Source organism: Miniopterus natalensis, chromosome 16 (genome assembly GCF_054644295.1).
Source record: "Miniopterus natalensis isolate mMinNat1 chromosome 16, mMinNat1.hap1, whole genome shotgun sequence".
NCBI lineage: Eukaryota > Metazoa > Chordata > Mammalia > Chiroptera > Miniopteridae > Miniopterus > Miniopterus natalensis.
In genome coordinates this window covers 26,064,992-26,641,707 of record NC_142096.1, presented here as the reverse complement: position 1 = coordinate 26,641,707, position 576,716 = coordinate 26,064,992, and the positions used below count along the sequence as shown (strand labels likewise).

General features: G+C 39.1%; 5 protein-coding genes and 1 pseudogene across 12 annotated transcripts; 4 read left to right on the top strand and 2 right to left on the bottom strand.

Annotated features, from left to right (window-relative positions):
• Positions 1-94,005: 94,005 nt before the first annotated feature.
• Positions 94,006-118,377, bottom strand: XKR9 (XK related 9). Of its 2 annotated transcripts, none has more exons than XM_016216118.2 (5): positions 118,356-118,377; positions 115,596-115,667; positions 110,446-110,971; positions 97,830-98,050; positions 94,006-94,651 (listed from the first exon to the last, which is right to left on the bottom strand). In XM_016216118.2, the coding sequence occupies exons 3-5, from the start codon at positions 110,715-110,717 to the stop codon at positions 94,023-94,025; spliced, it is 1,122 nt and encodes a 373-aa protein (XP_016071604.1). In that variant the 5' UTR covers positions 110,718-110,971; positions 115,596-115,667; positions 118,356-118,377; the 3' UTR covers positions 94,006-94,022. The 2 variants fall into 2 exon arrangements, with proteins under 2 accessions (XP_016071604.1, XP_016071602.1); XM_016216116.2 differs by lacking the exon at positions 118,356-118,377 and adding an exon at positions 116,123-116,299.
• A 411-nt stretch (positions 118,378-118,788) lies between these two features.
• Positions 118,789-140,584, top strand: LACTB2 (lactamase beta 2). Its single transcript, XM_087825175.1, has 7 exons — positions 118,789-118,954; positions 123,177-123,340; positions 128,110-128,236; positions 134,747-134,925; positions 137,068-137,216; positions 139,536-139,617; positions 140,265-140,584. Exons 1-7 carry the CDS (start codon positions 118,833-118,835, stop codon positions 140,306-140,308), a joined length of 867 nt encoding a protein of 288 aa, XP_087681301.1. The 5' UTR covers positions 118,789-118,832; the 3' UTR covers positions 140,309-140,584.
• Positions 140,585-151,335: 10,751 nt separating this feature from the next.
• Positions 151,336-177,376, top strand: TRAM1 (translocation associated membrane protein 1). The gene is made up of 11 exons (XM_087825439.1): positions 151,336-151,493; positions 158,737-158,800; positions 159,973-160,094; positions 160,209-160,325; positions 161,657-161,715; positions 163,561-163,645; positions 168,903-168,973; positions 169,080-169,184; positions 169,974-170,117; positions 170,422-170,579; positions 175,794-177,376. The coding sequence occupies exons 1-11, from the start codon at positions 151,371-151,373 to the stop codon at positions 175,865-175,867; spliced, it is 1,122 nt and encodes a 373-aa protein (XP_087681565.1). The 5' UTR covers positions 151,336-151,370; the 3' UTR covers positions 175,868-177,376.
• Positions 177,377-285,365: 107,989 nt separating this feature from the next.
• Positions 285,366-533,681, top strand: NCOA2 (nuclear receptor coactivator 2). Of its 7 annotated transcripts, none has more exons than XM_087825436.1 (24): positions 285,366-285,497; positions 383,478-383,534; positions 450,271-450,394; positions 451,660-451,764; positions 454,588-454,760; positions 482,435-482,538; positions 486,333-486,510; positions 489,089-489,277; positions 491,862-491,963; positions 492,240-492,383; positions 495,652-495,799; positions 497,460-498,729; positions 505,104-505,314; positions 507,441-507,647; positions 510,472-510,684; positions 512,926-513,055; positions 516,574-516,739; positions 519,533-519,811; positions 520,591-520,668; positions 521,489-521,723; positions 523,369-523,543; positions 524,116-524,314; positions 526,282-526,371; positions 529,869-533,681. In XM_087825436.1, exons 4-24 carry the CDS (start codon positions 451,679-451,681, stop codon positions 529,878-529,880), a joined length of 4,389 nt encoding a protein of 1,462 aa, XP_087681562.1. In that variant the 5' UTR covers positions 285,366-285,497; positions 383,478-383,534; positions 450,271-450,394; positions 451,660-451,678; the 3' UTR covers positions 529,881-533,681. The 7 variants fall into 7 exon arrangements, with proteins under 7 accessions (XP_087681562.1, XP_087681558.1, XP_087681559.1 ...); XM_087825437.1 differs by lacking the exon at positions 285,366-285,497 and adding an exon at positions 286,652-287,006; XM_087825432.1 differs by lacking the exon at positions 450,271-450,394 and having other exon boundaries at positions 285,367-285,497.
• LOC107539472 (beta-1,3-N-acetylglucosaminyltransferase manic fringe pseudogene) lies at positions 392,825-394,737 on the bottom strand (annotated as a pseudogene).
• An 11,459-nt stretch (positions 533,682-545,140) lies between the features above and the next one.
• PRDM14 (PR/SET domain 14) lies at positions 545,141-553,848 on the top strand. The gene is given in 7 exon segments (XM_087825605.1): positions 545,141-545,825; positions 546,262-546,315; positions 546,400-546,557; positions 547,471-547,741; positions 551,374-551,576; positions 551,919-552,020; positions 553,624-553,848. Coding segments are annotated over 7 exon segments (1,698 nt in total).
• Positions 553,849-576,716: the final 22,868 nt, after the last annotated feature.

The window sequence follows — 576,716 nt, the reverse complement described above, 5'->3', positions numbered from 1 at the left end:
ATGATATTCACCACTTCACATTTGAGGCTTTAAACTAGAGGAGGCGATGGTGGCTCTTGGATGCAGCCACAATGGATGACAAATAAGCAAAAGCTGATAGCCTGACATGAGGGCAATCATGTGACACAGAATTATATCGACTCAAAGAATATTAAGTCCTAATAATGATGCCAAGAGAGTAGAAATACCCCTTAGAAAATATTCTCTTAAAAATAATTAAAATGTAAAAGTTTGGATGCCACAGTTACATAGAAAATTCACATATTTAAAATAATTCATATATTTAAAATAATGCCAGATAGCATAGTCATTTTTATACATAGCCATTAAAAAAACATGGAAAGGGAGAAAGGAGAATTTGGGACAATGGCCTCCATAAAATAGAAGAACTTACAGGAGACAATGGGGATGTGATCCTCTTGATTCACAGCCTCACTTCAAGGTCAAATCCCAAAACCCCAAAGGGAGAAAAGGCACCGCTAACTCTTTCCTTTTGATTCAGTCCCCAGCTCATGGGTCAGAATTCAGCTCACATCGTTCCAGTCTGACTTTTCTAGAGAGAGAAAATCATTTTGATGTACATTTAGCAAACTTTTCTCTTTAATCAGTGTGGCTGGTTTTATTACACAGTGTGAATTTTGCTAACCTGTCACTCCTGCTTCTATCACACTATTAAACAATTAAAACATTTTTAAGTGAAAATAAATTACTAGCTTTACTCACTATGAGCTGATTTTATGCTTTTTCACTTAGTTAATTCTTGTTTCAGAAGCTTGGCTTTATGAGTTTATCTTACACATTTTCACCACTTAACTCTTCTTATTGAAAGTTAAACTCTGGACTTGCGGAAAGGAGTATGATCGTAGACTGGTGCTCGGTGCCAAAAGTAAGCAGCATTATGCAATTGTACTCTTAAGCCCTGGCTTTGCATATTTTTCATCTTGAACCCTAGCTATTAAAATATGTGTAATGTGGTAACACCTCACCCTCTGGCATACGATGAAGTTCAAAGCCCAATTAATACAGAAAGAGGAGAGAAGGAGTGAGGGAAACGGAGAGAAGAGGCACCCTTCTTTTCTAATGCTTCTGGAGCTATCAACGTGTGCGACTTTACCAAAAAGATCATGCACATTGAATCACATACGCAGGAAGCTTGTCCCTTAGACTGCAGACTATAGCCTGAGTAATATTAAACCAGACTCTTGTTAAGAATTGGCCATTTCACAATGGTCATAGTGCAAATACTCAAGTCCCCATTTCCCCTCCTCAAATAAACTGTTTCCTGACATTCAGAGCTCTGGCAGGTTGACTTTGAATTTCAGCTCATCCTAGCAGCACCTCTTCCACATGCCTTTGCTTATCTTCAGCTCAACCTTTCATATCAAACTTCCAAATCAAGCCAACTTCATCGATAAGGCCCACGGAGTTAGAGAAGACAAGGGTTGGCTCTATGCTTCCTGGCTCGAGGTTCCACCGCACTGTATCCACACAGAACCCCACCCAGCCTTCCCAGCAACTGCCAGAGGGAGAGAGAAAGAGCGCCCCTTTCCAAGTGGACAGAGCAATGTCATGGGAAGGCTCCCATGCCTCTCTGCCTCTACACTGTAGCCAGGGGATGCGGAGCTTTGTTGAGCAAGTCTAGGTTGTGTGTGCAGATCTAGAGACATCAAAAATTCAGGGAGAAAAAAAATGAACTGTTACCAACAAAGAAAATCTAGGTGCTATTTGCAGAAGGGGAAAGAGATGCTAGGCCAGCAAACACAGTTTTTGTCTACTATATCTGCTAAGCAATTTTTTTAACTCAAGATATAATGAAAATTATATATGATTTATTATAGCTCTTGGAACTACATATTTGTAAATGGTCATATAAATAAATAAGAAAAAGATAAATAACCTAATAGAAAATATAGATGCATTATTTCATTTAATCCTATAAACAAACATTATAAGATGAGTGTTCTTATTATCTCCACTTTACAAACGAGAAACTTACTTAGAGGAGCTAAGAGACTTACCAAAGAGTCCTCCTCTAGTGATAGAACCGAGATTTAAACCCAGCCATTCTGGTTCTAGATCTAGTGTATTACCAAGATATAATTTACACTAACTGTAAATACTACCATAGAAACTGTCTTTCCACGAGCTAGATTGTACAAGAATATGCATTATCCTATATGTTAATGAGCCTTTACACTCAATTTTAACAAACCTTTTAATTTCCCTGCCCTAAACTGAATTTCTAGAATTGAGGTGGTAAGAAATTCTACCACCCCAGAATGGAGAAAATCCAGTGAGAAGATGAATTACATAACATCTTTTTTTTAAAAAATTGTGACACGCTCCTCAAATATAAGGTATTGTTAGTATATAATCAGCCTCCCAAAGGGTTGTGGGCCAACAGAGTTAGTAATTCTGTGCTTCTGATCTGGGGGAACAAGCCTGGTTTTAGCAGCCTTCACCTGGGGATCACATTGAGCTCAGCTGCTTATTGAGTCTTGAGCCCAGACTATGAGGTAATAGTCTTATCCTCATTTTGAAGCACATAAAACTCAAGGAGGTTAACTAATTTCCCTAAGGTCACCCAGAAGTCACTGGTGACATTGGCATTGAAACAGGAGTTTCTTAATTCCCAGTCACAGCAGTGCTCCCAAGACAAAACTCTTGTTGAATAAATTACACATTGACACAAGGGCACTTTACAATTCCATGGAGGAGAGTCCCCAGAAGCAAAATATTTCATTTTAAATTGAAAAATCTCAGACTTACACATGACTGATGTCTTTTCCAGCCTGCAAATTATGTATCTCAAAGAATCTCTCAGGAAAGTCTCCTAAACATCCTACATAATCCAACTTGGCTCTAACAGCTTACCTGAAAGACTCGTAAAGAACACACAGGACTGCTATCTGGCCTGCAAATGCTTATGGATTTGTGTACGACAAGGTTTCTCGCTGAAAGCATCAATTTGGTATGTTAATGTAAATGACCGATACATTTGTGTAGAGCTGTAGGAGGTGCCCCATGACTCTCACCGAATGGAAATGAACCTGCGGGTGAAACCTGGAGAAGTCTGCTCTAGGTTAGCAGTTCTCCCTCAGGGTCCCTAACCTCAGGTCCCTGAATAATGTGACAATTTTACAAACCATTCAAATAATTGTTTTGATGGAAAATAAGGCAGAGTTTAGCACAAGTCCACCTTAGAAAAGGGCATCAAGTAAAGATACCGCTGGCTAGAAACTAGACTTGAGCAGGGTAACCTTTTGCAGACAGGCAGGCGGAGCAGGGTGGAGTAAAGTTATTCACGCCTATGTGGCTACTCTGTGGGAAGGGCATAGGCACGAGACTCCATCCCCTCCCCACCCCTAACCCCAGATTTCCTGAAAAAAACGAGAATCGCGAGGCCCCTCTCCCTCTGGTGTAAACAGCATGCCACCCTAGCTGGGAATGACATGTGAGGACTCTGGGTTGTCCAAATGTAATCCCAACGTGGCCAGGCCGCCTGCCCTGCTTCTACCCAGGACCATTTTTGCAAAAGGAAAATACCAACCTCACTCTAAAAGCATAGAAAGGTCTGGGGATTTCTCCCAAGGTTGTGGAGAAACAGAGGAGGTGATTACCTCAAACTTAGCTCTTTAAACATCAATTTCTTCACCCAAATTTCCACTTTCCACAACAGTTGCTACAACTCTTTCCCTGGAGAAAGGTCTCCAGCCAAGCTCTCCTTCACCCCCTTGGGCTCTCTCCCACCATTTGCATTCCCACCCCTTTCCTCACAAGCCTGTCCCACATCTCTGTGATCCTGTGAATCGGCCAGGAAAGGGGGCTGCCAGAGCCAGAGGGCACAGGGGGGAGAGGGGGCCAAGATCCAAATCAATGATCGGTATAGACCCTCATGAACTGGAAGCTGGTGCAAGGCTCACCCCGATAACACATCAGGATGGAAATCTACCCTCAGAGCTAGCATTTATGCCTCTTGCCCCCTGGTTTCCTGGAATGAAAATAATAATAGTTTAATGGAACCAAATTGTAATAGTATAAACTAAATTAGTTGATACAAGTAAAGTGCTTAGCCCAGAGCCTAGCATTTAGTGAGTGCTCAATAAACTCTGGCTATTATCAACCCTGTATTGAAGTTGAATGCAGTTAAAGAAGGAAAAATGTTGCCCTAGCTGATTTTTCTCAGTGGTTAGAGAGTCGGCCCTTGGACTGAAGGGTAGCCCACTACTCTTTAGCCTTGGGTTCAATTCTGGTCAAGGGCACATACCTTGGTTGCAGGCTCAATACCCATGCTTGCGAGAGGCAACCAATCAATATGTCTCTCTCATCAATGTTTCTCTCTCTCTCCCCCTCCCTTAAACTCTCTCTAAAAAAAATCAATGGAAAAAGTATCCTCGGGTGAGAATTAACAAAACAAAAAAGAAAGGAAAAATGCTGAAAAGCATAAGTTTGCTGCAGTGCTTCTCACACTGTAGCTAAGAACTAATTTTATTTTTCATTTGCTATCTATCCTGGTTCTGCCGTACGTGTCTAAAATGCACTCATGCTGCATGCAACTCACTGTGTGAATTTAACAAATGAACAAGTTAAACCCCACTTACTGAGACGAGTTCCCCAATCATGAGTTGATCGCACTTGGATGTCAGAGCGATGTCTTATTGTTAAAAATGTTTCTAACAGTTTTTTCTCAATTTCTGTCACAGACCAGTAACAAAAGAGTTCTCAGTCCACAATTTGAGTAGCAGTGGGCAGTGACTGACTAGAGCTGTTGAGCAGAGTCCACCAAGCGGGATGACTCTGAGTTCCAGCAATCTTTGAAAATGGACTTAGCTTCAGAGACAACTAATATACCTCTACCCATTTCTTCAGGGAACCAGAGATGTACTTACTAGCAGAATTCCATGAGCCTCTCTCTAACCCAGGCCTTCAGGCAAACAATCCGTGAGGTGTCAAAGTCCCCTGGGCCCGTGCTTCCTTGGCTGCTTGCTCCCTCTGTCTCCCCACCCTTTTCCCCCAACCCTACCTGGCACAGTGATGCAATAAAGAAAACCCACTCTCACAAGAAAGCCATTTGATAAATTAATTAATGCTATCATGTTAGGGACTTGATAGAGGAAGGGAATAAGAAAGGAATTTGAATTACAAAGAAAGGGATAAGAAAAGAATTTAAATTACAAAATAGTAGCAAAGGGAGAATAATGCTCAATATAAGGAAACATTAGACAGACAGTTGCAAGTATTGGTAAAAATGCGGAGAAACTAGACCGTCCACGCACTGCTAGTGGGAATGTAAAATGGTGTAGTTCATTAGAAACCAGGCCGGCGTTTCCTCAAACTGTTAGGCTCAGAGTTCCCGTATGACCTAGAAATTCTATTTTTAAGTATCCGCCCAAAGAAGTGAAAACATATGTCCACACACAAAAAAGACCTGTACATGAATGTTTACAGCAGTATTATTCATAATAGCCAAAGAGTGGAAACAACCCAAATACCCATTCGCTGACGAGTGGGAAAATAAAATATGGTATAACCATACAATGGAATATTACTCAGCAATAAAAAAAATGAGGTGCTGATAAATGCTACAAAATGGATAAAACTTGAAAACATGCTAAGTGAAAAAAGACAGTCACAAAAACCCACATATTTCATGATCCTATTTATATGAAATGTTCAGAATGAACAAGTCTATAGAGGCTGAAGGTAGATTAGTGGTACCTAGGGCTGCACATGGAGTGGGATGGAGAGGAAATAGGAGGGACTACTAATGGATATGGGCTTTTATTTTGGAAGATCAAAAATAATATAAAATTATATAGTAATGATAGTTGGATAACCCTGTGAATATAGTAAAAACATTGAACTGTACACTTTAAATGGATGAATTACATGTTTGTTAATTATATTTCAAGAACGCTTTCAAATAAGTAAAGATGTTAGCATTTAGAAGACAAAGAAAATAATGAGATTTCATAATTCCCGTGGGGGACAGGTTTGGGAGGATGGTGGGGATACTTGGAGAAGCACCACACGGGGTGGGGATAATCCTCATGCAAACAAAACTTTAAAACTTTATAGACAAAAGACTGGAGTAACTTCCCTTACAATGCAAAGAGTTTGCCTATGTTTTGTGAAAGTAAAGATTTCCTTTTTTCTCAAACCAACTCTTCTTGATTTAAAATGTTTTCCTTATATTTCATTTTATAATTGAAATGCATGATCCCAAAACATAGAAGAAAGTGCTCCATACACAGGACCCTGACCTAGCCACACGTATTGTCCTGTGCTGACATGAAAATCTAGCTCTTGAAAGAGTTGAAGACACATTGTTATGAGCAGACAGGGACCATATTCTCTTCCCTTCCGGAGGTTGCTGATGAGTTGCTAATGAGGCCACAGAAGCTAGGCACTGGGGGGGTGCTAAGGGGATAAAACCCCCATGGTGTTCCAGAGACCCCTGCGTTGGAGCCAGGGCAGGGCTGCCCATTTGCTCCTTTCAGAGAGAGCTGTACTGACAGTTGGGTTTATAATTCCAGGTCACTTAACCTGCCAAGGAAGAGACATGGAGAGAGCGTTCATCTGGGTTTCATTTGGGAATGACCCTTAAGTATCTGCCCTGGCAGAGAGCTTCTGCTGGAGGTTCTGTGTTTGCCCACTTGTTCATGGCACTCCTCTCTCTTCCAAAACTCACTTCTCTCATCTTCTATAAATACAGTGTCCTCAAACAAATGACAAATTTCAGGTACACATAACTGCTTTGCTATTTACAGAGCATTTGCAATGTAAATACAATGAGCTCAAGAGTATTCTTGTGTAAAGTGCTAACAAATATTTGTTCTGCTGAAGCGAGGCCCAGCCTTCCCAGCCTGGGACGCTGTGCAGCGCCAAGAACAGCCTGGTGAGGCCCCGGCCTCCAGCTCTCTGCTCCCCTCACACTTTGGCAGCCACAGCAGCTGACCTCCTAACTCAGTGAAATTAAGAAAACACTTAGTCACAAATGGATATTTAAACAGCTTCATTTTTTTGGCTTCTCTCAGAGTCTGTGTTTCTAAAACAGAACTTAGTTGAGAAATAAAACTGTGCTTTCCTTCATTGCTTGCCTGGTTGTGGCGCCCCATTCCTGTGGCTGTTTAGGGTAGCGGTGACCACTGCACGCTGAGCCCTCCAGACCCTCTCCTGAACCCATGGTGCTGAAGGCATCCTGGGGGAAAGGTGTCACTAAAAGCCACAGTGAAGTCTCATGAGGAAAGAAAACGACAGAGGTAATTTCCTGCATGACTTCAGTCTGGGTGCGCAGAACGGGAGGAAAAGGGGTAGGAAAGGGAAGAGTTTCTTTCTCCACAGGGAAATACCCAAGTATCACAACCCAACAGAGCCCCCATTGTCTAAAGACAGAGACAAAGCTCACCGTCTGTCCTCTGAGGCTGTGCCACCCAGTCCCCATCTCGCTCCATCTAGCTCACTGCTTCCTCACTTGCTTTCTAGGCGCCAGCCACACTCCCCACCACACTCCCAGGACCAGGCCTTGCCGCCTCCCCTTGCTGCCTGCAGCCCACTCGCCCTCTCCTCTGCCTCGATGCCCCTGTCATCTTGCCCATCTCAGCTCCAGCCAGGGCCCCAGGAGCCGCGGCCCAGGTTCCCGTCTCCTGCAAACCCCCAGCACAGGCGCAGGCCTACCCTGCACCCTCCCATCTACACTCCCACTGCTACAGCGCAGCTGTGTGAGGATGTGGCCGTCCCTCACCCCGGACGAAACTCTAACCCGTGAGCATGAGAGCTGGAAATATTTTGCTCAGCATCCTGTCTTTGACTGTGTTTGGGCATCACAGGCATTTAATAAGCATTGAATGAATGAATGAATGAATGAATGAATGAATGAATGAATGAATGAGGCTAGGACTCGACTTTGGTCTGTCCCCTCCAAAATGTGTTTTCTTAACTGAAAATCTGCTAGAAAGAGAAAAGCCCAGTCATATAAAGAGCTCGGGGAAGAGCGCTCGAGATGAAGGGATTCCCAAGTGCAAAGACTCCTGTGTCCGAGGAAGACCAAGGCAGCTGGTGGGGAAATGGAGTGAGGCAGCTTTGACTGGAGGCCACGGCGCCCCTGGCTCTGCCACTTACTAGCTGACCTTCACCTCTCAAAGCCTCATCTGAAAATAAGGCTAACACCCACTTAAAACATTGTTATAAAAATTAAATTAAATAATCCATGAAAGTACTTATCGTGGCACATAGTAAAAGTAACTAAAAAATGTCTTGCGAGACCTGCAGAATACCCCAATCTTGATCTCAGAGATATTCTCTCTCTCTTGTCTCATCACCTCCCAACCTCCTCTCATATATTTGAAAATACACTGGCCGTGACCCTGTCATTGCCCTGTCCCCATTCCACTACATCCCCCCCACACACACACACATATACACTGTGTGGCAATGTAATGCCTATAAATTCCAGGTTCCTGTGTTGTTTAGCTGGTCACTGCTTTAAAATAAATCTTAAAGACAGAAAGAAACATACTAAATCCTCATTTCATTTTTGCAGAGGTGTTTTTAACTTTTATCTTTAAATATCTAGGATTTCAAAGTGTCTCTGTACATGCAGTTAAGAAAAAAAGCAAACAGAAAACATCAATAAGATAAACGGAGTTTATTTGGCAATGGTGCAGAAATATGCTGCCTGAGGCTACTACTTGCATGAAAATACATTAAAAAGAGATCCCAGAAAAGCCTTCAATTACCAGGTAAAAGGGTATAAAAGTCTTAAATATTTACAAATTTGGGGGGGGGAATTTTAATTTAAATATGATGGAGACATCCAAGCCTATATGTGTTTCAGGGCATTCTAGAAACACACTCAATTCTAAGGACACATTGTTAGTATTTCATATCGGTTTTCTTAATTTAAATAGTGGCAACAAAAACTTCAGTTTAAAGCTCAGGGATTTTCCTATTTGCTGCTCTAAGAGCCCATAAACATATGTATCTTTGGAAAACTATCATGTGTTTTCAACTTCCTAAAGAATTCTTGTAAAATATAACTGAACCACATTACCCTTTGTCCTGAGCTTTTATTCCACTAATGGACAAATTGGGAGGCGGCTGAGAACAAATGTGCTATTAATTACCCAGATGGATTTTTAATAGAACCTTGGGTTATTCTTCAGCCACGAAACATTGTCCAGAAATTTCTTAATAATGCTGGTGTGCAAGGCATTGCTTCCAGGAGAAGAAAGATCTCATTGACTGGCAGGCTCAGTTATGTCAGGTTAGTTTAGGAGACGGTAGACAAAGAGTGGGTATTGTATAGACCGCAGAGAATGACATGCCATATCTGAGCTGCCCGGTCTCCCCAGCAATGACAGATTTTCTAATTCACTGCAGATTCTCACAAAACTGGGTGGTCAGCTTTGGAGAGAACCAACAGTGGGTCTATTGATTCTGGGTGGGAGCAACATAATTCTGAATTAACCTGAATTGATTCAACACAACAGAGAGTCTTGGGATAGGATTAAAATTAGGATTAATACATTAAACGTTAGGTCAGAATGTTAAGTCCCAGTGCTGAAAGACCTACACGAAGTGAGTCAAAGCTAATGCAGGCAGGTATTTTAGCCAGAATATAATTTGTACTTTGACTCTAGAAATATGTCACTCAAAATTCACTGGCACAAATGAAGCCTTTAATGATACTATGTGTTGTGTTATGGTTTTTGCTGCTTAGATCATAAACAGTCATCTGCCCCTCTTTTCTAAGTTCATCATATATATATAGAAAGAGAGAGAGAGAGAAAGACTGAGAGAGAGAGAAGCTTTCATCTGACATAGTAATGGCTGAGAGACAGCCTGGCTCATTATTTGTTCCTGCTTTTGTAAAATTATCTTGCCAGGGGCAAAATCTGCTGCTTGAGCTTTCCAACTAGACAGCAATTAACTTTCACTACGCTCTTTAGCAGACACATGCCCCTATTAAATCATAAAGGATGCAAAATACCATTTTGAATATGTTTTCCCAACTACTAGATGAATGTGTTTATATTTAGAAAAATAAGAATAAGGCTAAATTACCTTACAGCTTCCTGGGGTAATTATTTTAACATAAAGAATTTAAAGCCTCTTGTCTTTCAAACCATAAAAAAATATCCAAATATCTATGTCTACATTTGTTGCAAAATAGTCCTGGTACAACCAAGAGAAATAGTTCACAAATGAGCTGAGGCAAAAATAAAATATTTGGACGCCATAAAAAGCAGAATGTGACATTTTGTTGGAGATTGTATTTTCCTAAATATTTAATGCCACTTGAATGTTCTCCTCTTACTGCACACTTTGTCGTGCCTAAAAGAATGAAAAGAAAGAAGATTGAAATGGCCTTAACAATTATCTAACACATTAAAGAGTAATTTTTTAAATTTTTTTTAAAAATGAGATGCTTGTACTTAAATCTGGAAATGCACTTCTCAGCCTCCCTCTTTCTTTGGACCTTCCCCTATTCTCCTTGTCACATGATCACCCTACAGTGTAATCGATAGGGAATTTTTAATAAATTTGAGAAGACTGTTGTCAGTATCTTTCCGTGTACTGTAGCAGTCACCTTGTCGTTTAAAAATATCACTCAGTAACAATCATAACGGTAGGGACATTTTGCCTTCGTGGAGGCAGGATATTTTTTCACGTCTTCAGATGGACCTAGTCATAAGTAACTTCTGATTTATAGCTTCAGTTTGCGATTTAACCTGCCAGGGGCTCTTTGCCAAGTCTTAGTAACTGAACTATAGTTTCCATTTCCATTTTCCATTTTGATCCAAGTTTGTTTTCCCAATGCTGCCTGGTGCCTGGATTTCTAGTACCTGCACACTGACCCCTGGTGGCGGAAACTAGACCCCGCAAAGCCTCTTGAGCTTCAAATTACACCCCTCTTTCAGCTGAAAAGTTCCCTTCCTGAACCACTCCATATAGAGACCTCATCCCTCCTGTATCCCATTCTCAGACTCCTGCTAGGTAATTCAGTTAACTAATTTAAAATAAGTTGTGAATGTGTATTTCCATCCCTTCCCCAGTGTTGCAATGTTTTACATCAAAGGAGCTCCTCATACCCAACTGGACAGAGGAAAACCTTCTGAGCAGGGGACTTTCACAGTCAAGTCATAGCACAGAGGTCTTCTATTCAAGGTACTTCTGACTAACCTGAACCAGTGACACTTCCTAGAGTCATCTAATAAAAACAGAGGCTTTACAATCAGGCCTCAGCTTAGTCCTGCTTTCTCGGTTTACTAGCTGTGTGGTCTTGGACAAATACTTAACCTTCCTAAGTTCTCAGTTTACCTATTTGTAAAATGATGATAGTGGCATTTTACTCTGAAGGATTGTTGTAGAAAAGACATATGCAAAGTGCCTCATATTGAGTGACTTACATTGAGAAATATAAGTTCTCAAATAAATGTTTGACATTGTTTCCAATGGAAAGATGGGGCACTTATATTTATGATGATCATATTTTTGGTTTCAAAAACTATGTATTCGGGACATGAAAAGTGTACACAACACAGGGGGACAAAAGAAGAAAAATATTTGAGGTCAAGATTGACCCCCTCCCAAAATCTAGGTCTCATAGGCAACATATCTGTAGTATCTGCTACATGCTTGGAAAAATGCTACTTAGAGTTAGAGGTTTTTTTAGGCAGGCTAGATTCAAGCACTATATATAAAAGAGCATGTCTATTTTTCAGTTGTAGTAAGTCCGTGGGTTGCTGGGTGAACTTCCAAAAGAATGCTAGTTAATACCAAATCAGATTTCCAAAGAAGCCCAGAGAATAGGCCGCTCTGACAAATGGACAAGTGTTCAGAGATGTTTGTTTATACAGACATCTTCTAACTCTGTAAATAAGATCATCAGAATGCACACTCCTTTGCAGCAGCCATAAAAGCTTGAATGGAGTTAGGTAGTGTCTAGACGCCTTTGATCAAAAAACAGGGATTAGCGGTTGCTGAATTTACTAACACAATTTTCTTTTCTTTTCTCCAATTATTTCTATTTTCAGCCTTCACTTTTAGGATATAGTTACAGCATCTTGCACTGCTTAGTCAGCAGACAAGTACCATTTGGGAGATGCCATGAGCCCCTTTTTCAAAATTAAATTTTGAAGCCAGAAGTGTCAAGTTTCATTTCTCATTTAATGTAATTCTATGAGATTTTACTCAGCATTCTAAGACCGAGTCATTACCCACTGATCATCATATGTTTTCAGTCTCAAAGCATACACTGACTCATGCCCAAGGTCTTGCTACTAACGACTTTCCCTTGCACTATCTACTGCACACCTTTATCAATTAAGTAAATACTCATAGCAAAACATGGAAAGATGCATGCCAGGATTCATAATGAACATATAGTCTAGAAAGACTCAATATATGCAAATAGCAATGATAAGCTATTATATATAAATTATACCAAAAAATCACAACATTTTTTTAATCATTAAGTGTTCTTTAAGAATACAATCGGTACCAAATGCCATGCCGGCAGGTATTTTCTGTTACTGCATTGTTTATCTTACCTAATGTTCAAGTCCCTACAGGTTAGGATTTAATAATAGGCCATCCATTGTAGGTGGCCCTGCATTTACTATTTCCTGCAGTATCAGAGAATCTCTCTCATTACAAGACAGGCTCAGCTATAAGACCGCCTGAAAACAGGGGCCCAGGGGGCAGTGTTATAGAGAGATTGCTGTGTGTGTGTTTGTATGCCAGGAGGGTGGGATATACAGGGACCACCTAACCCCTTTCTTCTAAAACTCGTGCTAAGTGAACACTCTAATTGTGTCTTCTCTCCTCAAACTCTTCCTCACTTGCCCCAGCTATCTGGTCATCCTTTCACCGAGGGGTGGCTCTTAGGCAGACACTCAACGGCTGCCAAAAGAAAGGAAATTCCTCATTCAGCTCTAGCTGCTATAGGATGTAAACTGAGACTCATGGGGAACAGGACCATACAAAAGATGAGGAATGGTATTCATAGAGATGATCCTCAGCTGTGGTGAATTTTCCCTGCCTGGAGTAAGAATTGAAAACTCAGATAAGACCCCCAGGCTTTCATTTATTCTTCTTTTTAGGTAGTTTTTCCTCTCATAACTTTACATTTTTAACATTCTATGAAAGGCAATGTTTGTGCTCTCTCTCTCTCTGACTCACAGACTTTCCTTGTGTTTGGCAAAATTCTTTGTTCTCTAGAACAACCTATTTGTTTTTCTCTTAGGCTAGGCGATTATATTTTACACTGTGAAATGTGATATCATTTGCTTATAAACATGGATTTATTCTCTTTCTAACACTTCTGTAACAGCTCCTTCCTCAGATGGAAATCTGGTTTGGGTGCACTCTCTAAAATTAAATACAATTATGGGGGGTGGGCGATAATTCTCTCATTCCCTGAGGACTACAAGTTTGCCTGATGTATTCTTGGAAGATGAACCTGAACATTCTGCACAAGACAAAGACTCATAGAAACATGTTAGTTTTGTGAATTACTTGAAGTTTAGACAATTATGAAATATTTTTATTTATAATTTACAGAAAATACGCAGATGTACAAGCCTGAGTTCTTAAAACTCCTGATGTGTGCTCCTTGATAAAATATTTAACCAGAATAAAACTTTACTAAAAAATTTTCCTATTAAGGGAAAAAATAAAAATCTGAAGATAGTATTCAATATAGTAACAAAATTATCAAGCTTTTAAATTATACTTTAATTTAAAAATGCCATTTCCATAGTTCCTGATCTCTGAACATTTTAGTAAGTGTTTATCTGGAAATATGGTGGCCAAATCTCTAAGCTCGCAGACTAGGATTTTAACAGTGGAGCTTCACTTAGAATTCCTTCCCCCAGTGTCTGTTAATCATATGGGAAAGGGAAGAAGAAAAGCAGATTTTGATAAAGACCTATTATTTTTATTGCCATTTAAAAGAAAAAAGTCTTTGGCAGTTAGCAAGAGTGTTTAAAATATATTTGAGTTTGGTATTACTTTGCATTTAACCAAGTATTTACCTTTTTAAAAACTGGCTTCAAAAAAACAACTTGTACCCATTTTCCCCTAATTTCTGAATCAAAACGTATTTCAAGGAAAATGAAATCCATATGCTCCTAGTTTATTCCTCTCAGTTCTTCAATACTTTGTTATGGAAGATCACCTGGCAGCTGAAAAGCCTCAATCCATTTCCAGATTTTGTCATTTAATTATTAAATTATATTTGACCAACGATTTTTAAATCATGAGTTCGGAAAAACAAGTATTTATTACAATCCCGAACCCTTCAGTTCTTAAAGAAACACTTTAATGAATGAGCAAATGTATCACAAGGAAGGGACAATGCAAAACCACCCAGATAATACTTAAATGGGTTTTTTTTAATTGGCATATACTTGACATACAATATCCTATTAGTTTCAGGTGTATATCACAGTGATTTGAGACTTATATACATTATGAAATGACCCCCACAATAAGCCGTTACCATCTGTCACCATACAAAGTTATTACAATATTATTGACTCTTTTTTCTATGCTATACTTTACATCCCCATGACTTAGACATTTTATAATTGGAAATTTGGACCTTGTCATCCCCTTCACCTATTTCACCCTCCCCCTCCAACACCTCCCTCCCCTGGTAACCACCAGTTTGTTTCTTTTCTCTATGAATCGGTTTCTGTTTTGTTTCATTTGTTCACTTGTTTTGTTTTTTAGATTCCACATATAAGTGAGATGTTCATCTGACTTATTTCATTTAGCGTAATACCCTCTAGGTCCATCCATGTTGTTGCAAATGGCAAGATTTCATTCCTTTTATGGCTGAGTAATATTCCATTTTGATGGACACTTAGGTTGCTTCCATATCTGCAATGAACATAAGGATATATGTATATATATATGTATATATATATATATATACACACACACACACACACACACATATATATATATATCTTTAGTGTTTTTCTTTTCTTTTGATAAATACCCAGAAGTGGAATTACTAGATAGTATAATAATTCCACTTTTAATTTTTTGAGGAATCTCCATACTGTTTTCCATAGTGGCTGCACCAATTTACATTCCTACCAACAGTGTGCAAGGGTTCCCTTTTCTCCACACCCTTGCCAAAACTTTTTATTTCTTGTCTTTTTTTTCTTGTCCTATTGATAATAGTCATTCTGACAGGTGTGAAGTGATATCTCACTGTGGTTTTAATTTACGTTTTCCTGATGATTAGTGATGTTGAGCATCTTTTCATGTGCTTGCTGGCCATTTGTATGTCCTCTATGGGAAAATTTCTATTCAAGTCCTCTGCCTATTTTTTAATCAGGTTGTTCATTTTCTTTATATTAAGTTGTGTAAGTTCTTTATATATTTTGGATATTAACCCCTTATCAGATGTATGATTTGCAAATATCTCCTCCCATTCAGTAAGTTGCCTTTTCCTTTTGTTAATGGTTTCCTTCACTGTGAAAAAGCTTGATGTAATCCTATTTTGTTTGTTTGTTTGTTTTCTTTTGCTTTTGTTGCCCTTACTGGAAGAGACTGGTCCAAAAAAGTATTGATAAAACCTAAGACAAGGAGCTTCCTGCCTATGTTTTCTTCTAAAAGTTTTACAGGTTCAAGTTTTACACTGAAGTCTTTAATCCATCTTAGATCTATTTTTTATATGGTGTAAGATAGTGGTTCAATGTTATTCTTTTTCATATACCTGTACAGTTTTCCCAACACCACTGATTGAAGAGGCTATCTTTTCCCTACTGTATATTCTTGCCTCCTTTGTCATAGATTAATTGACCATATACGGGTAGGTTTATTTCTGGGCTGTCTATTCTATTCCATTGAGCCATGTGTATTTTTTCATACCAGTACCACACTGTTTTGATTACTATAGCATTGTAGCATAGTTTGAAATCAGGGAATGTGATACCTCCAGCTTTGTTCTTCTTTCTCAAGATTGCTTTGCTATTCAGGGTCTTGTGGTTCCATATAAATTTTAGGATTCTCTGTTCTAGTTCTGTGAAAAATGCCATTGGTGTTTTGATGGGGATTGCATTGAATCTGGAGATCACTCTTGGTAGTATGGATATTTTAACAATAAAAATTCTTCCAATCCATTAGCATGGTATACCTTTTCATTTATTTATGTTATCTTCCATTTCTTTAAATAAGTTTTTAACTCTATCAGAAAGTAATAATTTAAAATTTTATCCCAGTGCCAGAGAGAGCCTTTTTAAAATATATATATCTTTATTGATTTCAGAGAGAGGAAGGGGGAGGGAGAAAGAGAGATAGAAACATCAATGATGAGAGAACCATTGATCAGCTGCCTCCTGCACACCCCTCACTGGGGACTGAGTCTGCAACCCAGGCATGTGCCCTGACGGGGAATCGAAATGGATCTCCTGGATCCTATGTCAGTGCTCAACCACTGAGCCATGCCGGCCAGGTGAGAGAGCCTTTTCTTCTTTCAAGTATTAATTTAGTCAACATAAACACAAACTTTATAAATTTTCTAGACTATATTATAAATTCCCATATGTTGTATATAAACCATTTTTGAAATGTAAATCTCTCCAAGAGTGAAATAATGCACATGTTACTAAAAGTATGGAAAAGGTTAGCAAAATGAAACTTCCCATTTAAAATGGGAATATAACAAAAGAAGTAGGTAAGACTTACGTGCTGACCACAGAATATGATACGAGAACTCCAAAAACAGTCACTGTCTACTGACAATTTATTATGTGCTCTCTGCACCGTATATATTATTTCAATTAAATCTCATGAAAATAATAAGGTCAGTAATACTTTTATCCCCATTTTGCAGATCTGAAAACTAAAGTTTAGAAAGATTGAATAACTGATGTCTAGTTGCACAGTTGGTAAGGTGAGCCCTGCTTTAAATCTCAGAACTATATGTGTGCAAAGCTGGCATCCTTAAGTGCTCCTAAATAAACTGCAGTGGAGAAGGTCTTTTATTTTGTTTTATTTTATTTATTTATTTTTATTTTTTTTATCCTCACCTGAGGATTTCTTTTCCATTGCTTTTCAGAGAGAGTGGAAGGGAGAGAGAGAAAGAGAGACAGAGAGAGAGAAAAACATCAATGTGAGAGAGACATTGATTGGTTTCCTCCCACACATGCCCTGACCAGGGCCAGGGATTGAACCTGCAACCCAGGCATGTACCCTTGGCCAGAATTGAACCAAGAGCCAACGTTCTAACCACTGAGAAAAATCGGCTAGGGTGGGAAGGCCTTTAAAATCATGGACTGCAACAAGCAGTCACTTCCTCTTTATAGGATTCTCCCAACCACTCTGCTTCTTGAACTATTGCTCAGCCCTTTGCCTGTAAGCTGTTTTTAGGTTACCAAGGAGGGTAAGTAAGAGATTAATGTTGAATTCTCTGTAAAACATATGCTGTAAATATACCTCTAGAATGAATCCAGACATTATTCAGGCAGATAATAGAAATGTTCCTAAAGAAAGCACAAAAGTCAAATATAGTTATCAACTATGATCACTTTTTAACTAGCTGCAGGTGATGTGTTTCTAGGATACAAAGGAAGCATCTAGTGTCTCTATTACCCTAGGACTAGACTGACCCCACTGTTAACAGCAAACACTTGCTTAAGACACTTTCTGAATTTACACAGAGACTAGGCAAAGTCACAAATAAAACTATAACTCTTTGCCCCGGTTGGGTGGCTCAGTTGGTTGGAGCATCATCCTGTGCACCAAAAATGCTGTGGGTTCAATTCCCAGTCAGGGTACCTACTGAGGTTGCAGGTTCGATCCCCAGTCAGGGCGCATACAGAAGGCAACCGATCAATGTTTCTCTCTCACATCGATGTTTCTCTCTCTCTCTTTCTCTCTCCCTCTCTCTCCAAAATCAATAAACATATCCTTGGGTGACAATTAAATACATATGTGTGTGTGTGTGTGTGTGTGTCTGTGTGTGTGTGTTTTTTGTGTTTACTGTTCTATAAGCGTATTACCCAAGAAAAACCCTTGGGAGAAAACCCTTTTCAACGACAAAAATCATTTGAGAGCACCAGGTGTATGGTTCCTTATCTAGGTGGATGTTGAGACTTTGGGAGAGAACATCATTCCTTTCTCAGTAAATCCATACATACGTTGTTATTTCCAGTCCACAACTTGCATAATTTTATTTCTCCAGATTGCCCTTTCAAGAAAAACAAAGTGAATACCTAATAGTCATGACCTGAAAGTGGCCAAATTATGTAACAAAAGTGTCTACTGGTTTAGCAGTTAGACAACTTATCAAAGGCGATTCATACCCCTTGTGCCCAGAGAGATAGAGAACACTAACTTTCAGCAGGGTCAGCCTTCCTAATTACTCTTGCAACTTATACTATAAGAAGAATTTATAAGTTTTAAGAGCATTATCAAAGCCACTTTCACATCTAGTTTTAAGGTCTGAGACACTCAATTAATTTCCAAAGAAATTCAATTCCTTCACCTGCGGTTCCTTAGCAGTAAACCCCACTCATCAGATTGAATTAGCCAGTGTCCAACCCAGACTTCAGTTCTTTGTTTTCTAAGGAAATTCATTCCCCTCTTCGGACGTCCTGTCTGTCTGCTGGCTCACTCTGCTGTGTGTTCTCTGTTCAGTTTTGTTAAACAATAAGCCTGCTCAGAACCAAACTCCACAGCCAAACTCAGCAGCCTAACTGAGGCCATTTCTTACCAGGAGATAACCTTTCTCTACACACATGTCCTACATATCTTTAAACACAGCTCATGTCCCTCTTTTCTTGTGGAAGTTTTCTCTGATAATCCTCCCTGGGAGCGTTTGCTTTTTCCTGTGACTCTCGTCCTCTATAGCACTCATGCAACATAATCATGCATTTCTAAACACAGTTAATAATCTTTCATGTCTAAAAATTATAATTCCACTTAAATTACTAGTTCTTCCAATGAAGGAACTAATATACAACAAAACCAACCTAAATCTTCCCCAAATGGCCCCTGCTTCAGCTCTCAACACAGTGCCTTCCACATGGTAATTGCTCAATAAGTCAGAATCTGAGTTCTCTACATTCTATGAACAGCTCTTGGTGCTAGAGCTACTACACTTAGGTTGATGTTCTTTAAAATGCAACCTGACTTAGTGCTCAAAAAATAAAAAAATAAAATAAAATAATAAAATGCAACCTGAAGAACCCAGATAAACAGTGAAATTTCAGAGTCCAACTGCTAGGAGTCAACCCAGGGGCTTTGGGAGGACTCTGGGGAGCTGTATTAAAATTGGTTACTCTTTTCTCCCCCATAGACTGTCTCATGATCAGATTATTGTACATTGTTTTTCTTTAACACAAGCAAAGTTATCTTTACAAAATAGATTTATACATACCACCTTTAGTATCTTTTTTCCCTAAACAAAGTATTCAAGATCTACTGGCATTGGGCTTTTTCTAAGTATAGTTAACACCAGATCCTGAGCTTATCTTTACATTGGACTTGGGAAACATTTTGAAATTAGAAAATAATAAAGCTGGTGGTTGCTGAACAAGTTGGACATATAATTTCCACATGATTCAACAATTCCACTCTTAAGAATATACCCAAAAGAATTGAAAACATGTACACAAATAAATACTTGTACACAAATGTTCATAATAGCACTATTCACAGTAACCAGAAGGTCAAACATCCAAATGTCCAACAATGAATGAGTGAATGAACAAAATGTGTTATATACCTACAATGGAATATTACTCAGCCATGAAAAATAATGAAGTACTGATAAATGCTACAATGTGGATAAACGTTGAACATATTATGCTAATTGAAAGAGGCCAGACACAAAAGGTCACATATTGTGATTCTATTTATATGAAATATCCAGAACAGGTAAATTCTTAGAGACAGAAAGCAGATTGATAGTTTCCAGAGGCTGGTGGGAGGGGGCGTGGGGAGTGACTGCTTAATGGGTATGGAGCTTTATTTTTAGGTAATAAAAATATTACCTGGCTGCACAACATTGTGAATGTACTAGATGCCACTAAATTGTATACTTTAAAATTGTTAATTTTATATTGTGTGAATTTCACTTCAAAAAAATAACAATAAGCTTGCCTGGCACCTAAAGCTCCTATAGCCCAAGATGCTACAGAAGAAGACAGGAGGGGAGCCTAATTCAGGCAGGGAAAACTTTTCGGAGAGCATGACATCTAAGCCAAGACCTGAAAGACAAATAGAATTGAAACAAAATAAGGAAGGTAGAAGTGGGAATGGGAAAAGAAAGGGGGAGAAAAAAATATTCTGGGAGCATGTTGTATATATGATAATTTAATACTGTAACACTGACATAAATTATTTTCCCTCCCCCATAAGATCAGATTAACAAATATGTATTAATCATCTACTATTTGCTAGGTCTTGAGAGAAAATAGGCAAAAACAAACAAAAAACAAAAAAACATAGCCTTTCGAGAGAAAAGAAATAAAACTAGCATTTATTGAGTACCTTCTATCTGATGTATATTTTACATATAATAACTCAATTAGTTCTCTCAACAGACCAAAGAGATGAGTATAATTAATCCTATGAAGTTCAGTAACTCACCCAATATTGCGCAGCTTGCAAATGAAGCAACAAGGATTCAAATAAATCTAAGTGCGTCTCACTCCAGAGCCCACATTCTTGCCACTACAGCAGGCTGCCAATCACAAAGGATATAATTATAGCTGCTGGAAGTTGAAAACCTTGTTAAGACATCAGTGGAGAGATGCCACAAAGTAGAGATTATGTTCCCTGCTTGTGGCAAAGAACATAGAAAGAACTGGGACCAGATCTGGAGAGAAACAGATGTCCCAGAGTCCAGATCCCAGAGCCACAAGTAGAAATCAGGAAGAGACAACTGGACATCACCTGCTTCTGAAACTCCTTCCTGAGCCCCACTGTGCTGAGCTGAGGGCGCTTCCTCTCTGCGCCCTGTGCTCGCCCTGTCAGAGCACTCCACACATCCAGTGTTCGCTTCTGTATTTTTCTCATCTCTCAGTTCCATTACCTACTAGCTTTGGATAAATTACATAAAGGTGTGTGACTTTCTGTGCCTTGGTTTACACATCTGGAAAAGTAGAACAATAGTAATAATAATTTTGGAAAAATGAATTAATATATGCAAAGGGCTTAGGTCTCTACAATATAGCAAGTACTAATAAATGTCATTTTTGTTGTTGATGTTGCTGTATTACTATTTCCTTTACCAGAAATCCTCAGCTTCATAAAAGCGAGGACCATCCCTCTATCTATTTCTATCTCTATCTCTAGCTGTATCTCCAGCCTCTAGAACAACACCTGGAGCATAGTTGGTAAATATAAAGTTTGGAGTCAAGGTGATGGTGAACCCAGTACTCTATTGATGAGTGGGATTTTTCAGGACTGAGGCCATGACATCCCCTGAAATACTGCTCTTTTGTTGTAAACCCCTTGACAACTATAAAATAGAGATTGTTGGTCCTCAAATATTTATTGAACACCTAATATTTGGCAGGCCCAGCACCAAATTGTCTAAATTGCCAGGACTGAATTTAGTCCAAATGATTGTTTCAGCATTCAGTTTCGACAGGGAAATAAATAAGAATGCACACATTTGCACAACCTCAAGAGAAATACCTGCGCAGTGTCAAAGTTTTGGCTATCGTTACAAAGAAAACATTGCTACTCATGTACAAAACAAACTACGATCCATTAACTCAGCACAGAAGTCCTTTTCGGCTCCAAAAAAGCTGGCACCCAAACAAGTTTTGTAGTCACACTGCCAAAAAATACCTGGCCGATACATTTTAACATCCTTTCTTATTTTCTTTCGGACATATTTCAGTAATTGCCTGTCTGCAGGTACAAGATGCTTGCAGGAAGTGATTAATCTTTCATGAGACTATTCTCCTGTTCCTTAACGCAGTACAATAAAAGCTTGCAGGGACAGGCACCCTCGTGTCAGTGCACGCTTCAAGGAAAGGAAGTTTTAATGGGAGATAAATCTGATCACATGATAGCAGCCGACGATGAAATCTCTTTTTTAAAAGAAAGCAACCCAACAGGACAAAACCACTCCCGGAAAAAAAAAAAAAAAAAGGCCCACCTCTAAACCTAAAACCTCTTTTTCTTTTTCTGGTAGGAGGCCAGATGGGATCCTCAGACATCATGCAACACTGCAGCTGGAAGCTGAATGGTTCATCTATACCCCTGCCCCCGCATGTAGACACTGGAGATGAGAAAGCCTCTTGTTTGCTGTCTGAGGCAGGTGTGGTTGGACTAAATGGGGAGAAGATGTCCAGCTGGAAGGGCCCATCAACCAGCTGCCCAGGGCAGTCTGCTTAGATAAATACCACCTGTTACTGAACAGCCAGAGAAAAATTAGTCATATCCCAGGAACCTGCTGATTCTCTATTGTGCCGAGGCTTTTGTGTCTTTCGACATCCCAAATCCCACGTGTGTCTTGGAGCGATGGTCTGGTTCACAGTGCTTCATTTGATTCTGGGCAATGACAGAGGCTTTTGGAGCATTAGGTTAAAGTATTTTCTTTAAATACTTTAGACTGAACAATAAACAACACATGGGAGAAGAGGGCAATGACTCCAAAAGGCCCCTTTTAACTGGGCAATCTCAGTGCCCTCTGGGGCCTGGCCACCTTGAAGGATGGGACATGGCCGCCTCTTCTATACCCTGTTGCTACTCTCACTGCTTCCCAGCTAGATCAGTCCACTAAATATAACTAAATACACACACACACACACACACACACACACACACACACACACTCCTTGGCCCATGCTCTTCCCATACCTGGAATATCTTCTCCCAAGCTTTCCAAATCCCAGTCTTTAAGACCAAAATCAAATCCTGCTTCTCCTGAAATCTTCTTTAAAAATTTTAGCCCAAAATAATTTTCTCTGAACCGCTACAGCACTGAATGTCCACATTGTACATTTTGTCACTTTAACCTGTTGCTTTCTACTCTTGTCCCAAGTAAATCTCATCTCTCCAACAGGACTCCTTGAGGGTAAAAAAAAACAACATCCCTCTGAGGCCCAACCCATCATCCAACACAAACTTGGGCACATAGCAACTCAGTAGTTGTGTTTGCAACATTGTGAAATAATGCTGATCTCAAAAGTTATTTTAGTATGACAGAAAGACAAAATGTGAGATCTAAAGTAGAGATCCTACTGGAAAAGGCCTTCCACGATTTTTGTGTCAAGATAACTAGAAGTCAATGTGCCGGAAGCCTTGGACATGTAGCAAGGCTTGGGATGGAATCCTGGGTTTTCTAGTTCTTAACTTTATGTTGTTAATAATTTTAACAGACTCAGTTTCTTCATCTGTAAAATTTAACTCACAGTGTCTAAGTCAGGGAACTGTTGGGAAGCTCCAATGAGGCAACTTATGACAGTAGTGTTCATTCAGATGCATTACCAAAATCATGCATTCTTCAGTAAATTGCAACAATTTCCTCAATATCAAACTGATTAGAACAAAAATGACTTATTATTCTACACTGATTGTTTAGGCTTCACAAACTTGTGCGACTATCAGAATCATTTGGGAAACTTGTTAAACTACAGATAGCTGGATCCCAATTTGTGGATTCTAGTTCAAGAGGTCTGGGTAGGCCCAAGTGAATTTAACAATTAGCCAGGCTTATTATCTACTGGATAAAATCATTTTTGTCCACATTGGTTTTGCCCAATATCTAACAAATAGGTACTGGGATCATGGGCTTTTAGAAATATACCTTAAACTAAAAAACACATTGATAGTTATCAAGATTTGGTACTATTCAACTTAAAAGTAGATTTCATCATCTAAATCTTTCTTATAATTAAAATCTATATAGTCATATATACACATGTATACAGAAGTTAATGTTGTGTGTGTGTGTGTGTGTGTGTGTGTGTGTGTGTGTGTGTGAGTGAATTTCCTGGAGGTATGTGCCTTAATTACCCAGTATTCCGGAACCTCTCATATATCAATTTATCTCTGTAATCTGATCATTTGCTGCAGTCAAGGTATGTCCCATTTCCATTCCTCCACAAAGTTCACTCGTTTTCGTAAAAGAATTACTCCAACCAAGAAATAAGACAGAATATTTCAGAAAAGTGACATACAAAATAAAAAAGACAAAATCCTAGTCTGTGAAACATGCCTTTTAAAGAAGGAATTTGGGGGCACATTTCTACCCTAAAACCTGCCTACATCAAGCAACCTAGAACTCAGATATAGACACTCCTAAGAATTCCCTCAATCCAGGGCACTTTGTCCCTCGGCAAAGCAGGGGTCAAGGCAATCAACAGTAGTTTAGACTAAACAGGAAGAAAACCAGCTCAATTAATGTGCCAGACACAAGAATGGTCATCCCATTGAAAAACAACAAGACTTTGAAAAGAATTTTGTTGCTGATAGTTGGCTAATACATGCAGATAAATAACTGCATTTTTCATTCCTTTCAAATATACCTAGTAAATTGATAAGATTTAGAAGAATTGCACATAAATTCATGAAAATGAACTCTAGCTCTCTCTCTTTTTTTTTAATTATCCCCGACACAGCTTCTGGTACAGAGGAAACTGAGCATCCCTTTGCCTGGGCCCCCCAGCATAAGGAAAGCCACTAACTCTTTCACAGGAGCAGATTGTTTCAACTTAATTGAATGAAGTAAACTTGGGGAAATACCTGACATTGCCAACTTGACCTCTGCTAAGCCTTTTGAACTTCAATCACTGTCCTCCAACACAAAGCCTTCTATTAGGCTTTCAGCTATTTCCCCTGATTACACAGGTAGCTTATCTTAAGGATTCCATGGTTTCAGTTATCATTTCTGACCTGATTGTGAGACAAGTATTATTTCCGTGCTGGGTTTTATGACTAAGCCTGCAGAGGTATTTGCTGGTTTGATTGAGTAAAGAGCATCTCATTTCAGTTTCTTATCCACCAAGATCCAATAACTAATTTTAAAGAAGAAAAAAAATAGTTTTATTTTATGAGAACCCAAGTGAAAAGCCTCAAATGAATTAGCACTAGGCAGAAACTGTCCAAAATCATAATCTTTGGTGTTTTATATAAATGTCAAAATTTTAAATACATCTTGTAATATGGGGCAATAGATGAAGATTGTTCTCAATAGCAAAGTGCAGATGGGAAAAAAACACAAAAACAAAACAGCTTGAGTTTCTCAAACAAGCAGAATTACTCAGTCTTCATCTAGTTCCCTGACAGAAAGAGCAGAAACTGAGGCTAATGTTGGAAACATTTTGAATTAATTATCATCCTGGCAAATAAAAGTGCTTGGAAATTCAGGTTGAAGATGTGAATAGTAGTTATTTTAAGTGTTATTTACTCCTAACCAAGCATCTATTTTTTTTAATTCTTGACTATAGAGTACATGCACCTTTTAGAAATATGCCAGAAAAAATTAAATATATGAAAACATTTAGAATCATTGAACTCTTTACTGCAAAATAAAACAAAATATAATTTGACTTCAGCAGATTGTCAGTGATTGAAAAGATTGCTAACAGCCAGTGCCAGCAAATGTGGAAAATATACAAATAAATACAAATACAAATATACAAAGACAAATATGTGGGGAAAATAAACAAATTTCGTGGAAAGTAATTTGGTTGGTAATATCTATTGAAATTCAAAATGTGCATACCTTGCAAGGCTATACATCAAAAAATTGTAATAGCAAAAACAGGAGAAAAAATTAAATAGGAAATAATTAAAATTTAAAAATTAAATAGGGAAATGGTTCAATAGCAATAGCACATAGTCATTAAAAAGTCTTGAATGAAGTGATCTAGGAAAATGACTATACTATATTTTTGATAAATAAAACTGATTCTAGATAAATATATTTAATTATATTCTAATTTAGATATCAAATGTATATATATGCATATATAGTATAAACCTAGGAAAGAGGAATTATACACATCAAATAGCCAGCCAATCGTTTTTCATCCTGGGGGAAGAAAACATGGGTAGAAATAGTCTTTAGCTTCTTATTCTATATAATCCAAACATAAATGGACAGATGACAGGTGAATTCTATCTATTTTTATCTTTCTGTGTATTTCAAACATATTTAAACTATGAAAGCATTTAGAAACGAGAAACCTATATTTAAATAAGTATTAAAAGAAGCAAATATTTGTTCTCATCATCTGCAGAATAAAACACTTATGAAATAAGTGACCTTGATTTAGAGACAAACTACATTTGTTAAAACAAGTTATATCAACTTGGACACTTATCCTTTGACCTCTCTTATAACTGGTATCCAGCCAGTCTAAATATAATGAACAGATATTTTATTTCCTTTTGTATATTTGAAATGCAAATTTGTTGAAGGAATACACACACTGCAATAATTGCAAGAGTTGCCTCAAGAAATGTGATTATGCCCTGGCCAGAGCTCAGTTGGTTAGAGGTTGTGGGTTCAAGTTCCTGTCAGGGCATATACAAGAAGCAACCAATGAATGCATAGATAAGTGGAACAACAAATCCATTTTTTTCCTCTATCTGTCTCTCTCTCCCTCTTCCTCTCTCTCTAAAATCAATCAATAAAATTTTTTTTTTTAATGTTATTATGTTGTTTGGTCCACTGAATGGAAATGATCTCCTTTTAAGTGAACTGTGGAGAACTAAGGGATGGGCTATTACAATATTCCCACTAAGTATTTTGACTATGAGTTGTTTCATTTGGCTTTACAAAAATAAAACATCATATTTATTGATCCATATCCTACTGAAATAAAATAGATTACCACACAATAGGTTTTTGTTCATATTATCTAAAACTATATACCTTATTCCTGAAACTGCCCAAATTCTTATCAAACCAAAAATGTCAACATTAGCCAATCAAACTAGTTTCCACAGCCTCCTAAGTGTCATAGATGGATGTTAGTATTGGCAAGAAAAGTGCATGAAATCTATTTTTGTGCCACAGTGCCTGGAATTTCCTGGCATTTCATTTCATCATAACATCAGTTTAACAGTATAGCTCAACAATGCTTAAGCAGGCAAGAGTCTTAGCAGTTAATATTTATTATCACATCCACACAATTAAGGCAATATATATAAGTCTAATGTAGTTTTTACATTACATAAATATTTTCAAATTAATATGTTTATCAAATTTTCCTTCTCCTTTCCCCCTTCACTTTTTTGAATACTACTACTTGGCCTTGAGAAATTTAACTTTTCTGAGCCTTGGTTTCTCTCTCATCTGCAAGAGTAATACTATCACCATAAAAGTTTTACTGTGAAAATTAGGTGAGTACATTGCTTAGTACACAGCTCATCTTATTATAATTGACACTAATGGTAGCAATACTGAAACTGAGAGCAGTACTTTATTCTGCTGTGGATGTAGGGCAGTAAATCCCAATCTCCAGAGAGTAAAAAAAAACAAATCTGAACTTGCAAAATGAATATTTCTGGCCATGCTCACCGAAGATTCTGGTTCATTCAGTATAGGATTAAGCACAGGAAGGTTTTATTTCTCACAAGCACCCCCATGTGATTCTGATGAGAAGCGGTGATACAGGAGGAAGAAGAGAAGACCTTATAGGAAGAACAAGGCCTAGAATACATGCCCTGCTCCCTAAAGGTCTTCCAACTTTAACAACATATTACTCCATGTCCTGACCGCCCCAGAGGCTGTTAGGTTTGCTCATTTCTGTTAGTGCGGGTTCCTTTTAACACTAATGGTGTAAGATGGGAAAGCGTAGGATGACTGCTGTAGGCCTACCTGCTTGTTTTCTTCCCATGTATTGATCCCCCAAATCTAAAATCATTCACAGCTCCACCAGACCTTGGGACGCCCATCAGGCCCTATGTCTTCCACATCAGACAATGGACACAAAAACCTTACTCACCCACTTCCCCCACTCAGCACCTCAATTCAGGAGTCCTGCTGAACAATAGCCTAATGAATATCTTGCCCCAGGCAGAAGGTGGACCCATGAAGCCTATTCCTTTTTTTTTTTTTTTTTTTTTTTTTTTGTGGTGGGGGCACCCTTAAAGACAAAGAGTATAAAAATAATAAAAATAACTTACTTTTCAAAAAAAACATATATATGGTCATAAGAATTCAAAACTAGGGTCCCTCTCAGAGCCTTAGTTGTTACAAACTGTTTTCAGTAGTTCTCCTAATTCATGTTTAACCCCTAACCCCCAATGTGACTATATTTAGAAATAGGGCTTTTTAGGAGGTAATTAAGGTTTAATGAGGTCATAAGCGTGGGACCCTGATTTGATATGACCGATGTCCTTATAAGAAGAAAGAGACATCGCAGATGAATACGCACAGAGAAAAGGCCACATGAGGATACAGAGAGAAGATGGTCATCTACAAGCCAAAGAGAGAGGCCTTGGGAAAAAACAGCCTTGCCAGCTGCAACTTGATCTTGGATTTCCAAGCTCTGGAACTGTGAGAAAATAAATACCTGTTGTTTTGCCACCCAGCCTGTGGTATTCTGTTATGGCAGCCCTGATAGACTCTACAGAGGCAGTCCATGCAGTTGAGAGGCACTGAAGCCAGTGTCATTAGCTTCCCCCTCGCCTACCAGGCAAGCTGAATTCCACATCCCCATCACTGCAGCTCCAACTCTGACCCCAGACCAGTGGTTCTCCAAGTCTGCGGAACATTCCCATCCTTAAAGTCCAGCTCGAGCCCTGGCTGGTTTGACTCAGTGGTTGGAGCATCAGCCTGCAGACTGATGGGTCCCGGGTTCAATTCCAGCCTCAGTTGCAGGCTCAATCCCCTTCCCCCGTCAGAGTGTGTGCAAGGGGCAACCAGTCGATGTGTCTCTTTCACATTGATGTTTCTCTCTCCTTCTCTCTCTATCCTTTAAAAAAAAAAAAAAGTCCAACTCAAGTATTATACTCTACGAATTCCTTTCTAATCTCCCTCTATGAAATAGATTTTCCCCTATCCCGCAGGTCTCTGCACCTCTTAGTTCTGTGTTATATAGATAATAGTCATTATTAATATTATACTATCATATTCATGTGATCATACATATTCATTAATATTTATATTAATTCATAATGACAATTTTCATATTTTAGTCACTTAAATTCCTTATGGGAAGAGACCATGTCTACTTCCATGCTTAACACAATAATTTGCACATAGGAAGCCATCAACAAATGTTTACTGAATTGCCTGATATTTATAAAAAGCCTTGAGGTCTTCAGTGAACAGAACCAAGGTAGTTAATTATCTATCTACTTTGCTGCCTACAGAGCATATATATAAAATCAAAGACTTTTATAGCTATAAATGTCTTAGAGACCATTTATTACCAGCTTCTTATTTTACCTACTTAGCAAGCATCACCCAGTGAGCTAATAAGAGATCCAGGACTAAAACAGAGGTCTCATGAATCATAGGCCTCATCCCTCCAAGCAACCTGGCCAGTCATCCAGACTTGATCAAAAATTATGGATGGCCCTGGTTGTTGTGGCTCAGTGGGTTGAGCATCATCTCATGCACCAAAAGCTTGGCGGTTTGATTCCCAGTCGGGCACATGCCCAGGTTTCAAGTTCGATCCCCAGTTGGGGTGCGTATAGGAGGCAACCAACTGATGTTTCTCTCTCACATCGATATTTCTCTCTCATTTTCTCCCCTCTCTCTCTGAAATCAATAAAAACATTTTTTTAAATAACAAAATTAACATGACAGTATATGAGAGCTATCTTAATAAAAAAATTATGAACACATCCAACTATTTTAGAATCATCTAAAGGATACTGTGCCAACCACAGAGCAACCTTCTGATCATGATTTGGCTTCCACTAAAGGCCTTCCTATAGGTATGGAATACACAGATCTCATCAACATGAGCGTTGTGATTAAGATTATAGTTCTCATTGCAGTAAAATAAATTGGCATTCAAAACTTTTTAACATAAACTTGAAGCAGATTGCAAACTTCTTGGAAATAGTTCAACTGCTGTGGATATTTATTTAACCTTGAAAAAAAGAACTTCTCTCACTACTAACTCAAATATAACAAAGTCTACTACTCAGGATAATTAGCATACATCCAGCCAAACTTGGAACTAACTGGCTCAGGTCGAAGTGAATACCTGATTAGCCTCTGTGTTTAAACCCTTCACTTCTTCACATAATAGGTGAAAAAGGTTCCAATGGTGATGCCACTTGGAATGCGAACTACAACATCCTAAACCATGTCCAACCATCAGCTCCTCCCATGCTGGTCTCTGACTCTAAGCAGTGACGACAGTTATTAGACAGATGCTGCTAAAAATGAAGTGCTGACGAGAGAGAGGATTTATATCCCATTACCAATCCCCTGAGCTGCGCCATGAACCTTTAACTAGACATTTTATCATATTGGTTGCCGCTCTCCGAATTTTCTCTAATTTGTCTCTTTTTCAACATGTGGTATTCCAAACTAAAAGCAGTTGAAATATATTCAGACAAGACTAGTGCCAAGTTGCTGGAAATAATTTTTTTTTTTTTTTGGTTTAGAACATAATGCTTCCATTAACACAGACTGATGTCACTTTGAAGGGATTTAAGAGATCTTTCTTTTTTAGCAAGTCATGCTGTTTTGTTGACCTTAATAGCTCTCAAAATTTGCCAAGGTAAGGAGTGGCAGGCTAGGGCCCAAATACCAAAGCAGTAGATGTTTGAGAGATGAATGAAGTTGTCTTTTGGTGGCTATGGAGCCCTCCTATTATTCTTCTCCCTCCCAACTCTTGTCAGGTGGCTCTTCATTCTCCTTCCTCACAATTCAACTAGCACACCTCACTTATATATATGACCTAATCTTAACTAGAGTGTTAAAAGGTAAAGTCTTGGTAGATACAGGCTCAAATTCTCCTTTTCTACTTCTCCTAAACCCTCACCCACTAACATTTTTTAAGTAATTGTTGAGAACAGAAAAGAATTCAAAACCCAAAGCAAAACCTCTATCTACTGTGAGATCAGATTTTACATGAGTGTTGAGTTCTAAAATTAGCGTGACATACAAAAATCAACCTTGGTCAAAATTACCATTGGAAATCTTAAGAAGTTGACTGTGATAGGCAGCATTGCCTCCTGGGATTCCCATCTGTGCTATTTCAATCAAAAACTCGTCTAAGTACCACTGTAAAGGGATTTTGCTGATGCAAACTCCCTAGTCAGTTGGCCTTACAATACAGAGATTATCTGGGTGGGCCTGGCTGTAAAATCAGTCTATGAAATTAGTGTCTGCAACCACCTTCTCACCCATTTCGGAAATTCCTATCTTTTTTTTTCCACTTAGTTTACTTGATACCTTTCTGTTCTAATTATTCCTTCATTCCTGTGCCCTATCCCAGTTTCCTTCCCACATCTTCTGTAGCAAGTATTTCATTATCACAACGGCCTCCTTTGCGTTTCTTCTGCGCACTGCTTTTCCCTTTCTCATCTCTTAACTTGCCCCCTCTTCTGGTAGTCGTCCCCGTTTGTCCCCTTTTCCTAAACAGCACTTAGTATGCATTAGGTGCTCATTATGTATGAAGCTAGGCTTCTATTCCGGTAAAGTTCCTCTATTCTCCCATCTCTCTTTGTTTTAATATTTAAAATTGAATCACATTGAGAGCAAGGATTAATTTCATAAAGGCATGGTACTTGTACACCAAGAGCTTCCACTGTTTATTTCCAGAGTTGTGGTTCCAGTCTATCAACTTGGGAGTAGAATATTCTGATGGGCACTTGTATGAACAAGAAAAGACTCATTCCTTCTATCTTGACCACTGACTTGCCTACTTCATCCTTTCATTCATTTATCCATCCATCCACTCTTTACTCAACATGTACTTTTGAGGGTATATTTTTTATAACACTTTATTAAATTTATTGGCGTGACAATGGTTACTACGAATATATAGGTTTCAGGTGTGGGTTTCTATGTTACAAGATCTGTGTATTGCTCTGTGTGCCCACCACCCAAAGTCATATCTTCTCCCATCACCATATATTAAGACCCCCTTCAGCCCCCATCCTCCCACCCCCTTCCCTCTGGCAACCACCACACTGCTGTTTGGGTCCATGAGTTTCAGTTTTATATCCCACATATGAGTGAAATCATATGGTTCTTAGCTTTTTCTGACTGACTTATTTCACTCAACATAATATTCTCAAGGGCCTTCCATGTTCTTACAAATGGCAGTGTTTCATCCTTTCTTATGGCTGAGTAGTATTCCATAGTGTACATGTTCCACATTTTCTTCACCCAGTTGAGGGTATATTCTATGTGCTATTTTGCCAGGCACTGAGGATATAAGATTAACAAGACATGGTGCCTACTCTTGAGGGGCATTTATTCTAGTCACAGGAGATAAGCACATAAACAAACAATTGCATACATCCTCATGAGTGCTACAAAAAGCATGGAAAGAATCCTGCTGGAGGACCCAAGAACCTTACGAAGTTGAGTAATCTTCATAATCTTCACAGGGAATGCAACAGAAAGTACTAGAGACACAGATGGGTTTTAAATGTGGCAGTGTAATACAGCTTATAGATTCAGCAAGCAGAGAGCATTATTTTAATGACTACCCCTGAAAGCTGATTTGGGCAGAAGACCTGAGGCTAAATTTTTATGTTCCTGGCTTGGGGAACCCATAACCAAGCTCACTTCCTTTACTTCTGCAATAGTGAGTGGCTTGTTTTAGGGCCAGCAAGGAAGGGAGTGGTCTCACACAGTGAGCCAACATTTTATTTAGTACTATTTGGTCAGGTGCATAGGGAATTTGAGAAATGTTACTCCTTACATGGAGATTATTTGTTCTTCTGTTCCTCTTTTTGTCCTGGATCTTCAAGTGAACTTTTGTGAATTCAGTGAGTCCCCACAGAAGACATCCTTGAGGTGGCCTCAGTGCAGAGAAACCTTTTCACAGACTGAAAAACAGGATAGTGTGTAGGTATGTGTGTAGGAGTTTGCCAAGTGGAGAAAAGAAAGAAGCAGAATACGAGCAGAGGCGCACCATGAACAAAGGCACAGAAAAGTGATAGTTTCAGCATGTTTGAGAGTGTTCGGTTCTCTTGGGAAGCCTGGTGCTATGGGGGGAGATGAGGCCAGATGACAGGTAAGAGCCAGAACACGAAGGAGTTTGTAAACAAGCTCAGAAATTCAATGTTTTACCCTATGAATAATAGGAGAGCCAGAGAAAATTAAAGCAAGAGTCTCACATGGCCAAATTGGAATTTTAAAAAGTAAAGATGGTGGTATTTTATAAGATGAACTGAGCTCAGAACAGCCAGGTGGCTGAAAACAGGACTAGAGGCTATGACAGTGGTCTTGGGAAAATGGAATTGAGGAGAGATGAAAGTCTGAACTAAGGTCATTAGAAATAAAGACAAGAAAAGAGACCAATTTCTAGAACTATTTCTGAGGGGGAATTAGTGGAGTACTGGAGCCACCTTATACCAGCTTGCAAGGGTCAACTGTTACATATTCAGAAATTGTGTGAGCTGTTTGTTAAATCATTGGTATTTTGGAATCAGAAATGGAAACTGGCCTCAGAAATAGCAAACACTATAAAATCAGGGCTTTTTGTTTTTCAAGAGCCAGTTTACCACTATACAGAATTGACAGGATTTGCTGACAAATTATAAGGAGCAAGCAGGGGTTATCAGGTGTGGTGGGGCCTGAAGCTTTTACAACTTAGGGATCCTCCTTAAGAAAAACAAATCTGAATTCAAAATTAGGCATAAATAATGGACAGTAGGACTCTTCCTGGAAGCCAGCAATAACTTAAAACGGAAGTGACTGCAAACCACAGAAAATATTCCACTAAACCCAAACTAAATGTGTCCCCAACTGAGCTTCCCCTTAGCCAGGCACTAAAAATGCCCACAGCCATCCAACACCACATCACATGGTGGGAAGTATGTCAGAGGAGAAGTCAAAGTGGAAAGAAACATCAGTCTTAACCCACCGTGGTTAAAATGTCTTAGTTTTGCACATTTTACAAAAATATGTAACCATGTGAACCCCTTCCTAGGGCAACTCTCAGAACCTGGCCCATGCAGTTGCAAGAATTCAAAGTCTGAGCTTTGTCAGATTCAGGGTGAATTTGCCTCTGAGAGTGAGGGAGGTATCCAGGCTACCGTGAAAGTTCAGGAGACTGGGGGTGGGAGGGTGGCTCATTGGTTTACTTATTTATACTCCGACCTAGTCCCACAACAGATGCAGGATGGCTGGGTGAATGGGGACACTGCTATCCAAAGAGTAGGCAAGGGCCCCGGGTATCCTGGGAAATCAGAGCTCCCCCCTTACTCCTGGAGGAAGCAAGCACTGCTCATATATCAACGTTAACTGTTATCAAGAACCAACCTCAGCTGATAACCCAACAGGCCAGGGTCATTTTCGAACGCAGACTGACTCCTTCCTTGTGGGCCCCTGTAGAGAGCCGCCTGCTCCTCAGCAGCGATGCTCCTTGGAGGACATCGCAGCGAGGAAAGGTGAAATGCGTCCAGAGCAAGCCAGAATAATCCATTCCAGACGCATGTGTAACGCAGGGGAAACAGGTGCAAACAATTGAAGCAGCTGTCAGCAAGCTGCAGGGATCGCTTTTGATATCTTAATAGTTCGTTGATCCGTGAGCCACGCTGGCAGCATCACTGTCATAGCCGACTGCACATCTGTAAACCTTTTCGAGTCTCTTCTGATGTCCGTGTGAGTCCGTGAAAAGCCTGACATCACGAGAGACTTAAATTGAGCATGATTGCTGCTGTTTCCGTTTTCCTGCCGCAGAACCAGAGAGTTGACAAATGCCGATAATTGCTCATTTTCACTACTGTTTGTCATGGGCCACACGAGGCAGGAGCAGAGGGACCCTGCTGTCCCTGAGAGCATCCTGTCACTGTTGGTGTGAGGGGCTGCATACCCTGTCTCCGTCAGGTAAAGGAGCTTTTTGCCCAGTAGCCAGGTTAGGAAATTTTTTGATGTGTTTCTTTAGGCCGATTCATCTCATCAACAATGATAATAACCCATAACCAGCAGGGAAAAGATTTTAAATTGATAATGTTTACATTGATAAAATGTCTTCACTCTCCTCCCTATCCAAGGAAAATGTCACTGCTATAAACAGCTCAATAGGTCATTATCCCCAATAAGGGGGTTGAAAACCAGTGACGTTATCTGTAGTGACCCAATATCTAAGAGATTTCTATAAAAATGTTTATATAAAAATCTTTCCATGTAAGTATGATTATTAACTGAATACATTAGAAAAGAAGCTACTTTATTTTATTGGATTCTTTGATTTATGTTTAGATTTACAGTTACATTTATTATGGTAACATTTTTAGAATTTTAACTTGGAGGATGCAACATATTTTAATGAAAACTCAGATCTAAATAAAAATTTAGGCTATTTCCACTCAATTTGTGACCTCGGGCAAGCATTCGCTTCTGCAACTATAAAATAGGAATAATAATACCTGGAACTGTTGTGAAGACAGTGAGAACATATTTAAAGGACATAGTCAATGCCTAACACATAGTAGAGGGTCAATAAATGTTAGCTAAGGGAAAGTATGTAGAAAATTCTTATTTTGCTTACTCTAGTGAAGTTAAATATTTTTTCTTGCTTGCTTCATTTCAAAATAATGGAAACAATTACTCAAAAATGTAGACTGGTTACTAGGAAAACATCATAATCATGTCCTAACAATTTGAGATAGACGAGTGCAGAAATTTCCCTTAAGTGTCTACCTCGTATGCATTCTTTGCCCTGAACTGTTTTCATTTGAAAACTGGGGAACTCACTTAATTCCACATCATTATTTTTGGTGTTTTATCAAAAAAGAAGATGTCATATTTCATATCCACTCCAAGAAAAATCTCTAGCTGTTCAAATTTAACAACCTTCATTTTTGTGCTAATGCCAAAAGATAGAAAACTTCTGGTAAGTAGTGTTGATTTTCAGGTTATTTTTCATGCCTGAACAAAAAAAAATCTTAGTAAAAGTTAATATAGGAACATAAGTTATTGTAAATATACTTTTTATGGTAGAATTTATATTTTAATTCTTCAATCAGTCTCATAATTCCACAATATTTTTAGACAAAATTTTGTTTATCATTAATATAATATCCACTTTCACAATAAAATTCTACTACTACTCTTAGGTACTCTGATGAATATAATTTAATTGGTGAAAAATACATGTATTCCTAAAAAGAGGTGATATGAAATAATTATTATTAAAATATCATTTTTAAACCTTACTAAGATATAGATCATTTTTATATTCATTCTCTTTAAAATACCTATATCAGCTGTATAATTGTTGCCCTATTGGCATTACACATACTGTTGCTGATACCAGCAGAGATTTTAGAAGTGACTACATCAAGACCTTCCATGAAAGAAATTATGCCCATGATGTAGGTAATCAAAAGAGTTTATAAATCTCCAAGATCTCTCAAATAAATCTCAACATCTGTGCAGCATTTGAACAATTCTAACAGCCCTAGGTAAAACTATAAAGAAAGAAAAGTTTGTTTTAAATGATCTCAACACTTCCCATTTTCTAACATTCCTCTTCCCAATCCCGGGTCCCCCTACTATGTGCTAGGTGCAGTTGTGGTCACTGCATGCTGTGGACACACTGCGTACTGATAGGTTCCCTGCCCGCCCGGAGCAGGCAGCCTAGTGGGAAGCCGGCTGGTAATCACATCATCACCGGAACAAATCGCTGCAGTGCGGGTAGGGAAAGAAAAGAAAAGTTCCCCGAGGAAGAGGAAGGACAAGTGAGGAGTTAACGAGGGCACGTGCAAGCCGCTCTTCCCGGGTGCTAAAGCACTGCTCTAAAACGCTCTAGAGCATATCAGTGATCCCCACTGGAGACTCCGCCAGACCTGCCATTCAATATTGTTTCTTCTTCCTTTCTTTTCCCACCTTCCCTTAATCTAACCATTTGTTGCTACAATGTTTTGCCCTTAGCAGGCAAAAAGAACTGATATTAACAGAGCAAATGCATAAAACATTCACCCTAACATATAAATGACCAAAAATAGGGTGGAAAACTATCATTTATTGAGCTTCTATGCCATGCCTGGAGCTCTGCTGAATGCTTTCACATGTTAGCTCACTTAATCTTCCAAAGAAGCTTCCATAAAATATATTTTTTTTTTCTTTTTCACCAGATAAAGAAACTAAGGCTCAGAGGAGTTAAGTAACCTACCCAAAGTAAGACATCTTGTAAACACGAGGGACAAAATTCAGTGTCTGACTCTAGCCCAAGTCCTTGTTACAGTACCAACCTTGCTTCCACAGTAAAGATCCCTTGATCTGTTTAGAACCAGCCCTTAAATGCCTCTAGTTTTATTATAACCAAATGACCAAATCTGAGACCTATATCATTCCCTTTACAGGAGCTCTGTAAGACTCCTTGGCTCTGCCTGAGGACAACTGAGTTGCTCCCAGTGGTATTAACTATCTTATACTCCAGTCCAGGAACTAGATTTTGTCTATTCCTTTATCTCTGACTTGGTTCCCGGATCCAGTTCCTTTGCATCTGAGGGCTTTATTTCCACCAAGTCCTTCCAGTGAGAGGAGCCCGTCTATGTACAGTCTCTCACCTATGTTCTCACCCTCTTTGGGTCTCCCTGGAACAGTCTATCTGCTACCTTCCCTCACCTTGGTTTCCTTCCACACTGGTCTCCCCCAGTCTCTGAGCACCCTATCTTCTGTTTTTCAACCCTAATCATTCCAACCTGCATAGCTGCTTGGTAAGGACAAATCATCCAAAGAACAAAATACCCAAAGATAAAATCTCAAGCAGTTTAGCAGACATGTAGAACATTTGAAGCAGAACTTTTCCACTGTCCCTCAAAACTTACCAGACAAATGACTACTGGTTCTACCTATATTTATGGTAAGATCTCCACATAACTCCCTGTATTGCAACTAATAACTAATATTTATGGAGCACTTACTATGTACCTGACTTTGTTCTCCGTAGGTTGCATGGATTATCTCATACAATCCCCACCATAACCCTTGAGGTAAATACTGACTAGTCTTAGTCCCATGACAGGTGGAGAGGGGGGAAAGAAGCTTACAGAGATACGTAACTTGTTCAGCATCACACCATTTAGGAATCTGCAAAACTGATATTTGAATCCAAGCAATCTGGCTTAACTACATGCTTAACTACATGCTTAACTGCTGTACTTCTAAAGATGATCACAATCTGTGTTTACAAGATGGCAGCATTTGGAGAAAGTTGAATAGATTCAACCATAGCATTTATTAATTCTTTGAATAAACAGTTATACAACCAAGAACTATACTATTCTAGGAACTGGATACAGAAGTGAACAAGATAGATAAGGGACCTGACCTCCTATAGCCTATATTCTATTGGGGTGAGACAGATCATAAGCAAATAACAAATAGGTCATTTCCAATAATAAAAAGTGATAGAAAGAAAATGTGATGAAAAGAGAAAATCTACCTTTGGTAGAGTAATCAGAGTCTTTCAGAGATGGTGTTATTTGAACTGAAAGGTGAGACTGACCCAGGCAAAGATTTGATGAGGTCTCCTAGTTAAAGGAACTGTGAGGGAAAAGGCCCTGAGGCACAAACAGGTAAGGTCAAGAAAGAGGCAGACAAGAAGCAAAGGGAAGAATAAAAGAAGATCATAGGGAAGGTGGGGTGTGGGGAGGGGTGGGGAGAAATTAACAGAAGAATCTATGTGCATATATGCATGACCCATGGACACAGACAATAGTGTGGTGAGTGTGGGTGAGGGGTGGAGGTCACCCATCTATCTGGTAAGTGAAAAAGTATCTTGTTTTGATTTACATTTCTTTTTGTAATGGTTGAGGCTGAGTATTGTTTTATAACTTATTGACCATTGTGTTTACTTTTCTGATAACTGCTTGGGGTTTGTGGTTAGTAAAAAAATTAATTCTTCCCCATCTCCCCTACTCCACCCAGATTTTAAACACATTTACCCAGATATCCTACTTTAAAATTTTTTTATTGCCTGGCCAGGCATGGCTCAACGGTTGAGCATCACCTAGGATCCAGGCAATAGGGGTTCGATTCCCGGTCAGGATACATGCCTGGGTCGCAGGCTAGGCAGCCAATCAATGACTCTCTCATCACTGATGTTTCTATCTCTCTCTCTCTCTGAAATCAATAAAGATATTAAAAAAAATAAATTTAAAAAAGTAAAATTTTTTTATTGAATTTATTGGGATGACATTGGTTAATAACATTATAGGTTTCAAGTGTACAGTTCTATAAAACATCATCTGTCTATTGCATTGTGTTCACCATCCAAAGTCAAGTCTCCTTCCATCACCATTTATTCCCCCCCTTTACCCTCTTTACCTCCCCAATCCCCCTTCCCTCTGGTAATCACCATACCATTGTCTGTGTCTATGAGGGGTGTGTGTGAGGCTTTTGGTTTTTTTGGTTTTTTGCTTAATCCCTTAACCTTTTTCACCCAGCCCCTCAACTCCCCTCCCCTCTGACAGGTGTCAGTCTGTTTCCTGTATCTATGAGTCTGTTTCTATTTTGTTTATTTATTTTGTTCACTGGATTCCATATATAAGTGAAACCATATGACATTTGTCTTTCTTTGACTGGCTTATGTAACTTAACGTAACGCTCTCCAGGTCCATCCATGCTGTCTCAAAAGATAAGACTTCCTTCTTTTTACTGCCAAGTAGTATTCCATGGTGTAAATGTCCCACAGCTTTTTTATCCACTCATCTACTGATGGACACTTGGGCTGCTTCCAAATCTTGGCTATTGTAAATAAAGCTGCTATGAACATAAGGGTACATATGTTCTTTCGAATTACTGTTTTGGGGTTTTTCTGATATACCCCCAAAAGTGGAATTGCTGGGTCATAAGGCAGTTTCATTTTTAATTTTTTGAGGAACCTGCGTACTGTTTTCCACAGTGGCTGCCCCAGTCTGCATTCCCACCAGCAGTGCACCAGGGTCCTCTTTCTCCACACCCTCGCCAGCACATGTCGTTTGTTGATGGCGGTCATTCTGACAGGTGTGAGGTGATACCTCATTGTGGTTTTAATTTGCATCTCTCTGATGATTAGTGACTTTGAGCATCTTTTCATCTGTCTCTCGGCCATCTGTATGTCCTCTTTGGAGAAGTGTCTTTTTAGGTCCTTTGCCCATTTTTAAGTTGGATTGTTTTTCTTCCTTTTGTTAAGTTGTATGAGTTCGTTTTATATTTTGAATATTAACCCCGTATCAGATGTGTCATTGGCAAATATGTTCTACCGTTTACATTAGCATCAAATAGGTAAGAACAAGTCTCATGAAAGATGTACAAAATTTCTCACAGAAAACTGAAAAACATTACTGAAGGAAATCCTCAGTAAATGGAGAATATAGCTTTTCCTGGGTTAGAAGACTCAGTATTATTTTAAAATGTTAATTCTCCACAAATTGATCTATATAATCAATATAATGCCAATTCAAAACCCAACACGATGTTTTGGGGAAATTGTTTTCTTCCATCACCATTATCTGAAATTGAAATATCAGTGTCTATAAAAATAATTTTCTTGGAACACAGTCACACTCATTTGTCTACATATTGTCTGTGACTGCTTTCCTGCTACAATGGTAGAGTGGAGTCATAGCAGCAAAGACCATATGGCCACAAAGACTAAAATACTTACTATCTAGTCCTTTTCAGGAAAAGTTGCCAACTCCTGCTCTAGAGCAGTGGCTCTCATTCTTGGCTGCACATTGACATTATCCACATTTCCCAAGTCTGATCTCTGGGGGTGGAACCCGGGCGTCAGTATTTTTCAAAGCTCCCTGGTGAGCTTTAACCTGTGTAGCCAATGATGAGAACCACCAATTTGGAGGGTTGTATTGAAAGAACTTAGTGATTGATTAGATGTGACTGGTGAAGGAAAGAAAGAGTGTATGAATTTAAAAACATACTTTTGAAGACTGTAGTTGTTATTATGTGCTCCTTAAAAGTAAATAATAAAATTTTTCTATATTCCCACTACCTAGCATTGTATCTGATGCAGTAGAGGTGCTTAGTAAAAATTTTCCTGTATGAGTGTATGAATTAATTACTCCTCATTGAAATAGTCTCCATCCAAGACACTGGGGACATAGTTTTTATTCATTTCAATATCACAAAAACTTTTGAAAAGCGGGCCTTATATATTTACAGAAAATATAGGTTTAACTTGAATAAGACCTCCAGAGATTAACATAGTAATGTTCCAAAGAATTAACAGAAAATCATGCATGACAAGACAATCAGAATAAAAAGTCAATTTTCAGTTACTCGATTTTCTGAAACAATAATGTCCTTTTAACTCTGGCACAAATTATTTTAATAACTATTTTTAATATTTAAACTAATTCAAATAGTCAAATCAGATTAGGTTATATCAGAAAATTATTGTTTTTGGCCAAAAGCTTTTGCAAAACTTACAAAGCAAAGAATAAATATGATGTGATATTTTAAATAAGTGATAAAGATTAAAACAGAATAAAGTTAGAGGTCATGTTTGAGTATAAGAAAAAAGTAACAACCCTTCAAAAATTATTATTGTGGTGTCTAAAGTAGGTCTAGATATCAATCATAGGCAGTTAACCATTTCTACACTATATAAGGATGGTTAATAATTAAACTATATCCCCTTCCCAACTCTGCTATGCTCATCAATATTTTTTTCCTTTCTTTAGTGTGCATATACTTTTTTGAAGACAGGAAGAGAAAAAGAAGGTGAGAGGGACTAAGGAATTATAAATACATGGGTACATCAAGCTATAGAAAGTCCTTAATCATGGCAATGAGTATGATTCCAGCCCAGACTGTCATGAAAGTTGTCTGACTTTTGAAAAAGCAACGTAAAATAGAAAGTGTATTCTATCTCTGTTAACTGTTTTTAACTGTATAAACTTTTATACAAAACAGCATAATAACAATGTTTTGAGCAAAGACCTAAGATTACTGACTCCCTGAGAAAATATTTATTAGTCCACAGAGATTGGGCGGAAACAGCCCATGGAATTTCAAACAGAATCCTTCTAGGTCTCTAGCATGCAGAGCATGCTTACAAAACAATGATTTTCATGAGAAATGGTGACTAAAATACATTAGCATTTTCCACATTTCCATTTTTAAATGTCATATATGGTTCTGGAGAAGGTAAAGCTGTAACGCAGATAACATTTCCTTGGTTGCTGAGGTCGGAGATGAGAAAAGGGTTCACTACAGAGAGAGCACAAGGAAAATCTGATGGGTGACAGAGCCATATCCTAATGGTGATGGTAGTTACAAAAACTATGCATTTTTCAAACTCATATGACTGCACCAAAAAGAGTGAATTTTACTGTATATAAATTTTTAAATAAAAATGTTAAGTATCATATATATAAATCTAATGATCTGGAAAGCATTTTATACATTCATTAGAGGAGGGGACACATCATTTATATAGATATCAATGTGAAAAAGCATTTCCATGAATGGAACACATTTATTATCCCCATGTCTTTTAAGCCAATGTTTCAGAAAGAATAGAAAGCCCATTCTCTACTTCCTTCCTCAATTTACCATCCAAGCTCAATGGTAGATAATTAATGTAGATAAGTGTTTACATTTTTGCCAATGGCTTGTGTGGCCAATATCCATTATAGCCATCAAGTAGATGCTGAAATCTCCTCAGGTCAGCAAATGGAATAGAGCAGCTTGGCCTTGAAAATACACCCATTAGTGCCCCTTATTCTAGCCCTAAAAACCAAAAGGGCTACGTGCATGGACAGAAACTAATGTGTTGAATTTTTTCCCCGCACTTTGCTTTGTCAGCCTGCATAGGCTACCCTATAAAGTTTAATAAAATGCTAAACTCAAGTCAAGGAATCAAATATCAAGTTATTTCTATTCCAAAATTAGACTTAGATGTGTAAGACATGTATGAAAATCTATTTAAGGATACATGAGCCCGCTAAGTTAAAATGTTGGTTTCCTTTTAATTCATCATTTTTTGTGGTAAAGAATATAGACTGAATCATAAAGAAATAAGTGGAGGATCTGAACAGACACTTATCCAAAGAAGACATACAGATGGCCAATAGATATATGTAAAGATGCTCATTGTCACCAAAGAAATGCAAACTAAAACAACAATGAGATATCACCTCACACCCATCACAGATATGTCAACAAGCAACAGGTGCTGGCGAGGGTGTGGAGAAAAGGAAACCCTCGTGTTCAGTTGGTGGGAGTGCAGGCTGGTGCAGTGACTATGGAAAACAGTGGAGTTACCTCAAAAAATTACAAATGGAACTGCCTTATGGCCCTGTAATCCCACTTCTGGGAATATATCAGAGGAAACCCAAAACACTAATTCAAAAGAATATGTGCACCCCTATGTTCATAGCAGTGTTATTTACAACAGCCAAGATGTGGAAGCAGCCCAAGTGCCCATCAGTAGATAAGTGGATAAAAAAGCTGTGGGACATTTACACCATAGAATGCTACTTCCACAAAAAAAGGAAATTTTACCTTTTGCAACAGCATGGATGGACCTGGAGATTATTATACTAAGTGAAATAAGCCAGTCAGAGAAAGACAAATACCATTACGATCTCACTTATATGTGGAATCTAATGAACAAAATAAAATGAGAAACAAAATACAAACAGAGGCATAGATACATAGAACAGTTTGACAGCTGTCCGAGGGGAGAGGGGAGGCGAGGACTGGATGAAAGAAGGTGAAGGGATTAGCCAAAGAACATATATGCATAACCCATGGACACAAACAATAGTATGGTGATGGCCAGAGGGAAGGCATGGTGGGGACTGGGTGAAGGGGAGGGAAATGGGGTCACCTGTAATAGTGTCAACAATAAAAATAAAGACAAAAATTATAAATAAATAAAAATGGTGAAAATGGTTCCTATTATTATGTACACAATAATAAAAGTTATATTTATCACACATCAATACTGCATTATTGACTGAAATATTTAATAGCCCACATCTCAAAATGTCTCCAGTATTACCAAAAGAAAAAAATACAAGTTGATAAAAAAAATCAAACAAAAGGGAAATAAAACCAGAAAAGAAAAATAATATACTATAGTAATGAGCATCGGCAGTCACTTCCTAAAATCCACTCCACTGAAAAACAAAATGGAAACCATTGCAATGGATTTGAGAAGAAACCTGCTCACAAAGTTGTCCCTGTAATCCAATGCAAGGCTCATAGTTTCAGGCTCACGAAATCAGGGTTTCCAGTGGAAGGTATTACTCCTGTGGGTTTTCTTAAATCAGAGTTCTCATTCATGAATGTTCCAACCACTCTTGTGGAATTTGTGTCAGTTGTGGATTTATTTCTATTAGGGAAGTTATGTAGTGAGGTTGTCCAGATTTCTTCAAAGCAGAGATTTTTATTGATATAAGCTAGGTACTATTTTTCATGCTGGAGATATTAAACCAAGAGCCAAATCTACGTGAAAGTAAAGAAAGAAAAAGGATGCTTGCCCACCCACACACTTGTTAAGAATAAATCTTCTGATAAAGAAAAGTAAACTTTCTGAGGTTCTTATTTTCTTCATCCAAGACTTAATAGACTTCTCAGTGATTCTTAAAAGTTTAGGTTGCTGTCCGGCCAGACGTGGCTCAGCGGTTGAGCATCGACCTAGGATCCAGGAGGTCAGGGCACATGGCCGGGTTGTGGGCTCGATCCCCAGTCGGGGGCACAGGAGACAGCCGATCAGTGACTCTCATCATTGATATTTCTCTCTCTCTCTCTCCCTCTCCCTTCTTCTCTCTGAAATCAATAAGGATATATTTTTTTTAAAGTTTAGGTAGCATGAATGTTTCTAATGCTTTATTTTAGAGTATGGAATTCATACCACTCTAAGGGTATTACCTTTATGCTGTGTTGTAATTATTTCTGTGTTAAATATTTTGGATGTTTGTCTACTATGTTCTACTTAAGTCCTCCTGAGTTTTTCTTCCCCTACATTTATGGTTTACTGATGTACTAGGAATCTAGCTCAGTTTCTACTACTCCCAGTAAGAGTTTTTAAATTAAATAATGGGGTTTTTATCTTGACTATCTTATACTAAGACAAGGGCTAGTTTAACTAAAGAGTTTTAGTCTTTAGAATGCAGAAACCCATACAGAAATAAATTATGGAAGGGTAGTCAGCAATATAATTAATCTTCCCTGAACAACTCCATATATATTCTTCAATGGAGCATACTGATCTTGCATCCTCATGGAAAATTATTTTTTAAGTATATTTTTATTGATTTCAGAGAGAGGAAGGGAGAGGGAGAGGGAGATAGAAACATCAATGATGAGAGAGTCATTGATCGGCTGCCTCCTGCATGCCCCCTGCTGGGGATTGAGCCCAAAACCCAGGCATGTGCCCTGACCAGGAATTGAACCTCAAACTCCTGGCTCATAGGTCAATGCTCAACTGCTGAGCCACACCTGCCAGGCAGAAAGTTATATTTTTAAGTTTCATACTAATCGTTACAATTCCCTTATGAGTCTGTGGGCAGATGTTAACTGTTTTTGAACACTTAGAAATCCATTAGATTAAGTACAAACATCCAACAGGATGTAAAGTTAAATTGCCAAATTTAAAATGATTTCTAATATAATTCATACAACTTCATGGTGTTTTTTCTCTGAGGAGACATACAGCATTAAAAATTCTTTATGAAAAGGATACAAAATACATATTCTGCTCTATGGAAGTTGATTTTATATCAATACCAAGGGATTTTGGTGACATAAGAATGCATGTCTTCCCACCAAGGCCAGCTATCACAGAGCAATTTTTTCTGCTTTAAATGGAAATATTCTCAACTTAAGGATTTCACAGTCCTGAAAATCCCTGGTTATAAACCATGGTCTCATATACAAACTAATGAGCAAACCCAAATATGTAAGAAAGGGAAAAATCTGTGCACTGGGGTGAGAGGGAGGCAGCCAAATGGGAAATCCTCTGCTGTGATATAAGGCAGAGGACAGAGAATCTTCTTAGATACTAAATATGACCAAAAGTAACACAGTGGACATCGACATTCATGTCCTCTCTTTCTAGTAACAGAAGCCTTATTTTCATTACTCTCAGTTCATTAACCCAGCTTGAAGGAAGGGCATGTGACTCAGGACAGACCAACCAGAGTCCATAAAACTCAATTCTTATATTTTGGTTCGAACTACTGGGAAAAAAGCATATTCTTCCACTTGAATTGTTGGCAAAATAGGACATAAACCTAGAACTACTGACAGTCATTTTATCACCATGAGGGAAGAGCCTGCTCAAAAAATAAAGCCAATACAGATAAAAGCAGAGCCGAAAGAGAGAGCTCCTACCTACTGACATCATTTGAGTTCCTGGATCAGATTTAGGCTTTTCAGATATGGAGTCAGTACATCTTTTCCCCCCCTTAAGCCATTTATTAACTAAAAGAAAGTCCCCCCTAAGAAGAGATATCCTAAAGGATTAGTCTAAGATACACTCATGGTCTACACTTTTAAGTATTTGAGAAAAATCAGTACCACAGTCACATAGCTCATGTGTCAATCTCAAAAGATCCTTCTGTTTGCAAGAGGGAGAGTCACTGGCAAGCACCATGTTTTTGTGTTAGGATGTTATTGTTTAATTTCTTAATTTGGGTATATTTTTATTTATTACAGATACATTAGAGTATTCAAGGCTTTCCCCATTCATAGGAATCTCTGGTAGAGAGTGTGTTTCTTCATAAATAAAGAGAAATGTACACTTGAACAGAAAGATCAAGATAACCCATTATAAATCTTCATAGATTATTTACTGAAGTATAGGTCATAAATATTAATAAGAAAGAAATTAAATAAAAAATCATGAGACTAGTTATCTTTTTATGCTCATCACCCAGCTTAGTGTCTGGAACTTTATATATTTGTTGAATAAATAAGTGTATGAATGAATGAATGGGAAAAAAAGAAAAGGGAAGGAAGGAAGGAAGGAAGGAAGGAAGGAAGGAAGGAAGGAAGGAAGGAAGGAAGGAAGGAAGGAAGGAAGGAAGGAAGGAAGGAAGGAAGGAAGGGGGAAATGAAAAAAAATTATTAGGAAATCATTAACATCTCACTCTTGGATTTTTCCCATATAACATTACTGCTCTTTTGATTCAGTTTCTCTACAAGTAAAGTGTAAGGTATAGGTTGCAACTGGAATGATTGTATGTTGTTAGTACAAATCTGAGGAATACACTAACACTTCTACAGATAGCCCACTCCTATGGTTGAAGAAAACACCATGCTTTCAGGGGATTTTACAAATAACACACTTGTCATTGCCAGTAGAGAAACAAGCAGTTTCCCCCTTATTTTCATTTTCTTTTCTTTTGTTAGCAAAGCTTTTAGCAAAGAAAAGGGATTGATAAAATCACATGGCCTAGGTTCCACTTGGGACATTTTAGTAAATATGAGGTTCTAATTTATTTTGATCTTTTCACAGGCTTGGAAAATACGCAGTATCCACAGAGTTGCCATAGAAAGTAAACTTACTGATTATCCTACAGTCACTCATTATGAATCTCCACAATAAACTGGTGATGTAAACACTACTGTCAACTTTCAAAAACGAATAAACTGAGAATCAAGATGGATGATTGACCCTCACGCAGCAAATTACCAGGCCTGGAGCACAAAGCACCTGGCTTCCATATTTATGACACCACAAATCATGGCTCCATTCCAAACCACAAAAACAAGAAGCAATGCGGAATCCCACCAACAGAACAGGCTTTTAGGGAATTCTCTTCCCCCCGGCAATGTCTGGGCTGATGTCAGTCTGACTCTTCCATGGACTACACTATATGTGATCAGAATCTCTCATGCCGTCACTTTTAAACTCAGTCACCAATACCAGTGCTATGAAACTGTAGGCAGATTAGGAACCTACTGGGAAGGTTCTGTTTCCTCTATAGTGCCTGACACATTTGCAGCATTTGATCAATGCAAAATATCAATAAAAAGTATCTTTTGGAAAGAAGATATGGTCTTACCTTTTTCTGTAGGACCTCCTTATCTTGGAAAATATACTAGTTAATTCTCATGTTAACCTTGCAAAAAAGGTTGGCAGATTTGCCTTATTGAAAGAATGAAGAAACCAAAGTCACTAAGCCTGAATCACAGAACTTAGAACTTAAAAAAAAAACCCTAAAAATTAGAAATCTGGGGTTTCTTTTTTATATCATGGATCATTTTCATTTCTACCATGTACCTACCAAGCACTGCGCTAGAAATTGGGGATAAAACAAGAGAGACATAAAAATTGGGGACCAGGAGGTTACATGACTTGTCTACTACCCAGCTACTTTGAGGCAGACACGGTCCATCTCTTAGGCCAGTGCCACTGTTTCCAGACCACATTAGCCTAAGGTACCAGAGTAAGGTCAGGAAAGGTGGATTTCTCCTATCAGAGACCTACTCCATCCCATCTAACATGCTGTGTCTTCACCAGTACCTCTAATCTGATATGCAAAATTGGTTACTCTTAAAATACAGATCATTTTATTAACCTGAAATAGGTAGGAAAAGACATCAAATATTTTTTGGGAGACAGCAAGGTATAGTGGAAAGAATGAAGACTCAAGATCAAGATGGACCATTTATTTGTCAACCTAGGGAAACTCATTTAACCTCCATGATACTTGGTTTCTGTTTTTTTTTTTAAGTGAACAGCAGAAAGTGATAATATACCTACATTACAAGGGTGTTGTGAGGTTAAAAATAATGCATGAGAAGAGCTTCATACTTAGGATAAGTCCAATAAAGTATAACTACTATTCTTATTGTTTCTTTAAATATCACATTCCAGTTTTAGAAGGGAATTGTTCTACTTTTGATAAGCAAATTTTTTCCATTATTCCATTGGTCTGAGACAAGGAAATCCTGCAACCATTCTTTAAATTAATGATTCTAATAGACTGTGCTCTCAAGCTCAGTGGAAATCCTTCCAGCTAGCTAACCGGCTCACCCTCTCATCGCCTGGCCACAGCTCCACACATTAATATATGTAACTCTCTGGTCAAAATGCCACTACACCCACATTCACTTCCTTTCCCATATTCTGGCTTTTCCCATTAACTTCTCGGGTTTTATTTCCAAGAAGATACAGCAGGAAGTGACTAAGAATTTTGTAGGCAAGGCACAGAGTGGAAAGAGTATAGCCTGCCGAAGCCGATCAGGTTGCAATCTTAGCTCCTCCACGGTGGAATTCCAACCCAGATGGGTGAACTTAGACAAGTGCCTTGGTCCCCTGAGTCTCAGTTTTCCTTCTCTGTAAAATAGAGATGATAATATATACCTCATAATATTGTGAGGGTTAATGAGACCATATACATGCAAAGCATCTAGCATAAAGAAACTCTCAAGAAATAGAAATTATTATTATTTTGTAGAGTGTTTTACCGGTTCCTTCTAAGGCGAAATTGGCAGATCTTTTACTTTGACTATGCCAAGCTATATTATAGAATAGAATAGGACCTTATCTTTTTTTAGCAGACAACCTTAATATTTTCCTGCATGTAAAAAAAAGCACCCTAACTAGCATCACTGACTTCACAGGACTTTGACTTCAGCTAACATCATCTTATGCATGATAATCCAGGTGCCCACATTCAGACTCTCATTTTTAGGAACAAACTAATGTGCATTGTGTAAAGGTTCATAGACACCTTATTTTCTGAACAGGCCAGTTTTCAGTATGAAGAAGTCAGTTACTTTTTCTTCTATTATCTGTTTCAACTAAGACCATGAACTACTCCAACCATGACATATGATATTGGCTTTATCAGCCATCCCTGCTGTGCTCCACCAGTTCAAAATGATTCAAATTGGATGAAGATTTTTCAGAAAAACTAGTGAATCACCTGGGCTCACCTTCTCACACCTTTACAGGTGCTAATTTATTTTATTTTTCTATTTTTTTAGTTTTGAGACAGTGAAATTCATAGCCTTACACTGGAACTATAAGCTCTAACTTTATGATACTAAGAAGTTGTTATTATTAACATAAAAAAAAAGATTTTTTAAAAGCAGGTTTTATTAGAGTGTCGGACAGGATTTCAGGGTTGATGACAACTTCAGAAGGCATTTGACATCCCTCTTTCAAAAACAAAGAAGCCCAGAAAGACTTTTGATCAATACAAATGAAAGATTCTTTCTGTTGCCAACCCAAAAGACAAAGTCTTCCTTGGGGAAAATTCGTCACCCCTTTAAGCAAACTCTTTCTACCCCTCCTCCCTGCACAAGGTAATCAATTTTAAAACCTGAACAAATATGAGACAAGAGTCATTTTGATATATACCAACTGTCTTGTGAAAAAGGAAACAGAAAATGTCAGGCTGTCCCACTTTTTAATGAGAACTATTCACAGGAGATACTACGTTTTCTTGCCCGGATGAAGACCACTTCAACCCAAAAGGGTTGAAGGAAGTCTGGTTGGATAGTTTTCGATGAATTTCTGTTGAAAGTTTTTTGATAAAACATGGTGTCAGGGTAAAAACTTTAAGATGTGGAAAGGTTATTCTGGAGATCATCCACCCTGGGTAATGTGGTATCTAGAGACCTGATAAGGTTAATCCAAATTATCCGGGAGATTACCCCTGAGACAGCAAACGGTTCCATAAACATCACCACTGCTCTTCCAAGCAGAGAAATGATATGCTTCACTTTTGTTAACATTTTCAAGGAGACTAAACCTGAAAATGTCAGTGAAATGAAGACCTGGGTTTATAGGCAAAGCTGTCACTGGACCTCTGAATTATGAGGCTAGACTTTCAGTAGCCGCCAAGTTATAAGTCAAGTGCTTCTAGGTCAACTCTCCCCCCTCACAAAACCCATGATGAAATTTCAAAGCCTTTTATGTAAAGTTTTCTTAACTTAGGTTAGTTTTAAAAAGGCAGGCAGGGCAAAATGTGAAATTTCATTATCTTTGTCCATTGTTTTCTGCCTTTTTTGCTGCAATGCTTGTAGGATCATATGTGGATAATCAATTATTCTGGGCACACAGCGGGAGAGCAGGGTGAAAAGGCTAAGAGGGTAAAACATTTAGGGCATTTGGCACACAGTATTCAAGAACTAAAGAATTTTTTTTCCCTTTTACATCGTAATACTTTTACCTTTTAAGCTATTTAAAACTAAGTTGAAATAGTTCAAATTTTTCAGAATTATCATACATAAGATTATATGGGCTATATGGGAAAAAAAGTACAGATTTACAGGTCATTAACTAAAATCCTTTATCACCTGGCACATAGTAGATGCTCAATAAATGTTTGTTGGCAAATTCTGTTCAATTTCTGTGTTAAAAATAAAGCCAAAGTATAAGTAGTAACATGCAAATTGTGTTATTTCCATACCCAAGTGACTATACATACAAATAGCAGTTTGGAGATATGTGAACATGAAAAAACATTATTATGTAAAAAATAAATAAAAATAATCACTATATTGGTATAATTTAGTGATTTTTGTTTACCTTTCTGTCAAATTAGCTATTTCTAGCGCCAATATGGGGACACTATTCTATAAAAGCCAAAATTACAATTGTCCTCTATACTCATCCTAAACAAACAAAGACCAAGCAATCCATTTGTTTCCTTCCAGTTCCACTGCCATCACCCTGTGCGTGCTTCTTGCACCTTCTGTCAGGACCACTGCAACAGTTTCCTAACTGATCTCTCCAAACTCTCACTGGCCCCTCTAAAATCTGATCAATTCACTTTGAGTGGTTTTTTTCAGTATGCATGTCTGACTACATCATTTTCCCTTGCTGGTGGCATTTCAATAGTTCCTTATTCAGAGCCTATTGCATTCATGAAAGGCCACAAATTTCAAGTCTGGCCCCACCTCCAAATGAGGCCACATATTCAGTCACAGACACAGTGCTAGGATTGAGAGATGACACTCTCAATGGGTTGGTAATGTGTTCCATACCACCTACATGCTTTAAACTGATTTTGCTTTGTGAATTTTGTAATTATCTTGTGAATATCATACTTGTATACTGAATTATATTTTTATATATCGAGTGTTAAAGTCACAGCCCTAATTATTAGCCATTTTTTAGCATTTCTTCTTCTTTTTTTTTAAATTTCAATATACCAGAAGCCATGGCCTAGCCTTCGCTTAACACCTGAGAGGTCATTTTCCAGTGAACTCAGGATAACACAAGTGCTCAAATGGCCCACAAGACCCTGATTGCTCTGGCTCCTACCTAACCCTGCAGCCTCATTATTTCATCAAATTCCTCCTCATTTCTGAACTCTGGCAATTCTGACCTTCTTTCTGCTCTTCAGACAATCCAAGCTCCCTCCTACCGTAGACCTTTGTGTGCACTATTCTCTGATCTAAAATATTCTCCGTACTTCACCCCCTGACACGTCTGCAGTGCTATCTCCCTCTCACCCTTCAGATCTCAAGCGCCAGGAAGCCTTCCTTGGCCCCTCTCAAATAGACTTCCCCTAATATACATTCTCTCAACACCATGTTCTTACCCCAGTTATAATTATTCTTTTTTTTTCTTTTTTACAGAATTGTTAGATTAATATATCTCCTCACTAGATGAAGTTATCAGAGAAGAAATATCTTTTCATCTTCACCCAGCACAGTTGGCTGGCATGTATTAGAAGCTTAATAGATATTAGTTTAATGAATGAATGTTCTTTAAACCATACCATGCTGCCTCTAAGAAAAATCTGAACAGATATTCATTATGATCTATGTTTTAAAGAGCAATCATACCCAAAGCCTAATCTGTACTGGCCCAAATTACCTAAGACAAACTAACAAAACACTGTTCAAAAAACAGGTATTATACCAAAGTACTGTGGTATGCATTTTTTTTAATTCTGTTTTGCTAGTTTCTCTGAGTTTAAAATAAAACACTCTAACCTCAAGGGCACTAATCAGCTAGGGAAAAAAGTACCAGTGATTTAAGAGGGTACATGAGATTTTATGCCACAAACAAAATGAACGGAGCTAAAACACTTGGTTGACTTAGTTCCCCATGGCTCCTTAAGCATCTGAGTCACACGGAGGAAAGGTGGGGCACCCATCACTGCTTCCCAGCCATGTAGCCATCCTCCAGGGAATCATATTGGTAACATGCTTTGGTTCCACTTCTGTCCCACTTGGTCATGTGGGTGGTGGCTAAAGAGGAAAAAAAGGTCTCTCCCACACCACAATCAATCTTATATTGGAATGAATATGTAAAAAAGAAAAATTATATAAGTAATGTAATTGCAGCATCATATACACTACAAATATTCAACTTCCTACCTATAAAGGTAAAGAATATCTATATAAGAGGAAATAAAAGTAATCAGTTGTGGTCACAGAAAAACCTCCATGCTCATGGAAAGGCCATTACCAATCAATAGTTGAATAGTTAACAGGTATACAGTGCTTACTAAGTGATAGGCACCACTCTGAGTACTTTAACATATTTTAACATACAGAATTCTCACAACGGCTTATTAAATAAGTATCTTGTCATTATCCCCACTTTGCTGATGAGGAAACTGATGCACCGAGAGGGTAAGTAACTTGTCCAAGGTCCCACAACTAGTAAGTGGAAGAAATTGGATTCAAAGCCAGGCAGTCCAGCTCCAGAACCCATACTCTTAAAAACATTATACAATGTTTTCAGTCTCAATAGTTGTCAGTCTTAGATTCCATAATCCTAAATTCATCATATCACTTTAAAACATCCAAAATTTTAGTTTTTTCACAGACACTCTGACTAACATGTATGAAGATGCATACATGCACTTTTCTCAGCATTCGAGCAAATACTTAAGAAGTGGGAGAAAGGCGTCCAAGGAAAGGGAAGAAAATTAAAGTAGAGAAGGCTAGAATCAACCCCTCCAATTTGGTATCATCATAACCATAACCATAAAAATAACTAACATTTTTTGAGCACCATCCTAACTTCTTTATCAAATTGTCTCATTTAAACCACACAGTAGCCCATGAGGTAACAGCACTTAGTTCCATTTTATAGTTTAAGAAACCTGGGGCTCAGGTTAGTTGAGCAGCTGTCACAAGGTCACACAGCCAAGTCCAGAGCCCACAACAAACTGTTTGGGTTTGAAAGTTCTAGATGATTCCGCAAAGTCCTCATAACTTGTAAGTCACTTATGAATAACAGGATAAAAAGGGTGAAAACAGAGCAGAGTTATAGAGGCAAGGGGATAGCTTAAGTAACTAACTGCCAACATGTCTGCGCAGAAGGAGAAAAATTTAATCACCAATTCAAATAGAAAAGGAAATATTGTAAATAAAGTTTAGAGCAGGTTTGTTAGGGTAACATTTAAAGAAGTTAAATATGTAACAATAAAAACTTCCACAAATGACAGATATTTATGAAAAAGGGATATGTAATAAAATAATGATAGTAAAGTAATAATAGCAACAATTAAGGTACTATTTACTAAGGATCAGACATTATTATAAGGACTTTATCAATTCATTTAATTCTTAAAATCATTCTGAAAAATAAGCACTATTCTATTTTACAGATGAGGCAACTAAGGAACATAGAGTTTAAATAATGTAAAGAAAGCCATACAATAAGCAATTCAGGCAATTTATTCATACTATACTTACCTTTAAGATATTCATAGTGGAAGTCTGCTATTATCTGTTGTATTAGGTGTACATGTACTTGTATATGTGACTTTGTATGCCAAATGCAAATTATATGCATTTTCATTATGCTTTTTAAAATAATACTTCAAGTTTGTATGCTTCAATTTTGAAGAAGGGATTGTGCAAATTTTCTGTTAAAGTAGATTTTAATATGAAACTTAAAAGAAACTAGTGAACCATAAACAGCAAACCATATGCATGCATCCTAACTTTAATGATAGTTCAAATCCCTGTTATTTATTTTAATCCATAATTTTTCAGGTCTTCATTCTTCTTCCTTCCTTCCTTTCTTCTCTTATTCTTCAGCCCAAAAGACATCAGGCAGACCTCATAATGGTGGTTTGCAGGAAGATGACTTTGGAACTGGGCAGAAAAGGCAGCCTGAGCACCTCAGTAATGGTGCCCCTTAAAACAGTGTTGAAACCAGGTGGCAGGGGCAGCCTGGCTACAGCTGGTAATAACAGCCCAGATAAAGATGGTGTTGAAGTGGGAAAGCAGGGGAGCCATGACAAGTTCAGAAGCTGACTACATAGAAAGGATTTTTAAAATATGTAAATGTATTGATGACAATGGCAGCCAGGTTTCTCAATAATTGAGAAGAATTTTATGGTATTGAATTGGAATAGGAGTTATCAGTAATGGTATGAGACTAGAAATCAATCAGAAGGAAAAAACTGAAGAACACTCAAAGATATGGAGGGTAAATAACATGCTACCAAACAATGAATGGGTTAACAATAAGATCAAGAAAGAAATCAAAAGATACTTTGAAATAGATGAAAATGAAAATACAACCCAAAATCTACAGGCCACACTGAAAGCAGTCACAAGAGGTAAGTTCATAGCATTATAGGCCTATCTCAAAAAATAAGAAAACCTAAAAAACAATTTAAATTTACACTTAAAGGAACTAGAAAGAGAACAATAAACAAAGCCCAAAGTGAGTAGAAGAAAGGAAATATTATAGATCAGAGGAGAAATAAACAAAATAGAGTCTAAAAAACACAATAAAAACAATAAAAAAGATCAATGAAACCAAGAGCTAGTTCTTTGAAAAAACACACAAGATTGACAAACCTTAAACAAGACTTATCAAGAAAAAAAGAGAGGACTCAAATTATAAAATCAGAAATGAAAAAGGAAAAATAACAACTGACACCAAAGAAATACAAAGGATTGTAAGAAAATATTACAAACAACTATATGCCAACAAAATGGGACAGTCTAGATGAAATGGACACATTCATAGAAACATAAAATCTTCCCAAAACTGAATCAGAAAGAATCAGAAAATATGTATAGGCCCATTACAACTAATGAAATTGAAGCAGTAATACAAAAGAAAAACTCCCAACAAACAGAAGTCCTGGACTGGATGGCTTCACAAGTGAATTTTGCCAAACATTCAAAGAAGAACTAACAACTATCCTTCTCAAAGTATTCTAAAAATTTCAAGAGGAAGGAAGACTCCCAAGCTCATTTTACAAGGCTAGCATTATCCTAACTCCAAAACCAGATAAAGACACTACAAAGAAATAAAATTATAGGCCAATATCCCAGATGAACATAGATGCTAAAAACCCTCAACAAAATATTAGCAAACCAGATCCAGCAATACATTGAAAAGATAATATATCATGATCAAGTGAGATTTATTTCTGGGATGCAAGGTTGGTGCACTATCCACAAATCAGTAAGTGTGATAGACCACATAAACAAAATAAAGTATAAAAATCACATGATCATATCAATAGATGTGGAAAAAGCATTTGATAAATTCCAACAATCATTTTTTATAAAAACTCTCAGCAAAGTGGGAATAGAGGGAACATATTTCAATGTAATGGAGGCCATATATGACAAACACACAGCCAATGTTTCCCTCACATAGATGTTTCTCTCTCTCTTAAAAAAAAAAAAATCAATTAAAAAATGAACCCTAGAAGAAAACATAAGCAGTAAAATCTCAGACATTTCTCCTCGCAATATTTTTTCTGATATATCTCCTGGGGCAAGGAAAGCAAAAGAAAATAAACAAAAGACAACCCACCGAATAGGAGAACATTTTCACCAATGATACATCTGATAAGGGGTTAATATCCAAAATTTATAAAAAGCTTTCAAAACTCAACATACAAAAAAACAAACAATCCAATTTAAAAAATGGGCAAAGAACCTGAATAGGCACTTATCCAAAGAAGACATAAAGATGGCCAGTAGACATGAAAGGATACTTAACATCACTGATCATCAGAGAAATGCCAACTAAAACCACAGTAAGATATCACCTCACACCTGCCAGAGTGGCTCACTAAATCAACAAACAACAAGTGCTGGTGAGGGTGCAGAGAAAAGGGCACCCTTGTGCACTGTTGGTGGGAATGTGGATTGGTGCAGCCACCATGGAAAACAGTATGGTGTTTCCTTTAAAAATTAAAAATAGAACTGCCTTATGACCCAGCGATTCCATTTCTGGAAATATATCCAGAAACCCCAAACACTAATTCAAAAAAATCTATGCACCCATATGCTCATTGCAGCATTATTTACAATAGCCAAGATTTGAAAGCAGCCCAAGTATCCATCAGTAAATGAGTGGATAAAAAAGCTGAGGTACATTTACACAATGGAATACTACTCTGCCATAAAAAAGAAGGAAGTCTTACCTTTTGTGACAGCATGGATGGACGTGAAGAGTATTATGCTAAATGAATTAAGCCAGTCAGAGAAAGACAACTACCATGATTTTGCTTACATGTGGAATCTAATGAACAAAATAAACAAATAGAAACAGACAAATAGAGACAGAGAACAGACTGACAGCTGTCAGAGGGAAGAGCGGTTGGGAGACTGGATGCAAAAGATGAAGGTATTAAGTTCCCCTAAAAAACCTCATAGACAATAGTACAGTGATTGGCAAAGGGAAAGGGGGTGGGGAGAAGCAGAAGAGGGTAAAGGGGGAATAAATGGTGACAGAAGGAGATTTGACTTCGGATGGTGAACACACAATACAATATACAGATGATGTTTTATAGAATTGTACACTTGAAGCCTATATAATTTTATTAACCAATGTCACCCCAATAAATTCAATAAAAATTTTTAAAAGGGTATATAAAAAAGAAATAATTCAAGCCTGATACCTCAATGAATGCTGAAGCTAGTGGATAAAAATGTGGTGAAGAACAGGCATTTAGTTCCAAAGTATTTCCACACAAAACACTCACTTAATTACAAAGAAAAAAAGCAATTTTACAGTGGAGACTCCTGGAAGACATTATGTTAATCAAGTGATCAAGATTACACCACCAGCAACGGGCCAAATCAATATCATCTGCCATCCAATTGAAATGCAATGGTAACACATCATCACTTCTGTAATATTTTTGCCCAAAACTGCATAACCTGATCATGAGGAAACATTTGAAAAACTGAAATTGATGGACATTCTCCAAAGTGACTGACCTGTGACCTTAAAATATATCAAGGATATGAAACTCAAAGGAAGACGGAGGAAGTGTTCCAGATTGAAAAACCCTGGCAATACGTGGCCACTGGCTGCAGGGTGTGATCCCGGACGCTCCTGCTACAAAGGATATCAGTGCAGTAATTGGGGAAACTTGAATGAGGTCACTAGGTGAAGAGTATGCAGGAGCTTTTTGCGTTATTCTAGAAATTTCTCTGTAAGTTTGAAATCGTTGCCAAATTCAAATAAATTATTTCTAAAAATATCAAATTGATGATTAAGTAATTTTGAATATGACACAGCATAAAACCAAATTTTGATTTGTACATTAAAGAGAAAGTTCATGGAAATCTGATGAACCATTTCTTTATTCAATTAAGTGCCTAAGTAGGCAGAAATATTTATTTTTAATTATATCCTTATTTAAAGCTGAGAAATCACCCAGGCCTTCCTTTACACAATTAAAAACTGAGGCCCAGAAAATAAACAAATGTAAAGTGCTATGATTTCATCAAACTTACAGAATATTATTCATAGATAAAATGTTTTTCTTTAAAAATTTTGAGGTTATTATCTTATGTCTTAAAATTATTAAAGCAAATACCTGCTTTCACAGTACAATTAATGCCTCAAGTAATTTTTGTAAAGGGTAGTCAAAATGATACACATTTTTGAGTTACTAACCTGCCCAAAACTCCGTGAATTTATGCTCAAATTCTTTTTACTCACATAAAAGGAATTTCACTGTTAATCTTACATTAGAAATGACTATTCTTTTAACATTTTGTTCCTCAAATTTCCCAGGGACTAAAAGAGTATATAGATCAACTTAAAAACAGATTTAAGGTACATCCCTGGCTGGGTAACTAAGTTGGTTATAGTGTCCTCCCAATACACCAACACTGGGGTTCGATCCCCAGTCAGGGCACGTACAAGAAACAACCAATGAAGCACAAATGTGTGGCGATGTTTCTCTCTCACTCTCTCCCTCTCTTTTCCTCCCTCCTTTCCTCTCTCTCTCTAAAATTAGTAAATAAATTATTATTATTTTTAAATTGAGGTACAAATGAGTTCCACAGATACTGTAGCAGACACTGTGAATTTCTCCTTAATCTTCACTCCAGCCCGAATAATACTCTTAATCAAGAATTCTTATCCCTATTCCCTTGCCAGTAGTTGGTTCAAGAATGCACAGGCCTCTTGGGGCGCTGGGGGTACAGAAATTAGTCTTTTCTCCTGGATGACACTGATCAAAAGAAGGAGCCTAAGGATGGAGCCAAAGCTATGAGTGACAAACTGGCCATACAGAAGAATCTCAGTGTCCAACAACACTGTTTATCCACTGAATTCACCAACCCTCAAGATTGCTTTATCTCAGTATTTACTATTACAGAAAGTAACAAATATTATTTAAACCAGTTTGAGGTGGGTTTTCTGTTGCAGACAAAAGTATCTTGACACACGTACTTCAATGAAAAAAGTATAAGTTCAGAGAAACTTTCCTGTAAGAGAATATATTAAAATATGCATAAAATAAAATAGCCACAGGCCTCAAATTACTTAAGAGTTTCCATGTCTCAACCAGTTTCTGGAAGGTTACAGTACTTTACAGGTGGCTTTTGTAAGCAGAGTCCAGAGTTACCATAGAAGCTACCACCAGGGCCTAGTCCGCAGAGACAAACGAGGCCATGGACAACTAGATCGAGCCAACCAACCAACCAAATTTAAAACTAGAGCATTTTGTCCTGGGGAAAGCTCTATGTTTCTTATTTAAATAAAGCATCAGCAACAAGGTGCTTGTTAAAAACGTCTGGTCCTTGTACCATATCCAAGGGCCAGGTGAAAGCACCCACCCTAGTAGCCATGCTTGACCTTTAGGATGGTTACACAAAATGCTGAGTTGGAGAATCGTCAGATGGAATGGGGAGATGAGATAATAGCTGAGAGATATTGTTAAATGGGGTCCTACCCAGCCAAAGCTATCAGGTTTCCCTGAACCGGCGTGTGACTTCACCGAGGTATCCGTTTACTTAGGTACTTGCCATTTGTCTAGAGGGAGATTCCACGTAGGGGGACTGCCACCTGCTGGTGATTCTCTTCTTAGAGACAGATACCCTTGAAATGTGGGGACTGTGCCTTACTCCAGAGCACACACATTTAGCAAGTGGTAGTTTCTTTTTCATTGTTAAAATTAGAGTGTTTTCTCTGTTGATTAGACAGATATAAAAGTCTCTGGAAGCTGGGCAAGGTATCTTGAAGAACAAATAAGAGAGAAAGAATGATGACAAAGCCATTTGCAAGAAGAGCAGGTTTTGTCCAAGTGGTACGCTAAAATCCTGCTGATAAAATTGTCCTCATATTTAAGCAAATATTAACAAATTTTTATGAAAGAGATAGTGATGCCTTTGCTTGGGGAAAAAAGGCAGAAATGTGCTCTATTGCTTCATCTGAGCACATATTTAAAGACCAAGTTTTAAATCTCCCGAGTTCTAATCTCTTGGGGAATATATTTTCCACGTGGTGCATAAAAAGAAAAAAGAAAGAAACCCTAGCTTCGAAGCACAAAGCTGCAATTCAGCCTTCAAAACAGAGGTTAAAATTCCCTTTCTTAGTGAAATTCCTCGGAAGCATACTGTAGATACAGTTGTGCAGGCAAACTTCAGTAATTCAGGACACAGAATCTGGGTTTGAGATTATGACATTTCCCTCACAATCTGCTCGAGTACATCTTCAAGTCATATGAGTGTAATGAACATGTAATTAGGTCGTATTATTTCACCCACATTTCACTCTTCAGAGCAACAATCTTCTCTTTAGGAACCCTGCGGGCCCTCTACGTCAGGAAACAGCCCCTCCAAATAGACCAGCTTGTGCTCTTTTCTTTAATGTACAATAACAGGCGATACAAAAAATAATAAGCAGCCTTAGAAAGGAAGGAAATCCTGTCACATGCTACAACAGGGGAAAACTTGAGGACATTATGCTAAGTGAAATATGCAGGCACAAAAAAACCCCAAACACTGTGTGATTCCACTTATATGCAGAGTTTAAAGTAGTCAAATTTGTAGAAACAAAGTAAAAAGGTAGTTGCCAAGAGCTGGGGAGAGGAGGGATTAATGTTTAATGGGTACAGATTTTGAGATTTGCCAAATGAAGAAGTTCTGGAGATCTGTTTCACAATAACACGAATATACTAAACACTACCAAGCTGTGCACTTAAAATGGTTAAGATGGTAAATTTCATGTTAGATGTTTTATTTTGTCACAATCAAAAAGAATAAGCAAAAATATTAGAGGCTGAAAACATGATCTATAAGCGAAGGCTAGAGGATTTGCTAGCATGGTGTTTAGTCTAGCAACAAGGAGTATACAAGGTTGTCTAATCCCATGGATTTGAAACGTCTCATAAAGAGCAAACACTTGACCTGTTTTCTCTGCCTTTGCAGCGGACATGAGGAAATGAACTAAAGCCACAGAGCGGAAGCAGAATGTAATAGAAAGAACAGCCAAACTGAGCGCCAGAGCTCCACTCTGCTTCTGCCTCTGCGGCCTTGATCAGAGACAGAACCTCGTATCTTTGAGGTAACAGGGACTTCAGGGGAAGATGTGGCTGCTTTTGACCCCCAGTTCTGTTTTGTTTTTGTTCACTGAACGTATAAATGTGGGCCAATTACTTAATGTCCCTGGTCTGTTTTCTCATTTGTAATGTAGGGATAATGGTACCTGTCTGACAGGGTTGTTATAAAGCCATGAAATGGAGCTGACAATGACAGGAAGGCACTTATTAGAATGGCCTCACAGTTTCAGCAAGTGCTCATTCCCTTAGTCTTCTGCAGTCTGTTTCCTTGCCTGCAGGCAATAATACCTGCTTAACAAAATCACATCATAAAATACCTGACACATGCTCTTTCTTTGCTTGCTCTGAGCCTCAAGTTTGCCATCTATAAAATGGGTACAATAATACATAGGGAAACTTCTAGTGTAAGGGTATGGTCAATAGCTGAGAGGAGTTTAGGTTACACAGGTGTCTTCATTTGTCAAAATTTAGTAAATGTTCATGTAAGATTTCTGCATTCTTGTGTGAAATTTTTACCTAAAAAAAATGAAAAAATAGTATTGAACTCTGCATATAGATTATACATGCTGAAGTGGTTAAAGGGGAGCATACTTGATGTCTACAATCCACTTTGAAATGCACCAAAAGAAGACAGATAGATGGGTAGATATGTCATAGGGCAAATAGAGCAAAATGTTAGTGATAGAATCCATGTAGTAGATATATGGGTATTTGTAGTAAAATTCTTTCAACTTTTCTGTATGTTTAAAAATCGCCATAAAAAAGTTTTCTTTAAATGAATAAATAGAATAGAACAAAGCAAAATAATCCAAAATATTAGAGTTGAAAAGAATCTTTGAGGTCATCTATTCTAAAGTTCCATCTAATGTAGGAATCTTCTCTACAACCTCCCAAAAACAAGTGGATTGTGCCAGCCTCAGTTTACGTAAGTGGTGAAAGCTCACACCCCAAGGTAGACTACTGCATCTTTGAACATAGCTACAAATAGTTAACTTACATTTAGACTATACTTAAACAGGGAATATAGAAGGGATAGGATGGTTTTATAAAAGAACTATAGTCCAAGGAACTGGAAACTGGGGTTTGGTGTGATTATCTTTTGTCTTCCCAGATTCTGAGCCTGTTGGATGACTACTTGTTTTCCCATGGTCAACTTAATTAACCTACCTGACATACAGATTTTTATAGTCATTAATTTATTCATTCAATAAATAATTATTGAGTCCACGGTATATTTTTTAAAAACTTAATACCTAAATGCCTGGAGGCAAAGCGGTAAACAGGGTGATCCTGAGAGCTCTGCTCACTCTAAGGTCTATGATCCTAGATGCAGAATGAAAGAATTAGCCAGTTGGTCTGTTCCATATATATAATCAATTTCTTAAAAAGGAAGCTCTTTTTTTTTTTTTAGTGGAGAGGGCTTTATTTTAATTATATATAATTGCCTTATTTCTTTTCCATTTGAAAATAAAGACTAGCTTACACATTTAAAATGTTTATATAAATGTCATTTTTGAGAAAGAACATTTTCCAAGTATTGCTTCTCATATAAAAGATTATCTTTGAGCTGCTACTCCCAATCAGAAGCAGCAAGCCTCTTCCTTATTAGATTACAGCTCCTCCTCGTGGTTGACAGATGTTATAAGACCCTTAAATTCCAAACACAAAGAGTTACAAAAAATTGATGTGATTGTATTAAAATTAACTCTAACGTGAAAAACACCAGCATGATTTTGTCTTTACTCCATTTTCCTAGATTCCCACTCATCCTTCTAATCAACTAATTCAGCTCAGTCATCAGACTTGTGAAAGAATCCAGAGTACAATTTTCAGTCTCAGGATTTTTCTTGAACCTGTGGGGGTTTAAAGTAGCATGGTTTAGCTACTCAAATGTAGTTCTAAACAAAAAATTCACTATTTTCAATTTGATCCATGGTAGACCCAAACTATAGCATGATAAGTTATAGACTCTGCTTCACTGTGTAACAGGTCCTACCCTACTTCAACATGATTCTTATTAATGGCTAAAACGAATATATAAAAGGATCACTTATCAAATTTGTGAATAACAATAAGATGAAAGGATAAAGTACCAGGTCACCAAATTATAACCCAAAAATATTTTGAAAAGCTGAAAAATTAGATGAAGTTCACAAGATGGGTTTTTAAGTGAAAAATCTATCTCAAAAATTTAAACGTAAAATATAATTGAAACAAAATATAAGTCCTTGCATTAAAATTTTCAGAAAATGAACTTTGACGGGATGAGAAAATCATAGATTAGAAGCAGCAGATGTGAAAATTAATTAACAGTGTGAGCTGATTATTCAAAAGATAATATTAATTTGGACTCCATTAAAATAAATGGAAACCACCTAAATGTCTATCAGCAGAGAAAGGATAAATATTGGTATAGTTATTACAATAAAACACAATATAGCAATGAAAATGAATGAACTAAAGCTTATCAACATAGTCAAATCTCACAAAACTACAGAAGAATATATATATGAACATTTCTTTAAAAGTTCAAAATTTTTAAATGCAAAATGATATTACATATTGCTTAGAAATACACAGTATATAATTTTTTTAAAAGAGAAACAGAAATAAACTTTCAGGAGTTAGTGTATTCAGGAGAGCTACACAGAGTTTTGACTATGAATTTGGTAATATGCTATATCTTTAATCTGGTGGTGAGTCTCTGGGTACTACAGAATATTGCATTATTCTTTATATCTCTTTGTATGTCTTAAGTAGTACATGATTTTTTATATTTTAGATTGAATTTAGAAAAAGAAGGTAATTGAAAGTCCTGTTTTACACTAATGAGACCATATGTTGACTTCTATATTCTTTTGGGGAACACCAAGCATTCGAAGATATAGAAAAAGAAAGTACAGTGAGAGGGAAAGGCCCTGTGAAGAGATTCAAGTCTATGTCATAGTAAAAATAGTTTTTGTTTTTTGGTTTGTTTAAAAAAAAAAAAAAAAGTTCATTGCATTTTTTAAAACATAGGTGCCAAGATCTAGTCCCAGGTATTCTGATATAAGTGGTCTGAGGCAGACCCTGGACATCAGTATTTTTTAAAACTCCCCCAGTGTTTCTAATGCACAGAGTTGAGATCACTGGTCTAGATGCTGGGGGCTATGCCTTCCACAAACACTTCACGTTTCTTACAATTTTTTTACTAGCAACTCTTAAACCTTAGAGAGTAACATCTCCATAATTTTACTTTTCATTTATGATACTTAAAATGTTTGGGGAAAATAGTGCATTCTGTATAATATTAAATTCAAAAGTTAATGTAGTCTGACATAAATCTCAAAACTAGTAATTAGACTGTAAGTTCCATGGGGCAAGGACTATGTCTATCTCAGGCATTACTACGGCCCTTTGTTACTTGTCATTCACTTGAATTGCACAAAAATTATAGAGGACAATTGCTGTAAATTATAATTCTGAGAGCTACAACTGACTCAAATTGGTTAAATTCTAAATGTTCTCTCCACCCTTTCCAGATGGAGGTAAACTCATTCTGGAGGTGGAAGACAGGGAATCCTCCATTGATTAGCTAACCCTCTACCCTAATTCTACAAAAGCTTCAGCAAAGTTGTACATAGGTACTTGAAGGAAGACATGACTAACCACTGAGAAATTTCTGATGCATTAATGCAAAAAGATTAATAGTATGGTCCTGGGGTTAGAATGGATTTTATTCACTCACTTATTCATTGGATAAATATCCTTTGAGCAAACTCTAAGTGCCAGGCCCTGAGTCAAGCACTGGGAATACAGCAGTGAAAAGACAGACATTGGCTTCCCCTCCCGGTGCTTACATTCTGGTGGAGGGATGGACAGTAAACAAGTAAATAATTACAGAGCATGGTAAGTGCTGTTAAGGGTTTGTGTAGCAGTCCCACTACTTACCAGTTCTGTGACCTCGGCAGGTTATTAAGCTCTCTAAACCTCATTTATAAAACAGCTAAAGTGTTCCTTACCCTTACAGTTGTTTTGAGGACCAAATGAGTTAACTGTCTAGCACACCTTAACAACAGGGGTTAGCTAGTAATACTAGCACAAGTACTTCAGTGATTACACAACATTCCAAGTTTATGTATATATACTTTACATTAAAAACTCTGCTACTTCTACACTTTTCAGCTCATTCGCTCAGCAAAATTCCTTTTTAATAACAATTCTGTAAGTAATGACTTTCTCCCTCAATCGTCTTTTCTCTATGTTGTAGGAATTCGGCTCCCTTCATCTTACTCTACGAATCTTTGCTTCCATTCCAAGAGCTATTTGTATCTATCTTTGCCAAGTACCCTTTCTGTTTCTTTTTTTTTTTACTTTTCTCCAAAAGAGAAAAAAAAAAGTCAATGTCAAGGTCCCACGAACACCCCAGACCCAGTTGTTTTTGGAAATCCGAAGACCAAGAGGGTTTGAGAACTGTAGGTCAGAATGCCCTCACCTAGTCTGGAACAATAATGCGAATGTGATACTTTATAAGGATAAGGTCACAGGAGAGCAGGGCAACGTATTCATTTATAGAAAGGAAATTGCACTCAGGGTACCTGCTTTCTAGATCAGTGAATAGATGGCTATCAAGCTAAAGTAAACCTCTTAAAAGTTAATTTTTATGTGTAAGTCAAGCTGTGCAGAATGGCCCTGAGACGGAATTAGGTTTATGGGATGGGAATCAAGAAATGCATTTACAGCTGCTCAGACACATAAGAAAAACTGCTTCTAGGATCATAACAGGTGAAAGAATTTCAGTCATCCCCGCCAGGGAGGCAGCAGGATGCAGCAGGAAAAGACCTGGGTTTTGATCATGGCACCAATATTCACCATCCACGAGGCCTTGAGCAAGTTAGGTAACTGTCTAATTTTGTTCATTACCAGTAACAAGGAAAAGATAATAGTAATCTCTACCTCAGATACTATTTTGAGAATTAAAGGAGATAATGATTATGTAAAGGAACCTGAGTTAAAGCATTTATGAGGACCAGACATAGGTTTTATCTTTGGAAAGAAGGGGAAAGAAGTGTGACTGATTTGAGAAAAATCAGCACAAATTGCTATAGGAGTAAAAATGCAGAGCCTTACCAAAAGATGATTTTTTTTAAAAAAGAGAAAGTATATAACTGGAAATAAGATAAATTCATGAATAGTCTTTATTAATGGGGCAGCATATAGTTCCCGCTAAATGGAAAATAAAAAAGGAATTAAGTGATACTTTCATTAAGGTCAAGAGTCAAAAGTAAATATTTTTAATATAAGTATTAGCTCAACAAATGTTTCCTTTCATCTTCTCTAGAAGGACATCTGGAGCAGAAAGAACCTGAAATTTTAAAACCCAAAGAAGTTAGGTTCTTAAAATTTTACCTGGTACAAGTGTAGTTTTTCAAAAACATGAAGACAAGTGAGCAAAGCATAGATTTAGAATTGGAGGATCTGGGTTCAAGTCCAAATTCTGCCATTAGTTGTATAACCTTAGAAAACCCACATCCTTTCTGAGATTTGTATATGTAATAATATAATAATACCCATCTTATTCTATTTCATAAGATAGTTGTGAGGAGTGACGTAAAATTACAGAATGCATGTTAGAAGTGTTTTATAAACAGTAATGTGCTATATTAACAGATGCTGGGTACCTAAGTGGTTCATATAAATTCATATTTAGTAGAAAACTTTTGCTATAATATTTATGATACATTTTAATGTAATAAGAGTAAGTGACTTCTTAAACTCACACAAATAAAAGACTCCAAAGCCTTGAAACTGATGAGTAAACAATTCTCTTTAGTGCACTAATCAGGACCTAGTCTGAACTAGCTCTAGGTTTCATAAATCTTAAGAACGGTGGCTTTTCAGTGGAAAAAAATCACAAGGAAAAGATCAACATATTTTACTATATAAGCACTTAAAATTCCTGTGCATATTAAATATAAAATTAAAAGGAAGAAATATTTGCATATTATCCCCTTAATAAACAAAGGCTTAAAAAAAATAGATGAGCAAAACAATTAGACCTCAAAGAAAAATAGTTTAAGGACCTTGTACAAAAAATAAAAATAAACTCATGAAAAACACGTACTTAAGGTGGATGTTACACTCACCTTGTTCCAGTACCAAACTGGAATTACAACTAAAATATAGAACAATCAACCTGAATAACCAACTGCAGACTATCTGAAGAGAAGTCATATAACCAAAGATTTACAGAAGAAGCCACATTGAGACTAGTAGGAAAGGTGGAGGCTAGAAAAGGGCTGGCTCCACTCCCATGGGCAGTGGCTGAGATTCTGGAGGGATATCTCAGCTGCAAAGGTTCCCCCTGAGAAGCATGGGGTATCAACCCCAAGCCGGACTCCCCAAAGCAGAGCACCAGAGCCAGGAAGAGGCACCTACATAACATCTGGCTATGAAAATCCATGGGGATTCCGTCTGCCAGAGAGAGACAGGAGTCTGCTAAAGACACAGGCACCCTCTTAAAGAGCCAGTGCACAAAATCTCATTCACAGGCACTCATCCTGGACTCCAGAGGAAGAATGGCAGAGCAGGCTAGAGTCACATGAGGAGAAATTGGGGTCTGTGGCTCTGGGGAGAGAGCTGAAGGGGACACTCTCCAGGATCCCTGTGCTGAATCACTCTCATGTCACAGACATCATCTTTCTTGGGTAGAGTACTCAGCTCCAAAAGACACCAGCCTGGGGGAATGCAATAGTCCCACCCTCTGGACTCCTAGTCACCCTACCCTGTGGAACTCACACTCAGGATGTAAAAGACTTGTACTTGGAAAATTATAAGACACTGAAGAAAGAAATTGAAGAAGACACAAATAAGTAGAAGCATATACCGTGTTCATGGATAGGAAGAATTAACATCATTAATATGTCCATACTACCCAAAACAATCTATAGATTCAATGCAATTTCTATCAAGATACCAATGGCACATTTCACAGAACTAGAACAAATATTCCGAAAATTTATATGGAACCAAAAAAGACCCTGAATAGCCACAGCAATCTTGAGAAAGAACAAGGTTGGAGGCATCATGCTACAGGATATCAAACTACAGTGATAACTCGGTTTTCAAATGTAATCCATTCTGGAAGACTGTTCGAGTTCTGAAATGTTCGAAACCCGAGGAATCAACAGCTGACAGCTAGGCCTCGGGATCTTGCCCTCAGCGGGAGCCATGTGGCATGTTCGATTTCCGAGGCGAGTTCAAAAACCGAAGCATTTACGTCCAGGTTTATGGCATTCGTAAACCAAAATGCTCATCAATGGAGAAGTTCGAAAACAGAGGTACCACTGTATAGTACAAGGCCATAGTAATCAAAACAGCATGGTACTGACATTAAAACAGACATACAGACCAATAGAACAGATAGAGTACTCAGAAATAAGCCCACACATTTATGGTCAATCAATATTTGACAAAGGAGGCAATAACATACAATGGACTAAAGACAGTCCATTCAATAAATGGTGCTGGAAAAATTGGACAGATATGTGCAAAAAAGTGAAACTAGATCTCCATACTCAAGAATAAATTCAAAACAGATTTAACACTTAACTGTTAGACTCAACACAATAAAAATCCTAGAGCAAAACATAGGCAGTAAAATCTCTTACATTTCTCATAGCAATATTTTTTCTGATATATCTCCTTGGGCAAGGGAAACAAAAATAAATAAATAAACAAGTGGGACTACATCAAACTAAAGAGATTTTGGTACTGCAAAGGAAACCATCAACAAAATGAAAAGACAAACCACTGAATGGGAGAATATATTTGCCAATGATACATCTGATAAAGGGTTAATATCCAAAATTTATAAAGAAGTTTCAAAACTCAATACACACAAAAATCACAATCCAATTTAAAAATGGGCAAAAGACCTCACTAGACACTACTCCGAAGAGGACAGAGAAAAGCAAACTAAAACCACAATGAGATATCACCTCACACCTGTCAGACTGACTACCATCAATAAATCAACAAACAAGTTCTGGCGAGGGTGTAGAGAAAAGGGAACTCTTGTGCACTGCTGGTGGGAATGCAGACTGGTGCAGTGACTATGGAAAGCAGTTTGGAGTTTCCTCAAAAAATTAACAATGGAACTGCCTTATGCCCCAGTGATTTCACTTCTGGAAATTTATCCAAAGAATCCTGAAAAACTAATTTGAAAGAATAGATGTGCCCTATATTCACTGCAGCATTATTTACAATAGCCAAGATTTGGAAGCAGCCCAAGTGTCCATCAGTAGATGAGTGAATAAAAAAGCTGTGGGACATTTACACCATGGAATACCTCTTGGCCGTAAAAAGGAATAAAATTTTACCCTTTGCAACAGAATGGATGGGCATGGAGACCATTATGCTCAGTGAAATAAGCCATTCAGAGAAAGACAAGCACCACATGATCTCACTCATATATGGAATTTGATGCACAAACTGAACTACCAGGCAAAATAGAGACAGACTCATGGAGAGCTGGCAGGCAGCTCAGGGTGGAGGTATGAGGTGGAGGTTGGAGGAACTGAGCAAAAATGAAAAGAGAAAAAGAGAGGGCTCATAGACATGGACAACAGTGTGGTGATTGTGGGGGTGGAGGGCATGGTGGAGGTAGAAGAGGGCACAGAGGGGATAGATGGTGATGGAAAAAATTAAACTAAAAAAGAAAGCTGTGGTACAGTTACACAATGGAATATTACTCGGCCATAATAAAGACGGAACTCTTACCCTTTGCGACGGCATGGATGGACCTGGAGAGTATTATGCTAGTGAAATAAGCCAGCAGAGAAAGACAAGTGCCACACGACTTCACTTATACGCGGAATCTAATGAACAAAATAAACTAACAAACAAAACTCATAGACGCAGGGAACAGACTGACAGCTGTCAGAGGGGAGGGGCGTTGAGGCGCTGGGTGAAAACAGTGAAAGGAGTGAGCAAAACTGCAACAACTCCTAGACACAGGCAGCAGCGTGGTGATTCCAGAGGGAAGGGGGGGGGAGGGGGGGAAGGGGGGTAAATGGTGACGGAAGGAGACTTGACTTTGGGCTGTGAACACACAAGACAATATACAAATGATGCATTATACAGCTGTACGCCTGAAACCTATGTAGTTTCATTAACCAGTGTTACCCCAATAAAGTCAATAAAAATAAATAAAACAAAAGAATCAAAAGAATCAACCTACTTAATCAAGGTAACAAAAATTAAAGTCATAATATGATGTCATTTTTGAGCATTAGCAAAGATTCAAATTATAAATAATAGTGTGTTGATACTGGTAAAATGGGAACTTTCACAGGTGTTTTGGGAATAAATTAGTAGAATCTTTTGGAAATACAGTTCAGTAATACATGTCAAGTGGCTTAAAAATAGTCTAATCCCCGGTCCAGCAACTCTATTCCTAACTTGGGTGTAGGTCCTAAGGGTTCTCCAAAGTTCATGGGAATTAAAGTATGTAATAACAAACAACGGTGGCTGTAGCCAGCACTTACTCAGTGCTCATTGTTTTAAGTGCCTTTCTTTTATTTTCCTATTTCATCTATGCAGAAATCCTATAATTTTCTTTACTCCAAATAAGTAATAAAGACAGAGGAAGATCAAGTAATTTATAAAAGGTCACACATTTGTAAGTAGAGGATCCAGGATTTAATTCACACTTGGATAATAAATTCCACTTTTTATTTAAAAGATAAACCAAGATACAAGCATTTTGACAATAAATGCCAAAGAAATACCCTACGTGCCACTTATTTTCTTGGTGAAGTTATTATGGCTTACAAAAGGAGAATTTCCCTTTTTTGGAAGAAAACAGATTGAATTTCTTTGGCAATAGTATAATTCTTTTAAAAGGTGATAACTGAAAATTATTGGAGGAGTAACAAGTAGAGATGGAAAAATTAATACATGTATATATCTTAGAATAGAAACTTGGAATTTATTCTCAGAACTCTTAATGACCCAAGGATAATATAATTAGGGATAATTTAAATGTTGTGTTCATTTATATACTCTATTCTCCCAAGCATTATCTTCCCCCTACCAGTCCTTCTTATATATTAAACCAAATGGTTAGGTATTCAACCCAGAGCCCCCTCCCAAAACTTGGAAGCCCTTGTCTCACTCTCCATATAGGACTCCCACTACTAGCTTCCTCCTTATATGGTCATAAGCTACAGAAGGGAGGCCAATGTTATTACATGTTATTACTGTGAACTAAGGGATGTATGAATTATTGATTTCCCAGTTCAATCATGTCTCTAAATCCAAGTTTACCTGGAATTTACTTTTATAATCATTGAAAACTTTTTATTAACCTTCATTTCCTTTGAAGATGGAAGACTCCTCCACAAAACAAACAGTGTGCTGTTCAAATCTTTAAAAAGTTACCAAACTGGTTAATTCTTTCAGAAATTGCCATTGGAACTAAGAAAAATGCCAAGCAGCCAAGTTGGAACAAAACCCTAAGTTTGTTCAGCCAATTGCTCTCATCTCATATAGTATAAAGTGTTTTACATGATATCTGCACTCATGTTTTATGGCATTGTTAATAATGAAATTCTTGTGCAAAAAGCATTATAAATAAAGTAATTTTATTTATAAAATAAGATGTTCACTGGATTTATTAAAAATATATTAAAGCAGAATCACAGAATTTGACATTTTAACAGATACCTACTCTGATTAAAAATGGAAAGTTCAGCTTAAATTCCAGATTAACTACGAATTAAGCAATTTTTATTTTATTTTTTTGCTTAAAACCTTCTCTTTCTTGGCGTATTTTCATACATATTAACAATTTGAAAATGACTTTTTTTCAATAAATACATTAATAAGCAGCGCTGACATTTCTCTGGACTTTGCTAAAACTGCTAGAGATTTTTGGCATTTTGCAAAATGTCTAATTGCAGTGTATGTGGGTGCCAAGGAATGAACTTCTTAGTTTTAAAAGAAGTATCTGGGACTGCTAAAGTGACATGTAAAAATATGTTACAGCCTAGCTAGGAGGCCTGAGAAAGATCTCCAAGGTCTCACAATATAGCCAAGAGGCTTTTTTTCAACATCACGAGCTTTCCAAAATTCCTCTTTACTCTTCTAATTAAATGAGGCACCATATGTAAAATGCCTACACACAATAGTCTCTCATATATTAGCTCTCTTCTCTCTACATATGTCTGGAGGCAGGCAGAAGGGCAGAGTGGAAGTCAAAAAGAGAGTTGAATAATCATAGGTCTTAATTTTTGGGAACTACATTCACATCCAGACATGATTGACATTTGTTTGTGTCATACTATTTTTCTTGCCTGCCTATCAGTTTTCCCAGAACAAATTTTATAACTATTTATAAAAATAAACAACACAAATCACACACATATATATATATGTGTGTATATATATATATATAGTTTTTAATCATAGAATAAATATTCCATCAAAGAGACTTTTATGTTCCACAGCGGCAGTTCTCGAATGACTTTCATGGTATCATGTTAAAAACCAGAACACAGTCCATTTTTACAGTAGCTTTATTCAATCACAGTTACTAATCAGATTAGCACCGCTTTTATGTCCAACAAATTTTAAAAGTTGGGGGATCATTAGAGAAGCTACATATTATGTGCCTGTAGCCTGCATCGTGTTTTACTTATTACCCCTTTAAAAAAAAATGGCCTTCAAAAAATAGTTTCAAGGAATTTTTCTTTTTAAACTACACTTAGAATAGGATACAAATGTATTACCTCAAATTTATTCATTTTAATGTTATAACATGAGCATTTTATTTCAAAGGAAGTTAATCCTTTATTTATATCAACAGCTAAGCTCCACTTCTACGTACACAATATTTGAGACTAGTACAGCAGTGTTACCTAAAGAGTTTCTCAAAGTAGCTGTAACAGGAAAAGATCTTCTATATGTTGGCAACAGAAAGTCTGTAAAGTCAACTAGTCAGAGCTATTACAATTCTTAAAGGAAGTAACATAAATTAATATAAAAGACTTTATGTGGGTAGAAGAAGGCAAGTTTCCATGCCTCAAAATTTCTCGTAAGACCCACTTAAGCCATTTTGTCTCACTTAAATTAGGCTAAACTGATGAGTTCTATTTTTAAAAGGCAAAATTTACATTATCTAATTATGTCATTGGGTGAAGGACATTCAACAATGAAAAAAAAAATAGTAGACAAACCAAAAGAAGTCAGTATTTGATTTTGCTAGTAATAGAAGACAGGCAAAGAGACTTCTTACAAAGCTTCTGACACATTGCAAAACTGGCTAGTTCAAATTTCACCTCATTTCTGCAGCCCACACTTTGGAAGATATACTGAGACCCACTCAAAACTTGGGAAGTCAGAGTAAAAATTCAACATTTGAGAATTTACTATACAAATGCTTTGGTCCAACACACAGCTAATGCAGTTTTCTCTTAAAAAATACAAAGAGCCAAAATATGCTATGAGTAAGAGCACCTTACCAACATACATTTATCTACTATTCTGAGTTCTCTGATTCTAATTTTTCCTGATAAATTATTTATTCTACTACATACCCTAATTATATAATTGTGTCCAAAAGAACCATTTGGACCTCCTGAAGGAAATACAATTCATTCTTAAATCTCTTTGCAGCAAATTCTACTTTCCAGCGTGGTCATTGCAGGGGTGGAGGAAAGAGGAAGGAAGTTGGATACTTAATAGAGCGTGTCCATAGGTTCCACAAATGAATGATCAATTTTCAAAGGATTCTTAAGTTTCCAGGTGTCTAATAGATTTCCCCATGGTTTATCTATTAAAATTCTAGATGACAACAATGACATCCACAGACATGGCTGTGCAGTTTGGGAGACATAGAAGTGACTGGATCCTCATCAAAAGCAGCTCTTTCAGGGTGGTCCCAGAAACGAAATACAGGAACTTGGGGCGATTTAAGCAAATCTTCAGGAAAATATCTTTTTTACTGAAACAAGAAGTTATTTTTTCAAGATAAGATATCTTAGGATTCTGTGAGAGAACTAAAACATTCTGCTATATCCAGGAAAACTTTGAGGGAAGGCATGAAAAGAGGAAATAAATCTCCCAGGCAATGGAACTCAGGAAATAATTCAGGCTAACAAATTTTCAAGATATCCGTGAAGTAAGTGAAAATCAACCAAGTCCAACTGAGTACTCCAATGGGAAAAAGGATTGGCCTGAGGATCTGATCAGTATGAGAGTGGGGCAGGGTGGGGGTGAGAAGAGCTACAGATTACAATTTATCATTCATCAAATAACTTAAACAGAGAAAAGGACTTCTAGAAAAACTTCAAAGATCATACATCCATGTTCCAAGAGTACACACAAAGAAGAAACCAGAGAATCATGATGAATGTGGAACTCGGCTCTGCTCAAAATAAAATACTCTTCCCACTGAAACTATACTGAACATTCTAACAACCTTACTTTGAGAATTGAGAAAGCATCAAAATCTTGCAGGACCTCCGTGATATTATTATTATTAACATCTTTATTTATACTCGTTAGTACCTGTTGCCCTAAGAGTCACTGTATATGAGCTACATCTCTCAGGAAGTGCTTCCACTTAAATCAAACCCTCCGAAATCTAAGACCATACGCCACAATTCAAGAAGACTATAAAATAGCTTTCTTCATGTAATCATTGATATTTACCAGACATGCTGTTTGCCCTTCCTAATGTTCTAAGGTATACATGTCTGCCCATGGCTCCAGTATAGAATTTCAGAGAGAGAATATACAACTTTTTATTCAATTACAGTTGACATTCAATATTATTTTATATTAGCTTCAGGTGTAGAGCACAGTGGTTAGGCATTTATATAATTTATGAAGTGATCCCCCAAATAAGCCTAGTTCCCACCCGGTACCATATATAGTTATTACAGTATTACTGACTACCTTCCCTATGCTGTACTTTACATCCTTGTGATTATTTTGTAACTACCAATTTATAGACTTGGTGCTTAATGTCTTTTAGGTCCTTGATATGTAATTGGCAAGAGGCTATAATCTCCTTAATAGGTTTTCAAATCTACATGGTCTTCGTTTGGTCTTTTACATAGACTGACATATTTTAGCAGGTCTACCTGAACTCCTGATGCAGTAAAAGGCATTTTGCTCAAGGTGGTTGTTATGAGCTAAATTGTGTGTCCCCAAAATTCATATGTTGAAATCCTAACCCCCAGTACCTCAGACTGTATTTGGAGATAGGGTTTTGAAAGAGGTAGTTAAGGTTAAAAAGAGGTCATATGAGTGGGCCCTAATACAATATGACTGCTATTTTTATAAGGAGAGATTAGGACACAGACAACACACACAGACCAAAGGGTGACCATGTGAGGACACAGCAAGAAGGTGGCCATCTGCAAGGCAAGGAGACCAGGCCTCAGAAGAAACCAAAGACGCTCACACCTTGACCATGGACTTCTAGCCTCCAGAACTGTGAGAAAATAAATTTCTGTTGTTTAAACCACCCAGTCTATGGTATTTTGTTATAGCAGCCCTAACAAACTAATACAGTGGTAATAGAAAAAATTGAAAGTAAGATTATTAGGGTAGGAAATAGAGAGCTAAATAAGAAAGATCAGCCCTGAATGGAAAAAAGCAGAGCTATCAGACCTAATGAAAAGAAAAGCAAACATAGGCCATAACTTATACTATAGAAAAATTCTAGATTGAAAACAATAATCTTGTGCTTATAATTGTACTAAAAACAATATACAGGTGTTGTGTGTACTTACTATGGGCCAGACACCATGTTAACTTTTAAAACAGGTGTAATAGAGGGTAAAGTAAATCAAATAATCAAAAACTCCCTTTTTAAAAGACACAATAGCTGAAAATGGGCTTGTTTTTTCCTAAATAAAAATAGTCTGTTTTGTATTTTCTTATTCACAATCACAGAATCGCAGCATATACAGCTCATTTTTTCTAGTACTCTCTGCACAGTATTTTACTATGTCAACCCAGCCCTAAAAATACTGTGATCTATTTTTTCATTAAAAATTCTCAAAAGACTACAGATTATTTTGATGATATATTCCAGTGATTCACAATTCCAGAGCAAGAAATTCTTGCTACTGAAATTAGATTTCATATTCTTTAGGAATGAAGACTTTATTTCTACTTTAGGCAAAACAGTGAAGTAGACAAAGTTTTACCCTCAGCCCTCCTAGTGCCCTTCCTTCAGCATCACCCCAACTCCTTTGTGTAAACCCGTCCACTGATGGAGGACTCAGGAGCTCTTATTCCCCTTTCTTCCCCACGCCTTGCCCCAACCCCATCCCCATTCAAAACTTCTCTCAGGGGGACAATCTCATAAACCCACTTGATAGAGATAGGAAAATATTTTAAATACTAAATAAAAATACCTTAACCTCTTTCCAACAGCATTTTTCTCTTACCAGAAATTTTAGTCTCCTATGTACCTTTTTAGCAAGTATAAGAATGTGAGCTCCTGAATGCATCAATTATAAGTCATTCCTATTAGAGATGAGTAGAAAAAGAAGAACTGGGGTTTGGGAAAAGAAAAGATAGAGCGGATGGCAGAGCAGCAATAGAAATTTTTGAACTGGCTCCTCTCCAGAAATAAAGGAAGCTGAGGAAAGGTAACCTTGGGCCTTGAAATTACACTTCTACTTCTGTAAGGAGCGAGGAAGTCAAGTTACACATAAGAACTGGTAGGATGTTTTTATGCAAACTGCAGTGACCAGAGCCAAGGATATAGAATCTTGGGTTGAGGACATAATTTAGGAAATATCTGTTTAGTTATGTCAAATATGTAAAATAACAGCTACCCAAAGCTTGATAAATTTCAGGCGCCTAGTTATGCTGTATTTCTGGGACCACAGTGAAACCTGGAGACTGTAGTCAACAATTCTAGATCATAAAGCCCTAAAGTCATTCAGACAAGGCATATCAGACAAAAGAAATAGTGATTTTGTGTATGTTTTATCTCCCGTAAGGCCAACATGTTTTTTTTACCTCTTATTAAAACTGTAGACAGAGGTCCTAAAAATTTTCTAAGAAGCAAGCAGTTATTAATGGAAATTAATTGTAAAGTATCCATTATTATTAATATAGTGGTTGAAATGTTATTGACTGTTCTCTTTATTTCATGTACTGTGTTCATTACTTTATTTACTTGATTTTATTATAGATTATTTATGAGAACTTTTATAGGATCCTAAAAACTTCAATCTCTCTAACTCTATTTTTCTAATAATATATATTTTAACTATGAATTTTCCTACCAAAGATTTTTTCAGAAACTTGGCCCTCTCAGTGTGCGTGCGCGTGCGTGTGTGTGTTCATGAGCACATGTGTGCACATCCCTGCTTCCCACCCCATTTTCAGAGTAGGTGGAGTCTTAAATCTGGAGGTGGGAAAGAGGGGTGGAAGAAAACAAGTCATGTTTGCTGCTAAAGCACCTTAACTGCTCAGAACCAACTTTTGCTGAGTACTGAAAGTGTTCATTTCACCATCTTGGGCAGTCATTATGTTAAAGTGATTAGCCTACTGCCAGAAGTTTAAGGTATTCCCCTTTTGTTTAAAATTATGTTATTTATTATTGTGAAATTAATTATTATAAAATACAATCAGTAGATTATATTTCTATGCTTTGAGGCAAAAACAAGTAGTATAATAGTTTGGGGGGAAGTTGTCAGATTGAAATATAAAGAAGAGTCCTTCATCTTCTACTTGTATTGCTCATGTCCACAAATATTCCTGTTATCCCCAAATGATCTGAAATAATTTTGACAAGAATTTCTTCTATGAAAATTATGATAAATGAACAAAACCTGTAATAAAAACACTAAAAACTGCCCTGATGGAATTTATAGAAGAAAAATAGGATTGCTTTTAATAAAAATATTATTGCTTAGAAAAAAACATTTAAAAATGTTATACAATACATGAATTAAACTGACTTTTAGTCAGGTCAATATACATGTTGAGGTGGTTCTGATTTTCTTTACAGTGAAATAATGGGTTAAGTTTTTAAATTAAGGACTCTATAAACCCCTTTAATAAATACATACTAACAATATTCATCCAGACATTCAAATAAGGTATATCAGACAGAAGAAATAGTGACTTTGGGTAAGTTTTATCTCCCATAAGGCCTTGGAATGTCCCCAGTGACATTTCCCTACAGCAACTTAGTGAAAACAAAAGTCCCAGACCATCCAACTATATACTCTCTGTCAGAAGCTTGTACTTCCAAAGGGAGCTTGTTAAGAAGAAACATGACAAAGAAAAGGGTTTTATATGAGCCAGCCTCTCTTTGAAGGCTGGCAGACTGGAAGGTCACTTAAAAGACTCTAGGGTTTCTTCTCCACTTTCCTCCAAATCTCATCACACAGCCTGTTCTGTCCACACACAAAAACTGTGGCCCTATAGAAATGATTAACTAATGGTTGGAGAATGTCAACATTTTCCCTAAAGAAAGGAGAGGAAAACCTTGGCAAGAACAATAGTACTTTACATTTGCAAAGAGCTTCACAGGGTACAAAGCACCTTCACATCCATTATTTTATTTGCTTCTTATAACAGCCCTATAAACTAGGTAGAGCAGCTGTTATTTCTATTTTACATAAGGAAATTGAGGCTCAGAAATGTTGTGACTTTCCTAAAGTCCTCAAATTGTTAAGCTACAGAGTCATAATTCGAACCTTTCTTTAAATTCCAGAAACAACACTCTTTTCATCACCATTCAGGAAAGACTGTATACCAGCACCAGTGGACAGCTTCCTGTAAACAGAGTCTGGTCTCTCAAAAAAGAGAATGACAACCCTATATATGTAAATATCATACTGAAGACTTCTAAGGGGTATGATTCTTTTTCTCAGTTTTCCTAAGATATCACTAAATATTTTCTTTCAAGGAAGCAAGAGAAACAGTGTTAGCTCAACTTTCCATCTCAAGGTGGAAAACTCTGAGACATCTATAGGTATCTTATCAATAACTCAGACACAGAGAGAAAGCTGGAGGTGTAAGAGACAAACTGGGAGATCTGTTTCCACGCAGTGCTGAACAAACAGCTCAAGGGGGTAAGAGAACAGATCCAAGCTGTCGTTCCCTGGGCAGCCAGCTCTCTTTCTTCACAGCTTCCTGGTATACGTCTTTGCCTGCAAGCAGTGTTATGAAATAGTGTGATTTTAATCAGCTTTGACTGTACCTTGCTCTAAAGGTTTATTCAGTGCAGTCCTTAGAGGCACATTACCATTCGGCCCTATTCCAGGGAAGAAGTCTGTTCTTCATCAGCTTGAGAAAGACAGGAGTGCTTTTGTCTCAGCAATCCAGAGCAAAAGAAGGACCTAGGACACAGATGGCCAGCCACAGACTTGGCCTTGCCAAACTGCAAACACGCTGTAAATAGGCCAGCGTGTAACCCAATTCTCTAGTAATGACTTAGCAAAAGTATGTCAAACTGACACAGTCTCTAAGACCACTCAGTCCCCAGTGACATTTCCCTATAGCAATTTAGTGAAAACAAAAGTCCCAGACCATCAAATATATTCTGCACATCCCAGCACAAATGTTGTTTAATGCTATCAATTCGTATGGCCATTTGCACCCAGATTTCATAGATTTCTCCAGAATCTCTGAGGACCTTCAGATATATTCATTCACTCATTCAACAAATAGTGCCAGACACTAGTTATATGGTAGGAAACACTCATAGTTTAAGTGTTGGTTATATTACAACAAATAAACCTCATGGTCTGTACATTCATGAACGTTATAATCTAGGTTAGAGATAGTCAATAAACAGGTAAATCAGTAAATAAACAGAATGTAATTATGAAGTAAGGAAGGTGATACAAAAGAAAAATAAATAAATAAGGCACTGTAATAGGAAATAAGAGTGCCTGGATGGGGAATGGTTTTAAGAAAGGGTGACTAGGGCAAGGTGTTTTGAGGACTTAAACTGAATATTGAAGGATAAAAAAGAGCTAATTACATGAAAAAAATCACATTAAAAAGCACTCCAAGCAGATGACCTGAACAAAAATGCTAAAGCACAAAAGAGCATTGTACATGAATACATGAGAGGAGACCATGGTGGATGGAGTATAATATGCAAATATAATAATATTGAGACTAGAAAGGTAAGTATCATAGGGTAGAACATGTAAGACCTTGTAGTTCATGACACAACATTTTTATTTTATTTATACAGTAGGAAATCAGTCAAGTGTTCAAAGCTGAGGATTAACATAAACCTACTTATATTTTTAAAAGACCATCCATTCTCACTGGTATGTGGAAATGGATTGGAAGAAAAGACAAGAAGGAAAACACCAGTCTGTTGCAGTTTATGCAAAAAAAAAAGAAAAGAAAAAATGATGGTGGGTTGACTGAGATAATTTCAGCAGAGATAGAAAAATGTAAACAGATTCAAGATATATTTTAGAAATAAAGTTTGAAAGTCTTATTGATGGACTGAAGGAAGAGGGTGAAAGTTGAGGGAGGGGAAAGAACCACAGATGACTCCTAGGTTTCTGGCTTGAATGAAGTGCTATTTACTTAGAAGGAAAAGACTAAAGGAAGAACAGCAAGAATGGCAAAATGGGGTTGCGAATTAAAATTTCTGTTTGGGGCATATTAAGTTGGCAATACCTGTGAAACATTCAAGAGAAGATACCAAGTAGGCAGCTATATGTGTAAGAGAAGAGTCTATGCTAAAGATATAAATCTGAGAATCACCAACATATAGAGTATTTAAGTCATGTAACTAGATGATATCACCTAGGAGGGAAATATCTAGACAACAGAATGGGACTAAGACCGAGACCTGAGAAACCCAAACATTTAGAAGTCAAGAATAAAAGAGCTGTTAAGGGATAGCCTTGCCAAACATTAAGTCCCATCTAAAATGTCTATAGAGAGCCTGTCCAGTGTGGCTCAGCAGTTAAGCATCAACCTAGGATCCAGGAGATCGTGGTTTGATTCCTGGCACACGCCTGGGTTGCAGACTCAATCCCCAGCAGGGGATGTGCAGAAGGCAGCCAATCAATGACTCTCTATTATCATTGATGTTTCTATCCCTCTCTTCCTCTCCCTTCCTCTCTGTCTGAAATCAATAAAAAGATATATATTTTTAAATGTCCATGGAGACAACTGGTCCATGCCAACCTATCTACCTTACTCCATGTGCCATTACCAGCTAGGTTACAGAGGCAAGAAGGGTTACTATTGGTAATACAGCCACAACACAATTATTAAAAAATGAGAATTTTTTTACATAGGTATTCTGTAAAACAAAAGTGCAAATAAACATGGGCTCTTTGAACCCAGGGATGTTTTCTAAGCATGGATGTTTAGGATAGGACTAAATTTCAAGAACTGAAGATTAAACCAATTAATACTTCTTAAGAATATTCTAATAAATGAGAATGGTACATTATACAAAAAAGGACTCAGTAAATATTGACCATTATTATTCTCTTAGAAATTCTTCATATTTTTAAGACCAATTGGTTTCTAGAGTAGATATCTACCAATCCCCCACCCTTCTGTCACAAGTACCTCTCTACTATCCAAATATTTGGCTAGGGATTTGAGCATACAGAAGAGATGCTTGCATAGAGCCAGACATGTATCCACCTTTAAGAGAAGTCAAGACTTCTGAATCTACTAATATCAAAATATAATGATAACTGAGTTTAATTTTTAAATACAGGTCCACAATATGAATATGAATATATTAATATGAATAATAGAATGCTTTGGGAGGATAATATTTCACTTAACTGGAGCTCAAAATTAGTGTGCCTTAACATCAAAATTGATTACAGAATGACATCAACAAAACTGGCAGAGAAAGGACCTCTAAAAGTTTCCCCTCCATAAAAGCTACCCAAAAGATGTCAAAAATTGTCAAAATAGACTTTTTCAGAACTCTATAAGTTAACAAAATGTTTGTAGCAATCAGGAAGTATTTAATCAAGAAAAAAACACTAAATCTCAGTAAGAAATTGATCTTTGTTTTAACACGCACTAGTCCTATACCCCAGCCCAACAGTAATTAAAAAAAAAAAAAAAAAAAAATCACAGCTCACATTCCCAGCACCAGTAGGAGCAGAACAGACCTCATTCTCAAAGAATTATTATTTGACTTGTCTGGTAGTTTCCTAGAAGACCCCACTCAAAATGCTTGCATTTATTTGACCTCATCTGAACGTGTCCAGTGCTAAATACCTCTACCTAGGGAGCATTTGTCAAAGATCGCAGATGCCTGAGGCAATGGGTAATGGTTGCGATAAACAGTAGACTAACCAAAAAGTTTAAAAGGAAAGCCTAGGGAATTATGTCCATATAAGCTTTGGGAAAAAAACCTGACATTTTCCTGGAAAGGTAAAAAGCCATTTGCATACTCATAGCAGTTAGTATGCTAAGAAAAGATCAGAAAAGTCCCTAATCTCACTTCCGACTGAGTTTAAGGATCTGTATAAGCAGGAAGTGAAGGATAAGACAGAATTGTAAATTTCTTGACTGAGTGTTCAAGGCATGCCTTAAAAAGCAGCCATAGTCCCCTGGAAAAGAATAGAGAGTTAATGATGCACATATTTAAGGAAATCTCTGTTTAATCATTAGCTGACCACTAAGCTAACCAATAGAAACTTCAGTAGCCACACATTTAAAAAACACACATAAATACTTTACAAAATTAGTTCAGAAAAGCCACTAAACAAACAAGCAAGCAAAAACTACTACTACAACAAGCAGCAGCAAATTTACACTCTGGAAATGGAGCAGAATCTAATTTCCAGAGAGTCACACTATGTTATTTAAAATGTCCAGTTTTCCACAAAAAATTACAAGACATGCAAATAACCAAAAGAATTTTATAAACATAGAAGAAAGTTAATAAAAATAAACTGTCCCTGAGGAAGCCAGACATTAAACATACCAGACAAAGACTTTAAATCAGCTATTCTGAATATGTTCAAAAAGCTAAGGAAGCCATGTCTAAAGAAATAAAAGTATAAAAATGATGTTTCAATAGAGGATACCAATAAAGAAATATAAATTAAAAAAAGGAAATCAAATAGAAAATCTGGAGTCAAAAAGTACAGTAACTGAAATTTTAAAAATTCATTAGAGGGGCTCAATAACAAATTTGAGTAGGCAGAAGAAAAAATCAGCAAATTTGAAGATAGATCAATTGATATTATCCAGTCTGAGGAACAGAAAAAAAAAGAATGAAGGAAAATGAACAGAGCCTCAAATATGTGAGATACCATTAACTGCACTAATATATACAAAATAAGTGTCCCAGAAGAAGAGGGGAAAAAAGTAGAAAGAATATTTGAAGAAATAATGGCCAAAAACTTTCCAAATTTGGTTTTTTGGTTTTTTTTCTGAATTCATTTATTTAGAGATAGAACACAGTCATTCAAATTATGGACCACAATATCAATACACAGAATAAACTTGGGTAATTAAGTTGAATTGTTACATTTTATTTACATTAATAAACATCTTAGAAGTGAATGTAGTTTTTAAGATTAAGACACTAATGATACATGCAAATAACTAAGAGTTTCTAAGTTAGCTGTAATATTGTTTGATTTTTAATTATTATAATAACCTATATATTTTAATTAGATGGCATCAAATTTGTTGAGAAACATTAGTAGACACACCCAAGAATATCAACAATTTTGAAATAGAATATACAGGGTGGGGCAAAAGTAGATTTACAGCTGTGAGTATGCAAAACACAGAGTTTATTCTTTTATTATTTATTAATTGTTGTATTATTTTCCATAGGAATCACTGTTAACCTACTTTTGCCCAACCCTGTAAATCAAAAAGATCCACACTTATGCAAATCATAATAAAACTGTTGCAAGCAAAAGACAAAGCCAGTCTTGAAAGCAGTAAGAGAGAAGAAACTCATCACACACAATGTACCTTTAGAAAGATTAACAGCTGATTTTAACAGCTGATTTCTCATCAGAAGCCTTGGAAGCCAAAGGCATTGGAATGACATTCAAATTGTGTGTAGGTAGGTAGGGGGATGTCACTGTACTGGGAACATGGCCACTGTTCTTTAAATACTTACTGATATGAACAAGCTGAATTTAAGCTGGTTATATATTAACATTTTCAAAAACTATGATGACTTACAATGATTCCAATACTTAGCAGAAGAAATGACACTTTTAATAAATCTTAAAGGGGGTAGTGAGGTTCCTCAAAAAGTTAAACAGAATTACCATTTGATCCAGCAATTCCACTCCAAAAGAACTGAAAGCAGGGACTCAGATAGTTGTACGTGACTGTTCATAGCAGTATTATTCCCAATAGCCAAAGGATGGAAACAACCCAAGTGTCCATTGACAGATGAATGGATAATCAAAATGTGGTCCATACACTGAGATATTATTCAGCCATAAAAGAAAATGAAATTTTGATACATGCTACAACATGGGTGAACCATGAAAATATTATAAGTGAAATAAGCCAGACACACAAAAACAAATATTATATGATTTAACTATATGAGGTACCTAGAGTACTCAAATTCACACACACACAAAAGTAGAATAGAGGTTACCAGGGGCTGGGGGAGGGAGGAATGGAGAGTTAATGTTTAACAGGTACAGTTTCTGTTTGAGATCATGAGAAAGTTCTAGAAATGGATAGTGATGATGGTTGTACAACATTGTGAATGTGCTGAATGCCACTGAATTTTATACTTAAAACTGGTTAAACTGATAAATTGTACATTATAAATATTATACCACAATAAAAATAAGTGGATAGTGACTATTAAGTATTAAAATAATGCTTTAATAAGGTGCTTTATAATAACATACTCTACAAAGTGAAGGCTCCAAGGTATACATGCTACTAAACTAAATATCTCATTGATGTGAACCTCCAACAGAAAAAAGACTAATCTGTTGACAAACAAACAGGTAAAACTGAAATATTTAAAATAAGGATCAAAGATCATTTCCGTATCAGAAGCCTTACCATTTTACAAACTAGTTGCAGTGTACATTTTGTTCTTACTTGGAAGTAAAGGGATGAAAATATGTTGTCATAACAGAATTTGAAATAGCTCTAGAATGACAGCTATTATATTTTTTAAAGTCACTAGAGCCATTCTGTAACAAATACCTTAACAAGTTATATTAAATTATACATTATTTGAATATAAAATATGAAAGAATATGGTGAAAACAAGCAAGTTACAACGCGAAGTCCTACAGAGAGTTAAAACAAGCTGCAGCCTTTGAGTGGTCACTCTCTAGAACCGTGACCACTCAAATCATAAATTTGATTCATTTATAGAGTGTTTTTGATGATAGGCAATTCTTCGTTGAAAGTTAAGTGCTCTTTTATATGAATAAATAAAAAAGGCTTTGGTTTGAACTGATACATTATTTTGACAAATGTTTATTGGAAACCCAATTATGGGTTCATAAATCAGGGTTCTTTGTTGTCCATCAGGTGAGCTCTCCAATGCCACCAGATGTCACGATGCATACCGATAGGGTAATTAAAACAACTCCATGGAATGCTGTTTCTGTCCTAAACAATGACAGCAGACAAAACAGAGAAAGAAATGGCTTATTATCTTTAACTCACTGAAAATGCTTTTGTAAGAGGTCCCGACCATTCCTTCAAGAAAAAGAAACTTTTTTATTTACATTGAATTAAAATGACAAGGTCAAGAATGATGCATGATATGTCAGACAGATGATTTTCAAACATTCCTCACAATAAAAAGGGGGAAAAACTCACTTCATATATCCCATGACTGAGCTATGTCCTTAGAAGAATTATTCCTTTTTCTTTTTTCCTTCCTTTCCTTCCCTTCCTTGTCCTCCACTCTGCTTTTCTTTTCTCTTTTTAATATATCTTTATTGATTTCAGAGAGAGGAAGGGAGAGGGAGAGAGAGATAGAAACATCAATGATGAGAGTCGTTGATCTGTTGCCTCCTGCACACCCCCTGCTGGGGATCGAGCCCCCAACCAGGGCATGTGTCCTGACCAGGAGTCTATCTGCAGTCTCCTGGATCATAGGTCGATGTTCAACCACTGAGCCATGCCAGCCGGGCTCCACTCTGCCTTTTAAATAACTGTTATTTCCTGAAGAAGCAAGTCCTATTAATAATGGCTAGTTTACCTGAACCAATGCACATTCAGCTGCATATTGCATGGGCTGAGTTGTATAAAAATTCCATCATAAAAGCTTGCATTCTTCATTACCAAAAAGAAAACATTTGGTGAAAAATTTCTTAAAATTAGAAACACTTTTTACTCTCAAGATTTTTGAAGTCCCTATATACCCAAACATGCTGACCATGAAAAGTGAAGGAAATAAGGTATTATTAAATGAAAGCATTCATTTGCATATTATAGCCAAAAGTGGGAAATTTTCTTGACATTTGGTTGTCTAAACCACAGTGGAAGATGTAAAAAAATCCGACCTGAGTGATTAGCATGATATATAAAATAAAATGTAAGAATTCAGTCTCATCAATATTGCCAGATTTGTTACAATTATTTCTGTTTTCGTTCTTTCCTTTTTATAAGCCCTTAACTGACTGACTCACTTTCACTCCTATGTAGGCAAAGTATCTCTTCCTTTATGGAGAGAATGATATGTATGCTTTAAGGATATTCTGTGGGAAATAGAAAATTTATGCTTTCTTGTACAATATAGCTAAAAGAGGCTTCTGCCCTTTTTGTTTATACATCACTATTTAGCAATGGAAACTGAAGGACCTCTGCCTGTCACAGACTGCTAGAAAGACCTCTGCATAATTCATCCCAAACAACTGCAAGTAACACAGGCCAGTATATCAGAGATTTGCCTCCAGACCAGCCAGGCAGCTCCACATGAAGTGCCAGTAGGGCAAAGCCACACATGCAGAGCTCTGCTATTACTCTGTAACTACAGTGCCCATGCTGGCTTGGCTATTGTTGATAATATAAACAAGAGGGTGAGTGACAACTTAAAATGCTAGCTGTCGATCTATCTACTTTAATAAACCCAAGAAATATGTCATCAAGACTGACTTAAAAAGGACAATGTCTAAATACAGCTGTTATTTGTGAAAGAAAAAAAATGTTAGCATTGTATCATAGAAAAGTGTTTAGAAAGAACTGAACTGGGAACTAGTTCTCCTAGAGCATCTTTGATTTGGAATTATCTGGGCAGCCTCATATAAAGAAGAGTTCTTTCTAAATGGGTACCCGAAGGGCCCTGCATTCCCATAATGAATCAAGAGACTCTTTATTGGGCTGAGTTGTATGAATCTGCATGTCAGCTTAGTAGACAGTTGTCAAGGACAGCTGCTATGAATAGTGGCATGACAGCAGGAAGAGCTCCACTGACTCACTCTCTGGTGAAACTGGTGAGAATTGTTAAAAAGCAATAGCAAAGCAAAGCAATCTTGGAAATAGCCCTAAGTGTAAACAGCAAGTGAAGAAACATCAAAGAAACCTAAGAAGTGTTCTATAACATGAAAGCTTGTGGTATTTGAATCAAGACCACTTTTCCCACCCCACAACCAGCACTTTTTATTCTGAAAAAAAGGAAATGAGTACTAAGACATACTACAACATAAATGAACTTTGAAAACATTATCTGAAGTAAAAGAAGCCAGTCACAAAAGATGACATCCTATATAACTCCATTCACATGAAAGTCCAAATACGGAAATCTACAGAGACAGAAAGTATATTAGTGGTTGCTTAAAGCTGGGAGTGGTGGAAGAGAAGATGGGGGGGGGGTGTTTGTTAGTGTTCTCCAGAGAACCAGAACCATGAAGATGTGTATATAAATAAATAAATAAGACTTAAGGAACTGATACGCAATTACAGAGGCTGGTAAGAAAAAACCTGCAGTGTGGGCCAGGATCCTGAAGAACCGTAATAAGCTGATGTTATAGATCAAGTCCAAGGGCCAGAGTTCCCTCTTATTCAGGAAAGATAAGTATTTTGCTCTATTCAGGTCCTTAACTGATTGGGTGAAGCTCACCCATGTTATGGAGGACAATCTGCTTTACTCAAAGTTCACCTATCTAAATGTTAATTTCATCCAAAAACACCTTTATAGGGAGATCCAAGATGGTGGCAGACTGAGTGGAAGCTACACTGACACTCTTCCAGGACCAATCTGGTTTACAACTAAAACATAGAAAAACTATCCTAAAAACCAGTTGAAGACCAGCTGGAGAGCACCCTCATAACCAAGGAGGAAAAGTGGAGACCGCATAGAGACTGGAAGAAAGTACAGACGCGAGAGGGCTGGCCGGGCTCCCACAGGCCGCAGCTGAAGGTTCGGAGGGATGCCTCAGATGTGGGGGGTTCCCACTGAGGACTCTGGGGCCTAAACCCCAGACTGGGCTTCCCAGCCAAGAGCACCAGAACTGAGAAAGGTGCCCACATAACATCTGGCTGTGAAAAGCAGCCGGCTTGCTGTTGCCAGGGAGAGGCAACTGGAACTGCAGGCACCCCCTTAAAGAGCCAATGCACAAAGTTTCCTGTGCAGTCACTCACCTTGGGCTCCGGTGGAGGGGGAACAGAGTAGACTGGAGCTGTGTGAGGAGACTCTGGGTTATGGGTTCTGGAGACTGAGGTCAGGGGACGTCCATCTGCATTCCTGTGCCCAGTCATTCCCCCAGACTGTGGAGGACATCCTTCTCGGGCGTAAAATTTTTGGCTTTTGCCTGAGGGGGAAAACAATTGCCCCACCCTGCTGGAAAACCTCTGGCCCTGCCCAGGGGAGTTTCTACAGCCTGAGGCTCATTAAGACAATCAGATTAATCAGCCTGCAGGCAGAGGCAGACCTCAGAATGCTTTGAGTCTTTGCCTGATCTGCTTCGGGACCCAGGCCTTGGAAAAGCAGACTTTGGTGTGCATCTTGGTCCTGTCCAAACACACCCAACCCCAACAGAGGGGACCTCAAGCTGTGGGTTGTTGATAGCTCCAAACAGGAGACTTAGGACCAGTCACAACTGCATCTGACATTGGCCTGTACCAGAGACCCTCCAAAAAGACTGAGAGTCCTAGCAGATCTACTGAATACTTAGAAAAACCCAAAAAAGGTAGCTAAAATAAGGAGACCAAAAAACAAGCCCCAAATGAAAGAACAAGAGAAGTCTCCAGAAAGAGCTAAATGAAATGGAGATAAGCAATCTCTCAGCTACAGAGTTCAGAATACTGATTGTAAGGATCCTCAACAGCATGAAAAAAGCTATGGAAACTATGAAGAAAATTACGAATGATATAGCAGAAATAAAGAATACATTGGAAGGAATAAACAGCAGATTAGAGGAAGCTAAGGATCGGATCAGTGAATTAGAAGACAGGATAGAAAAAAATCACTCTATCAGAGACCCAAAAAGAAAACACAATTAAAAAATAGAAAGACAGTCTAAGGGAGCTGTGGGACAACATAAAATGTAACAATATTTGCATTATAGGAATGCCAGAGGAGGTCAAAAGTAAGCAAGGGTTAGAGAAGCTGTTTGATGAAATAATGGCAAAAAAATTTCCTAACCTGGTCAAGGAAAAAGCCACATAAGTTCAGGAAGCAGAGAGAGTCCCAAAGCAAGCAAGAAGAATCCAAAGAGGCCCATGCCCAGACACATCATAATGAAAATGCCAAGAATTCATGACAAAGAGAGGACCTTAAAGGAATCTGGAGAAAAGCAATTTGTTACCTATAAAGGAGCCCCCATAAGGCTGTCAGATGACTTATCATCAGAAACTCTACAGACCAGAAGGGAATGGCATGAAGTATTCAAGGTAATGCAAACCAAGGATCTGAAACGAAGACTACTCAATCCAGCAAGCTTATCATTCAAGATAGATGGTGAAATAAAGAGCTTCCCAGGCCAAAAAAAAGAAGGCTAAAGGAGTTTATCACTACCAAACCAGCATTGAAGGAAATGTTAAAGGGACTGCTGTAATTAGAGGTAGGAATCTAGAGAATAAGAAACATACACATAAAGAAATAAAATGGCAGTAGATAAATATCTTTCAATAATAACCTTAAAAGTAAATGGATTAAATGACCCAATAAAAAGATATAGGGTGGCTGAGTGGATAAGAAAACATGACCCAAATATATGCTCTCTACAAGAGACCTACCTAAGAACAAAAGACTCACACAAGGTGAGAGTGAAGGGATGGAAAAATTTTTTCCATGCAAATGGAAATGAAAAAATAGCTGGGGTAGCAATACTCATATCAGACAAAATAGACTTCAAAGTGAAGACCATAATGAAAGACAAGAAAGGTCATTACATAATACTAAAAGGATCAATCCAACAAATGGATATAACCCTGATAAACATATATGCACCCAATATAGGAGCACCTAAATTTATAAAAAAAACTTCTAGAGGACTTTAAAGGAGAGATCGACAGCAATACAGTCATACTAGGGGACTTCGACACCCCACTGACTTCACTGGATAGCTCTTCCAGACAAAAAAATCAACAAGAAAACAGTGAACCCAAAGGATACACTAGATCAGAGGATTTAATTGACATTTACAGAACATTACACCCCAAAGCTGCAGAATATACATTCTTTTCAAAGTACATGGGACATTCTCAAAGAAAGACCACATGGCAGGACACAAAACAAGCCCCTACAAGTTCAAGAAGACTGAAATCATATCAAGCATCTTCTCGGACCACAATGGCATGAAATTAGAAATCAACCACTATAAAAAAACTAAAAAACATTCAAACACATGAAGGCTAAAAAGTGTGTTTTTAAACAATGACTGGGTTACCAAAAAGATCAAGAACTAGGACAAATATTCCAAAATGTATATGAAACCACAAAAGACCCTGAATAGCATGAGCAATTTTGAGAAAGAAGAACAAAGTTGGAGGAATCACACTACCTGATATCAAACTATACTGCAAGGTCATAGTAATCAAAACAGTATAGTACTGGCATTAAAAACAGACACATCACTCAATGGAACAGAATAGACAGCCCAGAAATAAACCCACACCTTTATAGTCAATATTTGAGGGCAGAAACAAGATGGTGGCGCAGGTAACAGCTGCACCTGCCGCCCCCCCAACCACATCAAAATTACAACTAAAATACAGAACCACCAGCACTCAGAGCCTCCTGAGATCTGGCTGCACAGAAGCCCCACACCCAGGGAGCTGAAGCAGCACCGAGACATGATTTCACTCATATGTGGAATTTAATGAACAAGCTGGACTGATAAAATAGAGACAGACTCATAGATAGCAGGCAGACAGCTCTGGGGCAGGGATGTTTTGGGAGGTGGAGGGATTGAGCAAAAAAGAAGAAAAGAGAAAGAGCTCATGGACACGGACAACAGTGTGGTGATTGCAGGGGTCAAGGGGCTGATGGAGGTGGAAGAGGGTATCGGGGGGATTAAATGGTGACGAAAAATAATAAAATAAAATAATAGGAAAAGAAAAAACATTTTCTACAATATGGTGAAAAGAAATTGCTTGTTCCAGCTAAGAACTAGTACTACTCACAAAGGTGCTTACGTCTATATACTAGGTATCAAAAGGAAATTTTTAAAGAGCAGTAACTGCAGCAGTAAAGGTACCTTTCAAATTCAGTACCAGGTTAGGCAAAAAGAAAATATAACAACATCCCTGAAAAGTATATATTTTGATTTTTCTCTAGTCCTACCATCAAAGCAATATATCTAGGAGAAAGGAATTACAAATTCCCTGCACTCCATGGATCTTTATGTTCTGTGGACTGAGGTTTAATACATAGTAAGTTTAATATTTTTTTAAAGTAGTTAGGTGTTACTTTCACAAAATAAGAGGTGCATGTCTTAAAACAATAAATACAACTTAAATATAAAATTTTCTCTATAACAAACTGAACCTACTATCAAAATGTAGTCTCTTCCCACTTAGAAAAATCAAACTTTTAATTTATTGTGATCACAAAATGGGCATCAGCCGGAGTTAGAGTTCATTATAAATCTCTAGCCCCCACAATCATAAGGACAAGCTTTGATTTACATTACAATTGAGAATGAGACTGAAGATATTGTACAGGAAATTAACATTTGGTTTTGGTGTTCTAGTGACTTGAAGCAATATTGTAGTTGATTAGCATAAACCAGCGAACCTATTAAGTAGCACATACAATTTGTCTGTGGTTCCATTGCCCTCTAGTGGCTATTTTGAAACTAATTGTTAAAAGTAGTATTAACCTTCAAAAGTCAGCGGTGGTTCTCAAAGCAGGGCGGGCAGACCAGAGGCATCGACAACATCCAGGAACTTCTTAGACATACAAATTTCAGGCCCCACCTAAGATCTACTGAAAAGAAACTATAGATGGTAATCTAATAGATCTAGATGATCTATTGCACACTAATGTTTGAGAACCACTAGTATAAGGAAAGCCTTCTATTCATATTTCAAGTAGGTATGAAAGTATATGGGTGTATGTGAGTGTTAATTTTATGTGCTAACCTGACTAGGGATGCCCAGAGAGCTGGTAAAACATTATTTCTGGGTGTGTCTGTGAAGGGGTTTTTTCTTCAAACAGATTAGCATTTGAATTGGTGAACTGAGTAAAGCTAATGCCCTCCCCAGTGTGGGTGGTATTATCCAATCTGTTGAGGGCCTACGTAGAACAAAAAAAGCACAAGAACAAAATTGCTCTGCCTGCCTAAGCTAAGACATCCATCTTCGCCTGCCATCAGACATGGGTGCTCCAGGTTTTCAGACTCAGATCAGGACATACACTATTAGCCCCATGGTTCCCAGGCCTTCAGACTTGGACTGAATTACACTATGGGTTTTCATGGTTCTCCAGCTTGCAGACAGAAGATTGTGGAACTTCTCAGCCTCCATAACCACCTGAGTCAATTCCTATAATATTATGAGAACCAGACCATTACTTCTAATTCAGGCTCCAAATGGCTACTTTGCCAGACAACAGGCAAATATATCTAAGTTCTAAATTTCTTCAAAATCAAATGAGAAACTAATTTAAACAATAAAAATATTAATATACTCACTCTCACATTCATAAGTAATGTACCAAAACTGATCTCAAATTAAAGAAAGCAAAACTAAGAAATAACACACACATAGACACACAACAGTTTCTTTACTAACCAATGAAACAAAAAACAGCAGAATACATCTCATAAAGAAATAGTTTATTCCATTAGGAAATACTTCATTCTACATTCTGTTTGTACTGGTTTTCCATCAACTTCATCAGGTTGTGTTTCTTCACTTTTGTTTGGGTGCAAAGTTCCATAATAAACAATAAGAAAAATAATTCCAAAGAGAAGAGCAAGAGCTATAATAATACTGATAGGTATAAAATAGTCTGAATTAAAAATAGAAAGTGGGCAAACCCACAACACAATCAATATCCCCAATGTGGCCAGTACCCTTACAATATAATAACAAGACATTGGACATTTGGTATTCTGTCCCTTAATATTAAAAAATGTAAAAATAAGAATGAATCCAACAACAATCCTGTATAAGATCTCCATACTTATGGAAGCACAAAACTGAGTTTGGTTTTTAAATGCCCACAATATACCTAAAAACCAAAGAAATAACAACAGATATAAAGCAATATTAACATTTATGAATAAAAGAAGTACAACACTCAGCATCCAAGATAATAATGTAAAAAACTTGTAAAAGAGATATGTGAGTTTGGGACAGGGCCCATTAAGGACATTTTTATCAGGCAAGGATTTTCTTAAAGCTACTTGATAATCAACAGTCGACCAAGAAATAGCACAGCAAGAGATAATGAGGGCTGCATCTACAAAACAAAAAAATTTAAAAAGGTATATTGTTATAGGAATAATAATAGCAATATTAAATTACCATAAGCCATACCTGCTTTATCTGTATTTACACACATACACAAGCACATCAGTCACTGTATATACTCATCTAATTCTTTGAGATAAATATTAATATTCCCATATTACATATGAAAAACTAATGATTGAAGAATATATATTACCTGACCCAAGTCATACAGCTAGCAAAGTTGCAGACAGTTGAGATTTGAATCTAAAGCTGCCTCATTCCAAAGTTGGTGTATTAGACTGCTTGGTGTATTAACCACTGCATTAGACTGCTTTACAAATTTTTGAATAAATTGTACAAATTTTGGACACATTTTATTGAGCAACTGGTATAGTGAAAACTATATAGGGTACTCTGAAAATTCTCTAAAACACTACAGTTATAATCCTATCTATTCCAGTCTTTAGCTTTGACCCTAGGCATGTATCTAACTCACTGAAAGACAGCATCATGAGAGGGAAGGGGGGGGGAAAGGGGGAAGGGAGGGGAGGGGAGGGGAGGAAGGAAGGAAAATGTAACATACCTATGAGTTGAGTATCAACAAGCTCAATATCCCATATCTTTAAGATGGATTAAATTAATATGTTCTAAAAAACTTACAAATTTCTATAGATTTGACATCTTTACCCTATTTTCCCCCCAACAAATAACAGAAGAGTAACTTCATTACTACTTTAGAAAAGCATGTCATTAGCCCCACTGTTAAAACTGGGACTTTCATAAAACTGTATCTAGACTACACTCACATTTACCAATGTGACTGTACCTTGAGATAGGGGCCATTAGGAGGTAATTAATCCAGCTTTATGGATTAGAATGTTCTACCAGACATCCTTCCCTGGTGAAGACCCTGAGTTTTGTTTTCAGTCCTCCACACCCTGGGAAGCCATGAAAACTGAATCTGCTGCCCAACTGGAGTGGCTCAGTTGGCTGAGCGATGTCTTCTGTACCTAAAGGTTGCCAATTTGATTCCTGGTTAAGGAACATAGCTGGGTTGTGAGTTTGATCCCCAGAAGGCCACCGATTGATGTTTCTCTTTTTCTCTCTCCCTTCCTCTCTTTAAGCATGTCCTTGGGTGAGAATTTAAACAAACAAACAAAAAACCTCAGCTGAATCTGCTATTTATAAGGTTCAGTAAAAACCCTCAGAGTATAAATGCCTTCAGAGTCCTACTTAACCCTGCTGGGTTCCTACTTTCATGAATATTTTGGACTGTTGTATCAGATTGTGTTATGCAGGATTTTGAAAATATCCAATAGTTTTAGGTATTTTCAGAGAGAGAGTAGATCCAAATAATTTAGTCTTTAGTTGTAGAGCTGATTTAAATAACCTGTTTTTATCTGCTTTCCACTGTCTAAACACTTGTTGATATTTCTAATCTGCTATTCTACTCTGCATTCTTTGTCCTTGTGGGTTTATATTATTTTTACTCCTTTACTATCCTTATTAGTGTGATTTCAGGAAGGAGCAAAGATAAAAGAATATGCTCAGTCTTCTGTAGTACTTCTACAAGTAATCTGATTTTTTTTTAATATTCTTTGAGTTATTCTTCTTAATTGTCAAAACCACACATGGTTACTGTAGAAGAGTTGGAAATTCAGAAAAGTATAAAGAAGATTAAATAAATTAATTCATAATCCCACTACCCATAAGCAGCCATAGTTAACATTTTTCATATTTTCTTCCGATGTTATCCTATATAATAATTTCTTTGCATCCTTAAAAGTATGCTGATAGAAAATTTTATAAACTGCTTTTTCTCTAAATTTTATTTTAGAATTACTTTCCTGTGTCATTAAAAGTTATCACTATTTCCAGTGGCTACATAATTTTTTATAGTAACAGTGTACAATAACTTATTTACCAATTCTTCTATTGTTAGACAATCAGATTCTGATTTTTTTAAATTTATTTATTTATTTTTTTTGCTAATTTTAGCTAATACCTCAACTTCTTACTTCAAGGAGAAACTAAAGAATGAGGATAGAGCCATAATATAAAGATAACGGCCACTGTGTCCCATTGCAGATTCGGATGCCAGGTACTACTTGGAATCATCAGCAGATCTACCATGTGATAGGCTATAAACTCTAAATGGTGAACTGCTAGTTTCAATAACTATTTGACACAGAACATCTAAGTCCCAACCCACAAATTATTTGCATCACAAGGAAAAAGAGATCTCATACACAGTAGGTTCATTTCAGTGTCTTACTAACAACCAAGGTAAAAATAATAGTATTAGAAGGGGGCTACAATCTTGAGGTTTATGAGAAACTGGGAACAGAAAGACTATTTAGGGGAATGAACTGATCTCACAGGTGAGTCTAGCATAGAGGCAACTCCAGGAAAGATGACAATCTGGTCTCTGAGATGAATCCAAGTCTGCATGCAACCTTAGTCATTAGTTTTTTTTAACATCTCAAATTAAACACCTATTAAAAGTTTTTTTATGGAAATATGAAACTGTCCTTTAAAATTGAATATTTTGCCCTAACAAGGAAATATGCTATACTAGAGCAACATATTGGCCAACTTTCATGAGTTCTGAAGCATTTGCACTTTCATCTAATGATTCCAATTCTGGAAATTTACCTTATGGATATACTTCACACATGCGTAAGATTATTCATAGCAGCATTTTTTTTGCAACAGTAAAATATTAGAAACAACCTAACTTAACATAAATGGACTTGTTAAATAAATTATGGTACATCCATAATTTGTAATACTGTACAAAAAATAAAAATGAATGAGGGAGCTCTTTCTGTACTGATATGAATAGATCTCCAAGACATACTGTTAAATACAAAGACAGTTTTTATTTTATGTTACTATTTCTATAAAAGAGGGGGTGAAGAAGAGAGAGGGAGAGAAGGAGAGACAGAGAAACACACAAAGAAAGAATTAATATAGGCTTTTTAAAAACTTTTCTGAAAGAATCATTGAGAAACCAGCAATAGTTTCCTTTCTGGGCAGACAAGTGGAATGGGAAGAAGGGTGAGGGAGACAATACATTTTTATATACTTTTAAATATTTAAACCATCTACTTCTTTTTTTAAAGTTAACAATTCTATAAAGAAAAACAATTTAAAATATTCTAAAACCTGCCCAAAAGACTTACACTGACTGATATTTGCTTGACCCTGTTCCAGACAGAGATAGAGCTGAAGAACAAGTTGTGGGCAGCCTTCCAGGTAGGTCTCAAACAGCCTGAGCATGCTCAGATCAGTCACTCTATCTATAACTTCTTTACGTGGATCACTTTGTTCTTCTATGAAGTTATCAGTTTTCCTGCTATATTTGAAAGCCACATGATAACCCTTTTTCAAGGCAAACCAATACCTGTAAAATAAACATGAATACTTATCTTGTGTAATGTATATTTTATAATATATATGCTAATATACACAATAAATTTGAAAAAAGCAGCATATTTAAGTACATATTTTTCCCACAAACTTTCTCTACTACAAATTTCTTCTCATGGTGGCTTTATTGAGATTCAGAGTCCATAACTTTTTATTTCATGTTTGATATGCCATTTTGTGCTAGCACTGTTAAACATACATGATCTCATTTTATCCTCACAATAATTAGGTGAGATAAGTAAGTCTTATTCCCATTTTACAGATGGGGAAACTAAGGCTGAGAACAGTAAGGTGATTCACTGACAGTTACACAGACAGTAAGGGGCATACCTAGAGTCCAAACTGATCTTATGATTCCTAGTCTTAACCACTACTTTCTGAAAGACAAACTGCAATTTTCAATTCATGCAATTTATCTTTTTTTAAAACTTGATTTGAGAGAGAGAGGGAGAGAGATAGAGAGTCAGGGCGGGAGGAAGGGAGAGAGGGGGAGAGAGACAGAGAGAGACACTGATGTGAGAAACAACGATTGGTTGCCTCCGCACACACTCCGACCAGGGACTGAACCCACAACCTGGGTGTGTGCCCTGACCAGGAATATAACCTGCCACCTTTTGGTTTATGGGACAATGCTTCAACCAATTGAGCCACACTGGCCAGAGCCATGCAATTTATCTTAAATACAAGATGCAAATATGTCCTTATGATTAAGTCAAGGTTGAAGATGAGATTGGATCTTCTTTCAAGTTAATCTAGCAAATAATTACTCAATATCGGCATGGTGTTAGTCTCTTTGACCATTATCATCCTAGAAAATAGAGAAAATCTCAGACTCAAAACATCCTTGCTGCCCGGCCAGGCATGACTCAGAGATTGAGCATCAACCTAGGATCCAAGCGATCATGGTTTGATTCCTGGTCAGGGCACAAGCCCGGGCTGCGGGCTCGATCCCCAGTGGGGGCGTGCAGGAGGCAGCCGATCAATGACAACTTTCTCACCATCCATGTTTCTACCTCCCTCTCTCCCTCTCGCTCCCTCTCTCTGAAATCAATAAAGGTATTTTAAAAAAAAAAGATTTCTTCAATTCTAAAAAACAAACCAAGAAACAAAAAAAAAATCCTTGCTGGGGCTCTTCAAAGAATTTTAAAGTGAACATAAGTTATCATTCAAGTAAAATTAATTTTAAAAAATTGAAACACTTACTTAGAAGAAATCTGAGTCTAGCAATAAAATAGCCAGGATTCTAGTCCAAAGTTTATCAAAACTCTTTATCTACACCTCAGTTTCCTCATATATAAAATAAGAGCAGTAGATATACCATATCCTGTTTCAATCTGCCCTTCTGTCAGTGTTTCCCATTTCAGTAAATGGTACTAACATTTACTGAAGCAAAACCATGTTGCACAGACCCAAAACGTGGGAATAATTTCCAACTTCCTTCTTTTTCTCATAACCTGTAAAAAATTTTCAGCAGGTTCTCTTAGTTCTAACTTCAAATATACCCAAATCTAAACACTGACCTCCACTGCTATCAAGCTAGTTTCGGCAGCCAACATCTCTGGCCTGGATTACTTCAATAGCCTCAAAATTGGTCTCTCTGATTCTACTCTTGATTCCTATACATTCTTCTCTCTACACAGCATCTAGACTGAATCTGTTAAATATAACTCAGATGTCACTCCTCTGCTAAAAATGTTCCACTGATTTCCGTCACTTAGAATAAATCCAAAGTCCTTACCATATCTTATAAGGCCTTCCATGATCTTCCTCCTGCACACACTATTACCACTACTTTCCCATCTAATTTCTCCCACATTTCCAGGGTACCCTTCTTGCTGTTTTTCCCAACATAAAGGCTTTTGTCTTTGCTGCTTCTCCCTCTCAACCCGATATTTTGTTGCATAATGGTGCTTTAAGATACATGAAGCAAAACTTGTCAAAAAGTGATGGGAGAGAAGATAAATCCAAAATCTTAGTTGAAGATTTTAACACTCATCTCTAAGTAATTGAAAGAAAAAGTAGGCCCCTCTCCCCTCAAAAGTCAGTAAGAATATACAAGATTTTAATACTACTACCAGCCAAACTGCCCTAATTTACATTTGTAGAACAGTATACTCACCAAGGGAAGATTACAAATTATTTTCAAATACACATGGAACATTCCCCAAGTTAGACTATATATATACTGGCCATAAAACAAGTCTTGAATTTAAGATTAATCATATGAAGTGTTCTCTAAAACAAAATTAAATAAGAAATCAACAACAAGATATCCAGGAAAACCTCCAAATATTTAGAGATTGAGGAAAAGGGCCCAAATCCTGGAGTTTCATAAATATTCCGCCCTAGGAAATTTTAACATTACTAGATGACCTCTCTCTAAGGAGTTTTAAATTAAAAAATAGGTAGGAAAGAGGTTCAACTATTTAATTCCCATTTAAGAAACTATAAAGAAGGGCCTAGGAATCTATGGGAGAAAGGAGACTAATTTCCCATTGTACTTTTTTTTACCATGTATTTAAAAGAGGAAAAAACAACTTCCATATTTTAAAGATGTAATTCAAATGCCTATCACACATTGATCAAAGGAGAATCTCCTTGGGCAAAGAGAGAGGTTTTATCAGAAATCATATATAAAATGGAAATGCAAAAGTGTCATCTAACTTATATTCTGGAAAATGAAACATTCTATTCCACAGACCCCTGAGCAATAACAGCATACTTAATAGCAACAGGCACTCATACTTGATAAATAATTCATGCTGATATTCTTTGTCTTCCATCTATCAACACAAACTCAATTTATCTATTTTCTAGGGAAATGAATCCATAATTCAAAAAATCTCAAAGTTTTCCACACTTAGCCTGGACAAACCCATGGACAATTTAGCCCATTTTTATGAACTATTTTAATTTTGCTTACTTCTATTTGTCTCAGTATTATGCCACTTCCTGCACTAAAAAAATACACAGAAAAAGACAAAAAAAAGGAAAGCATCTTTGTTTATCTACCTGACATTTTTGCTAATAGCCAACCTAATTCAATTTTTCCTTTTCTTTTTTTGTTTAAATAGACAAAAAATTCACATAACTTAAAAATCAAAAAATACAAAGTTATTCAGTGAAAAAACTAATCCCACTTCTATAACCCACATACCCAATTTTCACCCTCCCCCGTGACCACAAGAATTCACCATTGCTAGTTTCATGTGTAACCTTCTGGAGTTTTTTTATGCATATGCAACAAACATAAATATATATGCCTTTTCACCATCTCTTTTTTTCACACAGACTGTAGCATATTATACCTGCTGTCTACACCTTGTCTTTTCACTTAAGAATACATTTTGGAGCTCTTTCCTTTTCAGTGCATAAAGTACTTTACCATTCTTTGTAATAGCTATGTAGTATTGCCACTGCATAGACATACCATGAACTCTATCAACAGACATTTAAATTGTTTCCAATATTTTGCTATTACAAGCAATGCTACAATTGAAAATTTGTGTGCATATGTCATTTTATATGTATACAAGTATGACAGATTCCCAGAAGAGAACCTCTGGCCTAAAGGTATATGATTCTGAAATATGGTCTAACTGCCCTCCACAGGGATTGTACCAATCCACACTCCCATCAACTAAGTATGACAGTACCTGTTTTCCCAGGCCTCACCAAGAGTATATTATCACCTGGCTTTTTGCCAATCTGGTAGGTGAATAATAATATCTCAATGAAGTTTCAATTGGCATTTTTTTTAATTATGAAGTTTAGCATCCTTCAGAGAACTTAAGAGCCATTCATATATTCATGTCTATAAACTACCCCTATTCTTTTCCCACTTTTCTACTGGATGCATAACCTTTTTTGACTAAAGAAGCTCTTTAAATACGAGAAGACTAGCCCATTATAAGTTGCAGATGTTTTTCCCTGTTAATGTTGTTTTTCTTTTAGCTTGGCTTTTGTTTTTGTTTATTTGTTGGGGATTTTTTGTTTTTGTTTATTGACATGCATTTTTAATAGTCAAATCTATAATTTTTATAGTTTATGAAATCTGATTTATGGTTACAAAGGCTTTTCCAATTCTACTTGATTTGTTTGCAATGTATCTGTTGTCTAATATCCTACCTGAAATTATAGTCCATAACATGCAATCTTAAATTATCTCAACTCTAAAGAAACCTTCACTATGGTTTTTTTAATCTTTACTGTTCTTATGCTTCATATACTGGCTCTTGTTTCCTCTTACTTCCATTCTTGTCAGTTTCTACAATCTCTGTGTGGTCTGCCTGTTTGTATAGCATACAGAAAAAATTCTCTTTTCCTGTCCTTGTGGTTTGGACTGGGGGAAGAGTACGACTCTGGAAACAAAACCCTTCCAGTTTATCCTTTCAGATTTTTTTCTGGCTAAAAGGAATTAGATCCCATATTTTATCAGATCAAAGACTGGGAGAATGAAAACTTAGACTACATTTTAAAATTCTCTCAGTACACACCTCTATGTTTCTATCAATATACTTCTGAAAATTTCACCTTCATCACAGAACAGGCTAAACTCCTTTCAAGATTATGTACTAGGGTATGGGCTAAGCGTGACCTTCCTGTGAAGGTTCAATTATAATTTACATAATTTTTTTTCAAATGGCTACCCAGTTGTCCCCACACACCTAACTATTAAGTAAAGCATCAATAAAAATGTGGAATCTGTAGAACACTATCAACTACACTTACTAAATATCACTTCTAAAATACTACAACCAACCAACAACTGTAACAGAACACATATGTTTCAAGTATACATGAAATCATAACGGTGGACCATATCTTAGGCAATAAAACAAGCCTAAATAAATGTCAAAATTAAAATCTTAAGAGTATGTTATCTGACTACAATGGGATTAATTAAAATTCAATATTAAAATATCTGCCAAAGACCAAAATACCTGAAAAAAAAATAAATACAGCCTAACATTTGGGTAAAAGAGAAATTACAAGGAAAGCTAAAAATATATTTTTAACTAATGAATAATAAAAACACAACATATCAAATTTTGGGGGATACAGTTAATGAACAGGTTTTGGGGAAAATTTATAGTTTAAATACTTTCATTAGAAAAGAAAAGAGTTAATAGTAATAATACAAATTCTATAGAAATAACGTAGAGCCCTGGCTGGTTTTGCTCAGTGGTTAGAGTGTTGGCCCACACCCAGAAGGATCTCGGATTTTATTCCCAATCAAGGGCATGTACCTTTTGCAGGTTTAATCCCTGGCCCTGGTCAGGGCCCATGCGGGAGGCAGCCAATCGATGTGTCTCTCACATTGATGTTCCTCTCTCCCTTCCCGGCCTTCCTCCCTCCCTTCCACTCTCTCTGAAAATCAATGGAAAAAATGTCCTCAGGTGAGGATTAACAACAACAACAAAAATGACCTAGAAAGAGAGAAGCAAAGTAAGGCCTAGTTACATAGAAGGAAGGAAATAATATAGATAAAAGCATAAATCAATGCAATAAGAAAGAGACAAGCAATAGAAATTAAAAAGCCAAAATTGGTTCTTTGAAAAGATATAAAGAAACAGATAAATCTCCAACAAGATGCTGAAAAGTGAGGAGAGGGAGAAAAAGAGGGAGAGAACAAAAAAATGACAATATCAGGAATGGAAAAGGTGACATCACTAAAGATCAAAACTATAATAATGGAATATTAGGAACAACTTCATACTAATAAATAGAACTTTGATGAAATGGACAAAATCCCTGAAAAACACAACTTACTAATACTGACACAAGATCATTAGAAAAATTTGAATAAACCTCTATCTTTCAAAAAAATCTAATTTGTTTTAAAAATCTACACATAACATTAACTATCCAATACATTTTATCAAATATTTATTTATTTATTTATTTATTTATTTTATTTATTTATTTTTTTAAATAGATCTTTATTGATCTCAGAGAGAGGAAAGGAGACGGAGAGAGAGAGAAATGCCAATGATGAGAAAGTCATTGATCGAGCCCGCAACCCGGGCATGTGCCCTGACTGGGAATAGAACCCTGATCGCCTGAATCCCAGGTCGATGCTCAACCGCTGAGCCACGCCCAGCCAGGCATTTTATCAAACATTTAAGGAAGAAAAAACACCAATCTTGTACAAACACCTTCAGAAAATAAAGAAGGCATACTTTCCAACTTCTGTTATCAGGCTAGCATAAAACTAATCTAAAACCTGCAAAACATATTTAAAAAAGAAAATTATAAAACAACATCCCTCATAAGTATGAACACAAAAATGCTTAAAGAAATATTTTAAAATGGAGTTCAGCAGTAAAATAATAATCAATTAAGTTCTACCCCAGGAATGCAGTTGATTTAACAACATTAAGTCAATCAATGAAAGACTGAATTAATGAAAAACCATATGATCATCTCAATAAGTGCAGAAATAATATTTGATAAAATACTGTAGTATTCCTCCCACACTTCACTATCATATTACTAAAGGCCTATTTACCATAGTTGCTTTCACCCAGTACAGTAAGTCCTCACTTTCATTAATAGGTTCTTAGAACCTGCAGTGAAATAACATATATCAAAACCAATTTTACCATAAGCTAATTGATATAAACTAGAGTTGTTAGTTCCTATGGTATCTCATCAACATTATAACAAAATGATATGAAACATAATGACATTATTCAAGGACCTGCTATACATCATGCCTTATTTTTAACAAAAAATTACCAGGCATACTTCAAAACAGAGCAGTCATCACAACCAGACTCAGATATGGCAAGGATGTTGGAGATAGCAGACCATGAATTTAAAAGAACTGTGATAGCCCAGCTGGGCGTGGCTCAGCAGTTGAGCATCGACCTAGGATCCAGGAGATCATGGTTCAGTTCCCTCTTGGGGCACATGCCCAGGTTGCAGGCTCAATCCCCAGTGGAGGGGGGTGCAAGAGGCAGCAGATCAATGACTCTCTCATCATTGATGTTTCTATCTCTCTCCCTTCCTCTCTCTGGAATTAATAAAGATATATTTAAAAAAAAAAAAAGAACTATGATAAATATGCTAAGGATGAGAGTGGGGAAAATAGACAACATGCAGAAACAAATGATTCATGTAAGCAGAGAGATGAAAATTCTAAGAAAGAATCAAAAAGAAATGCCAGGAATCAAAAACACTCTAACAGATGAAAAACATCACTGATGGACTTATTAGACTGGACACAGTTGAGGAAAGAATCTCTGAGCTACAAGATATATCAACAGAAATCTTCATAACTGAAAAGTAAAGAGAACAAAGACCAAAAAAATAAAAAGAACGTAACAGACTACCCAAGGACTGTGTGACAACTACAAAAAGTGTAACATATATGTAATGGGAAAGAATACCAGAAGGGAAAGAAAAAGAGAAAGCAACAGAAGACATATTTGAAATGATAACAATTGAGAATTTCCCTAAATTAATGTCAGACACCAAACCAGATATCCAGGAAGCTCACAGAATGCCAAAAATTAAATGCAAAAAAACAAGCAAATGACTTTACTTAGGCAAATCATATTCAAACTGAAGAAAATCAAAGCTGGATAAAAAATCTTGAAAAAAAGCCAGAGGGGGAAAAGATCTTACCTACAGAGAAGAAAAGGTAAGAATCACATCCAACTTCTCTGAAACCATGCAAGGAAGAAGAAAGTGGAGTGAACTACTTAAAGTACTGAAAGAAATATAGAATTCTACATCCTACAAAATTATGCTTCAAAATCAAAGGAGAAGGTCATCAGCAAGATGGTGGAATAGAAAGTTCCAATGCATGTCTCCCCCCAACCAACAAAAATAATGAATAAACAACCACAGGGAAATGGGCACCGCAGGAGGACTCAGCCCCTCCCAGGAACACATGGAATAGACACACACACTTAGACCAATTTCTTCCAAAAGATAACTGAGGGCCAATAGACCGCGTCTGCATAACAAATGAGAGAGAGACCCCACATAGAGAGTGTTGGGGAACTGTGAGAGCTCTCCAGGATCTGAGAAAACTCTCTGGGATCCAAGGAACCAATGAAAGCCATTGTTTACATTCTCCCTACACCTAGATAATGTGTGCACGAACTCTATCCAGGTGCTCTGTCCAATGTGCAAGACAGACACAACACATTCCCAGCCACCCTCTCCTGAACTCATTCTAACGAAACCAAGAGAGCAGCACAACATATGTGCACCAGGCTCCCCAACCCACACCCTGCTCCAGCCTCAGACAACCAAATTAACAGGGAGCTGTCACACACATGTGCACACTGGGCCATCCCATACCCAACATAGGAGCACCTAAACATATAAAGCAAAAATTAACAGGCATAAAGGGAGAAATTGACAATGTTACAATAATAGTTGGGGACTTTAATACCCAACTTACATCAATGGATATACTATCAAAACAAAACAAACAATCAATAAGGAAACAAAGGCCTTAAATGTCACATTAGACCAAACTGATATTTATAGGATATTTCACCCAAAAACTGTAGAATACACATTCTTTTCAACTGCACATAGAACATTATCTAAGACTGATCACATATTAGGCCACAAAACAAATCTCAATAAATTCAAGAAGACTGAAATCATATCAAGCATTTTTTCCAACTACAACATTATGAAACTGGAAGTCAACTACAAGAAGAAAGCTGGAAAAAAACAGAAACACGTGGAGACAAATAATATGCTACTAAACAACCAATGGATCAAACAGGAAATCAAAAAATACCTGGAGATAAATGAAAATAAAAACACGGCTTTCCAAAGCCTATGGGATGCAGCAAAAGCAGTTCTAGGAGGGAAGTTCATGGCTATGCATGCCTACCTTAAGAAACAGGAAAAATCCCAAATAAAACAACATATCTTTACATTTATAAGAACTATAAAAAGAAGAACAAACAAAACCCAAAACAGGTAGAAAGAAGGAAATAAAGATCTCACCAAGAAAAAAAGAGGGTCCAAATAAAATAAAATAAAAGTTACAACCAACAACATAAAAATATAAAGGATCATTAAAGAATACTACAATTATATGCCAACAAACTGAACAACCTAGAAGAAATGCATAAATTTCTAAAAAGATAGGACCTTTCAAGACTGAATGAGGAAGCACCTCAAGACATGAATTTAAGTGTAAACTACATCTTACAGAAACCTAGACATCTCCTAAGAATAAAATCAAAGCCTCTAGGGAAGACTTAGTAAAGGCCTCACAATTAATTTTTTAAAGGCAATGAACAGAACATAATTATTGATACTAGGCATGCAGGAAAATAAGGCAATATGAGTACCCAAAAATAGAAGCAGAGCGAGTAGTAACAAATCTGTAAAAGCTTCAGATGTTGAAAATGTAAATGAAACAAATATGCTTACTATGTTTAAAGATATAAATGGCAAGTCTGAAATATCTGTAGTGAACAGGAAACTTACAAAAAGTGACAGACTTGAAAAGAACCAAATAAAGCTTCTAAATATAAAAATTATAATAATCAAAATTTTAAACTCAGTGGTTAGATATAATATCTTGCCCATAGCAAAAGAAAGTACTAGTAAAATAAAAGTTATGAAAAATTACACAGAATGTACCACAGAAAGTGAAAAAAATTAAAATTTAAAATAACTAAGATGTAAGAGTCTATTAGATACAATGAGAACATATAACTTACATTTGCTTGCGGTCCCAGAAGGCAAAGAGAGAAATATGGTAAAGAAAATGTTAGAAAGTAATGACTAAGAATTGTGCAGAACTGGTGGAAGTTTAAAAGAATCATGAGGACTAGTAAATTCCAATCAAGAGAAATAAATCTACACCTAAATATATCATAATTAAATTGTAGAAAACCAAAGATAAAGAGAAAAATCCTAAGAGCAACCAGTGGGTAAAAATACTGACACCTAACACTTCAAGAGAAACAATGAAAAGCAAAAGATAAGAAAATGTAATATGAAGAGAGAAAATAACTAATCATCTCTAATTCCATAGCCACTGAAATATCTTTCAAGAAAGATAATGAAATAATGACATTTCTAGACAACCAAAAACTGAGATGGTGTCACCAACATATTCACAATATATGCAATTCTGGACCACAGAGAGGCAGAAGAAAAGTGATCCTGAGCAGAAACTCTGAGATTTAAGAAGGAATAAAAAAAAAATAGAATAGTAAATATATAGATAATATAAACAAAATTTAATAAAATTTAACTATGTAAGACAGAAATAATAACAATAATATGACCTAGTGAGATTAAACACAAGAATTAAAATGCCAGCAACATTAACGTATATGTTGGGAATATGGACACGGAATTCAAGCGTTTTGAGGTCTTTGTATTATTTATGAGAACAATAAAGGTTCTGTTCAACTTCAGACTTGGGATAATTTAAGGCTGCACATTATGGGATAACTCAAGATTGCACTTTATGGACTACATTTCTATGTAGGATGTAATATATTGGAGCAGACCAATGCTCCTGCCAAAACAACTAAAGAAACTGGAAACTGAGCTGATGTTTCTGCACATACTTGTTGCCTGGAAGTACTTCCTGATTCTGTTACTCAGGACAAGATGTTGAAAATCTGGATTTTGCCCAGGCTGAGGGCTGTTGTTAGAAAACACAAACAGTAGCAGAGGTTTCAAGGATCTTGCAGGACAGAAGACAGGGACCTCAAAAGCACAGTGAGTTTTCCCCCAGGACGTTTACCAAATTCTGGAACTATAATAAAAGCTAAGCAGCATGTCCTGAAAAAGCAAAGCAGGATTTCTGCCGGTCTTGTGGTGCGAAGGAGATACGGACTAGTAGTATTCAGGACCTGTGGGAGGGAGCATGACCACACCCGACTCTCAGTGCCCTGGAGGCTGCACCCTAGGAGCAAACCAAGTGTAAACTGACCCTTACTCTACATGCACAGGGGAGAAAAGAAAATTGTCTTATCTGGAGCCTCTATAATTTTTTATATATAATGTCTAACATTCAATAAAAAATTACTAGGTATGTCAAAAGAAAATGAAAATCAAGGTAATTTTGCTTTTTTTCATAATTCAATTTATAACTTATAACACAATGTCTTGCAGTACCTTCAAGTCATTATTTGAAACACCAATGAAAACAGTTCTGTAGATAGGAAAATTTTACATTTATAGAATGGCAAATAACAAAGAATTTACCATATTTTTAAACTCTCGGCAAGAGTAAATTTCATCCTTCTCTAGATATCATAACTACATAATTCTCTATATTGCTCACGCAGAATACCCATTAAATCTTATTTATTACACATAAATACTTATCAGCACTAGCTTTTACTCCATCCCTTTAAACATTTTCATCTTATTGAGAACATACAGTTTCAAAACTAACTTCCAATGTCAACACCTGAAGTAATTTCCAGTTTCCCTAAAACCTGTAATTTTTTCTCATTGCATATTTTGTTTCTCTTACATGTTATAACCTTAATAACTCTAGCGTTAAAAAGACAATATGAAAATACTTTGAAAAATATAAATCTCCACACAAATTTAATGACACTTTATTATTGCCATTGATTAACATATAAAAAGCCTGAAAATTTTTTAGTACTTTCAACTAATTGCGATAAACATGTTGCTTTTAAACAGGACAGAATCAGAAGTTAATCTTCATGTAAGCTATTAAAATAGTCCAAATTCCAAAACTAACTGTAACAAAACAGTATGTTATACTCTTAATATGTTTTTAACTTTTCTCTTTACTATTAAGATATATATATTGCTTTTAACAGAATTAAATCCCTTAAGGTAATAATGAAAAGGTTATATGAAATTAGATATACAGAGAATCATGGAATTCTCGAGGCCTATTTATATACTAGTTTCTTTAACTAATAAAATAAAGTATTGAACATGATTCTTAAGGTTGTTTAAGCTAACCATATGGCTAATACATTATTGCAGTAAATTTTTCATTTAGTTAAATCAGTGGTACAAGTAACTTAAAAATTAACTGCTCTAACAGAGGTGAAAGTGATAGGCTATATTTGCACTATTGGGCTTTGAGTATAAAACAGAAGATCACAGACATAGAAATGAGTCTTTTTCCTTCCATAAAAAGGAAGTACATAACAGAAAAAGTAACTTAACTAGGTAAGCTAAAACATTCTATTAATAAACCTGGAAAATTCTGACAGTACAGCAATGACTCATACAAACACCAATAATAAGAAGCAAGTAACCTTTGTGCTACATGCAAATAGGGGACCTTTGTACATTTGACAACCTAGATACAGAAAAGTAGTTTCTGTTTGAATAAAAGAAAAATAGTGTTAATGATGAAAAGTGTATGCTCACCTTGTAAAAATTCCTCCCTGCAAGCAGTGAAGTAGAAGAAAACAATGCTGACTTTCTTGGCCTGCTTTCTTTAAATCGGCCTTGAACCAAGAATAACTAAAGCACTGGACCACAAGTGTTCCAAAGAGCATAAAGCTTACTGTTAAAACACCAAAAACATATTGTCCTTCATGGAAAAACCTAACAGATACCCATATGTCCACAATTAAATCAGTTATATAGATTATAATGCCAAGAACAGACATCATAAAATTCGACTTAGTATATTTCATTATGTATCGCTATAGCTCTTGGTTGTCTACTTCTCTTATGCAAAAAAAGAAAAAAAAAACAGCTTTAGTATAGCACTGAATTTTATTTTCTACTCTCTATATCTATTTAGAAGCATAAATATTATGAAATTGGAACACTAAAATCAAAGTGAATAATTTTAACTTTCTTTTCTAAATCTCTAATCTAGGTTCAATGTTACAAGGCTTTATTCAATCTTCTGTTTCACAATGATCTTCATTACAGATGACAATACCTAAAATAAAACATATTTACATATATATAAGATTCTTAAACTCTTGAGTATAATATTAAAAACTCTAGGTCATGACTTTATCAAAGCGCTACTTAAATAATAATAATAATAATAATAATAATAATAAATATATTACCACTAAATATAGCTCTTATAATAGCTTTGGGAAAGTAAAGTCTCAGCAATATACTAACAAAATGACAACTTCCTCTCAAGCTAATTTACCTTTTAAAAAGCTTAACCTAGCTCTCTCTGTTCTTCTCAAAAGAAGATGACCATCTGCAAACCAGGAAGTGGGCCCTTACCAGACACTGGAAGTTGACACCTTGATCTTGGACTTCCTGCCTCCAAACCTGTTTCTTCTCAGATATGTTTCTCCTGGAAAAGGCTTCTCTATCCCAACTCTCATCTGCCTGCCAACCAGAAAGCCTGAAGCTCTCCACTAGAGATGGATTCCTCCAGGTTAAACATTCTCCTCTTTAAAATACAGATATCTTCTAAGATGAATCACACATATAACCATAAATTAGTAGCATTTATAATTCTTAAAATTTTTTAAATTGATAACTATCAAGGTCCTGAAGGAATGAAATAGACAGAGCTGTGGTTGCCAAACACCTTTGATTATATATCCTTATTAGTAAAAAATTTTGAGCTATGTGTGTGTACATATGTATGTGTGTGAATATATATGTGTATACATATACATGTAATTACTATCAATCCACACATTTTAATACAGGATTTTTATATACATTTTAAAGATAAAATAAAAGCTTAACCTACTTACAAAGATATTTATCATGGGACCATTTATATTGGCAAAAATTTAGAAACTATCTAAATGTGTCAGCATAAAGAATTGGTAAAGTCAATAACGGTAGATTCATAAAATGGAATATTACAATGCTATAAAAATATATTTAACAAAAGTACAATAGCTATGAAAACTTTTAATATGCTTTTGATCCAGCAATTCCATCTAGAAATCAAGCCTACAGAAATATTCACAAATGTGCACAAAGATATATATGCTCTTTGCAGAACTTCTTATACAACAGCAAAAAATTGAAAACTACCTAGATGACAATTGAGAAGCTTAGTTCTACAACTTATGGTACCTGCACACTAAAGAATACACCATGCAACGTTTAATAAGAATGAAGTAGTTTTGTATAACCTGATTTCAAAAGATCTCCAAGACATATGAAGTAAAAAAAAACAAGTGCCAGAAGGATAAATATATCATTTATGGTTTTTAATTATATAGGGAGAGGGGAAAAGGGTTGTGAGTAGAAAGCAAATGCAACTTCAATACTTCAATTAAACATACTTTTATATTGTTTGAGTTTTTTACAACAGATTTGTACTTATGTATTATATAATTTCTTAAAATGAAAACAATAGTAAATGATACTTATAAAGAATTTCAATGACTGAAGAAAATGTTTATGCTACTAATGATAGATAACATTTACTTAGCACAATGTGCCAGGAATTGAACTAAATGTTACATATAAACTGTCCCCATTTAATTCTTACATCAAACTTGGGAGGTAGATACTATTATGATTCCTATTTTATGAAGCGGGCTGGATCCAATCTGCAGATGAAATCTGTCTGACTCAACGGTGTTTTTTAAATTTCCCTGATTAATTGCCAACATTTCATATAAAAATCCAGGTTTTTCACCTTGGCCAGTGTGGCTCAGTTGGTTGAAAGTCATCCCATGCACCAGAAGGTCGCAGGTTCAATTCCCTGTCAGGACACATGCCCAAGTTGAGGGCTTGGTCCCCAATAGGAGGCATGCAGGAGGCAGCGAATCAGTATTTCTCACATGGATGTTTCTCTCTCTCTTCCTCTCCCTTCCTGTCTCTCTAAATGAATAAATAAATCATTAAAAACATATTTTAAAATCCAGATTTTTCACTGCTATCAAAAAAAAACCCAGCATAAAAATCTCCTACACTAGACTACCATTCCTCCATTATAGTGGGTGCCCCCCAAATGGAGAATGCTCTCTCAAGTTCACCACAATAGCCAGCTACCCCACTTCAGTCATTTCAACAGCTAGGTCTTAATGCTAATGCAGTTACCTACTAGCTATGTGTCGTTAAACATGTTCTTTTATCCTTTACGCCTTATTTTATTCATCTGAACTACAGAGATTATAATGGTGTATGCCTCATACCTCACAGTTAAGAAGGGTAATACATATCACATATATAAACTTCTAGAAAAATACTTGGCACAGGGTACTCAATAAATGTTAGTTATCATCACTACTTTACCTGCCCACCTGATCCCTGTAAGCATCTCAGTTTGCAATCTTTGACTTCACCTTCAATAATGTTAAATGAAAAAATACTATGGTATGATGTTAAAGCTTTGAAAATGCAAAGAAAATATTACTAGAGAAATTTTTTAAAATGTTAACAATGGTTTTATTTATTGAATTAATGGTGTTATAGATTAATTAATATTTTTTTCTTCATTCTTTTCTATATGTATGGACAGAATTGTTTCTCTGAAAAATCATGTTAGAATCCCCAATATGATTGCATTTAGAGAAAGGCCTTTAAGGAGGCAATTAAGGCTAAAAGAGGTCATTAAGATGGGGCCTTAAGCCAATAAGACTGGTATCCTTATAAGAGGGAGAGACACCAGAGATCTACCTCCCTCCCCACCCCAACACAAACACAGAGGAAAGGCACGTGAGGACACAAGAAAGCAGCTATCTGAAAGGAAGAAGAGCAGCCTCACCAGAAACCAATCCTACTGGCACGCTGATGTTGGATTTCCAGTCTCCAGAACTGTGAGAAAATAAATTTCTGTTGTTTAAGCCATCCAGTCTGTGGTATTCTGTTATGACAGCCTAAGTAGACTAACACCCTATATGTTCTATAAAGAATATTTATTACTTTAAAAACCAGGAGGGAAAAGTGGTATTAAAAACATCTACAATCTAATACTTAGTGTTCTTGCCATTTTACCACTTATAGATATTTTGTTAAGAAGTCTTCAGAATAATATTAAAAGGTATTTCACTCTTCTTAGGGGAGAAAAACACACAAAAGTTCGTAATTCTTTTCCTGTCAAGACTGTTGTAGCCAACAGGATGAAAAAAATAATTTCAAGATGTAAGTTTTTCCAACCTAGCAGGCCATGAATTTCCCTGCAGCAGGTTTCTTATCTTAAAATAAAAAATATCATGTCTAGAATAAGCATGAATTTTAGTAGGATGAGATTTAATCAGAAAATTCTGTTTAACTGAATTAATTAAATATTTACTTTGAACCCACAATGTGCTGTTTTAGGCTCTTGGGATATATCAAGGGACAAAAGAAATGAAAATCCCTGCCTTTGTAGAACTTACACTTTAGCAGAGAAAGATAGTCCATTAACAATAAAATAAATTAATGTGTAAATATTATATTCAAAGGTGATAAGTGCTATGGAAAAAAACATAGAGCATTTTAAGAGCAGGAGTTGGAGTAGAGGCAGGCATGTCATGGGTTGCAATTTTAATTAGAATGGTCAGGGCAGGCTTCAATGAGAAGGTGACATTTGAGTAATGAAATCTGTCATGTGGATATCATATGGAAAAGCTTTCCAGGTGGAAGGAATAGCTAGTTTAAAAGTGTAATGCGCTACATTTTGAGTATGTCCTCCAAAAACAAAAGTTCCACAAAATATTGGCAGAGATTCCTTAGCATGATTATATTGGTTGTGTTTAATGTGTATATAAGTCCTGTCTTAACATCATTTGTAAAAATGCAATTTCTTAAGCTTTACTATGTAGGGGAAAAGAAATATTGCACATATAGTGGAAGAGTAGATAGTAATAATAGTAGCTACCACTTCTGAGTGTTTACTACATGTGAAGTGTTTTATGTATATTATTTCATTTAATCCTTACAAATCCTTATGAGAAGGATATTATTGGACCCATTTTACATATCAGAAAACTGAATTTAGAGATATTGGGTGTTTAGGTGAGTTATCTCTAAAGAGCAAACCATTTTTTAATTGTAGATTATTTCCTTAAAGTTACAGACCATAATACCTAAGCACTCCATGCATACATTTCTTAATCACTCTCCCCGCAAAGAGAGCTTCCTTTACCTGGCATGGGTATGGAAAACATTAGCCATTTCAAGTCAAGTTTTATAAGATGGGAAAAATAATTTCTAAGAAACTTATTAACTGCATTATTGGTAGAATATCAGACTCAATAAACTAATCTGATATGAAAACTTATATATTCCGAATTTAATGAGGCAGGGACATAATGCCAACTGGAAAGAAACCTACACAGCAAAGTAACAAATATAGCAGCTCTCACAAAGAGGAACCACAGCTCTTTTATATAGTCACATAGTTGTATAACTTGTATGAAGGACAGTTCATCTCTATCCCTACAGTTTATCACTATTCCAATACCACCTTACGAGAAATAATGCCACCTACAACCCAGCTGTGTGGCTTCCTGGCTGCTGGCCAAAATATATAACCTTTGCCCACTGTACAGGATCTCTTTCCAATAAAGGAGATATTTAAAGAGTAAAAACTAGCAAACTTTCATTTGTCGACCAAATTTACCAGACATAAAATATAGACTTACTTGTCAAATATAAAAAGTCTTCAAGTCAAAGTCTCTTCCAGAAAAATCTTCATTTCTTTTATTTCTTCTTCACTGAAAACAAGTATCATTAAAGGGTTTGTAAACCTTTAAGACCAAAGGCTAAAATGAAACTGAAATCACCTGTTAGTCATATGTGGGATTTTCTAATCTAGTGATGACAAAGTGATTCATTGTGACTATGGTACAACCTTTTATAACTGTCACAATGGGGAATGGCTCCTATTATAGGTTGACTAGGTTACAAGCTTTTATTTATTTGCCTCACAGCATATCCAAGTGAACAAGTCATGTTTGAAAGAGAGAAAGAGAGATTCTTGGATTTGAAATACTCTGATAAAGAATTTACAAAGTATCATTAACTTAGCCCTACCTACTTTTTCAAACTATATACCTTCTCAGACCCTACACTCAGAGGCCATAAGATTGTTGGTTTCTGTTCCCAAAAACACCCACTAAATTTCTTCTATTTCCAACCCTGTCTATAATGCCCTTCTACCTCCACCTACCTGATGAAGTTCTATCAATCCTTTAAGAATCAGCTCAGCCCGGCCAGCGTGGCTCAGCAGTTGAGCATCAACCTATGATCCAGGAGATTGAGGTTTGATTGCCAGTCAGGGCACATGCCCGGGTTGCAGGCTTGATCCCCGGTGGGGACCGTGCAGAAGGCAGCCGATCAATGACTCATCATTGATGTTTCTATCTCCCTCTCTCCCCCTCCTTTCCTCTCTCTGAAATCAATAAAGACATATTTAAGAAAGAAAAAAAAAGAATCAGCTCGAAACCTGTAAGCTTTCCCAGATCTTCCCAATTTGATTCCCCCCTTCCTCCTTACAATCCCATCACTTTAGCTTCTCCTCTAGGATTTACCCAAATATGCATTAAAATGAGACCATGTATATCTCCTTTCTGGTTATGAGCATCTAGAAAGAGCCTACTATCTTTCATTTTTAACACCCCCTCCCCCACAATATGTCTACAAGAATACTTTGCATGTTATAGGCAGATGATAAATGACTGCAAATGTTACTGGACAGAATGTTAAAACCTTTGGTCTTATTTCTTGGAGAGGAAGTTAACCTTCAAGTCACATTGCTAAACATATCAACAAGACTCAGTTTTGTATCTGTAGCGTCGATCTCGCTTCTGAGCTGAACTCACATATCAAACTATCTACAGGTATCATTACAAAGATATCCCCAATCTCCTCAATTTCGACTTATCTAAACCAAGGTCACTATCTACCCTCTGTTCCTGCTCTTCTTCTGTTTTTAATCCCTACCCGAGGATATATTTTCATTGATTGTTTAGAGAAAGAGAGACTGAGAAATATTGATTGGTTCCCACCTCTACATGCCCAACAGGGGATTGAACCCACAACCTAGGTATGTGCCCTAACCAGAGATTGAACACACAACCTTTTGGTGTAGGGAACGACGTTCCAACAAACTAAGCCACCCAGCCAGGGCACTTAACCTTTAAATTATTTGTTGGGCTCAGCTGGCATGGCTCAGTGGTTGAGTCTCAACCCATGAACCAGATCACCGTTTAATTCCCAGTCAGGGCACATGCCCCATTTCCAGCTCCATCCCCAGTAGGGGGTTCGCAGGGAGCAGCCAATCAATGACTCTTATCATTGGTCTTTCTATCTCTCTCTCTGTCTCCCTTCCTCTCTGAAATCAATAAAAACATATTTTTTAAAAAAATTATTTGTTGGGTCCATGTCTTCATTTGCCAAATGAAGAGCCTGGTAGTGAATTAAATGAAATCAAGACGATAGGCACAAAGGAAATTCCAATTAAAAAAAAAAAAAAGCTAAGGGGTAAGAGCCTGGGTTGCCCATGGGTCTCAGGGAGAGGCTGTGGTGCAGAAAGTACTGTCCCGCCCTCCTCTCAAAGGTTCTGCCGGCTTTCCCACAGAGACTTCTTAGGATGAGGGAAGACTGGTGTAGCTTCCTGCCTGAACAGCCATTAATTCATGCTCACAAATACATAAATATTGGTAAGTTGATATTCCTGACATAGGGAATGTTAATGGTTATTCCAAGCATTTTTTTTTAAAGGCATATTTCCTGCCTTCCCTTTGCAAAGGGGATAATTTACATGATTATTTCAGTGAATGTTTCTGAAACTTTCCCATTAAATGGACATCTTTGGGACACAAGGCAAAGAAATGTGTCACACACACTACGGGTGTGTCTTTCAAGAATTCTGGAATATTAAACTGCTGATTTGTAAAGTAAACATTTTATAAATTAATAGGAAAGTCTTTTTCTTCAGAAATACCTGAAAAAACCAGAATGTTTAAAACGCGGTGGTAGATCTTGGAACTGCTCGCATCTAACTGTCCACTTCTCAGTTTTGGGAAAGGGTGGGCTGGGATAGCGGGTGTGTGCTGAATCTCCGCGGGCAGGTGAAGTGCAATTGGCAAACTCGATGAAACTGATCAGAGGATCTGTGCGTTTAATTTTCGGTAAATTGTAACTCGGGTCTTTTAAATAGGGAGCGGTAGTTAACACCGGGTGGTTAGTCTGCTAAGCCCAGCTCGCTAGTCTCAGGCCGACCCCGCACTCCGGGCGGCTGGGAGCACGGGGAGGAGCGGCCCTGTGAGGGTTAAATGAGATGATGTTTCTAAAGGGCACCTAGCCGATGGAAAGCGCTTGGTACACGCTACTTACAACTGTTTATTATGAAAGATAAACAGGTTACCCTCACACACACACACACCCCAGCACCCACGAACCTGACGAGCGCTGCTTCCCGGACGGATAACTCGGTAACTACCCCTACACTGCCTGCTGCCCTTTGCTCCATCACAAGTCTTCCCAGGTTAAAAAGTCTCTCGGCCACGAGGATGAACTCGCCTGCCCGAACTCAACTCCGGTGAAGGCACCCGGCCCTGCGAGCAGAGGCAGCTCCCCAGCGCCGCTTCGCCCTCGCCTCCACCTTCACGCCGCCTCCACCCTCGCGCCGGCGAACTCGCTCCGGCTGCCGCTCTCCGAGCCGGAGCAGCGTCACGTGGCCTCTGGCCCCGCCCCCAGCTCCGAGGCTGATCCCGCCCCACTCTGCTCACGCGGGGACACGTGACTCTGGCCCCGCCCCCACGTAGAAACTCAGCCCTCTCCGCCCGGGGTCAGGTGACGCCTGGCTCCCGCTTCCTTGCGGATCTAGCGCTTCCGCCGCACCGTGAGCTACGCGCGGACGGGTGGCTTAGGCGGAGATGGCGACCACTCTGCAGCGCATCGAGCGCCTGTCCAGTCGGGTGGTACGCGTCCTGGGCTGTAACCCGGGTCCCATGACCCTGCAGGGCACCAACACCTACCTGGTAGGGACCGGCCCCAGGTAAACGCCTCCTGCCTCCACCCCGACCCCGACCCCGACCCCGACCCCGACCCCGACCCCGCCACCTAAACGCTGGCCGGCGGGACGCGCGGAGCTGGGGCCGCGATCGCTGCTCGCCGCTGGCAGGATTGCGGCCCCGGCCGGGCCGGCCCCGCCAGAACCATCCTCAGATGCCCGGACCCAGGACCTCCCCTAAAGCACGACCACCCAGGGTGGTAACCTCTCTGGGGGAGAAGTACTTTTTTAAAAAAACTTCCTGTTTTTGAAACCCGGTTTACTTTGCTTGATGTCGAATGCCAGGGTGAGCGTGTTTAAGTGGTTGAGAAATTAGTGTCGCCCTGAGTTTTTAAAAATCCAGAAAAACGTTGACTCGGCTCACCTTTCACTCGTCTGTTGCCCCGAGTGTAACTTCCCCTTCACAAAAGCAATCGTGCTGAGGCCTTTTTCTTAACTCGGCAGCAGAGGGCGGCAGGGTTATCTTGCTTCCATGTTGCTGGAGCCTGAAACCCAAAAGAGCCACACTCGCCCCTGCCCCAGCCCTTGGGAAAGAAGAGCTTACTACTTTTGTTTATGTTTGCTAATATTGTGTGGCCTTTTTCGGTTATTTTGCGGATGGAATAACCTATCTCTGTTTCTTAGATTTTCTTTTCTCTTGTTTAGCGGCATTCTGTTTTATGCAGAAATGAAGAGGTGGTTTATTGCACAATAAGTGCACTGGGCAGTTTTTGTGTACTTAGTATAACGTAGATAATAAGAATAAAGATAAGATAGTTCTCTTAGGCATAGAATTTAGTTGTGCAATCAAGACGTGTTACAATTAATAAAATACACTTGAATATTAAATACAGTTTAATAAGTATAGTTTATTGAGATTTTATATGAAGTACCTACTGTATTTGCCTTTTTCCAGCAAATCAGAATTTTAGAAGCAGCAGGATGAAGGAACTAAAGTATTGCAAGTCAGGCAGGCAAAAGGTGAAGTCCAAAGCAAACAAGGCAGGGTCACTTAGGTACAGTGCCTTTGGGCTGCCTCCAGGATCTGAGAGGACAGAGAATTAGGTAGAAAAAAAATACCAAACATCTAGAGTAAAGTCTCCCTTGGCTCGGACTCGCTCACCCCAGGAAATCCGTAGGCATTTTTGTCTCTCTTCGGTGTGTCATCTTAAACTAGTTCTAAAGACAAGACCTAAAATGAAAACTGCATGTAGTCAAAATTACCGTAGAAAGTCTTATGTTCGAGATCATATACTGTTTCTCAATAAGTTCAACATAGCCTGCTTTTCTTCCAGGGGTGAAACAGATGGCTGGTTCTGTTTGAAAACAAATGAAGTTGGCTTGTGTTTAGGGGTCATGTTGTATGAAAAATACATACTGTATCTTTAAAAGACCAGAATCGCACTCAATGTAGCAAGGTGTTTGTGCTAAAAGAGACATAAAGAACCTGAAACTGACTGAGGGAAGATCAGATTCATTGTCTCCCGTCTTTTTTTTTTTTTAATATGTTTTTGTTGATTTTAGAGAGAGAGGAAGGGAGAGGGATAGAAACATTGATGAGAGGGAAACATCGATAGGCTGCCTCCTGCAGGCCCTCTACTGGGGACTGAGCCTGAAACCCGGGCATGTGCCCTGACAGGGAATCAAACCAGTGACCTCTTGGTTCATGGGTTGACACTTAACCACTGAGCAACACCAGCCAGGCCGTAGTCTCCCATCTTATACTGCTTACACCACTACTCACATATACTCATGGAGTGGAATGGCCGGTGGAATCACTCATATATGAGAGAGAGAGATGATGATGATGAGTCTATATAATTGAGCTAGAATAATGTACAGATGATGCTACTCTATAAAGTAGAAGTCAGGTGGTTAGAAATTATTATTAATTGTGTCCAAGTAAGAGGTTCTGATATTGATAGTCACCTGTTCCACTGCACAAAACAGTTCTAAGATCACAGGTGGCTTCTATATCACTAAACCCAATGGCATTTTTCTATTCCCATCTTATTTGAATTTCAGTATCTTTTACTCCACTCCTTCTTGATCTAACACTGCTTTCTCCTGGCTTCCTCTTACCCTTATAGCTGCTCTTTCACAGTCTCTTCTATAGACTTGTCCTCTTTATCAGACCTTTGAAGTGTTTGAGTTCCTCAAGATGCAATCCTAGTCTGTCTTCTATTCCTGTGCTGTGTTCTCTGCCTTGGTGATCTTGGTACTGCTTCCTTGGTTTCACCTATTATCTGTTCATTAATAACTCCCAAATTTAGAGCTCTAGTTCAGACAAAATCCAAACTTGATTTTCAGAGCAGGGTAGTCAATTGCTTTCTTAAATATCTACTGGGGTGACTCACAGCCACTCGAAGCTCAGTGTTTCCTAAACTGAACTTGCAGGCCTTCCCGCTAAACTTCACCCTCTTCCAGCCACTTGTCCTCACCGTCCTCACATTTGGTCAAGGCCAGTTCTTAAGTACACTCCTTCACATTTTTCTTTGCTTCTTGCACACACATCCAAGCCATTGAGATCTCCCCATTTTCACTGCTATCACCCAGTCCAAGCCAATATAACTCTTGCTTAGGCTTCTAAAATAGCCTCTAACTGGCTCCTCTCCATCTACTTTTGTCTCTCTCCAGTCCATTCTCCTTCATGTAGCCAGAGTAGTTTGTGTGTGTTTGTTTGTTTGGGTTTTTTTAATGAAAGTTAGAAGGCCTTGCATATTCTGCCTCTACCCATTTCATCAACCTGCTCTCAGACCTCTCTCCCATCCCAGCCAGGTGAGTTATATCCATTCTGCCTCAGAACATTCATGCATGCTTCCCTCGCTGTCTCCCGTGTGTCCCTCCTCTCTACCCAACTAACCCCGCTCATCCTTTAGAGCTCAGTTAAAATGGCATTTCCTCAAGGAAGCCTCCCTTGACCCCTAGACTATGTTGGGTTAATGTAATACATTGCCTTAGCACTGCATACTTTTCATGGCCCTTTATAATAAAATGATTTGTGTGTGTGTAAGAAGTTGAATGGCTTTTCCTACCTCTACTCCCCACTAAAATGTAAGTTCAATCAAGGCTTAGTCATTACTATATCCCCACCACTTAGCACAGAGCCTTATACATAATACAGGTGTTACAGGAGATATTTGCGGAATGAATGAGTGTTGTCTACATCCTCTCTTCGTTTTTTCTGCTATGATTCCAAGACTGCTGGATAACTGCAATTTTAGCTGGTCTTCCATCCTCATTCTGATCAGGCCATGGATGGCAAGTGAACTTCCCTAAAGCACTACTAGACCTATTGTGATGCCTAGGTACTCAGTAAACATTTGAATAGACAATAATAGCCAGACTTTCCAAAGAGTATGTCCAGGTTCCTTCTCCGCCTAAGAACCTCTAAAAAACTGCAATTTTAAACTTTACTATCAAAATTGTGAATACTTTGAGAGCAAATATACTATAGGGTGTCCCAAAAGAATGTGTACACACACTTTGAATAGTTATAAAGGCACTGTTTAGTAAAATATATTTCATTTTCAAAATTGAGCTATCAACTGTTAAAGTATGTGTACATTTTGGGGGGACATCCTGTATTTCCTATTAATAGGAAAAGGCAGTCTAGTGGAGTAAAGACTCTGGACTCTGATTACCTAGATCCCAATCCTGGCTTATGACTTTGGAAAAGACAGTTCATTCTCTAAGCTTCAGATTCCTTCTCTGTACAATGAGGGTTGTATCATACCTATGTCATAAGGATGTTATGAGGGTTCAGTGACACTTAAGTGAAAAATCACATCAAAAGCACTTAACAAATTCTAGTATACAATAATATTAGCTATTATTTTTATCACTTCTGCTTCCCTCATAACATCCAGACAATTCTGGGTTCATAGTAGGTGTTTAGAAAATTCCTAATGATTTTGTAAGAATTGACAGATCATTTACTGGCTATCTTAAAATTGATATAAAATACCTAAAAGAGGAAGTTGATTCCACTAACTTCCATCAGTTGAAGAATTTTTTCTGTATTCACATAGCATATTGTTACTGTGGGCCTACTATATGCCAGGCACTGTACTCTAGTGAATAAATGGACACAGACCTGTGCAGATTCTCCTGCACTCTTGTCCCCTTTATTAGAAATTTATGCAGTTTCTTAAATGTAAATTATCTGTGAGAAATATGCTAATATAAACTGTCCCAGTTGTGTGATTATCTTCTACTTAACTTTCAGGAGAATCCTCATTGACACTGGAGAACCAGCAATTCCAGAATATATCATCTGTTTAAAGCAGGCTCTGAACGAATTCAACAGTGCAATCCAGGAAATCATAGTGACTCATTGGCATCGTGATCATACTGGAGGCATAGAAGATATTTGTAAAAACATCAATAATGGTAAACAGAATATGTTCATTAAGCTCAGTGAGGAAACCTATGTTTTCAGAATAATTTATTTCCATTACAGAGCTAAGTAAGCTAGTAAACAATTTACTGTATACTTTATATTTAAATAGTACTCTTAGAAATTAATGTAACTTGAATACTGTGACTTTTTAACAAAGGAAAAATGTAGAAGTCCTATTTTCTATTTCAAATCTCTTCTTCCTCTTATTTATCCCCTTTGCCCAGTGATGAAGGTCAGTTTTAATTTAGTCCGTGTGACAGTTACTACTTCAGATTTCATACTAACTAACCACTGTTGAACATTTACTGTGTGCCGGGCACTGCGCTGTATACTTTACATGGATACTTGAGCTAGTTGCTGTTACTGTCCACATTGTAAATGTGATCTCAGGTCTTCCATAACTTTAAAGCGGTTACTCTGATATACCATAATACTGATGAAAGATCATTGTATTGATAATTCTTTGTCCCTGAAATTTATCTAGTACTAACACTTTGCCATCTTTCTCCTTATTCCCTCATCCCACTATCACAAACATTGATTCATTCATTTATTCATTCATTCATTTGTTCCTTTAACAAATATTCAAGTTGCTGCTATATCCAAGCACTGTTCTTGGCACAATCAATGGATGTAGCAGTGAGCAAAACTAAGACTCCGCACTCATGGGGCTTTCATTCTAGTAGGGAAAGTAAATGGTAAATAAATAATAGATCAGGTGGTGATGGGTGTTATGAAGAAAAGTAAAGCTAAGTGAAGAAAAAGGGGAGAGAGAGTAAAGTGGAAGAGAGCAGTGGCTATTATATCTAGGGTGGACAGGGAGAGGGAGTAAACTATGTAGGCATCAGAGGAGGGCATACCAGGCAAAGGACTTTGCAGGAGCAGATACTAGAATGGGGCTGTGTTTGACATGTTCAAGGCAGGTAAAGGACAAGGTGGTCAAGAATATTCATTCACAACTAATATTTTTAAGTATTTTTAAGTATCTTCTTTGTAGGCCTTAAGACTACAATTGGGTTGGAGAGATATTCTCAGCTACAGCAGCCAATATCAGCGGGCTGCTCATTATAAAAAACTATCCACCCTAACTTTCTTACCCTCTTACATCCTGTCTTCCAATGCAAGGGGACTGTGTGCCACAGGAAATCATTCTCTCCCACTCTGACTTTTCCTCACCTTTCTTTCACTTGTCTGTCTACCCATTCAAGTTTGTGAATTTAAAAACTATGCTGAGGGTCCTTAATTAGCTTTGGTCAACTCTTTTAGTATGAGAGTCAATTTGAAACATTAAAATGTTTATGGCCTGCTCTTTTCCCTTCATAAATCAATTTTATTCAGCTTGAATTTACATGCATAAAATGTACCTGTTTTAAGTGTGTATTTGTAAACACCTATGTGACCAATCCAATCAAGGTAAGGAACACTTACCCAGAAAGAGGTCCTTTGTGCCCCTCTGCAGTGTTTCCCCTCCACCTCCATACCCACATACCTGTTTTATTTCATTATAGATTAGTTTTACCTGTTGAAGTGTCACATAATGGAAGCATACAGAATCACTCTCTGGCTTCTTTTACACAGCATCACATCTTTGAGATTTACCCATGTTTCATGTATCAGTAGTTTGTTCCTTTTTACTGCCAAGTAGTAATCCATGGTAGGAATACACCATGATTTGTTTATCCATTCATCTGTTAATAGACATTTGACTTTCTGTAAATTAAAAATTAAAGTAGGTTTGGGTTCCATACAAAATAATGAATATTTACATAATAGATGACCTATGAGATTAATTTAAAGAAAATCAAGGAGGAATTTAATACTGCTTTATAACCACTAAACTTTTTTTTTAATCTTTATTGATTTCAGGGAGAGGAAGGCAGAGGGAGAGAGAGAGATAGAAACATCAATGATGACAGAGTTATTGATCGGCTGCTTCCTGCACGCCCCTGACTGGGGATGGAGCCCGCAACCCGGGCATGTGCCCTGACCGGGAATCGAACTGTGATCTCCTGGACCATAGGTTGATGCTCAGCCAGCTGAGCCATGCTGGCCGGGCTAACCACTAAACTTTTAATACTTTGAGACGTGGCTTGTTATCTTTCATTCTGAACTTCATTGAAGCTAGACCAGCTGCACGCAGACCTTGAGTTGCTCAGCACTGAAATTGTACAGAGGTACCTGTCAGAGTCTTCCCCCAAAAGTCCCACGTATTTCTTCGTTCCCTAAATTCTTAATCACTACCATTCTTGTTCCATATTTTATTATTATTTCCTTTGTTTCATGTTGTTTTATTATTCTTTTAAATCTAGTGTGACAGAAATTTTTTCAACTACTTTACAGTGCTAACAATCTGTGTTTTTACTGGCCACACCAAAATTATGAATCCCATTTATAAGATGTCTATGGGAAGGTAGAGCAACTCTGAAGCAACCTGCTTACAAATTTTAAAATAAAGTCAGTGTTTCATTTCGGAACTCCTGGTGGCTTACAGGGAGCCAAAAGTTTACTAGACATGAAAACTATATAGACCCAGGTTGCTTGAGTGTTTTGTTTTGGTTTGGTTTTGAGTAAATCTTGTAAAATATATTTTGTTATCTGGTAATTACTATTTTGCAGCTGAAGTTGGGTCGTTGGCATGTATTTCACATTCAAGTCCTGGGAGTCAAATATTTGCTTTTATGCTATTCAGTTAGAATGTGTTTCTGTTAGAAAGCATAACACATAAAAAATATCACATGTTTGTATCTGCTTAAATAATTAGCTTTAGCAATGATGTTAGAATCCATTATTCAGAACTTAGCAAATGACTGAGGGTTTCTTCCTGTTAAAATAATTACATAAGTGGCTGCCAGGGGCTGGGAGGAGAGAATAGAAAGTTACTACCATTGGGTATGGGGTTTCGGTGAGGGGTTTTGAAAATGTCCAAAAATTAGATAGTGGTGATGGTTGTACAATTCTTTGAATATACTAAAAAAACACACACTGAATTTTACACTTTAAAGGGGTAAATTTTATTGTATGTGAATTACATCTCAATAAGCTTTGATTTAAAATAATTATTATATGATTGCTTTCAGCATGCCCTTCTCCATCCTGTCTATATATATAGATTGTTATTGAGAATAGGATGTGTGCTTTCATATTTACATATAATTTTTAAAACTGACACAAAGTTATTTTATAGTATGACATTTGTCTTGTAATTTTGAGGTAATTGTGAAATTTTTGGAAAGATTGTCTGCCAAACACCTCATAACTAGAAATGTACTTCTATTTCTTTACTGAAAGACAAAATTACACAGATTAAAAATAAAAACAAACCAGAAAACCCTCACCATGTCACTCTATAATGAAGACAGTTTCCAGAATAGCATGTTATTTCTTATTGCAGCCTCAAAGATACAAAATAATGGAATTTGGGGCTGGAGACAGAAAATCCAGTTGGTGTTATTTTATTTTTATTACATTGCAGTATTTCTATCTTCTTTATCCGCCGTACTTAGCCAGATTTCTATGCCTTGTCAGTTTTCCTCTGAATGTTTTTTTCTCACTCCATATTTCCATTGCTAGCACCCTAACCCTGATATTCATTGCCTTCCAGCTGGGTTATTACTATCATCCCCTCCCGGTCTTTTGCTCTCTCCCCCTCCAGGCTCCCCACCTGCAGCTGCCGTGTTGATCGCCCTGTTAACCCTGTTTCATTGTCTTAGTAAAGAGCATACGTGGGCCACATACGGCAGAGCGTAAATTCCTCTATTCTGTGAAGGCCAATTGAAGGCGCTCCAGGATCTGAGCTCACCTTACTAATGCCACTTTATCTCCACCCTTCCCAGCCAGTATTTTGTGTTAGACAAATTGGTAGCTTTCTTCTGTTGCCCGTATGCCGGCTTCATTCTCATTTCTATGGCTTCACTAATGCTGTTCCCCTTACATCTCTGAGCCTTTTTCCCATCCCGTTCATCCTACATGCCTCGAGTTCTCTCACATTTATGAATCCTTTCCTAATTGTTTCTACTTTCTCTAAACTCATTTTGCTTTTGTTAGTTGAATTGCCCCTTTAGTATTCATTAGATGGTACTGAGTATAGTTCTTTAATTATTTCCTGTCTGTAAGTTTTATTTTCCCAACTATGACCATTTTTAAGCACTTTGATGTCATGGTGCTTATATTCACTATACTGGTTAAATAATTGGCAATCAGTTATTGGTTGGTTAATTAGTTGTTTTTCTTTGCATTCATGACAGGTACTATGGGTTAAATTTATTATAATGTTTTAATATCTTAGCCCTGGGTTTGGGGCTTCCGTTCAGCATTCCCAGAAAGAACTTTACATTATCACCCTTTTATCATTAACTCCTGCCATGATGTCATGACTTCTTTTACCATATGTTAGGCACCTAGACAGAAAAGTTTCTTCATTCTGCATTACTCCCTCTTCAACACCCATCTTGATATCAAAGCCAGCTGAGATTATGAAGAACTTTCAAATTATTATATAAAGTAGGAGTGACTACAAAAACACAAAGGCTTTTATTTAGACTTAGCAGGACATTAGAGAGTAAAAAGCTCTTTTGTTGAGGTGGAAGAAGTAGTTACCATCCCAGAGATATGCAGCTGTAATTCCTCCCATTTTCTGTTGTCTCTTAACGTTAATATTTTTTTGCAGCTACTCACAAGTGTTCTATGAAAAACTGGTCTCTTTAAAGGCTGAATTATCCTTTAAAGCATGACTTAAATATTTTACATGTTTTGTCACTAGACACTCCATACTGCATTAAAAAACTCCCACGGAATCCTCATAGAGAAGAAACGATAGGAGATGGAGAGCAACAGTATGTTTATCTGGAAGATGGAGATGTGATTAAGACTGAGGGAGCCTCTCTCAGGTACGTAAATGACCTGTGGCCAGGCCAAGCTGTGGGGGTGCAGGCAGTCTGTGTATATGTTTTATAAAAGGGGGAAGGAAGATTTCCACGTCTGCTTGTATGAGTGAAGACTATCTGAGGAAGAAGAGTACAAGAGATCTGATACCTGGATACTCTGGGAAGAGAAAATGGGTTGCTTGAGAAACAGGGAAAAAGAAAGTCTTCTCCCTCTATCTTTTTATAGTTGTTTGAATTATATGATTACCATTTTTTAGTGAATAAAATATTAAAAAATAGATTAGCATCTCCTGCTAGGAAATTCAGGGCTTTCTCATGTTTTCACTTTCAAAAGATGACCCATACCTAAAGTAAATACATTTTAGGCCAGACCCATAATCCCCCATGACCTATTTGAGGGACTCAAAAAGGTGTTTCCAACTCAGTAATTTTAAAACGACTAATTATGATTCTCCTCTCTCCCCCACCGTCTGTCCTGGCTTACTGATTTCAGAACTTCAACTTCTCTCAGTATTTAAGATTCTATTATTTCTTCTGTGATAGAAGCTGACTCCTCTTCACCTTGATCACTTTCCCTCCCCCTGCCCACCACATCTAGAAAGAGAAAGAGAGACAGAGAAGGGAGAGGGGGAGAGAGAGAGAGAGAGAGAGAGAGAACTGTCCATGTGAGAGCAAAACATCACTTGGCTGCCTCCTGCACACCCTCTACTGCAGATCAAGCCTGAATCCCAGGCATGTGCCCTGAGCAGGAGTCAATCAGCAGCCTTTCAGTGCATAGGACGAAACCCAATTGAGCCACATTGGCTAGGGCTAATCACGTTAGTTTTTACCTCAAAAATATTTGTCACTGCTGTCCCTTTTTCTTCATGTGCACTCCCACTACTTCTTGGTAATATCCCTGTCTCCAAGCTCTCCCCTTTCCAGTCTACCTTTAGTATGCTCTGTCACCTGAAACCTTGAGTAACTCAATGCATACAAGATGATGTTTATTCTCCTTGCCACAGCCTGGCTCCAAACCACTTTTCTGGCCTTTGCTCCTACCGCTCCCCTCACAGACACAATTAACCATACCCAAGTACTCCTGAGCACATTCTGTCCTCGTACCCTCCCCTTTACTAGGCTTCGCCCCTTTCCCCCGTCCTGTCCCCCTGATAAATTATTACCCATTTATTCTTCAAACCTCAGTTTACATGTTACTTCAAGAACCCCTTCTGGGCAGAATTAACTGCTTCCTCCAACGTTTATATAATTTTTATTATTTTATTATAGCGCTTATTAAATTATAATTTTTTGGTGTGTAAGTAGGTATCTCCTTAAAAGGTAATCGATTCCCTAGGTTCACAATATTAATTAATGTCAGTTGCTATAGCAGACAACCCCAGAAATGTATAATAGCTCAAACATGAAATAAGTTTACTTCTCAGTCACATAAAGGCCAAAAATGGTTCCTGATTAGTGAGCGGCCCTCCTGCTTGTAATGTTTCAGGATCCCTGTGGATTCGTCCATCCTCAATACTTGACTTTCAGGCTTGCCATGTTCATCAGTCCAGCGGGTGGAGAAAGAGCATGGATTTGTGGGAGGTTTTCCTTGACCAGGCCTTCTGTTGCATTGCTGACAGTTCAGCCACATGCCACTGGTGACTCTGGGGAGACTGGGAAATATAGTTTAACTTCTTGCCCAGGAAAAAGAGGAAATAGGTTTGATGATAAGAGAGCCATTCTCTGCACAGGCAGATACCAGATTCATCTTCATATCCTCAGTCCCTGGCACATAGGAGGCATGTAACAAATGTAATCCTACATGTAATAAATGTCTGCAAAGAGTAGATGAAATGATGAATGAGAGGAGATGAGGTAATGGGTATCCATGCCCCCTTTCAAACCAGTGTCCTCTTTTTTCCTCTAAACCATTGATAAAATTTAATTTATAAACCCACTAATTGCTGGGCAATTTTCTTAAAATGCTCCTTGTTCAAATTATGATATGTTGTATAATTTGCTGATGATACCACAGAAAATCAAACATTACATTACTACTTCTTCAAAAAGTATTCTTGATAATACTGAATGTCCCGCATCACACACCAGCCCTAGGCCAAGTTAAAGAAGGGGATAGAGACAGGAGGAGGTGTTCCATCTAGTCTTCTGTCTCAGAGGTTTGGGACCCTCAGTACTGGTTTATCATTTATCACAGAAGCATGGATATTAGATCTATACCTAATGTTCAGATTAGACTGTTCAACCTTAGAAGTTAACTGCATATTACCCATCTGCCATGAACAGACCACGTTTTAAGTTTTTAAAGTATACAAACAGAAAAGTGTACATATTATCAATGTGCAAGGCAGTGAATTGTTACAAACTGAACAAACCATATGAGCATTTTGCAGATCTAGAAACATCAGTACCCTAGAGCTGCCCACAAACTGGCTTCCTGTCACTACGCTGCCACCTCAGTTGGATACTGTCTTGTTTCATGGAGTGAATTGATGCCAAGGATCTCAATATTCTGTGAATACCATTTAATTTTTTTTCCACTGCATTCTGATTAAGTATGGGAATCTATTTTAAGACTTGAGGGGAAAACTAACACAAAGAACCAAAAAGAGCACTTTTTTTTAAATGACTTAGTAAATAATCTTTTCTCAAAATATAAATTCCAAGTATGCTAAAATCTGAATAAAACATTTAGTTTACTGTTGATGTGGTTTTCAATGTCCATTTTTATAGTTAGTAAAATCCAGTTGTTTTAAACATTAACACAAAGACTTATTCTTACGCAAAAGTTCCGTAAACAGAAGGTTAAAATTTACTTAATTCCCAAATATTTGATGTTCAGTTGATCTTGTCTATCTGCCAGTTTTTAAAAAAAAAAAACAATAGAGATAGAGATAATACCCACCAAGAACCCATTAGTAAAAAATAGAAAGTTAGCAAGGTTTTCAGTAAAGATTCTGGATGTAACCCTCAGGAATTTCTAGTGAACTGAGTTTAAGTTCTCAAAGTTAATCTGACAGCTTTTGTTGACTGTTCTGAATTTCTAAGAGAGACATTCTTATAAAGTCTGCTGTGTTGCAAAAGTGGCAGAACTAGATAAATGCTCTACCTGATGAATGGGAGGCACAGCTGCAGTTCCTCTGATCTTTAGCAAAGCACCTCTGATGTTATTTCCTTTTCTCCTCCCTCCTGCATGCAAGCAAGTTGACAGATAAGACAGTTACAGACTCTGAAAGAATGGCCCTGCAAATGAGTTTCTGTAGATTAAAAAAAAGATTGATTTTCCATTTGTAGACACATTCTATGTGTGACTACTGTTCGTAAGATTTTCCATAAGATAAGATAGACATCCACACCACGAATTTTTATAGTTGTTGGAAATATATCTCCTGCAATTATTTTCATATAACATGAGATACTTTCATTTACTGGTTGCAGCAGGTTTAATCAGACAAAAGAGATGATTTCTAACATCTCTTTAATATCTCACCATTACTAAATATAGTAATCATTTGCAATCTGTAAAGTATATACTTGGAAACCATAAAAGCATAATAATTCCTAAAATCAGTTCTTAATGCCTCTCAAAAATAATTGCTCCCATTACAGGAGTACCTCATGTTCTCATACCGTATATCTCTTACATTTTTAGCAGATTCTTTACGAAGGCTTTACAGTTGCAATATTTAACATTAAGCATTTGGTTGGGTTTTTTGACAAATGAGAAACTCTTCTAAGTTAGTCATTTCAGTTTTCTTAAATACTGTTCTTTAAAAGTTGAAATTTGTCAAATGTCTTTGCAGTATCTAGAAGATGATCTTTCTTGTCTTCTCCATAGCTTTATTATGATTGGCAGGGATCTCATAAAATTGAAATACCTTGACATTTTTTGAATAAATTGTATTTGATCGTGATGTTATTATTTTTAAATATGCTTTTGGATCTCTAGGGTGTCCAAACAGTATATACCCACACCTTGAATAATTGTAAAGGCAATGGTTATTAAATACATTTTATTTTTAAAATTGAGCTATCAGCTATTAAAGTGTGTATACATTTTTGGGACACCCTGTATTTGTTAATATTTTAGTTAAGATTTTTATGACTATATTCATTAGTGAGATCAGGCAGTAGTTTTCTTTTTGTGCATCATTTGTCAGGTTTGGGATTCATAAGTTTTCCTTCTTTTTCTGTGTTCTGGAATAAGCTAAGTAGCAGTGCAGTAACTGACTTTAAATGTTTGGTAGGGTTATCCAGTGAAAATACTGAGCCTTTAGTTGCTGATGACATTTATACGCCTTTTTAGTGGAGTTTCATTGTTGCTTTTAGTAATATGGCCCAGTGAGTTTAGCTTAACACAAATAATTTTAACATATTTCTGTGAACGTCCTGTTTCCCGGCAATTTTTATCCAGTGGCTTTAGCATCTAATGATACTTGCCTTAATCAATTATCATATTGAAGGTGGCACAATTGTGACTTCTCTTATTCTATTTCTTCTACTTTCCTTCTGTGTTTGGATTTTTTTTATTTGCTTACATTCTTCTTGAAGAGATTTCCCCCTTTCCTCTTTTTTGAGTATTACTACAGACTTATTTTTTTTATTCAGTGCTCCCTTTTCCTTTTGATAGTCCCCCAATCTTTCAGTACCTCCTCGCTGTGTCACACAGGCTGTCTCAATACCACAGTTTACTTTCCCTGCCCTGGAGCCAGCATGTATGTAGGCAGCCCTGGTTTCTTTGAGTGGGAAATGGTGTTTAGAAACAGAGTGTGAGGTGTGCTTACTACTACTGCAGTGTCATTGCTCCTGGGCTTTTTTATAGACAGCTAGATAAAAAATTGTGAATTCGTGATTCCTCACTTCAAATAATAACCCAAAATTTAGTTCCCTGATTCCATATATAGTTTTTCCTTATCCCACAGTGAAAAACTCAGTTCTCAACATCAATTTATTTACTTGTTAATACAATACACACAAACACAAAATACATACAATAAACACAAAATAGTTTCAGAATCACAGTAATTAATAACTCTGCCAACGTTAAACTTATTAAGTAAAGTTCAGGATATCTTTGCAATTCTTTTGGTGGTAAGGTCTATTCCATTAAAAATGTATAGCCTTGGTATTGTATTTAAAACTTATTTGAATCAATCCATTTTTTTACTGTAGCTATGTTACCTCTAGTGTACAGTTTCTCTAGAATACAGTTTCTGTATTCAATGTTAAGGTTTTTTCCTTTCTATTTAATTCTTTGTTTAGAATATATAAAATATTTACACAGATTAAAAGTTAAACTTGCTATCCTGGCCAGTATGGCTCATGGGTTAGGCATCATCCTGTGCATCCACCAGAGGGTGGCTGGTTCGATTCCCTGTCAGAGCACATTCCTGTGTTTCTGGCCCAATTTCAGGTGGGAGGCATGCAGGAGGCAGCCAATTGATGTTTTGCTCTTACACCAGTGTTTTTCTCTTTTTCTCCCTCTCCCTTCCTCTCTATAAAAATCTATATATTTTTGTAAGTTAAAACTACTGAAAAAGTTGTTCTAATTAGAGAAGTCTTGCTTGCACCTCCATTCCCTACACCGAATTGCCTATCCCCTATGGGCAGCTATATTTATTAGTTTTTTATTTATCCTTCCTGATTTTCTTTTTTGCAAAAATAGGGAAATACATGCATTTATGTTTTTATTTCCCCTTCTTTCATATACAAAAGATCATCCTATAAACACTCTTTGGTGCTTTGCTTTTTATCACTTTGTATATCCTACAAATTAATCCACATCAGTTCAGAAGGATCTTCTTCATTCTTTTTGATGACTATATAGTGTTTCATTGTGTGGATATACCATAATTTATCCAGAGTGCCCTATGAGTTGGCATTGGATTGTACCTAATGTTTTGTTATTAAAAATAATGTAATGAATAACTTATACACTTTTTTTTGTATTTGTGAAGGTGCATTTTGGGAGGTAAATTTCTGGCAGTGAGATTGATGGATCAGAGGGTGCTATTTTGCTAGAAAATGCCAAATTCCCCTCTATATAAGCTATACCATTTTGCTTACCCACCAGCAACATATGAAAGTGCTTTTTTCTCATAATCTTGCCATAAAACGTATTGTGAAATGTGCTTTCTGACATACAAAGAAAATACATGTTCTTAAAAAATAAAGGTACTATCTCTAAGTAGTGGAAAGATTGGTTTTTTTCATCTATTTTAAGTGCTTTCCTTTTCTGTTTTCCAAATTTGTTGTAATCAGTATTTATTACTTACAAAATAAGAAAAAAAGTGGGAAAACTATTAAGTTTGCACTTCAGAGTGAGAAATTTGATTTTGTTAAAGGGGAAATACTTTGGGTGATCATTTTCAGTGGGCAACAAGAGAAAAAAGGAGCGTTTTAACTCACTGACATTATTTGTGTCTGTCCAGAGGTAAGGATAGAGAGTAATTTGCTTCTCAAAATTTCTTCTAAGCTTAAGAGTTCATAATTGTTTCTATTTCTTCTTTCGACCAGAGTTATATACACCCCTGGCCACACTGATGATCATATGGCCCTACTTTTAGAAGAGGAAAATGCTCTCTTTTCTGGAGATTGCATCTTAGGGGAAGGAACAGCTGTATTTGAAGACCTCTATGATTATATGAACTCCCTAAAAAAGTTACTGAAAATCAAAGCTGGTATTATATATCCAGGTGAGTAATTTTTTTAATCTGGTAAACCATTTGTGTCAAATGATGAGAAAGGTTTATTTTGAGAGGGGGGGCATGTTTCTTTGTGTTTTCGGCCTTGAAGACAGACATGTAAACTGCTGCTTTAAATTATACCCCTAAGTCCTGTCTAGCCATGCAATTTAACAAATGGCCAAAAGTGATATTAATAACTTCTTATATACACATGAGGGTTATTTTTAACATCTAAACAGCTATTAATAGGACTATTAAATGAGGGAAATAACTTACATTGGAACAAGACAATTTTTTTATTCTATAAGCTATCTTCAATTTTGTTAACTTGATTTCTGTTGTGGATCACATTTTAGCCACGTAACCATGGGTAATATTTCACCTCTGAGCTTTAGTTGTTTTAACTTACACTATTGAAATATCAGTAGCTTCCATATGAACTATAAAATTGTATATTTATTTTGATTCTCAAAAAAAAGAAACCTGTTCTTAGTATCCCAGCTATCACTGCACTGCTCTGCAATGTGAATCTCCCCTCCATCCTGAAAGCTAAGAAACATACAGAACCCAACAATAGGGCCCAGAAGGGAAAAGAGACTAGGTTACTTAATTTTTTAAACCCTTCTAACTCGTTCCTAACCAAAGAGCCATGGAAAGATCTGCAAATACAGTGTCTTCCATACCCTCATATTCTCTCATGAATTTCTACTGCTGAGGAGGCAAAAAACACACTGTGGGCATTTGGATTAATATTATGTCATAAAAGGCATGGAAGCTGACAGCTGTTTTTAAAGCGAAGAGAATAGACGTTTGATGCACTCACATTCAAGCAAAGCTACTGAGAGGCTACCTAGGAAAGGCCCTTAGAGAGTTAGCTTTAGTGAATCCAGTGACCTGGCTTATTAACACAGCAGGAGCTTATGTGTAAATCATGTTCTGTAGCCATAGCTACCATACATTAAAGCCGCTACACATCAGGCACCTGCAGAGACCTTTCCAGCTAGCCGCTGTCCTCACAAAAACCCAATGAAGCAGGTAGTGGCGTCCCCGTTGCACAGCTGAAGAAACGGTTCGGCAGCTTTCCTGGCCAGACAGCTAGCAAATGACGGTCGGTATTCCAACCAAAGCCCGTGCTCGTTACATGATAATAGGTTAGCCTGCTTCTGCATATTCTGTCCTCAAATATTTTAAACATCCCTCTGGCAGACTTGTGTAATATATTAATTTGCACTCTGTTAAAAGAGCATGTAAATTTCAATATCTTTATCTGGGTTGCCAGCATTTCTGAATTACAAGCCTATCCATAAGATTCTTAAAGCTCTACTGTGGTTCCTGTGAATTTTTAATAGCGCTTGGTCACTTATGTGAAGCTGCTTTTACATTCCCCTTTTCAGTCTTTTATAGGTAAGTGTAGCACAGTGCTAAGAGCCTAGACTGGTTAAAAGCTCCCGGGTCAGAATCCCAGCTCCACTCCTTAGCTGTGTTACTGGGCAGGTTATTTACCCTCCGAATGCCTCAGTTTCTGCTACAAAAAAGGGATAAGAAAAATACTTAGCTTTCGGTACCCTTCTAAGAATAACGTATAGCATTTAGGGTAGTGCCTGGCAAACAGTAAGTACTCTATAAATACTACCTAGCATTACTGTTGTGGTTCCTGTTATTATTGATATATTTTTATTTTATACTTTTAAAGTTTGATATAACTGCCCGGCCGGGTGTGGCTCAGTGGTTGAGCATCGACCTGGGATCCAGGCTATCGGGGTTTGATTCCCGGTCAGGGCACATGCCCAGTTGTGGGCTTGATCAATGACTCTCTCATCATTGATGTTTCTATCTCTCTCTCTCCCTCTCCGTTCCTCTCTCTGAAATCAATAAAGATATATTTAAAAATAAATAAATAAGTAAAGTTTGATATAACTGTCTAATGTTTTTTGACATTGTACATAATTTTTAAGTCTCATATCTGTATAATTTCCAAGTAATTCTTATTTGTTGTGTATTTAGTATATTTCAATACATTGTATGGATTATTTTTAATGAATAATCATTAAATCATTTAATGAATAATCATTCATTAGAATGAATTAACTCCAATTATACTTAATATTTTTTTATCTGGTTGAAATAATTTTTATAATTATTCCAATTCAGGACATGGCCCCGTAATCCATAATGCTGAAGCTAAAATTCAACAATACATTTCTCACAGAAATATTCGAGAAGAGCAGATTCTTCAAGTATTTCGTGATAACTTTGAAAAATCGTTTACAGTAATGGAGCTTGTAAAAATTATTTACAAGGTAATTTTTGTTTACCTTATTTGTACATAGCCACTATTTTATTAGGACAATCTATTTAATAAACTAGATATGAAAAACGTGTCACCTCCTTGAACAGAATAAATAAGTAATACCACTTGAATAGATTCAAGACCAGCAGCCTCAACTTTCTAGAACACAGAAGTTAAACAAAACCTTGCCTGCAGAACAGAAATAACCATTCTGAGCCATCATTAAACCAAATACTTCATGCTATAGGAGAGACCATTCCCAACAGCCTGATGATGAAGTTTTGTAAGGACTTGCCTGTTCTAGCCATCTTGATTATCTGGTGTCATAGCCTTTAGCAAGTGAGAAGAGGCGATCTGCTGGAGACAGATACTGGGATGACTGCAGTGAGGAGCAGCAGTGATCCCTGACAGTGGGGGAAGCACATGTAAAGAACATGAGTAGAGAAGCTTAGTGTATAGAGAGACCCCCTTACCAAGGTGGCCTCTGAGCACATCATTATATGACAGCACTGTGTGGCAGCTGATTAGTATAATTCAGTGTTTCAGTGCATGTTTATTAGACACCTGCTGTGTAGGCAGTATAGCTTAGAGGTTAAGAATGCAGGCTTTGGTATTAGGTTACCTAGGTTTAAAAACTCCCACCACCACATCCTGTTCAGCCAGAAGACACATGAGAGGACACCTAAAGATGAGCTTGAAAAGGTACCTGGAGCCAATTAAAATCAGTAAGGGGCCTTAATATCGTATAGGCCCAAGTTATCAAAAAATAGTTAGATCATACTCAGTATGTTTTGTTTTAAAAGAGACGGATGATAAAAGAAAAAAAGAGAAAGAAAAGGGAGGGATGAAGGTTTAAAATGACTAAAGATAAAAAAGTGCCATTGGCAAAAAGGTAGTGTAAATATTTAAATTCTGTGAAAGAGTTCATTTCCTCATAATACTAGAACAGAGTCATTCAAGACTATTCATTGATACAGTGGAGCTTTTTTCTATCCTAAGTACAGACAGACTGCTTTGAGGACCCTCACAGATAACTCCTCATCAGGCACCTGCCTGTGCCTAAAAAATACTGGTTTAGCATTCAGAATTGTATTCAGTTGTATATTCACTGTTTACGTGAGAGGTACCTGTTGCATATAGAGTGGCATTAAATATTGCAGAGGGATTTATTCATTCAACGAACATTTACTGACTGCCTTTCATGTGCCACACACTGAACTAGTACAGAGATACAAAGATGACAACTGCCCTCAAAGGACTCAGTTCATGTGGGTACAACACACACCTGTATCGGTGGAAAGGGAAAGTGCACTCATTAAAAAAAACATACCTGTAATACTATTATAATAGCTTCCCTTTTTAGCGCATTTTTATGTGCTAGACTCTGTCCTTAAATACTTTACCTTTACAAATGTAATTTGAGGTACTTAATTTAAATACCTCAGGTTTTCACTGCATAAAGACACAATCATTCCAATTTAATAGATTAAAAAACTGACTCAGAAAGTATAAGCTAAGTAACTTTTTTAAGGGCACACAACTAGCAGATGTCATTCTTAAACATCAGATGACAGACACTCAGATCTTGTTTCTGTCACACCAGGCTTCCTCCAAGGCCCATGCACAGCATGTCAGGGCAGAAAGGAAGAGGGATAAGTTCTCCCTGGTGAAGATGCAGGATAATGAGGCTGGTCTGGAAAAGCTTCAGAAATTTAAGTCATTTAATTGGATCTAAACAGAAGGAAAGATGTGTTCAAACACTGGGAGTAATAAAAGAGCATTGCGTGTGTTTGAAATCCCAAGGAGGAGTACCCAGGATGAAAACTAAATGATTAAAGAGGTAGAATAATCAAGGAAATGTGAAAAGTTATTATCATGTAACCTAATAAATAAACCATAGGGCCAATGTCTGTAGCATCATTAAAGCTATCTAGAATAATTTTTACATTTATTTATTCACCCATTCATAAAATATTTAGTTCCTACTCTGTGCCATTACTCTAAGCACTGGGTATCCAGTAGTGAACAACATACCGTTACTACCTTTATGGAGTTTGCAGTCTCTTTTATCTGTAGGAATGTAGGTAAGAATGTGGTGCCTAAAGCCAGGCGTGTACAAGCCAAAATCATTGTGGCTGTTACTATATAAAAATGAATTCAATGGGGGCATCTGGAATGTAACTATAAAAAAAGTAAGGCTAAACATTTTTTTAATGAATTTAAGTTAAAATTTTCTTTTGTTCTATTTTTTTAAGTTTCAAAAGGATTAACTCTATCCTGTTTTTAAAAAGAAATGTTTTCTTTCACTCTCATTTTGTTTTGTTTTTAGAATACTCCTGAGCATTTACATAAAATGGCTGGACATAATCTCTTGCTTCATTTGAAAAAATTAGAAAAAGATGGAATGATATGTAAGTATACTTCTAAATTTATTTCTTTTATTGCCAGCATACATTTTTTTTTTTACAAATGAACTAGCTTCCTTTAGGAAAAATAACACCCCTCAGAGTCCTCCCTTGAATATCACTGTAAGTTGGAGAGACAGGCACTAGAAAGGGTCAGCAGTGAAAGGCCAGTGGACCACAAGTGGGAACCAAACGCTCCCCCAGGAATTAGAATCTCGCTTAGAGGTTCCAGTCGTCACCCACCAGAATGACAGTCAAAGGCATGCAGTGGAAAATAGCTTCTCTTCTCCCAGACCACAAGTCCACAAGAATTTTAGGTATAGAAGATTTGGGAACAGCTAAAGGTTTTAGCAGTACTAAAGGTAGTAAACTCAAAGATATTAAAGCAGTAACTCTACAATTGTTTACTAGTGTCAGGTTAATTTGTCAAATTAAGAATCTTTATAGAAGTTTAATCCTTAAAATCAACAGGTTCAAAGCTTGAATTTTGTATAGAAGCTTCAATATTTTTAAATGTACCCAAAAAAACCCCAACTTTATATTGAGCAACAAAATTATTTTAGGAATGAATGCTGTTTTTAGCCAGAAAATAACTTAAAACCCAGTGAATTTGTTTATCTGTTAAAATTTTACTCTCTAATTTTCTTCCACAGTTAGCAACACAGATCCTGATAAGAAGTGGAAAGCTCATCTTTAGTTTTAGATTAGTGAAAGTTTTGTTTTGTTTTTAGAGAATGGTATGTTTAACTATTAATTATTTACAGAGAATATAAAGTGTATACCATTAAAAATAACCCGATATACTTTAAGATAGTGTCATATTTATTTTCAAATATATAAATTACATTTTACATGTATAATATAGAATATTTATCTAATGTAGGACTTACAACATTTTACCAAATGTTTATCCACTTTCAATTGATAAGATGATTACTTTAAAAATAATAAAGTGTATGTAATTTAAACTGGATATTATTCTTGGAAATTGTTTATCTATTACCAGTGGCCAATAATACTGTTTCTCTTCAGTAACAGCACAGATTTCTATGTAATCCTTTTCTGCAACCCTGTCTATATCTACAGATAATAGCTTTGTTTTCATGTTTCTATTGATTATATCATGATTGTGTATTACTTCTGTAGCTCTTTATCAAGTTTATTTTCTTAGAATGGTATTCTACAAATGATTCATGCACAGCAACTTTTGGAAATTAAAAATAATAGATTCCTAGTTAGAGTCATTAAATAATAAATAATTATTTCTGTAATTCATGATTACAACCAACTTACTTTCCAAGTTTAGGTTTTAGTATATAAATAGTCATCGGCATTTTTATGTAAGTAATGTTCTTAAATAGTGGTTAGGTTCTCTGGGTAGCCCACCAAATGCTTATAAATAAGGTTTCCAAAATACAATACTAAGATGAGCTCAGAATCCTGAAAATGTACTTTCTTTACTCTTCCCTAAAGATAAGACTTTAATTTTTTAACTTTCTTTGACGTCCTCTCTTCTTTCTGCCCTTTCCCCCAAGACCATAGCATTTTCATACTATTCTAAACATTTATTCTCATGCCCTGGAGAATAAGGGCATGAAACCATCCTATATTACAAAGTAACTGTGAACTCAGTAATAAAAAAACAAGCAACCCAATTCAAAACTGGACAAAGGACTTCAATAGAAACCTCTCTAAAGAAGATACACAGATGGCCAATAAACACATGAAAAATTGCTCAGCGTCACTAGTGGTTAAAGAAATGCACAGTAAGGTATCACTCTATGGCCATTATTAAAAATAAAACCAAAAAAAAAAAACCCACACAAAATAACAAGTGTTAGGGAGGATATGGAGAAACTGGAACTCCTGTGCATTTCTAGTGGGAATGTAAAATGGTGTTGCTTCTACGAAAATAATATAGCGGTTCTTCAAAAACTTAAATGTAGAACTGCCATGATCCAGCAATTCCATTTCTGGGTATATACCCAAAAGAACTAAAACCAGGGACTTGAGCAGATATTTGCACACTCAGGTTTCTGGCATAATTATTAACAGGACCCAAAAGGTGGAAGCAGCCTAAGTATCCATTGATGGATGAATGAATAAATAAAATGTTGTATATACATACATTGGAATAGTATTGAGCCTTGGAAGGAAGGAAATTCTGACACATGCTACAACGTGGATGAAACTTGAAGACATTATTCTAAGTAATAAAAGCCAGTAACAAAAGGATAAATACTATATGATTCCACAATTCTGAGGTATCCAGAGTAGTCAAATTCATAGAGACAGAGAGTAGAATGGCCGGTGCCAGGGCTGGGGGAAGGGGAATTACTGTTAGTAGGTAAGGAATCACAGTTTGGGAGAATGAAAACAATTCTAGAGATGAGATGTCATGATCTCACACACACAACAAGGTGGATGTGCTTAATGCCACCAAATGGTACATTTAAAATGGCTAAAATGGAAAATTAAAAAATAACTATAAATATCCTCCCCAACACTAGCACCCCCTCCCAAAAAATCAATATTCCTATTCCCTAAGAATAACACCTATCAGCAAAATCTAGGCAAGAAATCTTGATTCTATGACTATATGAATGTTCAGTTCTTCCAGCTTCAGTTTGGAAAATCCTAGGGGAAGGACTCAATTATTTATATTATCTCGTTACCATTCCTTAGGCCAGTCCCTGGGGTCAAGAAAACATGAGGTGCTGTATTTGGCCCAGCTTTGGTCACATGCCTACCCCTGTGCCAGAGTGGGTGAGGTCTGCTCTCAGATGAAAGTAGAGTATTTCCGGAAGATTCCTCCACTAATAATTCCTCACCGAATAGCTCTCCTTTCTTCCCAATGTGTATAAAACAGAATTCTCTGCAGCAGCTCACAGAATGACTGGGCCAACTCTGTGCAGCCTGAACCTTTTCTGAGTGTTTCCACAAGACTTTTAAGTTATCTGGGAGTGTTTTTATATCTCCAGGTCGTCACTTCAAGAAAAAGTCAGTAAAGTTGGCCAGTAGCAGGGAAGCTAGACTCCTGGAGAAGATGAGGAAAGATTCAAGTGAGGTTGTTTCTTCTGCCAGGACTATATACATCAGTGTCCCCTCCTTGCAAGAGTTTCCATGCTTACCAGAGCAGTGGATCAGCATGAATCTTGGCAACAATTTCCAGGCATTGTTGCAGCAGAAAAACTCATCATTATCAGCCTTTGCTCCCTATTTTCTCTTTAGGGAATTGCTGGGCAAGGTACTCCAGATAAACAAGAAAAGGGAAAGCACATTATTAAAATAGTAAATCCAACAGAAAAATGTCAAAAGAAGGTTCTGAGTCAAAGGTGTACCCAAAGCCTGCTCCACTAGGGGCAGGAGGAAGTGGGGGCTTCAGCGAGAGATCTCCAGGGTGGGAAGTGGAACTGAGATTACCTGCCATGTTTGAGCCTTGTGAGGGATACAAACTTGCGGGTGGTCATACAACAGCTCTAGCTGAGCAATCAAAACATTAATCAGTTAATAGAAAGTCATACTGGTGGGGGCGAAAAGAGGCGCCTTAGCTGGCTTTGCTCAGTGGTTAGAGCATCGGCCTGTGGACTGAAAGGTCGCGGGTTCGATTTCCGCCAAGGGCACGCACCTCAACTGCAGGCTCATCCCTGGCCCTGGTTGGGAAGCATGTGGGAGGCAGCCAGTGGATGTGTCTCTCTCACATCGATGTTTCTCTTTCTCCCCCTTCTGATCTCTCTGAAAAGCAATGGCAAAAATATCCTTCGGTGAGGATTAAAAAAAAAAAAAGGCAATTGATTCCAAAAAACAAAAGCTATGCAATGAAGGAAATAATTATGAAATGCCATCTTCCTCTGTATTTTTACAGACAGTAATGTAAATACTGACTAAAAATTGTGTTATAATGAAGAAAGGAAGTAGGAAATTGACAATATGAAATCACCTATGATCATACCAACTCAATAAAGTCTAAAATTGACAATCTGGAAATAAAAGTGTAAGCAACTTACTGGTTAATATCAGGAAAAAATGTTAAAAAGAGAACTACGATGGGGAGATATTTTCTCCTGTTGGTAGTATTTAATTTTTAAATCTGGTACATTTATTAGTTTGATACAAACCAAACATTTTAATGTCAAAATCCTCATATCATTATGCAAAGAGTGAGTTTCAACTCTTTAGTCCAATGGAGCAAGCATTTTTGTACTAGAATTTTCTCCTGAAAAGTTATTAGGAATTAGGAACAATTAGAAGTACATGCTTATTTAATGTTCTCCTAGAACTAAAGATAAGAATCTTTAAGTTCATATTTTTTAATGGATATAATTCTCAGGCATAAACTTTTCCCTAAGAGGAAATTCTGCACCTACTATCTAGACTGAAGGACCTGGAGAATTAAGGTGAACTGGAAACTTTTTATGACATTTAAAGTTTCACTGTAGTATGAAACCCATCTAAAGAGAACTAGACCCAGCGTTACCGGATCCAGCAAATAACTATGGTAGATCCCAACTTTGTTTTCCAGTCACAGTATGGTAGAGTATTTAAGGTCTATCACAGTTTATTTCTCTTGTTGAGATCTAAACTGAATTTAGGATTCAGTAACTAACCAATGTAAAGAGAAGAGGGAGGACTTGGCCTCATCAGAGCCTTCAGCCAACACCACTTTTCCTCTGTGGTTGGTCAAGTTACCCATACAAATTCTGCAGGAAAGCTAACACTTTGACAGATTGCCTCACTTATTTTTACTAATGTTTTTAAGAAGTTTGAGGTGGTTAACACCCATGAAGAGTTGAAGAAGTACAGCTGGAACGAAATTTTTTCCTGATATACTTAGAATGAAGAATGAAAGTGTGTGTTGCTATAAATCAGAGGTTCCCAAACATAAGGTAGGTTGCAGCAATTCAGGGTACAAGTATATGACCCTATTTTGTGCATGGTTATATTAATACCATGATATTTTGGTACTTAAGTGTTTTGAGTAAAATGAATCCCTACCAAAAGACTACTAGTCAATTAGTTTTCCCATGTTTTTTCCCACGATTCTATAAGATTTTAATCTGTTGAGTATCAGTTTTTTTCCGTTTAAGGTGGGATGAACATCTGTTCTCTTGGCATATGACGCAACCTATGCTCAGATATTTTCCCAGGGGTTGAGGAAAATTTCCACTAGAAGCAGCTCTCTGGTTTTATACCACAGAGGTTTTCCCAGCCTACTTTGTGGAAGTAGATTAATCATGCTTCCTTCCCCGCTTCAATTTTTTAAAAATGCTTATCACAAATGGCGTGTCTCAAGATTTTATATCTAAACCTGAAACTTTAAGAAATACTGTAGCCATCCATTCTCAGCAACAATGTGGTCTCAGACCACTTTTATCACTCTCAGCTGGGGCTCTTACTACAAACGCACATTTCTGGGCCTTACCCAGATTTACTGAATCAGAATTTCTGAGGAGGACCAAGGAATGTAACGTTTCCATTGGTTCTTTTCCTACAACAATTATAATTTAGTATTGGGTTGTGAAGTCAGAATGAGGTACACACATATAAAACCTCTACCTGTTTGTTTTTAACGCTATTGAGGACAGTTCGGTTTTATTATTCAGTGTTCTCCAGTGTCCATGGAATGAAATCTCAGATTTCAGAGCTAGAAGAAAACTTTGTCTTTCCTTGAACTGGTGGTAATTTTTCCTTTGTTAGACTAGTGCTCATCAAATTTAACTAATTCTCAGAATCACCTGAGGAACTTTTAAAACATACACAACTTCCCAGACCCCATGCAAGAGCCATTATCAGGATGTCCACATTCGAGAGTGATGGTTCACCATGTTTCAGAAACCCAACATGGGACAATATCTAGTTAATATTCACTTTTTGCTCTGGCTTCCTGGAAGCTAGTCTTACAACACTTTTTTCCTGGAATTCTGTTGTTTAATATAATTATTCCCCTTTTCTTTGCCATTTTATTGTCTCATTTAGTATGTTTTTAATGAATTTCAACTTCAGAGGGAATAACAATAATAGTATCCTCTGGACCATCACATTTTTTGCAATAGCATTTAAACCTAAAATAAATCAGTTTTTAGGATTACAGAGTGAAAGAATATTGTGAGCGTAAAAGTTTCATCATTCAGATTTTATGGAGGCTTCATAGGAAATTGTTGTTTGAAAAGCAGGCCGAAAATCATTACTATTGAATGCCATATACACACTTAAGCTCCTGGTCCCCTTTAGTCCCTTTGCTATGGGCACCCCCAAGATTGAATACATTGTCCTTCTTTCTTGTTACTCACCACTTCAAAGATATGATCCATGTTCGTGGTGGTAACCATCACCACCAAGCTGAATAGTTCCACATATGTGCTTGAACTTGAACCACTCAACAAAACCCCAGGCCTCAGTCTTTTGCTATCTGAGGAACTCTTCATTTGACTGTCTCCCAAAGCCCAGACATCAATGTGAAGAGACTCAATACATTTCAAACCAAACTCTTCTGCTTATTCCACAATTTTATATTCCTAATTACCACCCTTTACCCAACTCACCATTTGGGTAAATAGTATCACCATTCTCCCATGTCCCAAGCTGCATGGGTCCTTGGTCTCTCCTATTTCTTTTAATCCCCACTCCACTTAGCAGAGCAATATTTGCACTATAGTCTGAGAATGTAGATTCAATTTGAAGGCCAAAGAAAATGCTGGTGGGTGTGAGTGATGCTCAGAAGGAGTGATAAATTGCCTAGGAAATTCAAGTGGCTTGCTTCAGAGGGACAAAGGCTATCATTTGTCTTAGACTGTATCAGGGACTTACCCCTTTCTCTCTTCTTCCCTGGCCTAGTGCTCATTTCCCAAATTAAAACAAAGTAGTAATAATTTATTTCAGTGTACATGGCCTATTCCTGTTTCCATTCGTCCTGGTGGTGGTAGTAACAATTTAGTAAAAATATTCCTCATCTGTAGAAAAGAAATCATCATAAATAATTGAATGAGTTGTTATGAGTATAAATGTTCATAGTGTTTAATACAACCCTTTGCACCCAGTAAATACTAGGTGCTATTATTTTGTCATTGTCATTAACAGAATATTTTCACACACTCCCCTATGATTATGATTATTTTACTTTGACTTATACCATTTAAGCTCCACAAAATACCATATCTATTCTTTAGTAAAATCTTAACATAACTATATAATATAAAATCACATTCTTCACCTTGGGAGTTAAAATTTAATAGTTATAAAATCCTAAACAAGTTATTTTACAGAGCCTCTGTTTCCTTATTTGAAATAGGGATAACATTATGTTCCAGTTAATATAAGTTTAAAATTACTAATATATGTATATATCAACAATGCTTGGAGGACTGCAAAGAATTGTCTACATTTTAGCTGTTTTCATTGTGCTGTAAGCTTGGGGCTGATGTAATCAAGAAAACAGCTCCAAAGAATCCTTGGCCACCAACCCAAGACCTTGGTTCTACTGGGCACTGAGCCATACATCACTTTTTGATGGCTACAAGATATCAGCTCAGTTCAACCAGTCACAAATTCCCTAAGGCATAAGACCTTCTAATTATAGAAGCAGTTTACGAAAGCATTCTGCACAGAATGATGCAAAAGAGAATGATTCATTCTCCTCAGGTAAAAGTGGTGCACTGGCTTCCTGGCAGCTGTAAGTACCCAACTGCCTTTTGAAGCATCCCCAGATATGCTCCTGTGTCCAGCAGGTGCCACCCTCCCCAGGAACCGCTGACCTACCACCGTTTTGGACCCTCTTGAAAGCCCAACAAATTCAAACTAAGACACCCCCCCTCCTCCATCTGTGTCTGCTGAGATTATTTAAGATATCCACCCTACCATACATCCCCATAGTCCTTGGCCATTGCCTCAAATACAAGTCACTCCACCCATCTATTTTCGTGTTCATTCATGTTCATGCTACTGTTGATTTTTTTCTCCCCTGATCCAACCACCTTTTGCTATTCCCTCTACCTCCAGAACCTTTCCACCAGGTTGTTCATGTACTTATTTGTCCAAAGCCCCTTCCTCCACAACTCTGGTAATAGACTCACCCTACCCATAGGAAAAATCATGTGACTAAGGCGGACCACAAAAGTTGACCCAGAAATGATCAAACGACCAAGCCAGCCTAGTCTAAGCCTTGGTATTGATCTGATAGAACCTCAAGCAACCATATTCTCTGGCATGTAAATAACATCCATTTACAATAGGGGGAAATGAAGCCAAACTGAAACAAACACACAAACGAGAGGAAGAAATAGAGTCCTCCTCTTTCTGTAAGTGGCCTGAGGTGACCTCTGAAAATGGTTCACTATTTACTTGACCCAGAAATCCCCACAAACATGCAAATCAAGAGGTTCAAATCTTCATATTCATTTTAAGAACACCTGTGGAACTGTCCAGGCCATCAAGGGTATGCATATCCAAAAAGCCACCAAGTATCTGAAGGATGTCACTTTACAGAAGCAATGTGTGCCGTTCTGTCGTTACAATGGTGGAGTTGGTAGGTGTGCCCAGGCCAAACAGTGGGGCTGGACTCAAGGTCAGTGGCCCAAAAAGAGCACTGAATTTTTGCTGCACATGTTTTAAAATTCAGGGAGTAATGCTGAACTTAAGGGTTTGGATTTAGATTCTCTGGTCATTGAGCACATCCGGGTGAACAAAGCTCCCAAGATATGGTGCAGAACTTGTACAGAGCTCATGGGCAGATTAACCCAGACATGAGCTCTCCCTGCTGCATTGAGATGATCTTACTGAAAAAAAGCAGATTGTTCCTAAACCAAAAGAGTGGTTACCAGAGCCCAAGAGAGCTGTGGGGACAGAGCCTCCTGACTCCCACCCTGAGTGTGCAGGGTGGGAGCATATAGTCCCTGACTGAGCACATGAGTGGTACAAGGACCCACCATTTCTGCCCAGCTCCTCACTGGGCCCACCGAAACTCTCTCTGACTGTACCTCAGTCTGAAGCTCTTCCTGCCCAGTCGTCCGTCCTTCTCACAGATGTCAGACCTGTACTATATAGTCTGAAGGCTTTCCCTACTGACTCCTCTCCCCTTTATATTTCACAAATGTTATTGCTAATATATCTCTTGTGATTCTAAGTCGGTCTTGGCATCTGTTTCCTACAAAACCCAATTACATAACCACACATCCTGTGTTTTGCCAAATACAAATGCTCATCTCAGGTCCTGTGGCTGACCAAAGTATGGTAGGTTTATGTGACTGAAAGACCAGTAGGGTATTTCCAAGGTATGAAAGAATGCATTTCAGTTTAAAAACTCAACTTTAATGGAACAATTAATTTCTAAGTGACCTAGAACACTTCCATTGCACCCTTCACCAAGCAAGTCTTGAAACCACCCATCAGTTTTAAGAACAAAGACTATGTCTTTTGGAGATAATAAAAATGATCTAAAGTTACATTGTAGTGATGGGTGCACAGCTTTGTAATATACTAAAAACCAAATTGTACACCTGAAAAAGGTGAGCTGTGTGATATATCTCAAAGCTGTTAAAACACAATTGAATCATAAGAGTCACAGTAGTTGATGAAGGTTTCAAAGAATTCACATGTGAATGAGACTTAAAGGCAGCCAACTGATGATTCTCATCATTGATGTTTCTCATTCTCATCATTGGATGAGACAGGAGGAGCGTCCTGGGGAGAGGAGAAAACATTCCAGACAGAAACGGCAGACACAAAGCCAGGGAGAGCCTGGGAAGAGAGCGTGCTGTAGGGCGTACAGTGTGTGAAGTCAGTAATGCTGGTACTAGGAGATTGGGGTCTATCCAGGCAGGGTTTCAGCCTGTCTGGATAGGCAGGGGGCAAATAATAATGGCTAGATATCTGGGAAACCACCAAAAACTTTTGAGCCTGTTCGAAGCATCATTCTAATGTACAAATTGGAAGGCAATTTGGAGGTGAGTGAAACTAGTAATCATTTGACCAGAAAGGAAGAAAATAATAGCTAATATTTATAGAGCCTTAACCCCCTACTAATCACTTTCCTTGAATCATCTCACTTAATGGCTAAAGTAGGTACTACAGTAATCTTTTTTTAAAAAATATGTTGTTACTGATTTCAGAGAGAGGGAGAGGTAAAAACATCAATGATGAGAATCATCAATTGGCTGCCTCCTGCATGCTCCCTATTGGGGATCAAGCCGGCAACCCCAGCATGTGCCCTGACAGGTAATCGAACCGGTGACCTCCAGGTTCTTGGGTCGACGCTCAACCACTGAGCAACACCAGCCAGGCTACAGTAATCTTTTTATAGATGATATCCACCTGGCTTGCTCCCTCACCTCCTTCAGGTCTTCAGACAAATGCAGCTTCCGAACATGGTCCCTATTGTCCTTGCTTTATTTTTCTCTGGGACTCATCTCAGTTTAATATGTTTGACTTTTTAAATCTTGTTTAAAGATGCTCTCCCCATGTCTAGAATGAAAGCTAATAAAAATAGGTTAATTTGTATTTTTCATTCAGTTTTGTATCCCCAGTGCCTAGCTACCCAATAAATATATTTTTTTAATAAGTCAATACATAAATGAATAGGGAAATAGAGTCTCATAGAGTTTAAGTAACTTGCCCATGATCATACAGGTAATAAGTGGCAGAATTCTGATTCAAAACCCTGCGTTCTTAAAGCAAAGTGATTCACCAGAGCTGTAATATCGCAGGCAAGAGGTAAGACCCCTCCTGGGGCTGTGGCAGTGGGAGGAGGGAGGGGGGAGAGAACCGCCCGGGTCAGTCCAGGATGACGGGTTTCTACATTTGGCAGATGGGTAAATGGAGGTACAACTCATCAGGATCAAGAATACAAAGGAATCTTGGTTTGGGCAGAAGGAACACGTCTAATCCACAAACCTTTTTTACCTTCTCCCTAAATTACTAAGAAGTGTTAATAAATATAAAGCAAGTAAACCCAAACTGATCCAGTCGTCTTCAGTCGGCGGCCCCGGGAATGATGGGGATGAGTAGGTAGGTGGGACCGAATACGAGTTGTTCTTTTTCAAAAAAAACTAGCTCAAGCCTACCAAGAGTAGGAAAAAGTCCCCAGGAGCGTGTAAAAGAACTCTGAGGTTCATTTGTAAGGCGGATGCTAAAACAGAAGACTACACCGTACCCTTGAATAGTTAGGCCCTAGTCCTAGGTTCAGATGATCTCGACGGTGGCGGTGGCTTTCAAGAAGTGACCATCAGTACGGAAGCAGACAATGACAGCCAGCCCCGGGTGGCCAGGAGGGCGGGAAAGCATGCTCGCGGCCCCTGCACGCCGCAGCAGGTGACCACCAGCCGCCGGGCGGGGACTCAGCCGCTAACTGCGCGGGAAGCTCGAGCCTCAACCCTGTGCGTGGCGCCGAGCAGGGGGCGCGTCGCTCAGGCTCCTTCCCTCGCGGGCTCGGGGCCCACGGCCTCCGGTCGCCAGGAGGCGCTGTGGGCTCGCAGGGGCGGCAGCGGCACGAGCGAGCGCCGTCTCCCTGCTGCGCATGCTCGTCCCCGCCGTGGGCTCGCTTTTTTTTTTTTTTGCTTTTTTTTTTTTTTTTTTCCGGGCGGCCCCGGCAGCTGCGTACTGGCTGTGGGATGGGAAGTGCAGCCCCAGCGAGCGGCAGCGGCGGGGCTGTGAGGAGCAGCCAGGGGGAGGCGGCGGCGGCGGCGGCGGCGGCGGCGGCGGCGGGTCGGTGAGCAGCCGGGAAGAGCGAGCCGGGCGGAGCACCTGCAGGCGCGGGCGGCGGCTTCACCATGGCGATTCGCAGGAAGAGCACCAAGAGCCCCCCGATCCTGAGCCACGAATTCATCCTGCAGAATCACGCGGACATCGTCTCCTGTGTGGCGATGGTCTTCCTGCTGGGGCTCATGTTCGAGGTGAGCCCGCCCCGCGCCCCAACCGCCCGGGTGCCCCCTTCCCGGGCCACCGTCGGCCGGGGACCGCGGGGACTGCGGCGAGGGGGAGGTGCCCGCCCCCCGAGGTGCGGGCCTGGGGACGCGGGGCCCGGGCGGGCCTGGCCGGGGGCCGCCGCGTCGCCCCCTCTGCGGACGCGCTGCCCTCCCCTCCCGCCGCCGCCCCCTCCCGCCGGCCGCGCAGTTCCTGGTTCCCGCGAAGGGTTACGTGGCAGCCGGCGAGGGGCAGACGGCGGCGGGGGCGGCCCCGCTCCGCCGAGCTGGCTCCGGAGGGTGGGCGGGCGGGCTGGGGGATGGCCGCCTGGCCGCCGGCGCGTCTGCGGGCGAGGGCCGGGGCGCCGCGGAGGCCCGGCCGGGGGGCCGGGGAGCACGCGTGCCGGGGTGGGGGCGGGGGCCCGGCAGCCCGGACTTTGGGGTGAACGAGAAACAAACGGAGCCCGGCATATGCTGCCCGCGGGAAGGGCGGCGGCCGCGGGGCGGCGAGGGGCCGCGCGTGGGCACACGGAGCCACGCCGATTGTTGGACTCTTGTCTCCCAAACTGGTGGTATCGCCAGCCAGTTCCCAAACTTTTTGCCCTGACGCTTGCTTTTTCCTTAAAGAAACAAGATCTGATACATAAGTCGAGGTTCTGAACAGCAGTGGCAAGGAGTCGAGCGATTTTGTTATTGTTTCTTGAAGTCGGAAAGGCTGGAAATGTCAGGAGTGTGTAAATTCTCTTCCCACGTACCTAGTATCTTGACGACTTAACAGCTGTTCAATGTGGGTGATAAACTGCGAGGTGAACGCGTAACATCCTACTGTTCTCTTTCCCTCGCTCCCCAATACACACGCCCATTCCTTGTCTTCTTTCCCTTTTTTATTTTTCTCGATAGCCCCTACGCCCTGTCCAATGTACTTATTTTACTTATTTACTGTCTTTCTGCCTCTCCTGGAATGTAAGGGCAGACTTTTTTTGTATTTTCAGTGCCTAGAATAGTGCCTAGGTGTAGGAACTGCTTTAAATATTTGTTGAATGAGGGACATTACGAATTCTTGGGGAAAAAACAAAAAGCTAGTGGAATGAGACTGCCAGTGGCCAAAGGATGAGTAAATTTTTTAAATGTAGTCCATGTAGGCTTTTTAATGTTATTATTAGGTAACTTAATATTTTCATTTACTTTTGCTATTCTGAGTCTAAATACAGATTTTTAAGTTTCTGATAGTGTCATTTATTTCCACTCAGTCCATTGTGAAGAAGGGAGCAGGTGTAGCTGAAGGAAAGGTAAAGGGAACTAACATAGGTCAATCACTTCACTTTAGGCTGGGCCTATGCTACTTGACCTACCCTCGACCCAAGGCTAAACTTCAGGGTTTTGCTCTCTTTAAGGAAATTACATCACCTGTGCCATTCTCACAGTTAGTGATGCAAGGATCGGGTAATATGGCGTAAAAGCACCATATGAGTACTATATAAATGTATGATATTATTAAAAATGCAGTGCTCAACATTTGTACTCATTTTCTGAGTTTTTTATTTATTTATACTTCCTGCTTTGTTATTAGAAGTAATACTTTTGTGCCCTGGCATATAGCTCAGTTTTGTGCCTTGGCATATGCCAAGGTTGCAGGTTCCATCCCTGGTCAGGACACATACAAGAATCAACCAATGAATGTGCAGATAAGTGGAACAGCAAGTCCATGTTTCCCTTTCTCTCTTGCTATCTCTCTCTCAAATCAATAAATATTTTTTTAAAAGTAATACTTTTGTATAAATTTGTCTTAACCCATCTCCATATGGTAAGAACTCCTGACTTTAAAAATGTAATTTAGGAGCACTATTACCTACAAGATATGTTTACAGTGCATTGAATGAAATGGGATATAAATAAAAAATACACTTAGAAATGGATAACTTTGCTTTTATATAAAATATTTCACATTGTCTTATCACAACTCTAGGGAAGTTCACCATCTCTATCTTGTCTCACATGTTAATGATTTTTTTTAACAGTGAGTGGGTATTCGCCTTTATGTAAATATGTAAAATTTGTAAAGCTCAATAGACAAAGCAATCTAAAAAGTTTTTAGGGTCAGTTCAAAAGAACATTAAAGTAGCATATAGGAGAGGGAAGTCTAGGCAAGTTGTACATTTTTCTTACCATATTTAAAGTTAGGATTTAAAAGCATGTTGTCTACATATGGGGAGAAATTGACCATGTTAGTTTTGCTATTTGATCTTTAAAATAGTTGCTGATAGCCCTGGCCAGGTAGCTCAGTTGGTTAGAATGTCATCCCCATCTGCAACATTGCCAGTTCAATCCCCAGTCAGGGCACAATAATCAACCAATGAATACATAAATAAGTGGAACAACAAATTGATGTTTCTTTCTCTCCCTCCCTCTCTCCCTTCCTATCTCTAAAATCAATAAATTAAAACTAAGTAACTTAAAAATAATTGCTGATAAATCTCAAAGTTAACATAATTGTAGAATGACAGTTAATTGTGCTAGAATTATAGAAAAGATGTTTTTACAGTAGAGTTGTTAAGCCCTTTGTGTAAATATATTGAGGAAGTATCAGGATTTATGGTGAAATTGACAAAGCAATAACAGATACTTTATTACTAGCCAAAATGAGGATTCAATATAGAAATACTATAGATGCTGGAGCTTAAGTTAGAGCTTTACAGTTTGCTAATTGGATGACATAAGGCATGCCATCTAACTTCTCAGAACTTGTTTCCTTCTCTGTAAAATGGGGCTCATTGGCTAATTCTGAGAGTAAAATTAATATGTATAATGTCTGCCTAGTTCATTGGCATACAGGAGACTTGCCATGAGTGGTAGCTTTTAGTATTCCTTAGATACTTATCAAAGTGGGAAAATACAAAACAGTATTTTTATGTGAGAGAAGGGTCCAACCATTAGTAGCTAAAGAGATTATACAAGGTAGGGTCAAAGTAGGTTTACAGTTTTTCATATGGAAAATAATACAATAATTAATAAATAATACAAGAATAAACTGTTTCACGTACTCAACTACAAACCTACTTTTGCCCCACCCAGCGTATACTGAAAAGATTGATGGAAGTTGTAGTTTGTTTTGGCAGAATGTGTTTAATTTCCAGGAAACTGTGATATCAAAAATTGCTTATAAATTTTGAAATCATGTTTTTAGTATAGTCGGCCTCCAACCACATAATGCAAATTATGGTCTATAATTAATGGCTTCATATTTGAGTTACGGAAGTTTGAACAGTCGAAAAATGGAAGAATACTTGGGAAGCTTTCTGAAAGTGAGGCTGGAGAAGAAGAGTTGTGGGGTTCCAAGAGGAGTATTTTCTGGAAGGGTGTTACTTTCCAGGTATTCAGGAGTCTAGGTTGTGTGGGTGGTGCAGGTTTGGGATACATTTATACAACCACCTTGGAATAGTTTTGGAGGTTTATTTTTAAGCATAACTTGTCTTAATGCCAACATTTTCTTTCCTTTTTTTAAGAACTTAATTTTACATAAAGTAGAATTTGATGTTCAGAATTGTCCTTTTATCTTTCAGGCACCCAGTCAGTGTAGTAGTCACATCAGCCTTTAACAAGTACAAAATAGTTAGCATCTCTGTATAACAAAAAGAAATAAACACCAACTCCCACTGGTGGCTACTTAATTAAAGAAATATTATTATATTCCTGATGTTGCATACAACATAGAATTAAACAGTTCATTAGAGTTTGTGGTAACCTGTTTAAGAGATATCTAAGTCATTTTTTCCTTGTAAATGGAGAGCCGTGCTGTAAATGCCCAGAATGTCATAAATGCAGTAATTTTTACTTTTTAGTGCATTATGTATTTCTGTAGTATATTTCATTCCAAACTGATTTACTATTAATTAATTGTAAAATTAGTTTAACTAAAGCATTGCTGGCTGCGGTTGTGTGACTTGGGGGGGCCTAGAAATGTCTAGGAATGTGATAACTGGTTTAATTTTTCTGTAAACTTTTTGGGGGCATGTAGTTTGTATTTTTTCTCTTCTTATAATCTACTAATGTCACATGATAAACTAACTGGAGGCTAGACTTTAATTTTATTTGGAAGCCCAGCATAAAAGGATAATCTAATTTTTTTGCTTTTGGTATTTGATATTAAAATTTTTTTTGAAGAATTTCACTTGTCATTTGTGAGAAACTCTTAAAAAGTTATCTTAGTTATGTAGCAGTGACTTCATGTGCTAAACTAGAAATGGATGTGTGTGTGTTTATGTTTATATATATATGAAGTCAAAGCAAAGATATTTTTTAAATGAAGTTTAGTAATCAACTTTATTAAAAATAAGTGCATGGAAGCAGTGTTATGTCAGAAATTCATGCGGTCATCCTGCTCTAATGCATCCATGTATATGATTCAAATTGTAACAAAAAGCCTTACTGGCCTTTTCTATTCAGGTGACCTTTATATGTCTATCACAGTTATCAACTCACTTGAGTGTCATACCCTGGGCTTTATCACACAGACCTGCCTTATCTCCAGGTCCTGAATTCCAGTGTAGCAGAGGCTCAGCCACAACTAACCTGTTCACCTCCCTCATTCTCCTCATATGCCTGCTCTCCAGCTAGTCCAAGCTTTTATGATCCTGTGGCCCCCTTTCATTTTCTCCAGTATATTAGCCTCCTCATTGCTTTGCTTTCCTTGCAGACTTTAACTACTTATCCACACTCTCCCCAGGCTCTCAGCTTCCTTTCCCCTTTGGTCTTTCTCCCCATTCACCCTGCGAATGCCCAACCATCTTTCCAGCCCACCATCTTTCCTGTTTCTCCCCATTCGTGGAGTGCTAAAAGTTGCCAGAGATAGGCATACACACTCACGCATGTTGCCCGCACACAAGCTTGGTCTCTCCCATAAAAACAACATAAATTTTGACCTGCATCTGTTGCTAGGTACCACTTTGTCCCTCTTCTGTTCTTCAGTCCACTGTGATTTGGCTTTCACTCTCATTATTTTGTTGGAATTACTCAAGCCGTGACCATTGATGACTTCTTAAATTGTCCGGTCCATTACACTCTTTTCCTGCCACGTGTCTTTTGAAACTTTGACTTTATTAACCACACCTATTTGAAATGTTTCCCCCTTGGCTTTTGGGATATCAAGCTCTCTTCATTTTCTTTCTGCCTCTTTGATCACTTTTTATTTTGCCATCAGATTTTTCTCTGCCCACTCCACAGTCTGATGTCCTACTTGCCTGCGAATGCTGTACCCTCTTCATAGATGCTTATATACTTCCACACCTTGAGTCACTACCTGTAAAAAGAGACACCCAAATCTTTAAGCTAGGGTCTCCCTGCAGAGTTCCAGGCTTAGGCTTTTGCTTCCTACAGAAATCTTAAGTTTATCTAGAACTCCGGTTCTTCTCCTTTCCCCCAAACCTGCTGTTCCTTCTGTATTCCACATTTTTATTAATGGCATTATTTTTCACTCAGTTGTTCAGGCTATACGCATCAATACATAATTGTTGACTCTTGCTTACCAAACCTTATTCTGCCTCAAAAGTCCGCTCTATCCCACTACCACTGCCTTAGTTCGGGCCTTATTATCTTTCATGTGCTCTTGCAGAAGTTTTATATTTGACTTGCATACTTACTCCAGCTTATATTTTATCTAGTATTTATTCCATAATATTGATCCATCACCTAATATGTGCCAGGCTCCATGCTGGCCTCTAGCATATGGTGATGAGCAGAATCAGGCATGTTCCCAGCTCATATGGGGCTTACTTTCTAAAGAGTGAGACAGAAATTGTTAGTATCGTCACACCAAGAGTATGTGTTTTGAAAGGAAGACAGTTCTCAGATAATCAAACAAAGGAAATGACCTGCTCTAAGAGAGACAGAGCAGGCTTCCTTGAAAAGGTGCGGTGGAACTCGGGCCTGAAGTGTGAATATTTCCCAGCAGTTTCAGGTAAAGCTGCATATGCACAGACCCTGTGGGAGGAGGAATGCAACGGGCAAGGGAACCTGAGAAAATGGTCTGAGATGACGCTGGAGGCCCGGGGAAGGGGTCAGACCATGAATTGTATGGGCCACATTGGAGATTTGTTCTCTATCCTAGAAAGAACAGGAATCCAGGGAAGGATTTTGGGGCAGAGAGTGGGCATGGGGAGAGGTGTTAACACAGTCAGAAGATGATTCTGGTTGCCATGTGGAGCTGGGTCCGAGGAGACTTGAGAGACCACTTAGTAAGCCACAGCCAGCCACCTTTCCAAAAAGCACCTATGAACTTCCCTCCTCAAAATTCTCCAGTTCTGCTAAAATAAAATCTAAACTTCTTAGCTTAAGAAACAAGGTCCTTTCTAGCATTTGATAGCTTGTCCAAGCCTTTTCTACCACTTCTGATGTGTGCCCATGCCAGGCCTGTGTTTACTGCTACTCACTTTTGCACTTTCTGTCTCTGCTACCTGCACTGCCCTCTTCAGCCCCCTCATTGACTTCTTTTCCAGCGGGACAGCTCCCTCATCCTCACCACATCCTCTGAGAAGCCTTTCCAGAACATGCCTCATTCCCCACCCAGGGAAAAAACCAAAACCAAAAAAGGTTGTTTATCCTGAATACCCATTGGCACTGATTCTATAGTATTATAATAATTTTGTCTTCCTGGCCCAACTAAGCTCCTAGTCATCAAGGATTATATCATTCGTCTTTGTTCTGTTTTCTTGTCTAGCACAGTGCTTGTACCTATGAATATTCAGTAAGCATTCCATTTCTCTGTTTTGACCACTTTACTTTACCTGTAGTCAGGTCATTTAAATATTTATTGACCACTTAGCTATGCCAGGTGTGTGGGAGATTAACACACACACACCACAGACCCTACCTTTGATCCATTTTTGTCATGGCTACTGTGCTTGTTTCTTTTATTAATTTACATTAAAATTTTTTCTTGATAGGAACTGTGTATTCCCTGGACAGGTCTAGAGTAGAGAAACTATCTGTCAAATCACCATTTAGTGGAACTACAGAGAGTGTTTCTTTTGAAACCTTAAAGTTAGGAGTGAATTATACAGAATGCTCTTAGTTGAACTCCCACCCTCAATTCCTTGGTGATCAAGAATTCCATTTGTGCCACCAGGATGCCACAGGAACTAGAGTGCCCTTGGTTCTTAGATTTGGGGCAGAAGTTACAATATTTTCCCCCAACATTTCAGGAGGTCACAGATTGACTTGATTTTTTTTTTCTTTCTAGATAACAGCAAAAGTTGCTATCATTTTCGTTACTCTTCAGTACAATGTTACCCTCCCTGCAACAGGTAGGTGCTTTTCTTTTAGAATTTTCTATTTAAGTGGAAAAGTTCACTTGGACAACCTGGGAAATTTCCATGTACACTAGGTTCTTCATTAATTGCACAAATCTCATTCATGATTAGACTGAACATTATTTTGATATTTTTGTAATGTAAGATCTGATGTTTTTGGTTGACTTCACCCTATGTATTACATGGAAATCAGTTTTTATGTGTTTAGTGTTTGTTGTACATTTTTGTAAATGGGCTTGAAATTCTGTCAGAACTTTTTTCTTTTGCCTTCTCTTCCCTCTGGCATAGATATTTTACATTTGTTTGAAGTATCATTGTTCAGCCAAGGTTTCTGAAGGCACAATGCTAGCATGGGTGAGGAATGGGGTACTCAGTTCATAAAATATTAACATATCCAAGCAGTAAACTTGCCCTGGACCTCTCTATTTAAAATGTAAGATCAAGTATATAACATTGAGTTGGGTTTTTGTTCCATTATATAGTTTTGTAAATATTTGATTTAGTGACTTAGTTACCAGATAACTGAAAACCACAAAGTTATTTTGAAATTGAATATACCAGAGAAGAATGAAGCACTTTACCAATTCCCAAGTATTTGGTTAAGCTTTGTTCTGAACAGTTACAGCAATTTCAGAGGTTAAAAACAATTTTAAGTAGCAGTTGCTACTTTATCTCCACTGTGCATAGATCAAAACTAAATCAAATACAGGTTAAATCACTTTTTCCTTTAGAATCATAATGTGATGTCTAGTTGGAAAGTAGAGGTAAAAAGTAGAAAGTTTCAAAAGTTCTTTAAAAATACAGGCAGATGGGCTAAGTGTAACCTAATCTATACACCTGAGATAATGTCAATTTTACAGTCTTCCCAAGGAGCTAAGTGTGGCCACCCCTCCTTTTTTTTGGTTTTTGGTGGCTGTGACTAACATAACATGTGTCAAGTCTTTGTAAGTAATTTCCGAAGCTTTCGATTTCTAGATAGTCTCCTCAATTTTCATTGTTACCATGACTCAAGATGTCCAGAAGCAATTACCATGATGTTTCTGTAGTACTTATTTATTAGGTTAGTCATCTTTTGTTTGTTTCCATAATTATGTTGTACCTAGTGCTGTTTTTATAATCTCATGTATATTTTTGTGTATGTGTGTCCTGTCCTTTTTGGCCTTCAGAAGAACAAGCTACTGAATCAGCGTCTTTTTATTACTATGGTATCAAAGATTTGGCTACAGTTTTCTTCTACATGCTAGTGGCGATAATTATTCATGCCATAATTCAGGAGTATGTGTTGGATGTAAGTATACAATCTTAGAAATCTATACTTTGTAAAATACTAGCTCTCCATACTATGATTGTCATATATTAAATACATTTTATAATCTTAATTATTGATTGTTTTTATTTTTAGAAAATTAACAGGCGAATGCACTTCTCCAAAACGAAACACAGCAAGTTTAATGAATCTGGTCAGCTTAGTGCATTCTACCTATTTTCTTGTATTTGGGGCACATTCATTCTAGTATCTGTAAGTATATACTATGCTTAAATTTTCATCTCTTAAAGTATTTACAGTATATAACCAGAACAAAAAATGATGTCCTGTTTTTTAATTTTAGAAAATCCCTCTTCTGTTGTTATCTAAGATTAAGAATTCTGCTAATGAACTAATAGAAAGCAAGTTTGATCGATAAGTCTCTTTCAGTTAGTTTTTATACAGGAAAAATTTTAACCTATGTTCAGTGTTTCTGAAAGCCTTACTTATTTTTAGTCAATCAAATGTTATTTTTATATCTTGCAGTCATTTGCAGGTATCTCTGTTTTAGCACAAAGGGTAAGATGTCAGTGATATCTCTGCTAGGTTACATGAATTGTAATGATTCTAGTTATTTCCCCCTTTGAAAACAGTTCAGATATTTTCCAAGCAACTTAAAACGTTGGTTGACTTTGCAGTTAAGGCTCTCTAAACCTGTGAGAGTATCATTCTAACTAATGAGGGGGAAGGCAGTATCAACCTTAGTGTTAGTGTTAGTATTAGTATTAATCTTAGTGCTCCAGAGTTAACATGTTTTTGAGTCTGTCAGGACACGTAATTTTTTTTAATCACCATGTTAGAGATGAATAAATAGGCAAAGTGAATTTTCCAGGGTATGACACTTAATGTTGGAGACAGGCTAAAACTGAGCCTTTCAATCCAGTGCTCATTCCACTTTACACTGCTGCTGTAACAATACTTTATAGATATATGTACATTTTAGCTTAAAATCTATCTTATAAAGTTTTTTTAAAAACGTTACATTTCATTGGGAAAATATTTTTATTAAATATAGTCACTTTAGGTTTTGTGTTTTTTTTCCTTATGCAATAATTCTTACTGACTAGATATGGTTATCTAAGAAAAAGATTTGGTGAGTATGTGGACATAATCTGTAAAACTTGGTAATACCTTGATCTTCCATCTTGTGGCTGGTGCTGCCTCTTTCCTGAAACCCTCTCTGATTACTCAAGATAAAATCCATCTCTCCTGCAGCTGTTGTACCTCTGTTATGGACCATTTCTGTTTTTTGTTTGGTTGATGTTTGTTTGCATATATGTATTTTCTACTCGACTGTACTGAAAGAATTTAGAAGGCCAATAATTGTGTCTTATTTGACTTCATATGTCCATTGGTTTTTACTTCTCTAAAGTAAACAATTCAGCTAAGTTGACAATAACTAAGCAATTAATAAAATCTTTGACTTCAGGAGCTCTTTGGAACTTGCTGTGGGAAGTTGTAAATGTGCAAAAAATGAAAATATTGTCTTATTTTCCAAGAATTTTGCATTACTGTCAGGCTGATATTTATATCTTCTTTCTTAGGAAAACTACATCTCAGACCCAACAATTTTGTGGAGGTCTTATCCCCCTAACCTGATGACGTAAGTAATTTCTAGCAGGCTTTCTTAGTTAAGGACCATGGTCATGTCACCTAAAGCAGAATTTGTTCTTATTCTCGCTAGGACCTTAGGCAAATTCATACGATAGTATTTCTTTGGCAGGTCTGCTGCCATAAGAAGAAAATTCCTGTGCTTTTTTCATGAATATAATCTTTTCAGTGTGTTTGTTAACTTGAGAATACTGACTGTAACAATAATCTCTACTTTAGTACTCCGTGTCCCTGTCTTCTCCCTCATCCTTTCTCCGTCTCCCTGCTCCATCTTCCCCATAGGTTTACTCCTTTTCTTTGCCTTACTCTCTTCACTCCTTCCATATTTTATTCTCTTATACTATAAGCTTCAGGGTAGGGATTGTTTCTTTTTTATCTTTCTAGCCCCCAAAGTTTCTATAAGGTGCTTTCAGAAGCTTAGTGGCGGCAAAGGCATTCAACTAAATTATTCATTCTTCAAGCCTAGCTCTAATACAGTTATTCCAGATTTTTCTCGTATTTAGCCTGTGTTATCTTTTGTTTTCCTGAATTTGTCGTTGTGGTGTATAATATCTTATGTAGCATCCATACATTGTTTTGACTGTTCTATAATTGTGTCATTTGTGTAAGTCATACCTCTTTTTATTCTATATCCTTTGTTGTGCCTGGCTGTGGTGCTTGTCACCTAGCCATTCAGTAAATGCACTGTGCTCTGAGCTTTGGAAAAAAGATATGAAGGGAATGACATGACCATGACATGACCACCTTCATATCTTCAAGTCCAGCAATAATGTCCACTCTGCTGAATCATTGTAACTTTTTAAAGTTCTATCAATGCAATGAGCTTTTATAGAATGGGTTATAAACATCACATTTGTGTGGGACTGTATTTCTCTCCCACCCCCGGAAATTATTATTTCAGGTTGGCTTTGTGGTTTCTATTTTAGACTTCTGAAGGAGTGGGAGAAGGGAGAATAAAGAGAAAGCATGTCCGGCTGGCATGGCTCAATGGTTGAGTGTCAACCTATGAACCAGGAGGTCATGGTTCGATTCCTGGTCAGGGCACATGCCCAGGTTGCAGGCTCGATCATCTGTAAGGGACGAACAGGAGGCAGCTGATCAATGACACTCATCATTTATGTTTCTGTCTCTCCCTTCTCTCTGAGATCAATAAAAAACTTATTTAAAGTAATAGTAATCAAAAGAGAAAGCAGAAGGACTGGAGGGGTACAGTGTAAAGAGGAGACTATTGACTGATCAGGATTTATCTCCCAGGGAACGCTTCTCTGCCAGTTCCTCTCTTTTTTCCTGGTTTGCCTCCATTTATCTGGGGCCTGTTCCAACCAGGCAGTTACCATATTTCACTAACAGGAAATTGAGGATGTTTGAAATTGGGATTATCCCCATTTCAGGTGATTTTTAATCTGTGTGCCTTTGCTTTTGTGTCAGTCTTGTGCCTTTCCCGCTTCCCTTTTGATGAAACTACCTCCCTCAGTCATGTTTCTTATGTGTTCGGTAGCTGACGTGACACATTAATCAGTATGAATTAACTAATAGACAGGGGCTCTGGTTCCTCCCAGCTAGCTTGCATGTTAACAGGGTTCTTCAGATGATGTCTTTGTTTCTGCTGTTTAATACAGAGGAATTGACTCATGGTAGAAATATCCCTGGGAGACAGGGGAAGTGGCTGAGGGAGAGTTGTTGAAAGGTACACAGAGTATTTATTGTAAGGGCACCTGAAATGATAGCACAAACATAACTACTTAGTAAATCCTCAGTTCCAGTGTTTGTTTTTAACTTTAGTCTTTAAAAATATCAGGCTTTAAAATGTATTTTTTTACTTTCTTGTGTTACGCAGATTTCAGGTGAAGTTTTTCTACATATTACAGCTGGCTTACTGGTTTCATGCTTTTCCTGAGCTCTACTTCCAGAAAACCAAAAAAGTAAGCTGAGATTTTGTGATTTTAAAATTATCTTGTCTTTTTTTTTTTTTTTTAGTGTCTCGAACCTCCCTCTCACCTCAACTCTTACCCCATTCTTCTCTCAGCTCCCCTCTTTCCACAAAAACTAGGTATCCTTAAGTATTTATTGAAAAAAAAAACCCTTGCCCAGCCAGGCGTGGCTCAGCGGTTGAGCATCGACCTAGGATCCAGGCAGTCAGGGTTCGATTCCTGGTCAGGGCACATGCCCGGGTTGTGGGCTCCATCAATGACTCTCTCATCATTGATGTTTCTATCTATTTCTCTCCCTCTCTTTTCCTCTCTCTGAAATCAATAAAGAGATACATAAAAAAAAAAAAAAAAAAAAGGAAAAAAAACCCTTAGTCACTATTTTAACTTAGAGGGGGATCTTTTACATTTGACATGCTAATTGCTTGTTTTAAAATTATGTTAATAGTAATTTAAAATAAATTAAATTTTGGAGTGTAATATTAATTTCATATAATTGATATAAAGATTAATCAGATTTACTACAATTAATGGTCTGTATGTAATTCCCAAAGAAAAATTCAGTATTGAAAAAGTAAACCATAGTTAAATGTTCACCAGTGAAGCTTTTCCTGAACTGGGTGGAGCATTCTCTTTTTAGCATGTGGGAGAGGTGTTTGTTTTATCTGGACAAATAAACTCCTGTGGCACTGCAGTATTCTTTTTTTTAGCTTTACCCTCAGTGCTTGTGAAGTCAGAGTTCCATGATATTACAGAGCAATTGATTTCCTTTATTGAACTCTTTCTCCTCTAAAATGTACACTAGCTCTCCCTGTTGCTTTAAACTAAAATAGAGCTGCTGACCTGTACTTTAAGGGTCTCACCTGGGCTTCCTCCCCTGGTCCCTTTCTCTTCTCTCTCCTATGCTTCATTCTCATTCATCTCTTAATTTTATAACCCCAACACATCAGTTCTCTTTCCTGGAATACCTTTCCGCATGATAAATTAATGAAGCACTTTTATTTCCTTTTTGGGGGGACAGGTTATTTTAAAATTCCCATATATGAAATTATACATGGGTGAGGGTATGGACAAAAGCACGTTTGCTCATGAGTTAACGACTGTTGAAGCTGGGTTATGGGTACATGAGTATTCATTTAACTCCCTGTTTGTTGTATAAATATTTACATTTTTCCACATTTAAAACATTTTTAGTTGCTTATTTTAAGAAGGTTTCCCAAATAGAAGTGTAACAACCCTTTTAGTGACCAGTTTCTCTCTGTCTTGTCAAACGCCACACTTATTTCTATATATGCTGCAAATAGTTAATTCATGAGTGTCTTGCTTTACTACTGTTCTATGTTTGTATTGTGTCCTATGTATCTGTCATCATTGATGTGTCTACTACAGTGAAAAAACAGCACCACATTAGAGTCCATGTAGTATGGCTTATAAGTCTTTTTTATGTTGATTTCTTTAATAAAGTACTGTAGAATGTTTTTCTAGTTGAGTTGATTGTAAGGATTAGGATGATAATTCATAAAACCTTTGATCTAGAACTGTCTTAAGATAAAATTCTTAGACTTAAAATTTCGAGTAGCCCTTCCATATTCAGTAAGCCCCCAGTGTGAACCATAAACATCCTAGAGTTGTACTGTCCAAACAATAGCCACTAGTCACATTTAAATTAATTACAATTGAATAAAAACAAAAGTCACTTTCTTAGTCACACTAGGCCTATCTCAGGTTCTCATTAGCCACATGTGGCTACACTACCATTTTGGATAGCAGAGAGCATTTCCATCAATGGAGAGCATTTTCATCAATGCAGAAAGTTCTTTTGGACAGTGCTGCTGAAAATAACATAGGCTCTTGATGTCCTTAGTACCATGGCTTGAATTTTGAAAGTTTTCTTCATATGTTTTTATACCTCTGGGTTTCACTATTAATCCATACTCTATATTGTGTCAATTGACCATGTAAGTCAAGAGGGATCTTTCAAAGTAATTGTTCATTTTAGTTCTCAAAGCACTTTCCTTATCAGTTCCTGCCAGATGGCATTTCTCCAGAAATGCAATCTAATTTTTATGGAATAATTTGCATAACTTAGAACTTAACTGAAACTATTTTTAACACCTACACATTACAGTCAAAAGTAACTGTTTCAAGTAATTAACAATTTGAAAGTAACAGCTGCATATGTGTTAAACAGTTTCTTAAAATTTGCTCTGAAAATTATTTTTGGAAGAACTCTTAGCTGGAAGAAACTAGCATAGTGATTCTTTTGAACTGATCCTACAGAGAAATGAAGAAAGAAAGGAATATTGCTGGTAGCAGTTCAAGAGGTGTGTTAGTCACAAATAACTCAGTTTTTCTTAAGGAAACTTTTAATTACATATAATATGTATGCTTCAGTATAAACAACAATCCTCCATTTTGCCCATGATAAGATTCAAAATGTAATCTCTTAGCCAAATTGAATATATGAAGTTTCAGGGAAGCATGGCTGAAGAGCCAAATGTTTTATTTCTGATATTTAGTTTATTTAATTTACTTATACATACATATAATTGTATATCATATAAAGTATATTAAACTAGAAATAATGCTTTTTCCCCCACTCCTACTTCATGACAGTTATATTCACACTTTTCTTGTGCAACCTTGTTAATACGTCATTCATCATTAGAGCTACTTTTTGAATCATCTAATTCAGTGTTTCAAAGTACATCATCTTCTGTCTTACTGATTCCTCCACTAGACACCCGTAAGCATTTAGAAATGACATTGAGGTTTTTAAGGCTATGTATCTTACCCAAACATTTACTTGTTATTAAAAATAAACAAATCAGTATAGATTACTATAATGCGAGAGCTTTGAAAAGATTTAAATATGAGATGACTCCATCCCTGGTTTAAGGGGAAAGCTTTGCCTTATATTGGCATATATGTGATGCTCAGTTTAAAGTCAAGTTTGTTTTATAGTATGGTATAGTTAAGAAAAGCATTTTTTTAGAAAAATAGAAATTCATTATAGTATATAATAAAAAATTGTTGGAGTAACAACCAAAAATGTCACTTGAAATTATTTATAATTTTAGAATTTGGTTTGATTTAGTATTCTATATTTATTAGATTTTCAGAAAAATGAGAAAATCAGAATTTTAAGTCATCATTCCATGATTTCATCCTTACGTAAGCTACATGAACATTAGAATTAAGAATATACAAACAAAGCTTATATATGGCAAAGCTTTTCTAATAACTCATTTTCGTTATATATTTTTCCATTCAAGTATATAAAAGTTTGTTAATCTTTTTTTTTTTTTTAGTCTTCACCCAAGGGTATGTTTATTGATTGTAAAGAGAGGAAAGGGGAGAGAGAAACATCAGTTGCCTCCCTTACGATCCCCGACCCGGGGTTGAACCTGCAACCTTTTTGGTATATGGGGTGACACTAACTAACTGAGTCACCTGGCTGGGGCATAATGTTTGTTAATCTTTAAGCAAACAAATAAGTAACACCTCATTTCTGGCTCCTGATAGGAGAAGTTAATTTATATAACAAAATCATATATAGCGTATCATGTATCAAGCATGTGTATAGCATATCAGATCACATTTATAACACTACAGTTGAGCTGTTCTGAAATAATCATGAGAGAAGAAAGAGGTTCCCTCTCTCCCTTAGTAAGGATAAATATTTTATCTGAAGTTTGAAAATTATTTGGAGAGGATTTTAAGACAACTTATTCTCAGAGATACTTCTCTGCAATTGGAAGAACCACTGTAAACTTAGTACTGTCTATGGGACCATTCGACTGTCCTATGTCCCACCTTTCTAACACTTGATCTTTGTACCATTCTTACTAGAGGGGAGTTTTCAGTTTCAAAACTAGAGTTGTACAATCTCTACTCTTAGAAGACTCAACGAAGTAACTCTCTACTAAAATGACTAACATAGCCATATATATACACAGGTTTCCCCCGCTATCCAAAAGTAGATTGCTCCTGTGAAACTGTTCATAAGAAGAAATGCCATAAAGCAAAGAAACAATTAATTACCTTGCTTACAGATGCACAAAATAACTCAAAGCACAGATGCTCACAGACACAGTTCAGAGTCATGGCGGCTCGATGCGGAGATGCCGGGTGTAGTTCCTGGGGAAGGAGCTTGGTGGAACCACCTGCTGTTCTCTAAGGGCTCTCTGCCAAACATGCTGAACACTTTTTTTTACTTGTTGGCTATTTTTCATATAATCCTCTTTGGATTTCTTTTGGTTATAAAAGCAGATAATAATGTAGGGCTTTCATAAAAGCGAAGTGGGATAAAGTGAACTTTGGAAATGCCGGGGGATACCTGTATATGGAAAACTGCCAAAACCAGAGACACTAGAAATGCCAGGGTACAGGCATTTCATAAATTAGCGTTTATTGGACCCATCGCTATTTTGTGAATATTTTTTACTGCAACCCAAAATGAAAACTAGATTTTACATCAGGATTCTGTGTATGTGTGTTTGTGTGTGTGTGTACAATATGGAATAAAATTTTCATGAAACAATACAATGTGCTTGCTGTACACTCTAGCATTTTCTATTCTATTTCATATTTTAAAAGAGGTTAGTGTGACCCCCTAAATTGATTTTATGATCCACTAGCATGTCTTCACTTACGTCACACTGTTTCTAAGATAATCAGGTTGCTAGGGACTATAGAAGAATAAAAGAGAGGCAAAACTCAAATGTGCATACTTGGCTCACAGGGTTATTAAGAGGAGGAAGAATACACAATTAGGTGATAGCCTAAGTGAGAAGATAAAATTTTAACTGAAACCAACAATGAAAGGGATTAAAAGTATGAGCTAAAAATGTAAATACTGTTTTAGGTAAAACAAAAGCATCTCTACTGCTAAATATAGCAATTTTAGTATTAGAAGGACATTATCATGGGTATTAATAGTGTGTCATTTAATAAATGTTTATTATAAAAAGAAACGTAGATCTTAGCATTGAAAGGGATTTTGAGTTCATCTGACTCAGGCAAACCCAAGTATTAGTCACACGTTATGGATGAGGTAGCTGAAGCCAGACAAAGTTAAATGACTTGCTGGAGCCATGCCGCTAACTGGGATGAGTGGTTGGAGAGGGTGCAGGGGCAGAATCACCTTCAGGGCTTCTGTAATAGTGCGTTTTTCACCCTGCCACGGTGCTCCTAAGGAACAGAAGTATTGCAGCATGCCTTCATCTACATTGCGCTTTTCTACTTACAGGAGGATATTCCTCGGCAGCTTGTCTACATAGGTCTTTACCTCTTTCACATTGCTGGAGCTTATCTTTTGAAGTAAGTTGGGATTGTTCTTGGGTGTGGATGTGGACTGGGCAGATAGTATGCTAATCTGTTTTAATTGATAAGTAACTTTTACATTTTAAATTTATTCTTTTAACAGCTTGAATCATCTAGGACTTGTTCTTCTGGTGCCGCATTATTTTGTTGAATTTCTTTTCCACATTTCCCGCCTGTTTTATTTCACTGATGAAAAGTACCAGAAAGGGTAAGTTGGTTAGCCTTTCTCGTCTTCCTGTAATTGAGGCCAGGGCCTGCGTTGCCAAGGCCCATGCTGTGGGCATTTTATTACTTTATAAGTTGTTAGTAGCAGCTTTAAATAAAATGAAACTAATAGCAATTCAGGTTGGTGTTTTATTCTCTAAAATGGAGTCTGTCTTAAGCTAGAGAGATATAATGTGGGAACTTGTAATTCTGAAGGCTTTTTGGGTTTACTTTTCTAACTTCTCCAATCTTGCATAATACATGTTTTTCTTTTGGACAAGGGATAAGAGGGAAGTGAACTTTTCAGAAGAAAATGAAATAATAGATTATATAACCTTAAAAATATTAAAATATTTTGATGGGAAAATTGAACTGAAAACAGAATTGAAGCGGCATGACTTATAAAAGTGTAAAATCTTTAAAAAAAAGTAGAACTAGGACTCTTAAATAAGAGAATTGGTGTCCTACTTACAGCACAGCTTTTGTTGTGTTTTGTCTAGCAGTTTTCAAAATGATTATATATACCCGTTGTTGTGAGGGTCATTAATAGTAGTTATGTAAAAAAAAAAGTATCAGCTAAACAAAAAATAAAACATTTCTTTACTGGACTGCCTAGAGCCTTAAATATGCTAATATGTTATCTCTCAGAGTGTGATATATAATGTAGCATCTTCCAAACATTTTACTTGCAGAATTCTTTTTGCAGAAAAATAAATGCTGTTTTAGTGTGCTTTACTTAATAGAATCTGATTCCTACTAGAATATTTTCTTACTGTTGCAATTTTTCTTGCAGATTTTCTCTGTGGGCAGTTCTGTTTGTTTTGGGAAGACTTCTGACTTTAATTCTTTCGGTTCTCACTGTTGGCTTTGGTCTTGCAAGAGCAGAGAACCAGAAGCTGGATTTCAGTACTGGAAACTTCAATGTGTTGGGTATAAGGTATGGTCCATTTGAAATCTTCCTCACTTTGTACAGCTGTGTAGTGTGTATTATATCAGTTTATGATATGAGTTACCTAAAAAATATGGAGGTTGGGGAAAATACTCATTTGGTTTGATTTTATACCTGTTTTGTATGTCTAAATTTAAATACCAAAGCATTTATTTAACTTCTGGGATTATTATTAATGGGATAATAATTTGGGAATTTAGCACTAAATACTATCAAAACAAGATAGACCACTTTATTCAGTAGCATTGTTTTGATGCCCTCTAATCTTTTGTTTTTTTCTTCATATTCTCAGAATTGCAGTTCTGGCATCGATTTGCATCACCCAAGCATTCATGATGTGGAAGTTCATTAATTTTCAGCTTCGCAGGTGGAGGGAACATTCTGCTTTTCAGGCACCAACTGTGAAGAAGAAACCAGCAGTGACAAAAGGCAGATCTAGAAAAGGAACAGGTTTGTATTCAGTAAACAATGAAAAACCTAGAGTAGAAAACATAAAAAAAAATGTTTTGGGTCTTATTTATAACCTTACTAAGATTTAAAATCCTATAAAGAAATTTTTATTCTACTTTTAAGCAAAATTAGAGGCAAAATAATCTTGCCCTACTCTAGAATTTGGTGATTCCGTAGGGTCACTTATTTCCCTCAGAAGCTGTCTACTCACTTTCTCACAGGCTTTCCCTGCTTGATTACTTTGAACCACTGTGGACCAAAGTATATGGGCAGTTTCAGTGAATAACTGGCCTAGAAAGTAATAGTTTTTGCTTCCAGGCATCTTACTCATATTTAAAAAGCAAAACCTCTTTACAACTCTCTCCTCCGCCCTTGAGTCCCAAGTGGAATAGTTTTGTGTGTGTTTAATAGCATCTGGCTGCTTGGTCCTTCTCTAGACATTTCGTGTAAATGAAGTCATGCAATAGCTGATCTTCTGCTGCTGGTTTCTTTCAGTTAGCATGTTTTTAAGGTTCATTCGTGTTTTAGCATGTACTGATACTTCATTCCCTTTTATGGCCAAATAATATTCCATTGTTTGGATATACCATGTTTTGATTATCTGTGTATTAGTTGCTGATTATTTGGGTTATTCCCCTTTTTGGCTATTAGGAATAATTCAGTAAACATTCTTGTACATGTTGTTGTCTGATGACCTGTTTTTCACTCTTTTGGGTATATACCTAGGAGTGGAATTGCTGAGTCATGTAGTAAATGGGTATTTAACATTTATGGGAAACTGCTACACTGTTTTCCAAAGTGACTGAACCACTCATTGTTTTGCATATGCACCATTTGTTGAAAAGACTGATCTCTTGAATTGTCTTGATGCTCATTTTGAAAATCAGTTGATTTTAAAAGTAATTATTTCTGGAATCTCAAATCTATTCTCTTAATCTGTATGTCTATCTTATATCAGTACCACACTGTATTAATTACTGTAGCTTTACAGTAAGTTTTGAAATTAGGAAATGTGAGTTTTATCTAGTTTTGTTCTTTTTTATGTTATTCTGTGTCCTTTGCATTTCCATGTGAATTTTAGGATCACCTTGTCAGTTTCTGCAAAAAAGCTAACTACCTTGAATCTGTAGACTCCCTTGGGGAGTCTGAACTGAATGTCTTTCCGTTTCTGATTTCTTTCAGTTAAATTTTGTATTTTCAATGTTTTAAGTCTTACGCTTCTTCCATTAAATTTGTTCTAAGTATTTTATTTTTTTGATGCTCTTGTAAATAGAACTATCTTTTTAATATCAGTCTTGGATTTTTCATTGCCAGTATAGAAATTGTAGAAATACAATTGATTTCTGCATATTAATCTTGTATCCTGCAACATTGCTGAACTTAACTAGGTTTATAAAAAATCATTATTATTTTAATAGTATTTGTGTGGATACCTTTGCATTTTCAGTACGCAGGATCGTGTCCTCTACAAATAGAGAATGTTTTACTTCTTGTCCAGTCTGGATGACTTTTATTTATTTTTTTTTAATCCTTACCCAAAGATATTTTTTCCATTGTTTTTCAGAGAGTGGAAGGGGGAGAGAGCGAAAGAGAGAGAGAAACATCGATGTGAGACAGACACATTGATTGGTTGCCTCCCTCCACACCCCAGCTGGGGTCAGTATTAAGCCTGCAACCTAAGTACATGCCCTTGGTCAGAATCAAACCTGGGGCCCTTCAGTCCACAGGCTGATACTCTAACCACTGAGCAAAACTGACTAGGGTTGGATGCCTTTTATTTCATTTTTTCACAAAATACGCTGGCTAGAACCTCCAGAAAAATGTTGACTAGAAGTGGCAAGAGCAGACAGATGTCCTTCCATGTTCTTGATCTTACGGGGAAGGCATCCAGTCTTTTACCATTAGGTACGATGTTACCTGTGGGTTTTTCCTAAATGGTCTTTCTCAGGTTGAGAAAGTTTCCTCTATTCACTTGTATTTTTTATTATAAAAAGCTTTTAGATTTTGTCACTTGCATTTTCTGCATCTACTAAAATCATCAAATGGTTTTTGTCTTTTATTCTATTGATATCATAGATTACATTAATTGATTTTTGAATGTTAAGTCAATAGTGCATTCCTGGGATAAATCTTGCTTGGTCATGGCACATAATCCTCTTCAGATGTTGCTTGTTTTGGATTGCTAGGTTTTTGGGGGGCGGGGATGTTGAGCATTTTTACATCTGCATTCATGAAGGATATTGATGTGTATTTTTTAATGTATTAATTCTCAAATCTAATTTAATCTTGCATTCCTGGCATAAACCAAAGGTGATGATAATAACACATCCCTTTTGCCTGCATTAATTTCTTTCAGAATTTTGTGAGGATTTTTGTATCTGTGTTCATGTAAAAGATTGGCCTGTAATTGTCTTTTTCTTTTTTTTTTTTGTAATAATCTTGTCAGGTTTTGGTATCAGGGTCACTCTAGCATTATAGAAAATCTTGGGCAGTTTGTTCCATGTGTAACATCAGCATTATTTTTTATTTAAGTGTTTGGAAGGATTCACCAAATCTAACCTAGAGTGTTCTTTATTTTTTAACTTTTTTATTAAATTTATTGGGGTGACATTGGTTAATAAAATTATATAGGTTTCAGGTGTACAATTCTATAATACATCTGTATATTGTATTGTGTGTTCACCACCCCAAGTCAAGCTTCCTTCCATCATCTAGAGTGTTCTTTATTGGAAGATTTTTAACTATAGATTCACATTCTTTTTGTTTTGTTTTGTTTAAAATATTACAGATGTCCCTTTTTCTCCCCAGTGACCCATTCCACCCCGTCCCACCCCCCTCCCCAGTCCTCTACCCACCATTGTCTGTGTCCAATTGTGATTTCTTTCTTTGACCCATGCCTTATTTATAAGTGCATTGTTAAGTTTACAAATATATAGGCATTTTCTAGTTTTCTTTCTGTTACTGATTTCTAGTTTAATTCCACTTTGGTTAAAAAACATACCCTGAATTACTTCAGTTCTTTGGAATTTGTTGAGACTTTCCTTATGGCTCATCATGTATACAGTTTTGCACTTCAATAGGAGGTGTAGCCTGTCTGGGCGTGGCTCAGCGGTTGAGCATCAACCTAGGATCCAGGAGGCCACAGCTCGATTCCCGGTCAGGGCACATGCCCTGACCGGGTTTCTGGCTCAATCCCCAGCAGGGGGCGTGCAGGAAGCAGCTGATCAATGACTCATCATCGGTGTTTCTTTCTCTCCCTCTCCCTTCCTCTCTCTCAAATCAGTAAAAACATATTTAAAAAAAAAAAAGGCATGATCTGCATTTGTTGGGTATTATGTTCTGTAGGCAGGTCAAATTTGTTAATTGTGTTGTTCAGTCTTTTCTATCTTTACTGATTTGGTTAAAGGAGTTTTGCTTGTTCAGTCAATTACTGCAAGAGGAATTGACCATTTCTCATAACTTGTAAGGTTTTGCTTTAATTATTTTGATGACGTGTTAAAGGTTTTCATAAAAATGTAGGGTCATTATAAATTCCTGTAAAATTTGTCCTTTTTTTATTATCAAGTGTCCATCTTCATCTCTAGTTTTTCTGAATTTACTTGAGTTACAGCAACTTTCTTGTGGTGAAATATTACATGGTGTAGCTTTTCATATATGTTTCTACTTTAAACCTTTCTTTGTCCTTAAATATAATTGTGCCTCTTTTAAGCAGCACATAATTGGATTTTTTTCACTCAGTCTGATAATTATTGTCTTTGTTTTGGCAGTTATGCTGTGATGTACCTGGGTAGGATTTTCTTTGTATTTATCCTGCTCTGTGTTATGTAGAGTTTACTGAATCTTGGTTTGGTTTCTTTTATGGTGTTAGGAAAATTCTTGCCCATTACTTCTTCAGGTATCACTTCTGCCCCATTCTCTTTCTCCTGTCCTGTCCTTCTGGAACACCAGTATATGTGTTAAATAAACCCTTTTACCTTGTCCCTTGTATCTTTTCAGACTTTCTGTATTTTCTACCTCTTTCTCTTTTAATCTGAGTATTAATCTAGTTTTCTAATCTCTTCTGTTGTGCCTAATCTATTAAACTCATTTATTAAATTTATATTTTAATTACTGTATAATAAGTTCTGGGATTAAAGACTTCAATTCTCTAGTGAAATCTCCATCTTTTTATTTATTTTTTATTAATCATTGTTCTTATCTGACAACTACGAGTCTGAATCACCTGATGATCTATTTCTGATACTGTTTTTCTCTTAGTTTTTAGTCATTTGATCTTGTTTTCTGGCATGCCTGGTAATTTTTAATTTAATATTGGACGTTTTGGGTAAAATATGTGGAGGATCGGGATGAATTTGTTTAACTTCTGAGTTGAGTATGGGTAGATCATTCTATCTCCTTGAGGGTAGAGCATTCTATCTCTTTCAAACTGATCTGTTTCTAGTTTGCCCTCATTTTCAGGACAAAAATTATATATAAGGGCTGTCTTCCCTGATGGGCCCCAAATTCAGGTTTTTGTCTCCCTATCATTGTGAGACTCCTCAAATCTCTGTGTAGCTTGCTTTGTCCTTAGGAGTTGCTTTCTGCTTCATTTCTTGCCTGCACATTTAATAGTCGGCAAATATCTTGAGGGAGAAATACACATAGCTGCCTTGATTTCTTTCCAGTACCTTTAAAGAGCCATTTGTGTATTCAACTTCTATGGGTATTTTTGGAATCAGTTATTCTATCATAGCTTGAAAAAGAAGGCCATGATATACTCTTACACATAAGAGTTATTATCCTAAATGCAACTTTTAGTATGTTATAAGGAAACATTCCCAAGAACTTTGTCTACTGTCAAATGTAAAAGGTTCTTTATTTCTACCAAAAGTACTATTCTGAAGACTAAAAATTCCTGTAATTGTTTTTTGGAGTTTTTTATCTGTAACCACTTTTTTCTGCTTTCAATAGTAGTTACTTTTTTATTTTTTTATTGAGATCTAATGACATTATAGTTACTTTGCTTTTGATTTGCCACTTTCAATTAAATGTTTAAATCAGGTTTTATGATTGGCTAAAAGCTAGTAAAGATTAAGGACTGGTGAATAAGTTTCACCTGTGGGCATCAAAGTATATATTGGATTTTAAGTTTTCTTCTCTGAAGGTACCTTTATGTATAAAGATATTTGTGTTTCTTCATAAAAGAGAGTAACACTGATTCTTTTCTCTTTTCAGAAAATGGTGTAAATGGAACAGTAACTTCAAATGGAGCAGACTCTCCCCGTAATAGAAAAGAGAAATCTTCATAATGAATTATAATCTAATTGATTAATGTCCCCAAAGAAATCTGCTTTGTACTATATCTTTCAGCACTAGAGATTTTTTTTCTGTTCTTGAAAATGCAGTTTGTGCTCTTTGATTCTCACTGTTGTACTGTTTCATGCGTTTTTTAAAGGGCAGTTGAGCGGAGGATAATTACTATTGAATGAGAACTATTTTAGCTTAGACTAAGCTCCTTGCCTTTAAAATAGTTTAGGGACCACCACCATATTTTACTTTGTTTTCTATCTTTCAACATTTTTCTAATGATTTGGAGAGAGAACTATTTACAAAAATTCTACATATCAATGATACAATTTCTTGCTCTCACTGTTTTTTTATATTAGCAAGATGGCCTCTTCCAGCCAGGTCATATTTTTTAAGTTATCTTTCAGGGTAAAATGGAAATAATATAAAGTTGGATGTCAAACTTTAATATGTTTTCAGTGTTCTCTAATTTTTAGGAGTTTTTAGGATTTTTTGTAGGGGGGAAAAATTTGTAAATTCGCCAAAATAATAGTGTGCTTTATTTTATAGGTAATGGTTGTTAGTGTTACATCCCTTTTTCTTCTTTTTTTAAGGAAAAAAACACATACTCTTGGTTACAATGTGGAGATTTATTATCATATTTGTTGAATCAAAATATCTTCTATTAACATAAAAGTACCTGTGAAGTAAAATCTTTCTTGTGCATTTTCAACACTTGTAAACGGGAAATCAGAAAATTAAATATTTACTATAAAGAAGAAAATCTGATATAGCCCTTTTTGATATGTTTATTAATAATGATTCTTAATGGGGCCTGTCATAAGTACAATATGCACAGCATCTTAGAAGAACATTGTTTAACCTGCAAACCCTTTTTAAAAATAATGCCTACTTGATTTATATCTATAAAAAGAATGTCAGGTAATTATATTTGGAAAACATTTAATGCACTAACCTTAAAGAAACTGAAAATTCAGGTGGATAAATAGTCTTAAAAGGAGATAGTGCTTTATGTTACAACTATAGCTTTGGTCCCATCTTTAATTGAGAAGCATTTATCTGTATAAAACATATTTTTGGATAAAAAAATATATATATATATTTGTATCTCTACAGAAAGTCTCTAAAAAACATTTGAGTAAAATATGTGGTTCTCTTTTCTATAATTATCCTTTAAAATCTGTGTAGCTGTGTTGGGTTTTTGTTGTCTTTAGTACATGTATTGCTCCTTTTGATGTTCGCATCTTGTTCCCACTTCTCACTTTTGTCACCAGCTCATCTTTGTGCTACTTTCAGTGTAAAGGTGCAGCCTGTTGGGCCTGCAGGTAAGGAGTTCCCATGCTGCTAGGAAGTTGTGCTTTCTGTTTCCAGCTGTTCACCTACTTCTGGGAAAAGCAGTAGCTCTCTGTAGCATCATGGAGTTTGGAACCAAATTTTTGCCATTAAAAACTGGCATTATATTGAACCATTCATTGAGAAATCAATCAAAATAAAACTTTTTACTTTTACAAGCGGTATCCTGGACATTTTCTTCATTTTTAGCAAGCTTTTATGCTATTTTAGAATGTAAACTTTTAAAAATGTACCATATTTACAGAGTACACTCGTAATAATCACTTAGAAAAGCCTTTCCCAGAAAGTGTTTTCTATAAAACATGATCAGGGGCTACTTTGGGGGAAAATGGTTCGTAACCAAATTCAGGGACTATTACTGGTTTAAACAAACTTCAAGGTGTTTCTTTACTACAGGACTATTGATTCCTTTATATACAAATGTGTTTTCTGATGCACCAAGAATGTTGGCAGTAGAGATATAATATGCAGTTTTCCAACCCATTTAATTGTGGAAACTTCTTTCTGTGGAATTACTTACAGCATTTGTGTTCTGCAGCATATGCTGTGGGTTTAGGGGAAGGGGAAAAAAGCCCTTGATAGTGTAGTTAAAACTTTATAAGACACTAAAATACACAAGTGTAACAGTAAATCAGAAGCCCTAGACTTCCTTCTCCCAAATGCTCTGAGCAAAGTCTGTCTTCACTGGCCTCCAGATTCAGCAGAGTTTGCCAGTGTCATCTGGCCTCAGGTCAAACATTAAAACGTGGCAGGACACATCAGTGTAGGCCCATGAACCTGGACAGCTCTTAGACTCATTGAGTGACCTTGAACTACTTGCTTTGCCACTCTAGGGTTTAGACTTCCCTCTACAAAATGCCTTTTTGCCTGCATTTTAGAATATGGTTGTGAGTTTAAGAAATTAACTGTGTTCACTAAAATTAAGTGAACCACAGTCCTTAAGTTCAGGACTAATCCTGCAGCAAAGCTTGTGTAGATGAGGAAAGGGGAGAGAAATGTTTTGCGCAGATGTTAGCAATAGCCAACAACACCCTATATCTCCAAGGTGTTGCCAAATGTTCTCACAGAAAACTAGTGCTGCTGCCCAGCCTGGTACCTCAGCTGTTTAGAGTGTTGTCCTGACATACCAAATGCGGGTTCGATCCTCAGTCAGGGAACATCCAAGAATCAACCAATGATTGCATAAATAAGTGGAACAACAAATCGATGTTTCTCTCCCCCCCATCCCTCCAAAATCAGTTTAAAAAAATGGTACTGCTACTTGTCTACATATGGACAATAATAGGAGCTTTTTAAGAAATTATAACAGTATTGATCACCTGTTTGCATTTTTAAGACTGGCTTTAAAAGTAATCCTGGGGGAAATTCTAGGTAATACTTACTTGTTTTTTGGCCCAAAATCCACTCTAGGTGTGATAGGTGATTCAGTTAAGGATCATCTACTGTTAAACCAACACGACAGGTTTGGGAATTTCAAAGTGGACATTGGCAAGTATTAGGAGGGAGAATTAAAGACTTGTAACCCAGAGCCTGTAGGGGGTTGGACTGAGTCTCTAGGTGCTTTAGAAACACTGAGTATACATACAGTCCAATCCACTAGGATGAAATGAGAGGTCAAACTCATAATAATGGGGCTTTGTTAATCTGGTTACTGAGTACTTTTTAAAAGCTACTAGCCATTTACAGAAGGCAACACCCTCCCCTCCCCCCCCCATAGTTCAGCTGTGCTGAGTGAAGACAGCAGGGCCCAATAATGAAAGGACACAGCAGTCCTGTGTTTACCTAAGCCTGAGGTACTTTACAAAAAGCTGCACTAGGAATCTATGTTACACATTGACCAGCGTTAGCCAATACCTGTGGGAAAAGGCTAGCCCATATGGCTAGCTTAACTATTTTTGGTGAAAAGATTATGAATGTGTTTGCTTAAGGCTGAAATCAAGCATTTGGGGTGTCCCAAAAACAAGCAAATCAGAAAAAATTCAGAGGCTTAAGTCTAATTCATGACTTAGCAACTTAACCTTAAACTGACCAAAAGAAAAAAACTCTTCTATTTGGAGGATCTAAACTTCAACGAATTCAAGTGATAATAACCTTGTTGATTTCAATTAATATTAATAGGTACATAGGCTAGAAGACCAAAATTCAAATTCTGGCTCCTTTAATTAGCTCTGTGTAATCTAATGTCTGTGCCTCGGTTTCCTGAGAAAAGTATTAGCACCTACCCCACAAGATAGTTCTGAGAACTGAGAGAGTGCGCCTGGGTTGTGCCTAACTCCATGCCTGATACTTATTAAATGTTAGTCATTAGCTCATAAGGTTGTGACAGAGAGCACAGGGAATGGCTAATGGTAAGTATGACGTCGTGTTGGTTGTTGCTAGTTTTCTCTATAAGGCTCCATGTGGAAGGTTCCTGAGTACTCGTGCTCTCCAGTGCAAGCACATTGTTCTATGGCTACTACCCTGGATGGAGCAGGTGGACCAATAAAGGAGCAGGAGGTGCTCAAGCCAACATTACTGCCATGTAGTCATTGGAAGGTTTACCCAGCACAGAAATGCAGAAGTCAAACATCCAAGTCTGAACTGAATCATTTACACTTGAAAACAGCAAATGGTATGTTTAGTTTCTGAAGAGCAATAGTTTAAAAATCAGATACCTATGACTTATGAAACTATAGTTTCATTTAGATGGTGTGTACAACTTCCAGAGAATTTTTGGCTGCGTAGAGTTGCCTTACCTTCTAATGGGAAGAATCAAACTCCAACAAGCAAGTGGGAAGATTTACCTGGGGCAGGAAAGTGGCATGTTACAAAATAATGTTTGTCAAGAAATGTTAACTGATTTCATAAGATGTTCTCAAAATTACAATTCTGCAAGTGGACTGGAAGGCCTGGATGTGACAATGTGTGTGGAACATACATCTGAGTGTGGATAGTGCAAGCAACAGACTGAAATCTGAAGGCTAAGATTGTTACTCACTTGTATACTTGCTGTTGACTTCGGATGAACCCCTTTTTTCCCTCTATCAAATAAGAGAACCTGTAATAAAGTTCCTTATGAGGACAATTAGAGATTAATTTTTCAAAAATGCAATTTTACCAAACTAGGTTACTAGTGTTCTCCTGACCAATTAGAGTGGGCCTTTTCTATTTCTTGCTGATTTCATTCACAACAAACAAAACTGTAAGACACATATTATTTGTAACTTAGGTCAGAAGGGGAAAATGTCTGGGCTGTATATACTAAGTGTATGAAAAATGAAAACTCCAGTGTGGTTGTTACAATGTGAATTCAACTCTGTAGGATCAAGGCCTAGCAAACTGCCAGGAATATGGTAGAAGTCTGGTGATTTACCTAATCCTAACACATAGGAAGCTTTGAAAAATTCAAAAGAAACATGCAAGGTTCAACTTTGTCTTCAAAGAGAACTTCCTTAACCACACAGTTATCATTCTCAGGGAGTAGAAAGCCCCAGTTCATTTCTCTGTTCACATTAGTGGATGGTGGGTCAACTCTGTCGCGAAGCAGAAACAGTGGTACTGAGAAATAAGATGGGAAATAACCACTTAGCAAAAAACAAATCTCTGGAGAGAAACACTCTGCAGTGATTTCCACTGAAATCATAAAGCACATCTCTAAATGCTGGTCATTATACAGAAAGCTCAGCCTCGTTTCATGTATTCTTCTATTATATAGCATCTTAATTGTGCATAGCCTGTGGTTTGGGGGGTTTTTGTTTTTAACGAACGCTAAAACAGCAAAGCCATCTTGTGGAATGTAGCTTCAGGTTTAAGTAATCACCGCTCTCCTTGTTTGGCTGTACTTTGATGAGCGCCAGCATTCTAATTGCAGTCCAGCATCTCTTGTGTGGTAGGCAGTGCCAATCACCCCCATTATGTGTCGCTGAGGGGTAAGTGCCGGTTAGGGGCTGCAGCAATCACCACCCTAATTTTACAGAAGCGCAGGCTCCGTCCACGTCAGCGCTCTGGGCTCCAGGAGTAAGCAGCTGTGCTCGCTGTACTCATTAACCAGCCACCCTTGACATTTGTTCCTTTTTTTTTTTTTTAACAATGTCACAAATCTCTACGAAAGGAAACACTTTGGCTTGTGATTTTTTACTTTTATTTTTTGCATTGATTATTTCAGTTGTTTCTTTATGCAGGATCTGAACTTCCATCCAGAATAGTACTCCCACAAGCCTGGCCAGGTAGCCCAGTTGGTTAGAGCCTTATCTCATATATCAAGGTTGCGGGTTTGATCCCCAGTCAGGGCACATACAAAAATCAACCCATGAACGCATAAATAAGTGGAGCAACAACCTGATGTTTCTCTCTTCCTCTCTCTTGAATCAATAAAATAAAGTAGTACTCCCATATGTCACACACTGAGGTCCAAAATTCCAAAGAGCTGTACTTTGCTGCGCTTTGATGTGACAATGCCAACCCGAGGGACCAAGTTGAACGTAGGTCCAGAACTTCATTCACTGACCTGAAGTTTGGCTTTAAAAGTATTAGAAATTCTTGATGTTTTCTAAAACGCCTAAAAAACTGAAGCTATCAGTTATGTAGGATAATTTATACTTAGTGATTCTCATTTCAGAGAAACTTAGTATTAGTGGGTTCCTACCCTGCTCTTGAGATGATTGTTCACATTAATTACATTAGCTATGTCTTCATCTTTCCCTGCATGCAGTCGGGATCCAAGGTCTAGCATCTTGCATCTGAAATGGAAGAAGTGGAGAAAGGACATTTGCTTCTTTACATCCTGATTCAGCAAAGGACCAAACTCTCCTTACAGCCCATTGTTATTCTTCACAAGTTTTTTTTTTCTTCTTTTCTGTAAGACAGTAACACCATACATTAGCATCTCTGAAATAAGAATGTGCCTTTCAGTCCATGGCATGTCATAATTGGCAGCATTTTTCTTAGTGTACACAAAATCAGAGTTTAAAAAAAGCTGGGAAATTCTTCGATTGTATAAAATCCAGTAAAAATCGCTAGCATTTATTAAAGGGTTTCTCAGACCCAATTACTCTTTTTTTTTTATTTTTTAAATATACCTTTATTGATTTCAGAGAGGACAGGAGAGGGAGAGAGAGACAGAAACATCAATGATGAGAGAGTCATTGATTGGCTGCCTCCTGCATGCCCCTGACTGGGGATCGAGCCCACAACCCGGGCATGTGCCCTGACAGGGAATCGAACCCCGATCCCCCGGATCCTCCGTCAACACTCAACCGCTGAGCCACGCCCAGCCAGGCCCAATTACTCTTTTAAGTGCTTTTCCCTCTCAGTTTTATTCTCCACAAGAACTCCAGGACTGGGTAGGGATCATACGCAGCCTGTTTTACAGACACAATCTCAGAGGGATGAAGTGACTTAGGAAGTGGCAAAGTGAAGCTTTGAACACAGGTCTGTTGGTGGAGCCCCGTGCTCACGTTTCACCGCACACCTCTCCGCCCAAGCCTGCCTTAGAAAAAGATCAGTTGACTTGATCTTCAGTGTTCTTTTTTCAGAGTTTTGCGAAGATAAGCTTATCTCCAATTAGAGAATACTAATCATGCACAGTAAAATAGCTCACAAAACATTTTAATTTATTCAATAAACACTAATAGACTTTTTCTGGATACTATGGGGATACAAAATTTAGAACACAGTCCCTGTCTCCAAGGGCCCAGTCTAGTGGGAGAGGCAGACATCGCAGACAGTAACTAACAATGGAGATAGTTAGAGCAGGGAGAGTACCAGGTACCGCAGGAACAAGGCTGAACTTGAGCTGGACTCTGGGAGCTGAGAGGCTTCCCCAAGGACATGACCTCGACACTGAGTGTTGAATCATGAGAATTTGCTTCGGGGCTTCATGCACAGCTCTGAATGGTGACTGCAGGAGTGACTCGGTCAGTCAATCAGTGAAAGAAAGAATCAGCCACAGCTTCCAAGAGACCGAGCCCATAATTCAGGGACACCAATATGTAAGAAGCAGTCAATGAAAGACAAAACTTTGAGGGAGCCTTAGAGGGGATGGGAAGAGGTAAAGAGAAACCAGAGGTCATGGAAACCAAGCAAAAGGCCTCCAAGGAGTGTCAGCAGTGCCAGAAGTTGCAAAGAAGAAAAAAATAAAGGCAAAGAGTTCATCAGATTTATCTGTTAGGAAGGCTTGGGGCACTCAGTAAGAGGAGCAATGGGTGTCACCAAGGGGCTCCCTCTGCTTCATTTTGGCTTAGGGACCTAAGGCCTGGAAGGACCTGGTGGGATCCGGTGTGGTCTTGACTGCCACGTGGAAGCAGGTACTGGACCCCTCCTAGCGCCAGGAAGAGAGAGTGAGTGCAGCTCTGTGGGCACTGACCACCACCACACCCAGCCTGGAGAAGTGCGGGTGAGGTTGGCGGGTGCTGGGACACCGCGCCCTGCCCTCCCCTGGCTGAGAGCCTTCCAGTGGGCTGGCCTTGCGCAGAAGACAGCAGCCCGGGGGCCCGCCAGTTGGAGCTGCTGAGCCTGGGCAAACATTTACCCCTTTCATCATGCCCCTGGCTGAAGCCCTAACTGCTAATATTAGTTCTTGTGACCGCAGGTGACGTTTTATGACCGATGACTGACTTTACAAGCTATAGGATCTGCCTAAGAGCATGTCCACGAGCAGGAAGAAAAGGAGCCCCCAGAGTGCGTTGAAGGGACAACGAAACGAAAAGTTAAATTGCTTTATGATTGCACCCGATCAAACCCAACTCATCGAGTGAAAAGGTTACAAGCAAAACTCAACGGAGGGAATAAAAGCGGTTACAAGCAGCGTGGCTGTGGCCGGGCTGTCACTAATGCCCTGGTTCCAGGCATCCAGACAGAGTGCACAGGGAGGGGAGGCACAGGCGGGGCCCCACCCTCTCCGGAGTTAAAGTGTGAAGACAAGGAACACGTACAAAAATCTGACAATCATAAGTGCTGTCGAGGGAGAAAGTGCTAAGAGGATGGAGGGAGAGGAGCCAGTCCTCCGTGAGAAATTTTCCTGTAAGCCCAGAAGCTCAGGATGGGTGCACTAAGACGAAAAGGTGAGGGAGGGTTGTCAGAACAGCCCCCCAGGACAAAGGTGACGTGGCAAAGGGCCGGCAGGCAGGGCAGGGTCTCCGGGGCTTGTGTGCCAGGCCTGGGGATCCAGGTCCAGCTCGCTGCCCTTGGCGCCCGAGTATCTCTCCTTCTCGCCCGGCAGTTCCCATGGAGGAGTGTGGCTGACGGTGCCACCTGCGCCAGGTGCGTGGAAGGCGTGTCCTTGCTTTTTCCCCTCCTGTTTTCCCAGCAAGTCTTTCTGCTGTGAAGATGCTGGTGAAAGTCAAATTTCCTGGGACACTCAGCAATATTTTGGGAAAGTGCCTGTAATTAGTATGATTTTATTATGTCATTCCCCTTCCCTGCATCAGTTGGGCACTGTTGAATGAGACCTGCAGGTAAGTAAGAGCTAAGACAACCCACTGAGGAGCTGTGTGTGAGCGGGCACAAGAGCTTGCATCTCAGCTGAGAGGCAGAGAGAGACAGCAACCGGCTTTTCGGGAGAAACACTGTTGATTTCCAATGTTCAAGCTCTGATTTAAGTCAGAACAAAAAAGCTACACGGCAGGAACTCTTTTCTTTAAAGGAGATAATTCCTCATAATTAAGCAGCAGAACATCATCTTCACGAACTCTGAGGGATGCCAGATGTTGGGAAACATTCTTTCTTAATCTGGACAAAGCAAACCTAACATTCTTCTGATGAGCATGTTTCATGAATCCTCCACTGTGCTCCGTTCTATCACATGTGCATTTTTATGTTAAACTGCAATTACTTAAACTCGCCCCTATCCTTCTAAATTAATTTCCCGAAGATGGAGTGCAGTCGTCCCCTTAGGCTATGCGTTAATTGAGGCTTTTTTTGCACCATACTTTATAATGTCTAGGATAAAGCATTTCTACTCCCCACATCTTCGCTCTGCACAGTCATCTTGCCCTGTTTCCCACCACCTAAGACGGTCATAGTAACAGGGGAAGTGTACAAGGTGACCGTGTGTTTTGTGTTGTTACAGAGTTAGGTTGAAATTGCCAGGCACACATTGAGTCTAGTCATTTTGTTTACACATTGGAGAAAAAATTCAGTTTATTCAACATTTCATGTAACTGCACCCAAGTTTTGCCAGGCTGGAAACTTGGGCCTTTTTTGTGTAGTGACTTTTTAATTCTAGTTTTCATAACCTGGAGATCGGACTGTTGCTTTCACGTGATGTATGTGGTGTCTTGTGACCGGAGTTTGCTTTATTTTTTAGTATCTGTACTCCTTGCATTTTTCAAGAGCAATTTTGTAAACAGATGATGTACTTCTCCATTGAAAACACAATAAAAAAACAACGGCACAAGCCCACATATGCACACACACAAAAAGAGTTCCAGGGAATCAACTGAAGAGGGCCTTCTCTATGGCTCTCTAACAATTAGTTGAGAGGCCCCTACTTGGGAAAGAATCCACAGCTCCATCATTTATGGAGTCAGTGCTGCTTAAACTGGGATCCAGGGGCCAGTCTCTGTTCCATTCTGCAAATTGTTTGTAATCCAGCCTGCAATGAGATAAGTACAGACACAGAGTAAGCATGTAGAGCTTTTATGGCAATTTGACATAATAGTTTCATGTCTTTTGAATTAAAAATAATAATAATAATTGAGCTTGTGTTTTGTTTGTCATTGGAGGATTTTTTAATTGATTTCTTCTAATAGTTTGTCTTATCGCAAATATTGCTACACGATGGATTTAAGACAAAATTGGTCCTTTCCCACAGGTGCTGTGAGCCCCTACGGGGACCTCAAAGGCACGCCACTCAAAAGCACAGGCAGTGAAACCCAACAGTCCCCAAAAGACCTAAAAACACTGGCGACAAGTCAGAAGGGAGCTTGGAGCCACTCTGTTGATTTTCAGATTCAAAACAGGTTCTTGGCCAGATTCTTGGCAGCTCTCCAGATTCCTGCCAGCAGGAAACACGCATAAGGAGGCTTCTGGAAAGCAGAGTCCACTCCCCTGGAAAGTCAGGTTTATCTAGAGTGGCTGCTTCATTTCACAGGAAATCCACAAGAGCATGGAGGCAGAAACTGAGTGGCCAACGCTGCTTCCCAGCCAGTGTCACTTCTGCTGCTTCTAGCTTTAAGCAGATGGAAGCGTCCTGGGCTGATACAGTCACAAAGCCCATGGCAAGTCTCCAAGTGGCAGCGATGGCACTGTCAGTTAGATAAAATCAGGCATTCTGGGTAGGTAACCAGCCTTTCAAAGTCACCACATTTACCTATCGTGACTCTCGTAGTGACTGAGAAGATGAGGTCTGCTGTTGGACTGATTTTGGCCAGGGAGAGGCCACAGCATCCCCACTTGGGCTGCTTTTGGGGACCCTCTCACTAAGCCGGCGCTTCAGCACTCATGGGCAATTGAAACCCATATGTCCTAAGTGGACATCTCCAGGGCCCCATTATTTGTATTCTTAGCTGTACTCATGTGTCTTTAGATGGTGTCTTCCATTAGACTAAATGAGTCGGGTTTTTGCAGGCATGAGAAAATATCTTCCCATATATTTTGCAATCTTCCCACATGTCTATTACATTCTGTACCCAGTGGGTTCTGAGTAAATGTTGACTAATCCATTAATAAAACGTTGTAAATCAAACAGCAGGTACCTTTTTTTCCCCACTTTCGAAGTGCTTTTTATTTTCCTTGCTGCTGTACTGTTTTACTCAAAGCTCCATGAATTTGATGCAAAACATTGGAAATTAAAGAACATAGAAAAAATAATACAAAACTTAGGTAATTCGATTCCCATTGGCAAATACATGTCACTATCTAATTCGTTTATGCAAAAATCTGTCTACTCACCATTTGAGGAAGCCTCGACTGATGAGATTTCTTGAAGGGGAATTAAAAAGCTAAAACCCAAAGCATTTGTTTTACATTCCCTTTTCTCATCTCTTGAATTTCTTGAAAACTATGCACAAAGTCTCAAATGGGAGCTGGATGTGCTCATCTTGGGGTAGTGAAACTCGGCCTCAATGTCCAGGGAACAAGGGTCCAGCTATGAGGGAGCCTGGAGGGGGTGAATGGGGCAAGGCCTAGGAAGAGAGAGCCAACGGGGGTACAGCCCAGTCTGTGGGGGGCCAACCTCAGGCCACCAGGGTAGACACCAGCTCCGTTTTGTGAACTGGCAGTCCCTAGGCGTCCTTCCCACGGTATTCCTTTCTCTCCTCTCCTACATTCAGAGAATGACCACTGAGGTTATGAGGTAGGGGAGGTGAAAAGGGGAGGTCAAGGCCCCGAGAGGCCTGGGGATTAAAGCAACTATCAATGTGTATGTTAAAGTCACCAAGAATTAAGACAGGAGTGGTGCTGGGGAGACTCACAGTGAGCTAGAAATGACAGTCACCGAGATGTGCAGGGAGTAACCCGGGGGTCAGGTATTGCAGAGCGGGGACGATGCAGTTTGATGACATGAGATGAAAGCTGGGTGAATTTGGGAGGAGGCTGGGGATGGGCAGGAAGTACTGGAGAGGCGGAAGGAGGGCACCCCAGGCCCAGGGGTCCCAGGGATGGGGGTTGGGGAGAGGACCGCAGGGGCAGCCTGACGCCAGGGGAGATCCAGGCTGTGGTGAGAGCAGGAGCCGAGTTGATCACTGAGGGATGGGGTGGCGGGGGCGGGGCTTCGCTAGGGCCTGAGGGGGATGGGACGGTTTCAGGGCTTGGAGGGGATGGGAGATTAGGACAGGATAGGGAAGAGGCTGGGAGGCAGGAGAGGGGGGTGACGGGGTGCCTGGGGGCTCTGTGGGATGACTGCACAGGGATGAAGGCCTAACGAGATTAGTACTCGTCCACTCAAAAGAGATCTTGGTGGGGAGCCTGCCAGCGGTTTCTATGAGCAGTTCAATCAACTCCTGTTTAGTTTGTTGGTTTTCAAATGGCAGTTGTCTTCACGTGCTTTTGAATTTGGTGTGTAGCCTTTGTTTTGTTTTGTTGTGGGGGTGAGCTGGTTAACATGCACAACTATACATAGTCATAAGGTTTTTCTTGTGGTGAGAACTTATAAAATTTACTGCTTAGCGACTTTCAACTATATAGTACAGTGTTATTAACTATGATCACCATGCTGTACATCACATCCTGAGGACTTATTTATTTTATAACTTAAAGGTTGTACCTTTTGACCTCCTTCACCCATTTCACCTCCCCCCCAACCCTCCCTGGCAACACTAATCTGTTCTCTGTATCTAAGAGCTTATTTTTGCTTTGTTTTTTAAGTTTCCACATATAAATGAGATCATACTTGTCTTTTTCTGCCTGACATTTCACTTAGTATAATGCTATTGCGAATAATGTCAGGTTGTTGTAAATAGCAAGATTTCCTTCTTTTTTAAATGGCTAAATAATATTCCTATATATATATTACATAACATATGTGTGTGTGTGTGTGTGTGTGTGTATATATATATATATAGTCACACTATCTTTATTCATTCACCCATTAAATGACACATTGCTTCCATGCCTTGGCTATTGTAAATAATGCTGCAATGAACATTTCCTTACAAATCAATATTTAAGTGACCAACACCCAAAAGAAAAATCAACAATAAACAGTTCACAGAAAAAATACAAATATGTATTTTAAATATATAAAGAATCTTAAAATGTCCCTATCAAAGAAAGGCAAATTAAAGCTATACTAAGTACTATTTTTAAAAAAAATATTTCTTTATTGATTTCAGAGAAAGGAAAGGAGAGGGAGAGAGAGTTATCGATCGGCCGCCTCCTGCACGCCCCAGACTGGGGATCGAGCCCGCAACCCGGGCATGTGCCCTGATCAGGAATCGAACCCCGATCGCCTGGATCCTAGGTCCATGCTCAACCACTGAGCCACCCCCGGCCGAGCTAAGTACTATTTTCATCTGTCTATCAGCTACTCTTTGCATAGTGCTGATCTATCACAAAAGCAGATGGGTCAAAGAAATGACATGTTTTTAGTGTGTTTCCTGTCCCTATGCATTTAAACATGCTTTTCCTTCTGCTGTGTGTCATGTAGGTTAACATCTAATTCCAATTCATTCTTCAAAACTCAGCCCATCTCACCTTCTCCAGGAAGCCTTCCTTGTTTACCATGACAGCTACCCTAGTCTGATTAATCTGTCTCTCTTCTGGGTTCTGTGTAATATTTTTTTTAAATTTTATCATATTCTTGTCTGCTTGATTTCAGTCCTTGATTGACTTGTTCCCTTTCCTAACTACTGTGTGAGGGCACCAAGCCTAATTTGATTTTGTGTTCCCAAGGCCTAGCTCACTGGGAGCACTCAAAGATCCTTTGTTGGCTGTATGAATGAAGAACTTGTTACTTCACTATACATGGTTTAGCGATGCCAGGTTATGTGCTGAGCATAGTCCACTGGGAGGCAGTATTGTGCAGTGGAAAGCTCTCAGTTTGCAAGACAGAAAGCCAGGGCTTCCGCATCAGCTCTGCCACCTTCTACCTTCCTGTCCCTGGGCCACGCAGTCTCCTTCAGACACCAGCAAAATAGGAAGAAGAGAAGAACTTTCCTACAGGATTTTCATGAGGATTAAGATCAATTTAGGTAGATTTAGGTAAACTATCCAGCATATTGTAGGTGTGTTTATCATAAGGTAGCTCTTGATTATAGACTTATGTAAGAAAAGCACAGTTACAGGTAAAGGCAGAGTTCAAAGACTTAAGTGTTCTTCAGTCAGGTTGCAAATGATCCTCACTCTAAAGCTCAGCCCACTTCTCACTTCCCTCGGGTGGTTGAGGGCAGATGTCTTGGGTTCAGAGGTCCTCAGGGCTCCTTGAGACTGGCCAAGGCAAATCATGGGCTTCAGGAACTATTACTGCCAGGCCCTGTTCAGCTGCATGTGCATTAAATAGATTTTTGTGCACTGGCCTGGGAAACAAGCCACCATCTATAATTCTGTTTCTATGGGGAAAAGCTTTCTGTGTTCCAAACAACCAACTTAATAATGAACGCCTGGAATACAACCCATTTGTCGACAGGGACCAGCTGACCGGGTTTACATGGCTCAGCCAGCCAGCCAAGCGACTGCACAGTGTTGATCTAATTATAATGAATTCTCTACGGTGACTAATCTAGCTGTGGTCTCCACAATTGAAGAGGAATTTTGAAATATTGGAGAGGGTTCTACAAAGAACCACAAAGATGATTAAAGGAAGGAAGGAAAACGTAGTCTGGTCTCTATAGTTTTAAGAAGAATGTAGAAACTACCCATGTGATAATCGCTCTCCAATGAAAAAAGGACTTGACTCTGTACTGTGTCAAGTGCATTTATCATTTGCTAATTGACGATGAATTCCTAAAGAAGGAATCCAAGGTTTGTTGCACCCCTGGTCAGGGTATCAGGCACTTTGCAGGCCTTTAACATACAATATTTACTTTTGTTCTCAGAGCCACCATGCCAGATGGACATCAGTGCTTCTGTTTTACAGATGAAGAATCTGAGATTCAGAGAAATTAATTTGTCAAAAATCTTATAGCCAGTAATACAGAACATAGATTCAAACCCAGACCTGATTAATTTCAAAGCCTTTCCAACAAATTTTCTACAATGCAGCAGAGAGATCTTTCTGAAATACAAACCTGATATGTCCTATCCCTGCATAAACAGGTCCATGGCCCCACTGTGCTCCTGGGGTGCAACTCAAGCCTCTTAACATGACTGATGGGACCCAAGTGTTCTTCTTCCTGCATCCCAATCTTGTCCCTACCATCACTTGCTCCCCTCAGTCCCTGTGCTGTATTTGGACGTTTCTCTAATCCTCCGTATGCTTCCAGCCTCCATGCCTTCACACACGCACCCCTTCTACTTTCTGGCCTCTCCTCTTGTGTTGGCTGACTTTCTTCTACCCATCCTGTGGATCTCAGCTTGCACATGGCTCCCCTGACTCTCCAAGTACAGCTCACCAGCTCTCTCTCTGGTCTCACTGCCTATCACATGTCCCATATAATAGCATTTATCACACTGAATCCTAACTGCATGTTTTAGCTACCTCCCCAAAGCCCCCCCCCCACTCCTCACTCAATAATTACATGCTAATTAAGTGTTGAATGATCACAAGCTATTTTTTACAAACAACAGTTAAAATATTGACATTTACAAAACATTTACCTTGTTTTTAAAAGAGGATTTGTGGTTATCCTGATTTGAGGTTAGCCCTTCTTTGCTGTTCCCTTGTTTTCTGATATGTTTTCTTGAGAGGAAGGAAAGGCACATAGCAGCCAGAAGGATGCTGGGAGTCCTGCAAAATGTTAGCATGCCCATGGAATGTGTCCACAGTGGCCATCATCCATCATCTAGGTCAGGGCCGAAAGGAGACTGAGACCCTTCCATCCCTTAGCTTCAGGAAGGGCCCAGTGCATCCATTACATTGAAAAGAACACTGATCTGTGTAGAGTCCTCCAGAGAGAAACCTCCAGCCTTATCCAGTGTCAAACAACCCTTGGGATAAGGAAATTCTTCCTTTTGTTTAACTTTAATAAAGCCCATTCTTTTGGTGCTCTTGGCAACAGAGAAAAAGCAGCCATCATCCTCCATGCAGTGCCTCTTCTGAAGTTCATGTCCAAAACTGATGCTTCTTAAATCACCCTGAAGCTTTTCCCTTCTGGGATAAACCCTCCCAGGTCCATCAGCCCTTCTTGGCTGGTCACTGAATGACTGTTTGGCTTTTGCCCTGAACTCTCCACATTCTCTCAGTCCCATTGAACTACAGAGACGAGAGCTGGCCCCAGCTCTCTGTTTCAGCTCTGATCAGTACAGATCAGTGTAGCAATTACCTCATGATCCAGACATGCTTTTCATTTGCCACAGTTCTCTACTTGCTTTTTTTCTTTCTTTTTTTTTTTTTTTAATCAACAGAACTGCAGAGTTGTGGCAATTCCTCCCGGTCAACTGGTTATCCACTAAAGCTATACTTTCAATTTTCCAGCCAACTGCCTTTGAGTGGTTGGCACCTTGCCTTTGAATATGTTCACTTTTCAACTCCAAGTGCATGACCCTGACTTTTCCTTTGCTGAACTCCATCCAGCCCATGTCTTATTATTCCAGTTGACCAGAATTGCCTTCTCTGACTCCTCGAGCCTGTAGAGATCTTTCCCTTTAGTGACACCTCAGGCTTTGTGAGGAGATGCCTGCTTTTGGTGCATATTTCCTATTGATCAGTCCATTAGTCAGATGAAGCTAAATTATGCTGCTGAAAACAAGTCACCCCCAATCTCAGTGGCTTAAAACAATAGTTTTGGGTTCTCTGCTCTCCCAAAAACAACCTGAAGTGACCTCTGAAAATGGTTTGCTATTTACTTGACCCAGAAATCCCCGCAAACATGCAAATCAAGAGGTTTAAATATTCATGTTCACTTTAAGAACACTGGTGAAACTGCCCAGGCCATCAAGGGTATGCATATCCAAGAAGCCACCAACAACCTGAAGGATATCGTTTTACAGAAGCAAAATGTGCCATTCTGTCATTACAATGGTGGAGTTGGTAGGTGTGTCCTGGCCAAACAGTGGGGATGGACATAGGGTCAGTGGCCCAAAAAGAGTACTGAATTTTTGCTATGTAGATTCTCTGGTCATTGAGCACATCCAGGTGAACAAAGCTCCCAAGATTCAGTGCAGAATTCATAGAGCTCATGGGCAGATTAACCCAGACATGAGCTCTCCCTGCCACACTGAGGTGATCTTACTGAAAAAGAGCAGGTTTTTCCTAAACCAGAAGGGGAGGTTGCACAGAAGAAAAAGATATCCCAAAGGAAACAGAAGAAACAAAATCTTATGGCTCGGCAGTAAACTCAGAATCAAATAAATGCTGATAAAAGTAGAAACTGAATGTTGGTTGTCTTTATTAGTAAATATGTTTCAAGTGTCTCTACAAGAGGCATCAAACAAACTTTCTTCTGATTAGAATTAAAAACATAGTTTTGGGTTTTCTTTTCTTATTTGTGCTACACTTTCGACACTGGTCAGCAGAGAGGCTCTGACCACAACAGTCACTCCAAGGTGTGGATTAAAAGAAGTCCCACCATCTTGTGACACCACCATCTCAATGCACAAACCATCTTCAGGGTTTGTGGGGTCAGGGCCACAAAGCATGGAGAATGGAGAAGTTTCGCATGTTAATTCCTTCTAGAAGGGACACACTTCGATCATGCTAACATTTCTTTGGTTAAAGCAAGTCACATAATTGTGACTAATTCCAAGGGGGTTTGTACTCTGAGGGAGAGAAGACTTGGAAAGGAATTTTGGTATTTATTAGTAAGGTCTCCCACAAATCAGTTTTCCTAAAGATTCCTGTTTTCCTAAACACAGTGATCTTTTATTGTACATCATCCATAAATTCTTGTAAAGCTTGTAGATCTGGGGCCTATTTTTCCCTACTGAACATACCCCACAAAAATAGAAGCATTTTTCTATTCCATAGTCCAGATTATATAAGATATATAGGTCAAAGACCAGATTCTACAAAAAAGCTGTTAGTAGAATAATAAGACTGACCTACTGATAATGTTTTTTTTCTACTGGTGAGAGTGCTATATAAGACGGAATTGTTAGAAAGCCGGTGGCGTGAAGTTGTGAAAGACATCTCTCCTTCAGTCTACCAGATCCACTGCTCAGCCAGCTATGCTATTATAACTGATCACATGTTACAAACAGAAGAAGGAAGTGCAGACCACCCCCAGTGGTTTTAAAATCTCAATAAGACAGAGGCATCTGGTGATGCTGAGTGCAGCAGAGGAGAAAAGACAGTGGATTGGGAATCTGAGCCTCGCTCAGCTTTCAGGAAACTCTGTGACCTTGGGAAAGTCATTCTACCCCACCCCCACCCGGGACCTCAGGCTCCTGCTTTGCTTGGAAAAGGGTGGTTCCCAGCTCTAGCTGCTTATCTGAATCCTCTGAGGAGCTTTTAAAAACAGATTTTTAGGCCTCACCCAGACCTTCTAAACTATCTAGGGCAGGACCTAAAATCTACGCATAGTTGAGGAGATAATCTCTAATGATATTCTTAAATGTGAACAACCCCACAACTCTGTCCTTGACCTTCACTTCCCAGACCTCTTCCACTTCAGTTGCCATCCATATCTCCAGTCCAAACCTAAGAAGCACAAAACTGAACTCCTCATTTCACTCAGCCCTAAAATGCTCTTTGTACATATGCAGATTTCCTACGAGAAAGTTACAACAATCCATCCAATCAACAAAGCCAGGAAAACCTGGTTTCACTTTAGATTCCTCCCTCTCCCCACCCAGTTAATCTTTCAGTCCTAAATGTCTTCCCTGTTTATGCCCAGAGTTTCTGTCCTGGTTCAGACCTTCATTATTGTTGCCTGGACTCTTGGATTTTACCTCTTTCTAGATTTCCTTGACTTGAATGTTACTGATTCCTTCCCCTACCCCATTCATATCCTTTAGTTCCAGAGTGATCATTCCAACATAAAATATCCACTAAAAATCTTCAATGATTTTTTTCATTGCCATTAGTTTAAAATTTAAATTGCCTTGCAAGGCATTCAAGGTCTGTCAAGATGTTATCCCACCATTTCAGAGCCATTGGCAGTGGCTTCCCTGCTCACACTATCCCTGCAACAATACTCAGCTCTGGTGGTCTACCAGCTTCTACCGGTCTTTGCACACAATGTTGTCCTATAGAAACATTATCCCTACACCTGTCTTCCGAATTATGATCTGCCCACTGCCAGCTTTGGGAAGCCCTCACAGTCTCCTCCCCAACAGAGTGACCACCTCCTTCTACACTTCCACTGTACTCTGCTCACACTTCCATTTAAAGAATTTATTCAATTGGGTTATAATGGCTTCTCTGCATGTCAATCCCCACCCCCCTAGAATGGAAGCTACCCAGGGCCTGGAGCAATGTCTGACACAAAGCACAAATATGTGAAGAATATATGAATGAATGAATGAATGAATGAATGAATGAATGACCCTGTCAGCACTAATCATCCTAGAAGTCTATGAATGCTTCAGAACAAAATATGAAGTGTAATAATAAATTCTATGATTAAATTTACACCTGAGCAATGACTTACAGCAAGGTGGGAATGAACAGAGGTATGAGCAGGAGAGGAAGAGGCAGGGAGTGAGCAGCTATATAGAGCAAGAGCAGGGCGGATTTTTTGGGTATCTTTGACAACCCAGTATGGAGTCACTGTCAACCACGACAATTATGTCAAGTGCTATGCCAAGACTGAGGTAATGGGGTGTAATGGGAATGCCTTTGGGAAAGGCCCAGAATGCCCCAAACCACAATTCTGGACACTCGGATAAAGACTCCATCTGGACACCGATATGAGTGTGACCTCTGCCCCTGGTGGGCTATAGGAACTCAGAGCTCCGGCCACCCAGGGCTGGAGCCTGGCTGTACCATGGGTCACACTTGGAGCCCTGCTGAACCACTCCCGGGACCAACACCCGCCTCTCCACCTGCAGACGCCAGTGACTTGGCGCCACAGGCTCGCTCCCGTCACGTAAGCTCCGCGGTGTGTAACCTGCGTGTGATTCTGTTGGCTTATCGGGGAGGTGTTCCCCAATTAACACGGTGTTGTGGAAATGCACAAACATGTGTGAGTGACTCCTTTCAGGGTTGCTCCCTTGCTGAGGACAGCAGCTAAGATGGGGCAAGAAGACCGACAAAATCACGGTGTGCAACGCGAAAAACCAGCATCCTGGCCCCCGCTCTGCCCAGCGCATCCTTAATGCTGAAGCTCTTTTATGAGATTAAATTAGAAGCGAAGCGGCTAGAAAATTAAGATCAACTTGATTGAAAGTCACTGAATAGCATGATTTCACAGAACTGTTTGAGTCCTTAAAGCAAATTTATTTTCACTTGCAGCTGCTTTTTTCTGACTCTCTCCTCAAGTAGTGACATGTGCTAAGTCTGAAAGCTATCCTTAGAAAAACTAAAAGTTGCAGAACTTCCAAAGTGAAGCAACCTTCCCGTTGGCTGTTCCCTGGAGGAAAGCTTTGCTGACAGGCTCCTTAACAATTCTGCAATGACCAGGACTCAACTGTATGACTTCTGTGGCCAAGGCCATCGTCACTGTGAAAAATGTCTCTCTTTTAATACATTTCTTACTTAAACAAACCCTAGAGGACTGTTTGGTGCCAGATTCTTAGAACTGGCGGTACAATGAATTTTTTTTCTTGAATGTTTATGCTGCTCAGCCTGTAGAATTTAACTTAACAAAGAACGTTTAGTGCAAGGTAGCAATGTGGATGAATAGTTTTTTTGTATGCTTACTAAAAATGGGGGCTCCAAAGAAAAATCAAAAACCCATTAGGAATAATTCTGCTTTACCCAATGGTGGTCAGAAACCATGCAGGGGAAAGGGAGGAAATTATAAAAGACCTTATTCTGAAAAGGCAACAGAGTCAAATGTCAGTCAAAGTTAAAGAAAAACCAACCTAGCCAACAGCTCGGCTATAGGAATGAACCACCACAGCCAGCTCCCTGCTTCTTGCTTGGTGTGTCTCAGTTTCTCTCTGTCTCTCTTTTTCTGTCTCTGTCTCTGTCTCTGTCACACACACACACATACACACACACACTCTCTCTCTCTCTCTTCACAAATGGAATTTCCTTCATTAAAACTGTATCAGGGCAAAGACCCTCTCTGGTTTGACACTTAAGTTTTCCAACAGTTACTCTATGACGTTCTTAGGCAGCAGAGAGCACCAAGCAGTGTTAGGAGTATCCTCTGCCATGTAATAGCTACACGCCTCACTTTAAAAGGCAGCAGGTAAGTTTTTAACATGTGCCATGTGATGATTTTAGGCAATCTCTTTTTTTGGATACCAAAAGACATTAATCAGCAACCCCCTCCCTTTGCTCTATACTCACCACAGTGTGTATCCACAGCAACAAATGAAAACAAAATCCAAACAACATCATGGAAATTCTTTCACAAATCAACTTTATTCTGCTGCTTCTGTTAGGGGAAGGGAAATGGACTGGATGGGGTCAACGGGAGGAAAAATCCCCTTTGACCTCAACCTGTTTCCTTCCCCTTCCTCAGAGACTTTGGCTGGGAGCGGGGTCCTATTCCAAGTGTGGCGCTAGTCACAGCTCCATCCCATGACAGGTAGAGCAGAATACGTTGGTTCGCAGTGGTTGAGGCTCCTGCTATTATTCCCTTACTTTACTATGAACTTGTAATTTCTTTCAAGATTGCGTATTATGCTAAAATATAGTCCTCTTTGGAAAAGGGTCACTTTGAGAACTTCAAGTAGGCCAACAGCAGAGTGGTACCTGAGTTGTCTAAAGTATGTCCTGCTGAGGAGATGCCAACATGGTACCAGCCATCCATGGTCATCTCCCATCCACTGTCACTCCCATCTTCTCCTCTCTCTCACAGTCTCACACCCACCATATTAATCTGCTCAGGGTGCTGTAACAAAATACCATAGAGTGGATGGCTTATAAACAATAGAAATGCATTTCTCTCAGTTCTGGAGGCTGGGGAGTTTTAAATCAGGGTACCAGCAAAGTAGGTTTTATTCTGAAGCCTCTCCTCTTGGCTCTTGGTGGTCGCCTTCTCCCTGTGTACTCATATAATCTCTTCTTCGTGTGTGCGTTGGGCAGGTGGGAGGAATGGATGGGAAGATAAAGAGAAAGAAAGAAAGAAAGAAAGAAAGAAAGAAAGAAAGAAAGAAAGAAAGAAAGAAAGAAAGAAAGAAAGAAAGAAAGAAAGAAAGAAAGAAAGAAAGGAAGGAAGGAAGGAAGGAAGGAAGGAAGGAAGGAAGGAAGGAAGGAAGGAAGAAAGAAAGAAAGAAAGAAAGAAAGAAAGAAAGAAAGAAAGAAAGAAAGAAAGAAAGAAAGAAAGAAAGAAAGAAAGAAAGAAAGAAAGAAAGAAAGAAAGAAAGAAAGAAAGAAAGAAAGAAAGAAAGAAGAAAGAAAAGAGGGACGGAGAAAGGAAGGAGGGAGGGAGGGAGGGAGGGAGGGAGGGAGGAAGGAAGGAAGGAAGGAAGGAAGGAAGGAAGGAAGGAAGGAAGGAAGGAAGGAGGGAAGGAAGGAGGGAAGGGAAAAAAGAAAGAGGGAGAGAGAGAGAACTTGCTGGTCTCTTTTTTTCCTTTTATAAGGACACTAATCTCATTGAATCAGGGCCCCACCCTTATAACCACATTTAACCTTAATTACTTTCTTATAGGCCCTATCTCCAAATACAATCACATTAGGGCCTGGAGCTTCAACATATGAATTTGTGCAGGACACAATTCAGTCCATAGCACCCTTGCTTCCTTCCTCCCAGCCAGCTTCCTACTTAACTTCATCTCTGGGGACTAAGTGGCAGTAAGAGAAATAGTGTCAGAAAAAGAACTGGGAAAACTGGACCCATCAAAGAAAGGCATTTGGAGATAGGAAGTGGTTTAACTGAAGGGAGTGACACCACCATTTACTTAGTTTTGTGGGCTTAAAGCCCAAGAGTACTTTATGACCCTTTTGGTATTAGTTAGCAATTGCTAAGTAACAAACCACCAAATTTTGAGATTTAAGACAACATTCATTCATTACTGCTTATGTATCTAGAAGTTAGCTGGGTTTTGGCTGATCCGGGCTGGGCTCGGTTGGACTGCTCTGTTGTACGTTGTAGCAGCCAGATTCTCTGCTTTTTGCTGCAGGCTTGCGCACTGTGTCTACTCTACATGCCTCTCACCGAATAAGCCAGTCTGGGCATGTTCCTTTCCTGATGGGGGCTGAGGCTCAAAAGCAAAGCAGAAGTACACAGGTCTTTTAAATCACAGACTTGGAATGGCACGTTGATGTTCCTGTTTATGTCACTGGCTGAAGCAAGCCCCACAGTCAAGCTCAAAGCCTGCCTCCAGTGAGGAACTGGCAACAGCACAGGCGCAGGAAGGGGCGAAGCACTCACTGCGCCACATCTACTCTTCTTCACTGTCCCGTAGCTGACACATTATACTGGCTTATTGGCGTTATCACCCAAATCTCTTGGATCCGTCTGCTTCTTACCTTCTCCATCGTCATTCCTGTCTAAGCTATCAAGTTCCACCCAGACACTGCCATAGCCTCTTGGCTGGTCTGTGCTTATCCTATCTTGGACCTAACTCCAAAGTAATCTTTTAAATTCGTAGATCTGCTCATGTCACTTCCTATGACTGCTTTTTAATTCTGAAGATAAAGACAAAAGTTTCTTATAATCACCTAGGGTTCAACATAATCTGACAGCCCTTAGTCCTTCTGCCTCTTCTCATAACCCACTTCCTCTCACTCTCTGTGTTTCAGCCCCAGTGGCTTTCTTTCAGTCCTTCATAAATGCCAGGCTCCATGCCACTTCAGGGCCTTTAAAATGCTGAATTTTTATTTTTATTTTTTGGCCTGGAACCCTATCCTCTATCCTTACCAGCTTAATTCCGACTTATCCTTCAAATCACAATTTGAACAGCTCTTCTTCAAGAACCTTCCTTGATGCCCCAGACCAAATCAACTCTTTGTCTTGGGAAATCTCATGTCATCAATATACCTTTACTTCATGTCACTTTTTACAATTTGTCATGATGCTTTTATTTTTTGAGATTAATTAATATCTCATTACCCCAACCCTCAGAGGTAAATTCCATGGAAGTAGGTACCATTTCTATTTTTGCTAATCACATCTCAGTGCCTAGCATGGTGCTTGGTACATGGTTGCGACTCAGTAAATTTTTTGTTAAGTGAATGAATGAGTAAACTGGCCCAAACAATCAAGAATACAAAATTAGTTCTTTTCATTCTTTCTCTCAAGAACCTAAGGACATCCACACACTTTTTATTAAGATTTTACACAGACATTTCAGAGAAAAACACAACCCAGGACAAATTACAGTTTCAAAGGACAATGAAAAAAATCTTTAGCTACAGACTCCTTATCTCCGTATCCCTTTCTAGACTTAATCCAAATTTAGTTTAGCAGAAGAAAATATTCCAATATCCAAGGATCCTTTTCTATGTTTCACTTTTTGAGTGTGTCTGTAACTAAGTAGACCTAGAACAAGAGTTCCTCTAAGAAGAAAAACAATTGATCACATGCCAAGTTAAGACTGTGTATTTGTTTTTGTTGTTGAAAATTATCTTTACTATTCTCAATCCCAATCAACACTATTACATTGTTAGTATGATGGTAGATTATTGTATTAATAGCCCCAATTACTGGTCTCTTTGTGTCCACATTCTTTGCAATGTGACTTAGAAGCTCATCAAGAGATGGAGTCTCCCCGCTCACACCCCCCACCACACACACGCTGAATCTTGGCTCGTCTCATTATTTACTTTGACCAAGAGAATGCAGTGGGAATTACACTGAGCCAATTTTGAACCTAGGCTTCAAAAGGCCTTGTTATGTTTCTGCGGTTTTGTTTGTTTGTTTCTTACCCTCACCTGAGGATATATTTTCCATTGCTCTTCAGAGAAAGTGGAAGAGAGAGAGAGAGAGAGAGAGAGAGAGAGAGAGAGAGAGGAAGAGGGAGGGAGAGAGAAACACCCATGTGGGAGAAACACATCGATGGGTTGCCTCCCGCACGAGCCCCAACCAGGGCCAGGGATCGAGCCTGCATCCGAGGTACATGCTCTTGGACAGAATTGAACCTGAGACCTTTCAATACACAAGTGAACACTCTAACCACTGAGCAAAATGGGCCAGGGCTGTTTCTGCTCTTAAACTTCTGCCATGCCACAAGAATGAGTCCAGGCTAGCCTGCTGGAGGATGAGAGGTTATGTGGAGTAACGTCCAGGTGTCACAGCCAAGTCAGTTCTGGATCAGTCCCTTAACAACCTCTAAGCCAAGACTGTCTCAGATCAGCAGAACTCCTCAGCCAACCTAAAGATCCCTGAGCTAAATAAATGCTTATTTTTTAATTTTGGCATGGTTTGTTACATGGCAAGAACTGAGACCATGTTCAAGGTAATGTTACTAGGCTTTTAAAGAAATTTATTACCACCTCACCCCACCCCCTTTTCTCCTGCCCCAAAGCATAGATCTTTGAGATGGGCAGATCTGGGTTTAAATCTTCTGTAAAACATTTATTAACCAGATGAATCTGGGTAAATTAATTAATGGTTCTAAGGTCCATATTCCTTATCTATAAAATAGAGTTAATAATCTTGTGACAGAGAAGGTAACTAGTTATCCCCCAGGATCTTATATTCCTTTCTGCATGCTTTAGATCCCCAGATTCTTAGCTGGGCCCATGGCCATCCACTCAGACTTGCTTATGTGACCAAATTCTGAACAATGAGTTCTAACTCAAAGATCATGTAGTAGAAATCTTTCTAAGGAAACTGGCACATTTCCTCTGCTGCCTTTTTCTCTATCCCATTTCTCTCTGTTGGCATTGCAGCTAGTGGCCAATTATAAGGGAGAAAGAGCTCGGGTCCCTAAGGACTTTGTGAAGCAGAACTGAGGAGCCAGCCCTAGACTGTCTACCTCTGGATTTTTACATGAGAGAAATAAAGTTCTCTCTTGTTTAAGACATTGTTATTTTAGGTTTCTGTTACTCACAATTGAAACTAATCCTAATATAAATAGCTTCCTTGGTTTGTTGTGAGTTTGGTGATAATATAAAGGTCTGGAGTCATGCCTAGGACACAGTCGGTAACAAAAAAATGAATGCATCTCTTATTATTTTTTATTGATAATAATACTACAGGCAATACCAACATACCTCCCTGGCTAATCTTTGGATAACTTTGGCAATATTGTTGAAGTCAGCTAATGTTATGGCTGTAGTCACAACATTTATATGGACATAGTATATAGATCTATATATATGTTGATCCTTTTATCTTAAACTCTCCTTCTTAACTCCATCCTCATCAAAATAAAAGTTTTATCTTAATGAAAGTTAGGAAGCAGATATACATTAACAATGTTAGCGCAGCACTCACATTATCACATATTTAACTCATTCATGTAGTGCCATCAAAATATGGCAAAACAGAAAGGGTTTTGAGCATGTTCCATATAATTCTTTATCCCTTATAAACATTTCAAAACTATATTAATAAAATGCAATCTTCATATGTACTTGAAAAGCAATATTATATATAAAATACTATATTTACTAAGGTAATACAGTGTCTTAAAAAGTTATATCTCAGCTTTAAAATATTGAAAAACTTCATTTTAGATATTGGAAAAAGAAATGCTTTTTAGAAAACTATTACCATTGTAACTCTACCATTAGATTCTTTGCTATTCCCCACTGTGAAGATCATTATTTTGAGATGTGGAAAGTCAGCAAAAAGGCATGCAGAACCTCCCCCAGTACTGAATCAATTTTTTAAGACAAATTTTCCTCGGAAATATGGTGAAACACAGAGAAGTCATTCATAATGAGTTCCTCAAGCAAAAATTCTTTTTAATTATTCTGACATTAAAAAAAAAAAGAACTCACAGAGAAATACTGTTCACAGTGGATTCCATATGGCATTTGATAGTTATGTGTCATTACCAAAGTAACTAATAGGTCCCAATTTAACTGAAATGAGGCTTTTCCCATTAAGGTGCCTTTTAAAATTAATTAATTACAGAAGCTTATTATGGAGACTTTTCAATAAGTCTTATACTGTGGAGATCAATAGAAATTTTTTAAATGGCTATTAGGGGAAGTTGGTTAGAAAATTGCAAGAACACCTAAACTAATTGAACAGAGAGACAAGAAAAGGTTTCAAGGTATAGGTACACTTGAGATGTCTTAAGCAGGGCTGGCAGTCTGACTAGTGAGATGCACAAGTACATAAGAAGGGCAGGTTAAGGCAAGAAGTGGGATAACCTGTGAATGAGTTGCCTGTTAGCAGGGGCCAGTGGGATACTAGCTGGGAACAGAAGAACACAACACTGGGAATGCCGACTGTGACACTGTGCAGGGCACGGTAAAGGATGTTGTATCTAATTCATTAGTAATTGGTAATCATTAAAGGATTTTTAATAAAAAGATTTTTTTAAAAATCAGTGCTGACTTCACTGGATGAATTTTACCAATTTAACAGGCAAGTTAATACCAATTGTTCATAAATTCTTCCCCAAATTGTCAATTTCTCAACTCATTCTATGAGGTCAGTATTATCCTGATACCAAAACCTGGCAAAGACATCACAAGAAGATTAAAGACCAATCTCCCTTATGAATACAGATGCAAAAATCTTCCGCAGAGAATCTGGAAACCAAATCTAGCATCATATAAAAGGATTATCCTCCATGGCCAAATGGGATTTATCCCAGAAATGCAAGGTAGGTTGAACCTTACCAAATCAGGTAATGTCAGCACATCAATAGAATAAAATACTAGAATTGAGAACTCATAAACCTTCACATTTGCAATCAATTGCTTTTTCACAAGGTTGTCAAAACAATTCAATAGAAATAACACTTTTTTCAACAAATGGTACTGGGACAACTTGGATGTCTACATGCAAAAGAATGAAGTTGGACCCCTACCTTACATCATATATAAAAATTAACTCAAAATGGATCAAAGACTTAAATATAGGAGGTAAAATTATAAACTCTTTGAAGAATACAGTGGTAAATCCTATTTTGGATTTGGCAATAGTTTCTTAGATATCACACCAAAAACATATTAATCAGAGAAATAAATTGATAAATTGAACTTCCTCAGAATTAAAAACTTTTGCTCTTTAAATATGATTTTTAATTAATTTTTAGAGAGACAGAGAGGAAGGGAGAGGGGGAAAGAGAATGAAATATCGATAAGAGAGAGAAAAATTGATCGGCAGCCTTCTGCATGCCCCCCCCCCCCCCCCCCCCCGGGGATCAAGTGCACAACCGGGGCATGTGCCCCAACTGGGAATCGAACCAGTGACTTCTAGGTGCATGGGACAACACTCAACCAACTGAGCCACACCGGCCAGGTCAAAACTTTTGTTCTTTAAAGGACATCATCAAAAAAGTGAATAGGCAGACCACAGAATGGGAGAAAATATTTTCAGACCATATGTGATAAGGGACTTGCATCTAGAATATATAATATTCTAGTCAATATCAAACAAACAATCCTATTTAAAAATGGGCAAAGGATCTGAATAGAAATATCTCAAGAAGATATACAGATGGCCAATAAGCACATGAAAAGATGCTCAACATTGTCATAAGGGAAATGCAAATCAAAACCACAAGGGACACCTCTTACATCCATCATTTTTGATATAATAGAAAAAAAGAGTCAATAATAAGTGTTGGTGAGAATGTACAGAACCTGGAACCCCCACAGACTGCTGGTGGGAATGTGAAATAGTGCAGCCATTTAGACAAACAGTGTGGCAGTTCCTCAAAAAGTTAAACATAGAGTTACCATATGACTAAGAAATTCTACTCCTAAGTATACACCCAAGAGAAATGAAAACCTTGTCCACATAAAAACCTGGAAATAAATGTGCACATAACAGTATTCATAACAGTTATGAGGTAGAAATAATACAAATGCCCATCAACTGATGAATGGATAAACAAATGTGATATATCTACATGCTCCAACATGGATGACCGCTGAGAACAACACGCCAAAGGAAAGAAACCAATCACAAAAGACTACATAGTATATGATCCTATGGATATGAAATGTCCAGAATAGGGAAGTCCATAGAGACAGAAAGATTAGTTCCCTAATGCTGGATGGAGAGATGGGAGAACTGGAAGGTGATATTTAAGGGGTAAGGGCTTCTTTGGGGGATGGTAAAAATGTTCTGAAATTGATTGTGGTGATAATTGTACAACTCTGTGGACGTACAAAAAACTATTGAGTTGTTAACATATAGTGCTATGTTTGAGGAAGACTACTCTAATGAGAATAGAGAGAAACTGAAAGCACTCTTCTGTTTAGATTACTGTCTAGATTCCTCTTCTAATCTAGACTCTTAGAGGAAAGACATCTCATCCTCAAGTTTCTTCCCCTCTCCCCAACCCCATTCCTAATCCCATCAAATATAATCAGAACACTCTTAGTTACCAAATCTATGGTAACTATCAAATCCATATTTGATAAATTGATAAATATGCTCTAGGGTGGGAGTTGGGAAGAGGAGATCATAAAAGAAGGTCCCAACTCTCTAGAGCTTTTATTACTTAAGTAACCAACAGAAAATGACCATTTCTCAATCGTTTACTTAAAGGTCAAGAATTTAAACTTTGATTCTGAGCAAGAGGTATTTAGCTGATGTAGAACCTCAGACTAAAAGTGAATAAGTTTCTGTATCATGCCTGGCACATAGAAGTCCTCAATAATATTTAAAAAATTAAATGAATGAATTTTAAGAATAAAAGCAGGCTTTATGATAAGTGGTCAAGAAAGACATTGTGAGATGAAAAAATAGCACACTATCTTAAATTGGTGATGGTGAAAAAAATTAAGAATGAAGAGAAAGGAATATTCCGTTATATACAAGACAGCAAGCCCCTGAGATATGTCATGAGTTCTTTCCATCTCTTTCAGGGGGAAAAAAAGAAAAAAAAAAAGAAATGAGTTGTAAAGTTATATAAAAGAGTAAGAATATTGTACTTTAAGAATGCAAAAAAGACAAAAATTAATTAGTGTAATCCATCACATCAACACTCCAAAGAAGAGAAATCATATTATCATATTGATAGATGCAGAAAAAGCATTAGGCCAAATTCACTACCAATACATGATATAAGCTCTCAGCAAACTACGAATACAGGTGAATTTCCTCAACTGAGAAAGAAGAAAAAAGGAAATTATACAAACCAGAAACCAAAGCCTTTTAAGGATGCAGAGAGGAAATATAAGCTGTTACTCATGCAAAAATGTGCCGAGGTAAAAGAGAAAGAAGAGATTAAGGAAAAGAATATGAAAGTAAAAGAAAACAAAGGGAAATAAAGAAGTAAAACAAAACTAAGGAGCTGCCTTCAGTATCCCAAATTGAAAATAATGGTGAAACAGTCGTCAGAAACACCGCCCTAGGCCTGCCGTGCTCCCCTCAACCAGTTCTAGCCAGAGAGACCTAGCTGCTCATACTTAGAGAGCTTCTGTTCTTTGTCCTAGGGAATAATTAGGAAGTTGAGAAGAAATAAGCCCAAGATTCAGGGATTACTAACTGCCATCTCACAAGAATGATGATTAAAATATCGTGATTAAGAATCAAGGACCGTCAGCCCTCGGAGTGCTGATTACAAAGTGATTAGCAGGGATTACTGTGAGATTAACAATGTGTGCAAGGAAGACGATTTGATTCATTCCAGGCATTAGGGACAGAGGTGGCAGATGGCTTTGTTACACCAAGAGACACTGTAAAACACACAAAGTAAAAGACAGTTGGATTTTTATTTGAAAAAGAAAAAGTAGCTCTTGATGGGTGAGGAAATGTTGCTTAAAGTTGTGTAAGCTTATGTCATACCTTTTCAATTTGTCAAGGGTGCAAAGTGATGTGATTAGTGTCTGTCTGGGAGGAATGAAGGGATCCAGATAATGAAAACATTAAGGCCAGGGTGCCCATTTTGCCCTTTATATATTAATTAAAAGCCTTTTGATGAGAATTTATGATGTGCACTCACTTGTTTGGTTTACTCTTTCGACAGGTGTGGAAGGAAATAAAATAGTTTAGATGTTTAAACTAGTACTTGCATATGCAGATGACATGTTAATGATTTTATCAACTGATGAGCCTGTAAAAACCATCTCTTGAAATTTTGAAGCATATGTTTAAAGCAGCTGATTCTAAAATAAGTTTAAGAGCAGCTATTTGCTTGATGGGGCTGACAAATAGGAACAGGTGATTGTCTTGGAGAAGGCCATTATTATTTAAAAATGAACCAATTGGGAGTTTAGGAGAATTTTTGGAGAGTCAAAACAATGAAAAATCAAACAGAAAATAAATGAAGCAGATAAGTTAGTGTATCTCTAGCAGATTGAAAGTTATTTTATTGTACTGAATGTGTTGTTAATCAAAAGAATTTCTCATTGCCTTGAGCCATATGGAAGTGATTTGCCATGTTTTTCTTGCTGTCCATTTGCAAAGTTATGTTTGAGGGAGCTGGCAAAGTGCCTTTTATAAAAACACTATTTTTACAAAGTTACCTTAATGAGCTGATTGAAGACAAGATTCTTTGCATGGCAATCATGAGTGAAGTGGTTGTCTTAACTTGTAAGAAGGACCTATCTAAGAAAAAACTTGACAAAAAATTCTTTCTCAAATAATTCTATTATTCGGAGACATACTTAAGGAAGCATGCACACTAAGTACACTGACTACTTAGAATTATCTATAGAAGAGCCTTTCTAGTCAAAACACTTTGTAAGAATTATTTTATAATCTTTTGAAAACCTTTAGTATAATGAAGAGACTTACTGATGGAGAATTACTAAAAAGTGACTGAATCCTCTCTTGAGGCAAAATGATGTAAGGGGAAGATTCAGGAGGTGAGTCCAGAGATCTGGCTTCCAGCATTAAGTTCATCACTAGCAGTCACTCACTCTTTCCCTGCCCTGTTTTCTTTGCCTGAAAAAAAAAGTAATAATAGCTAACATTTATAAAATGCTTACTTCCATCACGCACTGTTAAAATAGTTTATATAACTTATTTTAACCTGTGGTAGATACTATTATCATTATCCCCATTTGCAGGAAACTGAATGGAGATAATAGAATATATCAACCCTCTCATGAGAATGTATTATTAAAGTGTATGCTTTTTTTTTTAATAATGTCATCTCAACTGCAAAGTAGTTTGTGTGTACTCTAGACTAAGAATGGAGGAGATAGATTAAAAGTTTCCTTCCATCCTCATTCATATGAAAAAGCTTAGCAAACTAGAAACAGGAGAATATGTTCTTAATTTGATAAAAAGAATCTAATAAAAACACAAACAACAAATGTCACACTTAATGGTGAATTATTAAACATTTTCTCTCCTGAAATCAAGAGTGAGACACGGATGCTCTTTATCACTATTTTTATCAATACTGAACTACAGTTCTCGGCCAGTGAAATAAGGCAAAAAAAAAAAAAAAAGTAGTGGGAATGTCAAAGGAAGAAATAAAATTGTCATTATTCACTGATGACATGATTGTTTATGTAGAAAATATGAAAGATCTGCAGTAAATGTAGCAAGTTCACTGGATACCAGGTCAATATATTTTAAAAAATCAATGTTGTTTCTATATAATAACAACAAACAATTAGAAAACAAAAATTTTAAAATAATATCACTTACAAAATAATATTGAATATAAGCTATAATTAAAAATAAAATTTAAATTAAAAAAATAACATTAGTTAAAAATAACAAGTGTTGGCAAGAATGTAGAGAAAAGAAATCCTTGTGCACTGTTGGTGGGAATGTAAATTGCTGCATTCACTATGGAAGACAGTATGTATGTTCCTCAAAAATTAAAAATAGAACTACTATGTGACCCAGCAGTCCCATTTCTGAGTACTTATCCAGAGAAAACAAAAATACTAATTCAAAAAGATATATGCACCCCTAAGTTCATTGTAACATTATTTACGATAACTAAGACATGGAAACAACCTAAATGTCTATCAATGAATGCATGGATAAAGAAAATGTAAGATATATATAGATAGATAGAGATGATATAGATGATATAGATATAGATACAGATAATTCAGCTATAAAAAGGAATTAAATTCTGCCATTTACAACATGGATGGACCTTGAGAGCATTATGCTAAGTGAAGTAAGTCAGACAGAAAAAGTTAAATACCATATGATCTCATTTATATGTGGAATCTAAAAACAACAACCAACAACGAACAAAAAGCCACCAACAACAGAAAAGAAAAACTGAGCTCGTGGATGCAGAGAACAGGTTGGTGGTAGCCTACGGCGGTATGGGGTTGGGTGAAGCATGAAGTGACTGAAGGGGTCAGAAAGTACAAATTTCCACTCACAGGGATGCAACGTACAGCATGGTGACAATAGTTAACAATGCCGTATTTCATAGTTGAAAGTAGGTAGGAAAGTGGATCTTGAAAGTTCTCATCACAAGATAAAATTTGTAACTACGGTGAGCTCTCTGTGTTCCAACTATACCAAAGTTCACTGATCTTAAGACATATATTTTTTCCACTTTATATCTCTGAAGTTGGAATATATGTTACAATTGGTGGCATCTTACAATTCTAATTGTCAGCACTTTAAATTTCTTAGTGGTACATAAAATAATAATGCATCTGCCCTGGCCTGGTAGCTCAGCTGGTTAGAGGGTCATCCCGATACGTCAAGGTTGCAGGCTCCATCTCCAGTCAGGGCACATACAAGAATCAACCAATGAATGCATAGATAAGTGGAGCAACAAATCGATGTTTCTCTTTATCTCTTTAAAATAAATACATTTTTAAAAATAATAATGCATCTTACAATTAATCCCACCTTAAAGTTTGGTATTTGTAAATGAAACTATTCCCTTGAACACCAGATAATTCTTCCAGGAGCAATTATTTAAATATTTCTTTTGACAAAATGTTATAGGTTAAAAGAGATTTAAAGATATACTAGCTGAATTTGAGGTGTGAATTTTGTTTGCATCCTGATTTGAACAAATCACTGTAAAGGACATTTTGGTGGATGATCAGAAGTTTGAATACTAATTGGATATTAGATGATATTAAGGAATTACTGCTAACTTTTAAAAATGCAATATGGTATTGTGATTTTTTAAAAAGTTGCTTATCTTTTAGAGATACATAGTGAAATATTATGTATGAAACAATATAATGTCTGGGATTTATTTTAAAATAATCCAAGGAAGGGGCAGGAGGAGTACAGGGTGGAGATAAAAGAAGATTGGCTGGGAGAGGAGGGGACCTGGGGGAGGAGAAGATTGACTATATGTTAATAATTGCTTTGCTGAAGTGGGGTGATGGATTCATTATAATCTCTCTACTTCTGTATATGTTTGAAAATTTCCACAATGAAATTCTAAAAAATAATGTCCTAAATTCTAAGTGATCAGATTTTTAAAAATATATTAATATTTCATACAGCCACTAAATTAGTTAAGAAATAGATTTCTATTCTCTTAAGTGATCTTCCAAATCTCCATGTAAAAAATTTCCTCATCAAACTGTATTTACTACTTACATAACATTTATTTATTGAATGCTCCTGTATTCCACAAATACTTGGAAGTATTTACAATTTTAAAACCCTAACATTTACAACTTTCTCTCGAAAAAGTATACATTTGTAGAAAATAAATGCTAATGAGGTAGGGCAGTGTTGCATTGTGGGAGAGGTGGGCAGGTAAAGTCAGGGCAGCTGGGGTTCAGTTCTGCCCCCACCACTAATAAGCTCTGAGGCCTGGGGCCAATCAATCAAGTCCTCTGGGCTTCACTTCCGTCTTTTCTTAAATTAGGATAATATTAGCTGCTCTATCTGCTGCACAGAGTATTTGGAGATTCAAATAAATAGTAAAAATAACATCCCCTTAAATGGTTAATTTTTTTTTTAAAGGGTGCTCTTTGTAGCAAGACTTCAGTAAAATCAGATTAGAATATGAGGCAGAGTCAACATGGCAGTTACAAGGAAAAAAAATCAGTCATCTAACTGATTGTTTTGCTATGTGACACCAAACAACCAGTTCAGCTGAGTTTCTCCTTGATTTATCCAAACCCGGTAGATGTACCACTTCTATTGTCACAGCTCTTGAAGGTCAGCCCTTTGCCACACGTGAAGCCAGGTACATGGCTGGGCACCAGGCACCGTGCCGTCTGCTCCGCAAGGCTCCAGGGACTCTGCGCTAATGGGGTTAAAGGGAGGGGGCAGTTGGGAAGATTCTAGGACCCTGTATGAGGTCTTAATAGACAAGCAGCTTGAACTTGCACAAACGGCAAGCAAACGAAGCCCCCACTTTGCCTGGGTCCTCCATATGTGTTGGTATAGTTCCAGACAGTTTTAAAAGTTGACAACTTTCTAAAATGTATGTCCTCAAAGCCTCTTTCCTTTGTTCTGCGTTTCTTCCATCCCTACTGGTAAGGCTTGTAGCCCGTTCTTGGCAGGAAGGCTTCCCTGGTGTGTGCTGAGGAGAACTGTATGTCTCTATACGTACAGAGAAAGTGAGACAGTTGGAACTAAAAGATATGGGAAAATCAAGCCAAGTAATGTTTTTAATCCCTTTAAGATGACAATGATGTCTTTACTTTACTAAAATGCTGACATCATTTCTTTGTGAAACTTGCACTGTTTCAGAAACAAATGTAGTCACTCTTTTCACTTCTTATAGAATTAAAGTTGTCCCACTGGAAACATGACAAGTCTTTCCCCTGATTTTCTCTTTCAGCCTCAACAACTTGCTTATACAACTGGCTTGTATCACCAGTGCCTGTCACTATTAAGAAGTGTTATCTTGTACAAGTCACTTAACGTCTCTGAGCAACTGACTTCCTAACCTGTAAAATCAGTAGGTTTGACCAGACCCTCCTTTCAGCTCTGTAATTTTCTTCACTTCTGATTCTTTAATCTTTATTAGAATACTTAGAAAAGTCTTGCTTTGATTGATAGTATTTTATTGACAACTGAGGTTTAACTAACAAGTAATTTTCCTTACAGTTCTTTTTATTCAAAAATATTTCTAGCCCAGCCAGCGTGGCTCAGCAGTTGAGCATCAACCTATGACCCAAGAGATCCCGGTTCGATTCCTGGTCGGGGCACATGCCCGGGTTGCAGGCTCCATCCCCAGTGCGGGGCTTGCAGGAGGCAGCTGATCAATGACTCTCTCACCATTGATGTCTCTCTCTCTCTCTCCCCCTCCCCATTCCTCTCTCTGAAATCAATAAAGATATATATATATATATATGTAATATGTATATATTTCTAGCATGCATTATAATCCTTTTAGTAAATTCAAATGTCAAGTCATTAATATAACCTCAGTAAATTAAATCCTACAGAATATTGAAGCAACCAAATATCAAATCCAAGTAAAGTTTATTCCAGAAATGCATGAATATTTTGATACTGGTATGCATATTAGTATAATTCAGCATCAGTAAAAATAAAGAGAGAAAATGTATAAGTATATTGATTGATTATAAAATATATTTCATGAAATTCATATTTTTTATTATTTCTAAATTAGCACTATCAGTAATCTTTATTGATATGGTAAAAAAAAATTATCTTAAACCTCATACTTAATGGGATTCACAAAAAACTTCCATGTCGTCCTTGGTCCTTTACAAATTTTGTGGGCCTCTGCATTTTTCTAGGGTTAGCTTTTATAAAATTCTTAAAGGGGTAGAGCATGCCAAAAATACTCTAGAGGCATCACCATTAATATCAGGAACAAGAAAAAGATTCTTGCTATTACCACCATTATTTAATCATATTCTGAAATTTCTGGCTAATGCCTTAAGACAAGAAACAGAAATGAGAAAGATTAGATTATCATATTTGAGGGTAATACGATTGCATTAAGTTCTTTTGATTGCAAGACATAAAAGCATGTTCAAGTTACATTAGTTATATTAATTGATTATAAAGATACACAGGAAGTCAAGAGGAGAGGAATCAGCCACACTGAGTGGGATGTTGTTCAGGACAAAGGAACATGTCTAATGATTGATGGCAGGTGTCCCTTGTTCTTTACTGCTGTGTTCCACCATGAAGATGATTGATCTCCTATTTCTGCTATAATTAATTCATTGACAGAATCTATATGTCTCTTCTTTGCAAAGAAACTTGCTCTTTCCAAGTTCCTGCTCATCAGGCCAAAATGAAGTGTTTGCCAATCCTGATCTATGCCAACTCTCCTCTTAGGATGAGGGAAATGTGAAGGAGAAGTCCTCACCCTCACTGTTGTTCAGCAATATCCACTATTGTTCAGGCTCCATAAAGCTGAAATCAATTTCTGGAATACTGAACACAACTATCTATTAACCAGATCCATGTGTGCTCTTTCTCTGTCAATACTTCACTGGGGAAAGCCAAACTAGCATTGGCTCTGGTCTAGAGAGTGTTAGCACTTCAATTAGATGAAGTCAAACTTTACATTCGAGCAGCTTGCTCATAAAACTTATTTGGCTTTGAGGTTTACACAAGCCCGGTCCCATACAAATCAAATAATCATTATGGCAATGATAACAACAGCTATTATTAGGAATGGGAAATAGCATAGTGGTTCTAATAGCGTGACTCCTGGAGCCAGACTGTCTGAATTCGAATCCCAGCCTCATCACTTACCAGCTATTTAATATTGGACAAGATATGTAACCTCTCTGTGCCTCAGTTTTTTTTAATTTACAAAATGAGAATGATAGGGTTACTTTGAGGATTAAATGAGTTATTACTTATAAAGCACTTAGATTACCTAATTAATGTCATGTAAATGTTTGTTAAATAATATTAATTGAGCACTTGTTATGTGCCTGACACCATGCTAAGTATTTTACATGCATTTCCCCCCCCATTTAAATCTCATAGCAACCCTATAATGATGAAACAAATAATATAACAGGATGTTTAAAAGTAAGTCTTTTTGCCTGAGTTTCAGCTGAGAACAAAACAATATGAGCAAGAATTCCCTCGTTCCAAAGTGAGGTATTAACAGACTTCTGCAGGACTTCCATGGGAGGTGGTTAAGGACAAGTTTTGCCCCTTAGGTTAAAGAGGCATCTTTGGGAAAGGCACTGGAAAGGGGAGAGGACAAGAGTATTTCCCGGACCCCAAGTCTAGTGAGAGGGACATTAAGGAGAGCTGGTCTTTCGCCCCCTGGGGTCACATGGGTCTGGTATATAACGCATGACACCTCACCTAAAGGCCTGGGGACTTTTAGCCTGGGGGTAGAACAGAGAGAGCCGCCTTGGCTGGGAGCAGGTTGACCTGCCAGGGTCAGCAGGACAGAAGTATGTGATTTCCGTGGACAGGATGACCACGTGGGAGGGGCAGGCCATCAGTCATTTTGAAGGGACCTGACACCAGAAACACAGGACTTTAAGCAGGAACGTGGGGTGGGAGGTCAGCAGGGCTTGTCAGTGATCAGCCCCCAAGAGAGACTTTGCTCACGTCCACATCAGGGGTGCTGCTAGTATGCCCCCAAATGGAAGTCTCAAAGGGACCAAAGAAACATCCATGAGAGAGTCAGTGTTGGACATCTGTTATCTTCGGAGAACTCCAACACCAGTATCAGTCAAGAAAAATCACGGAGGGGTCGACTACTCTGGTTGTGAGGGTGGGACGTGGGGAACTGAGGTGGACAAGCGCAGGCTGGGAAGGGAGAGGAAGCCAACCCGAGCCCACCCCTTTGTCCTTTGCAGACTTACATACATTTAATCCTAGAACAATGTGGGTTAGGGGCTCTGATCCCCAGGCAGTTGAACTCTACCTTCCCCACTTGGCGTCTGCCTGTTCAACCAAGCGCAGATGGAAAACAGGATTTTTGCATTCCCAAGTGTGTATAACCACCCGAGATGGAAGATACTGTTTTTGATCCGTGGTTTTCCACCTGCCGTCAGTTGAGTCTGAGGCCATTGGTAGAGCCAAAAGTCACACATGGGGCTCAGCGCCCCTAACTTTTGCATTGTTAAAGGGGTAACTCTAATGAATCGAGGCTGGCATGTAGCACGGGGGAAATGAAATTCAAGTTGAGATTTTTACACAGAACTGGACATTTCAATCATTGAAATGTGACTGTTCTGATACTGTGCATGACAGAGAACTTTTTATTACCCAGGAGTGACTGCAGGTGTCCTAGGGCCTGCCTTAGATTTCACCCAAGTTGCAGGGAAAGACCAGCTTCACAGAGTGGGTTTGATTGGGCAGTAGGGGGGAAAAAATAAAGTTATTTTCTGCTTGTACTCTGTGGAATCCTGGTCTTTAAACAAATCATTTTTGCAATAATAATAATAACAACCCCTAACATTTATTGAGGACTTACTATGAGCCAGTTCATGCTTAAATTATATGATACCTCCTTACTCAATTAATCCTCACAACCCTAGGAGGTAAACTTATGGATTTTGTAAAATTTATTTACAAAAAAGGAAACTGAAGCTTAGAGAAATTAAGTACCTGCCCATAGTAACACAGCAAGTAAGTGGCAGATCTGGGATCCACTTGATGTTGGCATACTCAAATGTGGGCCCTGGCAGATCACCTTCTCATCATGAGCACTTTGTGAGCCTAGGAGCAAGTCAGGAGCTCTTCATATGGAAAAGGGCATACTTGCAGAGGGCATGGGTTTGCTCCAAAATCTCCAGGATCACCTACACAGATTTCTTACGAGTTCCACACAGTACCCTGATCTACAGAGTCCTCTCTAAACTCATAGGACCAGTGGGAAGCTCTCTTTTGGGCCTCTTTTGGGAAGACTGGAGGAAGATTCATGACATACATTTGAGATTTGGTAGCAGTCCTCCTTAAAGGTAACCAGACTCTCTCTTCGTTAAGCATGCCTTGGATTTTTTAATGAACTCAAGGCTAGGACTTGCCTGAGGGCCCAGCACTCCTTGCTCTGTTGAGTTTGAATTGGGTACAGGATCCTGTTTGTCAGGTCTGGATTTTTTCTTCTGATACAATCAAACAATCCTTTGCTTTACCTGACAGTTTTGTTCCTGTGGTCCCCATAATTGATAAGCTTGGGGTATTGGGCCTCTCCCATGGCCACTTACTACCTACAAATGCTTTGCAGCTGCAGCTTCTTAATGACATGTCACTGACTTCCATCTCCTTGTAGTCACTACCTGGACCCTCTTGTCACAACTCTCCTTATCCCCACTGTAGTCAGTAAACTGACTTGTTTCAAGTTCTTGAGTTGAGACATGAAATGATAGACAAGATAAACTGGGTGTTAAGAGGTAAGGTAATGTTCAGAGTTTGAAAGATAGTAAAAAAAAACAGCTGAGTATTTAATAGCCTAAGTTTGGGGATTCTCAAAATAGTACGAATGTTAATATGTTCCTACTACAAAAATGGTTGTATACTATCACCCTGTACCTTTATCACTATACCTGAAGGCTTAGTAATAACAAGAAATATATAGTTAAGAGATATTGATAAATATGTAAAAATAAAATGTTAATAAACAAAATAGTTTGTTACTGGTAGGCAAAGAGATAAAGATAAATGGAAAAGAATTACGACTTCTGAGATAGTCCTAAATTTGAATATTTAGTATAAGATAAAGGTTCCAGTTGGAGGAAAAATAAATTGTGTTGGGACTCTTGGCTAGCCATATGGAAAAAAATAAAGCTTGGGTTCCTACCTCACTCATTCAAAAATAAAATTTAGATAGTTCAAAGATTTAAAGATGAAAAGTAAAACCAAAACAGTACTAAAAGAAAACATGGAAGAATTTTTTTTCTTTATAATCTCAAAGTAAGAGAGGACTTTCTAAGCAGAAGACAAAAGTCATAGAGAAAAAAAGAATACATTTGACTATGTGAACTAAATGTTTCTGTGTAAAAAGTTACCATAAACAAAGCTGAAAGCAAAAACAAGCTCAGAGAAAAATATTTGCAGCAGGTATGATAGAAAAATAAAAAAAGGCCACTTTCCAAGGGCTCTTAGGAAGGACAGAGAAAGGCAGAGAAATAACTGCAGAAGGAAGGAGGCAGAGGGAGGAGGCAGACATAGATTTGTCGAGACATGAAAAAGGTGTTCACAGAAAAAGACATACATGTTTGTTTGAACATAGGAAAATATATTAATCTTCACTTGTAATTTTGAAACTCAAATTTAAAAAACAATAAGGTATTTTTTAAATTTAATTTTTTCCATCACCACTTATCCCCTCTATGCCCTCTTCCACCTCCACCCACCCCCCTCACCCCCACAATCACCACACTGCCGTCCATGTCCATGAGTTCTTTCTCTTTTTTTTTTTACTCAATCCCCTCCCAACACCTCCTCTCCTCCCCCTCCTCCAGGGCTATCTCCCTGCTGTCTATCTATGAGTCTGTCTCTATTTTGCTTGATAGTTCAGTAACAATAAGGTATTTTTAACCCATCAGAAAGTTTTATAATATATTATGCTAGCAGATATATCGGGGGGGGCGGGGGAGAATCACTCTCATGCAGTATGGGAAAATAAATTGGTACAGCCTCTACAGGAAATAATCTGTTAATGTTTTAAAAAATTTAAATGCAAATATCCTTTGACCCAGCCACTCTGTTCCCAGGAATTTATGCTAAGAATCACAAAGAATATGAATAAAGATAGTCATTACAATATTTTTAGTAACAAAATATGGCAAACAACCTATATGTCTATCAACAAAGAGCTAGTGAAATAAATTGTGCTACAATCATGCAATGGGATACTATGCAATTGTTTATAAGACTGAATTACAGCACTATGAACTAATATAGAATTGCCTATACAATATATTTTTAAGTTAAGACATTCAATCTGTAGAAAAATATGTAGAGTATATTCAAATTTGGACTTATAAAAAAGAGAAAGGGCCATCCCTACATATACATATTTATATATGCATATATAGTTTTTAAGTAAAACTCTTGATATCATTTTGGAAGTAAAAATGGTATAAACTATCTAAAGAGAAAAAGCACTTTGATCCCTTATGTAATAGCAGAATCAACCTGATCGTGACAAATTGTGATTAAGGATGTCCTTGACTCACTATCCCATACCCAGCCTTTATCCTGAAGGTTTACGTCAAAAGACAATACACTTTAAATATAAACATGCCTCTTCTGATTTCCTTTTTTCTTTTAAAAACATGATAAAAATGAGTATTTTTCATTTTTGTTCCACAGTGAGTCCCAGTAAATCTCGGTTTACTATAGAAGTGGCTTGAGCAGTTAAAAATACAATGAGAGGCAGAAGGGAATTATCCCAGCAGGTAAACAAAAATCTCCCAGCAGCCTCTGGGTCACCTTTGCTTTTTGCAATTTTCCATTAAGTGCAGAGGAAGATGATAAAAGACAAGGGTCACCAGTCTAACACTTTGTGCCAACAGGCCAGTGGGAGAGAACTACAGCTAGCAATGTTGAGTCTAAAGTCGTGGTGACCTTGATGATAAAAAACCTTATTTTACAGTTTCTGCAAAGAAAGCTTAACTTCATAAAGGTCTTTAGAAACTAGGATAAGCTTTCGCTTCCCTGAGTAGGTGGTGTCCACGTCAAATCTGAGACATTTTCCTGGATTATGTTTCAAACTCTGTTATGACTGGCAAAGAGAAATGAGAATTAACCAATCTCTAGACATCTTAATTGGATAGTTTTCATCACAATACATTTAGCAGCAATGGAAACAAGAGGAAAATATTTAAGTTGGTTCTCTATCTACCTTAATTTTCCATCTGCAACATAAAAGCTTATGCAACTTTTTAATACTTAATGAAATTATCTTAGTCTAAGGCAGTGGTTCTTAATTGGGGGCAATTTTGACACACACCTCCCCCAAGGGACATTTGGCAATGGCTGGACACATTTTGGGTTGTCACAACCTGAGGCTGCTTCTGGCATCTAGTGGGGATGCTGCTAAGCACCTGACAATGCACACAGCACATAACCCCACAACGAAGAATTATCCAGTCTAAAATGTTGATAGTGCAAAGGGTGAGAGACCTTGGTCTCCTTTGATCCTAGTGTGGTAAATGAAATGTCCCTGCTTTAACCCAAGTTCATAAGAAAATCCAGTTAAAATTATCAATTGGTTGTTTATGAATTTAATGTACTTTTAGAAGCTATCAACTAGCCCCTAAAATACATCTTCTTAGTATTTCCTCTCTCTCCCTCCCTCCCTCTCCCCCTCCTTCTCTCCCCCCTCCCTCCTTCCTTCCTTCCTTCCTTCCTTCCTTCCTTCCTTCCTTCCTTCCTTCCTTCCTTCCTTCCTTCCTTCCTTCCTTCCTTCCTTTTTCCTTTCTCTTCTGTCTTTCTCTTCTCTCCCTTCTCTCTCCTACTTTCAGGCCTAATTACATTCTCTTCTGAGACTCTTCACACATACTCTATAGCTGCTATATTCTTTATAATACCTAATACTTCGAAATCCTTTATTGCATGTCAGTTTGTGCTAAGCACATTACATGCCCTGCTCTTTTTAAGCTCCATGGCCACTCTTCTGGAGAGGTGTCACTTTCCTCCCTGTCTGACTCTAGGGTACACCTGTGCTTTACAGACAATCCCTTCCCTGTCACATCAGCCGGTGATCTCTGATTTTCACATCGGCCTCCCCTCTTCCAACTGGGTCTTATTTATTTCTGTATCTTCAGAGCAGCACACACAGTAAGATAAATGACTGATGGATGAATGAATGGGTAAATGGTTCTATAGATATAGACTGTCCCATTTGGAACCCTGTCACATTTATAATACCCACATATAGATTCTCTGCCAGGCAAAGCAGACAATCTATTTCAGTTTTTCTACATGCATAAAAAAAGTAGTGAGAAATACTATAGTATCTAGAAGCTTCTATACAAGTTTTCAGCTGAAAATGTAGGTTTTGACTTCATGATTCGGTGTCTTAATTCAATCCCCAGTAACCTAAGAAAAGCAATACCACCCGAGAAGTACCCTATTGGACCCATTTCCTAGAAGCAGTTTATTTGGTTGGTCTTGCAAATACTTTGTCACGTGTAATAACATCTGCAGTAAGAGTTAAAATGGTTTTACAGTTTCCACACAGGGTGATCTGTTGAGTGCTGTAAGGTATCTGTGGCTTTTTCGCAGAGAATGTGCTTCTGCTGCGTCTGCACAGAGCAGGCCACGTCGTCACCGTTTGCCTTAGACTTTAGAAATGAACTTGGCGCTCTCTCTTCATCCCATGACTACGGGAAGCTCTTTGGCACGTGGAAACTGTAACTACGCGTGTAAGAAAACAGCAGGGGACTCCTCCTTACTTGGGGAGTAGTGAACACACAGGTGTTTGTTTTAGTTCTGTTTTTCCTGTTTTTGTTCACTTTCATTATGAATACGCATTTATTTATCCATCCATATTGCAAAAATGCAAATTCATCAGGATGGTTCCATAAAAAATACCTCCAGCTCCTCATTCCGCACACCAATTTCTTCCCACATAGGTAAACTTTTAAAATTAGTATCTAATTTGGGAGCAGGTAATTACTTTTGGTGCAAACCTCAGAAACTGGGAAAAGGCGAGTTCTCCCTCCTGTGTCCCCGGACCTCACAGCAGATAATCAGTGTTATTTGTTTTGCTTATCCCTCCACAATGAACAGAGTTGTATGATATTTGGAAAAGAACGTTTTTTTCTTCAGATTCCACACTCTAAGCTAAATATTTGTGACATAAAGTTCAGTAGAAAATATGTTAACAATTGTTGGCCATTTCCCCTCTTTCTAGATGTATTTTTAGAACAAAAGAAAGGAAAAACACACAGGGGAGAGAGACTCATTAAAAGTCTGAATTAACTAAAAAATTTGTTTTCTTCTGAGGTAGTTTATTATTTTGATTTGTTGGCTCATTAGGGAGGTAGAAGAGGAACCCTGCAAAACTTGGAAAACTCTTTCCCAAAGCGCAAATAGGGAAAAATGCCTCACATTTTAAATCTGGTTCCTGGCTAGGCTGAGCAAAAGTCGTATGTTGGCTTCAGATCCTACATTGCTTGTCAATGTGAACCAGAAACGTCTCTGTGTGATACAACTGTCCCAGGCGAAGGCCACGGATTTTCCAGGAAATGTCCTCAGTATTGCGTGTGTCCTAAGGACTCTCCTAAGATAAAATCGCAGTGTCTCCACCTGAGAAACGTATGTGCCAGGGTGAGCGTTTCAGTCACCCTGTTAAATGCTCTGTCCAAAGCTATTGGAGAGGAGTTTTAATGCCGGTTCCATTCAAAATATGGATCCAGGGTTTAATGTGATGGGCTACACTTTCATTTTCAGGCAACTTGTTCATTTTATTTTACTTCGCCTCTGTCTTTCCTCAATATTTATGCAGAAAGGAAAAAGAAATTGTCAAATACAGCATTCAAGGAAACAGTGTGTATGTGATAGGAACTGGACAGATTTTTTTCTCGAAACAATACCTTTCATTTAATGAGGCCCTGAAAACCTCAGAGTACTTTAAAGGCTTGGGGAAGTATTTTCTTCCTATTTTAAATCTCATTAACTTGCTAGTTTGTTCTCACAGTGCCCATATAATGAAAGTAGAGAGAACAGAGTATTATTACCTGTCTATGCATGAGAAAGCTGAGGTCACAGAAATAGCCTCAGTGACCAGGGACACACACCAAGGCAGAGATAAAATCTAGAAAAGAATGATCGCCTCCCCCATCGCCGTGAGCTCCCTGTTTGTAGCATTCTTTCCTTTGCCTTTAACTAAGCAGCTCCCCACCTACAGTATCACATGGCTCATTTCGTCTGTTGCAAACCAATACACAGAGAGGATGCGTGGTCTCCCAGGTCTCCTGGGCCAAACACAGGAGCTAAAAATAGCATGTGCAATTGCCAGGCCCTGATCCTTCCCTCTGCTCCTTTAACCTCACATTTGGGGTTGAAATATTAGAAGACATTAGAGGTCCATGCACATTCTAGAATGACGGCTTCTCTTCTGCTACAGAGCCTATTGCTACCACTCTCCAAACCAGGGCCCTGGCTTTGCCATTCACAGAGCGCAAGAGAGAGGAATCCTTGGCTACGCCTTTGGAATTAAGTCAAATGCCAAATGCAGAATTATCAGGATAATCCAGGGCAAGGTGGCATGAGCATGGAAAAGACAAATAGGTCAGGGGAAACCAGTTTGAGGCCTTGGGAAACTGTCCCAATTTCCAGTTTACTTTGCTAATGTGCATACTGCCTTAAAACTGTCCACTCTTGCAGTCACTGCATGTCACTATATGTCCAGGTAAGGAGGTGACATTGGACGACAGTTCTTAGAAATCTACCCCCTCGGATATCTTGAAGCCGAAAACCATTAAAATCAAACAGATTGAGAGAAAATCCTAGTGGTCTAAGGAACATTTCCATCAGAGAACAGATCTCTGGAGCAGTGAATTTTTCATGTTATCTGCTTTTTACTTTAAGGCACTTTGGGGCTGCAGAGGCCTTGACAACTTACTTACCAGTAGTTTCCCCAGCCCCTGAGAACTTCTTGTATTGACAAGCAAAGAAGGAAAAAAGTTGAAAAGAGAGTGAGAGAACATGGTTATAAAACTGATTAGAAAAACCCTGGCTGGTGTGGCTCAGTTGGCTGGAGCCTTAGCCCGTATTCCGAAAGGTGCTGGGTTACACCAAAAGGTGGTGAGTTCAATTCGCTCAGGGTACATACCCAGACTGCAGGTTCAATCTGTGGTTGGGATGTATACAGGAGGCAGCCGATCAATGTTTCTCTCTCACATCAATGTTTCTCTGCCTCTATCTCTCTCTCTCCCCCCCTTCCTCTCTCCAAGCACATCCTGAAAGCATGTCCTTGTGTGAGGTTTAAAAAAAAGTGAAAGAGAAAAAGGAAATGTGAAAGAGATTAAGGGATAGAGAACAAAAATCTATATAAAATCTATATAAATGGAACAAGGGAAAGAGAAAGGGGGTCACAGGGGGAGAAACCCATACCACCAACTTCAGTCCTCAATCCCTTTTCCTTCATTTCCCCTGAGCTTTTAGGCAAAAGTCTGGGTTCCCTGGGATCTCTAAATGGACTCAACTTTGAATGTTCAGGCTCCAAACTAACAAACACACACACATCCACACGCCAACATCCCCAGCCAGCTCACAATGACATTCATCAGGAGAGGACTTTCCTTGTTCCTAGCCTCAAACTTTTCAGCACAATGTTATTGAGTGAACTTTCTATTTCACTTTCAAAAATATAAGAAAATGGAAAATAAAATATTTTCTAAAGTTTCTTAAGGTTGTGAAGAGTAAAGTTTCAAAAGTGTGTGATAAATTATGGTTCATTTTAAAAGAAATATTGCTTTGCCCAGTCGGCGTGGCTCAGCAGCTGAGCATTGACCTATGACCCAGGCGCTCTCAGTTTGATTCCCGGTCAGGGCACATGCCCGGGTTGCAGGCTCGATCGCCAGTGAGGGGTGTGTAGGAGGCAGCCGATCAATGACTCTCTCATCATTGATGTTTCAATCTCTCTCCCTCTCCCTTCCTCTCTCTGAAATCAATAAAGACATATTTAATAATAATTAAAAATTTATTAAAAATAAAAGAAATACTGCTTAGCATTCTAAGAAGTTGAGGCGTCCAGAAAATTCCTGGTAAATAAAACCCAGAAGCCTTTTGAAGGCTTCACAATAATTGATACCTTGCATGCTAGCCTTTCTTAAGTTTGGTTAACTTCTAAGTAACCAATCTCTATTACTTCCTCCTTACTGATTTTTGCCACAGATAGAAAAATTGAATAAAGGGTCAGGTCAGTTTAGCTGCTCTCCCCTTTAGTATGACATCTGTGGCATCTTGACATTCACTGGACAAATATGTATTTAGAACTTTTAACTTACATTATTAACAAATGCTATGAAGAAAAAATAAACTGGATCATGGAAGAGAGCTGGAATTCTGATAAAGGTGTAGGGAGCAGAGCTGGTGAAAAAGAAGCCAGCTAGTGAGCAAGAACTTTCCAGGCAAAGGATATAGGTTAGGCTGCTACAAACAATAATATCAATGTGGGTGTGGCTCATTTGCATTTGAATATGGGTTCTATTGAAATCTGGAGAGCTGGTCCCTTATTCAAAGTGGAGCCATAGTTAGGGCCTGTCTTAATCCTTTCAGGCTGCTATAATCGATTATCATAGATTAGGTGGGGTATAAACAACAGAAATTTGTTTCTCACAGTTCTGGACTTTGAAAGTCCAAGATAAAGGCACCAGCAGATTTGGTGTCTGGTAAGGCCACTTTCTGGTTCACAGAAGGCCATCTTCTCCATTATGTCTTCACATGATAGATGGGAGGGAGCTCTCTGGGTCCCTTTTATAAGGACGATAATCCCAGTCATGAGGACTCCATCCTCATGACCTAATCACCTCCAAATACATTGGGGACTTGGTTTCAACATATGAATTTGGGGGGGGGGGTCACAAATATTTATTCTGTTTCAGGGCCTTATAACTCTAGACAAGCAACCATAAACAAACCTCTGACCTAGTAAAAACTAATTTTCTTAGTTTATCTCTGTTTTGAACACATCACACTCAAATTAGCAATTAATTCACAAATATTTTGTTGTAATGATGGGCTAAGAATATAGAGATTCTCCCCTGAACAAGCTTACATCAAGTTGGAAAAAGAAAATGGACACTGGAAGAATTAAAATTCATTGAAAGTTTAAACTAGAGGCATTAACTGAAAAGTTCAACAGGACTTCATAGATCTGTTCAGAGATGAAGGAACATCTAAAGTGGGAGGTGGGACTCCGCCCACTTCATTAGTAAACACTGGTTAAGAGTTTCTACTTAAGCTAGGTGCAGGGAAAGACTTAGGATAACTAAAATATGACTTTGTCTTTGAATGTCTCATTGTCTAATGGAAAGAAAGCGTGAAAATTAAATAAATAATTGCAATTTCATTTATACTACAGATGTGCGCAAATTCCTTACGGAATAGAAGGTATGTAAGGAAGAAAATGAGAAGAAATGGCTTATTGAATGAGTCAGATCTTAGTTAGGGCTCTGGGTCCAAATGTAGTTGTTTAAAGTGAGACCTTAAATCACCCAAAAGGCACAGTTTCTACATATATAGTATCTAGTATCCAGTGTCTAATAAGCCCAACACAGCCGGATTTTCTTCCAGCTTTGGAACAGATTGCTACTTTTTCCTTGAGCACCAGATGAAGAGTTGGCTGGTGTTTATTGGCTCTGTTGTATAAAAAACACTTATCTTTAAACACTAGGATTACACCCTCTGTGGTGAGATACTCGCACCAACACAGAAGAGGCACAAGGGATCTGAGCGGGCTGAGGAAGCAGTAGACTCAAGTCTCCTAGCTCTGGTTCATTCAGAAACAGAAGCTCATGAAGTAGAATGCGTAGGCAGAAGTGTCCTCTTCCTGTCTTTTCGTAGCATGTGTAGTTGAATTTTCAAAAATCAAACTCACATATGATGTGGTTGCTCATCCTGTGAAGGGAAGGAAAGAGGATATTGTAGATAGAGGGATAGATGTGGGAAGACAGAAATAGGAGAGGGTCTTGGCATATTCAGAGAAAATCAAGAAGTCCAGGGTGGTCAGATTATTGGATAGGGCAGCGATTTTTCATCTCATGGCGCACATAAACTAATTACTAAAATTATGCAGCACTCCAAAAATATATATTTTTTGTCTATCAGACAAAAAAAGAGGTATAATTCTGGTTGATTTATTTAAAAATAATAATAATAGTACTTAACCTACCTTTGTTGTTCCAAAGTGACTTTTTAAAAAATCAGGTGCCTATTCTTGCATATAAGGATTTCTGGTACCAAGAATTAACCAATCAGACACAATCTTATTATGTGATGTGACCAATAAAATGCAACTCTATTATATGACCTATACATCTACGGTTCAAGACAGGGCGTTCACACCAGATGGCTCTTATTGTGTTGACTGTTGTCATTTTTTTATTTGACAATCTAAGGGAAAAGAGGTCAGTTCCCCTAACTAAATAATGAGGTGTTGCATGTTTTAAAAATTCTTGCAGCACGCCAGTTGAAAATCACTGGGATAGGGTACAAAGAGATTGGTAAGCTAGGGTTGGAGAGTTGGTGCATCATAGAAGACTTTGGATTCAACTGTGTAGGCCATGAGGAGCCAGTTGATATTTTTAAATTAGGATGTAACAGGAGGGGCTTTATTTTTTGAAAGCCCATTTTTGAAGCATAGTAAGGAGGAGATCAGCACTTTCTTTTCTATAAATGGCCCGATCATAAATATTTTAGGCTTTGTTGGCCAGATGGTCTCTGTCACAAGTACTTATGTCTGCCTTGTAGCAATGGACAATGTGAACAAATAGTCATGGTTGTGTTCCAATAAAGTTTTATTTACAAAAAAAAGGTGTGGGCTGGATTTGGCCTAAGGGGACAGAGTCTGTTGACCCCCTGAAGGAGAAGATAGTGAAGTTGTTAGTGGAGAGAACAGTAAGTAACCTTGGGAATGGTCTAGGTCAGTGGTTTTGAAATTGTGGTCTCTGGACTGGCAGACTTAACATCACCTGGGAACGCTGAGGGTGGATTCCAGCAATCTGGGTTTTACCAAGCCCTCCAGGTGATTCTGATGCCTTCTAAAGTTTGAAACCCAAGGTCTAGGAGAATGCATTGCCCCACTTGGGCGGAGGCAATAAGAAAGACTAGAATGGGGCAGATCTAAGGTGTTCTAGTAAGACGGGAGTCTCATTTTCTAATTCATTAACTTACTTTGGTCATTGTTAGGGTAGCAAGTTGGGGAGATGGAAAGAGTATTTAAATTATCTTCACCTGTTTTGTTCACTTCCCCGGTTCCCAGAACACCTCGCAGCATCAGGTAAGTGCTCAAAAAGTTGTTTTGGGGTTTTGTTTTTTTCTTAGATTATTATTTTTGTTAATGTATTTTTTCAGTTACGGTTCATTCAAAAGTATTTTTTAAATGGATCAATGAGTGATTCTTTCCAAGTTTACAGCTTGGGTGATTGAAGAGATGAGGAATGGTACTAGAGAAGATAGAGACCACAATTTTATTGTGTTTGAACAGTTATGAGGAAAGGGGTAAAGAGGCGTTTATTGAGCGTACTATGTGCCAGGCAGTATTTAACATATATTATCTCATTTGTTCCTCAAAACCATTGTTAAGGAGCTATTATCATCACGCTTTTACAAAGGAAAACAATTCAGGTTCCGACAGGGATAAATAACATGGTGCGAGTGTAACTCAGGCAACAAGTGACAGCTAGGCCCAGGCTCAGACCACTTTGCAGGAAACTTCTGTTTTGAATTTTGGCCCAAGTTTGCAGAATAGGAAAGCTCTCACTATAAAATACCACCGAACTTTACTGCTTACAAAGCAGTTTCATAGATTATCTTTTGAGGGAAACCATTTTGCGTTGCAGACAAAACATCAAGTTCTAGGTTCAAATCCCAACTACCTCACTAATGCTGCGCCTGGAGGCAGCCACATGCTCATCTATAAAATGGAGGCAATAATAATAACTAATAGGCTGCTATGCAAGTCAAATGAGATCCATAAGCACCTGGCTCAAGATGAGATCCCAATAAATGGTGGATATTATTTTATAACCCTTAATACAGCGTAGTGCCTAACCTCTTTCTGTCAAGATGATGAAGGGCCACTCAGCCCCTTAAGAAGTCACCTGAGGGAAGTTCTCTCAGTTTAAGTTTTAGAAGTGCCTCTTAATGAGTTTCACTGTTTTGCTTCGAGGACTTTATCTCCTTGTTGGAGGTGTGTTGACATTTAAACAGGTTTTGCGTTTGGGTGAGGCCCATTCCATGAAAAGGCTGGTTTTACCTCACATCTTTGCTGTTGGCGGCCATTCCAGGGTTTCAGGCAATGTTCTTACTGCTTTTCTCTTTCTTTCAGCGCTTCTTTTTCTCAACCTGCAGCTTCTACACAATTTTCCTGTGTTCATTCACTTACTTGTCAAGTCAAACAATGGGTGGGTTTGGGGGATCAGAGAACAGAGCTGAGGGAGGGAAAGGTGTTCTTGAAAGAACCGCCTCCTTGTTTCAAAGGGATTGACTCATTGCTAAGAAGGCAGAAAAGAAATAGTCCAAAGAGAGCTGGATTTGCCAAGGAAGGAAAACTAATCACCAGTTCCTGCTTCACTCCTTGCCCCGCCCTTTGTTTTGTACTTAGAAGAGCCTAGGGGTGTAGTGGCTCCCCTCCACTTCCAGAACCCGAGAAGACCACTTTTTCTACCTTCTGAAGGACAAATTCTGAACCACACCACTGCCTTTATCCAGGACGGACCGGTTTGTGACACTGGGTTTACCAGCTTTTAGAAGAGAAACCTTCGTCTTCCTAGTGGGTTTTAGGTGATTCCAGAAAACAAGAATTCTGCTTTGCAACATTCTAGGCAAACAGCAGTTTCCATTTCAAAGGGAAATCATACTTGACCATCCTGCCTCCTTGGTTTCACTGGAGGAGCAAACAAGCAGAGATAAACACAGCTTTGGGAGAGGTGGTTATACACAAAGGGAAGGAATAACTGGACTTTTTCAGATAAATGAAACTGACAAAGCACATTCTACAAAAAATAAACACAGCTACAGGGGAGTTATCCTGAACACTGATATCTGTACATGATAGTTGAATCATTTTGATGCAAGGGTCTTTCCCCCAAGATTTGAAATAAAATCTCTTCCCGTCCCCCACCATGTAACGAAGCTTTTAGTCCTTTGATAAAAATCATGTTGTCAGGAATGACAGGACTAATCTGTGGCTTTTTTCAATCAATTTTGCTGTAATATGAGATTAAATGAATAGTTTTTTTTCCCCTACATGAACTAGAACGAATTGTACTGTTCACTGCGTCTTGTCACACAGACTTGCTTGACATGAAACTCAGGATTTTATGACAAGATTTGGAGACTAATTATTAGAGATCCATTTTCCCTCAACACTTATTGGATTCTTAAAGGATTAGTGACAGTTTCTCTCTGTAGAATAGGAGTCTAAAGTGATGACATTTGGGATGACTTTAGGGTCTAGTCCAGGATTCTTAGGTAGGCCCTCACAGGGTCTGCCCATTTTTATCTTGAATTTATTAACTGGGACTCTACAAACCAAGCCTCCCAGTTAATGTTTCTTCCACTCCGTGATGAATTGGAGGGAGGAAAAAAATTGTGCAAGCAAATCCTTATGGTGATTTGTACGCAGAGCAATTCACACATTCAGCCCTCTGCCAATTACACCCGTGTTGTAACTTCTGACACTTAAACAGGCAGTTTCTCACATGAACATATGTTGTTCTTCTCTTTTGAGGAAATTAATCCCAACCTCAAGCACACGAGCAGGCTGTGATTAGTTCTAATCCCTAGGTTTTATGGCAGGAAAATTGACTATAAGAAAACTGAGTGAGTTTTCTCTTTTCCTAAACAGCAACAAGTCACTGCGCAACACTTTCCTTCAATGTGCTTGTCAAATGTCCTCAAGGAAATCATCCTGAAACCCATGAAACAAATAAACCTGCTCTTTAGAGCTGTTTGGCTTTGGTATAATATTTGGCAGGAAAACTTGGTCAAAGAGACTGAGTCATATTAAATGGATTTTATGTTTATTGACTACTTGTAGCGCTCCTTAATTGATTTATGTATACTTCAGAAAGCTTTATGCTATGAAACATGAAATATATCCTTTATAGTTTATTAAGCCCTGCGTTTGGTAAAGTTTGGCATAAGGCCCGAGGTCAGGAACTTTCCCCTCCTGTTATAGCACTGTTTCTACAAGAAAATAATACTTGATCCACTATTTTTCCACTTGTAGTGAGTTTCTGAGGAATACAATCCACATGAGAAGGTTGCATGTACTTACTAAGTGCACTCACTCTCATATTCCCACTATTTTTGAATGAGATTTTCCTGTGTTCTTTTGTGACTTTGAGTTGAAATTATAAATGAGAGAAAATAGTAAAAAATAAAGTAAGTCTTAGGATCTAAGGTTTTTATTCTACTGGTTGTTAGAACTGGCAGGAGAAGTCTAAGACAAGGGAGAAAGACTATTAAAATAATACTAAGATCTTAAAAACTACCTTAAGTACATCTATACGGTATAGATGTGAAAAGTAATAAAAATAATAGGAAGTTGTAATACAGTCACCACTACTGCGTTGGTAGACTAGATGGGTGCTAATGTTAAGAACTAGAGCCTGGTCTTATGTCACCAAGGTGCCACATAAAAGGGGTACTATTGGTTCTGAACCCATTGCCCCAACCTATTCCCACTGCCTTGTCCCATCCTTCTTCTGCCTGTTAGTTTTGTCTCCCCAATTTTCCCTCATGAACAAGCTTGTCAGGTCTCATTTCTCCTGCTCCCCCATTACCAGCAGGGCAACCATACCCCAGTCCCGTGAGCTGAAACCAACAAGGAAGTCATATGAGAAATAAAATTTGGCACCTCTGTTTGGAGATACAGGAGAAACTGGGGGCAGAGGTCGTGTTCTGTATTGGAATTTCTTTGAATTGTCACATTCAGTGTAACTTCGCTTTTGAAATATGTCACGGGCAATAACCATGAAATGTTATATTTTTGTTTGCATTCTAAGCACTAACCAACGTTCAGTTAATAAAGTTAATGGAAGAGAACACTGTCTGGGTAATGCAAAATGGTAGCTGATGTAAACAGTACTTAGATTTGGCTTTGAAATGTGCTTTTGTGAAGACATATTTACATATGGGCAGATTTGATCTCAAAATTCAAACACAATTAGATGGAGGCATAACTCAAGAGAGCTGGGAAGCCGCCTTGACTCCTTATGCCGAGGTCTGCTTCCTGAGCCACCCAGCAAAGACTGCTAATGTTCCCAACAGATGTGACCCAGCAGCCCACACTTCTGCCTCCCCAAACTTTCTTGACTCAGAGACAGTAGTTTTGTGTTTTGTTTGGGATTGATTCAAAGTGCTTCCTTTGCTAATGTGTAAATTTCATGTAAAAATCAGTGTAAATATAGAAAACTGAAAAATCAAAGCAACTAATTATTAAGAACTCTGACGTGCTGTTAAAATGAGAAGGGAGATTTGCTGCAGGTGATATACTCTGGATTGACAGTGGTGGCATCTATATGTGCACCTAGCAGGTTATTACAAGGGGGTGTAACTGTTCACCTTGTGGATGACCGCAGGCTGGCTTCCAGCTTCTACCTAGCCTGTTTTCTTTTGAATATGTTTTTATTAATTTTAGAGAGAGAGGAAGGGAGATGGAGAGAGAGAGAAACATCAATGATGAGTCATTGATGGGCTGCCTCCTGCACGCCCTCTACTGGGGGTGGAGCCTGCAACCCGGGCATGGGCCCTGAACAGAATTGAACCGCCATCTCCTGGATCATTGGTCAACATTCAACCACTGAGCCACAGTGGCCAGGCTCACCTGTTTTCTTTATGGCAGCTCATGGGGTTGTAATGGAGCCAGGCGGACATGACTTCAAACCCCAGTAGTGATGCTGCTTAGGAGCTATGGAAGTCTGGGTACCTGACTTAACCCAAACTCAGTTTTGCCATCTCATAATGGATTTGTCACACCTCTTTGATACACAGGATTGCCGATTCTGAGTGTAAAGAGCATATTATCTGATACACCTTGTTTTATCAATTCTGCATTACTTTACATAGCAACATAATATTCTGATTATTTTCTTTGGCACTAGGTTTTGCACTTATGAGAGCAAATAGTATTGTTTTATTGGATTTGGGGAGCAGAGGAAAGCATTTTGGGAGGGATTTTTTAAATTTAAATTTATTTTATTTTTAATTTATTGGGGTAACATTGGTTAATAAAATTATATAGATTTCAAGTGTACGATTCTATTATACATCATCAGTATGTTGTATTGTGTGTTCACAACCCCAAGTCAAATCTCCTTCAAAGAAAACCTTTTTGACTGAACACAGTAGTCAGTTAAGTTTTGCATAGCTAATTACTCCATCTTAAGTGTGACTTCCCCTTCTTGCTTGACTGCGTGTAGGTGTGAATCCCTTCTGGAATAGCTTTCTAATACAGATTATTTTAGCAGTACTGTTCGTTTTAAACCTAAAAAACACATTATTCTCTGGGAAGTTCTTTAGGTTGTAACTACACATTCAAAATGCTCTGATAATGTTGACCAAACTGAAGAGTCATTGCCAGCTGAGTGACTATTGTCTGTGCCTGCAGTACCGTCCCTTACCCTTGAAGACTGGGCTCTGTGTCCCCTTCTCTAGGAAGCTTTCCTTGGTACCCAGACAGGAGGCTCTCTCTTTTTCCTCTGGTGTCCCATTCTGTTTTGTTTATATCTTTCTTATATTATGTACTAAATTCATCTTTATTGTAATGTTACTTTTTAAACTTTCCTATTAGATTACAAGATCTTTGGAAGCATGAAACATATGTCTTATATTAATGCAAGCAATGATTCAGTGGAGAAATCAACCAAAGCTCCAGATCATCTCTAACCTTGTCTCTGGAACCTTCTCTGAAAGGTCCAATCCAACCCAAGTTTGTTCCTTAATTTATAACATTTCTTTTTTTCTTTCTTTCTTTCTAATTTATTTTGGAGAGGAGGAAGGGAGAGAGAGAGGCATCAATGTGAGAGAGATACATCAACCGGTTGCCTCCCATACGCACCCCGACAGGATGGAACCCATAACCCAGGTATGTGCTCTGACAGGGAATTGAACTCGCCGCCTTTTGACGTGTAGGACATTGCTCCAACTCGCTGAGCCACACCGGCCAGGGCTAATTTATAATATTTATTTCAACCACGCAATTTAGCCTTTAAGTACAGTCGTGCATCACTAAAAGGTGGGGACACATTCTGAGAAGTGCAGTTAGTTGATTTTGTCGTTGTGGGAAGATCAGAGAGCGCGCTTACACAAACCTAGATGAGCAGCCTCCGGCGCGCCCAGGCTGGCTGGACAGCCCGCCGCTCCTAGGCCGCGCCCGGCAGCAGGTTCCTGCACACGCTGCAAGATTCGGCAACAGCAAGGGGACGCGATGCTGCGCGCGGCTGCTGCTAGCGGAACACCGCACACTGTTTTATAGCGGTGTTTTAATAAATAGAAAGCACACACTCTAAAATAATGATGAGAGTACAGCTGAGTAAATACAGAAACCAACAGCGTAGTAGTTTATCAGCATCAAGTACCACGGAGGGCGCGTAACTGCATGTGCTGTCCTTCCGTGCGGCTGGCGGCACAGCACATTTGCTTAGGCCGGCATCCCCACAAACAGGAGTCACGTTGCGTTACAGCCGCACAGTCGCTGCAAAGTCACCTCAGCTGCAAAGGCATGTCAGACTACAGTGTCACTAGATGACAGGGATTTTTCAGCTCCATCACAGTCTATGGGACCGTCATTTCTGCGCTCTGTCGTTGACTGAAACATTGACATGTGGGGCATGACTACATATTTTCACGTTAGTCTCTAAATATTTTGTGATTTTTTTTTTTTTTTTAGTCGTAAATACTTGATAAGCTTCTTGAGAGCAAAGACTATGAATGAGATAAATAAGAACATCTGTTAAAACTCTAAAAAAAATGTGATACAAATGTAAGGGCAGTCGTGTTTTTGCCTGTTCTTAATGCTTACCACATAATCTGACACACAGACAGACTTCACCATATACTTATTATGGAGCTAAGTATTCACAAAAGGGAAGTTTCTTCTCAGGTGGCTAAGCTTTTCAAATCAACTTTTGTCTGTTTCATTTTTCAATAACGTGGGAAGAGAACACTTTTAAGAACCCAGAAAAACATTCAGTGATTTGTGAGGTGAACCAAGATGGAAAACTGACCCTGATAACACACAGAGTGAGTGTGCAGGTCCCATTCCTCAGATGGCATGTGAAAGTGGCACATTTAATCCCAGTCATGCTATGAACCAATAGGACCCATGTCTGGGTCACCTGACAGAACTGATCACCAGAGCTGAAGAAAAAAATCAAGTAATAATCAACTGATGATAATCTAATTCAACTGTTTCCTAATATTATCGAGACTATCTAGAGAACCAAGGTCCTGTATTAGTTAACCCTGAGTCTTTTTTTTTTTTTTTTTTTTCAGTAAAAAGATATTTACTGAGCAAGTACTATATGCCTTACCAATTTAGGTGTGTGGCGATACATCAATGCACAAGATGAACAAAATTCTTTGTCTCATGAAGATTATATGCTAGTAGCTGAGAGAGATAATGAACTATAAACAGTAATATAAGCTCAGATAGTGAAAAGTGCCATGGAGAAAAATAAGGGAGGTCAAGGGTACTGAGAATGACAAGGGGCAGGTGACTTAATTTGGAAAACATAGGACAGGAAGGTCTCTCTGAGGAGGCGACACTGAACAGAGACCTGGGGCGTATGGCTCTGCAGGGCAAGAAGCTTCAATGGAGAGGATGCTGTGAGTACAGTAGCTCTGAGACACAAGCTGGCTTCATGTATGTGAGGAACAGTGAGGAGGCCTGTGTGGCTGAAGTGCGGTAGTAAGCGGGATCCAGATCATGAAGGGTCCTTTTTTTTTTTTTTTAATATGTCTTTATTGATTTCAGAGAGAGGAAGGGAGAAGGAAGGAGAGAGATAGAAACATCAGTGATGAGAGAGTCATTGACCAGCTGCCTCCTGCACGCCCCCGACTGGGGATCGAGCCCGCAACCCGGGCATGTGCCCTGACCGGGAATCGAACCCCGATCGCCTGGATCGTAGGTAGATGGTCAACCGCTGAGCCATGCCCAGCCGGACATGAAGGGTTTTATAGTTCAGATTGTACTCTGAATCCTGGAAAGCTTTGGGAGGTTGTGGAGCAGAAAAGTAACATGATATAAGCTACATTTTAAAATATTTTTAAATTGATTTTTAGAGAGAGGGGAAGGGAGAGGGAGAGAGAAAGAGAAACATTGATATGAGAGTGAAACATGCATCAGCTGCCCCCTGCACACCCCCTACTGGGAACTGAGCCTGAAACCTGAGTATGTGCCCTGACCGGGAATCGAACCAGCATCCTTCTTGATGCATGGCATGATGCCCAGCCAACTGAGCCACACCAGCCAGGGCTAGGCTACATTTTTAAAAGATTACTCTGACATCTGTCAGAATAGTTCCTATGGGCCACAAGATTAGAAAGATGGAGACTAGTCTGGAGACGATTGCTATAGTCCAGGTAAGTGATGACGACCTCCTGGGCCAAAGTAGGAGTCGTAAAAATGGTGACAAGTGGTACAATTCAGAATATGTTTGAAGATAGTGCTACAGGACTTGCTAATGGATTGGATGAGGGATGTAGGAAAAACAGAGGAATCTGGCCTTCCTCATCATTGATAGATATCAGAAAACAGCCACTAAAATTTAGCTGCATAAGAATATGTGGCACCAGGATATGCTACACCAATGCTAAGGTGAAAAAATTGAAATTTGTCAAACAACTACTTAAAGCAACCAATTAGTGAATGAATCTAGCCATCAATTGCCAAATAAATGCTTGAATTGTTTCTGCCATTTCTTTCAACAATGTACGTATGTCCACAAGTCTACTTTTCTGCTTATCTATACATACAACCTATATTGCCAAGTGCAAAATTACATCTGGAGTACCCAGGTCAGAAGTCTAAGGGTTCTGGTTTTTAAAGCCCAGCACTATGGTACTTTATATGAAAATCAATCATGCAGCTCTCTAGAGATTCCCAAGTATTTAGCTAAGTAGCTATAACTTTTCATTTTTACCCCAAATTTGCTCTCATTCTAAAACATAGCAACTGTGTGAAGATAATCTTGTCCCAGAATAGCAGTGGCATATCACCTCATTAATGACTGCTTTACTTAGTCCTGCACAGACCGCAGAAAAGCATGCAGAATATAAAATCATAAGCAAATTGCAGTTGGGCAAGAGCACCAAGCATAACATAACACTTAATAAATCTGAAGAAAATATTCATAATAGCAAATAGCACACATAGACCCAGGTGCTAAAAGTGAAAGTGAGGAGATTCCAGAGCCTCGTACGAAACAAAGCAGCCAACCCTCAAATGTGGGATGGTTTATACATATTTTGTAAAAATCAAAAACTTATATCCACCTGGTTTTTCAATGCAATCCCTTCAGATAAATCAAGTTACTCAATAGTAACAACATTTAATATTTATGATGTTGAAGAACCTTTACAAATCATTCCATGAAACATACTAATGTGGGAATGTCTATGTTTTCATGGATGAAGGAGGAAGAACCCGAGGCAAAGCCCCAGCTAATGTCCTGCCTGTGGCAATTGAACAAGTTGGTGACACAGCCAGGAGAACACAGGACAAGCTGAACAGTGCTGTGTGGGTGAGAGGCAAAATGAAAATTAGTTCATGCTACTCATTGACTCATGCATTGAATTGTTCAGGTACATTGCTCTCTTAGGCATAACTTGGATAGGTTTTCTTTTTTTCCTATTTCAGCAACAGAAGTAGAAATTTTTTTTTCCTAATAGATATGTAATGAACATAATCAAGTAACACTAACAAAAAGAAAACCAGGTGGGATTGGAAAATGAAAGAGAACTCCATTTTAGAGTGTTAAGAAAAAAAATACTGAGTGGTAATTTCAAAGATAATTATTAATATGTAATCAAATACCTGAAATTTGGTATGATATAATTGTGACTAACATTGAACTTCTTTGAACTTTTATAAACGATGCCTTCAGGAGTCAAAAAAGGGCAAACTATACATACTAATACAGACCTAGAAGGAGAAATATTCCCAAGGAACAAGATCATTAGAAAATCATAAAAATATCTTTTTTTAAAAAATCTTAATGTATTTTAAGCAGGACTGTTGTCAAGGATATTGGCATATTAATATGACTTTTAAATATTCAGAGCAATCTGTTAATAAAATTATCATCCAGAAAGAACTTTCTTAATGATTGCAAAGACACAAAACAAAACCCCCACAGTGTACAAATCCTTAAGACCAAGACTTGGCTGAAATGACAACTTTATACTAAGCTCTCAAGGTCAACAGTCAAATCTGGCTGACAAATGACCAAAAATATAGAGAGCAGACTTTTATCATAGTGGATTAAGGCTTCCTTATATATATATATATTGTTCATGCTGCTGATTTATTATGAAACAATGAAAAACTTACCCGTGTGCACGAGCTAAAGTTGGAAACACTTTTGACCTAAAGCATGTAATAAATGCTCTGTCTCTATGTTGCCAAAAGGCCCAGTCAGTTCAGAGAGAGTTTGCCTACATAATGCCAGACATCTGTGCAAAAGCTGCAAACTTTGGTCAAGGATTTTAATGTTTCGTCGACATGGTGCCAAACATCTGGGTATTTGAAAATATCTAGATAATTGACTGGCTTTTTACTTTTCATCCAGATGTTTGGCATCAGAATTAAATACCATCTTACTGCTTAAGTGCATTTGTGATGGGAAAGTGCTCACGATATACCCTTACTATTGAAAAAGAGAGGTTTAAAGCAGTATATACAGTGCGATCCCAGTTTTGAAAACAGAAATTGTATACATGCCCAGAGAAAAGAACCTGGAGGGAAACAGACTGGAATGTTTACAGCGGCTACTCATTCTCTGGGTGGCAGGGTTACTGCTGATCTTTATGTTACTTGTAGTTTTAAAACGTTCTCTAATGTTCTTCAGTAAAACATGTATTGTTTTTATAACCAGAAGAGCATTTTTATTGTGTGATTAGGTGGTGTCAGTTAATTTGGAAACTAAAGGCGTTTAGGTTATTGCTTGGCATTGTGTACATACAATCGGAGCTATGAACCTCCTAGTAAGTTACTCCGGGTTTGGAAAGGCACATTTAAAAAGTAAGTTAGCAAAGCAGTGGAAGCTCTAGGGATCTAATTCCTGCTGGGCATACATAGCTGGAAACAATGATTTTTTCTCAGGAACTTTTATTTTGCAGGCATCCCGACCTTTGCACATACACGCATGCTCAGAACCCTGGATGCTCTTCTCAGCGGTGCCCAGAGCTCAGCGGTGCATCCAGAAGCCTGATGACAACAGGCTCTTCTAAGGCCACCACTTCCCACTGCCTTTATACCTCTGGCCCCCAGTCCCTGTCCTCTCTGGGGCTGACAAATTAAATAGCTCTTATTCCCTTTCTTCCTCTTGATAAGTTCCTCCAAGGTTAGACATGTGGAATGCTAGTGTCTTCAGGATATCTAGTCCAAATTCCTCATTTTATAGGAGGAGAGACTGGGGTCCAGGGAGATTAAATGCCAGGCCTATCATGGCATGTTCAAGTTTGTCTCCAGCATTTTTTACTACACAAGTGCTTCAATGATATTCTGCTCCTTAAATCTCTTTATCTACAAAATAGAATAAATATTTGTGTGCAAAGTGCTTAACTGTATGGTAATGCTTAGAAAAAGTAGGAAAAACATCCAGATAGACTCTCAGATAGAATCCTAATAAAAATATCGGCTCCTAAAACATCAGAATTTTAATTGTTCTGAAATTTTTTAAAAGCAAATGTTGTTGAGATGATCTGAACAGTTCCAAATTAAATAAAGAGCAAATGGTAAAGTTTTCTGGAAACTTTTCTTTTTTAATTAATTTTTTTTATTAAAGAGAAAGGACAGGAGAGGGAGAGAGAGAGAAAAACATCAATGAGAGAGCAAAACATAGATCAGCTGCCTCCTGCACAACCCCTACCAGGGATCGAGCCTACCAGGGATTGAGCCCACAACCCTAGCATGTACCCTGACTGGGAATCAAACCGGCAACTTTTTGGTGCACAGGATGACACCCAACCAACTGAGCCACACCACACCAGCCAGGGCTGGAAACTTTGGAAATGGGAAATTCAAGTTCTCTTTTTAAAAGTAACAAACAGAATGAAGGACTGGCGTGTGACTTTCTTCAGCCTTGTAGAGAGCAAAGCAACCATAACTCACTGATGACTCGCATACACTCTTCAGTTGTTGTTGATCTTAAAAAACTGCTCGAGCCCGGCTGGCGTGGCTCAGTGCTTGAGCATCGACCTATGATCCAGGAGATCGTGGTTTGATTCCTGGTCAGGGCACACGCCTGGGCTGCAGGATCGATCCCCAGCAGGGGGCGTGCAGGAGGCAGCCGATCAATGACTCTCATCACTGATGTTTCAGCTCTCTCTCCCTCTCCCTTCCTCTTTCTGAAATCAATTAAAATATACATATATACATATATATTTAAAGGACCAAACAAACAAACAAAAAAAACCTGTTTGATAAACAACACAAAGCCAAAGAAGCAAACACTACACTCTTTATTTTAAAGTTCTTCCCATAGTTCAAGTACACCAGGTAAACAGATTGAAAGAAAATGGCTTCCTCTTTCTGCACATTAAATAAAGCTATATAACTTTAAAAATATGAGTTGGTAAAGTTCCGTCCCTCCTAGTCCCTGTGCAATAGGAGAGAAGAAAGAACAAAAATAATCATTTCTAGGCAGTGAGCCCTAGAGTTACATGCAACCTGCTTAACTCAGGTCCTCACAGCCAGACCCTTGAAACACTTCCACACAATGCAGAATACCACAAAACACGTGCTTGGCTGGCTCTGGAAATACCCTTAGCTCCTAAACGTCCAGGTTTTTTAAAAAAATTATTTATTTGCTCAAGACATGTAAAATGTGAAAAGAACAAGACGTTAACATTTAAATATTTTGTCTCTTCTATACATTTAAGGTTTTCTTTCCAAAAAAATATTTTCATGAACCAGGGCTTGGGGCCATAAAGTTACTAGTATGCAGGCTCATTATTGCTCATATATATGTGGTATTTATGTTTTCAAAGCATTTCACCATCATTAACTTCATGTCAGCTAAGCAGGATATTGGCCTTGATGGAAAAATGATCTAATCCAGTATGGAAAATTCTGTTCCTAAAAGCCACACCTGAAACAGGAAAACTTCCCGCTTCTTTGTGCCAGAACATTCTCAGTATGGAGGGCTCTCAGAGTGTGTCCCTCAAATCTTTGCAAAGTGAGGTCAGCAGGGGAATTTTATCTCATGGAATGATTTTTGTTGTTATTGTTGTTTAGGGAATTTTTGTTTCCCAATAGGCAGTGATGGTGATGGTTTGGGTATTTTTGGAGGGGGAGGTGGTGGTAAATTTTGTTTATTTTGTTGTAGATTGGTTTGGTTTTTCAGAATGAAAAACAAAAATAGGGTTAAATGAAGCAATTATCAAACTCAAAACAAGTCTGTCAACATTCTGAGGTAATTTAGCTGATGGTCTAGTACTACATTTGAGATAGAACAAAAGGTTTCAGGAGTGGGGTGGCCGGACAGGACGATCAGGGACTCTAAAAACACTCTCCCCAGGGAAAGGTCGAACAACCCAGCCGTCCATTATGAAGAAAGTTTACAGTCAGGTTTTGACGAAGGGAGCAGTTTAGTTCTCTGCACAATTGTTAGTTTTACATCCTGCCACTCACTCTTCTCCAGAACAGTTCAGAGCTGCTGAGCTGTCAAGAGCATGACGTGATTCCTATGAATTGACTGTGTTCCAAAACCTCATTATTGGAAAACTTTTCTATTTGATGCTAAATATAGGGTATTATATAAACACTATGTATTATAGGTCAAATCCTGTTACCACAAATGCTAAGAGGCTGTCCAATTTGGAGATAGGAAGGAGATTGCATTCGAGTTTTTACAGTATGCATCAAATCTGATTACAATTATAGAAAACAAAACTATATTCAAGCCCCAGTCAATGGGCAACACATTTCAATTATCAGTGGAAAATCCCTAAGAGTTCTTCAGAATGAGAGTTACCGTAGATGAAGCATGACTGTTCTCAATCTTTTCCATCCCACAGTGATCTCCTCCTCCTGACTGATAGGCTTATCCCTGTACCACTTATCTAGGATTTAATCATATACATGAGTCGCTTCGAGACATGCTCATATGCTGTTTAAAGCATACCGTTATCTAACATTTTCTATGTATTTCTTTTTAATGTATTTCTATTTGTTTCTTTGATTTGATTGTAGTGCCTTTGAGGGCAAACATCCAGGGTTCCCTTCCGTGTGTACTTGAGATTGTGAAGTCTGGGGAAGGTCCTTAATGAAAGGGAGGGTGAAAGGAACAGAAGGAAGGAGTGAGAAAGAAGACCTGGTAGCAAATGGAGGCAGACCAGACCCCTGAGAGGGCCTCACCGAGATTTCAGGGCCTTTTACTGGATTAGGAAAACTCTCACCCAGCACCTGATGTAAAATAAGGTAGGAAAGAGACTCAGCACAGCTTTCTACTCATGAGCAGGCCAGGCTTATAAACTGGCAGCTCTCAAATTCATTTCCCCTAAGCAGAAGCGAGTGTGAGTTCATCTTTTAAGCTTTAGAACGAGGTTAATACACATTCTATTTTTGCGTAAAATTAATTATTTTCATCTCCAGTGCACAAGTGAGGAAGGAAGGAACTCCGTTCCTTGATGATTTCTGAAGGGCCTAGGGACCCCTTAGGAGCTGGAGGGTCTTTCTTGCTGTCTGCCTGCCGCTGACTCCGGCGTTGGGCCTCTTTGAATGGGTCAAAACCCCACCAGTACTCCTGTTCTGGCTCCTGTTGCTCCTGTTACAGAATAAGTGCTGAGTAAATGAAGTTGTGTTGAATGAATGAATTGATGGCTTGTAATCGATAGGGCACTGCACCTGGGATCAGAAGCCGAGTTTGAATCCTGATTTCCTCCAAACAGATGAGTGACTTTGAACAAATCATATGACCCTTATTTTTGTCTTTATTTTTTTATTTGGGGGGGTGGGGTGGTTCTTGATACAAAAGTTTCAGCGGCAGCACTATGGCCATGCTTAGAACTTAGCATTTAAGTTCTCAAACCCCTAGCCCTCTGTGGAATTAAAATTCAGCTAATAAGCCTCTATTTTTTATCTTCCATTTGGAAGCTCTAAGTTAAAATTTGTTAGGCAAACAAAAATAAACAAAAAAATTAAAAACTTAAAAATTTAAAAGAAAATTTGTTAGGTAGGGGGACTCTTTTACTAAGGAATATTAACTCTTCCTCTTCAAGACAATCTTTGAATTTCATTCTGACCTTTATCCTGAATAATATCAGATTGAAAATACAAAACCAAACCTTTACACCTGTAATGCTAGCTATTTGCCTCTTAGACAACTGAGTCTGAAAAAAAGATTTGTATTCCAGTCTTTGGCACCCAGCTCCTTGTAGTCTCTGTATTCCTGACCTTCTTCCACTTACTCCCTAGTAATTGCCCTATGGGTAGAGTGATAACTGTCCAAACCAGGACACCTTGGGGTATGGTGTTGTTTTACAGACTTTTTTTACAATTTTAAAAGTTGAGTTTAATTCACTTAACATAAAATGCATTGTAAAGTGTAAGATTCAGTGAGTTTTAGTATATTCAGTGCAACACTAACCTCAATCTAATTCCAAAACACTTTTGTCACCCCTAAATGAGACCCCATACACATTAAGTAGTCACTCCTCATTTTTCTTTCCTCAGGCTTTAGCAACCACTAATCTATTTTTGGTCTCTATGCATTTGCCTATATTAGACATTTCATATAAATGGAATCTCACAATATTTGTAGCTGGTTTCTTTCACTTAGCATAATATTTTCAAGAGTCATCCCTCTTGTAGCTGGAATCAGTACTTTGCTCCTTTTCGTGGCTGAATAATATTCCATCACCACATTTCATTGTCCATTCATCAGTTAATGGACATTTGGATTGTTTCCATTTTTTTGGTTATTATTAATATTGCAACTATGAACATCCATGTAAAAGCTCTTGTGAAACTACCTATTTTCATTTCTCTTGAGTATATACATATGAATGGAATTTCTGGGTGACATGGGAATTCGCATTTGACTTTTTGAGGTACACTGTTTTCCACGGTGGTGGCACCACTTCACATTCCCACTCGCAATTTATGAGGGCACCAATTTCTCTCACCAACACCTTTTTAAAATGCTTATAGTCAGTCTCGTGGGTGTGACATGGTATCTCATTGTGGTTGTCTTTCTTTTTTTAATCTTCACCTGAGGATATTTTTTTCCATTGCTTTTCAAAGAGCGTGAAAGGGAGAAAGAGAGAGGCAGAGAGAAACATCGATGTTGCCTCCCGCACTCGCCCCAACCCGGGATCGGGCCTGCAACTCAGGTATGTGCCCCTAGCGGGAATTGAACCCAGGACCCTTCAGTCCCCAGGCCAACACTCTAACGACAGAGCAAACCGGCCAGGGCTCACTGTGACTTTGATTTGCACTTCCCTAGTGATTAGTGCTGTTGAGCACCTTTTCATGTGCCCATTGGCTATTTGCATGTCTTCTTTGTAGAAAACTCTATTCAAGTCCTTTGCCCATTTCTAAATTGAGTTATTTGTCTTTCCAGTGTTGAGTTGTAAGAGTTCTTTATATGTTATGGATACTAGATCCTTACCTAGCATTTGAATTGCAAATATATTCTTCAGGATACATTTAAAAGTAAAGGAGGGCAAATATTAATACTTATTCAGATAATACAGGCATAAACTGAGACTGTTCCAGACAAAACTGGACATATAGTCAACACACATATAGAAGATTTTATTTTTAAGAAGAAGCTGGATTTCTTTTCTTTTTTCAAATATTTTTATTGAATTTTTTTTTTTTTAGAGAAAGGAAGGGAGAGGGACAGAGAGAGTAACATAGATGTGAGAGCTAAACATCAACTGGTTGCCTCCTGCATGCCCCCCACCAGGCATTGAGCCCACAACCCAAGCATGTGCTCTGACCAGGAATTGAACCAGCAACCTTTTGGTGCATAAGAAGACACCTAACCGACTGAGCCACACCAGCCAAGATGTTATAGAAGATCTTAATCCAGTCAGTTGAAGAATAAATGTTATGATAATTTAATTTAATTTTTAATCCTCACCTGAGAATATGTTTTTTATATATTTTCAGAGAGAGAAATATCGATATGGGAGAGGAACATTGATTGGTTGCCTCCTGTAAGTGCCCCAACTGGATATAGAGCCAGTAATCTAGGCATGTGCCCTGACCAGGAATTGAACCCACAACCTTTTGGTGTACGGGACAACCCTCCAACCAACCACACCACCAGGCCAGGGCTAATGTTATGTTAATTCTAATGGGACAATGAATCCTCCCTAATAATAAAATATAGTTAATCAAATTAAGTACCCTCCCTGTTCTACCTATAGTACTAATTAATGTGGAAAGGAAACTAAAAAAATACAAAACATTTTCATGAACCTTTAAGCAACTTAAGGCCAAGATGAAAGGACAGAAGACACCCACACATAACTAACTAATAAAGTAAGGAATTATGTGCTGTGGTGGCTTAGAAGAAACTAGTGCTGCAGGACTAAGAGAAGTTTCAGCCTGAAAGGGTAGGTAGCACTGCAATCAGAAGAAAGTTTTTAAAAAGGAAATGAGTTAGCAAGGGCTCTAGTGTATGTGTAAGACATATGCCAGAGAAAGGAGCGTATGCTTACGGCGAGGGGAAGGCTTGAAAACAGGGTATGTGTTTCACACAGTGGCTCCATTCTCTCCTCTCCAACAGCATTATCACCCCATTAGAACAAGGAGAAAGGTCTCTAAAAATGACAAAGGTCTAGATTATTCTACAATTGTGCATAGGGTTCTAATAAGATGCTGCTTTTAATCAGCAACACTTAGAAAAAAAGACTTAGGAAAAGAAGACTGGATTACAGGTAACGTGAGAAGACATTTTGTACCCCTCAAAATGTATTAGGCTCTACTACTTCTAAGGCAGAAACTGTAAACAAAGCAGGTTTGAAAAATAATCTCCTTTTGAAGAAAAATAGACATTTACAGCACAGTGACTCAATGGTGTTGCCACTGCGTTGCATTATGTGTATCACCCCAACTGGAAATTAGCAGTGGTTTGTACTTGCCTAACAGCATTTAAGACGCATCTCGTTCGATGGGAGCATCCCCACATTCTAATGAGCTGCGTTCAGTAGGTGGGGAGCCCTGGGTGGAGACTGGAGGGGAAGGAGTGTGAGATCAGGCTGTTCGTTCCCTTAATTCCTGTCCCATGAGGTCCTCTGCTCCTCCCAACTCCTCTCTCTCTCTCTCTCTCTCTCTCTCTCTCTCTCTCTCTCTCTCTCTCTCTCTCTCTCTCTCGGGTTCCTTTGTCCCCTCACTCTTGCCGTCTCCCTTCAGTACCTGGGGGTGGTAACAGCTGTGCTCACGTTGCCTCGGGTTCCTGCACAATCCCTCCTTACCCACACCTTTGAAATTAATCCCTTTTGTAAGTAAACTCCCCTTGGATTATCCTAATTCGTATGTGCCATTTGTTCACTCTTGAGACCCTAACAGATACAGTCCCCCATAGCACCCAATACTTGGTAGGTGCTTAACAAATATTTGTTAAATAATTAATACATGAATAAATGGGGAGCAGAGGCTTCTGTTTCATCTTGTCTCCCCTGACAATTACTTGGGCAGAGGTGCGATTTTTTGATAAAGGCCATGAAAATTGGTACATTTTCAGTCTGCACTAATTGTATAACTTGATTTATTTGGGAAATCTATTTCTAACTTAAAATGTCAAGTAACATGTCTCACTGTATGATAATCTACTTTATCGCGGCACCACAGAAATTAATTATTTTGTTTTCTGTACTCCAAACAAAAGCATGGAAAGGTGGAAGCAAGGGACACTTTAATTAAAAAAAATTTTTTAAGTTATAGAATAAAAGTGATGTGTGTGTCACTGTGAGTTTAATAGCAAAGGAAAGAGAGAAAACAGCAGTTTTCCTCTCAGTTCAAAAACTTCTTATAGTTTTTTCTTGCAATTTCTTCATAGTCATTATTCTGATTTCTGTCTTTGCCAATTGTCACATTGAATGCTTGTGATCACAGGGCAGAAAAAACCCCTGGGGTGTAGTGCACTGCATTTTCACTTTGGTCTTATTACATCTTTCACTTTTGCCTTCTCTTTGCTCCCTCTGGTTTTCTGCTTCGTTTTCATTTATTTACGGTGCATGTGCGTGTGTGTGTGTGCGCGTGTGTGTGTGTGTGTGTGTTTTCAACAGGGCCACACTAAGGAGAGAGACCTTTCCTACCTGCAAGCGCACTTACCTGACAGCAGGCTTCAAGGCAGCCACAGCTGACTGCCCTGCAAAGACCAACCAAACTTTTTTATCTTTTCATAGGTGACTCCCTCAGTCCCCTCATTTTCCTGAAGGCAGGAAGAAAGAAACAGGACCGAGCATTCCCATCCATTCTAGGCCTTTCTACCAGAGCCTCTATAAACTTACTGAAAAAGTGTCTGCTAGAAAGAACAAATAGTCCATGCAGACTCTCTACCAAGAAATTTGAATAGAATGAGAATATGAAAGATGATGAAAGATCAGTAATACTGAATTAATAGACCGAAGACCAAAGAAATGGCCACCATTTCAGCAAGTTCTGAAAAGAAAAATGAAAGTGGGAATTTAGGCTTGCTCTCTCACAAGGATTAGATTTAAAAAAAAAAAAAAAAAAGTCAGAACCACTTGCAGAGCGTCTTTTTGGTGGATTTGATGTGAGTCACACCATGAAGCTCTTGGATGCTTATCTGACTGGGCGCAAAGGGCGTGGCTGCCATTATTTGACTGGACAGGATCCCTACTGCTTTCTAAATTGGGACCTTCGTACATGATCTTTTTGGAAAAGTTTCTTTCAAATTACTGCCTGGGCTTGTCATGGCTTGTCCCAAAGCAGTCAAACAACTGCCTTCAATGTGTGTTTTTTTCTCCAATCCAGCTGTTCCGAGCCTTGATGAGACTGACTGAGCTCTTAGTCTGGTCTAGATCGTGAGGGGAATGGCATGCAGAGGGCTTGGACTGTTCACCAAAACAGCCTGCTTCAGTGACAACGTGTTAGGTTGTTTTCTTCAAGTAAATATGCCATTCTTAACTATATTTTTCTCAAAAAATAATTGTCAGCAATCACCAGAGAGAAATTCAATCATAATTATCTCTGGTTTAATTTTCCTGTGAATTCTGTAAAACAGATGAATTGTCATCACTCTAGTATGTTTGAATTTCCTGTATTGCCCTGATTTCAAGCCACTTAAACTTAATTTTTTATTTGATCAAATCACTGAAAAAAACTTCAGGAAACCTAGAAGCCTCAGTCTTATGGACAGTCGACGCGGCAATCTGAATGCTTTAGTACATTTTATGCATAGTTTAGGGTGCACATCAAACCTTGAGGATTTCAGAAAGCAAAGGTTGTGTTCAATGGCATATTTTCTTACCCTTTTATTTCTTTTTATTCCTTCTCATGTATCTTGCAGAAAAAGAACTGTTTCTTTCAGAAGAATCAATTTAAATAGGCCCTCCCTTCAGATGGAAAAACTGAGTGAAATTAAAAAAAAAAAATCATTTGGTTAACTAGAATACTTTCTAGGGAACCTCTGGGAAAAGGCAGGGAGACAAAACTGAGATTTACTACAGATTTAGGAAAGAACACAAAAAGCAAAACCCATCCCCAACCATTATGTAATGATGACCCAGGAATGAGAGCAGTGAGAAATGTAGTCCAAAACTAGACAGCGAAAGCTGTCACCATAAGGAAAGTCATGGAAATGACCACTGCGGAGAATGGGAGGTTCTTTGTGAGCTTCACCCCTATACCAAGAATCCATGAAGTTTTGTAACCCTATACCCTTCCACGGCCCTCTGGAAGGCATCTGAGCGGTTAATGTGACTAGGAAGCCATCTAGGGCACACATCAAATTTCAGGCACCCAGTCCTGAAGCTGATAAAGGGGTTGTTGCTGTTCGACTGTGGTGTACTCTGCTTCTCCCAATCCTACCAAGTGTCCTGTCCTCAAACTGAAATGCTGCTTTAGAAATGAGGAGCAGAAATAGCAATGTGGAGGGGTGGAGACAGCGCACTCTGAAGAGCTTTTTGTCTGGTGATTCTGTGACTAAAGATAATATTTGTTTATCTTGTATGTTTAACTTGTGTCTTGTAATCCAGAGAGCTTGGGGGAGAATGTGGAATTACAAGTAAGTTAGTGAACAAACCCATAGTATAGGGTATAATTTCTAGGCATGGGAAGGGCAGGAAGAACAAAATCAGCAGTTAGGATAGAATGTATTTTTTCTGTGCTCTCTCCAACCCTTCCAGTAGGATAATTTTACAATTAAAGTGCTGATTACACAGCAGCGTTTGATATAAAGTTATGTTGCATTACTCATGGAGGCAACTTTACTTAAAATAGTTTCTTACTTAGAACTCTCAATTCTTGCACAGTTAAATGAGGAAAAAAAATAGAAAAGTAAAACAAAAAGTCTTCCAGAAGCACTCAAGGGCTGGAAAACCCAAGGTTGCAGAAAACTGAGAAAGATTTGAAATGTTAACATCATCCAGTCACCAAAACATGATTACAGAAGCTCTGTGAATATGCCAGGTATTATCACAGAGAGCTGTGTTACCACAGGAGTGTGGGGCCTTGAGGGCAACACGTTTAGGCTGTGGAAGAATAAAGGCCCATCAAAATTCCAGAAGGAGAAACTATGCTCTATCACAGCCACGTATTTCTTCTCAGTGAGATCAGCTCCTCCTCCTCTCCTTCCAGCCTCGGCTCAATATTATTGAAGTACGGCCAACAGCAAGTTAGCAAACCAGCAGGGGAGCAAATTGATTATACAGTTAACTGTGGAAAAACTGAAATTCTTTATTAAGGGAAAATGAAATACAGTTAATTTATGCTTCAACGGAGCCTTTCCCCACGTGGCATTTACTCTACTGCTTCTTTGACTTTGCTGTGAAGCTGTAACTCAGCCAAAAAATGACAGAAGCTTTACTGATTTAAAAATAAGGCAGGTTTTGAGCTCCCACCCCCCCCCTTGCATGATGATTTTTCCAGCTACAATTACTGTAACTCACTCATTATGGAGGATAACATGGCAGGCAAACAGGCAAGAAAAAAAGTGTGGTAAAACAGTTGGCAGGATGTAAATTGGAAGTCTTTGCCATCTAATTTTAAACAGTATTTATAGCATGTACCCATAATACAGCATTCAACGTCTCACACAAAATCTCTTAAGTAGTAGAAACATTTACTGAAGTTTTTTTAATCAAAACTAGTGGACATTAATAAGTAAAAAAAAAAAAATTAATGAAATCCAAAATTCCAAATTTAAAAGGTAAAATCAAGATTAGGTCCATTGGTTTGGTGTAATTTTGAATTTTAAAAATCTAATGCTCTCCCACAACCACATCAAAATTACAACTAAACTACAGAATAACCATCGTTCAGAACTGCCTGAAATCTGGCTGAATGGAAGTCCTACAACTAGGTATTTAAAGATGAAGCCACATCGAGGCTTCATGGTGGGAGGGGTGGAGATGCAAAATGGGCTGGTCCCACACCCACATGTGGTGGGTAAAAATCAGGAGGGATATCTTGGCTCCGGAGGTCCCCCTTGAAGAGCGAAGGGGCCCAGCCCCACACCAGGCCCCTCATCCCAGGATTCCAGTGTCAGAAAGAGAAATCCCATAACTTCTGGCAATAAAAACGAGGGGGGATTGAGGCTAAGGCAGTGGGAGAGCTGCTGGAGTCCCAGGCAGTTCCTCTTAAAAGGACCAGTGCGTGGACTTATTCGGACTCACTCACTCTGAGTTCTATTACTGAGGCAGCAGATTGAAGGGCACCAGGGCATATGGGGAGGAACTAAATTGTCTGGCATCAGGACAAGAGCTGGGGAGGGGCAGCTTCCTGCCAGACAAAAGCATTGGCAGTGGTCACTGTTCCTTCTCTGAGACAACCCCCCCACACACATTCACACATACACATACACACAGAGCTGGCAGGTGGGTGCCATATCTGAGTCTCAATCAACCTGGCTCACACTGTTTGCTCCACCCTAGTGATTCCTTGAGACCCTGCCCTACTCAACTTGCAGGTCCACCCAAGCTGTTTCCAGTAGCTTTTCCATACCAATGGCCTGTCTTGGCTCATGCTTCAGACTTTTCTAACATCTCTCAAACTAGCAGTACCTGGCTTCAGCATGCCCCATACCTCTCGCTAAGTGACCCCAGGCCTGGCACTAGCAGTAGCTGGCCTTGGTTCACAGCTTGGCCTCTCCAGGGCACTTCCAATCCCTGAATAAGTACCAGTCATCTGCAGATTGCTTTGTAGCTGATGCTGGGTGGCCCTGGGCAGAACATAAGTGGTGGCTGACCTTGGCCTGCACCTCCTGGGGTCCCTCAGAACCAGCACACCCAGTGGACAGCTTCAGACCACGTTGACACACCACCCAACCACCTCCACAAGCAACACACTTTAGGGGGTGGACTCAGTGGGCACCAGAGCCACACTGAAGTAAGTCCTGCTCTGTAGGGTGGGTCCCTGCACAGATGATCCTCCATGGTGGTCAGTGGTCATAGCCATTAGCTGAGGGTAAATCCCTCCCATTGATGTGCCAACAGCAGTCAAGGCTCAACTACAACAAGAGGGTGTACAGTTCACACAGGGGTAGGGGGGGTACCTGGTGTGCCCAGTTTGGGTAGTCGGGGAGGCTGTGTCACTGGTCCCTACAGGACACCTACTACATAATGCCACTCTACCAAGCCCAGGAGACACAGCCGCTCTACCTAATACATAGAAACAAACACAGGGAGGCTGCCAAAATGAGAACACAAAGAAACATGTCCCAAATGAAAGAACAGAACAAAACTCCTGAAAAAGAAGTAAACAACATGGGTACAAACAACCTACCAGATGCAGAGTTCAACACACTGGCTATAAGGATGCTCAATGAACTGAATGAGAACTTCAGCAGGATATAAAAGGGCACAAAAAAAGAACTGGTCAGGAAGAATATAAGGAAGCAAAAATCACCCAATCAGAACAGCAAAAAGAAAAAAGAATCCAAAAAATAAAAAGAAAATTGTTTATGGAGACTCTGAGACAACTTCTAGTCAACCAGCATTTGCAACACGAGGAGAGAGAGAGCAAGACACTGAAAACCTATTTGAAAAAATAATGACAGAAAACTTCCCTAACACGGTGAAAGAAATAAACTTACAAGTCCAGGAAGCACAAAGAGTCCCAAACAAGATGGACCCACAAAGGCCCACAGCAAGATACATCATAATTAAAATGCAAAATGTTAAAGACAAAGAGAGAATCTTAAAAGCAGCAAAAGAAAAGCAGTTAGTTACCTACAAGGAAGCACCCATATGACTTTCAACTGACTTATAACAGAAACTTTGCAAGCTGAAGGGATTGGCAAGAAATATTCAAAGTGATAAAAAGCAAGAACCTACAACCAAGATTACTGTACCCAGAAAGGCTATCATTTGGAATTGAAGGACATATAAAGAGCTCCCTGACAAGAAAAAGCTAACGGAGATCATCACCTCCAAACCAGTATTACATGAAATGTTGAAGGGTCCTCTTTAAGAAAAAGAAGAAAAAAGAGATTAAAAATATGAACAATAAAATGACAATAAATACATGTCTATCAGCAATTGAAACTAAAAAAAACCACACAAAATAAATGAACAAGCAGAGCAGCAACAGACTCATAGATACAGAGAACGTTTTGACCGTTGCCAGATTGGAGAGGGGTTGGGGGACTGGGTGAAAAAGGAGGAGGGATTTAGAAGTACAAATTGGTTGTTACAGAATAGTCATGGAGATGTAAGGTACAGCATAGGGAATACAGTCAGTAATATTCTAATAATTATGCATAGTGTCAGATGGGTATATTTATTGGGATGATCACTTAGTAAGTTATGTAATGTCAAATGACTGGGCTGTACACCTGAAGCTAATATAATAGTATATGTCAACTGTAATTGAAAAATTTTAAAAATTGTTTAGAAAAATCTAATGTTGAGGCTCCCCTTCAGAATTAAAAATAACATTAATGATTTGCACACATAAAGAAAGCATTTTAAAGATCCCCATTATATATTTCATCTTATTAGTGTTTTTTAAAATATGTTTTTATTGATTTTAGAGAGGGTGAAAGGGAGAGGCTGGGAGAGAAAGAGAAATATTGATGATTGGATGCCTCCTGCATGCCTCCTACTGGGGATCGAGCCCGACACCCTGGCGTATGTCCTGACCGGGAATCAAACCTGCAACCTCTCAGTCCATGGGAAGACGCTAAACCAACTGAGCCACACTGGCCAGGGCTGTCTTATTCATCTTAAAACAGCTCCAGGTTCAGAGAAATTGCTATGGTTTTTAAAACCTTTTTATTTTGATAATTGTAGATTCTCATATAGTTGTACGAAATAATACAGAGAGAGTCCATATAACTATTGCCCAGTTTCATTCCATGGTAACTTCTTTCATAATTATAATACAGTATCACAACTGGGAAGTTAACATTGATACAATTCAGCAATCTTACTCAGTTTTATGTCTGTGTGTTTATGTATTTAGTTCGCTGCAATTTCATCACATGTGTAGATTTATGTGACCACCACCAGTGAAGATACAGAACAGTTCCATCACGAAGATCTCTTGTGCTACCCTTTTGTAGACATTGCCATCTCCTCCCTCCCCCACTCTCTAACCCCTGGGCAACCACTAATTTCTTCTTTCTTCATTTCTATAATTTTGTCATTTCAAGAATGTTATATATAAATGGAATCATATAGTATATAACCTTTTGATATTGGCTTATTTACTCAGCATAATCTCTTGAGATCCATCCAAGTTGTGTTTATCAACAGTTCATTCCTTTGTATCACTGAGTAACACTCCATGATACGGACAGACAAGTACTACCCATCTCAAGAGCAACCTGCTTAACCATTTGCTAATAACATCTGCCCTTAATTCAAATATGTACTGAGCACACACTTAGTCTTAACATTGTGCCAGGCACTGTGCTAGACAGATGAACAAAACAGAGCTGCCCTACAAGTACAGTGAGTTGGAGCAATTGTTCAACACCCTAGGGTGTTGCTAAAATGATCCATAGTATAAAGAACCCAACCACCCCAGGTTGGCTGCCTGACTGAAAGATGAATTTTTGTAACATTTTCTCTTCTTTGCAAGCTAAGGCTACTCAGAGAAGGTCACATACTCATTTAGAGCAGTTTATTCATCCATTAATTCATCTAAAACATTTATTAAACCCTTAGTGTGTACCAGGAATCGTACTAGACATTGGAAATGCATAGATGACCGAACACTGGCTCTGACCTCGAGGGGCTCAAAGTCCCATGAGGAAGTATAAGTGATTCTGCCTTCGAGGGCTTTACAGTTCAGGAACATACTGGGCACAGAGTGATGGTTAGAATTGCCTGCAGAGTAGACTTCCCAGAGACTAGGCCTGGGCTGAATCTTGAAGTTATGAGGAATTGCATAGCAGCGGGTGAGAGGGGAAGTGTCATTGACAAAGGACAAAAGCAAAGGCAGAAAAATCTCCATTTTACATTTTAAAAGTGGGAAAAAGATTTATCAACTGGAACAGGAGTTTCTGTGAGGAATTAGTGAGTGGCAATACCACAAAGTGGCTTCGATCAGACGCTGCAGCCGTCAGTGCCAGGCCTGCACTTGGCCTTTGGAGGTTTGGTAATTAAAAGCTAAGAAAGCTATGTCAATATGAGACTAATATGATGAAAACTTTATTTTAGAATAATTAATCTGGCAATGTGGAGTTTATATTAAAGATAAGATACATCAAAATTCAAAAACGTACTTTTTAAAAAATTTTCTTGTTCATGAAAGAAAAACTCTTTAGTGGGGAATCAAGAGCTTCCAGAACCCTTACGGTAGATCTACCCCCTCATCTTTCACAGCAGTGAGATGAATGACTTCGCTTATGCCCTGAAGAAATAACGGCCTCACTAAACCATAATAGCATAGATTAAGGGCTAAATTAGTGGAAAGGTATGGAAACCAGGAAAGGGGTATATTATCAAGAGCTCAGTTAATTGAGTAGGGATTTCTTGCAAGTGTTCAGACTTGAACTGAATGCTAAAAGAAGAGCACACACACTCACAAATGGAGAGAATGGGGGCGAGACCCCAGGCAGGTGGGACCATGAGCCAAAGGCACAGAGCACGTGCAAAGGACCGGTTCAAGGAGCTGTGAACAGAGCAGTTTGCCGGAGGCAGAGTGTTCATGTCCTTGAACAAGTTAAAAAAACACTTAACAAGCATGCAGAAAATTACTGCTGTCTAAAGGCAGCGATTCCTTTAAGTTACAGAATAAAGAGGAAACTGTATTATGCCTATTATACAATTTCTATGTCTTTGGAAAGCCTGATAATTATATATGTACTATGTTTTTGCTAGTAAAAATAATTTTCAGGCTTTTTTGTAGAATGAACCATGTATGGGTGCTCATCCATAAATGCCCCCTCTTGAGTCAATATCACTCCTCTGACTTGAGGGTCTCTCAGATAATAAAATGTGGGCTTTGGAATCCTACCTCTGATCCTCTTACCATCTTGGTAGCACTGCGCTGGGCATACTGGTGACTGAGAAAAGGTGTAAGGAGAGCCATTCCTATTAAAAGGCAAGTTGGAAGTATTCTCCAGCAGAAGTGACTGGACATACTGGTTATCAGACTTCAGGGGAAAGGAAAAAGCAGTGGTTTGTCAGGACTGCAACATTCTAGGATGCTTTGTGCAAAACAGAAGACAGTCACTGTTGACAAAGCATTAGTACAAGAAAATAAATACTACTCAGAGGAAAAATTTGTTTCAGAATTAGGGATGTGCTATTTAGGTAACCCTTGAAAATTTCCTTTTTGTGCCAATAAAGGCTTTTTAAAATTAATTATGAGCTAAGGAAACCAGGCACTTAAAAAACATGTGAAAGGTTAATATTCAGGAATGACGACTATCAACCTTGGTAGCTCAGTTGGTTAGAGCACTGTTCCAAAACACCAACATTGAGGGTTGGACCCTCAGTCAGGGAACATACAAGAATAAAGCAATGAATGCATAAATAAGTGGAACCACAAACCAACCTCTCTCTCTCAAATTAATAAAAATGTTTTTAAAAGAATAATGACTATTTTCATCTCCACTGAAATTTGAATAAAGATAAATATAAGATTTCAGATATGTTGCTTGAGGGATATATATATCTCCAAGTGAGGCCTAAGATACCTAAGAAAGTTGGTAAATGTTCTCTTTAGCCCTGGAAATAGACTTCCACCCATTTAGAATGGCTTAAATGGAAGTGTACCTGAATGTGTGAACTAGTCCAGTAGGTCTCAACTTTAACAGGAATATTAGTCACCTGGGGATCCTGTTAAAATTGGTGAGCCTGAGAGGGGGTCTGCAATGTCACATTTCCAATAAGTTGCTTTGGAAACAACAAGGTGCAACACTTCTGATCCATCTCTCAGGGACTCTTCCACACCTTTGAGTCTTTGGCAAGATTGCTCTCTTGACAGGTCTTAATTTTGAGGTCCTGAGCACAAAGTATGGTGGAACCCCAGGGACACCTGGGATAGGTGGAGTCAGGGCCGGGGAGTAACACAGCATAGGGCAGACACTCTGGGGGACAACCCTGAAAACCAAATTACAGTGTCAAAATTAATGGAGTCCACTCGGGTGGATCCCGGAGGCAGTACCTTGGAGTAGGGCAGTAAGAGTCTCCAAGTAGAGTGAAACCTCAGTCAAGCCAGATAAGGAATCTGATTGGCAGCCCTTCCTCTGAGCTCTGTATTACCCTGGGATCCCTCTGCTTTATTGTTACGTTTACAGCACTGTATGGACATTGTCTGCTCATTGAGTCTTCTGTCCCCACTAGACAGTGCACTTTTTGAGGCAGAGCCATGTCTTCTATTCACATAGAACTTGCTCAGTAAATATTTGTTGAGTGAATAAATGAAGGATGAGGTATCACAGCTCCCTCTCTGCTGTGTGCTCTCCTGGAATGCCTTTCCCATCTGTCTGACTCATTAGATCCAAATTTTTTATGACTCAGCTCAAGGGTCACCTCTTCCCTGACCTTTTCCCTGAATCGCCTTCCCACTGGCCAGGTAGCATTGCCCACTGCCCTTCTTGAACGTCACCACTACACCTTGAATGTGTCCCCTTTACCTCATCATGTATTTGTGAGCTCCTGAAGGGCAGTGAATGTGTTTCATTTAGCCTTGACCCCCTAGCACTTAGCACAGTGCATGGCACGCAGTAAGTAACACTCCATTTATTACTAAGTATAGCAAAAGCCACACAGAATTAGGAATTCAGACCACAAGTAAAAGCGAAAGCAGTATTTTATATTGAAATAGTCCCTTTCATTAGAGGATATGAAAGATATAAACCATTTAACGAGTAATGCTCATTAAACTTTGTTAATGAGGTAACTATTACGCTACTTATTTAACATAAAGGTAGCCTTAGAGAAGGAGGGTAAGCCCTTAGAAGGGGGCTTAGGCAGAAGCCCACGCTTCTGGATGGAAAGAGGGCAACATAGAAACTCACTTAAATTTAGGACCTACATAGTGCGCTCTGTTCAGAGATTCTGAGACATCTCAGTGGCTGAATTTCCAACCCCTTACCATGGGGTTTGGTATCATATAGACTTAGCCTTAAGTAGAGATTTTAAACAAATTCTAACCCTGGGGTGGGGGAATCTAAAACTGGAAGAAACCCTTTGTCCTGGCTTCTGGCAGCTAGGGTTATTTACTCCCAGATCAAGATCCGTATTAAAATGAATATTTTTTTAAACAAATGTAACTTCAATGGCAATGAGTCCTCAATATGAAACTCCCCTATCAGGCCAAGTCAATCTCTTTAAAATTTTCCCAACAGTCACAATTTATAAAACATGTAAGCCAAACCCAATAAATCAAGTAAATAGCATCGCATAATGGAGGCTTAAATATAGAACAAGACAAGCCAGAAAGGTTCAATTAAGTAAATGCTGTACACATGTCTAGCTTTGGTGAGGTCAGGATAATATAGTGAGTTATATTAGTATAAAGCTAAATAAAATAAGATAATTTAATGATTAAATAAAAGAGAGGAAGAAAAATGAAGAATAAAATGAATACTTCAGGAAAATATAAAGGGCAAAAAAACCCTAGAATAAACTATAGAGTTTTGAATTACAATATACTCTTAACAGAAACTTTTGAATTAGAAAATAGGAACTGGGAAACTCTAATAACAATACAGAAATGGAGTGAAAGTCTCTGAATAGAAAGTAGTATTGCAATGGTGATTTTTAAATCCTAAGTTACTGTCAGATAATTAATACATAGCAAAAGCAGAATGTCCATATAGAATGCAAAGTTACCATGGTGATATTAAGCTATTGAAGGAGAGTCTATAACTAAAATAATTGGGTGGAAAGTGAAAAATTCATGTAATCACCCAAATGTTTTATCTATACAGTTGCAAAATTAGAGTATTTCAAGCTCTATGGGTGATTTAGTGAACTTACATTTCTCCTGTGAATGTTTGATTCTGGCCAACCCTTCCTACAACTTTGCAGTAGAAGGGGAATTATATCAATTAGGAACAACTTAACTCGTGAAAAATATAACCGTTATATGCCCGCACAATACAATATCCATGAACACATGTCAATAACAATTATGGTGTCAAATGAATCAAGATTAACTTTTTCTCCTAATATTACTTGCTGCGCACTCATTTATTCTGTTCTTCACTACTGCTCACTAGTAGTAGCTAAACAAATGCTCTAGCAGTCTTCAAATGTTTAAGTAACATATGTCAGTTTAAGTAGAGAACTCTCCCCACTAATACATTCTTCATGCAGTGGGAAAATTTAGCCATAATTTAATTTTGCCCAAAAAATCACCTCTGTACAACTTGTTCATCATCATCATCTCAGAATATCAATTTGAGGATAACTTTTTCAGTAGAACCAGATTTTTCACCAGTTTCCAAACACCTTGTGCTTTTTCATCTCTTTGTTTTCCTTGGCTCATATCAATTCACTTATTCACTCAACAACTAGTTATGAAGCACCTGCTGGTACTAGACATCATGCCAGATGCGGGCAGTAGAAAGGTGAAAACACGCACACTTAGTGCCCTTGTGGAGCTTATGACCCGAAAGACAGGCAGACATTCATCAAGGGATGGTATGAACAAATGGTATGGAGCCTCTTTCGAAGATTTTATTTCATCAGGGAGGTCAGGGAAGGCTTCCCTGAGAAGGTGGCACTTGAGCTGGGTCTAAAGGATAATTAGGAATTAGCCAGGTGAACAGGTGGTAGAAATGTCCCAGGCAGAGGGAACAGCATATTAGAAATCATAGGCCAGGAGACAAGGTAGTAGAAACTGAGACAGGCCAGCATAGCTGGACCAGAGAGAAGAGAGGAGTGTGTTCAGACAAGGCTACCCAGAGATACGGGACCAGACCATGCCCTTGCAAGGGCCGGAGGTCTTGCAAACCAAGTTAAGTTTCATCATATCCTAAAGTACTCTTCCCCACGCTCTGATGGGTGTCTTCAAAACCCTATGTGGCCTTTTTCAAATGCCACCTCCTTTACAGTGCCTTTCCCAATTATTTCAGCCAAATACGCTGTTCTCTCTCCTGTGCTCCAAAGCAGTCTGATAACATGTGTGTTGCCTCATCTCTCCCGATCTGCCTCGTGTGATGGTTATTTTTATACAGTGCAGCCTTTCTCCCTTGTGAGCTACATCGTGTTTGGGATATGAGTTGAGTCACCCCTGTATTCCACACACACATAATAAGTGCTCAATAAATGTTTCGAGTGGATTGAATTCAGTCAATGCTTTTGGTTCTGATTAGGTCCAGCAATTTCTGCCCCTGCTTCCTCATTATCAAAACTGATAGTTAACGCTGACAGTACCTTAGGCTGTTGCATAAAGGGTTTGATAATCTAAGATAAACGGTGAAATGTATGGCAAAATATTGTTACCGCTTATGCAAACTGGAGACATGGTTCAGAGATGTGGGGAACGTGAAACCACTGACTGTTCAGTGTCCACCCTCACAGTCGGATGGAGCCTAATGGTCTTTACCATGTTGTGACATTTCCTAGGAACACTATGTAACCCTGAAATACAGGTGTTCTCTAAAGGCAGGTGTTCGCTGTATCCCTGACCAACTTCCACATATGTAATGAGCAATGCTACATAACACTAAACATCTGGACAAAAGTTTTTAATTTTAGTTAAAGAGTCTACCAGATGATTCTGTTTTCATCCGGAATTTTGATAACAGTTGCAAATAGTCAGTGTTTAGGCATTGGACTAAAACAGAAAAATAGTATGAGGCATGGAAATCAAATCAGAGTCTCTGAAGACTCGTACTTAGTTTTTGAGAAAAGACTATTTTTTTCCTTTTAAAGTATGACTTTATTAAACACCCTTCAATGAAACTGATATAAGGTCAAGTCATTCTTATATATCAAAGAGAGGAAAAATTATCATGAATAATATTAATAATGAATTGTTTTCTAATTACAAGTAGCAATTTTTTTTTAACAAAAAGTTACCATTCACAGCCACCAATGTAACAGGTAAAATGAAAATAGATCAAAGAGCTAAAAGAAAGAGAGAAACACGCATATAAAGTGGGAAAGAACTAATAACTAATGTTTGTATGCTGGGCTGGCTAGGTACTTTCCATGTAAGAATTTCTTTAATCTTCACAGCATTAGTATGAGGACCATACTACTGTTCTCTCCATTTTACAGAGGGAAAACTGAGGCACAGTTTTGTTTGCACAAGATCGCACAGTTAACAAGCAGTACAATTAGGATTTGAGGCCAGATAGAGTGGCCAGCCAGAGCCTGTATTCTCAGTGGGGATGAAAATTGGCCCCTAAGGATAAAAAATCTCTTAAACATGGCCATGGTGTGTGAGCCCCTCCCAAGGGCCACAGTAAATATACAGGCATATAGTAAATTGATGGTGTTAAAAGATCATGGAGGAAGGGATTGGTTAGAAAAAATATGTCTAAAATTCTCCTGGGGGTGGGGCAATAATGAAAACATGGCTGAGAGACACCAGAGCCTGTGGTCTTAACCATTACCAATGCCTCTCAATCTTCGTGTTATGTTTTGTCTTTTCTCCGAGGACAATTTGCAGGGCTAACACTCACATGTCATGAATAATGTGGATCTGTGGGCTGCATAACAATGTATATCCACAGTCTGCTACAATGGGTAAGTTCCTGAAATAGCTAGTTTAGCTCTCTCCAATTAATCAATTGTGCGTTTATCAAATAAAACTTCATTTACTGTATACACATTTTACTTCTGTTGGTATTTAGTTACATAACTATGTGTTCTTATGACCAAAGATAATTCTGGGGACATTTATGGAGTAGGTAGTTTATCCTGGCACTTCCCCTGTTATCTTGGAACTCTTCAGTTCCCCCTCTCAGTCCTCTGACTTTCACCTCCCCACTCTTAGTCATTCATTCGTTATACTCATAAACATTTATTGGGTACCCTGTGCAATTTCATCCACTCCTATGATTTTAATGGCAACGTGTATGCTAATGAGTCTCATTTGTTTAATGAATCTGAAATCTTTAACCCTAGCAAAGATTTCTCCCCTGAGGTTCCAAAGGACCAGGCTACCTACCAGATATTTTGTCTTAAAGTCTCACAAAACCCTTCCAACTCAACATATCCAGAAGGGAAGCAGCTTCTATTCCATAGGTGCTTCTCTTCCTGGTTCCTCCTTTTAAGGGGTGGCAATTCATCCACCACACCCAAGCCAGAAACCTGCAAACGTTTTATAACCAGTTACCTTCAGTCAGTGACCAAGTCTTGACAATGCTGCTTCCTTAGCATTTCTCAGACTCTCCTTTCTGGTCAAGCTATTATTCCTAAATTCAGATTCTTATCACCTGTGCCTGGAAAATTGCTCCCTGCTTTGAAAGCCTTGAATAGCTGTCCACTGCTTAAAGAATGTAGACCCTCTATAATCTGGCCTCTGCCCACCTGTCCACATTGAGCACATTCTCCCATTACCACTGACCTTCTAAGCTTTTGAGGCTTGTAACTTATTTTTTAAAAAAATATAACTTTATTGATTTCAGAGAGAGGAAGGGAGAGGGAGAGAGATAGAAACATCAATGATGAGAGAGTCATTGATCAGCTGCCTCCTGCAGGCCCCCAATCGGGGATCGAGCCCCAACCCGGGCATGTGCCCTGACCAGGAATCAAACCACAATCTGTATCCTAGTCTATGCTCAACCGCTGACCCATGCCCGGCCAAGCTTGTAACTTATTTTTAATATTGTTAAATGTCTAAATCCAGAGGTCCTAAATTGGCATATATGAATCCACAGAAGCTACTTTGATACATAGATCAGAAAACACAGCCTTTGCCTGGCCACATGGCTGTGGTTGAGTGTCGACCTATGAACCAGGAGGTCACAGTTCGATTCCTGGTCAGGGCACATGCCCGGGTTTTGGGCCCAGTCCTCAGTAGGGGGCGTGCAGGAGGGAACCGATCAACTATTCTCTCTCCTCATTGATGTTTCTATCTCTCTCTCTGAAGTCAATAAAAACATGTTTTTTAAAAAAAGAAAACATGGTCTTTGTTTGTTTTGCTTAAAAATAGATTCTTACCTAAAGTGAACTCTTCTCTCTCTTTTTAAACTATGCTCTTCTTAAAAGCAAGGGCATTAGACAAAATATATTTCTATCACCCTTACATTGCCCTGCATACTGTAGGTGCTCAATAAATATGTTTTGACAAAAATCACTATTAAATACTGTTTTATAGACTTGCATGTTCTTTCTCTTGGAAATAGAATTATGTTATGAGACCACAGTATTTCTTATTCACATAATTTGATGGGAGGAAAGACAAAATAAACTATAAATTCAATTTACGGACTTACTTATTGAGGAAATTGAGATATTACTAAGTAAAATATAGGTATCCTGTCCAGCTTTTTCAAAAGACAGATAAGTAAAAATTATAGCTATTGCTAAAACCAGTTTGTGACATGCTTTCTCAGTTTACATAATGTAATTTTAGCTTGTAATCAACAGATAAACAGCAGAATTCCCAAACAACACATACATCTCTGAAAGAAATTGATGAGAATAAGTTGTTTTTGTTCACATTTGGGGCTTTAACCAAAACATAGATTTTAATTTCAGAAGAAAAAAGTACATTGAATTGTAGTTACCTATTAGTTTGAGGTATGTTGGCCAAATCTAAACTCACCAGAGGAGATAGAAATACATATCAATATGAAATTATCATTAAAGAATTTATCATTTTACTTCTTGAGAGCCCAGCATTTTTTTTTTGTGAGGTCAATCCCAGGGTTTTCTGCATTCAGAGGTGTGAACTTTGCGTGGCCTGGTTTCTGTCTGGAATGAAGACCCTATATTCTAAAATCCTGTAGAACAAGTATCTCATATCTGCTTAAAAAAAAAAAATTAAAGCCCTATACTTTCCAGGTGCACAGAAATATACCAATCGTAAATCAAAGCTATTCACCTTGGTCTCAACCATTAGCGGAATTGTTAGCAAATTTGAAACTAGTCATGAAATTGGACTTGCGGCTTACTTCCGTTATCAGTACTAACAAGGAGTGTAAATAGGGTACCTATATAGGACTTATCTGTACGCCCATCTATATTCACGTTTATCAACCACTGGTTCATGTTTACTTTCTCCCTAATTGTGTGTGCTCGCCTTAAGGGCAGGCTCCCATTTACCATTTTACTATTTCATTTGAATACAACTTTATAGTCTGGTGCTATGTTCCAAGGGCTCAAAAAATGTGTTTTATATGTGAATACATTTAAGCATACCACTATATCTTTTAAATCAGAAATATATAAATAAAATATTCTAGGTCATTGTAAAACTAGGTTGGTCACTGCCATATCTTTCAAAACTATGTAAACAGTGGTTGGAACTAATAGACTTCTTGGAACATATTTTAATTAAAATCCACATACAAATCAATGTATAAAATATATATTGGGCCTGTATTTTACATAGATTTATTGGTATTTAAATTAAGTATTTCCAAGGGTTAAAATACACATAGCCCAAAGAAATAATACTTCATTCATCATGAAAGACTAATTTGCTTTATGAGAGTATGGAATACACATTTACCACCTGAAAACATTTTAATACAACCACCTTTCACAAATACTGTATTTCTATTTCTTGCTCCATAGTGGAAAAGCTGCAATGAGCATAAGCAAACACCTCTGTGTAATCAATAAGTGGCATTAGCGTACATATATTATAATTCCACCTCAGTTGGGTCTGTTTTTGTTTTATGTTCCAATGTACAGCATTTTCATTTGGGTATGTCAAGAGAATGAAAAATGTGCTGTTGATAAAATGAAGTATTGAGTTTACTTTAGATATTACATCTTACAAAAACACTCTCAAAATGCAGACGCGTACCTTCAAGTTCAACAGAACAATGTATATTGGAAAGGGATAGGAATAAATTATTTGTTACACATACATTACCAAAATATTTATTTAATTAAATACAAAATATACACATAATTCCACAAACCACCCAAATTAAACTGCTATAGCTTTTAGCATTCTTAGTCAGTCTTTACTTATATGCAAACATAATTTTTGCATGTTGTAATGATAGATTAGAATAAAGTTGTATGTTTGTAAGGTAGAGTTTAGGTAGTGTTTTAATATCACTTACAACAATCCACATTATTATTTTATTATTGACATGTAACTCCAACGTACAGCTTTTTCTTTTTTTAAATAAGAAACACAATTTATTTGACCATTTATCACTGAAGATCTCCATTTCTGGCCAGGTTTAAAATCCATTTATTAATTAGAAATAAGCTAACAGATGAGATAGGGGGGAAATACCTTATTTATTAAAATTAACACACCTCCTCTTTTACCTCATTTCCTGGATTCTTGATTCTTTAATCCAATTAGCATTAGGCTGTGGAGTATAAAAATAATCTGCAAAATCATGATTCAATTAAGAGTGCTTTCTAATGACCTGTGTAGCATCCTCCTCACTCTAGCATTATTATTTTTTTCTTTCAGTTAGGAAACAGTACAAGTTTTTTTTGAGCGAAAGGAATAATTTTAGTTTAGTTATAGATTATTAAAGCTAATGCTGAACTAACCTGTAGTGACAGCAAACAGGGTAGTTGGGGAGGAAGCTGAGAAATTACCAAGGGGCTCAAGGAAGCTTTGAGAGGTGACCGGCCTGTTCACTGTCCTCATCAAGGTGGTGGCCTCAAGGACACACACAGATGTCAAAGCTTATCCAATTGTTCACTTTAATTGTGTGTGATTTTCCATATGCAAAGCTGCAAATAAAGTAGCACTGTTGTAAAAGTACAGGTAATTATGAAAGTAAAAGTAATTATCAAGTGATTGTGATTTTATACCATTTTCCTCAAGGGAACAAGAAGTTTTCCTTTTTCCTTATTTTATTTGTGATGTAAGTTAGAAAATTTAGGAAAGCTTACTTAAGGCAAATATAGTTTTCTACGTATTGTTTTGCTTGTTGTCTATTACAGTTCAGAGTGACAATTAACTGTCATTAAAAAAATACAAAAGTAAATGTCTTTTAATTTTAAAAATTTAAATTACTAAAATCACACAATGTTTTAAGTTTACAAATGATCTTTGGCTGGTATCTTTATGATCTTAGCCTTTATTCCTTTTGTTCTCCAATTTGATGATTAAAATTTAAAACATCACATTTATTATTGTTTTACTCCCCACTTAAGATTAATTATGATGGTTTCATATTTCCCATTAGTCATGTTTAATCAATTTAAGTCTTTCCCTGTATAAAAGAGAGTGAAATGTCAAATGAGATTCTTAAGGATGACTTTACAACCATCACAACTCGGGAAAAAATTACCCCACATGAATCAAGTGGCTTTGGTCTAGAACGGAGTATAAATTTCAAAATAAAAAAGGAAGAAAGAAAAGATGAAAGGGAGGAAAGAAAGGAAATGGAAAGAAAGATGCATAAATTAAGTGGAATCGTAGCACATTTACAACACTCCTACTCTGTTACAGGGCCATATTCAAGTAGCCTTGCTTAACTGAAAGGCTTGTCACCTTCTGGGACAGCCATGTGCCCGCCCATGGCCGAGAGCCTTCATTGGGTAGGAAGAATCCAACAGGCTGGTGCTCAGCCTCACATCCCAGCCACCACACACACATTTCTATCAGGCTTCAAGTATAAATGGAAGAACTGAGCCTGTTATAGCATTGCCACTGAACATCTTTAACTTGTGTGTGGATAGTTACTAAAGGCACACGGATATGCATTGTACTCAGCTTGGCCCGGGTGAACATGTTTTGGCATAAGGCAGTAGAATTGCAAATTGGAATTTTGAAATTGTTAAGGTTTTGAAACGAAGAGAATCCAAAATAATGAAATATAGACATTAACCACAATAAATCTTTATTCTTCTTATATTAGACAGAAAATCATGCAAAACATATATAGTTATTTCCAATAGTTACTGAGATATAGTGATACCTTTTATTCTAGATTTTTTAAGCAAATTAGTTAAACATGGCCCACATTAGATTTCACACAGAGGGCATATTGCTTGCTGAGTAATTTGTCCTACAGAATAGTTGCTATGGTTCCTTGCTTTGGGCAAACTACTAAACCAAGTTCCTGTCTCCTGTCATCATTGACAGTCAAACAGTTGGGAATTAATGAATTCGAGATACATTATAACGCTTCCTTAAAAAGATTTTATACATACAAGAGTAAAGGTATTCTTAAGAAAATATTGAGTTTGGGGGAAAAAATTTCATATTCTTTTAAAAAATATATTTTTTTTATTGATTTCAGAGAGAGGAAGGGAGGGGCAGAGAGAAGCATCCATGATGAGAGTCATTGATCAGCTGCCTCCTGCACAACCGCTATTGGGGATTGAGCCGGCAACTCAGGCATGTGCCCTGACCGGGAATCGAACTTCGATCTCCTGGATCATAGGTCAGTGCTCAATTGCTTAGCCACACTGGCCAGGCAAAAACATCATATTCTTATCAACCCTGCATGAGAAAGGTTACTTTTCTCACTATTTTCCCTTATTTTTATGTCATGGTAATCAGATGTTAAAGCATATTTTATTTAAAATATTAAAGATCTTAGGCTTTCCACTTTCACTAAAAAAGCCTTACTATGAGCAGGTTTTTGTACACTGGTCTGGTGACACATGTTTGTGACATTTGTCTATACCCAGCTAAAAGTACCTAACTTAGCCAGGGGAGAAGCCACAGCACCCAGGTGTGCCCGCCTGGCCTAACTTCAGACAAAGTGAATGTAAGCCAGAGGTTTGGCATCACCTTGAAGGAGTTTCACATGCATGTCATGAAATTGGGGGTCACAGGGCTGTTCTGGTGGCATCTTCCTCCTGCTGCCAACTTTCAGTATAAATAGTTTGCTTGGGTAAGTTGAGAGAAATAGGCCAGGGGCTGGGCAAGGTGTACCTGTTTGTACAAATTGCAGGAAGTAACTACTCAACTTCTTCTAACATTAAGACAGATCGCAAGGGCTTTTAGGTCACTTTAGCAGCAGTTTGCTTGTTTTTAATACTAAAATGTATAAATGACGTGACACTGTTTTGCTGCCCAATAACAATATCCATGCTTAAAGACAATCTGAGAGAAAATGAACTTCTTTTAAATAGAGATGCAAGATTAATAGATAAAAAGATCTTGTACTTTATATATTTAATTGTAGTAAAGCATTCATGTGAACACATCATTACTTGCACTCAGATATAATTCTATGCCTGATAATATTTTAATCTTCCTTTTTAAGATAAAGTTAAATATTTAAAGATTTATGTATCTCAGGTTAATATTCATTTTATTTCTAGTTGGACTAGTTTCTCTATTTTAATGAAATACTCTCCATTGTTTTTTCCACTAAAAACTAAAGGTATTTATTACCTTCAAGGCTACCTTTAAAAATATTAACACTGGCCCAGCTGGCGTGGTTCAGCGGTTGAGCATCAACCTAGGATCCAGGAGACTGTGGTTTGATTCCTGATCAGGGCACATGCCCAGGTTTCAGGCTCGATCCTCAAGAGGGGTCAGGCAGGAGGCAGCCGATCAATGCCTCTCTCTCATTGATGTTTCTGTTTCTCTCTCCCTCTTCCTTCCTGTCTCTGAAATCAATATAGACATATTTTAAAGTATATATATTAACACTAGATCTACTATCTAATAATATGTCAATAAACTCTCATTTTCAGTTCCGTGAGAAAATAAGGGTGTCATACTAAATTCAGAATTTACCATTTGACACAATATCAGATGAACAATATTCAAATAATTAGAATATAAGTCACATTGAATGTAATTAGGCTTTCTTCAGTGGTTTAAAAGCCAATTCAGAATTTCGCAGTCTCACCCTCACCACTGTGTTCATTCACCATTCATTCCAGCTATGCTTCTTGAGCTTACTAAGGCTGAGACAAACAGATGCATAGTCATGGACTCTGCCCTCTAGGAACTTGTATCAAATAACAATGGGTAGATAAGAGAGCTTTCTAGTCAACAGCGTGCTAGGTATTGGAGAGTTCACAGTACGTATCATTAACATGAGGCAAGACCACATTTTCTGCTGGTCTTTTAATCAGGTCTGAGTTTACTTACTAGTGCCCATAACTAAGTCAATTTGAATTGATTTTTCAGTACAACTTCATTTATGATATGAGTGGTTTACAAAAATCAAACATAGTAAAGTATAATACCTTCTCTTCATCTGCTAATCTTACAGCTCTTTTTAAAAGCAGTTAATTTTTTCCTGGATTAGTTTTACTTTAGTTGAATGTTTTTATTAGTCATCGAGACAGTGTCATATTGCCCAGCTGGTGTGGTCCAGTGGTTGTGTCAACCCATGAACCTGGAGATCACTGGTCACTTCCCAGTCAGGACACATGCCCGGGTTTTGGACTCAATCCCCAGGAAGGGGAATGAAGGAGGCAGCCGATCAATGACTCCCTCACATCATTGATGTTTCTATCTCTCTCTTCCTCTCTCTGAAATCAATTAAAAAACAAAAAGATAGTGTCACATCATTTATACATTTTGCTTGCTCTGACATTCCACGTACCAGTCATAATGAAGTAGAATCACTTGTCTGCTTCCCAGTAGGAAGTATTAGGTCATCTCTCTTCTCAGCCTAGAAGGCACTAATAATCCAGCTATAGAGAAAAGAGTTTTTGCTGCGTACCTGGTATCTAATTTTTTTCCTCCACCTAGATTTATTTCATAAAAAATATACCTGATAGAGCTGAGGGAAATGGAAACATAGTCCAGATAATTCTGGAAAATCCAACTCCGTTCACATTCCCTCTGATTGTTCCTTGGGCCTGATGCCTGGAAGAGCAGATGAGTTGTGGACCCAGACTTAGGCTAGGGAGCAGGCTTTCCTTGGAGAAATGCTCAGGCAATGTGGCACACAGGGCCCCTGCTGTTGCGGGCACCACCAGGCCAGACTGGCTTTGGTGGGAGGGGCTGCCCTCAGGGACAGTGCAACCCTGGGGGAGGGAATGGGGTTTAACTCAACATTTTTTCTACCCCCCCCATCTTCTCTATACTTGCATGTCTGAGTAAAAGACACCACCAGTTGCGAAAAACCAGACCCTGAGGGCATACACGACGAAGACAGTATCAGGATTGACCTTGAAGTTTAGGTTGGATACCGAGGAAGGTAAGGATTTGATTTGGGTGAAGGACAGTGACAGGTACTAGAAGCAATTGATTATAGGTTCCAATAGGGTGGCAGGATTGTTGGAAGAGAGTAAGGAGGTGGAGGAATGGGGTGAGAGTAAGGGCTTGAGAGGAGACAGTTTTAGCTTCAGGTCTAAACCATGGCCTCAGGAGGCAGCAGCTGAAATGGCACTGTGGGCTGTCTTCAAACAGGAGAACTGTGAGACACTGGGAGGCCCGGGTGTGAGAGTCTTAAAGACATGCTTAAAATTTGGGTGGAAATAACAAGACATATCATCTTTAGTGTGAGGATGCCTCCCAGGAAACAAGAGTACTAACTGAGTCACTGGGATCAGAGGGCATCCCTTATTGCTTGGTCTCTAAGTGATGCATTTCTGACATCACTTACTACCTACTCTCAACATACATGAACATGCAATTATTGGCTGAGATCTCTATTACCTCTACATTCTTTAGAATTATCCAGTGGGGGAAGTAGAGCACGAGCCGCATCTCCCCCATCGCCCACTCACCCTGAGCTGCAGATATAGCAAGCCTGGCACTTGAACTCTTGGCCCAAAGTGGGGAGAGTGGGGAGAAGTCAGCAAATTATGGCCCACATGGCCTTTCGTGTACTGCCCATGAGGCAGGAATGGTTTGTACATTTTTGAATATATGAAAAAAATCAAAAGAAGAGTAATATTTTGTGAGAAGTGAACATTACATGAATTTTAAATTTCTGCTTTCCTAAATAAAGTTTTATTGGAACACAGGCATGCCCATTTGTTCCCTACTTCAGGTGGCTGCTTTCCCACTAGGTGGGACAGAGATCACATGTTCTGCAAAAGCTAAATTATTCATTCTCTGGCCCTTTACAGAAAAAGTTTGCTGACCCCTACTCTAGGCATTAAAATAATCCTTCATTTAATTATCCTTTGAAAACAAATGATCTGCTCTGCATTTAAAAACCCTGGTCCTTGCCCTGGCTGCTTTGGCTCAGGGTGTAGAGCGTCAGCCTGTGGACCCAAGGGTCCCAAGTTTGATTCCCTGTCAGGAGCACGTGCCTTGGTTGCAGGTTTGATCCCAGCCCCCTGGCCCCAGTCGGGGCACGTGTGGGAGGCAGCCAGTCGATGTTTCTCTCTCACTTCCACTTTCTCTCTAATCGGGTGAAGGTTAAAACAAAACAAAATGAAAAGACTCTGGCCCAAAAATAAGATGTGACTCTCAGGAGAGACCAACGAACTGCTAAGAAGATAGACTGGCAAACGGGATTCACGCTGAGGGAGGAACAGGGGTGTCTGTGTGCTCCCCCTGCTGCTGCTATGGGCCCAGAGGGTAGGAACAGGACCGCCTGGGACAGAGCTGGGGGGATCACACCCATTTAAGCCCTGGGACTACGCATCGTTAGCCAGTTTCCCAGGTCCTTTGAGACTCAGCTCATTATGAAATGAAGTGGAATAGAGCCATTGCTCCACTGGGCTGATGACATATAGTGACCTTTACAAAAGACCCTGCTTGGTGTCAACTTCAGTGAAATCTCAAGAAAGAATGAATTACAATTTACATCGCCAAGATCTTATAATCTCAGCACTTCAGAGGATTTAGTTAGAAACTATAAAGAAATCCGAATCTTTACACAGAACCAAGTAGAAAGAATTAAGGCAGCGTGGTGGTGAAAACGCATTGTGCTGTATGTAACATGACTAACCCCAGTGAGGGGATGGTTAGTACTTTACAGGGCAGCCATCTGAGGACTATTTTATAGTTATTAAAAGAAAAGTAACAGCTTTTTAATGACACATATAATATGTAAAATATATAATATTTAGTGGGAGAAAAAGTAGAATGTAAAATTTTATATACAAGTTCAACTATATTTAAAATAAAAACGCACAAAAAGAATAGTAAGGAATAAAAAGTACATGAACTTTTGGTGGGGAGAAACGCATACCAGGACACGAACTTTTAAGACAAAACAGGAGACTTTGAAAAGATCTGGACTGGCAGTGGATGCTGCAGTCCACCCCCACACTGAGCCTGGGGGTACACATATTTATTCTTCTAGAGAAACCTTGCAAGAAGCACTGATTTAGTTCAAGCTCTCAACTCCCTTATTTGGCAGGTAAGGAAATCAAGACCTGCCTGTGGAAGTACAGGATATTGTAGTAGTCCCCCCTTATTCCCAAGGGATCCATTCCAAGACCCCCAGTGGATGCCTGAAACCACAGAGAGCCCTGAACCTGATATAAACTATGTTTTTTTTTTACTATACATATTATGATAAAGTTGAATTTCTAAATTAGGCACAGTAAGAGATTAATAACAATAACTAATAATAAAATAGAATAATTATAACAATATTCTCTATAAAAGTTATGTAAATGTGGTCTTTCTCTTTCAAAATACCTTATTGTAATGTACGTACAATACATGAATCTGTAGGTCAAAGGGATGATTTATGTCCTGGGCTGGATGGACAGAAGGAGATTTCATCACGCTACTCAGAATGGCCAGCAATTTAAAACTTATAAATTGTTTATTTCTGGATTTTATTCTGTAATATTTTTGGACCACGGTTAATCGCGGGTAAGTGAAATCAGGAAAAGTGAAGCTGTGGATAAGGGAGACAACTATAGTAGCAAAGTAGGAGCTAGAAGGTCAGACTTCAAGTTCAATACACTTAAACATGCCAATTGTTCAACATCTGTTTTCTTGTTCCCATCCATGTTCATGTATAGTTTGTATGTTGTTATAATTAAAGCAAAGTCAAATTTGGGGACTACTAATCCTTTAAATAGTTCTCTCAAGTTCTGCTTTGTTAACTCTTGTTCCTTTTACACTTTTCTCTTAGTCTGTATGCCTAATACATTTGCTGTATTTGTGAGTCTGTGGAGTATTTTTGTAAAAAGTTTAAGAAATTCAAAAGGCCCTTTTATTAGCATTTGTTGGAATCTCTGACCTCATTTTTAAATTTGAATTTTAAATTATTTTCAAAGTTTGCCTCTTTAGAAAGTACTTATAATTTTTCCTCTTAATTTTTCAAGACATTAGATGCTTTTAAAAATATGTCTTTCTCTAGCTACCCTAGCCTCCTGAAAAAGGGCTGGGCTCCCCTCAGACACCCCATCTCTCTCCCCCCCAATAAAGAATTCTCTGCTACGTCATTAAGGGTCTAATTTTTCTCCTTTCCTTGGTCCTTAGAACCTGCCACTAGTTACTTCTCTCTCAGCACAGCAGCTCTCAGCCTTGGTTGCTCTTTAAAACTATCTGGGGGGCTCCTAATTTATTTTTACCGAGGTAGGGACATGATTCTCATCTCCAACCAGGATTGACAGCTTCTGCCTTGGATGAATAGGTTAAAATAAACACATTCTTCTTAGGATATTTTTGTTGTAAAATAAGTCCAGTTGGGAAATTAAAAGGTTTGACCTTTGCAAAAGAAATTTTATTTGCTGTCACTTAGAGTTGCCAGGGAAAGTGGTTTTTTGGACAAGCCCCCTGAAATTATACAACTAACAGTTCTAATTCATTCATTCATTCATTCATTCATTCATTCATTCATTCATTCATTCATTCATTCATTCATTCTTCATTCTTCATTCATTAAAAATCTACACTGTCCCAGACATTAGAGGTTTACAAATACTCCCTTCTTTCAAGGGGCTTACAATTATCAGGAGGAAAAGTACTTCAGTGACTATGGTGAAAAGCCTATGTGCTGTGCCCAAGGCATGTGCAGGCTTCCTCTGTATGAGGGGTTTGTTAAAATCTAATTTCAAGCATATTAATAGAATATATTTCATGTCTAAATCAAGTTTGAAAATATAATAATTCACATTAAATTGGAAGTTACAGGAAAGTGAGACATAGACTAGCACTACATTTATACCAAAAGCAAATGGGAAGTTGTTTGAAATTGAGGTCAAATATGAGGATGCCTTGAAATGACAAATAAAAACTGGTTCAATATTGGTGTAAAACAGAAAAAACTCATTTTGATAAATGATGCTTAAGTCATTCAAGAAAGGGCCAATAAGACAGACCGAGAACAAAATAAAAACAGGGAAAGGAAAGAGAGCAAGAAAAAGAAGGTAAGAGGGTCTCATGAAGAAAGCATGACTGTTAGACTGTAGCTGAGAACACCAGGAGGTAATGATACATTAAAAGGAAGAAAAGTGTGTCAAATTTTAAAGAAAACATTGTGTGTAATAATAGCACAGTATTTAAAAAAAGACACTACTACAAGAACTGCATTTATTATTTATTGAAAATATGCTATATAAAATGTATCACTTTGGTTCATTTAAAAAAAACCATTATTTTAGGAGTGAGCAAACTGAAAATAAAACTTCAAAAAGAATTGCAAAAATGTCCTTATTTTAAATTTAAGGTGAACTCTAGTAAAAAAATTTTTTTTAAGCCAAGACTGAAACGGAATCAAGCCAAATGGACTGGGAGCATTTGCTCAGTGAGAAATCTGGGTGTCTTGTTCTCTATAAAATTCTACAAAATTTTCCTATACTATAAAGAAATCTTGAAATTATGCTCATGGGGATCCAAAACTTAGCTTGGCACTGACAGCCCATTATATACACTGACGAAAAGAAGACTGAACCTATTACTCACTTTAATACCACTGATATTCCATGTTGCTGAGAGTATGTTTATAACCAGTGGTAACTTATGAATAAGACATTTTTGCAATTAGAGCAAGTTTATTAAAACTACTATATTGCTAATAGAGTACTAGATTTTTGGTCACAAAAGAAAGTTGAGTTAGGCTGTTATAACTGCTATTCAGTGCTCTGTATAGTCTTTTACAAAATATAGCCGAGATAGTGCTCCTTAGCAAAGTAGTCCATGATCGTAATTTTAGTGTAACCACAGCGTGCAGGGAAGGCACATCCCTTTCCAGAGTGTCTATTCCAGTAAGAACAAAATACTCCCGTTTCCATGATGGAAGTGATCCAACGCAATCAGCCTGCCACCAGGGAGCTGACAGATCACCCTAGGGAATGGTGCCATATTGAGGACCCAGTATTGGTTTCTGCTGCACTCAGAAGTGGCCATAGCCAGGTTGACCTTGATGATGGAAGTCTACACTGCCACTGTGACTACATCATTCATGAGCCCACTGGGCAATGACAAGCCACCCTCCTCCCCATTGTGGTTCTCCACTGAGCATTGCTTCTGATCAAGGAACTCACTTCATGGCAAATGAAGTGGGGCAGTGGGGCAGTGCTCACAGAATTCGCTAGTCTTACCGTGTTCCCACCATCCTGAAGCAGCTGGCTTGATAGAATAGTGGAATGGCCTTTGGAAGACTCCGTCATAGAACCAGAGAGGTGGCAATATCTTACAGAGCTGGGCAAGGTTCTTCAGGAGGCTGTATATGCTCGAAATTGGTGTCCAGCATGCTATGCTGTTTCTCCCACAGCTAGGATCCATTGGTCCAAGAACCAAGGGGTGGAAATGGGAATGGAGCCACCCACTACTACCCCTAGTGATCCACTAGCAAAATTTTTGCTTCCTGTCCCTGTAACATTATGCTTTGCTGGTGTAGAGGTCTTCTCAAGCCTCATAACTAGCAAAGAAGGGAGAACTGGCTGCGGTGATTAATCCTGATTACTTGCTACACAGTGGAAGAGTATGTCTGGAATTCAGAAGATTCCTTAGGGCTTCTTTTGTACCATGCCCTGGATTAAAGTCAATGGAAAACTACAACAGTCTAAGTCAGGCAGGTGGCTTAATGGCTCAGATCCTTCATAAATGAAGGTTGGATCACCCTGCTGGGCAAAGAACCAGCCAAAGCATCTGCTGAGAGAAAGGAGTAGTGGAAGAAGGTAGTTATAAATGCCAGCTATGACAATGTGACCAGCTACAGAGATGAGGACTATAATTGTAATAATTATTATGAATATGCTCGTGTGTGTATGTATGTACCTACCTAATATTATCTGTTTATCCTATCTATCTATCTATTTTTTCTTCCCTCCCTTGTCCCCTTATCATATGACATAAGAGGTATTGACTTTACATCATAGTATTTAAGCACTGTTAACTTTGCAAACGAGTATTTGTTACAGGATATCAAGAAAAGTAAACATCACCCAAGGACTTCGAACCCTCCTTAGGGAAAGAGGTGGTGTGCTTTCAGCTTTACACATGGTAGTTGTATCATGTTAGGTGGAAGTATGACTTCGTTATTTTCTTTATTTAAAAATCAAGGATGGTTTAAGCAGATGTACATGAATGTCAAGTTTGATAAGCAGTGGGCTGTTATGGTTAATTTGTTTTCAGATTTTTTTTCCATTTTTAGAGAGAGTGGAGGGATGGAGGGGAGAGAGAGAGAGAAACATCAATGTGAGAGAGACACATCGATTGGTTGCCTTCCCCACATGCCTGAACTGGGGTCAGGGATCAAATCTGCAACCCACATACATGCCCTTGACCTGGATTGAAACCCGCAAACCGAACAGGAGCCAACCACCGAACCACACCAGCCAGGGCCAGAGATCTTTTTTTTATTGTTTTTTTTTTTTTTTGGAGAGAGAGACACACAGAGACAGAGACACAGAGAGAAACATCGAGATGAGAGAATCATTGATTGGTTGCCTCCTGCACACATGCCAACTGGGGATTGAACCGGCAACCTGGGCATGTGCCCTGACCAGGAATCAAACCCGCCACTTTTTGGTGTATGGGACAATGCTCCAACCAACTGAGTCACACCAGGCAGGGCTGTGATGGTGATTTTATGGGCCAACTTTTCTAGGCTATGGTGCCTAGTTGTTTGGTCAAACACCAGTCTAGATGTTGCTGTGAAAGTATGTTTTAGATGTGATTAACATTTTAATCAGTAGTCTTTGAGTAAAGCAGATTACCCGCCGTAATGGGGGTGGCCCACATCCAATCAGCTGAAGGCATGAAGAGAAAAGACTGAGTTTCTCAAAGAAAGAAGAATCCTGTCTCCAGACTCCCTTCAGACTCAAAATTGCAACATCAACTCCTGCTGGAGATTCCCGCCTGCTGGTCCACCATGGATTAGCCAGCTCCCATAGTTGCATAATTCCTTACAATAAATCTGTGTGTGTGTGTGTGTGTGTGTGTGTTCCCTATTAGGGGGTTGCAATTGTAGGTAATATCATAAAAAAAGAAATATATTACAAATATCTATGAAGATGGGATTTAAAAGGCAACCCAATTTTTATAGTCTTAAAGCTTCTGTTACATTTGGCAAAATGTTTTCCTTTGCTGTATAATGAGACCGTAAACTGATACCAAGGCCTTGGAGTTAAGTTGATAAATCAAAATTACTTGCAAATAAAATGAACTGTGGTCTCAAAATAATAATTTGCAAAAAGGCATGGAGGTAGAGGTGGGATGTCACTTGCCTCCAAATCAGTGCTCTGCAATGTAAGGGCCTTGTGGAGTGTAGAGGGGCTAGCCTTCTGGTTGTGATCACCTAACACTCTTACCCAGTACTGCTTCCCTATAATAAGGAAATATTTCAACCTTGACTGCTGGAACAAATTCCCCTAATTTATGTTCTGCAGCCCCTTTGTTCAGTGATTTCACTAAATTTTATAAAACATAAATATTTACCATATTCTAATGGTTTTGTTAGTCACATTCAATCATTCATTCAACAAACATTTATTAAGTGCCTAGAATGGGCCATATCCTCTGTAAATTCCATTAAGACAGGGTGTCGCCTGTTTGATTCAGCACTGGCTCTCCAGTGCTGAGAATAATGCCCTGCACAGAATAAGAGCCCAAGAAACTTGTGCTGAATTAATAAATGGAAAGAAGCATATCCAATACCACTCATAATAATCTGTACATTATCTCCTGCACTCCGTGTCCAAAGGTTGCTCATATACACTTCTTAGTTGTTTAGATGACAAGTCCTTTAATAACTATTAGCTATGGCAAAATGGCTTTTTAAAAAAATGATGTTTTTGTGAAAGGCTTTGAAGTCATACGAAAAATATAGGCAATTGCCATGGACTTGTTTCAAAATTTACGTTTTCATTGATTGGCTGTGAGGCAGAACATAGTTTTCTATGGAAACAAGGTTTTGCATGGGGTTTAGGTTCTTTGAGCTGCCATCCTAAAACCTGTGACATCCCAAACAGCTCTGTAGTCATAACAGAACATCATCATCACGGGTATGTTTTGTGCAAAACAATAACCTGACCCCAGGCACTCGGGGAGGGGCTGTTAGAAGGGTGGGTCTTAGGGTACCGTGGGCACATTGGAGAAAAGTGCTCAGACTCCCCCGTGCTCGGTATTGTATCTGAGGGACGGCAGCAGGGCTTCCAACTGAGGAGAACAGTACACTCTTTAGGGGGGAGGACTCACATAAGAGAAATTGGTGAGATTACAAACGACACCACTATTAAGAAAGGGAAAGAATCGGCTGTGTAGCCTACACCAAGGAGAGGGCAGAGGAACCAGAAGAGGGAACATTCCAGGCAGAGACAGACAAGAGAAGGGAGTTCCAGTGCAGTCAGAACCTTACCAATCTCAGGTGTGCGGCTGGCCGCGTATGAATCAGGGCCTGACCGTATTAGAAAGTACCTACCAGTTGTTCATTTTAAAACTGTGTCTAAAAGGAAACAGAACTAAGGATTAGCTTTTGTTGTTTTGTAACAAAAGAATGTGTGTAAGTAAAATGTATACCGTAGGAATTTTAAAAAATGTTTTTTATTAAATATATGCATATACTCTCTGCTCAGAGTGAGAAATTTGATATTAACCATTTAAGGTTTGAATGGGCCAAGAAAACAGTTATGATCTTTTTGGTAGTTGTGTGCCTGGAACTTGATAATCATCTTGGGGAAAAGCTGAAAACAATACAAAACAAACAAGCCAGGAACCCAGGCATGTAACTAAGGGTGTCAAAAGCTGATATGCATACATAATAGACTAATTAAAATGTAATATTGCTCTGGCAGGTGTGGCTCAGTGGGTAGAGCATCAGCCTGCCCACCAAAGGCTCCTGAGTTCGATTCCCGGTCAAGGGCACGTACCTGGGCTGCAGGTTCAATCCCATCCGGTTGTGCGAGGGAGGCAACCAATTGCTGTCTCTCCCACATCGGGGTTTCTCTCTCTCTCCCCCTTCCTCCTTTCCCTTTCTCTCTAAAAATCAATGGAAAACACATTCTTGGGTGAGGATTACAAATTAATTAATTAATTATATAATATTGATTGCCCCTGTAAATGTTTTGAATAAAAAGGGTTTTATATTTGAAAGCCCAAGAAATGTTGCTAGAACGAGTGGTGAGCAGGACCATTCGTCAAGTGGTCCTTGCTCACAAAGACCTGTTTGAAAAGAAGCAAGATGATTCTTCTCTTAAGGAAAAAGACCCGTTATTCAGGTCACCTTTTTCCCACGAAGACATTTTTCCATCCCAGCTTTAACTGAACACTAAGGTCCTCCTCCAGAACTAGGATTTTATAAAGATTTTGCCTTTTGACAAAAGCTGTTTTCCCCCCCTCTGAGCGTGCTTGCTTCCTGCTACAGTAGTTCTGAGCTACAGGGGAGCTTAAAAATGAAGGGCTCAGGGAGGAAACTGAGTCCTGGATGCATTTAATAACATTTGCATGAAAAAGTTCCATCTAGAGACGGATAGTGGTGATGGTTGCACAGCAATGTGAATGGATTTAATGCCACTGAGAGGAACACTTAAAAATGATTAAAATGGCAATTTATGTTATGTATATTTTACCACAGTAAAAAGATGCAACCACCCACCCAACCAACCAAAAACATGTTCAAGTCACATTGATTATGGATTTAAATTCTGGTCTAGAATAGACTTCTTTCTCCTAAGACCCCCCTCAGCCAACCTGCCAGGAATTATTATGTTAAGTGAGATGAGGCTGACACCTGGTGCGGCCACATACTAATTCTTACTCACTGGGGTACACAGTGAGCTGTAATCCTCATATTGCACTTAATTTGTTAGATTCTATTTTTAATAGACATTTAGATTTTTACTTTGGAGTTTTTGAGATACACATAAGAGAAAGGAGAATTGTAGGAAAAATGTCAATACTTTTAAAATTGATTATATTTGTAAGTACATATATATATGCATGTTGTTTTACTATTATTTATACTTACACTAAAAATAAACTTTATTGGCATCTGTATCTACTTATGTCATGTAAAGTATTATTTCAGGAAGCCGCTGTGCTAAAATCTGTGCAGGATACTAAGAAATATGATCCCTGCAGTCTAGTTAGGGAGACATCAGCAAATGCATACAACAATAACTTTTAAATATTGAAGTATAATATACACAGGTACACAAGTCAAGTGCATACCTTGAATGAGCTGCACACAAAATGTTTCATGAAATGAACATACCCATGTAACCTCCATTCATATTAGAAATAGAATTCTCAACATTTCCAAATCTCCCCCATGTACCCTCCCAGGCAACAACTAACTACTCCCCAAAAGTTGACAACTGTCCAGGTATCTCTCACCATAGATTAATTTTGCCCGTCTTTGACTTTTATGTAAATAACATCATATGGTAGTATTCTTTTATCTGGCTCCTTTTGCTCAAGATTATTTTTATATAATTCATCCATGTTATTGCACTTCTTCATTTTCATTTCAATATAGTATTCCTTTGAGCAAAAACTCTATAATTTACTCTCTCTTCTGTGAAGGAACTCTATTGGATATATGCTTAGGAGTGAGACTATTGGGTCGTAAAGCCTACGTGCTCAGCTTTAGTGGATATTGCCAAACAGCCTTTCAATTTACATTTCAAGTTGTCATTTTCTTTCTTTTTTTTTTTTTTGCCCTCACTCAAAGATATTTTTTCCATTGCGTTTCAGAGAGAGCGGAAGGAAGAGAGAGAGAGAGAGAGAGAGAGATCGATGTGAGAGAAACACATCGACTGGTTGCCTCCCACAACCCCCCCCCCCCCCCCCCCCCCCCCGGGCCAGGGATTGAGCCTGCAATTGAGGTATGTGCTCTTGGCCAGAATCAAACCTGGGACCCTTCAGTTCGAGGGCTGATGCTCTAACCACCGAGCCAAACTGACTGGGACTCAAGTTGTCATTTTCTAATTGTTTCTAATATACAGAAACACAACTGAATTTTGTATATTGACCTTTCATTCCAGAGATCTTAAATTTGATTCTAACAGTTTGCTGATTCTTGGAGATTTTCTACATAAATGTTCATGCCACCTGCAAATAATGACAGCTTTATTTCTTCCTTAGCAATACTTACACCATCTTTCTTTATTGCATCAGCTAGAACCTCCTGCACAGTGTTGTATACAAATGGTAATAGTGGACATACTATTCCCAGTTCTCGTTCCCAATCTCAGGGAGAAGCTGTAGATGTCTCACCACCGAGTATGACGTTTCTCACAGGCTTTTAGTATATTCACATCATCATATTAGGGAACTCTTCCATTCCATTTTTTTAAATGCCAATATTACTTTCTTCAGGTATAATTTACAGATAGCAAAAATAAACAAATATTATGTGTATAATTCAATAAAATTTGAAGAACCATTGTCAAAATGTAACCATCACCCAGATCAATATTCTCTTAGGTAAATACTTGGAGTAGAGTTGTTGGGCCATGAGTTTATGCTTAAATTTATGAGGAAATGCCACACTGTTTCCAATTGTATAGTCCTGCCAGCAATGAATAAAAGTTCCAACTATTGCAGTTCTCATCAATATTAGGTATAGTCAGCCTTTATAATTTTAGCCATTCTAGAGGGTAGGTGGTATCTCTTGCAATTTTAATTTTCATTAGTTCCCTGATGACTAATGACTTTGAGCATCTTTTCATATGTTTCTTGGCCATTCCTAAACTTTTGTAAAGTACCTTTACAAGTCTTTTGTCCATTTTGTTATGGGTTGTCTTTTTATAATTAATTTGGAAGTGTTCATTACTTTTTCTGGATACAGTTACTTTATGCATATCACAAATATGTTCTACTAATCTGTGGACTGCCTTTTCACTTCCTTAGTAGCATTTTTAAATAATTTTTATGTTGATAAAAAAGTTTATAATTTTAATAAAGTCCAATTTATCATTTATTTGTCTTTTCTGGCGTCTTTCATGTCATGTTAAAAAAAACCTTTGCCTATCCCAAAGTTGTAAAAATATTTATTATCTCATATTTTCTTCTAGGAGGTTTTCAGTTTTAGCTTTAACATTTAAGTCTGTGATCCATCCCTAATTCATTCTTGAGTATGGTGTGAAGGGGGGGAACTCAATATTCATTTTCTTCATACTGATCATCTAGTTGTTCTAGCACTATTTATTGACAAGATTTTTCTTTTTCCATTGAATTTCTTTGATGACTTAGTAAAAAATTAATTGATTGTAAATTTGGGGATCTATTTCTAGATTCTCTATTCTGTGCCATTGATCTATTTGTTTATTCTTACACCAATATCACACTGTCTTAATTATTGTAGCTCAATATTCTAGTGAATATTGAAATCAGTAGTGTAAGTTATCCAACCTACTTTCCTTCAAGTTTGTCTTGGCTGTTCTAGGTAATATGTATTTCCATATAAATTTTAGAATTAGCATTTCACTTTTCAATAAAAAGACCTGCTGGGATTTTGATTGGGATTGTAATGAATCTATAGATCAATTTCGGAAGAGCTGACTCTTTAAAAATATTGTGTCTACCCAACTCTCCTTTTGATTAGGTCTTGTGAATTTCTATCAGCAATGTTTTCAGTTTCCAATGTAGAAATCTTGAACATCTTTTGTTAAATATATTCCTAAGCCTTTTATTTTTTTTATGCTTTTGTGACACTTCTAAAAATTTCATTTCCCAATTGTTTCTTGCTAATATATAGAAATACAGTTGATTTCTGTGTATAAGCCTTGTGTCCTATGATCTTAACATTCATTTCAATAGTTTGTAGATTTTTGAATTTTTTATGTACACAATCACTTCATCAGTGAATAAAAATGGTTCTATTTCCTTTCTTTTCATTTTCTTGCCTTATTAAACTGGATAGGATTTGCAGAGAGGCTAAATAACTTGCCTAAACTTACACAGTAAGAGTTTGAAACTCATGTCAATTTGATTCCAGGGCATCCCAGAGTGAGTGAGTGTGTCTTAAATGTTTAGTTGCTTTTATTGCTTAAGAAGATATGGCTAGAAAAATTATCTAGGGTCATATTGAAAAGAGTCTTGAATATAAGATAAAGGATTTGAATTATATTTTTTAGGCAATGAAAAATTCTTTTTGAGTGGGAAAGTAATAGAATAAAAGTGAAAATATGAGTCTTGTGAGTGTGCAGCGTGGTTTGAAGGGAGCCCCTCATTCACTTATTCATTCATTTCACAATAATTTATTGAGCATGTATTATGTTCTAGGTACTGAGGAAATAAAAATGAAGATGTGTTGCTTAGGGCAGTAGAGATTAGTGATGGAGACTCAGCATAATCTGTTAGCCATGTTGCAAAGGCAGCTTGTTGATCTTGTATAAACTTTTCTAAACCTCAGTTTTTTCATATGTAAAATGGGAATAATGATACATATAATGTCTACTTTGATTAGAAATAAAAATATATGTAATATGCTTGACCTGTATTAGACACATTTATGGTAGCTGTAATACTAAAGGGGTTTGGAGAGAGCAAACAGTGAAAATGAAAGTCAAATAGTTGTTTTGTTTAATAATCAAATTGTCAAATGCTTTAACTGATTTTCCTTCCAATGATTTTTAAAAGAATAAACCATAGGTTTTTGCTTTTGCAATTTTAGAGTGCACCAAAATAGAGATAACAGTGTATGTACAGATCTAATAAAAATATTCCTTTACATTTGTATAAAGAGCTTGATAGTTAACAAAGTACATTTATTTATACCACTTTGTTTGAGTCTCACAACAATTATACAAATGAAGAGACTGAGATATTTATCTAAGGTCACATAGTAAGTAGCAAAGTCCAGTTGGTGTTTATTTTTCTTTTATAGCATTTTGTTTTACCATATTGTGTTACCTCTCATTATATCATGATGTATGCTAGAAGTATTAATGATACAAAATTGTACTGAATCTTCCGTTTTTATGTAGTCTATAAATGAAGAAAGTGGGACGCTTGAAATTGAATGGGGAAGATTAGGCAGACAAAATAGAATTTCTCACCCTGTAGTATTCATACTGTTCTGATTTTTCTTAGGTGTATTGTTAAATATATAAATATCACTTTTCTTTACAACTTTATGCTGCATTTATGATTCTGCTAACCTTTCTCTCTGGTTTGCCTCCTTGCCTCATCCATCCATGGTCTGTGAAGTTTCTGCTTCTACTAAATTTCAATAATTTCCTTCCCCTTTATGATTTGCACCCACACTTTTTCCTAATTGAGTTGTTCTCTGTTGGCAGTAGACTACTTCCTATATCTTTACTTTCTTTTTTCTTTGACTGCATCAAATCAACATATCTATTGCCTTTTCAACCTTTTCATTTTACATAATCAGTGATAATTCACTAATAATTATGGCTAGTTTTCATAAAGAATTATTCTGAGGTCTCACAAAAATCTAAGTTCTTTCAAAATACTGAAAATATTTTTAATATACATGTTTTATGAGCAAGTTATTGGAGGGTGAGGCGGGGAAGGGGATTGGATCAGACACTATTGTTTATATTTTACAGACTCACTGAAATAACAAACATTATGTGAGACCTTGTTAGGAGCTCTAGCAAGTACAAAGACGTGGCCTGGGCCCTGAGTAGTTTGCAGTCTAGTGAAAGAGAAAGACAAATATATAAACAACTGCAGTATAAGACAATATTGTTATAACAATGGCATGGAGTGCGGAGGGAGCCCAGAGACTGTACTAGAGAGCAGAAATTAAATGATTCCTCAAGGTTGGAGGCAATGGAGTAGCAGCTGGACACGGAACTCATTATGCTCTGCTGTCAGATGTTTTTGCTTGTTTTATTTTTTCAGAAACAATCCTGTATCTTTAGCATGTAGTTTTATTAAGTAATACGGAAATGCAATGGGGAGTCATTTATTTGCACAGATATCATGGGTGATTTTTGAAAGTGTGAAATCTACTGTTTCAGAGGAGTGATGGACTCTGGACTTCTGCCAAAAAAGGGGGGTAGAAAGCAAGGAGAATCTTTATCACAGCTCAGGGTTGGTGGTGGGACAGAAAATTGGAGTCCAGCAACGTGACAGAACTCAGGTGACTACCACCTCATTGTAGAAATTACAATGGACTAGTATTAGTGGAAGAAGACAGGCCATAAAAAAACCCATTTCCCGTTTCTTCTCCCAGTTTTTGGAGAGCTCTGTGTTTTCAGGGAACAGAATTCTGTTATGCCAGGTAATTAAAATAATCTTTAAAAACTTCCTGAATTAACACATGGTCAATGCAAACATTTCAAACACTATATAGTTAAGTGTACAAAATAAAACTGGAAGTACCCTTTTACACACCCACTTATGCTCCCCAGCGCTAACAGCTTGTAGCTCTCCAAACATTTTCTATCCATACTCAAACACACACACATACACACACACGTATTTTTTCTCTCCCCTAATAAAATTGGTGGTATTTCCACAAATTTGAGGTTGCAGACGTCATTAAAAGCATGGGCTTTTGAGCCAACCAGAACTGGACTCGAATCCTCTCTAGCTTCCCAGCTGTATGACTGTAGGCAAATTACTTCGTTAAGCTTCAATTTATTTTATTTTTTAAATTTTTTTGTGAAGAATAAAAATGGCAAATATTTTGTAAGGCTTGAAGATCAAAATCTAGCGTATGTAAGTCACTTGGCGCACAGTAAGTGTTCAATAAACATAACTGTCTGTGGCAAGTGACCTTATAATAAGACTAAAAATAAAGAAACTTGTTAAATAAATGTTGCTCACTCCTCCCTCCTCCCTCCCCCCCCCCCCCCCCCCCCGCGAAGAATTATATCTAAGTTCGGAAGAACCCGCTTCTCCAAAGCATGAAACTGGCCCCAGTAATGGTTCAACGCGAGTTCTCCGGTTTCGGTGGTGCTCTCCTGCGTCCCCCAAACACCACTTTCTGATGTCTAGAAAGCGGACTATCCAATAAAAAACTTTTGTGACTCTGGTCGTGACAAGAATGCTCAACTAGGCTAGGTTTCACAGTGTGCGCTTCGCCTTGGTCACGCAATTGCTGGGTGGCACCCCTTTAAACTCGCCTCCCCCCGGCGCACCCCTCCATCCCCTGGAGAGACTGGGCGGCAACCGGAGACGACGGTCTTCGCCGAAGCAGAGGGAGGCTCCAGGGCGCAGCGGCGGACGCGGGGGTGCGAGGTGCGCCCGAGGGGTGCAGCTGCTGGCGGAGGGGCCCGGCCGGGAGGCTTCCCAGGCGAACCTGACCCTGGGCTCGCCCCGACCTTGGCCCGGGGGCATCTTCCCCGCGGTCCGCAGCCCCAAGATCCCGCCGCCGCCGCTCGGCAGCCCCCGCGTGCCCCTTCGGCTCGCTTTCTTTTTTGGCACTGCCCTTTGCCCTCCCATGGAGTCATCTGTTTACTCTCCCTTCACTTCCACTCACCCCTAGGTCACCCTCCCTCTGCCACAGTCACCCATTTTGTCCCCTTTCCCCTCACTCTCCACCCCCCCACCCCGGTCGCCTTCTCTGAGGACTCTGCCCACGGAGATGCTGCGGACCCTGCGGCCAGGGTCTGCCCCCCAGAGAGCCCTCGGCGCACCTCTGCCCCGGCCCCCGGGGCGCAGGAGGCAAGTTTCCGCCCTGTCCTTTCACCAGTGACAAGACTTGGCGGCGGCCACGGCCGGGGAGGCGGAGGGAGGGACGGCCTGGCCCGCGAGCCCCCTCCCCTGCTCCCGAGCTCGCGCGGTCTGTGTCTCTCTCCGCAAGTGCGGAGACGCGGAGGAGGAGGTGGTGGAGGAGGAGGAGGAGGAGGAGGGAGTTGGGGGAGGATCTCCATTGAAATAAACAACCAGGCAGCAGTTATTAACACGGGAACATGGCGGCCGCAGCCTCAGCCACGGCTTCGGCGGCGAAGGTCAGCGCCGACGGCAGCCGGCACCTGACGGCGTGACCGACCGGAGCGGGTAACCGCGCCTTCCCTGGGGGCCGCGAGGGCGGGCGGGAGGGGGCGGCGGGCGGGGGGCGCCGCCTCCCCGCTCCCGGCCGCGACTGCCCTTCCTGCGCGGAGCCGGGCAGAGCCGTGCGCCCGGGAGCGGGCTGTTGTGTGCGCGGGGAGCGCTGCCCGAGTGCGCGAAGCACGGGAGTTGCATCCCGGAGGCGCCGCGAAGCTGGGGAGTTGGGGCTGGGGGGTGGGGAGGGCGGGAAGCGGCGGGGAGACGCGGAGTCCCTGGGAGAGAAAGGAGGCGCTCCAGCGCTGTGCGAGAGCTCGGGAGTCGAGTCCCGGAGCGCGAGGCGGGCGGAGGCTGCAGCCCGCGGCGCCGGCGAGAGGTGAGCGCCGAGGCGCAGCGGGGAGGCCGGGGGCGCGGGCGCGGCCCCCGCTGGAGGAGCGGGGCGCCCACCGCCCAGCCGGGTGCGAGGTCGTGAGGATCGGGGCTCCTGCCCCCTCGGGGGGAACGAGGCAGAGACGGGAAGGTGAATTCTGAGAAGGTGCATTCTTTAATGGAAACGCGGAGCGACTGCAGCGGATGGTGGGTGCCGGGCGAGGGGAGGCAGGACTCGGGAAGTGCCGGGGGTGTGTGTGAAGGTGAAGCGTGATGTCAGGGGCGGCCCGCGGGGTGAGATGCTGGGCAGAGGGGGAGCCGCGGCCCGGCGGGCGGGCCGGGCCCGTGTCAGCGCCGGGGGCGGGGGGCGAGGGGCGCCGCGCGCCGCCGGCGGACGGGAAGGAGCTGCGGCGGGCGGGGCGCTCCGGCCGAGCAGGCCGGGCCGCGGTGGGGGCGGGGAGCCGGGGGCCGGACCGCGGCGGCGCCGAGCCGGGCTCGCCCCTGACTTAACTTTCTGGGTGCGGGCATGTGTGCCGGAGGCGCGCTGGGGCCGGGGCTGGGGGCGGGAGGCGGTCCGGGAGGTTCCGGGTTGGCTCGCCAGCGCCCCCTTTTCTCTTCCCCCTTCTCCCCGCCCCTGAAGGCACAGGCCCTCAGGGCCCCTGGGGTGAAGCGGGAGGGGTCCTCCGGCCGGCTGGCGACGGTCACGCCCCGAGGGCACTTCTCTCTCGGGCCCCTGGGGGCCGCGGGCGGAGGGGGCCAGGGTGGTCTCTCCGTTCGGAGCTCCCTGCCCCTGGCCCCTCCAGGGAGTCCCGGAGGCGTCTCTTCCGAGATCGGGGGTGGGTCGGTCCCTGGTCAGATGGTCCCTCCCCTTTCCCCCTCCCCCTAGTGGTTTCCGGGGCCTGCGGGACCGAGGGGCGGGAATCGGGGACCCGAGCCCCTTGCACCGGCTCGGAGCTGGACTGGGCCTAACGTCTCCGGGTCTGTCACTGGTAGAGGAAACTTTCCCAAACCGGGACCGAGCTTGAACACCCTCCTCTGCCACCTCGTCCTCTAATCCCACTCCCACTCCACCTCCTCCAACGCCTTCCCCTCCCACCGACCCGAATCTCACTGCGTGTGACTGATGGGGCAGTGAGCCAATCGGAGATGTGGGTAAGCCAATGGTGAGGGCCGGAGGAAGGAAGGGGGCGGGGCTTACACCGGACCAGTTGGAGCAGAGTTGCACGCGGGCGGGGGAGTCATGGAGACGCCAAGAGCTATATCCACTCTGGTCCATCCCTAGTCCCCCGCTCCCGAGATCTGTAGCTAGTGCAACTTACAGGGGGGCTGGCCCAGGGAGACGCGAAGGGCTACACGAGATACTATGTTTTTCTGGTACCACGAGAGACGTCTTAGACACGACAAAGTCTAAAGCCACTCAAACGATGTGGCAGTAACTCCGAGGCCCGTTTCTAAAATGGCATATACTGGAGAGATCGTGTTCTGGACCCCAGCGCCTGGTTTACATGCTGAGGGTCATAGGAGTTGTCTGTTTACCTCCACCTCAGTTTCACTCAGCTACTCCGGCGTGGTGACAGTGAAATTTGAAAGGGTAGTTTGAAAATGACTAGCCTTACGGCAATTGATTATTGGGAATGTAAAGTATCATTGTTTGTAAGGGCTTCACTGGCTCCTTGTTTAATTAGACCGCCAATTCCCAAAGTGCACTCGAAAGTTCTGCATTTGGGGAGGACATTAAAAAAAGTTGTGGTTTTATGGTATGCCTTTTTTTTTTTTCACTCTTTCTTGAGCAAACAAAATGAAATTAGGAACCAAAGCATCACTGTTTGAAATGTAAAGCGTTGGTATTTAAGGAGCAAAGCTTATCAAAGAATATTTGTCTAGAGAAAAGAAGTAGTTTGCCAGATTACTCCAACACAAAAGAGTGTTAAAAATAAATTATTTTAGTCTTTTTTTCTTAAACACAGCTGAATTGTCCAGTGTGTGGGTACTTTTCTTGTTTATGCAAGGAGAGGAGACATCTTTGGTGGTTTTAAGTTGTAGGTTGCATTCGGTCCAGTGACTTTATCAACTCTTGACTTTTAAGAATAGGGAGGGTAGGTCTTTGGTTCTCTATAAGGATCACAGGTTGCTCGGCAGGAATAGCCGTCTTTTAAAGACAGCAGCTGTTACAGTGCTTTTTGTGCGTGTGCTCCTGTTCTTTGTTGGTGAGGTTAGTGCACACTGACAGCAGCAAGGCTGCTTTCCCAACTGGAATTTGCAGAGTCTTTAGGAGTTCAAGGAATGAATATTAAATTGAGAATGAGTCCATTTTGTGATAAGTATCCCATGAATTTAACTGATCTTGCTAGGGATTTTTTTTTTTTTTAGGTATTTTATCTGCATGATATTTATCTTATCTATTCCGATTTCTCTAGCTTTTATTAATATTGGGTTACTAAGAAAGAATAGAAGGGGACTGTAGTTTTAGGGGACAAGTACCACACCCTGCAGATGTGTTCTGTTGTAATATACCATTTTCAAATTTATAATGTGAATTTCCAATCCAGTATAATTTTGAGTATTCATTTAGACAAAAATTAATTTTATTTTGCTTTAACCTTTGAGGTGTTATCTTAGTGACAGAATAGTAAAAACCACAAAGATAAAATGAACAGCTACCAGTAGGGAGTATTATAAATTAAACAACATTAAAAATTTGACAACATTCAATTCCCCCTCCCACCATCATTAGTTAATTTAGTTACTGATGGCCACCCTGACGTGTGCCCCTTTTGCTCTTTTGTATGCTCGGGAGCAACACATTGTTTTACTTCATTTTCTGCAACAATCTTTGAAAATGTTCTCCTATTCTTGGTGGCAGAGTGTAGCAAGTCCCCTAATGCCTGGCTAGGGGGAAAAAAAACCCTCTCAAGCATATGGAGACATCTAGAAAAAGATGTGCATCGTCAGCTGTGATTCCATTGTGTGCTCTCAGGCTGGATCTGAGCCTTCTTCCTCCTGGGAATTTCAGTCTTACCAGAGGAGTTCTTTGACTTTTAGATGTCAGGATACTGAAGCAGAGGGTAAAAAGAGCTCACCAATTATGAATTTAATATTTTTTAGATAGTTTGGCTCTGATTTTAACCCTTCATCCGTTCAATAAAATTTACATGACTTTCGCTCAGTGTTAGAGAAGCATTTTATTGAAAATGTAAATTATAAGGATTAGAGGGGGACTTGGGCTGTGGTATGAGAGTGCAGAAAGGGTTTTATTTGTAGCTACACCATATAAAAGCTTTCCAAGCCTCAGAACCAAGGACCTGTGAGCAGTGCTCCCATTACACACCTTATATGTAAGGATTCAGTACCTTAGCTGTTTAAAATCACCTCAGGTTGAAATATGACCCATAAGTTGACAGTTTGGATTTCTTGGGAAAAAATGTGTTGTGTTGAATTTTAAAATGATTATTTTAATAAGTAGTCCTTAGGATGCTGTGTAGCAAAAAAAAAAAAAAAAGGGCGGGGGGGAGTCTCTTCAGTTTTTCAAAATGATTAGTTTTCTGAAATGCAGCGTGTCCTTATTTGATATTTTCACCATTATTATGTCATAGTTGAAGTTATATTTAAAAACATATGCTTAGCTATTTTTGTGGCAAAACTGCTATTTAAGAAATTACTAGCTTTTCAATATTTTGTGTTTATAGTTTTTGGTGATTATGTTATTACATGCTCTATCAATTTTAAATTAAGAGAATAGGAGGGAGAAATAAGCCACTACTTTAAGGTATTGGTCTTTTATTGCAGTAAATCATAAAACAGCAGCAAATTGAGATCTTTTTCTCTGATGAAATAATCAGACTATATTTACATACCAATAATGAAAGCCATTTAAGAGAAAACAGAATGAAACCCTGTGTTTTTTTTATATCCCGTATCTCAAGCTAATTTTACCTCTATGGCTTGTTTTCTAAACAAAAAAGATGTTCTTAGAGTTTGTGTTTATTTTCTTTTTGTTTTAAAGGCTCGTAGAAAGGTTTATGAATTGCAAAGTGTAGAAAGAATATTATGTCTTATTACTCTTTCAAGTCTATTAAAAGTAATGTCTGGAAAAGCTATAAAATATAATTTTAGTGTCTCAGACCCTCAAATCAGGCAGCATAAAGAAAACATACTTTATGGATTCTAGATACTATTTTCTAAGTAGAGGTGAGAATATGACTTCTGTGGATATTTTTTGAAGCTGGTGTGGTTTTCCTAGCTGTTGTAAAAACTGAGGCAAAACTGATTATGAAAAGGAGTGGAATTCTTAAAAATAAACTTGTCAAGAAACTCAGGTCTCCATGTACATCATAATACTCTTGGCTTTTAGGGTAAAGATTTTATGTGTTTTCCCTATAAAATGTTCATCAGTGACCAAATTTCTGGCTTCCATTGGCTGTGATGACATAATGAAATTGTGGAAACATTGATTCTAGGACAATTTTTCAGCTGGTTCGGTAGTTGGAAATTTCTAGCAGGGGGGCAATGGTGGTATTTTACTTAGCTGCTTTCTAGGCTTTGGGACATGGAACCTAAATTTAAGTCAGAGAGGAGAGCTGCTTATAGGTAGAATTTACTAGCAATCGTTCAAGGTTCTAAAAGAAAAAGACAGTTTTTACTTTGGTTATCAATGGACAGATACAGGGAGAATTGAAGTTAGCAGGTTAATTCTGGCAGAATTTATCACTTACAGGCAGCCAGTCATGAACTGTTAAGAGTTTCTAATGGCCAACTTAAATCTCACCTTGGGCTTTTTAGATTTTTGTCTTTGAATTCTTGCCTCATTTAGCCATTGTTTTATGTATTTGTTCAGTTATTTATTTAATGAGTATTTGAGTGTCCCAGCATTGGCAGTTTACTTTGATATGTCAACTGATGGTGTTGGCGCCAGTTCAACACCAGTAGGAATCTCCAGTCTGAGGTGCGGCGAAGCGGGAAACTCCATCCAGCGCAAACAGCTCCTAGCGACAGACCCCTTCCCGAGGCAGCCCTCCTCGGCGGTAGTTCGCTGGAGCCACGGGGCCCTGACTTATATACAGAGAGGTCCTGGCCCCTGGTCCCTGATTGGTCTGTCCTTATACAAATGAGGACTCCAGATGTCAAAGTTTGATTGGTCCAAAAACTTCTGCTCTGATTGGTTGGTGAAGAAGCTGATGGGCTATAGCCCCACAGCTCTGACAGGACCAGGAAAGCGGCAGCCTATTGGTTGGAATACAACCAGGAAACGCTTTCCAGGGCTGGCTCATGTGGCAGGAGCCTTGTGCAGGCAGGCGCTTCAGCGGCTTCCCCCGAGGCTGACTCGGGCGAGAGGCTTCTATAGAAATGGCCACTAGGCTCTGTTGTTTTTTGTTGTTGTTGTTAAATATGAGGACAGGCCACCAGAATTTCTCCTTAGTAGCTTTCTTCTTCCTCAGGATCCACAGATAGTATAAGATGGAAAGGGGACATGTTCATCTTAATTTTCAGTGTGCTTATGATGCTAAAGATTTATGTGTTTGTGTAATTTTAATTATATAATGCCAAAAAACTCTGCTCTGATCTGAATTGGGGTTTCCCCCCCTGAAAATAGGATTATAATGGTTGTGTCTTCTGGAAGCGTGTGTGGTAAGGATGGCAATCTTTGGTTGGTTGAAGGTTGCAGTGCAGCACATCAGGGACTCCCCATTTCTGTGGATCATCTGCATTTCTGCTGCTTAAGACTAACATGGTCTAGGCCTTCCCACCCTAGGTTTGTAAAGGATGGGAAACTCCCTTGTGCAGCCTTCAAAAGTACTGTTATGATTGTCAGTTTTTCTGGATGTAACGCGTTCTTTCTCGGACTAAAATGCCTGTATTGGAACAGTAACAACGATAACAACATGAATGATGATAGTAGCTATTACTGAGTGCCGACAACCGGTTACAGTAGTTCCCCCTTATCCACGGTTTTGAATGCCACAGTTTCAGTTACCTGCCGTCAACCGTAGTCTGAAAAATAGTACATTCAAAATTCCAGAAATAAACTATAAGTTTTAAATTGTGTGCGGTTTCTGAGTAGGCTGATGAAATCTCATGACATCCCATGCCTTCCCATTCCGTCCCACCCGGGACATTACTCATCCCTTTGTCCCCTGTCTCCATGCTGGTCAGTTATTTAGTAGCCATCTAAGTTATTAGATTGACTGTTGTGGTGTTACAGGACTTGTGTTCAAGTAACCCTTATTTTATTTTATAATGGCCCCAAATAGCAAGAATGGTGATGCTGGCAATTCTGATATGCCAGAGAGAAGCCATTAAGTGATTCCTTTAAGTGAAAAGGTGGAAGTTTTCTACTTAATAAAGAAAGTATGAAAACTGTATGCTGAGGTTGCTAAGATCTACCGTAAGAATGAATCTTATATCTGTGAAATTGACTAATTTAGAAATTAAACTTTATCATAGGTTCCTGATGGCCAACTTAAATCTCACGTTGGGCCTTTTAGATCTTGTCTTTGAATATATAGGAAAAAACCAGTATATATAGGGTTCAGTACTATCCGTGGTTTCAGGCATCCACTGGGGGATCTTGGGTGGTGTCCCCCGCGGATAAAGGCAGACCACTGTATAGGGTTTTTGAGGTGTTCCACGTTTTCATTTTTGCCACAACCCTATAAAGTAGAGGCCACCCCCATTTTCCAGAAGAAGGTGAAGCTTAAAGGGTATTTAGTCATTGTGCCTATGGGCAAAACTCGGAGGGGGCAATTAACCTTGACCAGTGAGTAGGGAAGAAAATATCAGAGGGAATGGTCAGTCTGAGAATGTCTTCCTTTTAAAAATCTGATAAACATATGTTTGTAGGCCTTTATAAGGCTCTCAGTCTGGTAGTTTGATCCATAAAAAGGATGAATAGGTTTACATAGTTCTAGCCCTGCAAATTTTGTCAACAGGTATATCCCAAACCCTTGCCTCAAGGCAGGCCTTGGACAGATGTTACTTAAGACCTACAAATAGTCTCTAGCTTTTTTTAGTCATCAGCTCAGTGTTTAACAATTCTTAAATCACAGGATTCTTTTTTGTCTTGTAATTTTTACAAAATAAGAACTGTAATGGATGAAGTAAAAACATTTATTGAGGGCTTACTAACAACACTGATGCAGGGTTAAAGTGCCCTGATTGTATAGTATTGGATATTTCTGACTGTAGCACAGTGATATGATAACTGTCATTTCTCTTTTACAGTTCAGGAAGTGGAGGCGTGGAGCTGTCAAATAATTTTCCAAAGGTCACATAGCCAGACTACTGGAGAGGAATTTGAACCCAGGCAAACACTGGCCCTTCGCCCTGCCCCCTTAATTTATGTTCTTGTTAGCTGGTAGGCTACACCTTTTTTCAGTGTACTGTGGGTGTGTCTTATTCAGGACTTAGTTGAGATAACACAGTAGTTCTCCACTGGGAAAGGGAAAATGGGTAGGCAGTTATTTTGAAAAAGCCTATTCAGGTTGCCTATTGTTTCTCATAATAAAAAGCTCAGAAAATGAGCTCAAGAACACTTGATTTGGGGAATAGGTGGAAAATAGATTAGCAAGCACTCTGGGGATACAGGTTTAGAAAGGATGAAACACCAGTAGAGATATTTGTCTTATTTCTTTAAAATGTTTAATTTTAGTATGTTTAACTATTAGTTGGTGATTGTGTTATGCATGTTTTGCAGATTTTTTGCAATCTATGTAGCATGGATGACGCGGTATTGAGGTATTGTAGTCCCAAAAGAAGGCTGATAATACATTCAGTCATCTGACTTCTGCTCTGCTATTTGTGGAATTCTTCTGTCTGCTCAGTTGTTTGCAGGGAGTGAGGAGAGCTTTCAGGGAACTCTTTCACCTTGGCACGTGTGGGGATCGGCACGCACTGCTTTTAGTGTTCCAGCTGCTGAGGCTGAAGACCTGTTGTCACAGATGAAAGTATAATGCATGGTATTTTCTATTATTCATCTGTGTGTTATATGAAATGTGATCCCGCATCTCCAAGGCTTAACTTGCATGAGTTCTGGAAGTTCCCGTTGTTGCTGCCTGATCTCTGCCCATTGAAGTACCCTTAAGTGAGGACTGTCTTTTCTAAAGATGACTGACTCCTGCTTATACAATCAGCTCCTGAGTCAACCATGAAATGACTTCCCTTGTTTGGGTGTTACATCGGTGTTTGTAAGAATATTAAATATTAGCTTACTTTAAGATTTCTAACTCTATTGTTAATATGTTGAATAATGAAAAGCTTTAGTAATTGTCAGTATGTAAATTAAAAAATTGTGTATTGTAGAGGAAACTATCTTTACTTGAGTCATTTCTAGGCATCTAGAAAACTAAGTGGGAAATTTAGATAGTTACATGGATAACAAATTTTTAAAAATACATTTTTAATGTGCTTGTATATATACTGGGTAGGACAAAAGTAGGTTTGCAGTTCATATGGAAACTAACACAATAATTAATAAATAATAATATAAGAATAAACTCTGTGTTTCGTGTACTCACAACTGTAAATCTACTTTTGCCCCACCCTGTATTTTAAAAATAGAATTATTCATAAATATGTTTATTAGGTAATCACCTCTGGTATTGTTGGAACATAGATGGTAAATTCTTTCACATATATTTTTAGATTCCTAAGTAAGGAATATGCAAATTCCATACCAAAATCTGAGTGTCAGGAGTGTATGAATTTCTTCAAATTTAACATACTAGCTTTCTTAAAATTCCAGCAGCTGGTTGTGAGAGTTATGGAGATGGGGGTGGGGGATGTCTGTATGGGTGTTACCTGTGCCGTGTGCCTGCAGCTGTGGATACTGTGTTGGGTGTGCTGTGCATTGAGACTAAGCCCAGCATGGCCCAGTACTTTGAAGTGAGGATGGAATGATAAAAAAATGGCACAACTTCACACTGCTTCAATTTGGGTATAAATCTTTGTAGACTTTTCTCCTCTATCTCCTTTAACCTTCATCTTCCTTGACTTTCTCATCTGTTTTCTTAAAGTTGGAGATGAAAGATGGGTGGTAGTGAATGGAACACAATCAAGATTATGGGGAAGTCTGTTACCATCATTACATATTTCATGTGTGATCATGATGTATGGTTTCCCTTTTTACCAGATTTGCTCTGCTAACAGCACTTGGTGAAGAAGCTAGTCATATTGTTAAGGAAACCACTAGATTGAAAACCGATCACTTAGCACAGACACAGTACAGTGATTGACTGACTTGTTGGAAGTTAGTTGGCTGCTGGACATAGTGGTCCGGCAGACTGGGATGCAGAGCTTCTGTTGTCTAATGGGAATGAGTATTATATTCCCTAGCTTTTATGTATTTTATTTCTCCCCTGTTTAAAGATATTGTGACAGATTCTGTAGTGTTAGATGTCTTGAAAGTGTTCATTAGATTCAAGTGGTCAAAATGGTGTAAGTTGGAAATGTTAAGATGACTTAAGATTGGTGAAAATTGTAACCAAATTCCTAAAGCCTTAGGAATGCCTGCCTCTTTGGAGTTTCTGGTAGTGTATTATTGTATTTTCAATTTCCATAATTCTGTTTTGAAAATTATTTTATGTGTGGTGTTCTTGTTGGTGTTTTAAGTAATAATGTATTGATTCCTTAAGGTTTTTCTGTGTGATATAAAAATATTTGATTAAAAAATGTGATTTTATTGTATTCTAGCACCACCAGTCTCTTCTAAATAAATAGTAAGTATAAATAATGGAGCTTAGTGAAGGAAGACAAGTCACATAAAGATCTTTTATTTTTGCTGTACTGCCTTTTATTTTAAGCAAGAGGTATATATAATTTAGAATTGTACTAATAATCGAAAGGCTTTAAGCTATTAGGTGTAACACAAGAAAATGACATGATACTCATTGTGACTGAACATACTGACAATGACAAAAGTCAACAAAATGCCTGGACATTAGAAAACAAAACTGGAGCACTATCCTTCTGGTTAAAGGACACATAATAACAGTGGCATTCTCATAATCATTGGTGACCTCATTGTAATAGTAAATATTCTCACTTTGAGAACAGGCTTTCAGGAGAAAAGAGAACCAGGTGATGAAGGGAAGCCCAGATTCTGGCTCTAAGCAAGCAGAGGCTTAAGCAGGAAGACACTGGGCCAGGACACATCTGGCCTGGCCCTCCATGTGGGTCGCAGGGTGAGTGGGACTCCTGGAAGGGTCAGGACTCTCACTGGAAGAGGCCCTCAGCTGCTCCTTGCCTCTTCTTCTTACTGTCACTGCCCCTGGAGGCAGCCACTGACCCTGTGGTAGGGAAGGAAGGGGAGAGGAGGCCCTAGAAAGAACCTGTGGTAGGTGGCACATAAGATGAGTCCCAGTGCATGGAGGTCCCAGGTGCTCACCTGCACACCAGTTGTCTGCATGTGAATCACCCACCACAGCTCTCATGTGTAGAGTCTTCTGGTCTGCATCCTTAATTCTGGAACAGGATGATGGTGCTGGTGGCCTGCTCCCTTCAGGCATCACTGAGCCCCACAGCTCTTCCACCCCCATGCTCTGCGTTACCAGACTGAGCACGGGGAGGTTTTTTCCCTTTTTCATTGAAAAGTGAAGGTTCTACTTCACCCAAGAACAGATAAAGACCAGGTAAGGCAAGGGAAGGCCTTCAAGGACTTGTAATTTTCAGAGGCTCTCTTTGCCTTCAGCGGGCTTGGCCCTCATAGGAGTGAGGAGAGCCTTCTCACTGAGGGACCAAGAGCATTTTCCTGGCTGTGCAAGCCCTTTTCCATTCACTTCTTTAGAAATTTCCCAATGAGATTCAGGTCTCTCGAGCATCCTCAATCCAGTTTTTCTGGGCCTGCCTCATTTTTTCATAGATGTTTACTCTCTTTAAGAAAGGGATTGAGTGTATGATGGGGGAAAGAGGGGAATGGCATCAGAAAGAATTGGAGGTGGCCTTCAGAGGAGTTGCTGTGTGAAGTCTAGGCTAAAGAGGTTAGGACTATGCAGATGGAAAATATTGGTACAGGAATAGTCTTGACTGAAATCGATAAATTATGAAGGTATATATAGGATAAATTCAGAGTAGCGGGTACATGCACTTGTAGCTCGAAAGATTTTTGAGGAAGTACTACTAGTTTATCAACTTATCAAACTGACTAGTCAACTTATAGTACTTGTTACTTTTAGGGGAATAGGCTACTTATATAGACCGCTTTTTGAAGGTTTAGATAACTATGTGGAGGATTAGTTCATAATATGTTAGTAAATCAAATTAGATTTTTTTCCATTGCAGTGCAAATTATAATTTTTAATATATGTTCTTTGGAGTTTATTATCAAGGAGGAAAACCATGAACTTAAAATACTTTGATTAGTCTGGCATTCAGATTCATCCATTTATATTCTATAAATATGCCTAAAATGATTTTATGCATTGACTTATTGTCTGACTAAAACAGGCACAATAGGAAATTGTACTTGTTTTTTTATTGGTTTGCTAAAATTGGGGTGAAAAGTAAGGATGGAATATATACATTTATATATTTTTTCATTCATTCTCCCCTCCTCTAAATAGTGTATCAGAACAGCGAAAGGCTTTTATTTTTGAACTATATTTTAGACTCTTGTAACAAATTCTCCTTCTGTACTGTAAGTCATTAATAGACTGATTTTTGCAACATAACCCTTTTATAATAATAAAACTCCCCACTCACTACAGAATGACATTCCCAAACACCAACTAATTAGATATGTCACAAACCCATTTCCCCTACTTCTCCTCTTTCCCTGAGCCTTTGTACCTATTAGTCTTTTCTTTCTGGCCTCCTGAGAACGTGTTGGTTCACAGGCTCTTTGATTTGCTGAGAGAAAACTAATGAGTTATTCTAAAATTTAGGAAGCAATCTTTTGAAATAAAACTCAATTTATTTGGGAGTTTATATTATTGATCTCAGTTAATAGCAAAGTATATAATTGATCAAAACAAAAAGAGAGATGGAGTCCAAAAATATTCACGGTTATTGGTAAGTTGCTTACATTGATTACAGATTTTACCAAAAAAAATGTTTGCTAGAAAAAGAAGAAAGTCCACTTTTACCTTCAAGTCAGAAACAATAAAGACTTAACTTTTTGGCTTTGTTGCTTTAGTAAAACTGAACATTTTTCATAGCCAGACTTATTAAATTTTCCTCTGCAGAATATTTTGACACTATGGTGAGAAGAGGGATTAATAATCTCAGTTTATAGTGGAAAGAGGAGAGAAAAGGTAAAGAAAACCTTGGGGAAATTCAGGAGTTCAGGAAAGGTAATAAAACAAAACCACATACAAAGAAAGTATACCTGGGTTGGCACTTAAATACTTCCTTTGAAGAAGAGAATGAAACTGTCATTCGAAGGGCTGATATCTCAATAGATAAAATAATGGAGTTCTACAGCTATCCAAAGAGCAAACCCTTTATAGTCCACACATTAGTATGTATTGGTGACATCTATAAAAAGTCTCAACCTTCTCCCCAAATTTCTACTCACACAATAATTCCTTATGTTGTGGGATCACTTAATTTGCAGACAAAGTCAGAAGGCTATTTGTGATCTGTTCATCAACCAATTATATATTTAAGTAGTAGAAACAGTATACAACTTGGGTGGAAAAGCAGGGTGGTGCTTTGTGATATGCATTGTCATACCTCTTTTTCTTAGTTTCCATGATGCTTCAATAATGTGGTTGAACAACATTTCAGTGCTGTATGTGCTTTGTCTTTCTGTCTTTCTGTATGTGTGTGTGTGTATTGAATGAACTATTTGAAAGTAAGTTACACATGATTCTTTTTCCATAAAGTACATTGCCTTAAAACAAAGTCATTGTCTTATATAACCACACACAATACCACTATTCAGTCTAAGAAAACTAATATCAACCCTCTTATTTCAGTTTTCCCAATTCCCAAGATGTCTATTATAGCTTTGGTTTTGAAATCAGGATCTAATCTAGTTCACTCATTGCATTTGTTTCCGTAGTCTCTTTTAATATGAAACAGTTCCCTCTAGTTTTTGTTTTTTCTTCTTTTTTCAGACATTGACTTTTTAAAATGTCTGTTGTTTTTAATTTAAAAAAAATTTAATTGTGGTCAAATCCATATAAAATTTTCAGTCTTAACTGCTAAGTGTGCAGTTCCGTAGTGTTAAATGCATTCACATTGTTGTGCAAGCAATCTTTTCAATGTTCAGACTTCAGTTTCTTCAGAAGTGTTAGGAAATTAAATTGTTACATATATTAATGAATTTGATCAGGGCTGAAGAAAAGCATGACCTTTGAAAGCTTATTGCTTGATATAGTGTCATCTTAGAACACTTTTGTGGCACGCTGCTTCTGAAGTGTTTTCAGGGCTGGACCTAGAGATACTTTCTACAAATACATCATAAGGAGATACACCTGATGCTGTGAGAGATGTGAATACAGAGGTAGCACCTGCCTATGAGAACCTTTACTGCCAGAGAACTCATTGGAGTTTTTTCCTAGAAAGTAGTAGATTTCTGCTTTAGGAACAGGAGGAGGGTTGAGATTGAGGCATTAATTTCATAGCCCACTTGGTTAAATAGAAAGCTTTTATTCAAGCACTTCTTTTGAATAACATTATAGAGAAAAAAGTTTCCTGGGTCTTTTCAGAGTATGGCAGCTAACTGAGTTTCTTGAATACTTGACTACACATTAATTTGAAAGTTTCTTTTTCTTTCTAACGTCTTCATTTGTTCTCCCTTTTGATTTTCCTACCCCAAATGATTTCTAGCTTCTATGGCTTCTTTGTAACACCCTCTTTCTTACTTTAGGACCTTATTAAAGTATAGTAGAGCCACTCTTCCCTCATGAATCACAGTGGATATCTGGAGTTTATTCTCATTTTGAGAAATGGAGTATAAAGGTAAACATCATTCACAGGTGTGTAGTGTACACCAGAGAGGTTAGTCTCACCTATCTAATCCAGTGGAAAAGTAGTAGTTAGATTCTTAACATAGATCTAGATACCTCAGTGTAAGAACTGTGGGTGGGATAGGCACTAGCACTAAAAAACAATACAAAAAACCCCCAAGAAATAACACAAGAATTTGAATTAGCCCAGACTAACTCTCTGCTTGAAACTTTTAGGCTTCAGGGGGGAAAAAAAGACAAAAACTGAGGTTATCTTCTCTTAAAGTAATATTTTTGGAGGTAAAACGTTGGGCTAGTGGCCAGGAATCATGCTTTGAGCCGCCCTGGTGGTATGGGGATGTAGACATCCTCCACAGTAAAACAGCAGCACAAAGCATGTGAATATTTTTAATATTTAAACTGGGAAATCATAATCTTAGAAAATAGTTAAGAGGCATTGAGGATGGAAAGAAAAGGAAGACTTTTGATTTAACAAATCTAGGTGATTTTAAGGTGATTCAAATTTAAAATAAAATTAAAGAAGTCTCACTTTCTGAGTTTTGTTTTTTTGTAAAGCTTTCCTGAAATGTCTTATGGGCATACTAGGTGATACTTCCTTGTTCTTGCCACTCTGTATATATTGCACTTCTTTTTTAAAAATGTTGGTATATTGTAAAGGGTTGTACAAAAGCATGGTGGTTCTGTGTTACATTTTAAACAGATATATTAACAGTTTGGGTCAGCTTGGAGGAAAGATTTTCTGCACTTTATCTGTGGTGGAACCAGATAACCAGGTTTATTGTTTATTCAGCAAAAGTTTAAAAAAAAATTTGTTGATTTTAGAGAGAGAGCAAGGGAGAGAGAAACATTGATTTGTTGTTCCACTTATTTATGCATTCATTGGTTGCTTTTTGTATGTGCCCTGACTGGAGATCAAACCTGCAACCTTGGTGTGTTGGGATGATGCTCTAACCAACTGACCTACTCAGCCAAGGTTGGCAAAAATTTAATGAGTGCTTTCTATCTACCAGACATTATTGGGAATACAAAGATTAAAGAAATGGCCCCTCTCCATGAAGATCTCACAGGTTAGAGATGGAAAGAGATGTGGATAAGTGATTACAGCATAGTATAAGCATTAGGATAGAAAATTATATTCAGAGGGCTAGATAGATATAGGAGCAAACAGCTCATTCTGTGTGCTGGGGAAAGGCTTCATAGATGCTGTAGTATTTGATTTGAGCCTCAAAGGCTGATTGAGATTTTGTCAGAACAGAAAAGGCATTCTAGATACATGTGCATAGCATGGAGATAGAAAATACCATAGTATGTTCATATTTTCTCTTATTTTACATGCACTTTTAATAATATCTACATGAGAATTTGAGAGACTCTTGCCAGTAAAGCTAGTGATCTTTAGGGCACAGAATTTGGGATTTTTGTTTTGAACATTCAGAAAGAAACCTTATTCCTTATCCTCTTTCATTTCTTGCCTGTGTTCTGGATTAGGGAGTTCTGTTTGCTGTTGCTATATAATGTACCATCTAAAACTTGGTGGCAGGATTGGGAAATGTCTATCATGTGTGTCATGATGGACACAGTTTATCTGCTTCATGCTGTCTGGCATCTCTGCCAGGAAGATTCAAAGCCAGGGTAGAATCAATGGCTTGGCCCTGGAATCAGCTGAAGGCTTGCTTGCTTACATGCTTGGCATTTGATGTGGGCTTGTTGGCTGGAACCTCAGCTGAGTTATAGGCTGGAATACCAGCACATTGCTCTCTGTGTACCTGCTTGTGCTTCCTCATATCATGGCGGCTAAGGCTCAGCGCGTGAGGATTCCAAGTAAGTGGTTTCTCCTTTGAAGATTTAACCTTACAAGTCACATAAGGTCACTTATGCCTTAGTCACAGCCTCTACATATCTAGGTTCAGAACAGGTCTGAGAACATGGATCCCAGCTCTTTGGGAGGAATGTTAAAAGTTGAATTAGAAGATGAACATGTGGGCTGGGAGGTCATGGTTGGTCATCTTTGGGAACCATCATCTTTCACAAGCTAAGTTGTAAAAAGTTGAAGTGTTAATACTGTCCTTTCCTTTAAAACAAGAAGAGAGGAAGAAGGATATTTTATTTTTGTGAAGTGATTCTCTGTGAGATGTGATTCTCTATGAGACACAATGAGCAGCAGTTCTTAAACTATAGCTAATGGAATTTAGACATTTAGAAGAACTTTCTGATAAAAATTTATAGACTTTCTTTTTTACCAGGGAAAATTTGTATGATTTAAATGTAAGTTTAATAATGATTAAGTATATATTGCCTATGGACGGACCTATTGCTTTGAGCAAGTGATTTAATGTTTCTAAGTCCGGATTTCCATTTTTGTTGATAATATTTGTTTGCCTCACAGAGTAGTGAAGATCAAATAGAGAAAAATGTGGCCTTTTTCTATTTTCTATTCATGTGTTTATTGTGTAGAACTGTGTAGGCCTCTTGATTAAATGGTAACAACATATATTTTTGGATTGTTTATTTTACCAGAAACATTTCTAGGGAATTAACCCTGAAAGCCACTTGTTTTATGAGTAATTAACATAGTCCCCTCTGCATGCACCAGAATGGTGCTGTCTCAGCAGATTGTTTTATAGATAAGGCAGCTTTTTGTTAAAAAGACGCTGCTGCTTTTCATGTGCTGGGAGCATGAATGATATACTTTTTTTTTTTTTTTTTTTAATTCTAAGTCTGTAGTCTATACATTATTTACCTTGCTTGTCAAAATGGAAATTCCACGGTCTCATTGAGATTTTGAAAAGTATTGGTGGGTCTCTGCTTTTTTGAAGACATTTCAAGTGACTGATAGATATGGTGGGGAGCTAGGCTTGAAGATCCCCTGATCTGGGTCCTGAGTAGAGGCCGGGCATGGAACCCTCCTTCCCACCAGGAATGCCAGTAATCTGAGAAGAAATAGAGGGTTAGGGACAAACACCATGGGGATTAACAGGCAAGACTCTCCATTGTCGTTCTGTGTGCACTATTTGAGCTCACTCTGCCATATTAAGAAATTTCTCAGCAAAAAGATAAGAAAACCCCTCACTGAAGTAAATAATGACATGTTATGTACCACCAGCCACAGGCTTGTCTATGGGAAAGGCATTTTAATTTTAAGGGTAGAATGAAAGTATAACATCTTTTAAGATCTTGTCAGTAGTTTTTCTTTCTAGTCTTATGAGATGATACCACTGAAGGGCAGAAAGGCTGTAAAATCTTAGAGACTCTACTAACAATTTGTGGAATATTCTTTTGGAAGATGTCAATATTACGTATTAGCAAACTTTGAGTTCTTTGAATGCAGGAGGGTTTGTGTGTTTTTTACTCTATGAAGTCAGTATGGAGTAGCACTTAAGAGCCACAACCTCCTGGATTGTGGTCTACCTCTATATCTTCAACAAATGTGGCCTTGTGCCCCAGTTTCCTTAAATGGTCCAGAAATGCAAAGGGTCATGCACACTCTCTACGAAGAGTTTGTAAGGAAACATTATAAACTGTTTTGTTTGTAATTATCAACTCTTTAGAGCAGCAATTTTCACCCAGTGTGCTGCAGGAATTTTTAAAACATGCAATACCTGACTGTTTGTCAGGGGCACTGACTTCTGTTCTCTTAGATTGTCAAATTAGAAAAAATGACCATAGCCAACACAACAATAGCTGTCCAGTGTGAATGAATCAAACTTATACCAGAGAGGAAACAAGATGGTGGCATAGGTAACAGCTGTACTCGCCGCCACCCACAACCAAACCAAAATTACAACTAAAATACAGAACAATCATTGCTCAGAGCCTCCTAAAATCTGGCTGAACAGAAGCCCTATAGCCAGGGAACTGAAGAAGCACCGAGACCAGTAGGAGGGGTGGAGACGCCGGCAGATGGGGCAGAATTGTGGAGACTTGGCCACGGACCCACACCCAGTACCGCAGTTTAAACCGGGGAGGGAATCTCGGCGGTGGAGGTTTCCCGGAGGAGGGAGGAGGGGGGGTCCCAGCCCCACATCAGGCCTCCAGCCTAGGGCTCCAGGGCTGGGAATAGAAGTCCCCACACCTTCGGGCTGTGAAAACCAGTGGGGACTGTCACTGAGGGTTGCGGAGGCCACAGGATCCCAGGCAGCTCCTCTTAAAGGGCCCGCGCATGGACTTACTCGGATGCACTCCCTCTGAGCCCCAGCGCCAGGCAGCAGCATGAAAGGAACCTGGGACACTTGGGACGGGAAATAACCTGCCTGAAGTTGGTGCAAGAGGTGGAGGGGCAGCTTTCCCCCAGGCAGAGGAGCTGGCAGAGGCCATTGCTCCTTTGGCGATCCCTTCCCTGCACACAGCCGGCAGGCAGGCGCCACATTTGAATTGCCAGCGCCTGACTCACACCTTTGGCCCCGCCCCTCCCCACCTGGAAACTTATCCAAGCCATTTCCAGTGGCTTTTCTGTGCAAGTGACCTCTCAAGCCTTATGCTTAGGACTTTCCTAAAACCTCTCAAACAAGCAGCAGCATGCCCCATACGGCTTGAGAAGTGGCCCCAGGCCTGGCACTAGTGGCAGCCTGCATTGGCTCATAGCTTGGCCTCTCCTGGACAATGCCAAGCCCAGCACAAGTAGCAGCCAACTATGGTTTGATGTGTAGCTCATGCTGGGTGGCCCTGAGCAAGGCACTGGCACAGGCTGACTTTGCACTCTTGGGTGGCCCCAGAGACAGTGCACCTGGTGGTCGGACTCGACCATGCTGCATTACAACCCTACCACATCCACGAGTGACACATTCAAGGGGTGTACTTGGTGAACACCAAAGCCCCACTGAAGTAAATCCTGATCTATAGGGGTGTCTCTAGCACAGCAGCTCTTTGGCTGTAGTTGCAGCTGGGCTTCACAGCTGATTGTCCGGGGGATCAATTCCTCCCAGTGACGCCAACAGCAACCAAGGCTCAGCTACACCAGGACTGCACACAGCCCACACAGGGGAGCACCTAGGAGGCTCAGCTCAGGTGACTGGGGAGGCTGAGCCACTGGACCCTACAGGACACCTACTACACAAAGCCACTCTACCAATTCCAGGAGACATAGCAGCTCTACGTAATACATAGAAACAAACACCTGGAAGCAGCCAAAATGTGGAGGCAAAGAAACATGTCACACAGGAAAGAACAGAAGAAATCTCTAGAAGAGGAACTAAATGAAATAGATCAAAGCCAGCTAACAGATACAAAGTTCAGAATTTTGTTTATAAGGATGCTCAACCTATTAGTAAGAGTATTACTACAACAACTGAGAAAATCGATGACCTAATAAAGTGCCTATCAGAAAGGAAGGCTACACGAACTGAAATGAAGAGTAACTTACAGGGAGTCAACAGTAGAGTAGAGGATGCTGAGAATCAAATCAATTTGGAACATGAGGAAACAAAAAACACCCAACCAGAAGAGCAAAAAGAAAAAAGAATCCAGAAATATGAAGATAGTATGAGGAGCCTCTGGGACAACTTCAAGAGGCCTAACATTTGTATTATTGGGGTGCCAGAAGGAGAAGAAAGAGAGCAAGAAATTGAAAACCTATTTGAAAACAATTACAGAAAACTTCCCCTACCTGGGGAAAGAAATAGACTTACAAGTCCAGGAAGCACAGAGCATCCCAAACAAGAGGAACCCAAAGAGGCCCACAGCAAGACACATCATAATTAAAATGTCAAAGGTTAAAGACAAAGAATCTTTTTTTTTTTTTAATATATCTTTATTGATTTGAGAGAGAGGAAGGGAGAGGGAGAGAGAGAGAGAGATAGAAACGTCAATGATGAGAGAGTCATTCATCAAACCCACAACTGGGCATGTGCCCTGACCGGGAATCGAACCCTGATCGCCTGGATCCTAGGTCGACGCCCAACCGCTGAGCCACGCCCGGCCGGGCCAAAGAGAGAATCTTAAAAGCAGCAAGAGAAAAGCAGTTAGTTACCTACAAGGGAGCACCCATACGACTGTCAGCTGATTTCTCAGCAGAAACTTTGCAGGCCAGAAGGGAGTGGCAAGAAATATTCAAAGTTATGAAAAACATGGAACTACAACCAAGATTGCTCTACCCAGCAAAGCTATCATTTAGAATTGAAGGTCAGATAAAGAGCTTCATAGATAAGAAAAAGCTAAAGAAGTTCATCACCACCGAACCAGCACTACAGTAAATGTTGAAGTATCTTCTTTAAGAAGAAGCTAATGAACAAAAGAATCTGACAGACTAAATAGACCCAGAGACATTGACACAGGCAATAGATGATCATATTTCAGAGGAAAGAGGGGAGGAGGGTGGAGGGTGGGAAGAGATTAACCAAAGAAGTTATATGCATATATGCATAACCCATGGACACAGTCAATAATGGGGTGAAGGCCTGGGGAGGGAGTGGGAGTGAGGTGGAGGGGGTCATTTTGGGGGGAAAAATGTTACACCTGTAATACTTTCAACAATAAAGATAAATTAAAAAAAAATTATACCTATTTTTTTGTCGGATTGGCAAAAATTATATTTTTTGGTGTGCTGCAGAATTTAAGTAATTAGTTTATGTGTGCCATGAGATGAAAAAGGTTGAAAATTGCTGCTTTAGAGTAAACATACTATTACTCTGATTACAAAATAAATATTGTTATAATTCCATAACATTCTAGCACCTACTGGTCTAATTCAGTGTTTTGCAATGGGTGGGGGTGGAAGTGGGAGGGAAGACAAAGATTATTGCATGGAACCACGTGGTTCCATTGAAGTTGAAGGCAAAGCTGATAGTGCTTTTTTATGCAGATTTAAATCAATAAAGTTAAAGCTTCTTATGTTTTAGAAACCTTTTGGGGTTATTTTAAAAACTACTCAGAGGTGGCAAAACATTTTAGTTTTCATATTGAAATTATTAGAAAAATAAAGTATGTGAAATTCACATTTCATTAACCTGGGAGATTGAATGCTTGTTTGACATATCTAAGTGTTGGTTTTAGAAGTTGACAGTGGTATTTTCTAAAGAGATTATACTTATATTTTTCAGAAAAATATCTAATGGGGCCTCAGTGTTGGAATCATTTCACTGGTTTTGATTATTATAATTTAAAACCCCTTTTCTTTTGAGAAAATGACAGCATAAGACTTGAATGTTATTTTTGACTAGTTCACAATGTGGCTTAATATACAATAATTTTCTCAGAAAATGAAACTCTTACTAAGAATGGTTGGACATAATTCCCAAAATTATGTATTTGTTTTTCCTGGAGCTTGAATATAATCCTATAAGTAGACACTACAAAACCAGTTGAATCACCAAGGAAAGCAAGCCTCTGTAGCTGTTCTCCACCTCAGTGGCCTTCATTGTACAGTTTAATTAAATCTGATTATCAGTAAGAGTTCTGTTTTCTGTAGGAATAAGTTGATTGAATTTCTCAAGATCTGGCCTGTTCCATAGATAAATTCACATTTCACAAATCATAATGGAGGATGCCTATGTTCAGTTGTGTTTGCCCACAGTTACTACACAAATGCAGTGCACTGATTTACCCAGAGATGGTGGAAAACTTTATATAGCTAAATTCCCTAATGGGGAATTTTCAGATCCACAGGGATAGGTGAAATAGATATAGTTACCAGTGAAGAACATTTAGAAGCTTTGTTCATGAAGTTTAAAGAAGTGAATGCCTTCTCTTACTAGTAATGAGTGAAGCATTTGTGAATAGCATAAAGAAAATTTCTAGGGCGATTGTAGTCCACCTCTACATATAGAACATAACTGTTTAAAATTGTTTTTATTTTATTATTTTTTAATCCTCACCTGAGGCTATGTATTGATTTAAAGAGAGAGAGAGAGAGAGAGAGAGACATTGATTGGTTGCCTCTTGTGCAGGTCCCCACTGGGGATTGAACTCAGAACCTAGGTATGTGCCCTGACTGGGAATCAAATCCGTAAGCTTTTGGTACATGGGATTATGCTTCAGCCAACTGAGCCACCCAGCCAGGGCCAAACTGTTCAGCTTTTAAAGGGGTCCAGTGAATCTCAGTAACACTGTTATACTTTAGACTAATAGACTTTCTTCACTGCTAGTCAGGCTTCTGACTACGTGTCTACCTTTCATGGGTAATTACCAGTCACCGGACTGAAACAGAAGAAGATGATAATTCCAGCTCTAGCTCCTTCTTAGTGAGATTTTTTTCCTTTAGGTCTGATTGTTGCACATTCATATAACAAATAGCATAACTTGTTTAATGACGAAACTAAAACAATTTAGTACTAAGTTTGAGAAAACAATCCGTGGGTTGGAGAAGCACAGAGCCTTACAAGCAATGGAGTGCTTTTCTCAGGTGATTTTGGGCAAGAGTGAGTGAGTTTTATGGAACTTTAGAAGAGGCTGCTCGGAAACAGGCATGATTGGCCAGGAGGTTGCAGATTTCTTTATAAGGCCAGCAGGTCTTATTTTCCAGAGTAAGGTGAGCTGGCTAAAGCCGAGTTGGAGGGTTGTGATGAGTGTATGTTAGGTTTCCTTGACAGGTGTTTCCTGTAAGTGCAGACTGACTTAAGTTTAGATTTGTGACTTGGGCGGGGCTACTGGGGGAGCCTCCATTCTGCGTGCCACCATATATGAATAAACTTGGTACCTCATCCCTTGCCTTGCCCTCCCTTCATCTCCCAGCAGCCTGGTAGCTTGGCAGGATGTTTCTGGAGGCGCACACCTGTGTGTACAGCAGCTGAAGGAAGTTATGTTCTGGGTGCTCAGCTAGTCTTGCCCTTTCAGATAGATGTCACTGAATTGGGTATGAAAATTCTCTGTTTTCCTGTCATTTTCCTTAGTTTTTCATATTTGTTTTTAATTTTGAGATAGGAACATTTATTAGTAAGTCAAATGAGCTATGCAATCAGAGCTGTGGAAACTGTGGAGCGCCATCTGTGTAGTTTGCGATGTGCCATATCAACTCATGTTTGAGCTTTTAGCAGGAAAAGTGCTATAAAATTGCAAAGCATTGTTATTAACACAGCTGATCTTACAGGGAGTCAAGGTTGGAAGATGAATCTCTGGGGAACAGACTGGTTTTCCAGATCATCTGCTTTTCCAGATCATCTGTAATAACCTTTCTGGAGCACATGATATCATTTAGTAATTTATCCATTGGTACACACCAATTTGCTATCTGGTATATTGAAAAAGAAATATATCCATGCTCTGACTTGGATAAGACTAATTTTTACAAATAAATTTCAATTTTCATTCAGAATAGATGATGTATGTGCTAACTTCCCTCCCTGGTTCATGTTTTGGATTCCTGAGCAACAATATCTAATAGCTGCATTTTGTATTCTAGATATTGTTGGTGGGCTTGAAGCAACAAATATGCTTTCCCAACATGGAACATTACTGTCTCCTGGTCTTACATCCCCAGGACTTATTTATAACTGGAATTTGTATCTTCTGACCACTTTTGGCCACGCCCCCTCAACCACCATTCTATTTTATTTTTCAATGAGTTCTTTTTTTTTTTTTAGATTCTACATATAAGTGAGATTATATGGTATTTGTCTTTCTCTGTCTGACTTATTTCACTTAGCATAATGCCCTCAATGACCATCCATGTTGTTGCAAATGGCAGGATTTTCTCCTTTTTATGGCTAATATTCCATTGTATGTATACATTACATTTTCTTATTCATTCATCTGTCCATGGTTCTTTAGGTTGTTTCCATGTCTTGCTATTGTGAATAATGCTTCAGTGAATATGGGAATGGGGCGGGAAGCTCTCTTCAACACAGTGATTTTATTTTCTTTGTATATACTGAGAAGTGAAATTGCTGGATCATGTGGTAGTTCTATTTTTATTTTTGGGGGGGAACTTCCACACAGTTTTCTATAGTGGCTGCACCAGTTTGCATCCCTACCTGCAGTGCACGGGGGTTCCCTTTTCTTCACGTCCTGGCCAGCACTTACTATCTTGTCTTTCTGGTGAGATGCGAAGTGATGGCTCCTTGTGTTTTTATTTGCATTTCCCAAATGATTGGTGATGTTGAATATTTTTTCACGTGCCTATTGGCCATTGTATGTTCTCTTTGGAAAAATATCTTTCCAAATCTTATGATTTGTATTTCCTTGGTGATTAGTAATGTACCTGGTAACTATTTGTATGTTGTCATTGGAAAAATGTCTATTCAGTTCTGCCCATTTTTTAGTTGGATTTTTTTGCTATTGAGTTGTGTGAATTCTCTATATATTTTAGATATTAACCACTTATCAGCTATATGATTTGTAAATATGTTCTCCCATTCTGTTGGTTTGCCTTTTCATTTTGTTGATGTTTTCCTTGCTGTGCAAAATGTGTATTTTAAATGTGAGCCTCATTGTATGCTTTTACAACCATTTATTCTAGCTAATTAATTTATTACTATAGTCCAGTTAAAAAATTTGATGATTTTTCTTGATTTTGAAAATGTTCTACAGAGACAGAAAGCTGCCCCTATACTTCTACCAGGTGGCCTGCTCTTGGCTTATGTGACCTTCATGCTTCTAAGAGACCTTTTCCAATAGCCTTGGGCCATCCACGATTTTCTCGATTCCTGATCTTCACTGGTACTTACTACCCAGACTACACGTTTGGCTACTGATAGCTTATCTCATGTTCTAATTTTTTTCCTTATATATTTAGGTTTTTATCTTTAATTATAAACTCCTCCAGCAGCTGCAGCTTGGGATAATAGAAAGTGAAAGGAATTTGAATGTAGATGTTTCTGGATTAGCCCTGGCTTCTCTACCTATGAGTTGGAGGCATAGGCAGATTCTTGTCTTTTAATATTATTCTCATGAACTCACCTAACACATGATTCTGTGAAGAGTAAATGAGAAGCCCTGGCCGGAGAGGCTTGGTTGGGCATCCTCCCGTGCACCGAAAGGTTACTGGTTTAATTACTGATCAGGGCACATACCCGGGTTGCAGACTCAATCCCCTGTGAGGGGGGTGCAGGAGGCAGCTGATGGATGTTTTGCTCTCACATTGATGTTTCGTTCTCACATCGCTGTTTCTTTCCCTCTCCTTTCCTCTCTCTCTCTCTAAAAATCAGTAAAAAAATCTTTTTAAAAAAAAGAAAGTAAAAGAGAAAATATAGATTAAATCCTTTATAACATTTTTGTTATATGTGTAAAATGCCAGTGCAAATATTATTTATTATGGCTATGGCACATTTAAATAGGGCCATGAGATCTTAAACTGTATGTTATCCCCACCAGCTGTTGACTCTACATGAGAGCTTCAGAGGTTCCTGGGAAATGTCAAGTAAAATGAGTTATATTTTTTAAATCATCTAGCTTTGATCCCTATACCACATATTTTATTATCTCAGCTTCAGTTTTACATTTCTGTCATCACCTCTATAAGCTTGAATAATAAGAAATATTACTTTGTACTTGGTGTTGCAATAACAGCCCCATTTCACCTATTAGGTGAGAAAAGAAAATTTGAAAATACTTTTCCATGATTGGTGTTAGTGCTTATATGTTTTAGCTTTGTCCCTTTGTAGGGTTTTCTATAATAACTTTTATCACAGAGTCCTAATATGTTTTCATTGAGATAGATTAGTACTACTTTCTTCAGTTTAACATATGAGAAGTTGAAGTAATGGATACTTAAAATTTACAGTTGAGTTAAGATTAGGATTCAGAATACCATGGTAGATTAAATAAAGTGCATTGAAATATCCTGTGCTGTCTTTCTGTGCACATTCCTGAAATTCCTGAAGTTAATTTTTTTGGTATTGCTAAGTCTTTTACAAAAGACTTTTAAAAAGTATTGTGGAAAAGTTTAAACCTATGTAAAAGTAGATAGAATAATATAATGAACTCCCATGATTCAACTCCTTTGTACCTTTACTGACTGTCCCCCATCAAATATTTTGAAGCAAATCCCAGATTTGTCATTTCCTATTAAGCAGGTTTATAAAGAACAGAATTTCATGTGTTATATATAAATAAACAAATGCTGAGTGAAGGAACAAAGTCTTGGTCTGTTCAACCATTTAAAAATTTTGCTTCATGGTGGACTAATAGGATGCCAATAACAGGCTTACAGTCTGGGTGAAGAAAGGAGACATGAAACTAATAAACTCAAGTCCAAGCTCTAGAAAACAGGGATCTTGTCTTTCTGGCCTAGCACAGTGCCTGGCACTTTATAGATGCTAATTTGTTGAATGAATAAAAAAATTCGTTTGAAAGTGAATTCTTGTGAAAATGAGTCTTATTTGTGTTCATTGCCATTGGAATTTAAAATGTGGAGAGGAGAAGGGGGAAGACAGATAATGAATTAGAATTTGCCTTGAGGGGGAGAGAGAATTAAATTTGTCCTAAAATTCTGAAACCTAGTAGGATCTCATTTTAAGAAAGCAACAAATGAACAAACTCTTAGGCACAGACAGCAGAGGGGAAAGGGTTGTGGGGGGGAGCATGAAGACGGTAAAGGGAGTCAATATATGGTGATGGAGGGTGACTAGACTTTGGGTAGTGAGCATACAATGAAATATACAGATGATGTGTTATAGAATTGTATACTTGAAACTTAGGTTATTAACCAGTGTCACCGTCAATAAATGTAATTTAATAAGTTATGTGAAGTTTGTAGATAAGTGATAAGTAATTCATGTGACTCTGCTAAATAAAACTGAGAATAAAAGGTAATTTTAAAGCTTGTACATGTAACCAGTTATTTAATTATTAGGGTGCAGTTGACTTAAGGCATCACTGATACGTTCATTTTTTCTCACATTAAGAACCTGCTTGACACTTATTTCCGATCTTATTTATAGAAGGCATAAACCCTGTGTTAATACTCACGTTTACATGTTCAAAACACTTAGAACTAATCCTACTGCCTTTTTTTAACCTTGTTGAGTTACTTATAAATATAATAATCATTGACACTTTTATATCCTTGCATGGGAAGTTTAAAGTGAGACAAGAGCATTTCAACCTGTATCCAGCTGTTGGTCATCTTTATCTGAGTTTCAGTTACTATGCAGGATAATAACTAAATCATCATAAGGAAACAGTAGAATGAAAAGTTTAGTTACCCAAAGATTTGTATGGAGGATTAAGACAAATTACTGTTTTCTTGCTCATTTTAACATGTAATTTACTAAGGTTTTTAGTTGGCACAAAGATAGCTTTTTTTCCCCCCTTGGGTTATGTTATGTATAACCAGTAAATGGAGTTTATTTTTTCCCAGTGACTGTCCCCAATAAACTAAAATTGTGGTAGAAGCGATAAAGTGACATTTTACATGCACCATTGCTATGTGGCAGATAGGCAGTCTGCTGACTCCATCAAGCAGTAATGCATTTGTCTAGGCCCACTCACAGAAGGGGACACTTCTGCTAGGGAACTGAAAAGGCTGCGTGAAACCACCTGATAAATCTTTCTTTAGGAATTTTGAGAGCTTTCTCTCTTCCTCGGTCATATGCTATATCTGTTTGATAAACACATCTAAAATATAGGATTTCTCTTGTACTCATCGTAAATAAGTGTTATAGTGGAAGATAATAGATTTCCTGGAGAGGAGATGGGATAATGCTTGAGTTCATGCAGATCTTTTAGGAACCAGAAAATTCTTCCTACACCTGTTTTTGATAACTAAGGCTTACATGGTAGTATTGCATTTTAGCTAAAGGAGGAATTACCATAATTATTTTCTAAAATGCTGCTTAAACCATCAAGAAATTTATCTGGGGAAAGACGTCTTTCCACATTTTGTATCCATCTCCTTTAATCACTGGTCCTCAGGTGATGAAGGTAGCTCCCACTGGTTAAGGGCACAGACTGACCCCCAGCTCTTTTACCCCCAGTTGCTATGTGGGGATCATGAAAGTGGTGTCTGCTGTTTGGTTCTATTGTGAGGACTCAAGGAGGCACTGACAACGGTGCCTGGAACATAGAGTTGTATAAAGGTTCACTATTATTACTGTAGTCATCATCATCAGGCTGCTTTTAGCAAAGTTGATTGAATAACAGTTTCTACATTTTCTGTTGTCATTCTTTAGCAGAGCAGCTATAAAAGAGCTGGGACTTTGGAACCAGAATAACTTGCATTCTCATTAGTTGTTATTTTACTAATTGTTGACCTTGGGGAAGCTTTTTACATTTGTTGTGTCTCAGTTTTCCCATTTTTGAAATAGTAATACCTCATAGGATTATGGTAAGATACCAATGAAATTATTTTTTGAGTTGCCAGTTCCCTTTGAGATTCTACCAAAAGCCGTGAACGATCTCCCTTGGAAAAAATGGATCTCCCCCACCCCACAGTCCCCCCACCCATTTTGTTTTGGATCCTACTTCAGCCATCTATGTAGACGTGTGGATCCTCTCACATTATAATGGCATTGGGTAGGTGTTCAAAAATACTGGTGTACCTTATTTCTACACGATCCTATTTCCCTCGCTTTAGAGCCGAGTTTTCCTGTCAGGTTTTCAACACTTAAAAATATTTTATAAGCCCTGTCCAGGTAGCTCAGTTGGTTAGAGCATTGCCCTGATATGCCAAGGTTTTGGGTTTGTTCCTGGGTCAGGTCACAAGAAGCAACCAATGAATGCATAAATAAATGGAACAACAGATTGATGCCTTTTTCTCTTTCTCTCTCAAATCAATAAATAAAAAAATAAAGTAAAAATATTTTATAATATATAGAACAATATTAAAATGTTTCACAGTAACAAAAGTCTGTAGATCTGCATAGTTAATCACTGCTAAATAATTATTTGGGTCTTATTTTAAATCAGTTTATGGCTATTTTATTCAAGGCTATTGATATGGGGAGTAAGCAGTATCTGCTAAGGCTGTTTTACTGACCAAACCTTCCAGGAAATGGTAACCAGAGGGAATCCATTTTACTTGATCTCTTGTGGTTCCAACTTGGGTCAACATTTTCTGCTTCCTACCTAGACCTAAACATTGATTTTTGCACTGATAATCAGACCAATATTGGCCTTTGAAAATCAGAGTTAAATCATTGTTAGTTTAAAGATTGGAGCACTGACTGTCAGACTTGCCATTTCCTTGGAAAACAGGGAAAATCAAGATTCTCTGCTTTTTTGCCCGTTTAATTTAGATTTATAAACTCCAGTGGTAGCAGCTGTCTTGTTTTCAATTTTGTGCAAGAGCTGTCACATTTTTGGTGCTCAATTAATGTGTTTTTACTTTTTATCTAAATTAATGATTCTGCCCATGAACTAATTTACATATTTCCACTTGCAGTACTATGGAAATTGGAAACATTCTTTTCAATTCAGTGCCTGGAATTCTAGACCAGAAATTCCAGTTCATCAGGCAATTGCACAAAATACAATTTTATTTGAAAATATGTGGTGAGGGTGGTTTTTTTGTTTTGTTTTTTAAAGCTGTTCAACCTATTTTGCTTAGAAAGATGGTTCAAAATTGCCAAACCGATTAAAGATATGGGAAATGTTTAAGAGATTTAATTATTTATAATGGATATTTTAGAGACTACTAATAAATGTAACAATAAATATTAAATTTTTACTTATTTATGCCTTATTAAATCCACTATAAGGTAGTATTCCTTTTTTAAAAAATTGTTGCCCAGCCGGGCGTGGCTCAGGTAGTTGAGCGTTGACCTAGGATCCAGGAGATCGCCGTTGGATTCAGGTCGGGGCATGCAGGAGGCAGCGATCAATGATGACTCTCTCATCATTGATGTTTCTGTCTCTCTTCCTCTTCTTTTCTCTCTCTGAAATCAATAAAGATATATTAAAAATTTGTTATTTTAGGAAATATTAATGTGTTAGAATTGTAGATTTCTAATACATGGAAAATAAGATTTTCTTTAAAAAGATAGGCTGATGTATGTATTTTTTAAAGTTTCCATATAATTAGGATTTTAGGAATATATGTTATCCACAATGTAAGAATTATAAGAGGTGCTTCATCATTTTTGAGTTGCATTTTGGTATGGATTTTGTCTCATTAGGGAGTTTGATTGATTAATTAATATGCCTTAAAAATAAATACATAAAGCACTTTTTTATTCTTGGTGTTCATTGTAGTCTTGGTCTATAGAAAAAAAACACATTGTTATAAGCACATTTACTGCAGAAAAAGCTATCATCATCATTGGTGGAAAATCAATATATATTTTTCAAAATTTAGATTGATGATTGCATTGTGTGTGTGCCATCAATGGTAGCTGAAGCTTCGGGGATGCTCCGGGGTCAAGAGCAGGCCAGCTGAGTGCTCGCATCACCAGTGATTTTGAGATTGGCTTTCTCCTGCAGTTCTTTCCCAGCAGGGCCCGGAGTCCCTGACTGAAGATGAAAGATACACCTGAATAAGATTTTGACAGGAAGTAGTATTAAATAAGCATTGTGTTTATCTGTAACACTGCTACCTTGGGCTAAGGCGAGTAAATTTTGCCTTCATCTCTGACAATTGAATTTCATTGGTCTGTTTTTTAAATTTTTATTTTTCAATTACAGTTTACATTCAATATTATTTTGTATTAGTTTCAGGTGTACAGCATTGTGGTTATATACTTTATCATATACTTCCATTTTTTTATGGAAGTTTAGTATAAAGTAAACCATCCATCCATAGACCTTTAAAATAATGTTACATTTGTACTTGCTTCGTAACCTAAACTAATTCAGAGACGTTACATCTATTCATGTCCTTCTCTCTTGCTTCTATAATAGGATTTTTCAAACTGTAGGTCATGTCCCATTAGTTGGTTATCACTTTAGTTTGTTATAACCAGCTTAAAAACAGCATTAGAGAATATAATAGAAAAATTTCAGAGTGCACTGTGCAACATGTAGGCAAGTATAAGTGTAGGCGTGTGTGTGCACATGCTCCTGTGTGTTATGTGTGGCCTGGGTCACTGTGTAAGTATATATTTACTGTAGGTTCTGCTCAGAAAAGTGAGGAAGATTTGATAATACAAGTTACTCTCTCTAAAGGAGAGCATCTCATGGGCTATTTCAATGTGAGGGCTCTTCTTTCGAAAATGGGAAGTGAGATCTGCCTTCTGGTGAGTATTGTAACATGGTCACTGTGTTCTGTATTGGGAAACACTGACTCTGCTCCTGCCCTGCTTCCGCTTTTGTGCCCTCTTCACTATTGTGTGTCATGGAATAATGGCTCTCAGATGATGTGCCCATGGAGTGCTGTATTTCATCGCTTAAATTGAGCAGAAGAGTGTTTTTCCCAATAAGCTCTAATGGATCAAGTTTTTTTGACTCAAGTTTCTTCTCCCATAATTTTTCCTGAAGTTGTTTGGTAACTTATTACTTACCTGACGATAAAATGGAAGTGAAAAGAGCAAATGATTATTAGGAAATCTCATGCTGAATTCAGCAGTGCTGTCTCTTTCATGAACATACAAGATTCTGTGTTTCATGTATGTAATGTGGTCTTATTTTCTGCTAATAAAAGGTTTATGGTTTATAGGGTGGAATTAGGTATATTGACATTTCTTGATGTTCTGTAAGGGCAGAGTTCCTAAGAAAGTAATATGACTTTGACTGCCCTGGGTATATAAGAATCTCTAACAGGTTCACCTTGATATACTGAAGTCCCTAATTCTGAATCAGTATGACCAAATATGGGTTGAGTACCAGTAGTCACCACACAGTTGCCTATGATGTTGTTTATATTTAACAGTAGTATCACACAGGTTGAATTATAGCCCTTTATCTTCTGAATCTCCTTAATTTTGTCTACAGTTTTAATTTCTAGCTACTTTTATTAGTTATTGAAATAGTGTATTCTGGCTGCTTCTGATTCCCAAGGACACACAATCAATCTATTTTGGATTTTCTGAATCAGTTGTCTTCACCTGGTGCCATAGGCAAATTCCTAGCCAAGAAAAGACTTTTCTTTAACTCAGAATTTAAATGGCAAACCTAGAGTTGAGTAGCCTTCCTTCCTTTTCATCAGTGCTTCAATTCAGCTAATATCATACTTACATACATTTTATTTTTATTGGTGAATTTTTCTTAAATACATAAAATATGATCATTATAACAGCAATCAGACAGAGAAGTACATAAAATAAAAATGGAAAGTCTTTCCTTCATTCTTCTTACAACTATCCTGATTCCTGAGACGAGTGAGTAGTTTCTAGTTTATCATTTCATACCTTTTTTTACATTTACAGATAAAATGTGAGTTTAAGGATGAAGAAACATGATGACTGAGCATCAGTTCTCTTTTTTCTACTTAAGTTATTATATGGGCTACACACATTAATTATATATAACTTTTTTCTTATAAAATTGTCAGTTTTGGAAAATAAAGACCAGCAAAAAGAAAAATAATCTTTTGTAATCTCACCCTTTAGAGAGAATTCTTTTACATATTGTTGTATATGGGTTCAGTTTGGTTTTTGCATGTACCTTTATTTATAGACTTGATTGAACTAAAATGGGATTATATATTTAATACTGTTTGTCAAGCTCCTTTTTCTTTGACTCAGCAGTGAGAGAAAAATTATATAAATTGACAAGCTGGTGCTAAAATTCATGTGGAAATGCAAAGACCTAGGAGAGCCAGAATTTATTTTGAAAATGGAGAACAAGCTTAGAGGTCTCATATTATCTAATTTCAAGGTTTATTATAAAGCTTCAAGAATCAAGACAGTGTGTTATTGTCATAATGACAGACATAGATCAATGGAACAGAATAGAACTGACAAATATACCCATACATACACGGTCAGTTGCCTTTTGATCAACAAATGGTGTTAAAACAGCTGGATATATACACCTGGATATTGGTTGGTATGGGGAAAAATGAACCCTCGTCCTCCTGACGTTTTCCTCATAAAATGCATAAAATATTATTTGAAATGGCTCATATACCTAAATATAAAAGTTAAAACTATAAAAGCTTTAGAAGAAAACAGAACAAAGTCATACCAACTTTGGGATAGGCAAGTATTTCTTAGAACACAAAAAACAGTATCTTGTAAAAGAAAATACATTGATAAATTGGACTTCATGAAAATCAAAGCCATCTGCTCTTACAAAGAAACTGTTAAGAAACTGAAACAGCAAGCCATAGATTGGGAGAAAATATTCACAATACAAAAGACTTGTTGAGTTATAACTTAACAAAAGTGTTATAGTATGAAATCACCTTTTTTTCAAATGTTTGAAAGAGATACTTCTCAAGAAATGGGTATGCAAATGGCCAATCAGCACATGAAAAGGTGCTCACTATCATAAACCATCAGGGAAATGCAAATTAAAACCACAAGGAAATAGAATAGCTAAATTTATAAAACTGACAATACCAAGTATGGGGGGAATGTGAAGCCAGCTCGATCTCAATGTACTAGTGGGAGTGTCAACTGTACTACCACTTTGGAAAACAAATGGGCAGTTTCTTAGAAAGTTTCTTGTGAAGTTTAACATATTTATCATATTACTCACCATTTATCTAAGAGGAATGTAAGCACATGTCCACAGAAAGACATACGTGAATGTTCACAGTGGCTTTATTCCAACAGCCCCAAACTAGGGAAAACCAAGCTGTCCACCAGCAGACTAAATGTTTGAATAAATTGTAATATTCATATAATGGGACATTATTCAGCAATAAAAAAGGACAAACTCGTAATAATCATAACAACACATGGATCCAAACAATGTTATGGTTAAAAGAAGCCAGGTACATACTATATGTTTCCATTTATATGAAGCTTTAGAACAGGAAAACCTAAGGTATATATGGTGATAGAAATCAAGACAAGTGGTTGACTCGCCAGGGGTGGGGAATTGACTGTAAATGGTCATGAAGGAACTTTCTGGAAGGATGGAAATGTTCTATATATTAATTGCTGTAGTAATACACATTTGTTACCTGTTTGTTAAAACTCATCAAACTACACATTTGTTGTGTACACAGTTGTACATATTGTATATTTCATAAACTATCAGCTTTGATGCAGCCATGCTTTTGGATGCATTTTTAAATGACAAAGGTAGTAGTACCCACAAAAAGAGTGAATTCTATTCCCTTCGCCCTCCCCGTCACACGTGAGTTGTAGGCTAAATCCTAAAAGGAGCCTTTGCGGCACTTCTGAAAAGAAGTGCATGGGGGGGATTATTTCTGCGTGTGAGTTGCTTCTCTGGAACTGGGCTGTGTGCACTCAGTTCTGCGTAACCCCTAACTAATCTAGACACTTCTAACACATGTTAAAATACTAAATTCTAATTTCTATGTTAAATATAGTATTCCTTTTCTTTTCCAGTAACTGAGAGAACTTTAGTGGTGATTTTGTTGGGTAAATAACCTTTGAGCTTTTGTAGAGTTTTAGAACTTAACCTGGATTCCAGAAATACTGTTTTAAATTCTGCTTGGACTTTTGAAAAAAAATCTGTAGGGTTTTGAAATGAATGGACCCCTTACATATGTTTTTTTTTGGTTTGTTTTATTTTCCTTCTTCATTAATTCAGTGATTGGGCTCACTAATATTTCCACTTTTCCTAATGGAATTCAGTTAATGTAATTTTTAGCCTAATACATTTCTTTTTTTGATACCTTAGGATTAAAAAAAATTACATGCACATATGTATACATTTGTGAAAATCAATTATTTTTCAGTTTAATGGGTTTTACTTGTTAATTTAACATGGAAGGAATCTACTTTATTATACTATGAAATAATTAATTGGAAAAAACTTAACAGTTTTTCGAATACCTCTCTTAAGAGGTCCTGTGATGTTGGCCAGAAGTGATAGGGAATTTCCTTTTCAGGGTTTTGAGGAAATCAAATCAATGAATATATTTTAAAAGCTGCAGTAGTTTTTATTGCCTCTTGGGACTGATGTATTTCCCCAAGTGTAGTATATTTTTGTGTATGTAGTTAAAAAACAGCAAAAAATCCCATCTCTACAAATTAGTACTCACAGGATCAAAGTTTTCCTTGATAGCCAAGATAGTAAAATATCTATCCTTTTATCAGAGTACAGCAGATCTTAGAAGAACATCACTTGTTCATTCTCACGTAGATGAGATGCCATAGGAACTTATAACTCTTGTTTATGCCAATTAGCCTGTGGGAAAATTAGTTTGGTTATACACCCTTTGTCTCAAAGTTGCAGAGCCTTTTGGCAGTGGTAAGGACTTACTGTATCAGGAATTTCTATAAAACACTTAATACTTTTTAAGTATCTTTATAAGTGAAATTCTTGTTTTGTTTCCCTCGAAAATTAAGTGATATATTTTAAAAGAGAATGCCTAAACATTTGATGCCTCCATTTTAGGTGTATAAGAATCCTAGACTGTTCTATGCAATCCTTACCTTTATTTTATTTATTTTTATTGTGGTAAAAAAATCATAAAATTTACCATCTGGACCATTTTTAGTGTACGTATTAGTAGTTCTAAGTATATTTACATTTTTCTTTCTCTTATTTTTTAAGGTAATTTAATTTAAGTGCACATGTATCATTACCCAGTACAATAAAAGTCATGTGAGTTTATTTAGATTTTTTAAAATAATTTTAAATCACTAGAGTTTTAAAAAGTTGATCCCCACACTATTTCTTCCTGGTAAACTTTCTTCAGTTTTTTGACTATCATCCTGTAATTTCTTTCTGTCATGAGCTTCTCATTGTGACTTCTGTTCCATTAGGGTACTTGTCCTCCCTTTGTCAGTCCCCCTCCTTACAGTGGTATTTCTTAGAAACAAAGAATAAGCAATACAAGGGGAGGAAGCAGGTGTGTTCACCTTATGTCCATATTTTCCCTGTAAAAGTTTGGATTTCCCCCCCAAAGGATTTGATGTTTTTGCATGTAAAACACATTCTCATGGGATGTGTCCGCATGAAGCAACTGTGGCTGAGAACCACAGTCATAATTAAATGATGGCGTTTGGAAGAAGGTGGGCTAATAAGTAAGACTCAGTGTGTCAATTCTCCTACTTCCTAAGTCATTCTTTTAGCTGCCACAAATCCCTTGTGGAATTGATATGAATAATTGTAGATGAAGACAAAGTAAGGTTCTTTTGAAGTAGGATAGGTACTTACAGAAGTAGAATACGTTTTTATTTCGTAGTTGCTACTCTTCTGCGTTAAGATTTTTATTTTATTTTATTTTTTTAAAAGAAAGGGGAAGGTAGAGGGAGAGAGGGAAACACTGATGTGAAAGGAAAACACTAGCCAGGGCCATAGTTGTTACTCTTTAAGGTATAATTGCCTCACTTAAGTGGGAAATAATTTCTAGAGAGCTCCATGAAAGGAAGCCTGAAATTTTCTGACACAATATTTTGGATTTGTTTGTTTTCTCTTCATAGCTCTCACCCTTTCTCTGTTTTAAAATATTCAGTTCATAATTCTGAAAAACGGATGAATGAGGCACTATTTAGCCTTTAACACTCTGTAGCTTTTTGTGTTACTTCTTAGACAAGGACAGAAGTATAATGGGTCTGGGACAGAGAGGACCTACTATGTGCCCAGAGCTTTACTCAGTTTGTCTCATTTGAGCCTCACCATATTCCTAGCAGCCCATGCTCATCCTCAGTCCACATGCACCCACCACTTGGAATGGGTGGCAGTGTCTCACACTGTGGACCGAGGCCGGCTTCCAGCTAAGGGATGATAAAGCTGGTGCGCTTCTGCTACACGCTGGGGCCTCCTGCTACCAGGGGAAGCCGTGAAATTCGTTGTCCATCGATCGGGCCCGTGCTCCTCAGCATCATGTATTCACTATTCTGAAAACTACACTCCAGTGTATCACATTTCTCTGATCTGTTATGATGAGAGTAATCTCAATACCATGTTTAAGCCAGTTTTTATAGCACTGTCTAAAAAGAGCAAACTTAAGAAAAGAGATTAACCTGGGCTGACGTTCACTTTACATCAGTGTATCTCAATTTTAGAAAAGAATCTATGGTAGTACTGGCTTCCTTAAATGGACATCTTTCAAAGATGCTTCAACTATTTGAATTTCAAAAATTGAATTTGGAATTTTTAATTCAGAATAAACCAGTGTGTCAAATGAACTGTGAGTTTCATGTGAAATCTGTACATTTTGATGATAAAAATTACAAAGCATTTAAAATGTTAGTGAGATTTACTATTTTAGGCATGCTGTTAAATATGAAGAAGTTAAATATAATGGGATAGAAGTGGAAAGTGTGAAGAATATCACAGTCCTTTTTTTTCCTGTTTCAGGAACTTTGATGTTATTTTTGGAAAGTGATTCATGACTTTTACTCACTTAGTTTAGTAGGCATTATATCAGAGATGTTAATTGGTTTTTGTATGGCATATTTATGGGGTATATAAACTAGACTTTCCTACAGGGAGTGACAAAGCAAGTTGCTTAGTTTTTGGAGGAGTTAGTTACATTGACCAATAAATGATTTCTTCTTGTACCGACTGTGAAGCAGCATTTATTTCCTTTTGAGAAAGGTTTAGGACCAGTAGTAACAACTGTCCTAATTTTGCTAAATTAAAGGACATTTTTACACAAACATAGTTTGTTATGTGATACTTTAGAAATATGGAAAAGATTTTAATAAAATAAATCATCTAAACCATTCTTAATCTGTTTTATAAGAAAAATAAAGTTGATAAATTCATTGATATAGATAAGCTGTTACTTTAGCCTCACTAGTAGATTTTCTTTGACTTGAAAATCTAAGTAATGCCTGTATTCTCTACCTTAGTTGATTATGTATCATTTTATTTTTTTGGTCTTTCATCTATTACATCCCTCGCTCCCCTTTGAGATTAAGCTTTCTAAAATGCTACCTTTCACGCCTCCCTTAACTGTTCAGTGCCTTGTAATTGCCCATTGCTTGAAGCTGTGGCTTGGTGAGTGTATAACCACATTGCCGTGAACACAAGCCTTGTACTTGAGCCAAACTTTTTTAGCCAGTATTGACTGATCCTTGCTAGTGGCACCCTTAGCTTTTCTGACTAACCAAATCCTATGTGTGCTTTACAGCTTAGAAGGCTAAGCTTCGTTTAGCTTTTCAGACCAAGCCAGCGACCTTTTATTTCACATTTGATGAAACTGTTGCTCTCAACCTCGCATTTGGCATATAGGCCATTGTATCTTGCATTGTGTTACAACATTAGTATGAAACTCTTGTCTTACTTGTCACACTTCCTGGCCTTTGAAATTTTCCTAGGGCAGAGGCCTGTGTCTTCCACTGCTGAATATATTTTGAGTTCATTTCTATAGCATCTACTTCTGTTTAACAGCATTTTGCACATAATAAAACACATAGGATTCATAAAGTCATAGATTTTTAGGGCTAGAAATACTGGTCAAATGTCATTTAGAGATGAGAAAATTGAGTCATAGCAATGTTGATTTGGGGGAATAAAATGTTGAAATCATGGTGTGGATTGGGCATGTTTTATTGGTGTCTGTGTTATTTTTATTATTTCTGTAGGGTATTTATAATAGTTTTTCACTTCAGTTCCTTTTTAAAGAGAACATTAAAAATCCTTAACATTTAGCCCTGGCTGGCGTGGCTTGGTTGGTTGGGCGTGGTCCGTGCACCTAAAGGTTGCTGGTTCCATTCCTCGTCAGGGCACACACCTGGGTTGCAGGCTCCATCCCCGATAGGGGGCGTGCAGGAGGCAGTGGATCGGTGTTGCGCTCTCACATCATGTTTCTCTGTCTCTCCCTCTCCCTTCCTCTCTCTCTAAAAATCAATAAAATATATTTTTAAAAATTCTTAACATTTAATATGTGATTATTTTACAGAGAGAAATTTCAAACGCTTTCAATGGTACTAGTTAATGCATGGAAACTGATTATCAAACATTTAAATTGAGACTGTTTGTACCTGTGAACTGGTTTTTCCTAAAAGCTTGAAGTACTATGATTATTGGTCCCTCTGTGCACTAACTCCAAAATCTATGTTATACTCTCAGCAGTCCTATTTATATGTGTTATTGGTGTAACTATGACTCTGTCGGTAGTCTTTTCATTGTGTCTGGAAATGCAGCCCACCTGGGGAACAAGGGAGAAAAACAGTAGCGCTTAATACCATTGTTCCCACAGAGCTTCAGAAATCGGCACAAAAGTTTTCACATTAACCTCACAAATGCTGTTATTTTGAATTTATTCCATTTCAAAACAGTATTCAGTGCCTCTTAATGAAGTGCAGGAGCTGAAACCAGGTCATTGTTGCAGAAGAGGGCAATGAGAATGGCTTTAGCAGCTCACATGAAAGGAATGGGGATATTGAAGGGGAAATCTGGGCTTCTAGTAACTTGCATTTATCTCTAAGAAAGAATCTTCCTTGTCACCCGAGGAGTTGGTATGGTGTTTCGAAGGTTGTGCGTCGTCAGACATGATGGGTAGCTCTTCTTTCCTGTTAGGAGAACTGCAGGTCTCTGCTGTGCTGGGTCAGTTACAGGTGGTTGTGTATAGATGGGAGTGTACTGAGTGCTGTTACTCTGAGTGAGCCTTTTGCCTTTATGAACCTTTAGCACATTTAGGGGTAAAGGGTCTCCTTATCTCAGAGCTACAAGGCCCAGGTTCTGACTAGTATTCTGCCAAAGTATGTGAACTGTAGCCGCCAGAGTTCTTCTGGGATCCCATCTTTGCTAGGAATTCTAGGAAAGAACATTAAGTATTTATTAGGTGCTCCAAGTAATTAAAAAACACACCTAAAAACGAAAAACCAATGGCTGCTTAAATTTGTAGAGTGTACTTATGCAGGCAATGGAAATACAATTCTGAATTGAGTGCATAGGGGAAAAGCCAGCATAATAAAGAATTAAGACCTCATGATAGAAAAAATTACCATTTTAAAACACACATACACACACACTTTTTTTGTCTTACCAGAGCCCTTGAGTATTGGACTAAATATTTTAGTCTTGAGGCCTTTCTGTTACTAAGTTGTGACTAAGGCCATATTTGAGTCAGTTCACATGGAAACATTTAACATCCTTTATATTATTATTTCTTAGAGTCATAATTTATTAGAAATTATGCAGATCCTGCTATAGCAATTCTGTGAACCGGAATTCTGAATGTCCCTCCCCCCTTTTACCATTTTAAAGCAACCTGGGTCCCTCATCCTCAGACCTCACTTTCCAGATATCACTTTCTCCCTACAACTTGGTGACTGGCGGGGTGAGGGCTCTCTGGGGTCTTTGGAATCCGCGTAGGTTCAGCTGAGAGGCCTGAAGTCTTGTAGCTTTTGATGCTGGTGGAGAGAGAGACACAGGGCTCCTGGCTTTAGTAGCTGTTGTTCTAGCCCTTTCCCCTGACTCGGGACAGACTGGGGCAATTCACTCAGTGTTTGCTCATTTACCTCTTTCCCCCTCTGCCTCTCCCCTCCACCTTGCATTAAAATGCATGGCGAGTGTTAGGGCCCTTTCACCTAATCGTTCTATTGGATAATGTCTTTCCACATCTTTAAAATTTTTAAAAAATATTTTTTGTACTATTGATTTATTCAACCAATACTCAACAACTGTGCATTGAATGCATATTATGTTATGCAAGTGATGTTATATGTGCCTATTATATATTAATGAGTGCTGAAGGAAAACCAAAAGGATATTTAGAGAATGGAGAGTGAGGACTGTATCAGTTTATTATTTTTTTAAATTTCTTTTTATTGACACTATCATCTTTTTTTTTTCAGTTTTTTAATTTATTGATTGTGGAGAGATAGAGGAAGGGGGGGAGAGAGAGAGAGACAACGATTTGTTGTCCCACTTATTTGTGCATTCATTGGCTGATTCTTGTATGTGTCCAGACTGAGGATTGAACCTGAAACCTTGGGCATTGGGAGGATGCTCGACTAACTGAGCCACCCGGCCAGGGCTCTTTCCACGCCCTTTTATTTATCCTATTCCATTGTTCTATTTACTCACCCTGCTTCTTTTCCTTTTTGAAAGAAAACTCTTTTCCGTTCTCTGCCACCAGCAGTAGTTTCTGTAGGCAGAAAGAACATTGTTGGTTCTAGTGTGGAACTCTTGAAAGGCATTTTAAAAACATTTATGCCTGTATTTGAAAAAGATCACCGGGGAAAAATATGAGCTTTAATTGTTAACGTACTAGAAGTCAGTAAGATGGTGTTTTTCTGTGAAAGAATACCATATGGGCTAAAAAAGAATAGTATGGTATATAACCTAGTCCTGAATTAGATTTAGAAACTATATAGATGATCAGAGGAAGGAAAAAATAAAATTGGCTATATGTAGTGATTTCTTGTTTTCAACAGAACAGGACTTCCTTCTTTGGGCTTATTCTTTACATCGTTGGGCCTGTTTTATAAAGTCACTGATGGTGTAAGTTTGCTCCATGAGCATTCATTGCATTGAAGTGATGGCACTTGTCTGTACCAGTTAGTATTATATATCCTCACTGGGTAACTATTTTCCTCAAATGAGATAATGCACATTAAAATGGAGGGGGAAAAACACTAAGAAGTATTAGGCCAGCATAGATATTACTAAATAACCACATCATTTGGCCATTGTAACTGAAACCCGCCTAGAAGTGCAGCACACACACCTGCGACCACATGAGATCTCGTACACAAACAGAAATGGTCACCCATATGCTGTACCCACAGACTGCGAACAACAACTCGATTTGTCTCATAGAACCTTCTGGCAGTATTGAATATTGCTTTGTTACTTACGTTCATGGGTATAAAATTGTTGTTTAAGAATTATTAGAAAATGGGATAAAATAGGGGTTAAAGAGCTTAGGCTGTGGTGTCAGACAAATTGGGTTTCACGCCTTAGCTCTTCTGTTTATGGCCCTGTGACAATAATCATCTGTGGGAGTAGTGTACTGGCTTGGAAATTCTCATGTTCATTGTTTCTAGCTCAGAGAGAGTATAACAACAACTATTATTACATTTTTACACTTCACCATTTATGGACTTAAGTATGTATCATCTGATTTAGTTCTCCAAGATCCCTGGACTCTTACGTTTTTTTGCTGTTTCCAAACTGCCACATTTTCTCTCCAAAAAATATTGCAATTTTCCTTAAAAAGTCAAAATTATTGTTATGTTCAAATTAAAGTTGATTAAAAACATTTTCCCAAGTATTTTATGGTTTTTGCTTATACTGTTTTCCCCCAACCCCCTTTTCTGTGTACTATGTGAGGAATGAGTTTTGTAAGTTTGCTCTCAGCTTGTCCTAAATGTAAAACTCGAATTTTTAAGCAATAACTGATCATCTTTTTTTCTAGCGTGGAATTGGCAACAAAGATAATGTTCTCTCCATCCGTATTTTTCCTGGTACTAGACCGTAGTCACATCTACTTTCAGTTCTTGTCTTTCTGTCTGGAGTGAGTATCATGTAGCAGTACCCTCCCCTTTACCATTTTTGTGCCATTCTTTGAGTCTTCTTTGTTTTTTCACTGTTGTACCCAGCAGTATTGCATATATACAGGTGATGGGGAAAAACCAGTTTTATAATAAGGTAAAGAGTGTTTTTTTCCCCCAGTACACTCCTGATGATGGCCAGCATTTTCTTGACCTTAATTAGCATGTGCTACAATCTGTTTTTAAATTGTACTGTTCTGTGCGTTTTGACAGATGTATACAATCAAATGTATACAGACAAATAATGGTCACAGAACCAGTGTACATAGAACAGTTCTATTATCCCCCCTCCCCCGATTTTACTGTGCTTCATTTTAGTCATTCCCAACCATCATCCTAGCCCCTCATAAGCACTGATCTGTTTCTGTTGTTTTAGCTTTTCTAGATTGTCATATAAATGGAATTGCACAGCCTTGTGAGTCTGGCTGTTGTGTGATTCAGCATTTCACTCCTTTTTATTGCATAGTATGGTTGTACCACAGTTTATTTAACCATTCACCAGTTAAAGGATGTTTGGGTTGTTTCCAGATTCTGGCAATTTTGAATAAAGTGGCTATAAACTTTTGGCTATAGTATGTATGAACATAAGTTTTCATTTCTCATAGGTAAATATCCAGGAGTAGGCTTTCTAGGTTGGGAGGTAAGTTTAAACTTGTTTACTTTTAGGCTTGTTAAACTTCATGAGAAACCAACTCATTTTCCAAATCATTTCACATCCCCAGCAGCCATGCATGAGAATTCTAATTGGCTCTGTATCCTTGTCAGCACTTGGTGTTGTCAGGTTTCCTTTTTCTTCTACCCTTCTAATGTATGTGTTGTGGTATATCTAGTTGTGGTTTGGATTTATATTTTCCTGATCACAAATTATGTGTTGAGCCTGCTTTCGTGAGCTTATTTATCATTGTATATATTCTTTGGTGAAGAGCCTGTTAAAATTTTTTGCCCATTTTAAAATATTGGTTTGTTTTCTTAGTGTTGAATTTTGAGAGTTCTTTATATATTCTTTATCAGATATGTTGATTTGTAAATACTCCCAGGGTGTGGTTTGTCTTTTCATTTATCACTTTTTCTTTGATGGATTGTTCCTAAGCATTGATTTTGATTTTAATACTACACCCCTCCAGCCCAAGAAAAGCTTTAAAAGAAGAGCATCTAAGTATGCCATGTGTATTAGTGTAGAGGTATGGTTTTCATTAGCCTATTTTCTTGTTTTCCTTTTTGACTTTGCCCTTCCTCCCTTCATTCCCCTTTCCCAACCCCACACACACTTATTTATTTTTAAATTAGGTCCTTTAGGGCAATACAATAAATATCTATGCTCCAAAACATCAATCTTGTCACACTTATGTTTAAGGGGCTTTGAAATAGTGCAGTTGGATGGGGGAAATGAATTCTGTTCTCTGTCAAACTTGTAAAGGATTGCTTGTTTTAACAGCTACTGAAGATGGAAGCACTTATGCCATGGCCATATAGCTTGTCAAAACTGGATATGTTCCTGTGTTTAAAATATTTGGGATTTTCCAAAAGTTACCATTTCCTCTTGATCCTTCCTCAGGAGGGCTTGGTTTCTGATTACTGTTAACCCCTGCTTCACTGTTAGAATTTCTCCAAGCAGACTTAAAATATTTGTCCATTCAGAGAAATGGTTGAACTTTATAAGTACTGATATTCCATTTGCAAATGGTGGACATTTAGAAATGTATTTATACACAATTGAATTATTTCAGATTTCTGTATTAATGGAATAGGCTGGTTTTTAAGGTCTGTAAAAATAGGTTTTCAGGGAACGCTGAAGACAACAGCATAGTGTTTGTTTTTGAATCAATGATAGGAGTTAGTATACATTAAAGGTTCTCATTTTTCCTCATTGAAGAGCTAGATTTTATACACCCATTTAAAATGAATTAGAATTTTATAAACATAATTTTTTTCTATTCAGTCATTTTTCGGTTAGCTAAGGTTTTCATTGTAAACGCATGCTCTGTGGAGACATAGTTTTGTTATGAAGAAGCTATTGTTAAACACTGATAAGAGATTAGGATCCGGGTCATTTTATTTAATAATGCATTTATTAGCAGGGGTGGCTTTGGGCATAGAGTTTTAACTATGTCTTTAAACAAATTTTTTTTTAATTTGTCCTTTCTTTAAAAAGGTAGTTTTTGCTATTTAAGTGATACGTTTGGCTAAATGCCATGTTAGAATCAGTATTTTTAAAATAACATTTTTAATAGCAGAGATATTTCCACCTCTGATCATGTGGAAATAAACGATTTTGTGTTAACCCTGCCTTTTAAACAGGTGTGTTGCCGGGAACCCTCTGGGTGGGATGAATAACCATGAACATAAAATCTTCCAGTGACCTCTTTTAAAGTCTCATGTTCTGTAATTAACTACCCTTTAAATATAAGGGTTCTGTTTGTACTGCTAATTAAATTCATAGTTAAGACTTGTAGGACCGCATTTAATTTACATGTTGCTTTGTCTTGAGACTTCACTAACTTGAAAGGTGATATGAAGGTATAAATAGGGAAGTTTCATTAAAATGTACTAGAAAAATATGTGATAAATTCTCAGATAACTAATTTATCTAAAAACTAAACATATGGCTGAAAGAGACAACTCACATGTATTTCCCTGGCTATTTACTAGCGTTTTACTTAAGGCTGTATGATTTACCCATTGACACTGATTTGACTTTGGAGACTTTTAAAAGCACTAATAGTTCCTTGATTACATCAGATAGATTAGTTTATTTAGTGTAGGATGCTGATATACTACAAATAAAGAAATAAATTAACTGCATGTGTTGCAGTTAATCCAGAGTAGGGATAACTTTAACATATGTATCATAAAGTTTTTGTCCATTTCTCTTTCCTAAAGGATTCCAGCACAATGTATTCCAAAAAGTTTAATCTGGGAAGAGAAAGAGACATAGAAACGATGAACCTGGGAGAGAGGGATACTACAGGATTAGGCAAGGCGAAATGATCCACACGCAAAATAGAGTTCTAGGGCAGGGTATATGTATCTGAAATGCAAATAAATACAAAATGATAAGCACAGTGTTGATGAAAAGAAAAGGGATTATTTAGTACATTAACAATGCTGTGTAACCATCACCTCTACTTCCAAAACATTCGTGTTACCCCAAAAGGAAACCCTGTACCCATTAAAGTCCCTCCTCATTTCCTTGTCTCCATAGCATCTGCAAACACCAATCTATGTTCTGTCTATAAATGTACCTGTTCTGGATATTTCGGAATAAAAATAATCAGACAATATGTGACCTTTTGTATCTGGTTTCTTTTACTTAGCACAATGTTTTCAAGGTTCTTCCACATTGCAGCATGTTTCAGTACTTTATTCTGTTTTAAAAGCTGAATAATAGCCTATTGTAGGAATGTACCACAGTTTGCGTACTTGTTCTTCCATTGATGGACATTTGGGCTGTTTCCACCTTTTGTGTATTTGGAATAATGCTGTTATGAGCATGTACATGAAGTTTGAGTGCTTATTTTTACTTCTTTTGGGTATATACCTACGAGTGGGATTGCTAGGTCATGTGGTGATTATGTTTAACACTTTGAGGAACTGCTACACTGTTTTTCACAGCGGCTGCACCATTTTATATGCCCACTAACAATGTATGAGATTTTCTGTTTCTCTACATTCCTCACCAGCACTTGTTATTATCTGTGTGTGTTTCTTAAAAGAAATTATAGCCATCTCATGGGTATGGTGTAGTACCTCATTGTGGTTTTTATTTGAATTTCCGTAATGACCAGTAATATTGAACATCTTTTTTTGTGCTTGTTGACTTTTTGTATAGTTTCTTTGAAGAAATATCAGTTCAAGTCCTTTACTCATTTCTTAAATTGGGGTTTGTTGTTGTTGTTGTAGACCCTTATTAAATATACAATTTGCAAATATTTTTCTTCAGTTCTATAGAATGTCTTTTCCTTTTCTTGATAATATCCTTTGATGCACAGACGTTTTAGATTTTCCTGAAGTCCAATTTATTTTTGTTACTTTTGTTTTTGGTGTTAAATTCAAGGTCATGAAGATTTACCATGTTTTCTTCTCAAAGTTTTATGACCTCAGTTCTTATATTTAAGTTGTTGATCCATTTTGAGTTAATTTTTGTATGGTGTGAAGTAGGTGTTCAACTTGATTCTTTTGCACATGGATATCCTGTTGTCCTAGCACTATTTGTTGAACAGACCATTCTTTCTTTTGAAATGGGGAAGTGTGAGTTCTTTAATTTTGTTCTTCTTCAATATTGCTTGGCTCTTCGGAGCCCTTTGGAATTTCATATGAATTTGAGGGTTAGTTCTCTAATGGCAAAAAAGGCTATTGGAATTTTTGTGGGAATTGCATGAGATAATTAGATAATTTTGTTTAATATTGCCATTCTAACAATATTAAGTCTTCAGTCCATGAACATGGGATGTCTTTTCATTTATTTAGGTTTTCTTCCATTTCTTTCAGCAGTGTTTTGTAGTTTTCAGTATACAAGTCTTTCATCTTGTTGGTTAAATTTCTTCTTAGGTATTTTATTTTGAATACTGTTGTAAATGGAATTATTTTAATTTCCTTTTTGGATTGTTCATCGCTGGTACAAAGAAACAACTATTTTTTGTGTGTGTTGATCTTGGATCCTGGCAGAAGGGACTTTTAAAATAAATTTTGAAGGATAGAATTTAATATCCAAATTAATGTGGGAGAAGTATATTTTAAGCACAGGGAACGCATTGAGCAAGCATTTATTAAACTACCTCATGTGTGGGTAGTAGGGGAAACAAAGAATAACTATATTAGGGGGAAAAGCATATATAATAACTCTAAAGGAAAACATTACAAAACAGTGAAGTGTAGGAAAAGAGTAAAGAAAAAGTGACTGTAATCCAGATTCAGTGATGTTTCCTGTTTTGTGAAAACAACTAGCCTTTTTAGTCATGCCATCAAATATGTGATGGAAAATGAAGTAACAAATGTGAAAATTCCTCAAAAGCTGGCAGGGCATAGAAATGCAAAGTCAAGTTATTTTTCCTATGCTGTTGGTTTTCTTTTTTTTTAAAGAAAAAAATTATATCTTAATCCTCTTTTGATTTCTGATCATCTGATGAAAGCTATCAGTCCTGATATACATGGCAATACAAACAAAATTTTGCTTGTGATTTACATCATTGCATGGAAATTTGATTTTTGTGGGACACATGATAAAAAGTTGTACAAAAAATTCTCTTTCATTTTTTCCCTCTGTAAAACATTTATGGCCACTTCTTTAAAAAAAAAAAAAAAAGGCAACAAATCCCAATTTTGCAAATAAACAAAAAATGTAAAAATTTTAAGTTCTGCTACAATGTGAACTTCAGCAAGAAGCCCACTGTTATTTGACTAAATAAGAAAAAGAAATTTCAAAGCTTGCTTTGTATGACAACATCATTTTTGCTATCTAATCGCTTTCAACATTGTTCTGTTGGCAATAAGTCCCCCAAACTGTGACTCACAAAGGTAAATAAACCACATCATTGTTCCCAGAGCTCACGTTGCCAGAAAAGGTCAGATGTATGTCAGGGAAGCCAAGAATTCCCTAGAAGTCTTTGACTCTAATTAATTAATTAATTAATTTCCCTTTTCAATTGAATTTATTGGGGTGACTGGTTAATAAAATTACAGGTTTCAGGGGTACATAAATTACAATTCTGTAATACATCATCTGTACATTGAATCGTGTGTTCACCATCCCAAGTCAAGTGCCCTTCCATCACAGTTTATTCACCCTTTATCCCCTTCTACCTCCCTGCACACCCCCCTTTCCCTCTGGTAATCATCATACTGTTGGCCTGTGTCCATGAGGGTTTTTTTTCTTTTTTTCTTTGCTTAATCCCTTCACCATTTTCACCCAGCACCCCAATGCCCCTCCCCCTCTGACAGCTGTCAGTTTGTTCTCTGTATCTATGAGTCTGTTTCTATTTTGTTGTTTTTTTTGCTCATTAGATTCCATATGTGAGTGAAATCATGTAGTACTTGTCTTTCTCTGACTGGCTTATTTCACTTAGCATAATACTCTCCAGGTCCATCCATGCTGTTGCAAAAGGTAAGATTTCCTTTTTTTTTATGGCCAAGTATTCCATTGTGTAAATGTACCACAGCTTTTTTATCCACTCATCTACTGATGGCCACTTGGGCTACTTCCAAATCTTGGCTATTGTAAATAACACCACAAAGAACAAAGGGGTGCATATATTCTTTCGAATTAGTGTTTCAGGTTTCTTCAGATAAAGTCCCAGAAGTGGAATCACTAGGTCAAAAGGCAGTTCCATTTTTAATTTTTTTGAGGAAATTTCTTACTGCTTTCCACTGTGGCTGCACCAATCTGCATTCCCACCAACACTTGTTGTTTGTTGATTTATTGATGATAACCGTTCTGACAGGTGTGAAGTGATATCTCATTGTAGTTTTAATTTGCATTTCTCTGATGATTAGTGACACTGAGCATCTTTTCATATATCTTTTGGCGATCTGTATGTCCTCTTTGGAGAAGTGTTTATTCAGGTCCTTGCCCATTTTTAAATTGGATTGTTTGGTTTTTTGGTATTGAGTTTTATAAGTTCTTTATAAATTTTAGATGGTAAGCCCTTATCAGCTGTATTGATGAATATTTCCTCCCATTTAGTGGGTTGTCTTTTCATTTTGTTGATGGTTTCCTTTGCTGTGCAAAAACTTTTTAGTTTGATGTAGTCCCATTTGGTTATTTTTTTCTTATGTCTCCCTTGCTTTAAGAGATATATCAGAAAAAATATTTCTATGAGAAAATGTCTGAGATTTTACTGCCTATGTTTTCTTCTAGGATTTTTATGGTTTCAAGTCTTATGTCTTTAATCCATTTTGAGTTTATTTTTGTATATGGTGTAAGAAGGTGGTCTACTTTCATTTTTTTGCATATACTGATTCATTTTCCCCAATACCATTTATTGAATAGACTGTCTAGACTGTCTTTACCCCACTGTATGTTCTCGCCTCCTTTGTCAAATATTAATTGACCATAATGGCATGGGTTTATTTCTGGACTCTCTATTCTGTTCCATTGATCTATATGTCTGTTTTTATGCCAGTACCATGCTGTTTTGATTACTATGGCCTTGTAGTACAGTGTGATATCAGGCAGCATGATTTCTCCAACTTTGTTCTTGTTCCTCAAGATTGCTATGGCTATTCATAGTCTTTTGTGGTTCCTTATAAATTTTTGGAATATTTATTCTACTTCTGTGAATCTGCAGATTTCTTTGGGTAGCATGGACATTTTAATGATGTTAATTCTTCCTGTCCATGAACACGGCATATGCTTCCACTTATTTGTGTCTTCTTTATTTTCTTTCTTCAGTGTCTTATAATTTTCTGAGTATAGGTCTTTTACGTTTATTTCTAGGGGTGTTTTTGTGTGTGTGTGTGGGGGGGGGTTTATGCAGTTGTAAATGGGATTTTTTTTTAGTTACTGTTTCTCCTAGTTCATTATTGGTGTATAAAAATGCATCTGACTTCTGGCATTTATTTTGTTTCCTGCTACTTTACTGAATTCATTATCTCTTCTTCTTGTCTGATTGCTATGGCTACGACTTCTAGTACTATGTTGAATAAGAGTGGTGAAAGCAGACATCATCCCTGCCTTGTTCCCAATCTTAAGGGAAACACTTGTAGTTTTTGCCCTTTGAATATGATGATGACTGTGGGTTTGTCATATATGGCTTCTGTTACATTGAGATATGTTCCCTCTCTTCCTACTTTGCTGAGAGTTTTTATCATAAATGGGTGCTGGGATTTTATCAAATGCTCTTTCTGCATCTATTGATACGATCATGTGATTTTTATCCTTCATTTTTATTTATGTGATGTATCACATTTACTCATTTGCAGATATTGTACTAACCTTGCATTCCCTGAATAAATCCCACTTGATCATGATGAATGATCTTTTTCATGTTTTGCTGGATCAGGTTTGCTAATATTTTGTTGAGGATTTTAGCATCTATGTTCATCAGGGATATTGGCCTATAACTTTTTCTCTTTGTAGTTTCTTTATCTGGTTTTGGAATTAAGATAATTCTGGCCTTGTAGAATGAGCTTGGAAGTCTTCCCTCCTCTTGAATTTTATGGGATAATTAGTTCTTCTTTGAATGTTTGGTAAAATTCACCTGTGAAGCCCTCCAGTCCCAGGCTCTTGTTTGTTGGGAGTTTTTTTGATTAGTGCTTCAATTTCTTTAGTTGTAATCTGTCTGTTCAGATTTTTCTGATTCTTCCTGATTCAGTTTTGGAAAAATCTACGTTTGTAGGAATTTATTCATTTCTTCCAGATTGTTTAGTTGGTTGGCATATAGTTGTTCGTAATATTTTCTTACAATCTTTTGTATTTCTGTGGTGTCGATTGTTACTTCTTTCATCTCTGATTTTATTTATTTGGGGCCTCTTTTTTTCCTGATGAGGCTGGTTAAAGATTTGTCAATCTTGGGTATCTTTCCAAAGAACCAGCTCTTAATTTCAGTGATCTTTTGTATTTTTTTTAGACTTCATTTCATTTATTTCTGCTCTAATCTTTAGTATTTCCTTTCTTCTACTTACTTTGGGTTTTGTTTGTTGTCCTTTTCCTAGTTTCTTTAAAAGTAAAGTTAGATAGTGTATTTGATATTTTTCTTGTTTCTTGAATTAGGCCTGTTACGCTATGAATTTTCCTCCTAGGAGTGCTTTCACTGTGCCCCATAAATTTGGGATGGTTGTGTTGTCATTTTCATTTATTTCGTGGTATCTTTTTATTTCTTTCTTGATCTCATTGTTAACGCATTCATTGTTTAGTAACATGTTATTTAGCCTCCACATCTGTGTGTGTTTTTCAGTTTTTTTCTTGTGATTGATGTCTAATTTCATACCATTGTGGTCAGAGAAGATGCTTGATATGATTTCAATCTTCTTAAATATATTAAGACTTGTTTTGTGTCCTAACATGTAGTTTGTCCTGGAAAATGTACTATGTGCACTTGAAAAGAGTGTATATTCTGCTGCTTTGGGGTGAAATGCACTGAAGATATCAATTAAATCCATCTGATCTAGTGTGTTATTTAAGGCCACTGTTTCCTTGTTGATTTTCTATCTGGAAGATCTGTCCATTGATGTCAGTGGGATGTTAAAATCTCCCACTATTATCTCTCCCTTTTTTATGTCAAGATTTGCTTTACATATTTAGGTGCTCCTATGTTAAGTGTGTAAATGTTTACAAGTGTTATTTCCTCTTGTTGGATTGCTCCCTTTATCATTATATAGTGTCTTTCTTTGTCTCTTACTATATAGCCTTTGTTTTAAAGTTTATTTTTTCAGATATAAGTATTGCTTCCCCAGCTTTTTAAAAATCTCCATTTGCATGAAATATATTTTTTGCCCCTTTACTTTTAGTCTATGTGTATCTTCGTTGTGAGAATATGCTGTTGGTTTTCATATCAGTTTGTCTCAGTCAAACCAGTTTGCGCTTAGGGATTTTGGTTTGTTTTAAAGGGTTAACTAAGCAGCAGGAAAATGTGAATGTCTTGCTTTTAGGGACAAAGCTATTTGCTTATAATTAGTAAACACACCTTTAATATTGAAATATGTGGTATATGAAATTTTCTAGCTTTTATTCTTCCCCTTTTCACATTTTCAATCATTGGAACATAGTTTCTATGGCATATGTGTTTTGTGTTGTAGGAGTGTAGCTGTTAGGGTCGTGTTTCTTTTCCTATGCTGCTGTAAGAATGATTAGTTCAGTGGTTTTGTTTTTGCTTGCTGCATGGACATTTATTGGGAGGAAAAAGATAAACTTTTTAAAAGAGAGACAAGGGCTAGAAAGTAATCTCTTCCATAGGTTTTCTAATTCTAAGAAGGCAGGTAAAAATGGTTATTGTATGTTTGGTCAGAAGGGTGAAAACACTGAGCTCTTTTGTAGAAATCATTTTATTTAAGTAATAGTATTCCTCTGCTTCTACTGAAGTTCATATAACAGTTCAGCCCCACTCAGAGTCACAGAAGAGGTCAGCATACTTTGAAAACTTCATATTATTAGATTAACTTTTATGTAGCATACAGGGTGTGGCAAAAGTAGATTTACAGTTGTGAGTACATGGAACACAGAGTTTATTCTTTATTATTACTTCTTAATTACTGTATTATTTTCCATCTGAACTACTGTAAATCTGCTTTTCCCCACCCGGTGTAAGCAGTAGGGAGGATGAGGTTCCTTAGAATGAGAATGGCAAGTCTAAGTTCACACTCTGTCTTTTGCTGTTTTTTGTGTCCATAACACATACTGCTAATGACTCACAGCTTTTTGGTGGAGTTTTGGACATGGTCTTGGACACATTCTCAGCCTATGGTTTCAGGCAGTGTTTTGGAGTTACTATGTGACAGGAAACCCGTTTACATCTTTTATCAAATATAGGCTTCATGAGAGTAGTTTTCTTTTTCATTTTATTCTTCCCTCTGTCCATAGTGCCTAGAATAGTGTCTGGCATAAAGTAAAGACTCAGAGTAAATGTCAGAATAAATGAAGGAGCAAATATCTGTCTGTTGAGTGGAGAGGGCCGGGCTTGAAGACTCTGATTCTTTGTTGAAGCATCGAGATTTCTTACCCTCGGGTGGGTGTGTTTTTATTAGCTTAGGTCAGCATGGTCCGGTCTTTGGCTTTGAATTTTCTTGCATGTTCTTCATACTGAGCATAGACATGTGCCACCCATATGGTTGACATCTTATAGTAATCGAGATATAAGTACATTTCATTGCTTGATTAGTGCTCATTTCCCAACATATAATAGCTTAATTTTGTTGAATTTGCATTTAAAATATTATAGACAGTGTGCTAATTACTGTGATGTCAATGTGGATTAGACAGCTGACAAAGCAAACATTTGAGGACCAACATCTGTGCCAAAACACCTTTAATTACAGTAGGCTTTGATCGGCCTAATTTTTCCCATAAATAAATTTATTAGATTGGAACTGTTGAAATATCTGAAAAGAATAAACCATCAACTTCATTTTCAAAATCTATGCTATGTGAAGAATAAATCTCTTTTTCCACTCTTGCTTAAGTAAAGTTCTGTTAATGATTGCTGTTAGGCAAACATGTTTTTCATAGAATTCTTAGCATTAAGTAGATGCTTGTTTTCATTACTATTAATATTAAACTCTAATTATTTTTATCTAAAAGATTGCAATATTTTTCTGGAAGATACCCTAGTAAAGAGATTTTGTAATTGGAGTTTAGAAACATATTGTTAAATTTCATCAAAGATGGAGGCCAGATGTCCTTAGTCCCTGAACTCTTGGTATAGGGCTGTGTCATGTTTTTTAATGTATTTCAGATTCCTGTTTTATAAAATGCGGTTATTCTGTGCTGGACCACATGTTTACAAAGCATGTCTTTTGAGGAGTGTATCTGCCACTGCTTATCTATAAAGGTGAAGAATGCTCAGGTCATCTCGTGAGTTTCTTCCCACAGCTGCCTCTGGGAGAACCTGTATGAGAAGGCCCAGGCTTCTAATTCATTTAGAGTTGAGTAGGAATTTTGTTCTTTCTAGCCTTTGAGATAACTTAAAGCCATAGCAACAGAACGTCAAAACAAATAGTTACTGAGTTAAATCAGATTTATGATTTGGTATTTGAAAATATCACATGGTTATATAGTGATCACTTTTTTAAAAATAACTATTTAAATCATTTCTATAAAAAACAACAACAATGCCCTGAGAATCTAAGACAAAATGAAAATGACACGTTTTCACATTATTTGTGATGCTCTGTAATGGATTTGAAATTACAACTGAAACCTTCGTCATACCCTTGGGAAAGCGTAGATTGTGCAAATAAAGAGAGCGATTCCTTTTTTAAGAGGAGAAATGGTTTTCTTTTGCTGGTTACAGCAACATGATGGAATCCAGAGCTAAGGTCTTGGCAGGCATTGTGTGTAATTAAGGAGATTAAAAATGAAACTGGTTTTCAAGTAGTTCCATGGCTAAATTATATTTACCCTGTTCAATAGTTTATAAGGGCCGTTTTATTTATAAGGCATATCTAAAGCTCTTATTGAGAGAACACAGGAACCAATTAGAGGACAGTGTGCAAGGTTACATAGTCAAGTATCCTTCAGTTGTGCAGGTCAGACCATAATTACCGTAGAATTTTAGATAAGGGACATTATCAGGGTTGGCCACTGTTATTGTTGGTGTGATTGTTGTAAGGTATGGACAATGTGTGCATGGTGGAAAGAGACCCCATTAATAGGTGAGCAACCAGGTTCTAGTCCAAGTTCTACCACTAAGGACGTTTATGACCTTGTCAAATCACTTAACTCTCTGAACCTTCAGTTGTTTCTTGTTTTAGTTTATTCATTTTTGAAATGTGTGTATCATTAGGAAAATTTGAAGCTCTCAAAAGTAGTGCATCATTAAATATGAGAACATATTAAAGTGTAGAGTAAAGCCCTGGCCTGGTAGCTCAGTTGGTTAGAACATCATCCCAATACACCAAGGTTGCAGGTTCGATTCCCGGTCAGGGCACACACAAGAAGCAACCAATGAATGCATAAATAAGTGGAACAACAAATTGCTCTCTCTCTCTTTCTCTCTCTCTTTCTCTCTGTGTCTCAAATCAATAAGTAAAAATTTTTTAAAAAGGTGGTAAGATGGAAAAAAAAAGTTTAGGGTAGTTTGAATTGCCTGTTATAATTCTAGTAAATATCGTAGCAAAAATAAGCCCTTTATAGGCGTTAACTGCTGTAAATACTTCCATTTATAAAGGATGACCAGATTGAATCAGAAGCAAAAGTGGAGATTTTGTCTGGTTAACCTATTTTATTTACAGGACAGAGTTTGCAAATTGGGGGACGTGACCTGTAAGTGGGTTGTAATGTTAATTTAGTGGATCATGACCAGCCTTAAGAAAAATGTAATAGCCCGGCCGGGCGTGGCTCAATGGTTAAGAGTACACCTAGGATCCGTGCGATCAGGGTTCGATTCCTGGTCAGGGCACATGCCCGGGTTGCGGGCTGCAGCCGATCAGTGACTCTCTCATCATTGATGTTTCTGTCTCTCTCTCTCCCTCTCCTTTCCTCTCTCTGAAATCAATAAAGATAGATTTAAAAAAGAAAAAAAGAAAAATGTAATAGATGAGAGCATATACATGTAGTAACAGTAAATACTTTTTCATGAAAATTTGGTTTCAGTTCTTGTGCGTTGGTTCATGATATAAAATGTATTTCTTATCTCCATAGTCACTATGAGCAGTAGCACAGTACAGAGCACATTCAAGGTAGCAGGCAGTCAGTAAATGCTAATTGCACAAAATATAATTTAGTAATTTTATAGAGGAAAAACCCCAGAATAATTTCAGAAAAGTTTTTAAATACAAAATGGCATTAGGAAAATTGATAGAACTTATATGTTGTGTTGGGATTGTTTTGTTACATGCCTGTGACTTTCTTGGGTGTAGGGACTGAGGGTCATTTAGCTTTGTGGCAGTGTGCATGAAGGGAAGAGTCTAATTTTCAGAGTCAGAACTGGGTTCCAGTTTTGACTCTTGCCACATAAAACTTTGGGACATTGGGCAATTTTTTTCAGCACTCTGAGCTTCAACTTTCTCATTTAAAAAGGAAAATAATACTAGCTCATGATTAAGAGATATCATTTATAAACACCACATACTTTGCCCGGACTGTAGTAGATGCTTAATAAACATTTATTAAATTAATTAAAAGTTTATACAAGCATAATTGAATACTGGTGTTTATTTTAAAACACTGCTTTGAGTATCCTGCAAAAAATATGAAGTATAAGATTGATTGGATCACATGCATGGGTAGAAATTTCTCATCACCTTTTGAAAAATTAAAAGAAGCTATAATTATAGAAGATAGTTTTCTTTTTTAAAAAAAATCAAACATTTTCTAATTAAGAAAGTATAATATGCAAGATAAATTAAAAATTAAATCAAAGAGTTAGTTGTAAAGATTAAAATAAGCCCTAAGTAAAAAAGCCCAGGTAAAAATATATTGGTAATTTTTAGAACTGACTGATATTCATGTATAAATTATATACTCAGGGATGAAAAATAGAGATATGTTTAGATGGAATCTTTATCCAAAATTCTGTTTAAAACTAGAAATAGAACTGTGGAAACATTAGAATATTCTTGGCTTAATTAGCAAACAAATATAGTCAATCAGTTGATAAAGTGGTTCACTTAATAGTTTTGAAAATATCAATGGGTAGAGTTGTTGTCTAGAATGTATAACCTGTTACCCTTTATACCAGTTACATTAACATAAAGATAGGTGGTCAGTATATGTTTCATTATAAGAAAGTTTGTAGACAAGTCACAGAAAATTACATGTCAGCTAGTCTTGCTGTATTTGAATAGTTGAGCGTTTAGAACAAAAATTATTAAATCTGGTTTTACAAAAGAAAAGCCTGCCTGATTGGTAAACTGGACTTATTTTAGGGGATTATTAGAGTGTGTTGGTTAGAGAGAAACTGAAAATAATTTATGTAAACTTTATAAAACCTTTCAAAGTTCTAATCCAAAAGGGATAAAAAAAAGTTTTGTTACCATAGGATGGAGGAGAAATGTTTTTCCATGGAGTCCCATTGGCTTAGAAACAGGAAGTAAATGTTGGTTGTGAACTGTCACTTCTCTAGAGGATAAGTGGTTTTTTGTGTGTGTGTTTTTATGGGTCCCTAAGGAATTGGTGCTAAGACTAACTTCATTTCATATTTTTATAAATGTCATAAAGGAAGGTGTACACAGTAAACTTTTAGCTCTTTTGGGTAGTGAAATGCTCTAGAAAAAAACCTAACCACAGACAGTGAGTGAGCAAAAAACTGAATGAACTAGTGTTCAGTGGTCTATTTAGGGAAGAATCATATGGATTCCATTTATTAATTGAGGAGTGAATTCAGTTATGATCAGGATAAGAATCCGTAAGCTGTTGTAGAGGATTCTCTAGATATTATGCCAGGATCAGTAATATGCTCCGCATTAAAGGTGGGAACAGCATGTTATCTCGCCATTGTACAAAACCAGGCTGTACACACACCCAAAAGATAAATGCTATGTGTTGTTCTGTTAAATAAAAATAATGAAGTGTCTGGACATACAGCAGTATACTATAAATACTTGTTCCTTAGAGCTATTAATAGTGAGGAGGAGGGTGTAGTTGAGGTTATTAAAATAATATCTTGGATAAATTCCTCAAATTCCAACATGCTAGAATTGAGGGTGGAGCAAGAAGGCTTCTAGGAATTTTATGAGTCAGCTTTAGGATAAATTAAAAAGCTCTTTAATAGAGAGTAAATTTCTGGAAATTAGTACCACAAGATCGGATATAGATTGAAAAAAATCATAAAAATTAGATTCACAAATGATACATACATAACAGAATAACATTAAAGAACATTTGAGATATCAAGAATATATTTTTTCCATTTGAAAAATGACATGAAGTTATTCCTTAGTGTTAGGCAGAGTTCAGGATTTAGTGGAACACTGGGCCAACTGCACATGTTGTCACTTTTCCTGTTAAAACTTGGAGACCGGAGACCACCCAGAATGTAGAGTGGGCCTCCTGATGCCCTTTGTCAGGTGAAGGAAGTCCCCCTAGTTTGCTAATCATTGTTTTCTTTTTGTTCTAATTTACCTCTAGTGATATGGATCATACAATTTTGCTTCTTTTATCTGTTAGAGCATATGAGGTAAAAATTCATTTTAATGATTATTGCAGGCTTTTGGTTTATTCTTGAGGCTCTTTTGATAATGTATATTTTCTAGACTATTACCCATTGCTTGCAAATATTGGCATAAAGTTGTTCATAGCATTATTTTATTATTAAAAGTCTGCAGTACTGGTACCTATAATTATGTCCTTCTGAGCTGTTTTTGCAACTGGTTTTTTGCTTGATTTTCTTGACATCGCATTTTTAAAGTCGGAACTTTACTGTTTAGTCATCATTTTACCTCTAATGTGGTGCTGACATATAACACACCTCCAGTTAACTTCTGTTGAACTAGACTGAGCATGAGTTTAGTTCTCTGTCTCTGGCCAATATTGTGTGTCCATTGCTAGTCTTCTACCCTCTTACTCCCTACCCCCCACAGGTAGGCATTTTCAAACATTTTCCCTCTCTTCTGCGCTCTTTTTTATTAGTGATCTTATCTAACCCAAGCTGTTGCTATTGCCTTTATTCACATAGCTCCTGAATGTATGACGCTAACCTGACCTTTATTCTAAGTTCTAAACTACTTGCTGGACACTTTCTCCGGGTAGCTTGTATCATACCTTCCGTGCAGCACAACCAAAGTGAAACTCCTGTGCTCCCTCCACCCAAACCAGTTTTTCCTCAGTTTCCTGGTTTCTGTTCATTGGCACTGTCACTCACCCGGCTCTGCGCAGCCTGCCTTCACAGCTGCGCCCTGCGCCGACAGCCCTCTCATTCCCTGTCACCACCTGTACCAGACCCTCAGGTCTTCGTGCCGGACTGTTGCGACAGCTCCCTCCTTGCTGGCCGAGTCCAGCTTATCTTCCACACTGAAAGACAATTACACTTGCTCAAGCATGGCAATCAGACTACTCTTTAAAGGCCTCCGATTACTGGGTTCTTCCCACAGCCTTCACAAATAGGCGCAAACTCCTTAGCTTTTCCGGTCTTCCACAGTAATGCCAAACACTCCCTTTCTACCTTACCCATCCTGTATTCCAGGTCGAGTGTCCCATCTACTCTGTTTTCTTGAGTTTTTGCTCAGCATTTGCTCTTTAAGGGATACCCTTCCAGTCTTTGCTGGGTTTAGTGGCCTGCAGAATGCTTTTCTTGCTCTTTCTCGGGCACTTAATCTCACTTAGTCTTATAGCCTTTTGAGTACTTTCCTAATACCTTGTAGTAAATAGATTATAAACTCCTAGTGGGTAGGAACTGTTTCTTAGCTTTTTCTGTCAGCATTTAGCACAGTCAGGAAATACTGACTGAAAATAATGAAGTGGAAAAAAGAAAATAACTAAGTGGTTACAGTTGTTTATAGTTTTCTTCAGTGAAACTTCTCACACGCTCTTCCTAAGTTTACTGCAGTGTGAGCAAACAGTATAGAAGCACTAAACTTAGCCTTTCCAGAGATGTGGCTGTAAGTGCAGAGTCATGCTCTGGGGTGATGGGTGCTTCCTCTGTGGTGTAATAAAGCTACTGCTTGAAGGGCATCTGGAGGCGTCAGAGGGACACCGATGGATCTCAGTGGACACTGATGGGTCACAGTGGACATTGATGGGTCACAGTGGACATTGATGGGTCTCAGTGGACGCTGATGGGTCACAGTGGACACTGATGGATACCTGCCTTAGGAGGGCTAGATTCTTTCTCTCTCCCTTCCTCCCCCTATTTTTTTAAATAAAAGCTTTCAATAACTCATGATAATCTTGTAAATTTTAAGATAAAAATTAATGCATGTGAGTTCAATGTGGATTTATAAATATAAGAAGTAAATCCCACTATCTTTGTCCCTTAATATGTAGAATGAAGGTGATTACCAAGAAGGTGATTTTAAAAATGGTGATTAAAGAAAACCATTCTTATTAGGCCAATTTAATGTGAATCTGCCAGTGTATTTTACAGGGATGGTACTGGCAAATATTAAAATCATGCTTTTGTTGTTGAAAAATCACAATTAAGCTGTCCATTAACCTGTTAGCAAATTTAACTTACGAAATTCCATAGTGATAAAAGATTTGGGAATACAGTGGACAGATGTCCATAAGAATTATATTAACCTAACATCTTGAGTACAGAGGTGGATGGACTTGTTCACCCAGTCTGGTTTTACAGCTTTCACTCCTCCCCTTCTCCTCGCCTTCCACAGTATTTGTTGAGTTCTTAACATGATCTGGGCACTGGGCTGGCGACCATTGTGAATGATTCAGACCCAGAAGCTGCCTGCTTATAGGTTCTAGCCCAGTAGGCCTTTGGACATAGATATATATGATAAACAAAGTTTCTTATTTTGTAAAAAAATATATTTTTTATGACAGTGTTTAGCTTTTTAAAGGAAAAAGGCAGCTCACATTCAAATTGATAGTCATTTCAACAATAATCAGAACTTTAAGCTTTAGCACCAGGCTTGGCGCAGCACAAGCCTTAATGTGAGTCTCAGTTTGCTTATCTCTAAATAGGGATGTTAAGAGAAGTAATGAATGTTTAGCAAGCATTTTGATACTTATGCCCAGTGGCTGTACACAATTATTTTCAAAGTCATTAATCAGGTCAGAATGGCAGATGAAGTGAGTGGCCTGGCCAGAACAAGGGCAAGAAAAGCAGGATCTTCACAGCTTTGAAGGAAATGCAGGTGAAAATGTTCTATTCCTGATTAATCATTTTATTATTAAACACTTGCAGTTAGGAGTCCTTGTGTAGATTTCTGTACATTTAAGAACATCACAAGAAACCGCATAAGTTTTGTTTATGAGCACAGTTAAGTTGATTATTACTTGATTAGAGTAGCGTATACCTAATACCCTAGATTCAGATTGCCCATAGTAAAGGTAACAATGTCATTTCACACCAGCACAGTCAGCACAGCCTGCACTGCAGCTCTCTGTGTTTGGGCGTGAGTCATGGGGATGGTGGAGTTGCAGTTTGTATGGGGAGAAGACGTCTCTGTGGAGCCTGGGTCATTGCTGTCTAGCTTCAGCTCTGCCCCTGCTAGTTGGCCCCAAACTTGAAGTCACCTTTTGCTCTACCCTTTGGCACTGTTTGAGCTTGGGCAAGTCTCCTGGACTCTTAGTGCCTCAGTTACTGAAAAATTTTTGAGGGCGTTGGAATAGTTCTCTTTCAGGTCCTGAATAATAATATTTTTAAAAAATCTATGATTTTGTAAACAGATGAACAGAATAGATTCAATGATATGGAAGCATAGATGAGACTGACAAATGTCAGAGGGATGGAGGAGGGCGGGTGGGTGGAGGAGGAGAGAGTAACCAAAGAATTTATATGCAAATATGCACAACCCAAGGACAAGGACAGTGGTGGGGAGGGAGATGGGATGGGGTGGACCGGGTCAATGGGGAGAAAAAGGGACATCTGTAATATTTTAAACAAAAAAAAATTTTTATGTATGAAAAATTTGTTAAAATCCTAAATAAATTATTAGCCAACAACAACAAAAATCTATGATTTTGGAGAAAACACCAGACAAAAAAGTCGTCATTGAGATTCTTTATAATAGGGAATTAATGCTTGTGCTGCATTTTGGAGTTTACAGTTAAAACAGATCTAAATTATGAAGAATTCATCATTTTAGTGGGATTTTCCAAGGTATGTGGAATGGGCCTAAGCATTATATGTATTCCTGGAAGTCGAGGTTTAGTTGCTGTCACGCTGCTGCTAATTGTTTTGGGTCTCAGTTTGGGTTTTTGTCGTCCCCCAACTCCCAGAGAGCAGACAGTACACATTGGAGCAGTAGTTGGTACATGTGCTGTTCATCCTATGGGGGGAAAAATTACACTAAGTGTATGATTCTTGAAAAAGTGCTTTGAAATTTTATCTGGCTGAAAAATTAATTTCTAAATTTGAAGACAACTGAGCAGAGGAAAATTTATAAACTATGCATGGCACGTTTACAAATTCTTTGAAAACTCGGGCAGTGAAGGTCTTTGGAGTGATTATTTATCCCTGCGTTCCCATATGTCACACATTGCCTTTTACCCTGGGGGAACCATATTGCAATATTTGTGATCCTTTGGAGTTGTATAAAATGATAATTTAACTTTTCAGATGTGGTTAAGCTACAGTCTCTGCTTCCTAACTATTAACATACATGGCATGACAGGCTTAAATGTTTCCAGGTGTGATTGGAGAACTTGGACAGTAAATTACTCTTGGATTATCTTGGCCACTGTAATTTACTACAAAACTGCAGCTTTGTCATCAGCAGTTGAAAAGAGTATGTTAACATTAACTCCTCCACTTGAGAAACATTTTACATTAAATAAATTAACTGTCTTCTTTTTTTTCTTCTTTTTTTTTTTTCCTTTTTTAAAATATATCCTTATTGATTTCAGAGAGAGGAAAGGAGAGGGAGAGAGAGAGAGAAACATCAATGATGAGAGAGCCATTGATCCGCTGCCTCCTGCACGCCCCCGACTGGAGATTGAGCCCACAACCCGGGCATGTTCCCTGACCGGGAATCGAACCCCGATCGCCTGGATCCTAGGTCAACTCTCAACCCCTGAGCCACGCCTGGCCGGGGAACTGTCTTCTTGAGACAGTTAAAGTGTTTATAATACTATTTAGAACTATGCTTTGTCTTTTGAATGGTTGAACTTTTGTTATTGAACTGCATGATCTTGATTTGTTTTGTAAGACTTATTACTACAGTTTGGGAGCTCTCTCCCCTGTTCTGTCTTCCCCAATGGGAGCCTTTTCTCACCTTGGTCCCACTTTGTCCCTGCCCTGGGCCAGAAGGAAGCTGTCCGTCCCCTGTCTTCCACTCCACACCTTGTCCCAGCTCCGGGAGTGGAGTCACATTTTTCTCCATAAAAGACTCACCATTAATCAATGCATAAGAGGGCCCATTTAACACGCTGTTGTTGTTGTTATTAGCAGTAAAACTCCTTAGACATCTACAGGGTTTGTTGTTAATGGAAACATAAGAGAGGTTAGGTTCTGTTTCGTAGCCAGCCAGAGGAGGAGTGAAATTCTGGGCAGAGGTAACAGGTGAGGTGAGCTGAAAGGAAAGGCTGCAGCTGGCCCTTGGTTGAGAAAGACCCGCTGGTCGGCTCTGCTGTACTCACTGTTCCTTACCCACGCCTGTCTTCTCTCAAGTTCAGTACCTCCCTCAAACTCCCAGTCCCATCCTGGTCTCCATCCCCTCTCAAACCTTCCCCACCTCTTCGCCCCGTCACTTTTCCTAGAACATTTCCTACATCCCCAACTGCCTACCCACTGGCCCTATGTGAACCCCTGCCCCACTCAGTGGCAGACACAATAGTCTCATTGAAAAGTGACTTTGGAGCAAAAAGAGTAGCTAATTTTTTTCGTTTTTTGTAAACCAATCAAAATGATACCTATTTTTTGTCAGATCGTCAAAAAGTATGTTTTTTGGTGTGCTGCAGAATTTTAGGAATTAGCTTATGTGCCATGAGATGCAAAAGATTGAAAATCGCTGCTCTAGTACTGTACGGATAGAACACATGGATTTAAAAGGCTTTTGGTGTTGGACTGAGACAACCTAATAACCACCTATGACAGTGTTCATATGAGAGTGTCCCAGGTCCCAGGCAACCTAAAATGCATTTTTGAAACACATTTTTCTAGGAAGGTTATTTGGTCTTGTGGAACTCATGTTGACTATCTTCTCGTCTCTTTCTTACTCCTGAATTAGGATGAAAGGTTCGAGTGGGACTCACTCATGATGAGAGAGAGAACAGGGCTCTTTGTCCTCAGAATTTTACATCACTCACTCATGTTAATACGCCAGTATAAATCATCACTGATTAATTGAATTTTGGGTCACCTTTGAAATGATAATAGTATGGAAAGATTCACCCACTGTTTTGGTCATATTTGACATTCTGGGAAGGATGTTATATATGGCAGAATCAAACTTAAGGACCAGAAAGGGCATAAATAGAAATTTTGCTCTGATTTCATTTACAAAAACCTAAATTTTAAAGGAATATTTGATCTGAGGCATTGAATGACCTTCAATTCTACTAGTGACTTTGTCCCTTGAAAATTGTATACTAACATTTGAGATTATAAGTATAGGCATTTCCGTTAACACATGTAAATATATTTGCCATGACTGAAGTAATTCAAATTTATTGACCATAGGAGGATATTAAATATTTATCTTTTCTGCTTAGTGCCTGTAGTGAAATAAAATATAAGTTAATGGTTATTGGCTTATAGGCTGTTATTTCTGAAATACTATCTTCATGTACTTTATTTAGTGACATCACTTATATTTTGTATGTGTTAAATAGCAAATATGTTGCGTAGGGAATCTACCTTACATAAATTTTGCTGCTTAGCTAAAAAATATTTTAGAAGAGATTTTAAACTATGTAAGGGGTGTCTGTGTGTGTGTTTATGTAAGTTGTGCACTACAGAAAAATCTGTATCTTTAAAAAACCCCAACTAGAATGAATTAATAATGTATTAGTATCAGAATGTATGCTCTGGTCACCTGCAGTATCTAATGCATTCCAGACTGTTAGGAGGTTGGCAGTAATTCAGCACATGAGAATCTGTGGGAGTCACATTAGCTTAGTATTAGGATGATCAAATAAAAAATATATTTGTAGATGTAAATCAGAGAAGCTGACTTATTTGGGTTTCCTTCAAAGTGATAATAATGCAGTATTAAACATAAAAATGTGTGAACATGAAACTAATTTTATTTGAATTGGTATAAACTTTAGGAAGAACACAGTGCAGTATTTGAAGTTTTAAACTTTAAAGGAAAGGGAGGGGGAAAGAGGTGGGGGACGGGATGAAAAAGGTGAAGGGGACCAAGAGGAACAAACTTCCAGTTATAAAAATAAACAGGTCAGAGGAATGTAATGTATAGCATAGGGAACATAGTCAACGACATGGTCATAACTTTGTATGGTGATAGATGGTTACAAGACTTATTGTGGTGATCATACCATAAGTTATATAAATGTTGAATCACTATGTTGGATGCCTAAAACTAATACAATATTGTATGTCATCTGTACTTCAATAAAAAATAATAAAATAAGTGTTATAACATTTAAAAAGCTGTAAAGCCAAAACAATTTAAGGAAATAATGTATAGAATTATTTTTAATTTTCAGAAAAGTAAATCTTCAAAACTGATTTACAAAAGTGAATTAGTATAACAACTCTGCTTTTCTATAAGCCCTAGGGGTGGTTTGAGTGTTTTTTGTTTTGTTTTGCCTACTATTACATTGATTTTCAAAATCGTGAAACTGATAGCATTAATGTGGTTAATTTTTTAAAATCCAGATATTTTGCATTTTAAAACTGCAAAAACTTAAATGTCCTTAGTTTGTTAAAACAGACAAATCATTTAGAAAAGGTTGGTGGGTTGAATAACTACTTCTGTATGTGATTGTTTCGTGTGAAGTCTTAGGTATATTATTTAGTTCTGTAACAGTTAAGGTAAAATAAAACTTACTACAAATCCTAGTGTCCTTCCAAAAAAATCTTTAATTTTTTTTGAAGAGAAAGGAATCCCAGGAACTTTTTTTTTATCGGCTGTACTTTGGGAGTTCCTGTCAAAGAAAAAAAGAGATCCATACTGAATGAAAAGTTTTTGTATAATAGAAATGTAACATTTGCACAAAATACATTGAGGAGACAACTTGGTATTGAACATTAAGTGGAATGCATTTGAGTATTAGAAATTTTGGCCTATGGTCCTTTTTTGTCCCTTCTGTATGTGCCTGCCAGTATTGTGAACAATCTTGTAGCTTGTTCCCCATTCTGTGCTTTACCAAAAGTTGGAATTCAATAAAAGAATATAAACAAATATGAAGCTAGCGAGCAGTAAATTTTAAGTACTAAATAGAAACATTCATGAGTAATATGTTTTCTTATCTTTGTTGAAATATTTATTAGTAATTAAATCAGTTGAGATACTTTTTTCTGGGAATGCATCATTGCAGTACAATCATGCTGAAATTTTAGTTATGGGTAATTTAATTTGTGCTTATGCATGTGGGTATTGAAGAATACACGTTTAGAAATTGGTTGAGATAACCAGGACTTCGTTGTGCCTTCCCAGGATTGCATTTCGGTAGAACTTAATAAATTACCTATTTGTTGATTTTGCAGACACTTGTATAGTGCTTGTGTGCTTGCCATGGGACAAGCACTGTTCTAAGTGCTTCATTAACGTTAACTTGTTTACTTAAAACCTGATAACAACACTGTGAAGTAGGCATGATTGTTACCCCTATTTTGCAGATGGTCCCACAGCTAGTGTGTGGAGAGCCACTGTTTGAATCTCAGCATTTGGGCTCTTGATTGGTAGCCTCTGCTGCCTATCCAGAAAGATCTTTCTTGCAAAGTTGAATCCATATTCTTTTTTTTTTTTTTGCCAGACCCCTTCCTTCCGTGGTTTTCTTCACTAGGTAAGAGACCCTGGGAGGGACATGTTGGCAGGAATTATTTCTTACCACCTTGCTCTTTTAGGTGTTTGGGAAGCAGGCAGGGTAGGGTGACAGCTTCTGATGGTCAGTGACCCTGCTTCAGCTTTGTGAGCAGCCTTTCACAAATCCTCTTTCTACAGTGGAAACTTTCCTGTCTCAAGAATGAATTCTACCTGCTCATCCTACAGATAGATCTGAGGGCAAGAATGAGAGCTGTGCTCAAGTTTGTGGGAGAGGCTAGGACTGTGGAAGAAGAGGGAGAGAGAGAGTGCTGTTTCCTGATGGAAAATATGAGCCCCAGATCGAATGTCACATGTGCAGTTGCTAAAGGAGCTGCTCTCCTCAAGGACACCTTGTCTCATATGTATGTTCCAGGGCAAGCAGTAGCAGGGGTTTATCTGAGAATGATCAGTGATTATCAGCAGTGCTGGGGAGCCCAACGTGTGTGTGTGTGTGTGTGTGTGTGTGTGTGTGTGTGTGTGTGTGTGTGTACACACATGTGCATAGGCATTACTCTTAAAGTTGTCAGTATTCAGTCCAAACCAGGTATTAAACATGACTGAGTTAGCACTAAGCACTAACTTGTTTTGTGTGTAGCTCCTGGTCCAGGGCATTTTTATACCTGTAAGCCTGCCTCCATCAGTATTTGTAAGGGGCACTTGTTTCTCAGCTGCAGATGACTTATTTCCCTTGGTACCTTTGAGGACTCCCTTCGCACAGCCTCCCTCCCCAATGGCTTTTGAGTCACTTCACAACAAGCCCTTCAGTTGTACACCCACGTTCATAGTGGCATTTCTCATAGTAGCCAAAATGTGGAAGACGCTCATTGTCTGTTGACAGATGAATGGATAAAAAATGTGCTCCATACGTCGTACAATGGAATATTATCAAGCCTTGAAAAGGAAGGAGATTCTAAAATGCTACAACATGGTTGAACCTTAAGGACATTATACTAAGTAGAATAAGACACAGAAAGACAAATACTGTGTGACTCCACTCGTGAGGCACCTAGAGTTAAATTTATAGAGACAGAAAGTAGAATGGTGGTTGCCAGGGGCAGAAGGGAATGGAGTTGTTTAATGGGTATGGCGTTTCAATTTTGGAAAGCAAAAATAGTTCTGTAGATTGGTTGTACAACAATGTGAATGTACTTAACACTACTGAACTGTATACGTCAAAATGATTAAAATGATAAGTTTTGTATATTTTACCACAGTTAAAACAACAATAAGCCTTTGAGATTGAGTATAAAATCTGTTCAGCTGTTTTAGTTGACAGACATTTATTGGTACAGCTGACTCTACCATGGTTGAGAGCAACGGGCTTAGCTCTGCTTTCTAGAGAACATACATTGTGGTTTGAGTGTGAATGTGTTTACATCATTCTAGAAAAAGCTTGTGGTTGTGAAGAAAGGGATAAGCAAGTATGGGGGGCACTGTGGGCAGAGCTCATGGAAACAGGGATAAGTAGAACATGTTCAGGTTGACTGAGAAAATGACCATGGTTTATATAACTAGAGGTAACAGATCTGACCAAGGAAGAATGAATATATTAAGTGCTGTCCACTGTTCATTTTTTTAGTTTCTACTTTATGGTAACCTGAATTTTGTCATTTTGCTTACGTTTTATTTCTCACCACATCCTCCAGGTACAGTATTTGATGGCTTTTGCCAAGGATCCAGACATAGTCCATTTATTGATATTTATTGTAATGGGTATTTCAAGGAAGGTATTGTGCTACAGGTTGTTAGTATTGATGTAAAGATCAAGTCAGAACCCCCTGCCATTAAGAGGTTCGTGGTCTAAAAGTGAAAATAAGATGTGTGGACCAACAGAGCTAAAATACAGGACAGAGCCTGAGAGTCTGATAAGTAGTATAAAGAAAGTTTTGTGGAAACATAGACTAGAGAGATCTAATTCTCAGAAGCGAGGTCAAGGAAGGATCTTGAAGTAGGATCAGAACCGTGAAAGATGGGAAGGATGTTAATAGGTAGAGATAACGGGGATGTGGATCCAAGGTGAACACTCAAACACAGGTAGATACAGGGAAGGCCTGGCTGATCTCTGCTAGGAAAGGGAGAGGGCTTGGTGTCAGAGAACAGGGTGCATGCGTCTTGTAATAAGAAGATAGCAAAGATAGTTGTTCTGGGCCAGATCATGGAGAATTTTGAATATCTTAAGAGTTTGGCCTTAGTTATGGAAGCAGTAGGGAACTAATGAAGGTCTTTAATGTGGGAATGACATGATGAAAGCTATCTAATGATTAGTTTGTATAGAATGGATTATGTAGACAAGAGACTAGTTAAATAAAAGGTTACTGAACAGTGAAATTATGAAGACCTGGACTAGGGTTGTAGCAGCAGAAACAAAAAGAGGAGAGGATTGATATGAAGTAGTGGAAATGTTGAAAGGAAGACATGGCCCGGCCAGGTGTGGCTCAGCAGTTGAGCATCAACCTAGGATCCAGGCGATCAGGGTTCGATTCCCGGTCAGGGCACATGCCCGGTTTGCCGGCTTGATCCCTAGTCAGGGGTGTACAGGAGGCAGCTAATCGATGACTCTCATCACTGATGTTTCTATCTCTCGCTCTCCCTCTCCTTTCCTCTCTCTGAAATCAGTAAAGATATATTTTTTTAAAAAAAAGGAAGACATGAAATTCACAATTAATAAGCATGTTTACCTGCAAAGCATTTATTACATGACACTGTAACTGGCCACTATTACCCACTCTTGGAAAAGAGGAATGCCATATTGGTCATAACTCTGTGAATAAAACTAATTTATGTCCCATCTCCAAAATGTAATGATTTCAGTGCTTTTCGCTCCAGTCTGTATTAAGCAACCATATCCCAACTCTTGTAAAGCATGTGTTTCTCTGAACTATGGACTCTTGGAGTTTGTTCTTAAATACTAAATAGACATAGAGTATCCAGAACACCAAAGCAAGCATTGGTCACTGAGTTATTTAAAACGAAGAAAAAAAATTAATTTGGTACAAGCATCAACATTTGCTGTTAAAATATATTTAAATTATAATATATCTTATATCATATAACGTAATACTCATTGTAAGGTTTCTTTAAAAAAACAAAACAAAACTCCACCTCCCCCTCAAAGAAAAAAAACACAGTAACAACAATAAAACTTATGACTAAGATAGTCAAAGGGGATTTTGGCAGAGTTTTCTGTCAACTCTTACAGAAAAGATTCATTTTTATATCTAGAGTTGGGAATAAGTCAGGAAGAAGTTTTAGTCAGACCAGCATTTTTGAAATAGACTCAGAATCATGTTGTAAGTAGATGGCTTTCTTTTATTTATTAAGCATAGTTTTAAACCTGCTTACAAATCTAGCCATTTAAATTCACTGTAGGCTGAATTTGGCAGAGACATTCTCTGCGCAAACACAAATTTAGTTGTTTTCTTATCACTGAAAAAAAATGGACTAGCTTTTTAAAATTTTTTAATTCTTAGAGATTGAAAAAAATTGGAGTGTTTGTCCAGTTTTAGCTATAAGCAGTTGTGTTGGCTTAATTCCCAGCCCCTTCTAATTCCAGTTACTCTTTACTATATACTTGTGTTTTGAGTAAAGTAACTGATTTATACATCTTAAAATGGCTTCCATCATCACATAGTGAATGCTTTTCGTAAGTATTGTTTTCTAAAACCTTATAAAGGGATTCATGTAACGTGAATGTAACGTAAATCAGGTTGACCTTAAGGGGACGTTGCATTCTAAACTTGTCAGTGTCTCTGTTCATGTTACGATGTAAGGCATTGCTTTCTGTTTAAAGCTGTAATTTGTGTGAAAATGCAGTTTTTCATACTGCCTTTGCTGGGACTATAACATCATCGTCATGATTTTTTCATAATATATTTGATTGCTGCCTCACTGAATATGAGATTTTGCTTTAGAAAATTCAATGTAAGCATTTAAAGATAAAGCTTAGCTTAAAATTAACTTAGATAAAGCCTGATTTTACTTTGATTTCTCTGGTAGTATGCAATTTAATGCCAGGAAAAAATGTAGATATAAAAATAACATCAAAGTGCATTGCTTTTAAAAAGTTGTTGTAAATTAATACATAGAAATAATTTTAAACATTTTAGCTTAAGGAAGGAATATCTCAGTTACTTTTAGCTATGAATTTTCATTGTGAACTGAAGAGAACTGTTAAGAAGAAAAACATCTCCACATACAGTTTATACAGTTGTAGTAATTTTCCAAATTAGTTTAAAGTTCTTAGTAGCATTTTATACTTGAGGAAGCTAGAATTTTGAATTAGAATAAAATCAAAGAACTGTACAGGCTATAGCAAAAACTCAAAGATTAAAATGATCTTTTTTGATTACTTAGGTTTTTTTAAGATTTGCACTTTAATTTAGCATTCTGGCATTACATTGGTCAGTAAAAGTTAGATTCTATTTTTGTTTTAGTAAGAAAGCTTTATGTTGCTTCTAGATGCAGAAATAATTTATAAGTCATAATTCTACTTTTGACCATTATAATAAGAGAAAATCCAGGAAATAACATTTAAAAATATAATGCCTGCCCTGAAGTTGTAATTTAAACATGGAGTGTGCTTTTTGTAATTAAAAGGTATACTGCAGTGGGCAATTCAGGATGTAAAGAATTCCTCCTTAGTGTTAGAACTATTTTCTGTGCTGATGTTTTTAAATAAAAACAGTATGAGAAGATTTAAAACAAATTAGCTAATTGAAAATTTTTATTTAGTAGAGAAAAATTACTGTATTAATTTTCTTATCTAGTTGCTTTACATGACTGCCTTTTCCAGAAAATTGAAGATAACCAACCCTCAGGTGTGTTAGAATTGCTTTTATTTTATCTAAGCACTTCAACTGGAAATCTTTAAGTATATTGTATACATTTATGTCTTTTAAGATTACATACAGCCCAGCCGGGTGTGGCGCAGCGGTTGAGTGTCGACCCAGGATCCGGGAGATCGGGGTTGGATTCCCGGTCAGGGCACATGCCCGGGTTGCGGGCTCCATCCCAGTCGGGGGCGTGCAGGAGGCAGCTGATCAATGACTCCCTCATCATTGATGTTTCAACTCTCTCTCCTTCTCCCTTCCTCTCTCTGAAATCAATCAAGATATATATTTTTTAAAAAGATTACATACATATAATTTATCCTTTTCTTGTGACAACACATCAGTTTTTGTTGTGTTCAGCTTTTTGCTTTTATACTATATATGGCATCAGGCTTTTCCAACTGTAATTTCTTGTGTTTGATTTTTTTTATTTTTTATCTACTATGACTGTCAGCTGTTGCTTTTTGCTATTGGCATTCATAAATTCTTTCACCATGTTTGTTTGTGCAAATAAGAAACCAGGTAATAATATAAATGACCATTTTTGCATGGTTTATAATCTTAATATCTGCCCTAGGTCATGGAGGAAACAAGTCAGGTTTAGAGAGTTTAAGTAACATATTGAAGGCCAGGAAGCCAGGAAGATGGAATATGACTCAGATGAGCTTTATATGTGTGTGAATATGTGTACACCTTTGTAAATATTAGCCAGATCAATGCATAGAACATTTTCAGCACCCTAGAAGGCTCTCTTGTGTGCCCCTGCTTATTAATAACCCCCAAAAGATAACCACTATTTTTGTCTTGATCGCCATAGATAGATCTCTCTACCCGCCCCCCCCCCCCTTGGTTAGTTTTGCCTGTTTTCGAACTTTGTAAAAATTGAATCATATAGAATGCACTCTTTGGTGTCAGGCTTCTTTTGCCCAGCATTATATCTGTGAAATTCATCTATGTTGTAGTGTATAGTGTTAGATTCTTCTTTTTCATTGCTGTGCAGTATTTCATGGTATGAGTATATTAAAACTTGTAGATGGACATTTGGGTCATTTCTGGTTTTGCCTATTATGAATAAAGATGCTATGAACCTTCTTTTTAAAAAAATTTAGTTATTGATTTTAGAGAAAGAGAGGAAGGAGGGGGAAGAGAGAGATTGAGAGAAGAGATTTGTTTGTTCCACTTGTTTATGCATTCATTGGTTGCTTCTTGTATGTGCCCTGATGGGAGATCAAATCCACAACCTTGGCCTATTGGGACAACGCTCTAAGTTAAGAACATTCTTGTACGTGTTTTTAGTTTTATGCATTTTTAGTGCTTACCTCTCTTGGATATATACCCAAGATTGAAATTGCTGGTTGTTGGGAATAATGCATGTTGAGCTTTAGTAGGTACTACCAATCAGCTTTTTGAGTGTTTGTACAAGTTGACACTCCCACCAGCAGTGTATGGGAGTTCTGATTGCTCTACATCTTCTTCAGAAGTTCATATTGTCAGATCTATTAATTTTTCTCTTTTTAATTTCAATTGTTTTAATGGGGTATCTAGTTTGATATCAGGGAAATACAAATTAAAAGTTATATTTTAGAATAAAAAACATTTAATGTGAAAAGTGTATTCTTATTCATAAATAGAGATTAATAGTGGGTATGCATGGTCTTGAATATTGCCAAGGTGCCAAGGTTTTTTCGTTTGTTTCTCTAATCTCTGCTTTTATAAGCGAGCCTTGATTGCTTGTTTAATTAGTGGTATTAATAAAGTTTTCCTATAAGGACAAATGCAGTATTCTAGAAACCACTTGCTTTATTTATAATTCTACTTAGGCAAATTTTTAAGGGAATTTAAGATGGTAAAGACCTTTATTTAAGGCTTCAAGTTTACATATGATGTCTCAAAGGAGACATGGAGAGAATAAGAAAAATGGTATCCAGGAATGTCACAAACTTAAAAATTGCCTTGTAAGATGTTAGTAATGACTTTTTTAACTGAAAAATCAAGGTCTTTTTTTGCATCGAAATATAGCAATTACATATAATCTTTAGGAGTTTAGCATTCTATTCATCACACTTACATAATATTACACTAAGTTATTTTATTAAAAATTGTTTGAATTGATTAGCCCTTGGTTTTCCAAGTTCATGCAAGTTACACTTGGTTGGCTTTCCTGTATGAGTCTCAGGTATGCCAATTAGTCAGGCGGTCTCATCTGAAACTAATGTATAATAGTGCTGAGCTGTAGGACTTGCCTTACCAGTTTCACAGTGTTTTTGTTTTGCTCAGAGAGATGAAAGGTTTATTTAAGTGTGGCCACACTGGTACTGCATTCCTGGTGATCTTGGTTGGCTAATGACAATCCTTGTCATAGAAATCAGGAAATGTGGGTTGAGTCTCTGGGATGCATGTCGTCGGTTCATAAAATGCTGTCTCCCGAAGGACTAGGGTCTGTTGGAAGCACTTGGTAGGTAACACAGCTTTTAAAATCCTGTCTATCTATCATCTGTCTATCTTCATTTTGGTTTTTAAATTCTTAGTACACCAGTGTTTAATCTGTCTTATTTATGGTGTGGTTGCTTTCTCTGGTAAGATTGGGAATGACTTTGGAGATTCAGGTAAACTTCTTTCCAAAGTTCAGTAGGTTTGTTTTGGCTGTAGAGTTTGGTTAGTTGTGAACACAGTCATACTGTCAGATTGTACTGCTGCTTTGTGTAACTGGTTGGTTTTTCACTGAATTAACTTAGTGTTGTTATCTATACCATATATGTATGTATATATGTGTGTGTATATATATACACACACACATACATATCTCTTTTACTATAAAGAATGGATTGAAGAATTGTTTAAAATAAGTATCTTTGAAATACAATCAGTTAAAGCAATTTGGTACTTAGCAAGCTTTAAGGTATTCTTTGTACAATATTTGAATGGATTGTAATATATTATGGATTTTGTAAGAATTTCAGGGTAAATGTAGGCATGCATTTATGAGGAGAGGAAACATAGTACAGCCTTGTTTTTCTTTCATTATTCTTTTACCAGCGCACTTTATATATTTTAGCATTATCACTTAACTAACCTGTTGTTCAAAATGTAAATGAATAGATGGCAGGTTTGTTGTTTATTTGAAGACTGTTCATGTATGTTTGTATTGTAAGAAAAGAGATGACACAAAGCAGAGTGTATTACTCTCCTTGGACAAACTGCAAGAATATATGTAATCTTATAATAGGAATGGAAAGTTTTGAAGTTAGACAAGTTAAGCAAAGTCAATGAAGTGAATTAGTTGCTGGTAAAGAGCTATTGGGACAGGACTGAGTGAATTACTGATTGTCCTGTCCAAGAGTCCCGTCTCTAGAGAAACCCAATAAATAAGTTATTTATTAGAACCGCAGTAAAGTAGCCGAGGCCTTTTATTTTTTTAAGGCCATTTCTGCCTTTTGCATGTCGGTGTTGAGTTTTTGGACTATTACTAATAAACTTACTTTAATTTTTAAAACCACTGAAGGCTAAGTATCTCGTCACCTCTCTCCTATTCCATGTTTTATGCATCTGGAAGATCATGAAGGTTGAGAAAATAGCTTAGAGCTACCACTGTGTCCAGGAGTGGATCTGTGTATGGGACAAGGGCACTCCACTAGCTTTTGGGCTGAAAATGTTCAACATTGGCTCACTAAGACTGTGGCCAACAATCTTTGTGTTCATCATATACAAGCAACATAAGAAATTTAAAACTTGCTGTCAGTTTTCCTTGTGTGAACCTTTCATGTTACAGGCAACTTTATAAAAGACATGCCATTCAGGTTACTTTAAGTTCTTTCTGTAATTCTAGGATTCACAGTGCTTCTGTGCTCCCTCGCTCTCTCTGTATATGAAGGGTCAGTCTTCTGTGTGTTTGACCAATGCCTGGCCAGGTGTGGCTCAGCGGTTGAGTGTCTACTTAAGATCCAGGTGATAGGGGTTCAATTCCCGGTCAGGGCACATGCCCAGCCTCCAGGCTCGATCCCTAGTTGGAGGTGTGCAGGAGGCAGCCAATCAATGACTCTCTCATCATTGATGTTTCTCTCTCTCTCTCTCCCTCTCCTTTCCTCTCTCTGAAATCAATAAAGATATATTAAAAAAAAGAAAAAAAGAAATGCCTGCATCCTTTTACATTACGTGGGAAAATAAGGGTAATAGCATGTGTGCTTTATACACATAAATACAGACTGATGTATCTGGTGGTAGCTTAATTATTAAGGGTAAGAACACATATACTTTATGTGCATATATATATAGACAGTTTGTGTTATAAGTACTTAGCGACTTTGACAATAAACTTCATTGACCTACATCATGGGTACTAGGAAGAAGTAGGAAAGTATTATTAAGAACAGTTGGAGTTTCTGTGGAACTGTTAAAACTTAACCCAGTGTTTTTGGCCTGTTTTGCCAGTTATGGGGAGGTAAAGAGTAGACAGGCTGGTTTCTGGTGGCTCCATTTGAGCTGTCTCTGCCACTACAAGGGTAGGCGTGTTCCAGGGAGAGCAGTCTGCTGCTTGTTGCTGGTCATCTCTTCATCTCTGAGGTGATGAGGCAGAGGTGACTAAGCTTTGGCCAGAAAGACCAGAATGCTAGGCCAAGTTCATGGGCCATCTATGTTAGAGATTCTGGGGGAAAGCTAAATCTTACTTTAGCCTCTATGGAAAATAGATAGATTGTTTAATTTAAAAATCCTTAAATAAAAAATACAACAGAAAACTGAAGTAAGATGCCATTTTCTACCTATCAAATTAGTAAAATGAATGAATGAATGAGAGCCTACCCTTTACTAATTAAGGTGTGAAAAAACAGCATTTTCATGAACTACTGGTTTGTGGTGTAAGTCTGTATTTTCTGAAAATCACTTTGACTACATATATTAGGAGCCTTACAATTGCTCTGTCATATCTTTTGACCTAGGAATACCACTCCTGATAGTTTCAAGGAAGTAGTCGTATATCCAGATGAAGATTTATGTACAAAAATTTCCATCATACAGTTTCTATACACAGTGAAACAATGGAAATGTGCTGTTTAACAGGGAGAAATGGTTAAGTAAACGATGATATACTCTTACGATAGCAACAGCGATAATGGGAAGGGCAAGTAACAGAGTAGTAAATTGCTATATAGAATTATATTTAATCATGTTAAAGATATGGATAGAAAAATACCTGAAAGAAATAAACTAAATGAAAATATTTGCTAAACTATTAACAAAAGGTACTTCAGAGATGTGGGTGAACATTATTTTTCTCTCTGTTATAGAACTTTTCTCTATTTTCCAAAACGAACATTTATTTACTTTATAATCTTAAAAGGGAAAATCTGAAAAGAATAGAGTGACCAATAACTTCATTAAGGGGAGAAAGGGAGAACTGGCTTCATTTTGAAAGAGCTGCTCCAGATAGGAGACCAAGTTTGGGATCTATTCGAGCATCTCTGTGGAGTAAGTTCTATCTTCTTGGAATGAGTAACAAGGGCATTGATTGTTTTTTGGAGATTGTTAATCTATAGAATACATCCTATAAGGGTAAGGATAATTAATATTAACAACTTTTTTGCACCCTCTGGTGCTTGATAAATTCATAGGGAATAAGTGAGTGAAAGTTTGCACTGGATTTTGGACACAAATTGACCCAGTGATTCTCAGCATGTCCTTTTGGAGTTAAGTCACATGTATATTTATAAGATGGAGAAGGTAGAGAAATTTGAAGTGGAATAATCACTAGCTTACTTGGTATATTTTATCCTAAGAATGTGTGTCTTAGGCATATGCATATTAATCTTGAAAAATGGAGGGCAAGACAGATTTGGAGAGGCGGAGCAAAAACAGTTGCAGAGCTAGTTAGAGTGGCACGTGGGCCCATTCATGGGGGTAGTGAGGGTCTGGGCCTGAGAAGTGGGACCCCTAGTTGCTTAGGGAAGCAAGCTTGTTTATCCCCACTGAAGATCAGTATTGCTCTGGGCATGCTGTTAGTTTGCCATGTGTAATTTGAATTGTATGTACATATACATATTATTCTTTAAATTTTAGACCTTTTTTGGATTTGATTTTTTCCTAGAAAATCTGAAAGTTAAACTCAAAGGTTTATATCAAATAACAGAAAGGAAAAGATAGTTTGGTAGGCAATATTGAGTAAGAAAACATTATAGCCATATAATCATTGATTTAATTTACCCATTGTTTTATAGAAATTTGGTCTTGGTAATAAATTAAGTATCCCTAGACAATGATTCTCTCTCCCCCAGGATGAATAATTAGCAAAGGACTTAGTGTATCAAATATTCATTTTTTAATTTTATTAAATTTCCAGATTAGGCTACTATTATTATCCTTTTCAATAACCTTTTCAAAGTTAGCTTATTTTATTCTTTTCCTACCCAGATAATTTTATTTACGTTTTAGTCTATGTTGTGCTTTCTTACTGTTGCTACATTCAATGTCCAAATCATAATTTATATTTATAACTGCCTCTCACCTGTTAGTCATCCCTTATATTTTCTCCTGTTTTAAAACATAGCAAAACTGACTCAAAGAAGCTGTTCTAATTAATATCGGTTGTCCATCAACCATTCTGTATAACCATCTTTAGCCAACTGCTATGCTAAGAAATAGTAGATTTTACTACATTTTTCTTTCATTTATTTTTTGTTTGTTTTTCTTTTATTTATTTTTATTTTCAATCAACAAATATTTACTCGGTTCCTCTTATTGAATTTATTGAGGTGACATTAGTTAATAAAATTATGTAGGTTTCAGGTGTACAATACTATGATACACCATCTGTATATTGTATTGTGTGTTCACCACCCCAAATCAAGTCTTTTTCTGTCATCATTTATCTCCACTGTGTTTCCTTTAGATGTGAAACTCTTTGAGGGCAGGGATCATGTTTGATCATTGATGTGTGTGCCAGGTTTCCAGTACACATTTGGATGCACTGTGTGGACTCAATAAATACTCACTGACTAGCTGTTGAAAAATCTGATACAGCCTCCCAAAGTGTTTAGCATAGTCTGAGTAGTTTATGTATTAGTTAAGTCTGACTCAGTAATTGGCAGTCCTAGTGTTTGAAGTAGTGATAGAATATCTGCTCACCTCTCACTAATGTCAAGAAAGTACCTAATAGAAGAGTCTATGACACAGCCTAAAGACAGAGGTGTCATCTAGACTTTGTGGAACCTAGAAGTACAAGTCTGAAAACATCTTTAAAACAACAGATTCTTTGAAGTATTTCTGAAGGTCCTGAGCACTTCACTTCTCCAGCTATCAGGAGAAGTTAGTTGGTTGATCTCTGCAATGTCAATAATGATTATAGTAATTGCTGTAATTATCAAGTGCCTACTATGTGCCAGATCCTTCCATATGTGCTTTACAAATGTGGTTTGTTTTTTAATTTACTCTTTTAAAAACTCAACATGGTATACATCATTCCCATTTTACGGAGCAAGGAACTAAGGCAGAGAGAGGTTCATTAAGAAGTCAATATTTGAATTATGATCTTTGGGTTCCAAAACTTAGTATGGATTTTACTCTGCCTTAATCCTCTCGGGGATGAGGGCACTAAAGGAAAAACTGTGCTTAACTCCAAGCATCGGAGCTAGGAAATGCCCATATTTATCTTGCAGTATTGCTTATAATCGATAATAATTGGCATCTTGCTTATAGAAATTTACAGCTTTCTGTACTTAGAATGAATACTGCTAAGTGAAAAGGAAGCTTATAACATTTATTTATGCCATTTGTGCTATAATAATCACTACTGTTTATCTTCAGTATCAGTAAATATTTATAATGGGAATGAACTCGTATTAATAGCCTTGACTAAGACCTAGAGGCATAATGGCTTTTTTGAAAGAAGCAGATTTCAGTAAGAACCATACCAAAAATACTGAGCTAGTATAGCTTATCAGTGTACCAGATTTAATGGAAAACATGATGATTTTCTTAGTGCTATATTTAGGTGATGTGATAAAGTAAATAATTGGCAGTTTGTAGATAGATTTATTCAGTTTGTCATTCCACCCTTCCCCCAAAGAAGGGTAACTTATCTAGGAATGAAATTTATGAAGTACGTTCTAGCTAGGGGGGAAAAAGCATTCCTGGTACAACAACAGAAAACTTCAAACGTCATAGGAAAGAATGCTGTTCTGCTTCCTGTTGGGTGTAGCACAGTCAGCTCTATAGGTACTTACTTAAATCTCTTTGGGATGAGTAATTTCTTGAATGTTCTGAAAAGAAAACCAGAATCCTGCTTTAGAGAGTTCTTTGGGAATTGCGATCAAGTGTTTGGGATTTGTGTAGGGAGGTGTCTGGCTTCTTGGAGTTGGTCAAGGTAGTTTCACAGGGGATACTCCCGGGGCTTGGTGAAAACATTGCCTTTAAAATAGCTCATTAAACAATTGTGGAGCCCTTGAAAACCAAGCTCAGTCTCCAGATCTAATAAGACTTTCTTTTGAACCACATGGTGCTTTGACTTTGAGAGGAAACTAGACTCACCTAGTTTCTTCTAGGTGTCCATCTACACTGTTTCTGGAGCTGGGGCTGCATTCCCCCTGTTATTTATTATGGGATGACTCTCCATAGAAAACGTCCTTTTCAATACTTAGGACAGTTTGTTATTAACTAAAGAGGCCCACATTCAAAGCAATGTTTCTTTAGGACTTTTCTGTAACAGTTGTAATCATCTATTTAACTGAGTTTCTGACTGCCATAATATTATTCCCCAGCAGGACAGAGTTTCACCAGACTCAGATTAGAGCTCGGTCCAGTCCTGAGACCTACTGATTTCTCTTACTATCTTGGTTCCTAGCTGGAAAGCTTTCAAGACCGCCAGCTGTGTGGCCTATTTGAAAGCACGAGGCTTGTGGCAGGAATGTGGGTTTACCCTATTAGTGTTGCAAAATCACTTCTCATGTAGAGACTCTTGCTTTTCTCCTGCCTCCTACAGCCTGGTTTTAGATTATTTTCTTGTGGTTTTGGTTTGTGACTGTGTACTCATGGCTTTCATTACCTTGGTTCCTTTCCCTTTCTTCACACGGACAATGAAAACGGCAATAATCACGAGAGATTTTTGTATTTGTTTACCGTGTCAAGCTCTATAGGCAGCTTCCCTTTTGTCTTATAGAAAATGAACCCAGGATAGTTAAAATATAATCATTAGTTTTAACTTTCTTTTACTTTCTCAACAATCTTTCATTGTTTTGGTTTAAATATAACTTGATAATATGGTTATAATTTAGAAGGTGTGGACACGAAAGAATTTACCCACAATGGCGCCATCCTCACACAACCACTTTTAGTGTTTTAGTGTATTTTCTTTTAGGTCTCTGAGAGGTTATTCTGTTTGTTTTGTTTTTTAAGTGCTTTTACTGGGAGTGAGATTCAGAGATCGGAATTTTACCTCATTTTCTCAACACTTTTTTTTTCTTAGAGGTATTGTATTGAGTGCCCAAAGACATAGCCAGAATAAAAGAGGGAGAAATCATAGATAGAAGGACTTTTGTATTATCAAGAAGCTACATGACCAACCCTTAAAATCAGTGTCACATATCTTTATGGTGCTGTCATCCTTACCACTCCAAAACTTTACACACACCAGTATTTACTTAACATGCTAGAGATTTAGGGCGCGTAAATAAATGAAATGGCCCAGGGGTGCAGGAGTGGGTAGTGTCATTTCTGCCCTCCTTTTGGATAAAAGGAATCATAACTTGAAGGAAATGTCCCCAGGAGGCATCACTTACAGACCAGGACTGCATTTTTATAGGCTGACTGAAGAGAGCACATCAGTGGGAAACAGTTAAATTCTTAAAAGGTACAAGGCATGTCATTGATCATACAATGATCTTCACACATAAAACAATACAATTTTAATACTGCCCCCAAAAGGAACTTAACTATTGATGAGAAACAATTTCAGAATGCTTAAATGTCAGTCTTTTTCATTATACACATTTAAAAAGTCCTGTTTTACATTTAAGTTAAATGCTGCTTAGTCTCATATTTAAAGGACATTTCAGGACCCTGACTTCAGTGTTTTACTTGAAATGAACCAAAGGCGAATCAGTGTTTCAGGGCTCTGTTATTTTCCTCATAGAGGATTCTGTCATGGAGTTTGGGTATTTCATCTTTTTAAATGGCCTTCCAAAAAATGCTGTTTCTTATGATTTCTCAAGTGGTGTTAGGCTTGTATATTATTCCTTAATCTAGCACTTGGAGTCTAAACTCATTTTCCCAAACGTGGCTTTTACTCCATAGCTGAAAATAGAATAACTATAGGTTGGTGAAGCTTGCTATACTTTGATACCTTTTTGTGAGTCTTTTTGTGGTATTCTGTGCTTTATTTTAAAATATGACTTGTCCATGTATTTGTGGAGAAGGAAGTGGCTTTGAAATTTACTCTATATCTATGAGCTATTTATGGCCTGATTAAGGGAATTACCTTCTAAATTCTAAAATGGATAAAAGAGAGAGGGAAGATCTGCATAAACATTTAAGGATTAGGAAGAACTGAAGTATCTAAAACCTGCTATAAAGGTGATCAGATATATGGTGATGGAAGGAGACTACAATTCTGGTGGTGAGCACACAATAGAGTATACAGATGTCACATTATAAAGTTGTACACTTGAAATTTACATAATGTTATAACCAATGTTATCTTAGCAAATTTAATTATTTTAAAAACGTTGGGGGGGGAACAAACTCGTAGGCACACTGCTTCTATTTGTAAAAAATTTTTCTATGTACTTAAAAAATAAATACAGAACTTATTTTATTGTAATTGCTTTCATTTTTAAAGAGAATTTAATTTGTGAATTACATAAGCGTTAAATTTCATATATGTGAAGGGAAGGGTGAGGTTTGAGACTAGAACCCACAATCTCTTATTTTCTCAAAATAGCTCTTTTCAGTCTCCCATGTTACCACGATTACCAGTGGCAAGTCATACCTCTTTGCTTGGAGTGGTAAGTTATACCATTTTTAAAATACCATTACTAAAAACAGCTCAAGTTTCTAAGCTGCCTTACATTTTCAAAAGCTTTCAAAAGTATTTTTGGACTTGCTAAACATTATTAGACAAAACTATAACGGAAGTGTGTTTCGTTAGTTTGTATCAGGGAACTCATAATTGTCTGGGGAAGGGTTAGAAATGTCTCATTCTTTTGAGACTTCAATAAATTCATCTAGTGTTATTAAACCATGAGCACAAAATAAATTCAGATTGGCTAATTAGCCTCTGCCTCAGAGTCTACTATTTTATAAATAGGCAAAAACCAAACCTGTAGTTACTTACATGATTAGTATTGGGCTAACTAGGGCTTAAGGATTAAATAATTTGACTTACCTCTTTACGTGTAGATGTTTGCTCCCAATTTTAAACACAGGTCCTTATAATAGTTTAAGATTGGTTCAAATGTTATTTCTCTGACGAACAATTCCCCCAATTCCTGGCATTGCTAGTACAAGTTCAAAGTATACACTTTGTCTGAATGTAGTCGCCTTCATATTTTTCAGTATCAGTTCTGGGTATTTGATTTATTGTGTCTACATATTAAAAAATACCTTTTAATATTATTTCATTTGTGTCACTGAGAGTACGCTTTAGGATTATGAGAAGGCTGTACACTACAGCTCTATTCCAACTTGCTGTTGATTGTAAATTATGATATTAGATTAGCAACTTGTTAAGAAAAAAATAAAAAGAAACACTCACATTAAATGTACAAATTGTAAGAGACTTCACCTTTTCAGAAAATATGTATGCTTGGAAAGTAAGGGAAAACTATAACTTTCCTTTATTTAAAATTATACAAAAAGTAATTTTGTATTTTATTTAGCAAATGGTTATATTTTTTAAATGTGCACAAGTATTTTCCAAGATGGACTCACTGGAACAAAAGTGCTTTAGAATGTCAATTGGTATTTTTTTAATTCTGCAATTATATTGATCCACAAATTTATGAAATTTCTATGTTAAACTAAAAAGCATATATGAATTGTTAATCTACAAATATTCCAAAGCTTATTCTACAACGGCCCCTTTTTTGTCAAGGAATATACATCAATTTAGGAAACCTTGGTATATGGTAATATTTTTATAATATGTTTAAGCCGCTGGGATTTTCTTATTTCAGAAATCCTGAAAATAATTTTGAGACATACAGACCTAAAATTGTGTTATTTTAGGGAGTTTAACACATGACATTGCGACTTAAAGAAACAATGTAGACATTTAAAAATAACACTATGCCCGGCTGGGTGTGGCTCAGCGTTGACCTAGGATCCAGGCGATCGGGGTTCGATTCCCGGTCAGGGCACATGCCCGGGTTGCAGGCTCCATCCCCAGTTGGGGGAGTGCAGGAGGCAGCCGATCAGTGACTCATCATTGATGTTTCTATCTCTCTCTCCCCTCTCCCTTCCTCTCTCTGAAATCAATAGATACATATTTTTTAAAAATAAAAGTAACACTATATGTATTTTTTCTTTTTAACTGGTATATAATTTATTTGTTGTTCTTATGGATTTCAAAGTGACTTTTTCTGGAAATTTGGGCCACTGAGCAGGGAGTCAGGAGATCTGATTTTTAGGCTTTTTTTGGCTGTGTGACTTTAATCAAGTCATATAACCTTACTCACTGACCCTCCATTTAACATTTGCCTAATGCCTGTAGTAATTGCAGAAGCCTATCTCATAGAATTGTCGTAAAGATAAAACAAGAGGAAAGTAATCTATCTGTAGGTGTTTGAAAGTTGTAAAGCATTTAGTGTAAGGTTAGGGAAATAACTGTCTTAAGTAAGCAAATGGAAGATTCTGGTGTCTTCAAACCCAAATTTTTAGACTAATGGCCCATTATTTGAGGGTGGTAGGATTTTTTAGAGCTGAAGTGGAATCCTGAGATACTTGTGCCACTCTCACTTTTTGCCAGTGAGGAAACTGAGGCCAAAAGATAGTAAATGATTGGCCTTGAGCCTCAGAGGGAGATCGAGGAAGGCGGCCAAGTCTCCTGATGCCTAGTCTCATGCCACGTTGGCTTCTAGACCAGCCTAGAAGAGAGAAACAATGAGCTACCTGTTCACTCAAATATTCTTGAGTGTCTTCCTCCCAGATACTGTTACTTTTTTTAATGGAATGTTAGTATTATCATTTTAAAGTTCCCAATTGTGTTCTTGTTCAGAACGATTTTGACATTTTTAATATATTTTAGATAAAGTATTAACAAATACTGTTTAGCATTAAGAGCTTTCTTTTGTGTCATGTTTTTAAAAAGAAACTTTGACAAGTTACCGTGTAATTAAAATTATGAGAGAAAAGATAAACACAAGACCATTTGTAATTTAGGTTACTGTTATATTGTCACTTATCTTTATTATTGTGACATTTAGAGCACATAGAATTTGTAACTATACTCCCAGGTCACTCCTCTTTTAATGATTTGAAGGGAAAGTGAGAAAGTTTGTTTCTTTGTAACCGCTTTTGAAAACGTATCCTTTTTTTCTTTGCCTTAAGTAGTTACTGAGACAGAAAATAACATTACTTATTTTTGTTGGCCACAGTTAGAATAACTGGGAAATAAATATATTATCATCAGTCAACACACATTTGCTAAGTACGTTCTACAGAGGGGTTGTGCTAGGTGCTCATGATTTAAAGACATGCTATGGTCTTTGGTCCAAGAGGCCATACATGAACATATTTATTTACTGTTTTATTCTTTTACAATGTGAGATCAAACAGTTTTCTGTGTTTAAAAATACCTGGTAGAATAATTTTTTCTATTTGTGTTCTTTTCAGCTTCATGTGAAAATTGAATAGAGAAATACTGCAAATAAAATAGAAAAAAATGTGGATAATTTTAGAACCCTGAGAATAATATTATGAAAGGTTAAATTGTCTAAGCTTTAATAAAAGAAGCAGTTAAAATTATTTTAGTCACTGGAATAGTGTGTTTGTTTAAACTGTAGCGCACCTAGACAGAAATAAATCTTGTTAAAACAACAGCGGAACTACTGACCTTACTTGCTGTGCCCATTCTGGGTCCCAGAATCTTGACTGCACTAAAAGGTCTACCCAGCACATTTGTAATAATACCTTTAAACGGTCCTTTAACCTGATACTTTATGAAGAAGAAATAAAAAGGATTAGTTACGCATACCCTGAATTTATAGTCTGAAATGAGAACCCAAACGTTTTATTATATACTGTAGTTAACTAAGACATGTTTTGATACTACAAACTACAAATGACCTTTTGTGGGGTTTGGTTCAGTCTTCACTTCCTTCTCATAGAGCAGTGATTCTCAGCCCATGTGCCCCGGCACACTGGTGTGCCGCAAGAATTTTTAAATTGTACCGTACCTGACTGTTTAATCAGGGGCACTGACCCCTTTTCCCTTAGATTGTTATAGAAAATGACAACAGCCAACACAGCAATAGATGTCCAGTGTGAATGAATCAAAATTATACCTATTTTTTTGGTCAGATTGCCAAAAAAATCTTTTTTTTGGTGTGCTGCAGAATTTTAGTAATTAGTTTACGTGTGCCATGAGATGAAAAAGGTTGAAAATCACTGTTATAGAGGAAGTTAAACCCTGGTTCACTCTGTGAGATTGGTCTACATTTTGATTTGATCTGAATTTTTGATCATGTCATTTTTGTAAAACATATTAAAACGCACATAAGAAAACACTATACTGCACAATACTTTCTAGTCTGTAAGTTTCTTGAAGTCAGGACTTTTTTCAAAACCATCTCCAGAGCCCATATATATCCCTGTTTACACATCCTGGTGTTATAAATATCTGTTGGATAAATGAATGAATGGTTTAAATTTACCTTTATGCATCATAATCTTCTTTTGTGTCTGATGTCAGTCTGGTTTACAGTTCAAGACATTTTATTTTTATTTTTATATTTTTGCTTAAAGTCTTTATTACTATTTAGGAAAAACTACTAGTTTTTATTCTGGTTATTTATTGCTTTAAACAGATTGTTGTATCTCATAATTCTGTTGGTTGGGAATTTGGATATGGCATAGCAGTGATGTCTGGGGTCTCTGCTGGGATGAGCAGGAACTCTTAGGGGCTAGAACAGCTGAGGGCTGGCTGGGCATCTCATTGTCTCTTTCATGTGGCCTTTCCACATGGCTAGGTTGGGCTTCCTCATAGTATGGTGTCTTCAAGGTAGTCAGACATAATTAGCAGCTCAGGACTCTAAGATGAAGGGTTGCAGGGTCTCAGGCTGAATCTTCAAGGCTCAGAAGTCTCAGAATATCACTACAGTCACAGTCTGTTGGTCTAACTAGTCACCAAAGCAACCCCAGTTTCATGGGGAGGGCAATTATACATCATTTCTCAATGGCAGGAGTAGCAAAGAGTTTATTGCTGTCATTAGTCTTCCAGGATTTCTGTACTCTATGTATTACTTGTCATCATTATTATTAACCTTTTTAGGCTGTGATTTATTCTAGGTGGTTCTGCAGAATGTCCACTTGTAGTACCTAGGGGCCAGATGATAGCTCTTCTCACTGTCTCCAGGCTGTACTTGTGGCTTCACTCTTTGTCCTAGACCTGACCAAGACACGGGTTGGTGAGGGGGTTCGGTTTCTTTGGGTAGAAACAAGAACTTCTTGATTGGGGGGTTCATGCTCAGAATGAATTTTCCCCATAGTGCCAGAGTGGAATATCCATGTACATATATACATGGATATATGCACCATTTCATAACAGGTAGGCAGTGGTACCTAGAGGTTTTTATTTCCATGTACTACTATTAAGAATTTCCGCCTAGCCGGGTGTTGCTCAGCAGTTGAGCATCAACCTTGAATCCAGAAGGATCAGGGTTCAATTCCCGGTCAGGGCACATGCCCGGGTTGCTGGCTTGATACCCAGTTGGGAGCATGCAGGAGGCAGCCGATCCATGACAACTCTCTCACCACTGATATTTCAACTTTCTCTCTCCCTCTGCCTTCCTCTCTCTGAAATCAATAAAGATATATTTAAAAGAAAAAAAAAAAAAATTTCCCCCAGTCCTGGCCAGGTAGCTCAGTTGGTTAAGAGTGTTGCCCCAATACGCCAAAGTTGGAGATTCGATACCCGGTCAGGGCACATACAAGAATCAACCATTAAGTACATAAATAAGTGGAACAACAAATTGATCTCTCTCTCTCTCTCTCTCTCTCTCCTTCTCTCTTTCCCTCTCTCCCCCCAAAATCAATTTTTAAAAAAAATTTCCCCCCAAATCTAGGGAACTGACATAGAATTGCCAAATTGTGAAATTTGTTGTCATCACATGAAAAAAAGTGACCATCTATTACCACAGCCATTTCAGAAATTAAAAGGAAAATGTAAGCCTACAAAACAATGAGTTTATAATCTAATAATAAAGAAGACTCCTCAAGTTTAATAAAATTTAGCTTTATAGAAAAATAAAGCACTACATTTTTTTCTCATTTAGGTTTAAACCTAGAAAAATTCTGTTCTTAGCTACACTCAGAGGCATACTTTGGGAACCACTGGTAGGGCTTAGTTTTGATTTGTCAGCAGAACTTTTTAAAAACAAAAGCTGTGCATGATTTTTTAATCCACACTTTATAGCCATATTTATTATGTAAATAATGGGAGAATTGAACTAGTGTAATGGCCCTTATGAAAAACAACCATTTTAGTATATGTTACTAAATTACTTTTCAGCGCAGAACGATTTTTGTTTCACTAGGATCTATAAAACAAAACCAGATTTACTAACTAAATATAAACAAAACTACCAAATAAGGTTTAAATTAATAGCTCCATGCAGTGTTGTCTGGCTTTAACAGAGTCGCTGTTTACAATCTGCTGAGCTCGGCCGGGGTCCACTGAGTTCATATACTACTACTTGCTGTGTGAAGATATTTCAGACCTGCCACCCCCCCTTTCCCCATTCCCCCATTTTTCTTTTCTGGAACTTATGAAAACCTTTGTCCCTTAAGACTTGATATCAAAGACATGAAAATAATACTAGTTTCTAATCCAATTGTAAGTGTAAATGCAAGTCCTGAAATTAAATGTCAGTTAGTTATCAGTTATATAATGATCGTCCATATGATTTAACATATTCACATGGTAAGTAATTTTAGATTGTCATAAAAATAAAAACATAGTAGAAAACTTCATGGATATTTATGTACATTCTTGGTACTCCCAATTTGGGAAAAATACAACCACATAAGGTGATTTTCCTAGCTGTCTCCCACTGTAGGTTTTAGAATTGTTACATATATATTTTAGTACAATTCCTTGAGTCAGATAAAGTCCTCATTTTGTCACAGCCTTTTTTTCTCCCTTGACTCCTGTCTTTTATCTTATAATATTGTAGCATTTCCTTCATTTTCTTTGCTTATATAGGTTTAACAAGCCAATAATTGAATAATCTTTGTGAAACTTTTTAGGGCAATTCATTCGGCTGCATCTTTAGGTGAATTGATGCTTGTGGCTATTTCTGTTAATAGCTGGATGTTGGAAAGCATCTTCTTGATATCAAATCCTTTTTTCTGGAGGGGGATGAGGAGGTGGGTGGAGCAAGAAGTGGGGAGAAGTGGAACCTGGCAGAAGGCAAGATAGAAACAGCAGGGGAGGAGTGGGGGTCTTGAATTCAGAAGGACCTAGATCCCACCCGTAGTTCTTCCTCTTGCTTTGAGTATATCACTTAACTGCTCTGACTTTAAGTCCCCTCATCTGCAAAATGGAATTGATAGATGTCTATTTATGGGAAATATTAAAAATAATGCATGTAAAATTTATAGCAGAAATCTGATACCTGATACTTCATAAACTGTAGCTCTCCTTTTTATTCTGTATGTTTAGGATGTTGGAATGCTTATCTCCAGATCTTTCCATTTTTACGTACATGTGTTGTTAGAAATTTTATCTATGCATTCTAGATTCACAACTAAGTTACAAGGCTCTGTTACACCTTCTTGTGTCCATAATACCCTTCTGTGATGCACATATTTGTGATGATTTCCATAGCAGTTAGTTAAGATATGATGGTGAGGCCAGCATTTGGGGGATATTATTTGTTCCTGGCTTCACAAAAACTTCATTGATCAGAGGGTGACTGGGAGAAGTACTATCATTGTCAGTCAGTAGAGGTACTGATCTCAATGGAGACATAATGTCCCATTTGTAAAACTGAGTAGTTAAAATAGAAACTTATTTTTAAGTTTCTTCCAGATCTAAATTTTTATTCAAAATGGTACTATTACCATAGAATCCAATTTTTTCAAATATTCAGCATTTTTTTTTGTCAGAACCTAGACATGTAGTAAAATGGAATATTACATTTAAAATCTTTTAATGAAATGAGAAACTATACATAGGCCCACAAAATGAATCAAATTTCTGACAAAGTATTTTTTTATAATATTTCTCTGAGTGACTCTTAGATCCATGGATTGACTCAGTGAAGTCATACAGACAGACAGACAATAAAAATTTGGCTAGTTATTAACCACGCTCCAAGGTTAAGCTCTTCATTTTCTAGAGCACTAAATTGCAAAGCTTTTTCCCTAGTCCCTTTCTCAATTTTGGAATACCATGTTCTTTCTAGAATTCTGTAAAATATTTCCACATTTAATTGCATCATATAAAATTGTAATTCTACTTAAAGAAAGAAAATTTTCTGTGATATAAAATTACAGCCATGAACACACATTACACATGTGTATGCTGTTTTAGTTTTTAAAAATACCACTGTTTTGGTGCTTGCTACTGTTTTTTTCTTTCCTTTTTTCCTGGTGTATTGGTGCTTCCTAGCAGGCAGTCAGAGTAGGAAAAACACAGGGAGTGGCGTCTGGCAGACATGGGTCGACATCCAGCTCCATCACACGTTCTTTGACTTTAGACAAGTTGTGTTACCGCCTCTTGGTTGTAAAACAGGTATTATACAAGATCTTTCCTTTTAAGAAGACACTCTCCTTGCCTCTTTTGTACTGTGTGCACTTTAAAAATATGAATGTTCTCTTTATTATGTTGAAATGATTGTCTTTATGTGGTCATTTACTATTGGAAGATGTGGCCTTGCCCTAGGAAGTAGGAATTGATGGTGACAGTCATGTGTGGAAGAGGCCAGTCCTCAGAGAGGAAACAAACTCAAGGGGGCTTTGGTGGACTGAAGCTTTGTGCTGGTCCTTGTGAGGCTGCTGCTAAGGGGTAATGCTGAGTATTGGGTTTTCAAGACTGCCCCTGTCCTGTGTTGACAGATATTTTGTTTTAATGTTACTTTTGGCTCAGTCCCTTTTGCTACCCTGTGCTCTCAAGGTGAGTATTGTACAGGCTTGTCTGCGGTGTAAGGGAAGGGTTCTGGGTGTGTTTTCTACCAGTCAGAGTGGTCCTTGCAGCATTATGTGTAAGGGAGAAAAACCTGAGAAGGTGAGTTTCTGAGAAGAGTTCACAGTCCTATTATCTATCCCTAAGTGGATTTTCCTCTCCACTGTTAGTATTTGCGGGGCATGTTTTATTTTAAGGAAGGTGAATGTTGCCTTTCAGATTGATTTATTGTGGAAAATAAACTGATAACTATATGGAGATTTTCAGCTATTTTGGTATACACAGTAGGTTTCAGTAACTGTTCTCATTTCAGAGAGAATAAAGAGAAACATTTTAGGTGAAAATGTCCTACTTTATTGGGGAGAAAAAGTTAAAATTCCTCTCATGATATCTTGGGGCCTTTTATTTGAGGGGGAGCTAATTGGCAGGTTCCAGTCTTGGTGGGGAGTCTTTTATCTCTGTTTAAGAAAGATTAATTTCTTCCCAGTAACTTATTTTTCTTTCCTCCTTGAAACTCTACTGAAGACTATTATTGTGTGAGTTTTTTGGCTCAGCACCCTAATTAAAGCCCCAGGACTTCTGCAAGCGCGTAGTTTGAAAATCACTAGTCTAGCAGCAGGCTGCCCTCTTAGTCAAAGGTGGGTGAAAACTTACCCTTGCCCTCAAGAAGCTCACAGTCTAGAGGAGAAGATACATTTTCGCATAAGGCAATAATGATAGTGATCATTTGCACATGCTGTGTCCAAATCCTTATTTCCTATTCACTCGTCAACACTTCAACTTTCTCCAATCTGATTCATATCTTTATCATTCCAATGAAACTGTTCTTAGGAAAGTCATCAGTGAGCTCTGCTTGCTTGTCAGTCAAGTAGAAACTATTTAATTCTCTTAGCATTGAGCCATGGTGACCGCCCTCTCCTCCCAGATTCTGTAGTGCTCGTCTTTGCTGGTCCTCCTGCCTCTTGGGTAATTTCTTCTCATTCTCCCTGGCCAGTTCCTTTTCTTCTTACTTTTTAAATGTAGGAGTTCCCTAGGGCTTAGTTTCAGACTCTCAGCTCTTGGTTCTTTATTACTTCTCCCTAAGAGATCTTAACCATTTCTGTGGATTTAAATGCTACTTTCAGGTTAGTGACTTCAAATTTAGCATCTTTAGTCCTGTTCCCGATTTGAGCCTCAGACATGCAATTACATATATGAGATTAATTTTTCTTCTACGTCTGTCTCTGGGCAAGAATACTACTCTTTGGAGAGTTACTGTTTTATGATAGTTGCTTTATTGCATTGGCTCTGACCATGGAAGGCAAGAGACCAAACTGAAAGGAATGCTCATATGAGATCTGAGAATTTGAGGGATCTGGTATTTTTCACTATATCCTACATATCAATCGTGTATGTGTACCTGTCTGTAGCTTAGGAAATTTTAAACTGATGATAAATCCTTTTTTAAGTATTTTAATATGGCTTAGGAATTTTTTTACATTTAGTATAGATGAAAAGTTACTACAGTAAATTATAAATCTGAAATTCTACTTAACTTATGATTAATTGTACTGTTTGAAGCATTTTATTAAATTGAATTAAAATAACAAAAGAACATCTTAAGATTGACTTTCAATTAATTTTAAGCACCAGTTTTAGAAAACGGAAAGTTTCTTTGACAGGGTGATGGCGAGGTCTGAGAAAGCTTTTATTTACCCTGAAAATTACTGAGCATCTTCTCTATGCCAGATACTGTCCTAGGAGATGTGTGAATATTTCTGTGAGTGAATTAAGATATATATATCTAATAGGCAGGATGAGTAGTTGGAAGGGATAATAAGGTCAGGTAATTAATGCTTACACATATGTTACACAAGCTAATGTTCAGGCAGACGTGTTATTTTAAGGGGTCTTGACATGATCCTGTTGACCCTCTTGAAAAAGGCTTTGGAAAATGAAAGTTACTTGTTAGTTTCATTAGTTGGGAGTCATTGTTTGAAGTGGAGGTAATGCCCTATGAACAAAGAAAGAAAACATAAGCTTGTATGAAGTATATATAGAAGTTAATCAGTTAACCTCAAGTTATTCTTCTGTGTTCTGGATGTTATTTTTAGCATCATCACCTTAATACCTAGGGAAGAATTTTACCTTGCATATGTTGTACATATTCTTTCCATGTTATGTACATTACTAAGACTTTTGCAACATCATATTGGGATTTTAATATAATATTTTATTAAAAATATATGAGCTATATTTTAGGACATTTTTGTGTTATATAAAGTATATATCAAATAAAAAATATAATGTCCTGTTCAATAACCTGAAATCATTCTCAGAGTTAAGTCTTGAAAGTATAGCTTTCCTCTTGATGTTGTATAATTTGAAACATGCTGAGTGAAAGGTGTGTTTTATGTTCAGTTGTTTGGGAGTTTTTGTGCTTTTGAGCAAAAAGTTGAAAAGTAAAATTATTTTATTAATGATGCATTATGGGTGAGCGCTTGCAGTAGGTGTATGTTCAGATATGTTTGGCTGGAACTGTTGAAAAATCTCGAGTAATTTGAGCGGTGCTTCTGTTTTCTTCCTTTCCCCATATCCTCTTCATTTCTACCAGCCTGTGCGACTGGCTAGGTGACTGGGGCGGTACTGGCTAGAGGACAAGACGACCAATGACAGCACCTCTGTTGTAACACGAAGTATGGCAGTCGCAGGGCTTCCCTTTGGTTAGTCATCTCTTTCCAGTAGCACATGCCATATACACTGTTGCCCATCAAAAACAAGTTGTTCTAGTTGACAAATATATTTTCATTTCACTTCATTTCAAATGAAATATATTGCTGTATTGGAAGTACTTCCTTTGATTGGTGGCAACTTTGAGAAAATTGTGAAACTGCATTTGTGTCAGCCAAAAAGAATGTTAAGATTCATTTGCAATATCAGCTAGGGGTGGGTGATGTGGGGAATATGCTTTGCTCTACTTGTTCGTACCACACCAGAAACCTCAAGAGGGCAGTTTTCAGGTTGATTACATTTTTGCCATCTTTTTCAAATCCAATTGGTAAAAAGGATAGCATTATCAAAACAGTGAGTTTTAGTAAGTTTATAGTTGTTTGTGTCTGATGTTTCTTATACATCTTTCTTTAGCATCACCGCCATCCAGTTTTAGAACAACTCTATTGGCCCCCAGTGTTCTCTTGTGTCCGTTTCAGTCAATCCCCACTTCTGTTCTCTGACCCAAGATATCACCAGTCTGTTTTCTATGTGTATAGTTTTACTTTTTCTAGACTTAGATGTAAATGGAGTCATACAATATGTAATCTTGGTGTCTGGCTTCTTTCATTTAGCACAGTATTTTTAAGGTTCATTCGTGTTGTTGCATGTATCAGCAATCCATTCTTTTTTATTGTTGAGTGGTATTCCACTTTATGAGTATACTACATTCTAAAAAAATACATTCTCCAATCAATAGACATTTGAATTGTTTCTACTTTTTGGCTGTTATGAACAAAACTGCCTAGGAACATTTATTACAACTCTTTGTGTGGTCATCTGCCCCCAGAGAAGTGAAAACACCACCTTGTATGAAATTGTCAGGTTATGTGATGAGAAACTTCCAAACTGTTTTCCAAAATGGCCCTACCATTATACTTTCCCACCAGTGAGGGATGCGATGTGAGGGTTCTTGTTTCTTTATATCCTTGTTGTCACTTTAGATATTTTACTGAATGTCTAGGATATTTTGTTTTGGATTTAATTTCCATTATCCTGATGACTAATGTTTAGTACATTTTTATGTACTTTCCCCATTGTGTATCTTATATGATATATATATTATATTTTCATATATTTTGCCCATTTCTAAAAGGTTGAATTACTCGTTTTATTATTGAGTTATGAGATTCTTTCATATATTCTAGATATCCTTTATCAGGTAATCATCTAGTTCTTTATATATTCTAGATACATGTACTTTATCAGATAATTATTTTGCCAGTACTCTCTCCCAATCTGTGACTTGCGTTTTTATTTTTTAAATTGTCTTTTGAAGAGCAAACATTTTAATTTTAATGGAGTTCAATTGATTCTTTTTTTCTTTTATGGTCTTTTTCTTATGTTCTTTTTTCTTTTATACATTTGATGTTATATCTAAAAACCTTTTGCCTAATCCACAATGATTTTTCTTCAAGTATTTCCTTCAAAAGGTTTGTAGTTTTAGCTACTAACTTTAAGATCTATGATCCTTTCCATTTTGAGTTAATTTTTGTACATGGTGCAAGGTAAAGGTTGAGGCTCTTCCCTCCCCTTGCCCCCTCCCCCCCATATGCATCACCAGTTTGGGCACCATTTATTGAAGACTTGCTTTGCCTTATTGAATTAACTTGCCATCCTTGTTGAATGTGAATTGATATAAATGTGTAGCCCTGTTTCTGGACTCTGCTCTCTTCTGTTGTTTATCCTTCTGCCCATACCCCATTGTTCTGGTTATTGTAACTTTATAGTAAGTCTTGAAATCAGGTAATATCTTTCAACTTTTGATATAGTTTTAAAGTAGCCCCGGTTCAAAAATTTCCCATATTTCTGTATCTCTATGGAGGATTATGGGCTGATAAAGGAGCATCCCAGGGAAAATAAGTTCTCCTTGGGGTCGGTAGGCCTGAGGCTTTTATTTTTCATCACTTTATTGAGTTACCTGTCTTTGCTAGCAGTGTTTAACAGGCTCATACTTGGCAGGATCAGAATTATGAAGCCTACTATGTACTAGGTGCTTTATGTAATTTTTTCATTTGCTATTTCCAAGGTGCTGCAAAGATGGCATTATTATCCTCATTTTACAGACAGGTCCACAGTAACATTTCCTAGGTCGCCTACCTAAGCCACTGCTAGTGATGCTGTATTTACAGCAGCGGTGTTTACATGACAAAGCCAGAGCCTGAAACCTGGTCTATCTGATGGTGCTTAATCCCTGGTTCTTTGGACTGTTCCATGCTGCTTTCTGATAGCGACCGATGGCTTTGTGGAAAAGGGTATATATCTTTTTAGCTCATGCAGTGGAAATAGCAGTCGTTAGAGGGGAAAAGATGACAGGCATCCTCTGCCTTTCCTTCTTTCTCTACCAGGTCCAGGGCTGCCCCCTCTTCCTCCCATGAAACACATTCCAGAAGGAGCTTTGTGAAAACTGTCAGGACTGGTGGAAGAATAGAGGGATGTTAATTTATTATAGAGTTCTTCTTGCCTGTACTACTGCTTTAATGGCTATTATATTCCCTTAGTAACTTATAAAATAGTTCATAATTTTGTGTTAAAGTGTTTTATTAATTCCTTTTGTTCAAAGTGTTACACCAAGATATTATATTATACTGTGGAAATTATCTACATCTTCATATGTCTTTAATCTTTGTGTCTCTTCTGTATCTTTCTTTTTAGCTGGATGCTTTGGTATTTTTTCCTCATATTAGCATATTAATAAAAACTCATTTAATAGTAGAGATCAAGCAGTAATAGTTTAATATCTTGATTCCTACTAATATCACAAGTTTTAGCTCTTGATTGTTGCATGGTGCGATGTCCTTGAGCAAATTCATTGTTGGTATAGAATTATAATAGGCTTAAGTAGGCCACGTAATGAATACATTTACCCCAGCAGTGCTGGAAAGAATTGATGGCTCCTATTACATAACACTTTATTGCACACTACTGACTGACTGCCTCTTGAGGAGAATCCATTCGTTTTACTTACTGTGATAACTTCATATTTGCATACATATTTCCTTTGTTTTTCATGAATCATCTCTGACTAATATCCTAGCTGCATTTCATTACTTATGATGATCTCCAAGCTGATCAGGTCCTGGTAAAAATCAAAATGCAATTTTTTTCTCTTTCCTCTTTAGACCTCTTAGATTATGAAATCAGATCTTTCCAGTGCCCTAGGAAAATGTTAATTTGGGTATTAAATTAGCATTAGCTTTTTTCTATTATGTTCTTTCTATTTATTCTAAAGAGTAAAGGGCTCTTAAGAGAGTTAATACTGTTTTAAGTTTGATGATTAATCAAAGTGTCATTTATTATTGATGGTGTCACCTGACAAAAGAATCTAGTAGCTCTGTTGTAAAAACATTCCTTGCAGCTGTTCAATCTAGTAGCTCATAATGATTGAAAAAGACATACTCTACTAGTAGCAATCAAACCATTTTCTCAGGTCCATAAAAATACACAAAAATAGTAAACATGGATGCACATAAAATATCATAAGCACGTATCTGTTATGTTCGCATTCCTCCCTGTGCATTGTGAAAACAATCTTTGGTGCAGTGGGGGTGATTCCTGTGTAGATCCGAGGAAATGCCTTAGGGCCCTTCATCCTTAAGCACTTTGTCCTCAAAGATACACACCCAGAAAAAACTTGGTGAGCAGCTGCCCTCAGCATTGAAAATGTTCTTCCTTTTCTTGTCCACGTTTGCTCTTGCAAATTGTTATGAATGTCTTATATTAGCATCATTTTTATATCATTTTACTCAAGACTTTTTTGAGATAAATTATTCAGTCACTTTTTAACTTCTTTCTTTAAACAGTTATGACATAGAGTTTTATTTCAGTAATTTCTAGCCTTTCAATTCCATATAGGTAAACTGTAAATTACAGCAAGTGAAGATGACCATGTAAAGTTTACTTATTTATTCAGCAGACATTTACTGCACATCGTGTTACTGTGTGCTGGACCCTGGGCTAGCCCTGGCAGTGCAGGAGGCAAGGGGGTAGCTCCGGCTCCTCTGTTTCTAGGCAGGCAGCTACAAGAAAGTATAGTAAGTGAATGGTGGGCTCTCAAAATCCCTAGGGTAGACACCTTATAATCTGCAATGGACTGTGTGACCTTACATATTTTATATTTTCTTGTACAAATAGAAGTAATGCAGCAAGTCTACTCCGTTTTACCATGCGATTTAATGGAATGGTGTTATTAAATGGGTATTACTTACATGATGGTTGTAAAAAATCACAGGATTCTGCATTTTTTATTCATGTTTGTTTGTTTGCTTATATTGCAGATTTCTCTTGGATTTGGCCACAAATTTATAGATCTTCTGCACTGTATACAGCTACAGGTGAGTTAAAATTAAGCCTTTCTGTTGGAATATTTTGATTTTTAAATAATATCAGATGTTTAAAATTCTGTTTATAGTTTAGCAAAATAATATGTATATAAAATTAACATGAAAATATGAAAACATTTGTTATAAAAAATGTTGTCTACATTTCTGTTTTATTATTATGTGTTGAAAATAACATTTGGGTAAAACAACCGTATCTATTTATCAGTGCTTACTGTGTATATTTGGGAAGATTACATATAAATTTCATAGCCTGGCAAATGTTTATGTTTGTTTTTATATGTAAATAAAGAGTAATAGAGCTGTTAGAGATTTTGGCAGCAAATTTCAGTTTTATGGAAGTAGATGTTTTAAATTTGATGAGCAGGCTTTTCTAGTCCAACCAGTCTGAAATAGCTTCTCAGTCACTCCTTATCTCACAACCCTCTTTATTTTTGTCATAATATTTTATTATTTATAGTCTCCCCTGCTAGAATATAAGCTTCTTGAACATTGGGACCATTTTTGTCTGGTTAAAAACGTATTCCTAACCCTTAGGGTAGTGCCTGGTATACAGGAAAGACTAAATGTTTGTTAAAGTAATTACTGGGTAATAAATACTAAGCACTTATTTATATTCAGAGTCACTGAACTCTGCATCTGTATATACAAACCAGAACTAGTTCCTTATACTTATTTCTAAATATGAAATTAATTTATATCAGATACTTAAAGTATATATCTCTTAAATGTTATGAGAAATTACCTGTGTTGCATATTTTATGTACTAGATTTCAGAGGGTAATGCTTCCAATTTTGTATTTATTTTGTCACTACCCTTGAAGGTAGTTTTGATGAAGTAAAGGACAAACCTGAAGCCAGTGTGGGAGCTTCCCACCTCCTTTCTAAATTATGCTACCATATTAGATATGTTTTGTGATAACTTTATAAAGAACAGAGTGGGTTTGAAAATGGTCCAGTTTTAATCTCTGAAAACCAAATAAGTTAAAAAATTTCCCACTACCTGTCAGTGGATATGAAATGTAACTTACTTAGTTTTCTGTTTCTAGTTTGGGAAAACTTTTCTGTCCTCTGTATTGATGTCTGAATTCATCATCAAAGGTGGCTGTAGGTAGGAGCTGACCATCCTGTTCCTTGTGCCCTTAGCAGTTTTCTTTAAGCATTTCAGGACACTGGGTTCCTTTCTCTTGTTTTCTTGTATTTTTTTTTTTTTTTAAACTCTTTCTTTAGGCATTGGTTTCTTCCTCTACCCCTGTGATTTTTTCATTTATAGAAAGAACTAAATCTGACCTTTAGGGGCTTTTTTGTTTTGTTTTTAAGTAAAGTTTTGGAATTATAGGCCATTTCTCATTCACACCTAATTTACAAGTGCAATTTGCAGAGATTGCTTTGATAATACCAACAACAGCAGCTGTAACTTACTGCTCTCTCACTGTGTGCCAGGTATTATGTAAGTGCTTTTCAGTTATCTTCAGAATAGCAGATAAGGAAATTGAAGCTTAGAGAGGTTAAGTGACTTTTCCAAGGTCACATCAAGTAAGTGGCAGTTTGCCACTCTAAAGACCTTGATCTTAACCACTGAGCCCTATTTTCTGCCTAAGTAGCCCTGAATGTAAGCATTTTGCTTAATAAGCTTAATATGAGAAAGCTTAATATAAGAAAATCATATTCATATTTGAGTATTCAAAATTAATTTAAAAGTCAAACATTATTTTGTTTTTATTTCATTAGCAGGTCTCAACTTTTAACCTTTATTTCAAACTTTGAAACATGATGTCATTTAAATGTTATGACGACCTACACAATTTAAACTTGCACCCTGCATTTTCATGTTATTCTCACGTTTTGGGGACAGACCCATGGGGGAAGGCCCTTGGATTCCTTTCTCCATTGTAAACGTGGCGTGCCATGAATCAGCATTCTTCCTTTTTTCACTGTAATTGTGGCATACCATGAATCAGCATTCTTCATGCCTTGCAATATCAGCAATTTTAGGTTACAGTGGCATCTGCGGTCTGTTACACTTTTCCTACAGAAAACAGGTTGTGTGAAATATAATGACTTAGAACCCTTAGAATTACTTAGACCCCTTATCTTGGAATGTGTAATTTATATCTTAGGAACATTTTTTAATAATTTAAGAATAAAGTGGCATCGCTTTGAGATAGAGCAGAGTTGGCTCAAAGAGAACTTCAACTTTCCATATTTAGTTTATTTTCAAGGTTAAGGAGGACATATTACATAAAAATATTTTGAGTCTTAAATGTATAATATTGTGGACAGTGTTTTCGACGGAGGCATTGTTGAACGCATCTTAAAATTTTGATTTGAAAATGTGATTAATTATACTTCTTCACACTTTCCAAAAGGATTGTATCTATGAATGCAGATGCAAACTCCAGGTTTGAGTATATGGGAAGGGACTTCTGTGGTTTGAATTAAAATGAAAAAATTTATTTAACAGACCAAATCTTTCTTCTTAATCTATAGCTACATCAGTATTTCCATTCCAGTCTCACATTTTTAAACATTTTTAAAGTTAGCCAATAAACTTTTCTTAGAATTGATAGTCAAAACAGGAGCAAGCATTAGACAAATGTTTGACAGTATAGCCTTGAAATGTAGTTTTTTCCCTTCACTATGGAAAACTGAACTCACTGTGGATTCATATATACTTTGGATTTATTTATAATCTACTTTCTATACACTGGAAGATTTGGGGTGGGAGGACAGAGTGGGGAAAGAATTGTTCACACATACCAGGTGGAGCCCAACTCTTCAACACTAACATATGCAGAGAGAAGTTCACCAGAGTACAACCAAGCATAATATACTTCTTGTGATACTAGTACACTTTGTTGTTATATACTAAATACCAACAATTATATTAACCATATTAAGACAGAAGAACTTATGTCCATATTGGATATGACATGGTTGGAAGTACATTTGAAATGAGTATTTGTATTTTGTTCTTTTATATATACACACACATGCACACACACACATATATCTTTTTATTGATTTTTAGAGAGAGAGGAAGGGAGAGGGATAGAGAAATACATGGGTGAGAGAGAAACATCATTGATAAGCTGCCTCCTGCATGCCCCCTGCTGGGGATTGAGCCCACAACCCTAGCATGTGCCCTGACTGGGAATCAAACTGTGACCTCCTGGTTCATGGGTTGAAGCTCAACCACTAAGCCACACTAGCCAGGCTCTTTATTTGTATTTTGAATTCCATCGTTGTTCATAGATGTGAAAAGGCTTTGTGATTGGATGGATACCTGATTTAACTGAGAGATGTGTAAATTCCCATGACGGGCCACTTGATTTGAGTTATAGATCTGAGACTTTGAGCACTCTTCCCTGAAAATCAGTGTTAATCTACATAAAAATTTAGAATATTTAAATCTGTATCTTTTGCTTTAGGCAAAATCTTCTGACATTTCATTGCACTGATACTTTTGCTGTAATTTTTTTCAAATGTTCATATAGTAGGCTGTGATGGGAAAATAGCAAATATTTTAACGGTTGACAAAATGCCTTCAGTTTTTTAACTCTTCACACTAGAATCCTAATCCTAGTCCCTCTGAGCAGACTACTGTGCTTTTAGCATGTAGATGGACTGCTAGACTCAAACAAAAGAAGCTTCCTGGTTGGTTGAAATTATCTTCCAATGAGTGTTACTGACACAAAGTCATCTGTTGAACACTGTTTGTATGACAGGCCAGTTTTTAAAGCGCTTTTACTATTCCATTTTCCTCCCTTTTTTATGCACACATTAGTGTAAACAGATTGACTTAGTTTTTACCATAAAACTAAATACATTCAGCACCATTAACCCTCCTTTCTCTCTTCCCTCCTTCCTTTTACCTTCAGGTCATCCCTCCTTTTTGACTCTCCTTCCTTTCAGAAATATTTATTAATTATATTGTGTTAGACTGTCTTAAGGGCTGTGGGAAATATACAGAATAATTACCAAAAATTATTAAACTGCAAGGAGTATCAGTGAGAGCTTTACTCCATATTTCCTTGCTCAATATTTTTACATTGAAACTTCTGTTCCTACTAATCTGTCCATACAAGTGGAGATTAAGGCAACAACAAAAGCTGTCTGTTGTAAGTAAATGTTTGCTTATATGGCATTAGTAGTGCTTTCAGAGTAAGGAACACACCTCAGGACGAGGGTATGTTGTGCTTAGTGAGGTTGGGACAATGGCAGAATCCACGCTGTGTCTGCCTTTAGAATGATGGTCTTGCTATTTCCAAAGCGATGTTAGTAAGCACAGTGCATTGCCAAATAGTATACCAGAAATATGAGAAAACCTGTTTTTTCTGGTTAATCCAAACTCTGGAATAGGAAAATTTAGAATTACAGACAGCAACAAAATTTTTTTAATAAAATCCATAAGGATGCGTCTTGGATTTTAAGAGTTGAGTTTCAGTTGAGAGCCATTTTTTGTTTCTTTAATTAGATGTTTCTAAGTGTGACTTCTCTGTTGGCAGAGCTGATATTCTTTGGAAATATCAAAATGAAAGATATTACTAGTTTATACTTTGTATAGGTCTTTTGAGTTAGCGTGTCTTAGAGGAGCAGCTCTGCAGTCAGCCTCGGCTGAGACAGAGTGGGCTCTGACTTACCGGCCCTGCTCTGCTGCCCTGGAGGACGTCGTACATGTGCATGGGAGTCAAGGGAGCGGTTTGGAGATTAAGAAAATGCGTATTCTCCGGCTTTCTTGTTAGTGGCCTTCAGATTTCAGTTTAAACTCGTATATTCTTATCTGGATAGTAGAGTTGGTAGCTTTAAGGAGAAGGTCTCTGATGAGCAGAATTTCACATAAGTTCTACCATAGTAACTTTAGAAATATATGGCATTTGATTTGGGGTCAGTTAGCAGGATTTTTAACTGTGCCGTTCACTTTCATTTTGGAAGAAGGTGACAGCTTTATGTTATTTTCTAGGCAGGTGTTGGACTGGAGTCTGCTGACCTTGCCAGCATCCTCTTAAAATTAAAATAGCAAATAAAATCAGACTGCTTCCATTAAACACCTCAGAGTTGATTTTTGAAGCTCAAATCATTTATGTCAATCTCCACGAGTTTTACAACATCTAGTTGGAAGGGATAAATTAAGCATTTATTTATTGTCCATATCTATAAAATTAATTAAGTAGGTGTATATTTTTTTCTGTCACTTCGGCATTAGGATATAGATGTTTCCTTTGGGGCTTCTATTGCTAGCTTAAGACACAGAAAAACAGGAGAAAACCAGAGATGTTAACAGTAAATTTTGCAAATTGTGACTTTAACCTAATTCCATGCATTAGGTTGTCTAAGCACTGTTTGCTGCTTCATGAATGATTCATGGGTGTCTACAATCAATGGAAATGTGTTTTTTGGCCTAGACACAGCTACACTTCTGCCTTCCCATCCAAAAAGAGCAAAGGGAGAGTAAGAAGCATGTAGCATTTAATACCGGCTCGATGCAATTTGACCATATGCTATAAATGTATGTAGTCCAATTTTGGATGATCTCCTAAATACACATCTCCATGCAAGGTTGATTTTTTTGTGGTGCCACAGAACTGTTTGCTTTCACTACTTTTTGTAGTATTCAAAAATACTGAATTGATTTAGAATTCATTAATTTGAGAACTTTGCTTTCTTTAAACCAACAGTTTTGGCCTTTTTGGTGCCAGTGACATAAATTTCATAAGCAGAAATCATACACTTGAAATTTTCTGGCCTCAACCAAAGGACTGAAAATTTGTTGCCTATCCATGTCAGAGAATCGGAGCAGAGTTTTATTTTACCTCCTCGAGAACTGAGGACAGAAGATGCAGGGGTGTGATAGGCCAGCATGAGCTTCAGTGGAAAGAGATGTGGGAACCTTGTAAGAGATCTACCAGTGCCTCAATGAGTAGTGAGCCTTGTCTTTACCTAAACTATAAAAGAGTATCTTTAAAAGAAATAACTATGTCATAATTATTGAACTGGTGGCTTAAATTAGAACAGACAGAGCAGGGGCCAAAAGGAAATAGTTCATCTTTCAGTTTCTTTCAATTCTTAGTCATTAAAAAAGCTATTTGATCTAGATTTCTAATTCTTCCTTTTATATGGCAGTTTTATTACAGTCCAGAAAATAAACCTCTACTTTCTAAGTTATAAGATAGAATGTGGAAATAGAAGGTAGTTTTGAACTAACGTATTTTGAGAACCATATGGTGGTTACTCATGCTGTTTATTATATTTGAGTGGAATAGAAGGTAAAATTCCTTTCACTTAAATGAAACAGATTAGGCTGGTTTCATGGGTCTTATCAATATGCAGTAGTAGATTGTGTTTTATTAACCCAGTGAAATCTAAATTTTAGGTTTTCCTTGAAACTAGATGCTTTGGAACGTTTACATTTTCTCTGATGTAGATGTTTAGTGTTTAATGTTGCTACTGACTCAAAATATCCACAAAGTTTCATAAAATCTTTATTGTCTAACTTATAAGTTATTCCTTCTTTGAACTTGTTCACTGACATATTTATATTATGTGCCAAGGTCAGGTTCAAACTTTCTCTTTAAACTATCTTTTGAAGATATTAAATGATAGCCTTTTGTAAAATACTGCTGTTATCTTTTAAATTTGTTTTTGTTTTAACATATCCTAAATGCCAAGGCATATTGCTTTAAACTATAATGTGTGCTCACTATATCTATTTCCAATCTTATTTTTCTCTCCTTATTTTTAAAAGGAAAAATTAAACAAACAGGTTTCTCTTTTCACACCACAGTGGCTCTTCACTAAAACTCTTCAGCCCCAGAGCCAAAAGCTGCCTATAGTGCTGGCCATGGTCCCCACCGACATTCTACCGTGGTGGCTGTCCTCGATTCCCTCTGGGGTCTAGGTCCCTTTGAGGTCTAGGACCGCCACATCAGGAGCCATACACTTACTTATTGAGCCTTTATCATTTTAGGGACAGAAAATAAGAGACAATTATTTATTATTTATTTATTCCGATAAATGTGATATCTTTGGCTTATTGTGCTATTTCTATGTCAGTGGTGTTTTTTTTAAATTAAATCATTGTTTTTACTGAGGTATCTGTTGATTAAGGGTACTATTTCCTACCAAGTTTCAAGAGCTGATTGAGAAACTAATATACCTGATCATTTGTTCATATACCACAATGGGTTTTGTGAGATAGTTAAAGTTTTCAGTGTTTTGAAGTAGAGATCAATGTGGGTTAGTTTGACAGGCAGAGAGAAGAAAAGGAAAAGCAAACATTTACTATTACTTTTGGCAGGACATGGTTCTTGGCCTTTACATGTGTTGTATCAATTTAAACTCTGAATAAATTCTTTGTGTCAGAATGTAAAGTGAATTCTGATGGTATCTAAATTCTCTTTGACTTGAAGTTGAGAATAAACCACTTTTTATTTTCAAAGCATTTTATATACCGGGCCATAATGTGTATAATGAAATAGAACTTTTTGTCTTTCAACTCATCTGCTTTTAATTGGATCTTGTAACAATTGCAAAGACATTTTGTGCCGCCTTCTTACTAGCTAAATGGGAAAAATGATTCCGATCTCAGAAAAGGAAAGTTTTGATTAACTGATCCCATCAGATACTACAAAAGGAGCTTTGTCAGAAGAGCATGCTCAAAAGATATAAATCGGGATGTGAAGGAAATTGAGTTAGAAGCATCCTACTTCATTAAAGTTGTTTTTCATTATCTAGAGTAACAAACATGTCAGTTAATGTTCTGTATTTTCATCGTTTTATTCACAGAACATTTTTAACATTATAGCTGCCCATATAAAATTTACTTTATTTAAAATAACATTACTATGTTACCAAAGATTGATAATCATGATGGGACCCCAAATAGGTAGAAAGTAGGACATGAACACAAATTAAGACATTTTAAGTCATGTACTTAATTACATGTACTGTTTACTTATATTGATTAAATTTCATAGTTATGGGCCAATCAGCAGTATGGTTTCAGTTCAGAGACATGAATGTAGAAACAAGTATTATCCACACAGATCCTGTTTCAATCATAGTACAAATGGAATAGAAAGTTTTTGGAACTGAAGGATCATTTATAATTGCTAGTGTGTATATTGTCCTTACCAGGTAGCGTTCTAAGTTCTTCTCGTAGTAACCCACCTAACCCTCAAAAACAAACCAACAAAAAACCTATTAAGCAGCCTGTAGCATAATCTCATTTTAGAAATGGGGCAAGGAAGGCACTGAGAGGTTCAGCGACTTGCCCAGTGATGTGCACCTCATTTAATTAGCTAGTTAGAGGCAGAATTGGGATTCAGACCCAGTCTGTCATTGGTAGTGTTTTGCCTATCAGCATTTGTTCTCTTTAAAAATAAAAGCAGACTATTAAAGCCCCCTGCCCTAAATTTAGTAATATCAAAATAAAGTTTCAAGCTAACCTTCCAAGTGTGGGTGAGGATTCAACAAGGCTTAGTATTGAGCTTGCTACCCCCTCCCTCCCCTGAGGGTCTGCAGGCCCTTTTTATAGTGGACACCAGCAAAACTGAAAGCCCATGAAGTTGCTCAATTGCATATCCTATCAGAAGTGACTGTTGGATGGGTTAATACAGAAAGATGCAGATCACAGAAATGATGGTAAGCTGTTTCTGGCTTCACGTGAGGTTACACGGATGATTCATTCAGTGGGGCTTGTGTTTAGATGTCCTTTTAACATTGGTCATGCTGTTTGGAAGGATGGAAAAGGGGGCTAGCCCACTTTCTTTTTCTCGTTCCCCTCTTTAAAAATAACTTTAGAAGTTTTACACAATTAAAAAAAATCTTTAGAGGGATTTTTCTGGAATTCCCATAATAAGAAATCCTTTGACACACACAAAGAAAAGGAAATGTTCAATTCAAAAGCAAATTTCAGGTTTTATTTAGAAAAAATTATATTTCTATATTTCTGAGAGTGGCTAGAGAATCCTTTCAATTTTTAAAAAGCTTAATATATATTGAAGTGCAGTTGAATATTTCATGTTGACTATATTTTATGTCAGATAGTCATGATCTAAATTAACAGACATGGCATTTACATTTTACAAAATGTTAAAAAATTAGACCACCTTCCCTCTCAGATTTTCCCCACTTTTTTTTGCATAAGAGAAATTACAGCTGCTCTATAGGATTAGTACATGGTGTTTTTTAGCAGCTTGCGAGTTTTTGGTGATACCGTTAACATTATGTACCGTAAACACAAAAAGAGGTTTTAATTACTTACCACCTCAGATTTACTTCATTCATAGCTGCCAGGGAGTATCTGGGTAGAGGAGGCAATGCAGGGAGGAAAAGAGGTGTCCTCCTCCACGGAGAGCAGGCCCTGTAGTAATGACATTGCGCTTCCCCTCCAAGACCTGTAGCTGAGGGTGACCTACTCCAGGAGCTGGGCAGCCCCCAGCAGCTGCAGGGTGTCCGGGTGGCAGTGAGAGAGGGGGCTGGGCAGCAGTGGCCACCCAGCTTGCACTCAGTTGTGTAGCCCATAGTCAGTCATCAGGCAGCCGGATGAGCGCAGATGCGTCCACGAAGTGGGGCCTCTGGACCACCGAGCCGTTTTCAAAGCCAGATTGTAGTTGATGCAGAAGCCGGGCAACCGCGGCGGCGAACCAGAACTGTACCAGCCTCCCGCGATTGTGGGGCCGTGGCTGAGAAGCATGGATGGGCCGTTTCACGCTGTAGACATCAAGCATCGCGGGAAGGCTTTTAGCCGCTGCAGCAGCACCCTTGCGTTTACATAGTTGTCATCCACCACGTGGCAGAACCACCTCAGCCCACTGGCCAAGAAGGCTTCAAACGCAGTATTCTGCTTGTCCTTAATATACAATTTATTTAATCAAATTCTTATTATCAGCTTGGGAGAGAGAAATTATCCCCATTTTATAGATGAAAGCACTGAGGCTCATAGAAATTAATCAAAGCCATACAGACAGGTGGGCAGCTCTAGAATTTGAACCTGGGACTCTATATTTCCCAAACCTCTTCTCTTTGTAGTATAACATAGGGCTTCCTCCAGTGATGCAAATGGCACTTCTTATTAGGTGAAAAGCCTGATTTGTTTTTCATTCTCCAGCCAACTGACAGTCCTGTTCAATTTAGTCTACATTCATTGGGGAGCAGTTATTGTGCACACAATAAAGCAGGAATGTTTAAGGTAGACAGAAGCAATATATGTGTCCTTTGTTCCACCCACATCTCAGAGGGTAGTAAGAGAAGTGGCAGATAAATATTAAGTTACATAAATGGGATTACAAGGTAATGTGTTAACAAGTATAAAAGAATGTATTGTAGTAGGTATACAGTGCAGGATGCGTGATGAACACTGGGCCCACTGCTGTCCATCTCTTGACACTCTTGACCTTGTGGTTATCTTGCTATGCAGTCTACAAAGCCACTGTGTGTTCTGACTCATTACAGCAGGAATAGCTAGAAATGAAACACAGAAATAAGGGATATCTTCTGTTGACGAGATTCAAGTGCCACAAAGACAGAAAAGCTACTGGTTACAGTTTTAGCTGACAGTGTCTTGAGAATGTGGGCTGTAAATGGTGTCTGCTGCATTTCACATCTAGCCCAGCTAGATTGTAAATTTCCCTCCTAAATGGTAAGGAGGAACCCATAACATACAGGTTTATACAAAGCACTAAGTAAATTCTTAATGATTTTAGTTTACCTAGTAGAGTTTAAGAAGGTTATATCTAGGTACTCTCTAATTAAAGAACAAACATCTCTAGTTGAAGAGGCATAAAAAGTGATTAAGCTTGATGACGTAAAAATTATGACAGATGTAAGGATATTATAAGAAGATGTCTTTTTACAAGTAGTTGCAGGTACATTGGACAGAAAGAATAGAAAAGGTCCAGTTTTATTGAACATTTAAAGTCAGCCCACCAAGAGGCCCCTTTATGCTTCATGCCACTTGAGTCCAATCTGTTCTTCCGCTTCAGTTCCCACTTCCCTACCTCCCTACGACATCTGTTCTTTTTCTAGTATGTGGTTTTCTTGTATTGAGATAATTCACATAAAGCCCTTAGAACAGCGCCTGTCACTTGTAACACTGTTTTTAAAATTAGCCTTATCTTCCTCATTCTGCTCCCTCTCCTCATCTGTTTCTGGTCCTCACCTCCAGTCCCTGTTCCCAGTCCAGGTTGAACAACATTTCTGAAAATGTCAGGTCAGCAACTCAGCTGAGCTCCACCTATTGCCCAGGCTATATACTCTGCTCCTTTTGCCTTCCTTCTGATACTTCGTTCTCATCCATTTTGTTCCTTAAATGTCTTAACTTATACAGCCAGAAGGTAGAGGCAGAGCTTCTTTCCTGAGCAACAACCCAATAATCATTGTTCATATGTGCGCGTGCACACACGCACACGCACGGGGCACAGTGCATACGTTAGAAAACCAGGACACTGGATCACTGGTAGTTACTGCACACCAGAAAGATGCCCTCATGTGGCTTTATTACTATACCAGACCCAGAGCTGCCAGCTGGCACTGTTATTAGTGATATCAAAAGAAGCATGGAATTTATGAGAGGGAAGTTTTGCAGTCGGGAAAAGACAAATCCAGTGACCTGCGTAATTTCATGTAATTAGTAGTCAAGATGGGATCCAGAGCAGTTGCCCTGTCACCCATGCAGTCCTTTTTTGGACAAGTGTTTTGTAGTAGTTGATATGTGCGTGATAATATACTTTTATTAATCTTTATTATCAATCTGTTTGCATCTAGTTGGATATAATGAACTTAGGTTAACATGAACCCCATACTGAGATGCTGAATTAAATAATAGTTTCCCTTTACATTGATGTTAAATAGAATCTCCTGAAAGGAAGTTAGAACATTATATGTGTGTGCACGCAATCATTTGTTGTGATTAGTAGGCATTCTGTATTATCACCTACTCCTTATAAAGGTCCACCATTTTTTATTGGTATCAAATATTCAGAATGAGAGTCCTAAGGTCTTAAATAATAAAGATAAAATTATCTTTAGAATGTTAATATTTACTAAAATAGGACATATGAGGAGCTGTGGAACATACCCCCGAATCAAGCCATTTGGTCCCAGCCTTGGCCACTGGGACAGAGGCCATGTTTTTCTTTTAACTGAGGTCTCTGATTCTGTTCATTGTGGTTGCTTTCGCTGCCCCATCTGAGAAAACACAGTGGGGTGAAGAGTTTCCTAGTATAGAGCTTTTCTGGGAATGTTCGCTGGCCACTTGCAGTTAACTTACTTTTCCCCCTGAGCTACTAGAGGCCACAGCATAGTTTTCTGTATCAGCAGCTCCTTATGTTCCCTGACTAGAGCAAGGCTCTAAGCTACAGAAACATCTTTCATACCTGGGGTTTCTAACATACTGTCCTTGAATTTTAGTCACTGGCTCATGATGCTTAGCACCTTCCTTAGATGCTTCCGTAGCCAGGATGGCTGATGTGCACCTCTTCATTCCCCGCCTTCCCTCTGCAGATAACTGTAACTGATGCGGAGTTCTTTCCACACAGCCCCAACACACTCCCGTAGGGAAGGGGAAGACACAGACAGTATTATACGCAACCATCCTGTAGGAAAAACAGTCTGGTAGGTTGCATAGTGTGGATACCAGTGCTCAAACCCAATTTTCTGATTTTTCTTTGTCGTATTGTTCTTTCTCCTGTACTCTAAAAGTCACTGAAGCTAAGGATAATGTTTTCATTTTAGTTTCTTTCCCTGCCTACAACAAAAGAAACTTAGCTTAGATGAACTCCCAATTTTGTAACATTTCATGGACGCTTTATTCAGAAAAACTGGCTCCACCCTTCTTCTTCACCCATAAGGAAGTAGTTGGTGGACTGAGCATAAAATTTAGTATTCCTACATCTTGCATGAAGTGGGAAGCATTCTACATAAGCAACCTTATCCTCCAGTTTTATCAAATTGATTACCTAGAAAACAAATGAATTTTGATGCCTAGTTACAGGCTAACACAGGCAGATGATTCCTGACATGTGGCCCTGGGCTCTTGACTGCCCAAAAGAAACCCAACACAAACCAGGATGAGCAAAACCGGAATTTCCTTCCTCACCTAAGTGCAGTTTAAGGCTACAGCTGGCTCTGGGCACATCTGGGTGGGAGGGTTTAATGATGTCACAGAACCATCTCTCTTTTGTCTCCACTTTCCTGTGTTGGCTTCTTTTTTCAATTAGGACTCAGTGGTGGCAGAGAAGGCGCTCAGCCACTCTGGCTTACATCATTTTAACAGCCGGTGCTTCCCTTTAAAGAGACTACTTCTCTTCTGATAGCTCCACCAAAAGTCACAGGAAGCACTCACTGGTCCAGCTTCTATTACCCACTTGTTTCTGAATCAGTCCTGCCCAGGGTCCTGGGGTAGTTCCTGGTCATACTCTAGGGGCTGCGTGGAAGGGTGGGTGTCAGTTCATTGGGAACCAGGCATGTGACCTGAAAATGAGGGTTGCTTGCCTCCATCTGAGATGGGCAGCCAGGGCTGTGGTTTGTGTTTCGTGTTTCTTCACCAAATGTTTTTCAAGCCTAGAGCCTGGTTTTACCTGCTCATGGGAGTTATTCCAGCATGCCGGTAATTAGCATTTTCTTATCAAAGTCACACATCTGTGTTGAGTGTTCACTCTATGCCGTTCACTGTGCTGGATCCACTAGCTATGAGAAAACACATGTTTTGCTCACGTGGAGCTAGTATTATCAGGGAGATGATGTCATATAAAAAGGTAGAGGGTAAACAGTTCTGTGACTGAAGGGAAAACACACAGGATTGGGGGGGGGGGGCGCAGTTCCAGGCTGAGAGGGCAGCATGCACAAAGATCCAGAGGTGAGAGTAATTAAATGAATTAGTTCCTTATATGTGCAACAGAAGTAGTCAGAGATCACCAATGCAGAGGTTAGCGGGGGCAGACCACCTTAGAGTCTTTTACTTGCTAAGGCATTTTTACTTTAATCTTGAGTATCATGGGGATCCATTGAAGAATCTGATGCCAGGAAATGAAATTGTGAAACTTGTATTTTAGAATGAATATCCTGCACTGTGGTGAATGGACTGGAGGAGGGCAAGGCTAGAGGCTGCAGCACATTTAGGCTATTTAGTAATCCAGATGAGATGATGGTGTGAACCAAGGGGGTGGAGGTGATGGGAGGAGGAGCTATGAGCAATGCTAACACAAGTTGGTAGGAAGGTAATAATTGGATGCTTAGGGAGGGTGAAATCATTCCAGTTCCTACAAAGACCAGGCTAGTCTCCTTTGGATATCCAGGCTCCCTATGATCTACAGCACTCCGTTAACAAAACTAATTAGTAGATTTTCTGTATTTACAACAATATGAATATGGGGGAATGTGCCATGGCAGTATTATTCATTCAGAGTATCCAAAAAGTAGAAACAATACAAATGTACATAAGGTAGTGAATAGATAAATGAAATGTGGTATATATGTACTATAGAATATTATTTGGCAATGTAAAGAAATGAAGTACTGATACATGCTACAATATGGATTTAGTATATATTTTGTTATTTTTGTTATTGATTATAAAATTATTTTACTTGTAAAATGGGATAGCAGCCTGTCTGGGCGTGGCTCAGTGGCTGAGCATCGACCTAGGATCCAGGAGATCGGGGTTCCATTCCCTGTCAGAGCACATGCCCAGGTAGTGGGGGCTCGCTCCTCAGTCGGGGGAGTGCAGGAGGCGGCCGATCCACGACTCTCATCATTGATGTTTTTCTCTCTTTCTCTCCCTCCCTCTCCCTTCCTCTCTCTGAAATCAGTCAAGATATATTTAGAATAAAAATAAAAACAAAAACCTTTAAAAAGAATGGGACAGCAAAATGTAAGGTTGAATGTTAGTGGCTAATACAGAATGAAAAATTACGAGACATTTTTAAATGCGATGTGCGTAGGTTGATGTCTGTGTTTTTAAAAGGTTTGTGTGTCTACATTTCAGAGAATCTTTTTTAAATTAGTTGGTGTACTTATACTTGAGATTTGGCACTCAGAAACATTTGCTGCAGCATTTTTTAATTAGTTCTGAAATCCCTTCAGTTTGCTGCCCTTTAATGTTGATCTTTCCCCTCCTGCATGTCCCTCATCTAAGAGGCGGAGATTTTGCTCTCCTCCCTGAGAATTTCCCTCCCTTGTCCTTTTAATTGCAGTGCTGTTATGGGTCCTGTCCCCAATTTTTTCTTTCATTTTTCTCTTCATTTAATTTAGGCATATCCATTTCATATTAGTGATGTGCCTTTTTGTATCTTGGAGGAAGAAATTGGTATTCTCTGAGTGTATTGTAAAATTCTCCTATTTAAATTAATGGCAAACATTGAAATATATCTGATCATTAGGGAATCATTAATAGAAAGAAGAACAATTCTAGATACTTTCAAAAGTCTTTTCAGTCAATATTTTACCTTCTATCTAAGTTGACAAAAAGCCTCTGCAAAGTTTAGTGTTATTTTGAGCAGAGTGAGCTTATTTTTTGGCCAAAATATCTCTGCCATACCACTAGCCACACAGCCTTTATAATTTTTCAAAAGTGTTCTTTTTTAAGCATAGGAACCACCATTTTTCTAGATATCTGTAACCACCATATAGCTATAACACAGGATTTTTGTTGCAGTTATTTTCATTGGAGAGCATGTCTTCTGTTTGTCACATCTGTCCCCTCCTAGTTCTCTGGAAGAATTACCAATTAGAGTCTAGCTCTTTGTGTGATGTTCTAATTAATCAGGAAAAGAAGATTTGCTGTTAAGTCTATGTGAAAGCCCTTGCTAATTAGAAACATTAATTCAAATTTTCTTTCATATTTTCTTCGCTTAACTTGTTCCTCTTCAATTAGCTGGGGTTTTTAAAATTAGAGTAACATTACATTGATTTAGCTTGTTTTATTATATCAGATTCCTACGTACAAAATAATTTCTAGAAGTTGATTATTTGTTCTGTCAGATTTTTCACATTCACTTTAAAATAGGGCTCAGAGGGGTTCTTTTAAATATTAAATTCTTATATATTGAAAATAAAACTCAGATTTACATGATTCAAATAGTATTTTTAGGTGTACAATTATTTCATAAGCTGAACTGCAAGTATATGTTGGTGCTTTCTTTGTTTTTAAGGACTGCGGTCCATCCTTACATGCTTGCCCATGATTCCTACTGAATTTATGGTGGTGATTTCAGTTTCCTCGCAATTTCTGTGAATAATTAAGGGTGGAGCTTGGCAGTAAAGTTTGATAAGTATAAATGAGAGAAATAAAACTGTAAAATGAGAGAATTTTAGAAAATGGCATGTTCCTGCTTTTTTTGAATTTTGTGTTCATTGCTAATTTAAAATCAGAACCACAGATCATCCTGCTGCCTGGGTGAAACTGCCTTTTTGTTAGATACACATGGGCTTTTTATATGCAGACATTTTAATATGTTTAATTGTAGTGTGAACCTTTTTTGTCTAACTCACTATGACAGTTCTCCAGTCCCGAATCCCAGTTGTGGGAGATGATGTATCTTTGTTTCTGTTGTGAACATTCAAGGTGAAATGAGTGGGATTAGTGAACAGCGTGAGTAATAGTAGAGTTCACTTAGTGACAACACAGTTGACATCTTGAGTATGAATACCTTTCTTTTAAATGTGAATTGTTGGATTGTAAGCCATCAGTGATTTCATAAAGGAGTCTTAGAGTTAGGATAATTATTCTAGTCTAAAAGTGATATCTTTGGAAGAATTATTTTGGGGAAATTCAGTCCTTTTGTTAAATATAGAAATAAATATTACTTGCTTAGTCATGAAAGACTGTATCCGCAATAGCAATGTGAAATGGATTTGGGGATAGTGTTCATGTTTTTGTGTAAACTTACAGTTGGGTAGTACCAAAATTGTTCAGAGTATTGTTCTAAGATGACATAAAGTAAAAGAATTGTGTGATTGATAATGAGTAGGAAAATATACTGTAAACTTTTGACCCTACTTAAAAAAAACTGGGGATGTGTAAAGCACCTACAGATGGCAAGATTTAGTGTCAAGATTTAGTCAACTCTCACCCTTCACAGCAATTATGATCAGGTTACACCCTGTACACTTTGGGAACTTCAGTGTTTTAATGGGGTAAAGTTGGATCTGAATTGCCTTTCAGGTGTTTGTATATATTCGAGAACTATCAAGCACATTTAACCTAAAAAATTCAGCATTTTACAAGTTTCTATTGTTGCTTTAGTTCAGTTTTCCCTTGACATACTTTCTTTTTGGGGGGGCAGGGGAGCATAAACTAAGTGAAAACCATTTGGACTCTGAAATTTCTGAGATGTTTGTTAACTGCCTTAGGCTACTCTTATCATCATTTAAAATTACAGGTATAGTTTGGCAGTACATAAGTAGTTATTGATTAATTTTTTTCCACTGCAATAAACTTATAAGACTTACTAACAATTATTAAAAGCAGTTCACGGGTCAGTTTTTAAAATTTAAAATATCAAAAGTAGTATTATTTGTGTAGTAAAATGCATAAGTAGCTATATACATTATATAAGTAGGTTTGTAATAAATGAATTTCTCTTTAATATTTCTGATGTCATTAGAAATGACTTTATAAGAACTGGGGATGAAAAGATCATTTCCTTTGAAAATATTTATACATGTTCAATAAAAGGATTATTATTTTACATTTTTCAAAGAGGATTTCTATTTAGGAAACTACACAGTTCTTTTTTTAAACATTAAACTTTCAGTTTAATGTTATTTCTAACATAATGTCCCTTTGTTTGATTGTATCAAATAAAGGCTCGAAACTATATTATGGTTTCTGCAGGTGACCTAACCACCAACCACTAGTGTTTCCTTTTCCTCATGTTCCCTCTTCACTTACACTCCCCTTGATCTCCTCATTTGGGTTGATTTGTAATCTGACTCTTGTGACAGATGTTCAGAGGTGGAGCAAAGAGATTCTCTGCTCTTAGACCAATCCGTTATCAAAATGCTGTATTAAATCTATGGTCAGGAAAAAATTCTTTAGCCTTTTAAAATTGCTCTTATTAAAGGAAAAGCACACAGTAATATAAACCATGATGACAGAGGGAAATTATGGGAGGAGTAGAAGAGACAAGAAACTAAGTTAGACACTACAGGGACATTTTGGAGGGGGCAGGGTTTTCATGTTGAAGCATGTGCTTTGCTTTGACTGAATCTGGCTTAATTTCTGTAAACATCCCTCCTTTTAGGACGAATCAGTGCATTTTAGCCATGTCTGTACCTGCAGCAGAATACTGGTGATGAAAGTTTATAGGCAATTTAAAGATGGGAGAAGAAAAGTGAAAAGGTTTGATGTTCAGAGATCCCACAGATTTGGCCAAGTTTGAACACATTCTGAAATACAAAAAAAAATGTGTGTCCTTTCAAAATTCTCTTTTTCAAGTATTTATAGGTAAATTTCCATACACTAGAAATCAGTGGACTCAGAATTTGTACTTTTTAATATTTCTTTTCTTTCGGTAATTATGCATGTGCACAGAATCCCTATAATTTTCCAATGTCCTTACCCAGTGTACTAGAATGTCTATAAAATTTTTCCTGTGGAAAGTATTTTCCATGGGGCGTGAAAGAGTTTTAGCTGGGACGTTCCTTCATTAGGTGGTGAGATTCAGGAACAAGGGAGAAGCCTGACGCTGTCTATGAGAAGTCATGTTGGCAAACACAAGGCTGTGGGCCAGTGTATAGACACGTGTGGTCAGAAGCAAATGGTCATTTGGTCGCTTGGGGGCTGCAGCGTTTCTGTCCATCTCGGCAGCGGCGAGGATCTGGCCACATGGCTTTTGCTCACTCTGTGTAACGCACGGCAGAGCCGAGCACTGACATGACTCTGGTTTTACTTTTTGATGTTGAAAGCACTAACGTGTAAGCTCTGGAAAACATTTCAATCACTCTAGTTTCTCCATAGTCAAGTCCAGTGAGAGCAGCTTTTAGTAATTTATAGCTTAAGAAGTTGAGTATTTGTTCCCTAAAAGTCTTACTTTATTAAAAGTATTTAATTTAAGAAGGGGAAAGAGCTGCTCAGTTTTCCCGTTAGAGAACACAGAAGAAAGAGCACAATGACTGCTGATTATTACACAATCCTCACGTACGCATAGCCGTTTAAACTTGCAGCCAGAGTGCCAATTACAGATACATTCAGTCAGTTGAAACATGTAAAAATTAATATTAATAATCTCAGTCTCCTTGACAGTACTCTGGTGCTTAACTTTGCTCCCACTTATTTTCTGTTAACTAAAAAAAAAAGTTCATGGTAAGTCTATCATTTACTATACTGTATCTTGTATATAATCAAGACCAGAAGTGAATGTTTACTGTTTGAAAATTGGCAAAGAGAGGGCTTCCCTTTGCTAAAAAGCAAAAAAAAAGCAGATGCCTGTGTTACTTTTTTTAATGTGACAAGATATATTTTCAACATATATCTTCCCTTTTACTGCACATTACCAACAAAGGAAACATTAATTAAATCAGCATTCTAAAGCATATTCATAGATTTTCTTAGTTGCTAAGTTAATCTGCTTTGAAAAATTCTACAAAGCCATACTCTATCTTAATAAATATGGCTTAGGTAATTCATCATTATTGTCTTTATCTTTAAACTATTGTTCATAGGTATGTGATAAAAATAAATGAATTTAAGCGTAATTACGTACGGCATTCCTTTTGATTAACTGTGCAAGCATATTTACTTGAACAGGTAGTATTAATGTCTATTGTTTAGGCAGATTTCAAAATCAGTTTCCTAGTGCACCAGAAAAGTAAATGCAAGTTTCTTCAATAAGAGTAACACCAAATATTTAATTTCCATTTTACGTTATTGTTGTTAGGACAGGTAGGGGAGCCAAGGTGGCAAAAAAGACTAAAGCAGAATTTTTACTTTTTTACTTTCAAAGTTAAGGTCTATAGTTAGTAAATAATTTTCTGGCTGTTGTGTAGTTACTTATGGGCTGTGCTGGGTCATGAATCCAGGTTCTCACCTTCCCAGTTCAGTGAAACATTTTCACTGGTTGCTGTTATTCAGTCAAATTGGTGTATATACAGAGAACAGATGGGTAGTTGCCAGAGGGGGGGTTGGGGGGTTGTGAAATGAGGTACAAACTTTCGTTTATAAAATAAATAAGGTATGGGAATGTAATGTACAAAAAAATACTAGGGCTGTAATTTACAACATGATTATATGCTATATGATATAAAGGAAAGTTGTTAAAGTATATAGGTCCTAAGAATTCTCATCACAAGGGGAAATTTTGTTTTTCTTTTTATTGTATCTAATCTTATTGTGATAATGGATGTTAACTAATCTTTTTGTGATAATCATTTCACAATATATGTAAATCAAACAATAGAGTGGTATATGTTGAATCTGGCAAAATTAATAATTAGGGTTTTAGTGAATATGTGTATATTTGTTTTTTAATTTTTTTATTTATTGACTTTGAGAGAGGGAGAAAGATCGATTTGTTGTTTCACTTATTTATGCATTCATTTGTTGCCTCTTGTATGTGCCCTGACCAGAAATCGAATGCACAACCTCGGTGTATCAGGACAATACTTTAACCAGCTGAGCTACCTGGCCAGGGCCTGTGTATGTGTATTTTTAAAACCGCTCATATCTTAAGGCACTCTTAAGCTATTAAATTGAAAATTAAAGTTTAAACATAGGCACACCTATGAATTTTTATTGTGGACAGATTTGATTAACTTGCTTTGAATCAGAATGTAGATATGTGGCACTGGCCAGTGTGACTTAGTTAGCTGGGCGTTGTCCTGTGCACCAAAAGGTTGTGGGTTTGATTCTCAGTCAGGGCACATGGCCAGGTTGCGTGCTTGATACCCTGTAGGGTACATTCAGGAGACAGCTGATCAATGTTACGTTCTCACATCGATGTTTCTGTCTCCTCCCTTTCTCTCTAAAAATCATTAAAAATATATTTTTAAAAGAATGTAGATATGTGTATGTTGTGTATATATATATATATTTTTTAATATATCTTTATTGATTTCAGAGAGAGGAAAGGAGAGGGAGAGAGAGAGACAGAAACATCAATGATGAGAGAGTCATTGCTCAGCCACAGCCCGCAACCCGGGCATGTGCCCTGACGGGGAATCGAACCCTGATCGCCTGGATCCCAGGTCGACGCTTAACTGCTGAGCCACGCCCAGCCGGGCTGTATGTTTTATTGATTGAAGTTGTTAATGGCTTTATCTTTGTTTCTAGTGAAAAATTGGAAATATTCTTATGAAAGTTAGCATTTAAGTTGAAGCCACAGCTTTAATATTTTTCTTTTTTTGGATTTATTTGTTTGATGCTACAGTTGTTGTTTTTGGCTATACCAAATAGTAGAATGATGCCAGTGTTTGTTCTATAGAAAATAATCAGAGCACACCCACGAATGTAGATGCTGATTACTGTTCTTTCATGGCAAGTGTGCTTAAGTGTTAATGAGAATCAGTGGCATGATTGCAGTTGTTAGAAGAAAGTCCTATCCATGTTTGGTGTGAAATATATTAACTCAACTTGGAATGTTATGGTGCTATTAAAAATTGTATTTTCAAGACTGAAATAATGAGGAAAAATACTTTTGTGATGCTGTTAGGTAGAACTAATGAGATCCAATTTCATACAACTGATTTTTAAAAATTGTGTTTTGTTCAAATATTCCTGTAAACAAATACATCACAGTGTTAAATAATATTTCAGATAGTGGAAATATGAGTGCTTCCTTTCTTTTTTTACTTTTCCCAATTTTTTACATGTTTTTCTAGTGTACATTTTTCTTATAAAAATAATAGAAGGGAAGCCTGGCCGGCATGGCTCAGTGGTTGAGCATCGATCCATGATCCAGGAGATGGAGGTTCAATTCCCGGTCAGGACACATGCCTGGGTTTTGGGCTCGATCCCCAGCAGGGGACATGCAGGAGGCAGTCGATCAATGACTCTCAGAGCATTGATGTTTCTGTCTCTCTCTCTCTCTCCCTCTCCCTTCCTCGATCTGAAATCAATAAAAATATATATATTAAAAATAATAATAATAGAAGGGAATACAATTATAAATAATCATTCTTACAGATAAGCTGAGGAGATAGCTGATAATATTGTATTTATAATTTTTTAAACTTAAAAGGACCTACTCACCAGAAGGATACTTGTTCAATTTTATTGTTTAAGCAATGAAACTATAGTTAAAGTTTTTCTCCAGTAACTGGTGTTACTTCCCGTTAAAAGTGCAGAATTTGTACAGAATTCCTATCAGGTGCTGATCTGTTTTACTTGCACTAACTCATTTAATACTACCGCCCTTTCAGATAGTGATGGTGGAACCTGAGGTGTGGAGAAGTGAAATAATGTTTCTAAGGTAACACATCTAGTAATCAGTGCAGCCAGGATTTGAACAGGCCAGGCGTCAGAGCCCAAACTATTCAGTATTATATAACAATTACCTAGGCTTTGCATTGTGGTATAGAAAATGTCTAAGAAAAGACAGAAGAAAAAAAATAGTCAAGTTGTGCCTAATACAAGATTTTGCCTCCAAATTTGAACAGTAAAATGCACAAATTTGTTTGTTGCCATATCATGTAAAAATGGCCAGATTGAGTATCTGTAAAGTTAGAGGATGTATTCTAGGCCAGTTGGCCTGCTGGAAATTAGCTTTCAGGGTGGGTCTCAGTGAGCTTCCCAGGTTGCTGACATGGAGGGGGGGCAGTGAGAGATGTGTGGCACTGCTGAGTGGGAGGGGTGGGTCTTGTCTATTAGGACAGTGAGGACAGAGAACAAATGGTGATTTAAAGAATGAACTTCAGAAGATTGCAGGACAGTCTCCAAATCGTAGAAATTGATTTCAGGAGAAACTGCTTCTCAGATGGGCAACTTTACCTAGCAGGAGTATCAGGGATTTATAACAGAGGTTAATAATTCTCCTAAAAAACCAGGTATGCCAGCTAGTCAATCATTAGTGAATTCCCATGTGTCCTACTCCAAGCAGGAAGCCTAATATAGAATGATTTTATGTAAAAGGAAGTAAAAAGTTTATTGAGGTCATATTTATTCTAATGAGCAATTTTATAATCTATTCTTTTCGAAACACCATTTTTATTGGCACTTAGCAGAGCTATACATACCTACTGTTTGTACTTTACTTTATGTGATAAGTAGAATGATTAAGACATTTTATTTATTTTTATTTTTTTATTAATCCTCACCTGAGGGTATTTTTCCATGGATTTTTAGAGAGAGTGGAAGGGAGGGGGGGAGGGAGGGAAGGAGAGAGAGAGAGAGAGGGAGGGAGGGAGGGAGGGAGGGAGGGAAGGAAGGAAGGAAGGAAGGAAGGAAGGAAGGAAGGAAGGAAGGAAGGAAGGAAGGAAGGAAGAAAAAGAAAGAAAGAAAGAGAGAGAGAGAGAGAGAGAGAGAGAGAGAAGAAAGAAAGAAAGAAAGAAAGAAAGAAAGAAAGAAAGAAAGAAAGAAAGAAAGAAAGAAGAAAGATAGATTAATGTGAGAGGGACACAATAATTGGTTGCCTCTGACCAGGGCTAGGGATCAAACCTGCAACCCAGGCACGTGCCCTTGACTGGGAATTGAACCTGAGACCCTTCAGTGCCAGGGCTGACGCTCTAACCATCAAGCCACACCAGCCAGGGTGATTTAGACATTTTAAAAAGGGAATAATTTTATGTCCTTAAGAGATTATTACTTAAAAATTAAAATGACTATTTTTGTAGGTTCTTCTTTCTTTCATAAATTAAAGACATCTTTCGTATCACCCAGCAGAAAAGAAATGGATCTTTATCAACTCTTAGGAAATGAGGATATTGGCATCGTTAAGAATAGCCCAGCAAATTTCAGTTGGACTAATAAATGAGTAGTGGGCACTCTTCTAGCATAATAACATAGGTCTTCTCTTAATTTACTTATTTCCCATAACAGTTGTGATAGTCTTCTCAGATAGGTGTGAATATTTTGAATTATATGGCCAGAGGTGGTAAGTTGGGAGCCCAAGTTCAAGCACAGACCTTCTGACTCCAAGTCCATTGTTCTTGTGTAGATGTGTACATCACAAGAAAATGTTGTAATATTCAAAGCTCCAAGGATAATCATTAATTAATTATTTTTGGTCAAAAATTAGATTATATAACCATATCATTTCAAAATTTATTTAACCAGAAAATATTTATTGAACCCTGATCACTACAAAGTACTATTAGTTGCTCTGTGGGATAAAGTGAGCTCCTTGTCTTTAAGAAGCCTTTAGTGTAGTTGAGGTTCACATATATATTAACAGAAAGGCCAAAAATTTTTTAATTTATGTATAATATACATAGGCACTAGTATTTGTGCCCCCAAAACTGTGTCTCCTGCTGCATGCCTACATCTACTAAATCTTTGGATGAATGAACGAATGAGTCCAAGTTAGGGTAAATTGGTTAGGGAGGGATTTATGGGAACATAAGACCTGTGGCAAAGGCTTGGAAGACAGCTAAGATTTGGATACCTGGAGAGGTGACATTCTGGGCAGGAGACACAGCTTGAACAGAGAGGAAAAAGAGGAAGGAGCAGAGCCTGTGCAGGGCTTTGAGCAGAGCCTTGGCCAGAGGGAGCCTTCTTGTAGAGCAGTAGAAGGTACTGCTAGAAATACAGCTTTGAGCCAGGCTTTGAGGCCTTTAAATGCTGGTTTATTCTCTAGGCCATAGCTGCTGTTAGAGATTTAAATTCCGGGTTCTGGTGAGTGACATTACCAAAGTGACGTTTGATGTTGATTGATTTGCTGTTGGTACACAAGGTGTGTTTGGGAACGAAATGGAGAGGAAGAGACCAGAGGTGAGGAGAACAGTGAAAGGCGAAGTCTTGATCTGGAACAGCGGGCCCTGTATCCCAGCAGGACTGAGGGAGCTGGCTTCAACAGCAAGGCTTATCAGAATCTGATTACTAACTGTTTTAGAAAAGAAAAATTCTGAATAACAAAATAGAATTACAAATAGAATAAGAGTCTTAAAGTTAACTGAGATACAGCATCTTGTAGTGAGTTCTGATCCAGGACTTCCAAGTTATGGCTATATAAGTGCTATAGACAATGCAAAGATGAGTTATACACAGACTCTGACATCAAAGAGCTTATAATCATAGTGCTGGGCCACTTTCAAGTTTATAATATACTTAGTGTGAAATAAATAAGTACATTGTCTTATTGTTGTCTGCGATACAGAAAGAACATAGTAGTTTTTTTACGTTTTTGTTCTTACTTTACAATTCATTGCTTGACACATATCAAGTGACCAATGTTTATAAATTGACCGAAAGACATTGTCAGATTAGTTTTATGGTTTCTGGGGATTGAGAGGGGAACGGTCTCATATGAAGGACTTAGGGAACACTTCATAAGGAGGTGGCTATTAAGATGATATACCTTGGAGGACCAGGAAGACTTAAATAGGTAGCGAATGGCTGGGGAGAGGTCACTCAAAGTGGAAGCGATGGAATGCTTGAGCAGTGATGTGCCCACATGAACATGCCAGGTCAAGTCTAAGACCACTGGACTCCAGTTTGGCCAGAACTGAGACCATAGAACTTGGGAAATATTTGGTGGACAAACCTGGAAAACTAGGTCGATTGCACAGGCCCCTGAATGGCAAGTCGCTATTTGAGTTTATAGAGAATAGGAATAAAAGAAAAGGAAAGAGAACTGACATTTACTGAGTCCCTACTATGTGTTAACAACCATGAAAGTGATTATTACAATTACCTCATTTAATCCTCAACTCAGTGCTCTGTGGTAACTTCCCCATGTTAAACATGGCACTAGATAGAATTTGGTACTGATCATAGGATAAGTTGAGTAAGGGAGAAACCTGGCATGGGAGAAGAGAAACTGCAAAAGTAGACTCTAAGATCTTGGAAACTGGTTGAACTTGAAGATTGAGACAGAAAGAAGAGTTAGAGAAAATTTACTGGGTGACAGAAAATGAGAAGCAGCAGGTGTAGGAAGAGGAGTGTCCTCAGAAAGATGAGTTCAATTTTGGACACATCTAGGGAGCGAGATCTTTGCAAGGTTGAAAGTTGGGCACTGGAGCTGGGTGATATTTTGAGGCTAGAAGTGTACATTGAGTCCCATTTATACAAATATTGTCATGAAACTGCATCACAAGATCAGATCTGCAAGGAGTGGCCTTACAGAGAGAGGAAAGAGGAAGGATATCAGAAGCAAGGATGTCATTCAAGTAATGCCCATAGCTTTGTTGTTGTTGGGTTTTTTTGTATTTTGTTTTGGCTTGATGATAGGGGGAAGTGGACCCAACACTGGGCAGGGAGGTGGGAAGAAAAGCATGATCGTGCAGTGTCATTGAAGCCAAGGGACAATGTTGAAAAAGTCTGCAAGGCTTGAAGGAAATGGTGAGAAAATATGGGCTATCTGTAGTTCTCAGAAGGACCAGTGACCCTCTGGCGTATTTGAAAGGGAAGGGGGCAATTTTGTCTGTCACATTGATTGGAGGGGAAAATTAAACCAGTACCATATGTATTTGGAGGAACCAGTGAGACACCACGTGCAGAGCACCTTGCTGGCGTCATGGTGCATACTTAGTGGTCATTAGGCATGAGTGGACAGGGTAGTATTTGTGGGCAGTGTAGTGGTTAAGAGTGCAGACTCTAGAACCAGACTGCATGAATTCAGATCCTGGCTCTTTTACTTCCTAGCTTTACTTGACCTCTGTGTGCCTGTTTCCTGTAAATTGGGAAAAATAATAGTACCAGCACGATAGGATTGTTGTAAGGAAATGTGTATAATAATTAATACAAAGCTTGGACTAGTACCTGGTATGGGGTAAGCACTAAATGTATTTGGTTACAAGTGATGTCTTTATTGCTTTTTTTCTCTCTTTAGTCTATTAAATAGTTTTACTTGCTATAATCTAAGTCAGATGCCTTATTTATGAAGAATGAGACTCCTGCCTGGCCGAGTGTGGCTCAGCAGTTGAGCATCGACCTAGGATCCAGGAGATCTTGGTTCAGTTCCCAGTCAGGGCACATGCCCAGGTTGTGGGCTCAGTCCCCAGTCAGGGGACTGCAGGAGGCAGTCAATCAATGACTTTCTCTAATCATTGCTATTTGTATCTCTCTCTCCCCTCTCCCTTCCTCTCTCTGAAATCAATAAAGACATACTTAAAAAAAAAGAAAAGAACAGGGCACATTTATAACGAAATCGGCCATGTTTAAAGTGAAGAAATAACAAAACATCAGAAACAATAAAGCTACTCCTTTGTGGTTTGACCTGACTGGATGGCGTAGCATGGTCTTGATTCCTCCAGGTACAGCAATGAGAAAGTGGCCCTTTGGCTCCCGTGCCTGTCAGGATCCACTCAGTAGCAATGGCAGACTGATTTAGAGCTTATCTGAAAGACTTTTCTGTCACTTGCAAATTGGCCTCCATTTCCCTGCCCCCAATTCTGCCAGCTGGTTTCTAGGAATGGTTGGGAATGTAGTTTGAGTAGAACCCAGGAGGAAGCTGCAGAATTGGAGGAACAGGTGGTGAGTACCTGGCCAGTCTGGAAACCTGCCCCTCCCACTGGGCAAGGCTTTCTTTAATTGCAAATCATTTTTCCAACAAAACTCCAAGAACATATCCCTAATTGTGGCCCTTGATGCGTCATCAAGGATAACACTGCCTTCAGAGAACCAGAGTTCATGATATCGCTGCAGGCTTGGCTGGATCTCTGTAATGTCTGAAACATGTTAGGAAGAGAGAGGTTGCTGCTCAAATCAGCAGATTGTTTCCATTCACATAAACTGCTGTGCAGAGCTGTTGGGTGGTAACATCCTCTCCATTAGCAGAGTTTCTGCTGGACCTTCTCTGAGTGATTCATGTCCAGCCCAAATCTCTTCCCCACTTCACCCTGGTGCTAGGATGGCAGGCCGACTTCATCTCTGGTGCCAACTCCCATTGATTATAGTGATTGCCTGGAGTGCTGTGTTGAGAAGAATTGAGAGGCCACACACAGGCTCAGAAGTGATTAATTAGCAGTGTCTGCTGTGCAGGGGAGAAGGGGAACCACAGTGTGTGTGTTGTGCATTTGCCAACTTCATGATGAGTGTTCGGCCTTGAGAGATTCAAAGTCTCATTTTGTGCTCAGTGCTTTTGTCTTTGAATTAGTGTATGTCAATTACTTTATTCCAGAGTAAAATAGAAATAAATTAGAAATCATCTATTAGCTTGGATTATGTAGAGTGACCTTTGGGTACTTGATCTTAGATATCTAAATTGTTCTTAATTCTTATACTTCTGAAATAAGTGAATTGATCTCTACCTTTTCATTGAGGTTGTCTTGCTTAGTTGACACTTGGTTTTATCTTCTGTTTTGTAGGTTTGGCAGAAAATACTTCTAAGTTTTGGGATAATTCTACTCATTGGACTACTGAGAAATAAAATGAATCGCTTAGAGCCTCAGGCACACAGCAGGGGGCCAGGCCAGACTTGGAGGATGTACCCATTAGAGTAGAACAGGCGGCTCATTCCTAAAGGCGAGGTCACGTGGGTGTTGTCCTTTGCTGTCCCTTCTTAGAGGCCACACATAATTCTCCTTGTTACCACTTCTATTTTGTTTTATTTTCTTCTTATGAATCAGAGTAAATCTTCCTTGTTTTGGCAGCTGACAAAGAACTAAATTATAGCTATATTAGACTTTCTAAAAATTGTGGCAAAATATATGTAACAGAATTAAGTATATTAACGTTGCTGTACAACCATCACCAATATCCATCTCCAGAACTTTTTCATCTTCCCTAGCTGAAAGTCTTTGCCCATTAAACACCAATTTCCCATTCCTCCCCCCCATTCCCTGGCAACCACCATTCTACTTTCTTTTTTTTTTCCCAATGGTGTGGAATTTTTTAATGTTATTGTTGCTCATTAACCTGATATGCAGCAGAGTTTGAGTATCACTGACCTCAAGCGGGTCCCTTGGCCTCTCTGTAAGGCTGGTGTTTTGCATCATCCTGTGTCTGGCCAGAGCAGTGAGCCTCAACTGCCTGAGTCTTAATTGGGGGTGGGATGGGAAAGCTAGAAGATCTTGTAGCTGCTTCTCAGACCCAGGCCAAATAGAAAATATTTCTCACAATTGTCAGTTCCCAGATTCTTCACTGAACTGGATTTTAAGAGCTGGATTTTACAGCTCTCCACAGCGTGCAAAGGGCCTTGGCAACTTTTGTCTCCATTATTCACAGTCCCCGGGGACAGCTCTAGGAAGCTTATATAAGAGGTTCTGATCTTTTTGTGACTTACTTATCTATCCATCTATCCATTCGTCTGTCAATGGACCTTTTGACTATTGTGAATAAAGCTGCTGTGATCATAAGTGTACAAATATTTGTTCAGGTTCCAGCTTTCAGTTTGGGTACATACCCAGAAGTGGAATTATAATTCTATTTAATTTTTTTTTTTTTTTTTTTTGAGGAATCACCATAGAGTTTCCACAGCATACATTTTCCATGGCACTAGCAATGCACAAAGGTTCTATTTTCTCCACGTCTTTCCCAATACTTAGTTTTTTATGGTAAGTATTAGTGTTTTGATAGTAGCCATCCTAGTGGATAGGAAGTGGTATATCATTGTGGTTTTGATTTGATGACCCTAATGACTAATGGTATTGAGTATCTTTTCATGTGCTCATTGGCCATTTGTATATCTTATTTGGACAAGTGTCTGTTCAAGTCCTTTGCTCATTTTTAAATCAAATTGTTTATTGTTGTCTTATAGGAATCCTTTATATATATTGGATACCAACCCCTTATCTAATACTATGATTTGCAAATATTTTTCCTATTTCATAGGTTGCCTTTTCATTCTTTTGATAGTATCCTTTGATGCACAAATGTTTTTAATTTTTATAAAGTCCAACTTACCTATTTTTTTCTTTTGTTACATGTGCTTTTGGTGACATATCCAAGAAATGATTATCAAATCCAACTCCATGAAGCTTCCCCCCTATGTTTTCTTGTAAGAATTTTATAAGTTTAGCTCTTAGGCATATATCTTTGATATAGTTTGAGTTACATCATTTTTTTGCATGTGGATATCCAGTTTTCCCAGGGCCAGAGAAATGTAAAGGCCCCATTGAATAGTCTTGGCACCCTTGTCAAAAGTCACTTGAAGGTGTTGAGTGTTTATTGGTAGGCTGTATTAGACTTTTAAAGGTTATCTTAGCTTACATGTGATCTCGTCATTTCTCACGGATACTATTGCTACGGCTTCCTAACTGCTTTTCCTAAGTAGTATCATTTTTTGAAGTCCATACTATGGTAAACTTTCTTTTTAAAAAACAATCATGTTTTTCAACTGCTCAGAACCTGCAGGTTCCCCATTCCCTGTAGAGTGAACTTCAGCTTCCTTAGCTCGGCAGACAAAGCTTATCCTAGCCTGGCTCATGCCCACCTCTCCAGCCTCTTCTCCCACCACCTTCTCCTGGGCACCCTTTTGCTCTGGACACGGGGCCTTCTTGAAGCCCGAGTGAGAAGTGCACCCATGCTTCGCCTGCTTCTGCGCCTGTTTCTCCCTCCCACCCACTTGCTCCTGCTAGTCCCCCAGGACCGGCCCCTGAAGCCTCTCCGGCCCTTCCCTTTGAAGTCAGCATTCTCCCTCCATCCCTGTAACAGTCCAGAACCCGAGATGGCATTTCTGGTCATGGTTTTAAGTTTTGCCCCCTTCTCTGTTTGCCCTCCCTGATTATGGGTCTCTGGAGGAGAGGGATTTTGTCCTGTTCCCTTTTGTGTTCTGAGCGCCTAACTTAGTGCCTCACTTCATTGGTACTGAATAAGTATTTGTTGGATGAAATAAATTAAAGCTAAAAGAGAAAAAGCAAAAAAGAAGTGTAAGACATCAGGTCACGTATCAAAGATGGTTTTCCTTTATTATAAACTTGCCGTGGCCTGTGGGGCTTTAAAGAAATATTTTTTTTCACCTAATGATACTCTTCCTCTTTCCCCACACTTGCTACACTGATTGCAATTATTATTACCCCCCTGCAACCAGGATGAATAATCTTAACGATATTTTCAGAGGAAGGAGAGAATGAGGAGAAAGCAGATAAAAGAGGAACTGGGGTGAGGGGAAAGTGAAAGAAATCATCGCCTATTCGGAAGCTTTTAACGAGTGACCTTGAAGTTGAATCAGAATTGGCTCGGGGCTCAGCTGCAGCGGCCCTGTGAGAAACGCGGTCTTACAAACAAATAGCAAACACATGTTCCTCGGCACCTTTTGTCACAAGTGCCTCTGGTGCCTGTGGAAATTCGGAATCAATGAATAATTAATGATTTTCCACAGAAGATAACATCTCCTCAAAGAGAAGCTTTTTGTCTAACCTCCACCGTTCCGCTTATTGTGCCAAATTTGTGAACAAACAAAAACTTTAAGTCAGATCGGAACTCAAACAGGTTGTCAGGGAAGAACATGAGCATCTCACTGTCAGGTACCTGCGTAGCATCCCTTTATGATCCAGTGAGAACAGTGAGCCCAGGCTCTTCTGCCTGTGTGTGTGCTTGTCATTTCCTTCTGGCTCTATTTGGGAGAAGTCAGGCTAGGCTGGAGGAGATCCAGAGGGTGGCAGAGTTGGAAGAGCAAATCTGGCTAATCCACAGAGCTAAGGATGGCAAGGTGTGGAAGGTCGTTAGTCACCACCGTCGAAGGCCAGGCTGTCGCTCTTCTGTTTATCCCTGGGACCTCGATCCTCAAACATTTTAAAGAAGCAGTGTGGTCTAGTCTCTGCCTTTGGTTCCTTTTTGACCTCTTAATAACAGTTTGGGAAGTTTTCTCTTTAATTAACATGTAAATGATTCTGAAGTTAGGTATTTGAAAAAGTCTGGGAATTTGAAATGGATACTTCGAAAGTCCCAGGACTAGATGGTGCTTACATTTTTTTTTTTTTTTTTTAGCCCCAAGATTTTACAATTCTGAATTGTCCGTGATCCTGTCAGAGGACTGGATTAATCAATGAAACGAATTCTTGTGGTATATAATCTACTCCCTGAGCCTTAGGCATTTTTTGGAAACCTGAGGTAGAAAAGGTTTAAACCCTGATAGGCTACTAGGGTTCTCATTAATTCTAGTGAACAGATCACTTAGAATTTCAACCGGAACCGAGTAGCACTCCAGTAACTTCAAAGAATAACTGCCCCTTGAAAGGTGACTGACATTAGAGTGGTTTACTTATGCACTGATTGGGAAGAATCTGATTCGGTAGTTGAGCGTCTGAAATCCTTCAAGTACAAACCTGAGATGGAGCTGTAGTGTGCTGCTTGTGTATTACTCCATTTCATGAAGTGGGGAACTTGCCAGAGTCGTGTTTAGAAGTGATTGCACTCTACAGTCCTTCTCCCCAGCTCTCTTTTGTGTGGCTATAATCTGCAGTGATATCATAGACGATTATGCACTGCTGTTTGCATAAGCCTTTTTATTGGAAATAACCCAACAAAATAGCACTCACTGCTAGCTTAGCACAGTTGGGCCTTCTCTAAGGCTCATTTTCCTACATAGCAAAAGAACGAAATTTTTAGTTAATGTTAGTAGGATGACATCCACAGGCCTGTCATTCACAGACAGGCCTTTCTTTTATCCCTGGCTCCCCTCTTGAGGAACGAGGTCAAAGGTCAAGGGACATAATTCTGTGGCCACCGTGTACCTAATAAAAACAGTTCAAATGGGCAGTGTCATTTTTCACTTTATCTTACTATTTATGAAACTTACACTCCTCATTGCATAAAAAATATATTTAACATAGCTTAACTATTCTATAATACTTTATCAGGTTTTAAAAATCTGATATTTAGATATAATGGAATTATAATGCTACCATTTATGGATTAATGGTATAAACAACTTAAGGTTTGTTCACTTTCTATAACTTGTTAAATGTAACATCTTCAGGGTTTGTCTCATTTTTATTCATATGAATAAATAAAATATATGGTCATAGTGTATTAAGAAATCTTTATAGATTAAAGATTTGCGCCCAGCCGGTGTGGCTCAATGGTTGAGTGTTGATCCAGGCACTAAGATGCGTCCCCGGTTCAATTCCTGGTCGGGATACATGCCCAGGTTGTAGGTTAGATCCCTATTAGGGGCTATGCAGGAGGCAGCCAATTGATGTTTCTGTCTCATAGATGTTTCTCCCTCTCCCTCTCTAAAAAAATCAATAAAAGTATATTTTTAAAAATAATAATAAAAAAGATAAAGATTTGCCACTTTTTGGTACAGTGTTCTCAATTTATTTTTTTGAAGTTAGTATTACGGAAATTTAGAATAGTATAGTAACCGCCCGCCACCCCCCATGTACCCTTCACCCAGTTTTAGAAGTTATCAACATTTGCCATGTTTTAAAATTATGAAAACAACATTACTAAAAGTTTGGAAATTAGAGTGAAAATCACGTATGCCTCATCCACCTAACCAATTCTGATCATTGTGTGTATTCTTTTCCATTCTTTCCTTAAAGTTATAATAGATAGGTATTTTCCTCTTCTTTTCACTGAACATCACATCAAACTAAGTGCTAACAATACTGGCAATTAATGTCCTCCTGTGCTGGGGCCAGGCTAGGTGCTTTCCATGTGGTTCATAGAATCTTAACAATAACGCAGTATAGGCATATCCTTCTCTCCCCCCCCCCCCCCCATGTACAGGCAAGGAGCCTGGACTCAGAGAGGTTAAGTAACTTGCCCGAGAATCATATATCTAGAATATGGATTCAAACTAAGGTGTAACCCTAAGGCCATGATCTTTCCTCGCTATAAAATGGCTTCTTCAAAAGCATTTTTCCATATTGCTACATGGTTACATTTTTAAGCAAGAAGGAATGTCAGTACATAAATTTGACCACATAATCTGTAGTAGCAGCACCAGAATAGATGATTCTGAGGGTTTAAAGGGATAAAAGGCATGATCCCTGCCCTTCAGTGCCTGTGCGCCAGTGCAGAGGAACCTAACCCCTATGACACACGTACAAAGAATACAGAACAGGGCTTAATGTGGTAGTATTTGCTATAAATGTTGTAAATACTCTATAGAAAAGGAGATAAATGAGGATTACGCCCCATATGCAGAGGAGACTGCTAACAGATTTAAGATTTCAGCTAAAATTAAATAGACTGACATCGCCAAGTGTTGGTGAGAATGTGGGACACCCAGAGTTCTCACGCATGGTTGGTGGGAGGGTACATGGTAAAGCCACTTTGGAAAACAATTTGACAGCTTCTTATAAAACTATACTCATCTATGAGCCAGCAGTTCTGCTCCTAGGCATTTACCTATGAAAAGTGAAAGTCTATGTCCATTAAAAGATGTGTACATGTGTATTATAGTAACCTGTATATAATAAGCCTGTATTAGTTTTCTTTTGTTGAGTAACAGATTACATAAACTGCATCCATTTATTAGCTCGCCATTCTATAGATCAGAAATTCAGCATGGCATGGCTGGGTTCTCTGCTTTGGGTCTTGCAAGGCTGAATTGAAGGTGCCAGCAAGAACCAGTTCTCATCTAGAAGCTCTTGGGGGAGAAATCCACTTTCAGCTCATTCTTGTTGTTTGCAGAACTCAGTATCTTGCAGCTGCGAGACTGAGGTCCTGTTTCCTTGCCGGGTGTTAGCTGGCACCACTGTTCAGCTCCTGGAGGTCACCTGCATTCCTTGTCATGTAGTCCCCTCCATCTCACATCACCAACAGCATATCAAACCCTTCTTGTGCTTCAGATTTCTGGTTTTTTGTGCTGCCAGCTGGAGAAAACTCATCATGATTAGGCCAGGCCCACCTCAGTAATCTCCCTGTCCTAAAGTCAATTGCGCCAACTAACAACCTAATCACTGGGATGAAACTCAACCACAGTTACAGTCCTGGGGATTATGAGGACGTATACACCAGCTGGTGAGTGTCTTGCAGAACATCTCAGGAATCTGTTTATCACAAACCCCTAACTGGCAACAACCCAAATGTTCCATCAACAGGAGAGTGGATAAACAAACTGCGGTATGGTCATACGGTGGAATACCTTTAGCACTAGAAAGGGACAGATCATTAATACACTCAATAACATGATGAATCTCAAAAACTTTATGCTGAAAGAAACATAAAGAGTACTCATTGTATGGTTCCATTTGTTTAAAATTCTAGAAGAAGCAAAACTAATCTGTGATAATAGAAAATAAGAGAATAAGAATAGTAGCTATTAGTGGGGCTAAGGAGGTGGCCATAGCCTGAGAATGGGCACATGAGAACTTTCCAAGGGTGGTGAACATGTGTCACCTCTTGGTGGGAGTATGGACTACTTAGGCGCTTTCATTTGTCACACACTTAAGATCTGTTTAGCCCTGTTCAGCATGGCTCTGTGGTTAGAGAATTGGCCTGTGCACCAAAGGGTCTCTGGTTTGATTCCCAGTCAAGGGCACATGACTGGGTTGCAGATTCAGTATCCCAGCCCCAGGCCAGCACATGCAGGAGGCAACCGATGGATGTGTCTCTGTTTGTGTGTGTGTGTCTCTCTCTCCCTCCCTCCTCCCCCCTCCCTTCCTCTCTCTCTCTCTCTTCCCCCTTCCCTACTTCCTGCTCTCTCTAAAAATCAATGTGAAAATATCCTTGGGTGAGAATTTTAAAAAATAATTAAATAAAATCAATGAATGGAAAAAATATCCTCGGGTGAGGATTAACAACAGCAACAAAAGATCTATTTATTGCACTGAATGTAAATTTCACCCTAATTTACAGAAACTAAAACATTGCTTTGGCCCTGGCTGGTGTGGCTAGTGGTTAGAGTGTCAGCCCCAGCACCAAAGGGTGTCAGGTTTGATTTCCAGCCCTGGTTAGGGCACGTGTAGGAGCAACCGATCGATGTCTCTCACACATTGATCTCTCTCTCTCTTTTTCTCTGTCTCCCCCCTCCCTCTCTCTCCCCTCCCTCCGTCCCCTTCCACTCTCTCTAAAAATCTATGGAAAAAATACCATCATGTGAGGATTAACCAAAAAAATCCATTACTCTGCTAGGTCCTTATTTTAAGAAATGAACCACAGGCACATATATATGATAATCAACTACTATATATGTGTGTGTACATATACATGTACATATACATATACATATACATACACATACACATACACATATACATATACATATACATATACATATACATATACGTGTATATATATATATCCACCATCAGAAAACATGAAAGCTAGAAACAACTTGATAAATTATCTATTCTAATTCCTTTGTAAACACTACTGCCCTAGTGGGGGGGGGGGTTGAAAATCCCTCATGATAAAATCTACTCTTACCACCCTCTGCACTCAGGAGGGAAGTTAGACAACTGAACCTGTTTGTGCTGCCAGCAGAAAATGTGACAGAGGGACAGGCAGCAAATATGTAGAAGTGTGAGTACAGTATCTGGGTGGAGACATTTTACTTAGATGTGTTTGGCAGGAGACAGCTTTCTTACTGAGGTTAATTTGATCGGGAAGTCACAGCATTATGCTGCTGCCCCATGATTTGGCTGAGAAGTAAATTGTAAAAACTCCATTGTGGTTATGGTTAATAAGGGACACACGTGGTGTTCATTCCAATGTCTATGACCTTACCCTACCTCTCTAGAAATCAGTGATCTATATATAAGATAACCAAATGTTTGATGATGTTGTGAGCAAAAAAAGAACAAACAGGTAGATGGAGTTCACAAAACTGCCCTCTGCAGTTTTTTAGGCTATTCTTTTTACAAGTTTCCTCTCATATCCACTATGAGGTTATTTTCCTAGGCTACATTAATTTCATATGATTCCCTGGCTAGTTGAATTTCTTCGCGCAGGCCCTCATGGAAGCTTATGTTCATTGACACCTCTAATTATTTTAAGTTCTATTAGTTGTTGGAGTAGTTTTCCGGAGTGGGCACGGATCCTTTCAGTGACTTAAAGAGAATTAGTCAACACCCACTCCATCCTACCAAAGCTACTTATATGTTGAGTGGTTAATATAATTCAAGTAAACTAGGAGTTTGGGAATTAGAATTGTCAAATTATTTGAGTTCTGGGAAATTGCAGTTTTTGGTATAGATAACTCATGTGATAATAATCTTTCTGCGTAGTTGTACATACAATTCCTGTTTTTTCTGTATTAAAGAGTGTGATATTGGCTTGCAGTTTATGTTAAATGACTTTGTTAGATGGAACTCTTTGTCTTGATCTATAAGTATTGAAATAATTATTCTTTAAAATATCTACACACAAAAAGACCAGTACTGTACAATTCCACTTATATGAGATGCCTAAAGTAGTTAAAGTCATAGAAACAGAAAGTAGATGGTGTTTGCCAGGGCTGGGGGAGGGGGAATGGGAGTTGTTTTTAATGGGTAGAGAGTTTCGGTTTTGCAAGATGAAAAAGTTTGGGAGAAGTGTTGCAAAACTGTGACTATATTTATGACTGCTGAACTGTACACTTTTAAGGTGGTTAAGATGGCAACTTTTATGTTATGGGTATTTTACCACAATTAAAAGTAAAAGAAAATATTACAATATCTACTATAGTAGTTTTTCATTTTTGAGATGAGAAAACCAAGGCAAAAATTAGAAGCAAGATGTAAGATGTAGCTTAATCTGTTAGCTTGTTTCTTTCATCTCAATAGTGTACAGCGTTCTTCCAGTTGTGTGTTGTGCTCCAGTGTGGCTTTCTTTGGGGGCAACTCCTTACCTCATCTTTTTGACAATTTTTGACTTCACAGCACATCTTGCACTTAAACTCCTTCCCAAAGTTGCTTGATTGGTAGATTTAAGACATTTTAATATGAAACAAACCATAACTGAAAATGAAGAAGACGTTAATATAATGTGCTGCTCTTTGCCTAGCACTTCAACCTATTACTAGGGACATTTAAAAAGTATGGAGCAACCACTGTGACAGGCACTGTGCTAGCATTTCCACATTATGTGTTTTGAGAGTTGATCGTTTATCAGAAATGTATTAAATTGACCAGACTGAAAGGAACTTTTATTATTATTTTTTTTAAGATTGTTTTGGCCCGGCCAGGCGTGGCTCAGCAGTTGAGCGTCGACCTAGGATCCAGGCGATCGGGATTCGATTCCTGGTCAGGGCACATGCCTGGGTTGTGGGCTTGATTCCCAATGACTCTCTCATCATTGATGTTTCTGTCTGTCTCTCTCCTTTCCTCTCTCTGAAATCAATAAAGATATTTTTTTTTTAAAAAAAAAGAAAGAAAAAGATTGTTTTGGCCATGGGAATATTTTTCTGCTTGAGACAGCTTATAAATTACTTAATGAGTATATATTCCTAATAAGAGTACATTTTGGTGTTACAAAATGTGCTTACATGTATTTTACTATACAAGGAGCTAATTTCCAATATGTAGATAGCCATAATGTCTCCAGGGTGTTCGTTATGCCAGATTTATATCGCTGGGGGCAAAGCTCAAGAGAACAAGACGGTACACATTCTCTCCTAACTGTCCCGAGTCATGTTACTGCTTAGAGGGAAGTGTTCATGGCCATGTGCTGCACCCTCCCCAAAGGAGGAAGACCAGGCATCAGAATGTTTGTTTTAGCAGTTATTTTTAGCAGCAGATCTAGAAAGTGTCAGCATTTTCATTTTAGGTGATACTTTTATATTTATTATGATAATTCCAAGAGGAGTGAATGATTTAAATTTGGGCATGGGAGTGCATGTGTGCGGTATGCACGTGTGTGTGACAGAGGGAGGGAGGAAGGGAGGCTGGGAGAGAAGACATCCCCTTAATAACAGGAGGGGGCAGAGGCTTACTCAGTCTGTTATCATAAAGCTCTGCTAATGTAGCTTCTGAGTCATGTGACTGCAGAAAAGGCTATTATCTCAATGAAAAGGAAATTCGTTTTTTAGAGCAAGCAGTAGAATAGAAGCAGGAAGAATTTTCGAGTGTTCCACCATGCTGGATTGTAAAGGGGGATCTGTCTGATCAGCAGCTAAAAAAGGATTTGTGAGGCTAGTTTGTCAGCTATGGTTAGAAACAAATGATAGACGAGATAAGCGGCAGGGGGCTCAGCATGTGCTTAGGTTGCCATCAGAGCGGAAGGTTGGTTTGGGTTAATAGAGAAGATTTATCTCTGAGGCAGTAAATTTATTGCTAATTGAGGGGTGGTGTTTTTTTGGGGTTTTTTGTTGTTGTTTTGGAAGAGTGATGTGTGGTATTTTTATTTACATCACTGATGAAGATAAAGACAAGCTGCTGAGCTCTGGTTTGAACTGCAGAGGCTGTGGACAATTACAAGGTGTGTTTCACAAGTGCTGTGACTTGATATTTGGTAATGTTCTTAGAATTCTGTGTGCTTGTGGATTGGATGTGCTGTTGTCAAAGGGAGAACTGAGCATGACAATCAGGCAGTGGTAATGTCCTTAGGAACAAATAGACACAATGCGATCCCAATTGATTCCTTCCTTGTCTTATTTCTTTTGTGTTTATGTAGTGACTTAAGGTTTCTTGCAGTTTCTTTATGTGGCCAAATACAGCCTCATAAAGCTTGTTTTAGGAAATATTTTTGGTAAGCATTTTCTCAAATTCAGAAAAAGAATCTAATGCACACCTTAATCATTAAGTAATAAATATAAGCTTTATATTTTTTCTCTTTAGTTTTTCAATATCCTTTTGAAATTCAAGCTTAAGAGGGAGTTTTGCAGTGAATTTGAAATTATTTAATTTTTGGTTAGGTAATAAATGAAGGTTTCTTTTTTGGCTGAGACCTCTAATGAATAATTTTTTTGTTGTTATATATATAGTACCTAACTTTCTCTGATTTATTACATCCTTATGCTACTATTTTCAGAAAGCTAAAAACATCCAGTTAATCTTTATACTGTGTTTGTCCACTTTTGCTCATGCTAATGCTATTAATTCTCTTAGCAGTCTGTAGCTTTCTCTTAACCTTGGAAGGTGTAGTACTTAAAAATCTGAGATTGGTGAAAGATAATTATAAGCTTTATCTGAAAAGGGTTAACTATTACACAATATGTACCTGAGGGATGAATTCACTAACATATTTTTCATTTAACTTCTAGACCAGATATGTCCAATTTGGGGTGTGTGTTTCCAAATCACATTTTGAAACTAACTATACTGTTTACATCTCCCTTGTGAAATTGACATTGGAGGAGGAAAGAAATCTATCAAGCTATTATGCACTGTATAAACAGTTTACAAAATATTCTTTTATCTTTTTCAATAAAAGATGGTGAGAGTAGCTCAGACATAATTTTTAATTATACTAAGTACAGGCTATTTTCTTTCTTATAATGTTTATAAACCATATCTTAGCATAATATAGTTTAATAAATCATTAATCTTATAGTGGAATTTTCCTTAAAAACAAAACAAACACTGGCACTTTAGTTTATCTCTGTAAAAAGACAATTTGGCTTAAAAACAGTTAAGTAACTGCGGTTTTGACTTTTTGGGAATTTTCTTTTTCATTGTAGACCTCTCCCACCTTCTTGTAAGTTGACTGTAAGACAGGGTACATACTGGTTTCAGCCCAAAAGTCACTAGCATCGTATGTTAAAATTTTTGTATAATAAAAATTATATAGTCATAGTACTTGAGCTTTCTTTGTTTTTCTTTTAAATTTTATGTTGTTGCCTTATCTAAAGTCTGTGAGGTGATCTGAGGGCTTTGGAATAATTCAAGGTGGTTTTATTGAGCACCTATTATTACAAGACCACTCGATGAAGCACTATGAGAAAACAAAGGCAATAAGGTATTTATACCAAAATAACTTATAACTGGCATTGGAACCCAGCCTCAGTAAAGGTAATTATATTGTACAGCAGCTTCTCAAATAACATTGCTTCCTTCAATGTCACTTTGTTATGACATTGATGAGAAAGGAAAAAAAATCAGTTCCTAGCTGGGACCACTGTGTGGAGTTTATCTGTTCTCCCCACATCTGTGTGGGTTTTTTCTAGGAATTGCAGGTTCCTCCCACATCCAGAAGATGTGCAGTGAGGTCAGTTGGCATGGCTGCATTGTCCCTGTCTGAGTGTGAATACATGTGAGTGGTCCCGTGATGGAAGGGTGTCCTGTCCAGGGTGGGTCCCACCTTGCGCCCTGAGTGTGGGACAGGCTTTGGCCACCTGCAGCCCTGAACTGGAATCAGTGGGGTGGAAAATAGTTATCTTATTTGTTCTCGTGAATCTTTCTTAAATATGTGTTTAGCTCACATTTATTTCAGTGTTTAATATTAGAAGCGTTTGGGGTCTTTAGAAGTTTAATGATGTTTTTGTAACCAGAAATACACCTTAGGAACTTAACTCTTATTTCTAACAATTAGCCTGTGGTCAAATTGGATTCATTATAGGCCATTTCACTTAATGTTGAAATTTCCAAGAACCATTGATGACATTAAGTGAGGACTTGCTGTATCTTACAGGAATTTTAAATCATCAAAATGAATTTTTGGTAAAACTTGTTTGGCCAGAGAGTACATTCATAATGTCTTTGTAAATGACTTTTCACATGAGCAGGTTTGAATGGTGGGTTGAACTGGTATCCATCTGTGCTAGTTCGTTATCTCCTTTGTATCATCACAGAAATAAGTTCATTTTATTTACAGTCTGTTAAAACTAAGATAGTTTTTGTTCCTGATTGTGTTGTTTTTCTCCTAGGACATCAAATATCAGTCCTTTACATTTTAAAATACTTTTATATTGTACTATCTAAAAATACCTTTACTTTTGGAGGTTGGCAATGCAAAGAACCCCAATCTTATGATTAGAGCTAAAAGGCACGAGTTTTGACGTCAGGGTAGTGTCTAAACAAGCCAGGTGACTAGCTTGCAAATCCTGCTGCACTTGAGAATTCCAGCCACAGTAATTAACCACAAATATTACAACCAGGTCTGAGCTTGTCAGGCTGAGGGGGTTTGCTGCTGAGAATGATTTTTAATTTGTGAAAAAGATAGGGTAAGAAAAGATGGAATTCAAGATGATCTTAGCATTCAGCATTGTAAAACTCGATGAAATATGTACATAGGAATTTTTTTGTTTGTAAAAGTAAATGTTTGGGGAGATTTAGATGGGATTAAGGTATTGGGCTATATTTTAGACACAGTTTACTTCTTTGGAAGCCAAGGGAATATAAAACTCATCAAGTAAAAAAGTCTATGCAACAGCTAGCAAATTGTTCCCAAGCACCTCATAGAGGGTTTACTCCAAAAATTATCACTCAGGAATGCTGAGAAAAGTTTAGAATCCCTTGGCTTACCCATTTCTCTCTCAGGTGTTGTAGTCCTTAAAGAGGTAAGACTTGGCATTTTCTGGTGTGTGTTGTAGTTCTAGCAATGACTTCTTTCACCCAGCTCACAGTTAACACACAGGGTTACTGCTTGTAATGTAATAATCACTAACAGTATAACATAAACATGCACTGGCCTTTAACTTTAAAGATAACTTAATTATTACTATTGTTTTTTAAAGATTGTGTCAGAAATATCAAATACTATCATATTATCTTGATGTTGAATAAGTTGTTCCCTTTTAAAACCCAGGCAAGTTGAGAAATATACAGACATACTTGGGAGATATTGCAGGTTTGGTTCCATATCACCTCAATAAAGCAAGTCACACACATTTTTTTGTTTCCCAGTGCATATAAAAGTTAGATTTACACTATACTATGGTTTATTAAGTGTGCAATAGCATATTTCAAAAAAAACAATGTATATACCTCAATTAAAAAATACTTTATTAGTCCCGCCAGGCATGGCTCAGCGGCTGAGCATCAACCTAGGATCCAGGAGATCACGGTTTGATTCCTGGTCAGGGCACATGCCCGAGTTGCAGTCTCGATCCCCAGTAGGGGGTGGGGCGTACAGGAGACAGCCGATCCATGACGACTCTCTCATCATTGATGTTTCTCTCTCTCTCCCTCTCCCTTCCCCTTTCTGAAATCAATAAAGATATACTTTAAGACAAAATACTTTATTGCCCAAAAATGCTAGCTATCGTCTTAGCCTTTAACAAGTTATGATCTTTTTAGTGGTGGAGGCTCTTGCCTTGTTGACGTTGATGGCTGCTGTCTGATCAGGGTGTGGTTGCTGAAGGTTGAGGTGGCTGTGGCAATTTTTTAAAATAAGTTAACAATGAAATTTGCCACTGTTGACTCTTCCTTTCACAAACAATATCTCTTTAGTATGTGATGCTGGTTGATAGCATTTTACCCACAGTAGAACTTCTTTCGAAATTGGAGTCAGTCCTCTTAAACGATGCTACTGCTTTATCACCTACGTTGATGTAATGTTCTGAGTCCTTTGTTATCATTTCAGCAGTCTTCACAACATCTTTACCAGGAGTAGATTCCATCTCAAGAAAACGCTTTCTTTGCTCATTTATAAGAAGCAACTCCTCATCCGTTCAAGTTTGATCAGGAGATTGCAGCAATCCAGTCCCATCTTCACGTTCCATTTCTAACTCTAATTCTCTTGCTATTTCCACCACATCTGCAGTTAACTTCGTCCACTGAAGCCTTGAACCCCTCCAAGTCATCCATGAGTGTTAGAATCAACTTCTTCCAAACTCCTGTTAATATTGATATTTTGACCTCTTCCCATGAAGGTTTTAAACTTCTTTGCTTAGATCCATCACAGGAATCACTATGGCAGCTATAGCCTTACAAAATGTATTTCTTACATAGTAAGACTTGAAAGTTGAAATTACTCTTTGACCCATGGGCAGCAGAATTGATTTTGTGTTCCTGGGCATGAAAACAACATTAATCTTATTGTATATCTCCATCAGAGCTCTTGGGTGACCAGGTGCATTATCAATGAGCAATAATATTTTGAAAGGAATGTTTTATTCTGAGCAGTAGGTGTTAAGAGTGGGCTTAAAATATTCAGTAAACCATGTTGTAAACAGATGTGCTGTCATCCAGGCTTTGCTGTTCCATGTGGAGAGCACCAGCAGAGATTTAACATAATTCTTAAGGATCCTGGGATTTGGAGGACAGTAATTGAGCATTGGCTTCAACTTAAAGTCACCAGCTGCATTAGCCCCCAACAAGAATGTCAGCCTGTCCTTTGAAGTTTGAAGCCAGGCATTGGCTTTTCCTCTCTAGCTATGAAAATCATAGAGATGGCATCTTCTTCCAAAGGAAGGCTGTTTTGTCTACATTGAAAATCTGTTGTTCGGTGTAATTACCTTTGTTAATTATCTCAGCTAGATCTTCTGGATTCTACATCAGCACTTGCTGCTTCTTTCCTTAAACCTCATGAACTAACCTCTGCTAGCCTCCTCACCTGTCTTCCTAGAATTGAAAAGATTTAGGGCCTTGCTCTGGATTAGGGTTTGGCTTAACAGATGTTAGGGCTGGTTTGATCTATTCAGACCACTAAAACTTTCTCCATGGCAAGATAGGCTGTTTAACTTTTTTATTATTCATGTGTTCACTGGAATAGCACTTTTAATTTCCTTTAAGAACTTTTTCTTTGCTTTCACAACTTGACTAATTTTGATGCAAGAGGCCTAGTTTTTGGCCTATCTTGGCTTTCAACATACCTTCCTCACTAAGCTTAATCGTTTCTAGTTTTTGATTTAAAATGAGAAATGTACAACTCTTCCTTTTACTTGAACACTTAGAAGCCATTGTAGGTTTATTAATTGGTCTGATTTCAGCATTTTGTGTCCCAGGGAATAGGGAGGCCTGAGAAGAGGGAGAGAGACGGGAATGGCCAGTTGGTACGGCAGTCAGAACACGTATTAAGTTCACCAAAACAGTTACAATAGTAACATCAAAGATCATTGATCACAGGTCATCATAACAAATATAATAATAATAAAGTTTGGAATTTTGGGAGAATTACTAAAATGTGACACAGACAGGAAGTTAGCAACTGCAATTGGACAAATGGTGCCTATAGTCTTGCTCAACGCAGGGTTGCCACAAACCTTCAGTTTGTTAAAAAACAACACACACACACAATACCTGGGAAGCACAATAAAGCAAATTGCAATCAAACAAGTTATGCCTGTATTGAGGTAGAAGCCAGATGTTTGGTTTCATCATTTTAGATGTTAAATCAAATAATAGTTATTTGGCTAATCTAAAGGGTTATAAAAGCATTCTATGAGGTTTATGTTTAGAATTCATATTTTATTTCTGTAAATCCTTAGAAACTAGGCAAAATGAATGATAAGTATTACGTTGAAACTTCATCGGGTAACGTACTTTAAAATTTTTTTTAAATATTTTTTAATTGATTTGGTGTTTTTTGAGAGAAGAGAGAGAGAGAGAGAGAGAGAGAGAGAGAGAGATGTTGTTTCACTTATCCATGTATTCATTGGTTGATTCTTGTATGTGCCCTGACTGGGGATCAAACCCATAGCCTCGTATCGGGACTATATGCTCTAACTGACTGAGCTACCCAGCCAGGATTTTAAAATTTTTTGTTTTTAATTGGCCTTTTCAAATTTTGCTTTCGTGTTTTAGAATTTTAAATGAGAAAATGTCCAATTTTAAATGTTATTTTTATTTAATCTTATTAATAATAAATAACATTTTGGGGGCTTTGCTTTTATTTTTCCCCCCTCTCTTTTTTTTTCTTTTAATTGAATTTTCCCGTCTTTTGATGAGGACAACATTAGCAAGCAACAGTAGTTTTGTTAACCATAAAGCTAATCTTTATGTAGAACTTACGTGCCAGACACTAAGAACCTCACCTATATTCATTTAGTTCTCACAGCAACACTGGTTGTGCTATCCTGTGCCTGTTTTGCAGTTGAGGAAACAGGCACAGAGCAGTAAAGTAACTTGTCCAAGCTCACACAGCTAATGAGCAGTGGAGTAGGATTCAGACCCAGGTAGTTTGCTTCCATAGCCTATGCTCTAAATTGCTCTGTATACTAGGTTCAAACGGTGCTGTTATTGGAATTGCTGGTTTATTCTGGAATGAGGACAGAATGAACATAGAGACAAGGATTAAGGTAGAAGTGATTTTGTTTTTTGTGTTTGTACTTTTAATGAACTTCTATTCTTCTTCAAATATGTTAAGACTAAAGTATCGTTTAAATGGTGTTTGGTTTGCACTGTGAAGAAACATTCATAACAAGTAACTCACAGCTGATTCAGAAATCTGCTTTAGAGGGAGATGATCACTATATGAGGGAGAACATTGACACAGGGTGGCAGAGATTGGTTCGGGAGATAAACTGTGAATTACCAGGAGATTAGTGCGGTGTGGAGACGATCTGAAGTTGAAGACGTGTGCTGTATACTTTCTTAATGAGCTACCTCTCCTTTTCTTGGCAAATGGAGACCTTGCTGTTTCCAAGGTCATTTAACTCACTGCATTGCACCCAGATGTAAAAACCAGAGAACCCTTGTTTTCAGATATTGAGAGCACCCCTGGAATAGTAACACTGGCTTAGGATTTATTGTAAGTCACTTTACGTCTGTACACATTCCCGAGAGAGGAGCTTGTGTCTACATAGACTTTCAGAGAGGGATCACTTATACTTCGTAAAACTTTAATAGTTAACAGGCGTATTGATTCCTAGGTGATGTCACTCTCTCGTCGGGATTCATGGTGGAAAAGGTTTTTCTCACTCAGTCTTTGTAACTGGATCCTTGGAAATGAATGGGGAAGTAAAGTGTGGATATAGCTTTATCATTTGCCTTTGGTCTCCGTTGATGTACCCTCCTACCTGGTTTATTTGTAAAATGCAGAAATAGCCAGTTTCATTCTTGCACTCATATCCTCCTGTTCATTTATTTAACAGCTGCTTATTGTAAGAGTTTGTCATGTCTTTTATTAGTACAGGAGATGAGTAAGGGACTGTCTCTGGGGTCAGGAGAAGACTGATCAGGGGACCCTTAGAGAGATGGTGAAAGTTGATCTGATTCTGAAGTGGATGATGAAGATACTTGAGGGCCTCACGGCATAGCGTAGGAGCCACCAGCCACAAGTGGCTTTTGATCATTTGAGGTGTGGCTAATGCACATGAGTGCAAAAACAGGGTGGGGCAAAAGTAGGTTTATAGTTGTGAGTACTCAAAACACAGTTTGTTCTTGTATTATTATTTATTAATTATTGTATTATTTTCCATGCGAACAACTGTAAACCTACTTTTGCCCCACCCTGGATATTACTAAATTTAATTTCACCTGTTTCTTTTGACTTCCACTGTGGCTACTGGACCATTGGTGGCTCCCCGGATTCTCTGTTGTCAGCAGTGCTCTGAGCCCAGGGGGCAGCATGCGAGGGAGACAGTGGGGCAGTAGTCTTTCTTCTGGGTGATGCACCTGTGCCAGACACTAGGGATACACCAAGGAACAGGATGGTATAGAGCCTTCCCAAGCCCACAGTCTTCATCTATAACCAGATTAGACACATTCCTTGGTAGGACATAAAAGGCCTTTTCATGATCTGGCCCTATGCATTCTCAACTACTGCCATGTTCTACCTTTAATGAACAATAGTTTATTCTTATTTGCAGGAGTTATGTTCTGTAAAGTGGTGGCTGACACTGAATTAGCGAAGACTGAGCCACTGCTTCTTGGGGAAATACAGAGTTAGGTTCCTTCAAACCTCACAACTCAACACATAACCTTATTTTAAATGTGTTTCTGTTTAAGGAACCCTTATAGCATATATAGTGTTGGTTCATTAACATTGAACTTACGGCCAGCAGCACTATAGCTCCTGCCTGAATGAAGCTCATCTTAAACACACATATTTTCTCCATAAGGCACATCGTAGTCTCTTGTGCATAGGGACACCAGGCTGCCCTTCAGCACTATGCCTGGAGGCCGTTTGAGATGGGCATCAACAAAGCACAAAAATGTGGAAAATGTGGCTCTAAATATACTGCAAAGAGCAAACTTGTTTTACTGCGTAAGAGCTGAAACGAGAGGGGGCAGTATATGTGGAGGACCAAGTGTTTCAGATAATCATGGCAATATTAATGAAGGCGACTGGCTGACTAAATGAGGCAATGTCTGTATATCAGACTGTGTGTTTTTGTCATTTAATTTTCATACAATTTGTGAAGTGAATACTATTTCTGAATTACACAGACATGGAAACTGAGGCTCTGAAAGGTTAAGTTCTTTTCCCAAAGTTGCACAGTGTGTCAATGGTGAAAGCAAGAGATGAGGCAGGCCTCATGTGACTGCGGGGCCATGATAGGGGATGCAGTTAAGTAGGGCTGCCCATCTCAGTAGGGCTTCTATCTTTGGTAGGAAGGGGTAGAGTTTATAGCTCTTGGGCCCAAAATCCCCCCACTTCAAAAGCTTCCATATCTATTTGATAGCCTCCTAACTGTTGAAATCTGGAAGAATTGAGCATGTGATACGACTTACTGTGAGGAAAGGTCGAGAATCCCTATGTATTTGTTGACTGTGGTAACAAAGGTCCTCTCTGTAATTTCTTTTGGTGTATCTCTTCAAATTTTCTTTCTGCCTACAAAACAGCTCTGTCTTATATATTTCACAGACTCAGCCCATCACTGTTATCTTTGGATAGGACTTCTGTGCCAGCCACTCCAATAGCTTGCTGGGCGGCCTATGACTGGATACCTCCACCTAGTGCCAGGGAGCAGTGTCTCTTGTATTGTCGTGGTGTCTTCTGTGTGGGGAGCTGGATCAGAGCTGCCTTGGAATAGCCCACTGAGGGTCCACAGGGAAAGCTATGGGTATGGATCATTCAGTTAAGAATGGGGTGCAGGAGAGTCGGGTCCCAGAGACATTTACCGAGAGGATGTACAGGATTCTGGATCTCACATTTTCTTCCCATCTAAAATGAGAAGACCGATTTAAATTCCCTACCTGTTCTACTTGGTTGTTTGTAGAGTTTTATCTTTCATTTAGAAAATAAGCCAGGATCTATGTTGGTCAGAGCTAACTGTTGTTGAGTTATATACATCTCCCTCTGCCAGGGTTGAAAGAGAATTCCTATGACTTGTACAATCCACAGGCCCCTCTGGGCTCCTTGGTTTGCTCCCTGGTCACTTCCCAGGTTATTTCAACTCCCAGGTAACTTCAAGACAGGTGGAATTAGATTCTGAGACATAATTCTCTAATGTACTTGGTTGGAAATGTTATCAGGGCGCCTAGGGTTAAGTAGGGGGGAGAGACAAGGTAACAGATATAAGTGGGAAGTTGTTTCTTGTACAAGGATTACTGTGAGTATAATTACCAAAGTAAGAGAAATGGACCCAGTTATTGCCAGACAAAAACAAACAAACAGGTGTTTCACTGGTGTAGGGGGTCTAGGCTACAGGTATGGAGCTCACTGAGGACACAGTTGAGCTAGTAGGGGGCTGGTCCAGTCCTAAACCTCCCAAGTTCAGTATAATTTGTGTTCAAGCAAGTAATGCACTGTATTGACTGTTGGTTACAGTTGGTACCTGGAGGTTGGGAGACCAGTCTGAGGACTGGAAATGAACAGAAGCACAAATAAGCATATTACAGTGGCATGAGAACTCAAAAGGAAATTGAGGGAAAGGTTCACACTTCCCTTGGTAATGCTGAGAGGAGAGAACAAAGACTCTGATTCATTCACACCATTAACCATTCAGTTCACATTGGAAAGTCCACGTGTGGTAGTGTGGCCGTACCTGGCAATTCCCATGTCAGTTCTCTGTCTCGTGATGTTAGAGCTGAAGATCGCCAGGGATGGACATTCCAAAATGTTGAGGATGACATGTTCATGCTTTCTAATATGTGTGCCTAGACTTTCCTGTATCCTTACTGACAAGCCTCCTGTGCTGTATTTTGAAGTAGTTATTTAATGGCTTATGTTAGAGTGTGTACAATTGTGGAAAGAACATGCGATCTGCAGTCAGAGCTTGGTTGAAAGCCTGAGTGCCATGACTTGTAAGCTTTGAGACTTCAAGACTCAGTTAACTTCTTTGAATCTGTTTTTTCTTTGTAAAACGGGGCCCATTATCAGCCTTGTAGAGCCCTGAGAATAAGTAATGCACTGGCTAGTATTGTGTCCAACACTTTATAATTACTGAACACCTAAGACATCTCTGTGAAGTGTCCTTCAGCACACTTAATTTGTTTTCTCAGCTATGTATATTTCATCTCCCCAAGTGGTTTTAAACTCTCTCTTTCTCATATCCCTGCTTATTTAAATAAGTTTTTAATTAGTGTCTGCTCATTGACCAAATTCTCTATGTACCTGTTAGTTCTACCTTCTAGAGCAACATGGAATCTCATGTTTCTATCTGAATTACAGATTTTTATTTTTGCTTTTGTTCTTGCAATCTAGGGGTACATTTTAATTTAATTTTTAGCATCAAGTCATTTGGCTGCTTTCTTTTAAGCTGGCAGTCAACTAAAATCCCTGGTTATTATCACCTAAGTGACCATCATCTTGCTTTACCCTATTTTAGAACTTAAAATAGTGGATTTTTTTTTTTTTCAGTCTCATTGCAAGATTCTACCTTTGTCCTTGTGGGCAGTTATGCTGGTTATGAAGACTAGTAAGTAACATGCTGAAGTTTTCTCTTAAATTTTAAAAGATACGAAGCTGTATATTAAGATTCTAAAAATCTTAAGAGGTAAAAACTGGGAGGAAATATCTACTGGAGGAGATGAGACCTGCACAGGTGAGAAGATTTGTATCTCCATCAGGTAGAGAGGAAGTGTGCTGGCAGGAGAGCGCAGGCTCCAGAGTCGACTGCTTGGATTCAAATCTCACTTCTACCACTTGTCGGCTGTGTTTGACCTTGGGTGTGTTGGTTGATTTTTCTGTGTACTTCAGGAAATAATGATAGTAATGGTTTCTTAGGGTTTTGGGGAGGATTGAATAAAATAATACAGGTAGAGCATAGTAAATATTCAATGGTGTTACCTATTTTGGTGAAATAGCTTCAAATCCATACCAGTTTGTAAAGCAAGTTATTCAGTCAACATTAGGTGCTATGTGTCAGGCATTCTGATAAGGGCATAGGATAAAAAGATGAAACATACTTAGTTTCTGCTCCTTGAGGAGCTTAAAGTTTGGTAGGGAAAAGACATAAGTAATTATGATATACCTGGTAAATGGTAGAGTTACATATAGGATATTAAAGGACAGAGGAAGAGAATTTATTTTAGGGGAGAGGGTCATCTGAGCTGGGTCTTAAAAGAGGAGTGGGAATTATCCCAGAGGGGAAGATACATGGTTTGTGCCTTGTTTAACAAGCGCAAGGAAAGAGGTGAGAAGTAGTGTGTGGTAGATGAGGAACCATGTACACATCATAGGGGCAGACAGTGGAGTGGGAGGCGAGCCTGGAGAAGTGGGCAAGGGCTCCATCATAAGGCAGCTTAGGTGACTATTGGGGCAGCATAGACTTTGGCTTGGAGGGAGTGGAGTCCATTAATTTTAAGCAGAGAAATTATCTGCAAGTAGGGAACCTTGTGTTAGCGAATCCAGGTAAGAGGTGATGGAGGTTGCACCAGAGCAGGAGTGATTACCATAGTGAAGAGAAGAGAGACTTGAGTCTTTAGAGGCTAAGTCACATTATGGATGACTGGATGGAGAGAATATAGAATTTAAGGGTTATGTTCAGCGAATGGGTGCTCTTTCAGGTGGGGCAATTTTAGGGTGAGGAGAAGGAATGGATGAGCTCAATTCTGCGAACTGACCCCTAGCTGGATTTTTGAGGTGTAACCTTTGAGAGGTGAAGGCTGGAAAGAAAGATTTGGGGAACCATGGACATAGGTGACACTACGGGGGAAATGTGAAGCAGCAGTTCCTAACCCGGTTTGAACATCTGAGTTACCCAGAGAGCTTCTAAGCAAAATGCTTATGGTCAGCCCACGCCTCTAAAATCTTGGATTTAATGGGTCTGGAGTGGTGTCCTGGTCATTTGTTTTGTTTTGTCAATATGTGTTTTTTAAAAATTGTGGTGAAGTATATATAACATAAAATTTACCATTTAACTCTTTTTAAGTGTACAGTTCTGTAACATTAAGTACACTCACAGTGTTGTCCATTTCCAGAACTTTTTTGTCATTTCAAACAAAACTTTGAATCCACTAAAAACTCTCATTTCTTGTGTGATCTGCTTATTTGATAAACAGATGCTTTTCCCAAGTCACTAATTAAAAAAATAAACAGACTAGAGTGGAGAACTTCTCTTTGTTTATAATAATCAGTTACTTAACACCCCGAATGTGACTCCAGCAGCCCTGACTAACTCTCCGTTGTCTTCCGGCCCATGGTTCTGAAGGCCGCGCCTCCTTCCCAATCAGGGCTGGGCCGGCTTCCACTGACCACCACAGTTCTTCTGCAGGGATTGGGATTTAGTTGGCCTGGGGTGGAGCCAGGAAATCCATGTTTCTGTAAACTCTTCAGGTGATTCGTTAGCAGTCCAGTGTGGGTGGGGACCACCGGCAGAACCCACCCGCATTTTGCCCCATCTCCGTGTAGCATTCTGCCAAAGGCCTAGCTGGCGTGAGCAGACTGTGCCTAAGCCATGCCCGACTCAGCATTCTTTTGTCAAAGTAAAAATGAAGTGCTTATAAATAAATATTTTAAAGATATTCAATATTAGTAATCAGCTTGAATTGTGAAATAATACCGCGCCATAATCTTTCTTCTTTTTTCATCCTCATCCGAGGATGTTTTTTCCATTGCTTCTCAGAGGGAGCGGGGGGGTGGGACACATCAGTGTGAGAGAGACACATCAGTTGGGTGCCCCCTGCGCATGCCCTGCCTGGGGGCCAGGGATGGAGCCTGCAACTGAGGTATGTGCCCTTGGCCGGAATCAAACCTGGGAGCCTTCTGTCCACAGGCCGACATTCTAACCACTAGCCGAACCGGCCAAGGCATATGCCGTAATCTTTAAGTCAGCAAAAAATCGTAATACCTATTACTATTGTGAATTCTGAGGAGGTGGTGACTTGCACACCCCACTGAGGTGATTGTAAGTTAATAAAGCCTTTTTGGAAAATAATTTGACAGTATACATAGGTAGACTTCACTAGGGTCATACTCTTTGATCTAGTAATTACATTTCAGAGACTTTTGTATCAAGACTGTTGATTATTGTTAATAATCAGAAATGTAGATCAGTATTTATATAAAAGATATTCATCACAGTGTTATTTATAGAAGTTAAAAAAATGAAAGAAAGATAAATGATTATAGAAAATGGTTAAATATTTCATAGTATCTTCATATGATGAAATATTATAGAGCCAGTAAAAATGTTATGAAGACATATTTAGTATCATGGAAAATTTTAGTATTATAGCATTAAGAAAACAAAAAACAAAAAAAGCATCTATAAAATTGATTACAGTCATGTGCTGCATAACAACATTTCAATCAACAGTGGACCAAATATAAAACAGTGGTCCTACAAGACTATAATGAAAAACGCCTATTGCCTAGTGACATCGTAACGTACTAGCACAACGCATTACTCACATGCTGTTGTAGCAGACCTCCTGCGCTGCCAGTCGTAAAAAGTATAGCACATACAGTTATGTACAGTACATGATGCTTGATAATTAAATAAACGACCATGGTACTGGTGTATGTATTTACTATACTATACTTTTTATTGGTATTTTAGAGCATGCTCTTTCTACTTATTTAAAAACAACAGCTTTGCTGTAAAGCAGTATGCCATGTTACACGGCAGCATCCTCACACATCTCTTGTTTACTGAGTCTCTTGATTGCACCATTTTCTCTTGTACTTGATTTAATCTCTGTTTTGTGCTCTGACCTGCTGTACAGGCTTGTCGCCTGGAACAGGAGGCTGTCCATCTAATCTAGGCGCATAGTAGGCTATACCACCTAGGTTTGTGTACGTGCACTCTGTGCTGTTTGCACAACAAAATCATCTAATGACGCACTTCTCAGAACGTGTTCCTTTTGTTAAGTGGCGCTGACTATATACAGTTTGTGTTTAATTATATATGTCCATACAACGTGTTTTAGATTACTGAGCAAAATTTTTTTTATAGTTAATGGTGATTCTCTGGGTGGTAGGAATACATACAATTTTATTCTTTAGCATTTTGTATTTTCTGAACTTTCTACTGTGAACATGTATTACTTTTATTAAGCAAAAATAAAACTTAAAGAAATAGAACTAGTACTCTAATCTTTTAGCAATAGAATAAGGAAGATTCACTTAGGATGACCTGTTGATAGAGAAGTCATGCTCATAATAGTTGCCAGTGTGTTTCCTAAATACTTGCAGGCCATCATCCATTCCACAGTTTTGTTGGGTTATCAGCATCAGTTTGTGGGGCTTTAGTTGTTTGCTGTTTTTGGTTTTTTAATAACAGCTTTATTGAAATATAATTCACATAATGTAAAATTCACCCTTTCAAAAGGTGCAGTGGTTTTTAGTTTATTCACAAGTTGTGCAGCCATCACCACCGTAGTTTCAGAACATTCTCATCAACCCAGAAAGAAACCCTGTACTTGTTAGCAGTCTCTCCCCCTTGCCCGTTCCCCCTTAGCCCCTGGCAACCACTCATCTACTTTCTGTTTCTATGGATTTGCTTATTCTGGATATTTCGTAGAAATGCAATCGTACAATGTATGGCCTTTTGCAATATCCTGTTAGCTAGTCTTCTGCTCCCCCCACACTGCCAGGAATGTTGTGTATGATTCTGCCATGCTCATCTTTGATCTTTCTAGCATAACTGTGATTTTACCACCTCTGCCTCAGAACTTTTCATTGAGCCCATGGTTTATTTAATCAACAGGAACTACTGCTGATTCTAGCCTTTAAAGTTTTCTTAATTCTGACTCTACAAAGTAGGTACTTATTTAAATATCTGGTAAATAAATGAATTCAGTGAATACAGTGTACTCTGCCTATCTCTCCTTTTCCTTCTCTGTCAGAGAAGAAGAGAATTACTATGAGTTAGTCCCATTTCAGGTCACTGATGGGGCAAGAAAAGTTCTCTCCAAAGTTTGGGCAGTCAACCTCAGCAGGCTTCACATCTCAGAAGGGCTGGTTCCTCATTCAGGCACGCTGGGCTGGGGCTCAAGCACGCCTTTCTGACAGTTCCCAGGTGGCACCTTGAGAAGCAGAGTTCTGTGGCTGCCCTGGTTTAGGTAGGGTACAGCCAGCACCATCACCAGGGCCTCCCGTCTACCTGGGAGGAAAGGAGGTTGGAGGAGGAGGGAGAGTTCCAGGCCCCCTGTGCCAGTTGCATGGCCATGCAGCCTCACCCAGCAAGTCCCAGCCTAGCCTTGCTCTTTGCTAACTGCACCTTTATGGTGCCCTGCAGGTATCTCCTATTTCCTCGCCCACTACCCAGCTTCACTTGAAAAATTGTACCTGTTCTTGCCCTGGCCAGGTGGCTCAGTTGGTTAGAGTGTCATCCTGCACACCAAAAGGTTGGGGGCTTGATCCCGGTTCAGGGTGTGTACCAGAGGCAACCAATTGATGTTTCTTTCTCACGTCGATGTCTCTCTCTTTCTCTCACCCCACCCTCCCCCCAGCCTCTCTAAAATCAATGAACATATCCTCAGGTAAGGATTAAAAAAAAGAAAAGTTGTACCCATTCTTTAAAACCCAACTCTGACATTCATAAAATCTTTTCCAAGGCTCTCCACAATAAAAAGTAATTTTCCCCTCATTAGACCTTTGTATTTTTCATGTATATGGTATTTTGTGTCAGTTAATTCCATACTTGTTTCTTCTTCCTAAATCTTTGATTTCTTGAGGTAAGTTCTGTTTCTTACTCAGTAGCTGTATTTTGGTGTCCACTGAGCACAGAACTTTGCCCTCAGCAGCTATTCAATAATTATCAGTGCAGTTAAACATCAGAAGGAAAGGAATGCAAATTGATTTTTAAATTAAAGCCCTATAATTTAGGTTATATTTTTAATACCAAAAGGAGACCTGTATTCTTTAGTAACTTAACCTTGTAAAACTTAATTGTCTGAGCCGAAATGTGTTTTTGCCCTGAGTAATAGTCATTCCTCTAGGTTTTGAAACATTGGCCTAAAACAAAACGCCAAACTACAGCAGTCATATGCCTGTGTTTATGAGCACGTAATGTGTTGTGATATTTCTGAGAGTTAGCTTAGTTTTCTGCACATTGTCTGGCCCAGTTGGAACCAGGATTCAAGTTTCAGCTTAATGAATTCATATCCTTTTGATTTGAGGACCAGACAAAATGAGTGTAATATAGTTAGCTATTTCTGAAGTGTCAAGCAATTATCTTAATTTCTTTAAGGTTTTATTTCATGCTTATTATTTGCCTGTTATGGATCAATAAAGTGCCAGCAATCTTCCAGGTCTTTATCCATAGGTATAGTTTTCTTTTTTGTTTGTTCTTTTGTTTTAAATATTGTTTTATTGACTTCAGCGAGAGGAAGGGAGAGAGAGGGAGGGAGAGAGAATCATCAGTGATGAGAGAGAATCATCAATTGGCTGCCTCCTGCACGCCCCCTGCTGGGGACTGAGCCCACAACCCAGGCATGTGCCCTGACCGGGAATCGAACAGTGACCTCCAGGTTTATGGGTCAACACTCAACAACTGAGCCACACTGGCCAGGCCATAGGTGTCATTTTTACAAAACAGTTATTCTGTACTCTCAGTACAAACACGTTTGAGGACTAATAAAAAAATAAAATAAAAGGTAGAGAATGACACATTCTACAGTAGAAAAAGTTTGTTTTAATCTTTTCATTGCCTATTCTAGAACACCCTTATTTAGTCCATTAAATTATTTATAATGCATTTTAAGCTCATTTGGGTTTTAGTTTGTATTAACTACCCACGGACTAATTTAGAAGCTACCACTCTTGAGTTGTTATATTTAGTTCCACAAAATGCAGTAACTCTCCATCTGGAGCTATTAAAGGGGAGAAAACCCTCCATTTACAGCTCTCCAGAACAACTATGCTCTTACGACATTCATTGAAACTGGAGGGCTCCCTGGCCTCTGATCCTGAGGCTAGAGGACCAGGCTCCTTTGTACAATCACAATACTAACAGTGTGATTGCACTTCTACTGAAAGCTGTTTGTGTGTCCCAAGTTTGAAACTTAAGCTGAAATATAAATCTCTCATAAGCTACAGTGGGAGGGTTAGTTTTAGTAATCACCAAAACCCAACATTTGAGAGAGAGAAAAATGGTTAAAGTAAGTGTTTTGGCTCATATTTCCAGATACTAAGGTAATTTTTAAATTATTTATATGTATACATATCTTTTTTGATTGAAGGGAGAGAGATAGAAACATCAGTGAAGAGGGAGTCGTTGATCGGCTGCCTCCTGCACACCCCCTACTGGGGATTGAGCCCTCAACCCGGGCATGTGCCCTGACTGGGAATCGAACCGTGATCTCCTGGATCCTAGGTCCATGCTCAACTGCTCAGCCACACCCAGCTGGGCAATTTTTAAATTCTTTAAAAATAACTCTTATAAATAACTTTCTAAATTTTAGTAATTCTCAGTAAATTGTTCTGTAGGTATGTGTTATTTGCAAATAAAAATACTTAAGCTGGCTTATTATTATGAGACCAAATTGGATTTTTTTTTTTTTTTAGGAGGAGGGGGGGCCTGTTGATCCAGGGCTGCCTTTTCTATTTTTAATGGCAACTGTTGCCTCATAGCAAATACTCCTTGGAGTTATTGTAACCATCTGACCAAAAGAAAGCTTGTAGGAATTTGTATGGTGAAAAAAATGAATCAGAGGTCCTCCCACTAAACAAGTTTTCCTCCTTGCTCACTTTCCGCTTCTGTAGAAGAGTGACTGAGAACAGAGAAGGAGCATTTAAAAAAAAGGCTATTTCAGAAAGACTTCTTATACAGTTTTACCCTAGTAAGGAAACATAATTTAAACTTCCAGAAGGGGCCATAATATGTCCCTTATTTCTTCTAGAACCACAAGCATTTAATTTGGGTCCTATACTTTGTCCCTGTAACATGCTTAAAACTTTTGCCCCCACTTTGTTCTGTGTGATTAGAGACAACTCATAAAAAAAGTATGGAGTTAAATAAGCATGAATGAGAAAATGAGTGTCTTAAGTGTAGTCTCTGGCACCCAGAAACTGGAAGGGGGAGCAGCAGTGTGGGCCTGCCTAGGGGCCTGAGCCGGGCTAGCTCATGAGGGTAGTGGGTGCCCAGGGGATGCCCTAATGCAGGAGAGAGAAGTGTTCGTTTCATTTTATATACCATGGCCTGGGATTAAGTAGGAGGGTGCCTTTACTTCCTCTTAGTGGGAACTAGGAAGCCTTTCTAAAGGGGATGGCTTTTCAGCTGAACTGGAAGGGTGAGGTTTTCCTAAGAAAGCTTATCAAGTTTAGTAACCTTTGCTGAAAGGTGTTTGTGATTTAGGTATTTTTCTTGCTTTGAAAGAGTCACGTCAGTAGGAGGAAAAAACATCATAAAGTTTCTGAAGTTAAGGAGAACAGGATGAAATAATGAGGAGTCCCAAACTACCAAGCCTACCTGCCCCTCCCTTCTTTCCCCACCCTCCCTCCTTCCTTCCTTCTTTTTCTGAACTCATAAAAGTCTGTGTTAGTGAAAGGAAATTTGGAAAATACAGAAATTAAATTACACCAATAGTGCCCATCAAAAAAATCTAACTGCTGCTGTTTTGGTGGATTTTCTTCCAGTTTTTTCCCAATAAATTAATTTTTCTCTCCAACTGTATTCACCATCAGCTTACATTATTTCACAAACATTTACATCCTATTAAACAGCCTACAATCATGTTGACAGTTAAGCCCTGAATAGGTGCCAATCTCTGTTCTGTGCCCCTTACATGTCATGCTCTCAACAAACATAAAAAGGCATGTATTGTTATTTCTACAGTTTTACAGATGAAGAAACTTAGGTCCAAAGAACATAATTAACATGATATGTGGTATCCCTGGGATTCCAAACCAGAGTTAACACGGAGGATGTGCTCTTTAGCTACTACATTTTGTAGCTTTTCATGAATTTTATTTTAATGGTTGCATAGTAAAGAAATTCTGTTATGAATCCTGAGAGTTCTGTTAGAAAGGTCTCTGCTCAGGTGCCACTCTATCAAGAACTTCCTGATCACCTGTTTAAAACAGCACCCCTCACCCCATCTACCTTGTCCTCTACCCTCACCCTACCTTTTTTTCTTTGTAGCCCTCATCACTATGATGTGGTAAATGTGTATCTGTCTTACTTTTCCTCCTTCCCCTCCTTCCTCTTTGGAACATGCGTCACATACAAAAGACTTCATCTGTTTTGTTCGTTGCTGTCTCCCTCAGTACCTAGAACCATGCATGACACCTAACAGATACTTACTTGTTGGATGTTTGAATGACCTCTGCCCTCAGGCTAACTTTATGTAAATTCTGAATTTCTTATCAACCTCCATTGGGACTGATAGGCTGGATTAACCACCTGCCAATCACAGGTCAATCACCTGCCAATCACAGGACTGACACTGCTGTTAGCGAGTGCTCTGGGCTGGTGGGCAACTGTAGAACACCCCACAATTCTGCCCCCACAGTGGCATGGTGTGCTTTCCAAGAGCCAGCTTCTTGTCCAAACTAGTTTATGCCAGTTATACTTGTTATTGTAATTGCATAAGTTAATTAAATATTATATAACTGATTAAGTATGAGTTTGAAAAGACACATGCTTCAAAAGCTAAGATGAATGCTTTGAAAAATGCAGTCAAATGGACAAAAATTGCTCCCAAATAGGTATATGCAGCACATCTATCTAAGATTGGAAAAAAATAATAAAAATCGGTACCTTATAAACTCTTAAAAGAATCTGAGTGTCTATAAGTTACAGCTCTATTTTAATAAAAATTGGCAATAGTGGACAGTGCCTTAATGATAGGCAAGATTTATGCAAGAAAGACAGTATGAAACCCATACTCAAATGTGTATGGTTATGTTTAAAGTTAAAATGAAATTATTAAAGTAATAGGTATCATTTTCTAGAATTGCTCTTGATAACTTTTGAAATTAATCAATTACTACTTATAATTCTACAGGAAAAGAGGCTTTTACTATTTTGAATGAAATTCAGCTTTCTTTGTGTGCTTGAGATAATTCCTAGCTGGTTTTGTTATTTCATTAACTTCATAATAATTCAGTAATAACAATAATACTTCAGGAAATAATTGTTGATAAGCCGAGGCATGAGCTCTTTTCTGCGCTAGAACGTGAGTGTCAGGACAGGGACCATGTCTTTTGTTCATGGCTTTCTCCAATATCTACAATAGTGCCTGGTACATTATTTATTGACTAGATAGATGAATGATTCTAAAGTATGTATCTTTGTTGCAGAAAGAAGTGTTTTATATTTTACATTAATATTGCTACATTTTTAGCAAAAAGAAACATACTTTGAAATTAATGTATTCATTGCTTATAAAATTAAAATAAAATTAAAATATACATAAGTTTGCTTCTCTTTTCAATGAAAATGTTGAAGTATTGGATCCTCTGAAGGGGACTGTAGTCAATAATATTGTGACAAGTTTGCACGGTGACAGGCGATCACTAGACTTGGTGAGCTTTTGTACACCTGAAACTAATGTAATATTGTATGTCACCTAGGTTTAAACAATAACTTTTTAAAGGTATAGGCTCCTCAGTGCTCATGTCACATTGGTTAAGAATTGAGTAACTGATTGGATTCTCTTGTGACCTCTAAAATTTCCTGTGTGGCCTTGGTCAGGTTACTTTCTCTCTCCTGTACCTCAGTTTCCTTGTCTGTAAAATGGCGAGAATCACAGGTAAAGTTGATATATATAAAGTACATAGAGAATGCTTGCCAAGATGGTTAATACTTAATAAATGATAGTTATATTATCACTGCACCTGAGTTTGACTCCAGGCCTGTCTTTTTTTTTTTTTAATCTGCGTGACTTGAGCAAATTATTTATGGAAATAGGTCAGAGAGGTTAGATAATCTGCAAGGGGTGCATAATAAGTACTCAATAAATGTTAGCCCCCCCCCCAAAAAAAAAACAAGCAGGGTCACGTGGGAGAGGACACCCATTTATTTATTTACAGCTGAAGTAATAAAAATACTTATATGCAGCTACAGACTGTTTTGCCTTTGCCATTTCAGTAAGTTTTCCTCACAGATTAGAATGGTTCCTTTAATCTCATAAAGAAGTTTAAAATGGGTTTTACAGTAATGACAGATAATTGAATTTTAACCTGGTCAAGTTTTGAATCTCAAACACAAGCACTACATTGTAGTTCTTAATTTGATGACTTCTTTCCAGAGTCCTAGGCCCACAGTGAAAACTGGTTTTCAGAATGTTAATAGGGACTCAGTACACGGGGCTGGACAGGGAGGGAAATGCTTACATTATGCAAGGAATGCAGCTTCTTCCCGGGATGTTTTCTCATCTGAGGCCTATTAAAACCTAGTCTTGCTATTCCTGGCCACATTTGCACCGCTGACGTCGCTGGATTCTAAGCGGCCCAGTGAGTCGCTATGTTAAGGAACGGGGCCTGTGAGAACTGAGAAAGTAGAAATTGCCTTGTCCCCTGATGTCAGACTAGACATCTCCCCTGTTGGTAATGACAGTTTACATCAGCTCTCCTCTACTTACAGATTCTGCACTGAATTTTGCTAAGAGAAGACTTGAGAGGATTTTTCCTTCTTTAAGAGAGATTCAGATGATGGAATCATTACAGCAAAATATTTGTGTAGCCAGTGAGCATGAATTTAGCATTGATTTGATTATTGCAGCATGTGTTCCAGGGCGGCTGCCGCCCATTTGCAGCCTAATGTGTTTATTACAGTCTTCCCGGTGGCATCTTGAAGTGTCTTCCAGCTAAAAAATTCATGAGCATTATTGGCTTTCAGTCAGAAAATGGAATATGTCTTCAAGTCACTGTCTGATACACCACTTTAAGGCCATTATACAAAAGTAAATCTGAGAGCAGCACATATTTGAAAGGAAGGAATTTTTAGCTTAAACATTTGTTTATACACTATTAATACTGTTCCAGGGAGTAAGAAAGAGCCTAGGAGAAGGTAGGTGCTTTAGCTCTTTTACTCAGAGCAGAGTGGTTGTAGTTGTGGGATATGTCATTGTCTTTAATCCCCTACCCACCTGTAGACTGTTAGTGAGGTAGTACTGAAAAATCAGATTCTAATAATAGTGGTGTATGTTTGGCTTATTGCATCTAATTGGGGGGGGGGGGGGGAGTCAAGTATATAGTAGGTAGCTCAAAAGTTGTGAAATTAAACTGAGGTTTCCAAATAAGATGCCTTTTATTCCATATTTACTTGAAGCAAGTCTCTTAAAACTTTGCAAGCACTGTCACTCTTTGAACCAATGTGCAATTTTATGAGTCTGAATCTGGAAATATAGACTGTAATATCTGAGGTAAATTAAAATTTTATTGTGTGAAAAACACGAAGCAGTCTAGTGTTCTGTAAATATGAAGTTAAAAGTGTTGTGATCTAGTAAAAAGTAATAATACTTGGAAATAATATAGTGGGGTGTGTTTTTTTTTAGCTAAAACTTATTTTTGGAATATTATATAGCCTCTCCTATCGCTGTGTGAAATGGGTCCCTTGTTTTGCCAGTGGGAAGGAAATGTTTGATTTTTCTGTGTGCTCTCATCCCTGAATGGAGTAAAATCCTTCTAGACCTGCTTATGTTGTATTTGCACGTGGTACTTTTTGGTTTGCTTGTTCGTAAGAATCAACAATATATTATTGTACATTCTGCATATTTGCTGCAGAGAATATTTAACTTTTGTCAAAAGTTGGGGTCTTGCAAAAATAACATTCGCTTTGGGTAATTTTGCCTAGTTGACAGTGTTTGGAAAGAGGCATTTCCCTCCTCTGTCAATTTGATGTCTCTACTGCTGTATTGTATTACCGACTTTCAAGGTTGGCTCACTCTGTTTTCTACCTTTTTCAGGCATCTAATCCTGAAAAACACATTTTGTATATTTAAGCATTAGATACCGCTGTGTTTTCATATACTTATCAGGGTCTTGCCCAGAAATTTTGCTTTTGTAACAGGGATCCCTTCTGCAACACAGTATACCTTGAGGGAGGAACTGTTTCAAGGTTAGAATGAACGAATGTTTGAGCCCCTGATAAAGAAATAGTGACTGCATCTTTAACTGTGGTCTGCTGAGCTATAGAGGGTTCTGAGTGTCCTTTCACAATGAATTTAACAGAATAGAAATGGAAAAGTGTCTAAGTGAAGATTTATGTATGCTTTTCATGTTACTTGAGCATTTATTAATCATCTTACAAAGTTTCTGAAGGATCAGACTGCAGATGCCACCACAATGCCATGTATTGTCTCTTGTAAAGAGAGGGCAGGAAAAACCTGGAAGGCCTTGGGAGCTCTCGAAGCCTTCCTGGCCTCATAGGAAGAACTAGCAGCTTTATCAGGCAGCTCCTCCTCTGGCAGGTGTTAATAGAAGTTGTGTCAACAGCTCCTTGTATGTCATTTCATTATAAATTTCATCTCAAAGTGAGCAATTAATTTCAGAGAGGGCCTAACTTCGTAAAAGTATTTCTTGGAACTAGCAATAGAGATCGGATGTTTGACCGCTTATTATGTTTGCATTTCAGCAACAGCATTATCCTTATTTATTCTTTTACTAAATTTGTTCAGCGTATGAGAAGTCTGACAGTTTTATAGGCCTCAAGTGGAAGATGGCCAGCCCTGATGAGAGATAATATGCACATTATCGTTTACATCAATTCCGGAGGATTAACCAGTTTTAATGGTATGAGGCTATGTTGTGAGCAGCAGCATTGATGAGTCCATGCAAGAAGAGTACATTTTTTCAATTGCATTGAGGTTTAACATTTTATTTCCCTTTTCTGTCATTATACTAAGGCTTTAACTGGCATTGTTCACCCCCTGTCCCCCAGAATATTGTTACTTTTAAAAAACTGTTATTCTTGTGCTGAAACTCTTTTAAGGTCTGGTTCGTACAAGTTGCTATCAGAGGATGGCAGGGAGGCTGTGCTGTCCCAGTGAAAGCAGGACCATTGTCTTGTTGTAGATAGCAAACAAGAAGGGACAAATTAAGTTGAAACTTCTTTTCCAGTCTTGTCCTTTCACAACCCCCAGCATCTGGGAGAAACTGTTCTCAGTGCCTCTGATTACCATCAGTTACAACCCAAGAGTTAACTTGTGTCGTTTTCAGTTTTTGTGATTTACGTTGAACAGTTCCAGAATTGAGAATGAAACACTCAAGAATATTAATTTCCTGTGAATGTTGAAAACAGGCAGAAATTTTAAGAAACCCTTAGTTTAGGCCTGCTTATAAAATGAAATTTCTAAACCTTCATTGCCCCCCTTCCGTATTTCTTATCTCCTACCTTTCTGTTGGAAATTATTTCACTTTGATCTACAAAAATGCATTAAAATCCACCAATCCACCAATCCATACAGTTTCTTTTATTTTAGATGATTTTTCCATGTGTATGTGCACACTAAAAGTCAGAGATCTCTCTACCTGTCATTAGATCTATCTAATCTGTCATTCTGTTGTCTATTTCTGCTTTTTGTATGTGTCACTTGAGTGGGGGGAAATTAACTCACCTAGCCCCCAACCACGCAGTTCTGGTATGAAATCCTAACATTACTGCCAGCCAAGCTCACATGGGGCATGAAGAATATCCATAGAGTCATCTAGATCGGAGCCCACAGTTCTGTTTAAGCTCCTCATTAATGGGGTTCACTGTTATTTATTTGGTTCATCCACTAAAGAGCAGGGCATAAATTCTGCTCCAGGATTATATCTGCTTCTGGCCACCTGTCACCACCTTGCTCCCCCTCCTTTCCCTGCTCCAACCCAAAATTCACTTCCTTTTTATTTTACCTGAGAGTCTGTGGCTTTTTCACTTTGGGTGAGGAGCAGTGATTCAGGGGCATCCCCAGCCTGGTGGCCGTGGCTGGCAAGGTGCATTGGCCTGTCCTTAGGCAATTACTACAGACTCCCCCCCCTCCCCTTTTATTTAACTTTGGTGGCTTAAAGGTTGGTTGGCAACATGTGCTGGGCACACACAGCCCAGGAAAGTTGCTCAGAAAGTAGACATACGGGACAGACACAGAAAAATAAGGAAGCAAGCATGTTCTTAAAGCTGAAAGTTTTAAGATCTGAGGATATGCATTGCAGGTACCATCACATAATAAGAAAAGGGAAAACTTGGCCCTTCCAAAGGAAACTAATGGAAGCTACAAATACAGTGGTTTTGTGAGCCAGCCTTCACTGACACAAGTAAAATACAAACTGTGTGCCGAGATGGCTTTACTGTGCATAGCTGGAAACGCACACTCCTTGCTTCACTCCCCATCGCCTTCCTGTCCCCTTGCTGAGAAGGCAGTGCTGCCCCTTCACGCAGTTACAGTCATCCGTGTCTACACTGGGGGAGTTTAAAGGTCGATGATGCTGATGCTAATGTTAAATCCCAAACTGAGTACATATGACTTAAGTAAAACGGTCACTTCTTGTAATTATTGAAAAGCTTTCTGATCTTTCTGATAGACCTATACTTTTAATATACACGGTGAGACTTTTTCATCAAACTTAGCACATACACCTACAATACAGGGCATTTTATTACATGTTGAGGGTTATAGTTTCGTGGTTCAGGTTTACTTAAATTCTTATGCTTTATAGAGGGCTGCTTCCAGGGTGAAAAGTCCCTGGGATTTTGTTGTTGGAAGCTTTCTTAGATTGGATGAGTAATGTTTTTCTTACATGCTCATGATTGAAACTCTGGGAATTGTGGTTCCCAGAGAAATACAGAAAATGTGTGTTTGCAGGGTATCTTCTGGAAGGGTCTGGTGTCCAGGCCTTTGCTTGGTCCCTGGACATTGATGCCTTCAGCAGTGCCCGGCTCCCCTGCCCTCGTGTATCTAGTGCGCTTCCTTGGGCCCCACTCAGAGCCTCCTCCATCCCAGCCAGCAAGGTGACCTTTCCTGTGTGCACAGTACAGAGGAGTGCATGCTGTGTAACACCGTCACCTACTTTTACATGTTTTTCCTAGACGCGAATTTACCTCCCCCTCCCCTCGCTTTCTCCTCCTCCGGCTCCTCGTAGCACCGAGCCTGGCCTGCCAGAGCCAGCGGGCGGGCAGACTGAGTGAATGAATGATGGGGAGGGGAGGGGAGGGGAGGGTCAGGCGTGGGAGCCGTGCAGTCCGTGCCTTGCTGCTTCCCCCACCTCACCTGTGACTGCGTGATTAGGCTTATTGGATGAGAGACCCTTTGCCAGACATTTCAGTGAAGAGCCGGAGTGTGTCGGACTGTGTTCATCAGTCCCAGTTCTGCAGTTTGTTAATCCGCTCATTAGCCCTGTGCTGGAGATGCTAATGATTACCCCCATTTTACAGAAGAGGTAATTAAGGCATAAGAGAGGCAACTTCTTAAGGTCTCACCTAGTGGTGGAGCTTGGACCATGGATATCAGTCATTCGCTTCTCAGCTCTACTGCCTCTCATAGTCCGGTTTTGATGATTAAGTTCTATCTGTAAATTTCTTGGTACATAGTGAATGCTAAATGAATAGTAACTAAATACAGATTATACTTATCAGCCCAAAATTGTGATGAGAGCACAGGACCTTGAGACTTGGTTACACTGCCCCCGGCAGCAGGAAGCTCAGGCCTTGGCTTTCAGTATTGTTCCCTCCTGTGTGACCTGTGAATACAGTGTGCAATTGGTACAAACTCTCTGGACCGCTACAGTGTTTCTTCATCCTACTTACAGGACTCCTAAAAAAAAAAAATTAACTCCTCTGCCTCCTTGGATTGGAGCTGGGGCCAGAAGGAGTGATTGTAGTGAGACTGAGCATCCTAGATTACACGGAGGGAGCAGCGGGGCCGTTTGATAGGTAGGTGACAACGATACAGTGGTCACTCTCAGGTGGTGTTTTCATAGCTCACCTTCCTCTTTGTTCTTGCTCTTGATGAACCTGTTGCTGTCTAGCCTCTTCCTCAAATCCTTCACCTTCCTACCGATTTGTCCTTCCCTCTCATTTTTTCAATCTGGAAAGGAAAAGGCGCTACAGAAAGTTAAGGAGGGCGAAGGTGATTTTAGAAGCCTAGGGGACAGAAGGCGGGGGAAATAGCATAGAATTGGAACTCTAGGGAAGATTTTACATGCCAGCTAAAAGCTTTTGGGCTGCGTTTTATTTATTTTATTGGAGGGGGGTGCTGAGCAGTTATTGAGCACCTTGAATAACAACCACCTTCTATGTCCTCAAAATCCTTGTGAGTCCCTTTGTTTAGTTTGTTGAGAACTCTGCCTCTGTTTCTCTAGGTCTTGGCGTATTTAAACATTATGTCCTTTTATTTTCTTACCGAGAGGACTTCAGCCAGCAGGAGTCAGTAATTGTCCTCCTTAGTTAGGGTCAATAATGTTACCTGATTTTTTAGTACATCTTAAGCCCTTGAGTGATAGCTGCAAGAATCCACAGAGGGAGGGAGGGAGGGGGGGAGGGAAGGAAGGGGGGAGGGATGTGAGAGGAAACTGTGTCTGGGAGGTGTGCTCAGGTAGGTGAGCTGCCCTGGAGACAGCACTGAGGGAGGGGCAGTGAGGCAGGAACCTCCTGTTGAAGGGTCATTCCTTAGGAGGTGGCCTTGTGTGGGCCTAGGCGTAGAGGGGTGTCGTATGTACCTGGTTGGATTTGGAAACATTCAACTTAGTGGGGCACTGCCTCTTCCCGGGGATGTCTATCATGGGTGAGCTATTGCAGCACAGACCTCACATTGGCCAACCCAAAACAGAGACTGGGAGGAGCCCCTTACAACACCTGTAGTTTCCACATGGTGCAAGATCACTCCTGAAACTGGAGGCTGCAGCAGAAACCCAGGGCTAGCAGATTGTGGTTTACAGTCTGATGAAATACAACTCCTGGTTAAAGAGTATAGGCCCAGTGAAGTAGGCTTGTTTGTTTTTTTAAATGGTAACCTTTACGTTTGCTTAACCTTTTAACAAGGTAAAAAAAATGCAGCCTTTTTGTTAGAAGTTATACATGCACATCTGTCTGAACTATTGTAGATTTCTGATTGAAGACAAAGTTTTTTCATTGTTGATAAATTAATCAGCCACTTGATCATCAGCTCTTCACTTTTTCCCCCTTGTTTTCTGTTTTAGTTGCTGATATGTGTTCAAGATGAGTGGGATGGGAGAAAATACCTCTGACCCATCCAGGGCAGAGACAAGAAAGCGCAAGGAATGTCCTGACCAGCTCGGACCCAGGTTAGAGTATTGCCCACGAAAGCCACATGCGGCTTCTTTGATATTGTAGCACTGATTTTACAACTGACTTGAATCCTTAACAGTTGATTGAATGTGTGTTATTTAGCTGACGCTTTGGAGATGCTAATCAGTGACTGGTGGTGTTACTCTTTCTAAGAAAACTGCATTTGTCTGATATCCCCTGTGTACTTGACTCTTAAAACCTGTTTATCCCATCATCGTGAGTTTGTCACCCTTTCTTTTCTGTTTGATCCCAGAATGTCATAAAGGCAAGAAGATCCCATACTAGAAAGATCTCCGGTTAATTTTATAAAACCAGTTTTGTTCTCTTTTTTTTTTTTTTTTTGATGAGCAAGACATGAGCTGTTAAACCCCCTTACTTTTGAGTTGGTAACAAAGAGTGTGGCTCTTCAATGAGTACAGCCGATAGTTTTATAGCAAGTCCCATGTCGTCTTACGGGTGGAAGTACGAGCTGTTACAGCCCCCGTGCGCGTAATTTCACAGCGCCTCTTAGAGCTGCGAATGCCTAGCCCCTTTGAACTGGCAGTGCTCCTCCTCGAGGAATTTTCCAGCAGTATTCTTCTGCACGTGCAAAATTGTTCATAATGGCAAAAGGTAAGGAAAAACCTTAAATGCTCGTGGCAGTTATTTGAACTATTTAAACATCCATAACCTGGGACCCAGTGCAGGTTATTCTGAAAAAGAGTATAGACACCGTTAATGGGTTGATATGAAAAAAATAAGAATATTGTTACAGAGGAAAGGCAGGGTTTAAAAAATGTTTATGGAGTACTACCATTTGTGTAAAGGGGGAGGAAGGTAAGAATCTATATTTGTATTGTTTTAGGATAATTTAAAAGCGTGTAAGAGTTGTTACCCATATGGAAAGATGGAAACGAGACAAACAGGGAGCAAAGGTAGAAGACAAACTTCACTCTTTTGATTATTTAAATCATATACATGACTTTAAAATTTAAATAAAAACAGCAACTTCTGTTAAATCGCCAGTAAAATGATGAGACGGGGAATGGTAGGGCAGAGGACTGGAAATAGTCATTAGGAGAGGAAGAGACGGAGAAAGAGCACAGAGCCAGTATTTCATATTTCCCTTCCTCCTTGTAGGTGCCAAGCAAAATAAGCCTGTTAAGTCACCACTGTCCACATCCCAGCTCTTGTGTGTGGCCTCTAGGTTCCCTAGTACTTCCTGGCTAACCACAGCCTCTGTCGACTGCCTCTTGGAGGCAGTGTGGTAAACTGGAGAGTGTCCCAGTAGAGGAGCGTTCTCATACCCAGCTGGGGCTGGGGTGGGGGGACGGCACATCTCATGCCCTCTCCCTGGTGCTCTGCCATCTTTGTAACACAGCTCCCCCTTCACTTATTTGTCATTTATTTATTATCTTTGGGGGTGGGGGGGAGTGTTTGGGGAGGGGAGTGATGGAGGGAGACAGGGGTGGGGGTGGGGGTCAGAAGGGAACTTGGTTCCTTCACAGATTCCAACCACTCCTTCCCTTTCCCTGTACTTAATCAACTAGAAGCTAGGAATAAACAGGAGATAGGAAACCAAATACCGGTCCTTGCTCTACGATTAACTCACTGGGTAATCTTGGACAAATCATGTAACCACTATAAAATGGAGAAATTGAATTCTACCTTTGGTTTATTAGTTGGTGAAAATAAAGCTAATATATGGAAATCTGTTGCAAATTAATAATACAAATTTGTTAAAAATACAGAAAGCTGGCCCAGCCGGGTGTCTCAGTGGTTGAGCATCAACCCGTGCACCAAGAGGTCACCGGTTCGATTCCCGGTTGGGCACATGCCCAGGTTGTAGGCTTGATCCCCAGTAGGGGGTGTGCAAGAGGCAGCCAGTCGATATTTCTCCCATTGATGTTTCTGTCTCTCCTTTTCTCTGTCTCTAAAAAAAGAAATCAATAAAAACATATTTTAAAATAAATAAATAAAAATATGGAAAGCTGCTAGATTAAAGTTGCTTTGTTTATGTGTTGTATTGTTCAAATGTCTTTTAGTGGGTCCTCTACTATACTTGAGAAAATAAAGGTCCACTCTTATTATCAAAGGGAACTCTTGAGTTTGCTGTTTATCAAATTCAAATGAGAAGATCTTGCCAATTCCCCCCCTTCCCTTAACTTTTTAAAACTTTAATTGAACTGGGACTGTTTGTTTATATTTTGCATGTCATTCAGCTTAGACGGTTGACAAGTACCCTGGGTCAGTTTCGCTTTTGTTTCTAGTGGTACTGTTGTTTTTGCCTTATCTAAAAAGGCTGTTTGGTTTGATTACTAGCATCCTAAAGAAGTCTCTGAAATTATGTAGATTTATTTGTCTTATTTTTTTATGCTTTCCCGAAAAATTATTGAAATTTATTCCTATATTAACTAGATTAAGTTAATTTCCCTTCCTTCTTTTACTGATCTAAAATAACCTTTAAAATTTTTATAAATGTAACCTCCCTTAACTTTTTTAAAACATTCCTTTATTTACTCAACAAATTTCATAGCCAAGCATTGTATCAAGTACTGGATGAGCAAATTGTCTGATCCTTGTTCGTGGAAACATTAAGCACATTGGATGAATGATCACAAAAGTAAATGTGTAATTATAAACTGGGGTAAGTTTAATTTTTTTAAAAAAACATGCACCATTTAGAGCAAATTCAGGCTTTTTTCCCCCAGAGTACTCTTGTGTTTACATAAGTAACTTCTGTGGGCTGTCTTTGTATTAAAAAACTTGTTTAACATGCTTACCTTTTTCATAATAGCTCTTCCTCAAATTTGTAATAAAACCGTGTTTCTTTTTTTTAGCCCCAAGAGGAGCACTGAGAAACGCAATCGTGAACAGGAAAATAAATATATCGAAGAACTTGCAGAGCTGATATTTGCAAATTTTAACGATATAGACAACTTTAACTTCAAACCTGACAAATGTGCAATCTTAAAAGAAACTGTGAAGCAAATTCGTCAGATCAAAGAACAAGGTAAGAGGACCAAATTGATATTTGGAGGGTTTAGTTGGTTTCTGTTTTTCCATGTGTGAGAAGTCCTTTCAGAGTCCCTTTAATCTATTTCTTAGGCTTAAATTATTGATGAGGAAATGATGTCACAGAGCAAGATGAATGCAGGTATCACTTTCAGTGGTTTATAAATAGGCTTTATATAAAATTCACCAATTCCCTGAGGTACGGTGGGGTGATGTCACTTTTCATCTCATAAACTCAGTTAGGTGCCCACTGCTTCTGCCCATCTTGGAATTTCATAGCTTGCATGGCAAGTGACTGTCATAGTCCGCAAGAAAGGAGCCAACTGAAGATGGAAACCAGAAGTAAGGAAGTAAACCTCCTCCTGTTCTAGCTCGTCAGCATATTTGATGAAGTCTGAGACTCGACCGGCTGCGCCACTAGATTAGAATTTCATATCCTGAGTGACAAGCAATTTGAAAGGCTCACGCCTCTACTCAGAATTCTTTTGTGAAGTTGAAACACAGAACATGACAGCTTTCTTCCTGGGGTTTTCTTTTTTTCTGAGATCATTTTCTGCCTCTCTTCTTTGATATTTTTGCCTACAGAAAAACATTAAGAAAATAGTATTTGAAAAAACACATTGGACTTAGTGGTGCCCAGAAAACCTGTATGAGACAAGTATGAACAGTGCCTCAGTGCTCAGGGCCAATATGCTCCTGAAGTATTCACACACTGCTTCCCGTCCGGGCTGGGGAGGTTATTATCTCCTATAATCTGTTTTTTAATGCATTTTCTTAGAGTATCTACCTTTTATGTAACATTCAAAAGAGGCAAATTTTAGAATAGTAATGCCTTTGTCTGTATAGGTATATGAGCCTGAAACTACCTGATCCAATCTGTTATAAAATCCTTGCTACATGCTCACATATTATCATCATAGCCTTTTCCATTTTCATACATATACCATTAAACTAATTTTTATATAAACCAATTTTACAAATGTAGGTCTGTCTTCTAAGAACTTCTAAGGAATATACACACAGCATACACAACACCATTTCTAATTCCAGCTCACCCTGAAAATCAGTCTTTTATTTCCTGGGTTTTCCATCAAGAATTATCATGACATTCCCCATTCAAGAAGTTTCCATTCTCAATGCCCGTCTCAGCCTCCCTTCATCACTCTCTTCCTTCTCCTTTCCCCTTGACATTCACTAGTTACCAAAAACTCAGTTAATCTCCAGTTTGTTTCTTCATATTCCTAGAGCTCTTAGGAGAAATCATTGGTTAACATTTCACAGTGTTTTGCAGTTGTATTTCTAGTTTTTGACACCACTGCAGTGGAGAAACTGAGTTTATTGTTTCAGGTTTCTGAATTTTGAATGATTCCATTTTGTGAACATTGCATGTTAGGCAGAACTTGACACTTTAAAACAGTTGTATATATAAATATATAAAAATATATATATATATATTTACTATCCAGGTCTCACACAAGGTTTTTAAGTTTTGCAAAACCTTGGTAATTCCCCCTTCAAACCATCAAACATGTTGGGATGTGTCACGCTGGGCCTCTGCCATACTTTCACTGTGGGTTTAATCATGGGCCGCACACCACAACCACCCAAGAAGCAGTAACAGTAAACACCCTGTCACGTCTTATTCTTCTAGCAATGTTCCTATTAATTTGGAAAGTAATGTGCTTTGAAAAGGGAAACAGAAGTTGAAAACCAAATGAAAAGAATAAATATACTTTTAAGTTTTCAACTAGCCTAGTACTATAAGAATACTGCTTGGTTAATGAATTGTCTGTTTAAAAAGAGCAGGACTTTGGAACCAAATCAGGCAGAAGCTAGGTTTGAATCCTGCTTCTGCCACTTACAAGATGTTTGAACCAGGGCAAATTATTTTCTCTCATACAGGACCTAGTGATCACAACATCGAGGTTGTAAACACACTCAGCAAGTGCCTGTCACAGTAAATGGTTAGTACGTATTCAGTAAACATCTTTCCCACATTAATCAGAAAGGTGACTTTTTTTCCTTCACTTATACTAAGATCTTCAGACAGTGAGTGCTTCCTTCAGATGGACAGGGGCAAGGGATGAATATCCTCCCCTACAGGGTCATCTGAAGCAGTAAGGTTTTTCTGGTACCTGTGGGTGCTACCCCACCCACAGCTCTGCATGGGCCAGTGTGGCCTCTCTCAGCAGCTGACAGCCACTAGGGTTCCAGAGCAACGCATGAGCGTGACCTGAGCCCTTCATTCTCACTCTGTGTGCCCACCCACCCAACTAATCCCCCATTGCTCAGTATAAATAAAATCCAACCATCATCTTTACAACATTGTCCAAACTTAATTTGTACTTTAGTCACAGGTGTCAGCCTGAATAAAATTATAATTGTCCTAGAGAAGTTAAACTGGATTGCATGAGGTGCTACATCAGAGAATACTCAGTCAGGAACACCAGGCTCATGCTTGGGGAACCTTCCTGTGTCCAGAGTTCAGGCAGGTTTGCCAGACATGATGAGCTCTTTCCCTCAAGTCTCCTCTGTCATCAGCTGCTCCTCAGGTTTCCGTACACTTTATAAATAAAGGTAGAGAAGAAAGGATACTTTTAAATGGCCTGAAGGATGGGAACTTGGAGGGGAATTAGCAGCTTTTCAAGTAAAGAAGCAATCTGTTGCGTAGAGCACTGTGTGAGGCGTGCGTGTGGTAGCCACTAGCCGTGGGGGCGCCGTACTGCAGTGGGCCTTGTAGGAGCAGAGCACGTACACAGAGTCTGACTTGAATGGTCCCACCAGCTTTTTCATACTGAAGTATGATGTTTTGTCCTGTTTGGTGAACTAATAGCTGTCACCAAGCAAATTAAGCAAAAGGGCTCTGGTAGCAGGCTCCTTCCAGAGGTCAAGTATCTGTGAATCAAGCTTTCGGGGTGATGCTTGCAGGTGTTGCTTATGTTCCAGGGGAGGAAACCCTAGTTTGAAGGCAGAGTCGCCCATCTCACTGGAAAAGTAGGTGACCAGACTCAGCATCTCTTGGGCATGCCCTCATAGATGTTCTCACACTGAAGACAGCGTTTTGGATTCCAGTCAAATATTTATGATAGTACAAACTCTTGATTATTTGGAGAATAATGGGAGACCAATAAGGACATATATATCCTAACTTTTTTAAAAAACAGTGGTTCTTTATTTACTACATAGAGCTTGAGTTTCAATTGTCAACTTCTTTTTTATCCTATGTTCTTCTAAAGGTGCTGATGGTAATTAAATGGCCAAAGTCAATCAGCCAGATGTAAAAGTGGCCAACACAGTAGACTGGTAATAACACCAGTGCAAACCCCAAACCCAGGTGGCAGGATATGTTAAAATAATATAGCCATTGATCTGGATTTAAAATCAGCTGAACCCAGTCTCTCTCTTTACCTACTGTATGACCCTGTGCGAGTTTTTGACATCTCTGGGCCTTTACTACCTAATCTGTAAAAGTTCTTATGAAGAGTATGTTCAACAATGTTTATAAAGGGTTTAGTCTGGTTCTTGGCACAGAGAAGGGCTTACGAAACAGTAGTTATTACTCATATTGTTTCTCACATCTATACTTAGAGTCATCGTCCAAATCAGTCTAGGTTTTCTTCTTAAGGACTCAATATTGATAAGGAAACAAGTAGTTTTTGGATATTTTCTTTGTTGAATTATAAACCTTAATGTTCTTGCATTAAAAAGAATCTTATTGATTCTTTTTAATACAGAAAGAGATAGGCAGAAGCTATCAAAGCTGTGCAGCCAGAGACAGAACCCACAGTGTATACTTGGTGTAAACCCGCTTCCTGCTCTCTTGTCAGCTCCTGCTTGTCTGTTACCTGAGTGGTATTTTCAAGAATCTTGCTTTAAGGAGAACTAAAGAGGGCAAGAGTTAGGCAATTTTTATTTCATTCTTATATACTTTAGCACAGGGATGAATGTGGCCCTAGTTTACTGTTGAAGATCTGAAGCTATTGCCTGTTTTCCTGAATCTAGAAATAAATCAAATTTTCTTTCCTTGTTTGACAATATAACCTAAACTGTGAGATTAGCATTCTGTCCTTGATATTGCAATTTTGAATGAAGATAAAATGTTTTTCTACTGATCTGCATATAAATCACTTTCATATTTTTATGTGGATCAATGGCTCATGTTATTAATGAAATCCTTAAAATTAGTGAGCAGGGGTGGAATCCTGCTTTCATTTTCTCCTCAGATCCCCTTATTTTGTTTTTTTTCCTTAACTATATGAAAGGCTTGTTTTTGTTCGTTTCACAGCTTTTGTATGAAAGGATTTAAATAATTTAATGTACCCTAATGCTTCACAATTTTAACAATTTATGACATGAGCTCTAATTTCAAGACTTACACTGGCTTCCACACTCTAGAAAGTAGGCATCTCTTTTTTCCTTGATCACCTTGTACTATTATGAAAAGAAATTAATTCTGACACACACCCCCATTGCCTGTATTGATTTTATTCAAGAGCCAACACTCTGTAAATTTTTTGTTGAGTGAATACTATATGAACATACTGTTAGTCACTGATCAATAGTACATGGGATTTTTTGTTTTATTTTTCTTTTTTTTGGAGCTTCCACTCATTTGGGAGGAAATCAGCTTATAAACAACCAGCTGTGGAAGTGGAAGGGACAGTGGGAATAAGTGTGATTAAATAACCAGGCCTTGCTATAAGAGTGACGTTTTAATAGGTGAAAGAGTGGTGATTGGGGCGGGGGTGGGGGTGTGGGGTGGGGAGGCATTGCAGGCAGGGAGCTGAGGAACCAGAGCAAAGGCACAGGACCCTGGAGAGAATACTGTGTCTTGACATATCTGGTTGGATTTGAGGTTGAAAAGGACAGGTCAGAGCCAGATGGGACAGTAAACACAGTACCAAAGCAATATTGGAATTTGGAGAAGGTGACATAAAATCAGAGACTCCTCACCATCTTTGGCCGAGCTGGTTTGAAGTCATCTACCATGGCCTCTAGCCTCTAGAGATGCCCTGTCCTAGGCATGGGACTTGTGTATAGTAATTTTAACAGAAATAAAGCAAAGGTGTAAAGAACAAATACCACTGTTTGACATTTTATTGTTGTCATTCTCTTTTTGGTTTAGGCTAAAAGTACATTCTTCTTAGGTTTTTTGGTTTTAGTTTTTTCATTTTGTTTTGTTTTCTGTTTCTTTTTTTAAACAAATGGGTAAGAACAATCCTGTTTCCTCAATCCGATGCACTAGTAGAACAAGGAAGAGGGAAGCATCACTGTATGTGTGCACTTCAGGTTAATTTTCAGACTGAGGTGGATGGTACAGTAAGAAAGTATTATACATGCAACTTTGATTTGATTTGATTTACTTTATTATTATTTTTTTTTAATCTTCACCCAAGGGCATATTTAGAGAGAGGAAGGGAGAGAGAAAAATACATTGGTTGGTTGCCTTCCATACTGCCCGAGCCAGGATTGAACCTGCAGCCTTTTGGGGCACAGGACGACACTCAATTGAGCCACTCCAGCCAGGCTAGGCTGTTGTTTTTTTAATGCTGGTAAATGACACCTAAGTTAAATTTACCCTCTTTAACAATTGTTAAATCTGCATTATTGTATTATTAATTATATGCACTGTTGTACAACAGGTCTCTAGAACTTTTTCATCTTGCCTGATGGAAACTCTGTCTCCATTGAACAACTCACCATGGCCCCTTCCCCAGCCCCTGGCAGTCACCTACTTCCTGTTTCTATCACTTTGATTACTTTAGATGCCTCATATAAGTGGATCCCTACAATATTTGTCTCTTTGTGATTGGCTTCTTTAACTTAGCATAGTGTCTTCAGATTTCATTTACGTTGTAGCATATAGCAGGATTTTCTGTTTAAAGGCTGAATAATTCTCCATTGTATGTACATATCACATTTTGTTTATCCACTCATCCATCAGTGGATGTTAAGCTTGTTTCTACACCTTGGTTATTGTAAAAATGCTGCAGTGAACATGGGCACACAAATATCTCTTCCTGATTTTGTCTTCATACATTTATTTATTTGTTTGTTTGTTTGTTTATTTATTAAATATATCTTTATTGATTTCAGAGAGGAAGGGAGAGGGAGAGAGACAGAAACATCAATGATGAGAGTCATTGATCGGCTGCCTCCTGCATGCCCCCTACTGGGGATCGAGCCCACAACCCGGGCACGTGCCCCAACCAGGAGTCAAACCAGGATGGATCTCCTGGATCCTAGGTCATTCTCAGCCGCTGAGCCACGCCCAGCCAGGCTATCTTCATACTTTTAGATAAATACTCAGTTCTATTTTTAATTTTTTGAAGAACCTCCATACTGTGTCTGCACAATTTTTACAATCCCACCAACAGTGCTTGTGGGTTCGTTCCTGTTTCTCCACATCCTCACCAACACTTGTTTCTTTCTGGTTTTTGATAGTGGCCATCCTAACAGGTGTGAGGCGACATCTCATTATGGCTTTGACTTACATTTCCCTGATGATTAATGATGTTGAGCATCTTTCTCAAGGAGAGATTTTGGAAAGAATAAATATCTAGCACCATATGGCAGTATTGAATTCCTTCTCTAGTCAAATATCTTAACATCATATATTGTTTAATAGTTTAGGGCACCAAACATCACCCTAAGCTAAGGGTGTGGGATGGAGGTAGTGAGATGCAGGAAGATCCCTTAAGGTAAATCTGAAATCAGTTAAAAAATGAAGAAAACCACAGTGGCATTAAGATATTTGGCCTCATTTCAGCTGTTTCTCATGCTCCCCTGAAGAATGCTTCTTTCCCTCAAGCCTTTTACTACATTAGACGTCTTTATGTAGGTCACAGGGAAGTAGGAAATACTACTTTCATGGATCATACTGGTTATCTGTTTATAGTTTGGGGGTGGGCAAATAGAGGCACTCATGAATGTCATTTACCAATTATTTCCTCTTATTACTGTGTTGTTCACTCTGAAATATTTTAATTCATTTCTACTTAGAAAATGTTCACCTTTTCCTAATTACTGAGTCATTTACCTCTGAAAATAAGTGTAGGGGTCCATTTTTTTTAATCATCTCATCTTTTCTGTCACCCCCGATGTTTTTAAAGTAGTAATTCCAGGAAAACAGTGATTGTGGTGTTCTTCATCTCAGTTTTGTTGATAAGAAATGGGGACCCCTTAACAGCTTATACTTTGCTGTGAGTGCAAAGTCTAGTAAAAATTGGCCTTCTTCCACTTTGGACCTTATTGTAATTGTTCGTTCAGCTTTTACTCCAGACAGGGTCATGTCAGCATATCAGATCTTGAATCCTGTTTTGTTTTCTAAGAATGTGACAGTGAAGAAGGATTTGCAGAATACAAGAATTACAGTTCTGCCTGTAATACCTATTGATTAAAGACTCTGCTTACCAATTAACTTTACACCAAGAATTGATTTTAATTTGACCTTTTTGATTGTGGTAAAATACACATAGCCTAAAATGTACCATTTCTAAGTGTACAGTTTAGAGGCATTAAGTGCCTTCACATTGTTGTACAACTATTATCGCTGTCCCTCTCTACAACTTTTTCATCATTCTGAACCAAAACTCTTGGCCTATTAAATAATAATAATTCACCTCTTTTCCCCCCAGCCCCTGGTAACCACTATTCTGCTTTCTCTCTCTCTCTCAGCATGTCCTCAGGTGAGGATTAAAAATAATATATATATAAATTATTTCATTTTGGCTTGTAATATAATAGTTTAAACTTCTTTAAAAACCTCCCTCCTACCATAGCGTACTCATTTTTATATCATTTCCTAATGCCTTTCACGTAAGAGATACTTTATAAGTTGATGTAAGTAATGGACAAAAAAGGGGTTAGAAGAAATGTGAAAGTGTTATCCGTGGGGTGTCCTCTGTGTCCGCACCTGTCACTGGTGGGAGTGGGTTTCTTGGGGTGCCTCGGGAACAAGAACTTTCTGAGGCCCCCGTGGGAGGATAAGTATTGTGGAAAGCTTTATTGATGATGTAACACTGAGGGAGTTCCCCTGCAAGGTCCCATTTCCCTCTGTTTCACCATGGAAAAGTCCCGTTTTTGTCTTCATCAGGGCTAAGATCAAAGCCTTGATCCAGCCCAGCATCTAGATAGGTTAGCTTGTGTTCCCAGCTGCAGTCCATTGTGTGTGGGGTCCACGTGGCCATGGGGGCTGCTAGGGCCACATAGCTATGGAGGGAGGACAGGTGAGTGCAGGTCATGGAGCAGGCAAGAAACAGGAGCCCCCAAGTGGTAAGAGGAACAACAGAGAGAGTTTCTTTGGGGATTTTAACTAAGAGCTTAACTAATGAATCCTTCAGGATTTCCCCCCTATTTGTAGTGGCTCCACCCCCCTAGCCAATCCATGATTTCCCAGGCTAGACTGGTAGGAAGCACCTTCCCTACATCACCCCAGCTTCACTGGGCATGTATCCATCTTCCCCTTGGTTGGATCCCTTTCCCTAGTGATCTGCAGGGAATGGACTGGTGGTTCCCTGTGAAGTGTGAAGTTGTAGCTTCCTGGTGAAGCTTCCCAGATGACCGTGCTTATAATGTCTAACCTCCCCTTTGCTTTATTCCTGTTATTAATATTAACTAGCTAGTTACAACAGTAACAAAAGCAGCAAAATTATAGTATTTTTAAGAAGAAATTAATAGAATAATGGGGGGAAAGATAGAAGGCATTTAAGGACCATCATTAACTACTGTGTCAGACCGAAATAGCACCACATGAAATAAATTTCATTGGTGAATTCTGGAAATGGCCAGGGACAATGCCACAATTGTACTTAAACATGATGACTTCTCATTAATTTACACTTATATTCGGGACGCATTTACCAGATGCTCTGTATGTGCCATACTAATCAAGTCGTCAGAGACATAAAGAGAAGTAAAACTGTCCCCACCATCCAGGGACTCATTAATAAAAAGAAATCATTAAAGCCTTTTACAATAGCTCATCCTCATCAGCATACACATATCTGGCTCCCTGATTTGAGGACGCTCACTAGAGGGAGGCCTGTGGTTGTCCAGCTTGGCCTGTGCCTGCATTTAATCCATGATAAAGCTGGTATTTAGATGTAAGAAAAAGAAATAATTATAGCAAGTCAGTAAGTGCTATGATAGATAGATGGGTAGAGAGAGATGGATGTAGATGATACGGATATTAGGCAAGCTGGGATAACAGGAGGCATGGGAAAGTTTTCTTCTACCCCCAAGAGTATAGTGAAGTGTACCATCTTAGAATATTTACATAGATAAAGTCTGATACTAAGAATCAGGATTCCTTGTATCGCAAGCTGCTGTATGTTTTTTAGCAATACTGAAAGAATGTCATATAAATATGTCCATACATACTGTGTCCAGCCACCTACTTATCCCCCTGGAAGCTTATTCTCGCTGCATCCCTGCATGGCCTCTGGTTGCCAGACTCCTTCAGGGTCGATACTGTTGTCTGTTTCTTAGATAAGGAAACTGATATGTGGAAACAGTAGTAAGGCTTAAACTAGTCAATGACAAACTAGAATTCGAACCCCAGTCTACTGGTGATTCTGAAGTGATCTTTCCCATGTTCTATGACCTGCCTCTGCAGATGGTGGTTGAGTCTCCAACCTGCCTTTGTTTATTATGAGAGAAATTTCAAAAGCAACACACTCAAAATCAAGATTTATCATCATTACTGGGGTGTCATCAGGGGTAGTTTTAACATGTATTCTTCACAGAAGAGGGTTCTGATGGTTTGGGGTTTGATGTGATTTCATTAAATGTCTTCAACCTTCTGGAGACTGCAAACAAGGGCTGTGAGCAAGTAGCTGCCTCTCACCGGGTCCCGTGTGTTCTCCACACTGCCTTTCTAACCAGGCTGCTGTAATTACTGGTGAATCCCTCCCAATATTGTCTTTTTTACTCTTTTTATAGCCATCTCATATCAAAGGATGAAAAGAAAAGGGTGCTAGGGTGTTGTTGAGCAGTGAGAAAAATCCTCATAGACATGAAAACCTCTGAATACTGTTGCTCTGGATTCAGAGCATTCACATTTTCCACGAGCCAGAGGAGCGATGTAAAAAAATAAAGGACATGAGTTGTGCGTTGACATTGTATACTCTCCCAGGCAGATGCCACAGAACTAACGGAGCTCTGACTGCACTGCCCCTGTGAGTGCCCGACTTACCACATGTTCCAGACGGGCGGCCGCCTGCCAACCAGGCAGCACTGCTCCTAAGCGTTTCAGACAATTGTCTAAAGATCTAGGAGGAAGAAAACTGAATCCTCGTCCAGTTCTAGAGTTTTGTTCTGTTTCTGTTCTTCGGGCCCTACAAACATAGACCCCTCCCTGCGTCCTGGCAGAGACGATCGTACACTCAGACAAGCAGGAGGGTCAGCCGCCGCGGCGCAGCTTCCACAGCGAGCGGAGCCCGGGCAGGCGCGCTCATCAACTCCATTTACAGAGGGCGCCTCAGGCTTGAGTGGCTTGTCTAGTCCCACAGCTAGGAGGTGGTGGAACTTGAGAATTCAAGGCCAGATCCCCACCTGGCTTCAAAGCCAGTATCACCCGTTGATTGACTCGGTTTTGTCTGCCATTTGGAAGGAGCTGTTATGAGTGAAGGGGGTAAGCACATGTACAGGCCCAATTTACGACATACTGAGACACTGTGGTTTAGTTACCGGGAAGAACATTTTTTGCAAATCCCTATTTCAGAGGATAATGTACACTTTTTTTTTTTTTCCCCCTAATCCTCACCAGAGGATATATTTTCCATTGCTTTTCGGGGGGCGGGGGAGGAGAAAGCAGAGAGAAGAGAGAGAGAGACATACATCAGTGTGAGAGACACACTGATTGGTGCCTACCGCACTTGCCCCTACCAGGGCCAGGGATCGAGCCTGCAACCTGGGTACGCGCCCTTGGCTGGAATTGAACCCAGGACCCTTCAGTCCAAAGGCCGACGCTCTAACCACTGAGCCAAACCAGCTAGGGCGGGTAATGTACACTTTAAGACAGCTCAGCTTTTCCTGTCAGGAAAAAGAAGATGATAAAAGATCCCAACAAAATAGAAAGTTCCTGTCTGGGCCAAAAAAGACTTAATTGGTATTTAGCCAGAAAACTGGATACCAAGCTTGTTTGAGAACATTCATTTTGTACCTGATGTGAGAGGATGAGTGAATGTGTCGTCATTTTGTGTCCATCTTGTTGGTGCCGTGTACCCTCCAGATAAACAACAGTCCTGGCCTGGTGAAGGTGTTCTCTCCTATTTTAGGAAATACACTAGGAGCAAAACAGGCTTTACGGACAATCGCTATGAGCACCCCAGTGTTCTTTGCATTGTGGACCAGAAGTCAAGGATGGGTGGCATCCAAGGGCCATGTTTCACAGAGTGCTGAGCTCTGTGCCACCTGTGCAGAGTGTGTTCTAACTTGTGTCTAGAAAGAGACGTATGTAAAATGCAAATGTGCACCTGGAAAATGGATGTGTTAGATTACATGTATTTAAACTTAAACTTTTAGGTATCCATAGCTGTTGGAAAGGGTATTTTTGCATTTCTCATTTCTGTCATTTTGAACAAAAGAAGGGCCCAATTCAACATGATCACATAGAAAAAATATATTGATATTACCCAGCAGAGAAAAATTGCTCATTAAAATGGACTTAGATTCTGATTGTATGGTGTCAGAGCCTTGATTGCCTGTAATAGATTGAGTCCTTTTTGGCCCGCCAATTTTGGAAATAAGACATTTTGTCTTATGGAAGAAAAGTAAAGTGAAAGAAATAATGTGAATACTCTGCGTGGTGCTGCTTCCCACATGTTCAGTCCTAAGACGCCTTTTCACACCTATTCGGGCCAAATGGTGGACATTACAGAATTCTGGGCCATTTTGGGGAGCAGTACCTTCTCAGTAGAGTGGTGATTCCTTATTTAAGCCTGTCCTCATTAGGCCGGCATTTGCATACCCCCATCCTGTAAGAATCTAGGTGTTATATTTATCTTATTATAGCTGGTAGAGGGGGGAAAGGAAAGAAAAAAAAAAGCCCTGTTGGAATTGACATAATTATTCATTACCACCCCTAACTTAAGCTCACCTTCTTAAAGCCTTTTTTATTCTGATGAACCACTTTCAATTTTTAGATCCTTTATGTCAGATTAGAAAAAAATACCATATAGTCATTTTATTTGGAATATTGTTGGAGAACTGAAATTGTCCGAGGTGAAAGAAATTAATCATTTTTGTCTCTGATTAGATGAATGGATGGCTCTGTGGTTGAATTAACTGCTGCCATGCTTTCTTAAGAAAGAAGCACAGAGAATCTGCAGCTGTAAAAACCATTTTTCCCCCTGAGATTTATTTCTAAGTTAACTATTTGAAATGGAGGGTATTTTTCATCAAAACAATGCCATTTTGGTGATTAGATTCCTGGACCGGTTCCATAAAGCCTATTGTAACCAGTAATGCTTCTAACTAGAATAGTTCTTAATATGCGAGGTATGTACATCTCTGTTTCAAAAACATAGAGATGGTATAGAGATAAATAAGATACAGATTATTTTAGAAGCATTACTGGGTATATTGTAACCATTTATTTCTGTTATATATTATTTTAAGTGTAGATACTGTTCTGTGGGGCTCCACGGACATTATTGATATTAAAAGGAGCCCTCTACCCCCAAATGTGGGAACCACTGACCAAGTTGACTACGGGTGAAGGTGCTGTAGAAGCTCCTCCATCAGCACATCCATATATTTCCTGGAAAGCTCTGCTCTAGATTCCCAGAAAGGCCTGCAGCATGGTTTCCTCTTCCTTCCTTTCCGTCCTGGACCCCTCCCCCTCCTGGCCTCCACTTGCCATGCAACATCAGTCAAGACTCTAAAAAATTAGATATATATATTTTTTAATGTTGACAATAAAAATGTCAATACCCCCCTTTATCCCCCTCTTCCCAGCCCCTACCCCCCACCCCAGGCCTTTACCACCCTATTATCTGTCCATGGGCTATGCATATAAGTATATAAGTTCTTTGGTTTATCTCTCCTCTCCCACCCCCCAACACACACAGACACTGAGATATGTCATTCTGTTCCATGTTCCATGCCTCAGGTCTTACTTTGTTGGTCAGTTCTTTTTTCATTAGATTCCACAAATAAGTGAGATCATGTGATATTTGTCTTTCTCTGATTAGCTTATTCACTTAGCATAATAGTCGCCAGGTCCCTCCATACTGTCTCAGAGGGTATGAGATCCTTCTTTTTTACAGCTGCATAGCATCCCATTGTGTAAATGTACCACAGGTTTTTTTATTCATTTATCTACTGATGGCCACTTGGACTGTTTCCAAATAAAAATATATATATTTTAAAAATGATAATCAGGCAGGGAGAACAGGCAAAACTAAGACTGTCCTGGGCAAACTGGGACATATGGTCACTAATATAGGTCATATAAGATAAGGACTGAGAATTGGTCATTGGATTTAGCATCATGGTGATCACTGGTGAGCACGTCAGGAACAACTTTAGTGAAATGATGAGTTTGATTGAAGTGGATTCAAGACAGAATGTGGAAGAATTGGAGGTAACAATGTCTAGACATCTCCTTTGAGGAGTTTGATCTTAATGGGAATAAAGGAAAAGGCTGGAGGGAAATGTGGGGTCATGGAATTTTTGTTTGTTTTTGAGATGCATGCCATGAGAGCATGTTTGTTGATGGGAATAATCCAATGGAGAGCCAAAATTTCTAATGCAGAAAGAGAGAGAATTGCTGAGTAAAGTCCTTAAGTAGGCAAGGGGAGGTAAGAACCAATGTACAGAGGGAAGAGGGCACAGAGGCAGGTTAGAGATGGTCAAAGAGGGGAAAATGGGGACGTCTATAATACAATAAAATTATATTTGTGTTGACATCTGTGTCAACAATAAAATTAAGGTTTAAAAAAAGAGAGAAAAAGACTCAGGGCAGGAACAGAGTTCCCAGAGGCAGGATTGGGTGATGGGGAAGTTCAGACGTGGTGCCTGAGATTCTGGAAGCAGGCTTTACTCTGGTCTGGGGCTGGCAGGTAAACCTCAGGCTCTGGGCCAAGGTCATCGTTCCTTTTCCTCACAGTTCACCTGTAGCCCATTCCACTGCCTTCTTCTAACCACTCCCTTTGTTTCTACTGGGGTTTTTCTTCTCTGGAATTGTTTAGCTAGTGAAATAGAAGAAGGAAAAATAACAAAGAAAAGTCACAAACTTTCAGGAAGTCTTTAAAACTCATAATAAATTAGGTTCCAGATGTTCTTTGAAATGTAAATGAAGACCTATTTCATTTGTTGTCTATATTCCCAAATTTACCTTCAGTCTTTAGAAACCCCTGAATTTATCTCGTGGTCCCCCTCACTTCCATCCATATCCCCCTCAGATCTGTCTTTCTCCCTTTCACTCTCTTCTTTTCTCTCTTTCCTTAGATTCTATTGAAAGAGACAAACACCAGATAGATAGATAGTGGGTCTTAAGTTCCATGAAGAATTAGTGTGGCTCATCTATATCTTGGAGGGAATGTTCTAACAGAGGGAGGCCATCTGTGCAGTTGGAGAGATGGACAGGAATTACCTGTCTCCCTTGACTGGCTTGTTTCAGTACTTAGGTGCAGATACTGACTGACAGGTGGAACTTTGAGATTTCAGTCCCTACTCAGTGGCTTTAAACCAGTAGCAATTTTATCTTTGATGTCTGCTTCTCAGCCCAGTACTTACAGTACTCAGAATTGTTAAGAACAGACTCACTCCCCATCCTTTGCCTATAAGACACAATAAAGCTAGTTCATATTTTTAAAAATTACAAACAGTTTACTTTTTTTTCCAGATTGACCCTAGGGGTAAGAGGGTAGAGAGGTGGTCATCAGGAACCTGAAAGATTATGGCTCCAGTGTCAGGACTTGTGAAGACCTGCAATATTAAATACTCTCCTGCAGAGTAGAGTCATAGCTACTATGTTTCTCAATCATTTTTTTTCTGTTAGGTGCACCCCTTAGCTCCCTAACCTAGGGTTTCCTCCCCAAAGGAATCTGTCACCCCTCCCCAGTTTTTCTTTTTCATAATATAGTCACTTTGAATGTTCATCTTCTCCCAGCTTTCTGTGACGTTCCTTCCTGTAAGTCGTGGATTATGATTGTTCTCTATATTGCTTCTCTTCTATAAGCTAATCTGAGGAACCCCTTAGTTCCTTTCCTCATACTATACTAAATCGTCCTCTTTGGAATTGGAGTTTATTAATTGAGCCCCTGATTTTCATATTAGGGTAAGTGAGAGGAAAGAGCTAGACTTGTGTAGTAGCTCCACTCCTGACTTAGTGGCTCATATGTAGAGAGGACAGGTACGTAGCCTGTCTTGTAGACAGACACCCTTGCAAGGAAGCAATTGTAGGTTTTTCTTGTGTTTAAGTTCACCAGTGCATTTAACTTTGAAAAGTTGACAAATTTTTATTCCTCTGGAGTATGCTCTCAGCCTAAATTGGAGACCTATAAGTCTGATTTTCTTGGCAATTGGGTTTATCCTAAGAGAGTAATATAAAAGATCATTAACCTTCACATTTTTATTTTCCAAAATTATTTGGAGCTGCTACTCTTCAGAGAACTAATTAGGCCTGAGGTGCATGCATTGTTCCTGGTATGTTGATGGAAGTTTATTTTGAGTAAGTAATCAGCCCTTGCCATGTTCAGTCTCTGATGAAAGCATTCTTGGTGGAATCTTAGATAATTAGAGTCTCTTCGTTCAGCATCTGGATCAATGCTGTTTCCTGAACCTAACTCTCCAAATAAGCCGAATCTTTCAGCTAAATAAATAAAAAACCTTATACTTACAAATTTATACATTTTGTTTTTCCTTTATTGCATAAATCTACAACACTCTAAAAGATAATCCATTTCAGCATTTGGCAGAGTGCCTGCACCACACACAGGAGGGCAAGGCTTGTCTTTTTTATCTTTGCATCCTTACCATCTAATATCATGTTTATGTTTCCCTAAAAACATAAAGTACTACTTTTTAAAAAATAATTACAAATAAAAATTAGGAAGTAAAATCCCTTATCCAATCTGTATGCTAGGAGTTGATCCTGTCCAGTCCACTTGAGGGCCTCTTTCCATTGCCTTCTCCAGAGAGTGGATCTGTTGCACTCACTTTTATTGAGTATGTACTTGGTCAGCAGTGCAGTAGAGTATGGTGATGCCAAAGTGGAAAATACTGTGTGTAGCTCAAGGACTTGACAGTCTTAAGGGAATGCTGAGGCACTCCAGATCGAATCTGATGGCTTCCAGATGATGTAGTGAGGTTATTAAGACGGCGTTATGGAGGAGGAGAGGGTTCAGAGATTGGACCCCTTGAGATTCCAGGGATTCCTAGAAGGAATGATCCTGGGACAAAGAAGGCCCCAGTCACAGTCCAGTAAAGGTAGTGACACCCAAAAACCCAGTGATGCCACCTCAGCCTGGCCTGTTGTTTTGGAAACTCCCAGATTGAAGTGGTCTCTCATGCACCGTGTTCCCTGCTTGGGTTTGTTCCCTCAGAGGGACAGGAAGCAGGCGTTTCCCATCTAGGAGACAAACCCTGTTTCCCCTCCTCCAAAAAATGCAGCATTATTTTAATATTTTAAAAAATAAATTTATATTTGGTAAAGTACTAATGTGTTATCCAACAAGAGTTGAAATTTATGTTTTCACTGTTACCATTGATAACTGACTGGCTTTGATTTTTTTTTTTTAATTTAAACTTACTGGTATAAAAACCATGGAAATGATATTAAATTAAATTCATTAATAGCAGTGTCTCAAGATAACTTCAATAAAATATACTCTTATAAGTTTCTGATTCAGTTGGTTTTATCACAAAGGGATGTAATTGTAATTTTCTTTTAGTAGAAGCGTGTATAGTTATATTATTTTTCATTGCTACTTAGCCTTATGAAGTCCATCCATTTCATTTTTCAAACATGAATGATTTCACAGTTTTCTTTGTTATACAATGATTTATATTAAATTACTTAAAGTACCTATTATTTGTAATTTGTGAACAGGTTTGTGGGATCCTTTGTAAGGCTGCTTGTAATTATAAATGCAGAATAATATTATTACTTAGCACCTTTCTTCTGTGGAGCTCAGAGTGCTTCACATGAATTATCTTATTAAGCCTCATAACATCCCTGAGAGGCAGGGGCATTTTGCAAGCGATTATGGATTGCTTTGCTGAATCAGCACCGCCGTACAGCATTATGATAAGCTTGGAAAAGATTGAGGTCATGTACTAACTTGCTTTCAGGGAACCCTATATGCAGCCAAATATTTTCCTTGGCAACACAGAGCTAACAATCGCCTCTGTTCCAGTCTCTGGGAAGCCCACTGTCCATTGATAAAATAAAAAATTACAAAGAATACATTTTGGAAAAGCAAATCCAAGACAGCCCACCTGAGAGGCAGGTGAATTACACACAGCCTCCGTGACAGCAGCGTCTTCTGGTTCAGGCTTTACATCTGGAGGGGAAAGGCTACTGATGCTCTTGCAAAGGCTCTCGAAACTGGACCTGCCCGCTTGTCATCTGTCACCTTCAGCCACTTCATCTGCCTCACCTCTAAGCCATCACCTGGCAGGCAGGATTTCCAAAAACAGGTTTCTGGAATTCAAACTGGCCATCTGCGTTGAAGCTAAACCTGTTTCAAAATAGCATTGGCTAGAACTTCCCTGAAGTCTTGATGACAGCATAACACTAAGTCATTTAGCATTTGGGAGCTTCGATAGGATGATTAAAATTGAAAAGAAGACTAGATTTTACTTCATTATTTCAAGGGTTGTAGAATGGTGGAGAAACATCTCTTTTGGCTAAGATATGTAAAACAAAACTAATTTAAACCAGTTGATTTGATAGGAAGTAACTCAATTACTGTTATGTATTTTCCATATTTATAATTAGAGAGTTAATTTTGATAATTCCTTGGCCTATATGGATGATCATAGTTAACGCCCTGAGCATTTTTTTTATTTATTTATCTGTCAGATAACCATGCCATGCGCTGTCTACATGGCTTTCAGTTGTGGCTTAAACTTTCTTATAACCTTTACTGAAGAAAATTATTGGATTTTAAATAAAGTGATATTTTAAAATTTCTTGCCAGTAGATTTGACTGCTTTAAATCATCTTTGTATTTGAGAGCACAGAACAGATATAAAATCCAGGAGAATTACTAAATTATTAGGTGTCACGGTCCTGTTCTCCTGAACTTACAGAGATGGCTGGGAAGTGGCGTCCCCACACGTAAAGGAGAGGGTCCCCCTGGAGCACAGACAGTTGGGATATCACATGTGGGGTCTTTGTTCATTTCACTTTGTCCTCATGCAAATTGTGATCATCTCTTGCCCACACATTTGCTGGGCTTGGAAACGTGCCTGGGGTGTGGTTTCCAAAGCCCGCGCGTGGTTGGGCGCCTGCTGCCTGTTGAGGCATGTCAGTGTCTGAGCGAAGCCGACCCTGGTTTTCTTTTTCTGCCTCGTGCTCTCAGGTGTGGAGGGCTGGTTGGTGATGCACTGCCACTCCTGCTTCAGTCGGAGCCGTCTCATGCCGTGAGGTGGTTTAAGGGTGACTTTGGGGACGTATTTAAATCTATTCCTATTATTGTTTTGAAACATAGTAACTACTGAATGGATATCTGATAGGAACCCCTTTTCTAGAATGTCTTTTGAACTTAGGATACTGTGATAATGATAAACTTTACATTTTAGGAAGTTAGGAACATCTGCTTTGAGATTATTTCCCACATGCTCCCTAATCTTTCTTCTCTTTTCTCCCAATCTTACTTTAAATAGTGCTCATTCTCTGCAGGTAGACAAAGTTTGGGTACAAGTATTAAAAATCTACAGATACAAATCAGGTACACTTTGCTTTTAAAAAAGTCTGTGGATGCACCTATTTGACCTTCAAAACAAATCCAATCCTTTTTTTGTCTAGAATGGACAGACTTCATGAGGCTGAGTCGCAACGTGGCTTCACGTCACATTGGTCTAGATGCTTTAAGATGCCATCCTAAGGTGACAGCCCCTTCCTGTAAGCGGGCCCTGGTGATCTGGTGCAGAAGATGCATCATTCGTAGCACCCCTCTCTGCACCTGGCTCTGCGTGGTCAGCCCTGATGGTTGTGTCTTGGTGCAGCCCACATTCATAAAGACAAGACCATTTTGAAATCAGTTGGTAAGGAGGGGTACCCACACTTTTCTATGTAAAAATGTAAGTTTAAATCAAAACTATTTCAAGCATTTGAATAGAGTAGATTAAACTTCTGTTTCTATATGATATGAAAATGATACTTTGTATAGTTTCTCCCACAAAAGTTCTCTTTTGGAGCATGTAGACCTTCTGACAGCGAAGCTCTTAGACCCAGAATTGTATACTTTCCCCCAAGCTGATTTCTCTGGAATAAGTATATAATTTTTTTAATGTTTCATATTTATGTCGTGTATATTTATTTAACTGTTAAGTAGTCTCATTCCCAAACATAGTTTCTAATAGGTTAAAAACTAAAACAAATCCATTTTTAACCAGGCAGAACGTAAACAAACCTACAGAGGACTAACCAATCAACCAATAATGGGGGTTTCAGGGTCACAAGAAATAGTAAACTCTGCCTATAGAATTGTTCAAGTGCCCGGGACGGGCTTGAGACTAACGTGCTCTTAATAGTCACTTCTTTCCCTTCCTAGACATTCACATAGAAATTACCTAGTGTTTGTTCATGTTTTAGTAATAAACCTGCTCAGTTGATCTAGAAAGCACCTCATGTTTAGCTACTAGATAGATATTTTCACCTATAGGAGATTTGGGTGGTTGTAGATTGTAAGAATTTTTGGAGCCTTCCTCTGGAGATGGGCCCCCGTGTGCCCCATGACCCTAGGAGTAGGTCCCGCGTGCCTTGGGCACTGCCCTTACCATGCAGTCACCTCCTTTGTTCTCGTGAATGCTACAGGCTTTGAGCTTTGACGCCCGGAGAGCATGCCCTTGCTCTGCCTCATTTCCCCTGCTTTCTGTGATTGGCCAGAGCCATGCTGCTACATATATTTATGCAAAATTCTTGCATTGTTATCAATGCTTTGCTTTCTCTAGGAGGATGACATGACTTAGCATAATTTGAAATGTTTTCGATCTCTACATTGGATGATTCTGTGTTTTGCTATTGGCTTCTTGCATTAGGTGCTTTAACTTGGGAACACCTGCTTTTTAAAAAGCGTGCTCATGAGGTCCTTTCGTGGTTGCTCAAGCAAGGACTGCAAGTGAGAGAACTGGGAATAGATGGTAGCAGGCACATGAAACAGGGATTCTAGCCTCCCTATGGGATTGTTAGAGTCACAGTGGGGGGAAGGGCGAAGAGTCTCTGCACAGCCAGCTCCAGCAGTCTCTCCAGGAGGCATAGGCATCAGGTCCTGTCTGTAGAGAAAACCCAGAAGGAGAAGATATCCAGATGGGAGAAAAACACGAGGCGAGAAAAGCCAGCAGATCTGACAGGTAGAACACAAAGTGAACCAGGAGCACGATGCATGTTCATGAAAGGGAAGTGGGAGCACAGAGAACCCCTGGGCATGGAAGAATGGCCCGGAGGGACAAATGAAGGCCAGGTCGGAGGACGGTTTTCAGCCCTCTGGGACACATCCCTTGAACACCCACCACGAAGGGGAAGTGGAGGCTTGAGGTCGAAGCCCTGTGAGCCCTCTGAGGGAAGTGGGGACTCGTGGTGGGTCAGCCCTACTGCCTTGCCTTCTTCCCCACCCCCATCCCTTTCTTCCCTGGGCTTTATTGGACATCTGTATGGTGGTGAGCTTCATGTTGGTCAAGAGCCTTGCCAGCCTCTCCAGGGATTTCAGCCCTTCCACTGTCTAATCTCACTTTCTAGAAGGCTCTCCTGGCTCAGTTGGTTACCTTACCTTTAGAGGCTGGGGCTCCTGCCAGCCCACTGTGTGGGAGGAACAAGAAATCTCATGAAACAGCCTTCTGTACTGGGTCCCCAGGCAAATGGGAGATTTGTAAAACTCCTCCTTGGTTGGTTTATTTTCCTAAGAGCTAAGAGTGGCTGGGAAAGTCCCGGAGTCGGATAAAAACTCTCATGATGCCCAAACTATCCTTTTTTTTGTGTGTGTGAAGCATGTTGTAACTTCCCAGATGATCATCTGGGTTAATAAAGGTGGGTTTTTTGTGTGTGTGTTTTTTCATCTGAGTTGTAGAAAGAGCGTTGGTGACTTTCCCTCCTAATGCTGGCCCCATTGGCCTGAGCACCGTGGAATTACCCTGATGTCCTTAGCACACATGGTCTGATCTTTTTCTCATCCCTTTTCAACCTGATACTTTGACTCTAACAGTAAGTCTTAAAATAAACTTTCGTTGTGTTAAGTGTACAGGTCCCTCTAAAGAGGCATTTGCAATGTTTAGATCCTAGCCGTACTGAATTGTAGCTCCAGCTATAGAATTGTCCAGCATCAAATGCTGAGTACCCACTATGTGCCAGACAGTGAATAAAAAACCTCTCTTGTAGCCAGGGAGCCAGCAATGCAGTGAAAGGGACAGATGTGAAAACAGAACATTCGTTTCAAAACACGACGGTGTGTGGACTGTTGTGGCCGGGATAGACACAGGCCATTGTAGAAACAAGGGAGACACCTGACTCAGTTGTAATGAGCTTCTCGGTGGAAGCGCATCTGGACAAATGGAACAGTCGGAGAAAATACTTGAAATCTTGAAACAGTGATGCATTTAGGAAGATAATAAATATTGCCAGGGTGGGTGTGTAAGGAATGTTGGGAAATGAGGTTTGCTGTGCCAATAAACAGAAGAATGATTTGGGAGATAAAATATTTACACTAAGACAAAAGTCTTAATTTTAAGGATTTTAGAAACAACTTTTTATATCATTTCCAAATTTTAACCTCTTTGTCAGAATCTTTATTTAAAGTGCTCCATGGGATAATTCTGTTGGCCTTCCTTGAATTATGTATTTGAAAGAAATAAAACATTTTTATAGTTTGGTTTTTTGAGACGCTGCTCTGAAATATCCTGAATTAGTGCTGAATTAGAACTCCAACTCATTTCTCATTTCTTTCACACCAGTTGATTTTAATTTTTTATTTTTTGCTACCTTTATCTAGTCTCAGTCTCACCTTTCAGCCTTCTAAACAGTGATCCCTCCATTTCTTTATTCAGATAACCCCTGAAGCCTTAGCTAGCAGAGCCAGTGAAACTGAGTTAACTCTGAAGGAGCAGTTTTCATATTTTATTTTGCCTTTCTCTTTCAGTATTCCATTGCTGTAGACTATTCTAGTAGAGACACAGCGTGACCACATTGGAAGGAAGGAATGCTGACATAAGTTGAATGGCATGCACTTGTTGCCTTTCGGTTGATTAATCTGCTGTACTTCTGAAGCCGTGTGTCCCTGGGTTGAAAGCAGGGTTCCTCCACTGTCTATGTGGTCCAGTGTGTGTGTGATCTTTTTTTCTTTCTGTGATCTGTCTTTAAATTTAAGCTCCTACAGCATAGGCATATTTAGATTACACAGTTTACTACCTAAAACGAGCCACTGTTTCACCTAAAACGAGCCACGGTTTCACCGATCAGTACATTCAGTACTGATAGGTAACATGCAAAGTGAGGTGCTTACCGACAAAGACAGGTTCTTACAAACAAAAGCATTTTCTAGCCACTATACCCAGTCTCTCCTGGTTACTCTTTGTCTCTTGATAAGTGTAGCACATTCATTTCACAAGTAGGGCCTATACATTCAAACTTGTAGCAGGACCGTGGGTTTGGTTTAAGTGACCATCTTCACCATTGATGAAAACGAAACCAAGTGTATTGCTCTAGGAAGCAGAGAGTGAGGGGGTTTCGCTGGGTGGCAGTGGCCTTGAGATTGGTTCGTTTTGCAGTTTCTTCATGCTGAAGGGAAACAAGAAGTTCAATGTCAGAAAGAGAGGGAGCCAACTTGGGGTTGAGGTTCCTCCCACTACTAAAGAAAGTGCAGCTGCGCGTTTTTAATATGCACGGCAGGAGATTTCAGCAGCCTGATGATATATAGTGCATTAATGTTGAAAAGATAAACACATTTGGAGAGCACAGGAAGGGCCTTGTGTTTTTATGTTAGCAGAATGCTTCCTAATGAATAAGAATGTGCTGCTGGCTTCGCACAGCCATATGGCAGCTTTTCTAATTTTAGTTGGGTACAGATGCATAATTCTCTGGTTTTACCTTCTAGAACCTTTGAGATGATCCATAACTTTTCCCATAATATTTAAACTGTGGTGCTTGGCCGGAGACTGCCTGTCACTGTTTTAGTGACTCCTTTGCTCTGCATGGTCCCACTACTGCCAGGGTTGACCGTCTCTCACCTGAAATCACCCAGCTCCTGAATGCAGGAAGAGATGAAAATGGTGAATGTGTTCCCACCAGAGTCTTAAAATTTGTTGTGGAGATGATTAGACTTGTGTTTGACATCAGTCTACTGAAAAATTGATAGATTTCTTAGTGAGTGACTTTACTCATTTCAAGGCAGTGGAGTTAATTATAAAACCTGCATAAAGTATCAGGTTCCATTTTTGTCAAAGATTCTATACTTTATTTTATTTTATTTTTTTTTTAATTTATTGATCTGAGAAGGGAGAGAGAGGGACATCGATTTGTTGTTCCACTTACTGATGCACTCATTGGTCATTGCTACATCTGGACAATGCTCCAACCAACTGAGCTACCTGCCAGGGCCTAAAGATTCTATACTTTAGATAATAGAATTTAAAGCCACTCTACTCATGCTTGACCAAACATAAAAATAACTTTAAATTTTTAACATGTCAGGGAGCTCTAAACATGGGCAGTGCTAAAATTTTTCTGTAAATGTGTAAATACCCTATGCATTATCTTTCAGTTGATGTATTTTTAGTAATTGCTATTTGTTTGAATTATGACTTTTAAAAGATAGACTGATTTTTGCAAGTTTTCCACTGCCTCTTCAGATGATTTAAAACACACACACACAAAAAAAAAACCATGAAGAAGAAAAGGAGTTAAACCGCTTCCATAGCGGCCACATCGCCCTGTCCCTCTAACGGACATTAAACAGCATTTAGGTTTCTAAGTCACCGCTGGTGGCTTGCCAGTGCCGCTACTGGAGTGGGAACACAAGTACGTGGCTGGCCCCTGAGCCACCACTGCCGTCACTGTGAGGACATTGGGCTCTGTTCTGGTCATGTTTTGTGGGAAGGCCCTTGGAGTGTATGTTTAGTTCAGTTGCCTAATAAACAGATAAGACTTCCTAACATTACAAGATTCAAGAAGTTACCAAAAACCAATAGATGATGTTTTAGAAGAACATGTAAAGGTCTTTTTTAAAAAACACCACTTCATAATTTTCAAATAGCTAACTGAACTTTTTAAAAGATAAATTTTTTGCTTTCTGATTTATTGCTGTTCTCACCAGTAAACTTATTTTTTACTTTCAAGTGTTTGCCTGTAGCTGCCAATGAGAAAGAACCATTTCATCCAGCTGCTTTAAAAAATCCTGCTTCTCCTTGTGTTTTTAAATCATTTCTATTTCTAGAGATCATATGCTTCCCTTTCACCTTTTCTTCTGTTCTGAAAGAAAACACGAATAATAATTACTTATAAAGAAAAGCGTATGGGATATAATATTAGTAATTTTTCTCCGGTTTGTAGTATGACTCATCTTAACACTGTCCCTGAAGAGATGGGGTTTTGTTCTTTGCTTTGAAACTGGAAATCTAATTAATTGGTATTGGATTTCTGGAGTGCAGGCAAATGTCGGAGGGCAGCGGATGGGATTGCTCTCCAAGCAGCCACCAGGAGGGAGGGGACACTCGGAGGAAGATTATAGAGGCATCCTGGTGACCTCTCTAATCAGGGCTTTGCATTTGTAAAACTGCTAGTAAAAAGATCATAGCCATTTTATGATACTTTTTTGGTCTTTAGGTCATATTCTTTATCTAAAAAGAATAATGGTTGAAGTGCAGGAGGAAGAAATGGAAGTCAGGGCACAGAGGGGAAGGTTTTTGGTAGGCTCTGAAAATTGCATTTTATCATCTCTTTCTCCAGTCTAAGAGTTCCACCTGAAATAATGAGATTCCCTAAGGTTTTGATCATAGGAAACCCTGGGACAATCTTCTTTCACTTGAGTTTACTGAAGGATATATTTATAGCAGAATATATTTTTATGGTTGATGGATGCAAAATATAGATATGTAAATATAATTTGTGACCGCTGAGAAAACTGCCTAAATTAAAAATATTAAATAGTGTGTTTTAGTATAGTATTGCTATACTTACAGAAGTCTAAAACTTTAAGCTTATTTATATCTGGTACATAAAAATAGCATAGTCTTTACTGAAATGCTCCATTGAGATACCAGTATAAGAAAGGGAGGTCTGGGGGCTGGGAGAAAAAGACAAGGGATTGAGAAGTACAAATTGGTAGTTACAAAATAATCACAGGGGTGTAAAGTACAGGGAATATAGTCATTAATATTATAACTATGTATAACTCCAGGTGGGTACTGGGAGTATCAGGGGGAGGAACACTTTGTAAAGTATGATTGTCCAACCACTATAATGTACACCTGAAACTAATACAAAATAATATTGAAAGTAAACTATAATTGAAAAATTAAAATTAAAAAAATGATACCAGTATATGTACCATTAACATATAATAATATATATTTCAAAGGAGTTCCTTTCTTCCTTCTATATAATAAATATCAAGGATCAACCGAACATTGAACAGAGGTAGTAGTTACTTCATGAAAAGTACCCATGTAACATAAATTCGTGGCCAATTTAATTTAGAATTCAGTTACATTGATAAAACCTTATTTTTGGCTGTATTCTATCACCTCATATTAATTCCTTTTTTATCTTTGATACTGAGAATGGTCAAAGCAAAAATTTAATATGGAATTGAATAATAGATGACAAATTAGCTGGGAAATGCATATATCCAAACATTTAATGAGGGCAGGAGTGAAAAGCCCTAAATTCTTTTCCCTTGTCTCTTATTTATTTACTTTAGGAGTAGTGAAAACTTCCCATTCTCGTAATATATACAAATGATATTTGTGTAAGTATTGCAACAATTTTCTTTTTTAATTTATCTTTATTGTTGAAAGTATTACAGATACCCCTCTTTCCTCTCCCCCATTGATCCCTTCCACCCCATATCTGCCACCCCCCCAGGCCTTCCCCATATTTTTCAAAGCTCTCTTGCAGTCATTCAGAGATCTTTTTTAAATCACATGTCCTCCTGTTACAGTTTTAAGTTGATCTTATGGAAATTGTTTTCACTTTTTAAAAAGTCAGGGACTTCTAGAATTCCAGCTTACATAAACTTTTTGCCAATGTTTCTATCTCTCTCTCCTCCTCTGCCTTGTCTCTCTAAAAATCAATAAAAACATATTTTTTTTTAAAAAAAAAAGGCCTGTCTGCCTGAACTACACAGGTCATCTCCTTTCCCCTGGGAAAGAGACATGCGGAAGTTCTCATCACGGGAGTGGCAAGATTTGGAGCACCTGCATAATTTTCCTAATTTTATTTTCTAGGTTCTCAGGTACAAATTAAGCTTGACAGGTTTTCAAAATACTGTATAAAATCCTTTTTACAAAAAATAATAATACTAAAAGAGGCAGCAAAATTTACCAACATCATGAAAGCAGGTTGATTCTGAGTACTACATTGATTTACAGTTTTCTTTATTTGCATTTAATTGCAATGATAACATGCAGCGTAAATAGGGATATAATTGATTCAGGTACAAATAACTGGTACATGGTTTCTGTGTTGTTTTCTAACAAGTCAATATGTATCCATTATGCTTTAAAAATTTTTTGGTATTCTTGAAGCAACTGGTTTTATATATGTATTGACAAATATGCATCTATTGCTTCTGCGAGAATTTTCCATGGTGGAATGTTTTCTGGGCCAGGTGGGCCTGAAAGCTGCCTCACACATTTTAATCCAGGAGCACATGTTAGGCACCTCTGTACCAGATGGAAAGTGGGGCGGCCACTGAAATTCTCTGGGTGCCTGATAGGGTGCCTGTCCTCTCTGCCTTAAGTGGTTAAGCACCTTCAACAAGACGGGGACTAAATCTTTCTGGTTACTTTAAATGTGATTATGACAAGAGGTCGAACAGGACAGGAGTCAAGGTGGTCATTATAAAGTGTCATGTGTGAGCAGCCATAGCAGGTTAGACACCTCTCTGCTCCTACAAATGTGTGCAAATGGATCTGATTACACTACTGAATTCGGAACAGCAGTCCCTTCATCTTCCTAGTTTGGGGCATCTCCTGGGTAGAAACTGACTGTGCCCTAGTACATAGCAATTTCATAATCTAGGAGAAATGCTTGTCTGGGAGTAGTGTAAAGCCACTAAACTCATTTTGTCAGCAGCCTGAGAGGGAGCCCAGCCACAGGTTGTGGTGGCGAAAAGTGAATGTTCTGGCTCCTGCATCTGCTCAGTGGCAGTGGGGATATACTCCAACTCTTTTATAGTCATATCTGATCCCATTAGAGATATAAAAATCATTACAATAAAAATGCTTCTGTGTCACTCTGTCCTTGAAATAGCACTGCTATTTATTTCACACTTACGTTTGTTGCAGAGAAAGCAGCAGCTGCCAACGTAGATGAAGTGCAGAAGTCAGACGTGTCATCCACAGGGCAGGGTGTCATCGACAAGGATGCGCTGGGGCCGATGATGCTTGAGGTAGCACACCCTAGTTTGGTTCTGTATTTTACAATGTTGTTGATCTTCTTGTTACTACATTCATTTTCAGGTGAATGTAACTTAAGGATAATCCACAGTTAATTTTCACTCCTAAGTACTGCTTACCTCTTGGGTTTATTAACATGTATCTTCTGGCTCCTGATTCCAGCATATACACATTTCAGATGAATGCTATAGAATGAAACTGACTAGACTAGAATATAACTTGATAGACTTTCACTGCCAGTTGAGCATTCATTTTGGAAAATCATGTTCACAAGTCCTGTTAAGTTCTGATATATTTTAGTTTGAAATTTCCCCTAAATTCTTAGATTTTATATGTATCATATGCATATCCCTTATATATACAGGTTGAAATTTGAGGACCAAAAGAAGGTTTACAATTTTTATTGAGGCAACTTCAAACTAGTTTATCTCATAAAGATAAAAATTGAAGTAATAGGCAGAACTTTTAAGATAAGCATCACAGTGTAATGGTTGGTCTTAACGGCCTGTTCTTTATTAACTTGAGGAAGTTTTATGACCAGACTGCTGTCTAGAATTTGTAAAGTCCAGTTTCCCTATTTTATTAACTAGCACAGTATTAAACACCCAGTATTGTGCTCTACCTATTCCAGAATTAAAATTCAAGATGTAGGCTATGGTAAGATGAGGGAGAAATGTCAGAGAACATATAACAAGAAGCAGAGGAGCCCTGAGACATAAATTATGTCAGTTCTCAAGATAATTTCCTCTGCTAATAGGATGAGATGATATTGAAAAGTACCGCATGGCCAGAAGCTTTGCAGCAGCCAAATATATATAAGAAATTAGGATTTTTAAAGCAAAGATAACCAATTATCACACACACCCTTTTTTTTTTCAGTTGGTTCATAAGATGATTTTTACTTTTAGAAAACTGAATTCTGTGAATATCTACCATATAATTGGAAGGTGGGGCAAGGGACACAGAAAAAATAGATAAAATTTCCTGACACAGTCTTTGTAGTATTTAGAAATGATAAAGGTCATTCCCTGGGGCCGGACCTGCTGCCAAAAGATTAAATGACCTATGTTGGCTCTTGATTATTTCTCTTGATTCACTGACTTGAAATCTTCCAACTACAATTTTCAAGGAAAAGGCAAAAAACACACTTAACCTGCTTTTCCAGAGTCAACAAGACACGGGAAGGCCGGAAAGTGCTGTTTCCCACTTGATTCTTAGAAGCAGATAAGAAAACGCTCAGTGGGTGGACTGTTTAGAATTCAATGAAAGAAAGGCGATAACTTCTGTGAAAAGTATCTTGAATTACAAACAAAATTGATTTGAAAATTATAGTAGTCTAAATTATTACAATTAGGAAATTTTCATATATCAGTGTTTATTCTTTGTATCAGGGAAAAAATTAATGTAGGTGGAAACTCCTGGGAAGATTTCTGAGGCTTCTAAACAGGAATGCTTAGAGTAACGAGAAGGCTGTGATTCAAACCATTTGAGAGCAAGTTCATTAAGTGTAGAAACCAAATTGCTAGATGTCACTGGCCCTTATCTCATAAAATCAAACCAACATTTTTGCTGTTTCAAGATAGTCTTCTGAGAATTCAGTACATTGAGCAAGTCCCAGTGTAACTGGACGTTAGTGCTAAACCTGTTAAAGAGGTAATGCTTGAATCTGGTGACTTAGAGTTTGGATCTCAATCTTTATCTCTGTTAACATGTAATAATTTAAACAGAAAAAACTTGTTCTTGTTGAGCTGTTCCTAAGCATAGATGCACACTCATGCTTACATCATAGCGCATAGTGGTTGCTAGGCAACAAAACCAAATGTCAGCCTTTGTCATCAGCATATCGTAGAGAGCTTTTAAAAATAACACAAACAGTTTTATAAGATGAAACAATTTTATCTTTCCATTATATTAAGCCACAAGTCAGTCTTTTTACCAGGTTACAAAAGCAAAAGGACACTACATGCACTTTCAAACGTGAACTGTATGAGCTATAATTATGGAAATCCACAATGAATTGGTATCTAAAGCAGTGAGCTTCAAAGGACACTTGTTACATAAGTAGTCAACCAACTCCCTGTCCCCTCTCACAGACACGCACGGTCATACACATACACGACGTTTTTAAGGGTTGGTGCCAACCTATTCTGGAAGGCCATTTACATATAGTTTTGCTTTGCCCAGCATATTGTTTATACCATTGGTAAAACCTGACAAAATACTTAAGACAAATTTAAAACCAAATGGTGTTGAGTTGGGGGCAGGAGGAGCTTTTCACTGGTTCCTCGCAGTCAGTTCTAATTTGAGAGAGCTCTTAGATTTGTAATTAAGATTGAATTAAATATGGAATATACTCAAACCTCACAAAATAGGAGTCTGTTAAATAGTAACAAGAAAAAAACAAAACTAGGGGCAAAGTAAACACCTAATGCCCCATCCATACACGTTACACCAGTATGTCCACGTAATATTCATGTTAAAAACAATTGCAAATACATAACATGGAGAGAGGTGTGGCATAAACTGGGTAGCCAGGTGGCCCTTTTCCAGGTATGCCTGATCAATATCAAGCCTTTTTTAGCCCTGACCACTCACCTGACAGAGCTCTGACAAGCAGGGCTCAAAAAGGGAAAGGGGGATTAAGAGAAACTCCCTTTGCATCACTGAGGCAAACATGCTGGGAAATGGACTGGGGTAGAACTCTCACCGCGTTGTCGAGAGCACGAGCTCTGGAGGCTGGTGCACCTACATTCGAATTCCCGCTCAGCCACTGACCAGTTGCAGGAGCTAGGACAGATCACTTAGCCTCTTTGAGCCCGTGTCTTCCTCCTCTGTCCGTTCCTCCTAGAATTTTAAATAGTAAAATGACACTGTGTTTAAGGCACAGTAAACGTGCTCAGTAGCTACCACTATTGTCTTTATTTCCTGAATTGGTCCTAGATTCCTCATCTCCTTCCCTCATCTATTTTGGAATGACAAGGAAAAGAGAGGCTATGTACCCATTACAGTAAATATGCTACTGTTAGCTCGATGACGTAGGAACCTGCACCCCGACAATCTGAACAAGTACAGTAGACGAGCAGTTAGTTAGCTTTCCAGTTCTCACTGCTACAAACCCAAACCTCAGGCCTCAAGGCAGTGCTGGCCACATCTCTGCCTGAGGTTCCAACAAAGACAGTTCGTCACATCACAGAGACTTCTCAGACCCTTTCCCCATATACACCAAACAGTAAAGGACCACTGTGCCTTTAAAGGTCTGAGATGATCTGCAATTCTTTCGCTTAAACCCAGGCAGCTTTAAAGGTACTAAAATTGGTGGTGGTGGTGATTCTTGGCATTTATCCTTTAACTGAGGGAAAATTATCAGTGAACATTTCCATTGTATTACGTGGGAGACTGTGCAACATTACTTTGTGTTGGGTTGGTAACGAAGTCGTTCTTGGCCCTATGGAGTAGTACATCAACCTTATATTGAAAATATAGATAAATACCTGTATACTTTTACTTGGCAATAATTAAATTATCTCCTGATAAATTAACAGAGTTTGTGTTTATCATTTAGTTTGTGACAAAAATCTCTGGTCTGGGCTCTCTCCCACCTACTAAGTTGGAGTAATTTCACTAACAGAAAATGTGTTGTTTCTGAAAACTAGGAGAGGCGAGAGAGATCCCTTTTCTATCCATGTGTGAATTATATGTTTCCCTTAAAGGGATCATTGCTGTCTTAACAATTGCATATGGTTTTATGTTGTATCCTCTCTAACACAATTCATGTCTTTTCCCTTAGGCCCTTGATGGGTTCTTCTTTGTAGTGAACCTGGAAGGCAACGTTGTGTTTGTTTCAGAGAATGTGACACAGTACCTAAGGTATAACCAAGAGGAGCTGATGAACAAAAGTGTATATAGCATCCTGCATGTTGGGGACCACACTGAATTTGTCAAAAACCTGCTGCCAAAGTCTATAGGTAAAAGATTGTCTGCTGGGTCTCTCCTCACTCCCTCTCCCTCCCCGACTGTACACATTGTCTGGGTCAGAGGAGTAAGATAGAACTATAGTATGTCAGCTGGGGATATAGAGATGTTTGTGTTAATATTTAAGCTTAAAAGTCATGGAGAAAAGGACATCTGCAGACGGACATTGATCTTGACCATCTTGGTCCTGCATTTAAATAAAGTACATGAAAGTTATGCTGCTGGAAAGGACTCGTGGTGACTGTTTTTCATGGGGTTTTATTGTTATTTGAGAAGCTGCCAAATTGCTTCCCACTCTGCCCAGTGCCAGTGACTCTGTTTTGTCTTTTCTCTATGACTGTCTGAGAAGTAGAAGGTCATAAGAAGTTTGGGATTCAACTTATGTTGAGTCCGACTGGTGAAAAAAGTATGTACGTGGGTGCAAACAACATTCTAAAAATAAAATGTTCAGAAACAAGTGGGTGTAGAGGGCTCAGATGCTCTCAGCCCGGAGCCCTAAATGGGCTCTTCCATGTCACCGGCTCAGTGCCTCTGCAGGGGTCTCCGTCAGGTGCTGCCTCCTCAGCCACCTCCCTGTCCTGGCTCCCTCGTCTCATGCTGGAGATGCTGTCCGGCGAGGCTGGGGTTAAGGGCCATATTAAGGCGGGTGAGTCACAGCGTGGGTACGCCTTATTTGCTGCTCCGGAGTATGGCTGATCCCACTTACTAAGTGGTTCTTTTTTTAATATTCTCACTTAAACTGATGATGCTAAGAACATCTTCACCGAGAAAAAGAAGTGCATATTTTAAGAGAGAATAAGGTCAAGTCCTGAGTTAGCAAGTATTTCGGTTCTTTTTCTCAAGACTGTTTGTATTAACTGGTCTTATCGCCACCACAGTAAGTAGGAAAAGGTCCTTTCAGATTCCATTAGCGCTGGCCTTTCCCTGATATGATAACCCTTTATTCAAAGTGACTGCACCAGGAATACGGAATACGTGAATACTTGTGGTGATTCTTCTATTCTATTCTCTAATAAATGAACAAGAAAATGGGATTTCTTATTTCAAGTAACTAATATTTTCAAATCTCTTCAGTAATTTCATGACTTCCTCAAAGGACCGTACTTATTAATTCACTATTATTAATTCACTTGTCTAAGGAGTTCTTTGCCTTACTTTATATTGTACTTTTTTATACTTTCAAATTACTTATTAACCTGAGTTAATAAGAACGCTTTGTCCTTTGATTACTCTGTGTAGTCCTCATTATGTAAATAAGCTTGTAAGAATGCTGGTGGTGACATTAACGTCCCAAATGTCTGCATCAGCGTGTAAAGTTAGCTCTGGTTCCTTCTGCAATTCTGAAATGGTTTGTTGCAGTTAACCTGATACTGCCTTTTTCTCTCTAGCATTTGTGTCCTTTTTTATTCCTCTGCAGCCCAGTGGCTATGGGGTTAGCAATGCATTTCCCATAACATCAGCTGCCATTCAGAGCTTTCTAACCAGTGACTTTGGAGAGTGCATTAGCTTATCTGTGACTAGCCAGGTTTTGATCCCCTCTCTCACTGCCTCGCTGGTCCTGATACTTTGTAGATTACTCATAAGGAATAGTAAAGAAAGGAATGCCAGAATGAGGATCGGGCTTCATTCTGAGGCCAGCTCTTTCAGTGGTGAACATTTCTTTGGACAGTTTTTTCTGAGAAAGTTGACCTGGGGATACATAAATCCCCTTTAAATCTCAAAATTAATCATTCTAAGTATTGATACTAAAATAGTACTTTTTCACTTGAAAGAAATAAATATTAGCAGTGTATCCTCAAGGATCTTTCAGTCTTGTTGAGGAAATATGCATGAAACAAAAAAGACAATAGAGTAATTCAGCAATAGCCATGTTACAAAATATATACTAAAATTTCTGTAAAATTTTAGTCAAGGAAGAGGAGGCAGTGTGGGGTGCCTACAGTAGATAGGGGATCTCATCCTTAGAGCAGAAATACACTAGATGGGAGAAAAACAGGCAGCCTGACATTTTAGACAGGACAGTAGGAGCAAAGATATCTATGTGGGCCTGGGTGTGGAAAATGCTGGACAGTGTGAAAGACCTGCTTAGATGAAGAAGATGGGGCTTCTTGGTGAGATTCTGATATATCAGTTTGAATGTCCTTCGTACTTCTGCTACATAAAGTCCAAATCTTTTTAAAGAATTTAATGCATGCCTATAGTTGGTGCCACTTACAGATTTTTGAGCAGGGGGTAATATCTAAAACTGGAATGCAAGTAGATTCAACTAAATTTCTAAGAAATCAAAGTTTGAAAAACCCCAAAATAGAGAACTATAGTATTCTAGTAATAAATAGTCAGGACCTGAACTTGAAGGGAAGGGTAATAAGACATTTTGAAAATCCCTAGAATTTTCCCAAGTTGTTGAAACATTCACCCAAGAATTCCCCCCCCCAATTATGAAATCACTTAGAAAAGTATAAACACTATATAAAAATAAAATAAGTATATGCTTCCTGTATCATTTTGATAATTTGGCAGTGAATCTAACGTTGGTTTCTTTATAATTTCTGGTTGCTTTGCCTTGCTCAGTGAATGGGGGATCTTGGTCTGGCGAACCTCCCAGGCGGAACAGCCATACATTCAATTGCCGGATGCTGGTAAAACCTTTGCCTGATTCTGAAGAGGAAGGTCATGACAACCAGGAAGCACATCAGAAATACGAAACTATGCAGTGCTTTGCTGTTTCTCAACCAAAGTCCATCAAAGAAGAAGGAGAAGGTGGGGCTGAATCCCTACGACATTTTATACCCACCTGTTTATTCTAGCTGCTGCTTTCACACTCAATCTAAATTAGTGACTACACGAAGGAAAATTTAGAGAGAGTTTATGATAAATTTAATTTTTAAGTCTTTAAAACAACTCTACCCAATAGAATTTTCTGCAGTGGAGGCATTGTTATGGATCGTCAGTGTCCGGTGCAGCAGCCACTAGCTACATGTGGCTCTTGAGCATTTGAAATGCCAGTAATGCCATTGAGAAACTGAATTTTCTGTTTCATTAAATTTACATTTAAATAGCCACATGTGGCTAGTGGCTACCCTGTTAGTGTTGAACCTCTTGGGGAGCCTGAGCTCCTGTCGTCTGCTGTGAGCCACAGTCCTAGAAAAGTGCACATGCTACAAACAGCGTTTTTCATGTATAGTGGACACTTGAACAACTCAGGGTTAGGGTCATCAACCCTGCATCGTCAGAAATCCATGTATAGCTTTTGACTTCCCAAAAACTTAACTAATAGCCTGGTGTTGACCAAAAGCCTTACTGATAGTAGTCGATTAGCACATATTTTGTATGTTATATGTATGATATACTGTATCCTTGCAATAAAGTGAGCTAGAAAAAAAAAAATGCTATTAAGAAAATCATAAGGAAGGAAAAATGGATTTACACAGTACTATATGTATGTATTAAAAAAAAATCCATATATAAGTTGGACCTGTGCAGTTGAAATTTGTTGTTCAAGGGCCAGTTGTACTTTCAAGGGATTAATGGATTCCACAATGATACTTCAGTGAGGATAGAGATGGGAGTGGGGAATGGAGGGGGTTTCAGACTGTAAGCCCTTAAGCTCTTCCCCTTAAAGAGAAACCGATGTAGTGTCCACCATGAGACATGCTGAATAGTGCATTCTGCATGCATAGCAGAAGGGGAGAGCTGAGGACCACGGCTGGACAGAAGCATCAGGGGCTTTATCATCAGGCAGGCCGGCTCCCGAGTCAGCCACTTACCAACTCCACTGGGCAAACTCCTTGAGCTCTCTGAACATGAGTTTACTCTAGAATCAAGTGAAGTCGATAGCAGTGCCAGAATGTAGTAAGGATTACACAACTATGCCTGAACCGTGATCGTCATTAAGTACTAGTCATTTAGGCCTTTTAAAAAAATAATAATAAGTAATTTTTAATTTAAATTGTATTAGAAAGGAAGTAATAGCATGGTCATAGACAATACATAGTTTTTCAAAATTAAGTTTATATGTAGGTGTGGAATGTCAAGTGACTATTCACTCTTATGCAACAGAGTAAGTAATTCATCTGTCTATGATAATATTCTAAAGGAGTATAAAGCAGATATAGCTGCACTAATGGTTGTTTTGGTGTGTGATCTATTTAAATATCGAAATCTGATTCTGGATGTTAGCTCTCAGTATAGTGCGTGAGCAGAGTTTCTGAGCCATGGTGTGCTCAGGTTCAAGTCCTGGCTTCACCAAATTTTCTGTGATCTTGAGCAAGTTACTTAAACTGCCTGCTTTGGTTTTCTCCTCTGTTAAATGGAGACAATGCTAGTACACATCTCAGAGAGTTGTTGAAAGTGTTAAATGAACTAGTATCCTATAAAAGCAGCTAGACAGATGTCCATCTCATAGTAAGTGCTCAGAAATTTAGTGTTTAATAGGTTGAGGATGAGGATTACATTTAATTTTGTGATTCCCGCTATTACTGGACATATTTAAAGGAAATTTTTCCTAAATTTAAAGGGGAATAATCATAAGTCACTAGTGTAAGATATGAAGAGACCATCTTTTTAACAGCCTTTTACTGAGCATTTTTGAAATTGAAAGGGTTATGCCATGTGCTCTGCATGTTACAAAGATAAATAAAACATTTCCCTGTTCTCCAGAAGTGAACATAGATGCATAAAGCAGTCAAAGGTGGGGTAAGGAGGAAACACTTAGCACCGGCTGTGTGGGAAACCAGCCATGGCCACAATTCTGAACTTGGCACACACCGCATTTTCTAGGATTTGTTCTCCAAATCGGAGTCTAGACTTAGTGTATGGTCTTTGTTTTAAATTGCATAGTGCCATTATAGGGATATTTACATCGTTTGGTAGAAGGTACACCTAGTTTTCCTTATCAAGGTAAACCTGAAACTCCAGAGGCAAACCCTTGACAAAGCAGAGCATAGATTGCTTTTCACCATTTCCCCACTTGGTTATGAATTCAGCCAGTTGTTACCGTCAGCCGTTTAATAATAAGAAAGGGTCCCATTCTTCTCCATCATTGGGTGGATGGTGTCAGGTTGCCAACACTAGTACGGTGGATATTCTTTTATGGCATGTATCGTGTGGCTCCAGCAGTTTATCCTCAGCTCCCCCAGCTCATCCTACGCACACAGCCCTCCCTCTCCCCAGCTGCTTCCCACCTCATTGGAGGAGAGAATAGAGCCAGTGAACAGCAGAGGTACCTGGTGCTTTGTCACTCTCCCTTGCTGATTTACAAGGTTGTGCTGTCATAAATACACTTGAGTTTGTTTGAATCACCAAAAAAGCCTAATGTGATAACCCTAAGTGTCTGTGATTGAAGATTTGCAGTCCTGCTTGATCTGTGTGGCGAGGAGAGTCCCCATGAAGGAAAGACCAGTTCTTCCCTCATCAGAAAGTTTTACTACTCGCCAAGATCTCCAAGGTAAGTTTTCTTTGCAAAAAAGGACCGAAGAAATCATTTTCGAATGCTTACGTATTTGTTGGTGCAAGGAATGTGCTTTGATGGCCAAAGATGCTGGGACCAGTGACTGCTGGGTAGAAACTGAGGAGCTGGAGGAAGGGGCAGGGAGGGACGATTATTTTCACTGTCTATCCTTTTGGTCCATGTACTAGTGTAAATAAACAAGTTTTTAACTTTTAAAAAGTTAATTTCCATAAGTAATAGATCAGTACATAGGGTAACTCTTGCTGTTACTAGGCAAGATCACTTCACTGGACACGAGCACCATGCGGGCCGCCATGAAGCCCGGCTGGGAGGACCTGGTGAGGAGGTGCATTCAGAAGTTCCATGCACAGCATGAGGGGGAGTCTTTGTCCTATGCCAAGAGGCATCATCATGAAGGTAAGCATCTCCAAAGGATATTTTTCTTGAACTTGATTTTGCTAAATTACTACTTCCTGCAGGAGCTTTCTCTGAAACAGTGATTCCTGAAGCTCGCCTCGGCCGACTTAGGTCTGGTTACTCTTTGTGTTCATGTGTGCCCACTTCACCACACCCAGGTGACCTTGCCATCTGAAGGACGATTCCACAGGAAAAGTCGCTGGACAGAAGACTATGATGAGAGACATAGACTTGGATGTGATCATTTCACAGACAGATGAAAGGAAAGGGAAAGAGGTTGTTGTCTTCCATTTTAGCGCTTCTAGATGTGTAAGACAAAGTACCGTCTAATATCTAAACAAATATTATCTGAATCGTAAGGAGAATCTGGAAAGAGGAATGAAATGAAATGAAATTTGTGGATTTTTTATTGAGGTGGCAGTGGAGTCCCAAGCCCTCCTCCCAGATGATGACCACTAAAGGCTGCCCAGGTGTTTCTGGAAGGGTCTGAGAGATGAGGTGACTTGCCTGAGGTCATACAATTAATTAATAGGACAACTGGAACTAAACCCAAGACTTGGGCGTCATATTTCAGTCCTAACAGCTGCCCTTATTGAGCTCCTGGTCTTGTCTGGCACTGTCCCTCTCCGTTATCTCACTGGTCCTCACGACCCGCTGCGGAGCAGACACTGACTCTCCTGCTTAGACAGGGAGGCTGGTGCAGGTGAAATGACGGATCCTGAGCAGGTAGTGTCAGCACTGGACATTGATCTGAGGCCCATCCCGCCAATCACTCCGTTCTGCTGCCCCTAAAGTTCTTCCACAGAATCACGTTCCCTCAGGGGCATCCTGGGCATTTCTTAAATTGACGAAAACAAAGAAAAAATTCCTTCCCGCAGCACTTCCGAAGTACCAAGGGGGGAGAGAGAACTTGGTCCTCCACGTGGGCACCCGTGTCCTGGCAGCGTGCCCTTGTTCAGAGGCCAGGCTGCCTGTGAGGACCAGGGGCAGGGCCGGTGCCTCATAACTCAATTTGGCAAATGGCAAATTGTCTTCATTTTTGCAGAGAAATATTGTAACTCATTACTGAAAATAGAGTTTTAGTTTGACATCTTCCATCTTCTGTGCATCTGTGACCTTGGCATTTTACCAGTAGTGTTTATATGTTTAAACTTTATGCTTTTAAGATTGCTGATGAAAAGTTCCAATCATAGCAAATGACCTCTCTTCTTTCCCTTCGTTTTTCCTCATCTTTTCATTCTTTTTATCTTACTTATCAGATTTCTTTTAAAATAAGCCCATAATCCAACAATTTGTGTCTTCCATCATTTTTCTTTTACGTTGAAAAGAATAAGAGGAAATAAAAAGACTACATTTGGTAGAAATCAATACCATTTCACCAAATCTTGTTTAAAATAGCAAGAATAGTAACAACGAAAAATAAGAGCTCACCATGAGCGAACATGTCCTTGGGCCCTGCATAGCAGTGCCCTACATTTAATTCTGTGGCTTCCTGGTTCTTTACAAAAGGTTTTAGACAGATGTACCAGGTACTGCACTAGATTTCATTAGCTGGGACCCACTGAAAAGAAGCTCTGAAACATATGAAATACATTTTATCTAAATGTAGGAAGTAGATAAGATCGAGGGTAATCATTTGCATTGAATAAAAATCTTCTGGAGAGCTTTGTTTAAATGGAGAGCTTCCTAAATGCTTCAGATGCACTCTTACACGGTCTACTTAGTAAACACGTTTGATGTAGATCAAATGGAAATGGAAAGTCTTAAAGAGTCACATCCAAAGTCAGATAAAATTCTGAAATTATAAGCCATTGGAAATATGAATCTTATTATAAAAATGGTATTTATCCTACCTTTTAGGAACATACTGTAGAAGGCAAGAGGCACATATGGACAGTAGTTTATTTCCATTGCTGCCACTTCTGAGTGACTCAACATTTGAGGCCAGAACGTAATACCTAAATACTGCAGGTAGCAAGCTGCGGAGGGGGTTTCATTACGGAAAGTGCTCCAATTTTACCAAGAAATCAGAACCTTTACCATGTGTCAGCCTCTCTTCCTTCCCTTCCCCCCCCCATCCTGTAGAATGTGAATGTTATTGGTCATTTTGAGGCTAGCTATTCAACCCACAAAATTTGTGCTGAGGGTTATTTGGTAAAAACATGGTAATCTTGCCTGGCTGGCGTGGCTCAGTGGTTGAACCTGGACCCAGGATTCTGGAGATCGCGGTTTGATTCCCAGTCAGGGCACATGCCCGGGTTTCGGGCTCAGTCCCCAGTAGGGGCGTGCAAGAGGCAGCTGATCAGTGACTCATCATTGATGTTTCTATCTCTTCCCTTCTCTCTCTGAAATCAATTTTAAAAAATAGTAAAAAAATTAAAAACACAGTAGTCTTCTTAAAATGGCTTAAGAGGTAACGAAATTATATGGCTATTTTTTCTGAATCAAAATGTTCTTTTTTAATATGCAGTATTTAACAGTCTTAAAATACAGTTGTTTTAAAAGATGAATCATGAAATTTTACTTTAAGAGAAATTATTTTAACCTTAGTTGATCTGCACTATATTTTCCGCTAGTGATTTGAAAATGAAAACACCTGACTTTATCAAGACCTTAAACCAATTCCATTCACTAAGATTTGTACTTTTGTTGCTTCAGTTTTCTTTTTGGCCTTTTTTTCTCTGAAAAGATTTTTCTGATTGTTTATCTTTTACTTCCTGTTGTTTTAGCCACAGAAATAATGCTTCTTACACACTGAGAAACAGACTTGGGGAATAGTAGTGTGAGATGATGGATTGAACAGTGTGTAATTGAGATGAATATTCAGAGAACAGATTTACTGTCATAAATTGTACTGTAATATCTGTATTAGTTTAAGGGGAAATGAAAGGCAGATTGTATACTTTAGAGATATGTTTTCTGCATTGTTTTCTAACATTTTAAACAAGTCATTGTAAAGCTTATTTGAGCTAATAAATTGTTTGTTTACACTCTGTTTTGCCATGGTACTGAAGATTTTTAAAAGAACAGTCTGAGAGTCTAAACTTCATTTTTTTAAAAGACCAATATATTGAATTTATTGGTATTTTAAGTGAAAAATAAATGTGCTTTTAAAAATGTGTAATGTTTTAATATCATGAAATATTACTTACAACTCTAACTGCTGGTCAGAAAATATTAAACATAATGCAGTTTATCACTAGTATTGTGTCTTGTCCCGCCCCCTGTGCTTCCTAAATGTGCATTCTGTTTCCTTGCTTGCCGGCAGTGCTGAGACAAGGATTGGCTTTCAGTCAGATCTACCGTTTCTCCTTGTCCGACGGCACTCTTGTTGCTGCACAAACGAAAAGCAAACTCATCCGTTCTCAGACTACTAATGAGCCTCAGCTTGTCATATCTTTGCATATGCTTCACAGGTAAGCTTAGTTGTAAGAAATCCTCTTCCTTTCCCAAGTTAAAGATGTTAGAAAAGCAACAAATCATCCTAGAGCCTTTCACATTTGTTAGGCATTCCTGTTGATCAACCCAGGCGTGTAAAATATAAAATTGCTATTAACTATTGGCTTAAAGACAATTCATGATACCAGCTAAGTAGGGCTATACTTTGAATTCTAGCCTGAGTACTAGTGAATTTTTAAGGCCAGCTGGAAGAACACAGGCTAGCCTAACTTTGCTCTGACGTGACTGCCTGTTACATCGGAGAAGGGAAATTCACCGGTTTTCAGTGGTGACACCAGGAGGACAGGAATCAAGCCACTAGCATGATTTCTGCTCCTACATATTTAAATCTAAAACTTTCAAATATATATACTTGGAAGGAATATTTTAGATTTTTATTCTCAGGGTTAAATTCTTGATATTAGACTTTAAATTGGAGGGTAGTAGACATTTCCATAAGAAATGAAAGAAAACTACCTGTTGATTTTAAATGTTATGAACCATATTGCACTAGAGCGCAAATTTAGGAAAATGATTGCATTTCAAGTTATATAAATATTATGTGCATGCTATATAAAACTTTATAGGTACTATCAGAAGATACATAAAGTTTCTCCGGGTAAAGAACCCCCTAACATTTCTCAATTATTTACTTTCTTATTTTGGAATTTTAAAAAGTCAGGCAGCACTGTTTGCCAACTGTTAATAAATCTGACCTCAAACTGAAACAATTTGAAAGTGATTACAGATGTGCCAGATGTCACCCCCTAACTGAAAGCTGATGTTTGACAATTTGTGAAACCTGTTTTGTTTGGGTTTGTGAACACATTTGGTAACTCACGAGTGACTGCCAAGGCTGTAAATTAAGGCTCATAGGACTTGGAAAATCATCCAGCTCAGAAAACCTGCTTTTAGTCATTAGTACGGGCGTGGATGGAGTTGTCTAGGAGTTGGAGAATCAGATCACAGACGCAGCTCCCTCCAAAGTTCCCTCCCATGTGGTCTGTTTTGGAGGCTCTTGCTTTGACTTGCAGGGGACCTGGGTGTAAGGGTCTGTTAAAGTGATCTAGTTCTAAACAGTTTTGGTAACTTTATTGGCTCTGGAACTTGCAGCGTTTCTAATAGGGGGAAGTTTTCCCCAAGTTTGCTGTTCATCTTGAGCCAAGTTATACACATCAGAGCTCTCCAGGCTTACAGATGTGTCTGTTGTTAGGAATTGGAATCTCTGGTAAATAACTGAAGGCAGCTATACTTGTTTGGGTCATTTCTTTTGGACGGTTCAAGTTCTCAGTTATTCATGATAATATACCGTTTAATGAGAAAGCTATATAATTAATTGGAACCCCTCTAATGTCTTGTCTAATAACTACAATTTCAGTATGGTAGCAGTCAAATTTAGACACACCCCCCTCTGTAAAACCGCAGACATCTTAATGAGTTGCCTGAAAAACATCCCTTTTGGTCCAACACTAAACATGTTCAGTCTTGCCCATAATTGTAGATTGTTTCATCAAAGTATTATCTTCCCTTTAAGTGTAGCCTGTTCTTTTAAAGAAAAAAGGCCATTTCATTTTTTAAAATTAGTAACAACTTGCTAAGTGTTTTGCCTTTTATCTTATATATTTTTTCCTCATACAGAGAGCAGAATGTGTGTTTAATGAATCCGGATCTGACTGGACAAGCGATGGGGAAGCCATTGAATCCAATTAGCTCCAGCAGCCCTGCCCATCAGACCATGTGCAGTGCGAACCCAGGTCAGGACATGACCCTTGGTAGCAATATCAATTTTCCCATAAACGGCCCAAAGGAGCAAATGAGCATGCCCATGGGCAGGTTTGGTGGTTCTGGGGGACTGAACCATGTGTCAGGCATGCAAGCAACCACTCCTCAGGGTAGTAACTATGCACTCAAAATGAACAGTCCCTCACAGAGCAGCCCTGGCATGAATCCAGGCCAGCCCAACTCCATGCTTTCACCGAGACATCGCATGAGCCCTGGGGTGGCTGGAAGCCCCCGAATCCCACCCAGCCAGTTTTCTCCCGCAGGAAGCTTGCATTCCCCTGTGGGAGTTTGCAGCAGCACAGGAAATAGCCATAGCTACACCAACAGTTCCCTCAACGCACTTCAGGCCCTCAGCGAGGGCCACGGGGTCTCATTAGGCTCATCATTGGCTTCACCGGACCTAAAAATGGGCAATTTGCAAAACTCCCCAGTTAATATGAATCCTCCTCCACTCAGCAAGATGGGGAGCTTAGACTCCAAAGACTGTTTTGGGCTGTATGGGGAGCCATCGGAAGGTACAGCTGGACAAGCAGAGAGCGGCTGCCATCCCGGAGAGCAAAAGGAAACAAGTGATTCCAGTGCACCCCAGGGCGTGAGCAGCGAGCGATCTGACGGGCAGAACAGACTGCATGACAGCAAAGGACAGACCAAACTCCTACAGCTGTTGACCACCAAATCTGACCAGATGGAGCCTTCGCCGCTGTCCAACTCTCTGTCAGACACAAACAAGGACTCCGCGGGTAGCTTGCCTGGTTCTGGGTCGACACACGGGACCTCGCTCAAGGAGAAGCATAAGATTTTGCACAGACTCCTGCAGGACAGCAGTTCTCCTGTGGACTTGGCTAAGTTAACAGCAGAAGCCACAGGCAAAGAGCTGAGCCAGGAGGCCAACAGCACAGCTCCTGGTTCAGAAGTGACTGTAAAACAGGAGCCAGTGAGCCCTAAGAAGAAAGAGAATGCACTACTTCGCTATTTGCTAGATAAAGATGATACTAAAGATATTGGTTTACCGGAAATAACCCCCAAACTTGAGCGACTGGACAGTAAGACAGACCCTGCCAGTAACACAAAGTTAATAGCTATGAAAACCGAGAAGGAGGAGATGAGCTTTGAGCCTAGTGACCAGGTAAGTTTTATAATGTGTTCTCCCAAGACTGCTAACCCCTATCCATCAAGGATTTTCTCCACAGGGGCATTTCGGCACCGCGGGTGATTAGATAAAATAAGTCTTCTCTTATTGTTCTTACTTGATTGAAAACAGTTCATTTTCACTGATGCTGCATGTTCCGAATACCCTAGTAAAGCGCGACATTGTGATAGGGCAGGGATAACTGCCTGTTCTTTGTAAAGGGCCAAACGGTAAGTATTTTAGGCTTTGCGGGCCACACGGTCTGTGCAATGCAGACACTGAATACAAGCGGTGTGCTGTGCTCCAGACCCTGGTAGTTGAGTTTGATACATTGAAATCCATTCTTAGCTTGTGGGCTACACAAAAACAGGCGGTGGCCAGAGATGGCCCGAAGGCCAGCTGTAGTTTGACCCCTGTTTGTAGACGATGCCGAAATTGGAGATAATCACTTACTGGCAACTGGGCCTTGTTGGTACAGACTGAACTGAATTATTTCTTGTTTACCTTTCTCTTTTTTTAAGGTCAGGGTTTGACTGCCTTTGCAAACCTAATGAAGATCGTTGTAACTCTATTCTCGACCAAAACTTCTGATTCACGCTAAAGACTTTCTTATTTCTTAGCCCATCGGTATAAAAAGTATGTAGGGGCAAATGAATAGTAATAAAGGAGAGGTAAAGTTTGACTTGAGCCATCATATCTGAGCCATCATATATAAATGCATACCTAAAATAATCAGTTTTGTTATCTGTTGTTCTTATCTGAAGATTAAATTCCCTGGAAAAATCCAGAACAGCCAAGTGATATTTCAAAATCATTCTTGATAATACTCTGGGGAAATAATGACATCACAAGAAAAATGTAAACCATTTAATGTTTTCTTTATTTAAAAAAAAAAAGTCATTTACTGACACAATGGTTTGGCATAAGGTGTTTCCTGGGGAATCTGTAACTGGCTGGGTTAATGGTCTAAGACCTCACCCTGCTCTCTCCAGTCTCCCCCCAATCCCTGAGCTCTGCCCTGTGCTTCAGGTCGTTTAAGACATGATTGGTTAAGAAGAGAAGGAGCTGCGTGGGCCTTTCTACTTAAAATGATTCACTGATTTGCCCTTGAAACTTGTTTTGTAAGTGTGTATTGTGTGTGTCACTGTCTTCGGGGCTAGGTGTACATGAGGAGAGGAGAGGGCAGTGCCCCTTGCTGTGTGTGTAGCCTTGGACTCTGCTGAGTCAGCACAACCTGGCCCAGAGGCAGATCTGGGATGGAAAGCAGTAAACGGGAGATCTGAGACCGCACATGTTTACAGCTGGGCTCTGTCCGGGTTTCTAAGCACTTTGCTTCCTTTCTTTCTTTCCCTTTGATGTCTTGACAGCTGCTACCATTTCTGTAAGGCAGAGATGATTTTCAAGCCTTTGTGTCCTTCACAAGGGAAACAGCCTTAATTATATAAACATCTTTGGTAATTAACCCTTAAATTTGGATGTTAGTGCAAAATTCTATATAACAGCTATTCTGTGATACTGTAAAATCATTAGATGGGGAAACTGAGGGCTCAACAGAACATTATAGCAGTATCTTGGATAAAGCGTACTGTAAAACAACACTGACAACTGTAAATGTTTTTAATCTTTTGAGATTTACTAGATTAGAATATACAGAGCTAATGGCAGTTCAGGGTGGCAGGCACACATACTGTCATTCAAGTCTCTTGACACATGCTAGAGGGCAGGATGGTGACTCACGAGGTCTACCTTAGCTTAGTGGCCAAGTGGTTGCCCTTCCCTCCAGAAACGCAATTTGTTTCTGTCCCCTGCCTGAAGCCCTATGGACTTAGAGGGCCAGGGAGGAGGGACACTGGCATTTCTATGTTTAGATATATGATTATACTAACTTCAAACAAAAAACTGACAGAGAAGTTTTTTAAAAAGTCCTTGCAGTTTCTAATTGTTTTGGAGAAACATTTTTCCAATCAAAATTGTCCCACCTAGAGAACATAAAGCCCAGAGTGTTAGCACCAACAAATCTGTTAGTATTTCGGTAGACCACAAAGCAGTGTACACAGGCACACACGTATACAGTATTTTTTTTCTTAATGAAACCTAGTCTGTGTCTCACCCTCCATCCCCTCCCGTTTAAATCTCCACCAAAAAATACTGCTTCAGAGCACTTTTAACATCAAAAACATTGCAACTTGAAAAGAAAAGTTACCACAGGAAGTATGCATTACTTAAATTTAGATCAAAGTTAAAATGACTTGAAAAAAACAAGTGACTCTTTCTCCTCCTGCTCTCCTTCACTAATTCCAAATACAGATTAATCGTATCTCCTATTAACTGCTGTACACATTTATTGAAGACTTTTCTTTGATTTCAAGGGAACACAAGTTTTTTATTTAGTAAGATAAACTGTTAGCAAGCTCGAGTGCACAGTTAACTGTCTTGTTATTTTGACTCAGCAAAGAGCCATTACCCAAGTGTGTGCTTAACCGATCACTAACTTATTAAGGACAGGAAGTATTCCGATGGTGCTATTTTACCTAAAATAGCATTCCTTACTGGGTAGAGTATTCAAACATTTGTTTCTACGGCATTTCATAACCAACAGGAAGTAATGACAGCATAATTTCCAGTATGTTTACCAACTTTGAAGTTATATACTTATTTACACAGTAGAGCCTATAGATACCCCTCCAAATGGAACTTACCGTTGCTAATGCTACTGGACTACTTAGGATAAGGGTTTAGAAATAGTCTAAAAAGAAGTACTTCTTGTTGTTTGGTTCCAGTAGAATGGCAAGCCATACCTTACACTGGTAGTATTTCCCTTCAAATGTGGTAAATTGTATTACCATGTTTTAATAATTTTATATTAGGCAAATATGGTAAAATTATACTTTATTTAAAATTTTGAAAAGATGTTTAGTAATTTATTAGAATACTTGTTATTAAAATGCATGTGCTCTTTATATTTGCTTCAGAGAACAAGTAATTTGACACATGAAAAATTCATAAAACCAAGAAAATGAAAAATTAAAGAAATCAAGTTCAATTTTCATTTTGTAGAACTTGTATAAAAATCTTTCTGACTCATTTTCTGCCTGAAATAGTTTAAACTATTTCAATTGATGTGGCTAATTTGAGCGTTCAAATAGAGATGCCTAAGCAAAACTTTAAAGTATCTTGGCAAAGCCTTTTAAAGGAAGCCTTCAATCTTTTTGTCTTGTGAAGAAATCATGCCTAAAAAGTGGAGAGGGAATGACTAGAAGAAATTTGGATGAGAGTTAAAGCTTGAAATTTAGGGGAGGAAAGATTTGATCGGAGACTTAATGTGATCAAATCCACCCCTCCCAGAGCTTACAGGACTACAGAAGAAAATGCCATATTTGTCCATTTTTATTACTAAACAGTCAAAGGATTACAGGCATTCCGAACTTTATCTACTTGAAGAGAAACATTTAACGTAAACTTAAGACAGCTAGATTAGTGTCAAATGTGTACCCCAGAAATTGACCAGAAGGAGCACAAGCAAAGCCTCAGCATCCGTTGTGGGGGAAATGTCCTAGTGCGTATTTCTGATGGCAAACTGACGGAATTAAATAGTGGCGGTAGCCATGAGTCTCTAAATATACTATTCCTTTTGAACCTAACGCCAAGAAGTTCCTATATGGCTTTCTTAAGACAAATTATATTTAGTTACTTGTCAGAATTAGACTGATCCACAGTTGAATTTGGTCAACTTCTAAAATGGAAAAGATTAAAATTTGAAAGTCAGTTTTCATATATGCTTTTTAAAACCAAAAATCAACCAAAGAAAATGATGGGTTTTAAAACTTCTAATTATTTGAAATTTTAAAAATAAATTTATTTAAAGCAACAAATATATTTTAACATTGTGTGTTTGTGTATAAGTAACATTACTTATATATATAAAATGTCAGACTTATTTTAAACTCATTATATTAGACACAAGAGTAGATTACAAAAGAAGTATCCTGAATCCTGTCATTAGAACTCTTTGAAACTCTGATTTTTATTTGTCTGTTTGAGATGGCATAAAGCATAATTTTATTTGCATGCAAACAGTAAAGGTAAAAATGAAAGACCCAGACTGTTGTTACTTGATAGAATAAAAACTTTATTTTTCACATGTCTGGGGTTGAGAGTAAATATGAGAGCACCCATTGAGGAAAAATGCTTTATTTTTTGCGATTGTTTGTATGAACGTATTTATTCTGGGTGCTTCTCATCCAAGGCAATCTGCAGAGCTTTCTCAAGAAGCAGCTTATCGCCTAGAACAGCTATCTCCTTCAGCCCATACACAGAGGACTTCCCGGGCGCTTTCTAAAGTACTCTGCACAGGCCGCGTTGGAGAATCTCAGCTTCCAGGGGAGCCGCCCACTCCCCAGGGTATTAGAACCTCTTTCTAATCTCTGGCTGTTTTCATGACACAACTGTAAGGATAGCACACATTTTTATCAGTCATTTTTCTGAGAAGTTCATAGGAATTGGAGGAATTTCTCGAGAAATTTAGTTGATCCCGGGAAATTTTTAATACAGTTGAAGGAGTTCGTCAGGTTGACTGAGTGGCCGTAGAGTTCCAGGCAGTTGGTGGAGAGCGTAAGTGTTTACACTGATCTTTCTGCTTACATATTCAGCAAAACACGATCTGGACAGATTTGCAGTGGAGTCACTTTACGTGTACATTGAACTTATACAAACATCTGTATGCATTAGAAAGGAAGGAGAGGCGGCTATTAAATGGTTATTTAAGCAGGGGGCAGTTTTGCCGCCATTCAGCCCGCTGAGTACCGGCCCTCGCACCCTGATGGTGAGGTGCCTGAGGACAGAGTCACAGAGATGGTGAGACGGAGCTCACTGGAGTTTCGTTCCCTGTGCCTCTAATAGTGTGAACCCGTAGGTCCAGGCTTTCAAGTGCAGAACGGCCCCATGTAAACGACATCCTTTAGGGTTAGGGTTAGGCACTCAGGAGGAGACACTGGCCTTCCTGAGGAGTTTTAAGGGTCTTTTCTGTGTCCATCTGTACTGCAGGGTGCTAACTTTGGAACCTAGTCCGCACCTAAGATGTGTCTCTCCCATATTTGATGCTTCTGTCTTTTGTTAGAAATGGGTGGCTGAACTAACTAGAAAATTCTCTGTTAATCCTGGAAAATGGATCCCTATTATATTTGCCATAAATTGCAAAAACCTCAGCAAATCCAACCTCTTCATGGGGAATAGGGTGTATATAGGATAAATGTGTAAGCCCTTCTGCATAACTGTATACCGAACAACTTCACTTGAGTTGCCAGTGTAGGTGAAAAGGTTAGTCATGGTCAAGAATTCAAAGTCCATTCAGTGACTTTGGGGAAATTCCCTAACGTATGTTTTTCCACCTACACATCAAGAAAATCATTCTTACCACTTTTTTACTAGAAAGTAACCCTAAGTTTAACTTAGCCATTTTCTTGTGTGGTTGGCACTGTCTGATTTTAATACTTGGCACATAGGTAGGTTCTACTTAAAAGAACACAACAAGCAGTCGGGCTTTCTGGAAGAAAGCCACCGAGTCTAACATAGTGGTGGTATTTGCCTTATTATTTTAAAAATAATGTTGGTAATTGAAATGAAATTATTTTCATTAAGGGAAAAAACATTTCTATGGCTCCTGTGAAGTCAGATTAATAGGCACTGTGTCTGGGGACAACATGTTTTCCCATCCTGCTTCCCTACATGTTGTCACCTAAGCCGGTGAGTGACTGAGAAAGCCAGTGTTACTCGAAACTGAAAGTACAAGCAAGAAAAACCACCAGTCAAATTGAAAAGGCAAATGCTTAGCTGTTCATGGTTGCCGCAAGCTAATTTTGCATTTTACCCCCTCCTCTTAAAAAAAGAAAGTCCTAAAAGGGAATCGCCATTTACTAAGTACTGATGTAGAGTACATTTGGGTCATATTTTCTACCAGCATTTGTTATTGTTGTCATTTCTTGGGGATATTAACTGGGAAACCTAGATCTGGATGGTAAGTGTTGATTAATTAGAAATATACATACTTGTGATTAATTGAATTATGAGCATAAAGTAAGGGGGAATTTATAAATTGCCAATGAATCACGATGCTGGAAGAGAGCGTTCTTTCTAATTCAGTCCTCTCTCTTTTTACAGAGGAGGAAATTGAGGACCAAGAAATTAAGTAATATGTTCTTTGTCAGTTTAATTTTTTAAAGTGATCAATTAACTGTTGGGCCTGAGGTGGGCATGTATCTGCATCTTTTACTTGGCTGTGGTGCCTTATACCAGTTAGGTCTGTAATTGCAAGTGGGCCTATGGTGCCCACTCTTACAGTGGGACAGGATAAACTCTTCTGTCATTAACTGCAGCCTGGCAGTGAACTGGACAACTTGGAGGAGATTTTGGATGATTTGCAGAATAGTCAATTGCCACAGCTTTTCCCAGACACGAGGCCTGGCGCCCCTGCTGGATCAGTTGACAAGCAAGCCATCATCAATGACCTCATGCAACTCACAGCTGAAAACAGCCCAGTCACACCTGTTGGAGCCCAGAAAACAGGACCACGAATTTCACAGAGCAGTGAGTATGAGATATTGATGGTTATGCCATATAATCACCGTCAGAAACAGGGATTATTAAAATCTGATGCAAACAGCCTTAGTTACTTCAAGGTTTTTATGGTCAGACAGCACCACCTACTGTCCTGTCCTTCCAAACAGTATTCAAAGTGGATTATTCTGAATGTGACTTCCCAGCATTCTTTGTGGTAGATTTAATCATTGTGGAGTGAGACTGACTGACCCACATAGATGAAGTTCTTTAGATGATCGTCATAATTCCCTGCATTTCAGCTACTGCCTTCAGAAATGGAGTTTAAAATAGATTTTATGTATTTTGCTATATAACTGAATACTTAAAATATAGAAAATTAGAAAGTTATGCTGACTTTTTAGAAATAATATACTACTAAAAATTCTCAAAATATTTAATAATTATTGTGAAAGGGCTACACACATTAAGAACATCTCATCCTGTCTCGTAGGAATCCCCATACAAATATCAGTTTTACATGGGACTTGTAATCATAAATGTTCTAAGTGCATTTTAAGTTTGGTTAGTTTGATATAAAGCTTGAAGACCTTAGACTATCTTATAAAGTTAATGAAATAACATTTCTCTTATTTTATTCTTTTTATTTTAAATTGTATTTAGATACACTTAAGTTGAAATCTTCCTTCACTGTGAACACTTAGTTTATAAACTTTGTAGTTGCCTACAAAATTGCCCAATAGTTTGAATGGAAGAGAATATTTTTCCTGTTCCAGGGACATAATTAATAGAAAGAGAAATAACCTCCTTACAGTTACATTGGTGAACAGAATGATTTTTTTTCTTCTTCCAGTACAGTTTGGCCCAAAGCATAGCATTGGTTCTCCAACCAGAAATGGCAGCTATCAGCCAAATCACAGGATACCTTTATTTACTAGGTCTTTTTCTCAAGTGATTCCTGGTCATTCCAAAAAAGGGAAAACAAAGTAGAGTTTTTGCTGTTGCCTCTCAAACCTGCCTATTTCTTGGGGAATAGAGGGTTATTTATGGACCATGGGAGAGCACAAGTCAAAGAGTTGAGAAGTAAGAGACACTAGAAAGTTCATGCTCATTAACCAAAGGAACTGAAGGACAAACTGCATATGAACTCACGGTTTCTCCGCCATCTTACCTCCGAATAGTGTGCAGGTTACTGAATGGAAACCACAAAACTAAACCTGAGGAAGTCATGAGTAAGCATGTATATCCTTTCTAGCCCAGGCCCTAATTCTTCTAAATATTTTATTTCTGTTAGTGATTGTGAAGAACCTTTTCTTTTAATTGTTCTATTTCATACTGTGTTTATACAATTCAGAGAAAGTGAAGTACTTGGTATCATTTAATAAATTAGTGCTATAAGTTGTAATTTATAATATCATTGTACTTTTAGATTTTAATAGCATTGATATCAAATGACTGTTTCTCTGGGTGCTAGAATAGTACACTGATGTCGCGCTTATTACACAGTAAATTCTTGGGAACTAGCCCTAAGAATCATTTCGAACCTAAATGTATCTAGAATTCTAAAAAGCTGTATTTGGAAGATTAAAGATTAGGGTCCCAAAGCACTAATAATTACTTTAGGTAGCAGAGTTCACACTTTTGAAGATTTTCACTTCCACTGAAATTCAGCACTTTGACCCTAATGCTACTCCTAGGAAGGTCCAGGGGACACGTGCTATTCTAACATTCAAACCACGTGTTTTTGGTTTGGTACTATATGAAGGAGATGTTTATAGCTTCATAGCTGTTACAAAGGAGTACTCCTATATTCAAATAATATCACATGAAGAAAAACATATTAGTGGTTTACTTAGCAAACACAATCGAATATTAGAAATTAATATTAAAAATACATGGTAAATAACAGACATGTTATGTTCTTTTTTTTCTTTCTGCAAGAATGTGAATAATTAAATTAGTTGCCTGTGGTTTAGATTATTAGATTTTGACACTGCATGTTTTTTCATCTGTGAATTTGTCTCTTATGTAGGCAATTGGTCCCTGACATGCATATCTTTGTTATTTTATAGACATTTTTCCTAAACACTACTTCTGTTACAATTCTGTTCTGTTATCTAATATTAACCTTCAATTTTCTTTGGTTCTCCCCTTAGCTTTTAATAACCCACGACCAGGGCAACTGGGCAGGTTATTGCCAAACCAGAATTTACCACTTGACATCACATTGCAAAGCCCAACTGGTGCTGGACCCTTCCCACCAATCAGAAACAGTAGTCCCTACTCAGTGATACCTCAGCCAGGAATGATGGGTAACCAAGGAATGATAGGAAACCAAGGAAATTTAGGAAACAGTAACACAGGTAAGGGCTCAAATGCACTGTTACTTTACCAGGTTACTTAACTTGATGTACTCATCCACGTCAAACTAGTAGAATTCTTCAGGTGAAATTTTTCATGTTAGAAGCTAACATTTGTACGTAAGAAAAGTTTAAAGATTTTTACCATGAAAGTGGTTATATGAAGCATCGGAGAGCATTCCAGTAAGCTGACTGTTTTATTCTGTGATCATTACTTTCACAAGGTTGCTAATCATGAGTCCTATACCATAGGCTTATTCCACTTCTATTCCTGTTACTGTTCAAGACATCATGGTGGTGTGTGTAAGATAATTTGGTGGTTGCCAGCTTCTCGATAATCTGCTGATAACTCCAAAGTTTCCTTTTAATTGATGATTTGTGTTTGGAGAATTTCAGAATAGGTTTAAAATTCAACCAACCTTTCATACTTGTAAACAATACAATTCTTCATTCAGAAAAATATTCATTAAAAATAAAAAACTTTGCCCGGCCAGGTGTGGCTCAGTAGTTGAGCATCGACCGGGGATCCAGGCGATCAGGGTTCAATTCCCGGTCAGGGTGTATGCTGGGATTGCCGGCTCAATCCCTAGTCAGGGGTGTGCAGGAGGCAGCGGATCAATGACTCTCTTATCATTGATGTTTCTATCTCTCTCTCTCCCTCCCTCTCCTTTCCTCTCTCTGAAATCAATAAAGATTTTTTTTTTTAATTTAAAAAAAATTAAAAAATAAAAAACTTTAAACAGGAGGATGGTGGATGCCTGGCCTGATAGTAACTGGCCCGGGGCTTCATTTTGAAGTTGCCAATGACCTGGTATGGACTTTGACCTGCTGCAACTTGAGGTTGCCCGAGCACATTCCTAAGTGGTAGTCAGTGTCATAGCAGCTACTGTGTTCCCAAACTTCTATCCAATTCAGGCTGGAAATCACCGCATCATCACTGGTTGCTATAACTGCCACATCCCACATCCTGTGATATCTGTTTCTCACAGATACAGCAGGACGCTGACTTTTCTATGAAGAATTCAATATTTAGCTTTCTCCCTTTGTCAAAATGAGGTCCTAAAGACAAGGACACTGAAAGAATAGATATTATCAAAAGAATTTATATTGGTGGGTATTTAATTTTGGGGTTTTGTTTTTGTTTTTATCTTAGTATGTAATCCCTGTAAACATTTGCCAGTTAGATAGTTAACTGAAATAAGAGTTCAATTTAAGGGGAAAAGATGAGATTTTTTATTTTCTGTTGTTCATAAGCAATTTATGGGAAATGTGAACTATGCTATATTAAAGTAGTTTATTCATTCAACAAATATTAATTGGGTGCCTATCCTAAGTGCCAGGAACCTACTACTTCATAAATAAAATATTGGTTTATGTAAAATTCTATAAGAGAACAGGAGCCAATGACTTATTAAAGGTGGCTTCTTATTAGCAGAATCCAAAAAGCTCTGAGTTCCTGTGGGAACCTTAAGTAAGAATTTGGGGTTATGTATTCAAATCTAGGCAGCCCAGAGACCACTGGTACTCAGGCTATTATACAATTAATTGCCTGTGCTTCGTTCAAAAAGAAAAAGACACAGAGACTACCCCAGTTATAATTGCATTAATGTTGTTGAATTATGAATGATTTTTCCTTCTGCTTTCTAGACTTTCTATAATCTTCTTATATTATTTACATAATAAATTTTTTGGCAAGCTAAAATGCCTGTTTTCCCATAATATCTTTGTACAGTTTAAACCTAATCTTAAAATGGCCTTTAAAATATATATTACCATAATATTGTTCTAACTTTTTCAATCTAATTAAATGTCCTTCACTCTTAATCATCCTAATGGAGTATGTTCTCTTTTTACCAGAGAAAAACCACCCTCCATACATGGTTGCTCCTTTTCTTAAATATACCCTTCTTTTAGTTGTTTATTATCATTAAAGTAAATGAAACCAAGCCATGTATTTAAAAGCAGAGCTTTTATACATCCGTCATTAAACATTTCAAAATGAAGGGTCCGCACTTGGGGTTTTTCCGGAACCTTTAGAATATCAAGTCTTAGCAAATCTCTGGCCGTTGCCAGCATCCTGGGGGCCAGGCCAGGGAGAGCAGGCTCCTGATCCTGCTTGCCAGTGTTGTGCTCTCATTGTTACGTCTTGTCAAATAGCTATTAACATCTCAAACATAAAAGGATTTTTACAAGTCTGCGCTAACCCATTCTAGATTTATAATCAGGAATGTGGTGGTCCAGGCATATTGAAGCAGCAGTAGTTCCCTGGCCTTGGCTACAAAAAACTGTAGTAGAAAGATCTGGTAATTTCCCATGCTTTAGAGGCTGCCCTGGACTTGGAAGCTTAACAAATTATAATACTCTGAAAGGGATAGGCATGGGCTTCACTGGATATTCTCTGTGATTTTGGTTTGTAATTAGAGTATTGATTATCAGTTTTTTACCTGGTTCCTCTTCGCCCTACCTCCCTTTTGGAAAGTAAAGCATTGACGTGTGTATCAGCTAATGTGATTCACTTCCTGAGGAAGGAAGTTGGGGTTATCCACACGCCACAGCACCTGTTTCTAAGTACATATGGGAACAATTTTAACAGCTTTTCCGAACTATGAAGAGTGGCAAGTCCGTGTTGTAAAAAACTTTGTAGTAATTGCCAAGTCTTATTTCTTAACCAAGGGCCCACACCTATCCCAGCGAGGGGCCTTAGCTATTGGGCTAACTGCGTATTGCAGACTGATTATCTTGTTCAGAGTAAGATCATCTGGTGTTCACACATGCTGAGTATGTTTTCAGTTCCTGCATCTCTCAGTTTTCTCTGGCTTGCCTTCAGGGATGATAGGTAGTAACGCCGCCCGGCCCACTATGCCATCTGGGGAGTGGGCACCGCAGAGTTCAGTGCGAGTCACCTGTGCTGCTACCGCCAGCGCCATGAACCGGCCGCTCCAAGGAGGTATGATTCGGAATCCAACTGCCAGCATCCCCATGAGACCCAGCAGCCAACCTGGCCAAAGGCAGATGCTTCAGTCTCAGGTCATGAATCTAGGTAAGGTAGCTCAGTGCTCTTGGCTTTTAACTTTTATGCTTTCTCAGACTAACAGCTCCCTGAGTTCCTTCAAGACAGGCTCCTAACTTGCAGTTTAGGTGATCCCCTCCACGTCAAGCTGTTATAAGTAGGATTTTGCTGAAACTTTGTGTAGAAACTCAAAGGTTTTTCAGTTACCTAAGAGAACCAGCTACCTTTGTGATACTTTCTTTTCATCAAATTACCTAATTTCAGCTTGCAGGGCAGTGAATTAGAGTCCCACTATAAATGATGTATTTTGGAGAAGCATTTCAGTGGTGCAGCAGTGATTACTAATTCTGGGTGAACATCAGGGTCATCTCAGGACCTCACATGCAGTTTCCTGGGCCACTGCCCTCCACTGTTAAACCAGACTCTTCCGGGTCCTCACTAAAGATGCAAGTCTTATAGAACATCTCACAAGTTGTGAGAATCAGTAGAATTCTGTTTGGATACAGTTCACATGTTATTAAAATTAATGGTCCAGTACATTGTATTATTCTATGTATATGAAATGTCCTGAATAGGCAAATCTGTAGAGAAAGAAAGTAGATTAGTGTTTACCTAGGACTAAGGGTCTGGAGTGGGGTGGGGCATGGGGAGTGACTCCTAATGGTCACTCTTTAGGTTTCTTTTGGGGAGAATGAGAATGTTCTAAACTTGATTGTCATGGAGGTTGTACAACTCTGCAAATATACTGAATCTTACACTAAATGGGTAAATTGTATGCTGTGTAAATTATATCTCAATAAAGCCATTATTTAAAAAAATTAATGGTCTGTGCAGCTCATACTCAAGATTGTTTTCTTAGTCGTTGACATATTAACCTTCCTCTTATCTTGTACATTAGCATAACTCAGATAAGTTAATGTTTATATACTGTTTTATATACTTAGATATTGTGCCATGAATAGGACCTAAATAATTAATGAAAGGTATTAGGATTGTTTTGAGGAGATAGTTCAAACTTTTCATCCCACCTAGTATTGGTTTTCTAGAGAGAGGGGGAGGGAAGGAGGGAGGGAGGGAGGGAGGGAGGGAGGGAGGGAGGGAGGGAGGGAGGGAGGGAGGTCAATGTGAGAGACACATTGATTGGTTACCTCCCGTATATGCCTGACCTGGACAGACCAGGGATGGGACCTGCAACCCTGGTATGTACCCTTAACTGGAAATTGAACCTGCGACCTTTTGGTGTGCAGACCAAAAACCGGGAAATTTTTTAAATATTCCTTCATTTAAAAAATCATTACAATAAATACCTTATATCCAGAAATTTAATTTATTGTCTTGCTTCACTGAAGGACACCTCACCTGGCTTTTGAGCTTAAAATTCTCTCGGTGAGCTTTGTTGTGTAGCTGAATTTTTAGTTTTTAATAAACTCAAAAAAAGCCAGGAACTCAACAGGAAATCTATTGTAATGGAAGACAGGTCTGTAGATAATGATAACAATAAAATTGTTAAAAAGCTCATAGCATCAATTAACCTTAAATGTCAAAAGAACTCTTAAGAACCGCATGTCTGAGCTCTCTGGCCTCCTTTCTCCTCCACCCTTACTGGCTGGTGGACTCGCTGAATTACAGTAAGTTCAGGAGCATGCACAGCCCCCGTGCCCTTTCAAAAGGGAGTCTGCCGGGCCAAAACTTTTTCATGATCGTACTAAGACACAGTTTTCCTTCCTCACTCTTACTGTGTCATGGGTACATAGAAGGTGGAAGCAGATAGGAGATTCTGGCTCTCTTCTGTCAATCCAGACATTAAAGTGATGTGCAAAAATGTAAAACAATGCCAGTAAAAGGTGTTGTTTTTATTTTCATTCAAAAAGAATTGTGTTAACATATAGTGGGTTTATTGGGATGATTTTTAAGTGAAGTAATAATTATTTTTTTCTATTTGCCAGTTTTCATTTCCAATACAATAAATATCAACAAGATACATCCCACATAAGCAAAATCTTTTGACAGACTATAAAGAGTCGTCAGGGCAAGGAGAGGTGTACAGCTGCTGCTCTAGACCATCCCTGAAGCGGGTATTAGCCTTGATATTTACTGCCTTTATTTCTGTATCAGGACAAAAGATATCTTCTTATTTTCACCTGATTATTGTTCCTTCTGTCTCTTATTTCCTAAGAACCAGATATTTCACTTTGTATTACGTAACAGAAGCAGATACTTCCCTGTTTACAAGTTGTAAGATTTTTGGACTTTTGTCTTCTCCTTTTTTAGGGCCATCTGAATTAGAGATGAACATAGGGGGGCCCCAGTATAGCCAACAACAAGCTCCTCCAAACCAGACCGCCCCGTGGCCTGAGAGCATCCTGCCTATAGACCAGGCCTCCTTTGCCAGCCAAAGCAGGTGAGTCCTGAGCCCCCAGGAGATCCAAGAGAGCTGCTTCCTGAGTTCTGTGCGTTATTTTATACGTGCCTATGCTAGAAGTCAATCTTTTCCTTTTGTGCTTGACCACTTTTCATGTATTCAAACTGTATCGTCTACTGGCATGTAGGGGAGGGGGAAATTCAAAGCTCAGTTAGACCTAGAGCATGCCTTTAAAGAAGTTATACTGTAGCTGGAAAATAAAATATGTGCACTAATAACTGTAATATGTGGTCGTGTGTACTCAAAATGCCACAAGAGAAATGAACCATATTTCAAGACATCATCAACTGGGGTGACTAGGAAAGGCTTCGAGGCTATGAAGAAAAGGTCTAATGTCAGGAGGCGGAGATGGCAGGAAGCCAGTCCACCTGGCAAAAGCAGCATAGTCAGAGGACTAGATGTTACAAAGCAACACAGCATGTTTCAGGTAACAGAAACCATCTAGTTTTCTATTTTGTATATTTTGCCACATTGGAAAAAAATAAAAGGCACCATCAGATTTGGCTGGAAGAGTAGATCAGTACTAGAATAGATTTCTAGAGGGTCTTAAATACCAAACTGAAGAACTCAGACTTTGTACATTAAGCCATTGAAACAATTTTTTGGAAAAGGGTGTGTTGTATGATCAGGTTTATTGAGTGTTTTTGGTTGTGATTATCAGTCTCATCATTTTTCATTTCCTTGTAAGTGATCTTTTATTTCTAATTGCTTTTGAACTGTCCTTTGTATTTGCTGCGTTGTGGCTTTACTACAGTGTGTCTAGGTGTGGATTTATTTATTTATACTAGTTGGTATTTGCTTATTTTTGTGATTTTTTTATCTTTATATCTTTAAACATTACATTAATCCTTACTTTCTAAGTTTTTTCATTCAGTGATTTCAATATCTGTACTTGAAGTTCTAAATCTAGTGATTGACCTGTTTCCCTCGGTACTTTGGTAATCTTTCATTGGGAGTTCATAGCTGACCTCTGTCAATGAAACATTTGGGGTTGAAATTGAGGACACTTTTCTTAAGAAAGAATTTGCCAGGGGTCTCTGCCAGGGGTCGGTTCCCTACTTACTTGGGTCTATCCCAAAGTCCCTCAGTTCAGTCTCGCAGTCTCAGAGTAGCTCCTTGACTTCTCTATGCTTCGTGGATAAAAACATGCATTTTTGTTTTGTGTTATGCCCGGCAAGACAACATCACAGTTGTGTTACTGCATGATCTCTCTGCTTTTAGCAGAGCACTGGAGGCCCATGTTGCACAGGGGACCTGGAGGGCCAAGTGGTAGCACTCCCCAGCCGGCTGAGTGGGCCAGAGCCCCAAGTCAGGGAGACGGCTCTGAGCCTGAGCAAGAGGCAGTGGGGGAACTTACAGGATGCAGGCTTTGCTTTCCAGGAAGTAAACTTCTTAGAAAACTTACACTGGAGAAATTTGGCCTTGAAGCTCACTTATAAGGAGTTGGGGTTGGAGACTCCATGAAGACCTTTCTGCAGACTGAATATTTATGTCCTTCTTGGAATATTCTAGTCTAAAATTACATAATACTCTTATCAAATCACAAATGATGAACGTCAGCAGGGTTTCTGAAACTTCACAGAGGTAGACTGCATTTCCAGAGCTACTTAAATATACAAATTTCTGAGTGAGCACCACCCTGGGATATAATGCTTTGTCACAGGGTTGCACAGCTCAGAGTTGTGGTGTGGTGCCTGTTTTCCTTTCTGTATGTTAAGGGAGTAATAAAGGATTCAGAGGATTCAATGACATTTTTTTTAAAAAATAGCAGAAGATCAATATGAGCCCTGTCCAATCTGCATTAGTTTGATTCCTTTAATTTAAAAAAGAAACAAAAAGCAAGTAACACAAATGGGTTATTTTATTATGTAGGAAATTGTTTAATATTTGCAACGTTTTTTTTCTTTAAGCGTTTGGATGTGTCTTTACTAGGGTGCAGTTGTCTTACAAAGGTAGGAGATAGCTCCTCCCCTTCCTTCTGACCGAATGGGTTGCAAGCCTGGGGAGTCTGGGTTCCTACAGAACTGCGCCACCTTGCTGGGGTTAAATGAGAGAGGAGATTTCACACGAGCCTATCACCAGTGGAGAGATGGGCAGGGTGGGGGAGTGTTGTGTAGGAATGAAGCTTCTGAAGAAACAGAAGTTGAAAATTTTGAAATAAAGCTAGACAAAGAAAATACTTGAATAGTATCTTTGGGTCTCAGTCTAAGAGAACCTGGCACATAGACAACATCCACTCTTGGTTGTGGAGGAACTGTTTCAGTGCCTGCTGTTCACCGAGAGCCAAGGCAATGGTGTAGAAGAGACCAGTGTAGAAAGAGTCCCAGAGTGAAAGCAGAGCCCCTGGGAGTGTTGGTGGAAACCCATAGGGTGCCCAGGTGGCTGGTGCTTGGATAGCTACATGGCCTGGTGGCGATGCCTCGGAGGCAGTGGAACTTGCAGGCTTGGAGCCAGCGACAGCCGGTGAGGGGTGTCATTGAGGGACACTTTAATTGGATGATTTTTCTTTACAAGTAACTAGGGGATCAATGGAGAGTCTAGATTAGATTATTTTTTAATGTACTGTGTTGTTATAACTGGTTGAAATTGTTGGCTTTCATCGTCAGCATTTCAGGATTTCTGGATTCTAGGCCAACTTGGCGTATTAAGCTATCTTCAGAAAACATGGTGCATTCAACCGGGTTAAATAGGCAACTTCATTCCTTGATGAATCTATTTTCACTAAAGAATGAAGTTACCTATAAACTTATTTCCTCCAAAACATCACATAGTAACTCTAAGGGCACAAATTTAGACTATTTTGGCAAAATGTAAGTATCATTTCCCCTTCGGTATTAAAGTAACTCAGAAGTTCTTTGTAAAAATTCCCCCAATTTGTCTGTTAATTTAAATCATAGGAGTTTTATATACCATAGAGTTGGGAGTTTAGTGTTATGGTTTAATCACCTATTTATTACCTTGCAGAATAACACGTAACTTGCATGTTCATGGGCAGCTTCTCTTGACTAATCAGGAGGGCTTTCATGTTTCCAAGTCCTGCTTATGTATAAACTAAGATTCCTATTAGTCCAGCCAAGTTTAGTCTAGTGACAGCCGAGTTCAAAAATTCACGTGACTCTTATTCCTGCTGTGCTCTCATCTATCACAGGTGAGTCAGCACAGCCTCCCGTGAAATAAGACTGTTCAATCAATAAGTCTTTCCTCACAAAGTTCAGGAAAGTCCCTTGATTGCTTAGTGCAAAGTAAATATACATGAGCTTGAGGAGTCAGTGCCCATTTGTGGAAACGTAATGGTCATGTGGGCTCTGGACTCACATAGGCCTGTGTTTCAGTGTATCTATGATTGTGGGTTGTCATTTTGTTCTGTGTCCAGCTAGTGCAGTATTTTATTCCAAAGATCCTGAAAATCAACTGATACTTTTGTCCTTATGGGGGAAAAATGTTCCTCAGCCGACTAGCTCTCCCACAGGCCTGAGGTGAAGTCTCTGTCTTTGCAGGCAGCCGTTCGGCAGCTCCCCAGATGACCTGCTGTGCCCGCACCCCGCCGCGGAGTCGCCGAGTGATGAGGGGGCGCTGCTGGACCAGCTCTACCTGGCCTTGCGGAACTTCGACGGCCTGGAGGAGATTGACAGAGCGCTGGGAATACCTGAGCTGGTCAGCCAGGTACGCGCAGGAAGCCGCGGGCCGAGCATCTTGTGGGCATGAGGGGTCATTTCCTCTCGTCTGCTTTTTCCAACACCTTCTCACCTCATGCCAGCTAGCTCTGTTCTTTCTCATCCTCTCCTGTTACTCCCACATAAACTCCTGCCCAAGAGTGGAAAAGACTGGAAATTAGCTTTACGTAGAATTTGGGTTATTGAGCTGAAAGGCAGAAACGCTGGTCCAGCTCACCTAACAACGGGGAGGGACACGCAGGAGCAGAGAGGCCCAGAATGGAACATTACTGCCCTGATGACCCAGAATGTTGTCGTCTGAAAACCAGTGTCCAAGATCACCATATGAATCTTATATATGTGGGCCAGTGATAGGAAGATATTTGTTCCAACAGAATACTTTGCACATACAGTAGCAGAAGTCATTCTAGAGGTCGCTATAGTTCACTAATCATTTTGACCTCTGTGTGGGTTTAGCCCACACAATTTTGGGGATCTTTAAGCATAAATGGGAACATAAAGAAGTTAACCAATCTTAGTGTACTCAGTTAGCTTCCCTCCTCCTGGTAATTAGTTGGTAACTTAAAGTAAGTGTCTGTATTACTTTATAAAGAGTACTTTATAGCAGTAATATAATAAATAACCTAACACAGTCTCGTGAAGGGACACAGGACTTTCTGCCTCTGGCTACGCAGCTAAATTTGTGTGAAGTGGCCTTCCTGGTTTACTGTGGAAGGAGGAACCTAGAAAAGGCGATCACAGTCACGCTGCTGTCTTCTCCCCTCAGCGTGAATCATCCTTTTTTGTTATTACTAAAAAGTACCTCCCAGTGTCCGGTCAACTTCTTGGGCGCCTGACATGCCGTGAGGGTCTGTGATGAAGGTGATGCAGTCACTGGAGACTTCTCTGGAACATTAAAAATAGTCTCGTCATAATCCCCACAGTCACAGACATAAGTGGGAGTTCAGACTTGTCAATTCATACTGAGAACAGCAGAATGGAAAGAAATGACTTGAGGTTACATGATACAGCCTGAAAGAAATCAAGAAAGGAAAATGGAGTTTAAATATTTCCTGTGTGGCTGGCTTGCTTTGCCTTGGGTAGTAGTTAGAATTCAACATTCAGTGTCGCCCTTGAGTTTTGTCTAAGTGACATTTAAAAATGGGATCCTTGGCGTCGCTGAGAGCATTGTTTTTATCAAAACTGCCGTCATTTTATCATTTAATATTTTAGTCTCCTTTTTTCCATTTTGTTATATTATTTCTATTTTGTCTCATCAAATCTATCATTATATCATATTAAACTGAATTATGGAAATGTGGTTATTAGGTGGAGTCAGGGAAAAGATGAAGTACTAGTGGACTTTATTTGTATTCATCAGAACTGCATTTTCTTTGAAAATGGAAGTTAATTAAACTTTCTGTTAAAGATGGGCAAATATATAATTTTTTAATTGATTTTTAGAGAGAGAGGAGGGGAAAGGGAGAAAGAGAGAGAAACATCCATATGAGAATGAAACATCCATCAGCTGCCTCTTGCATCCCGCCTACCAGGGATCAAGCCCACAACCTGGGCATGTGCCCTGACCAGGATTGAACCTCCAGCCTTTCAGTGCACCAGATGATGCCCAACCGAGTCACACTGGCCAGGGCTAAAGATGGGCAAATATTTAAAGTTCTGAGATAGTTTTGTGGATTTAGTTAGAGCAATAATTCAACAATAAATGGCTTCCCCCACGTAGACTCCATCCACATTTTCAGAATTATGGGGCCCTAGCCGGTGTGGTTCAGTTGATTAGAGCATTGTCCTGTGCACTGAAAGGTCATAGGTTTGATTCCCGGTCAGGGCACATAGCCAGGTTGTGGGTTTGGTCACCGGTCATTGTGCATACAAGAGGCAACCAATCAATGTTCCTCTCTCTCTCTCTCTGTCTAGTGGGTAATCAGATGGTGGCAAAATGTGGGGTATGTAGGAAATTCTGACAGGCACAGAAAACAGTTAAAGAAAGATAGTGTATCATACTGGTGAGGAGCTCAGGTCCTAAGTCACAAATTGGACTGGAACCCACTACTTACTAGCCAGGTAGGCTTCTTGCAATTTGCTTCACGTCTGCAAGTCTCGGTTTTGTTATCTGCAAAATGGGAATAATGTTGGTGGGGAATCCAACACTGCTGATCCCAGCTAGGTGGTTGTTTCATTAAAGTGAATTATACAGGTATAAGTAATCTGTCAAAAGCATGAAACGTGCATTTAAAGTTCAGGTCAGCCCAGTCAGCATGCCTCAGTGGATGAGCACTGACCTATGATCCAGGAGATCATGGTTCAAGTCCTGGTCAGGGCACATGCCTGGGTTGCAGGCTCGATCCCCAGTAGAGGGTATGCAGGAGGCAGCCGATCTATGACTCTCTCTCATCATTGATGTTTCTGTCTCTTTCTCCCTCTCCATTCCTCTCTGAAATCATACTAAAAAAATAAATTTTTTTAAAGAAAAAAAGTCCAGGTCAGTCAGTGATTGGTGGAGTGAGTAGACGGCATTCCTAGTCGTGGCCTATGTTTCCCTTCCCTAGGAAGAAGTGGCTTGGAAGTCAGGCCCGACCCCTGCTTCCTTCCTCACATAACTGGATCAATTGAACAAAGCCTTTCCTAGAAACAAAGCGAAGTCATGCTAAAAATACCTTTGTGTAGTGAGTACAGTATAAAAGGCTTCAAACCTCTTGACAGTGAGAGAAACCAACCTTATAGTTCCTCTGCTGTTTTTAGTGGATTTATTTATTTCTTTGTTTCTTCGGGGCTTTCTCTTCAGAGCCAAGGAGTAGATCCGGACCAGTTCTCGAGTCAGGATTCCAACATGATGCTGGAGCAGAAGGCACCCGTTTTCCCCCAGCAGTACGCGTCTCAGGCCCAGATTGCCCAGGGGAGCTATTCTCCCATGCAAGACCCCAACTTCCACAGCATGGGGCAGCGGCCTAGTTATGCCACACTTCGCATGCAGCCCAGACCCGGCCTCAGGCCCACAGGCCTGGTGCAGAACCAGCCAAACCAGCTGAGGCTTCAACTGCAGCATCGCCTCCAAGCACAGCAGGTATGTTCTCTGTGGTGCCTGGAAGCTGGGGGGCGAGGGCTGTGGGGCACAGGAAGACTGGTGTCAGGTGGCGCAGCAATCCTGCGGCCTTTGGATGGCTTAAATCTCATTCCACACTTTCTCAGAGGGTTAACACTTCTCCAAGATGATCCTACAATTTTCATACTCCTTTCCACTTCCTTTCTTTCTCCTCCACTAACTCCAGTACAGAGTAGCTATCCTTTTATACCTTAACTCCGTTATTTATTAATGGTCTAACCTTGAGTTCTCTGAGCCTCAATTTTCATTCTGTAAAATGGGCTTGTTGTACAGTACAGGGCAGTATGTGTACGTTTAAGGGACAGTTTCTAGCCCAAAGCGAGCACTTGGGACACCAGCTGCTCCTGTCATGAGTCCTATCTCATGACAAAAATAGCCACTATTAGCAACAAGCCCGGGCAGATTTCTATAACACAGCGAGTCACAGGGTTACAGGCTTTCAAATCTCCTTTCATTTCTCTAAGTGCTAAGCACCTGCCTTTTTCTAGTCTTCCTCTTAGCCTCCTTTTCTGATCATGCTCCTCCCTTTCTCCCTTGCAGCCAGCTTGTTTTTGAAATAGTCCAAAATAATTTCCCAGTTATAAGCAATGTGATACCTCATTCAGAACTAGCTTTCATGGGAATCCAGCTGCAGACCCCAGGGCTTTAGTATCCAGTAGCGTGCACATGTTGGGTTGGAAGGGTGATTTGAGATAAAATATATTGTGTGTTTTAAATTATTCCTATGTGTATCCATTTAGAATCGCCAGCCCCTTATGAATCAAATCAGCAATGTTTCAAATGTGAACTTGACTCTGAGGCCTGGAGTTCCTACCCAGGTAAGGAGCAGCCCAGCCGTTGCTTTCACTGTATCCATTTCTCACCCCTTGATGTCCCTCATAAAGTAACTTAGAATGCCATAGGATCCCACGAGCACAGTGGATCTGTAGTGTCATTCAGTCAGGAGGAAATAGGCACGGGGGGTCTCAAATTTTCCACGGCTCTGCACATGTCCATAAGTGATGGTGGTGATGTGAATATTGATTCAGAATATGAATAAATTTTAGTGAGCGAGTGAGTGCACAGATAAGGAATCCACAAGTAATGAGGATCAGCTATATATTGCTGGGGCCCATAAACATCCTGATACCTCTTGCTAACAGCAAGCGCCAGTGTCTCTTCCCTTCACCTCCCCCCACACACCCCTTCTCTCCCTGCCTCTGCTCAGCCTTCTCTGAAGGGCTTCAAGCACCTTTTGGCACCGTGATATGATTTCCCTTCAGACTTGAATGCCCTTGACTGAGACTAAACTGCCATCCTCAGAGTTGATACCAGACCCCTCTTACAGATGGGACTGGAGTTACCATGAGGTCCTTCAGTTAACTGTCCTCTCACCACACGCCCCAAGTTCATTGGTATTAACACTGAATTTACCCGTGCACGTCATTGCAAGTTTCGGAATAGTCACCATCTCTGTAGAACTTAGCTCACATTCTCAACCACCAATAGTTAGCTCTAAAATGTTCTTGCCATGTAAATGTATTTTCCCAATAATTTTGCATGAGACTGTACCGTTTTTTATCCTATTTCTAATAAACAGTTTGTTTTTCAACCTGTGTCTACCCCAATGTTTTCTGTCCTGTGTTGCCCCCATTTCAGGCACCTATTAATGCACAGATGCTGGCCCAGAGACAGAGGGAAATCCTGAACCAGCATCTGCGGCAGCGACAGATGCATCAGCAGCAGCAAGTTCAGCAAAGAACTCTGATGATGAGAGGCCAAGGGTTGAATATGGCATCAAGCATGGTGGCTCCTAGTGGGATGCCCACAAATATGAGCAACCCCCGGATCCCCCAGGCAACTGCACAGCAGTTTCCATTTCCTCCGAACTACGGTACTGGACTTACATCCCCACCACCTTTCTCCAGTCCTTTCTCCCCAGTGTCCCCCAGTCCTGGGTCACAGCTCCTCTCTCACAGCTCTTTGCATGGCTCCCAGATGACTCTGGCTAACCAGGGAATGATAGGAAACCTGGGAGGACAGTTGGGGCCTGTCAGGACTCCCCAGGTCCAGCACAGTACCTTCCAGTCTCTCAGCTCAGGTACCACCTTTTCTCTGAGTGCAGGTCTTACTTTAAGAATGACCGAAGTAAGTGTGCGTGTGTATAGTGCATCTACCAATCGTGTGTGTGTGCGTGTATGAATCTGTGTTTATGTCCATGTTTGTGAACGCAAGTGAATATGTATGTATTTATATTTGAACCTCTGAGTCTAACTCAAACAAATCAATAGATACAATGGTTGACAGACGTATAGAAATGTAAATATTAGAGACATTCTACAACTTTGAAAAATAAAGACTTGAATGATTATACCAAATCTTTAATGAATAGATAATCCTTGAGAAATGCTATATAGAAACCACAATGGAAGCCTCTTAGTTTTCTTCATATTGATTTGTTGTTTAATGTCAGCCTTAAGAGACAAGTGTGTAGTGTCATAAATTTTAATATTTGTGTGCATGTCATGTTCAGTTAACAGTTGAATTGATAAAAGTAAATGCTTACATTAATATTCAAAATGACTTTCCCTATTTTTTATCAGCTTTATAAATAACTATCAAGTCCTTGTGGTGCTTAAAATCATGTCTCCTGTTTCTTTAAAAAAAAAAAAAAAAACCCCAGAAAGATAATATGCAGCTTTTTCCTGTGTGATAGTCAACTTTTCCTTTTAGCTAATTTAAGTATTAATTAAATATGCATGTTTTACATGTCTTCTAGACAAAAATCTGCTTACCTTAACGTCATTCCTGAAATTTTCTGAGGTGTGGCCTCCTTTGTTTCTAAGCCCCTTTCCTCTATTTCCTTTTTAATGATTTAGAAAGTCTTCTAAAAGTTTTTTTTATCCATTTAGTCTAAATGCCATTTGCTTCTAAACTGAACAAGAAGCTTGCATTGAATTTTTTTCCCTTTTCTTGCTAATCCTGGATAGCACTGAAGTACCATAGAGTCCTTTATGAAGACAAATAAGCTCATTGTGAATGCAGTTGCTTATTTGTAAAAATGCATTTGTTTCATAGAGAATGACTTAAGTTCATTAAGTTAAAAATTACTCAAATGTGTTGACTTTTTATAGATAGTTGAACTTTAATTCTGTTTAAACTCTAAACTGTCCTTATAGTGATATATAAAAATTTTAAAGACTATTTTAGGTTAAAGAGAAATATGTGTATTTGACCAGTGTTGATTTGGAAAGGTTATGGGGGAAAATCGTATTTTTTCTCTCTGCTTCTAGCCATGATGGTTAATATGTTCCTAGGCACCACTGTAAGTAATGCAGAGAATTAAGACAGAGATTTTTTTCTTCATACATTTTATCCCAGCTTAGAATCTTTTTAAAATATATGTAATTAACCAGTACATGAGCAGATATTTGAAAGTAATTTTCTATGTGTGTTTGATTTGAATGTTCTCTTTCTCTACCCCGAGTCACTACGATAAAACTAACAGTCTCCTTTGGATTTCTGTTTTGTCTTTTAAGGAATGAGTCAGCAACCTGATCCCGGCTTTACTGGGGCTACCACGCCTCAGAGCCCTCTAATGTCGCCCAGAATGGCGCACACCCAGAGCCCTATGCTGCAGCAGACCCAGGCCAATCCCGCCTATCAGGCCTCTGACATGAACGGATGGGCACAGGGCACTATGGGTGGAAACAGGTATTCTGTTTCTGTGTCTTTTTTATATAAATGATCACCAGGGAATCTTTCTGTAGACCACAAGGCTCTTTTCTGTGGTTTTCTTAACCCCTTTGTGCATACAAGCTATATCAAGTAAACAGCTGAGTAAGCCAGCTTAATTTTTCTAGAACAGAAGTCACCAGAATTTGAAAAAGCTTAGTATGAAATCTTTTCCTGGGAAGTAAAAGGAACTCCCCTAAGAAGGTAGCAGCCTTCCAATTTGTGAGAGACACTGCTGAGGAAGGCAGTACCCCAGAAGCCATCCTTATCTGTACGTGTATTAAAAGCAAACAAACAAAGCTTGTCCAGGACAGACACAAAAGTGGGAAACAGACTTCCAGGCCTTCACAGTGCTGTAGTCATCCCTGCAGCCTCATTGACCACTTCAGGCCCTGCTCTTTCTGCCCTCAGCACTCGCTCACTGCCCCATCCTGGGTTCTCTCCATGTAGATTTGTTCATTTTGAAGTAAATGCCTCAGGAATAAGTGCTCAGAGCTGCCTGCCTGTTTGCGCCAGGGTGCTAACATTGTCATCTTTCCATTGTACTCTAGCATGTTTTCACAACAGTCCCCACCACACTTTGGGCAGCAAGCAAACACCAGCATGTACAATAACAATATGAACATCAATGTATCCATGGCGACCAACACAGGCGGGATGAGCAACATGAACCAGATGACAGGACAGATCAGCATGACCTCAGTGACCTCCGTGCCTACGTCGGGGCTGTCCTCCATGGGTCCCGAGCAGGTGAGCACACCAAGGAGCAGTGTCCTCAGATCATAACCTTTGGCTATTTCTGCATTAAATGTACCTTTCCATGTACTCAGCATCAGCTGTCAACTCCCACATTTATTTTGAAGTGTTTCCTCACCTGTGGTAGTGCTATTAGCAGGAATACTTGTTAATGATGAAACACACATGAAAGAATTCCTGACTGCTCATGCATCTTTTAAAACATTTCTTCTCTTTCTTGTCATTTAAATTTTTCTCTTATTTGAGGAATTTAGCAATAGCTAAAACAAATTTCTAAACATGGAATGGTGAATGTGCTTTTTAAATAGCTTTATTTAGATTTCTAGATTAAGAACTGATTTTTTTTTCTTCCTAAATATAAAACCAGTTGAATCTTAGGCCAAACTACCTGCCATCCAATTAGCTTTAAATGATATTTCACTCATGCAGGGAGACTGACACAGGTGACCCAACACTAGTTCTGTCAACTTTGGATGTGGATGCCATGATTTTCTTGTCAATATGTTTTTTAATGATGCTGTTTTGTGTTAAATAACACTGAAACAGTTATACCACCCCTAATTATACACCAGCCTCAATAGTGAGAAAGAGACTCAAAGCATCTGATACCTCAGATATCCAGCCTAGGGCTCAAAAACCTGTGCTGGGCTGATCCAGAGACAAAGATACTGGTTAATAATTTTTAAATTGTGTTTATAGAAAAATCTTATTTTTAAAGGGCACAAAATGCTTGGCATTCTACTACCTCATTCATTCATTCAAAATATAGATGTGGCAAGGACCCTGAATTGTATTTCATATACGGAGAAATTGAGGCAAGGAAAGTTTAAATGACTTACCAATAAGCTATTGGCAGCACTGTACATTTCAGTTAGATCACAATTGTGAGAATGGGGAAGATTAGAAGTTGGATTAGGTCTATTTAATTCTGAGGTTGGTAAACCACAGTTTACTGAAAATTTACTGAATTTTGCAGTGCCTCAGTGTTTTATTCTATATCAAGATATTAAGAAAAAGGGACATCTGTAATATTTTAAACAAAAATAAAATTAAAAAAAAAAAAGATGTTAATAAAAAGGCATAGTAGTGCATGAGAGAATTTAAAACCCTTGGCAATTTAAGAAAGTTCTGTGCATGTGTGTAATAATAAAAAAGACTTTTATCTTTTCAGTGGAGAATAGTGTTAATGTTAAATTTTCTACAAAAATGGGCCACTAGTGGTTCCTGACTTGCTTTCTAGGAAAAGTGTACAGAGTAAGGGCAGCTGAGATGGCCTAGTCTAGTGTGGGTCCTAGTTAACCTACCCAAGTGTAAATTGGTGCATTTGTAGTAGTCTAGATTGCTTTGAAACTTTTGCATGAATTTCAGCCTTTCGAATATCACAATTATTTTAGAAGCCCCCAAAACACACCTGCAGTGTATCTTATGACAAAATCAGTCCTCTATCAGCATTTGTACATTCACTTTGTAATTTGCAAAAGACATGTACCAATGCTAATGAATAGTTCACTTAGTCGTGGAAGGTTCCCCAAATTCAGCTGAGTTTTGGGTATTCACATTGGCTCCTGCTAATCAATAATTTGCCTGAGTAACGAGGATATGAGGGACCTCTCAGACAACTTCAAAGTCCCAACTATGAATCATTGGTCTAATTCAACCCAAAAAAGTGAACATGATATGACATGAAAATGTTTCTAGTGTGATCATCTCTATTGAACTTCTATACAGAATGCAAATAAAATTTAATTTGAAGGCAGCTAGTATAAGTATTTATTTTCATGTTTCTCCATACTCCCCCCAAAATATATACATGGAAAGATAGAGGGCTGTAGCCACATAGTCATCTTTCCCTGTCATTTTACTATAACCCAACAAAAGGAAGGTTTGTGGTTGGTTGGTCCCCCGTTACACTTTTGGACATCCTGCTAAAAATAGTTACTGTCCTGTCTTGTTGCCCTCAGGTTAATGATCCTGCTCTGAGGGGAGGTGGCCTTTTCCCAAACCAGCTGCCTGGAATGGATATGATTAAGCAGGAGGGAGACGCATCTCGGGTAAGAAACAGCGACGAAATGTGTGAATAGGGTAAAGTGAACATGAATATTTTATAGACCAAAATTGGCAGATATATTGAAGATAGTTATAATAATGCTTATGATTTTTTTTAAAATACCTTCTAATTTTATCTGACTTACAGTGGTTTTGTGTGAATAATTATTCTTTTACGCTAATTTTAATTGAGCTGTTGGTGGTGTGTGAATTAAAAGCACAAATTTTGGCCCTAATGGTGTGGCTCAGTGATTGATTGTCAACCCATGCAACAAGAGGTCACTGGTTCGGTTCCAGGTCAGGACACGTGCCTGGGTTGTGGGCTCGATCTCTGGTGGGGGGGCGTGCAGGAGGCAGCCAATCAATGTTGATGTTTCTCCGTCATCAGTGTTTCTCTCCCTCTCCCTTCCTATCTCTCTAAAAATCAATAAAAACATATTTTTTAAAAATTAACAAAAAACAGAGCACTAATTTTGCCCTGGAATGATATTATAGCAAAGCAAAACATAAAATGGCAGTGAATTAGTCATATTATGGCAAACCATTTAATTTCTTTTTGCTTTTTAAGTGTGTGTCTATATTCCATTTGTTTAGGCAACAGTCTTGTATATTATTTCCCTGTTACCTTAGACACTTGTTCTAAGGAGAGTAATATTATCATATTCAACATATCTTAAAACAGTAGAATAATTAGTAGTTAGAACCCAACTGAACTGTGTGCCCGGCAGGAGCTGTTACAGGAGCTGTGTGCACTTTGGTCTGTGGGATACACAGGATGTATCCCTTTGGACAAGGGATACATGAGCACTAGATAACTCTCTTTTAAGTTAAAAGTTCTCTCTCAATGGAGAAGATGTAGGATTAATGTTGAATTTCCTACAAAGAAGTGGATCTTGGATGGTTTTGTTGAGATTATCATTCAGGTTTAGAAAGCAGTGGATGACGGTGTATGTGGACTTCCCTGTGTGGCTTCTTTGGTTCAGAGAAGCAGTCACCAGGCAGTGCTGGGCGTGGTGGAGAGGTGAACACTGGGCAGGGTGTTTACCTTCACGCACTTCCAGGTGCCTGATGGGTGCCCATCAGAAGGAATGGAACGATTATTGTAAGGCTCACGAAAGGCAACTTCAGTAAATACAGGAGGCACTTCCCCCCAGGTGCCTCTCGGGAGCCATCATGAGAGTTCTCTCCCTGACATCATCTAGCCGGACCACTGAACCCTCTCACTTTCGGTTTTTCTCCAGATCCCTCTTGAGTCTGACTTATCCGTCTGTCCTCTGTTTATGCTGAACGTTAAGGCCAGAGAACAGTCTGTCATGGACGCTCTCGTTTTCTTCAGAGAATGCTGTATATAGTATATCCCTTCTAATCCATGAGTAATAATGACATCACTGTGCATGTGTCACCGAGCCGCTGACATGTGCACAGGAGCTTCAGTCACTTCACCCTGTGCCGCTGTGGTGTGCTCTGCACTGTGACAAATCAACGGACTTTTTTTTCAGAATTTTTATTGGTAATCGGGTTCCATTTGCTGAGCTTAAAACAAGTGTGATTCATTATTAATTGAATCTGTGTTTCATTTATCTTGAAATGGAGATTAAAATTATACCTTGCTTTAAGCAGAGCTAGTATATACAATTGTGAGCTTACCAAAAAACTATGTAGAGGAGGGCAGGTATTCTGTTTAGCTGAAAGAGTCTTCCTTTCACAGGAATTATTATAGTATTCCTTTACATTTTAACATTTAAACATAGTAAAATTGAGTTTAGTACTCAGCCTCACGTCTCTTGTATAAAGTGTAATTGTAATTACTTGTTTTCACTAGTGTTATGGAAACTAGGATCAGCTTTGAGTTGGTGATGATGCTGATGCTGATGACATTTACTGAGCACTTACTATGTCCCAGGAACTATTTAAACACTTTATGTACATCATATATTGGGTGCAGAAGGGTCAAATGATTCCCACTCGGTGACAGCCAGGATGGCAGGCTGGCAGTCAGAGCCTTGGAATATTTCCATGTAAAATCATGTAAGTGACACAAATTAGGAATAAATACAATACAGAGAGAAGTGCATAAAATGTTCTTCTCAGACGTCTCCTGGGCTAATTTTCTCAGCTTGGGAGGGAGGATTGTGCAAGTGTCCAGGAGCATAACTCCACCTCTGACCCCCAGGATTCGGTATCTGACGAGGTTCCCCAGGTTGCTTTTCAAGGTACTATGGTGAAATTCATTGTTTTGGGCTGACTTCCTCCCTAATCTTACTTAAGCTAGGTAATCTTTAATGTCCCCGATGTGCTAAAATTCTGTGTCTAAGTATCTAAATCCCAGAAGCAGTGTTATATGTTCCCACAGCAACTAATATTTCTCCCCACATAGCTCAGATCACGTTGTTACTTAATTGTCTACCTGGCCTATTCACAGTGTTTTGATAGCAGTGAACAGAAATGTCTTGTTATGATCATATCCCCAGCTCCTGGCACAGAGTAGGTGCTCAATTAATATTTCCTAAATGAATGAAAACTTTAGGAAGAGGCAGAGATAATCAATAGCTAAAGGAAAAACATTGACAGATACACTCCTACTAACCAGAGAAACATCTCCACATGATTCTTGCTCACTGCAAAAACAACCAACCAACCCTGGGTATCCAGACATTCAAATCATCAGCACATAGCAGCCAGAAACTAGCAAGGATACTTGTTGAGCAAAAACCCTGGGTGATGTAGCTTGCTGAAGCCAGGGAGAACGTACCCATGGAACCTTGGGAGTATCTCACTCAGTAAAGGACAGTCAAGAGGGGCCTTTGATAGGAAGTGAGTTTGTACTGGGTAATGTTGAGGAAGGATTAAGAAAGTGGTGGTCACTTCTGGGTGGGATGCTGTCAAAAGGCAAGGGTAGGCCCTGGCTGTTGTGGCTCAGTGGTTAGAACGGCAGCCCTCGGACTGAAAGATCCAGAGTTCAGTTCCAGCCAAGGGCATGTGCCTCAGTTGCAGGCTCAATTCCCTGCCCCTGTCGGGGCACATGCAGGAAGCAGCCAATCGATGTGTCTCTCTCACATTGATGGCTTCTCTCTCTCCCTCCTTCCTACCCTACCTCCCCTCCACTCTCTGAAAAGCAATGTAAAAAATATCCTTAGGTGAGGATTTTTAAAAAAAAAAAGGCAGGGGCAGTTCAGCAACTGGGAGTCTCTAATCTTTCTTGAGCAGGTGGGAGGGATTAAATTGGGCTCGGATGTCATTGCTGAGGGAGCAGCAGTCATTCAGAGGAGCGATCGGAACCATTGCAGTGTCCTTCAGAAACTGGCCTTTGCGAACATTGTGTATGTTCAATGAGGAACAGTCCATCTGCTTGCATCAAAATCGAGTGAAACTCATCCAGAGGCAGCCTTTGGGGTTGACATTATTTAAAACAGCCACGTATTTTGATGTTTTTGTGATGGGCTCTATGATGATTTTATCAAAAATTCAGAGATCTTTCACAACTTTCTCTGTTTTCCTGCAGAAATACTGCTGACACTGAAGGTAGCTGGTTGCTTCTTTCTTCAGCTGACTGGGCTCACTTGCTCAAAACACTTACTGGTCTGGAGAGCTGCGTCCATTTGTTTTGACCCCACCGACCCGCCGGCCAGTTCTGCCCAAGTGAGCTCAGCAGATGCCGGGCCTGGCCCCGGGGAGCAGCTGTTGCAGGAGGAGCTGCCTCCTCTCGACAGCCTGAAGCTTGCGTCCAGACAGTTGCTCAGTCTGTTCACTGCATTCACCTTAGTGCAACTTAGATCTCTCCTGCGAAGTAAATGTTGACAGGCAAATTTCATACCCATGTCAGATTGAATGTATTTAAATGTACGTATTTAAGGAAAACAACCATGCTCTTGTTCTGTTCCTGTTTGGTTCCAGACACTGGTTTCTTGCTTTGTTTTCCCTGGCTAATCAGTCTAGTACAAAATATTCAGATTTCATCTAGGGGAAAGAAAAGGATTTTTTCTAAAAATCAAACTGCATTTGGGATAAAAGCAGGGCAGACACCATGGACAGCACTGTATGGACAGACACCCAAGAAGTGAAGACCAATATCTTTGTAGAAAGCTCTCAAGACCAAGTTGGAAAGAGGTTCCAGTTAATGAACAGATAAGAAGGAGCGTGAGAGGGCTGTTCACATTAACAAGTACTGTTTCCTTTTTTTTTTTTTTGTTAAAACCAAATGAGTTCATCTGAATCATTAATCAAGAAGAAATATTTTTCATTTCCACATTAAGTTCCTGTTAGACTGATCAGACAGCTTGGATTAGCATCTCCTCTTCCTGACTCTTCCCTTCCCCTGCCCCCCCCCACACACACACACACTTTCATTCATTTAAAAAATAAAAACAACAGAAACCAGGTAAGCCCCTTGTTTCCTTAAATTTTTTTAAATGTTTTGCCAGCCACTTAGCAATTGCTAACTTAAATTTCGGAAAAATGCATTTACTGGCAAGGAGAGGAGCAGAGTCAGGACGATGCTGGTCCCACTGAGACACCTGCTTCAGGAGCATGTCCGTCTTGTTCCCCAGCCACACAGGCCCACAACACAGGAAGCCCTGGCGTGTTTAACACTGACAGCAGATACGTGACAGGTGTCACCTCCGCCGTGTGTTTTTTATTTTGTTTTTTTAGCAGTGCTGACTAAGCCGACATTTTGTAAGGTACATAAAATCCAATTTCTATGTAAACAAGCAATAATTTAAGTTGAGGACTTAAGTGTTTCAATTGTATAATTTTTTGTGAGGTATACATATTGTGGAATTGACTCAAAAATGAGGTACTTCAGTATTAAATTAGATATCTTCATAGCAATGTCTCCTAAAGGTGTTTTGTAAAGGATATCTATGCCTTGATTAGACCTAATTTGTAGACTTAAGACTTTTTATTTTCTAAACCTTGTGATTCTGCTCATAAATCATTTATCTAATCTATATGATATGCAGCCGCTGTAGGACCCAGTTCTTGATTTTTATATGTTTATATTCTTTCTTAATGAACCTTAGGAAGACCACATGTTACTGAGCAGGCCACTTTTATGGTTGTTTCTCTTGCCCCCTCGGGAAGGGGAATAGTCTTTTATTAATTGGTGTCAGTTTCAGACAAGTGCAATACCAAGAAACTGATTACCTTTTTTGAGCTATTTCTCCCCAACCCCTAAGACACATACTTTCTTACCTAAATTTCAGAATGATGTCTTTTTGATGTCTAAAAAGCAAAGCATTTTATATCTCACTAGCCAGGCTTTTTAGGAACAGAGAGGTTTTTCCTTGAAATGTGACTGTTTATTTGTGGCAGGGTGGACAATGGACAAACTACCCCTATTTATATTTATATCTCTCCCTATATGTACAAATGATGGATTATAGAGAGAGATATAGCCCAAAGATAAATGATAAATAGACAGTCTGAAGATGTTGCTCCATACTAAAGAAATGTTCTGGAAATTTGCATTTCGATACTTTTTTCCACTTGAGAGGGGTCTCACTACAGGGAGGTGGCCCAGGAACAGCACCTCTCAGGGCCACCAGTCCACATGCCCCCCTCACAAGGCTCTACTCTCCTCAACCAGACCATTGCGTTGCCCACCTGCGATGGATGAAACAAGCAGACGCTGGCCCAGAACTCCATGACTGCTCGGCGTGGCGAGGCTTGCGTCCTGTGCAACGCAATGTGACCAGCTTTAAGTTGCTTTTAGAAACGTAACTTAGAATGACTTTAACTTCACACAGCACAAAGGAGAAACGGAGTTTAAGCTAGATTTGTTTTGTTTTGTTTTGAGTTTTAAGTCCCATTTCACTATAATACTGTCCAAAAATTATCTGTGTATCTTTTACTGTTTATTCACCTGCCCACTGTGTTTTCACGTCAACCCCAAGTCAGACAAATCTGCAAACCAGTGATGCTGGTCATTTCGAATAATTCATGATCATGGCTGTTTTGAAGGAAAAGAGATTACAAATTCTCTTACGGCTCAGATCAGGGAATGGATTTTGCTTTACATCTAATTAAGAGAAGAAAAGTAAGTGAAGGAATCCTCTGATCATATTGATCACTATAGAAGCAAAGCCAAATCGATCCCCTTCGTTATCAGTATTTCTCATGCTGTACACAGTAAATTTGTTAGGCTGAGTCCTTGGTTTTTGTTTAATAGGACAAAGAATCAGTGTTTTACTTCTATTACTAAATGTGAAAAACAAATAATGTGAAAAGTATACATACATTCACTTGGTTATAAGACTCATTTAAGTGTTCATGTAATGTGGTGAGTTGGAAAGTGAAGTGAGCTCTTTTGCTACAATGAATTCGTTTGACTCAAAGATTAAAATGCCCCCTCCCACGTGTATCTCCTATGGCCTGTAATAATTGAAAGCAATGTTTTTGCAGTTTATATAATGCAATTTTTAATCTGTGTTTAAAAATGGAGTTCATATGGGCTGAACACATAAAATGGGTGGCACACATCCACTGTAGAACCCAAAGATACACAATCAATTTTGAAATGCAACTTAAGCCATTAATTGTTGGTGTGAATTTAAAATTTTCTAGTATTTGTATGGTAGTATGCTGCCTAAGAGCAAAGCATTCTCTGCACAAAAGAAAATTACTGTAGTGGCTTCGATTTTAATTAGAATTTTCTCCCTGGTATTTCTTTATAGACTAAAACAAAATCTTTTAAGTTTCTTACTACAGGTAAAAGCTATGTGCAAGAACCTCAAAATGCTAAAATCTAGCATAATGCCTTAGATCTGTTTTTAAGTCTTGTATATTCCTACATAGCTGTCCGATGTATTATATTTGTATAGTGAATTGTGTACAATTTTTGAATAAGTACATCATCACTTAACCTTTATGTTGTTGGATAGTGATGATGATACATTTCTCCAAACATTTAACTGTCATTTTTTTCCCTTTGTCATTTGTGGGTTTTATTTGTACAGTTCCTCATGAAGTTGCATCTGAGATGTGTGTATATGAAAAGATTATACAAGGGTAAAATTAAGCAATATATTAACTATGGTTCTTCAGGAGAAAGCTTACAGTGTTTCAGGTCGTGGTTTATTTTCCAAATGGAGTTGACTCTGAACATCACCTTGTTCATCTGCATCGATGTTTGTATTTCTCGTGTGAGCAGTTTATGCAAAGGTAGATATATTCAGAGAAATTTTAAATACATTTATGCAAGTTAATATTGCTTTGCTGATGCTCTTTGCTTATTTGATGTTAAATAATGCTATTGTAAATAAAGAATTCTGTTGTTATTGCATCATTTAATAAATTTTAATGCCTTCGGGTTTTACATGGCTTTGGAGAGTGTCATGTGTTTGTATTGTGCCTTCATTCCTAAGTGCATTAAATTTAAAATACCTGACTTGTAATTTAATAATGTCTTGCATATATGCAGGAGTGGACACTGTGCCCTGCACATTAACATTTGGTTGTCCTGGTAACCCATTTTATAGATTTTTAATTTGAAGCCAAGAGGGGTGAGTTTTGTTTAAGATTCTCCAACACTTAATGGCAAATACAAGCCGAATCCAGGTCCACTGAGTCCTCAGTGATGTTACTACTACTCTCACCAGACTGTGCCACCTCTTGCCTGTTTCTCCAGAAATATTTATGAGAATAATGTGGACTCCTAACTGGCTTAAGCTTATACGTTGCACATTAGCATATTCATGATAGTTTAGATTGACTTGTGGATAATTGATAAACAGTGTAGGTACAATACCTAAAACCCAGGTCAAAAACTATATGAAATACTAGTAAATACAATCTGGAATTACATTTTTAAAAGATAACAAAATCGCCCAGCCAGGTGTGGCTCAGCAGGTTGGGCGTCGACCTAGGATCCAGGCGATTGCGGTTCGATTCCCGGTCAGGGCACATGCCCGGGTTGCGGGCTCGATCCCCAGTTGGGGGCGTGCAGGAGGCAGCCGATCAATGACTATCTCATCATTGATGTTTCTGTCTTTCTCCCTCTCCCTTCCTCTCTCTCAGATCAATAAAGATATATTAAAAAAAAAAAAAAAGTGATGATAAAACTGTCAGTGCTATTAACTGATTAACAAGTTGAAGGAAAAAGAACAGTTAATAGATGCCATTCGATAAATTTGCATAGGATACATTTCAGCCCCCGTTTATGAGGAGATCTCTAGGAAAAATGAACCTCTAGGAAGGGTAAATGTCCTAAAGTTACTTGAGTTACCACATAAGAGGCAATCCCACTGTGCTACATCTTACTTAATGATGAAATATGCCTGGCCAGTAGGCAGCCAATCAATGATTCTCTCATTGATGTTTCTACCTCTCCCTCTGAAATCAATAAAATCATTTTTTTAATGGTGAAATATCAAAAGTATTAATTATAACAAAAGAAAGCCCACTAACAATGCTAAGAAATGGGGTATTATTACCTGAATGGAAGAGGGAAGACATTCAGCCAGTTTGACCATCTTTAGGAAAAACCCAAATGAATCAATTGGCCCTTGGAATGAGTCAAAAAGCTCACTGAGCCCAACCGGCTGGTTCAGTGGTTGATGTCAACCTATGATCCAGGAGATCAGAGTATGATTCCTGGTCTGGACACATGCCCAGGTTGAGGGCTTGATCCCCAACGGGGTGTGCAGGAGGCAACGGTCAATGACTCATCATTGCTGTTTCTATCTCTCTGAAATTATTCAACAGACTTTTTTTTTTAATTAAATAAATACGCCTGTTTTTTTTTTTAAATCTACAATGTGATGGTATTTGGAGGTGAGCTTTTTGGGGTGATTAGGTCATGAGAATAGAGCCCTCATCAGTGGGATTAGTGCCCTTATAAAAAGACCCAGAGTGGCCAGTGTGGCTCAGTGATTGAGCATCAATTCATGAACCAAGAGGTCACCGGTTCTATTCCGAGTCAGAGCACATGCCCAGGCTGCAGGCTTGATCTCCAGTAGGGGGTGTGCAGGAGGCAGCCAATCCATGTTTCTCATTAATGTTTCTATCTCTCCTCTCTCTCCCTCTCTCCCTAAAAATAAATAAATATTTTAAAGGAGAGAGAGATTCGGAGAGCTGCTTTGCTCCTCCCACCATGAGAGGACACAGGAGAAGATGGCCATCTGTGACCTAGGAAGTGGGTTCTTACCATAGGTCATATCTGCTTCACCTTGACCTTGGTCTGCCCAGCCTAGAGCACTGTGAGAATAAATGTGTTGTTTTTAGCCACCCAGTGTATGGTCTTGTTATAGCAGGCGGAACAGACTAAGACACCTAACTTCATTAGGGACCCATAAGATGAGCCACAGATGGCAATAGGCTGACGATAACACACACACACACACACACACACACACACGAACAACTAACAGGCTTGAGTAAATGAACTGTGAACAAACTTTTATCTACACTTTCCAAAGACTGACAAACATTCATGAAACAGAACAACTAAAGTAGCAAGAGGAAAGAATGGACGAGAGGAGTTCAGCACTCATTTGGTTTAAAAATAATAGTGGAACATTGGAACAAAAAGGAATTTCAGGCTTATATTAGCCCCTGACCACCACTTTAAAAACAAGGAAACCAAGGCTAGATTTGCAGAAGTCCTGGCTTTATTTACCAGGTGGACTTTGTGTTGGCTATTGGCTGAATTCCTCTCAGCCCCAACTCCACTCTATTTGGGTGCTTTATAAAAATGAATCAGAGGCCTTAGCCAGTGGTTAGAGCATCCGCCAGAGGACTGAAGGGCACTGTGCCCCGGTTGCAGGCTCGATCCCCGGCCCTGATCGGGGCACGTGCGGGAAGCAACAAATGATGTTTCTCTCTCTCTCTTTCCCACTCTCTCTGAAAAGCAATGGGGGAAAATCCTCGGCTCAGGATTTAAAAAACGGAAAGAATCAGAGTCCTTGAAGCCTCCAGCTGGCACCGAAGCGTGGTCAGCAGAGGGCGCCGGAGAGGCGTTCCAGGGGGCAGGCGCGTCGCTGCCCGGCTCTGGTGCCGTCTCAGCCGGATCCAGCAGGGGGCGCGGCTTCCCCAGGGCCCTCCCGCTGCCTGCGCCGGGGCCGCAGCCCGCAGCCCGCCGCCCGCAGCAGGAGCCGGCAGCTCCCCGCCGCCCGCCGCCCGCCGCCCGCCGCCCGGGCCGCTCCCGCAGGTGGCTTTGCAGCGAGCGCCTCCTGGGGGTCATTCCCGTGAGCGGCTTTCCCAGCACCCAGACGGCTGCTTTCCCGCAGGTCCCCCCAGCGTGGCACCCCCGCACCCGTCTGCCGCTGCGAAGTCAGGGCCGAGCCTTTTCCAGCAGGGTCTGCGTCTCAGCCGCGGGGAGTGGGCGGCTGGTGGGTACAGTCTCATGTACTGTTTCATGTTAATTCTTCCTGTGTTCTTTACAGTTCTCTCTACTTCTTACGATTCGATCCCAGTTCGCTCCAATCCCCTGCTATAGGTAATAATTCTTTATATGAAGCTTTCCCTGTTGAAATCATTGTATGGTTTCTCTCTCCTGATTGGTCCCAGACTGATAAAGAATTTTAAAGAAATCTAGCTCTACTGGGGCTGTACTGGATGAAAGGAAATCCTGCTCTTTGAAGGTAAAATTTTTGTACATAGGAGTAATCTATTGTATATCAGATACAAATTATTGAAACTCCAAAAACTAATGAAAACCAGAGAAATTGTTTACAATTTCCAGTTTTCTTATGTACTTTCTCTAAGAAAAATTAACGTATCTTGAATTCTTCCAAACAAAGGATGAACTAAGGCTAAATTAAGAGAAGGCCTGAGGGGAGAGGGTGTCAGATGCAGGGTGGAGGGATCAATGGGGGGGGGGGGCATCTGTAATACTTTCAACAATAAACTTTTTTTAAAAAAGAATGTCCAGTAGTATAAGTGTTAGAAATAACAATATTAGAGGTAAACTAGAAGGGAGATGGGAACTAACCATATTGAGGCCTGCAGACATTGTATACATTTTCTCATTTTTAAAAAATGGATATTTTCAAGAAAAAAAATAGGATGCGAGCACTTAGGAAAGAGAACAGGTAACTAATAGGAAATAAGACAAGAAAATCAATGAAATTCATAAATTGTGAAAAACAGACATTTCCTTTTCCTTATCTACCTTATAGAAAAGGTTGCAAAAGTTTAAACTGACATTTTAAAAAATCAGTAAAGTAGATTCTGGAAAGATGGTACCTGAGCAAGTACCATCTCCTCTCTCCTTCAATCAGTTTATCCCCTCTCTGGAGACCAGAAGAGCCCACAGGCTTCTTTGAAGCAGCAGACTCCTCTGACAAGTGGGTGTTGGGAGACAATTCTCCACTGGTCTCTCTACACATCTTGCCAGCAAGCAGACTATCCTCTGCTCTGGACTATGTTTTCAAGATATTTGGATGGCAATCTTGGAAGATAGAGTTTCTCCCTTCAGAGTAAAAAGCAAGTTTGCTTACTGTCGTGGAAGACAGAGCAAAGAACAGGCATGATCACTGCCCATTACAAAAGATTCCAGTAGCCCTGGCCAGTGTGGCTCAGTTGGTTGAGGGTCAGCCCATGCACTGAGAGGTCACTGGTTCAATTCCCGGTCAGGACACATGCCTGGGTTGCAGGCTTGTTCCCCTGTAGGGGGCATGCAGGAGGCAGCCAATCAATGTCTCATGGATGTTTCTCTTTCCCTCTCTCCTCTCTCTAAAAATCAATAAAAACATGTTTAAAAACATATACATATATATTCCAGTACCCTATGTTTCTGTCATACAGCCCTATGTAACCCTCTTTGCATTGTCCTGTGGAATTGGGACTTGGAGAACTGGTCCAAAAATGCTGGCTGGTTGGAAAGTAAAGTATTCTCAGTTCTGTACGACCCTGGGATTGTCTGGCCTACAGCTTTCCAGTGGTTCTTTCCCTGGCCTCGGTAGTTTCCTCTCATACATGCACAGGCCAGTACTTAGTAATAGATTCAAGGAGAACCCTTTGCTGATTTCCGGGTCCTTCCTCATTGGTATCCTGCCCCACAAATTCCAGAAAGTGACCGGCCTGGAGCATGTCTGCCTCGGGCCAGCCTGTAGTATGTGGGTTCTTCATGCAGGAAAGATTTCACATGAGTCCAGGTGATTTTGAAAGAACGTTTATTAAAGCTGGGGGCAGTGAAGCAGGGAAGGGCCCAGGACAGAGGAAGCGATAGGCAGGAGCCCAGGCGGGGCTGCTTTGGCGCTCTAGAAAGCTTACGGGAAAGAAATGAGCCAGAGCGCGTCTGCAGTCAGCTCACTAGCGAGTCAGAGAAAAGGAACCTTGGTGACAGGTTCAGGGGTTAGCCCAGGATGAGCTGGTGCTGCCCATTGCTCCCCTAGTTGCAAACCTCATGGGGTCCCTTGGAGTTCAGGAGACTTCCCCTGAGGGGGAAGATATGGGGGAAGGGAAAGGCGGGAATGTGCTCCCAGGAGGGAGAGCAAACCTAAAGTTCTCTATCTTTATCTGTTTTTGCTGAACATAAAGATTTACATAGACTCTCTAACAGTTACTTTAATCTTATTCTTATCTATGGTTACATTTTTTCTCAAATTTCCATTGCTGTGTATTCCCCCAACCCAGGGTCATGCTTGCCAGAGGTTTGTCTATTCTACCGCTCTTTCCAAAGAAGCAGCTAAGGTTTTATCTATCAATTCCATTATTTTTAGCTGTTCAATCCATCAAGTTTGGGTTTTTTTTTTATTAATCCTTTCCTCCTGGTTTCATTAAGCATGTTTAGTTGTTCTGTTTCTAGATTCTTGAATTCTTATTTTGTTTATTTTCTATCCTATTTATATATTAAAAGCATCTATGGCTAGGATTATTCCCTACCTCTGGCTTTGGCGGCTGCCATTGTGAATAATCACCCCCACCACTTGTGTAAAACAGAACCAGAACAACAACCCTATTAGTTACTCGATTATCACTGTGCAGTGTTTGTGCTTTGAGTATCTTTTCTTCAATCAGAACCTCACCTCATTTACATCAAGCATGGCCTTGAGAAATCAACCCATCAAATAGTACTAATACTTCTGATATCCCATCCTAGGAACTTCCAAACTCAAACTAGGAGAAAGAAAAACCACATGTTCATTTTCCATAGTGCGAAGCCATTTCAGAAGTGTGTGAGGGCTATTCTCACAAGTTGTTTTATTTGAGGAGGAGGCTTTCCAGAATTTGGAAGTCCCAGGAGACTCAGCTGTGACCCCCCAACCCCCATCATGTACCAGGACCCTTAATTTGGGCACCACATGAGCCACCTGCATTTTTCCAGTTGAAGTTCCTGCCCCTAAGCAGAGAGGTGAATCACATCCTAGGTTTGAGCTCCAATTTCACTGACATTCCTAATTTTCTCAGGAATATTAGGTGTCACCCACTGAAATCTGTCTTCCTGACTAGACCTATATTTCTAAAAATCATTGGTGAAACTATGTTTTCCATCTCACCTTACCTTTAGCTTTTCCTGTCTTACAGTGTGTCATCAGCTAAAGGAGGAGAAAGAGTGAAGAATGGCCAGTGAGCAGAATCCCAGTAGGTGCGTGACGTGAGGATTGGCAGGTTGAAGGTCTTGCCCTTGGTGCTCCTCGGCAGATGAAGTGTGCCTTGGATAACCATCTAAAAACCTTTCAAAATCTATATCCTTCCAACCTATCTTTATGTCCCTAAGAACTGGTCTGGGGGAAAAAGATCTTCAAAAACTTTGATCACCAGTGCTGCAGTTTTTAGGCCTGTGGTCAGACAGCCTACCTCTGGCTGGGCCTGAAGTCAGAGGTGCACAAACAACATATCTGACTCATCTTCAATTTTCTTTCTTTCTTTCTTTCTTTCTTTCTTTCTTTCTTTCTTTCTTTCTTTCTTTCTTTCTTTCTTTCTTTCTTTCTTCTTTCTTTCTTTCTTGATTTAGAGCGAGAGAGAAATGTCAATCTGTTGTTCCATTTATTTATGCATTCATTGGTTGATTCTTGTATTGAACCCGAAACCTTGGCATATTGGGACGACGCTCTAACCGACTGAGCTACCCAGCCAGCACATTTTCAATTTTTATGGGGCCATCTCAGTCCAGGCCCAGACCTCCAGCAGGCTAAACACCTGTTTCTTATGTATTTTCTCATTATAACTCAAATTCTGGTGCGTATCTTACAAAATGACATGATTTACCAACTGTGGAACTTTCAACATGAGGACCTTTCCATTTTCAATTTGAGGAACTTACTTTCAACATGACCAAAATTGTTCATCTTGTGAGCACCTTAAAACAAGGGGCAAAAGGGAAGGACAGCAAATGTAATTGCTTAATTTGGTATTTAATGGTCAGCCATTATGGCTAATAGGAAGAACCTTAGAATTTAAGATAGTGCAGGGGAGCTATGATCCCAGCCTCCATCAACTAGCACACGTATTAATAGGTCCTTGGGGTGATCAGCCCTAGCTTGAAAGGTCCATTGGAAGGACCTAGGAAACAATCCGTGTATTCCTGAGGTCCACCAAACAACAGGGGCAAAAGAAAGCACAAAATGTGGTGCAGTCCTTACTGAAAGCAATACCCATTTTATTTTGAATTAAGATTGACTAAATATTAATTCTTAAAAAAAAAAAAAGAAAATTCATTGAGGATTTTAGCAATCACCTTCAGATAACAATCCGAGATAGACCCATAGACAGACGCTTTTGCCACACTAGCCTCGTTTTTTACCAACAGCCTTAAGCCAGGAACCAGGGCTTTGGTGGTCCAAGACTAGAACAGCAGTAGCTCCTCTGATAGTGTGACAACATTTGCCCAAACATGTTGAGAAGGTCAAAGAACAAAAATGGAGTTAGACCCTAAGCAAGTTAATAGCTTATGAAATTAACCTGAATGACCCCAGACACTCCAATGCCTCCCTGCAAAAATGCCCATTGATGAGGGTACTCCCCGCTGCAATGAATAAAGAGATGCCGCAACACCAACTGTCCCACTCTGGGCAAGGAAAAATCTAGCAGGTAGTAAGAAGGTTCTAAGGGAGGTGACACCCGACTTTCGGTTCTTCCCTTCAAACTCACAAGAAGAATGATCATGAACAGTTCTGGGCCACAGTCACTGTTTCCTTACAGGTGCAGATGCCACACTTTCAAAAATAACCTGCTGCCAAGTCCACCCCTCTCCCTTGGAGTCAGCGAAAAGCCAGGAGGTGGGGGCGTCTCCAACAGCCCTCACACATCCTGTGTCCCAACTGCGGTTATTCTTGGTCTTTTTCTGAAAACATGCTCTGCCCCTGTGCGATCACACCAGAAATCTAATGAAGAGCAAGATTCGTTGTGGAAATGGAATGGCCAGGTTAAGATTTCCTACAAAGGATCTCGTCCCTGAAATTCCTGAGGAGGTCCCTATCCGTAACCAGGCTGTAGCTAATATGGACACAAATACACACATCAGACGCGATTTGAAGATCTCTGTGAGGTCCCAGAGTCCTCATGGGCCAAAGATTTACCATCATTTTCAGGATTACTGGGGCTGAGCACATCAAGGTTCAGACTGACCCATCCCAACTTTACCCAGGCTTGCGTATTACCCTTGGAGCAAGGAAAACAATTGAGGGCCATAGGGAAAGGACTAGCAGACAAAGGACTCACTCCACCAGGCACTAATACTAAAATACTCCTATCCTGACTATTAAGCAACTCGATAAATGGGTGTACAGATGTATTCACCATCTCAGGGCTATCCTCAAAGTAATTCTACCCCACATTACAGTGGTGCCAATTCCAAATAGTGTCCTTCCCCTCAGTCCTACCCAAGGCTACCTGCTTTACAGCGGTGCAGCTACATTCTGCCTTCTTCAGAGCCTGTTCTCTCTTTTATTTATTTTTTAAATATTTTTTATTGATTTCAGAGAGGAAGGGAGAGGGAGAGAAACATCAATGATGATGAGAGTCACTGACTGTCTACCCCCCGCGCGCCCCCCGCTGGGGATGAGCGCACACCCCGGGCACGTGCCCGACCGGAGTCCCACCGCCATCTCCTGGATCCCAGCTCGATGCTCAACCGCTGAGCCACGCTGGCCAGGCTATAATTAAATTTTTTTAAGTGTTTCAAACTCTGAATTCTTTGAAGAACAAGACCCGACTAATGTTCAAGTTGCTCTGCTAAACTGATGCTACAACCGGCGAGTGACCGCACTGAAAAGATGACCTCCTGAGGACTTGACACCCGCGGACCACCCGAGGGTCCAGTCTTTCAGTCCTCGGGGTGAGGTCCCCGGGTTACGAAGATCAGGTAAAGGGAGGTGGGTGTAGCCAGGTCCCCGGGAGAAGTGGCGGCAGAACTTACTCTTCTTTTCCAAGGACATGATCCTTCCTAGAGACACTGGCCCTCGGGACAAGATTCCTCAACACTTGGACCTCTCGGCCGAGATCTTAGCGGGGTAGAGGGTCTAGAACGGGGGAGGAAAGCCCTGGGCTCCTGTCATCCCGTCCCTGCTGAGAAAATAACGCGCCGAGAGCCCGGGACACTGGTCTGGACGCGGGACGGAGACCCGGCCCGGGGGCGCGGCGGCGGGGAGCGCAGGGGTCCCGCGCCTCCCTCCCTCCTCCCACTGCGCGGGATCCGAGGAGGAGGCAAGGTCGGGTCCGCACAGACGCCCTGGTCCGCAGCCTTGCGACCTTTCGAGGCGTCCGGTACCTGGAGGGATGTTTCCCCAAGTGCAGCAGCCGAGCCCGGGCCCGACGGCCGTGCGCGTCTGCGCCCCTGCCCTTGGCGCCTAGGGCTGCGCCCGCGGCAGACGCGCTCTCAGCCTCACCGGAGGAAGCCGCGGCCGGGGAGGAGCCCCGCCAAGGCCACCGGCATTACAGGGGCTTCCCGCGCCCCAGACGTCCCCAGGTGTGCATGAGGACGGGCCTCAGGGCTCACGGGCCGGCCGGGAGCGCACAGGCGCGGCCTCGGAGCCCGGCGCGCGGGGGCGGGCGCCCTCCCGGGAAGCGCTGGGGCGGCAGCGCGGACACCGCTCCTCGGCGCGGAAAGTCAGTATTTAAGGAATAAAAGCCCGGGGCAGGCGGAACCACCACCCGAAGCCTCGGGAGCGTTGCGGGCGCCGCCGGGCTCCTCGCCGGGTGTCGAGGCCCGAGCAGCGGCCGCCGCCTCCGGCCAGGCGCGGCTCTTGGACGCGAAGCCGAAAGGCCGGCGCGCGACCCCGGGGCTCGGACGCAGAGTCGGTGCTGCGGCGCAGGGGCTCGTCCCGGGACCCCGGGCTTCCCGCGCCCCACTCCTGCCAGCGTGGCGCTCTGGTGGCGGCAACGGTGCCACCGCAGAAAGTGGCGGCCCGCGCCCTCGGTCGGGTACCGGCGACGGTTCGGAGACCTGGGGACTTGAGGGCGCGACCCCCTGAAGGCTGGGGGCTGAGTCGAGTGTCCGCCAATGGCTGCGGTGGGCGGGGACGAGTCTGGCCCGGGGACCTGCGTGGGCCGCATCCCTTCCCCACCCTCGCCCTCCCCGAGCCCCGCGCCCCGCCCGCCCGCCGCGCTCTAAAACCCCCGCGCCGCGCCCCCGGCCAGCCCGACGCCCGCCCGCCCCGGTCCCGCGCCCCGGGCCCCGGACGCTGCGCTCTGGAAGGTGGGTGCGGGCCCGGGCGCGCGGCGGCTCGCGGGCGTCGTCTGCGGGGCGGGCGGGGCGCAGGCGGCGGCCGGGTCGCGGTTCGCTTGGGGAGGTCGTTTCAGCCTCGTGGGCTTTTACTCCCCAGTGGCTCTCAACGCCACGTTCCGGGCCCTTGGGGTGTGGGGAGGCCCCAGGGGCGCGGAGGAGCGGGCAGCGGCGCTCCCGGGGGCTGACCTCTCCTGACCCGCGTTCCTGGGTTTCCGGTCGCGGCCCCGCTCGGTCTCCCTCCTGGGCCCATCGACCTTGCCCCCGAGGCCGCCGGCCCCGCAGGAGCTCGGCTTGAGCGCCGGAGAACTCGTGTCCATTGAAAGCCACCCTCGCGGGCTGGAGGGCCCCCCGGGCTGGTCCCCCCGGCTCCCGAGGTGGGGTGCCTCGAGGGACTCGGGGCGCGCGGTGGGGCTCGGTGCCCGTGGGAGCCCGGCGCTGGCCGCGGAGCTGGGGGGCAGCCGAGGGCGGCGCCTTCTCCCCGCCGCGCGGGCCCGCGGGGTCAGACCCGTCCGCGCGCGTCCCCTGCGCGACGCCCCCGGGCCCTGCTCGGCTCTTCCCTCCCGGCCCGGCCCGGCCCGGCCCGGGGGCCCCGACCGCGCGGCGTCTCGCGGGGCCGGGAGGGGCGGGAGGGGGCCCTTGAAACAGGTTTTGCACGAGCCGGGCTTGGGGCGCGATGGAGAGCGCGTGTCGGAGGCCGGGCGCACTGGTCCACGTTTGTGGGAGAGGGGGGCAAGGGCGGCGCTCACCGGGGCCTGCGAGCCGGGCGGCGCCCCGGCAGCTGTTCGTTTTGGGGGTGGGGTGGGGAGGGGGTTGTTTCATTGCCGTTTTTGTTTGGTCGGGGAGATGGGGCTTTTGCGGGATCGAATTGGGAGCGTATCCGATTCCTTTCGACCCGGGGCTGGCTCGGGTGGTGTGTGCTCGGCGGGCAGGGGCAGGACAGGGGCGGGGGCAGGGGCAGGGAGGGCAGGGGCAGGGGCAGGACAGGGGCGGGGGCAGGGCGGGGGCAGGGGGAGGGCAGGGGCAGGGGCAGGGGCGGGGGCAGGGCAGGGCGGGGGCAGGGCAGGGCGGGGGCAGGGCAGGGCAGGGCAGGGCGGGCAGGGGCAGGCCCCGCGTCCCCTCTCAGCAGAGCTTGCTTCTCGCAGGCCCTTCGCGCGCTGTGGCCCCGGATGGCGCTGCGGCCGCTGGGGGAGGCCGGCCCCCCGGACAAGGTGTGCTGCCCGCCCGAGAGGCTCCCGGGCAGCCCCCAGCACCTGGCCGCCTACTACGCCTCCTTCCCACCCTATGGACCGTACGGGAGCAGCCTGGCCGCGGCCGAGGAGAACTACCAGCCCTTCGCGGTGCCCGCGGTGCCCGCGCCCCCGGCCGTGCCCGCCTTCGCCGTGCGCGCCGCGCCCCCCCTGCTGGGCCCGGGCCTGGCCCTGCCGCGGGAGCCGCTCTACGAGCTGCCCTGGCCGGGCAAGCTGCCCCCGTGGTGCCCGCTCCCCCACCTGCCCAAGGAGCTGCAACACTTGGCGAGCAGCAGCCGCGACTACGCCGGGGCCGCCCGGGAGGACCCGGCCCCCGCCGGCGGCCGAAGCGACGGTGGCCAGTGCTACGGCCCTGCCGCTTTTATGCCCCCGCCGCCCCCTGGGGGCGCCCCCCAGCTGCCCGAGGGGCTGAAGGCCTCCCCGTTCCTGCCGTACTTGCCCAGCAAGCGGCCCGAGGAGGACCCCAAGCTCCCGGGCCGGGAGAGGAGGCCGACGCCCCGCTACCACTTCACGCAGGCGGACCTGCACCTGGTCCTGTACGGGGCGCTTCCCGGCCGCGAGCCCCCCGAGCGCCCCGGCCTCGCGGCCCCCGCGGGCGGCCCCGGTAAGGGCGGGGCGGGGGCTCCATCAGGGGAGGGCGCCTGGGGAGGCCAGGCCGGGGCTGCGGGCGGCCGCCCGAGCTGAGCGCGGGCCGTGGGGGCTTGTCCCCGGCCCAGATGCCCCCGGGACGTGCGCGCAGCTCCGGGAGGGCCTCCTGCAGGTCGCAGCCCCAGCTCAGCGCTCACCGTGGCCTTGGTCAAAGTCAGCATTATCTCCGATTCGCAAGTTCTTTAAATTTGCAAACGGGGTTCATTACATAACCTTGCAAGGGTTGTCCTGTGTCTCAAAGGAGAAATTGTGTGTGTAAAAGAAGCAGGAAAGATGTGAACGTCAAACTCGGGAAAACAGTTACCTCTAGGGAGTACGGAGGGAAAGCCTCATGAAAGGATTTCATAATGCTTTTTAATGAAAAATAAGCGATTACCCCTGCCTTTTTCTAGGGTCTGAATGTCTTCCTCAAACTCTGGACCAAGACTCCCTCCAGCTACCCGAAGGTAGGCAGATGGCCTTGCCTGGATTCCTTTCCTCAGAGGGATGCAGTCAGTCCCCTCATCTGCTGTCTGTCTGTGGCCCCCTAGGTCTCTGCCTCAGGCAGATGCTGCTGGGTGAAGTCCCACACTTTGGTGTGTTCTGCTGTAGCCTCATTTCCAAAGGAGTCAGGTTTGGGCCCTTTCAAGGTAAAGTGGTCAACGCCAGTGAAGTCAAGACCCACGGCGACAATTCTCTGATGTGGGAGGTAAATCCGTTTTTTGTAGGGAGGAGGGCGGGTGGAGGAACATCTTGTCCTGAAGAGGGGACAAGGGCAGTAATCTGCTGGCTGTGTTGCCTGTTTTGCAATATAAAGGGAGGGAAAGGAGAGATTCTCACTCTGTGACCTTGACCAACTGCACCTCTGCAGAAATCCTGCGCATCTCTTCCTGCCCTGAGTCATTTTAGTCTGTGAACATGAGCCAGGGCGTGTGCATTTAAAGAATTCTTACATTGTGCTGTATTTATAGACAGAAATGCTCAAGTGATGCTGAGAAGATGCCAAGGGAAATAAAAACAAATTTAAAATTTTTTATATCACTTGCCTATGAAATTAGCTAAAAGCTGAGACTCTTGACTGTGGATGGCGCGTGCTGGCCAGGCTGCAGTTTGTCAGAATTGATCAGCTATCTGCCCTCGACCCTGAATTTCTCCTTCCATTAAACTAGTTCATGGAAGTAAGCTGAAATTCCACATGGAAGATGTTAATCTCAGGGTCGTTTATAATAACATCAGAGACGGTGGAATTGCCAAGATCAGAGAATTAAAGTATGGCTTCATTAATATGCACGAAAACTTGGTTGGGATAAAATATGAAACTAACTGGTTGTCTTTAAGTGGTAGAATTGAACATGACCTCTTGTTTTCCTTACCTCTGCTTATGAAAAACATGCTCACTATAGAAATTTGGAAATCAAGAAAGGGATAAAGTAAGAATCTTTAAAACCTATAGAGAAGCCCTTAAGCTAATAAAATTGTTTAGGCTTAATAATAAAATTAATAACAAATCTATTCAGTGGGCTCTCCAGTGTGAGATTTGGATGATAAGTTTTTCACAAGTAAACTTGTTTTATAGGTTAGCCAAATAATAATAAATTCCAAATGTGATCTTATTTTTTTAGATCTTTGAAGATGGTCGTTTGAGCCACTTTATAGATGGGAAAGGAGGTGCAGGGAACTGGATGTCCTACGTCAACTGTGCCCGTTTCCCCAAGGAGCAGAACCTAGTTGCAGTGCAAAGTCAAGGGCAGATATTTTATGAGAGCTGCAAGGAGATCTACCAGAACCAAGAGCTCCTTGTGTGGTATGGAGACTGCTATGAAAAGTTTTTGGACATTCCTGTGAGCCTTCAGGAGACTGAGCAGGGGAAGCAGGCATCTGGGCCCTCTGAAGGTGAGTGCACACCTTTGCCTCACCCACTGAGGCGCTCCTAGCAGAAGGACGCCTTCCTGCAGCTTCTCAGCTGCCTGTGGAGCCTCCCCGAAGGTTCATACAGGAGACTAAATGGAGGTTGTCCCTAACCAGGGAGCATTACCCAGCTGGAGGAAAAGGCCCTCATCTTTCTGCAGCTGCTGAAGCTGCTTCTACTTACAAGGATCCCTTTTCTTGTACCCCTTCACCCCCACCCAGAGAAGACAATAAACGTGAAATAAATGGACCAACCTCTGCCTTAGGCGAGCCAGTTTCTGAGTCCTGTCTGCTCAGGCTAACACAGCCTGTGAAGTCACTGCTCCAGAGCAGTGTTTTCAGAGGGTGGGTTGCAGTATCTTAATGGGGTGAGAAATCAATTTAGTGGTAGAGTTTAGCATGAAAGGAAAAAAAGAGAATAGGAATAAAGTAGGATAGGCGATATTGATGTGAATGGCACTTAAGTAAGAGCAAGCATTGTTTGTGAAGTTGTTGCCTACTGTGGATCTCAGTCAAATTTGACAAGCATTGAGCTAGACTCTCGCTCTCAGACTGAGAGTACCTGGGCAACCTTGGGAAGGTGCAGATTCTCATTCCGCCCTGGGACCTGAGAGTTTGCATTTCTATCCAGCTTCCAGGAGATGCTGATGCTGCTGGTCCCTGGGACTACATTTTAGTAGCAAGGAGCTAGAGGACCACCAACCCACTCCCTCGTGGTGAGCCTCTGAATTTTGCATTTAACAAAAGCTCTCTGGGTGATTTTTCTCTGCACAGAAGCTTGGGAACCACTGATCTTGTTGGTGGGACAAGTGAAAATTACTGTAATATGTGTAATCAGGTAGAAGACCACCTTATTATGTTACAATAAATGCAATAAGTAGCAGGTAAAAGAAGATGGGAATTGCATTCATCACACACTACAGTGATTGTCTGCATGGGTGGCTCCAGCTAGACTGAGTCCTCCAGGCAGGAAATAACTCTACACCTCCATATCCCCTGCTCCTGGAGCGCAGTGTGGATTGAATGAAGGAGGGAGACACTGACTCAGCTGGGAAAGGCTGCTCAGGGATGAGAGGAAATGCGGGGTGTGCTAGGCAGGGAGAGAGAAGGCAGCCAGGCGGGGGATGGTGAAGCCAAAGGCAGCCACACGTTCACCAGGGGATAGGAGGTGAGTAGTGAGAGATATCTTTCCAGAGTCCAAATAATGTCGGAATTGTTTTCGGCAAACTATCTTCCTACTACCCTAACGTAGAGATGGTGGGATCTCTGAAGTCCTGGGACTCGAGTTATCACCTACTTAGAAACAAGCCAAGCATGGCTTTTTGGTCACTTCCCAAAATGTACCAATTGCTTTAAAAATAAAGTGAAAAAGAGATTTGAGACAGATATATGCTTGATAACTCCCCAAATTTATTCATTATCCTTTTTGAAAAATTCTTTAACCTGATGTAAGGAGCTTTTAAAATGTTCATAACCTTTGATGTCTCAGTAATATTCTTCTGGACATTTATCGTCAGGAAATAGTCCAGAAGGATTTTTTTTTTTTTTTTAACCCACAAGGATTTTTGCTACAGCACCATCTGAATTAGTGAAAAAAGCACAAACAATCTTAAGTGCTCAATAGTAGAATAATTAAGTAAATGAAGACGTATTCACATGGAATAATATGCTGATAGCAGAGATTACAGCCTGTAAGCCACAGGGATGCGGGCTTAAGGGGAGGGGATCAGATACCTGTGCTCCAGTTCTGAACAAAATTACCGATGCTCACAGCATTGTCAAAGTAATGTGTATTTTAGACAATGTGTGAGAGGGAACTTGTAAAAGAATTTGTTGGGAGGAATTATGGATGGATTCATTTGTTTTCTGCTACAAATGTTTAGGGTAAAAAGGAAAGAAAGAAATCAGAATTCCTGTCCTCACAAGGCCTTCTCCCAGGCTTTGGGTGAGGATCGGTGAGAGCCTCTCCCTTAAGGTCCTGAGTGGGAGGGAAGGGCCTGGACCCTATGTGGGCGGGCTATTTGAGTAAGCAGCCTGCCGAGTGTGTGTTTTGGGGGCTGGAGGTGTGGAATGTGAAGACAGCTCTTAATCCTTACAGAACTCGGTCTGAAAGGTGGTGGGGCAAGATTGAGAATCCCCTGGACTAAAAAGAGTAGTTGATTGAGCTGGGGGGAGGAAGAAGGGAGAGAACAGGATAAAATGAGGTGAAGATACGTTTCCAAAGACCCGAGCCTAATTAGTAAACGTGGGTGTCATTTCTGCCGAAGTGGTGGTTCTTATGCAAGTTCACTCTAGTGCCCATATTTTGAATTTTAGTGTGTTTTAGTGCTTCGATTTGTAAAGATCACTGGCCCCATCTTTTAGGCCCCCTTTTCCCATCCCAGGAAGCAAGAAGGCCAGGTATTTCTAACCGAGGGAAATTCTAGCTCTGAGCAAAAAACCGTGCTTCTTGGGGATTCTGAGAATATTAGCACCTCAATGAAAGTGGCAGACGCGCCTGGCGATGGATTGTCCTGGGGGTGGCGGTTGCCTTCCTGGTTATTTACTTAATGAATGGTTTATTTCCTTAGCCACCTGTTAAACGTGCCTGGCATGGAGTTGTTAACTAACAAAGCCCCTGATGGATAGCTTCCCTGCTGTCCTGATACGGGAAAGATTTCCATCTCCAGATTCTTGCATATAGTCACTCTTGGCTCTTTTCTCCCTCCCTGGGGCCAGACAATGAGGTCTCAGCAAAGCCACTTATCCTCTACAGAGATTCTTTAGTAGGTGGCCCCGGTCCTCTCCCTTCCTCCCAACACGTGGACATCCCGGGACCTGGCACCTCCTTGCTAGAGTCTACAGCACCCTCTCTAACTTCTTTCCTCCTCTCTCCTCCATTGATAAAAACAATTTACTTTTCTCAGTCTTATCTATCACTCAGTGATAGTATACTCATGGTGGTAAGAGCCCATTAAGTGTTAGAATTAAATGAACCACCACGGTAACCCTATGTATTAGGGAAGGCAAGATACTGCCACCCTTGGGGGCCCTGGTCGGGGGGGGGGGGGGCAGTTGATTTGAGCATCATCCGATACACCAAGACACTGCCATCCTTACTTTGTACGTGAACGTTCTAGCTCTGGAGTCTTCCCCCAAAGCTCAGAGACGTGAACTTGGAGCTAACAGGGTACCTAAGGCTTTGTGAATGGGGTCAAGAGGAGCAGCACTCGGGAGGCCTGTGACGCAAGCTCTGGGTGTCGTCATCGTCCTGGGTGAACAGTTTCAAACCTGAGGCTCGGGCTGATCTGAAAGGGACACCGAGGAGGCATGTCCCGGTTATTAACCTGGTGACAAGTGCCAGTCAGGAGTGTAAGATTATGGTGCGAGGTATTTATGAGCCAAATGATAAATTAGTGTTCCCGTTATGAAGGGAAGTGATATTAATTAGAACAAAATTGGCCGTGAGTTGATCCGTGTCAACACTTGGTGTTAGGCATGTGAGGGTTTATTATTTTGACTTTAGAATATGTTTAAAATTTCCTATAGGGGAAAGTTCTTAAAAACTGCTGTGAAGGAAGTAAGAATGAGGTAAGGCAGCTGACAAAGCCACTGCTCCTGTCCCCTGTGTTTGACAGAGTCTGCAGAAGGGTACAGATGTGACCGATGTGGGAAAGTGTTTACCTACAGATATTACAGAGATAAGCACCTCAAGTACACCCCCTGCGTGGACAAGGGTGACAGGAAATTCCCCTGCTCTCTCTGCAAACGGTCCTTCGAGAAACGGGACCGGCTCCGAATCCATATCCTCCACGTTCACGAGAAGCACCGGCCTCACAAGGTGAGACCTGAGTTCTGGTGGCAAATGGTCCTGCCCATGGCTCAGCCTCGGCCCTCGGGTCCCTCCCCAAACCCTGGACACACTGAGGGCCTCCTGAGTGCAGGGCCTGCTGTCATTCTGGACGAGTGATTGAGAGCGAAGCAGACAGATGTCACAGGAAAAATATAGTGCGTGCTGGGTAAATACAACACTGAGAAAAACAAGACAAAAACCGCCCGATGTGCTATGGCCCAAAGCTAAGACATCTTAGGTACACACGGAGTCAGTACAATAGTTAACATCATGGGGAAATGAGCTCGTTAGGGGAAGATGTGATTTCAACTGTGTTCTCTTTTGCCTCAGTGTTCCACGTGCGGGAAATGCTTCTCTCAGTCTTCCAGCCTAAACAAGCACATGAGAGTCCACTCTGGAGACAGACCCTACCAGTGTGTGTACTGTACTAAGGTACGTGGAGCCTCCTTCCAAGGGGTCCGCTTCAGCTCTGTTGGGGTGTCCATGATTAGGAACTTGAAACATAAAGCCTGGTTTATCCCCATTTCCACCCCCAAGTCTCCTCATGTGTGCTTGTGATGGTCAGATACAAATTGGCATTTAGGGCATGTGTGGTGAGATATACCCCAAATTACACAGTACACTCCCCCACCTTAAGCTGGTAAAGACTGGCCATGTCTGGGTGTCTATGCAAGAACAGCTTGTGCATCTTACTGAGCAGTGACCCAACCCCACATGTGCCCAGACACCCCATTGTTCAGTGCTTCTCTCCCAGCCCCCTGAATCTGAGGTCACCAGTTTAACTTTGTCTTTTATGTCACTGTCATTGGGCCCAAAAAGGAGTCATTACATTTCTAATATACTACCTGAAAGTGACAAAGGCCAGGGCATAGGTTACAAATAGGGAAAGAAAAAGGTGGGCAAAAAAGATATGTAAAAACAGCAAAGTATTTGGGAATCTTAAGATGTTACAGCCACTTTGCAGAACAGTTGGGCAGTTTTTTTAAAAACTACAACTTGTAACTACCGTACAATCCTGCAGTTACTTATATGTTCACACAAAAACCTGTACACAGATGTTTGTAGCAGCTTATTTCCGCCCCAGTACGGGTGTCCTTCGGGGGGTAAGCAATGAGACAGACCATGGTACATCCACACCACAGAATGCCACTCAGCAATGAAAAGGGGATGAACTGTACACACAGCGGCCTGGGTGAATCGCCAGAGAATTATGCCGAGTGAGAAAAACCAGTCACCTAAAGGTTGTATACTTTATGATTCCCTATATATAACATTCTAAGATGGTATAGAAATGGAGAAGAGATTAGTAGCTGCCACGGCTTAAGAAAAAAATGGGAATGGGAGGAACTAGGTATGTCTATAAAGGGCAACAAGAAGGGTCTTTATGATGAAAATGTTCTTTATCTCAACTATGTCAACATCAGTATCCCGGTTGTGATACTATAGTTTGTAAGATGTAACTTGGGAAACTGGGTGAAGAATCTGTATTACCTCTTATGAATACATGTGAATGTACAAGTAGTACAAAAAGTACTCAAAAGTCTTCAAGACTCAAAAAGTCTTAAAGAAGAAAAAAATCCAATAAGGAACTAACTTATGCAAAGACATTGGCCAACATTAGCTACTCCTAATGCAGTTTATCTTGGAGTGTGGTCCTAGGACTGCCCCACATCAGAATTGCTTGTTTAAATGCAGGTTCCTTATTACCCCAAAGAGTGTACTTACTGGGTACATTCTCTGGCTGGGGCTGTCAATCTGCATTTTTAACTAGACCCCAGGTGATCTTAGGCACTGAAAAGCCACTGTTCTAATAGCTAGGGCTACTCAAAACCAGCAGAGCCACACATCAATCATGTCCTTTTATATTACGGCTACTCTGGTTGACCAGGGGTGCTCCTTAGCATTAATGCCCAAGGTTCGTCATTAATACCCAGGGGGTGACGTAAGCAGCAGTAACAAGGAAGTGAAACCCTTTGTTTAATTGGTCTTCTAGCTGATGGAAGTTTATTTTTTCTTCTGCTTTCTGTCCTCGCAGAAGTTCACCGCCTCCAGCATACTCCGCACACACATCAGGCAGCACTCGGGGGAGAAGCCCTTCAAATGCAAACACTGTGGCAAGTCGTTCGCATCCCATGCTGCCCACGACAGCCACGTCCGCCGCTCTCACAAGGAGGACCAGGGCTGTTCTTGAAGCATCTGCGGGAAAACCACAGACCAAGATGCCCTGTATCCCCACATGAAGTTTCATGAAAACTGCTAGCCCTCAGGAGAGGTTGGGGACCATGGGAAAACTAAGGACTCGGATCCTGACTTTATTTTCCTTGTTTATGTGTGAACAAATGATGGTTCTATTGAGATAAGAAAACAAAAAATTGGACAGTTCCAATTAGCTGAAATGACCAGATTTAAACAGCTTTCTCAGAAATGTTTTTCATCATTTCCAATAAGAGTGAGATTTCGGTGAATTTACCTAGAAATAGTGAAAGCTGGCTATTAATAGTTCTTAAACATTTGAAACTCAAAAACCCTGAGAGAGAAGGGCTACGTTGAGTTTCTGGGGTGAAAGAGGAAGCCTTGTCTCTACTATGCGTTGGGCCCCAATTGCAGTATGGCTGTGGCCATCACCTGTTATGTTTCTTCATAGAATAAATTTTTTAAAAATTCACTCAAGCCAGATAATCATTAGTATTGTAGCTAAGTGCTCAGACGTGAATTAATCTCCCATCTGTATTTGGATCCGTTTTAAACCCTCACTTCTCACCCTTCCCCCATCACAGGACCAGCGCCGGTTAATATTGGGTTGGGCCCGCACTGAATTACTCGGAGGCCATAGAAGTTACTTATTCACCCACCATCTGTGACCTTTAATAGGGAAGAAAAGTTATTACCAAACAGAGGCTAAAAAATTTGGAATAGACTAAATAATAAATGTATTTATATTGCTCTAGTTTTAAACCTGATTTCATTACTGATGAATAGACAAATGGAATTACTGGTCTTTCTAATTAGCTGTTAATGACATATAGAGAGCGTAAAAAAGAGCGAGAGAGACCCATTTAAAAAATGTGCCACATAAATTATCACAAGGCTGATGTGAGTAGGTGGGGAATCTCTTCTATGTGCAGGGAGACAGTAGGCTCACCTCGTGGGTAATACTGGCCAACATTTATTGAGTGTTAACCCCGGGTGAGGGTACCGCTGAGTTCACCACTATAGAAATTAAGCAGAGGCTGAGCATAAGGAGCCCATTCCTCAAAGGGGCAAAGCCCAGGTCCACCTGACTCCACAGCCCAGCCTCTGACTGAGCCAGGAGGCTCAATTTATGAATCCTGCTAAGGAACTGGGAATAGCGTTTTTCTATTAACTATTTCCATGCTGCCATATCTTAAGGCGAGCAACAGCAAAGTTTTCAATATTCACACAGAAAACTCAAGACCAAAATAAGAATAAAGTACTCCATAGGCAACCTACCTACTAAGCTACTATATCACATGGTTCTATTGATCTAGGATTTTTCTTCACTCTTTATCCACGGTCCACGTCTCAAACTGGACCAAATTCAATACGGAACAGATGCCCCTTCCAGAGGGAGGCTCCCAGCTGTGGCTGAGTCCTTTGAGACAGACGGAGTGCCCATGGAAAAGCAGTGACAGATTTTCCTCTAGGGAATTCTTAGCTCCGGTGACTGGATCTGAGTAATTGATCCTAATGGGAACGTGCCCTGTTGTTTTAGGGCTGTTTTAGTTCATGTTAATTAAGGCAGAACAATGGTCCTTGGGAAAGATGGGGGCTCATTCTGTAATTAGGCAGCCTTTCTTTGACTGCTAGTTCAAAATGTATTTCTTCCTGTTTATGGGTTTGAATGTTATTTTAAAATCAAACAGTAAATCAAAATATCAGGAAGTGGTGTGTCCCCAGTTTTCCCCCCCTAGGTGATAATCCAAGTTAACCGTGTAGTGTTTTGAACCAGAATAGCAGCAAATTTTTTTTCTCTTTTCTAACCATCACTCCAAAGTGCATGCATGCAAAATAATGCCTTCTATGGATCGTGCATGCCCGCAGTACCTGGAAACTAGACCGTTTCATTTACTCTGACCTGTTTCTACAAAGTTTTGGTCATATTGATCAGGTTCCGTATATCAATTTTGGTTTGCAAAATACAGTCAATTCATAACATCTTTCTTTAGTAATTACCTTAAACTCTCTTATGTTTAAATTGTTTATCTTGCCTATTTTTAAAGATAGTTTGGATCAATAACAGTAATACAGAGCAGACTAAGTCAAAGTAGAAGACACCCCCACATAGAAAGTAGAATGAGTTGGTATAACTTTGCTGGCTGAAGAATGTTGGAACACAACAAATAGAACGTAGATTTCAGAGCTGGGCAAACTTGCCTTTGTCCACCAAGTCCTCACTGTACAGTGCTGGGCAACTCATTTAATTGCTGAAGTTGAACATCCTCACTTATAAAATAATTATTTTGTAAGGTGTTTTGAGAATTAAATAAAATGAAAAGACTTGTATTCTGGATGAAACTTAATCTATTTTATCTGTGAAGGCAAAAGGGAGACAGAATTTTTATTATTGATTTATACGCTTTCTTTCAATGGTTCTTCTAAAGTGTGGTGTCTGGACCAGCAGCAGCATCACCTGGGAACTTGTTAAAAGGCAAATTCTCTAGCCCGACTGGATATCCACTGAATCAGAAGTTCTGGGGGCGGGGCTCAGACATCCTTATTGAAGTTTGAAAATCATTGCTTCATTTGATTTATCCGTCCAGCCGCTGCACAGCAGTGGGTAAAATTGAGTAGCCAGGTGACTTGGCAAAATCAGAAATCTGTTCAATTGGGTGAACCTATTAGAACGCAGATAGCAGGCAGATAGTGCTCCTCCCTGTACTGATGGTACCAGCAGAACTCAGTCTTACTGTTGGAGATGTGGAACTGCTGCTACGAGCCGGACAAGGGAATGGGAGACCACCTATAAATGAGGAGGTGCCTCTGCTCATCTTTTTCCCTACACGAGTCGATATCTGATTATCTGATGAGCGCATGTTCATTCATTAGAATAAAAAATATAAAAAGGGACATCCAAGCCATGGGAAAATAACTAGGCACAAAGTGGCATCCATGATATTGATGAAGCAATGGGTCCTTAGGGTGTCCTAGGGCTCAGGACATTGGAATGAACAAAACTATAGATGTTTGGGGCCTCCAGTAGGCTCAGCATTGTGGCCATAAAATCATTGCTCACTTGTAACCACAGTGCAGGCAGGTTGGGGTTGCAAGGAACTGCCATTCACAATATGATAGAAAAATCAAACATGGTCCCAGGTTGCACAGTGTTACATTCATGGAGCATTTAAGTTCTGTACTTCAAGGACACCCTGTGACTTCCAAGGGGTAATACTGCAATTGCACTGAACTGTCACTCTATGGACCCTATCCACATTTCCGGAGGATAAGCTTACATATTGATTTTTTTTTTTTTTAATGATTTAAGAGAGAGAGAAACGTCAGTGATGAGAGTCATTGATCGGCTGCCTCCTGCACACCCCCTACTGGGGATCGAGCCCGCAACCCAGGCACGTGCCCTGACCTGGAATCGAACCTCGATCTCCTGGATCATAGGTTGATGCTCAACCACTGAGCCACGCCCGGCCGGGCTTGAATTCTTTCGATAGAAACATTTAACTAGAATATCATGTCACAATACTTTTGTTGACATACCAAAAATCGAATAACCAATTGTTTTGAAAGAAAAATAGTGTTAAGAAGAATATAAAATAGCCCTGGCGAGGTAGCCCAGTTGGTTAGAGCGTAGTCCTGATACACCAAGGTTGTGGGTTCAATCCCTGGTCAGAGCACATGAAAGAATAACAAAATAGAGATATACTTACTCCTCATTGATAATCTCTTCATAAAATACAGGAATCTCATAGAAAACAATAGTTTACTACACTATTGAAGGACGTATATAAAGAACTCTATATTTGTTGACTTAAAGTAACTTTAATAAAATGAATTATTATATTTTGAAGTGTGGTAGTCATCCGTAGTCACAGCTAAGGTAGAGAATGTTTGTGGTCTTGTTTTTGCATATGGCCTCAGGATAAAATATTCTTTTACTATCATTCATTTCATCCTACATTTCCTTAGGATTTTTGTAATCATATATTAAAAAGTGAGATAAATCGTGTGTGTTGTCTGTGAAATTTGTTTTGGATTTAGTACTTTGTGTCAAAAACAGTTTGCTATCAAGAAAATATATCAAAGGGATTGAAATTCCATTCTTGCTTTTTATAAACTGTTTAAAAATACTGTGTTCTTACATTTGCTTCCACAGTGTGTTCTATTGACATCTGTTTCTCTATATCAATTATTTTTTAAATGCCAATAAAAATAATTGGTAAGATTTTAAAGGTATTTGTGTGATCCCCCTCCCCCCCATTCTTAACCAGCTAGATGCAGCAAGACATTGAGAGGCCAAACACAGTCCACAACTTACTTGAGCTTGTTTGTGACAACAGGATTTTTCCTTCGAAAAAGTGTTCACCCCCTCAGATTTTTGCAAAACTATAAGTGCTTGAACCTGGGAAGGTTGGGTGGATTCCACTCCCCTGGGATATCTGATTTAAAGGTGCCAGAGCCAAATTCCCTTAAATTTGATTTTGAAATTCTTCCAGTTTGAATGGGCAAGGTGTCTTCCAAGGTTGTTGTTCCAGGTTCTTGCTTAGAGGGAGGCTGCTATCTCTAGTTTCCAGTTCTTAAATACCAAATCCCTTCAGCCACAAAGTCCCCTGGGCAAGCCCAAGGCAGGTCTAACTCAGTAATAGGAGGGCCTGAAATCTTCAGGGTGACTAGGAGCTTAGGGCTGGGCAGTCAAAAGCAAGCCTGGAAAGGGGTTCCAGTTTTAGCCAGAGGGGAGGACTGAAGGGCTGGAAAAGCCAATGCTGAAGATGGTGCTCAGATACAAAAACCAAAGCCCCTTTGGGCTATCCACAGCTCTGGGAGCCTGGGGGTCCTAAGTCTGAGGACACAAATGCCCAGAAGAATTTGGAGGAAGGAGGACCTTGAGCCCAGCCAGAAACTTTGGCAATTGTTACAAATTTTACTAACTACAAAAGCCTCTCCTGGTTAACTAGTTACCTAACTACTTACATGCAATTGTTTTTTCCAGGACTGACAGGATTTGCCAGGGAGAAGAAATAAAAATGAAGAAATGGGTGTTTTAAATCTAAATTACTTGAGTAACAGATGCGAAATGTCAAGAGACACTAAAACCTGGGGGTCTGTGTGTAAATTAATTACAGATATCTTAATGCAGAATAGGGGAATTCCCACAACCCCAACAGACTTTGGATGTGAAATGAGAAGAGTGGGCCTATGGTTACAGCTGGTTACTTATTCAGCCTCTGAGGGGACACAGGCCCTGGCTTTCTAGTGGTAGATGGCACTGCCAGGCTCAGGAGCCATATTTTGAAAGAAATACAACCAGCTGTTCATTTTAAGTCTGTGATGCTTGAATCCCAAATAGAAGAGGCTTGTTGGTAGTAAAGGGTCCCTATCAAGCTAAAGCCCAAGTTTCTCACCTGCCTAAGGATGGGAATCACCCGAAATGCCTCTTAAACCTCAGGTGCCCAGGATTGTCCCCCACACCACTGAATCCCTGGGCGAGGTGAGGGTCAGCGAGCACCCAGGTGGTTCTCATCAGAAAAACATCCCTCGTGTTTAGAAGATGCTATCGTTGTATATACTGTTAATGGTAAATGCTAAGGAGCAAGGGTGGGGAGGGGGCAGGAGGCTTGGGAGGCTCTAAACTAAGTCTTGTTTTTCTAAGCACCTCAGGAAGGTTTTCCGGGTCTTGGAGGCTTTTAAAACTATCTAGGAAAGAAAATGAGTAAGTGAATTTAGAGTGAAAAATGAGACTACACAATAGCCGAAAGGTGGGAGCAACCCCAGTGTCCATCAACACGTGAATAGATAAACAAATGTGATCTATACATACACCGGAATATTAGCCTTAAAAAGGAAGGGGCTTCTGACACCCACCAGTCACAAAAGGACAAGTATTGCATGATTCCACTTACTCAAGGTACCTAGCGTGTGGTCAAATTCGTAGGGACAGAAAGTAGAATGGTGGTTGCCAGGGGCTGGGGGGCAGGGGAGTGGAAAGTCCAATGGGTAGAGAGCTTCAGTTTTGCAAGATGAAGAGAGCGTTAGAGCTGGATGGTGGCACTGGCTGCACAACCACGGGGATGTACTTCATGCCACTCAGGGAGCTGTACACTGAAAAATGCTAAGATGGTAAATTTCATAATGTGTATTTTACCGCAATTAAAAAAATGAGACTGATGATAGAAAGAGGCATCCCTGCTTTTAAATTTTTACTATACACCACTTCGCTTTTACCTACGTGAGTAACTATTTTCTGCTAACTCGAAGAATTACACAGAGGGTTTTTGCTTCGACAAAAAAAAAAAAAAAAAAAAAAAGGCAAAAAGAGAGTTCAGGTTTGTTTTGCAGGGAGCTCTCGGGAGGCAGCACGCACCGAGCAGCAGCGAGGTGGTCCCTCCAGCTCCGCCCCCGGGAGCCACTCGGCCTCAAGCTCCAGAGCCCCGAACCGCGTCCGTGAGCATCGCCGCTTCCTCTCTATTTATCCTGTGCATCTGTCAGCAAGATTCCAGCGGCGGGGGATGTAGGCACTGTAAGTGGACTCACCGCTGTGGATTCCGGGGCTCTAAAAGTACCACCCCGATGGAAGGCCTTTCCTAAGCTCTGAACGGCCTTCCCCTGCTATCTCGACTTTGTGCCTAGTCTCCTATCTGATCCCTTCACTGACTGTCAAGTGAGGGCCGGACACTCCCTCCCTCCGGAGAGGAGCTTCACTTTCAGTGTTCACCCCATACCCTCTCTCTAAGTGGCTACCTGTCAGTTTCCATTTCAGCCCTACCTTTCTGCTTACAGGACTGCTGACCGCCAACTGACGTATTACCTGTATTGATTCTCTAAGAGCCGTCAAGGTGGAGGGAAAGACTATTCTAAGGCAGCCCTGAGCTCTTAGCGGAGTGGGATCATAAACGCCCCCATTAAAGGTTTCATTCAATAACAATCTTTGCTAAAGTAAATGGACATCAGTGCCCCTTCCCCCCCAACTAAAACAGAGGCCATTATCAATGGGCAGAGAGCTCTGGACTGCCGCAGTATCAGTTTCCACATTTTCAAATGATTCCTTTAATGAAAAGCTGCATTCTTTTCAGGCCATAAAACACCAAGGAAAAGTCTATTCATTTAGCTATTGTACATATTAGCTTATTTATTTATGGCTAATGCGGCCATCAGCATTCCCTGGGTGTAGAGTTAACTCACTTAATGATTGGCTGATAAACTGCTAAAAAGCAGACATGCTAAACTGGTTCCCATGCAGCATGCACAGCACAGCGTATTGCTATTATGCAGGGCGATTTAAGTTTATTTTTTCATTTCAAACACAAATACGCTGTCTTTATACTCTATTTAAAATCATTTATCTCATGTAAAGCATTTTATATTTGCATGCCTATTTCATCCAGAGAGCACGAAGATTTATTTTCAACCATGTTCTTACAAAATATGCATATTCATCACTTAACCAAATCTCCTTTAATTATTTAAAGATCTTCACCACCAAGTCCTGGGTTCTTTTATGACAAGAAACATCTTTCCCTTCTTGCCCTCTCTTCTTTCCTTCCTCCCTCTGGTCCTTCTTTCAGGAAATAATGACTGAGCAGGGGGGTGGGGACCATCTCAGCAGGCACCTGTCCTGCACAGCAGGGGCTCAATGGCTGTTGATAGAATCAATTTTGTTGGAGGGAAATAGTGCCTAAATGAGACCCACCATTGCTGGATCTAGGGAAGGAGTAGGGGTTTGCACGTTGGTGTTATCTGAAGGTTAGGGTTCAGGCTTGAACCCTATTTCTGTTAGTGCGGATCTAAAGATAGTTTTAATGTTCAATTGTATTCACTTGCTAATGGCAAATACACACACAGAGTGGGAAAGAGGAAAGAAGTGTACGCAGTGCAATGGGAGTGTTCTCTCATTAAATTATCCCCCACTGTTGTTGTTGTTAAGTGAGACACAAATGTAAAAATACGAGAGGAACCACACAGAGAGGCCCCACAAGTCACTTCTTGCTGAACCTTCAAATTAAGTTCTGCTGAAACAAACAGGGACCCAAGGGCTGCCGATCAGCCCCACCATGTGTGAGCCAAGAGGTAAAATGATTTCCAGTGCCGACTTCCAACCCTGACCCCTGGATGCATTTGGCACAGGCCGCCCTCCTCCTGATGTTCCTGCTGCTCTGAGTCTCTCAGGACCTTCCCCGGCTCCCTCCCTCCCTGTTCTTCATCTGTAAATGTAGGGAACCCGCACTTCCCTCACACTGTGCCCCGCCCCTGTTCCTGCGCTCCCCCACACTGCCTTGGCTGACTTCCACCGCAAGCTTTCCCCCTGACCATCTACTGCCACCTCCACCCTGACAATGTCTGCGTTTCCATCTGACTTCCTGCGTGGACGAAGTGCCTACATGTGCGTTGGAGGCAACTGATTTTGCCGTGTCCAAAACTGAACCTAAGGTCTTTCCTAAAATCCCTTAGCCATGGTGCCTCCACCTGCTGTCCCAGGAACCTGGTTGTCACACCTCACATCCAGTTCCCATAATTCATCCCAGAAGCCTAAAGTCCATCAACTCGAGGGGAGCGAGACAATAGTTATTGCCTTCATTCCCGCCCCTGGCCAGACCACTTCCTCCCAGCCAGAGGCATCTTTACAACACACACATCTGTTATCATTGCTTTGCTCCAGGCCTTTCGATAGCTTCCCATTCATAGTCCAACATCTTTAACCTTAACCTGCAAAGCCTCCAATTTCATCCTGAGGCAGACCCCTTAGAACCTGTGCTCTGGCCACACCAGCTTTCTGACGGTTTCTTTAACCAGCCTACCGACTTTTTGCCTCAGGACCTTCACTGATTATAGCCCTGTGGCCTGGAAAACTCCCCACCCTTCTGGAATCTAGCTTTCAGTGTTGACTGCCTGGGTTTGGATCTAAGGCTCTATTATTTAACCATTTGTGTGACTTTTAACTTGCATCAGTTTTCTTATCTGTAAAATGGGGGAATAATGGTACTTCCTGATTGGGCTATAACAAGGATGACGTAAAACCAGGTGCCTAATCTTATCCTTAATGCAGTGAGGGGCACTTTTATGTGTTCAATAAATGTTAGATATTTTAATATTATTTTCTTCTTTGTTTCTAACAAGCACAGTGCCCTGTATTTAGTAGGTGACTCCATAACTGTGTATTGAATAAATAAATGAATGAACAGTACATGAAAGATAAGATCTGGCTTTCTCTTTATTGTGATTCCTGTAGAACCAAAATGCTCCTATGTAAGAGTGACAGCAGCCACCCAGGGTATATGACAACCTGTCTCTCCCTGGAGAGGGAATACAAGGACACAAAACAAAAGAATAAGTGGGAAGCTCAGCATGTGTGAAGCCAGGGAGTGAAGAGACATCCTAATGATGAGCTTACACCTAGTTACCAGGCAGAGAAATGTCAGCCCAGACAGAGATCCACCAGGTGTGACCTATGGGAGTGGGGGTGAGGCATGGAAGGCAAGGTGGGAACGTATTCATTCAGTCCACAACATGCACAGTGCCGAGTGCTAGAGAGGCCAAGCCCAGTGGGTCCAAGGTACAAAGGAAACACACTACCCTGTGATGCCTCCAGATGATCCCATATAGCCACCATCAAGCTACATCTAGACTAGTCACTTTCATGACCTCAACAAATTCTCAACCTCACTGGTGATCAAAACAAGTTGGCACACTCATTCTGCTAGGTACAGTATATAGACTGCTAGAAAGCAATTGAACCCTGTGCACCAGACGCCTCAAAAAGGTCTGTAGTCTTTAACCTTATAGAGAGTCAGAAATGCAAAGATTTGTCAACAAGGATGTTTTTGGCACTATCCTCCCCCCCCCCCCCCAAAATTATAAGAGAAAGTTTATTTCGAAAGTTACAGAGGTAGTAGAAATTAGCCAGCTGGACTGCCTAGGCTCAGGAAACAAGTTACCAGAAGCAAAAGAATGGCCCTTGGAGCTTAGGAGAGGAAAAGGCGAAGGTAACCTGCCTGGGGGGAGGAAGAGGGAGAAGGGAAATGTCCCTATGTGCTCCCCTGTGGGAGACTGTGCCCTTAATACTGTTTTTGACAATGAAAATTGATGACATAAATGTTCAGCAACAGAGCTTATTGATAAAATGGAGCATTGGGTGGCTATTGAAACTGCGGTTTTTCAAAGAATGTTTGACCTACAAACCTGAAAAGGCTCACAGTATACAGTGACCCTAGAATAATGGGAGGCAGGGGTTAGGGGCTCTGAGTGCAGAGCAGTCCAAAATCCCCAAGCAATTTTGACTACAGTCGGCCCTTCAGGTCAGCGGATTCAGCCACCTGCAGCTGGCGAACAGTATCTTCCATCCCCGGTGGGAATGGGCGCTGGGAATGTGCCTCTGGGAATGAGAAAATACGGTTTTCCATCGTGGTTTGTTGAATCCACAGGATGCGAAACCCAGGCTAGGAAGAGCCCACTGTATTTAATGGAAACAAGCCGCCTATTATTGGGCCTGCACAGTTCAAACCCTCTTGTTCAAAGGTCAGCTGTAAGGCTCAGCCAAAAAGAATACGAACCCTCCCTAGCAGATATGTATCCATACAGAGCTTATGTATTAGGTCTTCACTGAAGACGGGGAGCAACTACCCCTCTGCAGGCATTAGTAGCTCGCCAGGCAGAGGGGCCTGGTTAGGTAGGAAACCCTAACAGGCCTCAATTTTGCGCTTTCGGGGCTGTCTCGTCTTCATGCGCTGAACTGCATGCCATCCAGGACGGGCCTGTCCCTCGGCTGGGCCTCAGTTTCCTTATCTGTCAAAGGAGGAGGTCGGATTACATTATCGCTGAGGCTTCTACGGGCACATACGCAAGGTGGGCACGATCTCGGTTAGCGTTTGCTGCTGCACTGGGTGCAAAGCTGCAGTGGGGGTGCAAAGAGTAAAGGCGCAGAAGAGGCCTCCGGTTGGGGGTGGGGGGCCCCGTGGCAGAGTCTGAGCTGCGTGATCGCCGCTCCCAGGGACCCGCAAGCAGGTGCGTGGGAGCGAGCAGACGGCCCGGGCACCGCCTCCTGGCTGTTTCCAGGAACCAGCGGCCCCGGGTTCCGCCTTCCCGGGTTTCTGGTCTCGGGTGGGAGCCGCTCGGCCTCTGCTGCGCGTCGCTAGGGCGGGGAGGGGCGCCTGGGGAGGCGCGCGCCCGCCCACCGCAGCCACCCCCTTGGGGACGCCCAAGGGCCCTGGCAGCGGAGACCCCCAGAGGCTGAGCGGCTGCCTGAAGCCTTCAGGCCCAGCCAGAGCTCTGCCTCCGAGGGCATTTAATTGGCCTCGTCATTTCCGATCGATTCCCGAATTCAGCACATGGAGAGGCGCTGGGGTGAGAGGGGGTGGAGGCGCCCCGGACCCCGCGGGAAGGTGGGGTCCCCCGGCTCCCCCGGCTCCCCCCGCCCCAGCTAGTCCGGCACCCGGACGCCCGGGTTCCCTGCAGGGGGTGCGACCGGGGTGGGGGTGGGGTGACCCGAGGGAAAGCGAGGTCCTCGCAGCGGCGCCCCTCCCCCGCTTCTCCGGACGCGACTGCGGGGGGGGGGGGTGCCCCGAGAGGAGCGGAGCCGAGGGGCTGAAAGTAACCTTCTCCTTTCTCATCCTCACGGGAAATTGATGCTCAGCGCCCAGCTGTTTAAAGACAACCATTTCCAGTCTCTGTCTATCCAAATTACGTCTATTTTTTTTTTTAAAGAAGGAAAGTGAAAGTGGAGAGAGTGGCCTTTTAATTTTTATTTAATCTTATATTTTTAATCGTCACCCGAGGGTATTTTTTCCTTTGCTTTTTCAGAGAGGACGGGAGAGAGAGGAGCACCCGGTGTGAGACCGGCCGACCGGTCGCCTCCGCGGCCCGAGGGGATGGAGCCCGCGCCCCGCAGGTGCCCGAGGCCGGAATCGAACCCGGGACCCTCGGTCCGCAGGCAGCGCTCTGGCCACGAGCCACGCGCGCCAGGGCTGTGTGTTTTCTTTATTAAAACAGAAACTGTTTTGTAAACTTGCCTACCCCCACACTCACCATATAATGAACATTTTCTGTTGATTAAAAGCATTTTCCAAAACATGACCTTCAACGTGCACATTAAATCCCACTAAAGGATGCACCACGATCTAGACTCCGTGGCGTACTTCTTGGTCATTTAAGCAGCTTCCAATTTTTCGACAGTACAAATAGTTGTGCTAAACTTCGGTGTAGAAAAATATTTGCCTACATCCCAGATTGCTTTTCATTCGAGTCAATTTCTAGGTGCGAACGAATGGGACAGAACATAGGTACGGAAGGGAAAGGGTTAGGTGGGCCCAGGTGTGCTGAGGACAGCCGCAGCGGGGAAACTTCAGGGGTGACTATTGTTATTCTTTTTTTAATATATCTTTATTGATTTCAGAGAGAGGAAGGGGGAGGGAGAGAGAGAAACCTCAATGATGAGAGTCCTTGATGGGCTGCCTCCTGCACGCCCCCGACTGGGGATCGAGCCCGCACCCCTGGCATGTGCCCCACCAGGAATCGAACTGCCGGCTCCTGGATCCTAGGTCGATGCTCAACCGCTGTTATTTTTTTCTTCATTTACTCTCCATCTTCCTCTCCACACCCTGAAGAATTATTATTCAGAACTTTCCAGGACGGCCACAGGTTTCCCGGCCAGAGACTGGGGGTGGGGAGTGTGGGCAGGAGTTGTGCAGGGAAAGAGGCACAGGCTGGGTCCCCTATAAGGACGCATGCATGTCCTTCCCTGGTGACATCCAGGGCCCGGCCAGCCCCATCTCCATGCATGGTTGTGGCATGGGGGGGTCGTGACAATGGCTGTGATGACAGGTGGCCCTCCTCCGAGCTGCTGATCTTGGCGGTGAGCAGTCTCCCCCTTCCTCCTTTCTCCTCTCCCTCCCCAACTCCACACCTTAGGACCTCCTCGGCAGTCCCCTGATGGTGGCTGCAGACACGCTCTTCTTGCAGAGCTGTGCCCCCCCTCCAGTGGCCCGGGCTTCCCGGAGCTGCAGCTCCAGGCCGAGCCCCGCCCGCCCAGCTCACCGCCCTGAAGCTGGAGGCTGGGCCGGCTCTCTTCTCTCTTGGGAGAGGCCCAGGTTGCAGCTAGAGACCGGCCTTTTGAGGCAAGGTTCTAACTTGGGGCTCTCTACCTGCATGCTAAGTGGGGCGGCTGGTTTCTCTCGGTGGTCATTTTCTTTTTGCTGGACCTCAGAGATAGAGTTTCTTAGTGGGGCAAGGCTGAAGCAAGGCATCCAAGCCGGCGGGCAGCCTTTTCCTCCAGTCCTTGTGGTTCTGTTTCACCAGCTGGTCAGGGAGAGAAGGAGGAAGGCCTAGGTGCAAGCCTCACAGCCCTGTCTCCGGGCATTTTGTGGAGTTTCCCGAAGTCTAAGCTTCTTGAATACAACAGATTATGTCTTATACTTCTTATGTTGGCTCATTGATAGATGAATATACATATAATACACATTTTTGTATACTGAATATGTTTTTGCCTACCTGTATGCTGCTGTTTGGGCAAGAGATGAAGCTAGGACTAAAACAGCAACAACTGTGTACATGGCAATAGGCTGCCCCTCGTGCTCACTGCCATTTGAAGCATCATTAACGGAAATATTCCGAGTACTGTGGGTTGGGGAGACCATGGTAGATAATCTCCTCTATCTGGATTGCTGTATTTCATCTACCTAAATTCCACACCCTGTAAGTCTCAGCTTATTTTTTGCTCCCCTGGAAAGAAAACTCATTCTGATGATCCTCGCAAAAGTAGAAACCATAAATTCTCAGGAATCCCCCCTTTGAATAGATTAATTTAAATGGATAATCTCTCTTTGGTGGTCTGTAGTCATTGGAAATGAAGGAGTGAAAGTCATGGGAATTATACCAGATGTACTTGAAATACGCATTCAATGGTGAGCTAGAGTCAACCGGAAGGCTTGGGACAAGATGCAGTAAAAATGCAGGGAAGTTTTATGGAAGGCAAACATTGTGAAGAGAATTTTGGAGATGTGGAAGGTCAGCATTTAAGAAATGGGATGAAATGCAACTAGACCACCAACTCACACCATACACAAGAATAAACTCAAAATGGATAAAAGACTTAGAGTTGTGAAATCATAAAAATCCTAGAAAAAACATAGGCAGTAAAATTTAAGACACCTCTCAACACAGTATTTTTGCCAGTATGTCTACAAAAGCAAGGGAAACAAAAGAAAAAAATGAACAAATTTGACTACATCAAACTAAAAAGCTTCTACAAGAGCAAAAGAAACCATAAACAAAACAAAAAGGGAACCCACTGTATGGGAGAACATACTCGCCAATGATTCATCTGATAAGGAGCTAATCTCCAAAATATATAGAGAACTTTTACAACTTAACACCAGGAAGACAAATAATCCAATTTAAAAATGGGCAAAGGACCTGAACCGACATTTCTCCAGAGAGAACATACAGATGGCCAAGAGACATATGAAAAAGTGCCCAAGGTCACTAATCATCAGGGAAATGCAAATTAAAATTACAATGAGGTATCACCTCACACCTGTCAGAATGGCTACTACCAATAAATCAACAAACAACGAGTACTGGGGGGTATGTGGAGAAATGAGAACCCTAGTGCATTGCTGGTGGGAATGCAGACTGGTGCAGCCACTGTGGAAAACAGTGTGGAGTTTCCTCAAAAAATTAAAAGTAGAACTGCCTTCTGACCCAGTGATCCCACTTCTGAGAATATATCCTAAGAATCCTTGAAGGGAACTGGATGAAGGAAGGTGAAGGAATTAACTACAGAACATATATGCATAGCCCACGGACATAGATAATAGTGTGGGGAGGGCCAAGGGAGGTGAGGAGGGGGCTGGGTGGAGGCAGGCGAAGGAGGGAGGGATGGGGAACATCTGCAATAGTGTCGGCAATAAAAAAATTTAAATTAAAAAACAAAAGAAAAGGGGTGAAGTCTCATTAGGTCATTATTTTAGAAAGATTAATTCAAGATATGGGAAACTGAAAGAAAAAGTCAAGCAGTTTGTAAAATTTTAAGGTTTATTTTCCCTTTTTTATCATATTTCTGGAAGAAGGTGTGATAAAGACAGTAAGATTGATAAGTACTATATGTACTAGCACAAAAGGGTAAATTAAGGAAAGAAGTGTCTATTTTATTTGTTTGGTTTAGAAGGTCCGGAGGAAAGATGGCGGTTTGAACCCAGATGTTTATATCTGCTCTTTTATAGAACTACTAAAATGATACTAAAAGTCTGGAAGAGGGCAGACAACTATAAGGAAAAGGGAAAGGAAATCAAAGTAGGTAAGATATTTCAACAGAAATTTGAAAGCAGATGGTCAGGTAATAGCTGATTTAGCCAACCTGAGAGAGCTGACTCCTTGAGGCAGTGAGGAAACTTGACAAGAACCAAGATGACTTTCACCACAGACCCCGAGGAAGGTTTTATAAGGAGCAGTTGGACCCTCAGATCTCATCTCCAGCCTGCGCATCCAGGCCCACCTGAGAGGGTGGGCAGAGCACACCAAACTGAAATCTACACCCTGAGGAAGGGTCTGTGACACTGAAAAAGCCTCCAATATGCCAGAGAGAGATCAAAATGAGAAAACAGAAAGAAACGAAGTTAACTGGGAGGAAACAGACAATGTATGGAGCAGGAAAAAAAAATTTTTTTAAAGATTTTTTAAATTGATTTTCAGGGAGAGAAGAAGGGAGAGAGACATTGATGTGAGAGCCAAACATTCATCAGCTGCCTCCTGCACACCCTCCATTAGGGATCTAGCCCCATACCCAAGCATGTGCCCTGATCAGTAATTGAACTGGCAGCCTTTTGGTGCATGGGACAATACCCAACCAACTGAGCCACACCGGCAAGGGCAGGCAATAAATTTTTTTAAATCTCAGACCTTCAGCCCAGCCCAGCATGGCTCAGCCGTTGAGCATCAACCTAGGATCCAGGCAATAGGGGTTCGATTCCCGGTCAGGGCACATGCCTGGATTGTGGGCTTGATCAATGACTCTCTCATCATTGATGTTTCTCTCTCTCTCTCTCTCTCCTTTCCTCTCTCTGAAATCAATAAAGATATGTTTTAAAAAAAGAAATTAAAAAAGCAATCAAATAATGTTTACATTCACATAGAAATGCCCAGCTATTTCTAAAGAATAAAAAATATTAAAAAAAAAAATATATATATATATATATAAATCTCAGACCTTCAGAGAGGTACTAGAAGAGCTTGCAATCTTGGGATAGGTACATGGGGCTCTAAACAGGAACTCAAAGACAAGAACATCCTGGAAAATAAAAATATGACAGCCAAAAGCAGAACAGTTGGAAGGGTAGAAGGTGAAATTGAGGAAATTACCTAGAAAGTAGAACAGAGACAAATAAGTGGAAAATGGGAGAGAAGAAAATTAAAAGTTCAATCTAGGAGACTCCAAATTCAAATAACAGAAGTTAAAGCACCCCCCCCCCAACTTTACTTCATAAGCACCCTTTCCTAGAAGGTTCCTGAAGGATGTTTCATTAAAAGAAAGGCAAAAACTAAGACAAAGGGAGTCATGAGATCTAGGAAATGGGGCATAGCCCAGAGGTTTGTATCCCAGAAGAGAAGTCACAGGATGATGGCTATGCCACAGGGCAAGAAGAAGGCCTCTCCACCCCTTAGCAGGATGAAGGCCACCAGGAGGGACATCGCCAAAGGGATGGGGTGGGGGGAGGGAGAAGCCCATAAAAAACTAAGTAAGCAAGTGACCAAATAAGTAGACAATGATTAATTCCAGAGAGAAAAAGAAATGATACAAGAAAGGAAAAGTACACCATAGCCAGTACACTACTGAGCTCAGCTGGGGATAATATTTGCAGCCATAATAACAGTGACTGATATTGGTTAAACTGACAGGACCCTATGAATATACAGGATATAGTGAGGGGAGGGAAGGGAATGATACCTGTAGGACCCAGGAGGTGAGAGAGCCCTGGGTAACAGTTAAATCTGAAAAGAAAAGAAATAGCAATAAGTAGGTGTTAAACAGCAACTCGGGGGCAGCTATTGTTCATGGTTTCCTTGGGAAGAATAGGACTCAACGATGGGGAAGCCCAGGGCGAGGACCTGCGATAAACTTGCTAAAATTTTCTGAGTTTCAGAAGTTTTTATTTAGAAATAGTGGAAGCCTAACTAGAAGTTGTAAAAGTGCCACCGAGTCCCCTTGGATACTCATCCCATCGCCCCAGTGATAGTGTCTTAAAGAACCGCAGAACACTGTCAGAGCCAGGCAACCGACACTGTTACAATACTGTTCGCTCTACGTAACTTTAAAAATCATTCCCAGGTATTATTTTGTTTTGAATAAGCATTAAAAAGAGAAGTCTAAGGCCTACTTTGTCCTTAAACGCATTGGTATAAAGTTGTATAAACCATTCCCTTATCATTAAAAACCTCCTTGGTATCTGGATTGCGTCTATTTTTTGTTCCTGTTACTCATGTTTCTCCCTCCATTCTCTTTCCCTTGCCCCCCTCTCTCTTTTTTTTAATACCAGGCTTAAGTGTTCTCTTTTATTGGTCTTTTGTTTTATTGAGCAACTCTAATAGTTTTTTAGCTTCTTATGTGGATGATTTTTTTTATCTTTTAAAAAAATGTTTTATAAAAAAATATATCTTTATTGATTTCAGAGAGAGAAAAGGAGAGAGAGAGAGAGATCAGTGATGAGAGTCATTGACTAGCTGCCTCCTGCACACCGCCTACTGCAACCCGGGCATGTGCCCCTGACGGGGAATCAAACCTCGATCTGCTGGATCATAGGTTGATGCTCAACCGCTGAGTCACGCGGGCCGGGCTCTTTTTATCTTCATTCATTACTGTTTCTGTTATCTTGGAGGTATATTGTGTGGTTGGTTCTTTTTCCTAGTGTTTTGGGTCGAAACCCTATTTGTTTCCTGTCTCATATCAGGCAAAGTCGCAGCAGGAACCAGAGCTGTTTGAAGAGTTAATAAAGGAACCACGCACAAAGATGTGGCCCCCTGTACCCTCCCTGGGCCTGAAGGGAGGCACCCTGGGAGCAGGCAGCTGATTTTATGCGCTTCTCTCTGACGTGGGCCAGTGCTGGAGACAGCCGAGGGTGGGGAGCTTTTTGATGCTGCCCAGAGGGACCCGCTCTCTGTGCCCAAGCAGCATGGGGAAGGGGGAGAGTCAATGTGCAAACCCAGCAGAAGGCATTCAGCACGCTTTTCCCAATAAAGTCATCTAAGGCTGTGATGTTTCCTCTGAGTATCACTTTGGCTATATTCTTAATGTCCGACTAGTTTGCAGTTTCCTCCTTAAACCAATAAATTTTTAGAATAGTAGGTTAAAATTTCAAGAAGAGTATTTTGGAAGGGGTGTTCCTTTGGTTAATTTCTAATTTGTGTCCATTATATGAATGTGTCTGTGTAATTTCAATTAGAGGAATTCATCAAACTTTTTTACTGGCCTAATTAATATATGGCTAATATTTGCAAGTATCCCAGGAATGTTTGGAAAATATGTGCTTTTTTGTTTGTTTGTTTGTTTTGTTATTTTTTGTTGGGTAAGAAAATTGATATCTATTAATTCAAGCCTATGTATTAAATTGTGTTATTTAATCCTTTACATCTACATTTTTATGTATAATTGATCTGTTGACTTTTTGAGTGATAGATTAAAATCTCCCACTTTGCCTGGCCAGGAGTAGCTTTGCGGTTGAGCATCCACCTAGGGTCCTAGAAGATTGTGGTTCGATTCAGGTCAGGGCACATGCCAGGGTGGCGGCTCGATACCCAGTCGGGGGCATGCGGGAGGCAGCCGATCAATGACTCTGATCATTGATGTTTCTATCTCTCTCTCTCCCTCTCCCTTCCTCTCTCTGAAATCAATAAAGACATATTTTTAAATAAATAAATAAATAAATAAATAAATAAATAAATAAATAAATAAATAAAATCTCCCACTTTATTGTGGGTTTGTCAATAGTTTTTTGTCCTGTTATCGGGTTTTGCTTTATATATTTTAAGTCTGTGTTATTAGGTACATAAAGTTTCCTGGCTATTATATATTCTTGGTGGATCATAACTTTTATCAATAAAAAATATTCCTCTTGGCCCCTTTAATGCTTTTAGCCTTGATTTCTAATTTGTCCAATAGTATTATTACTCTACTAGCTTTCTTCTTATTGGTAGCTACCTGATAAATCTATTTTTTTCAATTCTTTTTTCTGTTTTTGTCTATTATTTTGCTTTTTTGTCTTTTATCCACTCAGTGAGACAGAGAAAACAGTGACTTTCGTAACAATGGTTAACATTTCTGTGAGCATTTCCCAAATTGTGTTAATATATATATTTTTTCTGATAGTTCTGTTCTGGATTTCACTAAGATCTGTCATCCTCCAAGTGGGGAGCAGTGAGGGGGTCTGAGAGGCAGGGCAGTGCACTGGTGGCTGATGTCATCCAGGAGGAACAGGGAGCTCCTACAGCCAGAATTCTAGGACAGCTTCATTGGATGGCACACTGCTTGTTCTTGTGATAAACTCACTTTTATGTGTTTGTTACTGTTTTTTAGTTTAGAATCCCATGCTGGTTTGAGTTGTTGCAAGTGAAAATTTTACATGAAAAATACATATGCAGGTGCCCTTTTCTGGTTTTATAAAACACAATATGCACATCAAGTGAAATCTAGACAATAATAATTAAAAGTGTGTCTATAATAATAATTAGAAGTGTGTCTATAAGCAGGGTAAAAGTTTTTATTCTTATCTATTAGGTCAAGCTATAAACAGAGTAAAATCATCCGTATCCTTCCAATTCAGTCACATGGGTATTTCTTTCTATTGTATTATTAAGGGAGCTCATAATCGATCTATGCCTGTTAGTCTAGTTTCCATACTCAGAAAGAATTGCCTTAACACACTTGCCTGCCTTTCCACAGAGGGCTTTGGTAGTCTGGTTTTACAAGATACCCTTTAGTAACTTTCTATGATTTGCTGGGCAGCATGTTGGGCTCATTCCCTCAAACTCCAAAATGCATTTTTTCTTTCCAATTTTGGGGGAAATCTTCTTTCATTCTAGACATTTATTTTTTTTCTTTTTCCTTTTAGAAATCACAACTTCTATGCAGAAATATCCTCATTCTTCAGTCTTACCGTGCAATTTAGTTTACTGAACAAGCAACTCCAAATTACTGAAAATGTTTTGTCTGAAAGAATTTGACACAGAAAGTTTCTGATCTATTATTCAAAGTAGTTTGGTCGAGATCATAATTCAATCTTTAGTTTTTATTTTTTGACTTGGGGCATAAGTTTTGAGAGAATGTGTAATCTTGACTATTTGTTCATCAGTCATCTGATACACATTTCTAGTGACATCTCCTCTGAGCAGACATTGGGTACTGATTGAACATTTGCTCTAACTCATGCAAAGGCTTCTTGCTGGAAATTGATTTGTTGAGTTTTAAAATGCCTCTTAGAATAAGAATCCCATTAAATTTCATCTTGGAAAAAGAACAATATGTTTGATTGACATCACCAGGAATGTCTGTATGCTGCATATGTACAATTTTTTTGTAGTCATTATATTGAACATGACTCATTTTGAGAGTATGTCCTTGAGTTGTCATTGCTTTAGAAAACACGGACTGGTTAGGACATCCATTAATGTCCTAGAACAAATGCTGTAGCAGAATCCCCAAGGGAGACTGGGATTTTACTGGTCTCTGGACACAGGAATCCATTTGTTGGAGCGTGTGTGGAGTGTGATGAGCTGTAAAATGAAGTTAATTTCTGTACCAGACCAAACTAGGTGAAATACCAAGCAACTAGATAAGATGAAGGCTGCATCTCCTTCAGAGGGAAAAATAAGGTCATTTTTCCAGATATTGTCACCCTGCATGTTTGGTTTATTTGACAAGGCCCATGTGGAAAAATAAAGAGCAACGTAACCGAAGGAAGAGCTCCAAATCAGTGTCTAGGAAGCCCTCACTGTGAAATTTTTAATTTCAGCTTGTACTTCATGCAGAGCAGTAGAAGAAGAGAGGGCAATACCTTATTGCTAAAAGCATCCTGTAAGTGACAAAGCTATTAATAACCTTCTTGTGAGTTGTTAGAGTTGAAAGTCTTAAGACAGAAGAATTGGAATTTTTTTATCTTCCATTTGGGGTACTGATTATCAAAGCTGGAACAGAATAAGGTTTTTGGCTTTATATTTACTAGTAGGGGTTAATTTTGTTGAAGTTTGGGGGCTATTTTTCTAGATGAGATTCTCTTTAAGTTACTAATAGTGTTTCTAGTATTTTCCCTATAAAGTTTTCCCATGCTATTTACAGTTGCTCTGCTGTCTGTAAACACAACATACACTATATTGGAAGCAAAGCCTGCATTTAATTTTTCCTTCCACCCCTCTCCACCCTCACCCAGTCATAGTTGTTTTGTAAGCAGAGTATTAGCCTTACCATAGTGCCCAGCATGAAAATTCTGCTTGGAGATTTTTAAGTGGTTGTATTTAAAATTCTACCTATTTTTGCATATCGAGGAACTTACTTTCTATTTTCTGACTGGTGGGTGCTGTAAAAATTAAAAGCATAGACATTAGAAACAGATGTTATAGTAGCACCTTTTTCACTAACAGTGTGATTGATTTTATTTAAGTTCTTTTTGAAAATAGGATTGTAGTTTATTTTTAAAGTTTTATGCACCCTGATTAAAATTTTACCTTCCAAAGGTAATATTTTCTGTGTCAGGTCATGTTCTAAATACTTTATGGTGGATTTTATTATCAACCTCATTGCACAGATGAAATTGAAGTACAGAGAGAAAAAGTAATTTGCTCAGGTGTAGGGTAGATCTGTGAATCTTACACAGGCATACCACTGCAGAGGTCTTTTTATTCTTTTTTTTTTTTATAATTTTTTTTTTTTAAATATATCTTTATTGATTTCAGAGAGAGAAAGGGAGAGGGAGAGAGAGAGAGAAACATCAATGATGAGAGAGTCATTGATCGGCTGCAGCCCGCAACCCGGGCATGTGCCTTAACCGGGAATCGAACCCTGATCGCCTGGATCCTAGGTCAACGCTTAACCGCTGAGCCATGCCCGGCTGGGCTCTTTTTATTCTTAACTTGAAAATTTTTTTGGGTAGGTAAGATAGTCACATGGTTTAAACATAAAATAAAGTATATGAGAAAAAAAAACATACAATGAAATATTTTCCCACTTCCCTTGAGTGTCTCTCATTTTCATAAGAGACCAGTTACTAGTGTTTTAGGTGTCCTTCCAGAGTTTTTTTATGCATGTGAAGCAAATACAGATGTATAGTTTTTTTCCTCTCCATTTTCTTCTATATGAACTTCTTAAATTTATCAAAATATCTGCAAAACCTTTTCCAGTCCAAACCTAGGGAGCATTCTGATTCTTTTTCAGAGCTGTGTAATACTCTATTGTATGATACATTATGGTTTACTTAGTTCATCTATTACTGATGGGTGGTTGTTTCTGATCTTTGCTGTCGTAATTAATGCAGCAATGCATAACCATGTGTGCAAGTATAATTAGATGCATAGCATATATGGTAAAATACTACTCTCCCATGTAACATTGACAGGTATTGCCAAATTCAGTCCAACGTAACAGATTGTGCATTTCCTCACAGCCTTGCCCAAGTGCATAATCCAACTTATGGAGTTTTGCTAATCGGATATATGAAAAATGGTATCACACAGCAATTCTAATTTGCATCTCTTATTATGTGTGGAGTTTCATAGCCCATATTCTTTTTTTTCTTTTTTTAATATATCTTTATTGATTTCAGAGATTGGAAAGGAGAGAGAGAGACAGAGGGAAACATCAATGATGAGAGTCATTGATCGGCTGCCGCCTGCACACCCCCAACTGGGGATCAAGCCCGCAACCCGGGCATGTGCCCTGACCAGGAATCGAACCCTGGTCGCCTGGATCCT

What these genes read in the sequence shown, in the direction of transcription:
- XKR9 (XM_016216118.2), bottom strand. Translation starts at nt 110,717, where the DNA reads ATGAAATATACTAAGTCGAATTTTATGATGTCTGTTCTTGGCATTATA. An exon ending in CAGGGAGGAATTTTTACAAG is followed by an intron (nt 98,051 to 110,445) that starts GTGAGCATACAC and finishes TTTATTTTACAG; the next exon opens with GTATTGGTTTGCCTTGAAAA. An exon ending in TCAAGCAAATATCAGTCAGT is followed by an intron (nt 94,652 to 97,829) that starts GTAAGTCTTTTG and finishes TTTGTTTTGTAG; the next exon opens with ATGCAGCCCTCATTATCTCT.
- LACTB2 (XM_087825175.1), top strand. Translation starts at nt 118,833, where the DNA reads ATGGCGACCACTCTGCAGCGCATCGAGCGCCTGTCCAGTCGGGTGGTA. An exon ending in AGCTGGTATTATATATCCAG is followed by an intron (nt 134,926 to 137,067) that starts GTGAGTAATTTT and finishes ATTCCAATTCAG; the next exon opens with GACATGGCCCCGTAATCCAT. An exon ending in AGAAAAAGATGGAATGATAT is followed by an intron (nt 139,618 to 140,264) that starts GTAAGTATACTT and finishes TTTCTTCCACAG; the next exon opens with TTAGCAACACAGATCCTGAT.
- TRAM1 (XM_087825439.1), top strand. Translation starts at nt 151,371, where the DNA reads ATGGCGATTCGCAGGAAGAGCACCAAGAGCCCCCCGATCCTGAGCCAC. An exon ending in TGCTGGGGCTCATGTTCGAG is followed by an intron (nt 151,494 to 158,736) that starts GTGAGCCCGCCC and finishes TTTTCTTTCTAG; the next exon opens with ATAACAGCAAAAGTTGCTAT. An exon ending in TTCAGGAGTATGTGTTGGAT is followed by an intron (nt 160,095 to 160,208) that starts GTAAGTATACAA and finishes TTTTATTTTTAG; the next exon opens with AAAATTAACAGGCGAATGCA.
- NCOA2 (XM_087825436.1), top strand. Translation starts at nt 451,679, where the DNA reads ATGAGTGGGATGGGAGAAAATACCTCTGACCCATCCAGGGCAGAGACA. An exon ending in TCCTTTGCCAGCCAAAGCAG is followed by an intron (nt 513,056 to 516,573) that starts GTGAGTCCTGAG and finishes CTGTCTTTGCAG; the next exon opens with GCAGCCGTTCGGCAGCTCCC. An exon ending in GGCCTGGAGTTCCTACCCAG is followed by an intron (nt 520,669 to 521,488) that starts GTAAGGAGCAGC and finishes CCCCCATTTCAG; the next exon opens with GCACCTATTAATGCACAGAT.